Source organism: Myotis myotis, unplaced genomic scaffold (assembly GCF_014108235.1).
Source record: "Myotis myotis isolate mMyoMyo1 unplaced genomic scaffold, mMyoMyo1.p scaffold_m19_p_9, whole genome shotgun sequence".
Classification (NCBI taxonomy): Eukaryota; Metazoa; Chordata; class Mammalia; order Chiroptera; family Vespertilionidae; genus Myotis; species Myotis myotis.
Genome location: NW_023416401.1, coordinates 29,980,354 through 30,403,066, shown reverse-complemented (window position 1 = coordinate 30,403,066; position 422,713 = coordinate 29,980,354). Strand labels below are relative to the sequence as shown.

The 422,713-nt window shown below is 43.2% G+C and overlaps 3 protein-coding genes across 19 annotated transcripts; 2 read left to right on the top strand and 1 right to left on the bottom strand.

Moving 5' to 3' along the window:
* Window positions 1-14,977: 14,977 nt before the first annotated feature.
* On the top strand, window positions 14,978-350,320 carry LDLRAD4 (low density lipoprotein receptor class A domain containing 4). Of its 10 annotated transcripts, none has more exons than XM_036321962.1 (7): window positions 14,978-15,085; window positions 74,070-74,151; window positions 144,252-144,715; window positions 183,462-183,602; window positions 328,805-328,959; window positions 343,241-343,294; window positions 344,067-350,320. In XM_036321962.1, the coding sequence occupies exons 3-7, from the start codon at window positions 144,676-144,678 to the stop codon at window positions 344,595-344,597; spliced, it is 921 nt and encodes a 306-aa protein (XP_036177855.1). In that variant the 5' UTR covers window positions 14,978-15,085; window positions 74,070-74,151; window positions 144,252-144,675; the 3' UTR covers window positions 344,598-350,320. The 10 variants fall into 10 exon arrangements, with proteins under 10 accessions (XP_036177855.1, XP_036177863.1, XP_036177858.1 ...); XM_036321965.1 differs by lacking the exon at window positions 14,978-15,085 and adding an exon at window positions 15,204-15,341; XM_036321966.1 differs by lacking the exon at window positions 14,978-15,085 and adding an exon at window positions 15,520-15,988.
* Window positions 350,321-357,398: 7,078 nt separating this feature from the next.
* On the bottom strand, window positions 357,399-379,038 carry FAM210A (family with sequence similarity 210 member A). Of its 3 annotated transcripts, none has more exons than XM_036321972.1 (4): window positions 378,877-379,038; window positions 369,748-370,255; window positions 363,697-363,808; window positions 357,399-361,810 (listed from the first exon to the last, which is right to left on the bottom strand). In XM_036321972.1, the coding sequence occupies exons 2-4, from the start codon at window positions 370,221-370,223 to the stop codon at window positions 361,577-361,579; spliced, it is 822 nt and encodes a 273-aa protein (XP_036177865.1). In that variant the 5' UTR covers window positions 370,224-370,255; window positions 378,877-379,038; the 3' UTR covers window positions 357,399-361,576. The 3 variants fall into 3 exon arrangements, with proteins under 3 accessions (XP_036177865.1, XP_036177866.1, XP_036177867.1); XM_036321973.1 differs by lacking the exon at window positions 378,877-379,038 and adding an exon at window positions 378,138-378,850; XM_036321974.1 differs by lacking the exon at window positions 378,877-379,038 and adding an exon at window positions 374,160-374,178.
* Window positions 379,039-379,168: 130 nt separating this feature from the next.
* On the top strand, window positions 379,169-410,139 carry RNMT (RNA guanine-7 methyltransferase). 6 transcript variants are annotated; one of them, XM_036321955.1, is made up of 10 exons: window positions 379,169-379,279; window positions 381,737-382,182; window positions 383,918-384,053; window positions 386,107-386,232; window positions 388,353-388,465; window positions 389,418-389,599; window positions 390,343-390,507; window positions 393,833-393,950; window positions 400,535-400,636; window positions 405,695-410,139. In XM_036321955.1, the coding sequence occupies exons 2-10, from the start codon at window positions 381,775-381,777 to the stop codon at window positions 405,773-405,775; spliced, it is 1,431 nt and encodes a 476-aa protein (XP_036177848.1). In that variant the 5' UTR covers window positions 379,169-379,279; window positions 381,737-381,774; the 3' UTR covers window positions 405,776-410,139. The 6 variants fall into 6 exon arrangements, with proteins under 6 accessions (XP_036177848.1, XP_036177851.1, XP_036177852.1 ...); XM_036321956.1 differs by lacking the exon at window positions 379,169-379,279 and adding an exon at window positions 379,304-379,670; XM_036321957.1 differs by lacking the exon at window positions 379,169-379,279 and adding an exon at window positions 402,270-402,303 and having other exon boundaries at window positions 381,775-382,182.
* Window positions 410,140-422,713: the final 12,574 nt, after the last annotated feature.

Below are 422,713 nucleotides of genomic sequence, written 5' to 3'. Positions count from 1 at the left end.
TTTTTTGACTTTTTACAGAGAGAGGACGGGAGGGATAGAGATAGAAACATTGGTAAGAGAAAATGAACTCAATGCCTTTCTAATAATTTCTTTTTCTTTTTTATGAGAGAGAGGGAGAGAAAGATAGAGATAGAAACATCAATAAGGAAAGAGACTCATTGATAGCTGCTTCCTGCACGCCCTACACTGGGGATCGAGCCCGCAACCTGGACGTGTGCCCTGACTGGGAATCAAATCGTGACCTCCTGGTTCATAGGTCGACGCTCAACCATTGAGCCACACAGGCTGGGCTCCTAGAATTTCTGACTCCTATTTGTGGGGAAGAATAACAGACTGAGATCTAGGCTTTGGATTCTCTATAGCAGTGGTTCTCAACCTTCTGGCCCTTTAACTACAGCTCCTCATGTTGTGACCCAACCATAACATTGTTTTCGTTGCTACTTCATAACTGTAATGTTGCTACTGTTATGAACTGTAATGTAAATATCTGATATGCAGGATGGTCTTAGGCGACCCCTGTGTAAGGGTCGTTCGACCGCCAAGGGGGTCGCGACCCACAGGTTGAGAACCGCTGCTCTATAAGTACAGACTGTAGATGGGTATTAAGGGAACCAGGGAACTACCCAGTGTTCCTAGTAGTGACAGAACTGGAATCCCTTTAAAGTACGTGAGTCCATACTGATGTTTTCCATTCAACTCCAACTTTAAACCATTATTAATTTTGTTCTGATGCTAGCATATTTTTAAATTTAAATTTTATCCTTGAAAACACACAGATATTTTTAAAAATTGCCTCCTCCAAAACAAATTTAGAGGAGCTTTGTGTCAATTAAGCATCTTCCCATCACCTTCTTAGAAGGTGCCTTTTTCCAAGCCATTTCCAAAGCCTTGAGACCTCAAAGTCAAGTTTTAAAGCTCAATTAATTACAACACATTTACACAGACTATACGGCTTCAAGTCACAGCTCATTGGCAGAAGGTACTCTTGTCTATGAAAGCAGTGGGTTTAACTGACACATACTAAAACAGAATTACTCATGGTCAGCAGTGATAATATTCAACCAGAGTGGTCATTAAAATGAAATTTTCCTGTACAGTTGTTTCTCTTTTGGGGTCTATGGGAAGAATTAAATCTCTGAAAATGTAAAGCTTTTTTCAGCTTCTCTCTTCCTCCACCCTCCTAACTGAGGAGTCCTCTCAGTTATGTTATACTATAGGCAAGTCCCTAATTACAGAATCCTTGGCCTCACTGGGGTGGGGTTGATCTGACACCCACACCTTGATTCCTTCTGTATTTAATCTCTACTCTGGCCCTTAACCTCTCTCCCAAGCCTGTTTAGTGAACCAATGCTTTCCTTTAATTTAATTTTTTTAATCCTCACCCAAAGAGTGAGGAGGGGTGAGGATATTTTTTCCATTGATTTTTAGAGTGGAAGGGAGGGGTGAGGGGGAGAGTCAGAGGAGAGAGAGAGAGAGAGAGAGAGAGAGAGAGAGAGAGAGAGAGAGAGAGAGAGAGAGAGAGAGAGAGAGAGAGAGAAAGAGAGAACTATTGACATAAGAGAGACATATTGATTGGTTGTCTCCCTCTCACACCCTGATAAAGGCAGGGAATTGAATCAGCAACCGAAATGAGTGTCCTTGACAAGAATCGAACCCTTTGGTTTGTGGGCCGACGCTTTAACCACTGAGCCAAATTAGCCAGGGTGCCTGCCTTTTATTTTTAATCTGGTTTCACATCTAGAGTAATAAATCCTCAGGACTGTGTGAGGGGATATCCACTGTGCTGAGTTTTCTAGAAGCTCCTAGAATTCCTGGGCAGACAGATGACAATGCCTCCATTAGTCTGTTCTGACATCTGAGGAACCTGTCCTCCTTACCTTTATATCGCTTTCCACACACCGTCATGCTGCCCATGCAGTTAAGTTGCAGAGGAAAGAAAAGGTTTTGATTGGTTTCTCTCAGAAAACCCCTGCCTCCAGACAGTAAGAAAGAAAAGCTTTCTTTATTACAGGGCACAGCTGTATCACTTGGCCAACCAGTTGCCAGGGGGGACATCAGCATCAGCCTCTTGGAGTCCCCTCATTTCTCTGAGTTCATCAGCCCGCAGGCCAGATGCTCACCGAGTGTGAAGGGTACCTGAGGTTAGTGCTCTCCACCAGTTGCTGCCAGCTACCGCTTGACATGGGGCAGAGTCCTGGGCATCACCCCTCTGTGTGGCTGCTCTGCTACACTGGGTTCTCACGGCCCTGGATTCTGAAGTGACCATGGAAAGTTCATCTTCCGGCAGCCATATAGCTTGTACTTCCCATGCAATGCCCAACTCCTGGCCTTCCTCTGCATCCTGGTTCTCTCCTGGCGACTCTCTGGATGAAATGGTACCATCTTCTATCTGGCTGTGCAAGGCAGAGACCTAGAGGGCAACCCGATGCCCCTGCAGCCCATCTCCTCAGTGTGTTGGCCTTCCTGCCTTGACAGCTCTCAGATTCTCCTCCTCGCTCCTCTTCTACCCCTCCCTCTCAGCCACATCTCCATGGTCTGGCACCTGGCCCCCTGTGACACCCTTCTTACGGGGTTCTCCCAGCCATTCCCTCTGCAGGGTTACTGTGCAGCCCCATGTGTGTGGACAGTGTAGATTCCTAGGCCATCACAGTAAATCCATGTTGCAGAGTTTGTAGAGTGCAGAGACTGACCACAAACAAATGCTTCTGTATCAGGTGGTGATGGTGCTGTGTGTAAATAAAACAGGAGAGGGGTGATGGAGGACAGCACTGTGTGGGATCCTGTTTGATCTCAGTTGGCAGAGAGACCAATGTAACATCCGAGCAGTGAACTAGGACAGGGAAGGAGTCAGCCAGCTGAGCTCTAGGACATGAGACAGGAACAGCAGATGCAGGGTGCAGAGTAGGAGCAAGTTTAGCTTGCTCAAGGATTGCAGGGAGGCCCTGACTGGGTAGCTCAGCTGGTTAGAGCTTCCTCCCCATATGCCAAGTTTATGGGTTTGATCCCTAGTCAGGGCACATACAAAGAGTCAACCAGTGAATGCATGAATGAGTGGAACAGCAGATCTCGATCTCTCTCTCTCTCTCTCTCTCTCTCATCTCTCTCTCTCTCTCTCTCTCTCTCTCTCTCTCCCCCCTCCCCAAAATAAATTGGGGAAAAAAAAAAAAGAATTGTGGGAGGCTGAAAATAAAAACCCAAAATGAGAGGCAGTAAGTATGTATTTGAGACATAAAAACCAAAAAAGAATAGCTGCTTGGGAAGCACTGATTTAGGCAGAAACCCAAATAGTGTTCCGATTAGGAGACGAAGGCAAGAGATATTTGTAAGAGAGGGAAAGGGAATAATTACATTAACAGAAGGAAGACATTTTTGTTAGTGAAGATAAACTAACATAGTGATGCTAATTCCAAACAATGTTTTAAATTTTCAGTCCGGTATTCATCAGTCCAGTAGTTATGATATCTTCCTTCTTGTTATCTTTGCAAATGGTTCTTTGGGATGCAATATTGCCTCAGGTCCAGTCCAAAGGTTATTTTGCCCAGTTTTAACATTCCAAATATTTGAGGCAGAAGATGTACAAGGTAGTTCCTCTGGGATGGCAGCTCTGGCTCCATTTTAAGTGGCTCCGTTTATATTATTTTTTACACCAGTGTGCATCAGGAGCACAGAGCAGAAGAGAGTTAGGGTTAAGGTTGGGTTTAGGGCTAGGGTAAGGGTTAGGTTTAGGGTTAAGATTAGGGCTAGGGCTAGGGTTAGTTTCTGGGTCCTAGGCTGCACATTGGAATCCCCTGGAGACTTGGGGTCAGATTTAAGGTTAGGGTTAAAACTAGGGCTTGTGCTAGGGTTAGGTTTAGGGCTAGGGTAAGGGCTAGGGTTAATGTTAGGGTTAAGATTGAGACTAGGGCTAGGGTTAGTGTTAGGGTTAGGGTTAGCGTCTGGGTCCTTGAATGCACAGTGGAATCACCAGGACAATTAGGGTAAGGGTTGGAATTAGGGCTAGGGTTAGGGTTAGGGTTAGGATGTGTGTCCTTGGATGCACGTTGGAATCACCTGGAGATTTAGAGTTAGGGCTACTGTTAGGTTTAGGTTTAAGGTTATGGTTAGGGTTAGGGCTAGGATTAGCTTTAGGGTTAGGTTAGAGTTAAGATAGGGCTAGGGCTAGGGTTAGGGTTAGTTTTAAGTTTAGGGTTAGAGATAGGGATAGGGTTATGGATATGATAAGGGCTGGGGCTAGGTTTAGCATTAGCTGTAGGGATAGGGCTAGGATCCTTGGGCTTATTTGAAAGAGGGTGTGGGGCCAGGTGAACACATTGCAGTCACCTGGAGAGTTAGGGTTGGGGTTAGGGTTAAGATTAGGGCTATGGCTAGGTTACGGGTTAGGGCTAGGATTAGTGTTAGATCTAGTGCTAGTGCTACAGCTAGGGTAAGTGTTAGTGCTAGGGTAGGGCTAGGACTAGGGATAGTGCTGGAGTTAGTGTTAGGGTTAGGACTAGTTCTAAAGCTATCATTAGGGTTAGGATTAAGAGCTAGGGCTAGGTTTAGTGTTAGGTGTACGTTAGGGTTAGGGCTAGGGCTATGTTTAGGGCTAGGGTTAGGGTTAGGATTAGGGGTAGAGCGAGTGCTAGGATTAGGTATAGGGCTAGGTTTAGGGCTCAGGCTAGGCCAGTGGTTGGCAAACTGCGGCTCGCGAGCCACATGCGGCTCTTTGGCCCCTTGAGTGTGGCTCTTCTACAAAATACCGACTTCTGCGCATGGGCCACGAAGTTTCAATCGCACTGTATGTGCATGCCCGCACGTGGTATTTTGTGGAAGAGCCACATTCATGGGGCCAAAGAGCCGCATGTGGCTCGCGAGCCGCAGTTTGCCGACCACTGGCTAGGCTATGTCTAGGGCTAGGATTAGGGTTAGAGTAAGTCCATCCCTCTGCATGAGGAGTATAGCAGCCTGGCCAGTGTCGCACACGGTTGGGTGAACAAGGGAGGGAGGTTCAAAAAAGGAGGAGGGCCCTGGTGACCAGCAGGAAGTGGTCAGGTGAACTAGTGCCAGGTAAATAGGCGGAAGTGGTCATGTGATCAAGGGGCAGGGCATGGGTGCCCAGCTGGAAGTGGTTTGGTCAACAAGAAGGAGGGGCTGCCGAAACCGGTTTGGCTCAGTGGATAGAGCGTCGGCCTGCGGACTGAAAGGTCCCGGGTTCGATTCTGGTCAAGGGCATGTACCTGGGTTGCGGGCACATCCCCAGTAGGAGATGTGCGGGAGGCAGCTGATCGATGTTTCTCTCTCATTGATGTTTCTAACTATCTCTCTCCCTTCCTCTCTGTAAAAAATCAATAAAATATAGTTAAAAAAGTAAAGTAAAACAATAAAGAAGGAGGGACCAGGTGAACAGCCATAAGTGGTGATGTAAACGAGGGGCTGGGGCCAGGCGACCAGCAGGAAGTGGTCAGGTGAACAAGGGCTTGGGGCCAGGTCAACAGCTGGAAGTGGTGAAGTGGATAGGGCCGTGGGGCCCTGTGAGTGCAGATTAGGGTCACAAGAGGATGCACACGCCCCACCTTCCTGTGGTCTAGACTCTGGATGGCTCCAAGAAGGTGTTCCCTGTGAATGACACAGGAAACTGGCCCTCAGGGCCTGGCGACCAGTCAGTGACTCTGGAAGGGACAAGACAGTGCTTCCAGAATGAAATGGGTTTTCAGAAGCTTAACGCAACAACTCTTTCCCTGATTTCAAAACCCACAGGCAGGGCAGTCAGGGTCGCAGGACACTCCAGTGTGAGATGCCCCTGTGGTGGGGATGGTGAGGGGTCCCTGGGCTCATGGACCCCATGGCTGTCTGAAGGAGGGCAGGTGGGCCCCTTCTTGATGCCCTCCCCGCTGGTAGGAGGCAGCCTGTGAGCAGAAGGTGATCTGGGGCTGTAGGTGGTAGCCACTTAATGCAACTGCCAGATATTGTGAAGTCCACCCCTCTTTGTGAGAGGAAAAGCCACCTGGTCAGTGTGGTTGAGTGGTCAGGTGAACAAGGGGGAGGGGCCAGGTGAAAGACTGGAAGTGGTTATTTGAAGGAGGGGCTTATTTGAAAGAGGGTGTGGGGCCAGGTGAACAGCCATAGGTGGTCAGGTGAACAAGGGCTTGCGGCCAGGTCAACCGCTGGAAGTGGTCAAGACGGGGCGGTGTGGCCATGTGGATGCGGAGGAGGTCACAAGAGGATGCAAACGCCCCACCTTTCTGTGGTCCAGACTCTGGATGGCAGCAAGAAGGTCTCTGTCCTCAAGGAAGAGCATTCCCTGTGAATGAGGCAGAAAGCCGACCCTCAGGTCCCAGCGACCAGTAAGTGACTATGGAGGGGGCACGTCATTTCTCCCAGAATGTATCAGATTTTCAGAGGCTTAACACAGCTCTTTTTCTGATTTCAAGCTCACATGCAGGGCTGTCAGGGTCGCAGGATTATATTCTCTACTTTGAAATCTACTTTGATTTCCCACTGATACAGTGTGACATGCCCCCATGGTGGAGACACCAAGTGTGGGCCCCAGGCTCATGGACCCCAATGGATGTCTTAACGGGGGACTATTGCCCCCCTTCTTGTCTCCCTCCCCGCTGGGTAGAAGGCAGCTTGTGAGCAGAAGTTGAACACGGGTGCAGGATCTCAGGAACAAGGGGGGAGGGCCCAAGTGACCAGCAGGAAGTGTTCACATGAAGAAGGGGTTGGGGCCAGGTGAACATCCAGAAGTAGTCATGTCCACATGGCCAGGTGAACAGCAGGAAGTGGTTTGGGCTAGAGCTAGTGGTAGCATTAGGGTTACGTTTAGGGTTAAGTTGAGGGCTATGGTTAGGTTTAGGATTAGGATTAGGGGTTAGGGCTAGGGCAGGGCTAGTGCTAGGTCTAGGGTTAGTGGTAGGTTTAGGGTTAGGGTTAGTGCTAGGGCTAATTTTAGGTGTAGGTTTAGGGTTAGGTTTAGGGCTAGGTTTGGGACTCAGGCTAGGGCTAGGGCTAGGGTTAGGGTTAAGATTAGGGCTATGGGTAGTGTTAAGGTGAAGGTGAGGGTTAGTGCTAGGACTAGGGCTATGGTTAGAGTTAGGATTATTGGTTAGGGCTAGGGTAAGGCTAGGGCTAGGGCTAGGTAAGAGTTTGATTTAGGATTAGGGTAGGGCTACAGTTAGGGCTAAGGGTAGGGCCAGGGTTAGGGTTAGGGTTAGGGCTAGGAGCTAAGGTTAGGGTTAGTGTTAGGTTTATGGCTATGGTTATGGCTATGGCTATGGTTAAGGTTAGGATTAGGGGTTGGGGTTAGGGTAGGGCTAGGGTTAGTGGTAGTGTTAGGGTTAGGGTTAGGGTTAGGGTTATGATTAGGGCTATGGCAAGGTTAGGGTTAGGTCTAGGATTAGTATTAGGTCTAGTGCTAGGGCTAAATCTAGGGCTAGGGTTATGTCTAGGGTTAGGGTTAGGGTTAGGTTTATGCTTAGGGTTAGGACTAGGGCTAGATCTATGGTTACGGTTAGGATTAGGGTTTAGGGCTAGGGCTAGGGTTAGTGTTAGATCTAGTGTTAGGCTTAGGGCTAGATTTAGGGCTTGGCCAGGGCTAGAGCTAGGGCTAGGGTTAGGGTAGGGCTAGAGCTAGGTTTTGGTTTAGGGCTAAGGGCTAGGGCTAGGGCTAGGGTTTGGGTTAGGGTTCAGACTAGGGCTAGGGCTATGGTTAGGGGTAGGATTATTTTTAGGGCTAGAGCTCGGGTTAGGGCTAGAGCTAGGTTTAGGGCTAGGGCTAGGGTTAGGGTTAGGGTTAGGGCTGGGCAAGGGATAGGGTTAGTTTTAGTGTTAAGATTAAGGGTATGGCTACCATTAGGATTAAGATTAGGACTATGGCTAGGTTTAGGGTTAGGGCTAGGATTAGTGGTAGATTTAGTGCTATGGTTAGGGCTAGGGTAAGTGTTAGGGTTATGGTTAGGGTTAGGTCTAGGTCTAGGCCTTGGGCTAGTGCTGGTGCTAGGTGTAGGGCTAGGGTAAGTGTTAGGGTTAGGGCTAGTGCTAGGGCTAGTGCTTGGGTTAGGATTAGGGTTAGGGCAAGGTCTATGGCTAGGGTTCATCTTTGGGCTAAGCCTAGGGCTAGGGTTAGTTTTAGGGTTAGGGTTATGCCTAGGGTTAGGGTTTGTTTTAGGATTAGTTTTGTGTTGATGCTGTGACAGTATGACACTAGCTTGGAATCTGACTCCCAGTTGTAGTGTTTGTATGGTTTGGTCATATCTTTTAATATACATTAGAGCTAGGTTTGCTTTTAAGGGTGAAATATGCAGCTTCTCAGTAGGGTGCCTGTGTGCTCAGATGTGCTCCATAAATCGTAGCATGTTTGGGGGGCATAGTTATGGGGGGCAACAGCTGAAATGGAAAACAAATACAGGGAGGACAGAGTGGAAAATGCAGGGAGAGGTTTCTCCCATAGCTATTTTCTAGAAATAGAAATAGAGATGTGCAGAATTATTTTCACATAATTGGCATCTATACTAATAAAAGGGTAATATGCTAATTTGACTGGGTAGACTGGACATCTTCTGGTCATCCGGTCCTCCTTCCAGGCAAAGCCACAGTAGTGGGGCTGAGGCAGAGGCAGTTAGGGGCAATCAGGTCAGCAGGCAGAGGTGGTTAGATTGGAGAGGGTGCAGGCTGGGCTGGGGGACCCCCCCCCACACACACACACAAATTTTGTGCACCAGGCCTCTAGTATTTACAATAAAGACTGTTTTCAAAATTTCCAACTTCTACTTTGATTGCCCACTGATACTTTGATATTCTATAAATAATACACTCTTGGTCATTGAGATATCAAATGCTCCTCCTATAATTTACTCTGTCCTTGAATATTTACAGGACTAAGGCTAGTTATAGGACATATTTGGAATGGTAGCTGCTCATGCTGTATGATTACAGGACCATGAGGAGGTTTGTCTGATGACTTGAAAGGTCAGAATAAGGGGTTAATTTATTTAACTTGGTTTTCTGTTAATTAATCTCCTTGCATTAAATTTTAAAGCCATTTAGTGAGAATAATCTTACTAGCACTTTTTATGAAAAGGGAAAGGATGGGGAAAATGGGTGAGGCATGTAGGCAGAGTGAGATGGACTGAGATGGCAGGATGGCCAATGCAAACTTTGCCGACTACACCATTTCATCCTGGGTAGTTTGGCATGAGAATTCCTTGCTCAGAGTCTGAATTTAAATCTGGAAATGTCTAGCCTATATTTGCAGGCATATAATGTACTGAGAGGTGCAGTCTCTGAACTAGCTACGATCTTATATGTTGTGGTTTTGTTTTCAGGTTTAAGTTACCACTTACCACTATCTCCACAAGAATGTAGATTGGTATAATCTTTCTGGAAAACAATTTGGAAATATGTTCAAGAACTCTGAAATATTCTTCGACACATTTATTCAACTCTTAGGAATCTCTCCTAAAGTAATCAGCAGAAATTCTGGAAAAGATGTAATAAATGTTCATATTGGTGTATATTCCTTGTAGACACACATACACACACACACACACACACACACACACACACACACACACACGGAAATAGCATGATGTCTAACAAATAGTGAAACATTTAAATGAATTATGGTACATTCCTGAAATAGAATCCAGTGTTTTAAAATATGTCATAAAGAATTCTTGATGCCAGAACCGGTTTGGCTCAGTGGATAGAGTGTCGGCCTGCGGACTGAAAGGTCCCAGGTTCGATTCCGGTCAAGGGCATGTACCTTGGTTGCGGGCACATCCCCAGTTGGGGGCGTGCAGGAGGCAGCTGATCGATGTTTCTCTCTCATCGATGTTTCTGGCTCTCTATCCCTCTCCCTTCCTCTCTGTAAAAAATCAATAAAATGTATTTAAAAAAAAAAAAAGAATTCTTGATGACTTGAAAAATGTTTATACCATGATGTTAAGTGAAACAACAGAGGTGACAAAGCAACATGCAGTGTCATCTATGCTGAGAGGCCTGCTATTGCAGGCACAGGGCTTGGTGTTGATTCCATACCCAGGATGGGCATGTGAGGTGGCCAAGATGAAGTGGCTGACACAACCGGAGGGAGCATTTACTGTTCTTGCCTAACTAGTGTTCCTCTGCTTTCATGTGGTACAGAAACATCTTTCCTCTGGGCAGCCCATTACACGAGGGTGGGCACAGGACTCAGCACTCCATCTTCCTGCTTCAGTGATTGGATCTTGGGTGAACACGTGGTTGGCCCAGTCAGAGTTCTCCAGGACCTTAGGAAAGGTGCACTTGCTAAACTGCTGGCAGAATTGGAGGCTAGAGCAACTGGGGGCCATGGGTGCCTCTGGAGAGGCCCCAACTGAGAATCAGACCCAACTGAGGCAGGAAGAGAGAGAGACAGAACGGCTGTGGCCTTAAAAGACCGTGAAGATTCTATTATAATGTTTGTAAATGACTTGAAAATAATGTGTCATTGCTCAGGAACTGTTCCATCATTTTTGTATAGATACAATGTATGGTATTGATACAATACATAAATGTGTCTGGACTGATAATCTTTGAAGTAACCATTTGCATTATTTCTTGCTGCATTTTTTTCCTACAAGGAGAAAGCAGATACTGTGGGTTTTTGTTTTGTTTTGTCCTAGGAGAGTATGGCAGCAAGGCTGAAACCAGAAGTTGCCTGATGAAAACATCTTCCTTTCTGTCTTTTGTGATTTTAAACCTAAATCCATAGGAGGAGGAGGGTGATTTGGGGACATGGCCAACCTCACAACAGATTCTGTGATGTAGGAATTACCTCCAGTTTACAGGCTGAACACGCAGACAGTCTGAGGGTGCACAGCATGGTGATGAAACGTGCCTATGGCACCTTCAAGGCATGTGGGACAGATGCTTCTCTCCTGGAGCTGAGCTAATCCATAGATTCTGGTCCTCTGTATTCATCCACACCGAGGCTCTCGCTTCCCCAGCAGAACCACTCAATGTGAGCTTCTCTTTCTCATTTCCTCCTCTCCATTTCTTATTTAAATTAAAAGGTGCAAAGAGTAGGAAGGATCATTCTGGATAGCTTACGTTTCATCTAAATATTATGCACAAGATCCAAATAACAGGATTATATTCTCTATTTTACACTCATCTGTGGTCAGTTGAAGCCTCTTTTTTTCCTCAACATTTGCTCATATTTGCCCTTTCTAGTTTTGTTCCCTTATATCAGCGGTTCTCAACCTGTGGGTTGTGACCCCTTTGGGGGTCGAATGACCCTTTCATAGGGGTCACCTAAGACCATCGGAAAACACATATATAATTACATATTGTTTTTGTGATTAATCACTATGCTTTAATTATGTTCAATTTTTAACAATGAAATTGGGGGTCACCACAACATGAGGAACTGTATTACAGGGTCGCGGCATCAGGAAGGTTGAGAACCGCTGCCTTAGATCAGTGGTTGGCAAACTCATTAGTCAACAGAGCCAAATATCAACAGTACAATGACTGAAATTTCTTTTTTTTTAAAAATATATTTTATTGATTTTTCACAGAGAGGAAGGGAGAGAGATAGAGAGAGTTAGAAACATCGATGAGAGAGAAACATCGATCAGCTGCCTCCTGCACATCCCCCACTGGGGATGTGCCCGCAACCCAGGTACATGCCCTTGACCGGAATCGAACCCGGGACCCCTCAGTCCGCAGGCTGACGCTCTATCCACTGAGCCAAACCGGTTTCGGCTGAAATTTCTTTTGAGAGCCAAATTTTTTAAACTTAAACTATATAGGTAGGTACATTGTTATTAACTTAATTAGGGTACTCCTACGGCTTAGGAAGAGCCACACTCAAGGGGCCGAAGAGCCGCATGTGGCTCACGAGCCGCAGTTTGCCGACCACTGCCTTAGATGATTCACCTTCTTCTCTGGCCAGGATATAATCACACTAAGTAAACTGCTATGGATTCATACTGAGAAAGAATTTTTCTCATGCCCTACTTGAAACCAATTTCAGTTGATTTCCACCCAATTTAGCGATATTTTTTTACTTGTCTATCCCAATATGAGACTCCATTAATCCCTCAAATATCTCTTGAGTCCTTAGTGTCAGCCCAGTTCTGTGTGCTGGGGATACACATTGTCCTCTGTTCTGAGCAAAACAAAGTACTGCTTGTCTGGGCTTCAGTCTGGGTCCTTAGAGTGAATGCAATAGATTACTAATGATGAGGGTAAAAGCTGACATATAATCATGTTGAATTTACAGAGAGCAAACATATAACTAAATGCCTCCAACTCTCCCATTGCTATAAGGAGAGAGAGAGAGAGAGAGAGAGAGAGAGAGAGAGAGAGAGAGAGAAAGAGAGAGAGAGAATGAGTTTGGAGGGCTATGGGAGGCAACAGCTGAAATGGAAAACAAATACAGGGAGGACAGAGTGGAAAATGCAGGGAGAGGTTTCTCCCATAGCTATTTTCTAGAAATAGAAATAGAGATGTGCAGTTTCTAGTTATAAATTAGGGAAGACAACAAGAAAAGGAAATGCAAGTTTAATTAAGATTGATCATAAATGGTAAAATGGAGATTAATATTTTAAAATTCAGCTTTCAATTTAAAAGAGTTAAATTACACAAAAGGAAATTATACATGAAATAGAAGAACAAATTGTTTTGTGATTTTAGAAAAAAAACAATTTATTCGTCACTGTCCCTGGGCACTTTCTGGTTTAGAATAGAAAAGCCATTTCTCTTTTGACCCCAGGAGAGCAAGAACCCAGTGCCTCCAATCCCGCAGCATATGAGTTGCTATTAGTTAGGCAGGTATCTGTGTACATTAAATGTAAACTAAGTATATTGCTTCTCAGATTCAGATAACCTGTGTTAAGCAGTTACCAACTCACTGCTCATTTAAAAAGTTTGCCTAGTATCAGATTCCATGAGTCTAAATGCTCCTCGATTAGCCTAGGACAGTGATGGCGAACCTTTTGAGCTCGGCGTGTCAGCATTTTGAAAAACCCTAACTTAACTCGGGTGCCGTGTCACATATAGAAATTTTTTGATATTTGCAACCATAGTAAAACAAAAATTTATATTTTCGATATTTATTTTATATATTTAAATGCCATTTAACAAAGAAAAATTGACCAAAAAAATGAGTTCGCGTGTCATAGGTTCGCCATCACTGGCCTAGGCCATGGGCATTCTCCACTGTGCTGTCAGTGTCTGGCATAGAGCAGATGCTGTAAATTTTTTGCTGGGTTGAGTGGGACTGAACTAGATGTCAAAGCTGTAGGTAGATGGCAGTATGACATCTTTCTATGCAGCCAGTTAGGAACTTTACACCCATCTCTCTGTGATCTGGGAACAAGTTCCTAAATGTTTCATCGTCTCAACTTTCTCATCTGTAAAATGGGAAACTTATAGCTGCCACAGTTACTGTGAGGATTAAATAAAACAATCTGGATACTTAGCACAGGGCGTGGCTCATTCCTCTCAATGAGTGGTAGTTATATTATGGTGCGTATGAGCACTGCCCACATCTACAGTACAATTACTATGAGTTGAGAAGAGCTGAGTGCTCTTTAAAGGAAGTTGAATTAAACCCATATTTCACCAACTAAAAAGTTACTTACAAATTAATCACATGTCAAAAGATTTTTCCCCCTGATATTTTGGAAGTATGAACTAGTTGACTTTGGGGGGCACAGGCTGAAAGTTGTTACCTCTTTATTAGCTGTACCGCTGCTAGACCCTGCCTGAAACCTCTAGTTAAGATATTTTGGCAGAGGGCAATGGTCTAATTTTGGTGAATGTAATAAAATTGGGTTAAAATGCTCATATGCTATGGCAGTAACCAAACCCCTATGACACGTTGTTGTTAGGTTGGCTGATGTCAGTGCCAGTACTTCTGGAGGACACAAATGCATGTTGCCTGCACCCAAGTAAAGTTCAAGTCCTAAACAGCCTTCAGAGGAGGAGAGATGTAGGCTCTTCTAGAAGAGTCAGTAGCGGGAAGAATCCAACTGAACTTTTAGTTGGGAGTCATTTCCCTTATAAAGGGAGGGGGGTCCTCAAGGGGCCATTATGTGAGGTCAGGAGGAGTCCGCGGGGCTGGCTCATGGATGATTCACCCGCCGCACTCTAAGTGGCCTGCAGCCCTACTGTGTGCCTCGGGGCTGGTGCCCGAAGGCGCGCTGCCTTGGGCGCACGCAGTCCGGCCGTCCGTCCGCGAGGTTAACTGTGCACCGGCCACGCAGGCCTGCCCTCTGGAGATAGTCTCCAGCCCTCATCCGCGAGCCGGCTCCTGCCGGCCCCACAGCCTGCCATCTCTGGGCACTTGGAGTTCCCCGTCCGGCCGGCGGTGGGCGCGCGCCCCGCGAGGCCCGAGCCCGCTGCCGCGTGCGCAGCCAGTCGCCCCGCGGAGCCCTGGGGTCCCGCGGCCTTGGCGCCCGCTCGCGCCCAGCTCCGTGCCCGCAGCCTGCAGAGGTCGGTGCGGACCGTGCGCGCGGGGTCCAGGTCGGCCCCACCTGCCGGCACTGCGGCCCCCGGCGGCCTGGCCGCACGCCGGTCCCCGCCGCGGAGGGGGATGGGGAGGGAGGAGAGACGAGGAGTTGGAGACAGACACAGCCTCCGCGAGCACAGTTACGGCAGGAGACAGACGGCGGCGGGCGGCGGGCGGCGGGCGACTCCCCCCTCCGGCGACGGGAGGCGGGACACCTCCCTCGGCGGCCGTAGCACTGTACCCCCAGCCCCGAGGCTGCGGGCCGGAACGGGGACTAGCAGGCGAGTGCGGCTGGCCCTGCCTGCCCCTGCCCCGCGCGACACCGCAGCCGGCCGGGGATCCCCTGCGAGCCGGGGAGGAGCCGCCGCCGCCACCACCGCCGCCGCCTCCGCCGCCAGACAGACTGCGAGTCCCTGGGAAAGTGAAAGGGGGGCGGGGAGCGCGAGGGAGGCCGGGGTATAAGGTCCCCGGCTCTTAAAAAGACCCAGCGCGCCGGCCCCCCCGCCCCCCCTCCCAGCCGCGGCGGCCCCGCACCCCGCGCCCCTCCCCCGCGCCCGGCACGGCCCGGCGGCCCAACGAGCCGCACTGCGGGCGGTCCCAGCCTCCGCTCCGGAGGGGCGGCCGCAGGTGAGTGCGGACCCGAGGTGGCTGCTGTGACCGTGGCGTCTGGCTCAAGTTCAGCGCTGCGCTGAGGACCGGGATTGGGGGCGGGGGGGGGGGCGCAGAGTGGTGGGGACCCGGGGACAGGACGCTCCGGGAACGGGACGTCCGCGAGCCTGCGCCGTCGGCGGGGGCAGAGGAAGCGGCCCAGCACTGGGCACCCTCCCCACCCTGGCGAGTGGCTGGGACACGAATGCCCGGAGTCTGCGAGGCAGTGTCTCAGGTGGGCACGGAGGCCACCCCGGTTGTGGGGACGGGGGTGCTTTGCTGAAGGTACACTGCCGACCCCCACCCCGTTTTCTGTTTCCCGGTTCCCCGGCGCGGCTTGTCCTGCGGTTGCAGGACTTAATTCTGCACCAGGAGGCCGGCGTCAGCGGGAGGGTGGCCGCTCAAACTGAGGTCTTGGCTCCCTTGGGCCTCCCGGTCGGGGGACTGGAGGTCAGAGCCAAGCGGGAACATTGTGCAGGACCTTGCGGGGGAGTTTGCGGAAAGAAAAGGAGGCGGGAGCCGGCATTGCTATGGACCCTGGGACCTGCGGCCCCGGCGTCCCGCAGCCTCACGCCCCGGCACCCGGCATCCTGCGCCCCACGCCCGGCAAACCCTAGGACCTGCCTCTCCCGGCGCTGACCCGGGTTCCCCCGCGCGCGTTGACGTCGGTCGCGGGGCCGCCCGGAGCTCCCGGCATTGGCTGGGAAGTCGATTGTCTCGGGCGGCTGCTGTTACACTTAGGTTGGGTCTCCGAGCTCTGGAGGAAGCAGGCAGGCGTGTGTTGAATTTCTCTCTGACCCTCACGGTGGAATGAACAGGAAGCGACGAGCACCCAGCCCAGGCCCGGCACTTGCCTTTGTTGCGGGGTCAGCCTGCACAGCGGTGAGGAGGCTCCCCGGTGCCCCTGTCCGGTGGGCCGCCCAGGGTGGGGTTGGGGGCGCGCCCTGCAAGTACGCTGCTGGAAGACAGTGAGTGGGCTGGCTCTACTCAGGTTAATTCGCTATGGTGGCAGAGAGGACATTTGCTTGTTTTTAAACTTTTTTTTTTTTAATTGGAAAAGGAGGAGGCTTCCCAACGTGGCAGACTTTCTGGAGGATGACATGGGCGCGTTGTGGGTGGGTGGCACCTGGAGAAGGCGCATGGGTCAGTGCCCCGTTTCCTGGGTTTGCTGGCAGGGCACCGCGCTGCTTGTCTAGACTGCCAGAAACTCTTTATAGCAAGTAGGGCTTCCTCGCTCCTCCTACCCAGGCACAGGAATGACTGCTGAGTGGCAATGGCCACGTAAACCAGCTTAATTTTTATTTTCTTCAGTCTTTTAATTAGCTAGCATTGGATAATTTTGATTTGCTTCTTCTCTCTTCCTTTGTGTCCCATCTATTCCCTTCTCTTTCTCTCTTATATTTTTGGCAACTTCTTATCCCTGGACCCCTCCACTTATAGTTCAGTGCTCCTTTCGAAATGTTAAATGTGATTGTGATATTGATTGATGACCTACTGTGTGCTTGGCATTGTGGGATGCAAGGTGAAATAAGTTGTAAAGAGTGTTGATTCAGAGAGCTACCGTTAATAAGTTTCTTGCAGTGGAGGTGGGTAGAGATGGTGAATAGCTTTGGCTCTTAAAAATATCTGGGTACTGTGGCTGGCATGGAGGTTGGTGCCTTCCCTCAGGACTAGGGCTGGGAAACTGTTCTTTAAGATGGCCCTTTCCTCTTGTCTGGCTAGCCAAGGAAGGTATTCTCCCATTTGTATTTCCTCTGGAGCTTCAGGACTGAGTATTGAATTACAGGAAAGATTCTGTAGAGTCTGCACCCAGAAGCTGTCATTGCACAAGCCATGTTTTGCATTTTGCATATGCGTATTTAGTCTTTTCTGCTATTTATATTGAGTTTACTGTCATCAGTACATCTGCCTTTATATTCTGCAGAATTCTCTCGGAACACATTCTTTATGTTTAGTAAAGGATCATAATGTCAAATTTGAGTCATTACATAGACAAATGAGTAGATCAGAATATTACCCATGCACATTTATGGATTACAATATTTGGTTTCCTATCAACCCTTGAATGCAGAGCAGTACCTTTTAAAAATGGGAGAAATTCTTCATGATCTTTGGAAGCTTAATTCTTTTGAGAGCTTCCTGTTACTATTGACATTTGAACGCACTGTTAGGAATTAGGTGCCAATCTGTAAATGCTAGTAAGGGATTTGTTGTAATGGAGTTGTAGCGGCATTCCTCTCTTGATTTAAAATATTCCTCTACGTTTCCAACATTCTGCTGTTGCCCCTGGAAGAATTTGCCCTCGTTGGCCATGGTTCCAGTTTGTGTAGGTTTGTATTTGTGATGAAGAGGACTATTCCCAGTAGCTTTGGGGGCTGTCTCTTGAATCCTTTTAGGGCCTTGGTTTGTATGACCACAATCCTGCAGAGTAACCCAGCAGTGCCAGCTGCTTATTTGGGGATTTTGTGCCAGTTTGTTGGATTCAAAGTCCACCTTCACAGCCCCCACCCCCACCCCCCACCTCCGAGTATATACATACATAGACAAATATTTATTTTCCCCCAACTGCTGTCAGTGTCCTAAGAATAGTTTAGTTGCCTGGCGCCCTGAGAGTAACGGCCCATCTGTAGAGGTGTTTTCCGTTTGGGACTGTGCTGTGGTCTTGGTAGACTTAGCAGCTCTGCAGAGCAGCCTTACAGTTCACGGACGCAGTGTTTTCTCTCAGCCTCTGTGGGGCACCTCCCAGCCGGACAGGGGAATGGGGAGGTGAGAGTGACTTTTGCTCTCTGAAGGGAGTTTCTGGGCTGCTGCCAAGGAGAGACCACCAAGCTCTGTCTGGGTCCCTTTGCACTGCCCAGGATGCAGTCAGCCCAGCATTCAGTCACCCTATGGTCTGGGCAGGAGGTGGTTGCTCTGTGTCACCCTGTAAAACCCAAGCACTTGGAGGACTCAGGGCAGGGACACTTGCGACTGACTGGTTAGATCAGTGGTTCTCAACCTTCTGGCCCTTTAAATACAGTTCCTCATGTTGTGACCCAACCATAAAATTATTTTCGTTGCTACCTCATCACTGTAATGTTGCTACTGTTATGAATCATAATGTAAATATCTGATATGTAGGATGGTCTTAGGCGACCCCTGTGAAAGGGTCGTTCGACCGCCAAAGGGGTCGCGACCCACAGGTTGAGAACCGCTGGGTTAGATCTTTCTGGTAGCCCTCATCATGTTTTTTTTTTCCTCATCTTTCTTCTGAATCTCGGTTTAGGGAGTCTTTCTGATGTGTCTGTCCTTTTGGGTGAGAATTAATAGAGAAAACGCAAGGAGCGATAGCTATGATTATTCCATGTTAACCTGGAAAATTTTTAGAAATGCTTAACACACTTTATATAGGCACATGGCTATTTATATGTAACAGTAGCAAAATAGCTAAGTAGTCCCAAATTGCCCTTTCCTCCCTTCTTCCTCCTCCTCCCTTCCGCCTTCCATTCCTCCTTTCCTTTTTTTAGGTCTCAGAGAACTCGCCTGGAAGCCACTATTATCTGATGTCAAAGTGACTTTATGCTACATGGGATTTGTTAGTCTACAAGTACACCTTGACCTATATTATGGATGTTCATGGAAGGTGAATCTTAAGTTTTAAAATAGGAATGTAAAGCTTCTGCCTACTATTTGAAAATTTAGGCCACAAGACCTGCCATTTTTCAGGGAGTTTTTTTTTTTTTTTTTAGTCTGGCATTACTTGCTTCACTGGTAAGCCCGTAAGGGAAATAGCCAAGCACCTATACTATTAATTGGATTTATATTTCCAATTAATATTATCTTTTCCTCTATCATAGGAGAACTTGAAAATAATATCTATGCTGTGTCATATCCAGGTGATTTAAGTATGGATTGCTTTTCTTTGAATTCCCACTAAAAATGGTACTTTGGCCTTTTCAGCTGTTTTTGTGAGAGCTTTTCTTCCCACCAAGCTTGTTTTCCAGATAGGTCTTGGAAATTACTAAGAACATAGCTATAAGTTCTCCCTCGATTGGCAGCTGAGAGCTTTCCCGGACAAAAATAAGGCTGCACAGTGCCAAATGGTTGACTTTTCTAGAATAAAAACTCTAAAGGGTATGCAAAAAGTCCTCTGGTTAATATATTGGCATTCCCAGAACCCACTAAAACTCCGGCAGCCTGCCAGACACCACTTAATGAGGATGCAGAATGTCTGGCTCAAATCCCCATGAGCAGACGGGGTGGGAGCTCATGTCCACACCCTTTATTAATTTTTAATGACTGTACTTTTGTTTTGCAGATTTTGTTCTGTAACCCCCCATCATGACTGACCCCCATCATGACTGACCCCCACCATACCCATCTCCCCATCCATTTATTTACTCATTTACTTGGCATTGGAAAAATGTTGAGACTTTTAAGGTTAAGAATCCTGCTGAGGGATCATTTCTGGTTGCATGGGTTCTTTTGTTGTTGTTTTTCTTTCTTTTCCTTCCTTTTTTTTTTTGTTTTGGAAGGGGAAGAAAGAAAAGGAACAGAAAAGGAGATAACTTTTTTAAAATGATGTTTTATTGTGTGCTGGAAAAGAGAAGCATTTATGAAACTTTAAGTTTGTCAGACAGTTTATATGACAGTGCAAGTTGCTGCTTGCCAAGCTCCAGACAGATTGCTAATGTTACATGACAGGGATAAATAAATTACCGCTGTCTGCAACGCGCTTGCACTGCAAACCCACTCTGCAGCCAGTGGTGGCCCAGGCGGTGCGCACCCAGGGAGCCTGTTGGCTGTGCAGCTGCAGGGAAGGCCTCTGCCTACTGCTTACAATTCTGTGACTTGGTTCGGAAGTGAAAAGGGTGTGTCCCTCGCTATATTTTTGGCAGTGCTTCGGGGCAGCCGAATCCACGTAGCAGCTCTGTGTCCTTAGTTTTGCTGGTGGCTTTGCCCCCTTACCCTGCCCCCCCCCCCTCTTCTTCCTCCTCATCAGGGCATATGGCACCTAGTCTTCCTCGCAGGGACCTGCTCCAAGAAACTAAACTTTGCTCTTAGATGGACCTGCTCTGGCCCGATGGTTTCTCAGAGCCAAGTTTCAAGCTGTTTACAGTTGCGTTCTTTCTGCAGGTGCAGACATTGAGAACAAATTGTCTGAGATAAGTGTGGTGCTGCCCTGGGCGGGGGCTGGGTGGCACTCCTGGGCATAATGTACTTTCATCTCTGGCAATTTGGATAGTCAGCTGGCAGAGTGACAGGTGTAATGAACTTAATGGTCTTGCTCTGGTTGTTAGTGGACACACTGCTCATATTACAAAGCCACCTCCTAAACTGGGCCCCTGCCAAATGACTTGCTCTTCTCTTCGCAGACTGGATGCAGGACCTGGACTACTCGAGCGACGTTAAGAGCAGGAATTGGGTGGGTGTGAGCAACATCTGTGTGCCCTCATCCACATGATCCCTAAGTGGATCTAGAATTTCTTTTCAAAGTACGATTGTTCTATCCAGTTTGCAAGAAGGCTCCATCCCATTCACCCGCCCCTGGCCAGCCATCCTTCCACATGAGGTGCGGCAGAGGCCTTCTGTGTAAGCGGGTGGACGCCTTGCTTCTGGGGTTTGCAGAAGGGCAGGCTTCCTGCGTGCCTTGTGGGTGCCTTTGCAGCAGGGGTCCTCGAACTACGGCCCGCGGGCCACATGCAAATACAAATATTGTATTTGTTCCCGTTTTGTTTTTTTTACTTCAAAATAAGATATGTGCAGTGTGCATAGGAATTTGTTCATAGTTTTTTTTTAAACTATAGTCCGGCCCTCCAACGGTCTGAGGGACAGTGAACTGGCCCCCTGTTTAAAAAGTTTGAGGACCACCATCGTCCAGAGATGGGCTGGGCTCCTGGCCACTGGTGGAGGTATGGCCAGGGATTATTTTCATTGGCCCTCAAGAGTTGGGGAGGGACTTTTCATAATAAAATCTCACTGCTTCTGGAAGGCAAGAGCGGAGAGCCCATAGCTTGAATCCAGGCTGTTTTCAGAAGGGCTCCTGGACCATTGACGCCCCCCCCCCCCCAACCCCCCCCGCCCCCACCCGTCTTCCACCAGGCACTTGGTCAGAGAATACTAGCAGTGATTCCAAGCACTTGCATATCACTGACTGTGCCAGACTGGTCTTAGGGCTGCACGCACACTAACTGATTTAATCCTCACAGCAGCCTTATGATCTAGGTACGGCTTCCATCCCCAGTTTGCTGGAAGGCAACTGGAAGCCCTGAAATTGCCCAGAGTCACAGCTCTTGTAAATAAAGGGTGGAGTCTGATGCAGCCCAAGCAGTGTCCCCCTGGGGTCTGGGTCTTCCTCAGGGACCCCTTAACAGCTGGGTGGAAGGGGACAGTGGCACTTCTCTCTCCTTGTCCCCATACAGTTCCAGTGACTCTATCCAGCCAACAAGCCCCTTCCTTCTTGCTGCCTTGACTGTGTCTCTGGTTTATACTCCCCTTACTTCCCTTCCCCATTCTTATTTCTAACTTTTGCTCTCTGTTCCTGTGTTGCCTATGGCAAGAACCTCAGTTTTGGTAATTGAGCCGTTGGTGGCTTTGTTTGGCCACATCAGCCTCCAGTTCCTTGGAAGAAGGTGGTATTCTGCAGTGTTTCTTGCAAACGACTTCTGTTAGTCTTCTGTGGGTGTCAGAGTATTAGGACCTGTTTCCTGGCTGGTGAACTGAGGCTTGTGGGTCTGGGGGTGAGGATGGACTGGATGAGGCCTCCTCCACTTGTCCATTCACTCAGAAGGATCCAGCTTGTTCCAGTACTTGGAACATTTTTGTTTCCCTTTGCTTCTCACATATGGGGGGAAAAGAAGAAAAAATAATAGTCTTTAAGATTCTCTGTTTTGCTCCATGGGGGCCATAAATTAACCACACATAACATCTGAAGAGTAATATAAAAATATTACACAGTTATTGTACACATTTCACTTCTTGTGAAATATTGTCCATCTTGGACAAACCTAAGTGTTTGAGATTACAGAACCTAAAGTGAGTACCCAGGAGATGCAGCTTTTTTGGGGTCTGGCAGGACAGTGTTTCAGCGCTTTGCAAAAATTTCCCCAGGCTGTAGGGCTGGAACAGAGATGGAGCCTATCATAGCCTCTGAGCTCGGCCGGGTGGCTGGAATGGTAATGTCCTTCGTATAAATATCTATTACTGTGCCCACATATTGTGAGGATTTCTGATCCTTTGCCACATTTGATCCTTACAGCCCCCTGGGATGATGTTCTCTTTGCAGTTGAGGTAAGGCATGCCTCTGGAAGTTCCTGTTCTGGCCTGTGCTCTGTCCCCCAGTCTCCACAGCACTGAGCATCCACATGTTATGTGGCGTGCCCCAACTGTATCTTAGTCCTCAGCACCAGGTGAAGCCACTCCCATACCTCCTGTGGAGCAGGTGTGAGTACAGCCAGTCAGGGACAGATGTGGGGGCCCAGGGCATACTGCTGGTCCAGGGCTCTGCCCTCGTTTTCCAAACCTGACTTTTCCATGGAGTCTTCCAGGCCTGGCTGAACCCAGTGTCACCAGTCCTCTGTCTGAAATCCTTCCTCCCCCTCCCCGCCCCCCCGATTATATACTTATTGAAGATAATCAGGAAAATATAAAACAAAGGAGAAAATAAAAATGACCAAAATTTTGGTTCACTACATTTAGAGATGACTTCTGTTAACAGTTTAGTAGATTCTTCCAGGTGTATTTATTGGTTAATTATAAAATCATATAAAAAAGTTACGTACTTTTTTAAAACAGCATTTCATCATAAAATTTTTTTCGTGTAATTTAAATATTCTCCAATATAGCTTACTCTATAGTTATATTGTTATTTTTAAAAGACCTGCTTTGGGACATTGAAGCTGTTACCAGTTTTCTCTATTATAAATAACACTAGAGGCCCAGTGCACGAAATTTGTGCGCTGTGGGGGGGGGTCCCCTCAGCCTGGCTTGTACCCTCTTGCAGTCTGGGAGCCCTCGGGGTGGGGAGTGGACCTAAGCCGTCAGTTGGACATCCTTAGCACTGTCGTGAGCCTGGCTTCTGGCTGAGCAGCGCTCCCCCTGTGGGAGTGCACTGACTACCAGGGGGCAGCTCCTGCATTGAGCGTCTGCCCTCTGGTGGTCATTGCTCGTCTAGCGACCGGTTATTCCGCTGTTTGGTTGATTTGCATATTAGCCTTTTATTATATAGAACTACCTTGAACTTAAGCATATCCTCTGGTGAGGGTTTTTTAAAAATATATTTTATTGATTTTTTACAGAGAGGAAGGGAGAGGGATGGAGAGCTAGCAACATCGATGAGAAACATTGACCAGCTGCCTCCTGCACACCCCCTGCTGGGGATGTGCCTGCAACCAAGGTACATGCCCTTGACTGGAATCGAACCTGGGACCCTTCAGTCCACAGGCTGACGCTCTATACACTGAGCCAAACCGGTCAGGGCGAGGATTTTTTTATTTATTAATTTTATAGAGAGAGGGGAAAGTGGACACACACACACACACACACACACACACATGGAGAGAGAGAGAAACATCGATGTGAGAGAACATGGATTGGTTACCTTCTGTACATGCCCCAACTGGGGGTCGAATGCGCAACCTAGCATGTGCCCTGACTGGGAATTTAACATGCAACTTTTTGTGTACAGGATAATGCTCCAACCAATGTAGCCAGGGCTACATTGAATGTTTGGATGACATCCTTTGAATAGATTTCTAAGAGGGAAGTTGTGTGGGGGGGTGTCTAAGAACTTTGAGAGGTTCCTCCAAAAGTATTACCAGGTTACTTTTCAGAAAGGATGGCACACTTTACACTCTAGATATGAGGGTGGCTGTACCCTTGGCAGTGCTGAATATTCTTATTAAAAAACCTTTGCAAATTTGTCAGTAAAATGGTATGATATTTAAATTTTCCTTCCCAGTTTTTTTGATGTAAAAATCTGGGTTTATGTCATCCGGGTCATAGGTGAACAGTTTGCTGTTTGTGAGAGTTTTGTTATGGGGAAATGCAATGATGTTATAGTAGATGATCTCATCAGGAGGGATAAGACCTTTGTGCTATTTTAAATTTAAATTAAATTCTACTCAGGCAAGTTAAGGTCACGAAACAGCCTAATGATATATTTTTAAATAAAAGTACAGGATTTCATGGCCAAGGACTGCACCTGGTCTTTTCCCACTATACTAACCCTTCCTCATAGGGGCATCTTGGGCTCACAATAGAGGGATGAGGGCCAGGAGAAGGAGTGGATTCAGCATCCAGTTGCTTAAAATGCTGTGTGACATCTTGTTCAGTCACCTCTCTCCATTTTAAATGTCCGCTTTTTGAGATTAAACTTTTCCCTAGCCTTGTACCCAAGGATGGCGACATAAAATCCATTCCCCTAATGTTTCACTCGATGGTTGTTGATGCTCAACACTTAATGCTGGTGCCCACTGTTGCCTGTTCTTCACTCTTTCCCTCTACAGATTTGGTAGAGTTTTCTGTTTCTGGCCAAGGCCTGAGCCCTTTCAGAGTCACATGCAGCTATTAACAGTGTCTGGCCTCCTAAGCTGGTTACTTCTGAAGCTTGAGAGAAAGGAAAAATCACTTCAGTTGGTTGCCATTATCTAAAGGTAGGTCAGTTTTGTGTTTTTCAAAGGCAGCCTTTTCAGTTGAAAGGTTGGGACTGGTTGGAGGGGAGTCCACTTACAATGCTGGTTGGAGGGAGCAAGATGTAACACCCCCATTTTGAGGGCTAGTCCCAATTAGCTTGTTCTATTCGCATGCATCTATATGCATCCATTTATTCAGCAGGTGTGGGTGCTCAGGGGTGCATGCTGGGAGTGTGCACCGTCTGTGGCGTGGCCCGGTGAGCGTGTGCAGGGTCTCTGGGGCCCTGGTGGGCACTGCTCTGCCTCTGTGCTCAGGCGAGTCCCAGCACTCCAGGCACAGATGGTGGGGACCTCCGCTTGAGCAGTTGGGCTTGGCCCACATCTCTCCCCTCCTGGCCACACAGTGTACCACACTCCGCATTCCCAGGTGCAAACCTACCTTGTTTGTGGCTGGCAGTGCCAACGGTGCCAAGGACTAGAAGATGGAGTGTGCAGTGGTTCAGTGGTGGGAGGGCCAGCTGGTGGCCATGCAGGTGGTCTGGCCAGCAAGGGTTGGACATGGTCTTCAGGGGAGCAGCCTGTGCAGGGTCCCTTGCTGGGGTGGGTGGGAGGTTCCCAGGGGAGTTACATGCTGACGATGTTATGGAGCAGGTTTCTGGAACATTTGCCCAGTGCCCTTTGGGTGACTGAAAAATACAGCTCGTGTCCTTTTCCCCTGTTTTCTGTTGGCTGACGTGTGCAGGACTGACAGACTTATGTTTAATTTGACCTTGCTGGATTTGGCTTGTGCCTTCAGCAGAATGATAAAATGCCAGAACGCTTTTCTAGCAGGGACAGAGGGCCTTTTCGGACATAAGGCGTGCATGATTTCAAGGGTGGAGGCAATGTTGACAGTTGAATGGCTCTATTGAACGTTTGTTTCTCTGCTACTTTGGCTGTTAATAAAAATATTACATCCTTAGAGAACGCAGTTTTCATCCTATTGGTGTTTAAATATGAGACTCAAAATCTTTTACTTCCAAACTAGAGGTGCTGAGATTAAACATTTTTTCATCTGAAGAGTAATATAAAAATAGACAGTTATTGTACACATAGAGTTACAAGTACATAATTTATGTAGTAAATTTAGACCAGAGAAATCATGATATTTGTTTTCTGACAAAATTGGACAGTAAATGGAGTAGGAGTACCCTGGCCAGTGTAGCTCAGTTGGTTGGGTTTCATCCCATGCGCTGAAGGGTTGCTGGTTCAATTCCCGTTGGGGGCACATACCTGGGTGGCTGGCTTGATCCCCAGTGGGGGGCGTGCAGGAGGCAGCTAATCGATGTATGTTTCTCTCTCTCTTCCCTTCTCCCTTCCTCTCTCTCTCAAAAATCAATTAAAAATCGTTAAAAAAATTGAAATGGAGTGGGAGCATTAGTTATTTAATGGAACTCTTAGTGCTTTACTTTGTAATATGAATCCTTGCTCTTTCACTGTGATAACCTGTTTTATATATTGGAATTTAAAAGTCAGGCATGCCTAAGCAATGGCTCCCTTTCTGGCATCTGCCATGGAGCAGACTGTGCCACTGGACCCACCCGAAAAGGCGGCAGGCCTGGGAGGCAGCCGCCTGCAGCAACTTGCTGTCCCCAGTGTGTGTGGAAGGGTCTGAGCAGATGTCCTGTCTCCTGGTTTTGAGGAAGGTTTTGCCATCAGGGCTTTTCTTTTTTCGTCTGCCACTCCTAATTGTGTCTTCTGGGTTCTTGTCCAGCCATGTCCTGGAAGGCTGTTTGACTGTGGAAAGTCAGTTTGCCCTTCTCTAAAACAACTAATTGCCCACATGTTAGGTTTTGAAGAGGATTAAATAAGATCATGTATATACACACCAGCTGGGAGAGGTCCAGTGCACTATGCTCAATAAATGGCGATTATAAATGCTCAATAAATGGCGATTATAAAGTCAAATAAGTATTTGTGAAGTGCCCGGCCAGCCTGGTGGGGTGGACACACAGCTCCTGCCCCCTGGGGACTTGGAGACCCAAGGAGAAGATAGATTATGCGGGCAGTTTACTAGTATAATCAAGTCTCTGGTTCAGATTGGGAATCACCATTTATGCTATTAGGAAAGGCTTTGTACTTGAAGAGTGAGGCCGCTGGGCCTAAAGGGCGGTGAGCTCTGATGGCCTCACTCGTTGTCTCCCTTCCCTTTCCTTCTGCTCCACATTCTTAACGAGCACTGACGGCCAGGCACTGCCCCTGTCCCCACCCAGCTGCTGCACTGGTGATGGCCTCTTTGGGGAGGTATAAGGGCTGGGGAGCAGGGGGACTTCCCTGTCTACTCTGTTCAATCAAGGGAGACTTCACGGACAGATTGGCTTTGGGCTGAGACTTGGTGAAAGAACAGAGTTTTGCCAGGTGGACAATAGGGAGAGGGTGTTCTCCATCGGTGACTTCCAGAGAGCTGTGTGCACTGGGGTCTAGAAGACAAATTCTGGAGCTTTTAATTTCTATGCATAATGTGTACGATGCACTATTACTCTAATACATGTATGTAATTTATAAATAAATACACGGCGTTCCCCAAAACATGTATATACACTTTTAATAGCTGATAGCTCAATTGATGTTTCTTTCTTTTCTGCCAGAGTAAGTTTTGAACAAAGGAAATTTATCCTAAAATGCTACTGGAAGTGTGAAAAGGCAATTGAAGTACAAATATTGTCTTTATAATTATTCAAAGTGTATATGCATTTTTTGGGGGACCCCCCCAAATGTATAAGCACTTTAAAAGCTGACAACTCACTTAATTTTTACTCCTTTTCAGGTTTAACTGATTTGAATAATGGGTGAAACCAGACTAAACTTTGAACAAAGAAAATTTATCCACTAGACTTTTTTTATGGGGATACATAAAATATAAAGTTTATAGTACAAAACTGGTAACAGTTGATGAATTGAGGGCACACAAATACCAAACAAAATTATTCTTGATGTTTGCGATTTCATTGCTTCTTGTTATCAGCAGTGCCTGGACCAGAATGGTTATCGGTTTGAAAACAGGCATTGACAAAAAAATTATTCATTTGTGTAGATTCTTTTAAAATTTGAAAATGACCTGCATGTTAATAAACACTGACTTTATAATCATTCAGAGTGTGTATACATTTTTTTGGAACGCCCTATATACATGACCCATGTGTGTGTGTTCACACTTTTGCTGATAGGAGTATATGATTTAAAAAATTGGGGGACCGCTCTAGCTGGTTTGGCTCAGTGGATAGAGTGTCGGCCTGTGGACTAAAGGGTCCCAGGTTCGATTCCAGCCAAGGACACATGCCTGGGTTGTGGGCTCGATCCCCCCCCCCGCCCCGTGGGGGCGGGCAGGAGGCAGCCAATCAATGATTCTCCCTCATCATTGATGTTTCTATTTCGCTATCCCTCTCCCTTCCTCTCTGAAATCAATTAAAAAAAATTGGGGGACCATTGGGGCCATGGGAACACGTGTTCAGAATAGGGGTGAGAGGGAGCAGCCTGAAGGGTGAGGAGGGGGCTGCTTATTTCACTTTGTCTAAGTGATGCATATAGTTCCTGCAATTTAGAACCTTGTGCCCTACCCCAGGGACAGGAAACCGGCCTCTGCATCCGAGTTAATGATGGAGACAGAGGCCAGGTGTCTGCTGGCTTTTCCTGGTTTGGACACAACTATCAAGGACTTAGGTATCGTTCAGTAGTTAAGGTGGCAAATAAAGTGCTTTCTGATCTCCTTGGGCCACTGGTTCATGTGATCCAAGGGTAAATAGGCAGTTGCAGCAGTGAGTTTGGAGGCCGGCTTCCGCTCCATGGCCCCACCTCTGAGGAAGGCACCTGCCCTGAGGGACAGTGCTGATGAGCTTGTCTTCTGCACCAGTTCGAATACACCCTCTGCTGTTGGATAACAGGGTGCTGTGATCTCCTAGCTTCCTAGGCTTGTTCACCGAGGAGAGACGATGGCAAGATGTCAGCGGGCCCTTCTGGCTTGTTCTTAGAGTTGACAGAGGGGAACGGCGAGCAGAGCCCAGCAAAGAATCTACAGCGGCTTCTGAGAGCTGGCTAAAGAACTGAGCCCCTCCCCCCGGCCCCCCCGGCTCCCCCCTCCCGGCCCCCGGCATTTGAAATACTCCATTTGCCGTAGTTTATGGTGCGGTTTTATGGCAACTTTCTCTAGGCACGCCGTGTTTGGGTACTTGGTCTCCCTACCTCAGAGCTGGCCTGCCAAGGAAAGCTGCGGGGAGGATGGCCAGGCTCAGAGTCGCCCTTCAGTGGGGCCTGTCAGGGAACCAGGCACCTTCTACCCACATCTGGAGAGCTTAGGGGCAGAATTCTGTTGCATGTATTGGATTTGGTTATATATTTACATAGAGGATTTTGCCTCTGAACTCGGAACTCCAAACTCATATCTAACTGCCCAGTGGGCATCTCCAGTGTCCAATGGGCATCTCCTGATCCCCTACCTCCCCCACTGCCCCCTTGGTTCCTCCACATTTCCACCTCACTGTCCCATCTCAATAACTGCATTCCCGCTGGCCCAGTGATGCAGGCCACACATCTTGGAGGTCTCCTTGACTCAGGCCATCCACAAATCCTGTCGGTTCTGTCTTCAAAGTCTGCTCCATATCTGGTCACTTGTCATAGCACTACCACTAGCAGCTCAGTGTGTCCCTTCTCCCGGCTCATGCTCTCCTCCTACCTCCTAGTGTAGTCTCAGCCCAGCCATTCCAGTGATCGCTCTGCTCCTCTGCCAGGCAGGGGCCAGGTAGCCCCACACGTCTGTCCCCTCCCTTCATCCAGGCCTTGGCCAGGATTCTCTCCCAGGGAGGCCATCCCTGACCATGGGCCCTGCCCAGACCCGGTCCCGGTTTTCTCCGGCTGTTCCACAAGTGCGGGTTGTTACCTTTCCCACTGGAAAGTAGGTGCAGGAGACAGGCGTGTAGCCCAGGGACCACAGCCACGTGACAGAAGGCAGGCAGCACTGGGCACAGCCTGGGGAGGATGGTGGGCAGCGTGGCATGTGCAGGGCTCGAGGCTCCAGGCTCAGGGTGAGCCGTCTTGCTCCCTTCTCCCTCTCGAAGCCTGGGTGGGGCAGGTGTGGGTGCTGGGCGTCTCAGCTAAGTCACCTCTGGTCAGGTCAGACCTTAGTGTGGATAGAACATCCCCCTGGCAAGGCTCAGGTGTAGCCCCAAAAGTGAAAGGGATGAGAAGGCAGGCACGTCTCAGTGACATCAATGCCATCGCCATCCCTGCCGCCCCCCCCCCCCCCGACCCCCTCCCTTCGTGGTCTTAGGTTTTTCTACTCACTTACTGTAACATTTTACTTATTTCCCTCCCAGAGTAAACTACCTCCTAGGAGTCAGGAGAAGCAGTTGTTTTTCTGGACCAACTCTTGCACTCCATCTCCCCTCCCCCCTCGCAAATTCAACTTGCTGGCTAAATAAATCGTGGACGAATTAGATATTTTGTATATGTTTCAAACAAATTAATCAAACTGTAAAAGGTCATCAGATTTATTGATTTTATTGAAATCTTCAGAGGTAGACGTTTTCTGTTTAGGTGAGGTTTCTCTGTTATAATCTTGGTTCCCCCTAAGCTGCTTTCTTCTCTTTTTGGGATCAGGGAAAGTTCAAAGTAGAGAAAATTATGGTCTATGAATCTTTCCCCCCCATTTCTTCACAGGAGACAGTTTGACAGTTCCCTGGAAGTTTGACTCATCTTCTAGACATCTGACTGTGCTTTTATTCTGGTACTAGAGATGTCTTCTTGACTCTCATTTTGTTGTCTTGGATTTAAAACCCACAAAGATTAGTAACCAGTGGGACAGAGGAAAACGCCCTAAGACAGATTCCACGCAGTGGTGAGTGAGACAGCAGTTCACTTGCAGCCCACGTGTGACAGCCTTGCCTGCAGATGAGAGGGTCAGCCTTGGGTGGGTCAAGGTCTTTCTTCTGCAGGTTTTTCTTTCTTTTTTAAAAATATTTTTATTGATTTCAGAGATGAAGGGAGAGTGAGAGAGAGACAGAAACAATGATGAGAGAGAATCATTGATTGGTTGCCTCCTGCACGCCTCCCACTGGGGATGGATCCTGCAACCCCGGCATGTGCCCTGGACCAGAATTGAACCCGGGGCCCTTTAGTCCTCAGGCTGACGCCCTATCCACTGAGCCAAACTGGCTAGGGCTGCAGGTTTCCTTCAGCCTCCCATCCAGAGGGCCCACCTGCAGTCCTGCCCTGACCAGTGATGGTACATGCCCACCCCAGGTTGGCTGGGGCTTCTTGAGGGCTAAGCTCCAATCTTTGCCTCTATTAGGAATCTCTGCTTTGACTGATAACGGCGCACACCCCATCACCCAGAAAACAGATTGGAGGAATTGTACCAGACCATTACAAATAGATGTTTTCCAGCCCTGGCCGGGCTTGCTCAGTGGTTTGAATGTTGGCCCTGAGGGTTGAGGGTTTGATTCCTGGTCAAGGGGTTGCAGGTTTGATCCCCTGCCCTGGTGGGGGCTTGTGTGGGAAGCAACCAATCGATGTAGCTCTCTCACATCCATGTTTCTCTCTCTTTGTCTCTCCCCTTCCCTCCCTTCCACTCTCTCTAAAAATCAATGGAAAAAATATCCTCTGGTGAAGATGAATAAAAACAAACAACAACAAAAATAGATGTCTCCAGTGTAGCACTATGGGTGATGTAAACAAAATTCTATCTTTTCCATATTTCCTACAATGATCATTTTTATACTAAGGACACTCCCGGTTTTTTATTTCCTTAAGGTGTGGGAAAAAAAGTCAGTTTTTGAAAAACGGTGGAAAACAATTTGATGTGTGTCTTTTTAAGCATTTTGGAAGCGCGATGGAGTTGCTATGGGGATGATAAGGTTTACTCTCTACAGAGCGTGGTTCCATCTGGCACCACATGCTCCCTGAGCAGAGCCGGGCAGTCCTACACAGCAGAGTTTCTCATTAGATGTGGAAACAATTACCCATACGATCTCGATTCCATCTTCCCCCCCTCAAGTCACCATTTAGCTTTGATCTACTAGCAGGAACACAATTCTGGGCTGAATTCCACAGCCTCTGACTGCTCTGTGCCTGTCCCCACCTGTGGGACTTGGTGCGTTACCTATGTCAGAAAGGGTTTCTGTCTTCGAGGGTGGAGTGGAGGTATTTCCTGAACAGGGTGCACAGCGTCATGCTTTTATCACAGTTGGAGTTAATTTTCTTTTGCAAAAGTGCTGACATCTCTTTCAGAGCCACTGTTTTTATTTCCCTTTGCTTTGCCCCTTGAAAGCATGGTCTTCCCTTCATACACTTGCTTAGAGCCAATATGGTCCCATCTCAATTAGAATCTTACCTAATAATAGACAAACATGTAAACTGACCGTCCCTCCGCTACACTCACCAGCCAATCAGGAAAGTATGCAAATCAACCCAACAAATATGGTGGTTAATTTGTTTCTGTAGGCGTGAAGCGGCGGAGCAAAGACTGAAGGCTCCGGCCTGGGTCCCGGGTGCTGGAGGAAAACCGGTGCCGGCAGCCAGTGGAAGGGAAGGCCTATTGCATGAGTCTCTTTGTGCAACGGGCCTCTGGTAAGGTTACAACATTCTGTGCTGGGGTCATGGTGGAGACATAATACATGCAAATAAAGTTCAATTTCAGTGTGAAAAGCAGTAGGCTTTTTCTTTCTTTTGGTCTTTGGTCATCATTGGAGGACTTGTAGGGCTAACGTAGTGGTGCAGAGCCTGGCTTGGGGATGCCAGGCAGCCAGCTGGTTGGAATTGGGTGGCATTCTCAGAACCCTGGTGGGGGCCTTGGACTACATACCAGGGGGACCCCCATACTGGTGCTGCTCTTGCTCTCATTTTAGGGATGTGGTCTTAGGCCAGTCTGAGTTCCGGTTCCCTCACGTGGGAAATGGAGGTGGCAGCACTTGCCTCCTCATAGGGTTATTGTGGCTGTCAGATAAGATGGTGCAGGTGTCTGCTTTAAGTAAGGTGCATTGCCCCCATGTCCTGACCCCTGGTCACTGGGTATCCTGCCCACTTTTTCTGGTTATCTGATAGCATATCTGGGGATGGGCTGTTAGCACCTGTAGATTCCAGTTTAAATGCCTGGTACAAAGGAAGGTTACTGTGATTGATGGGCTCCTGGACAATGACCGGCTGGCATGCCAGCTTGTTTGCCGTGGTGACAGAGGTGATACTTTCACTCTCAGCCTCAGGGCCAAGTGGAGTTAAGGTGCTTCTGCTTAATGGAAAAAACAGTTGGAAGACATTCAAGAAATATGGGTGCTTGTTCCTAGCTCTGTCCCCAGGTAGCATTGTCCCCAGAGCAACTCAAGTTCCGATCCTTCAGTTGCTTGACTCCCCTGGGCATTTGGAGAGTTGCTCGTTAGTTAAGAGAAGAGGGTGAGCGAGAGAGATGTGCCAGTAGACAGTCCACTAACCTGGGTTCCAATCTCTGCTGAAATGGGTACCAAAGTGTCCTGGAGAAACTAAATGAGATGGTGCCCGGGGTGGTGCCAGCACACAGCAGGTGCTGCAGGTCTGGTAACTGCTCCTGTGTTTGGAGCCAGTGGCTGCCAGACTACTCAGCGAAGGCCACTGTGGACGCATTCAGCCCAGGACCCACTAGCCCCCACTCCCGCCCCAGCAGAGCTCATGTGGCAGTTTCTGTACGGAGTGTGAGCATAAAGGTCGCTGCTCGTAGCTGAGGGTTGGACAGAACATTTGTGTCCTGGGTCCCAACTTGCTGGTGGGGGGCCTAGTGGGAGAGGAGAGGATGCTGAAAATGTTAATGCAGCTAATCCAATGAGATTAGCCTACTGAGCTACAGGATTGGAGGGGACAAAGGGTATTGAAGGGACCACTTAGAAGTTTAAACAGACTCAGTTCTCTCTTTTCACCTACCTCTTGTGTAAGGATTTCAATAGCTCCTAAATGAGCTGGCCTGAATGGCAATAGCGCCCTTTTAAATTCTAATTAGCTTGTGAATTAACTAGTATGAATTTTTATTAGTCAGGATGAATTACAGGTATTAATGATTGTGCGGGTCTTAGAGCAAATGAAAGTAGTAGTTATCCAAAGAGGTTTTCGGCCAGCCATCCGCCGAGGGACTTTAAATAGTCTCAGAAAGGCTGTGCTCTCTTTTCATACTGCATTCTTTACCCATTCAATCCCGGACTGGAGCAGTGTGGAGCAGGGACAAGATGTGGGCCCCTCACTCTCCTTGGTGGCCCTGTGAGGAGAGAAGCCCTCATAGCTGGCTGGTGGGACCCCAGGCGCTCTGATGTGCGCCACGCCTGTGCCTGTGGCTGCACCACCTTCGCCACTAGCAAAGGCTGTGGCTGTAGCTGTCCCTCCCAGGGCTGGCTGTGACCGGCTCTGGGCTGTACTGTGTATGTTTGCAGAGGGTGGCGCTGCAGGCCCTCCCCATGCGGGTGTTGGGGGCTGCTCCTGTTTGGCCAACGAAGGGAGTTCATAAACATGTCACTATTTCTTTGGCCTTGCTGTTTTCAGACAGCCTTGCACACAGAAACTCATTGTTCCACAGTTAAATTGGTGGTGTTTTAAAAGACCCAACCCAGACCCATTTCGGTGATGGAGATGGGTCACACACATGGTCAGGGGGCTTTGGGAAGAGTCTCAGGTTCATTTACAAGCAGAGCAGCTGGGATGTCCCAGCCTCATGGGTCCAGCTGCTGAAAGCTCAGCTCCTGGTCCTGCAGGTGCTATGAGCTGCAGGCTCAGTCCCTTTCACCCCCTCCCAACCCCTGACCCCACAACATGCCTATATCCTTCTCCAGGCTTGCACTCCCTACACTCTTGGCCTTCCTTGGGGCTCTTGGATTAGAAGGTGCTACTTCACCTTCCCTCTTCCATGAGGCTCTCCAAGGACTTGCCAGCACCCTAGGTTGGCAGGTTCCCCTCTCTCCCCAGTGCTTTCTCAGAGTTTGATTATAGTTTGTATGTGTGTGCTTACACTCGTGTTTGCATGCATTGTGTGCGCACATCACACCTGCCTTCCCCACAGACCACGAACTCTCAGCCATCGAGGGGTGTATTGTGTCCTTTTATATTCCAAGTACTCCACATAGGGACTGGTACATAGAGGTTTTCTGTGACTGTGGGGAGAATGGCTAGATGGGACACAGTGGCATTGGGGATAATGGCAGTTTATGGTCTAGTCCAGGGGTGGGCAAACTTTTTGACTCGAGGGCCACAATGGGTTCTTAAACTGGACCGGAGGGCTGGAACAAAAGCATGGATGGAGTGTTTGTGTGAACTAATATAAATTCAAAGTAAACATCATTACATAAAAGGGTATGGTCTTTTTTTTCAGTAGTTTTATTCATTTCAAACTGGCCGGATCCGGTCCACGGGCCGTAGTTTGCTCACGGCTGGTCTAGTCTCATGCATTTCCCCTAAAGAATTGGCCCTGCTTTGGCAGACTTAGTCGCTTGCTTCTGTATTTGTGTCCTATTGGGCACCTCATGTGGCACCGTGCTAGTTTATGAGGAACCAAAGATGCGTGAAGTTGCACACTGGCCAAAGTGCTTCCTGTGTGATTTCCATCGTTGTCTGTGTGCGCACCAGTTCAGCCAGAATACTCTTCAGGGGCAGCCCTCACAGAGGCTCTCCAGCAATCCGAACGTTCATCCTCACTCTGCGAAAGAGTTAATGCTCTGTGCACTGAGATGTGGCAGCGATCTCTCCTGGAGATAGACGTAATCTTGGTTAAGTCAGCTTCAAACATTAGGAGCAGAGGAAAGTTGCGAATTCCCTCCCAGAGGCCTTCCTACCAAAAGGCTGCTATCTGTGGGCCTTGATGGCAAGCCAGCCTCGCAGCTTCTTACCCTGATGGACCAATTGGACGATGCAGGGGTGGCCCAAATGCTGGTGTCCCCCTGAAGCGGCGCTGCAGAGTGCTATTTCCTTACTAGCAGAGTGCTGCGCCTCCACCACCGCCCCCTGTCCACCTCATGATGGGGCCTTCCGGATGCTGGTTTCCTGGGACATTATTAAGGTTATCCTACATCAAAGCCACTCTTGCTGGAGGGTGAGGGTCTAAACACAGCTCCTCTGTTGCCTGGTGTACCTTTGTGTTTTACTGTAATTAAACATAAATGTTGCAGGGTTGAGGTCGTAGAGACTCTCATGTACCGCACAGGTCAGAGTAGGTTGAGTAGCGGACGGCTTTCATTGGCACCTTCTGCCACTTGCAGTAGACAGGATAGCCTGGTTATGATGTCTGCTATGGCTCCTGCTGTCTGTCACCTTCTGCTGTGGGAATAGGGCTCAGGCCCCAGGTTTTAGTTTCATCACATTGAAGAGTAGCTCAGACGAATGTTTCTACCAGAGACTATATCCCATAGGACAGTGGCCAGCAAACTCATTAGTCAGCAGAGCCAAATATCAACAGTGCAACGATTGAAATTTCTTTTGAGAGCCAAGTTTTTTAAACTTAAACTATATAGGTAGGTACATTGTTATTAACTTAATTAGGGTGCTCCTAAGGCTTAGGAAGAGCCACACTCAAGGGGCCAAAGAGCCACATGTGGCTCGCGAGCCCCAGTTTGCCGACCACAGCTAGGAGATCTCAGACTCATTCCTCATGTACCAGCTGCATACTGTTTATTTCTTTATGCATGCCCAGCTTCCTTTCAGAAGTGATTTAAAGACAGCTACAAAATACTTATAATGTTAAAAAATAATAAGAGATGGAGGGTTTTTAGGAAAAAGAATATGAATTTGAACATAGCTTTATTAACCCAAGTATTTCAGACCTTGACTTACTAGGATCCTTTATTTACAAGTGTCCAGGAAAGTCCATTGAAACAATTTTGTTTAGGATTTTAGTATTTCAAGTTTTCCCAATAGAAGTACATTTCAAGTCACCCCAGTACCAGCTTACATTTCTTTCACAGTTAAGTGGGTAAGGTTTTAGGAGGCCATTTAGTTAGTGTTTTGGTTCAGGCCTGGAGCTGTGTTTGCGTGATTAGCGACATCTAATTATGGAAGGGCAGGCAAGAGGTGTGTGGACTTCATTCAGGTATAGCAAAACTACCTTCAAGCACTTGCTGATTATTTTCATTAAGAAATGGATTTTTCAGAACAGCAGTACAGAGATTGATAATATTTTACTTCTTAAAATGTGATAATCATTGAATACTTTGTAGTTTACATAGTATTTAGAAAAAGAAATAAGAACTACATGCAAAAGGTGTACTGTTTTATTAACTCTAATAAAAGTAATTTTCAAGTAGTTTATTTTAATCTCATCTAACAGTTTTGCTTGGCCTTCCTCTCAGCTCTGACCTCACTTGTCCCAACTTAATTTCAGTTGTTAAACAATTAGAGCCCCCGTTAGCTCCAAATTATCACTGTCATCCTAGTTAGTCATCTTATTTATCGGGAGCAGCAGTGCTGGCAGCTCCTTTGCCTTCTCTCCATTTTGCCGGGAGCATCTCATCTGGTTGTCTGAGAGGCTTAGTTAGCGCTCCCGGTGTGCGCCCTGCGTCTTTGTGCCTTTGTTCCCACAGCCATGCTCATGTCTGCGTCCCCTGTTTGAGGGTCTCTGAGCCAGCTTTTATGCTGGAAGCACTTAGAGCAGTGGTTCTCAACCTTCCTAATGCCGCGACCCTTTAATACAGTTCCTCATGTTGTGGTGACCCCCAACCATAAAATTATTTTCGTTGCTACTTCATAACTGTAATTTTGCTACTGTTATGAATTGTAATGTAAATATCTGATATGCAGGATGTATTTTCATTGTTACAAATTGAACATAATTAAAGCATAGTGATTAATCACAAAAACAATATGTAATTATATATGTGTTCTCCGATGGTCTTAGGCGACCCCTGTGAAAGGGTGGTTCGACCCCCAAAGGGGTTGCGACCCACAGGTTGAGAACCGCTGACTTAGAGTCTTTGTGTCTGACCACAGCTGATCTTAATTTCCCAACCAGACCATGTTTTCTTTGAGAGCACTTTACAACTCAGCTTTCTAAAGGGGGAAGGCCACCTTTCTGTGGGTCCGCGTGGTGTGTGGGGGCAGGGCCCCACTGGAGCTGTCCCTGGCCTCTGCCACTCTGGCTCTTAACCTTGGGCCCTTACTAACTTCTTTAGTGGGCATAGAACATCTCTCAAACTGTGAGGAGGGAAAATGAGACAATGTGGAGACAGCACTTGAAATTTTACATCAGCATCCATCCATCCATCCATCCACCCATCCATCTGCCAACCCACTTACCCACCCATCCATTCATCTACCCCACACAATTCCACCCACCTATCTAGCTGTCACTTATTAAATTTAATTGCCAAGTACAAATTATATTAATGGTAGGGTAAAGGCCCCCGATTTTCTTTATTACCTACCGATGCCTCTTTTTTGTTATTATAATTCCTAATTAGCCTTTGAAATCTTTAAAAAATATTTATTGATCCATATGAAGTGTATTGTGGTTAAAAAAATTACTTACTCTTACACCTGCGAGTGTAGACATCAGAAGCCTAGGTCTCCCATGCCCTGGCTGGTGTGGCTCAGTTGGTCGGGTGTTGTTCTATGTTGAAAGGTTGCCGGTTTGATTTCTGGTCAGGGCACATGCCCGGGTTGTGGGCTGGATCCTTGCTGGGGTCGTGCAGGAGGCAGCTGATCAATGTTTTGCTCTCTCTCCGCTCCTCTCCCTTCCTCTCTCTCTCTAAAAATCAATTTAACAAATCTTTAAAAAAAATGTAGGTTTCTCCCCCATCTTACACACACACACACACACACACACACACACACACTCATATACCCATTCAGATACACACATGCATATCAGTATACGCACACAGCAAGTCTTATGTTTTCATGTTCCTGTGTGAAGTTCCTGTGTGAAGTTTGAACTTCTGTCACAGCTTATCAATTGACCCTATGGTTGGGATTATCTATCGTCATTGACATGTGGGAGCACTCATTTTAAAGTTAATAAATATCTAGAAAGCATGTATCATATGCCTCATTAGCAATTTTGTTAGGCACTTTGGAAGAAACAAACGGAAACGCGTGAATTAACTGTGTCCTGTGAACCTTATCACTTTTGGTGGCATTATTTCTTAGGCACACGAGAGTCTTGGAGAGTGCCATCACCTGTCTCAGTTCCCTGGGCATTTGGTGGAGGCGATGGGTTCCTGTAAGTAGAGCTGTGCCTGAGTGAGTGCCATTGGTGAAAATGTCGAGAAACGATTTTGAGGGCAAATGGTATGCATGAATCATGTATGCATGTGTGGCTCTGACTTTTTGGGATCACATGTCCCTGGACTTGAAGGAGTAGCATGTGTGTCACCCAGCTAGTCCTGACCCGTAGGAAGGGCTGATTATGCTGTGCCCCAAGCCGTGGGAGGCATGCTTACTACCACCCCGGCCTCACCATCAGTGAATCCTTATTAAATAAATGCCAGGGATAATGGGGCAGATTGGAGATGAGACAGGCTAGTGAGGGGAGTTTTTTATTCATACATTGGCTTTAAGTGAAGCCAGTTTTGAGGGCTGCCTGGAGTTCTTGCTGAGTTTATTCCAGCAGAAAATACTCCTCCTCCAATTAATATTCATATAAGGTTTGCCTAATGCTTTCTGTACAGAGATTATTGTCATCTTCTCTTTCCAAATGTGGAAACTACGACTCAGAGAGATTGAGTGACGTGCCCAAGTCACAGGGCAGGAAGGAGCTAGCTCACATCTTGGACCTGGGCTCTATGTCTTGCTACAGCCCACACATTCCTAAGGAATGCGGACAGCAAAGTTTCTCTAAACAGGAGGAGAGCAGACAGGATGATGGTTTCTGCTGCAGGAGGGGCGAAGAGAAGCAGTGTTTCCCAGGTCACGTACAGATGGCAGCTCCTGGCCTTCTGTTGGGGGTGAGTGAGCAAAGGCCCTTACAGTTCTGCTCAGATGTGAGTGTGAGCCTGTTCTTTACCTCTCTTCCTCTCTGGCCTGGTGGGACGACCACGGGGCAGGGTGTGCAGAGTGCTGAGCATATGTCCAGCCTGTAGTGGGGCTCAGGGCACAGAACACTGTTGTTGTCAATTACTCTTTTCTGCAGAGTGGGTCTCTGCCTGGAATTACAAGGCAGGCACTGACAGATGTAGAAGTAGATGCTCAAGAGCAAATTAAAAATGCATTGTTAAAAATGGATTCAGTGTGTGAACAAAGATTGGCATGAAGGTTGGGTTCCTGTATTTTTAGAGGCTAATTAAAGTGCATGAACAATGATAAATTCATATAACCCATATTGTCTAAAATCATCATAAAGCATTCACTAAAGAGCTAATGTCAGAGGATGCTGTGCTGGCAGCCTGCAGAGGTCCAGGTGGTCTGTGGCTGTTACTGCCCTCAAGCTCCACCTGTTTTTGCCCATATTGAGGTCAGACTGTGCTCAAAGGTCTCAGCCCTGAGGACCTCAGCTGCCTGGCACCTGGCGATGTGCAGTGGGTGTGTTTCTGCAGCCCTGACTTTGGGACATGTGTGGAGTTCTTCCATGCCTTGTTTAAATCTGTGGTCAGGTTTCTGTAAAGAGCTTCCCTGGTGATGAGGAGAGGGAGAGCAATTTATTATTTATGGGTATTCACACACTGAGGTTGTGTGCAATTGTTTCCCTTTTGTTGGCCCCTGCATAATATAAAACGCAGATGCCACAGCCATTACTGGGTGACTGGCTCGCTGCCTCTTGGCTGGAGTAGGTATTGGAGTGGGCAGGATTCTGTAAAGAAACGTGATCCACAGCGATAGAATTCCCCGTTCTGTCAGTGTCTTGGAAAATTGGCCTCCAGAGATGAACTGTGGAATGAGCTGTGTCAGAGGCTGTCTTCTCCTGTTGCAACATTTAGCCAGTTTATTTGGAGGAACTGGTGGTCTGCATTCCTGACGTTCTCTTAGTCACACTTGGAAATGAGAAGATGCATGGAATAACCAGTCTTGCAGATCACAAGTGATCAATGACTTGAGATTTTCACAACTAAGTTAGTTTTGTTCCTGAAAGTCTGTGATGCCTTTTTATCTATAATCACTTACATTTTTTTTCTTTTTAACAGCAAATGTGTACATATTCATTGCACATAGATACAATGATGGCAGTTTAAGGGCAAAGCAGACCGGGGGTAACCTCAAGGCTCCTAAGTGTAATTAGAAACACATCCAGTCTCACTGATAGTTTTTTTTTTTTGCCTGTCATAATTCAGTTTAATTTATTGGGGTGACACTAGTTAACAAAATTACACGGGTTTCAGGTGCACAGTTCTACAACACATCATCTGTGCACTGTATTGTGTGTTCACCACTTCAAGTCAAGTTTCCGTCCATCACCATTTATTCACCTTATACCCTCCTCCACATCTCCTTACTCCCCCTGGCAATCACCACACTGTTATTTCTCTTTTTTTTGCTCAATCCCTCTACTACCCACTCAGCCTCCCCCCGCCCCCAACAGCTGTCAGGCAACTCTCTTTATCTATGAGTCTGTCTCTATTTTGCTTGTTAGTTCATTTTGTTCATTAGATTCCACATATGACTGAAATCATATGATACTTAGCTTTCTCTGACTGGCTTATTTCATTTAGCATAAATTTCATTTAGCATAATCTTAGGATAAGATTTCCTTCCTTTTTTACAGCTAAGTAGTATTCCAGTGTATAAATGTACTACAGCTTTTTTATTCACTCATCTACTGATGGACACTTGGGTTGTTTCCAAATCTTTGCTATTGTAAATAATGCTGCAATGAACATGCATATATTCTTTCAAATTAGTGTTTCAGGTTTCTTCGGATAAATTCCCAGAATCTCTGGATCATAAGGCAGTTCCATTGTTAATTTTTGGAGGTAACTTCATACTGTTTTCCATAATGGTTGCACCAGTCTGCATTCCCACCAACAGTCACCAGGGTTTCCTTTTCTCCACACCCTCCCCAACACTTGTTGTTTGTTGATTTTTTAATGATAACCATTTTGACATGTGTGGGGTGATATTTCATTCTTGTTTTAATTTGCATTTCTCTGATGATTAGTGACATTGAAGATCTTTTCATATGTCTCTTGGCCATCTGTATGTCCTCTTTGGAGAAGTGTCTATTCGGGTCCTTTGCCCATTTTTAAATTAAATTGTTTGTTTTTTTGGTGTTGAGTTTTACAAGTTCTTTATAAATTTTGGATATTAACTCCTTATCAGATGTTTCATTAGTGAATATGTTCTCCCATTCAGTGGGTTATTCATTTTGCTGATGGTTTACTTTGCTTGCAAAAATTTTTCAGTTTAATGCAGTCCCATTTGTTAACTTTTTGTTTTATTTCCTTGCCTGAAGACATACTATATCAGAAAAAATATTGCTATGAGAAATGTCCGAGATTTTACTACCTATGTTCTCTTCCAAGATTTTTATGGTTTCGAGTCTAACATTTAAGTCTTTAATCCATTTTGAGTTTATTCTTATGTGTGGTGTAAGAAGGTGGTCTAGTTTCATTTTTTTTGCACTTATTTGTCCTATTTTCCTAATACCATTTATTGAATGGACTATCTTTACCCCATTGTATGTTTTTGCCTCCTTTGTTAAATATTAATTGACTATAAAGGCGTGGGTTTATTTCTGGGCTCTCTGTTCTGTTTCATTGATCTATATGTCTGTTTTTATGCCAGTACCATGCTACTTTGATTTACTATGGCCTTGTACTAGTAGCGTAATTTGATATCAGGTAGTTTGATTTCTCCAACTTTGTTCTTCTTTCTCAAGATTGCTGGTGCTTTTGTGGTTACATCTAAACTTTTGTTAATATTTACTCTAGTTCTGTGAAATATGCCATTGGTGTCTTGATAGGAATTACATTGAATCTGTAGATTTCCTTGGGTAGAATGGACATTTTAATAATGTTAATTCTTCTTGTCCATGAACACGGTGTATGCTTCCATTTATTTGTGTCTTCTTCAATGTCTTATAATTTTCCGAGTATAGGTTTTTTACACCCTTTGTTAAATTCATTCATAGGTGTGTGTGTGTGTTTTTTTTTTTTTTTTTTTTTGGAAGCAATTGGAATGGGATTCTTTAGATTCTAACCTGGCTAGCTTTTTAGGAGCCAGGAGGTAGAAGGTATTATGGGTTATGTTTTCAGGCTGTAGGATTTAAAAATCTATATCCCTCCCCTTTCTGTCACTAAGTTATTGTTTTCTAAAATAAGTTTCCTTTATTTATTTTGAAATAATTGTAGATTTATAGAAGAATTACAAAGATAATGCAGAGAGTTCTCATGAGCCCTTCATCTAATTTCCCCTCACACAGGCATACCTTGTCTTATTGCGCTTTGCTTTATTGCACTTCACAGATGTTGGGTTTTTATAAATTAAAGGGCAAGGCCCTCCACTGGTAAAAAGATTAGGACTTACTTCATTGCAGCACTCACTTTATTGCGGTGGTCTGGAACTGAACCTGGATACCTCTAGGTGTGCCTGTATTGGCATCTTACTCAACCACAACACACTTGTCACATTAACATTGTGATAATTTTTTTTTTCTTAATTAAATCTTTATTGTTCAGATTATTACATTTGTTCCTCTTTTTTCCCCCCATAACTCCCCTCCTCCCAGTTCCCGCCCCACCATCCACCCTCACTCCCCACCCACTGTCCTCATCCATAGGTGCACGATTTTTGTCCAGTCTCTTCCCACATCTCCCACACCCCTTCCCCGCCCCCAAGAATAGTCAGTCCATTCCCTTTCTATGTCTCTGATTCTATTATGATCACCAGATTATTTATTCACTTGATTCTTAGATTCACTTGTTGATAGATGCATGTTTGTTGTTCATAATTTGTATCATTACCTTTTTCTTCTTCTTCCTCTTCTTAAAGGATACCTTTCAGCATTTCATATAATACTGGTTTGGTGGTGATGAACTCCTTTAGCTTTTCCTTATCTGTGAAGCTCTTTATCTGACCTTCAGTTCTGAATGATAGCTTTGCTGGATAAAGTAATCTTGGTTGTAGGTTCTTGGTATTCATCACTTTGAATATTTCTTGCCATTCCCTTCTGGCCTGCAAAGTTTCTGTTGAGAAATCAGCTGACAGTCGTATGGGTATTCCCTTGTAGGTAACTGAGTTTCTTTCTCTTGCTGCTTTTAGGATTTTCTCTTTGTCTTTTGCTCTTGGCATTTTAATTATGATGTGTCTTGGTGTGGTCCTCTTTGGATTCCTTTTGTTTGGGGTTCTCTGTGCTTCCTGGACTTGTAAGTCTATTTCTTTCACCAGGTAGGGGAAGTTTTCTGTCATTATTTCTTCAAATAGGTTTTCAATATCTTGCTCTCTCTCATCTTCTGGCACCCCTATAATTCTGATGTTGGTACGCTTGAAGCTGTCCCAGAGGCTCCTTACACTATCTTCGTATTTTCGGATTCTTCTTTCATTTTGCTTTTCCGGTTGGGTGTTTTTAGCTTCTTCGCATTTCAAATCTTTGCCTTGATTCTTGCGGTCCTCTGGTCTGCTGTTGGGAGTCTGTATAATATTCGTTATTTCAGTCCGTGTATGTTTAATTTCTAGTTGGTTCTTTATCATAACATCGAGGGTCTCATTAGATTTGTTGAGGATCTCATTAAGTTTATCAGCGGCTTCTAGACAGTTCTTGAGAGACCTTAAAAGTGTGGTTCTGAACTGAATATCCTCCATTGACAGTTTTGTCCTGTTTCTTTGTCTCCGCATTTTTTATGCTTTCTTGGTGCACCCCCTAGTGGTCTTTGTGTGCAGTCCTCCTGTAGTTAAGCCTTGATTGTTGTAGTTAATACTAGGGGGATTTGACCTCCAGGCCAGCTGGCTGTGAGAATCAGCTGTGTCTGCAGTGGGAAAACTTCTGTCCTCTAGGAAGGTGCTAATCTAGCCTTTGCCTGAGGCTATCTGGCAAATGGCTCTGCGCAGGGCTTGGGCGGGGCGGGTGGGTCGCTCGGGCTCGGGATCAACAGGGTGGGCCGGAGAGAGCAGTTGTGGCGGCTCTCAGTTCCGTCCCTAGGGGCTCTGCCTCACAGAGTCCCAGCAACCGCTGCAAACCTTGGAGAGAAAGCTGCCTTTGAGTTCCGACTGAAGCCAGACAGTCCTGCTTCTCCCGTTTGAGTCTGGGTCCCTAGAGACTCGCCCGGATCTGGAGCTCAGAATCTGAGACTCCCTCCGGATTGAAAGCACCAACCGCGCACTCCGCACCTGAGTATTTCACTTCAGCACTGCGCCTCCTCTGAGTCTGGGTATGATATTCTCTTTCCTCCTAGTTGTAGAATTTCCACTCAGCCAGCCTTCCTGTGGTTCTGGATGATGTCCGTTCCGTCTTTTAGGTGTGTTTTGATTTGGTTGTTCAAGGCAGCAATCTCCGGCGTTAACCTATGCCGCCATCTTGGTTCTCCCCCAACATTGTGATAATTTGATCATCTATCAAAAACTAACTAAAACCACAGACTTGATTTGGATTTCACCAGTTTTTCTACTAATGTCCTTTTTTCTATTCCCAGGTCGAACCCAGTATGCCACGTTGTATTTAGACCCAGGTCTTTTTTATTCTTTAAACAATTTTATGTTTAACTTTCTTTTATGGTAAAATTTCAAATTCTACAAAAGTGGAGAACAGTATAGTGAATCCCATTTTCAGTGGTGATCAACATGGGATGTCAGGGTGACCTCGCTGCAACATCTGTCACCCCATTGATTGCCAGGTTGAGTCGGCTGATCTGGCTGGCTAGGCAGGTGGCCCCCTCCTCCCTCCCTGGTCCCCCACATGCCGTAGGAGAGGAAGACCTTCCCCCCAGAGGAGGGGACTGGCCTTCGGTCAAGGGTATACTAGTAGCTGCGCTCCCCTGCTAGAACCTCCAAACAAGCTCTCAGTGGTGATCAACATGGCTAATCTTACTGGTCCCCAACAATTCTCATTTCCCATTGAATAAATTGGCCTTAAACGAGTGATCATGATCCTCAACAGTACCCTCCACACGTGTGTATAAGAGGCCTGCTTAGGCTGTACCTAGTTGCATGTTTGCTGTGCAACATCACGTGGTCCCTTCCTAATGCTCTGGAGTTGCTAATAAAAGCACCTTTAAATCAGAATTGGATTTTTATCTTTTCCCTGCTTTCTGCCACCGCAGTTTCTAAGAAAAATGCTCCAAATACAAGGGGTATGCAATAGAACTTCTTTGGCACACACACTCACTCAGAGCCTTTCTTCCTCACTTCTAGTTATGTTTGTTATTCAGTGTGACCTGGCACTTCAGAAACACCTCTCCAACGCCACATAACTGCACTTTTCTGAGAATATGTGATGGCAAGAGCCAGACTAAAGTGCAGAGTCTAACAAGAGAACAACTGCCTTATTTTCATATTCCATCTTCCCTAGGTGCCCAGGATCCTTAAGTCACCCGTGGATGACAGAGGGTTGAAGAATTACCCCCTTGCTCCAAATGTACTATTTCTCCTGGCAGAGTTGTCTTTCTTGTAGCTTTTTCCATCTTTAGAAAAATTTTCTTTTCTCTCTCTTCTCCTTTCTCTCTTCCTCACCCCCCCCCTCCGGGGGTGGGGTGGGGCGTGGAGCATGGAAGCAGTCCCCCATTACTACAAACTATGTGGTAGAATTTCCCACATTTGTGGAAACCTCAGAGGTCAGCTCATGTGGAGTGCATTGGCTGGTGCCCATCATAGTTATTACTCAAGTTCAGCATTATCTGCTAATAGTGTGTTGAATGAATGAATGAACCACCAACCTACTAATAAATAGGTTTATGGGTTTAACTACTAAGCTACATCATACTCAGGTGTTAATAGCTATTAGTATTTTCACTGTTGACCCCTTGGAGTTATTTACATTCTAAGGAGATGGTGTCTTGAAGGACAGTTGTTTAACCCCAAATGTGGAATTCCTGACCTTATGGGCACACTACTGGAGAAGGCTAAGATGCCTTTCTTACTCATCTTCAAAACAAATTAGCAGCTTATATGAAAACTCAACCCTGGTGACTAAACGATACAAATTGAAAAGAATGTTTTGTTTGTGGTTCCATAGAAATGTGGTTGTTTGAAGGGGACCTGGGCCTTCCTGTGAGTAACAGTATGTGTTGAAATGTCTCCTCATTTTGGAATAACTTTCCTGGCTGTAAATGAAGTTTTTAATGAAAAATTGACATCATTGCTGAAGCTCAAAGGCAACTACACATTCATTCCATCAGTTATTTTCTGTGCACACTCTGCCAGGTGCTAGAGACCCAGGGGAAGGCCCAGGTCCCATGTCTACCCAGGTGACTGGCCTCAGGTTGACTTTGCTACACACATGATATACTCCCAGTAGTCATTGCTAATATTATTACAATTACAAATAGAAACCCAAGACTGATGATGAGGTTAGTACTATATTCATTCTGCTGGAACTTGGTGGGTCCCCAGAGCCGTGTTCGGTACCGGGACTTCCGTAGATGTGGGCGACAAGGTCCGACCTCTGTACTTAGTCATCTTAAGAAGTAGGAATTAATTACGGGTAGATATTGCTGCATTTTTTGTGTACCTGTCACATAAAAATGTGGCATTTGTAGCTCTGTGGTGTCACGTGATGTCCTCATATGAATCAATCAGTCCACACTTACCAGGGTGGAATCTCAGAGAGGACTGTGATGCATGTGGCAAATATCTGAATTATATATAATGTGGGAAGACCATTGAAAAATGCGGAGGAGCTGGCGTGAAAAACTAAGATGCCACTGGCTGATCTTACAAGTGAGGCTTATGTGAAATGTTTAAAAACAGCCTCATGTGCCGTCTTCCAAGGGTGTCTGAATCTGGTTCCTCTGCAGAGACGCAATCCTTGTTCCTAGTATACAGGGTTGGGCAGAAGTAGGTTCACAGTTGTTCATATGGAAAATCATACAATAATTAATAGAAAAGAATACAAGAATAAACTGTTTCATGTACTCACAACTGTAAACCTACTTTTGCCCACCCTGTAGTATCCATACAGTCTTGTTAGTCTTTTCTTCTGCTTATTTTGTGTCTTGGCATTTTTCTAGTTTTCCAAACCACTACCTGCACCATGAGGCCTCATGGAATAGCTGGCATGAGACAAACGCATGCTGGTGTGGCAGCCGGGGCAGCCAGAGGGTCCAGGGTCCAGGCCTGCTCACTCCTGACACCCCGCCTCCCCTGCCCCTGCTCCCAAGTCTGAGTGCTCTCTGGCCAGCCTGGACTCTGCATGAAGAGTCCAGACTGCTGAGACTTGATTGCTGTTGGTGTCACTGGGAGGAATTGACCTCCAGGCCAATTTGCTGTGAGGACCAGCTGCGACACCAGTGGGAGAGCTGCTGTGCAGGAGACACCCCCCTCTATGGAGCAGGACTTGCTTCAGTAGGGCTTTGGTGCTCATCGAGTCTGCCCCTTGAGTATGTCGCTTATGGATGTATAGAGCTGTAATCTGGTATGGTCTGACACTGACCACTGAGTACACTGGCTCTTGGGTCTCCAAGGAGGGGCAAAGCCAGCCACTGCCTGGGGCCACCCAGCAGGAGCTACAGCGAGATCTGCAGATTCCTCCTCTTTGTATTGGGTTTGAAAGTGCCCAGACGAGGCCCAGCTGTGAAGCAAGGCAGGCTTGTGCTGGTGCTTGTCTTGGGCTTTTTATTGTTAGGTTTGGGGCTTCCTGACCCAGCTGCAGCTTGTTTGAGAGATTTTAGTATGAGCAAGGTCAGGCCATTCAATAGCCACTGCATGCAGCTTGGGTGGGGTTTTAAATTGGATGAGGCGGGGTCTTAGTGAATCACCAGGGTAGAGCAAACAGAAATGGCTGCCAGTCAGCCCTGCCACTGAGGAACAATGATTCCTGTGAGCACCTCTGTCTGGGAGAAAGCTGCCCCCGAGTTCCTGCCCTGATGTCAGACAGTCCAGTTCCTGCTGGTATGTGTCTCTGTTCCCCAGAGCCTCGCCCTGGTGCTGGAGCTCAGAAGAGGCAGGACCTTGTAAGTTCAGTTCGTGGTGCCAGCCTTTTAAGAGGAACAGCTGGGTGTTCAGCAGCCTCTGTGTCACTGAGCCCCAATCTGCACTGGTTTTTACAGGCCGTAGTTACAGGGACTTTTCTTCCCAGTTCTGGAACCTTGGGCTGAGGGACTGGTGTGAGACTGGGATCCCTTGCTCCTCTGGGCAGCCTCCACAGAGATGATCTTCCTTCCAATTAAAAAAGTGGCACATGTGGGTGCCGGTCCAGCTCGTTCTGCGCCTCTGTACCTCCTACCAGTCTCAGTGTGCTTTCTTCTTTACTTCTCTAGTTATAGGACTTCATTCCAGCTTTCCAGCGGTTCTGATGATGGTTGTTCTGTATTTTAGTTGTAATTTTGATGTGGTTGTGGGAGGTGGCGAGTACAGGTGTTTACCTATGCCACCGTCTTCCGCTTCTGCCATTTTTATCATGAACATGTTTAGACTGTTTAGTGAATGTGTCCTTGACTCCATTTCTTTATAGTGATGTAATAGGAATCTAGGAAGAGTAATATTTTAAAAATCCATTTTTTCTTCTCCCCTGCTTTGCCCCAAGAAATTTCTAATCCTGCAGGGTAAACTAGCATTAGGATGGTTAATAAGTCTTTCTTATGACTGATTTAATAGGAGCAGGCAAGGTTCCTCTTGGGACTGATTAGGACACATGGTGTTATTGAGGATTGATTTGTAATGGGAGGTACGGGGCCTATCATCTTGTAAATTCTGCAAAAAACCCCACAAAAAACAAAAACCAAAAACCAAAAAAGCAAGAAGACAGAGACAGAGGAAAGAAGGAACGCATTCAATGAAAAGAGAGAAATCTGGAATTCAGAATAGTCTTTTGCTATTCTCTTAAAGGCCTCACAATCAGAATTAATCATATTTTTATTACTTTTTTTTTTGTAGAAATACACACAGGTGGTCTTGATCTGGCACTGGGCTGTACTTGCTCCTTTACACTCTGGTGTCACTGCCCATGAGACTGTGAGTTTCCGATGACCCCTTAGCTGCTCACTCACCAGCTCAGGAGCTGACTATAAAGTGGGGAGAACACAATGATCAAGCAGCCCTGTGAGGCCCCAAGGCACGCACACGTGTGAGAGAGGTTCCTGCTTCCCTGGCAGGTGTGGAAGGAGAGCCGACCGGGGACAGGTTCTCACAATGCAGTCAGGGGAACAGCCTGGGGGGGAGTAGGGGGCAGTGAGGGCTCCCACAGGCTGGTTAAGGGGTTTCCCTTTGGAGACTGTGTGGGAACTTGTAGGCTTTAGGAAGCCATTGGAGTATTTGAAGTGGTGGGATGACAAGCTCTGTTTCCACTTGACCACACAGATGAGGGAAGCTGGGTACAGCAGGGCAAGGGCTGCTTTGAGGCTGCTGAGCTAATCTGGGGCATAGCTGGGCCTAAAACTGCAGTTGAAGTGTTTGCTGTCACAGATGTATCCAATGTGGCTGTGCTAGAACTAGCTGTGGTCCTAGTCTGAGCTGGAGTGAGCCTCACCAAACAAAAATGACCACAAGTAACAAGCACACAAAATAGAAAACATTTAAAAGAACAAAACCCAATTATTTTCATTTAAAAAGGCCCACTGCTAAGAACAATGGGGTTCTATGTGTAAGGGCAGATGCCTTATTGATCAGGTGATATTTGAGCTGGGACCCATGTGGATATTGGGAAGATTTCTAGGCAGAGGGAATTCTGTGCAAAAGCACTGAGGCAAGAGCTTGCCTGGAGTGTTCAAGGTCATGTGGCTGGAGAGGAGCAAGGGGCATAGCGAGGGTGAGGCCAGGTGTATGTGTGCATGTGTGAGTGTGCATGGCCCTATAGGGCTCTGGGGAAAGGGAGCCAGTCCAGGCTTGGAGCAGAGCAGTGCCTTGGCTTAGGTTTCGTGACTGTGGTAAAGTGAGGTGAAGTGGGGTGACAGTAGAGGAAGCTGTTGCGGTATCGAGTCCCTGGAGATGATGTTCTCAGGCCAGGATGGTCCAGGTGCAGAGCATGAATCAGGACCTGGAAGGTGGAGCTTTGAGGAGCTGCTGAGGGCGAGAAAGACAAGGGTGCATCGGAGTTTGTGCCTGAGCAGCTGGAGTTGTTGGGCTAGGGAAGGCGCAGTTTCATCATCGTTTTTTATTGTGAGGAGACAATTTACTGTTATTATTATTAGTAGAAGTATTTTGGCCAACTTTTTTTTTTTTTTAAAATATATTTTATTGACTTTTTACAGAGAGGAAGGGAGAGAGATAGAGAGTTAGAAACATCGATGAGAGAGAAACATCGATCAGCTGCCTCCTGCACATCTCCCACTGGGGATATGCCCGCAACCCAGGTACATGCCCTTGACCGGAATCGAACCTGGGACCTTTCAGTCCGCAGGCCGACGCTCTATCCACTGAGCCAAACCGGTTTTGGCATTTTGGCCAACTTTTATTACTACTCTTTATTGTCATCTTGTTTCTGCCTAACCTTTGTGCTTTCTAACCTTTTTGAAAACAGCTTTCCACTTACTTAGGGCATTATGAGTGTTAATTGTTGACCAGAAATCAAATAGAGCTTCTTTGCAAGAAAGATTCAGTTTAATGTCTTTTGATTCTTCAGGGGAAAGGGTGCTGTGTACACACACACACACACACACACACACACACACACACACACAAGGTTTTAATGCTCTATTACTATATGGCAATTAGAATAGTGATTATATATGTTAACAGGACTCAGATCCCTGAACTTCCCTGAATGTGGAGGTGGGAAGTTTGGGGGACTCTAAATCTCTTTCCTCTAAAAACATTCTCCTGTATTTGAGGTGGGTGTCTCTATGTTGGGAGTAGAAACGGCTCCTCTTTTAAATTTGGGTCCCTTTCCTGGTTCTGCTATCTGCAGACTCTGAGCCTCACCCCCACTCACAAATCAGAACCTGCCTTTACCGAGGTCGCCAGGGGATCTGGGCACCTTAAAGTTTGAGAAGTACTGAGCGAGAACAATTTTACATGCTTCTGAAGCCATGCTTCAGGGTCAGTTTAAATCCGATGGGCACTGCGTTTAAATCCAATGAACTACAGCAGGCTTTGGAGCTACTGTGAACAGGGTCAAGTTACAGATCACTGCCAACAGCATCTCCAGCCGTCTGGCACCTCTTAGATGCTTTCTTAGAGAGAGAGCCCTTTGAAAATGAGACCCCGGTAAGCTGGCACGTGTTTGGGCATGCAATAGAGAGCCTTCTCTTTTCTAAGGAGAGGGTCAAAAGTGGGGGCTGAGCGAATGGTGGGGGAAAGCCCAGGTGTCCGGGTACCCAGTGTTGCGGGTGCACCTGCTGGGGTGAAAGGAAATTCATATTGCTGAAATGAAATAGCTGTTTGATGTATGTTGCTACACTTATTTGGAAAACATTGCCTATAGATCTCAGAACTGTTTGTTGAATTTTCCTTAAACATTTCTCTTGTCAGAATGATGAGAAAATTGCTTATGTGGGAACTTGAGAAGTGCAAATTTGTTAATACCTCCTTTGACAATGGTTCGTATTCAGAACTGTTTATGAGCTGTCACAAATCATTTCCAGTTAAAATGTGCTGCCTTGAAATCAAGTAGTAATGGAAGAGTCTGGGAGGATACGCATGGCCTCATGGTCCCAGCTCAAGAAGGGCCCAAGCTTGTGTGCTGTGGGTCTGGTTTTTAATCGATAAATTGAATTGTAAAGGGTGAAAATGGCCTGGTTCCTGGGGAAAAGTTCTGTTTTGAAAATCTTCTCCCTTATAATGATCTTCAGAAGCCTGAGATTAATAGACATGTTTGAGACTTAGCCATTCCTTTGATGGCTAGGATAGAGAGAAAGTCAGTGTGTGTCCTTTTGTTCTTTTATGATGTTTGTCAGACTCAGAGGTGGTGCCATTAGCTCATCATTGATCAGGCATGGCATGTAGTTGTTTTCCCACTAATAATGCAGGATATGCCCTGACCTGTCTCTCCCACCCCATCCATCTTGTGCTCATGGCTTATTCTGCGTTGGCTGTCTGGGGTTTAGAGTATAGCCTTGCGAATTGTGAGAAACTGAACAATTATATGGGGTATTTTTTTTTAATGAGTCTGGATGCTTTATAGCAGTGGTTTTGAACTGGAGGCAATTTTGTTTCCCAGGGGACATTTGGCAATGTCTGGAGACCTTTTTGATGGTCACAACAAGGGTGGGGAAGGTCGGGTATCCCTGGTATCTATTGGACAGAGGCCAGGGATGGCGTTAAACAACCTACAATGCGCAGGACAGCCCCTGCGACAAAGAATTATCCAGCCCCAGATGTCAGTAGTGCTGAGGCTGAGAAACCCTTTGAAAATGCCTTAGAATTAGTGGCAGTTTTGGTAGATGGATAGAGTTGGTTAAGATTAGAACATATACCTTGGCCAGATGGTGGGTGAGAAGATGTCAGAAATCCAGTGTCTGTTTCTATTCCTTTTTCATTTGTTTACTTAATACTCAGAAAAAACAATTCCCTTGTTCCAAATTCATTTTTTCCAACCAAGACAGATAGTCACAAACTGCTGAGGTCCAGATGAGCACACTCCTTCATCGTAGGTGGCCCTACTTTGCTTCTGTACTTGACGGTAAAGAAGCTCATCTCTAAAGGGATGGGAGGGTTTTTTTCCCCTCTGATTTCCTGATCTGTCTTAATCAGTGAATTATATGAAATTCGTTTTTTTTTTTTTTTTTTTTTTTTTTGTTAGCACTCAAAATGGAATCCTTTGGGGATGTGGGTGAAACATTGGAAATGTGATATATTTTCTTGAATATTTTATGGTCGATAAGTTTGGATATTTACTTAAATTTTGCTTTCATGACTTCAAAATACAAGTTTCTTTAAAGAAGTGTTTAAAAATGACTAGAGGGGAGTTCGGGGAATGGAATAATCTATCACCTGTGTACTGAAGGTTAAACACTTTTTTACAGTTGCCCTTCTTCCCTTTTACCAGGTTGCCTAAAAGCTTTTGTGATTTGATTACAGTTTATGGAAATTTGCAGTTGATAAATGTATTGTTCATTAATTCATTCTTTAGGCCAATAATTTTTCTTTCTAGCTTATTGGGCTATGGTTTGGTCTCATGATACAGTTTTCCTCTTTCCTTAACTAGATTACTGATAATGTTAAAATGAGGCAGAAGAAGGATTAGGCCAAAACAACTGGCCTTTTAACCTCTATAACACAAAGTCTTCCCAGAAAATGCTCTCTAAAGGGGACTCACAATTTAAATCCAGAATAGCCAGGTGTTGCTGCCATGTACAATTGCTGGGCCCCATGCTATGATAGACCATTGAGTCCACATACCAGGTTATAGTTTATCATTTTATGCTCAATTCAGGATGACAGTATGTTTCTGAAACAAACAGTTTTCCTGGAGCACATGTACAACTTCACACTATTTCCAAAGTGAAGGGTGAATTGTATAGATTGTGGCTACCTCCTGATATCTATCTACTTGGGTAAAATGAGTTTTAACACTAAAACGTCTCATAGTTGTAGCTCTTAGAGAAGTATTAAATAAAAAGAAACCAACAGCCTTAGAATGTTCTGTTATATGTATATCATGCTTTGTTATATGATTTTGATTAATTTTCTTTCAGTGGTTTCTTAGCTTGTTTTCTGATTTTATCCATCTATTATCTATATGTTTTTGTCTGTTCATCTGTTTATCATATCTACCTATCTGTTTGTCTCTATCAATATGTATTTCTTTCTGTCTATCTGCCTACCTACCCCTCTATCTACCTACCTATCATCTATATCTGTTTCTACCTATTTATCACATCTACCAATCACCTAATGTCTCTCTGTATCTATCTATCTATCTATCTATCTATCTATCTATCTATCTATCTATCTATCATCTATTTATCATCCATCCATCCATACATCCATCCTACTCACAAAACACAGAGAGTATTCATTCTATCTTCCCCTTAAAGAGGAAAGACTGTATGAAAAAGAAAAGGCTATAATTTATTTTCAAATAACTTTCTAAGAGCACATACCGCTTTTTATAGGTCATTGCTATGATCTCCTAATTTTCAATGTCAGTTGAGTGGTCTGTGTGCCAGACCATGTGCTGCCTTGGGCTTCTTTCTGACTATGGCACCAAACATGTTCCCTCTTATCCAATTGCTCCCTTGATGTCTGTGAACACAATACCTTCTCTTGCTTTTCAGCAGCCCTGTTGAGAGCACCAAAGCTTTTCTTTGCCTTGGTAAACTGCCTGGATAAAGTTGTATGTATTTTATGTAGTCATAATCAACTTAAGTATATTGAAGGCTTTGCAAATCTTGCTCTAATCTGTTTTGACAGATAGCTGAGTAGTATTGGTTTAACATGAACTTCGCCAAATTTGATCATGTTTGGAATGAATGGGCGCATATCACAATTAGTGGGAAATGGCGAGATTCTAAAGTGTAGCATTTCTGTGGCTCAGCCAGTTATTTCCTTCTCCATATTGTGTTATTTGTTGTTGTTGTTCTTTTCTCTCACTGTTTCTTTCCCTCCTTGTAGATGTCTTTCTAGAACTTAACTTGTCTTTTTTGACCTTCTGTCTCATAGACATGAATGGTCACCTGTGCTCACTTCCCCTTGAATTCCATCTGCTATGTTACTTGACTAAAAGGAGCTATCTATCCTTAGTTTGAGCCTCTCTAAGGATGGAGGCCTACTCATTGAATTCAGCCCATTTTAAGGACCGTGCAGCAGCTGGAACCCCTTTAGACTGGGTTGAAATGTGCCTCCCGTGGCCTCCTCTGGCCTGTTGTTCAGAGCAAGGTTTACTTTTCTTCCATGTTGGCCCTGCAGATATTTGCAGATACCTCGACATCCCATCTGACTTTCCTCTTTTCTAGGTCAGTTGGCCCAGCTTGCTTTCATCGTTCCTTCTCTGGCATATTGACATTTCTTCCCTGTTCCTATTTTTTTTTTTTTTATTATTATTTAAAAAAAATATTTTTATTGATTTCTGAGAGGAAGGGAGAGGGAGAGAGATAGAAACATCAATGATGAGAGAGAATCATTCATCTGCTGCCTCCTTCACGCCCCCTACTGGGGATTGAGCCCGCAACCCAGCCATGTGCCCCTGACCGGAATTGAACCTGGGACCCTTCAGTCTGCAGGCCGATGCTCTATCCACTGAGCCAAACCGCCCAGGGCTATTTTATATTTTTATAATCTTCACCCGAGGATTTATTTTTTATTTTTTAGAGGGGGGGGGGAGCGGGGGGGGGGGAGAGAGAGAGAGAGAGAGAGAGAGAGAGAGAGAGAGAGAGAGAGAAACATTGATGTGAGAGAGACATCGATTGGTTGCCTCTGTATGTGCTCTGACTGGAGATGGAACCCACACCCTTGTGGTGCACGGGATGATGCTCTAAACAGCTGAGCCACCAGGTCAGGGCCTCTGTGTTCCTATTTTAGATGAGGGTGTGGTCATCAAATAGTGGTAGGAGTGCTTTCCGGAGCCCAGCTACGATGCACCGTCTCAGTGCACAGGCTCGAGGAGGTGACAGGAGCATTGGTGAGGCTGAGCTACTGGGGCACTTAGTCCTGGCTCCAGTGAACAGCAAAACCTGCTCCAACATTCCATTTACTGGTGGAAAAACAGACCAGTGGGTTCTTGCTGTTCTGCTTACTAGATGATAGATATTTGTATTGTTTACCAAGAAAGAATGTGGTTTCTCAGCCAAGGACTTGGATTCCTGGCTCCTGGTGAACTGTTGTTAGAGTGCGCCGAGACTCTTCACTTATAGAAAGATAATTCAGAGAAAATGCTCTGTCTGGGATAGGGTAGACTTCAGCAAATATTTGTAAAAATCCAAGTTCAGCTAAAAATTCTGTCAGTCACACACTTCAACCTCAGACCTTCAGAACCTTTGGGGAGATTTGTTGCTAAAGGCAGCATTGACTAGGCCCACAGAGCTAGGGAGACGCCCACCTGTAAGTTAAACTTGTGGGTAGAAACTTAGACGATGTTGTTAGAAAGTGCAGTGTTTCTATCCTACTTTGGAATTTCAGGGATGAGCTCCAGGATTTGTGAAGACCTCATCTATACTGAAGATTGCCCAAGAACTATGGCTTCTCTGGCCACAGTGTCACTCCAGGCCTGTGTGTGGAGCCTGTGTGGTGTGTGCTTAGGAAGGCGAAGGTGGAGGGGACCAAGGATGCAGGACTGCACATGCAGCTGGGCCAGAGAGACCAAAGAGGGTGTGAGGAAAGGGGGTGATGCTGTGGGAACGGGAGGACCCACAGAGAGTTTCATACACAGGGACTGAGCTCTGAGCACTGCCCATGTGTGCACTCCCAAGGGCCGTGTGCCAGCCTCCCCGTCTGCATCCCAGCGGCTCTCACAGCAGCCTGGAGAGGCCAGTGAGGGTACCAGGTGAAGATACCCAGACTCAAGAGGGCAGGAGGTGGCCAGGAGAGAGGTAGTGACTCGCGGTGGCATTTCCCATCACTTGCTGGTTCAGATCCCAGCTCTGCCCACTCCCAGCTGAGAGATCTTGGATGACTCACTCAACCTTCCGGTGCCTCATTCCTCCCCTCTGTAAGAGGAAGATGGCGGTACTAGTATCACCCACTGCATAGAGCTCTTTCTTCTCAGGATTTCAGAGTTAATAATGTAAAGGGCTTGATACATGGCTGGCCTGTCCTAAGTGTTGGTTATGATTCGAAGTGAGGACCCAGGTCCGTCTGACCACACAGCCTCTCTATCTGAGGGTCATGACTGAGTTACAGCTGAGCTTCAGCTTCTGCGGTATTAGTAATCTTACTTCACTTAATAACATCCAGTCAGCATGACTTTAGAATTTTGGAGAAACTGTAATGTAGCCCTGGAGTAAGTCTGTAAGGCGTTGTTGAGTGCAGGAGGGTGTGAGAGGAGGTCTGCAGTGTGCTGTGATGGACTGGGAGGGGTGCACGGTCCCTCCTGCTCCTCCCTCGTAGGCCCTGCACTGCTGTTGGTCAGTTGGATGCCATTTCACAGAGCCGGGGCGGTGGGGGAGGAGAGTGGCTGTTGATGGTCCTGCACAGCCTATGAGGACGTCTGCTCTGCGTTCCGAGGGAAGGACCGGCCTGGAGATGCTGGAAAGCTTCCCAGAGCCCCGGGGTCACATCCTCAGGGGGCGCCTTGCTGCTTTTAAAAGGGAATATCCAGAACATTAAACACCCTTATTTCACGATAAGTTAAAAACATTTTATAAAGCCAGAAATGAATGATTTTTAACCTATTTGTTATCATTCAATTATACAATATCCTTTCTGAGTTGAGCTAATTAAGAATGGACTTTTTTTTTCATAAATATTCCAAGCCCAATAACTTAGGTAAATAACATTCTTGGGCAGAGAAACCTTTAACATGTGTTTTGTATTAGACCCGGTACTGTGTTTCCTTTCTTTTCAAAATTGTGATGGACGCCGAGCATTGAATAATACTTTCCTTTGCAAATGGCTGCGCTTTGGATTGTGTGAAGTAATTTCTCTATAGCCTTTCACTTCTCCCAAGACTTTGCATCTGGATTAATTGTTGTTTATAAAGCTTTCCGAGATGCATTGCAGAAAAATGTAGTTGAAGAATGTCTGCAAAAAGCACAGGGGTGTATTTCACAACTGTGCTGTTTTAGAAAAGCATTTGAAATGCAATCTTCCTGAGTCTGGAAAATTCCGAGGTGGCTTATAAACAGACTCGAGTGTTTCAAGTTGGAGGCAGACGTTGGTAAATTATCTGTACGGTGATGTAAAGGCTCTCTTTTCTTTACCTGATTTAAAGCTGGGTACCCATGCCAGGAACCTGGGTTTATTCTGGCTCCTCCCCATCCTCTCTGCACATCCGATCTCCATATCACCAAGTCCTGCAATTTTACTTCTGAGTATTTTTTTGCATGACTTTTCCCATTCCTACATGTAGTTACTGCCTTAGAGTCTCAGTGTTTCTTGCCCAAACTTTTGCAACAGCCTCTGGACAGATTGCTCTGCCATGGACCTCTGCTTTTTCTCTCCCATCCCCACAGGTTCTTCCCTGTGCTTTAGGGCAGAGGGGCAGACTTCAGTGTGTGTCAGACCAGCTGGAGGGCTCCTCAGATTTGGTAGGTGTGGAGCGGAACCTGAGAATGTGCGTTCATCACATGTTCCCAGGGATGCGGATGCCCCTGGTCTGGGACCCTGCCCTCTGAGGACCACCTCTCCAGCTACCTAGTCCACACAGCTGCCCTGCCACTGCCTTGCTTCAAAAGGTAAAGGCCTGACTTGCCTGTGTGGCCACAGGGTCACAGTGGCCTGATTTGGGTTTCTGTCTCCAGCCCCCTCTCCCACTGCTCCCCATTTCACCCCATTTCTCTAGTGACACCCAACGGACCAACCCCTTCCCAGCACCTGTGTCTGGAATGCCACCCTCCTCCGTTAGCACGGCTGTCACTCACAGAGGTGTTTCTGGGCTCATCTTCACTTGTTGAAATGTGTCACAGGAATGAATTGTTCCATGGCACTCAGGAGCAAGGCATGGCTCATCTCTTTATTTTTCTAGAGCAATTAAATCTCATTTGAACCCTGACTCACCAAGAAAGGTAAGACAGCTCATAGCAGTCATTTGAGGATGGAGTGTGTAGCCCAGGACTTGTCACTCACACACTGCACCCACTTCCTTGTTATTGGTGGTCTACTCATGAATCAAGTGCTTGCTTGGTACCCAGTCAGAGTCTGCTGGAGTCATGTGGGTCGGGGTGCACCCACCCCTCCTAGTCCTGGAGAACATTCGCTCAGCTGCTCCGAGCTCCATCCACCATGGAGCCTTCTCAGCCTGCCTCTCTGTCTCCATCTCCTCCAGCTCTTCTCCTGCAGCCTCTGAACACGAAGCCGCCTTTCTCCCTCACGTAGATAGACCTCTAACTCAAATATTTTTCAAATGTTGGCATGTTTAGGAATTGAGTAGTTTGTTAAAATCCAGATTCCTAGAGCCCCCCTTCCCCACCCCCCAAGAGATTCTTACTCAGGGGAGCTGAGATGGTGCCCAGGAGTATGTGTTTTAATAAGAATTAAAACACTTTTGCTGTAGTTGCTCTGTAGGCCAAGTGGTGAGCAGCATTTACCCACCCCCCTTTTGGACCCAGCAACACAAAAGGCCATTTTGCTATAAATAGTTAAATCATTCTGCTACCCGGCTCTATTTCCATGAGTAGACCTCTGACTCCTTGAGGGCGAGGCATATGCTTTATTCTTCCTGCACAAAGCCTGGTGCCTTGGATTCAATACTGATGGCTAAGTGCATGCCGCAAACTGGGGAAGGCACCAAACTCAGGGTTTTGTTTGTTCTTTTCTTTCTTGTGTGATGGTTCTGTGTCCAGAGGTGGAAAGAATTCTGAGGGTCTCTGATGGCTGCCTTCCCCAGTTCTGGAATTCTACTGGCTGAGAACGAGTTGTTTTTTAATTGGCAAAAGGATCGTCTTAGATCAAAGAAAAGCTGCTGAAGTGGCTTTCATGTTGGGATGGCAACTGGCGATAGCTTATACATGGAGGGAAGGAAGCTGGTTTACAGGGAACCCAGCCCTGAAGCTCTGGCTGGACTCCTGGGCACATCCCTGGAGCCCTGTCCCCCACTCCACATCTTGGAGCTGCTTTCAGGGTGTGAGCTATAGTTTTGATCACAGTGTCCCCGGGTGGCAAGTTGCTGCCTTGGTGTAGAATTGAAATGAACAGAATTCCGAGTAAGAGCAATACTAAAAGCTGTGATTTTTATCTTCCAATGAGATTGAAAACCTATGTTAATCCAATGATAGATCCACTTTCACATGGAATCTCTTCCTGTTGTAACATCATTTTCTGAGTTCTGCCTAGGTCTAGGCTATACTCAACAGGGCGTCTGTGGCAAGGGGGAGGTTGGTAAAAATATTCTCAGACTGCAATTCTGAATTATCAAGGTGACTTCTATAATTACAGAGCAGTCTTCAGTTATACCTATATTTGCAAAATGTACTTTCACTTGAAAGGGCAAACGATTAAATGTATTAGAAACATTTTCTGCATAAGATTGTGTAGTCATACACTTTTTTAAAAATCTTTTTTAAAAATATATTTTATTGATTTTTTTACAGAGAGGAAGGGAGGGGGATAGAGAGTTAGAAACATCGATGAGAGAGAAACATCTATCAGCTGCCTCCTACACACCAGGAGATGTGCTCGCAATCAAGGTACATGCCCTTGACCAGAATCGAACCTGGGACCTTTCAGTCCGCAGGCCGACGCTCTAAATATTGAGCCAAACCAGTTAGGGCATCATACACTTTTAAGTTATCAGAGAAATGTTTGACACTTTTGAAAACTTAACTTCCAGTCATCTGAGTTGTGTGTGTGTGTGTGTGTGTGTGTGTGTGTGTATGTGTTTCATGTTGTGTGCAGAGGCCTGCAGAATTAACAATTATCATAAGAGTGTTCTTTCTTATTTATTTTGAAACCAGTAGCACCAACTCCTATTGTCACATGTTGTGGTGGGATTTGAGAGGAATGAGGGCAGTTTTGTCAGGATTATGAACTTTTGAAGAGGGTAGCCTATGCATGATAATTCACTTTCTAAAAAAAACCTATGCAGTGCTGGCCAGGTGGCTCAGTTGGTTGGAGCGTTTTCCTATACACCAAAAGGTTCCAAGTTCAGTTCCCCATCAGGGCGCAAAACTAGGTTGCAGCTTCAATCCATGATTGGGGTGTGCATGGGAGGCAACCGACCTATGTTTCTCTCTCACATCGATGTTTCTCTCTCTCCCTCTCCCTTCCACTCTCTTTAAAATCAGTAAGCATATCTCAGGTGAGGATAAAAAAATAAAAGAAAAATAAAATAATAAATAAAATAAAATAAAATAAAATAAAAATGGAAACAACCCGTGCGGAGCACGTCTGCTTGAGAGGAACTGACTGTTTTCACGCAGCTCCAGCCCCTGATGCCGTGTACTGCTGGTGTAGTGTGCATCTCGGCTTCTTCACGGGCCATTCCCGTCCACTGCTCCCCGGGAGGCTGAAGCCTGCCCGAGGTCCGGGAACCTCACTTGGACTAGCATGGTACCTCACCCGTGAGCATTGTCCAGCGGCTTACCTGGGGCCCATGGTAACAGCTTGCCTTCTGATGAGAACTAACACAGCCTGTGAGTCACTGTTTTTTTCTGAGCTTTGATTTAAGTAATGTGCAGACCCGTGCATTCTCTCACTAAGCTTTTTTGTATTCTTGCACTTTTCGAGATGTGCACGGAGAGAGGTTTTCCTCTTAGGCGAAGACCTCAGTGTTACACCGATTTCCTTTGTTTCCATGATCTTATGGCAGAATATTTCGTATCTCTGTTGGTGGATTGCAGATAGTGCTGACTCTTTGCCTTCCCTCTCAGTCCATACTGTTTCCTGTGCCTCAGTTTCCTCTTTCACCCTCCTCTCCCGTTGGGTCCCTTTCTTCTTGCTTTCTTCTCTTGACTTGACCCTTCTTTCCTCCCTGCTTTCCGTCCTGCTCCAGGCAGCCGTTGCATGCTGAGGTCTTGTGGTTATAATTCTTTCCCTTCTCACAAAAATTCAGTTATTTGAATGACCCTGCTGTTTGGATTCTGGCTAAGTGGGACTTAGTTTCATCTGAGGATCTGAAAACATGGTGCTTATTGGTCTCCAAATGCATATCGGAGTTTACCGTTGACACCAAGGAAGGGAGATATTTTAATAAGTCAGTGGTTGCAAAATGCTATGCGTTCAAAATCACTCTTCTGTCTAGTACTTAGCAGCTGAAGCATACTGCGCTCATAGCTTGATCTTCCCCTGTAGCGTTGCTATACTGAAGTCACTTCATGGCTTTTCCCCTGTTCGCTTCCCTTTCTCTTACCTGGGTCATTAATTTTAGATTGCACTGCCTCCTTAAAGACTGAAGTCATGCACAAAGTAAAACCCTGAAACATTTAGAAGCTATGCAGCATTATATTGTAAACCTGTAAAAATTCTTACCAAGTTAGTGGTTTGGAAGGATTTTCATGAGAACTCCTTCAGCTGAAAGGTAGTAAATTCCTTAAAAATAACTAAACTTTGGCTTACAACGAGGTCATTGTTTGGCAGTGTCCATGTTTTAAAAACTTTCCAGATCTCAGAGGAGGAAATGATTCTGAGACAATGTAGCAAATTAAAAAATAAAAACAATAAATTAACATTTGCATTATTTTACCAAGGATTGATTTTCTTTCTTCCAACTTTTTATCCTACATTCTAGATAAATTGGACCATGTGAAGAACTAGAAGGTTAGTTTTACTCTTTTTTTTTTAAAAAAAAATTGAAATTGGTTTTTCAGAAGTGGAAATTTGGCAGCAAGTATGGAAACTTGCAAATCGGTTTACAGTGTGTTCTGTGCTTCTTAGTTTAATGAAACCCATAAGAATGAGGAGAGACTGCGTGACTTCAAATGAGAGAAGGCTGTCTGAGTGTAGGTTTCGCCTTTTCTGGGATTTTATTTTTTACTCTATTAATTCAGTAGTGTGTAGAATGGCATGTCCATACTTTAGTTGGTCAATAGTGGCCTCCAGATGGGTAGAATTTCAAGTCCAATAGTTATTTTTTGGTGACCTCATGTAGGAGATGCCGGGAAATGCTTTCTAAGAATGGCATAAAATCGCTATTCTTAGAAAGTATGAAGAGGGGTGAGTGAGGTAATTAAAAACACACAATAAAAACTGTGACATAACAGAATATAAGAAATTGGCTAATAGCAGTCTTTACAATCAGACACTGTGTTCTGAACTTGACCTCTGATGAGGTAGTATAAGTGTGTATCTATTTTCAATTAACATGGGAATATCTGGAGCCTCTGTGTTCCTTTCAAATAAGATAGGATAGATGGACATTTTTTAAAATGATGGTTTTATCACTAATATATGTTTTCCAACCTGCGGGAGCCCTAATAAGCTCATTTGACTGAACATGGCTCACTTTAGTGTATCCAAGTTTGTGGGACAGGAGCTACTTCCAAATAGATGTCCTCTCTTCATCCTCTGACGGCTTATAGGTTCTGCCCCCGGCCTTGTCCTGCTTTCCAAGTCAGTTTCCTTTCTGAGTTTCTTTACTCCCTCGCTTGGGTGCTGTCCTCTACTCTTCCCAGATGGCCCTTTCCATCGCTGTCACTGCTGGGCTGCCATCAGCCGAAGCCCACATGGACATGCTTGTGGATGTCACCTACACACCTGCCTTCACGGTGCTCTCTGCTGAGGGGTCTGCTCTGCATCTGAACACACACTATTAGCGGAGTCTGAGAAGGGGTACCTTGATCCATAAACCACCGAGGGCTGTCTTGTGCGTTGTAACTGGACTACCACATTGTCACCCCCTTGGGAGCTTGTTGGAAATGCAGAACCTTGGGGCTCACTGCAGGCCTGCTGAGTCTGCATCTGTCCTGCCTTAGAGTGTAAAGCAGTGTTTATATTGGACCTATTTTAATGACCTACAAGTTTATCAAAGCCGTGAAAGCCAAAGGCAAAATCCGTGAGCAGTAGAATGTTTTCGTTAAGTTACTTCAGAGGACTGGATCCTGGACTCTGTTTGAAAAGTTGATGCATGGGTCGTGCAGACGGAGTGAGTTCTGTTTTGCTGCAGCAGAGAACACGTGGCTCCTTTCTGCTTCTGGTTCTCCCCGAGGCTTGAGGGCTGTGCTGGGAAGGATCATCCTTCAGGACGCCCTAGGGTTTCACGAGTAGAGTTTGCTCTGTTCTACAGGCTGGGGGGATCGGTGGACAAAGGGGGAGACAGCCGATGTTGTGCAGTTAATCATTTATTAGCAGTTGTTAATTATTTAGGTGCCTAGACCAGTGTTTCAGAACTGCAGGTAACAACTCTTTGGTGGTCCATGAAGTCATCTTGGTAGGTCACAAACAGCACTTAAAAGTGATCAGCAATAGAAGAGAAGATAGATAATAGTTCACATAGGAAGGCTGAGATTGTTTTTAGAAGCTTTAAAAATGTTTTACATGTGATATGTGTATGTACATATAGATATTTAATATAACAACTCAGTATATATGTATATAAATATATATGCATACATGTACTTCTATATATATGTATGTGGGTATGTGTTGCATTAAAAATGTTTGAAAATACAAAATGATTAGTATTATGGGGAGTTACAGAGAAAGTGGTAAAAGATACAGTTCATGTAATTTAATGGAGGAGGAAGACCAAGCATATATATTTATTACTGGGTCAGTTTACCAAATGACAAATATGTAGCCTACATATTAATGAATAGTGAACATTCTGCCATTCAGAAATGTTGGGAAATAAAGTGTTATGATTTTTCAGTCATTGTTGTTTCCATAGAGCTATCATAATGCCATTGATAGATTTAAATATTTAGAATCCAGTGAGGTACAGTCAAAACTAAAATGATTTTGAACTTAAGTTTTTAAATTGATTTGAGGGGGGGTGGGGAGAGAGAGAGAGAGAGGTGAGAGAGAAACATTGATTGCTTGCCTCCACACATGACCCGACGGGGATTACATCCACATCTGGGTATATATCCTGACTAGGAATTGAACCCGCCCCCTCTTGGTGTACAGGATGAAGCTCTAACCCAGCAGTTCTCAACCTGTGGGTCGCGACCCCTTTGGGGGTCAAACGACCCTTTCACAGGGGTTGCCAAAGACTATCGGAAAACACATATATAATTACATATTGTTTTTGTGATTAATCACTATGCTTTAATTATGTTCAATTTGTAACAATGAAATTGGGGGTCACCACAACATGAGGAACTGTATTAGGAAGGTTGAGAACCACTGCAAGAACCACACCCGCCAGGGGTATTTTAAACTTGCTTTGATTTTTCACTGCTGATTTAGCCAACTTTAGGATCTTCTGTATCTTTGGCATAATCGTGGTAAACGTTCAATACCTATGTGTACGTAAAGCATGGAGAGGCATCCTTTAAGACATAGAATGCTCATTTCCAGGTTCCCACCTGAGGCTTGACATGTTTTCTCGATTACTTAGCTACTCTTAAAGGTTGAAGAGTCCAGTTTTTGGCTTTTCTCAACCTCTTTCCTCTTCCTGTGTCTTTAGCATCTGGCTTGGCATATTTAGCATCTGGGAAATCTTTTTTTTTTTTTTAAGTATACTTTTATTGATTTCAGAGTGGAAGGGAGCGGGGAGAAAGAGAAATATCAATAATGAGAATCATTGATTGACTGCCTCCTGCATGTCCCCTACTGGGGATCGAGCCTGCAACCCTGGCATGTGCCCTTGACCTGAATCGAACCCGGGACCCTTCAGTCTGCAGGCTGACGTTCTATCCACTGAGCCAAACCAGCTAGGGCCAGTAAATCCTTATTGAATGAATGCATGACTCTCTTAGTAGCTCCTCATTTCTCTCGAGTAAAAGCCAAGTCCTTACCATTGCCTAAAAGCCCATGGGTTCCCTGTGGCCTGCCTCACATCATTTCATTCACTCAGTCCAGCCACCCTGCTTCCTGTTCCTGGACTTCTCCCTGGAATGCTGTTCCTCACATACCCATGTGTCCATCCCTTTGCCTCCTTCCAGCCTTGGCTCAGATACCACCTTCTCAGGGAGCCTTCTCCAACACAGCTTCCCTCGACCCTGCACTGTCTCCCTGCCCTGCTCTATTCTTGCCTTTCTACACGGCACTTACCACTTCTGAGCAAATGGCTTCATTTACCTGTTGAGTAGGTTTGTTGTTGGACTGTCCACCCTGATTGTGCTTGCTGATGTAACCCTGGATCGTATCTGGCACGTAGTGGGCACACATAACAACCTGCCAGTGGTTTGCATGGTTGAATGAGTTTGAGTGTGGATTTTGACTACTTTGGTTTCTTCTTTCCACCTTACGTGACGTGGTGACTCCTCTGGTCTCTTCCTGGCATTTAGCATTCACTCCACCACAGTACTAGGGATTCAGCACATAGAAACAACTCTCTTGGAAGTTCTTATAGAAATGGAGAGTTGGGTCTATATTTAATGTTAAATATTAATAAAGGTCAATAAAATATTGATAATTTTTTTCTTTGGCTTATGAAAACCAATCCTTACATTTTTTTCTAACAGCACAGACTTATTGATGTTTGCTCTGTTTCCCATATTAAGTTTTGGGTTTTCATAGAAATAACTTCAGTCCTTTTTATTTTCTGATAGTATGTGCTAGGAAACTTGAGAAATAACGGGTCTTCAAAAACATTGCTGTTTTGCCAGCCTGGGACTGAGTCTGCTGTGGCTCCTGAAAAGTCCTGGCTGTGGCCTCCCACTGCCCCAGTCTTTGGGGGTCAGGACTCTCATCTGCCAGTCTGGTTCCACAGCGTCCATGTTCATCTCTGCCTGTGGAGTGTTCATGGAAAAGACCAAAAGGGTGGCCTGGCCGGTGTGGCTCCCCTTATCTTCATTTGTTAGCTGCTGAGTTCAGAGTTGATGTGATTTGCCTGAGGTCTTGTAGGCAGTAAGTGGTGGATCTGGACTTGAACCCAGGCCAGGCTGTGTCTGTGGCTCTACCTTTCAATGGCCCAGTTGTGCTCATGGACTTCCTGTCACAGTGACTGAGTATTTGATTCCCGTTTTGGCTCATACAGATATGGTAACATCTTCATTTGGATGTGTGCTAGTATGCTTTTTTTAGAGTATAATTTGACCCCAAGAACTCCTTCCATGATGCCTGGGAAACAAGACAGTATTGCTTCTTAAGGAAGGAAAAAGGATCTTGATGTCTTAGAAAAATTGTCAAGTTTTTCATCCCTTTTAAGTACTTTGTGATCTTCTGTGGAGGTGTCAGTCTTGTGTTTTTTCCCTTGAGTTTGGAAGTAACTAGGAGACTGGTCACTGTTGGACTTGAATATCACTTAAAATAAATCATCCCCTTTTTTGTTATTTCCTTAACTTGCTCTTTCCAACTTTGTTAAAAACTATCTCTCCTCCTTCTCCCTTAACCTCCCCTCCCCCCCCCCCCCCCCCGTCTTATGCTATGAAACATCTGCTTCTCCCATCTTAAGGTTTGTCATGCCCCTGAGCATGTGTGTTTGTGCGCATGCGTGCCCTTGTGCCCGGGCTACACCTTGGCTGTGGTGCTGGTTGCAGCACAGTATTGTCTGAGGGTGGCCTTGTCCTAGTTTCCTCATAGATGGTTCTGGCCTTTATTAAGCTTGGGAGATGGAACTGCTGTACTTTGCAGCATGAAGAACTCAATGCAAACCAGCAAGGAAGATAGGAAACCTGTCTGTTGTTTAGCTTTAGGCAGGTGGACTGTTTTTGCTCTGACTGAAAGAGTTTCCTGTTTGAAGGGCGAGGCTGGGCATGAGGGGCCCTGGCATGGGGACTTCTCTCTGAAAGTCTGTTGGCCGCCCTGCCCTGCTGTCTTGTCAGCTCAGACCTCGGTGGCTGTTTCTGTCCTGCGCTGGCCAAGAGGATGTGTGTGTGAGTCCATCTGGACTGCCTTCATCCATTAGATGTGCCCCCCAAGGAGCTTTTGGGGGCCAGGTCTTTGAAGAGTCCGATCCCTTCGACTGTACCCCAGGAAAGCCCCAGGGCCAGTTCTCTGTGCTCCAGAAGAGAGGATTTGTGGGTGTGGCTGTCGCAACGCTTTATTTCTACCAGGAAACAGAATGCGTCTGCTTTGAAGAGGTCCTTCCTTTCTATTTTGGGAAGTAAGCCAGACAGCCGATAGACAACATCTGGCTTTGGGGTCCTCCTTCCTTCCCTCCGGCTTAGTGCCTGCTGGGAGTTGCTCAAAGTCACCCTCTTTGCGTGCAACCCTCAGTGTTTGAAAGGCACCACGAAACGGTTTCTGATGCTTTGTTAAGAAACAACTTGTCAAGCCCTTGGTCGAGGCCCGATGGCCAGACCCTGCGTGTGGCCGCCTGGTGCCGGTGGTTTGCATCTCGCGCTGGGCTCTGCAGGGAGGCTGCTGGCAGTGCTTCCTGTGGGCCCCTCAGGTCAGTCTCAGCTCGTGAGGAAGCCGATCCTTGGGCCACAAAGACCCACCTGTGCTCAGCATTTCTTGGCATTAGTTTACTCTGAAACAAGTCAGCTCCATGAGAGAAAGTTTCACAACGAAAACTGTGGCATTTATGGGTTGAATGAATGCACACATGCATTTTGTGTCTTGAAAATGTACCTGACAGCCCTAGCCAAACCTGACGGGGACGGTTTTGCTCAGCAGATAACGCATCGGCCCGAGGACTGAAGGGTCCCAGGTTTGATTCTGGTCAAGGGCACGTACCTTGGTTGCAGGCTCGATTCCTGGCGCGTGTGGGAGGCAACCAATCGATGTGACATCAATGTTTCTCTCTCTGTCTGTCCTCCTCCCTTCCACTCTCTAAAAATCAATAGAAAAATATCCTTGGGTGAGGATTAACAAAAAGAAAAGAAGCCAAAAAGAGAAGAAAATGGATCTGACACAAAAATCCATGCATGTATGTTCCTGCGTGTGGGCCCGTTGTTAAGGAACACCACAACATTTCTGAAAAATGTTGTAAAGCAAAACATGGTTCTGGAAGGAGACCTGTGTGTTCTGTTTTCCTTGATCTCTTTCTGTAGCGTTAAGTACATTACCTCTGTTTGTGTTTTTCCCTGTCCCAGTTTATAAACGTCTCCGAAGTGGTTCTCTCCTCTTGTCTCTCTCCAGAGGTCATGGTGTTTTCAATGGCTGCACTTCACGGGACCCCATCCCCAGTGGGAGCCAGCCCTGTGTCAGAGAAAGGAAGGAAGCATGCGGTCAGGTCTCTCTCATAACCTTTGTGCGGAACACGTGTCTTCCTTTACCTTAAAGAGGAAGCGAGGACGTTCTGAAGATTGAGAACAAATGTGCCTCACTTCCTTTGTGATTTCCCAGCACCTGCCATTCATATATCCCCTTCTGGGGGGAGGCAGGTCCTTGTTGCGTGTTACTTTTCAGGAATACCTGCACTCCGCCTCTTCCTGCTCTGCCTCTCACCAGTCCCTGGTTCCCAAACTGCAGCCACTGAACCTGCAGTGCCGTGTGAACTGCTGGAAGCGTGTCAGGAACGTGGCCTTGAGGAGACGGCTTGGGGTTAGTGAGATCGCCCACAGGACCACGCTTTATCACTTTGGAAAGCCATATGTAGATTCCTCAAATGCTTCGCGCCGCAGGGTGTGAGAGGACCTCCGCCAGCACCTCTGTGAGCGCCTGTGCTTATTAATTCCCTTCAGTGCCGTTCTCTCAGGGGAACAGTTCTTCCGAGGGCTTGCTTTCATTTGTGGGGGCCTAGCATTAACACTCAGCCTTCTTTTCCTTGCCGCACTGGACTTTGTGAAAGACCTGTGTTTTGTGAGATTGTGGAAAAGGCAGGCACTTACTAGAACGGGGGGGGGGGGGGGGGGGGGGAAGGGAACTGGGTAGGGTCCATCTTCTGGGCCTGTTTCTTTCTCTGCACGGGGAGGCATCTCAGTGACCCTCCAGTTCCCTGCTGTGGGCCATTGGCTATTTTCACACATAGAGATGGGCTCAAGAGAGTTAAAATTATGCTGGGAAGAAGAGGCGAGTTTATTGAAATTCTCTGCCTCGTATGTCATGGGACTGGTGTTTTTAAGTTTTTCTTGGCTTGAGTTTGAGAACTGCTGCCTGAGAGACTGAGCACCAGGGGATGGATAAACCTTGGAGATGACGTTCGGGTTTACTGAGTGATTTATGTGCGAGTAGGAATATATAATAAGATCCTGAATATAGGTTTCAGGAGAGCATGATAGGTTTCTGTAATGAATGAAGCATTTATTTTGAACTCTCTTAAGTAATTTAACTGATTTGAATACTTAAAAATATCCCTTTTAGTAAATCAGGTCTTTCAAAATCTAAAATAAACACAACGTTAGTTACAATCTTCTTTGAAATAAAAAGACAATAATTTATCTCTTAAGGATAACAGAAACAGTATATTTATGCATTCAACTTTAAACAGAGATTTAAAAAAATCTTGCTTAAAAGAATTAAAAATCATCAGCTTAAAAAATAGAAAAATCTTAAAGGACTTTTGAAATAGGTTGTCAAGAAGTTGGGTTAACATTTGTTTTAGAATTAGAACCGGGTTATTTGACTTGTACAGCTGTTTCCATTTTGATTGGGAATGAATTATTGATATGAATGGAAAATTAAGAATGAGTCACAAATTCTTACTTTGAAAAATTTCTTAGGGAATTTTTTTGTTTTTAACCTTTAGCTGTGAGATAGCAGAATGCCAGAGAAGTGGCAAGGATTTTTGGAAAAAGCCAAAACAAAAACAAAAACATTAGTGAATAACATTTCTAAGTGCTGACTGAGATTCATAGGTAAAATGAAATAACCAGTACTGGAAAATTGTGTTTTCGTCATTTGGGATAGAGCATGAGGCTCAGTGTCTTCCACCCGTTTTGAAATTAATTTTGAGGTTCTAAGCTCTGCCCAGAGGGCTTGTATGAATTCTGTTGCTTTGGCCTTATCGTAGTAACTAGAGATTGACAAATCATAACTCTTTTAATTTGGCTTAATTAAAAAAATGTTAAGGGCCTCCCATGTGCCACATACTCTGCAAAATCTTGGGGATGCCAGGGAGATGGTGATATGGTTCTTGCCCACAAGTTGCTCATAGTCAGGTAGGATAAATGAAGTTTTATTTATGGATGGATGAGGCCGGTAGAGAGGGCTGTTCTGATGTACAATTATGTATGCATTTAATACACATATATGTTATATATCCCCATATTTAGTAAGTTACTAAATTATTTGCTAGGTAACAAATTGCCATAGACTTATAGCTTAAACCAACACCCATATATTACCTCAGTTTCCATGAGTCGGGAGTCTGGGTATTACTGGGGTCCAACCCCAGCAGGTCCAGGGGTTCCCAAAGGTGTAGACGGAGTCAGCGAAGAAGGAATGACACGGAGACAGCGTTCAGTTGATCAGCAGCCTAGCCAGGATCTCTAGCCAGGATCTCCAGCCAAGTTCTGGTCAGGATCTCCAGTGAAGTTCTGGTTAGGATCTCCAGCCAGGTTCTGTGTCCATGTTCTCTTGCTAGGTTCTATCCAGGTTCTGTAGCCAGGTTCTGTCTCTAGGTTTCTGTCTCTAGGTTCTGAGTCTAGGTTCTGTGGCCAGTTTCTGTCTAGGATCTTTTGCCATGTTCTCTCCAGCGAAGTTCTTCTGTCTCTAGGTTCTGTGTAGGTTCTGTGTGTAGGTTCTGTGTGTAGGTTCTGTCTTCTAAGTTCTGTCTCCTGTTGTCTTTTTACATCTGTATTTATACCAGTTGATTCGATCCTATCAATCTCTATTCTAAAGGTTAGGGCGTTTCTTATCTCCATTCCAGGGAGTAAAGATTATGTAGCTTAAGCATGATTGTTCGTAGTTAAAGTGATTAATTACCCGCCTGGCACTTAGTTAAGGGGTTTTATTCCCTCCCTAACTTGAGGGGAAAATCCCTACCTGGGGAAACAACCTTTCTCAGAGAGGTGACCTTGGTTAAAACACATAGTGCCAAGAAGGTGAGCAAACATATTAAGAACAGTATGCCATATATGCCAGGTCCCTTGAAACAGCAAGGATGGACCGGCTCCCGGCAGGGTATGGCTTAGTTGGTTCTCGGCTCAGGATCTCAGAAGGCTGCAGTCAACGTGTTGGCCCAGCTGTGTTCTCATCTGGAGGTGTGAATGAGGAAGAATCCACTTCTAAGCTCATTCAAGTTGCTAGCAGATGCCATTTCCTTGTAGGTGTAGGATTGATGTCCCTGTTTTCTTGCAGGCTGTCAGCTGGGGGCTTGCTCTCAGATCCTTGCTATGTGGCTCCCTCACAAGCCCTGTCATGACATGGCAGCTCACTTCTCTAACTCCAGAAAGTGAGTCTTACTGTCTAGTCTGCTGAAGTGGAGTGGTACATAGCATAACCGGATGAAGGGAGTGACATCCCATTATTTTTGCCATATTCTGTTGGTTAGAAGCAAGTCACAAATTCTGCCTGCACTCAGGTGGAGGGGATTATACAAAGGTGTGACCTGTTGGGGGTCACCTTAGAATTCTGCCCACCCCAGTACATTTCTGGTTGTTCCACTGACTTGTGTTCCCAAGAAATCTGATCATAATTTAAATGCCAGGAAGACTGATGAAAGCGCACTCCCCGTTGAGAAATAAAATCTGTTATCTGGCAAATCACTAGTGGATTGTTTTCTTCCCTCAGTGGTTAGAAAACAGGCAGAGAAAATAATGCCTGTAGGTTCACAATATTGATAGGAAGGAATTACACAAAAATAGTGAGGTGTTTGGCTCTTGTGTTTGGGGTGGACCGCCACAGGAATCTCACAGTATCCTCTGGCTAGACATAGTCATTTTTAAAATCTTGATGTCTTAGCATTGGCCGATCACTCAGGAGTGGCATATGGCAGGAACACGCTTTGAGGGACAAGTCTCCTGGAGAGTACACTGCAGCACACAAGCTGGACAGATGGTGGCTTATTCAACCTTGGACAGGAGTGTAATCCTACTCATTGGCAGGCGGCGGGCTGAGAGGTGCTTGTGGTATCTGAGGCAGAGCTGACTTGAGTTTACCTGAAACGGCTTTGTAAGGCATGAGGTGGTCACCTGATGTGACCTGGATGGCTTAGTGCTCACAGAGTCTACTTATCAAGTTGGGATGAGGATGCTGGTGACAGATTGTGTGACCTGGAAGTGGACAGAGTCTGGAGCACTAAATGGAGGACGTTCTACTAGCAGAGTGTAGGGCAGGTGTAAAGACAGCCTTGTAGATAGAATCACGGATGTTACCACCCTAGCTAGGTCTTCACTAAGCAGGGGTTGGTGTTGCTCTCACAAAATTAAATATGCATTTCATGGGTGGAAAAAGGTACGGGGCTGGACCTGCCTTTCTTTACCATGAAGGATCGGTGGATCGGTGTGTTTGCAAGATAAAAATTTGGATTGTTAAGAAAGAGAATGGTCTTTTCACAGCCATAGTTAGAATGTTTATGATTTAAAAAAAAACCACCCCAAAATCCAATTAGGACACCATCCATTATTTGTTTGTGGCCCCTCATTGAAGAAAAGGACTGTGTGTTCAGAAGAACAAGTGTGGATCCTTTGATTGGAAGATGAGAACTCGGTGTGGCTGCTGGAGAGCTGACGACAGGGAGATTTTGTTCCCACTTCAGTCACATCTCTTACCCCAGACTTTTAATTCAAATCCCCTCCTCCTTTTCTTTAATATTTGATGCTTATTTTTGTATTCTTAATTTATTCATTTTTGTATTTGTGCCTTTAATTGTGACAGTCCTCACATATTTTTTGGAACTTGGGGAAGGGGATGTATGAAGTGAAACCAAGAAATGGTTCACTGAAATTCTTTATTTTTCCTTTTAGCAGTTCAAGTTCTACATTTGTAACATCATCCACTTACAAGACCATTTCAAGAACTGACATCACTTTTCATACAGCTTAAAAGGTGAGTAGAACTTAAGACTCTTCTTTCTTTTTATTTTTTATTTTTTTTAATTTTTTTATTGCTTAAAGTATTACAAAGGGTATTACATATGTGTCCATTTTATCCCCCCGCCCTAGACAGTCCCCTAGCCTCCCCTATCCCCCAATGTCTTATGTCCACTGGTTATGCTTATATGCATGCATACAAGTCCTTTAGTTGATCTCTTACCCCCCTACCTCCTGCCCCCCAACCCTCCCCGACCTTCCTGCTGCAGTTTGACAATCTGTTTGAGGCAGCTCTGCCTCTGTATCTATTATTGTTCAAAAGTTTATAATGGTCTCTATTATCCATGAATGAGTGAAGACTCTTCTTTCTTAAAACAAAATTTTAAATTGATTTTTAGAGAAAAAGAGAGGAAGGAAGAGGGAGAGCGAAAAACCATCGATTGGCTGCCTCCTGCACGTCCCCTCAACACGGGCATGTGCCCTGACCAGGAATTGCATGTGCCTTGACCAGGAATCGAACTGGTGACCTCTTGGTCCATGAGATGATGCTCAACCAACCGGGCCACAGGGCCAGGGCCAGACTCTTCTTTTTGATAATGTTTGTGAAGCAGACCTTGTCCCAGCACTAACCATTGAGATGGTGTTCTTCTCAAGAAAGTTGCACCCACTTCTAGGTGTAAAAACTACTAGCAGCTTTTTTCTGATAGGAGGAAAGTTGTATGATATCAGATTAAATATGACCTTCTTGTTTAATACACAAGCATATTCCCAGTGGGCCAGAATATATATTAAATATTTCTAGATTTACTAAAATACCTGAAGAAAAATAATTTTACTATTTTGCTGAGCTTGAGCATTTAATGCCCAGACACAAGGGATTCTTTATTTCTCATTCTAAGTTTTTTGTTTTTCTTGGCTTCTTACTTCATACACGGAATAATACTATGGTTGCCATGAGAAATAAATGAGCCACCCTGCTTAATACAGCACTTGGCATATAACACACACTAAATAAATGTCAGTTCCTTTCTCTCAGCTTTGTGACATCAAGTGAGCAGATTTTCTTTGTATCGGTAGTACACATGGTCTGTACAGTGAAGTGGGGGTTGACTTCCTAATTTGCTGCATTTGGCTTTATGTTTTTTGGAGGGTGGGGTGTAAGTGGCTGGGTGCTGGGGTTTCTGGAACTAGAAGCTTAGAGAACCCCTATGTGTTTTGGTTACCTCTGGACATCCTCAGACTCAAAGCCTACATCGGAGCCAGCCCCAGTGGGGATAGTCAGGAGGGGCCAGGCGCATCCTGCCCCCCTCAGCCTGCCCGCCAGCTTTTCACCCGAGGCGGGCCTCTTCACAGCTTTGTGCCTCTGTTTTTCTCAAACTCTTAAGGGATTTTAGTGATTCCTGTTCTGCCCAATTACCAGGCTGTGGGAGCCTCAAATGGAGAAATATTGAGAGTCTTCAGGAAAGTAAGAAAGGCTCTAAAATATCAGGCGTAACTTTTTCCTAAATTTTTAATGTGCCAGGTGTAACTCACTGTTGATGCTAAATCCCTTACTAGAATGTAAGCTTTGTAAGGTCAAGGACCCCCCCCCCCCCCCCCCCCCCGCGCCAACGCACACACTTATTTCTCTTTTTCTAAGGCCTAAAACACTTCCTGGTACACAGGAGGAGTTCAATACAACTTCTGTCAAATGAAATGACTTAATGAAGATCACTCCTGGAGGCTCATTTAGCCTTTTCATTTGTGCTTGCTGTTGGAACTAGATGAGGCGATGGGCGAATCGGGAGGGATTTAATGTGCTTCCTCATTGAGGCGCATGGAAACCTGAATTTAAATGGAGTTTTCACAGTTTGGAACCTTCCTGAAACTGTAGGTGCTAAGGAGCACACGGCATGTAACACACCACCCTCTCAGTCAGTGTTGGGTGCAGTTCCTCTGTGTTGCTGCGTGTGTGCAGTTCACGTGTTTCTTTCCTGAGTGGATTTCCCTACCAGACATCGGAGGCTTGGAGCCCATTCAGTGGGCTTGCTCAGGTGGGTGGTAAGCTTTCGTGGCGCATTCGGGCCGCGCGCCTCACGGATGCTTAGTGACTGATGAAATACTTCCCATTCGTGTGTTTCTTGATTACTTGACGGGACGCCATGATGTTTGAGAACCCCTTGTCTTCCCTGGCTTGGTGTGAGTGTTGATGAGCTGAGTGTTGATGAGCTGGGCTCTTTTTCTTCCATAACTTGGCACACCCACCGCCAACTTTAAGTGGAGGTGGCCTCTCAGCTTTACCAGGGCCCAGAGAGTGTGGGCGCTCTTTAATTTCTCTTTCATCATCTCAGATATAGTCCTCTTTGACTCTACCCACCAAACACTAGAACTGTCTTCAAGTAGAATTTTACTGAATAACTAAATACACCCCTGGATTATGCCTCTAAGGACTGTACAGCTTGATTTACAAAATTTCAACAAAAGTAGAAATAATTTCTTGCAAATTACATAAGTACCTGATTTCCCCCGTATATGGGGTTACTGCCTCTGTCAGCTATTTTAAGCAACTTTCAAAATTGGTAATGGAAAACTTTTTTTTTTCTAGCTACATTACTGTATATGGATTTTAAATACAGAGGTACAGTGCTCCTCTGAACATCAGAGCAGTTAGAGAGCAGAGCCTGTCTACAGAACTGCACGCCGCTTTGTGCTTCTCGGGTCATTTTCTTTCTTTCTTTTTAAATTAATCCTCACCCGAGGATATCTTGATTTTTAGAAGGGGATGGGGGAAGGAGGGAGGGAGAGAGGGAAGGAGAGAGAGACAGGAAGAGAGAGAGAGAGAGAGAGAGAGAGAGAGAGAGAGAGAGAGAGAGAGAGAGAGAGAAGAAGAAGAAGAAGAAGAAGGAGGAGGAGGAGGGGGAGGAGGAGGGGGAGGGGGAGGGGAGGAGGAGGAGGAGGAGGAGGAGGAGGAGGAGGAGGAGGGAGGTGAGAGAGGCACATTGATTGGTTGCCTCCTGCACATGCTCCCACCAGGGCCCAGGATCAAACCGGCAAACCTGCAACCCAGGCGCATGTTCTTGATCAGGAATCGAGCCCTTTGGTGTGCAGGCTGATGCTCTACCACTGTGAACATGGGCCAGGGCTCAGGTCATTTTCAAGCTCATACTGGGATTCTGAGATGTTTTAAGAACTTTGCATGTGTAAAGGAGGTTCTTAGAGCTGACTGTCCTGGAATTTATAATCGCTCTGTTAGTTGTGGTGGAGTGCTGGTGCTGTGACTCAGTTGAGCACAGAGCTGGTGAATGTAGGTGAAGAAATCATTATTCAAGCTTTTGCATGATTTCTTGTCCTATTCATGTGAGAATGAAACCTCAGACTGAGAACTGGTTGGCTCCCAGCACAGACAAGAAAGTGTTAGGTGGGGAAAATCCACCTCTCTCTTGTTTTCCCCCAAGGTCCTTAAGGGACCTGAAGTGGATGGTGAGGACCAGGGAGCCATTTGAAAATCAGCCTGAGACCTGTGGTTCCTGTGGGGAGATGTTCCAGCAATTAAAAAATAACCTTAGGCCCAGCCGGCATGGCTCAGTGGTTGAGTGTCAACCTATGAACTAGGAGGTCACAGTTTGATTCCTGGTCTGGGCACATGCCCAGGTTGTAGGCTTGATTCCCAGTGGGGGACATGCAGGAGGCAGCTGATCAATGATTCTCTGTCATCATTGATGTTTCTATCTCTCTCTCTCTCTCCCTTCCTCCCTGAAATCAATTAAAAAAAATAAAAAAATAACCTTAGATATAGATAATGCACCCCTGACCTGGATTTCCTGTATTTGCATTAAATTTAAGCTTTTATAAGGTAAGTCAAAGAGGATCAGTGGTGCTGGGAGAAGTACCACCTTTGAGTCCCTGATGTCTACAGTGGCACATAAAGTAATGCTTATTTTCTCTGGATGTGTCCTTGGTAGTGTACAATTAAATAGATTAAACCATGAAAATGCGGTCAAACAGACACATTCCGAGCTGTGGTATAAATGACCCAGTTCTGCTGGGGTTCCCAGCCTTGAAGGAGGACTTAGACTGTGCCTTACAGTGAGGTTGAGAACATTCAGAGGCTGGACTGAGACGTCCCATCCGTGTGAGGAGCCGGTGCCTCTCGCCTTCCAGGTTGTCATCAGGGAAGTAATGCCAAGGTTCCCAGTGGGTGGGGTGGATCCTAGGGAGACTAGTTTTAGGGTCCCCCTTGGCTTCTGAGAGCCAGCGAGAAGGGTTCTCCAGGCCTCATTTACCCTCCCTCCAGCCGGCCCATGTCTGCGCAGCATCGGGGACTCGGACCTGAGCTCCATCTCACTGCTTTCCCTCATTCCTCAACTCCAAGGTTAAGAGTGCACTGTGAAGAGATGAAAGTCAGCAAGGGCGTCAGGGATGCTCTGTGCCATGTTTGAGTTAGGGGAACACAGCAGTGCACCGGGGACGGCAGCAGGTAGAGCCCCACTTTCACAGGCTGGGAAGAGGAACTTGTGGCCGCTGTCATTTCTGTCTGTGGCTGGGTCCTGGGGAAGTTTCCTTTGTCTGTTTGTTGGATTCTGTCCTCCTGTGATAGGACTACATTGTTTTCTTGTTAAGTAGACTCTCAGAGTTGTATTAGAAAAACTCCTTTTCACTTTTCGCTTTAAAATCAAACATGCTAGTAGCCACATCAGTGGAGGCCTAGCACAGTAGTGTCAAACTGCAAAAAAGCTAGCAAATTTTCCACCTAAAGTTTTTGTGGGGGAAGTAGGGGTGGGGGGCGTGGGGAAGAGTATAAAAATAAGCCTTTCAGAGATTTCGGGTTGCTTGGTGGAGTGTGTATTTTTCCATGGTGCGGGAGGTTAGAAATAGCACTGCTTTTTATGGGATTCTCAGCAGCAGCCCAAAAATTTGGCTTTGTGGGCTCAGTCCCTCTGTGTGGGCGAGGCAGCTCCTGCAGCCTGTGGGTGGGGGCAGTGCCTGGCAGCATGCTCTGGCAGCGTCTCTGTCTGTCTTCCTGCCTCCCCGCTCCCCGCGTGGTGTCACCCGGATGAACAGCACTCAAGTGTAAAATGTGCTTACCAAGGTCAGGTTCTTGCGATGACTTGCCTATGGCAACCGATGCCAGTTGTAACAGACTGAGTCTCAGCGGTCCCCACAAAGTCACATTGGTCCCTGTGCGAGGGCAGTCACTGAGAGCAGGAATCATCATCTGGGAGTGGGGGCTGCCCTTCAGGGCTGCTCTATGTCAGACTGGCTGGACCTCTTGAGTCTATCTGAGACGCCCTCCTCTTAGAACTGTGACGGCGAACCTTTTGAGCTGGGCGTGTCAGCATTTTGAAAAACCCTAACTTAACTCTGGTGTCGTGTCACATATAGAAATTTTTTGATATTTGCAACCATAGTAAAGCAAAGATTTATATTTTTGATATTTATTTTATATATTTAAATGCCATTTAACAAAGAAAAAAATCAACCAAAAAAATGAGTTCGCGTGTCACCTCTGACACACGTGTCATAGGTTCGCCATCACTGTCTTAGAATCTTGCTAAGGGGTGGATGGGCCAACCCTTCAAAAGGCGTCCTTATGGATTCTTGAACTTTGTTGTAGTTACATAATTCTTACAAATAGAGGTAGGCTGCCAAGGGTTTCTCAGAATCAATGCAGAAAGGAAAAGGAAGGAGGCAGCCACTGGGACAGAGTTTTTAACTCCCAGGAGACCAGGACATATGTGAATTCCTTGAAACTGTGCCTGTGTCTACAGGGAAAGCCAGGGATTTAATGGGATTCTTAGTAAGGTTTTGACCTCCAAAAAGGTGAAACGTGTTTGCAGTGGAGCATGAGATGTGGAGTTCTTTTAGCTTGGAAAATCATTTTGGAAATGTAAGGCGTGTGGGAGAGGGAGACCTGGGCAGGGTGGCAGAGGCCAGGCCAGGCAGAGGGAGGAGACGGATGCAGCTATGCATTGTGTGGTCTGACAGCACGAGAGGGGGCTTCTCAGGTTCCTATTGGGTTTTTCTTTGCAGGCTTCCTTGTTGAACTTCATATCATTCTCGTTTTTGTGTTGGGGATGCTTGGTTACCTTGCAAGCTCGGTGCATGGGAGAGGTGTCTGCTGCACACAGGGTGTCTGGGATCTGTGTGGCTTCAGCCTGAAATTTAATAAATCGTCTCCCACTTTTTTCCCTGAGACCTCCTTTGCCATGGTTCTCTACATTTTTCTGCACGAGGGGAATATGACAGTGAAGTCAGGGACATGCTGGTCCAGAGGACAGAGGAGGAAACGTCAGGCAGCGAATGCTTCGCCTCTGCTTTCACAGCGCACCGTGGACTTGGCGGCTGCTCCGTGGTGCTCTGCTTCAGCACCGTCACTCTGACCCGGCCGGTCATATTTGGAAGATGAGGTTGCTGAATAAGTGTACAGATAATCTACAAATACCAAGCATCGTAGCTGCAAAGTGATCATGGAGGAGGACAGGTCAGGAGTGCTGTTCACTGCCTGGGCTGCATATTCCACTCAGGGACAGAAGTTCTTCTGTTGAGTCCATAGGTTTAGCTAGGGAAGCCGTGGTGTTGCTGGGCTTGTCAGTTACAGCCGTCGCTTCTCTGTGTCCCAGGGCAGTAAGGCAGTGCTTGGAGATGGGGAGGACTCATTCTAAACACTTTGCAACCCCAGGCTACATTTATTTTAATGTGTGTGTGTGTGTGTGTGTGCGTATTTATTGATTTCAGAGAGGAAGGGAGTGGGAGAGAGAGATAGAAACATCAATGATGAGAGAGATTCATTGATCGGCTACCTCCTGAATTCCCCCTACTGGGGATTGAGCCTGCAACCTTGGGCATTTGCCCTTGACTGGAATCAAACTTGGGACCCTTCAGTCTACAGGCCGATGCTCTATCAACTGAGCCAAACCAGCTAGGGCTGCGTTTATTTTTTTAATTGCATGTATTGGGGTGACATTGATTAATAAAATTACATAGGTTTCAGATGTACAGTTTTATAATACATCATGCGTATATTGTATTGTGTGTTCACCACCTCAACTCAGGTTTCCTTCTATCACTATTTGTCCCCTTAGACCAGTGATGGTGAACCTTTTGAGCTCGGCGTGTCAGCATTTTGAAAAACCCTAACTTAACTCTGGTGCCGTGTCACATATAGAAATTTGTTGATATTTGCAACCATTCTAAAACAAAGACTTATATTTTTGATATTTATTTTATATATTTAAATGCCATTTAACAAATAAAAATCAACCAAAAAAATGAGTTCGTGTGTCACCTCTGACACGCGTGTCATAGGTTCGCCATCACTGCCTTAGACTCTCTTTTACCTCCTCCCACCCTCTGGTAATCACCAGACTGATGTCTGTGTACATTTACTTTTTAAAAGTTGCAAAGCTGCTACCTATTATGCAGGTTCTGGTCTGATGGAGTATTTTACCTGCTGTTATATTCCAAGAGTAATGATGCTTTTGGCTTTCTTTATTTCTAAACTTGGGTTGAGCTGCATTCACCCAGTACAGTGACTGGGCAGAATTGTGCTTCCCGTTACTCTGGCAACTGCCACATATCCTATCACCTTACTTCTCATCTCACTGCCCCCATTAATTTCATAAAAATAAGAAAATGCACTGAGATTCTTTGAAAGAAAGTTGTTTCATGGGTCTGTGTGGGTTTTTGAAGTGTTTTTTAGTGATTTTCAAGATACAAGAGTTCTTTTGAGTTCTTATTAAAGAACTTATTACCACTTAGTATTGTGACATTTGTTAGTTACCTAGTTTTTGATCTTTAATTGGTTCTCAAATGTTCTGCTCCTCTTTTGGAAAAAACTGTGGTAAAATATACATAACATGAAAAGTTTGGAATGGAACCCTCATGTACTGCTGGTGGGAATGAAAAATGGTACAGCTGCTCTATGGAAAACAGTATGCTTTAACCACTTGTAAGTGTACAGTTCAGTGGCATTAACTACATTCACATTGTTGTACAACCATCAGCATCATCCATTCCCCAGAACTATTTTTATCTTGAAAACAGTTGCTAAGTTTTAACATTCAGTACTGTGTATCCTTTTAATCCATCAGTGCAACCTTAGAGATTTTCCCCCTTGTTATACCCATTATTCAAAGTATTTCCTGCCTATCCCTGGATGCCTTACGCCTGTTGCAACTCACACTCACTCTTGTATATACCTTCTAAAAATCTACCCCAAATAGTGCATATTATAGCCAGCCTTCAATTTGCATGATTTTGGCTAGTGAACTCCTGATTTCAAAATCCCCTGACCCAATATCCTGCCTTCTTCCTATAACTACTCAAAAGTACGTTTAAGAATTCCACCCCATTTGTCAATCATACCCCAAAATAAAGCTGGGGAAAAAAAGAATTTTGCCCTATCTCTAAATGCAGTTGGAAAGATTTCACTGTTGATGTTCTGACATTAGAAATTGGGAACACTAAAAAGCTTTGTAATCTATCTTCTTTCACAAAAGCATTTTAATGAATATTACTTTACTAATACATGATCAAAGGTAAGGATAAAATCAGTCTTGTGTTCTGTATCTCCTGGGTTGGATCTGATATGGAGATGTGAAAAATGAATTCTTGCTTCACTTTGGAAGGTAAGGGGGAGGTGGTGGGGGACATCTTTTGGATAAATTATCTACTCTTGGCCTGTGTATACTTGTTACATTCTTGTCTCATGCCTTGGCTGTGAGTAGGCTCGTACATTTTCATCATCTGCTCTTACATTATGGAGGGGGCTCCCAAATTCTTCTTCTTCCTATTCTGATTTTAGATGGAACTTAGTGTGGGTGAGTGGACAAACTTATTATGAGGAATGGACTTAGTCCAAGTTAAAATCAGATGATTAAATGTTTATTTCAGAGAAAATGCTAGTAGTTTGAAATTTCTGCAATCAAGAATAATTAATAGAAGATCATATTAAAAACCCTGATGCCATTGGTTTAATGAAGAGAAAAAACTTTTTAGCAAAGGAGTCAAAGAGATTAAGGCAAAATGTATCTGCATAGCTCATTTTAGCTTAATCATTTGTTTTTAGAAAATCTAATATAGACCTAGAAGCCATCAGATAAATGACCAGGTATCGCTATTATTATCTCCCCAAATAATTACTCTATTCCATGAAGAAGGTGGAATGGGAATAATTATCAATTTAGATTCCTCTCACATTTTGAACGGAAGATATATGTCTGTAGCAGTTCTAATTGTGTTCTGCGGGGCTTTTTAATTGATAAAACATAACAGTTTTATAGTTCTTCAACAAAATGTAAAGTAGAATATAACCCAGAATAAAATAGACAAATGCCTCAACCTCAATTTCAGATAACTAAAGTGAAATGATCTCTTTTTAACCATCTTTCATCATGTTAGCTCAAGTTAGACCAATAAAAGCCTATTCCATATCTGTTTAAAGGATGAGTTTACTGAAATTGAAAGTTTTAGTTTGGCCACCCATATTAGAGCTACTTACACTAAAACTAACTCAAGTTCACAGCAAAGGAAAATTTAATCGATGATAGGGCCAGATGTAGAACTTTGGCTCTTTCACACTAAAACATTGCCGAAATAATACAGTTTCAATACTTTTTAAAAAAGGGTTCATAATGGAATTGCACAATGTTGTGACTACAAATGAAAAATGCTTTAGGAACCATTGCTATAACGTGAATCAAGGGTTGTAATAGCAATCCTACCAACCTTGGCAATTGCTCATCCCTTCCGTCCTTTGTTTGGTGACACTAACAAAGCAGTAATGATATAACTACTGACACAATTGTCCTACTTAGAAGCATTTAAAATACCACCTAGAAAAAATAAACAAGAACAGAGCTTTGGCAGAAGAACTAAGACACTGTGGAAACAGCAGCACCCAACCTTTGGACATTTTGGCAGTTGGGGGCTTTTAGAAACCCAGTTGGACTTCATAAGGAACCCGGGCTCTGCAGCAACTCAGAATGCTCCACTGCATGGTATTGTTCACATTACTTTTAGGGCTCCGACACTAGACCTGGTTAGTAGTTGTTTTGAACATACTGAGCTTTAATTATATTATTCTGAATTCTAAAAGTAAAATAATTCAGTTCCAGAGTGTATAATACTTTATTTCTTAGGGACTTGAATCACATTATATTTATTTTTTCATTTGCTCCTATTGTGTAGATGGATACACTGAATGAGAAATTTTGTGAGGCATATAATAGTATTTGTGATAACTCTTACAGTGTTGGAAGGGGTTAATAGAGTATTGTAGATTGCAACACATTGAACTGTTGAAGGATTCAGAAATGTGTAAATATAAGTAAGATTTAATACTATTAGTTGGCTAATTGACTAATCGCTTAACTTTAAACCTTCAGGAGTATCTTTAATTTATAGTTGAATAAAAAATTGACTCAATCTTTTGTGAACTTCAGCTTTTAGTGGAGAAAGCATAAATAGGACTGTGGTTAAGAATGGCTAGTTGTGCACTATAAAACTTTGTAAAGATCAGACTCATAAATGCAGAGAACAGACTGGTGATTGCCCGAGTAGAGGAGGGTTGGGGGGCTGGGTGAAAAGGTGACAAGAGGAAGAAGTACAAGTTGGTAGTTGCAGAATAGTCAGGGGATGTAATGTACAGCATAGGGAGTATAGGCAATAATATTGTTACAACTGTGTATGGGGCAGGTGGGTACTAGAAACATTGGGGGAGGGCACTTGGTAAACTATATGATTATCTAACCACTATGCGGTACACCTGAAACTAATGCAAAATAATATTGAATGTAAGCTGAAATTGAAAAATAAAATAAAATAAATTTTGCCAAGTAAAAGACAGATACATCATTGGTAAAATCATCCAGGGTCCATCTGTCCCTATCTTAGAGACCTGAGCCATGGGGACTGCCATGGAGAGACAGAGGGAACAGCTGGTTTGCAGACCACCAGATGTAAATAAACGTTTTCTTGCTGAAGGTGGGTGCTTGAGCTTCTAGGGGTGAAGAGTCATATTCACGTATAGGCTTCTTCCTACTTAAAGAAGAACCACACTCTAGCTCAGCTTTTCATATGAACTTTGAGGGATCACAAGAGAGGTACACCAGCCTGTAGGGGAACCACTGGGGCATTCTGTACACTTGGCTTAGGGCAACAAGACTGATTCCACCCTATGTGTGTAGCTTTCCCACATCTGGTTGTGTAGCTCTTATGCCTTGGTAGGTGAGGCCTCAGGAACTGGGTGGGTCTGCACACTGGAGAAGACCTTCAGGCCTCCTGACTGTGGCAGGAGGAGCAAGCAGGGCTCTGACTGTTGATGCCTCCTCTTTGCTGGTGGGGCATCCATTCCTTGCACTGAATATCATGGATGACTTTGTTTCCCCATGATTATCAGGGATCTTGAAAAGAGAGAGGAAAAGGGGATTCCTTTCTACTCATGGTTCTTCATAGAAAAGTTTTAATATTTTGGGTGCCTAAAATATATAGCTTGTAGTCAATGTGATAGTTAATTCTTTGTGTCAATTTGACAGGGCCCAGGGATGCCCAGGTTAACATTGGTGGGCATGTCTGTGAGTATTCCCCAGGGAGGTTAGCATCTGAGTTGGTGGATTTGGTATAGTTTTCCCTCCCCACTGTGGGTGGACATCATCCAATCTGTTGAAGGTCTGCATAGGACAGAAGGTGGATGGATTTGCCCCCATTGCTGTCTGCTTCAGCTGTGACATCGATCTTCTGCTGCCCCTTGACTGGGATTTACATCATTGGCTCCCCTGATTCTCAGGACTTTGTACTAAAACCAGAATTATGCCACTGGCTTTCCTGGGTTTGCTGATGGCAGATGGCAGATCATGGGACTTCTCAGCCTCCATAACTGTATGAGCCAATACTTCATAATCTCTCAGCACCCCCCGCCCTCTTTCCCCTGAATAACACAGTCAGTTTAAGAATTTGTAACAGCAGCCTCTTCATTAATCTGATTTTGTTTATTTCCTAAGCACTTTCTTACAACCTTAACATCTACCTTAATATCTAACTTATTCTGGATAAAATAATCCTGAAGCCATTAGAACAGGGGTGGGCAAACTTTTTGACTCGAGGGCCACAATGGGTTCTTAAACTGGACCGGAGGGCCGGAACAAAAGCATGGATGGAGTGTTTGTGTGAACTAATATAAATTCAAAGTAAACATCATTACATAAAAGGGTACGGTCTTTTTTTTTTTTTAGTTTTATTCATTTCAAAAGGGCCTGATCCGGCCCGCGGGCCGTAGTTTGCCCATGGCGGCATTAGAACACTACCCAATTTTTGTTTGGTCAGAAGAATTAATAGCTGTTAAAGAGTTCATTTATTTACTTTTTTCAGTTTTCTCCTTTTATTTGTTCTACAGACATGTATTCTTTAAACACACACACACACACACACACACACACACACACACACACACACAAGCTTGTTTTAGGCATCATTTTATGCCTTATTCCTGTACTAGTACTTGCATATTTTCTTTGATAAGCAGAATGAGTGGATCTTGAGAGTTCTGTTGTCCACCAGCAGATATGTGGCCTCCTTCTTATTTGTGGGCAGCAGCAAAACACTTAGTAAGATATAAAACCAATTAGAAGTCAAGTAGTGGGTATATTCTAAGAAGTTAGAGCATACCAGAAAAATGAAAAACTCTTTTATTCTAAATTAAACCATAGTTGATTTATATCAAACATTTGCTTCTAAGGTGGGCCTATAAAAACATAGGAAGGTACAGTCTGCATAGAATCATCGCTGCTAGCACCAGTGACCAGATCCAGGGACCTTACTCTGGACCATGGCTTTCTGAGAGAAGGTCAGCTCACACAAGGACCAGACCTGGATCTGTTGTGATATATGGGGATTTTAATTTCCTGAGACTAACTAATCTCTGAGATATTTTCTCAATTTACAGACAATAAAACCTACAAGAACCTAAAATGGACTGTCTATCAAGACTGGATGTTTGGGCCCCTGAATCACAGCAAAAGAGCCCCTCAAGAGAGTAAGCCTGACTAGGGGTGGACATAACCACACTCTTCCCCTCCTCCCCTCAGCCAGTCTGAGCTGCTGATGTCTTTACACATCTCCCACTGAGGCTCAATCTTTTGTTCTCCAGAAAACAAAATGATAAATGCTGTAATCAGCAGCAAAGTCCTCTCTGCCACCAAGAGGGGCATCTGAAGGCAAAATCAGTTATTAGCTTTTTTATTCTTTTCATTCCATTCATTCATTCAATAAATAATTATTGAGCACTTGTTGACTGAAACTATAAAATACGTATTAGTCCTGGCCAAAGCCTTTTATAAATTGAATTGTATAGTTGGAGCATCTTAAGCTCAGACAGCTGCAATGCTTTGCTCGTGGTTACAGAGCATGTAAATGGAACTGCAAGGACCCGACTCAGGTCTCTGGGGCCTTTGTGCACCTTTCACCTCATCACAGGCTCAACCCTTTTTTCTTTCACTGCAGACTCTGTAGCCTGGTCTGGTCTGAGGTGCAGCTGTTTTACTCTAAACCATAACAACTAAGATCTTAAGAATCCTACAAACAATGAGGATCACATTCAATATAAAAGTGATTTATCTTCAAGAACTCCTGAATTTTATCAAAGCAGTGTCCCTGAGGAATAAAGATGTGCTATTTCAGGACCAATGGAATTTTTTCCTGCATTCTTAAGCTTATAATTATTTTTTGAAAATTTGTGCTTTTGTTATACTTGAGTTTGACTGAGTGTCCCAAGCAGAGGCCACAGCATCAGGAATTTTCTGCTTAACAGGGAAATATTGCCTTTAAGTCTAGCCGATTAGGTTACTTTTTGGGCCAATCAAACGAAATTTTGGAAAATGTCCGACGTAAACAGAATTTTTTCTTCTAGGCTATCAACAAGAAGCTCTAGATGTTGGGTGTTTTTAATTTGGCCAGACCTCTTGTGTTGGTTGTGCCATCCAAGGGCTCAGCAGGTGACAAGGAAACACTATGGGATCCAGGAGTTTCCTGGCCTCAAGGAGCTATCTGGTTGTATTTGAGAAAGCATTTATGAAGGTCTTGGTTCATTGTCTTAGGTTTTTCAAAAGCACGTGGCAAATAGTAACAATAAGGTGGGGTGCACCTGGATATACATATATATTTTCTGTGGTTTGGCTGCTGACAGACAGTTCCTGGGTGTGTTCTGTGCATATTTGTGATTCTGTGACCCATATTCTATTCCTGTTGCTTTCTCCAGCTAATTCAGATGCTCACGTAGCTTGGGATGACTATAGGTCAGGGAAACTTGAGTTATAAAATATTTTAGCCTCTAGAAATATTCTAGGCAGTCTTCAGTCTTTAGGCTTAGGGATACCCTTCACAATACCAAGTGAAATGAAACACCGCCGAAACATTTTGAGTAAGGAGAGAGTGGACACTATTGGGGTAAGTTTTCTCTTGCCTAGTGCTACGCCAAAATTTATAATGGAAATACTGAAAACATTTTAAAATCTTGGCTCCAGGTGAAGAAATTAAAGCATAAGAACCACATGATTTAGCAGCACATTGTTTTCTGGTTATGACATAGAGGATTTGTTTTGCAATAAATGAGGCAGCAGCCTTCTACTTTGTGGAAGATCATCAGTTCTGATACAGGTTTTCTCAATTGCTACCCCTTTGCTTGTTTCTTGGAAATTCTGCGGTACAAAGGCCCCTGGAAAGAGAGCTTAGATCTGTCTGACCCAGGGGATGATGACGGAGGCAGTGTGGACTCCGGGAGATCAGTTCTGGATGTTGGTGAGGATGCTACTGAGGCAGGTGTGCTGTGGTTTTGGGGCTTGGGCACCCAATTAGAGGAATGCTGTGAACCTTCAATGTTGACTTCCTTTTTTAAAAGAAAAAAATATTTTTATTGATTTCAGTGAGGAAGGGAGAAGGAGAGAGAGATAGAAACATCAATGATGAGAGTCATTGAATCGCTGCCTCCTGCACGCCTCCTGCCGGGGATTGAGCCTGCAACCCGGGCATGTGCCCTTGACCAAAATCGAACCCGGGACCCTACAGTCTGCAGGCCGATGCTCTATGCACTGAGCCACACCAATAGGGCGACTTCTTAACTTTTATCCAGATATATGATGAGAACATAACCTGAAATAACTGGCGTAGATCTTGACAAAGTTACAATTTTTTTGACAATCTTTGAAGCATTGGGGCTTGGGTTGGCATTCCTTGTAACTCAGTTTTACAACCCTTCTGTGGCCTCTGTATAATTAAACTAGTCTTGATTTTTGGAAAATGGATCTCTTTGTGGACATATTAACTTAGTAGAGTGGGCAAAGGGAGAGGAGACATTATTTCTAGATTGCTTCTGGGAAGCTTTTGCTATGTATACGAACTGTAGTCGATCTTATGTGTTACTAGTAGTGAATGTGTCTGTGTGTTTTATCTAAGTCAGCAGTAGTTTGACCGATTATTTTATGGCTTCTGTTTCCCCGCTACCATCTCTGAACAGATACTGAAATTATTCAATTAAATTTAGATGCATGAACAGAACACCTACTCATGTGTAAGTTATGCAAATGAATGCAAATCATAAACAAATGAGCTGGCTGGACTGGGAGATTGTATTACACCAGCACTTGCCATCACAGAAGAAATATGGTAGTATAGTTATCTTATGGTTCATTTTTGAATTAGGATACTTTTTCACTTAAAAAGTCTGACTGCATCACTAAGAAGTCTTGGATGAATGTCACCTTGGATGAATGTCACCTCTCTTTGTTTTTTCACATTGCAGGTGAATTTTCAGGTGTCATTATTACTTCACTAGTCATTGTCACCTCTGCAAACATTCTTTGAAGCTACTTTTAAAATTTACCTTTAAACTTTTTTTTTTATATTACACTTTACCTGGCGTTCAGTCCCAGAAAATCATGTGTTAGTGTATTGAGTTATGCCTATCTTTTTAAGGGGTTTTGTAGGAGTCAGGCTCATAAGTTTGTGTGGGCAGGAGGAGTCCTTCAGTACAAGTTCAGTGGTAGCTCTCTCTAAATTCAGGTTAAATTATTTCTGAAGTCGAGATGATATTTGTTCTAGGGGTTCTCCTGTTAACGTGTGGCTATTTAAGTTTAATTCTATAAAGTAAACTGAAAGCCCTGGCTGATTTTCTCAGTGGTTAGAGTGTTGGCCTGTGGACTGAAGGGTTGTGGGTTTGATTCTGGTCAAGGGCACATATTTCAGTTGTGGGCTTGACCCTCAGCCCCAGTCGGGTGTGGGAGGCAACCAATGAATGTGTCTCTCACATTGATGTTTCTCTCTCTCTATCCCCCTCCCTCCCACTGTTTCTAAAAATCAATGGAAAAAATATCCTATGGTGAGGATTGACCAAAAAAAAAAAAAAAAAAAAAAAAGTAAGCTGAGAAATGTACACGTTAGGTGCTAGTTTCTACCAATGATAAAAGGGCTGATGATAGTCAAGGCGACTGTCACTTTGAGGCTATAGCCTGGGGGCACATCAGAAGGACCTGGCCAGAAGTGGCTTAAATAAGAGATAATTATGAGAAATAGTCTGTTCTTAAAAAGGCTTAACTCACTCAATTTGAATACATAGCAAGAGCCTGAGGATGAGGTCTGTTGTAGTTTAAAGTTGTTTTCAATAGGAAATCAAGTTATATAATTTTCTTTAGAACTGAGAGGGACCAAAGCTAGCATATATATTAAAAAACCTCAACTACAAGTGAGGAAATAGAGAGGCTAAGTGACTTGCTGAAGGCGAGACCCTTAGTAAGTGGTGGAGTGAGCCTTGAAGTGAGTGCTCTTTACTGCACCTGGGCCCTTTGAGACCTTGTCCTACACGGGAGGATGTGGATGAAGGACATTGAGAGGCCTTTTGAGGATGACAGTTTGTACGGTTGTTAGGAAAATTCTGGTTGCACACTTTTTATATCATAATTGATGTGAGGACATCCCTCCTTCTAGTTTGGGTGCTAATTGAATAGTAAAAAGTGTTTATCTTTTTAGTTTAGTCTGATAGGAATAGATGAGAGATTGTTAATAGAAGAATGAGAAATTGTCTGTACTAACAATAGATATAAAGGTGAATTCTGTCAGCTTTGTTCATTAGTCCTTAGAATATGCTCAAGAACAAAGAGGTTTGGTGACTGGTCACTTTTTAGGGACATATGTAAATATTTTGTAGTAGACAAGCACAGCGAAAATCAAACATTTAATCTGTAGCTAAACCCTTCTTGCCCTGAAACAGAGCTGTTGTGGAAGCTTTGTTTGCAACTGAGGAATTAAACCAACAGTTTTTCTAAGGGAAGCTGCTTAAACAAAAGTATCAACAACAGCGAGGCCCCTGTTGGCATCTGGACTTTGTAGTAGCTCAAGATATTTACTCTCTTGCTTGGAATTCTCCCTCATGTAGGGGCTTGTGACAAGTGTAGCCTTGCATAATGTGCCCAGCATCCTGGAAAGCTGGGATGGACCTCATGCCTGGGGAGACCCGAAAGTTGCTTCTTCTGTAGGATTCCTTCTGTAGAGTCATTCCCCCATCAAGCCATGCATGTGGAGATCACTGTGCCTGAGCCTGACGCAGGGAAAACCAGTGGCTCCTGCATTTGAAGCCTGGACGATGCTCCACAAGTCAGCCTGTAGTTGTGATATCCCGGGACCACTAGTCACATTAAACATAGCTTCCCATATCCAGGTGGCTTGTATGAAGCTTAAACCCATCGAGGAAGTAGGATGGATTGCAAGGGATCAACTGGCACCTTGAAATGTTTGGTATTGTCTATTTAGTGAGTTAGGGGGGTAGTGGTCTGGTGACTTCCAAGTGGGAAGATAATCTTTATGTTGTTGTTTTAGGTAATACCTGTTCTTGAACAAATAGCATAGCCACTGTTATTTCAATATACATATTCCTTCCCTGGCTGGTTTGGCTTAGTTGGTTGGAATGTCATCCCATACATCGAAAGGTTGTGGGTTTGATTCCTGGTCAGGGCACATACCTGGGTTGTGGGTTCGATCCCCAGTCAGGAGGTATATGGGAGACAACCGATCTAGGGATTTCTTCGTATTGTTTGTTGTTGTTTTATGGAGGGGGATTTTCTTTTGTCGGATTTAGTGCGTAGCTGCTATGTCGAGGGCTTTATGCTAGCGTTTCTCTCTTTTGACTCTTTATCTCGTGTTTCTATCTATTTCTCTCTTTCCTATTTTCTCTTTCTCTCTCTCTCTCTCTCTCTCTCTCTCTCTCTCTCTTCTCTTCTCTTCTTTCTTCTTCCTTCTTCCTTCTCCCTTCTTCCTTCTTCCTTCTTTCTTCTTCTTCTCTCTCTCTCTCTCTCTCTCTCTCTCTCTCTCTCTCTCTCTCTCTCATCAATAAAAAGCATATCCTTGCATGAGAAAAAAAATATATACATATTCCTATGATGCTATAAGACTTTTCCAATAGAAGTAAACTATATTGTATATTTTGATACATGTGCTTTTGATGATTGTACAAAAAGTTTTATTTGTTGCTTGTGTGAGAGATTGAGCACTGTACACTGACAAAAGCAGAAATAAAAAAGTCAGAGTCTTGGACCTCCAGTAACCACGTAGATCACTGAGTCCTTCATTTGCCTTGTACAAGGATAAAAACCTAAAGCCTGGGGAGGTTGAGTGACTTTTGCAGGACTGATTCGTCAGCCAGTCGTGGAGATGGGAGCAGAACCAGCACTCCCGCGTTCCCTGTCTGCGCTCCTTGTGTTCTGTTAGGTTGTCCTTGCTGCCTCCCTGAGGTCATTCCTATAGGGTTTGTGCAGCACAGTGCCAAGGTGAAAGGGGGCAGGGATAGAAGGCAGTAGATTCCTTCCACTTAGTCCGAGGGGATCTCAAAATGAAGTTTCGGGCTTCGGCTGTAAAGGAGGGAAAGGGAGCTCTGGAGAGGCTTCTTCCAGCAATTCCAGACTCCGGCTCAGCAGTGAGCAGCATCGGGCACACGGCCCCTCTCACCACCGGGCCAGGGGTCTTCGCCTTCCACGTGCCTCTCAGGGAATGAATGGCGCTGATGACTGACAGGCCCCATTTTGTTTTCTTAAGAAATTATAATAGAACTAATGGCAAGTACCCCTTCACTGATATTCATGCAGTTTTGATTTATAAACAGTATTTTATTATTTAAAAACAAAGGGCAGAAGTCACCCATGGTTCCATTATTTTCACACAACTATTTTATTTTCTGTGCATTTTATTTCAGTCTTTTAATATTAAAAAAATTAAATATGTGCTTTCTACAAGATCATTATCACATGGTTATGTGAAAAGTTCATGATCTTTGGAGGCGGACAGACCTGGGTTTGATTTTTGGGTATACCAGTTATGTGACTGGGTAGTTCCTTCACTTCTCTGCACTTGAGTTCCTTCCTCTGTAGAATGAGATACTAACTTACATAACTTCCTCTAAAGAATGCGATACTAACTTAAGCTCACATAGGATTTTTGCAGACTTGAGGGAGATACTGTACATGAAGTATATAGCCTTTTGGGGCCTTTAATGGTACATCATTCACTGCTTAATTTTTCTCGTGGGCATTTGTTTTTCATTTTGCTGCGTGGTCTGGAAGTATATTACCACTGTCTTTGATAAGAGAAGTCTCCATTCTCCCGTGGAGGGCTGTGATGTGGGGACTGGTGCCTATGCTGGCCAGTGTTGCTGCCTCCTCAGGTCAGCTGTCCTAGGCCTGTCCCAGGGGAGATGCCTGGAGTCAACTCTGATGATTTTTTGGGTGGATATGTGAGAATTGGCCATGAGATGAAAACTCAAGTGACAGCCGGATGAGGGAATTTGGTATATTTATTTCATCTTTATATTATCCACCACCTTACTCAAGAATTCCTTAGTTGTATTAACACTACACAGGATTGTTCAAGTGGGCAAAGGAAATGGATTGTCTTTTATTTTAATGAGAGATCTAGGCTGCTGGTGACTTCTCTATGGAGACCCCTGTCTGATCTTACATTTCTAAGGCTGAACACCTCTTATGATCAGAGGTGGGAGGTAGGAAGGAAGAAAGTGTGGTGAACTGGGAGTTGGCACCTAGTTCATCTCTGAAACCAGTTGGTAACTAGCTGAATGACTTTGAGCAGCTCACCTCCCTGAGTCTCAGAAATCCTCAGATGTGAGTACCTGGAGAAATGTGTGTCTTTTCTATTTTTACATCCTCAGCACCGGCGTGTTCCTGGCTGCAGTAGGTGCTCAGCAAATGTTTGCCCAACAGTTGAAGCGGGAGGTGGGCCCAGAGCCTCCCCCAGTGCGTGTTCAGAGGAATGCTGGCCTCAGGAGGGTGGGCTAAAGGAAAGATTTTTCCAGTCAGCTGAGTTTATAAATGCTGCCTGTTACAGCCCTTTCTGGAGGATTCTTCATGTAACTTTAAACATATTAGGGGCCCTAGAAGTTTGGCAGTAAAGAAAGCCTTAGTGTTGTTAAACCCAGAATTTCCTAAACGTATTTAATCCAAGAACACCCTTTTCCTCTAGCTCTATTTAGCCTAGAGGAACTTTTGCTTGGCCAGATGACTGTGAAGGAGACTTCCTGCTGGAACATTCTAGAATCTTGAGAGCCGGGGTGGGAGGGGTGGGTGATAGGAGGTTGTGGTTTAGTGCGCGCGTGTGCGTGCGTGCGTGCGTGTGTGTGTGTGTGTGTGTTAGTCCTTAAACAGGGCTCAAACTTCAGATTCTGAAATTAGACCCTGTGGGCCATGTTGTGCATCCACAGCACAAACAGGAACCTTGGGTGAGATGTATCTTTTGAGCTGAACTCCCACACGCAGAGGGCGGCGCTCCTCTTGTCCTTAGGGAACCAAAGGCAGTGGCGTAAAATGACCCTCTTTCTGTTGTGCTCGGGCACTTTTTCCTGTTTTTTTGCTCTAGCAGATTGTAGGTTTCTTGAAGTCAGGATTCTAATCTACGCTCAAGAAAACTCTGGGGCCCTGTGGCTGGTCACTCATCTCCCCTGGATTATTGAAGGCGCTAAGAGATACTGTGCAGAGGCCGGCTTCCCGCCACCTTTCTTCCTTCTCAGGGTCTGAGGTGGGTGCCTCTGAGGGCAAGCAGGAGAGTCCCCGTCCATCAGCCACAGTGGGTGGGTGTGGCGATGCCGGTGGACAGTCACTGTGTGGCCAGCTCTCCCCAGTGGCTGCTGTCCCCGGGAACCCATGCCCCTGCCCCCAGTGTTTCTCTCCACCAACTTTCCCTCCCAGATAAGCACATAGAAACGTGATTCTGTTGAGAAGTCGAAGCATTTGAACAAATCAGATGCTTTTGCCCAACCCTGGAATAAAGGCTGTAGTTATTTTAACAACAAAATCCTGCAGTCTTCAGCTATTTCTGGATGTAGACTGGTAATTAGCATGCCATGTGTAATTCATTGCTGTCTCTGGCTGTTTGTTTCCTTGTTCCAATGCAGCCCAGTTTGGGAGACTGGGCTTATTTCATTTTGGAAATGTGATTTTGTGGAGACCTCTAAAATGCCATCGTGAGATGAATGGTTTTCTATATAGTCAGTTTGCCAAACCTGGTGTTTGCAGCTCAATTATTAGTTTTCAGCAGCTCTGTAGAGGAGAGTAACAGCTTGCTAGGGTGGTATTTCGTTTCCAAGAAAACTGTTAAAAGCAACTGCTCGAAGAAGGATTGATGCTACCAGAGGAAAGTGACACTTCAGGAGAACAGGTAATTCTGGGATAGGTTAAGGAGGCTTTCATGGTTTACCTGTGTTAGTGTTGCTCATGGGAGAGATTTCACATTTTCAGTTTATATACTCACTGATGTGCATGGAGGCCAAATGCAGATGAGTACCTTTTGGAATTTATAGTGCTGGAATGAAAGGAAAATGCCTGAGTGGCTCTTGTAATGGGGCGCAGGGTGAGAAGGCTCCTGGAGGCCCCCTGTGGTCTCTGGCAGGACTTCCTGCTCGCTCCCCAGCTGCAGAGGAAAAGGGAAAATACGCAGTTACTGTTTCTGTTGGGGAGTGCTGGGACCTGCTGCTGACTGTAAAGTGAGAGCTTGGCCAGGGTCCAAACGGAAAGCATTTGGTTTCTTCTTTTTTAGAAAGATTTATTGGGGGCAGTCTTTAATAAATAGCCTGCGTCTCTAGATTTCTCCAGCACGGTGGGGCTCGCTCTCTCTGGCTGCTCAGCTGACTCTAGCGTTGCCAGCACGAAAGGCATAAGGCAGGTAGGAGTGCAGCATGAGGAGAGCATGTGTTAGATTGCGCTGTAAAGGCTCTCGAAGCCTGGCTGGCTGTCTTGGGGTTACCCATGTGTCTTCCCATGTCCACTGAAGGGGAAATAGGTGACCTTTGCTCTCTGAAGACTTAGCTTTTGATGAATGAAAAAAGGAGTTATTTTATGCATGAGCTAAATCTTTCTAAACTAATCCTCTGGCCCCTCACTCTCTAAGGCGCTACAAAAGAGAAAGGAGGCTGAAGGAAAAAAAATAGCCAAACAAAATAAAACTCTTTTGTGGATGGGAAGCACTTGTGTTCCATGGATCTCTTGATAAAAGGGTTTAGATAGATGAGCATAAGTTTCTACCAGTAAAATAATTAAAGTGGTCCTGATTGCTCCTTAAGATGATAAGAACTAGCTTCAATTGTTAGAGGCCAAGGAGCCATACAAAAACTATGGCCTAGACCTGCCCTGTGTGGTTGGAGTGTCGGGCCATGCACCGAAGAGTCGCATATTCCATTCCTGTCAATGGCATGTACCTGGGTTGCAGGTTTGATCCCTGGCCTTGGTCGGGGCATGTGTGGGAGGCCCGATTGAAGTGTCTCTAATATAGAAAAATCCCATGCACAATAAAAAAAAACAACCCCAAACTAAAACAAACAAAAAAAACTATGGCCTAAATAAAGTGTTGTTAAACAGTGCAGTTTGTTAGGCAGTTCCAGCCAGGGAAAATCATTTCTGGCAATTTTTAGGTAAAGGTAAAGCTAGAAGGTTTGAGTGCAGTCCTGTACTGTGCAGGGTAGATCCAGGCACCCCATCCAGGTGGGTCATCTTGGACCCAGCACAGAGGCTCTCATTCCAGGACCTGTGGTGGCTTTGAGGTTCCATGCTCAGCTCTAGTCTTGGGCACCTTAGATGTGCCTGGAGATCTGGCACAGGGCAGGCTGTGGGTCAGACCACCTGGAAAAGTGCTGGGGGAGAGGCTAGGAAAGGTGGTTGTCTTTCAGATTACCCCTGTGTAAGGAGATCAACCAGCTATTCTCCTTTGATAAACTGAAAGGTTTGAGCCCTTTTAAGTGTACCTAGTGCTGGCTTAGGCAAATGGATTCCATCTGTTTTTGTTTCAAATTATGATATTTAGGAATAATTTTCTGAAACTCCTTGTCATAGAAACAGACTTGAGGATAAAGGATTGATACCCCAAGTACTGTGAGGGAGGGCATATTAAGCATCCCTTGAAGATGGGGACACAAAAGAATCGTCTAAGGAAGGTGGACTGAGTTTTCTTATGCTGATTGGGAGTCTGGTATGAAAGCCAGCTATCATGTCATGTTTAAAAAGCTGTTACAGTTATTGTTTTATTTTTGATCAGGTTCACATGGTTCAGAAAGAAAATCTATTGTCAAAGGTATTAATTTAAAAGTGTACTTCTGTCTACTCTGTGCTCTTGTTCCCATAACCATTATTATTAGTTTCTTACTTATCTTTCTAGAATTTTCTTATGCATCTATAAACATATTTGAAAATACATTAACCATCACCACTCTCTCATTTTCCAAAAGGTGTCATACCAATTTCCCTGCACCGGGATGACAGTATTTAAGACTGAAATGGTGGTCCCATGCTTGCCATTCTGCAAAATGATTTGTTGAGCCTTTCCTTGCTGGAGCTATTACAGTAAGGCTATCTTACTGGACTTGTCAGTTGTCATGAGGTTTTAACTTTATGTCATTTAAGCAAATGCAGTGACAAACAAATGAAGGTGCTTTCTCAGTGTTAGGCCTTGGATCCCTCCCATAGGACAGACAAAACTAAATTCTCACGTTACCCACCGGCATTAACTACTTCTTTCATCTGAGCTCCAAGAGAGGAGATGCTGGTAGGCCTGCTTGGGCTTGCAAGGGGAACGGGAGGAGTAGGACATTGTTTGCTCTAAGAAACAACAGAAAGCAGAACCCTCTGCAGTGACAAGGAGCACTTCAGTTCTTCTTGTGCTCTGACTTTATTCGACTTGCTTACAGAATTTACCATTCGTTGGTTCATTTGTTAAGCCAACATTAATCCAACTAACATTTTTTGAACCATTGTGATATGTACAGTGTGGAGATCGATGTCTTGGTAGAAAACAAATATATAGGCGGACGTCCTTGCCCTCAGAGGTTTTACACTCTGAGCTGATCAGAGAGGCTGTGGGCACTGGTGTGGCGTGAGCAGTAAATTCTCCCTGAGGGCAGGGCGGAGGAGGCAGGCTTAGCTGGCCGTGCTCCTTCCGCGTCCCCTAGACGCCGCTTCTGGGTTTGGTCCTGGCCTTCCCTCCTCCACACAGGCCTGGGGTTTTGGTGTTTCATTTGCTGTTTCCATCTGGAATAACAGCTTCCAGATGGATTTTGATCTTCAGCTCAGTTTTGTGTTTTGGCCTGTTTTGGTTTATATTATTTATAGTGAACAGTCTGAGAAATGCTATTTTTTTAATCTTGAAATTAACATTTACTTTTGTTTATTCTTTTATATTACTTGGGAAACTTTGCAGACTCAAACTTTTGTTAAGATGATTTGGAAAGTTGGAAAGATACAGGTTTTGGAAGCAAAAGGATGAGAGTTCAGATTTCACCCCTTAGCATTACTGTGGCCTTAAATGAGTTATTTAACTCACTGAGCCTCAGTTCTCTGCTCCATCAAATGGGAAAAACAATACCGATCTGACCCAGCCGGTGTGACCCAGTGGTTGAGCATCGACCTCTGAACCAGGCGGTCATGGTTCGATTCCTGGTCAGGGCACATGCCCAGGGTTGCAGGCTCCATCCCCAGTGGGGGGCTGAAGGAGGCAGCTGATGAATGATTCTCTCTCATCATTGATGTTTCTACTAGTAAGTATGAAACCATAGGGAAAAACTTCCTAAGCCTCAGTTGCATTATATGAGTTACAAGACGTTTTTTTGACTGTGTCAGCCTAGGAATGAAAAAATTTGGTAATAAAATAATAGAAAACAATACAAGATTCTATTTGTGTGTGTTTTTCCATTGGTCTGTTTTGCATTCAGCTGTGGGGCTTGATCTACGTATGTAAGGATTTTTGATGATCAAGGGCTAAAGAGGGTCCCAGGCTTCATAGAATTTTGGGGCAAGTAGAAGGGATCTGTTATTTTATCCGTTTTCTGCTGTCTCTGGTCTTTGGAAGAAAGGACCAGCTTGCAAGACGTCTTGTGTCCTTATTTGTGCTGAGACCTGGGCCAATCATCACGCGATGTACGGCCAACCTGTTTGGGTGAGGATGTCAGCCTCCTCTGGCCTCAAGGAGAGGCCGGAGTCAGTTATTCCAGCTCTGACTGTGCCGCAAATAGCTCTCTTCCCCACAGCTGGCTAGCAGGCAGCATACTCAGTCCTCTGTGCCTCAGCCATGCGGTGACAAGGGAGCAGACGTGGCTGCAAGTGCCATCACACGTGCCCTTGAACCGTTTTCTTCCTGTGGCAGGAGAGTGCAAGTGCGGGCTGTTTTTCTCTCTGCGGTGACCCCGATTTCTCTGTGGTAAACAGTTGTTGAAGGACTGCCTTCCTCCACAGTCTTCCCTGCAGTGGGAACAGTTACTCTCCTTGGCACTTGTGTGTGCATTTCATTTGAACAAGAACATTTTGCACCTGTTGATGTACTGCTCTTTAATTGTTCACAGCTGTTTTCTTTGCTGCTCTCCCCCACCCCCCTTTTCTAAAGGGGAAGGACTTTGTGGAGAGTGACAGTTTCTGCCTGTTTTTGCCTTTTCTCCCTTTACCTCATGCCAATCCCCAGGGTCATGTTTGCTAACCAGAGGTGGCCCGCTCCTTTCCTGCTTTGAGTGGTATTTTACTGCTTGGGTTAAGGAAAATAATTTTTTTTTTTTTTGCAGTTTTTTATGTTTTGGAAGTCAGAAAGGGAGGGAAGCAAGAGGAATCATTATTATTAATTAGATGTGAGCAAAAAATATATGTAGTAATATCTCCTGAAGAGATTCAGCACAAAGTCAGTGTTTAAATGTCTGTTTTCAGGTTGTCAGTGAAAAAGCATTATCTTCAAGTGGTTTTGGTAATGCATATGGAAATCAGTGGGGCTTCAGGGGAAATACCTTGGTATGATTATGATGATTTTGGCATATTTCTTAATGCCTTGGGATTTCTCAGTTGCCAAGTGGCAGGTCAGAAGGGACACTTTAGTAAAAAGAGACTATTTTGACTTAACTAAATGGAATGTTTTACGAACTAGAGATAGTGGGAGAGACCAAGACGGTAGAGAAGGTGGAAGCTGCATTCACCTTTTCCCATGACCTCATCAAATTAACAACTAAATTTTAGAGCAGTCAACCTGAATAACCATCTGAAGACTAGCTGAACAGACATCCTATAACTGAGGTTATAAAGAAGAAGCCATGTTGAGAATGGCAGGAGGGGTGGAGATACAGAAGGGGCAGGGCACACACCCATGGTGTGGTAGTTAAGAAATGAGGGATGTCTCAGCTACAGAGGTCCCCCTGAGTCTCAACCCCACACCGGGCTCCCTAGCCCAGAGCACCAGTGCCAGGAAGAGGAGCCCATCTAACATCTGGCTGTGAAAACATTGGGGGTTCTGTTTGCTCAGGTGAGATGGAAGGCTCCTGGCAACCCAGGTGCCCTACAGAAGCAGGGCACAAAATCTTGCTCACAGGTACCCACTCTAGGCTCCAGCTAAGGGATGGTGGCTCAGAGGAGGCCGGAGTCATACAGGGAGAGACTGAATTGTGTGGTGTCGGGGAGAAGGCTGGCGGGATAGCTGCTAATGTCCTTGTGTTGAGTCCCTCAGATGCTGCCCACAGGTGCCATCTTTCCTTCTCAGAAGCCCTGCCCTACTCAGCTCGCACACAACTGTAAGATCTGCCAGTAGCCACCAGCCTGGGCCTGCATTGCAGCCTTTCTTAAAAAACTTATGAGGAATTCTGGGCAAGCTTTGGGTTTGCCAGAGACACACAGGGAGAGACTGAGTTGTGTGACATTAGGACAAGGGCCGTTTTCTTTGAAGGCCCGACTAGTGCCACTGTTCCTGTGTGGGGCCCTCCCCTCGTTGTGGCATTGGCTGAGCTGTATGGCTTTAGTGTGAAGGCTGTCTTTCCTTTTGCCCAATGGGCACCACCATTCCTGGGCTGAGCCTTCTTTCCACACAAACTAATCTTAATCTGCTTTAGCTTGATGAACTCTGCTCTTTGTCTTTTTTTTTTTTTTAATCTTTTTTTCTTTTCTTTCTTTTTTTTTTTTTAATGCTCTTTGTCTTTAACCTTTGGCATTTTGATGATCCTCTTTGGGTTCATCTTGTTTGGAACTCTTTGCGAGTCTTGACTCGTGTCTTTTTCCTTCCCCAGGGATAATTAGATGCTGCGTATCTGGGCTTTTTAACTATTTAAGTGCACTGTAAGGGCTTTTACAACAGTTTCTAACAGAAGAGAGAAGGTATCTGGATAGGACAGAGCTCCAAAGATGAAAGCAATAGTTCAATTTACCACAGAAGGTTTTCTGTCTATGGTGAAAACAGAATAGCTTGTAGACCAACTTTCCCATAAAGTGCTAGAAAAACTAGACAAAGTACAAAAACAGGTGGCCAAGACTTGAGGGACCAGGGTACTGAAGAGAAGGAAAGGATACTGGTCAAGCCCAACATTCTGTGATGCTTTTCCCCTTGAAGCATGTTTTCTGGTTCATAAGGGATCGGGGGTAGATATGCCAAGAAACCAAACAAAGTGTTTTCCAAGAAGCTGGGACCATTAATGGAGCTGCTGGCAGTCAGGGTGCCGTGGAGACAAAACTTGGAGTTAAAGCTGCCACGGCAGCGAGGATTTAAAAGATCACTATTGCCCTGGCCGGTTTTGCTCTATGGTTAGAGCATCAGCCTAAAGACCAAAGAATTGGGGGTTCGATTGCCGGTTAAGGGCATGGTCAAGGGCATGTTCCTCAGTTGCAGGTTCAAACCCCAGCCCCAGTTGGGGTGCATGTAGGAGGAAACTAATTGATGTGTCTTTCTCATGTCAATGTCTCTCTCTCTCTTTCTCTCTCTCTCTCTCTCTCTCCCCCCTACCCCCTCCATCTCACCTCCTTCCCTTCCACTCTCTCTAAAAATCAATGGAAAAAATATCCTTGGATGAGGATTATAAAACAAAAAGATCAGGGTCTTAGAGGAAAGGGGAATATAGTAACATGAGCCCAATAATCTGCACTGCTATTCTTTTCAATGCATTTGCTGACGTGTTAACATCTCAGAGACTAAGAAGTGAAGCCAAAGCTATCCTTAAAGGTTGGGAGGTGAAGCGGGCAATGTCAGGGATCCAGGGAAACAAAAATTGGAGTTCAGAATTTACCAAGGAGGAGAAGCCCTGTTAAGCACCCTAGACTTCCTGTTTGGGCTTGATCAGACCCTAGGAATAAATGTAAACTTGAAATAAGATAGCCTTTACAAAAGTCTGAAACTCAGCTTTGAACCAGTTCAAGTCAGACTGGATTATAGTGATCTTTCCCTAATCTAACTGCCTGCCAAATAAACCAAAAATAAACCCTCTCAGAAGGATGATAACATCAGCCAGAACCTCAGATTGTCTCATTAGTTTTTGATGCACAATATCTGGCATTCAATGAAAAATCAACAGGCATGCCAGGAAACAGGGCCAAATGATTAAAAGAAAAAAAATGAGTAACATTGATGATGAAAACAGCTACAGGTGATACAGATATTGGAATAATTAGATAGGATTTTAAAAGAGCTACCGTAGCCCTAGCTGGTGTCTTGGTGGATAGAGCATCAGCCTGTGGACTGAAGGGTCCCAGGTTTGATTCCAGTCAAGGGCATTGCGTACAGGAGGCAGCCAATCAATGGTTCTCTCTCATCATTGATGTTTCTGTCTTTCTATTCCTCTTCCTTTCTCTCAAAGATCAATAAAAATATATTTTATTTTTAAAAAAGAGCTGCCATAAATATGTTTAAGAAAGTAAGAACTTCACAAGTAAAATGAAATATATTTTAAAAAGGACTCAAATGGAAATGCTTGTAATGAAAAATACAACAAATGAAGACTTATGTAGATAAATTTGATAGCAGGTTAGACATAGAAAATTAGTGAACTCTGCAATGTAGGCCAATAGAAAATATCCAGACAGAAGCATAGAGAGGAAAAGGATTACAAAGATAGAAAAAAGAGCATAAGAACCATGAGACATGGTGAAATGACCCAACAGGTGTGTAAGTAAAGGGGAAATGATGAGAGGAGAGAAAGATTGGGGCAGAAACAATGTTTGAACTGATATTGGCTGAATTATTCAAAATTAGAGACATTAAGATGGAGACTCAAGAAGCTCTACAAACTCCAAATACAAAGAAAACCACACCTGACATATAATGAAACCAAAACACAAAGAGAAAGTGTTACAAAGCAGCCAGAGGACGAAAACAGACACATTATTCTTAAAGGGGTTATTATAAGACTGACAGCTGACTTTTCAACAAAAATAATAGAAATCAGAAGACAATGAATTGATTAATCTTTAAATTGATGAAGAAAATAACTGTCAACCTATAACCAAAGGACATTTTAGAAAAGAAAAGCAGAGAGAATTTGCTCCAGAAGACCAATAGGAAAAGAAAATTCTTTAGGCTGAAGGATAATGGTTCTTCCATCTGATGGTCCCAGATGGAAGCATGGAAATATCAAAAGAATTGAAAAGCAACAAGAACAATAAATATGTGGATAATTCTAAATAAAAATTTGCTACAGAACAATAACAATATTTTGTGGAGGTATAATGTGCATATAGTATTAAATACAGGACAATAGTATAAAAAGTGGGCGTGGAATGAAGGAACTTACATTGTTAAGAGAAGTTGTTGAAGTACAGATACTCTTCAACTTATGGTGGGGTTATGTCCTGATAAATCCATTGTAAGTTGAAAATACCGTAAGTTGAACATGCCTTCAATACACATACTGAACATCAGAGCTTAGCCTAGCCTACCTTAAACAAGCTTAGAACACTTACGTTGCTTACAGGGGGGCAGTTATTTTGAGTTTCATCTCAAGAGTAGTTGCCTTCCTCCTCCTCTTCCCACCAGAAGCAGGAGACACAGGTGGGCACTTCGTAGACACGATGGGAGGTGAAAACATAATATCCAAACAATGCTGGCAACACAGTTCACTGTAGAGTATTGGTTGCTTACCCTTGTGACAGTGTGGCTCACTGGGAACCATGGTGCGCTGTGGCTGTCCAGCATCATGAGAGAGTGTTGTACCGCGTATCACTAGCCTGGGAAAAGATCAAAATTTAAAATTTGATGTACAAGTTCTACTGAATGGTATCGCTTTCACAGCATCGTGAAGTCAAAAAATTGTGAGTCGAACCATCATTAAGTTAGGGGACTCTCTGTAGTAATTTATGTTAGACTCCAATAAATTAACAGTGTTATAATCTCTACTAGAGGCCCGATGTATGAAAATTCGTGCAAGAGTAGGCCTTCCTTCCCCTGGCTGCCGGCACCGGCTTCCCTCCAGCACCTGGGACCTGGGCTCCCCTCCTCCAGCCACTGGCAGGCACCCGGGACCCAGGCTGCTTCCCTCCAGCCCAGCTTTGTCAGGGGCCATCTGGAATGACATCCGGAAGACATCTGGTCTAATTAGCATATTATCCTTTTACTATTACAGATAGTAGTCAGTAAAATAATCATGTATAATTAATGTGGTGATAGAAGGGAAATTGAAGTGATAAAAAATACCTGATGAATCTAAAAGAAAATAAGAGGAGAGTTCAAGAAACAAAACAGGTGGGACAAACAGAAAGCAAATAGCATCCTGGACAGTTTTCACTCAGACATAATAATTACATAAAATGCAACTAGACTAGATACTTCATTTAATTGACAAAGATGGTCAGTCTGGATATTAAAAAACCCACGATTGTTGCTTACAATAGACATAAGTAAAGGGATACAGAAGGATTGAAAGTGAAAGGATGGAAAAAGATGTATCATGTGAACACACCAACCAAATGGAAGCTGGTGTAGCGATACACCAATATGAGATGAAGTAGACCTTAAGGCCAGGAGCATTGCTAAAGGTAAGCATTTCATAATGATAAAAGGTCAATTCCCAAGCAAGTTAATTTAATGTAAAGGCAGGATCTGTAACCACAAAGGATTAGACTTCAAATGACCCCTAGTTATACCCAAAGCTCTTAGGGGCAGTTTGTCAGTCAAGACTCCCAACTTCTTCAACCCCTAGGAATAATGCATACACCCCCAAAAGCAACATGCATGGAAGGCCCTCACTGCTCAGCTATTGGGAGTGATTTTTTTTATTTTTTAAAGAACAGTGTGTCATGTTTGTCTGAATTAATTATGATGAATTTACAAACAGTATCGCTCCACTGGGAGGCATCTATCATTTAAAAAATAGTTGAGTATCTGCTCCTCTGAATGATTTGGTCCATTTGTACAGTGTACCTGGCCTTTCTTCATGTCCACTGTTACGGTTATTGTTCTCTGACACAGGAGTTGAGCCCCTCAGAAGTGAGGCAGGGAGAGCGCCGGAATTTTCTCTTCTGGACCTCTGTAGATCAAAGAAAGGTGGAGTTTTAGAGGTCGATGGAAGTGGGAATTGAGTTTTCTCCTTGCACGGACCAAGTTCATGATTCACTTGAGACACATGTCAGTGTTCAGTGTAAATGTTTCTTCTTAACATTTATTACTGGATTATTTTCTCATTGTTAGTTTTAGATTTGCTTTTAATTTATGACCAGTGATACTGGCTTTCTATTTATGACAGTGAGAGAAATGTTTTTTTTTGTATGGTAGCCAAGAACTTTAATAAAACAAATGAATGAACCTCCTCCCCAGTTGCTCACCTCTGGGATTAGTGGTTGAAGAGGATGGTTTGGTGCTGTTGTCAGCTAGAAGTCAAACTTAGTGGTCACTTCTTCTCTGTTCCTAGTGCAGGAAATTTTGGGGGTACAGCTGGAAGAACTTGTCTTCATGTGTGGGCTCAAAGCTTTACTTTTCCGGGTGCTCAGGGTCAAAAGTCCTGTCCTTGAAGTCCTTCTTGATAGCAGGTACAGCTGCTTCCTGAAAGAGGTGTTCTGGTCTTCAGGGTACATCTGTGCCCACGGGAGTGCAGTAGTTCACGTGGGACTTGAGCCTGAAGCTGGTCCGCATGGGCACCACTAGGTGTAGGACCAAGAATTCTCCTTTTAAAGAAATGTATTTTCAGGGAAAAAGTGATCTGGTTTATACAAAAATAGCAAGTGTAGTTGATCTGGAAACAAACACAGAAGAGGACACTCAGGTAGCTGAAATTTTGGGCACTCTGACCGAAGTGACTTCTAAATGTGTGTATTTCAGGACATGATAGGTGTCTAACTCTAAAACTGGTATGTTTAATGCTCAGGTCAGGAGACATTCCATAGGATCACTATGTTGACCTTTAATAATTTTAAAATAATAATTTTATAAATAAAAGACTTCTGGACCTATGCCCCCAAATGTAAAAAGGGGTGAAAAACCAAACCAAACCAAAAAACTATGTATGGTTTTTCACAGACCATAAAAATGATTTTTGTTTTGACTTGGAAACAGTGGTATCCACATTGTTGCAGAATGATAGCCATTTCTTATGCTATCCTGAGATTTCAACTTTCTGATAATGTTACCAAAGTCTGATGATATTACTGAGCTCAAGTTTCTGAGGAGTTTGATGCCCAAGGTGCACAGAGAAGCCAGCATCCGAGGCAACAGGTTGTTTTTTTAAAAAAATCTTTTTATTGATTAAGTTATTACATATGTGTCCTTATCTCCACGTTACTCCCTATCCCCCCCCCCCACTCATGCCCTCACCCCCCTATTGTCTGTGTCCATTGGTTAGGCCTGTATGCTTGCATATAAGTCCTTTGGTTGATCTCTCCCCCTTACCCCCACCCTCCCCTACCTTCCCTCTGAGGTTTGACAGTCTGATTGATGCTTCTCTGTCTCTGGATCTGTTTTTGTTCATCAGTTTATGTTGTTCATTATATTCCATAAATGAGTGAGATCATGTGGGCAACAGGTTTTTGTAGAGAAAATATTTATTTGTCCAGTTGCCAAATGAGACTGGAGACAAGACTCAGATCAGTCTCCACTAATTAGGACTTAGAGCAAATTTAAAGGATAGGCCCTGGCCAGTATGGCTCAGTTGGTTGAGTGTCATCTCAAGGTCGCAGGTTAGATTCTGGGCCAGGGGACATGCCCGGATTGCCGGCTGGATCCCCAGTTGGGGGCGTGCAGGAGGCAGCCGATTGATGCTTCTCTCTCACATCTATGTTTCCCTCCCTCCCTCCCCCGTTCCTCCCTCTCTCTCTCCTTCCCTCCCTCTTTTTCTTCCTCTCTTCCTCTTCCTTCCTTTCTCTAAAATCAGTGAAGACATATATTTTTTTAAAAAAATAAAGGATAAATATAAGGTAAAGCTTTTTGTATATTTGTTGTCTTGGTTAGACAGCCTTGGAACTAAGTCATTGTAAGGAATGGGAAAGATGAGGGAAAGTATAAAGGAATTACAAGTTGGCAGGGTCTGACTTAGTAAGATCTAGGTGCCCGCCAAGCACAAATTACTAGATACCTCTGGCTCCCGATAGCACTAGGCTAGGGTGGAATTTTAGTTCCAACCACCTGCCAAGGTTAGTTGGAGTTCATTTGTTGGCTTCCTGCTTCTGCATAAGTCTCTGGGACCAGTCTGATTTGGCGTGGTCTCCTGGTCTTCTGGGCACTGTGAGGAGGCCTGCTGTTACCTCCTAAAAGGCAAAAACAAAACCAAAGCAACAAACAAACAAAACTAGGAGGAACAACAACAACAAAAGACCTATTAGAGTCTGGTTTCAGTGTTAGGGCCTGCTTTCAAGGAGGTAATGAATTTTATTACATATCTCATTAGAAGCTCTTCAGTAGTTTTCAAGTTTCTTATCTGCATCTCTGACTCTGCCCATCCTGATTTCAAGTTTGTATTAATTAGGAGGAATGTGCTGTGAAGTCCAATGTTGATAAAATTTCTTGTCTCTTCTTTATTTTTACTTTTATGCTACCTCTAGCCTAGGAGGGAGCCTTTTAAAAGAAAACATTTCAAAATGCATCCTCTAACTAGGGAAGAGAAATTTAAAAAAACAAGAAACAACCTCATTTGAGTCTGCTGCCTTTTCCCTGGGATTGCAGTGGGAACAGTACTCCCTCATTTTTTGGTAAGTTAGTTCCTTCTGATAAGCGGTTACCTTGACTGTGCTTGAACTCTTCCAATATCAGAGAACTCACCAAAGAAGTTGGCATAATTCTATTTCTGGAAAGCTCTAATTGTGGAAACCTCTTCTTTGTATAGAGGTGAAAAATCTGTCTTTGTAATTCTCACCAGATAAGCTCAGTGAAGGCTTGAGAAATACTGCTTCCTGCTGGTAGCATGGCATGGCGGTAGGGTTACAAGTAGGATATTTCCGAGTTTGAAGATGTTTCTTTTTTAAATATAGTTTTATTGATTTTAAAGAGAAAGGTAGGGACAGGGATAGCGAGAGAGAAATATCTATGAGAGAGCCACATTAATCAGCTGCTTCCTGCATGGCCCCCATTGGGGATCGAGCCTGCAACCTAGGCATGTGCCCTGACCAGGAATGGAACTGGGGACCTCTTGGTTCATGGGTAGACGCTCAACCACTGAGCAACATGAGCTGGACTGAAGATGTTTCTTGACCTTGTATTTCCTTTGACATATTGTGAATGCCCACAGCATCAGGTGGGCCATAGTCAAGCGTAATTCAAGAACACATTGCAAAGCCAAATGGGAATAACTGTGGGCTCCCTTCTGTATGGGATCGCCCAGGATGTGGCCTCTCTCTTTGTTGGCTATGCCAAGCCTTGCCTGCATCTGTGGGTGAAATGGTTACTAATTAATTAGGGGTGGGGGGAGTGCATTGGAGATAGTGAGTAAATGGAGTATTTTAGTGAGCCAAAATGAGCTCATATTTTAAATCAAGTAATTTGAGATATTTGATTTTACAGTTTCTTTTCATGGCAACCTTTTGTTTCCTGCTCTTCCTCCGCATTTATAAAGTCAGCAAACAGAGGAACCTAATTTTCACCCAGAGTATCCTTTAGGGTTCGGAGAGATTCAGCTCCCTGTATCTTATCTGGCCCAGTAGACAGGCTGTTTATTGAAGAACTGGGTTATTTTCTACCCCAGCACCTCTGTGTCGTTAGGAGCTGCTTCTCTGCACAGAAATCTGTTCATGATTTGGCTCCCTCTCTAGCTTCCTTCTGAAAGTTACTGCTCTGTGATTTCAGACATTTTCAAAACATGTTCCCCATCTATGACAGCGATTTTCAAAAAATTTTTATTGAATTTATGGGGGTGACACTGGTTAATAAAATTCTATAGGTTTCAGGTGTACAATTCTACAATACATCATCTGTATATTGTATTGTGTGTTCCCCACCCCAAGTCAAGTCTCCTTCTATCACCATTTATCCCTCTTCTACCCTCTTCTACCTCTCCTCACCCTATTTCCCTCTGGTAATCACCATATGTTGTCTGTGACTGTGAGTTTTGTTTTTTGTTTTTTTCTTAATTCCTTCACCTTTTTCACCCCTCCACCTCCCCTTCCCTCTGACAGCTGTCAGTCTGTTCTCTGTGTCTATGAGTCTGTTTCTATTTTGTTTGGTAGTTTATTTTGTTCATTAGATTAGATTTTTTTTAAAGTCATAGTTTGTTTGGCTTTTAGTGGCTACTTAATTATTCCTTTTTTGCACTCTATGAATCTCCTTCACATTTTCAGCAGTTATTTACAGTTCTGAATTAGTTTCTTTGAGTCTTCTGTTTTCTAGTCTTTTTCATACAATTTTACAGCTGTCAGATTTGGATGATTATAGTGACAACTCTTCTTTCAGAATTAATGTATTAAGAATAAACACAAAAACTTAAAATCTTTATTTCTGAAAAAAGCAGTGGAATCCAGTATAGTTACATTTAGAATTTAAAACCAAAACAAACCCCCAAAACAACCTAGCTGTGCTTGTTCTTCTCAGTGAAACAGAAAATATAAAAAAATATTAAATCATAGAAACTTTATCCTAAGAAGAAAATCAAGTCATCCGGTCAGATTCTGTGTTGTATTGCCACACGCATAATTTGACAATTACTGGCTGTGAAAAATTATGTTTTCCTTTCTGATTTTTTTTTTTTTAAAACAAAAGGAATTTTACTTCAAACCTGATTTCAAAAATGGCTCTCACCTCTTTTTGTACTCGCATTAGCACCGCCCAGCTCGGTTTTTGGCCAATGTGAGTGAGTGTCATGTGCAGAGTCAGGAGGGGCTGAGCAGGAGCGGCTCTGGGTGCTCCTCCTGGGACACGTGGTCAGTGCGGAGGCAGCTGGGCAGCGGAGCCATAGGAGGAAACCGCTTACCTCCAAACGCCTCAGGGGCAGCTTTACTTTTGTTCTTTGGAAAATGTTCTGTTACAAAATACATCTTTGTGCATTTTCTGTTTTTCTGCCTGCATGTTCTTTGTGTGTTTGTTTTCACCGGTGATGCTCCTTTTTTTTCTTTACCAGAGGCTCCTAAAAGTGAGAACTTGTGCTACGTTAAGTGGCAGGACTAGCAATTAGGAGAGAATGGGTGATTTTAAATGAGCGATGATTTTGGGCAAGAGCTGTGTCTCTAGATCATGTTTGTGTCCTAAGCAGGAAATAGAGAAGTAAATATGTTGGTACTCTTTGCTTCAAGCCCCAACCCCCAGATGAGAGCATCACCTCACAGGGCCAGCACAGAATTTAAGGAGGTACCCCAAATAAACCCATCAGTAGTCAAGATAAAGAATATTTTTTAAAAAATCAAAATTATAGCAAAAGTCTATGATGAAGAAAATATTACAATTTTAAATAAAGACAGGATTAATATCACTGGTTTCCTTTTGCTTCAGACTCCAATATGACTGAATACCCAAACACCTTGTTTATTATACCAGTTTGGTTAAGCTAGCTTTATCTCAACTTTTTTTTTGTTGGTTTGTTGTTGATGATTTATATATACATTTTAAAGGGCCTAAATTGTATGCCTTTTCTTGTATTTAGTTTGGATAAATAAAAAATAATGAGGTGCTTTTACCATGTAAGCTTTCTTGGGGTGCTTTAATAAATTTCACAAAAAGAGTTTAATATATAACAACAAGCAGAAATTTATGGTAATATATTATACTATTATAAATTGTAGCATTTATACTTTGATAGATATATTCAGATGAACATTTGATTTTATTTTAGTTTTATGAATGGAGTTTATTCTTGATTGTGTAACAACAAAAAAGAAGATTCTGTTCCTGGTACAATGTAAAATTCACATGGAATCAGTTTTCTTGGGAATGATATTAAATGTATACAGTGTATAAGGGCTTCCAGGGACTATTGTGGATTATTTTATTATTTTTCATATTGGTAATTGTTCCTTTGTGGACATTGGTGATAAAGAAGGAGAGAATGAACTGCAGGTAAAGAAACAAGTGTTGAGCTCCATTAAGCACAAGTGTTTTTTGTTGTTTTTTGGTCAAGGTTCTGAAATGGTTTGCTAAGTAAGTATTCTTTAAGAAAGTAAAAGACATGATAAAGGGGGAAAAGAAGACCGGTGGATTTAGATGATGATTTCAAGTTTGAGCATTTTGATTTTGAGGTGATGTTGGGTTTCCATGCTGGATGTGTCCTTGTGGGCCACGGAAGGGCTTGCTTGGAAACAGCCAGAGGTTGAGAACCTCGAGTCCCTGTCATGCGCTGTGCGACTTGGAGTCATGGCTGCGGATATTTGTGGGAGTGGCTGGCCGAGCGCTGGGCCAGCAAAGAGGACTGAATGTAAGACTTAGGTTCTACGACTTTTTATTCCCCAAGGTTGTTTTTTTCTTCTTCTGATTTCTGCTAAATAATATTTTACTTATCTCCTTGATTCTTACCATTTTACCTTTTAATTCTTACATTTGCATTTTGTGGTCTTTTTTCTGTCCCCTTTGTTTTCATAGAAGTGATTGCCTCTTGAAGTTTTAAAATTTTATGGCAAAATATTTGGTCGCAGCTTTATGTGCACAGTGGCACCATTCTAGGGAGTATTCTGTCTCTTGGTAAGTTTTATGGTTTTACTTTTTTTTTTTCCTCATAGAATATCTTTTTAATTGCTTTTCCAATTCCTTTTTCACTGCTCATTGTTGAGTGACGTGGGTTCCAAGTCCAACTTTTGTCAAAGCTTCTAGTGTGGCTTTCCAGGCTTCACCCCCAGTGCCTCCCTCCATCCCTGCTGCATCAGAGACAGGGCTGTTTCCTACAAATATAGCTCACCCATGAGCTTATCTTCCCCAGCTACGAGGTCCTTATGACAGTCTTATCTCTTCTGATTCTTTGGGCCTATGTAGATCCTGGAGGTCTTCTGCTACTTCCTTGCTCCTACAGCTTGCGTTCTTCAGGTTGTGTTTCTCCCCTCCAGGTATGTTTTTGTTTGTGGTGGTGGGATCCTTCAACCCCGAGTCCTTTCATTTCTCTGCTTTTCATCTTTGCTTCCCCCTGTGTACTCTCTGCCCAATCTCAGTGGCCTCTGACAGTTTTTACAAGTTAGTTTTAAGTCTGTAGATTGTATCTGTCTCCTAGTTGCATGGAAAGTGGATTTGGAAAATTCCATACAACTTTTTTCATTGTCCTTTGGTGTTTGTTTGATATCCAGAGGAGAAGGGAAAAGTTCTGTTGTATCCGTTATTATGGATAAGAAAAGTAGTTTCACAAAAGTTAAATAACTTGATCATTGTCACTTAGCAATAGGCAGAGTGAGGATTCAAAACCAAGTTTAAAAACTTGTGCTCTGTCACTATATCATTGTGTTTCTCTAGGTCTGGATATATAGTCACAGCGGCGTAATTACTAGTAGGTAGTGAAAGGAACCCTGCTGTCATTGGATATTTATTCCAGAGGTAGATGCACCTAAGTAGCAAATGATGATTTTGGAAAAATTTTGCTCCTTCATTTAGTGGATCACTAAGAACTTCATGATCTTCTATAGTTTCAAGTTTCCTCCCTCTTTCCCTCCCTCCCCCTCTTCTCCCTTCCCTTTTTCATTTTCTTCTTCCTTCTGTGACCCAGAAAGGCGACTATCAGTACATAAGGCTCTCTGTCCTCATCTGCTGTCTTTCTTGCAACTGTTCTAAATGCGATATTTTATATCATCTACCATTTTTCTTTTCTATTCTCCCTTGATATATTTTTCTTTTTAGAACTAGACTCACTAAAAAAATGTGTTCTCCTTTTGTTTTGTTTAAGGGGATCTCTAGTCAGACATTCTGTGGAGGTGAGGGATGAGTGGATAAAATCACATTTCTTTTCTGATCTTGTCTAGTTTCACAAGTTTGGAGTGGTTGAGCTTCCTGCACCAGAGATTTAAAAACAGTAACTGCTGCTGTTGACTGTGACAGGATCCTCAGCCCTGAACACACACGTGCCCTTCTTGAATACGGCGTTGGTGGATTTGTTTGTGAATGTTTCTGAGAGTGTAAAGGTTACTCTCACACATATGTTTACTCTGTAAAGATAAGGTTCTCGTGAAAATAGAATTGAACTGTGCCATGTTCTTCATTTTTGCATTTCTGCAAAGATCAGTCTAGTTTTCAGAAATTATCAGTGGTTGCTACTCTGTGTGAGAAGGAAGGCTTAATTGCTAACACGTAAGATAATTGTTTGTATATGTGTCCTGTACACAAATTCTGGCTTGTGTGTTTTCTCTGTGTTTGTTCTAGCTGGGCAGATTTGTGGGAGAGGAGAGAGGGAAGATGATGGTGTTTCCAAATGATGCTTTCCATTGACTTTGATTCCTCTGAAGAGGACATTGGTGAGGCTTGGAGATGTGTGTGTGTGTGTGCGTGTGTGCATGTGCGTGTGTGCGTTTGTGTGTGTGTGTGCATGTGCGTGTGTGTGTGTGTGTGTATCTGTTTTTGGGTTGTATGAGAGAAAAGACACATTCTTCTTGAAGAATTTGTAAGATAGCTTAAAATTTCATTTATGCTTAATGTATAATACTTGTGACATATCAGCATATTTTGGTATGGAAGGGGGAGGCATTTGATAGTTTTATTTCCTATATTTCAGTGGCTTCTTTCCATTGCAGCTTGTAAATAACATTCACTGGTTAAAATAATGGCTTTTCAAAAATTAATGTGTTATGTGGTGAACATGTCATCTGTTTAAACATTTTCTTTTTACATGCCTATTTATTACGCTTTGTGCCCTTTTCATATGTAAAGGTAAAAATTTGCATAAAAACGTAAATAAAACTATAGATAGCCAGAATAGGTACAGTAACAAAATGTAATGCTGATATTCTTTCTTTTAAAATAAAAACAAAAGTTTTATTATCAAGATAGTAATAAAAGATTATGAAAACATTTTGAAAATAGAGATAAACAATTTTAAAAAGGAAATAAAAATCATTCAATTTTACTTTCTAGAGGTAGGGATTGTTAATATGTTTTTAACTGTTTTTTTAAAATATACATAACAAAATTTACCATTTTAACCATTTTTATTTTATTTTTTATTTTTTTAATATATTTTTTATTGCTTTAAGATATTACATATGTGTCCTTGTCCCCACATTACCCTCTACCCCCCCCCCCCATCATGCCCTCACCCCCCCGTTGTCCGTGTCCATTGGTTAGGCCTATATGCTTGCATGTAAGTCCTTTGGTTGATCTTTCCCCCTTACCCCCACCCTCCCCTACCTTCCCTCCAAGGCCCGACAGTCCAATCAATGCCTCTCCGTCTCTGGATCAGTCCTTGTTCATCAGTTTATGTTGTACATTATATTCCACAAATGAGTGAGATCATGTGGTATTTATCCGCTCTCCAGTTCCATCCATGCTGTGGCAAATGGTAAGAGTTCCTTTTTCTTCTTCCTCTTCTTAAAGAATACCTTTCAGCATTTCATATAATGCTGGTTTGGTGGTGATGAACTCCTTTAGCTTTTTCTTATCCGTGAAGCTCTTTATCTGACCTTCTATTCTGAATGATAGCTTTGCTGGATAAAGTAATCTTGGTTGCAGGTTCTTGCTATTCATCACTTTGAATATTTCTTGCCAGTCTCTTCTGGCCTGCATGGTTTCTGTTGAGAAATCAGCTGACAGTCGTATGGGTACTCCCTTGTAGGTAACTGACTGTCTTTCTCTTGCTGCTTTTAAGATTCTCTCTTTGTCTTTTGCTCTTGGCATTTTAATTATGACGTGTCTTGGTGTGGTCCTCTTTGGATTCCTTTTGTTTGGGGTTCTCTGCGCTTCCTGGACTTATAAGTCTATTTCTTTCACCAGGTAGGGGAAGTTTTCTGTCATTATTTCTTCAAATAGGTTTTCAATATCTTGCCCTCTCTCTTCTTCTGGTACCCCTATAATTCTGATGTTGGTACGCTTGAAGTTGTCCCAGAGGCTCCTTACACTATCTTCATATTTTTGGAATCTCTTTTCTTTTTTCTTTTTCGGTTGGGTATTTTTTGTTTCTTTGTATTTCAAATCTTTGACTTGATTCTTGGGATCCTCTTGTCTGCTGTTGGATCTCTGTAAATTATTCTTTATTTCAGTCAGTGTATGCTTAATTTCTAGTTGGTCCTTTTTCATGCCCTCCACGGTCTCACTATACTTATTGAGGGACTCACTAAATTTATCGGCGGTTTCCATAAAATTCTTGAAAAACCTTATAAACGTGGCCTTGAACTCTATATCCAGTCATTTGCTTTCCTCCATTTCTGCCATTTGTGACCTGTTTCTTTGTCTCCGCATTTTGGCTGCTTCCCTGTGTTGATAGAGTGGCTCTGTGTGCTAGGTGTCCTGTAGGGCCCAGTGTCTCAGCCTCCCCAGTTACCTGAGGTGGACACTCTTGGTGCACTCCCTTGTGGGCTTTGTGCACAGTCTTGTTGCAGTTATGCCTTGGTTGTTGTAGGATCACTGGGAGGAATTGACCTTCAGGCCAATTGGCAGTGAGAATCAGCTGTGTCTGCAGTGGGAGAACTTCTGTGCTGGAGACACCCTTCTGGGGTAAGACTTGCTTCAATGGGGCTTTGGTGCTCACTGAGACTGCACCCTGAGTGTGTCCCTTATGGATCTGAGGAGTTGTGATCTGGATGGTCCCCCTCTGACCACTGGGTACAGTGGCTCTTGGATCTAAGGAGGTGCTAATTTAGCCTCTGCCTGAGGTTACACAGCAGGAGCTACAAAGAGAACTACAGATTCTCCTTCCTTTTTTGGAGTTTGGAGGTGCCCTGATGAGGCTCAGCTGTGAAACAATGCAAGCCGCTGTGGGGCCTTGGGCCTTCTCTTGGAAGTTCTGGGTCTGTCTGGCCCGGCTGCAGTTAGGTAATTATCAGGTTGCAAAGGGCCTGGGCATTCATATGCAAAAGCCTCTGCTGCAGCCTGGGTGGGGCGGGGTCTCAAGGAATCAAAGGGCGGAGCAAGCAGCTATGGCGGATCCTTAGCCCTGCCCTAAGGAGTCACGCGTCTCAGTGTCCCTGTAACGGCTGCAAGCACCTCTGAGGGAAAGCTGCCCTCAAGTTCGCCCGCTGCCAGACAGTCCAGTTTCTCCCCGTATGAGTCCTGGGTCCCCAGAGACTTCCCGGAACCGGAGTTCAGAGCCGTCGGGAACTTGTGACTCCCTCCGGATTCAAAAAGACAGCCGCGTCCTCAGGTGCCAGTCCTTTTCCGCGCGCGTGAGCCCCCGTACCTCTGCACTTTAGTTCCGCAGCTCCTCTGGCTCTCAGTGTGCTTTTCTTTCCTTCTAGTTGTAGAATTTCCACTCAGCCAGCTTTCCGGTAGTTCTGGATGATGTCCGTTTTGTATTTTTCAATTGTTGTGGGAGGCAGCAATTTCCCGGTGTTTATCTATGCCGCCATCTTAGTTTCTCCTCTTAACCATTTTTAATTGCACAGCTCCATGGCATTAAGGACATTTACAGTGTTATTCAACCATCACTACTATCCAGCTCCAGAACTTTGTCTTCTTCCAAAACTGAAATGCTGTTTCCATTAAACATTAAGTCCCCATCTCTCCCCCCGCCCCCCCCCCCCCCCCCGCTTCCCTGGAAACCACCATTCTACCACCATTGTCCTTATGAATTTGACTACTCTGTGTACGTCACATGATTGGAATCTATAGCACTTCCATGAAGATGGACATTGATGACACTGGAAATGGCACTGGGGCACAAAGTCCACCCTAAATTACTGAAGAACTCAGGGAAAGCCTACACTGTATCTATCATTATCTAACAACATGCCCCTCTGCCTCCCAGTGGTGACTGACTGTACACTAAAGAAGACTTTAGCAAAATCCTCTGGAAAATGATTCTGAAATATATTTTACAAGTTTGCTTTAGATACATTAACAGATCCTGGGTTGAGAACACCAGCTGAATAGCCTGTGAATCATACTATCCAGAAGCCCCAGATGGTCATTTACCCATTCCCCTTCCTGAAGGTGGATGGTACCCAAGTCATCACAGGCCCAGTTCTATTTGTACTCTTACTTAATGGATCTGCACAATCAGTTCAGACTGCATCTACTTCTCTACATCTTTCCATCACACAAATAACTGTAATTTCCAAATCACAGTACCCTATGTGAAAACCAAGGTGTGTGCACCTAACAGCAGTGCAAGAACATTCTTGATTTATGTTCATTCCATGCTGTTTGCTCCAAAATCAAACAGAAATTCATATCACTTCTAAGAGCAAATTCCCTCTTTATGAATAAGAAGAAGTGTGTTGCAGCAAAATCAGCACAATAAAAACTTCAAGGTGAGAAATTTTGCTGTAAGAAAATGACAGTTTCACATTGCGTTTTTCAAAGTAGTTAAGTAAATGAAACTTTAAATGTTTTTAGTCCTTTGAGTTAAATCACTAATGTATTAATTGGGCAAAAAAGAAATATTGTCTGGAGAAGTGATGTCAGCAAGACAGCAGACTAAGAGGCTCCAGGCCCTTATTCATCCACAGAAACATTAGAAAAACAACTCAAACTGGCTACATTAACTTTATGCTCCATCAGAAGATGAAAATACCTTAGTCTTATTGATTTCAAAGGCCAAAACCAGTCAGAAACAGAACTTACCAATTTCCAGCTGTGCTTCAGCCATATGCCCATCGATGGGAAGAAAATCTGTGAAACATACAAGCCAGTCTCAAGAACAGTGTCATTGAGTGTGAAATACGTTGGAGGAATCGGGACCGTCTGCAGTTGTTATAGTTGGCCTACCCCAAGATATGCGTAATGTAGCTCTCACCAGAAAGTTTAAGTCTTACGGACAATATTTCTGATGAAGTACCAACATTCATAACATTTATAAAATCAAATTCAACTAGCACTGTCTCCTGACTAAGTGTCCACAAGAGACAACTCCCAGGGAATTAAATTCACAAAAATGAGTTCACAGTCATGTTTATCTGCCATAAAAATATTCAGTCCCTTCCCTGTCATTATTACCAAGACTTTCTTATAATTATTATTAATTCAGTGTTATTTTAACATATTTTGCTGAATAAGCCAAACATTGGAAAAAACACTAAGTAATTTCACCAACACAAATGAATATTATATATCTACAACTATAGTCTACTTTATTTAAATCCAAGAGTCACCACTTGTAAACAATGTTTGGGAATGATTAGCATGTAGTCACACTACATCTCGAGAGGTAATTGATTTTGGGGTGTGTGTGTGTGTGTGTGTGTGTGTGTGACTTTCTGCAGCAGTTTTAATGCCTGCTGGCCAGGCCCCAACCATGAGCACTTGTTGACTCCCGGTGACGGGTGAATGCACGCATTTACTAGATCTATTCAGTATAAATTTTAAATTACAGTAATACATATAGAAAACTTTTCTGTGAAATTAAATTTTTCATTCATACTTAATTTTAATTACACAAATGTGTCTATATAAGTAAAAACAGGTAAACTTGTATGCATATATGCATGGCCCATGGACACAATGGGGTGGTGAGGGCCTGGGGCGGAGGGGTAGGGGCAGGCTGAAGGGGGTCAATGGGGAAAAAAGGGGACATATATAATACTTTCAACAATAAAGAATTATTGAAAAGCAAGCAAACAAAATAACAAAAGCAACAGCAAAAACAGGTAAACTAATTTGTCATTTTTTTTTTAACATACACATTCAGAAAACCTACTTTATTATGTAATAGACTTTCGACTTTAACAGTCCATTATATCAAGGTTGTACTGTGATATGTGTACTGTTTCCAATTAAAAATATAAGCCATCTGTCTTAGTACATTCAGGCTGCTATAACAAAAATAGCATAGACTGGGTGGCTTATAAACAACATTTATTTCTCACAATTCCGGAGGCTGAAAACCCTAAGATCATGGTGTTGGCATATTTGGTGTGTGGTATCTGGTGAGGGCCCACTTTCCCACAGGTGGCCGTGTTCTCACTGTAACCTCACATAGTGGAACGGTGAGCTAACGCTCTTGTGCCTCTTTTATTAAGGGCATTAATTCCATTCATGAGGGCTCTGCCCTCATAACCTGATCCCCTCCCAAAGGCCTCATTTCCTAATACCATCACCTTGGAGTTATAGTTTCAATATACAAATTTAGGGGGGGATACGAACAACTGCAGAGGGTACAGATTCCTCCAACGTGTCTAACACTTCTGTGACCCTGTTCTTGAGACTGGCTTGTATGTTTCAAAGATTTTCTTCCCACCAATAGGCATATGGCTGAGGCACAGCTGGAAATTGGTAAGTTCTGTTTCTGACTGGTTTTGGCCTTTGAAATCAATAAGACTAAGGTATTTTCAACTTCTGATGGAGCATAGAGAATGAGCGGTATAAGTAGGCCATGGAATGAAAAGACATCAACCTGTGGTGAGTCTTGGAGAATAGTATCTCTCTTGATGAGTGATAGACGCAGCTTGACCACCCATGATCTCTGCCAAGCTCACCCTAACCAGGACCCAGGCTTTCAGCTTTCCTATAAGTCATTTCTCTCATCAATGGAGGAAGAAAATTGCATCTCTGAGCCACTTTGGAAACAGGTTTATTTTAGGTTCAGACTAAGTATAAAATATCCTATATAGCTTCTCTTCTCAGAAAAATGTGTTCCTTGCTCTCAGGTAGGTTGTAAGCTAATTGGGGATGTAGCAAGATAAATACAAGTAAGGATATATACAATATTACACTCTTCCCAGCAAGGATAGTACCAGTATTTATTAGTGACTATCCGGTTTAGTTTTTGGCCTCAGTGCTATCATGTGTTTTGTCTGTTTAGACCTTCAATCTCCATTGCAGATATCAGTGCTAAAGTCAGTATGACAAAAGATTCCTGAATTTTTAAGTCATGGATGTCCCAGGTCATACATACAAAATGACCGTGAATATCTGTGAAAAGAGCTTAAGTAAATAAAATGTGGATTTTCCAATTTCTGCCCTAAATGCACTGGCTACTTAAGTTTACTTACAAAGATAATTTGACTCAAAAAGAAATCGCTAGTATCATGATTCAAAAGGTTACAAGGCCATTGAGAGGCAGGGCAGTTGGACCCCTTCTTGCACAAAGCCTCCCAGGAGGGGAAACGGACTAAAAGAGGAAGGACGGGCATGCCCCGCTCTTCCATTGTGCAAGGAAGAAGGGGGATATGAAGGTGTCCATTCCTGGCCCCACGGAGAATTACAGGGAAAATTCGGTCCCTTTGTCCCCAGAGAAGGAGGTACATGGATGGGAGATGAGTATAACAACCTCACCAAATTTTGCATCAAGAATTGCCTTGAAGGTATGCACCAGATATTTGGCTGTTGAAAGTGTATTGTAGATAGTGGGTTATAAAGGGAGGGAGAGGGGGTAGTTGCATATGTTTAAAGTTCTGAGCACCCAGTGAAAGGAGCCAGTTTCTCATGTGGCCACGGGGCTTCTCTTCCATGTTCACTCAAAGTATGCCTCTGCATGTAAGTTCCCGCTTCCTCTGTCATGCTAGTATACGCAGTATGCCAACTTTTCTAGTGGTGGTTTCTAATGAGGGAGAGAGATTTGGGGTCGAAGAAGATTATACTTCTTAATCCTAAGTGCTTCCTGTTGCATTTCACTTTGGATGGTGGTTCCCTAGCTCTAAGTACAGCGCTCCTCTCACCCCCCAGAAGACAGGCAACATCACCATGGCCCCAAGCCAGATTTGTATTGTCTCAGCTACTAGATGCTTAGGACATCACCTTTCTGGGCCTTCCCATGTGGGTTCTTTCATGCTCCAGGGCATGGAATCTGCGGGTTGTCTGGATGACATCATTGGTGCCCTCATCCACGGTAGGTGTTATTGCTGCAGTAAAGACTACACTGACAGAGCTGGGAAGGGCCTGTTGCAACAGTTTGATGAATGAGAAATGAGTTGCATGTTCCCATTAAGGGCCTAGCATGATGTCAGCTACACACCATGTTGTTCTTCTTGGGGGTTTTGTCCCTGTTAGTCATAGCAGGGTCACGGCATGCCGGGCATGCCTGTTCTGATTCCTGTCAGCAAGGGGCTTTGACATAGTTGGCATGTCTTGACTGGTGGTTTAATGGGCAAGAGGAGCATAAACTTGTGTTACCCACAGAGGTAGGTGGATGGGCAAAGACATGTGTTTGGAATACAGTGTGAGCAGAGGTGGAAGAGAAGAAAGGCCATCTCTGGGATTTGTTACAGTTACTTTGCCTTGCACACCAACATTTCTCTTAAGACTGGTTGTGTGTTTTGCCAGCTTATGTAGGAATGTCAGGCAGCAGCTCTTGTCTGATTTCCTCACAGCTTGTACTAAACATTTCTTGGTTTGTCAGCATGTGAGTCACAATTTTACTTTTATACACTTGTGTCAGTTTAGTGTTCTAGTGACCTTCTCATTTGAAGTCTTTTGCAGTCCAAATAGACCTTACACATGGAGCTTTGGAATATGCCAACGTCTGTAAGTAGAGGAAATGGATGCATAGAGGAGATCAAGGTATGATTTTGAGCAGCTCTTTAGGAATACCAAAGAGCCAACCTAGTGTGGCTGTCTGCCTCTGAAATCACTGCCCTGGCAGGCTATATTTGGCTCTCCGTCGGCTTGCTTCAGGTATGCATCCAGACATTTCCGGCTGGAACTTAGTAGAAATATAAACACATCTTAGAAAACAGATTGAATAAAACAATTAGAAAACTTCAAAAGGCAGAAAACAGCTTGATAGAAATAACATTTTAAGAAGCCAATTTAATAGAAGTGGAAAGGGGAATGCAAAGATGATAAACATCATACATTTATTCTTGAAGGAGATTTAGTATTTATTTGTGTTAAGGGTTGGAATGTTCCTTCTGACTCCCATTATGAAAATTACATGAGAAGCTGATGGATCATTAGATGTAAGTTTGTTGGATACTTTTATTTATGCCTTCAGAGAAGAGCTTAATTGGAACAATGCTTTTTTTCTCTCCTTTGCTTGAAATATGAAAGCCTGACTCATCTTTTGGGAAAATTCATATTTCTAACCAGGTCTGTGTGTCATAGTTATCAGGTTAAAATGCCACCTGGCAGAAAGACCTAGAGTAAGGAGAATGGGAATGGGGGTGGGTGGGTGGCCAGACTGCAGGTTACTTCTCTTAATGAAAGTCTTTAGGGCAGCACTGGAGAAAAATGATAATAGAAATAAAAATGCAGATTTCTCAGGTGTTCCTATGTGGCTTAATTATCCCAGCACCTAAAAGAGCTTTGTCTAAACAGAAAAGAACTTGTTATGCATCATATGAAAGGAGTCTAGGGGTCAGTTCCGAGGACAGTTTTGCATTTTTAACTTCGAGTTAGTATTGTCATATAACCTTGGCTTTAGGAAGTGTGTTTGACTGCTGACAGTGATAATAGTAATTCTCATTTCCATGGTAAAATATATAGTCAGGAGTAGTATTGTAATAAAAATAAATATTAGTTGTGGTCTCATAGATACCTTATGTCTTTATAATTAAAATTTAGTCTCATTTTTAAACATATGAAACATTTTAATTGCCAAATTAATGCACTGGAGCACTCTTTTAGGTAAAATCAGAGTACATCCTGCCACTACTTTTTGTGGTGCTTGTCGGTATTAAAAGTCTCTAAATAATTTCATGTACTGCGCATATTCTTTGCTGCCGTCTCCACTAGACTTGATCTTGTTAAAAGCAAGGAATGAAGATTAGTTTTACTCAGAATTTTAGAAGATTGTCCTCAAATATACTAAGGTCATACAAATGTTCTGTTCCAAAGAATAAGCAACATAGTGTGAATTTTAATATATGTTAATGAAAACATTATAATAGGCTCTGTAATATACTATTATACACACACATATATACACATATACACAATGTGTATATATATATATATATATATATATATGCACACATATATGAAGGATACATGTCAAGATATTAGCACTGTTCTGAAGGATACATGCCGAGATATTAGCACTGACTAGCTTTGGTGATAGGATTATAAGTATTCTTCAATTTACTTATCTTTCCATTCTTTTCCACAGTGAACATTATTGCTTTTTTTTTTTTTAAAAAAAAATGTTCTTTAACGACAGGTATTATTTGATTTTTTTGTTTGTTTACAGGCACATGTTATTTGAGTAGCAAGTCATTTTAAAATCCCCCGTAAAGGCACTGTGTTCTCTGCTTCCTGCCTACCTTAAACTGATGTTGCTTTGAATAGTACTACCTATGCAGGGGTCCCTCACGGATTCCTCACTGAGGAAAGGAAGAAAGGAAGCAAGCACGCCAGCAGGCAGGCGGTATGAAACTGCGCATTCGATAGAGGGCCAGCTGTGTGTGTGAAGTGCGTGAGGCGCTCCGAGGGAGTGGATGCAAGGGACATCGGACAGTGTCCTTGTCTGTGAGCAGCTTCCAGTCCGGCTGGGGAGACGAGGCACGCGCTCAAAGCAGCTAGTGGCTGGCACAGTGTGCCGTGTGCTGCTGAGCTGTACAGTACTAGTTAGAACAACCACTCACGGAGCGATGCAGACAGTGGGTGCAAAGGACATAGGCAGGGAAAGATGGATGTCGCTAGGAATCGTTAGGGGAGCACTTTGTATTGTTCTGTGTGTGCTTTCCTCTGGAAGAACAGGTGTTCGTTCTTGGAAAGGCCTGTGTCGTAGCACCCTTGGTGCTCCAGGATCAGTCTGCTGCTTTTCACCTTGCGTGTTGGTTCTATGAGTTACTGAAATAGAAAGCTCTGTTAACTTAAACCTCTTGTAGAGAAACCTTTGTTCCTCTCCCATGTCTTCATTAATGCCCCCTGAGAATGGACCTTGAGTGGGAGACAGATGATTCTAGCACCAAGTCAAGCTGCTTTTAATTCTGTAGTCACTATTGCAGAAATGATAATTGATAATACTTGTAGGGCTCTGTAGAGAATGCTAAACTTTGTTATAAAGAACTTTTTTTGGTTAATCCTCACTGGAAGACATTGTTTCCATTGATTTTAGAGAGAGGAAAGAGAGAGAAACATCAGTGTGCGAGAGCCACATCAATTGGCTGCTTCCCACGTGGGCCCCAACCTGCAGCCCAGGTATGTGCCCTTGACTGAAATTGAACCTGGGACCATTTGGTTCTTAGACCTATGTTTTAACCACCTAGCAACACCAGCCAGGGCTTTTTCTACCTTTTGCTCATAAGAAAAAAACCAACATTGTCTGTCAGGTATGCACATGAGTCCCCTCCATTGACAGTTTCCTTTTCTAGCAGCACCCAGTTTGTATCTAGGCATAAGGAATTGTCACAAGACAACTGATTTGAAACTGAAATATGCTTCCTGTAGAAGCCCATTAGACTGAAGTCATTTTGTTTGAAGTGCTTCTGTCTCAAAGTCACAGAGGTTCCCTAACTGAGTTTTGTTCTTTTTTTACCATAAGGATGTACCGATTATCTGAAATTCAGAGTAAATATCTGTTCACCGTAAGTTATGTGTGTATCTCGGAGTCAGTGCGTGCTCTGGAAGAGGCCCTGGCGACCTTTCAGTGGGAGGAGAGGACAGAGCATTATTTCTTTCTCACGTTGTCCCCCTAAGACGGTTAATGGAATGACTTCCAGGTCCTTTGGTGGAAAAATCAGGATTGTTGGATGTTCAGCTACAATTAAGTGTGATTTTTGAAGATCAATATTTCTTCACCCCTGTATTGAACATTTTATAATAATAGTAAGTATATTACAGAGATCAGGGTCTGTAATATATTTATTTGATACACGAGGAAAAATTCTTTTGAATAAAAATGAGGGTTGTTTGATCTTTAATATCTGAGCTCTATCTTTAGTCTAATTTCTCTCAAATAAAAACACACACTTCTTCATAGTTCCTTGCTTCTAGTAGTAAGAATACTTGAGATTCAAGTTCCATTTGTAAGGTATCGTTAATGAACACTGGCCTTGGCTCCTAAACCCTTTGTCTGTAAACGGCTTCTGTGGGAATCTGGGTCATGGCCGATCTTTATGGCTGGTATTCGGGAGAACCATTCATCCTTTCAGGGTGTGTCCCTGAGATCACTGTTGAGAACAGGGCTCTGGGCCAGATTCAACAAGGGTTAACCCATACACAGTTACTATTACTGTAAAATCGTTCAGAGGTGGAGGGCATTTCTTGGCCGTCTGATGTAGTCCTATGTGATGGTCAGTTCCCTCTTCAGTACCCTCAACATGTGGTTATTCTGCCCTGCTCCAACAGCTGCAGTGATGGGGAGCCCACTGCTTCATTGATGCAGAGTCTGAGAACCAATGCGTGGTGGGGGAGACTGGTGCGTGGACGATGGCAACCTGAGAGGGCAGTGTATCAGGTGGTGCTGACAGTGGGGGGATATCATGCAGAGGAGGGCACATGGAGTTTAAGAAAGACTTTCCGGATACATAGGGACTAGCAGGCAGGGAAGGAGGGAAAGGGGGCTCAGACCTGTGTAGGTCATTCCTTGGGACAGGAAGGGGACTGGTGAGTCTCTAGGACAGCGGTTCTCAAACTGTGGGTCATGACTCCTTTGGGGATCGAATGACCCTTTCACAGGGGTTGCCTAAGACCATCAGAAAACACATATATAATTACATATTGTTTTTGTGATTAATCACTATGCTTTAATTATGTTCAATTTGTAACAATGAAATTGGGGGTCACCACAACATGAGGAACGGTATTAAACGGTTGCGGCATTAGGAAGGTTGAGAACCACTGCTGGAAGGAAAAGATGAGAAGCCTGATAATGGGACTTTGGAGACACCAACACTTAGGGGATGAGCCGAGGAGGAAGAAGCAACAGAGAAAAAGAGGAAAAGCAGACACACATTAGGGGACCTGGAAAGAGTGAGGGCCTTGAGGGCAGGCGCGACAGCAGGATGGGAAGGATGCAGTCAGCTGTCTGGCCGTGTGAGGTGTGCTGCCCTGGCCTGGACAAGCTTTAGTTGTGGCTACTTTCTGTTTAAGGAACTGCAGTTACTAATAGTCCAGTCTATACCAGTTGTTCCTCATAAAGCAGCTCTGATTTTATCCATCTGTTGTCCGTCTGTCCAGGAAGATGAAGCTCACCGTGGGCCAAGTGGTTTTCTAGGTGCTTGCAAGGCACTTACTTGGGTCGCTTCATTTATATGATTTCGCTAGGCACCTTCTCGCAGGTGTTTTGGGACCAGGTTGTTTAGGAATACCTTACGTTTTAGAAGGTGCTACTAGCGAAGGGCCTGTTTGTAGAAACTATCGATAAGCAGCTTAATTTGCGCTAGTCACCAATTTCTTGTTTCTTATATCTTGGGGTGGAAAGGAACCTGAGGGGCTTCTAGCTCCATCTCTCCCTTTACCTGTGAGGAAACTTGAGACTAGAGACGTTGGATTGGTTGCCCAAGGTCATGGGGAGGGTGGCAGGAGCCAGGCTTCAGTGGACTGAGCTGTCTTGGCTCCTAACCAGCCAACCATCATCGCCCTCTCACCTGCCCCTTTTAAAGCCGAATTGGTTCATCTCGCAAAGTGCTAGGACTTTCTTTTATGGTTCTTTTTTGTCCTCTTTATGTCTTCACCCTTTCTGAACTCTTTTATTTGGGAGAGGAGGAGAACAAACTGTTTGGTGTTCTTTGTTTTGTTGTGATCCTGGTTTATTGTTTGTTGTCATCGGTGCTGGTCCGGCTACACAGCTTCTGGTAGCCGTGATCCCATGGAGCTCCTCCTTGGGGCTGGAGGCCCCGCAGGCAGGGGAAGGGGCATGGAATCTTTTGTGGTGGCTCGGGCCCTGCTTCTGTGGAGAAGCCAGGTTGGTGTGGTCCAAAGAGGCTCTTTCCAGTGGGAAAAGCTCTTGTAAGTCGGATTGTGTTGCAGTCTAACCTCACAGCCTTCAGCAAAACTATTCACCTTTCTGACTCCAGTCTTTCTTCTCTATAAAGGAGAAATGGGCAAAGCTATTGGACTGGGGCAAAGAGACCAGCCTTATAATAGATGTGAAACAGTCTATAATAATAAAAGTGGAATATGCTAATTAGACCAGACGTCCTTCCGGATGACCTTCCAGACAAAGCCAAAGGGCTGCGAGGGAAGCCTGGGTCCCAGGTGCCTGCTGGCAGCCGGAGGGAAGCCCGGGTCCTGGGTGCCAGAGGGAAGCTGGTGCAGGCAGCCGGGGGAAGGAAGGCCTACTCTTGCACGAATTTCGTGCGTTGGGTCTCTAGTAAGGAATTATAAAGAAATATATACACATTTCAGTGATTACTTTCAAATTCCCATCAGAATTGAAAAATGACCCCAGGGTCTTCTTTAAGATGAAATATTTGACAGCTTGAGGTTCTGTGACTCAGGGAGCCCATGGAGGGCGGCGTCTGGGGGTGGACAGCAGGAGCTCGTCCCCAGGGAGGCAGGACTAGAAAGGATTAGAGCCTCTCCTGAACACAGCAGGACAAGAGCCCTGCTCAGTGTGTCCTCTGCTCAGGAAGCAGAGAGGCACTTAGACAGCTAATGTGGGAGGAAGCCAGGTGTGCATGGCACAGGTGGGGTTCAGGGGAGCATTAAGGTCCAGGTTTGGGGCCTGCTAGAGGCTCTGAGATGCCCTTAGTCCTTGCTGGTCATGCTGGTGGTGGTGTGTGAAAGGTGTAGGTAGCCATGTACCATCCTTAACAAACCCCTCTTTCTTTTTACCTGAATTACTTTGGTTTGTGAAAGCTGGGGGTGGGTTGGGGTGGAGGGGGTAATAGGAAAGTGCTCTGAATCTCTGAGGGCAAACCTGCTACCCTAGTGAGCATTGTTTCCAGGCTCTAACAAGTTTACACATTGGATTAGAAACACTAATGAGTTTCTACTTGTGCCAGGGGCTTGTCAGTACCACCTACTGGGGAATCTCCCATTTCTTCTTGTCCCCTTGGATGGGGAAGTACTATCCCCCTTGTCCATAAGAAAACACAGGCAGGGTTTCTCCTGCGGGTATGGATGGGGCCAGAAGTGTGGGCTTGCCCCATCATGGGCTGAGAAGATGAGATTTACTCTCTTGTTCGAAAGTTCTCTAATTTCAGAGGCAAGGACCAGGAGCTGGGCTCTCCTGCCCTTTAATCTCTCTGAATGCCTTCAAAAACAGGCCCACCTCACCTTCTTGCCCGTGGCCCAGGCAGGTGAGTAAACAGCATTGCTGAGCAGGTAATCAGTCTCTGTTACCCTGGGAGCATGGCATGAGCGGGCTCAGGATGGCAGATAAAGCTGCTGGGTGCGTAATGATTGGGTGGCGTCACATTGCTTGGTCACTAGGAGCTTACCAGATGCACATTTTGTTTCTTTTAATGATGGCTTTGTCATTTGTACTAGCTGCAGTTTTTAATGTTTATTATAACTTCACAAGCAGAGTCAGTCATCTGTTGGATTTTGGGAGCACTGTTGTCATCTTGTTGAGATGAACCTAGGATGTGTGTCTTTTCCCCCAATGTTGTGTTAATTCATCATTATTGATAGGTATTTTTTATCTCTATCTCTATATCTGCCTCAATCTCTAGCTCTGTCTCTACACACACTCATGTATATACCCTATATATATAACACGTAATATACAATATATAACATACTAGAAGCCTGGTGCATGGATTCGTGCACATTGAAAGGAAATTAATTAGAAGGTGGCTGGCGGGGTGGGACTGGTCTAAATGGGCTGGACATGCCTTGGAGCCAACCTCCTGTGGTCCCTGCCTGGCTGTCTGCACCTGGGGTGGTGCCAGGGCTCAAAGGGCATCTTCGGAGTGAGCAGGGTCCCTCCTGCACGTGGGGTCCCTCAGCCTGGCCTGCAGGATCGGGCAAAACCATCAGTCCCAACATCTCTTGAGGGATCCCAGAGTATGAGAGGGCACTCTGCAATGTTGCTGTCACTCGGCAGCTCCTGTGTGGAGTGTCTGGCCCCTGGTGGTCAGTGCACGTCATACCTGTCTGCCGGTCTGCTGGTTGCTTAGCCTTTTATATATATATAGATAATTGTATGTAATATTATACTAGTATAGCACAGATATGTGTTTGCCTGTTTTTACATTGCTTACCATCTCAAGTTCTTATCTCTGAGTATCTGTCCACCGTAGGATATGTCTGCTCTCTTTTCTGCTCACCCTGTTAGTTAGTGTTATGACTTTCTGACCAGGTGAGATGAAGGGTCAATGGAGAAAGAGGAAAATGTTACAGACCATAATTCTTTTTGCTGGAGGAAGCTCAGCCAATGTGAACGTGTCCATTACACACTTGGCCTTTGTAGATAGACCTGTAGATTGTCCTCCTGCCACAGTTGCATTGGGGTTAATATAAAAGATGGGGGCCCGACTGGCATGGCTCAGTGGTTGAGCGTTGACCTATGAACCAGGAGATCACAGTTTGATTCCAGGTTGGGCCGTATGCCCGGGTTGTGTGCCTGATCCCTGTGTGGGGCATGTAGGAGGCAGCCAATAAATGATTCTCTCTCTTCATGGATGTTTCTATCTCTCTATCCCTCTCCCTCTCAGAAATCATATATATATATACATATATATATGTATATATATATATATATACACACACACACATATATACACACACATATATATATACACACACATATATGTGTGTGTGTGTGTATATATATATGTGTGTGTATATATACATATGTATGTATAAAGATGGGGGTGTTTTGTTCTTTTTTCTTTTAGCCATATTTTTACCCACCTTTTTAGGGGAGGGGAAGATTTTGTTTGTCAGCAGCATCTTTTGCTGAACACTAAACTAAATTCCAAGGGAAAATGCAAATGAAAACGTCTCCTCCTTGGGAGTATTAGAATCCAGTGAAGGAGACAAGATAAATGTAAGAAAAGTACAAACAGCATGCAACAACCAATTATTGTATGTTAATTAGTAGCAGCTGTATAGAGCTGGTATATTGCTGGAAAATACTAGACTATTATAGTATTGATAATCCAGAGTTTCCTCAGGGGTGACTGAAGAATCGATATGAGACAGATTCTACAGCTTCCCCCCCCTCCCTTTCCTGAAACTGTGGAGAGGAAGTTCAATAGGACATTCCACCCCAAATAAGCTGTTTATAGTCTAGTCGAGTGGTTGGTAAATTATGGCTCATAGGCCATATCCTAGTTAGCACTGGTTTGTATAAAGTTTTGTTGGAACACATCACTCTCAATCATTTATATGCTGCTCTTGGTGGTGGTTTTCATGCTGTAATGACAGAATCGAGGAGTAGGGACAGGGTATTCCTACCCTGAAGAACTATTCATTTACCATCTGACCTTTTGCAGGTAGTTTGCGGATCCTGCTCCAGTTGCTTCTTTATATAAACACAGAGTAAATGCACGTACACAAATACCCACAACTGGTTCTCTGGCTAGGGTCTCACAGACCAACAGATTTCAGTGGAGCTGGGTGTAAGCACATCTCTGCATTTGTTCCCAATTATTTTTATCTCTTTTAATGGAGCACTTAATAGCTCACACCCCTTTGCATCCTTTACTGCAGCAGTTCAATCTGTGACTTGTGTGTGTGTGTTTGTTGTCTTTTAAGCAAATGCAGAAATCCCTTATTTTGACTTCATGTTGTCATCACAACAGTTTTACCACTCTTGGCTTCATGTGCTTTGGGAACCTAAAAAGCAACCAAGTCTCAAAACTAACTCATTTTTTAAAAAGTTTGTGTGTGACATTATACATGCGTGTATAAATACATATTATGTGTATTTTTGCCTCATCGGAATGAAGATGTGTGTCATAAACTGTACCATGAAATTTTCTTTGGCTGCCTGCAGCGACGGGACTGGGCAGAATGCTGAGCTCGCTTTGTTGCTTGTGTGCTGACTAATCAAAGAATTGATCCCCCTCCTGCCTTTTACATTTTTCGAATTAGAAGATTTTCTCACGTTGAATTCTTTGGTCATATTTTAATTTTCAGAGATTAATATATGTTACTCTTTTTCAAGAAGGTACAAAATGTATTTAATGAGAAACAGAAATGCCTCCCTTTTTTATATATAAGCAAAATGGAGATTTCTTAAAGCAGAAAATCAGTGACTTGCCTTTGAATAACACACTGGCATTTTATGTAGTTTAAAATTGTTTTGTGGTTCAGTATAGAAATAAACATTACTTTTTTATTACTTTGCATACTTTTAGCTGAAATGTGGATTCTATTTTTACCCTGTACATTTTCTTTAAGACTAGAGATTTTAAGGCGAGCTGAGACATTTCCTTAAAATAATTGTAGAGTTTTTAAAAAATTCTCATTTCTTTTAAAATGACTCAGTGGTTGAGGGTCAACCTATGAACCAGGAGGTCATGGTTTGGTTTCTGATCAGGACATATGCCTGGGTTGCGGGCTCAACCCCCAGTGTTGGGTGTGCAGGAGGCATCCGATCAGTGATTCACTCTCATCATTGATGTTTCTATCTCTCTCTCCCTCTCCTTTCCTCTCAGAAATCAATACAAATATATATTTTTTAAAATTACATGTGGACAGCTCCATTCTTTTTTTGATAACACCTTTATGTTTATAAATATTCTAAATATTTCACACATTTTCCACATATAATCCTCAACTATGCAGAATTTGCTTTTACTTTTCTTAGAGAAACCAGATTTGGTGGAGACAATCATGTTTCATTCCCCTGATGATTATACATAGTTTTTGACTATTTTGTTCCCTTCTTATCCATGCAGATGGTCTCTGGAGGCAGAGCAAACAGGTAGAGGGAAGGTAATACAAAGCATGATTATTCAGCCCCTACTGTCAGAGATGTCTGACTTAAAGGTCTGGCTTGGGTGTGGACTGATGGCTGAAGGTGGGAGTAAATTGCTCCTGTGGGAATGGTTGTATCCATCGTTGGTCTGTGGAAAAGGTTCATTGGAGTCTAGATACTCGCCACTCAGATGTGGTTCAGGGACCCACAGCATCAGCCTCCCCCTGGAGCTGAATTAGAAATGCAGAGTCTCAGGCCCTGCTCCAGACCAGCTGAATGGGAATCTGCACTTCACTAGGGCCCCCACAGGACCACCACGAGCACTGTAAACTTTTGGGAAACTCTGGTCTAGGGCATTGGTTTTCCAGAATGACCGAGCATCAGAATCACGTTTGGAGCTGATTAAAAAGTACAGAATCCTGGTCACAGCCCCCTGGTATGTTGACTCACTAGGTCTGTGATCATCCTGATGTCCAGCCTGCTGTGGGAACCCTGGTTTGCGAGGGATTGCCTCTGGTTGGTAAAGGGATGTTTGCGAAGGTGAAGCACCTGCTGAGTGTGTGTCTGGAGGTCCACAGCTGGCTTTAGCCCCGCAGCCTGGCCTGCCGTGAGCTTTGTTTTCTCGGAAACTCCATCCAAGAGTGGACTTGTCATTCCTGAAGAGCCCATGGAGGTTTGCAGGCCACTGGACCAGCGTGCCAGCACTGTCTGCCTCTCCCACTGAGGGGGATGCAGACTTGCAGCTCGTCTAGCTACCCAGCCTCCATTCCCTTCTCTTCCAGTTCCCATGGAAACAGATTGCAGGAAAACTGGGCATGGTGCTATCTTTACCCTGTTTTTGGCGATCTGAGGTCTGTTTCCATGGGAACCAGAAGGGAAAAGGAATGGTAGTAGAGTAGCTAGACTGCTTTTAAATTTCAATGTCAGCATTCGTCCTCACTATAAAACCCCTTTAGCCCAAGTTTATCTCTAGGCCAGGGGCCAGTGCGGCTGTGAATGTGGCCGTGACTCATCTATAGAAGGAGGTGGTGGAGAAGGAGGAGAGAAATGGAGCTCTTAAAATATTCTGGAAAATGCCGATTATTTTCTTTTCTTCCAGGAAGCCATTTTTAGGTGTTGGTATAAGTTACTTAAATGTCATATTTAGCTATTATTTCCTGCATGGTTTTATTGAATATAATAACATGTTTTTATTCAAAGGAAGTGAAGAGCTACGTTATTTCAATCGGAGTGATTTCTCTGATGTGGGGAATCCCTACAGTTAGCGGCTGTGCAGTGAACGTTAACTGTCTCTGTGTGTTGTGTGGGGATCGGGGCCTGGAGGAGTGAAAGAGGGGCTCACTTAGCAGGGCAGGGTGGATGCGCTCATTAGATGGGCAAGTTTTGGCCTCTGGTAAGGAAAAAGTGAAACACAGCTGATGTTGACCTACTTAAGTAATTATTTGAAGATGAAAATATTTAATTCTAATCTAACAAGGCCTTAGATTTTAACTCTCTATAAAAAATATATATATATATATTCTTTTATTGATTTCAGAAAGGAAGGGGAGAGAGAGAGAGAGGGAGAGAGAGAGAGAGAGAGAGAAACATCAATGATGAGAGAGAATCATGATCGGCTGCTTCCTGCATGTCCCTCACTTTGGATGGAGCCCAAACCTGGGCATGTGCCCTGCCCGGGAATCGAACTGTCACCTCCTGGCTCAACTACTGAGCCATGCCAGCCGGGCTAGCTTTTAACTCTTTGAGTGGAGTTCACTGGGTCCCACTGAGATGCTGTATCTTTCCTTTCCTCCCTCTACCCTTTCTCCCACCTTCTTAGAGACGGTTGAAAGACCACATCTTCCCTCACGTCTCCCAGGGGTCTGGGCACACATGTCCTCCCTGCCCTTCTTTCCTGCTCCTCATGACTGCCTCTCCATTTACGGAGGGCCTGTGAATATGCTGCTGCCGTGTGCCTTTCCTTCATGTATTTCCCATTTAGTCATTGCCACTGTCTTACAATTGTATTAATGCCTCATTTGACAGGTGAAGAGGCCGAGGCTCAGAGAGGTTGTATAATCTGGCTGAGCAGGGTGTGGGGCTGCTCAGCAGAATTGCCATTCTAAGCCCTGTTTGACCCCAGAGCCGTGCTGGCTCCTCCGAGCACAGCTCTGCATGGACTGAGCATCTGTGTCAGCACCAAGGGGATGGCAGAGTCCCTGGCTACAAGAGTTTGTCACCTCATGGGCGCTGCTCTGTCATGTTCTCCAACCAGCCCACCCAAATACACAGGCAGCTCCTTGCTCTTTGACGTTGGTCTTGTGTATTTATATATGGGTATTTTCCCCTTTCAAATGTATTTGTTAATATATTTATTTTTAGGTGAAAATGGGCAAAATTGCCCAGCCAGCCAGCGTGGCTCAGTGGTTAAGCATCGATCTATGAACCTGGAGGTCACGGTTCGATTCTTGGTCAGGGCACATGGCTGGGTTGCGGGCTCAATCCCCAATGTGGGGCATGCGGGAAGCAGCCAATCAATGATTCACTTTCATCATTGATGTTTCTATCTCTCTCTCCCTCTCCCTTCCTCTCTGAAATCAATATATATATATATATATATATATATATATATATGTATATATATTTAATATATATATATATTAAAATGGGCAAAAATCTAGTTTTGACGATTGCATGCTTTCTCTGGGGATATTTGGGGAGCATTGACCTAGAGCAAGTGTTTTGGTAAAAAGCAGCAACAGCTTGCTCTCCTGCTCTGATGCACGGGACTGTGGGCGGGTGGGGGATGTGGAGGAGTGGTTATTCACTGTGGTGAAGCCTCCTCCTGCCTTCCCTGCCCTCGCACCACCTGTGCCTCCCTGAGGGCCTCCCAGGGCCTCTGTCTGAAGAAGCTTGCTGAGGGCCCACTGCTGAACCTGGTTAGAATAAGGCAATTCCTACTTGTCAGCTCCGGAGGGGAAGGGAGTAAATAAGGACTAGACTTTGAGAGGGAAAAGGAAGAACGGAAAGGAGATGCTATTTTAGATGCGGAGAAAGTTGCCTGTCAGGCTGATGAGGTCTGGCGTACTTAGATCATGAAAGGCCTGGCAGATACCATGCAGTGAACTTTGCCAGGTGACGGGAACATGAACTGTGATTTTGGGGTCCAAATCTGGTGGTTAAATTCTCCTCTTGCTGCCAGGGCCCTGTGGTTTTCTTTGGTGGTATCCCAGGTGGCCTCCTGTGCAGACCTGATGGCGGACATGTAGGCAGACTCACTTCGCATCCAGGACACTGAGGCTGGGGTGAGGACACTGCTTGGAATGAGATGGTTTCTGTAGCCACTGATAAGTATTTCTAAAGCTGAGCAAACGCAGCGAACTCACGAACACGTGGATTCAGGTACTGCAGGAGACTGCTTCTGATGAACACTCTGACTTCCGGCAGGGCCAGCGCTGTCTCACAGGCAGGCACGTTTCCACCACCGTCTGGGCTGCTTGGCGGGACACACAGTACCTGTCTGTCGTGTTTTTCCCCCATGAATAACACTCGTTTGCTTTTCTGCGTAAGATCACACGCATAGCCTTTGTTACCAAGGCAGCGGAAATTGGTCTAATGAACTCTTTCTGCTTGGCTGGAGGCCTCCAGCACACACAGGGACAGGGTTTGTGTGGGCCCATTAGTCAATACCAGTCAGCCTTGCCCCTGATTGTCTGCTTTTCAGGACAGACGCACTTGCATGGCCCTGCCTCGTCCAGCCTTCCAGGAAGACGTGAGACTCTATCAGTGTTTCCCTAATATATGTGGAGTCAGGCACTGCCCCTCCAATGGCTGGGGCCTCTCGCAGAGGTAACGTTCATTATCGTGTGTAACCGTACCACCGAGGGCTCGTTTATCACACTCTCAGACTGGTTGCTGCTGGCGATAGTGGCTCCAGGGGCCAACTGCATACAGGACCATGTTGCGTTACATTTTTTCAGACATTGCTGAAATGTTCGTCTTAGATTTTTATGATCGGATTAAATTGTTCCACCAATGCTAACTAACTGGGCTAAATGAGTTCTGTTTCCGCAGTTTGGTATGTCTCAAATGATGTCTTTAGCTCTCATATAAGAACCCGTGGCTTCTCTAAGGCAGTCATAGAATCCGTGATCTTCCTAGGATGAAGTGTGATACTGCTGCTGCTTCTGGTCCCCTCACTTGAGAGAACTAGCACAGTGGCTGAGTGGAAGTTGAAGTTCTTAGAGGATATGGGATGAGTCTGTCTGTATCTGTATCTGCAGACAAAGGGAACTCCCTTCTCTTTCCAGAGGTAAGCAGGGCTTCTGAGTTTTGTTGTAATGGGTGTATTTGGGCATAAGGAGTCTTTCCGCCAAGACACAAATGGCTAAACAACCGTGTGTGTGTGTGTGTGTGTGTGTGTGTGTGTGTGACTCACAGTTGCGCCTACATTAAACTGAGCAGTGGTTTCTATTGGCCACTGGTCAGAGCTTTGCAGGCCGCAGGTGTTAGTGAGATGCCCGTCGGGCACCCTCTGCATGTCACCCTCCTCTCGTGTCTGTCCCAGACAGCATAGACTTTTCTTTGGAAATATCTAAGAAAAATATAGTTGGAGTATTTCTGGTCACCACTATCTACCTCAAACTGGAGATTGAGTTGTAAAATACTGTAAAGTGGCAAGTTCTCTTTTTCCTAAAGGAATATACTTTTTCAGAAGATGAATCTGAGTAAACAAGACAAAACTACTTCATGACGATTTAGGCATTCCCTGTGTGTTTGATGAAAGAGGCACAGATGAGGAGCTGGTCTGGAGCTTTGCAAACAAGTGGCATTTAGGAAACCTGTGCTTATGCGAGTGATGAAATGATGCAGGTCATTCATTTCTGTAGGGAGCATCGGCTGTTTTCCTGTTGATCAGTTTTTAGTTGTTAGAGTGTTGGTGCCTCTGTCCCACACCCCCTGCCAAGTAGAGGAGCCCTGGGGCGGCTAGGTGTCCTCTCGGTGCAGTGTCATTCTTGGGGCCTGTGAAAGCTTGAGAAGTGTATGTAAAGGGTTTAAAAAGTTAACACTTTACAAACAGAGCAAACCAAATGGAAGAGGATGGAAGAGAGCGAGACCCTGGCAAGAGGATATAGAACCTTTTGTTAAACTTACTTATTACTACCTATTGTTGTTTTGCAAATTTGATATTTCAATATGAAAACATGAAAAAAAAACCCTGAATATCAAGAGGCTTCTTTTCCTTTTAAAGTTTCTTCTTTGTAATTTTTTTCTTCTACCACATTTCATACCAGATACCCCACGCACACATTTTCTAAAATTTTGTATCCTTTCCTCTGTTTCTCTCTGTTATTAATTTGACTGACATAGAATGCTTTCGAGCTTAGATTTTTATCTGTTGAGAACTTAAAAAAACAACAACACACAAGACAAATCAACTGAGGAACTACGAGCTAATTGGACATGGTCAGATAAGAACTGAGAGAGGGCGGGTGGGGTATAGTCTCAAAGACGTAATTTACCAGTCACCTGCTCAGGTGAGCTGTAATCATTGTAGCGACTATTGTTTCTTTAACATTTATTAGAGAAAATTTTTTTGGTGCGTGCTTTCTCATTAAATACATCCTAATTCTATGAAGTGGATGCCCTGTTACCTCCATGTTACCGATGATGAAACTGAGGCTCATGGTGGGGGTGTTAAGTAACTGCCAGAATCGCAAGCAGCCTGGAATGAGGCCAACCCAGCGTAGTCTGAGTCGGAGCCCGGCCTCCTGTCCTCTGGCCTGTTTGTGTGTGAGGCTCTCGTCTGAGCGTGTTTCATCTCTGAAGATGGTGGAGGGGTCGTCCCTCCCTGTGCTTCAGAGGCCCAGCTGGCACTTCCCATCCGGAGTGCCCTCCAGGGTCTGAGTGCTGTGGCCACCACCTCCCTGTGTCCTGTGCCCTTGGTGCTTTGTGCACCTGATGCAGGATGGAGGCAGTAGAGTGACAAGGTGACCCAGCTTACGCTCAGCTACGATTCAGTGCAGTGGAACCAGCATTTCCCGAGGAACTGCTGTACTGTGGTCTCCATCAGCAATGCCAAGGATACAAGGATGAACAAGAAAAGGTTTTGTTAGGAAACAGCTCCACAGACAGAGATGAGATAGGCACTGTGGGCACAGGAGTGTGGTCGGTTTTGCTCACTGCGGTCTCCCGGCACCCAAAACAATGCCTGGCTACAGTAATGACCCCACAAACAGTTGAAATACTGAATGAGAAGATGCAGCCAGAGAGTGGAGAGAGTCCTGATCAAGGCCCAGGTATCTGATGGGAGCCTGCCATTAGCAGAGGCAGGGAGTAACTTGGCATAGGGAGCTGTGAGCACAGGTATTGCCAGAAGAGGCCTTGATGGGTGATGAGGGCATTGGAGGGTATTTGCAAGGAGGGCAAAAATTATTTCATATAAATAGCTCGTCAATCCATATTCTCTTCTACTCTCACCAAAGAATGAGATGACAGCTCCCCTTCCCCTCTGCTCACACTTGTTAGCTCCCTGCATGACACCTTTTTCTTTGCCTGTCATGCCCATTGTAAGCTGCCTTTATCTTAAGAAAATTGAGATGGGGGAAAGCACCGCAGAGCCCACCTCCTGGTGTGGCCAGCCTGTCCCACCAGGCTGGGAGAGGTAACCATTTCTTACTCGGCTTCCTCTGCTTAGCTGGCGTCCCCAGATGACCGTGAAATGCTCAGATGAGGTCAGGCACACTGCAGCGCACGTTCTCCCGAGGACTGTGTGGCTCTGTGCCAAGCCGCTGGCTCTTCCTTGCCTTTTCTTTCGGGCACGTTGGTGTCGTGGGCGTGGTCCAGTTTGGGCTTGGGAAAGTGGAAATAGTGGCAGTTGGTACAGATGTATACTGTACCCCTTTCTCAGCTTCTTCCTTTGCCAACGGGCATGTATGGAAGAACTCTGAGCTTGGGCCTAGACTGACACCTGGATCTGGTCCCAGTTCTGCCTTCATCACTACAGTCACCTTCAGCAGGTCCTCTCTCCTCCCTGAGCCTCATTCTCCTTCTCCGTGAAATGAAAGGGTGGGACCCATGGTCCCTTGTGGCTTCCTTTGCTCCTAGATAGTATAAGGAGATAGATATAGACTTCACAATTCACTAGGGACAGTGATCATATGTTATTATTTTGGGGGGACACTTTCTCCAACTTGGTATCAGTAGAGCCTCAGACTGTGTAGGTCCTTCCGGATTTATCAAGTGTCATATTTGACAAGGAGACATTTTAGAGGATGTCCTAATATAATTGCCACGTTTCCCTGTTTGTGGCATTTTAAAAGCTACAATTGTTTTATAGTCTGAACCACAGAAATTAAAAGTATCCTGAAGAATCAGTAGCACCGCAACTCAACCTCCCCCCGTTGCAGGCAGCCCATTTCTCAGACTTGCTCCCAGACTTGTGTTTGTGTGCAGATTTCCGGGGCTTGTTTGCCGTGTCCTCTCTGCCTTGATCAGAGACACTGGCTCAGGGGCACACTCAGATCCAAAGGGACCTTCAGTTCCCCTTCTCACTTTACACATGAGGAAATGGGAGCCTGGCAGTCTGCAGGACTTGCCCAAGTCCTGTAAGTGGCCCAGAACCGGGGGGATGCCCTGCCCTGTGCTCTGCCCCACTGCTGCCATGCAGGCAGGCCATGGTGTTTCTAAGGTCCTACTGCTTTTCGGACATCTTGACTGACTGGTACTTTCTGAGGTCTAAAACCGTCTGTTTATGAGGTCGAGAAACTCGTGGAGAAGTGTGATGTCTTTCTCCCAGGATGACACAGTCTAGCTCTGGTCGGAAATAGAGCCTTGGGTTTCTTTTTCCACTTATTCTCACATCTGGTCATTGCCACTTTGAACTTAAATGAACCAGCCCATAGTTGAGATTTTTTTTTTTTTTTTTTGGTAAGCAGTGCAGTACAGGTCTTAATACATTGATTTTTATGTTTTGAATTTTACAACCGTGCCTCAATTTGTCAAGGCCAGGGCTATCTGTCTCTCAGTGTTCCTTTCTCCCTGGGCCTTGTCTGGTGGGTAGAGCAGGGATGGGTCCGTCAGACACAAGCACGGGGCCTCCGCTCCCAGGTCTCTATGCCTGGAGCCCTTCAGGCTGCTCCGTCTAGCCGTCACCTAGGTAACCGACATGCAGCCCGCAAAGCAGTCTGTCCACAGCCAGAGGAAATAAAAAAATGAAACTGCAGTGTTTATTGTTGATGCACTACGCATTTTTTGAATGTGCCTAGATTTTGAAAAGGGGTTGTTTCACTTCTCTGTTGGGGGTTGGCCTCTGTTCCCGGCGTGTCACCCGAATGTTTCCGGAATTGCTGTGTCTGTTTTCACAGTGTGCACTTCCACAAAACCTCGGATCTGTCGAATGCAGTTAAGTTTTCAATCCCCAGTGATTCCTAGGAGCACTGCATTTCATAAAAGTTTTATGCACAAGAGGTAAAGCAAACATATCTCCACAACTTATTTGGTGAGGTTTTGTGGGTGTTGATGTTTTTTAAAACTGTCCCTTCCTGTGGGGGTGTTTTCCCGTTTGGTGTGCTCTATTTCCTTAGTAACTGTTACTCTGTTATGGGAGGGGCTTAATGACATTTTCAAGTGCAATATTGAATTAATTATTTCCTGGTTAGTCCTGCCCATCTTCCCAGGATAAATAGAACGCCTGTGTGTGTGTGTGTGTGTGTGTGTGTGTGTGTGTGTGTGTGTGACGACAGGATGGCGGTAACATGCTTGGGTAGAGGGGGGCCTTTGAATGTGTGGCTGTGGCTCAGGATTAGTCGGTGACCTTGTGTCCTGGGTAAGTTGCCTCCTTCTTTATGCTTTCTCTCCCCCCAGCCTTGATTTTCTTGATTTGGGTATTATTAGGCTTAAAGGTACTTTGGTTTAGGGAACTGCGTGAGATTCAGCACTAGCGTGGGAAGAACAGTGGTTGTCGGGGCAAGACATTCAGGGATTAGTGCGACTCTCTTGCACACTACTTTTTGTGGCTGTTGTTTAACCTCTGTGGGGCTAGAGTTTTCTCCCCGAGGATCGAAAGTGTTTAAAGCCATGACCCCTCCGGCCCTTTCCTGGGTAGGAGGTTCTGTGAAGTGTGAGTGCAGTGGAATCACTGCTCCTAAGCACTGTCTCCTCTTGCCCTAGATGGGCTGGAGGAGAAGCGCTTGCCCGTCCAGAGGCCGGAGTCAGCGCTGCGGAGCTGCTTGTCAGTTCACGGCTGGGGGCGGGGGTTGTTTTGTAGACATTTGCTGAGCCCTTCCGTATGTGCCTCTCTCTGTATCCACTCATCCACTCATCCAGTAAACGCGTGTTTCCCGAGTGCCTGTCCTCGGTGCTGAGGGGAAACGGAGAGTCATCCGGTCACTGTCCTTGGCCTCGTGGTGCTTAAGGTCTAGTGGGAGGATGGGCGCTAAGCATTCACCACCCCTGCATGCAGCCACAACTATGGCAAGTGCCGGTAACCGGGCTCCGCAATTAGCCTGAGGACGACCTAGGAGGCATCTCTGGGGAGGGTTGTTGGAGCTGAGATGAGAAAGTGAGCGGCGGTTCCGGAGCAGGAGCCGCCTGAGAGTGGGAGATGGGATGGGCAAGAGGATGGAAGGACAAGCAGATGAGGCATGATTTGTCAGCTTCTCTGCCTTTTCTGCTGATTCTCGGTTGCCCAGACTGTTGGGTCATCTGACACTTTGTTCCCGAGCATGGCTGGGTTTCTGGCCCTGTTCGGGTTGGTTGGATCCCTCACTGAACAGAACGATGATTCCAGGTTCTGGAGACCCTTGTGCTATGTTTCTAGAAAGTGTATCTTGCTGTGTTGTTAGCGGTTAGGAAGAAAACACTGATAGCCCTTATGGTTTCATTTTAACTTGAAAATTGCATATAAGGAGACTTATGATTGTGTCCCTCCATCCTTTGTTGGGAATCTCACACATCATGTTCTAAAACTCCTGGCCAAGGCCATGGCTGAGCCCTAGCAATGAACTACCTCTATTTTAGAAGTAAAGTTAAGAATTGCTGCCGAAACCGGTTTGGCTCAGTGGATAGAGCGTCGGCCTGCGGACTGAAAGGTCCTAGGTTCGATTCCGGTCAAGGGCATGTACCTGGGTTGCGGGCACATCCCCAGTAGGAGATGTGCAGGAGGCGGCTGATCGATGTTTCTCTCTCATCGATGTTTCTAGCTCTCTATCCCTCTCCCTTCCTTTCTGTAAAAAATCAATAAAATAATAAAAGAAAGAATTGGTGAGCGTGATAATGACAGTAAAAGAAAAAAAGCTTGTTGTTTCTTCTATTGCTACCCACACCTGCCTCAATCTTTCCCAGAGCCATTTGCAATATTGTATAGGATAGCTTGATTTCCTAAAAAGTGAGCTGTCATACCTTTCTCAATGAAACAAAATAATATAAACAACCTCTCTTCCCAATAAAACAACAAAAACCTGACCACTCTGTTTTTCTCTGAGTTCAAAGAAAGGGGACAGATAAAGTCTAGTATTTCTGTGCATCGAAAGCACCATAGAAAAGGCCAAAGAAAATTAAAGTTTCGGGCCAGGTGGGCTTTTGTTTTTATCTGGCAGTGCCATTTCCTAAAATGGATAACTATGGTGCATGTGATTAGTTTACTTTAGAAGTTGGTGCAGGACTTTGGGATGCTGATACTGTATGTGTTGGTCATTTTATATGGAATATTTAAATTCAGAGAAAAAAACATTTTCCCACATTTTCAAGGACTTCAACACCATCATTTATATAAATGGTTTTTAGTTAAAATAAAAATTTTACCTATTCATTTAACTTAAGGATTCCTACTGGGCTATACCTTATTATCTGAGATTGTTATGCAGGTGTGTGAAGGTAATTTAATTTCTTAATATAATTAAAGTGCTTCATCAATACATAAAGTCTTCCTATGGTTAGTCTGTATTAGTGATGTTTTATTTTACTACTTTATCTTTATATTTACAGCATTAAAAGGGCTTTAATAGAGGATTTCTGTTATGTGCTCTTTTCTTAAATTATTTTTCTTTTAGTTTGATGGTGAAAATGAGGAATAAGGTTACATTTTCTAAAAATTAGTTATAAACTGAATAGGATGAAGTGATGATAATGAAAAAAAATTTTTTTCCCCTCTAATACTGGAGATTCATATTTAGGATTCCATTTTAAAAGTCTGGTCCTTTGGGCTTCTGACATTTTTGTTAATGCTACTTCTTGTGTAATATAACAACCGTGGGCTATCTGAAAGTATTTTGTAAAATGTTATTATGTTAAATATATGGAAAAGTTTGTAGATTAAATTTGCCCTTTCTTCTTACTCTTCTAAAAGAATTAATATGAGCCTTTGATTCCCCCTTAAGAGTCATTTTTAAAATTTCTCAACCCTGGTCCTTCCTAGACAGCAGTGGGTATGGACCTCAGATCCCATTTTTAAGACCTTGGGAATGAGAATGGGTTCTTCGGGGTGTCTGTGAACTATGATAACCTCGGGAAGGACATTGTAAGCTGAGGGGCCTCTGTGGCTGTCCTTGGAGAGGCTTGGAGCAGTGAGCGCTGTTTTTGTCTTGCCCTCTGCCCTTTCCTGTCACTCAGGACAAGGTCTGCAGCTGCCTCTTCCCAGAGCTCTCCTGTGCCTTCCCTGTGGTTCTGAGCACGACTCTGGGTGGGTCTGGTAAATTTAATGCTCCTACAGATCCTCAGTAAAGTGACCTATTTCTTTTTAATTTCAGAAAGAGGAGAGACGCAAAGCACAGAGAGCAGCAGATCAGACCACACCGAACTCCACTGGAGCGTCGGAGCCGTGGAGGATGCTGGCTGCCGAGCTGCAGAGGAGGCCCCCGCTCTAAGGGGGAGAGCAGGCCTCACTGAGACAGCTTCCGCCCCTCCCGGGCTCACCATGGCCTGCACTCTCTGGCTGGACGGCTGACGTGACCGTGTGCCCCAAGTGTGCACGTGCTGGACTGGGTGCTGTCCCAGGTACCGCCTGCTCTCTGGGAGCAGGGCAGGTGGGCATCAGATGCTACCCAAAGCTGGACGGGGCAAAGCAATGGACTCCGACAAGCTAAGATGGAAGTGACCTGAGGCCTCGCCCAGGCAGTTTCCTCTTGCCAGGACAGCTCAATAGTCGGAGCACGGGCTTGTCTGGGGAGCAGTATGCAGGAAGCTGGTTTTCAGGCCACAAATGCTTTCACAGGTGAGAATTCTCCACATTCAAATGACAATGCTATTTCAACTCTTCGTTGATAGGCAATGCAATACCAAACAACTGTACAACATGAATGTACATTTGCTTTGATGACCTAAAGACCATACAGAGTCAAGGGGCTCAGGCTGCCAAGGTGGCTGATTTTGACAAAATAATAGCATGTTTTCCTTCTCTCTAAATAGGAATTTAGAAAAAGCATTTGACATTTTACGAGTCTGCTCTTGTTGAGTAATAGAGCACACACAATACCTTGCAAGTCACATTTCTCTAAAGGACATCTGTCCCTTGCGGAGGAATGTATAGGGACCTGGTTTTGTTTACAGAACTGGGAAGCTCTTCGAGTGAATGAAGTTATTGCTGACGAGTAACGTCTTCCTCCCCGTCCTTAGTTATCTTCCTCAGGTTTATTCGCGTGCAGATGGTGGTGGTGTGGCAACCCTGCTGAACTGACCTTGCAGCGAGGATGCTTCTCCTATGTGAGCTCACCCAGAAGCCTGGCATCACTGCTTGACATCGGTTTACCCCCTGCCAGTTTGCACACTTTGCAAGGGACCACTTAGTCTGGCTGGAGCCCCAGAGCCATGGCCCAAGACACAGGGGCTTTTGAAATTGGGTCCTGGTTCTGTGTCTGATTTGCTTAATATCCCAGGAAGCCACTAATTATTCTGGGTGCCTGGCTCCTCATTTATAAAATGGGGGCTGTGACGTTGAAGAACCTCATGGAATTCAGGGAAAACATGTTTCCATAAAAGAGGTGTTTTTAAAGAAAAGATGATAGGATAATCACAAGAAGTGACCATATTCGCTGGTCCTGTGAGTCCTAAAAGTTTGTAGCTGTGGAGAGGGCAGGGCTGGTTGTTGGGGTGCCTGGAGCAAGGTGTGGCGTAGGTTTGGGAGCCACACAGGCTTGGAGTGGACACTTCCTCCTCTACTGACCAGTGCTCTGCACCTGGACAGTCACAGCTCCCTTCCGGTTCCCTCTGTAAATCAAGCTTGCCATGTGCAGCTCTCACGATGCTGCTGAGAGGAAAAAGGAGACAACATATGTGAGATGCGGAACACAGATCTTGATCCTTTGCAGGCTTCCGCTGTTGGCTGATATGGAGTCCCCAGTATGGGGCCAGGTTGCCTGGTTCAGTCCTCGGTGGTCCTTGTGCGCAGACCTTTGATCTCTCAGCATCTGCCTCTGTAAGATGGGGGCCTTGGTCCTGGAGGCTAGGGAAGTCATGGCCTAGACTGGCTATGGCCCAGTGAAACAGGAGTGAAACAGCTATTGAAATGTAGGTTCCGAAGAGCACACAAAGTTGAGGTCTCTGGAACTATCTTCAGACGCCCAGCCTGGCAGGCTCAAAACCATGCCCTCAGCCTCCCCTTCACGGCTACACCTCAGTTATCTCAGTCACATGAGCTGCTTCTTCGTGGAATGTCAGCCCCTCCTCTGGGCAGAGGTGACATGCAGGGCCACGGCACGAAACACCTCTGTGAAAAACACCACCCTTCAAACTCTCCTCCCCATCTTCCAGGAGATCGCTGGGAGGAGAGGCATCTAGGTGATGCATGGAAACAAGCTCCTAGAAGCAGTTCTGGGAGGAAGAGGGAGCAAGAAAAGAGGAGGAGGAGAGGATGGGACAAAGAGAACCTGAGGAAGAGTGGCACATGGTTCGAAATGTAGGCTAGCCCAGCGGTGGGCTTCTGGGTCCGGTCTCTTCACCCTTCTGAGCCTGGCACCTTTCTGTCGTGGCGCAGACTTAGACATCGTGTCCCGTCCTCACCCTCGGGGGCTCTGCAGTCCCTTTGCCCGGATGAAAGGAGGGATCCTGCACCCCATCAGGATCCCACGCTTGCCTGAGTCTGGGGCCTGGGGACCGTAGGCTCTGAGTAAGGGAAACCCCTCGGTTCTGCCTGGAGAATGCTCAGTAGTTAGGATAGTACCTGGCACATTATTTAAGGCCCACACGAATGGCAGCTGTCATTATGACTGTTACTGCCTTGGCTGTGGTCACCTCCCTACACACTCATATAGAGGAAGCACCCTCACTGCAAGGCTAGTTCAACCACCCTCTTGAGGCTACTCCCCTGCTCACTTTTTCCTTTCTTCCTTTTAACTCACAGTTTTACCGAGAATTCTTGTTTCCTTACGAATTTGGCCTCCTCAGGTACATCAGCCTACCTGAATAGTGATCATACCGCGACTAGTAGCGAAATAATAACCACGGCTAATGTTTTAGAGAACTTACTGCATGCTCGTCCTGTGTTACCTCTGTCAGTCTTTCCGACAGCTCTGATGCCAGTGTTAGTGTGTCGGTGCTGCCGATGCGGGGGCCACACTCCGAGTACCCAGGAGTCAGATCGAGCTGGTGGCCCTTGCAAATCTTCTAGCATGTGTGTGACCTCCGTTGCCCATAGGGGTCACCCGGGGAGCCTTGCCGCACTGCCTGGGTCTCACCCCGCAGAGATTGGGATTGACTTAGTCTCTGCATCACCCAGCCCTGCTAATTCAGGACTTGCATCCTAACAAGATCCCCAGGTGCTCAGCACACATGGAAGTCTGGGAAGCACTGAGAGCCAGCACTGCACAGAGAGTGGTGTTTAGAGGTGAGGGATGGGTTGGGAGAGTCAGTTCTTGAGAAAAGGAACTGACGTGTCCCGTTCCTGTAAGAGGGAGGATTGTGTTGACAGATCTACCCATTCTTAAGGAAGCTGTGTTGAATGTTAGTACCGACAGCACCTGTGGGACAATGGTTTTAGCTTCCCAGTATCTCTGGGAAATAACCAGCGGTAAAATAAGGGAGGTGTAAGTACCTGGCCTTCTCTGGAGGTGGGTCCCGGTGGACTCAGCTCATCATTTTTATTCTTTGCCTGCTCTTCTCATCTTTCTTTGCCCCCACAGTCGGTAAAAGTTACTTACGGTGTAGGATGCAAGAGCTGCCCCTCTGTCCCTGCCCAAGCAGCTAGCTAAAGCTGTGGTCTTAGATGGAGGTCAGTGGGAGGCTGGTGCCTATGTTCTTAGTTGGTTTGCTTTTCGTATGTTTGTGGAGTGTAGTCTTTTCTTATCCCAGGGCAACTAAAGATGCTAACGTCTTAGTTTTTGGAATGGAAGATAGACTGAGTTTGCTGATTCTTTAGGCTCATGGAAAGGAGCCTTGCTTTAGATAACTAAATGGTGAGGGGGTTAAGGCATTTTTCCTTGGCTTTTGTTTTAGGGCAAAACAGTTAACCATACCTCCCCTTGAAAAATATGTCCGTTTGTATTTTGTTTATGGAGGGTGTTCAAGATTCCTCTTCAATAAGGACTTGGGGGCTGCAGCCTGGCTGGGAGGGAAGGCTGGGAGACCTGTGTGAAGCGGTGTTTGCCTGGCAAGCCCGTTGCCTCTTTGCAGTGCATGGCATTCCCGTGGGGGCGGTGGGAGCTTGCAAGGCCCCACTCCCCATGACACTGCTGGCCCACCCATGTGGTTTGAAGTCTCCTCTTAAGCCTTGCTTCCTGTGTGAATGTAGATATACTCACATGGATACATATTTCAAATTCAACTTCCCAATTTTGATTTTCTTAGGCTAAATGTTGCATAAAGAAATTTATACACTGTTTTAAATTTTCTCAGTGCATGTAATTTAGAAATGATCTTAACCATTTAGATACTATTTTATAACAAAAAATTAATTTCCCCCTTTATAAGTAATACCTGATCATTGTAAAAACATTTGGAAAGCACATAAAAGTCTAAAAAAGAAAAATAATTACCCATGCAGAATATTGCCATTTTCATTAACATTTTGTCTTGTGTCCTTTCAGTATTTTTTCCTGTGCAAAATTTTTCTCACAGGACTGTGTTCATAATATATATTCAATTTTATAACCTGATCATCCCCTTTTTAAAATTACATTAAGAGCATTTTCTTTTAAATATGATTTAAAATTGCTTTATGATATTCTTTTATGCATGTGTACTTGAATTTTAAAATTGTGCTTTTATTGTTGGATATTGGAGTTTTTGACAGCTTCTCCCCTTATAAATAATTCTTTGATGAGCACTGTGCAAAAAAACTCTTCTGAATATTGGGTTATTTCCTTAGGATAAACTACTAGACACAGAATTTTTAAGTCCAAAGATGTGAACTTTATTAAGGTTTTTTGGTTGAATTTCTAAAGGGATTGGTTGGTCCTAGCTTCTGAGACTGCGCTGGGCTCAGTTTCTTCCAGTTGCCTGATCGCGTTGCTGGGGCCCGTCCCTGCCATTCCGCTGTGAGATGGAGCCGCCCTGCTGCCCTGCGGGGTGTCGTGAGACTAATTCACGCTGCTGGAGGCTACCTGGGACCCACCGTTAGGACAACAATGCTAGTATTTCATCGGGGCGAAGCGAAACCCAAGCATCCTCAGTTTACTGTTTTTGATCGTCCAGAGCCCAGTGGTCGGCAAACTCATTAGTCAACAGAGCCAAATATCAACAGTACAGCGATTGAAATTTCTTTTGAGAGCCAAATTTTTTAAACTTAAACTATATAGGTAGGTACATCGTTATTAACTTAATTAGGGTACTCCTAAGGCTTAGGAAGAGCCACACTCAAGGGGCCAAAGAGCCGCATGTGGCTTGCGAGCCGCAGTTTGCCAACCATAGGTCCAGGCAGTCTTTCTGTGTGGCTATAGTTCAGTGAGGCCATGATGACTCCAAAGTCAGACTCCAGCACGGTAAGACTCTTGTAGAAACAACCCCCCAGAGCCTCTGGGCAAATAGAAATGGGCATCCTTCCAGGATATGTCAGTCAGGCCTCCGCTGAGGCGTCCTAATGGTGATGGAGATTTCGTCGGAGGTTTACTGTGCTCTTGGTGGTGTGGAGTGCGCCCTGCCCGAGTTACCACTATGTACATCCTAAAGAAGATGCTGGTTTGAGATCCTGCCTCCTCCCCACCCCCAATGTCACTCTTAGATACTGTAAAGGGTTTGTGATATTGTCTTAGGTTCTCTGAATCATTTCATTCGATGTTTGAAAAAACATTTAAACTTGGATAACTAGGTAAGTGAATTAAATTCCTATAGGATTTGCAAGTCTTTCTTGATAAAAGAATAATCATACCTGGTTGTTTAATAAGTTAACTCCTACCCTTTACTCATAAAGGAGAAGGGTAGGAGTTGATTTAATAGTTTTTAGGTATCTGAAAGAGAGCTATTTTATAGATGGTGGTGACCGGGTTTACTTAGCTATTAATGAACAAAAAGGAAGCACTGCTTAAATTGGATTATTGGGATGCCTGTTTTTCTCCCCTAGAATTCGTTCACACTGGCAGGAGCGCTGGGACCCTTTCCGGGGGGGATGTGGCCTTAACTGGAGGCGTGACTGGAGCCGCACTGTTCCCAGGGCTCTGAAAGGCCCCAGAGGATCCTGGGTCACCCCCTTCCCACCACCCAGACCTTCGGCTTATTACTCATCCTTTCAAGGTCGCGCCCATGTGCTGATCCGTAGATGACCTCAGCCCACACTCTGCAGAGTTGCCAGGAGGAGATAGTGAACGCTGTTTCTCAATAAAAGGGGTCAGGGCAATTTATGGCCAAATTCGGGAAGAAGACATTTAAATCGGGTTCTTTACTGCAGAACTTTACAGAGTTTAGTATGAGACTGCAGCTAAATAGTTGGCAGATAGGCAGATAGTTGGCAGCATTTCCCAAGTGACAAGACCCTGAAGGCTTTTTACAAAGAACACCACAGAGGGATAGCTCTCCACAGCACATGCTGCCGGTCTGAGGTGCTGCCTCCCCCAGTCCCCAGTGCAGGTGTCCCTGTCCTGCCTGCACTGGAGCTGGAGCGTAGTCTCCTAACAGGGCTGTTTCCTGAGCAGGTTTACAGAGCTCCTGCCTGACAGATGTAAAGCGCTACAGCTGGAAAGAATGCAACGAGGCACTGCCTTCCTGCCTTCATCCTCTCCCCTCGCTAGGTCTGCTGGAAATACCTTTTCTTGCCCCCACACTTTCTGTGGTTTCTTCTTGCTTCCTAAAGAGTCTGGACTCCTCATCCTGGACTGAAAGCAGATGCCTCTCCCTGGTACTCACAGTCTAGATGCCGTCACGCGCTCCGCTATTAACTGGCGCAGAGCAGGTGACCACGAGCGGCCGTCGGGCGGGGAACGTGGTCCAGGGAGGCTGAGGACTTCTGCACAGCCCCCCTGCCTGTCTGCTCATGGACGGCTCCCTCCATTTATATTCCATCGACATGGTCTCTGCCTCCACGTCCCATCATCCACCTGCCTGCCTCAGACATGGCCCTGGGTGATGGCTTCTTTTCCAGGGGCCTCGAGGGCAGTGCCACGGTACCGTCATCAGGTCATGGGTGTTTGCCTCAGGGAGCCCAAGGTGGGGTCCCAGGGCTGCATCTACTTATTTCAGGACACTGTGCAAATAGGAACCCGAGAAAAGGGATGCCAAAGTCAACACGCGTAACCTCCGGTGAATGCTGTGTGGCTCCGTTACAAAAGCTTCACCAACAACAGCGAGTGTGGTGACGTGGACACTGTTCCCTGCAGCTGGCGGTGGGGTTTTAGGATATTTCCACGGCAGCGTAAGGCAGATTCCTTTTGGTTCCAGAAGCAGGATGACAGTACGTGTTCCACACACCTGTAGGCAGGGCCAGGCTCAGGGTTCCTTCGTATCAGAAGTAAGATGAGAAACCAGGCTGGTCTTATCCTCTAAACTTATGTTTTTTCTTCTGTGGTAAAATTTCAGAAAGTTACGGGTGTTTTCCTTGCCCTTTTGGAATTATGCTCACATTGATTTCAGATCTGATATTTCACAGAGCTGACACAAGGAATAAAGATGAATTGTTTTCTGTGCCAGGAGTTTGCTCATATGTGGTCTCATTCAGTTCTTGCGACAGTGCTGGAAGGTGTGCAGCTTCTCCCAGGTGTATCAGGCAGGGGACAGCACAGGCCCCGAGAGGGCCTGCTCGAGGCCACAGCGACCAGTGGCCGCAGTGCCAGAGTTGAGACCCAGTTCTGTCTGTGATGGAGCTGCATCCTGCTGACCCGCTCTGTGCTGCCTCAGCTTCCTTCAGGCACGTGGGAGAGCAAAGAAAAACAGGTTACTTCCTTCAGAATCCAGTGCAGGGTGCGAGGGACATACGGTGGGGGGTGGGGGGGAGGTGGGGGGTGGGGAGAGAGACAGGAAATCGAAACTCCAAACTGAACTTGCATATTAAGCATTTGTCAGAGTGGTGTCTGTGCTCGGACTTGGTAAATGCAGGCTTTTACATGTCTACCTTTTAACAACCCCCCCAGTTGTTAGGCCATTCTGCTTTGACAATTATTTCCCTGCCCTTTCGGAAGTTTGCCATCATGATTTCTAGATCACATATGATTTTCATGGCTCTCCTTGTGTAATATTATTTGAGTTTCCTCTTTCCTCACTTCTGCCTCGTGCCAGCTTCTGGTGTGTGAGTCTCCTGGGACTCAGCCTCCATTTCCTTGCTTGCGCGTTGACTTCTAGGGATACACATTGCCAGGGAAACCTCGCCACGTAGCTGTGTGTGCACGCTGCCGACACTGTTTTGAGGGTTGAGGTGCTGGCACCTGAAGGCCGCATGGGGGCAGGAGAGTCTGGGTGGGTTTGACAGGTAATTCTGCCCCTGCCCTGCCCTTCTCTGGGTCTGTGATGTGGGACGTCATAGAACAGGACCTACTGCACAGTCCGCTGTTTCTTTATCCAGCTTTGAGCTTTACCTGCTGTTTTTGTGGTGGGGGAGCAGCTATTTGGTCAAAACTATTTTCTAATGTTAAATATCAATGTGTTGGTGTAAGATACTTGACTAACCCGAGGACAAACCAACACTGGAAACATTCATCCTTGTCGCCATTCGTCCTCTCCCTGGTGGTCCCCCAGGGCTGCCCTGCTCTCTCTGCCTTGGGATTATGCTCCCCCGTCCTGTCGCTTGCCCACACTGTTGTCTGTTTCCTCGAGAAGCTGTTCTCTTGGAACATGACCCAAGTGGCGAGGACAGACTGGAGCGGCGGACCCGCGAGCACCTTCACCTCAGGGTCCTGTTTTATTAGAAGCGGTAACTACCCCGTGTGGACAGAAGAGCTACGGCACGAAGCAGAGAGGTCTGAGTGCTATGCAGTGCACTGATGAGGCGCTGGGGCTTCCTAGGAGGCAGGCTCCTGGGCGGCTTAGGAAGACTGAGCTGAGCCGGCACCCAGGGAGGTTCCAGGCAGAAGAGGAGGGAGATTAAGGCAGAAGCCGTGCAGGCCCAAGTGACTCTGTGGCCAGGAGTTTGTGGGGGCGGTGGACAGTCAGAGCGAGGGTTGGCATTGATGTGGGGGTGAATAAAGAGCCTTTGAAGATTTCAAGCCGCAGTGTCCCTGAAAGAGGGGAGGCAGGGGGACCAGGAAAAAGGAAGTCTGTGCTTGGTCGTAGATTATGCTCAATCAGGGGTGTGTTTTTTTAGTCCCCTTCTCCTCGCCCCCTTGGTGGTCCTGGGCAAGGCTCACCGGCTTTTTTTGTGTGCCTGTTTATCTCAAAGGCACGCTCTCTTCATTTGAGCATAAAGAACTTATTCCCTGATGCTCAAAGCCAGAAGTGTGGAGAGATTTATGAACACCTGTCAGCACTCAGGGAGTGGAAAGAGGATTGTGCTGCTTAAAACAAAACAAAACAAAACAAAACACCAGAGTTAAGATATGTATATCACACGTTTAGCTCTTCCTGCAAAGTGGAATAACCTGCAGATAATACGTTGCATAAGTTGAGCTGATGGGATGTTATTTTCTTGCCAAAGATTGCATTGTTTCACAAGCCATATGTGTAGTTCAGGCGGCTGTGAGATGACAGACAACTTTGTGGGATTCGCTCAGCTTGGGGTTTTGGGAGAGGGACTAGGAGGGACCAAAACCCAGTGGGGATTGACGTTCACATCTTTGTGTGTGGGTGTGTGGTGGGTGGCAGACTTTGTGTACCTTCCTTAAAAAGAAAATGATTGCCCAGTGAGGTTATCAAAGTATTAGAGCCTCTCAGCAGAGGAACTAAATGTTAACGGATTAAGTGGCATCACCTTGCTTCATTCATGTTAGACACTGCACCTAAACATGACTGTTGTGTGCCCTCTGGGGACGGGGCTGTGCCACTGAGTGGACACCACATTTATCTACGTCACCTGTCGTATTTGTGGAGCTGCTAGCATATGCCGAGCGCTGGAGGAGGGGAGCTCCCAGGGCGTGTGAAGCCCGAGAAATGACCCAGACAAGGGAGTAAACAGTTGTCTTTACGGTGACCATTTCTAGGGCACCGCGCAGGCTTACACAGTAGAGGCACCTGCACTACATCAGGGGCATTAGGAGAGGGCTTTCCATAGAAATGACTTCTAAACAGAGATCAGCAATAGGACTTGGTTGAATGAAGGAGTGGGTTAGGTGGGCAGAATCCCGGGCAGACTGGACAGCAGGACCAACAGCCCCGAGATGAGTGGGGAGAGCCTGGGTGGTGGCCCTGTCCAGCCAGAGCTTAGCATTGGCGGTGGAGACTGACCAGGTGGGTGGGACCCAGACAGTGGCGGTGGCTGTGGGAAGAAGGGATGTGCTCTGAGAGACGATGCAGAGATGGGCTCTGTGGGATGATGATGAACTGCAAGTAGAGTGTGAGGGAGAGGACGAGTCAAAGCTGACGCTGAGGTGTCGGCTGAGGCCCCTGGAGGACAGGTGGGTGATCTCCTGAGCCAGGTAAGGCAGGAGGAAGGGGAGGTATTGTGGAGAAGACCTCAAGGTTAGTCTTGGGCGTATTGAATTTGAGGTGCTTCGGGACATCATGGTGGAAATGGTAGATACGAACCTGCATGTCCAACTGTAATCAGGGCTGGATGTGAGGAGTTGGAAGCAGCACTCTGTCGCCTGCGGCTCTGTATGTACAGCAAACACCCGCCTCCCTGCCTTACAGAAAGCTTCTGGGGAACGCAGCCCATTTCACAGCTTGTCTTCCTCAGTGAATGCTGACGCTGCCTCAGCCCCAGCACCTCCCTTCTTGCTCTGCTTCACTCTGAGCCCCCCCACCCCGGGGCTGCCCTTCCCCGAAAACCATGCTGTGGCTGGTGTGTTCCTGCAGGAGCTGAGGCCACTCTCACTGCCGTCTGAACCTGCAGCACGAGACAGTGGGTGCCAGCTTTGCTGAGGGCTGCAGAGTCAGCAGGACCACAGGATAGGAGACTCTTCAAATGGACACAATACATCAAATACGACGATTTACAGAACTTGAGAGAAAAGCAAGTTAATTCTTCACAGATGATCCTCTCCTGGGGACAGCCCACTCCTGCTCTGTCTCTACCTCTTCAGAAACAGAGTCCCCTCCTCCTTCATGGAGCCCTTCCCTGTAAGCCTCTGTTTTCCTTCTAGGGGACCCCTCTCCCCCGCCACCATTTCCTAATTTCCTACTTACATATCTTGCCCTGGGACCCATCCCCTTCCCTCCCGGAGCGGGCCACAGGCCACATGAGCTCTGCGTTAGTGTAGCATTGTGCCTGGTGCATGGTGGTGGCGCCCTGAGTGTATTTCTCGTTGATGTCTCTGGGCCAGTTGGAGTTGACGCTGGGTCCTTCGTTTGCCTGAGCCTTCAGGTTTTCTCCGGATGACCTGTGTACTCACACCCCGCACACTCACACACCTCCGAGGACCTCCGTTTTATTTCCCGGAGGCAGTTTTTGCTGTATCTTATAATGGGGCAGAAATGTAATACAAACATAAGTGTTGCTAAACAGTTTAGGTTCTAAATTTTCCGTTACTCTTCCTCTTACTGTCTTGCTCGACGTAAAGAACATTTCCGGGCTTAGAGAGCCCATCAGCATTGGTTCTCTATGGACTTATATTGAATTTTAAACCAGGCACTGGGCTCGGCACTGGGAATATATAGTAAAATGACTTACAAAACTGGGAAACATGTTCATTAACAAAAAAAACCAACTGCATTGTTTACTTGGATGACAGGCTTTGGCTTCTTCAGGACAGCATGCCCTTGTCTTATATATGTTTGTACAATTAACTTACCTTTCAGTGTGGACCAAAATGAGGGGGAAGCATCCAAGACTTGGTGATTTTATTTCTCCATGTAAAAAAGTACCAAGATAAAAGCCCCTTTGCTTATGGAGCCCTGTTCACAGGTGAGCAGAGAAGACTCTTAGATGGGGTAACAGGGAAGGAGACACCCCAAGATGGCGAAAAGAGGATTTATGACTGGAAACAAACCCAGTGTGTTCAGATGTATTTTTACAAGTTGATCATGATTGATTACATACATATGGAAGCAGATCTCTCTCTCTCTCTCTCTCTCTCTCTCTCTCTCTCTCTCTCTCTCTCTCTCTCTCTCTCTCTCTCTCTCTCTCTCTCTCTCTTTTTCCTGCTCATATAGTTTCTAAAAACACTTTGACCAGTAGGAAGCCTTACTTTTAGCTTAAGGATGATGAAGAAATGGACATGGTTTATTTTTTATTTTTATTTTTAAAAGTCTATTTTTATTGATTTCAGAGAGGAAGGGAGAGGGAGAGAGAGAGATAGAAACATCAATGATGAGAGAGAGAATCAGTGATTGGCTGCCGCCTGCACGCCCCATACCCGAGACTGAGCCCACAACCCAGGCATGTGCCCTGACCGGGAGTCGAACTGTGAGCTCCTGGTTCATGGTCGATGCTCAACCACTGAGCCATGCCGGCCGGGTGGTCATGGTATATTTATGGGTCCATGACATGAGGTGCCCTCTTAGATTTATTCATTTAACACGTTATTGAGCACCTGCTCTGTATCAGGCACTGTAGTGGGGATCCAAGGCAGAGAGAGCCCCTGCACTCAAGGAGTTTACAGGTTGACCAGGGAGACAGAGAATAAAGAAACAGACAAACATATCATGTGTTTTCAGATAGCAATCAAGTCTTGTAGAACATAAAGTGGGGAAGAAGAGAGTGATGGGGAGTAACTCTTATCGACTGGATGATCAGGGAAGGCCTTTTAAGGGAAAGGGAGGGAGAGAGTTCTGGGCAGAGGGCCCAGCAAATGCCCAGGGCTTGGGTTTGAACAGAGTTGCTGTTTGAGGAACGGCAGGTAGCTGCCTCCATGGTCAGGTGCCCGGGAGTAGGCTGGGCAGATGGGTGGCCACTGTGCTTTTGTTTTCCATGGTTTTGCTTCCCATCGTTCCTTCTAGAGGGCGGAAGACTCTGGGTAAGGATCTGTCCGTTTCAGCTAGCACTGTTTGCTATGTACTTAGTACATTTCAATTATATCTTGTTTTGAATCACTGCTTTCAAAAATTATTCATCTCCCAAAATGTCCCCTAGAAGGATGTATGTATTCAAGGTCAGTTCTGGAATGTCAGTGTCTGTATTTTCTGGCACTTTCTAAACACATCACTCAGACGTGTTGATACAAACGTGAGAGAAACAACTGCATGTGGTGGCTGAGCACATTCTCATTGTTAGTCACTGAGAAATGTGAGAGGAACAGCCAGCCTGGCTCCATGTGATGGGCTCCTCGGGCCGGGGGGAGCCTGGGCTTCTCTCCAGCAGAGTTCAAGGGACACGAGAGACTTTTCACTCCGTCTTGGCGCGCCCAGCCTTGTCCCTCAAGGGCAGGCTGCGGTCACGTGGGGCCAGACATGTAGAGAATGCATCCCACCCTCGTTCTCTTCGTCCAAACCGGGCCCACCTAAGCCAACACCGAGGCTATTTCTTATTATACGTTCTGTCAAAATGCCACCCCTCTGGCAGGAACCCCGAGTTCATGCTGGAACTTATTTCTCTTTGGTTCCAGACCGACTTCCTCAGGGTAGCGCTTCCTTATCTGGGACAACTACATAATGAAAAAGCGATGGGAATCAGCACCAGTGGCGCTTTGCCAAATCAGTTTTTAATCTTGTCATACTTTATCTCTTCTCACTTAACAGGAGAACATCTGATGCACTTTTCATGATATTTTCAGCATTAAATACAGCATTTAAAAAAGATACGAACCAAAAATATCCTTTGTCCTTCTCCTCCAACTCTTCTCTTGAGGCTTTCGGGTCTGGTTCCCTTTTGCTGGTAACCACATGAGTTTCCTTGTTTTTGTGAAGAAGTCAGGTACAGCCTGTTGCCCTTCCTTCAAAACCAAAGCTGCTGGGGTTGGAATTCATATTTTAATTATTAACATCCCATTTTCAGAAACTCAATTGCTTAGCAATGCTAGTTGCCCAGCAGCTAAATTTTGAATTATAAGATTTGTATCTTTAGTAACTTGAACAGTTTTTATAATCTAGATATGTTTCTGAAACATGTTTTTTTGCAAGGCAGGGTTTTTTAATTAAAAATAAATGTATGAAAAAGTTTAACATCTCTTGGATATTTAAGTGAAAAACATTGTTACTTTTGGGATGTCAAATCTGTCTTCACCTTGCAGTTGTGGGAGCTCAGAGCAGCCCTCAGTCCTTCCATAGGGTAGCCCTTGCTGAGGGTGGCTTCATTATTTGCCACAAAGTAAACTCTCTGAACACCAGGCTCATCTTTAATGCAAAAAGCACAAAATCTCTTTGTGAAGTCTACGTAAACAGTTCTTTGGGGGAGCACCCTTGCTTCTGTTTTCACCCATGACCATGGGTAATTGAAATTCACCTGTAGCTCAAACTGGAGATGAGATTTTGGGAACATCTTTGCATGGAGTCCCAGAAATGCTGGTTTACTTCCAGCTAAGAGATTATTCACGTTTCCAGGGCACACATAGTCTCTTATGGCCTGAAAAGAACCTGAATTTGCATTTGTTCAGTACGATGGGGACTAGACTAGAGCGGCGGTTCTCAACCTGTGGGTTGCGACCCCTTTGGTGGTCGAACGACCCTTTCACAGGGGTCGCCTAAGACCATCCTGCATATCAGATATTTACACTACGATTCATAACAGTAGCAACATTACAGTTATGAAGTAGCAACGAAAATAATTTTATGGTTGGGTCACCACATGAGGAGCTGTATTTAAAGGGCCAGATGGTTGAGAACCACTGGACTAGAGGAATGACCATTCTCCAGGTGATTTTTCTTCCCAACAAACGGGGTTTGTGCGTTTCTCTCTCTCGCAGGTGGTGTGCCTGGGTTGTTAAGTCTGTTCTCAAGAGCAGCAGGGAGGGTCCCAAACCTGCTCTGCTGAGGATGGGGGATGGGTGCTTTCTCGTCGGGGCAGCTGCGTCTCCTCTGTGCTCAGGACTGTGTGAGGGAGCCGGCTGTGCTCACAGCGCCGTGAGGCACGTGGACTGCAGGGGAGAGCTGACTTGTTTTTGACACAGCCACCAGGGATAATATTTGAAGGGGACTCACCTCTAGCTTGCCAGAGGGGCAAGCCTCGTCCCCCCAGGACAGCCTTGCCAATCCCTTGGGGTTTGCTATATTGTTTTTCACACTGGATTCCGATTCTCCAAGGCTGTGGACTGGAGACAAGGACTGCTGGCTGCCCCATCAGGCAGTGGGGAGGTGGGGTGGGGGGGCAGGCGTGTCTGCCTGGAGGGGGTACTTACCTGAAGCTTCATGTTTAGTCCCAGAGGAGAGCCTTCCAGGATGGTGGGTGGATAGGGCTATGCTGGCTCCTGGCCTCATCTCCGCCATGCTTTGCCCACTGTGGGGATCTTTGGTGTTTGGCTCTACAGTGGCATTAGTCACTCAGGGACTTGCAGGTCAGACAGATAGAGGAGGATCTACCAGATCTTCCTGAATGACATGGGGGTCAGTGGGGGCTTTGATTCTTTGTGATGCTGGAAGCTGCTGGATTGAAGGAAAGATAAAGGAAAAGGATTCAGAGCAGGAGGGCAGCAGCCTGGGAAACAGGACTAAGGAGTCCCATGGTCTTCCAGTAGGACACAGTTAGGAAGTTGAGGCTGCGGGTAGTTTAGAGTTAAGTTTAATGCTAGAAAGTTCTTAAAATTTTTCTATTGAGTTTCCTCATTTTTTTTTTCAGGTGTGAAAATTAAGGCCCAAAGAGTGCAGTGGTTCTCAACCTTCCCAATGCCGCGACCCTTTAATACAGTTCCTCATGTTGTGGTGACCCCCAACCATAACATTATTTTCGTTGCTACTTCATAACTGTAATTTTGCTACTGTTATGAATTGTAATGTAAATATCTGATATGCTATATGTGTTTTCCGATGGTCTTAGGCGACCCCTGTGAAAGGGTCGTTTGACCCCCAAAGGGGTCGCAACCCACAGGTTGAGAACCTCTGGTTTAAAGTAACACAACCACCTTGTAGCAGATTTGAAACTGGAGTCCTGACCCCTGGGTGTGAGTCTTCGCTGGGTCCCACACTGACTTCTGAACTGGGCAAATCATCACCCTCCTTTATCCCTTGGGGAAGTGGGCCTCTTGTGGGTTTGTAGTGAGGCTGACGTGGGAGAACGCACACGAGGCCCCTGCCCAGTTATCAATGTGAAGGATCCTCAGGGCTGTGTTTGCCAGCCACAGTGTGCAGCCCTGGGCCACTTCAGGCTCTTGCCTTTATCATGTTGTGTGAATGGGATCATCCCAGCATCAGCACCTTTGGAAATTCTGGTTTTGTTTCCAGTTTTCTTTCCAACAATAACAGTAGCCTTGTCTTTAGTGGTTTGTGGTTCCACCTTCACTCATGGGAACATTATCTTACTTGATGCATGAGGTCAGCAGGGCTCATTATCACACCCTGCTGAAAAGGTAAATAATGAAACAAACTTCATCAAAGAACTGCTGTGTTAATTTTATAATAGCTTGGGAAAAGATCCGTGTCTCCTTCAGATGTCTGTGTTTCTTGTTATGATTCTGGTGCCTTAAAACATTTGTGCCGGTATCTAGTGAAATAGGAACTCATTCATTCACTCATTTATTCAACAAAACTCTATTTTCTGTTTGGAAAAAATGTATTTTCTATAACAAAAAAGCAATGCTGGATGTTATCATCGAAAAATATGAATGACAAGATTTATAATAAAGGGAAAACAAACCTTTTTATAATAGAAGGTATCATTAATGATGGCACACACTTACAAGGTGTTCTCTATGCATACTCTGTTCTTGTTGCTTTCATTTATGTTATTGGAGTTAATTCTCATAGCAACCTTAGGAGAGAGGTACTCTTTCTGTCTCCTTTTTATAGATAAGGGAATTGTAGCCCAGAGAGGTTAGTGACTTGCCCCGGGTTGCACAGCCAGTAGGTGGCGGAGCCATGCTTTAAATCCAGACACTCTGGCAGCAGTGTTCCCTCTTACCCACTGTGCACACTGCCTCTGAAATCAGTTGCTACATTGGAAAACGAAGGACAGAGGAGTCTAATGAGGAATGGCTTATAGCTTGGAATTTCATAGTTCACATCTCAGTGCTGCAGGAATAAACCTAGAAAAAGGGCTATCAGACAACTAGAAAAAGCATTTTACGAAATGTATTTATATAAATGGATTCCTTGCCATAATTTATAAGCTTTTTACCAAAGTTCAGTCCAAAAGTAAGGTGCTAAAGAAAACCGAACAGTTTTTTTGTGCTTTGGTGTGGTGGCCTAAACACATCTCTGTATTTGCAAATAATTTAATGGTTTGATATATTTCAAACCACAAATTTAGCAGGATTCCTTTTTGCTCAGTTAACTTATTATAGGTAATTTTTGTGTGTCTCCTTTTAGCCTGCTTCTTTAATACACACTTTACAACATGCCAAATTCTGACACTACTGGGCTGCAGTTCTGTGTTGGTGGGTAACACCGTCGTTGAGGAAGAGAGGCCTGGAAATGAAAGGTTACCCCAATTCTGCAGCTCACCTTTTGTTTAAGTGTCGACAGTCCTAGATGCTTGGCTTTCTGGATGTTCAAGGTCCTGTGCCCCCCTGAGCCTGGAGCACCTGCTCATCACTAAACCCTCATGGGCTAGTTCCACTCGAGCCTCTTTGCCAGCTCGTCCCTTTTCAGCCTCCCAGACCGGTCCTGGCCATGGGGGACACTCAGGGTGCTGTGAGCAGGTTCCTTTGTGCCCCACTTTTCCAGGGCACTGGCTCCATGCCAGGACTGCCACCCCTGTTTGGACACTAGCCTCTAAGGGTCAGCTCAGTGCCATCTTTATTGGGGTCCTCATCTGGTTCCAGCAACTCACAGTTCCTGTATTCCTGTCTGATCCTCCAGCTGAGGCGTGGAGGTTCTCGCCATTGGACCTGGCCCAGGCTGGGCCTTTCCCAGACCGTTCTTCCTGCCTACCGGGCCTTTAAATCCATGCCCTGTATCTCTTTTCATGTTTCCTCTGTCCCCCACTTCATCTCTTATTATTTTATTACAGGCCCTTGTTACCGTGGACAGCCCTCAGGTCTAATATGGTCAGCTTCTGAATAACCTGTACTTTTGTACGTTGCAGGCTGAGACACTCAAATCTCCTTTGGTGAGCCAAGTTCAAAGTTTTGAATAGCAGCTAGTGAACAAACCTTTTGAGCTATGGTTTGCTGGCACTGCCTGCCAGGCAATATTTTGGTTTCAGGAGTATCTATTCATGGCTATTGGGCCAGAGCCAGTCATTCATGGCTGCCCCCCTCAGGGGCCTTTCTGCTCAGCCCTGCCACCTTTAGACTCTCTGTACAGTTGGGTCGCAAAACAAAAATAAAAATATAAATTTTATATAAATGAGAACAAAGATTATTGAATTCAATGGTAGCTTGATTATATGACATAAAAAAAACCCAACTTCTTCATATACTTTTATCGCCATGGAAGAAGGTAAAGAGATTAGTCAAAGAACATGTCTGCATAGTCCATGGACACAGACAGCAGTGTGGTGAAGGCCAGAGAGAGGGGGTTAGGGCTGGGTTGAGGTGGGTAGAGAAGGGTGGGAAATGGGGGACATTGTAATATTGTCAGCAATAAAACAACTTGCAGTAAATACTTCCGTTAGAATGCACTTTATGAGCTTCATAAACCGTCTTAGGGCTATACTGATGGAAGCATTAAGAGTCTAAAGGTGTCTCTTAAATTTTTCAGCTGTACTTGGTTGCATTTGATTGGGAAAATATAATGGCATTTGGGAAGCCACGTAAGTTTTGAGACAAGGACCTCTGTATATAGACATATATAACACAGCTGTATGTTCTTTGATGTTCAATGTTTGTGTCATTTTACTACATATTGTGCAATATAAGTGATGATTCAAGTAGGAAAGCAATTAGGTTGGAAGTCATTAAGCCAAAGTGTTGAATCATGGTTTAGCCCAAACTTAATTTCAGATCTAATATTATGTAACTCTTTGATGTTCTCTACACCAACTATAAATTTTATTCTTAAAATATCCCCATGAGATAGATACTGTTATGTATATTCTACCACCATGCAAACTGTGACCCAGAAAGGTTAGGTAACTTGCCCAAGATCACACAATGATCATACCAGATTTGAACCTAGGCAGTCTAATTGTAGTCCTACCATGTAGTAAACTCCTCTCATCTCTAAAATGAGAGACTTCCATTATTTCTAAAATAATTTCTTCCAGCCCTGACAGTGTTCTCAGCTGTGAGAAGCCTGGAATGTACTCCTATGCATATGTCCACACAAGCCTCATATATGCAGACCTGACTGGGTGGTTGAAAGGCCTGCATCAATTATGTGTCTGAGTACAATGAACAAGGACAGAATCTCTGTATCATTCTGTGTGCACCTTCGAGGGAAGAAACACCTGTTTGTTCCCCGTTAATTAGCTAGCACTTGGTGATTTATAATGGGAAAGTGACATCCACAATGTGGAGAACCTTTTTCAAAGAATGGGGTTCTTGGGACACGGCCTAGCGGAACACAGAATGTCTTTTTGACATCTTAAATTCTTCACAAAAGTAAAGGACACGGGTCTTCATTGAAGATAAACTTTCTGAAAGCATATTTTAGCTCCAACATTTGTTCTGCTAAAGATGTGCCGGTGAAACCTGGCTCAGGGTTTGGAGTCCAAGTGGGGACCTCCCCTGCATGGCTCTTGGAACACAGTGGTCCCTGGTCATCCCCGATTCATGCTTCCTAAGCTTTGCACAGGGTGGCGGGTGGCTGTGGAGAACTCACTGTAGAATGGTCTGGACACCATAGAAATGTTAGTTACGTTCCCTGGTGCTGAAAGGTACCTTCTTCCTATATGTCCCAAGTGTACAAAGGGACCCAGTGCAGCCTGGAGGAGACTTAAGTCAGGATGTTCTCATCCGAGCAGCTGGCCAGATCCAGTGATGGGATGTGGCAGCTTCCTTAAGTAGCCTTCCTCAGAACATCTTCCTTCATTTAGTACCCCAGACTAACTCTCTCTTTTTTAAAAAAATATTTTTATTGATTTTGGCGAGAAAGGGAGAGGGAGAGAGAGATAGAAACATCAATGATGAGAGAGAATCATTGATTGGCTGCCTCCTGCATTCCCCCCCACTCACCCCCCCACTGGAGATCTAGCCCACAACCCCAGGCATATGCCCTGATCGGGAATTGAACCGTGATCTCCTGGTACATAGGTTGACACTCAACTACTGAGCTACACTGGCCTGGCCAGACACTCTTCAATGCCTCTGTAGAGGGGATTGCTGTGCAGGATGGAATGTTCAAGTTGCCTTTGAGGCCCTTGCTGTGTGGAGAGGGTATTTGTGGACACGTGTTTCTAAACCCATGTGTGAAGATACATATGTACATCTTGACACTTGTTTCCAGAGCTTGTGTCCTGGGGGTAGGCAGGAAAGGTGTGTAGAATTTAAGAAGCAGATCTGGGCTTTGCACCCCTCTCCTCCAGTCTGCAGGGACTTGTACTTTCACCACCGTCTCCACAGAAGGTTCTTCTTCCTGTCCCTCCACCTCCCGCCCACACCACATCTCGGTGTGGGCCAAGGTGCTCAGTGTCCGAGTAGTGGAGAGGGAGCATGCAAAGAATCATTTTCTGGCTCTTCCCCAGGTGACAGACACACTGCTCATTGAAACTTTCTGAGCCTCAGCTTCCCCATCTAAGATAATGTGCAAAAGACTAATACAGCACCGGGCATATAATACTTATTGACTGAACACTAAATGATTGAATAACAATGGGGATAAAGGAAGAAAAAGTTAAGGGCATCTGATGTTTGGTGAGAGTAAGATTGAGAAGGTGACAAGTTGTTTTTTTCTTAATTTTAGTTTTCAATTACAGTTGGCATTCCACTATTACTTTGTAATAGTTTCAGGAATGCAGCATAGTGGTAGATAATCAAATCATGTACTTGACAAAGTGTTTTCCCTGATATTTCCAGTACCCACCTGGCACGACACATAGTTATTACAATATTATTGATTTGATTCCCTATACTGTACTCTACAACTCTGTGTTTGTAACTACCAGTTCGTGCTTCTTAATCCCTTCACCTCTTTCGTTCATCCCCCACGCCCCCTCCTTTCTGGCAATCTTCACCTTGTTCTTTGAGTCTATGTGTCTGTTCTGTTGGTTCGTTTATTTGTCCTTTAGATTCCACAGAAAGTGGAATCATATGGTATTCGTCTTTCTCTGTCTGACTTATTTCACTCAGCGTAACTGGTTAGTCTGAAGGGGAAGTTGAAGAATAGGAAGCTGTAACGTGTACAAGACTATGGAGAAACCAGTGCAGGCCTTTGTGCCCAGGGAGAGCGCTGCCTGCTTGAGAAAGCCTGTGCCCATCCCATCCCGTCCAAGTCTCCTTCCAGCACGGGAGTCTTATGGTTCTGCGAGTCTCTTCTAGGCCTCCTAGCACCGAGGATGGAGCTCTTCCCTTTGCAGAAGAAGGTGAGGCACCCTGTTGCCATCTGCTTCTCATCACTGCCTCCCTGTGGTTTTATAGACCTTCTTCCGAGAGGCTGCCTCCATCTGTCCCGGGGTTTTCCTGGTTTACAGAATTCCCTGGTTTATAGAATGAAGACACCTTGGGTACTGTAGGGCAAGCAGAAATGCCCATGTTTACATGAGCTGGGTCACTGCAGGCAAAGCACATTCTGCAGAGCACAGTAGAGCAAGCCTAAGCCTGCTGGTGGGCAGGGGCTGGAGGCTGTGGGCATGGAGAAGCTCACACCGCAGCCGCAGCATCAGGACGTGCACAGTGCTCCCAGCCTGGTGTCCTCCACACATGCTAACGGCTTCAAACGTCTCTGATCTAGGCAATAAGGCAACCAACGGGTTCCAACAGAAGGGCTGACCCATACTTTTGATGCTCATTGTGGATGGAATACATTTAATTTCTGTTGTGGTTAACACATTCCTCATCCATCACTATGTATTACTAAATTAATAGCAAATTTTTGCCAACGTGTATTTCCTTAATTCATTCCATTATTTCATCGTTCCTTTACTCATTGACCATTCATTATTATGGAAAAGTACTTCAGCACACTGATCCCGTGGGGCTCATCCCACGGATGGTGAGGGGAGAACCACAGTTAGAAAAAGAGCTCAGGCCTTCAAGTTCCAAAATCCAAAGCAATATTCTGTCTCTCTAGCCTAATAAGTCCTTGCTAATTGCCACTTGCAAATAAAGAGAGACATTACCTAATGCTGCAAATGTGTTTGTTAAAAACAACAATAAAAAAGAAAGAAAAAACTAGGCTTGCTGATTTGTCACCAGGAATATATCTATTTTTCCCCCTCTTTTCCTGTCTCCACAAGCCACACACCAGAAGAGTATGTTGTTAGGTACAACTGTCCTAGTTATAACAGGCTCACATTTCTCTTTTGATTGGCTTGTGCAAGACTGTGGGCTATAGGTGCTTGCAGCTTAACCTTGGTGACGTGACCTCCGCTAACCAGAAGTTAAAAGATTACTCTGGAAAAAGAGTGTGGCTCTGGAGTTATTAGTAGCAGCCTGGGGAGGTGAGCAAATCCCTTGATTGATCTCAGCAGTTTTCACTGGCTCTGCATAATTTAACCTACTATTCAGAATTGATAAGGAAATGCCTATAATGCTATTGGTGTTCAGAAGCCTTTTTAATAATGTCATTGATATTGGTGTAAGCATAGTGAGTCACCATTTGTCTATAACTCTGGCAATTTTTGGCATTTGGGGAAAAATGTTTCCGATTTGAAGGAGACTTAGGAAAAGCCTTATTTACCACATTTTCCACTCAGGTCTGACTCACCTGGTTCTATGATCTGAGAGAGTTGTGTCCATGAGTATTCACATTCACTTCTCTGTCTGCATTTCTTTTTGCTGACCCACAGAAATTTATCTACAGAAATTCTTGGTGGCTGTTTCCAATGTGTGGACATGAAGAGCTGTAGAAAGTCCTGTTCATGTGGGCCCCTCTCATGTGTCCTTTGTCTCATAGGAAATCTGCGATCATCGACATTTTATAACTTCTGTGTATAATTTTCTCCGTGTGACAAATATATACACTTAAATTATCTTCCAGTGTTTATTGCTTCCTAATTTGGGCATGTAGTGGAGACTAGTTTGTATGATTTACTCAGCTTTAATAGCTTGAATTAACAAAGGCAAATGGGCCCTTCTGGCTCAACATAGAACCAGTGTAGTGAAGCATGTACTGTTCTTTTTACATCTTTCTCTCCAGCTTGTATATGTGTAGATAGTGTGTGGTGAAAGCATAGACTTCATTTGCAAGTGAAAGAAAAAACTGAACCCCAAACTGCACTTCTCTCTTCCCCTCCTCCCAGTGTTTTTGATTCAATTTCAGTGGAAGCAATTATTAATCACCTACTATACTAGACACTGGGCATACAAATCTGTCATGTGTTCTGAGCTCAAGAGATCTCACCAGTGGGCGAGACAGACAAATAATGACAGCAACGTGACAAGTGCTGTACTGGAGAGATGCACGGTTGCCATGGGAACATAGAAGCAGCAATATTTAATTGTGGATGGGAATGGAAAGGATGGGGAAGGCTTTGAAAAAGGATGGGGACGGACATGAAAAATTTTTTTTAATGCAGAAAGGTCAGTAGGCATTTGTCAGGTAAGGAGGGGCAAGTCACTGTAGACAAGAGAGATCGTGTGCATCAAGGCACAGTGATGGGAAGTCATGGGTGCTTGAGAATGTTTTGGTGTGTAAGGTTTCCAGCGTGATATATAGGGGAGTTGGGAAATAAGGTGGGGAAGACGGTCAGGACCACATTAGGAGGAAGGATCTTAATATGCCTACCTAACAGGGACGACATTCTGAAGGTGAAAGAAATCTGTTGAAGGATGAAGAATGGCACGGTATTTATGATTTAGAAGTAACAATTTACTTTACAGAATAAACGTTTCTTCATTCAGCAAATACTTTTTGAGAACCTATTACATGCCAGATATTGTTCTAGTCCTCAGGAAAGAAACAATATTGTAAAAATTCCGGACATTTAGGTGAACTTACAACCCAGTGATACGAGAAAGTAAACAAAACAAAAAGTTAGTTCTGTGATTTATTAAAAGTTAAGTGCTATAGAAATAAGTAAGCAAGGAATGTAAATAGGGAGTCTTGGACATGGGCATGGAGGGTTACATTTTAAATAGGGTGCTTTGTTATATTGGAATATAAAGAAAAATTGCGTTGGTTTGTATTTTTTATGAATTTGTTTTTAGTGTGTGTTTTAGGACTCAGATTCTATGTCGCATTTGTTTCTATTTTAATTATTATTGTTGTTTTAGAAATTTGTTTACAGAAATAGTACTGAGAAAACCTCCCCTTTTGGCTATGAAATAGAATAAGAACTCAACTCCACGTCCACTTAGTGTATTTACTCCTTCAGTACTGTGGATAAATATAACAAGTTGGAATTTGGAGATGAGAAAGCTAAAGAGTAACCTCAGAACTATGTTCGAGGATGGTTATTTAAGTTAGGCCAGGTACTTCTATCTGCACTATTGACAGAACAAGATAAAAGGGGGTTAGCTTCAGCATTAAAGGCTTGGGTACAGACAAACATGAGTTTTCCATAGTGGTCATTTGTCCCCCGATGACCAATATGCCCATCAGGATGGTGCTGGGTCATTAAGTCACACCACACACAGAGCAAGCTCCCAACTGGGGGTACCCTCTGGGAAGAATTGAGCAGAAAGAGGAATTGTTCATTTCAGAAGGTAAAAATTTTATCCGCTAGTGTTCCATAGAGGAGGATGGGTTTTAAGACCCTAGTCCTGCTTATAATCAAATTAAGGTTGAGCAGAAATAGTATCTTTTTGGTTATTGGCTAGATAGGCAAAGGAATTCAGGAAATTCTTAATTAGCCCAGGGTACTATTCTTCATGAAGACCTAAATGAGTATGTTTAGGGGGAAAAATATTTTGTCCTTGTGGAACTTGAGATTTTAACCTGGTCTAAGTTGTCAGAAATATGTCATTTTCTCTAACAAAGCAGTGACCATGGATGGACATGGAGTGCAGGGCTAGAGGGTCCTACATCTCTCCTGCCCAAAGCAGGATTGTGAGATCAGTGAGAGCCTCCAGCTGGTAACCAAGAAGGCCTCTCTGTCTTTCCTCCCTCTAACATATAGCATTGGAAGGAATACATGTGAATGGCCTTTGCCCACATTGATTCCTGGTCTCAAATTTGATTAATTGCGGAAACCAAAAGCCATTATTTTAAGTATCTTAAGCTCTCCCTCTAGGAGATGAAGAGACAGCTCTGTCTGCCAACATCCCTTAGTGTCTCTAGGGCCATCTGTGTTGTGAGGGAGCTTTGAGACTTGTGTGGATGTGGCACCATGTTCAAGGGTGTGAATGGTGAGACCGTCAGCTTATTCTGGATGACAGTAGGGCTGAATAGGGCTTAAAGTGGGAGCTTATTGGAGGGTGCAAAGAAGGGCTTCTAGAGAACCGATGAGGAAGTAAGACAAAAGAATAGGCAGCAATCCTTCCTTGTTTGGGGCAAGGAACATTCTCCGTCCAGTAGAACATCCTAATATCCATTAAAAAAGCATAAAGATACCATCTCAAAATTTCCGTGTGGTTGGCTAAAGGAGCCAGGGACCACAGGAGTTTCTGTAGCCGGCTCCCTCTCACACTTTGAGGTTTGATTTTTGTGGAGGTCACAGAAGGTAGATCTTTTCAAGAAGGGACATTTTATAAAGGGTGTGTGACAGTGGAGGCTCCCAAGCAGGTAGCCATGGAAGGCTCAAGGCAAGAAACTGAGGCAGGCCCTAGCCGGTTTGGCTCAGTGGATAGAGCGTCAGTCTTCAGACCAAAGGGTCCCAGGTTCAATTCTGGTCAAGGGCATATACCTTGGTTGCAAGCTCCTTCCGGCCTGGGCCCTGGTCAGGCACATGCAGGAGGCAACCAGTCGATGTGTTTCTCTCACATCGATGTTTCTCTCTGTCTTTCCCTCTCTCTCCCACTCTCTCTAAAAGATCAATGGAAAAATATCCTCGAGTGAGGATTAACAACAACAACAACAACAAGAAAACCCCACAAAACAAAACAAAACAACAACAAAAACCACACACACACACAGACACACACACACACACACACACACCCCCCAAAACAACTGAGGCAGTTTTTCCCCAAATAGGAAAAAATAACTAGCTGTGATCAACTTGAGGACAAGACTGGGTCAGCAACAGCATGAATCGGTAAATATTTGCCTTGCTACCTGGCTCCCAGGCTTGTTTGCAGACATTAAAATATAAGACAGGTGGAGAACTCAGTGTCCCTACCCAGTTCTCAGGGTGCTTAAAGCTGTGAGGGAAGGAGTTGGCTGTTCCCAGAATAAACAGTCCAATGCTTAAGCCAGACAGTGGGGTTTCTCTCTAAAACACATGGTGGCTGCACTGAGAGAGATCATTGTGATTTAGGAATTAGGCCAAATGAGTGGGAAGGGACAGATGGAAAAGCCTAAATATTTATGACATTGAAGACTAGAGAGAGAATGATTACATACATGAAGGCCACAGGTAATTAAAAAAAAAACTATTGTGGCTAATAATTTTAACTAGTTATTTGTCTTAAAAATCTTATGTAATTGCTAATAATATATTTGAGTTTTTTGTTTCTAGTTTATCTAGTGAGGCTGTTTGTTCAGTTAGAGAAAAAGTTCTTTGCTCAAAGGATATTAGTAGTTAATAGTGGTTCCTATAAGAACCACCAAACAAGGTTTTACTTCCATTCATTGGTTTATTTAACAAATATATATATTTTTTAAATTAAATCTTTATTGTTCAGATTATTACAGTTGTTCCTCTCCCCCCCCCCCCCCGTAGCTCCCTTCCACCTGGTTCACACCCCACTCTATGCCCTTAACCACCCCCCCCGCCCTCCGCACTGTCCTCATCCATAGGTGTACGATTTTTGTCCAGTCTCTTGCCATACCCCTTTCCCCCTGAGAATATTCCACTACCTTTCTATGCCCCTGATTCTATTATATTCACCAGTTTATTCTGTTCATCAGATTTTTTATTCACTTGATTTTTAGATTCACTTGTTGATAGATATGTATTTGTTGTTCATAATTTTTATCTTTATCTTTTTCTTCTTCTTCCTCTTCTTAAAGAATACCTTTCAGCATTTCATATAATACTGGTTTGGTGGTGATGAACTCCTTTAGCTTTTTCTTATCTGTGAAGCTCTTTACTTGACCTTCAATTCTGAATGATAGCTTTGCTGGATAAAGTAATCTTGGTTGTAGGTTCTTGCTATTCATCACTTTGAATATTTCTTGCCACTCCCTTCTGGCCTGCATAGTTTCTGTTGAGAAATCAGCTGACAATCGTATAGGTACTCCCTTGTAGGTAACTAACTGGTTTTCTCTTGCTGCTTTTAAGATTCTCTGTCTTTTGCTCTTGGCATTTTAATTATGATGTGTCTTGGTGTGGTCCTCTTTGGATTCCTTTTGTTTGGGGTTCTCTGTGCTTCCTGGACTTGTGAGTCTATTTCTTTCACCAGGTAGGGGAAGTTTTCTGTCATTATTTCTTCAAATAGGTTTTCAATATCTTGCTCTCTCTCTTCTTCTGGCACCCCTATAATTCGGATGTTGGTACGCTTGAAGTTGTCCCAGAGGCTCCTTACACTATCTTCATATTTTTGGGTTCCTTTTTCTTTTTGCTTTTCTGGTTGGGTGTTTTTTGCTTCTTCATATTTCAAATCATTGACTTGATTCTTGCAATCCTCTAGTCTGCTGTTGGATCTCTGTATAATATTCTTTATTTCAGTAAGTGTATGCTTAATTTCTAGTTGGTCCTTTTTCATATCCTCAAGGTTCTCACTAGACTTATTGAGGGTCTTACTAAATTTATCAGCGGTTTTTAGAAAATTCTTGAAAAACCTTATAACCGTGGTTTTGAACTCTATATCCAGTAGTTTGCTTTCCTCCATCTCTGTCATTTGTGACCTGTTTCTTTGTCTCCGCATTTTTTATACTTCCCTGTGTTGATAGAGTGGCTTTCTGTGCTAGGTGTCCTATAAGGCCCAGTGGCTCAGCCTCCCCAATTACCTGAGGTGGACACTCTTGGTGCACCCCTTTGTGGGCTTTGTGCACAGCCTTGTTGTAGTTAAGGCTTGATTGTTGTTGGTATCACTGGGAGGAATTGACCTCCAGGCCAATTGGCTGTGAGATTCAGCTGTGTCTACGGTGGGAGAACTTCTGTGCTGGAGACACCCTATGGGGCAAGACTTGCTTCAATGGGGCTTTGGTGCTCTCTGAGTCTGCCCCCTGAGTGTGTCCCTTATGGATCTGAGGAGTTGTAATCTGGATGGTCCCACTCTGACCACTGGGTACACTGGCTCTTGGATCTCTAAGGAGGTGCTAATTTAGCCTCTTCCCGAGGCTACCCAGCAGGAGCTACAGAGAGATCTGCAGATTCCTCTTCTTTGTTTGGGATTTGGAGGTGCCCATATGAGGCCCAGCTGTGAAGCAATGCAAGCTGCTGTGGGGCCTTGGGCCTTCTTTTGGATGTTCTGGGTCTCTCTGACCCAGCTGCAGTTTGTTTGGTAATTTTACATTGCAAAGGGCCAGGCCATTCATATGCAAAAGCCTCTGCGCACAGCTTGGGTGGAGCGGGGTCTCAGGGAATCAACAGGGTGGAGCAAACAGCTATGGCTGATCCTTAGCCCTGCCCTAAGAGGCCCCAGGTCTCAGTGTCCGGTGGTAATCGCTGCAAGCACCTCTGAGAGAAAGCCACCCTCGAGTTCCGCCTGATGCCAGACAGTCCAGTTTCTCCCCATATGAGTCTGGGTCCCCAGAGACTTGCCCAGAACTGGAGTTCAGAGTATTCAGGAGCTTGAGACTCCCTCCCGATTGAAAAAGACAACCATGTCTTCAGTTGCCAGCCCTTTCCACACACGCCTCTGTACCTCTGCACTTTACTTCTGCACCTCCTCTGAGTCTCAGTGTCCTTTTCTCTTTCCTTCTAGCTGTAGAATTTCCACTCAGCCAGCCTTCCTGTGGGTTCTGGATGATGTCCGTTTTGTCTTTTAGTTGTATTTTTGAAGTGGTTGTGCGAGGCAGCAATTTCAGGTGTTTACCTATGCCGCCATCTTGGTTTCTCCCTATTTAACAAAGATTTAATGAACGTTGTGTCATAAGCAGTCTAGTCAGATGAGGCCTGTGTAACTTCATTGATGAAGACTTTAGCAGCAAAGTAGATAGAATGAAATGCAACATTTTTGCAGTGGAAAACACATCTGAAAACTAATCCAGATGTACATGAAAATGAAAATTGAAAGAGTAGTTAAGAGATAAGAAGGACAAAATTAAAAGTTAAAAAAATGTCATCTTTTCACCCCTGTGGTCCCCACTTTGGGGCCCAGTTTTGTGCTGTAAAACACCAGTGCATCCATTTAGGGACCTCATAACCTCTTTACCTCAGCTCTCATGGAGAGGATATCTGTTAGTAGATAACTTAAAACTCTTGTTGAGTTTTGTGATTTATGCTGCTTACTCAGTGGAGCACACTCACGGAGTAGTCTTGATGAATGCATATTAAATGCTTGATACTGTCTGGTTACTATTATATTCAAATACATTTGTTTTTTTTTGTTTGTTTTTGGTTTTTTTTTCAAATATATTTTATTGATTTTTCACAGAGAGGAAGGGAGAGAGATAGAGAGTCAGAAACATCGATGAGAGAGGAACATCGATCAGCCGCCTCCTGCACATCTCCCACTGGGGGATGTGCCCGCAACCCAGGTACACGCCCCTGACCGGAATCGAACCCGGGACCCCTCAGTCCGCAAGCCGATGCTCTATCCACTGAGCCAAACCGGTTTCGGCCAAATACATTTGTTTTAAACCTATAGGTGGAGAGCCATTAACAATCCTCAGCAGGGCATACAAGGCCCTTCACAATTGGACGCCTGGCCCCTCAGTATTGCTTTCCCATAGCAGGGAGTGGGTCAAAATGAAAAGCTAGAACCCCCCTGGAAACATTCCTCTACTTCTCTGTGTGTCTTTTTCTATCTTGACCAATGTGTTTGTTACATGGGGGTTTCTTTTCCTTTGTATAAACCCATTGACCTTGGACCTTTCATGCACAGACATTTTAAAAAATGTCTGAGTGTATTAGTCCTTGGGCTCAAAGTTATTCATTCATTGTCTTTAAACATAGTAAAGAAACAGTGCTATTTTTCTAATTCAAGTCCTAAAAGACTTCACTGAATTTTAAAATGCCTGATGGTGTTTTGATGAAAGTTGGGCAGTTTTTAAAGCTGCTATAAAGGGTAGTTTTAGCACTTGAAGTCTAAAGTCTGAAAGTACCTTGGACTTTTCCACTTATGGTTCTCAGAGAATTTCAGACATATTAAAATCTTTTCAGAACCCAAATCAGCACCACAATGGGAGCGATAAGCCATGTCATAAAATGGATTGAGTTTTTAAATTTTTTTTATTACTATCTTCAATGGGAGGCTCTTCTATGTTAATCTTATTAAATGGGAAAATATCCTTTTATCATGTCATATTCATCTTTCTGAAGGACAAGTATTTCATAGCACCACTTAAGATATGACTTTGATTAAATGCTCGTGGGGTAACTTAATTCATTATACAGAATATAAACCTTCAAATTAAATTCCCCTTTGTTACAAATTTATGACCAGGAAAGTCAATCTCCTCTTTGAGTGATGGGAGAGCATCATTAGTGATGCAGTGTCTTCAAGTGTGACTTCCCAGCATGCCCTGCAGATCGCTGTGTGACGTTAGGTGGAGCCCACACAACTTCTGCAGATCTCTCCTCGGATTTCTAAGGGGATCAATGTTGATAATATGTGAGATATTAAGTCTTTTACAGATTACTCAAAATGTATTTCTTACACTGAAAAATTCTGTAGGAGAATATGCATATATCATCCTTATGCCATTCATATGTTGTCAAAGCTGACATTTGAGAATAGCTTTAAGGATTCACCTTCCATTTCTGAAGATTTTCTAAACGTTATCTTCATAACTTGCTAAATCACTACTTTCTGGATACTGTAATTCTGGCTCCTTTTATAGAAAAATGACTCCAGTATTCCAACCTCACTGAAGGTTGAAATAGAAAATATCTGAGGAGCCCTTTTCCTTTTTTGATAACATTGGTATCTAAGATAGCCTTCATGTTATTATACTACACCCTTTTTTTTTTTTTTTAAATATATTTTATTGATTTTTTTACAGAGAGGAAGGGAGAGAGACCGAGAGTTAGAAACATCTACAGAGAGTTAGAAACATCGATGGGAGAGAAACATCGATCAGCCGCCTCCTGCACATCTCCCACTGGGGATGTGCCCGCAGCCCAGGTACATGCCCCCGACCGGAATTGAACCTGGGACCCCTCAGTCCGCAGGCCGACGCTCTATCCACTGAGCCAAACCGGTTTCGGCTATACTACACCCTTTGATAGAAAGAGTGACAGATCCTCTTAGTCCTGAGGATCAAGAGGAAAGGGTCTTTCTGAATCAATGAGTGCCTACTGCTATGGGCCAGTGAAGGCCCACCACCAAGCCTCTGGGTTCCTTGTCTCCTGGCACCTCATTTACTTGGAGTTCCGTTTAGTGACCAGTTATTAGAACTCTCTTTAGTCACAGTCTTTCTCCTTTCCCCTGCATTTCTTTCTTTCTTTTTTAGCCTATTAATTACTTTATTATTTTATTTTCCCCATCACCCGCCCCGCAATCCCCACATTGTTGTCTGTGTCCATGAGTTCTCTTTCTTTTCTTTTCTGCTCAGTCCCTCCACCCCCACAACACTGCCTCTCCCCTGCATTTCTGGGTTCATGATTTTTATGTTTTAATCAGTTTTCCATTTTTATTGAACTTCACTTTTATGATTGGTAATCTTGTAACTTGAAGGCGAGTAAGCAGTATATATATAAATCAATGAAAATATTATCTCTACACTAAGAAATGTAAACTTACCTTGGTTATAGTAAACTTATTCATCTCAATTTTATTTTTTTAAATTTCTTTCTTGATTAAGGTATTACATATGTGTCCTTATCCCTCCAGTCCCCCTCACCCCCCCCCCCCCACTCATGCCCTGCCCTCACCCCCCTGGTGTCTGTGTCCATTGGCTATGCTTATATGCATGCATACAAGTCCTTTGGTTGATCTCTCTCCCTTACCCCCACCCTCCCCTCCCTTCCCTCTGAGGTTTGACGGTCTGAACGATGCTTCTCTGTCTCTGGATCTGTTTTTATTCATCAGTTTGTTGTTCATTATATTCCACAAATGAGTGAGATCCTGTGATATTTATCTTTCTCTGACTGGCTTATTTCACTTAGCATAATGCTCTCCAGTTCCATCCATGCTGCTGCAAATGGTAAGAATTTCTTCTTTTTTACTGCAGTGTAGTATTCCATTGTGTAGATGTACCACAGTTTTCTAATTCACTCATCTACTGATGGGCATTTAGGCTATTTCCAAATCTTAGCTATGTAAATTGTGCTGCTATGAACATAGGGGTGCATATATTCTTTCTGATTGGTGTTTCTAGTTTCTTGGGATATATGCCTAGAAGTGGGATCACTGGGTCAAATGGGAGTTCCATATTTAGTTTTTTGAGTAAACTCCATACTGTTCTCAACAGTGGCTGCACCAGCCTGCATTCCCACCAGCAGTGCAGAAGGGTTCCTTTTTCTCCACATCCTCTCCATCACTTGTCGTTTGTTGATTTGTTGATGATAGCCATTCTGACAGGTGTGAGATGGTACCTCATTGTTTTTTTGATTTGCATCTCTCGGATGATTAGTGACTTTGAGCATGTCTTCATATGTCTCTTGGCCTTCCTTATGTCTTCTTTTGAAAAAAAAGTATCTATTTAGGTCCATTGCCCATTTTTGATTGGGTTGTTTATCTTCCTTTTGTTAAGTTGTATGAGTTCCCTGTAAATGTTGGAGATTAAACCCTTATCGGTGATAACATTGGCAAATATGTTCTCCCATGCAGTGGGCTCTCTTGTTGTTTTGTTGATGGTTTATTTTGCTGTGCAAAAGCTTTTTATTTTGATGTAGTCCCATTTGTTTATTTTCTCTTTAGTTTATAGTCTCTTTAGGACAGTGGTCGGCAAACCACGGCTCATGAGCCACACGCGGCTCTTTGGCCCCTTGAGTGGGGCTTTTCCACAAAATACCATGTGCGGGTGTGCACGTACAGTGTGATTGAAACTTGGTGGTCCATGTGCAGAAGTCGGTTTTCGGAAAGGAGATAGACGAAACAAGTATACAAGACGAGTGCGGATGGGAGAGTTGGAAGGGTTCGACCTCAGAACGTACCTCAATCAGATTGAGGACGTTTTTAGCAAAGGCCAGCTTAGGAGTACCCTTATTAATTAATAACAATGTACCTACCTATAAAGTTTAAGTTTAAAAAATTTGGCTCTCAAAAGAAATTTCAATTGTTGTACTGTTGATATTTGGCTCTGTTGACTAATGAGTTTGCCAACCACTGCCCTAGGAGCAGTATCAGTGAAGAAATTGCATCGGCCTTATGTCTGAGATTTTGCTGCCTGTGGATTCCTCTAGTATTTTTATGGTTTCCCATCTTATGTTTAAGTCCTTTATCCATTTTGAGTTTATTTTTGTGTATGGTGTAAGTTGGTGGTCTAGTTTCATTTTTTTGCATGTATCTGTTCAATTTTCCCAATACCATTTATTGAAGAGACTGTCTTGACTCCATTGTATTTTCATGCCTCCTTTGTCAAATATTAATTGAGCATAGTGGCTTAGGTCGATTTCTGGGTTCTCTATTCTATTCCATTGATCTATATGTCTGTTCTTCATCTTAATTTTAGAAACCTATTAATTCTTTACTTACAGGCTGTTAATGACTAAGTTTAATTTTTTTGTTATTCACAATGTACATACATTACTGAGAGTAGGTTTTAGGTTTTAATGTCAGAAATATTGGAGCCAAGATCTCAATTTTGAGGTTGGTGAATGATAGAAGTGTGAACTGAATGAGTCGATGTTGCTGTATGAATTTTAACAAAAATAGCTGTGGCAGACTACTCTGCCAATTCACAAAATGGCTAATTTTACAGTTGTGATGTGATACTCCGTACAGGTCTTTATTTTGTGGCTGAGATCATATCTGTGAAAACTAAGGCTTTAAAAAGAGTGTAGGAAAAATTGAGAACAACTATTTGTTGGCTCCCCCCACACACTTTATTGTGATATAATTGACATATTACAGCATGTGTAAGTTTAAGGTGTACATGTTGATTTGATACACTTATATATTGTACAGTGGCAACCACCATAACATTAGCTAAAACCTGCATCATGCCACCTAATTGCTATTTCTTTTTTTTGTGGGAAGAACATTTAAGATATACTCTTTTAGTGACTTTCAAGTACTTTTTATGCCTTTTAACTAATAAAATGTTGGTTCTACCAAGTGAATTAATTCTGGTCTCTGAGATGCAGATTTATTCTCCTGGAAGTCAAGATTGAACATTTATTTTTTATTTTTTTAAAGTACATTTTATTGATTTTTTACAGAGAGGAAGGGAGAGGGATAGAGAGTTAGAAACATCGATCAGCTGCCTCCTGCACACCCCCTATTGGGGATGTGTCCGCAACCAAGGTACATGCCCCTGACTGGAATCGAACCTGGGACCCTTCAGTCTGCAGGCCGACGCTCTATCCACTGAGCCAAACTGGTCAGGGCTGAACATTTATTTTTAATCCTGTCTAGGATTAGGTTTAGAATATTCAAATTGTTGAGCTACTGGTCCTTAAAATGTTTTCAAATTTTTTTTTATGAAAGTTTTGAATTCACAGAACACCTTAGGCTATTCCTTTTTTTTTTTTTTTTTTGGCTTCAGGACTATTAAATGGCTTTTTAAAAAGGTAACACAATACTGGAAAATTTTCTTATTTTTTATTTTTAATCATCACCTGAGGATATGTTTTTATTAACTTTAGAGAGATTGGAAGGGAGAGGGGGGAGAGAGAGAAACATTCATTGGTTGTCTTCCATATTCTCCCCGACCGTGGATGGAACCTACCACCTGGGTATGTGCCCTGACTGGGAATGAACCCACGACCTTTGGGTGTACAGGACAACCCTCTAACCACCTTAGTCATACCAGCCAGGATGGGGCAGTCAGTTAGCATATTTAGTCCTATTGGCTGTGGGCACCACCATATTTGCGATGGTGTGAGGGTCAATTAGCATAATACATCTTTATTAGATAGGATTTTATTGATTTTTTTTTACAGAGAGGAAAGGAGAGGGATAGAGAGTTAGAAACATCAATGTGATAGAAACATCGATCAGTTGCCTGCTGCATATCCCCTACCGGGGATGTGCCCACAACCAAAGTACATGCCCTTGACCAGAATCGAACCTGGGACCCTTCAGTCTGCAGGCCGACACTATATCCACTGAGCCAAACTGGTCAGGGCCCAAAGTTTTTGAAGCATCCCATTGACAGTACAGAGCTGTAGCAACCCAGTTTTATATCCAGGAATCATCAAAATACCACCCATTTTAAGAGATTATACTTTAGCCCGGCTGGCATGGCTCAGTGGTTGAGTGACCACCTATGAACCAGGAGGTCACGGTTCAATTCCCGGTCAGGGCACATGCCTGGGTTGCAGGCTTGATCTCCAGTGTGGGGTGTGCAGGGGGCAGCTGATCAATGAGTTTCTCTCATCTCTCGTCTCTGATGTTTCTGTTTCTCCCTCTCCCTTCCTCTCTGAAATTATATATATATATATATATATATATATTTTTTTTTTTTTTTAAGAGTTTATACCTTAGCTTCTATTTTGTTTTGGTTTTTCTTTTTTAGTAAATTAGCAAATACCAACTAAGCATTCCAATAAAATACTATTAGCTACAGAGAGGGTTCCTGTAGGTGAGTTATGTACTTCTCACTGGGCAGTTGCTCTCCATCGTGGCTGCCCATCAGGAGCATCTCTAGAAATCCCCACTGCCCACGCTGTACCTCAGCTTAGGGAAAGCCAGAGGCCTGGGCTGGAGCTTAGGTACCAGTGGTGTTGAAAGATGCCCAGGTGATTGCAATATGCAGACCCAGTTAGATCCGCTCATCTAGGGCTCTTTGTTTGAAATATCACAATAATTTAGTTATTAGAGGACCATCCCCTCTTGTTTGAATGCACTGGCTGAGTGTACTGGGCTTTTGGATAGCAACATGTGGTAGAGATGGCCTTGCAGGGTGAGTCAGGATCAAGTTGGAAGCCTGCCTCCATCAACACCACTCAAGTTAACTTAGACATTTCACTCTGGTCTGAAATTTTATTCCAGCTTTAGTATTAATCTTCAACACTTAATTTATAGCAATTTTCCAGTGTTTTCTATATCACATCAAGAAGTCGATAGCTTCAAAATTTCTCTCTGGTAGTTTTGATTCAAGGGGCCATGTGACAGAGAGACCTTTAGTTTGATATTCAGCTAATGATCATGGTTGAGAAGATTTAGATTTTAGGAATTTGAAATTCAACGTATTGATGTTGATATTTCCATTGTTAAGGAGTAAGAGCTTTCTGAGCAAATCAGTAGCATACGTCTTGTTAATGTATCCTGACTAATAGTAAGCCTACTTACAATAACTAACTCTTTTGAGAACTTTGTTACATTAATGGACATCCTCATTACAAATGAATCTTAGACATTTATGAAAGCAGGTTTGGACACTGATGCAACTATGGACAGAGTCTGAGAAAAGAGGCAGAGAATTTGGACACTCATCTGGATTTTGCCATTTATTAGCGGTTTAGTTCTAGGTGGTTACTTAATCTCGGCATCTTTTTAAAAAATATATTTTTATTGATTTCAGAGAGGAAGGGAGAAGAAGATATAGAAACATCAATGATGAGAGAGAATCATTGATCGGCTGCCTCCTGCACCCACCCTACTGGAGATCGAGCCTGCAACCCAGGCATATGTCCTGACCGGAAATTGGACCCTGACCTCCTGGTTCATAGGTAGATGCTCAACCACTGAGCCACGCTGGCTGGCGTAATCTCTGCATTTTAAGGTTCTCATCTATAAAATGAGAATAAGAGTATCTACCCTAATTATTTCACAGGGTTCTTATGAGGCTCGAATTAGATAATTCATTTATTCAACAGATATGTGATTCACCATGTGTCTGTTACTTGCTGGGCAGCACTCTAGATGTGAAGGATATAAAGAAGGGAAATTAGTCCTTGGAAGGAGTTAGAAAATATATTAGTCACTGCTCACATTTTTAAAAAATTCATATTGTAAGGCCTTTGAAGAGGACTTGTTCTTTCCTCTTTGTGTTTCCATGTCTTACTACCTGGCACATAACATAGAAGGGGCTAAAATACTGGTTATGTGAATTAATGAATCTCATAATTCATTTCCTTAAAAATATTTTGTGACTCTAGACTGGATCTCTCTTGAACAAGTTGAAATGAGTCAAGTGTGGAAATGTCATTACATTTCCCTGCTGGTTTAAAAAGTACCACGTGAACTTGAGTGTGGTAATCTAACCTGAGATCCTTTCAAACCACAGCAATGGTTAATTTTTCTAGTTGGATTTTGATTCAATTTAGGTTAATATGCCCTTTTCTTCAATCAACATTTTAGTTTCAGGAATACCTGTTTTTGGCTTGACGTCCTTTTAATATTTGGTATTAATTGGAACTCCAATCTTTCTTTTAGAAAGGAAGATACATTCTTTTCTTGACATCCTTTTTTCCCATTAAGTTAAAAAAAAGTCACTTCATAAATGTGATTTCAAGCAGCTGGATTTTAATCTTTTCACTTTATGGGAAGAGAGAGTTTGGTTTTAGCAGCGCTCCTACCACATGCCCTGGACCACACTCAGCACATTGTACAGTGCAGCTAGCAATGAACTTGTGGCTGTGCACTTGGGCTGTGCTCACATGTTATTCTAAGCTAGGTCAGGGACTGTGGTTGGTGTCTTTTTCTATACTCTTTTAAGAGAATGTGAACAAATGGAGAATTATAATGTTTCATACTGGGTCACAGAAATAAATGCTTTTGAGGATTTAAGTTCTGTCTCTTTACAACAGGTTAAGGTTATTCTCTTTGCAGCCCTATGTATCCTTAGTATAGTTGGAGAAGGCCTTGGAGTGTTGATGCCCAGTCTTTTATTTTAATAACAGAATTTTAAAGTCAAAAGGACTTTGGACTTGACCCAGGCCTGCCACCCACATTCTAGGACAGATAAAATCGAAGAGAAGTTAAGAGGCTGTGATAGTCAGCCTCAGGGGGGTGGGAGGGTGGGATTGGGGTACTTTTCCTGAGTTTTTTTCCTACTGGCTGTCCACTGAGCTGGGACTATGCACATCCTGCCAGCTTCTGTGGGTGCTCCTTGGAAAAAGCTCACAGACATTCACTGTAAGATACACATAGACATTTTGTGCCCACATGTATGTGATTGTGTAATCTCCTTTATCCTTAATTGCTTAAGTTGATAGTGATGTGTTAAGTTTACAAATTTACTTTAAAGTTTATAATGGTAAATTCCATTTTCAAATATTGATTTCTACAGAGTTCAGGGCGCCCATGTTCAATGTGGCCTGCAGGGATTTGGGTTGGTTTTCATCCTATAATTTGTCCCTTGGCATAGATACTTCTCAGGAAGCAGAGAGCACATATTATTTCCCATGTTTTATACTATAAAACCTGGTATTAAACCTGGTTTTTCTTAGACAAGAGATAAATGACCACCAGAGAGGTTGAATATATATATATATTTTTTTTCTTTTTTTTTTTTTCAATACACTTCTATTGATTGCAGAGAGGAAGGGAGAGGGAGAGAGAGACAGAAACATCAATGATGACAGAGAGTCACTGATCGGCTGTCTTCTGCATACTCCACACTGGGGATTGAGCCCACAACCTGAGCATGTGCCCTTGACCTAAATTGAACCCGGGACCCTTCCGTCCACAGGCCGATGCTCTATCCACTGAGCCAAACCAGCTAGGGTGAGAGGTTAAATATTTTACTCAGAGCTTCACATCATCCAGTGACAAGTTGAAAATAAAATGTACGTGCCTCCTCTTACCAAGCCTGAGCTCCCAAGTGCTGCTGTAGCCTCAGTGCTGGAGGCATGGGAAATGCCACGGGCTTTTTCAAAGAAAATAAGAGCCTCATAGCTATGACTTTTGCGGGCAGGTCATGAGAAGACAGCATCTGTGTTACTCATTCTGTGGGATAGAGACGTGCAGGGAGTAATGTATGGCAAGTGCCCCTGGGGCACTGTCCTGTGCGTTTCCTAGAAGGAAGGTCCTTACTAAGAGAGCTCTTCTCTGAGTTCGGTTTCCTGGGATCTCCAGGTAGACTGAGTTCCCAAACGGTCATGGCCTGCAAATGGGGAAGAAAGAAATAACTCAAGAGTATCACACGTGCATTGATTACTGCATGCTTTCCCTGTACTTTTTCAGAGTGCAAGTTCACCTGCACCAGCGGTAAATGCTTGTATCTTGGTTCACTGGTCTGTAACCAACAGAACGACTGTGGGGACAACAGTGATGAAGAGAACTGTCTCCTGGTGACAGAACATCCACCTCCGGGCATCTTCAACTGTAAGTCACACTTGGCACCATGAAGTGTGATTGTGTTTTTGAAATGGCTAGGAGGCAGGGTAATGTGGAAATGGGAAGGATGTTGGTTTTTTTTTTGGGGGGGGGAGGGGCGGGTAAGAAAAGAGATTTGCGTCTTCACAAACGGAATGCTTTTTCTTTTAGGTTAGGAAGATGGCATGTTTAAAAGTGCGAAATGTATTCTGTTTTCAGAGATGGCCAGTGGCACTATAGGATCAAATACGCTTTTGCTGCTTTAGAAGCACTGACTGGAGTCCATGAAATAAAATATTGATTTGGTATTCTTCCCATCTGTTTTGTAGAATTGTTTAAAGAGTAATTTTAAACAATTTAAAAAGAATTTTAAATAAATTTTAACTAAGCAGAGGAAGATATGTGGAGAGTTCATAAGTAATCATGTGTTAAAATAATAAAATAGGCAAAATATTATTGGACTTTCAAAAAAGGTTCTAACCGTGTGTTTTTCTATTTAAAACTGGATGGAAAGCAACTTAAGTGAGGTGTTTACATGTGTGAATCCCAAGGCTAAGGCTGAGCATTTCTTGAACTTGAAAAGGTGAAATTATAGTTTGTGGTTTATTGTGGTGTGTTTTTATCTCATGGTTTTTATGACGCGGAGAAGGAGAGAAGGAAGCTTTGAACCCCTGCTGACCTGCCCTGAGGAGAAGTGGCTGCTTGTTCCCTGGGCTCAGTGAAGTGGGTTGAGGGTGCGGGAAGGTTTTGTGTAGAATGCCCTGGAGGACTGTGTATAGCACTGATGCTCTTCGTGGGGTTTTCTGATATTTGTTTTTATTTACAGCTTTAACATTTTTGTTATGAAATGTAGACTACATAAATATTGATACTGTAATGTGAAATGAGGAGAGATTTTTAAAAAGAAACACTTTTCTCTATTCCTCCTATATTGTTACATTGGGGGAAAGCTCAGTAAACGACTGTGCCTGGTGAATTTTGGGCCTGCTATCTAATGATCATTAAATCCAAGAGCCTAATAGTGCAATAGTTTTCCTCAAGTTTTTCTGTTGCATCGGTTTGCCTTTTCTTAGAGTCCCATCTCTACCTTCAGAAGACAATTAAAGTTAGGTGTGTGCTTTCTTGGTATTTGGTCCGTGTTTCCTCTGGTGATGTTTTGTGCAATAGCCTTTGCAGTCATCAACACTGTCGCTTGCGTAATGCAGCTTGCCTAGATGCAGAGAAGGGGGCCCGGAAGTGACTGTCCTGCCTGCTTTGGGCCAGGCTGCTGGTTGGGGATCCTGGCCCTACCCAACAGTTGGGCAGCTCTGTGGCCTTATGCACCATGGGTCATAAAAATGGGTATCGTGAGGATTAGGTGGGATGGTCCACTAAAACAATTAGAACAGAATCGTTGCTAGTACCAAGCTCTTGATGTAGGTCAGCGAGACTTAAGCCAGGTGGGTGGTCTTAGAAGGAGAAGAGCAATGTAAAGGCATTTTCTTGTTCTATTTTCTCTAGACTTGAGTAACAGCAAACACAGATATGATAAGCTATGGGGAGACTATTAGGACTGTGTGTGGTATCTTGACTGGATTCAAGAGTTCCGTGTAAAAAGCGAGCAGACAAAACCTTTGGCCCTCTGCCCTATGGCACTTCACAGACCGTTTCTCTGAATCTTACAGGTGCTTCTCCTTCATTTCAGGGTCCTTCACTGTGGTCCTCCTATTGTATTGAATCCCTTCCTTTTCCTTTCCTTCCTCCCTTTCTCATCAGTATTCTTTGCTAGTTTTAAAAGCCTATTTCGAGATATTTATAAATTTTTTTTTATAAATGTGAATATTTAATTTTGCTTAGGAGCAGGTGAAGCAGTTACATCTATAAATGGTTCCATGTTGCCCAGGCAGCTACAAGAGTGCCTTAACAGCGGAATCTAAAGATCCTGTTGGAAAATTATTAGTTCCTTTGTTGAGATATAAATAGAACTTGTTGTGTCCTTAGAGCTAAAATGGAAGACTATTTACAATGTGCTTTTTTTAAAAAGAAGACTGGAGTGCTAGGAGATAGGGTGACAAAAGGCAAGACCATGGCTGTGGCTTCAGGTTGACTTGGATTCAAGTTTCAGCTTACAGAAGTGATTGGACCCCTTTAAGGCTTAGTTTCTCTGTCTGTGAAATGGGAATAATCTCTGCCATATAAGGATTCTTTGAGTATTTAAGTGAAATAATATACATGAAGAGAGTAGTCTATACCAGTGGTCGCCAACCGGTGGTCCGGGTGAGGCCCAAAAGGTTGGCGACCACTAGTCTATACAATCACATTATCCCCACTCATTGTGTGGCCATTTCTTGGGGAGGTAGAACAAGAGAGTTGTATCATCTCTCTTCATGCCAGAGCCATTTTCTTATGTAACAGGAGTTTCCATGTGTTCAAAGGTGAGATCATCCTCAGAGGGTCTGGATGTTTCCCACTTATCCTGTCCTCTGGGGAAGGCCTCCAAGCTAAAGGTGGCTTGCTCTGATCTAGCCAGCAGCCCCCTTTACACGGCTTTCCTCTGTTTCTCTCAAGCACCAGAGGGAGCTAGGCTCACTTGTTACGTTGAGACATGCATTCTGATTTGTTGTAGCTGGTCTGTTCTTTTTTTTTTTTTTTTTTTAATATATTTTTTATTGATTAAGATATTACATATGTGTCCTTGTCCCCACGTTACCCTCTACCCCCCACCCCCCCCACCCCCGCTCATGCCCTCACCCCCCCGTTGTCCATGTCCATTGATTAGGCCTATATGCTTGCATATAAGTCCTTTGGTTGATCTTTCCCCCTTACCCCCACCCTCCCCTACCTTCCCTCCAAGTCCCGACAGTCCAATCAATGCCTCTCCGTCTCTGGATCAGTCCTTGTTCATCAGCTTATGTTGTTCATTATATTCCACAAATGAGTGAGATCATGTGGTATTTATCCGCTCTCCAGTTCCATCCATGCTGTGGCAAATGGTAAGAGTTCCTTTTTCTTCTTCCTCTTCTTAAAGAATACCTTTCAGCATTTCATATAATGCTGGTTTGGTGGTGATGAACTCCTTTAGCTTTTTCTTATCCGTGAAGCTCTTTATCTGACCTTCTATTCTGAATGATAGCTTTGCTGGATAAAGTAATCTTGGTTGCAGGTTCTTGCTATTCATCACTTTGAATATTTCTTGCCACTCTCTTCTGGCCTGCATGGTTTCTGTTGAGAAATCAGCTGACAGTCGTATGGGTACTCCCTTGTAGGTAACTGACTGTCTTTCTCTTGCTGCTTTTAAGATTCTCTCTTTATCTTTTGCTCTTGGCATTTTAATTATGATGTGTCTTGGTGTGGTCCTCCTTGGATTCCTTTTGTTTGGGGTTCTCTGCGCTTCCTGGACTTGTAAGTCCATTTCTTTCACCAGGTAGGGGAAGTTTTCTGTCATTATTTCTTCAAAAAGGTTTTCAATATCTTGCCCTCTCTCTCCTTCTGGTACCCCTATAATTCTGATGTTGGTACGCTTGAAGTTGTCCCAGAGGTTCCTTACACTATCTTCATATTTTTGGAATCTCTTTTCTTTTTTCTTTTTCGGTTGGGTATTTTTTGTTTCTTTGTATTTCAAATCTTTGACTTGATTCTTGGGATCCTCTTGTCTGCTGCTGGATCTCTGTAAATTATTCTTTATTTCAGTCAGTGTATGCTTAATTTCTAGTTGGTCCTTTTTCATGTCCTCCATGGTCTCACTATACTTATTGAGGGATTCATTAAATTTATCGGCGGTTTCCATAAAATTCTTGAAAAACCTTATAAACGTGGCCTTGAACTCTATATCCAATCGTTTGCTTTCCTCCATTTCTGCCATTTGTGACCTGTTTCTTTGTCTCCGCATTTTGGCAGCTTCCCTGTGTTGATAGAGTGGCCCTGTGCGCCAGGTGTCCTGTAGGGCCCAGTAGCTCAGCCTCCCCAGTTACCTGGGGTGGACACTCTTGGTGCACTCTTGGTGCCTTGGTTGTTGTAGAATCACTGGGAGGAATTGACCTCCAGGCCAATTGGCTGTGAGAATCAGCTGTGTCTAAAGTGGGAGAACTTCTGTGCTGAAGACACCCTTCTGGGGCAAGACTTGCTTCAGTGGGGCTTTGGTGCTCACTGAGTCTGCTCCCTGAGTGTGTCCCTTATGGATCTGAGGAGTTGCAGTCTGGATGGACCCCCTCTGACCACTGGGTACAGTGGCTCCTGGATCTAAGGAGGTGCTAATTCAGCCTCTGCCTGAGGCCACACAGCAGGAGCCACGAAGAGGCTCAGCTGTGAATCAATGCAAGCCGCTGCGGGGCCTTGGGCCTTCTCTTGGAAGTTCAGGGTCTGCCTGGTTCGGCTGCAGTTAGGTACATTCACATGCAAAAGCCTCTGCCGCAGCCTGGGTGGGGCGGGGTCTCAGGGAGTCAAAGGGCGGAGAAAGCAGCTATGGCCGATTCTCCGCCCGGAGTCGCGCGTCTCAGTGTCCCGGTAACGGCTGCAAGCACCTCTGAGGGAAAGCCTCCCTCAAGTTCGCCCGCTGCCGGACAGACCAGCCTCTCCCCGTATGAGACCTGGGTCCCCAGAGACTTCCCGGAACCGGAGTTCAGAGCAGTCAGGAGCCTGTGATTCAAAAAGACAGCCGTGTCCTCAGGCGCCACCCCCTTTCCTCGCGCGCGCGAGCCGCCGTACCTCTGCACTTCACCTCCGCAGCTCCTCTGGCTCTCAGCGTGCTTTTCTTTCCTTCTAGTTGTGGAATTTACACTCAGCCAGCCTTCCTGTTGTTCTGGATGATGTTTGCTCAGTCCTTTGCGGTAATTTTCAATTGTTGTGTGAGGCGACAATTTCCCGGTGTTTACCTATGCCGCCATCTTAGTTTCTAGCTGGTCTGTTCTTTATGGTCAGGCACCATTGGGAGAGGGCATAGCTTCTCTGCTCTTTGATGATGCTAGAGGGTGATCTAACATTGAATGAGTATATTCTCTTCCCTATACCCTCTTGTGCAAGGGTACAGAGTAAATAAAGGATATTTTACTTCCTATTAATAGCTGTGTAATGAGGCTTAGAGGCTCTCCATTCATAAGTGGGTTTTAATGTATCTACCAATATGTTTCCTACAGCAGATGGACAGTATGCCCTTCGTGGATTGCCAACTCTGATGAGAAAGCTCACTTTTCTTTCCACCTTGAGAACTTGAAGTACTACAGGATTTCTTGTTATAAAATGTTGCATTCCAGAAAAACAAATAGTGATTCTTCCCTGCTCCTGTACATGAACAAGATTTGTTTCCTGGATATGCTTTGTTTCCACCTGGAGGAAACACTGTGTTCTGCTGTTTGATGGCACATACGATAAAGCAAGGTGGATTCTTCTGGGTTTCCAGATGAGCTAGAATCAGTTTTCTGCCTATACTGTTGGCTGTGGGCATGTACCATAGCTCAGATGTCTTGGTCTTCTCTGTCTCTCATTTGATATTTTCTGAAATTTAGCATGAATTAAGGTTAGAGAGAAAATGTTACTGTCATTTGTGAAGTCAGCAATGCTAATGATAATGGAAGCCCTAAACCAAATGGTTTTATAAATGAACCCAAACCCCTTGGGTTTGGTTACCTGCGGCAATGAAAGCCAAACTCATGAGGCAAGTTCTGGTGCAAAAGGAAAGAGGCTGTATTCAGGAACCACATGACCTGGGAGAATGGTGGACTCCCTTCTCAAAGAGAATCCCACCGTTCTCTGTCTCAAAGATCATCTCTCTTCCTGCTCAAGCCTGCTGTTCTTATAGGCATAGGGAGGGGAGGGCTTTTTTTCTCTCTATCCAATTATCTTGCTAGCTTCTGGCATGCTCAGTGTAAGAACCACCCCAGTGTCATCTTGGCCAATGGGAGAGACTCCCTGGCACGCCCTGACTGTCTAGATTCTAAAGTAACAGTTTCACTTGCTTCTCTACTTTACTCTGACCAGGCTGTCTATTGACTGAGACTAGTTTATTTTTCTGTGAGCCCCAAAGGGTTTTGCACAGACTTGGAGGACTGGGCTGGTGTTGATTATCTCACAAAGAATGAGTTTTGCTGGATTCATCTTTTTACAGAAGAGAGAATTGTCAGCCTAAATTGTTAGCTTTTCTCATGACTGCTGCATCAAAATATTGTACTTTTGAGTACTAAAAATACAAACCATACAAATAAAGTTATTTATTTACATAGCTTATTACAAAAATAAAATTAAGTGTCTTCTGTAGTTATTGTACCAGGCATTGTGGGGGATGAAGGAAAACATAACGTCTCTTATCAAGGTGATGATACTCGAGTCAGGGAATTGAAAGATACAGGTATAAAGATAACTGAAAATGAACACAGAGTATATAGAACTAAGCAGTTCCAGCAATTCTTGGTTTAGGAGTTTAGAGAGAATCATTGTGATTGGACTTAGTAGTCATGGTGGCTTTTTGCAGGAGGCATACTGGGTATCATGGAGAAGACAGTGTCAGGATGGAGAGTAGCCAGAGTGCAGGGAGAGTGAGGGTGGATGCCTTGATTCTGAAGGCCTGGGTTGGAGGCAGCCTGAGATGAAGCTGGAAAGGTGGTTTGGACCCATAGAGAAAAGCCAATAGGTCATGCTACATCTTCTTCCCTTATCTCTAAAAAGAGACAGACTGCCTGGCGGGGGGGCCGATGCCATGCTTAGGGGAGAGCTACATAGCCTGCCTGTTGCCCTGGGTGACGCTCACATCGCTGCTACCAGCCGTTTCTGCCTCACTATTCCTATCAAGCAGAGTGTGTCCTGTTACACTACATTTTCGAAGACCCTTTACCATGTCTTGGTGGGGGAGAGCAGAGATCCCCTGACTTGCTAGAAGCAATAATTGAGGATCCAAAGTACACAAAGAGCTGTGTACTTTGAAAGTGTTGGCAAAAACAGACTTTCCTTAAGCAATCACTGCTATGAAATTCATGCTAGACCGTAAGAGTAAGCCCACAGTTGACATGAAACCAGCAGTCAATTAGACGACTTTTACTTTCAGGTTCAGTGGAACTTCTGATTCGGGGAAAATTAGGAGTAAGGGAGTTCCCATTCCTACTGAAGGGGAGAATTGCTTCTTTCTCTCTTTTAAAAATATATTCAATTACAGTTGACATTCAATGTTATTAGTTTCAGGTATACAACATAGTGATTAGACATTTATATAATTTACAAAGTGATCCCCCAGGTAATTGTAGTACTTACCTGGCAACATACATAGCTTATTACAGTATTAATGACTATATTCCCTATCCTGTACTTCATAGTCCCACAATTATTTTGAAACTACCAATTTGTGCTTTTTAATCCCTTCTCTTTTTTTCACCCAGACCCCCAGACCCTCCTATCTGGAAATCATCAGTTTTTCCTCTGTATTATGAGATAGTCTCTGTTTTGTTTGTTTATTATGTGTTTTTTTTTTTAGATTACACATATAAGTGAAATCATATGTTATTTGTCTTTCTCTGTCTGACTTATTTAACTTAGCATAATAACCTCTAGGTCAGTGGTTCCCAACCTTCCTAATGCTGCGACCCTTTAATACAGTTCCTCATGTTCCCCCAATTTCATTGTTACAAATTGAACATAATGAAAGCATAGTGATTAATCACAAAAACAATATGTAATTATATATGTGTTTTCCGATGGTCTTAGGCAATCCCTGTGAAAGGGTCGTTCGACCCCCAAAGGGGTCGCGATCCACAGGTTGAGAACCACTGCTCTAGGTCCATCCATGTTGGCAGAAATAAGATTTCATTATTTTTTATGGCTGAATAATATTCCAGTATATATATGTACCAACTCTTCTTTATCTAAACATCTATTGATGGACACGTGGGTGGCTTTCATATCTTGGCTATAGTAAAGAACACTGCAATGAACATAAGGGGGCATATGTATTTTAAAATTAGTGTTTTGAATTGCTTCAGATATATACCCAGAAGTGGAATTGCTGGAACATACGGTAGTTCTAGTTTTAAGTCTTTGAGAAAGCTCCCTACTGTTTTCCACAGTGGCTGCACCAATTTGCAATCCCAACGGATATGAGGGTTCCCTTTTCTCCACATCCTCTCCAACACTTATTGTTTGTTGATTTATTGATGATAGGCATTTGATAGGTTTGCTGTGGTTTTAATTTGCATTTCTATAATAATTAGTGACACTGAGCATTTTTTCATATGTCTGTTGGCCATCTGTATGTCCTCTTAGGAGAGATGATTATTCATGTCCTCTGCCCATTTTTTTATTTGGATTATTTGATTTTTCAGTGTTAGGTTGTATGAGTTCTTTTTTTAAAAATATATTTTTATTGCTTTTTTACAGAGAGGAAGGGAGAGGGATAGAGAGTTAGAAACATCGATGAGAGAGTAACATCGATTCAGCTGCCTCCTGCACACTCCCTGCTGGGTATGTGCCCGCAACCCAGGTACATGCCCTTGACCAGAATTGAACCTGGGACCCTTCAGTCCGCAGGCCGACGATCTATCCACTGAGCCAAACCAGTTAGGGCTGTATGAGTTCTTTATAAATTTTTGATATTAACCCCTACCGGATGTATCATTGGTGAATATTTTTTCCCATGCAGTAGGTTGTATTTTTGTTTTGTTGATGGTTTACTTTGCTGTACAAAAACTTTTTAATTTGATGTAGTCTCAATTGTTTATTTTTTCTTTAGTTTCCCTTGCCCAAGGAGATATATAAGAAAAAACATTGCTAAGAGAAATGTCAGAGAGTTTACTGTCTATTAAAGACTTTCTTCAATGTAAGTCTTTAATCCATTTTGAGTTTATTTTCATATGTGGTGTGAGAGGTAGTCTAGTTTCATTTTTTGTATGTATATGTCCAATTTTCCCAACACCATTTATTTGAATATACTGTCTTTACCCCATTATATGCTCTTGCCTCCTTTGTCATATATTAATTGACCTTTTTTCTCCACTCATTAGTGGGGATACTTCTATAAATAGAAATTCCCATCAACTATGTGATTATCATAAAAGTAGATATCATATAGGATCAGTCTTATTAATAATAAGAAAATCCCCTACTAGCATTCAGTGAGATTTTCTTATGTGTCATTATGAACTGATGAATTAATATACATTTGATGTATACATGGGGCCTTTTTAGAAATCCCCTCTGTGAACTTGGATGACCAACTCCCAGGTCTTATCCAGGATTCTGAGATTCCCATGGTCTGTTTAATTTCAAGAGTGCAGGGTTTGATCCCAACCCACAGTCCCACAGCACCTGGGAGCCTCATGAGCTCACCCTCTCACACCTGCTCATCACCTTACCAGGTTTATCTTTCCTTTTCCTCGCATGCACTCTCAGCTTACCTTCTGTCCTTTGTCATCACCTGTCTACCTCTGACTTCCCGGTGGAGATCAAACAAACAATCTGTTATTATGAAGGCTCATAGATATGAGTCCTCCAGAAACAATTGTTTATATGACAATTTTTAATTGATATACAGATGATGTTCATCTTGGTTTCATTTTGGATTTTCAAATAGATTACAAAAAATTAACCCAGGAGTCCCAGGGTATCAGGGGTTATTAGTTTTGTTGAGTTCCTTTGATTTTCCTCCACTAACTGATAAATCACTACTGACGTGACCTGGGGGAAGTCATTTCCTCTCTCAGTTTTACTTTCCACATCAGAAGTGTGGGTATGATGACAGCTGACCTGAGAGATTGTGTGGCTCAAGCTTGGTGGGACTCAGTGAGCAGAGCAACTCTATTTCTGCTCTTACTCTCCCCATTAACCTGCTGTGAACACCAAGAGGCCTTCTTGGCCAGACGTGGGATTTTAACCCCTAATTTCCCACTGGATCTTGTCTGAGCACTGTGGCCCCTTCAGACTCCTTCAGCTGGGGCATGGGAGCATGGGCAGGCCTTGCCTGCTTCCTTGCTTCTTGATGATGCTGACTACAGGGATGGTGGGCAAGGATCTCCCATGGTGTTGTGTTGTTGGGCTCTGAAGATTCCATCTGTTTATTTCTTGGTCAAGGCTGGGAGTAGAGGTTGCTTTCAGTGAATCAAGCTGTTGTGCTGAACAGTGTGTATTCTTTTGACAGGACTCCCTGCTCCCTTTTTCAACTAAAAGAAAAAAAAAGAGAGAGAGAGAGATCATGACAAAACAATTACTGATTTGTGTGAAAATGATCCAAGATGGTATTACAAACATGGGGAGGGGAGGGTAGGCATCTCTTACTAAGACTGAGCCTGATCAGCCTGCAGGTGCTCACTGGCAACCTGGGTATATTTTTTTTTTTGGGGGGGGGGGGAGGGGATGCCCCAGAGGAGGCACTGGCAGGGCTCACCCCCTCCTTCACTGCCAAAGAGGAGGCTCCCCCCCACCCTTGGGTTTGCTGCCTTTGTTTCACCAAACCGGTTTTCTGACCAATTAAAATCGTATAGGGTCTTGAAAGGCAATTCTGCCTTTTCAGATAAACAAAGGCAGAGAACAAATGGGAGGGAAAGTTTCAATAAATTCTTAGGCATCATTTCCTCCTGCTGTGACACTAAATTTACGTGGATAAAAACAACCTCTTAGATTTACATTTTGATTCTGTTACTGCTTTCATGCGTGTGGGGCTGTCCCCCTTCAGATGAAATTTATCCACTTCTTTAAATATTTAGTAGTCTAGCGTGGATGTTAATGAAAGTCTGGCAGTGCTATTTTGAGAATTGCAACAATGATAGTAATTTTCAGTGTCAGATTCCTGCTTTGCAAAGGGAGAGAGGGATGGGAGGAGGAGGAGGTAAAAATGTTTCAGTTCTAATAGAGTTTGCCATCCGCTGGGCTGTGCCAGACAGATGGGTCATGAATACTGTCTAGACTAGACGCTCTGCCTGAGCGAAGCCGCGGTCTCTAAGGACGCGAAATGAGACGCTGGCTTAAGTAACTGGGGAAAGTCAGGGCAGGCTCTCCTGTAATCAGATAGAAATCAATGCTGATCTGCTTCCTGGGGGAGGCCGGAGGGAGGGGAGTCTAGGTTCCTAGGGGGTGTTAGGAGAAAACGCCCTCTGATCCCGATCAATTTTAGTGAAAACGTGACTAGTATTAGGCATTAGGGAGAATGGGAACGGAGAGGTGCAGCATGGTAACGCTATTGAATTAAACTGTACGCAGCCCCAGGATGCGGAATGCTTTCATTCAGACGTGGTCCTTGAAAGGCCAGAGAAGAGCAGAAACCGAGAACCCAGACTCTCGGGTGACCTGCATTAACTGTGTGGATCGATGAGCCTGGTACTGCTCCGGTCGAGACGGTCTGTCCTGACTGTTCATTTTCTTGGGTTTAGCCTCTTAATTAGGAAGGGTTTCAGAGACTCGCCTGGGTGGCTTTCATTTCGGAGGGGTCTCTGAGAACTTCCCAAAGCTGGTTCTCATCACAGGCAGCTCTGCCGATGGTGCTGTGGGAAATGAGCTAAAATCTCACAAGCACCCTGCGTGGCTGCACTGGGTACATGGACACGTCTGGTGGGTGTTGTGCTCGGTATTTTCCTTGGTGCCAGGGATGGAGTTTACGTGACAGAAGTAGTGAGTTTCTACGTATCACAGCTCACTATCGAAATGTGGTGGAGGGAGGGGAAGGAGATGCTGGCATCAGGGTGAAATGATGGGGGAAGGGAAGGAGAGCATGCTGGCTCAGGTGGGAGGGCTTCATTGTCAATAGTCACATATTTGCCTTGGAAGGGACGATCTTTGAGAAATCACGAAAATAAAGCTGAAATTTAACTGTCATGTGATGAGACCTCTCCTGCAGAGGTGGGGTGACCCCCTGAGGGTCAGGCCTCTGAATTAACCATCTGGGCTCATAGCTCTGTTAGTCCTGTCTCAATGGAGATGCCAGGATAGGCTTTTAATTTGGGGAAAATCTCCAGCCATCTAAACTTAGCAATAATCTTTTTTTTTTTCATTCCTTCATTCATTCTCATTATGTCCTACAAGCTCACAGCAGAGGGAAAAGTAGATGGTTTTTGCTTCTTCCTTCCCAGAAAGAAGAGGAAAACCAAAGATGAGAAATAGTCTTAACGTACACATTTCCCGGAGAGGAGAGAAAGAGAACTGTGTTCAAGAGCTGCAACCATAAGCAGTGAGCAAGTCTGCCTTGTTCCAAACGGTTCTCCGTCCCGAAAGGGATCTTCTTTCCCTAAAACTCCTGTCTGCTGCCCCCTCAGGCTCTTACACTCAGGGCATAAACTCTCCCACCCTTTGGATAACCTGTAAGGAGCATCCATTTGTGGCAACAATGTGTAAGGTGGGAACGTGATGCCAACATCCACTGACGGCCTCTGGGTCTGGAAGGCGAGCCCAGCACTTGGCAGAGCCCCAGCAGCACCTTTCGGCCCTGTTCACGTATAAGCAGAGGAACAAAACATGCATCTGCCTGCTTCACAGACTCCAAAGATTTCCTGGGTGATTCGCGGGCTCATGGACGTGCCTTGGCTAGGAGCATGTACCATTGTTCCTCTGCTTTGAGAAAAGGCACCTGCCTTCACATTGGCACACACCTGTTCTGGAAGGGGTGGCTGGGCACGTTGCCTTTTCATTTTTACCTTTTTATCTTTAGTGGGGGTTCTTGGCTTCTTTTATTCATTTGATTAAAAAAAAAAAGGAAGAAAAAGGCACTTGAGTTAAACTTCTGACCCGTTTCTCCTTCGCTCTTGGGGGGAAGGCCCACGTTTTGTTCCTGGTGAGGTGCAGTGGTGGGGCGTGCGGCTGGCAGCCTCTGCAGTCAGTCTGGGTTTGCAGCAGGCAGCAGGCAGCAGGCAGCAGGCTGGAGCACAGGGGTGGCTCTCCCTGCCATGGGGGCGGAGCGGGGGTGAGTGGCTGAGCCAGGCAAAGATAATGATTTGTCTGCTAGGACTTGATTTAGGTCTATGTCTGTGACATGACATGATTTCCACAGAAGGGTAACCAAGAAAAATGCACCCCTCAGAGAGACCCCCCCTCCCTTCTATTAAATGTGCTTAGAAGACAGAAATGTCAAGTGTGTCTTTTCCATGGGGAGGTGGGTTGGCATGAAACCAAGTTTTAAATGCCAATCTGACCTTAAAAAATGGAAAGTGTTCACTATCTTGGCGCCACCAGGGCATCCTGCAGGGCTGCCAAGGGCCAGTGCACTGCCACCTCATGATCTTGTAGTTCCGTGCCCGTGTTTGTTCTCATGTAGGGACATTTAAATCTGGAAATGACAGGAACTGATGGCCATGCTTTTTCCAAAAAAATAGATGCCAGGACTGATCAATTTTCAGAAGTTGTTGAAAGAGAATGAATGATTAAAAGATAATGTCTGGACAGGAGGCTGGGGAATGCTCTAGAAAACATGTTTGGGGTTGTTATTTGCAGAAAATGATGTCTTAAATAGTAGCAACAAGTCTCTGTATTTCATGGAGAGTATTTTTGTGAGTGTTGAATATGTGAAAGACATAGGGCTGGGTGATGGGTTGGGTGTACAGGGATGATGGGAGTGATGCAGAGTAAAGCATGGATGGAGGTAGTGCAGAGTATACAACGGGAATGGGGTAGATGCAGAATTTACAGGAGGGTTTGGGGTGGTGCAGAGTGTACAGGGGGAGTAGGAGTAGGGGCAGAGTGTCCACGGGGAGTAGGAGTAGGGGCAGAGTGTCCACGGGGAGTAGGAGTAGGGGCAGGGTTCGGGGGGATGGGGGTGGTGGTGGTACAGTGTTTACATGATGTGGTCTCTGCTCTCCAGGTTTTTACATCTGGTGCTAAAACGGTGCGCTTGGGAAGATCCACAAAGGTTTGGGACAGTTTCTCCAGGGCCGGTGTGTGGACAGCAGGGAAAACCCTTCGAACTTGTGACGAAAGACAGACCTCACTGTGTGTGTGGTTCTGGGGATCTCTTACTCTCCTGGGCATCCTGACAGGAGGAGCCGCGAGCAGCTGGGGAGAGGGTTAACAGAGATCCCATGTAGGACTTGTCATGATGAGCTAGCTTTCTTGGAGGTGAGAGCTGAGTTTGAGGAGTCTTACTAGAAAGGTAGGTTGGGGCCAGATTCTAGAAGGCCAGGAATGTCAGGCCTAAGAGTTTTTATTCTTTATCCTGAAGTCGGTCAGGGAAGGTGTTTGAGTGGGAGAGTGAGGGTGTGACACAGTGCGGGAGGGTCTGAGAGGTCACCCCGGCCTGCACTGCACTTCACAGACAGGGAGCTTCAACACAGAATAGTGACTGGCAGAGACCCTGGTGCGAATGCTTCCTATCTCTTAGGCCAGCTTTCTTTCCACTGTATAACGTCCTCATGCTAACTTGTCACGTGAGGCAGTGACAGGAATAGACAGAGAAAACAGAGGGAGTCACCTGGAAGGATTCTTCTGCACAAACGAGGCGGCCTCTAGGTGCTTGGTGTGCACCCCAGGGGGCAGAGACACAGAGATATAGCCAGGGGTTTATCAGAGGGGCAGGCGCAGTACATTTGTCACCAGTGGTACCTTTTCAACAGTTTTTGAAGGCAGTCATATTGTTCTAATTGTTAAGATTATGTAAAAAAAATTTTTGGAGGAATCCATGTGCAAGCTGCATCAGGAGATGAATAGGTAGGTAGTCTGAGTGTGCCCCAGCTTGAGGTGTGCCCAGCTTGGGGTGTCACCCAGCCTGGGGCCTGCTGGGGCTCTGCAGCCACCCTCACTGCTGTAACTCAGGCCCGTGCAGCGCCTGGCAGCCCTCCGAGGCTCTCAGTGCTGTGAAAGGAGGAAGGGACCGAGGTTATTTCAGGGCACAGGGAAGTCTGGGCGATTCTAGAGGAGGAGAACCCTGTGAGCAAGTCTCTGCGTGGATGGGATCCAGCATAGCGAGGGGGGAACTCGTCCTGGGCGACCTGGCAGAAGGCTGGTCCTGAGAGGGAGAGTCGCTGAGCTGCAGAGGCGGAGGAAAGAGTACCTGCTGGGGCCGATCTTCCCAGTAAAGGGTAGATAGGGTCTTCTGCCACCAATCAGCTTGGGGTTTGGAAGTTGAAAAAATCCTAATGTAGGAAGAATCCACAGTCTTAACAGTCAATATCTTGGTTGTATTTTACATGCATATAATAAAACTTCCTTTTAAAATTAAAAAAAAATTTCTGCTATCTGGAGGTACAATGGACAAAACCGTAAGCTATTTAAAGTGTATGTCATGGAGATTTAACAGATGTGAACATTGTGAAACGAGGCCCCCACCGTTGAATTAACACATGCATCACCTCATGTTTATCTTTTTTTGTGTGAGAATGTTTAAGTTCTCTCTTAATACATTTCATTTATATAATACTGTAGTCACCCTGTTGTACGTTAGAACCTCAGACCTTATTCACCTTACAGCTGAAAGTCTGTGCCCTTTTACAAATTCCTCCCTATTTCCTCACCCCATTGCTGTGGTGCATGTATGTACATGTAAGTGAACATGTCTGTCTTGGGATTTTCTTGTGTGTACTAGTAAACGTAACATCTGCATAGCAGCAGGGCCTGTACCTGAGGAAAGATATAGGACCCAGCTCTCTTCCCCTTTGAAAACAAATGGTGATGGACGTTGTTTGGCTTTGCTGCTTGTGCGTTGGCGGTGCACGTTCATGCACATGCATTATGGAAACCAGGAGACCCAGGACTTGCTGGAGTGTTACCTAGAAACTGGGTGTAATGTTCAGAAGGGGAAGGACCTTTAATGATATTTCTCTTGGGGGCCGAGCACTGAAACTTGTCTTGATCGTGGCTGACAGTGGGTTTTGGCATTACTGTGTGTCCCAGGAATGAGTTGCAATACAGAATCAGCAACGCTGCCGCGCTCTGCAGTGACCTTGGGTTGTTAGCACCTTGGGCCCAAGTTTTCTCGGCCTGCTGGGAAGGAAGGCAATTTTGGTCCCTAGAGTACCCTGTGGCTAAAAAGAAAAAGATGATCTGAATTAGTGACTTTACCTCTGTTATCAACTTGAATAAGATTAATATCGGATACAACATGCATCCAACAAAGGAGTTTCTTTGTAAATCATGTACTTATTTTCAGGCTTCCTGAGAGAGGTGTTCATCAGGGCAGAAAATGCTTCTCAGTACTGGCTAAAATTAGAGCCTGCTCTGTGGGACTGGCCCAGCCATTCGTTACCAAGTACCAGGTGCTCAACCTGCCTTTCCCACTGTCACCCCTGCTCATTACCTTTCAACCCCCCTATCGCCGTGTAATCTGTTCGTCGGAGACAACAATGACGCAGTGTGTGAATCCAGAGTCTGGCACCTGGTAGCACCTTGGTGGAAATAGAAAGCTGTGATCGCAGCATTAAAATATGCTAACAAGCTGCAGGAGCTAATGGGCACCGCTTTTACACTGCAGATGCTCATTCTGGCGCAGCTGCCGACTGCCGGGACGCTGCTCACATCCCAGTGTTTGGTGGTGGTTTCTGCTGATTGCAGTGTTACTCTCTGAGGGGGACCCCCTGTCTCCTTGGAGAAGTGCGCTGCGTTTCTGGGCCTGTGACGATCGAGGAACCCCCTTGGGTGGTGTGACTGTTGAGAGAGTGAGCAAGAGAGCGGAGTTCATGCGGAGGATCATTGTTAACGATGATGATAGGATGTGACTATTTGATTAAAATAAATTAGATTTTACCTTGTTGTGGTTAATGTTTATCTAGATGGAGTTTCCGAGCCCTAGAAAGAGGTTCTAAATGTGTTCTATAAGTGCATCAAAGAATTCCAGTATGCTAAATTTACAGGGATGATTTCAGTGTCTTATGTTAAATTTTAACTATGTAGAATTTTTAATTTCTGGCTTACGGTTTTGTCTTGTTTTGCTTCCTGGCTCATATTAACAAATGATTCCATTCTCTTCATAACCTTTGCTCTTACTAATGCCTACGTGCACCCTTGGTTCTCCCCTCTGCCCCAATTGGCTTGCTCTCTCTTTGTGGAAGTCAATCGGGTGAAAAACATACTCGGAGTGAATGGACAGGACAGCCATTGGCTGTGTGCTGTACGGGGCTGGTGGTGTCATCCACACTGAAGGATGGCTGGCGTCTCTGTAGGGCGGGTGGCAGGAGGAAATGCCTGGCTCACACTGGGAGTTCTCCTAAGCTGCAGGTCCGGGCAGCTGGCAGAGGCGAGGTGGGCAGGGTGCTGACTGCACTTGGGCTTGGGCAGATACTCAGCAGACCTCATCCAGAAGGTGCTGTGGAGCAGGGAAGCACTGCATTTCTGAGACAAAAACTGTTACATTGGATGTTTTGTGTTGCCTCGGAGATCATACAACCCTGAGCCCCCAGATAAAGGTCATGATCATTTATGTGTCTTCCATTTAAATATCCCACTTAGTGTACACTTTGCTGAGTCCCCCAAGCGTGAACAGGGTACACAACCAGGTAGGTATTCAGTCAGTATTGGTTGAGTAGATTCATATGTACCAGTCACTGTGCTGGGCAATCCAAAGTGTGTAAGACTTGGTGGTCCTTATCTACTAAAAGGGTATAAAGTAGACTGAGGCTGGATATCTGTGTACACACACACACACACACACACACACACACACATACACACACACCAGCTAGGAATCAGGGAGGAGGAGTGGGTGCTGTTCAGGAGAGACCAGGAGAAGCTGGGAAGACGGCCAGGCGTGCCGAAGCTCATCCTGGCACCAGGCCTGGGGTTCCCCCAGGCTCGACCACCAGTGGACGCTTAGGCAGGGAGCTTGGGGTCTCCATGTTTTTCAATGGTCTACAGAGATATTGGAAACCTGAACAAAAGGGTATTTCCTCCATGATAGGAAAAGAAAACTGCAAAATTGAAATGAAAACATGTAATTAACTGTCTATGATTCATGATCTCCTATGGGATACGGGTGTACTTCATTGGTTTAGAGAGCATCTGAGAGGCCCATTCAGGCCAAGTTTCAAATACATTTTGAAACTAAAATTGAAATTCAATGGTTCTTTTTGAAAATATTTATCTTTATTGTTGAAAGTATTACAGATGCTCTCTTTCCCCCACATTGATCCCCTCCACTCTGCACCCAACTAACCCCACCCCCCAGACCTTCACTGCACTATTGTCTGTGTCCATGGGTTATGCATATATGCATACTAGAGGCTTGGTGCATGAAATTCGTGCACTCAGAGGGGGTTGTCCCTCAGCCCAGCCTGTGCCCTCTTACAGTCCGGAACCCCTCACTCCTTACCACCTGCAGATCATGGAGGTGGGAGAGGCTCCCACCACCACCACTGTGCTCGCCAGTCATGAGCCAGGCTTGTGGCTGAGCAGCACTCCCCCTGTGGGAGCACACTGATCTCCAGGGGGCAACTCCTGCATTGAGCGTCTGCCCACTGGTGGTCAGTGCATGTCATAGTGACTGGTTGTTCCACCGTTTGGTCCATTTGCATATTAGCCTTTTATTATATGGGATAAATTCTTTGGTTAATCTCTTCCCGCTCCTTCTTCCACCTTCCCTCTGAGATTTGCTAGTCTGTTCCATGCTTCTGTGTCTCTGGATCTACTTTGTTCATCAGTTTATTTTGTACATTAGGTTCCACATATGAGTGAGATCATGTGATACTTGTCTTTCTCTGACTGGCTTATTTTGGTTAGCATAATACTCTCCAGGTCTCTCCATGCTGTCTCAAAGGGTAAGACTAAAGGAGCCAGGAAAAACCACACAGAAAAGATGTTAAGTATAAAATATATATTTTACCCAACTGTGAATCTTTATACTATACTGTCATTTGATGAAACAAAACAGAGGAGGTAGTCTGAAAAGTTTTTAGTTTTAATCCAGGATAGAAGAGTGGCTGAAGCACTAGAGGACATGCTTACCGTATCCTTAATGGTGGAAGAAAGGGCTGGATTCAGTTGGCAGGAGCTCCGAGGATAGCCATTAACCTGAGCTAGAAAGCCTGTTTGTGAGTGTTGATGGCTGAGGGGAGTTGTAAACAAGGACTCAAAAAGAATCCCTTGATAAATAGATGTAAAGCAGTTTTAGTTGTTTTCTAATATCTGAATGAATACACCACTCATATTAGGTACGTGAGTCATATAATGTTTTTGTGTTCAATTAATGGAGTGTAAAGTAATGATGACATGAATGCAGACAGGATTAAGAGGGTGGGGAGCAAGCACAGACATGGATGACACATTCCCCACACCCTCCGCAGGGAGCCTGTGGTGAGAAGAGGCTGGAGCCTGCAATGACATCTGCTCTGGTTTGAGAATGTAGAGAAACACCAGGAGCTCCTCAGCCTTATCCCAAGCCTCTACATCCCCCTGAGGGTGTGTCCTCCCCACGGCCCCCTGTGTCCTCACTCCTCATGGAGGAGTCGGGCTCGGTTACTTTGTGCATGTGCTTAAGACTGGAGACTAAGAGCAGGTACAGAGAGGCACCCTCCCTCACCTGGGGCAGAGTGAGCGTTCGTTCCTTCCCTGTTCCCCACGGCTCCCAGGGAAGCTGCCCGGGAGCTTGGCTGCCCATCGTCCCTTCACTTGTGTTCAGACCCACACTGGGCAGTGGCCGAGGAGGAGTGTTAGCACAGGGCACCCCTGAAAATGTGAATTGAGCAGGAAATACTTTTTGAGGGAGGCGTCTATGTGATAAAGGCGAGTAAAGCCAGTCCCTGCTCTAATGGAACTTAGTCAGGTGCAGGCGGTAAGATGCATCTTACTGTTAAAGGACAACAGCAAAGGCAGGGCATGGTAAGTGTGTGTCCCCTTGGACTGTCCCTAACCCCTCATTCTGGCATTTCTGTGCTTCCCCCTCAGTTCCAGCTGCACAGGAAGGTTTGCCTGCACCTAGAACCCAACCTGCCGGCCTGGCCTAGGCACACATATTCATGAGGCAGGACCCTCTTTCCATGTGAGAGGGGAAAAGGCTCCCTTTAACCTGAAGAATGGAGCAGTAGCAGAATTGCCAAGGGGGACTTGGAAAGAGAAATGACTCCTAACTGTCTCGTGGACGGCACCCTGTCAATAAATACATACAAATACATATACATATACATATACATATACATATACATATACATATACATAAAATAAAAGCATAATATGCTAATTAGACCAGACAGCTGGAGGACCTTCTGGACATCCTTCCAGATGACCTTCTGGATGAAGCCACGGCTATGAGGGCCGGCTGAGGCAGGAGGGGCTGTGACGGCTGAACCCCTTGCATGAATTTCGTGTATCGGGCCTCGAATATATATATTCTCTTCTGGAATATCTCTGTACAGTAGGATTTGTAGTAGCTATTACATCCCACCTGCAGTCAAGGTCACTAGCATATAGTTGGGGAAAGTATTTTGCTGTGTATTGGGAAACTCATTATAGCTTCTAATTAAAACCACAGTCACCCCACTTTCAGGCTTTTCTATCCTTTTTAAAAATATATTTTTATTGATTTCAGGGAGGAAGGGAGAGGGAGAGAGAGTTAGAAACATCAATGATGAGAGAGAATCATTGATTGGCTGCCTCCTGCATGCCCCCTACTGGGGATCGAGCCAGCAACCCGGGCATGTGCCCTGACCGGGAATTGAACCCTGACCTCCTGGTTCATAGGTGGACACTCAACTACTGAGTGTTTCTTAATACATTGTTATAGTAATTTTGGAAGGATATTTTTCTGTAACACATTTTTTCTGCTTGCTACCTTCCCACACAAGAGTTAAAACTTTGAAAACTCCCTCATCTGTGTTTCCCTTCCCTCCCTCTGCCCTACCATCTGACTCTCTCCTTCACATCTTACTATTTCTCCTTTTTCTGCCTTCCTCGCCCCCCACCCCCTTAACCTGTATAATGACATCTGCCCTCTGTACTTTGGGTTCTTTTCAGTGAAGTGTGGAATGAAGATTTCAGCAGAGGCGTTAGGGCATAGGAAATGAAACTGCATCTCAGGGGCAGACAGAGATTTCAAGAGGTGCACAGCCCTATGACCGTGGCTAACATACCAGAGGAGGAAGTTCGCACTGGGAGTCTGCTGCACCCTGCCTGCCTGTGCGGGCTGTGGCCTTTGTCTCTTTAGCTCTTTACAGACACTTTAGGCAGCTGCCACACAATCGATAAAGACTTTGAGAAATGAAGAATGGTCTGAAATGAGCATAGCACAAAGTGCAGAGTGACGAAAGGTGTGTGTGCGTGTGTGTGTGTGTGTGTGTGTGTGTGTGCACATGTAGTTTACACCTGTGTTTATTTTCTTGTGTAATTTATTTATTTTTTATTTTTATTGGGGTGACACTAGTTAATAAAATTACATAGGTTTCAAGTGTACAATACTATCATACATCATCTGTACACTGCATTGTGTGTTCATCACCCAAAGACATCTCCTTCCTTCACCATTTCTCCCCCTTTCACACTCTTCTACCTTCCCCCGTCGACTTTTCCCTCTGATATTCACGGTACCGTTGTCTATATCTAGGAAGTTGGGTATTTTTTCTTTGTGTTTATTTTAAAATACCATCTTGACCTTCGTTGCCTGTTAACATAGTAGCTCCATTCTGTTATTTTTATACTTAAACGGCTTTAAAACTATTCTTAACACAGAGTCCTATCTCCCAAATTGTTTTTTGTTTGTTGTTGTTGTTGTTGTTTTTTTTAAGATAGCATCTTGTGGAGCTCCAGTGGTGCAATCGGTTAGCACGCGGTACTTATAAGATAGTGTCTTGTCTTCTGTGATGGGAGGAAGGAAAATGAGTTGAGTGGGGCTGGAGGAAACGTTGCTTAGCCCAGGATGGCAGCCTCTGGATATAAACTTAGAAACAAAACACCCATGTATGTTTCTTTTGAGCAACATACATGTGCCTCCCAGAGGCTCTACTTGGCGTCATAGAGTGTACACTCCCACACAATTCTGATATTAATTCCTGATACGGAGAAATTAAATGCAACTCACATTTTAGTCACCCCAGGACCCTCCCCTGGGCATTCTCGTGCTTTGGGAAAGGTGGCCCTGGCATGAAGGTCAGGTGCAGTGCCCTGCATTTTGAACCATCTTGACAATTACCCTTCCATCTTTGGAGGAAATGTAGGAGCTAAGAAATATGTGCTGCAGAGTGAGAGAAAAGGACTCAAGATTTCTGTTTTAAAAATGCGTTTCTTAACTTGTTCTCCGGTGTAATTTCTGCGTTTATGGATAGTACTTCTCAGCCTTTCATGAAATTTCTGCCTTTTATATGTGGAAAAAAAACCCAGAGGCTATTTTAATTTATAAAAACAAGCTTTAATCCAGTCCAAGAAACTGGGGGAAATATATGTGTGTGTTTTTCTAGCCTCAGCCCCATTTTCCTACCTAATGTTAAATATGGCGATTTCTCCCAAGTTAGAGGGTTTCCTTTGTGGAATATGAATGAGCTATTTACGGAGTAACAGAAAGACACGCCTTCCAAGTACAAATGGAGCTTTGGAGATCTCTCAGTTTGAAGGACTAATCTTGGTACAAACACAACTGCTTTTCCGCATTGCTGGGAATGCTCCGTCTAGCTGTTCGGCCGCATTTTCTAGTATGGTTTTTATCATATGAAACTATGGCTAATAGCTCAGCAGAGAAGTAGTTGGGCACAGTAGCAATGGGGATGTGTTTACACTGCCTTAAACTGTGTTGATGAGCAAAGAATAGCTGTTTTCTATAGAAAGTGCTCTAGTCTGATAAATAAAATTAGGCATTGGGTGTTTTCATTCCCCTTCATCTATCTGAGCTCAGGCCAACCGGTCATCTCATTTGGTGTTTTGGTTTACCTTATTACTAGTAAACGTCTGGTTATGCCTGTTGTCTTTAGGCTCAAAATCTTACACCAAATCCTCCTTTTTCTTTATGTAAATGAATGACATCACATCAAGACTATCTTCTACGGGGACTAATTTGGAGGTCACAGTGTGTCTAGCACCTTCCGCCAGGAAGCATACCTGGGAGTAGAAAGATGGAGCCATTGCATTCAGAAATGCCTTTTGAGGCCAGCAGAGCCTGCCTGTTTTGAGCTTCCCATGCCTATAGGTGGGACTTGTGACCCTCTCTTCCCCTTCAGCTCCCCTCCCTCACCCCCTAAAAAGGTTTAGGACAGAACTGGGTTAGTGAATTCATGTCTTGATAGACTGAAGGGAAAAATGAGGCTCTGTGCTCCATATTCATGTGCATCTGCCCCTCTTGGTGACATGCTAATTGGTTGGCCTGGGCACAAGACTAGGATGCACAGGCTTCCAGTTGCTCGCACAGTGTGTCTTGTCTTCTGTGATGAGAGGAAGGCAAATGGGTTGAGTGGGGCTGGAGGAAACATTGCTCAGCCCAGGATGGCAGCCTCTGGATATAAGCTCAAAGGATTGTCTTTTCTAGGAAGCTTTATATTGAAAATCGACACAGCTATTAATAAGTATATGCTGTTTGGTAATTTAAGTTAGGCAATGTTTAGCCTGCATAAAGCTGGTTTTAAAAATCTGGATATACTGTTTCTTCCTAGGATTTAGTTAAGTGATATTTAGTTGTTGCTTTTATGTAAAGTCGGCTTATTATATACCATGCCCACCTTTCATTCTCATGCTGTGTTTTTCATTTATTCTGAAGGTCAGATGAATATGTTCAAATTCTGTTAGCATGCTGGAGTCAGAAATGAAAAGATGATTTAACCTTTTAAACCCTTTTAAAGAATCACACACTATCAGGAAATTAGTTGATAGGAGTTATGGATAAATACTCAGTCATGAATATTTCCAACTATTAAAAATGAATAAAAGGGATGCAGATCGGAAAGGGTGGGTATGTTGAAACGTTTAATTTTGGCCTACTACTTATTCATTCATCACTTGATGGATTCTACACCCTCATTCTGGTTCAAGAGGGCAATATTGTGTGCCACTTATGCCCTCATTGGCTCACAACACCTAAAAACCACATTGCATTTGGCATCAGGGTTAGTATCTGTTGGTGGAGAGCATAGAGCCAAATGGAAATGGGACCTCCTAGTAGGGCTTGTGGCTTGGCAGAGGATTGTTGTGGAAAATGCACTAAGTTCATTTAGGCAGTTCCTTCCTCTTCACTAACAGTACTTTTCTTCTAAAGCAATTCTAAATTCCGGACATGTATATAAACTATAATGCTGCCAGTTAGATGGGCCACTCTTTCTAAAATCTCAATCTCTTCATACTCTCTTCCCCTTTTGCTGATTTTGTGTCACTCGTCACTAATTATCATACTATGTATCTTATTTATTTTGCTTTTTCTCTGTCTCCCAAGAATGTTGCTCTAGGAGGGTATATATGTTTGTTTACTTCACTAATGTGAAGTACACTCAGTACTTAGAGCAATGCCTGGGAGTACAATTAATACATATTGAATGAAAGAATGAACTAATATTTAAAATGATGCTCAGAATATAGTTTTTGTATAGTAATATATATTTTGCAATTAATTATCCTTTAAAAAATAATAGAATTGTAGTTCAACATAAGAAAGTCAACCAATTTAATACACCTCATTAACAGAATGAAGGGGGACAAAAACCACATGCTCATCTCAATAGAAACAAACAAAAAAAGACATTTGACATAATTTAACATCTTTTAAAAATAAAACAGAAATAGAGGGGCACTTCCTCCACTAAGTAAAGGGCCATTTATGAGAAACCGACAGCTAACACATGTTCAATGGTGAAAGACTGAAAGCATTCCCCTAGATCAGGAACAAGAAAACAAGGATGCCTCCTTTCACTACTGCTGTTCAGTATTGTTCTGGAACTCCTAGTGAGAACAGTTGGAAAAGAAATAATAGGCATTCGAATTGCAAAGAAAGAATAAAACTATCTCTATTTGCAGATGACATGATCCTATGTATAGAAAATCCCAAAGAGGAGTCCATAAGAAAACTACTAGAGCTAATAAACATATTCAGCAAAAGTATAGGGAAGTAGATTAACACAGAAAGTAGTTATTTTTTTATACATGTGCAATGAACAGTCTAAAAAGAAAATTAAAGTATTTCCATTTAAAATAGCATCTAAAAGTGTAAAATAACTAGAAGTAAATTTAATCAAGGTGGAAAGACATTAACACTGGAAACCACAAAACATTGCTGAAAGAGATTTAAAGAAGACTTTAACTCAGGAGAAAGACTTAATTGCTAAGATGTCAATACTACCCAAATGATTTATAAATTCAATGCAATCCCTATCAGAATTCCAACAGGTTGTTTTGTTTGTTTGTTTTTGCAAAAAATGCAAAAACCCCTTCTCAAATTTATATGGAATTGTAAAGCGTTTTAAATAACCAAATAATCTTGAAAAAGAACAAAGTTGGAGGACTCACCCTTCCCAATGTCAAAACTTATTAAGCTGCAGTAATCAAAATAATGATACTGGCATAAGGACAGATATCGAGACCATAGGAATAGAATGGACCAGAAATATACACCCATACATTTATGGCCAATTGATTTACAATGGTGCCAAGTCCATTCAATGGGGAAAGAATATTCTTTTCAACAAATGGTGCTGGGACAACTGAATTTCCAAAGAATGAAGTTGCAATTCTACCTCACACCAGATACAAAAATTAGCTCAAAATGGATAAATGTAAGAGCTAAAACTATAAAACTCTTAGAAGAAAACACAGGGAAAAATTTTCATGACCTTGGATTTGACAGGGCATTCTTAGATATGATACCAAAAGCATAAGCAGCAAAAGAAAAAATAGATAAATTTGTCTTCATCAAGTTTTGTGCATTTGAAGATATTATCAAGGAAGTGAAAAGGCATGCTACAAAAGGGAGAAATTATTTGTAAATCATCTATCGCATAAGGGTTCAATATCCAGGCAATATAAAGGACTCCTAAAACTTAACAAGAAGACAACCCAATTAAAAATGTGCAAAGGGACATGCCCTCCTGCGAGCACACCCAACCCTTTCAATTTTCCCTCTTCCCTCTCAGGCATGTATCTCCTAAACTCTAAGGGACTCCATGAGGTTTGCAACCAGCACAAGACTTGCAACCAGGCCAGCTAACCCCCTGACCCTGTCTCCGAGATCCCATTTTCTCTGACTTCCCAGTGAGCTAAAGCAGCCTGCCTAGGCTCACTTCTTTCCTATAACATTTCTAGAGACAAAGCAGCCCTGTCTACACTCTCTCCTATTGCTTCTTCTATCCTACGCCCTTTCTTGTTTCACTGTCCCCAGCTTTAATAAACATGCTCTCAAAATAAAAAACAAGGTGCACCAGTGATCCCACTTCTAGGAATATATCCCAAGAAACCAGAAACAACAATCAGAAAGGATATATGCACCCTTATGTTCATAGCAGCACAATTCACCATAGCTAAGATCTGGAAACAGCCTAAGTGCCCATCAGCAGATGAATGGATTAGAAAACTGTGGTACATCTACACAATGGAATACTATGCTGCTGTAAAAAGGAAGGAATTCTTACCATTTGCAACAGCATGGATGGAACTGGAGAGCATTATGTTATGTGAAATAAGCCAGTCAATGAAAGAAAAATACCACATGATCTCACTCATTTATGGATAATAAAGACCATTATAAACTGATGAACAAAAATAGATACAGAGGCAGAGCAGCATCGAACAGACTGTCAAACTACAGCAGGAAGGCTGGGGAGTGTTGGGGGGTGGGTAAGAGATCAACCGAAGGACTTGTATGCATGCATATAAGCATAACCAATGGACACAAGACACAGGGAGGGGGGGAGGGGAGGCCAGGGGAAGGTCAAGGGGAGAAAACAAAAAGGAGACATATGTAATACTCTTTGTAATACTTTAAGCAATAAAACAAAATTTTTAAAAAATGTGCAAAGGACAGCAAAAGAGTTGATAAAATTATAAGACAACCTATGGAATGGGAAAAATATTTGCAAATGATATATCCGATAAGGGGTTAACATCCAAAATATATAAAGAACTCGTACAACTCAATAGCAACACACACACACACACACACACACACACACACACACAAATAATCAAATTTAAAAATTGGTATAAGACCTGAATAGACATGTTTCCATCCCCTGAGATCCCAAAAACCTGGAGTGTTCTGAGAGTTTGTATTTCTTACAAGTTTGCAGATAATGCTGTTGCTGCTGCAACATCAAAGGGACTGCACAACGAGAACCAGTAGTCTAGAGCAGTAGAGAGCATGATGGAGTGTGGACCTTGGAGGCAGCAAAAGAGGGAAGTGCCAGGAGAAAAGAAGATTGCTCAAGACAGAATTGCATACTTAACAGCTTTGCCTGGACAGCCTGGATCCACATAAACTGAGTTTTCCCCTGCTTTATGCTAATCACTCACTAATGAGGCTATATTTTTCTTGAAGAGCAATGTTGTTTGTTGTCTTTTTAAAGGCTTTTTTGAAGTCTTTGGTGTTGAAAAAGAAATTTACTCAATAACTAGCCCCTTATTGTTCCAAGAGTAGACATGAATCTTAGTCGCGAAAAGAAGGAAACTCAGAGCACAAAAGTATTGATTTTGATCCAGAGAAATTAGATGCTTGGTTTTAGGCAGAAGTCATTCATTTGGATGAATCTGTCTTAGCCGCAGAAATCAAAGCCACCTCCCTACCAGGAGCCTGCTAAGATCGAGGGTGAAAAAGGGATGACTGTTGGAAGGGGTCTCACTCCATTGCATCCAGCCAACACCACCACCGTGGCCAGGCCACAGATGGTGCACTCTCTTACACATTACATCTCCTGAAGAACTGTCTTCCGAAGTCCCAGTAATCAAATCAGCTCTCTGCACTTTGAGATGCTGTGAAGTTCACTGAAACCTGGACCTATGACAGCCCTGGCGTTCCTTGTTTTCACTCAGGCTCTTGAAGGGGGTGGCCAGCAAGCTCGGCAGATAAAAGAAGTAATTTAGGCTTCAGTTTCAGATAAAAGACTTGAGGTTCGTGAAATGTTCCAAAAGCATAACAATGTAGCTTCTGTTCTGTGCTGTGAAACACATTAGGAATATGAACAAAGGAGCAGCACTGTGGAGTCTGCAGGATCTGACCCTGCCAAGGCTGCGAGCCAAGTCTCAGGATTTGGGCGTCCTTTGGGCTAATGAAAAATCCACCTGACAGTCCCCTTGGTTCTGTTCATTCTCCTACCCCCATCCTCTCTGTCTTCTTACCTTAACTTGCACCTGCTGGCATTCATGTTGCCAGAAAGGTTATGGACGAACAGTTTAAGGTCAAGTGCAGTAAAATGATTTTATTTATGCATCAACAGGTCCCTGGTTAATGCACTAAGAAGTGTTATATTGTCTCATAAATATTGTTGTTCCACAAATATATTACATCTTTGTTTTCAATGGATGAAAAAGGGCAGGTTTGATAGTTCACAGTGGGCATTTATGAGGAAAAATTAATCTCTTTGGTACTATCTAAAGAAGACTTTGTGGCCAGGTATACGTCTGCCTGTCTTTTACAAACTTTCAAAGATAGTATTAATTTTTATGTACTTATAATCTCAGTATGTCATTATTATTCTCTGAACAGCATTTGTTTGTAGAAGTAACATTAAGTGTCTCAACTGAAATGAAAATACTTTACAGGAATACAGCGAATTTCCATTCCTCTCTATCTCCCCCCAGCACATCAGATAGGTTTAAACACTTGAAGGCAGAATATAGCTGGCAGAAAAAGCAAACCTAATTATAGCCTAACGATGCCAGGTGAGTTGTGTTCACTTTAAAATGGAGACATTTAAATCTGTCTTCATCTTGTCCAGACTACAATCCTAGACAGGAAGGGAAGAGCCTGGATGCTTCCTGCCGTCTCTAGCTTCTCTAGTTGTCAGGGACGATTGTCCAGAGTCGAGCTGTTTCTGAATGAGTGCAGTACCCCAGCCAGACACATTCGCCCATTTGGTGGGTCTTGGAGTCCTGAAGTCAGGCTGGGTATGTCTAGCTCCAGGTGACAGTTATACAGGTCTTGGCAGGTCTAGTCCTTGGATAACCCAAGGACTCCAGGCAACGGGGTTGGTTCAGTATTCCTCTTGGAGTCAGGTCACTGACAAGAGTATTGATCCTGTTCGGTTTGGGGTTAAATTGGTTCATGGAACAGAGATAGATGCCATGGTTTCCTGGGCACTGCAGCTTGGGACCCGAGTTTTTCTGTGTCACTGGTATGGATCCTCCTGGTTTTTGTAATGCTAACTTGGTAGTTATGTACTCTTTTAGTCTTTTTTTTTTGGGGGGGGGGGGGTCTGGGAAGCTCTTTATTTGACCATCTATTTTGAATGATAGCCTTGCTGGATACAGTAATCTTGGTTTCAGATCCTTGCTTTCCATTACCTTGCATATTTCATGCCACTCCCTTCTGGTCTGTAGAGTTTCTGAGAAGTCAGGTGTCAGCTTTATGGGACCTCCTTTGTAGGTAACAGTTTGCTTTTCTCTTGCTGCCTTTAGGGTTCTGTCTTTGTCTTTAATTTTTGGCACTTTAATTATGATGTGTCTGGGCGAAGGCCTGTTTGGGTTCTTCTTGCTTGGGGTTCTCTGTGCCTCCTGAACTTGTATGACTTTCCTTTACCAGGTTAGGGAAGTTTTCTGCCATTATTTCTTCAAACACATTCTCTATCCTTTTCTCCCTTTCTGCCTCATCTGGCACACCTGCTATTCTAATATTGTTACGTTTCACATTGTCCCACAGCTTCCTTAAGCTGTCCTCCTGTCTTTTAATTTTTTTTTCTTTTTGGTTTTCTAATTGAGTGATATTTTTTTCAACCCTGTATTCTAATTCACTGATTTGATCCTCAGCTCCCCCTAATCTGCTGTGTATTTCTTCCAATCTGTTCTTTATTTGTGCTATGTTATTCTTTATTTCCAACTGTTCTTTTTCATAGTTACTATATCTTTTCTCATGCTGTTGAGTATCTTTACCATCATTTCTCTGAACTCGGTTTCAGATAAGTTTATTTTATTATTATTATTTTTTTTATCTCTGCTTCATTTATCTCTTCTGGAAAATTCTCTTGTCCTTTCAGTTGGGGGTTGTTTCTTTGTCTCCTCATTTTGCTGCCTGTTTGGGTTTGTGACTATGTATTAGGAAGATCCTCTACACCTCTCAATCTCTAGTGCAGGACAGTGTCAAATGTTGTTTCTGACTAATTAGATCAGGCAAAGACTCAAAGCCTCCAGAAACTGCCTCTACCTATAGACCAGTGGTTCTCAACCTGTGGGTCGCGACCTCTTTGGCGGTCGAACGACCCTTTCACAGGGGTTGCCTAAGACCATCCTGCATATCAGATATTTACACTACGATTCATAACAGTAGCAACATTACAGTTATGAAGTAGCAACGAAAATAATTCTACGGCTGGGTCACAACATGAGGAACTGTATTTAAAGGGCCAGAAGGTTGAGAACCACTGCTATAGACTGATAGGATTCCTCCTTGAATTGCCCCCCAGGCAATAGTCTTCAGGTGTGGTGAGAGTCTCCCCCCCCCACCCCAACAGGGTGGGGCAGTTGCTTCTGCCTGGAGGCTAATTGTTATTTTTAGTCTCTTAAGTGGCCTTAGGGTGTTTTCCAATAGGGTTGGTGGGTCAACTTTCTTCCCTCCAGGCAAGGCAAATGTCTGTGTGGGAAAGATGTTATCCCACACAGGGAATGTCTCAGGATAGGAAACTGGGGGTGTCTGCCTTCTGAGCCCTAACCCCTGAGTCCCCAATCCTGGCTTCTGTTCACACAGCTTCAGTCCACTCTACCCTCCCTCTGCTGGAGCACAAGGTGGAGCCACAAGGAATTTTGTGTATTGGCCCTTGAAGAGGGTGCCTGAATTTCCTGCAAGAGGGTACCTGAATTCCCTGGCAGACAGCAGCCATCCTGCTTTTCACAGCCAGATGTTATGTGGGGACCCTTCTCAGTTTTGGTGCTCTCTGCTGGGGGGCCCAGCTTGGAGATTAGATCCCAGAGTTCTCAGTGGCAACCCCCTACAGCTGAGATATCTCTCCAGAACTTCAGTTGCTATCTGTGGGCGCCCGGCCAGCCCTTTCTCCCCTCCGCCCCTCCTATTAGTCTTCTATGTGGTTTCCACTTTCTGTCCTTGGGTATCAGGGTTCTCTCCAGTGAGTCTTCTGTTGATTATTCAGGAAGTTTTTCTGTATTTTGGTTGTAATTCCAGTTTGTTCCTGGGAGCATGTCCTTGCAGCATTGACTCACTGTGCTGCCATGTTTAATCTCGCTCCTCCTGATTTTTGGAAAGCCCCTAAGGAAGGTTTAGACCCATGGAGTGCTGACTTGAGTCCAGAGGAAATAGAACAGACTGGCAAATTCAAGGATGTCACATTGGTTTTCTGTTTTCGATTCTGTGCTTTGCCCTTTTTCTTAACTAGACCTTTTTCATTTAGGCTAGGCAGCTCTTCTCTCTCCCACTATAAGGAATGCCAAGTTAGCAGTGGCTATTCTGTTTTATATTAATTAATGTAGTGTGTTTTGTGGCTGCTGTTCCAGATGCCTTTATATATTATGGTATGTGGACTCCTGTTACCCTGCTTAAAGTACATGAGATCTTGTGACTAGCCAACAAGACCTTCTCCCTTTCCCCTAGAACTCACAGCCTCTTCAGGAAAAATGAATAATATGGAACAGTTCACAGTCATAATCAGTGTATGACTCCATGCTAAATTGTGGTACTGATAATAAAAGATGACTCACCAGAGGAGTCAAAGAAAATGGTATGGAGAGGTAGGATGTGATTGTACCTTATGAATGGAAGGGCAAGAAGAAGCCATTTATTATAGGGGAACAAAATAACTTAGGCAAAGGATCAGAGATGGAAATGAAAATGGTATGTTCATGGGGGTGCGGGACATTGGTTTTATTAGAATGGAGAGCTTGTTAGGGGAATAGGCGACATAAATTGGATTAATCTGGGGGACCAGACAATGAAAGATCTCTAAACCTGTAATAGAATTTACACTTGATACAGAGGCAAGTGAGAGCCTTGATTGCAAACCCACGTAACTTCCTTAGGGATAGGGGCTGCTTTGTACGTGAGAGGCTGCAGATTGGCAGTCAAGGCCACTCTGGCCCAGACACGTGTTTGGTTTGGTGTATACACTGTTTTGTCTGTCAGTATTTTAAAAATTATGAATAAACTGCCAGTGTTAAAAAATTAGGAAACTTTATGCTAAGCCAGTCAAATTTCTCTCTTAAAAAATGGGAAGATGTAGTAGCATTGGGCCTGCACTGTCAGTGGTCCATGGTGGGGGCTGAGTGGTACATGGTTCCCCAGGGTCCTTACTGTCTCCTTCACACAGAGGCCAAGAGTCTTTGGTAGATCTCCCGAGGATTGCCTGTTCTCTTCCTCTCAGCCCACTCCACTTCCCTCAGGGACATCACCTGCCTGACAGCTGGGGGTGAGCTTGTCTGGCACTAGGTATGGTCCTCTGCAAATTTTTGGCTGGCCTAATGTTTTAAAACATTATTAAGAGCATGGAAGGGATAGATACAGGCAGAGCATATGTACTTGCAGGGATGTGAGTAAACTCAATAGGTATAAAGTTGAATTCCTTTCTTAAAGAGTGGAGTTCACCATAAAATAATTTTTAGCATTTAAAAAACAAAAAGCAAGTTCTTAAACAAAAAAACCAAAAATTTGTTCCACTAAGCAATAGTTAGATGCTTTTTTAGCTTATTCATTTTAGGGAAGGTAGTCTCTCATGATAATATTATGTTGCTGTTTTGCCTTTAAAATAACTCATGCTAAGTTCAAACATAGCAATGGCATCTTCTGGGTCAGCCGACGGTGGCGCAGGCACACAGAGCGTCACGTCACACAGGGGGTCTGCACCTCAGGCTAGGATGCCATGTCCAGTGTTCTTGCTATGGTTACTGATTACTATTTTTAACGAGTCTAACATATGATTGCGTAATTACAATTTGGAAAATCAAATTAGCCTTTCTTATTCTCATTAGGGGATTATTTGATTACTTTGGCAAAGGAGGGAATCATATAGTAACAGCAAATTAGATAAAATTACTAAAAATATTTGAAAGACACTATTACATAAAAGTTCAGTATTTTCCATCCCCCCCCCCTTAATTAAAAACATCCTGAATAGAGCTTCATAATGTAGAAGAATACTTTTAAAGTTAGATTTGGGCCATGAGAGGCGTGGGTAGTGTCAGTCTCGAAGAAAGAACGTATAGGGATCCCCTAAGTAAAAATTGAGGATTCCGGCAAAGCCAGATCATTCTTCCCAGGAGCTCTGACCTGGAAGTGGTGAATGCATGCGTCGTTGGGCCACAGACAGACACGCCAGTGTGGGCTGAAGATGGCGTCAGTCCTGACTGACAGCATGCACAGCTGTGCTCCGACACCTTCCACTGTTATCCTAAGATGGATGGATTCTCTGCCTCTTTTGAGAGTGAACATGCCCACAAGGAAGAGGCTGGGAGCAGTGAGTCACGAGGAGACATTTCCCGCTGCTGTACTTCAGCTCTGTCTTCCCTCAAGGCCCCTAATTCCATGATTGCTTTCTGGGTAGATGGGGTGATTCAGGCTCAAACCTGAGGAGGCACGATTTCTGCAGAGGAAGGCTTAGGAGACATGAGGTGACAAGGCTGAGCATGCTATCCTAGGCTCGGCTCCCATAGTCACAGTTCCTGTCCCCAGAGTTCCCGCCCCCACCACTCAGACTTCTTCCTTGTTCTGTTCCCAGACACCATCATTCATCTATTTGTTCATTCAACAAATATTTGTTAATTGCTTGCCCTAAGCCAGGTCCTGTGCTGGGCATTGGAACTCCGCAGGTCTCAGGATAAGCAAAGTCCCATTGGTCCTCCACAGCTTGCAGTTCATTGGATGAGGTGAGCAGTTAGATAAGTAATCGCGGGAGGGTTCTGAATAAGGACCTCCAACTTTGAGGGCCAGGAAAGGCCTTCCTGAGGAAGTGATGTTTAAGCTGGGATGTGAAAGGTGAGTAGAGCGTGTGGGTGAGAGAGTGGCGTGTGGAAGTGGAGATCTTGGGGTGCCACAAGGAAAACATTTCCTGATGGGGTTTCGTGCAAAGCTTTGTTGATGGTGTAAAATTAAGGGGGTCCCCCTCCAAGGTCCCATCTGTGTAAGTCTCGCCGAGGAAGAAGTCCAGTCTTGTCTTCAGCAGGGCCAGAATGAAGGCCACTGCCCAGAATTTCTGTTCCATGTTAAAGTCCAGCCCAGTATCTGGTTAGCTTAGCTTGTGTTGCCAGCCACACTGTCCATGGCATGTGGGGTCCATTGCTTAAGGCCACATGGAGATGGAGAGAGAATAGGCAAGTGCACAGGCAAGAGCACAGAGAGAGGGAATTCTTTGTCTGGGGGTTTAATCAGAAGCGTCTTCAAACTACCTAATTAACCTTTCAAGATTTTGTGCGCTTCTGATGGGGTCCACCCCCTAGCCAATCCATTGCTCCCCAGGCAGTCACCTTCCCCATGTACCCCACTTCACTGCACATGTGCCCATCTCCCCCTTTGCTGATCCCTTCCCCCAGTGATCTACAGGGAATGGACCCATGGTTCCCTGGGGAGCATGAAGCTCTAGCTTCCTGGTGAAGCTGCCTAGACGACCACGCTTATAATGTCTGGCCTTCCCTTTATTATTTTTCTACCAATATTAATAAACTAGCTAATTAAGCCAATAACGGAAGGAAGGCCTACAGAGAGGAGAAGGGGAGAGAGCAGGCAAAACAGGCGTGAGTGATGGAGTGTAGGTGTGTGTGTGTGTGTGTGTGGGGGGGGGGGGGATGGGAAGGACTGCTGGCCCTGGGTATGGGCAGGAGGTAAGAGGTCTCTGAGGCGGCAGGTGGAGAAGTGTGGTGGAGGTGAGCAAGTTCAGAGCAGTGGACACCGTCTCCAAGAGAGACAGCAGGGAGCTGGACTGTGGTGAGGGCTGGGGGCCTGCAGGGAGCCAGAGTGGGGGCACTCCAGGAGGAGAACTAGTGCCCCTCACCACCTCCATGGCCACCAGTCTTCCAGCCCCCACTTCCTATGCCATAGACAAGGGGAGGCTCTATAGTGAATGAGACCAGGCAGCTGTACTGTGCCATGTCATTTTCTTTTATGAACACCATTCTTCCAACTTCCCCCAAATACAGATTCCTGTTGGCATTGTGATTATAAGTAATTGTTTTGCTTGGCAAAAACCACCACTCTTCCTGAGCAATTAGACAAGGGGTATTGATAAATATTTAAATATCTTAATTCTCCCTGCCTCCCTTCACAAACAGCAGCAGGAATTGAGTGTCAGAGGGCCCCAAAGTGAATTTTATACCCTTTTTACAGGTAAGGAATAAGATATAGAGCTAGTGGCTAAGAAAACAGATCTCCCCTTTCTCACACAGTGCTTTCCGTGCTCGGTGACAGTGCACAGGTCTGTGCCTTGTCATGCCAAAGCATTGCATGTTGGTGTCGCTCACTGAATTTGCAGAGCTCCCCAAAGAGGCTGTGCATTAATCACCGAGGGAGAAGTAGAGTTGTTGCCGTCAATTTATGGATGGCTATTAAGCATCCTTATTTGTCTCCAGCACTGTAATACTGTATTTTATGGGCATAATTAATACCATAGAGATAATTTATGTTGCTTTCATGAAGTTTTTGCCCCCCATTCACTGTTGGTCCACAACAGAGCTAATAAAGATATGCAAGCACCTAGGGAGGAGTTGAACATGCATCTGTCATTCTGTTCTCCAAGATGTACACCACATAGGCCAAGTCTGGCTAGAAACGGGTCATGTTGATGTTCCTGGGATGACCAGGAAGGACTGGCGACCATTAGGTGACACCACGAGGACTCAGAAATACAGAGCTGACTGCAAGCGGCCTGCTGGCAAGTTCTCAGCGGCCGGCAAGGCACTCTGGAAGGAGAAACTCGTTTCTCCCCATGTGCCTGGACTCTTACAGAACTTCGCCTTTCTGAGACGCTTTCCTCTAGCTCCAAGTTGCCTGTGCCTGAGGTGACATCCTTTTGCTGCCCAGGGTTTCGCTTGTTCCCTTTGCCTTACTGTAAAGGTGAAAAAAAGGATGGAAGGTCTGTTTTATTTAGTATAACGAAAGTGCGTATCCCTTCTGTCCCAATTCCAGCTTGCTGCTACTCGTTCCCTCCTAGTCTGTCAGGAGGAAGGGGCTCCTTAACAAACACCTTCTCCTCTGGCCAACAGGACAGCCCACTTCCCTGAAAAAGACACAACGTGGCTAAGGGGCACTGTCTGACCTTACCCAGGAGCGGGCAGGGGTGTCTCACAGACTGGGACAGCCTCAAGGAAGGAGTCTCAGGCCCTTTGATCCATTCCAGGAAAATCTTAGGTGTGGTGGCAGGACCTTCTCGTGACCCTCTCTGCGCAGAGCCCACCTGACTCGCCTCTGAGCTGGATGCATGTCCAGGATCCTAAGATTGAAGATGCCCGGGAGGGGTCTCGCTGCCCCCCAGAAGACTGAGACCTCTAGCCATTGCCAAAGTACCTGCCATCTGGACACCCATGGGAGCACCAGGTCGGGCCACAGCCCCACCTCCCACTTTCTTCCATCCCTGTGGCTCCCCTACTCCTGCAGTCTCTGAGGAGGGGATATCTCTCCCCAAGCAAATGTCTTTCCTCTTAGCAAAGGGGTGTGGTAGGTAGAGGGACAGTCTAAAACATAGCCCCCTACCTTGACATGCTGCCCACAACCAGTACATTTAATTGTTTCAAACAATATTAAAACCATTTCTGTAAGCCCGCCGATGCTGGGAGTGCGCGTGCCCTTCATCTGAAGGCCGGTCTGACGCGATAGTCTTCCTTTCCAGTTGTTTGAATCTTTCCGTTTACCTGTTTTGCACAACAGCTGTAGTTCTGTGTAAAATGTCATGAAGTTTCTTTTTGCATTTTTGTTACACCACGGAGTCCGCTTTTTGGACTAGAAAAAAATTCAGAGAGAAATTTAGATCTTGGAAGTATTAATCACTAAAAAATAATTTATGTAAAACAAACAAATCATTTTCCTCTTTTTATACTGCGTGCCCCATACTGCTTCTGGCTTTGGTGTCCCTAATGTTCTGAGAAGAAGGGTATTCTTAGTTGGGAATGGCTTTGAATGATTTGGAAATATTTTCCAGGATTTGAATAGCATCCTTTCATTAACTCATAGAACACGCTGCCTGGCCTGCAACATAAGAGCTTTTCTTCTTTCAGGAAGAAACGCAGGGAGGCCAAGATTCGGTGGTTTTCTGTGTGCTGAGCAGGAAATCCCAGTGCAGGGCTCAGGACAGAACACAGTTGCTCGACTCCATGCACGACTGGCCCTGCTATTCCCGAGACCAGGAGTACATGGAACAGGCAAAGGGAGGCAGGGGTTAACGCCACAGTCACAGCCCACCGTGGTCCTCAGGAAGAGGAATGCTTGTTAGATCCGGCTTCCCTCCTCCCCTGTTGGGCCCTTGCTTCCTCTCCTCTGTGTGCAGGGCAGCGCGAGAGGTCCTGCTTCCTAAGAAGGCTGGGGTGGTGCCCTGCAGCGTGGAGACAGGCATGCTGGCCCTGGGAGAACAGCTGCCATGCTGCCATCCTTGACTGTGGAGGGAGCCCGTCAGCAGTGGTTTCCGGGAGGCGTCTGCCCCTGTTTGGAGGACAGCTGACTGCAAACATTACCTGGCAATAAAAAGAGCTGGAGTCGGTTGGAGGGAAGAAGTGGGTTGGTTGTTATTAATCAAGCCAAGATGATGCATTGTGGTTTAAAATGGAAACGGAAGGGACAGATTAAATATTGACACTCACTGTACTCCAACTCTGGTGGCTTTTGGCTTGTCTGACACAAAAGCATATATTCACTGGAAGAGGAAATAAAAACTTCATCTAAATTCTGCTTCAAGGGCCTTTAGTTAAAAAAAAAAAAATAGAGAGACCTTAGTAGGATTCATTTCCAGCCGGCCTCCGGGGAAGAGCTTAGTTACTGAAGTCTGTGAAAGCTTTTCCTTAATGACATCACAGGGCCCTATGGCCACGGAAACAGAATCTGCCTCAAGGACTTCTCTCAAGTCTGTGTCCGAGTTTTATAAAACAGGTAAAATATACTTTCTTTTTAAAAATATATTTTTATTGATTTTTAGAGAGAGAGGAAGGGATAGAGAGATAGAAACATTGATGAGAGAGAAATATCATCTGTCAGCTGCCTTCTGCATGTCCCCCACTGGGGATTGAGCCCACAATCCAGGCATTTGCCTGACTATGAATGGAGCCACGAACTCTTGGTTCCTGGGTCCACGCTCAACCATTTTTCTTATAACTCATGTTCACAGTGTGCCTATATTACAGATACTATGCATTAAGTAAATGACATTTATAGTGGGAACTTATGTAACCTCTAAGAAAATATGTAACTTGTAAGAAGTTTGGGTGTCCCCCACTGCCTCCTAGGATATAGGCTTATCAATGAATGATGAAATGATTGTTACACAAATCTTGTAAAATGATAATTTATAATTTGGTGTCTTCTCTCTGTACATGTCTTTCAAGAAACACTTTTTTTCCTGCTGTTACAATAGTGAGAGTGAACCTAATGGTCTAGTATTCATTTTAAGGTACAATTCAACCCTTTATAACTCAACCCTAGTGACCCCAGCCTCCCAGCACGGCAGTTACAATAGTTCTTAAGGTCTTATTTGGCATTGAGGAGAGATTTCCAAGTTCACCAAGTTTCCACAGCGAGTAAATCATTGAGAAAATGACCTCTTAATCTAAATGTATGGGACTATTGAGAAGGGCTTGTGTAGTGGAATTCTGAGGAAAAACTATTAAAATTCCAACCTCCATCTATAAATATAGAGTTTCATCACAGGAGTGAAATCAGAAATCATTTGGTCTAATGGCCTCATTTTGTAAATTAGGGAACAGTTTCAATTCCAGGGTCAAAAAAGTGAATGTAGATGGGGGAAGGGAATCTGGAATTAAGGAGGGAATTGAACACAAATCACTTTTGTTCTTTAGTTGACAAATCTCAGAGCTTAACATTTTACTGACAAGTGAAATTGTAGATGTATCTCATCTATTTCTCTAAGCCTGCCTTTTGTCAATAAAACGTTTTCTGTTCATGAACATAAGAAATAACTTTGGTGCTGTCACTTGCAGTGAGTCCATTTATTTATCTTTTACAGGAAATACAAGGGTATGTTTTTCTCCTTGGCTGAAGCATGCGTGAGATGGTCTTCTTGAAAGGCGATTGTGACCACTAATGTGGCTTAGTACAAAGGAAAGACGTATATCAAGGATTCTGAAATCTTCCCCTAGCTGTTTCTCAGAATTTGGTCAATAATCTTTAGTGTAGTTAAGATACGTCAGGTACGGGTTAATAAAATTACAAATTCTAGAACAAGAAAGGACTTCTAAGGTCATTGGGGTCTAGCCCACTTTCTTTAGGCAATTAAGCTATTCATTCTGTACTGAGATGATAGCTGACACTCAGAGGGATTATATGCCTCACCTAGATCACATAGAAACATCACCAGCACTGTTCTTTTAAAAAATTTAAGCAAACTCAAAGATCTTCATTCATCTCCTAACTCATTCACATTGCCTTTGCCTTCACCTGCTGGCCTCTTGGTGGAATTTTTCCCTGTTGATTTTTCCTCCCTGCCCATGCCTTTTAAGATCCCCGTTTTAATTCTGTATCAAACCGCAGGCTCTTTAGATTCTCCTGCCATCCTTCCGGCCGGCCTCCCCTTCTTGGCCTGGAGGATACGTGGCTGTGTCTAGAGGAGCAGGAAGAGTGATCATGCAGAAGGGGACAGGCACCAGCTGCTCTGCATCAGAACCAATGAGAGCACAGGGGGAAGTGAGCGTAGCGGCAGCTTTGACGGTTTAGGTTAAGCATAAGGAAATGAATCCTGAGTCATGAAGACTGCCAGGAATTAGAGTCAGTTATTAAGGAAGATTGTGGAATCTGCTCTTCTGGAAAACAAAAGAATCACACCTTAAAAAATAAGGCAGCCTCACCGCCCAGAATGATTTTTGTAGGGTCTTGCTTGAAATTGGGGGGTGAACGGGTGACCCTCTCATCCTCCCTCTTGATTCTGTTAAAAGATTTTCAGGGGATGAGGTTTCCAAAGTCAGTAGCATAGTCTAATGTTTAACAAGTCTTTTGTTGAAAATATTAATTCTATCTTTTCATCTAACCTAAATCTTTGCTGTGTAAGTTACGCCATGTTCCCAGTGGGGGTGAAGAGCAGAAGAGATCAGAATTCAGCCTGTAAAATATCCAGTTAAATTTAGAGTGTTTAGAGTTAGGGAGAGTCAAGAATTGGCACTGAACTGGGTCACAGCATCCGATGGTTTCAGAGAGAAGGACATCATAGAAATCTGACTCTTGTGTTGGTATTATAGTCAGAGTCTCCATCAGTGAGGTTAATAAAGGGATTAGGAGGTCAGAGGAAAAGAGTGCAATTTCAGGGTTTATGTCCAAACCACTGCATTAACGTAAGCAAATTAAACCCACGTAGTATAAAATGTCATGCTCACACATTTATTTGCTTTAGCAAATCGAAGGTGGCCAGCCTTGCAACTGGTACCTCAGTGGTTGAAGATAGGTAACGAAACAGCACAAAAGTTAGAATTAATAATCTTTTAAAATTGTGTGTTCATAAATATGAATAATAAAATGACAATAACTATGTACCTATCAATACATGTAAATGGATTAAGTGTTGCAAGAGTAGTTGAATGGATAAGAAAACAAGACCCATATATATGCTCTCTCCAAGAGATCCGCTTTGGATAAAAAGACACAGAAAATAAAGGGATGGAAAAAGGTATTTCATGCAAATGGAAATGAAAAAGAAAGCTGCGGTAGCAATACTAAACTTTAAAACAAATGCTACAAGAAGAGACAAAGGACATTACCTAATGAAAAAGAGATCAATCCAATAAGAGGATTAACCCTTGTAAACAGTTATGCAACCAACATAGGAGCACCTAAATATATAAAGCAAATATTGATGGCTATAAATGGAGAGATCGACAGTAATCCTATGTAATAAAAGCATAGTATGCAAATTGTCCCCTCGACCTGGAGTTTGCCCAGGAGTTCAAATGGGGGGGGGGGAGGGTGGCTGGGGGAAGGGAGGGAGTACCGGGAGGAAGTACCTAGCAGCTGCTAGAGACCCCACCAGTGCACAAATTTCATGCACTGGGACTCTAGTACAGTTATAGTAGGGGACTTCAACATTCCATTGACAGCAATGGATAGATCTTCCAGACAGAAAATGAATAAGGAAACAGCAGCCTTAAATGACACATTAGAACAGATGGAATTAGTTGATATTTTTAGAGCATTTTACCCAAAGCAGTAGAATATACATCTTTTCAAGTGCATTTGGAACATTTTCCAGGATAGACCACATGTTAGGGCACAAAACAAGTCTCAGTAAATTTAAGAAGATTGAAATCATATCAAGAACCCTTTCCAACACAATAGTATGAAACTAGAACTCACAAGAAAAAAACTGAAAAGCTCACAAACACATGAAGGCCAAATAACATGCTACTAAACAATGAATGGGTTACCAGTGAGATCAAAGAGGAAGTAAAAAGACATCTTGAAACAAATGAAAAGGAAATACAGCAAACCAGAATCTATGGGACACAAGGAAAGCATTTCTAAGAGGGAAATTCATAGCAATACAGTCCTGTCAAAAAAACAAGAAAAACGTCAAAATGAACAATCTAACTTTATACACCCAAAGGAACTAGAAAAAGAAGAACAAACAAAGCCCAAAGTGAGTAGAAGGAAGACAATAATAAAGATCATCATGGAAATAAACAAAATAGAGTCTAAAAAACTCACAGAAAATCAATGAAACCAAGAACTTGTTCTTTGAAAAGATAAACGAAATTGATAAACCTTTAACCACATTCAACAAGAAAAAAAAGAGAGAGAAGACCCAAATAAATAAAATCAATTCAATTTACAATTGTATCAAAATAATGAAATACCGAGGAATAAATTCAGCCAAGGAGGTAATAGGCCTGTACTCGAAAAGGTATAGACAGTGAAGAAAGAAACTGAAGATACAAATAGATGGAGGCACATACCGTGCTCATGAATAGGAAGAATTAACATCATTAAAATGTCGATACTACCTAAAGCAATCTGTAGATTTAATGTAGTCCCTGTCAAAATACCCATGCCATTTTTCACAGAACTAGAACAACTAATCCAAAAATTTATATGGACCCACAGAAGACTCCAAATAGCCACAGCAATCTTGAGAAAAAAATTACAAATTTGGAGGTATTATGCTAGTTGTTAATAAAGTATACTACAAGGCTGTAGTCATCAAAACAGCATGATATTGCTGTAAAAACAGACACATAGATCAATGGAACAAAATAGAGAGCCTAGAAATAAATCCACGCCTATATCATCAATCAGTATATGACAGAGAAGGCAAGAATATGCAGGGGGGAAAGAGTATCTTCAGTAAATGATGTTGAGATAACTGGACAGGTGGATGCAGTAAATGAAACAACCATCTTTTTTTTTTTACATCATACACAATAAACTCAAAATGGATTAAAGACTTAAATGTAAGACCTGCAACCATAAAACTCCTAGAATAGCCCTGGATGGTGTGTTCAGTGGTTAGAGCACTGGCCAGCACACTGAGAGGTCACAGGCTCAATTCCTGGTCAAAGGCACATATCTGGGTTGCAGGCTGATCCCCAGCCCCATTCTGAGTGCATGTAGAAGGCAACCAGTCCATGTGTATCTCTCACATGGATGTTTCTCTCTCTCTCTTTCTCCTTCCTTCCCTTCCACTCTCTCTAAAAATGGAAAAAATATCCTCAGGTGAGGATTAACAAAAAACAAAAACATAAAAAACTAGAATAAAATATAGGCAGCAAACTCTCTAACATTTTCATAGCAATATTTTTTTCTGATATGTCTCCTCCAGCAAGGGAGACAAGAAAAAATAAACAAATGGGACTACATCAAACTAAAAAGATTTTACACAGCAAAGAAAACGATTAACAAAATTTCAAAAAACATCCTATTGAATGGGAGAAATGTCTGCTAATGATACATTCAGTAAGGGGTTAACATCCAAAATTTATTTAAAAAACTTATATAATTCAACACCAAAACCCCCAATCTAATTAAAAACTGAAGAGAAGACTTAAATAGACATTTGTCCAAAGAGGACATACATACGGCCAATAGACATATGAAAAGATGCTAAACATCACTAATCATCACAGAAATGCAAATTAAAACCACGATAAGATTTACCTCACACCTGTTAGACTGTCATCAATAAATCAACAAACAACAAGCATTGGTGAGGATGTGGAGAAGAGGGAACCCTTGTGCATTGTCAGTGGGGATGCAAATTGGTGAGCCACTGTGGAAAACAGTATGGAGTTTCCTTAGAAATGTACAAATGGAACTGCCTTATGACCCAGCAATCCCCCTTCTGGGTATATATCTGAAGAAACTTAAAACACTAATTCAAGAAGATACATGCACCCCTGTGTTCATTGCAGTGCTACTTACAATAGACAATATAAGGAAGCAACCTAGATATCTGTCAACAGACTAGTGGACAAAAAAGCTGTGGTACATATACAGGGCTTGGCAAAATTAGGTTTACAGTGCAACAAACCAATAATACAATAATTAATAAATAATACAAGAATAAACTTTCGCACACTCACAACTGTAAACCTACTGTTGCCCAGTTCATATACAATGGAATGTTACTTAGCCATACAGAAGAATGAGATCTTACCATTTGCGACAACAAGGATGCACCTAGTGGTTATTATGCAGAGTGAAATAAGTGAGACAGAGAAAGACAAATACCATATGATTTCCCTTATATGTGGAATCTAAAGGACAAAATAAACAACTAAAACAGACTCAGATGCAGAGAACAAAGTGATGATTGTCAGCGGGGAAGGGGGCTGGGTGAAAAAGGTGAAGGTATTAAGAAATACAGATTGGTAGTTACAGAATAGTCATGGGAATGTAAAGTACAGCACAGGGAATATAATTAATAATATAATAACTGTGTATCGTGCAAGGTGGGTACTTGGACTATCAGGGGATCACTTTGTAGATCATGTGGTTATCTGATTACTATGGTGTGTACACCTAAAACTAATATAAAATAAAATTGAATGTCAAGAAATAATATAATAAAATTGTATTTTTATTAGCTAAACAAAACATTAAAAGTGCATGTATTCAGGAAATGCAGTAAGATAAATTAATGAGTTTTAAAGCCATAATGTTCAATTTATTAGTAATTTCCATTCAGCTGATTGCCTGAATCATAATGAGCATTCTTCAATCGAACTAAAGTTTAGACTTCTTAGGGAATTTTATTTAGCTTTTGTGTTTTTTTTACAACTTACAGAAAGGGTTCTTGTAGCATTTTTGATAGGGTGACTACTGTACAATTTTGCCTGCCTTAATTGTTACCATTTTTTCAAAAAGAGTTCACTGAGCCCCAAAGAAGGTGCCAGTGGCTTTCCTGTCAGAATATCAGACCAAAACACATTTTGGGAGCCTTTCTTTTCTTTTATCACAATGGAAGGAAGCCATTGATATTGAAGAAATGACATTGAAGAAACTCTTCTGACCACACACTTTGTCAGCTGTGCGGAGGAAAACCTCCACACTCCCCTTTCTTTTTCACTCTCAAGTCTCTTTCCAATATTGGAAGCAGTCAGGTTTTCATCCTCCTAATAATAAAGAAATCACCATTTCTTAGATCCCCATCTCCAGTTCCCACCTGCCGTCTTCCTCATTCACAGATAATTTTGGTTTCCCATTTAGAAGCACATATCAGGTTTACACATGTTGCCCAAGACTCTGAAACTTGGAAATGTTAGGAATAACTCCAAACTCTTTGTTAACAGAAGGTTGTTTGATCTATTTAACAAATATTCGGCTAACCTCTTAGAGTCACTGGATATTTTCCCTTCTTGGCACATTTGAGTTGTCTCCTGACTCCCTTCTCCAGAGCTCCTCCTTCCTGTGATGTAGGTGATGTCAGAGTGAAGAGTTAGTTTCTCTCTCTCTCTCTCTCTCTCTCTCTCTCTCTCTCTCTCTCTCTCTCCCTTTCTCCCCCCCCCCCCCTCCAGGTCTCAGACATTCTTTCCTGTTGTTCACACATAATACTTTGGTGTTTTGCCTTGGTATCATGCATTCTTTTTTTCTTTTTAAATATATTTTATTGATTTTTTACAGAGAGGAAGGGAGAGGGACAGAGAGCCAGAAACATCGACGAGAGAGAAACATCGATCAGCTGCCTCCTGCACACTCCCCACTGGGGATGTGCCCACAACCAAGGTACATGCCCTTGACCGGAATCGAACCTGGGACCCCCGAGTCCGCAGGCCGATGCTCCATCCACCGAGCCAAACCGGTTAGGGCGGTATCATGCATTCTTGCCCCCTCCCTGGAATAATGCCTATGGGAGGCTAATGCTTCCCTCCCATAGGCATTATTCCAGGGAGGGAAGCATTAGTCCCAACATTTTGGTGACAGGAATAAGATTGTGAGAGTTTGATTATCCCTTCTAGGTGGTCCTTTGTGAACTCATATGAAGTTTGACATTCAGTTGCTGACTCCCAGAATAAAAGTTCCATTAAAAAATTTTTTTTAATTCATTTTAGAGAGAGGAAAAGAGAGGGAGAGATAGAAACATTAATGATGAGAGAGAATCATTGGCCAGCTGCCTCCTGTACACCCCCTGCTGGAGATTGAGCCCGCAACCTGAGCATGTTCTCTGACCGGGAATCGAACTGTGACCTCCTGGTTCATGGGCCAACACTCAACCACAGAGCCACACCACCAGGCAAAAAGTCCCATCTTTTTACTGAATAAGGCTGATGTCAGAGACTTCATCCAGTAACAACAGGGACTATTTAAATTAAAGAAGCCTTGAGCATTTCTGTAAATGTTTCTGTGAGATAATGTGCTTCAACGTGAATGCCTATTGTTGACAGTAACCAGAGACAGGTCATCAAGGAGCAAGTTATGCGACCTCTTGGGTATCAGCACCATGGTGCCTTTACGTGTGAGGTCGGACAAAAAGGTCATCCCAAATCAAAATCAATGGTGTAGCAAATTTAGATTTTTTTATAAGAAGGGAGACGAGACCATTGGCAATCAACGACATTTCCAAATATTATAAGTGTTAAGGTAGCTTAAATTGGGCTCCAAGCCCTACCTGCCCCACCCCCCTTCTTCACCCACTCTCACTGACAGGATGAAATGGGGATCAACCCCAGGGGTTCCAGATCACAGCCACCAGCAGAGGTGTGGCTGGGCGCAGGGGTCTCTGTGCAGCCCCGGTGTGTGAAAGGGGTTGCAGGAGGCCAGTGCTGTGGCTGTCCTTGTCAGGGAAAAACGGGGGTGGGGAGTGGAGGGGGAGGCTTACTGTCTTCCTCCCATGCCTGCTGACATGATTTCAGCAAAAACCCTTCCTTTCCCATTTCCAATCTTAAACAGGTAGGGTGGCTAAGTATTAATATTAATGAGCATAATAACAATAATAAAACTGGCAGCAGCGTTAAATGAATGTGGTCTCCTGCAGTAGAAATATTTACCCGATGTGTCCTGCCAGTGAGAGAGATTTTGGCATTAAACCTAGACATTACCTCATCCTCCTGGGCAGACAGCCGATTTAGATGCTAAGCAAGTCTGCAGAAGTGAAGAGCTGAATACCTGCCTGATTAGCTGCATAGCCCCAGCCCCTGGTTGGAAGCGATTTCCTTGAGAGTCTCTGTTAGTGTGTCTGTCTGGGTCCTGCCCTTAGTTCCTTTCTCTCTCCAGCCCTCCATGGGGTTGTCATTGTCTGTTTTCAAACTGTGCTGATTCCTCTTTTTTAATCTTGAAGGGCACACTGTGAAAGGTCTGCCAGCCAGGTGGGCAGGTATTAATCTACAAAGAGACCTGAAAGGCCAGATTAAGAGGAGGAGAAATGCAGTGCCCGTGTGTGTGTGTGTGTGTGTGTGTGTGTGTGTGTGTGTGTGTGTGTAATATGCACAAATATCCTCACACTTTCAAGCACACATGCGCCTCTCTTTTTGTAAGAATCGGAGGCCGACGAATAACATGGGTTTTGGTTTTTGTTGGATTTGTTTTAATTCATGATAAATACAAAGAAGTATTCCACAGTGAAGGAAGTTTTATTTCAAGATTTTTCACAACTCAAATAATATCGTGGAGCATTTGAAATTGTACTAAAATGTGTTTTTGATGCTTCTAACCTAAGAGAACATAATACTTGAAATCCTTTTATTCCACTGGGCTCAACCCTTTTTAAAATTAGTACTGTACACAGTGTAGAAGTCCTGGGTAAGCATAATAGGCGAATGTGGGTTAGAAAATAAAATATTTGGGTAGTACTAAAAATATTACGAAGGCTTGAAATTATTACGAAAGTACAGTACCATATATTCATCCCACAAGTTTTCTAAATAGGGTTTGGAAAACCACTCCATCTGCTCCTAGGACCAGCTTGCCTTATGTTTTCCTTAGCTCTTGATTCACAGTTTCATATCATGTATGTTTTGTGCTATTACTACTAAAGTGACTTACTTTTATTAATTGATGTCAGGTCTTCTAAAATTCCTTCATAGAGCTAAACAGTCTTGGTGTTGGCCCTGATTACTAACAAGCTTTTAGGACTGTATTGTGGTACATTTTGTGATCATTTTTTTTCTGAAATGCTCTTATTTGGGTTTCAGTTACATTCATTTCTTACACACCCATCATTGGATACTGATTATTGACCTGTGTATTACCAAATTTTTGTGTGTGAAGTTTATTCTAGCCGGCAATTCAGGATTATTTGCTTGTGTTAACATGGACATGAGGTGCTGATGGTATTACATGGAATTTTGAGTTTTACCTGTGAAAGGGGACGAACCCATTGGCAATCAACTACATTTCCAAATATAAATGTGAAGGTAGCTTGAATTGGACTCCAAGCCATACCTGCCCCACCCCCTTCTTCACCCACTCTCAGCCAGCTTGTGCCATGGAATCCACAGGGTTGACCTTAAAAGGGGACTTATACCGAGAAGATTGGGTCAAGCCTAGGAAGGGGTTCTGCCTATGAAACAGATCTTCTTAACCCATTGTACGCCATAAGCGTCTGTAGACGCAGCGGCAGACCTTCCCCACACGCCATGTGCGTCTATAAAAAAATGTTTTCCCTAAGTGGCAGCCCTGACCAACTTTAAACTCATTTTTCATGAGAATTTTCACCTGAAAATATTCAAGAACACCCGAATTGTGAGTAATATAGTTATTTTTATAATATTTGTTGCAAGTTGATTTTTTTTTAAAATTAAATTCAAAATATCGTGGCAGGTGGGGATGGTTTCCGTTTTGGACGCGTGGTAGTTAACTGGTTAATACTTTGGGATGGACCTTGACCTTTTCACAGCGTCCTTAGAGAGCTCAGCTCTCAGGGAATGGGGAATCGGGGAATCGTCGCAGGCCTGTGTGGTCATCCATGGAGCAGCCCCATGTTGACAGGCTGAGCTCCGTTCTCCCCATAGGCTAGTTGGGGTAGGTGGTGGTGGTGGTGGTGTGTGTGTGTGTGGGGGGTGGGGGGGGGGGGTCCTTTCTACCTTTCAGGAACTTTCTGTCCAGATGGTTGTTGTAGGTTAGTGGATGCAACAAAGATTTGCTGTAATAGAAAGAATTTGGGGGAGGAAATGCTTGAGAATGAAGGGCGACAGCAGAGTTTGTTGTCTAAGTCCGGATTATTTGCTTATGTTAACATGGACAGGAGGTGCGGATGGCATTACATGGAATTTTAAGTTTTAACTGTGCCTCATTTCTGTCCCTTATGGTTTATCTATGGCCACTATCAACTGATGACGTGATAAAATGTTTATTAATTTATAAACCTGAAAGTGGAGATTGATACTAAGGGTTTTATTTTGTTTTTACTTAGTTTACTCCATGTTTCCCCCCCTCTCAGTTACATGGAAGAAGCCACTAAATACTGTTGTAAGTGGTATCATTGAGAAATGTATCACTTGTGCCCCACAATATTTCTATTCTGTGCAACCTTCGAAAGTCATTTTCTACAGATAGTTGGCAGTCTGCCACTGTTTCCAGCGGGCAACATGCTTCCCTGCCACCGGGTACCAGAACAAATGGTGTTATGGGTGATCTTCCCTCGATGATCTTCAAGTCTTTAAAAAACCTTAAAGACTTGAAATGGAATTGAGACTTCTAAAAATCTTCTGGGTTTTTCTCCTTTAACTATTAGACAAGGGAAATAGGTCTGAAAAGGGATCCGAGGGGGGCTTCCTTGCTGCGAAAGAGACGTATGGGTCTGATTTAAAACAGCTCGGGATCCAATGGAAGAATTGTGGATCTGGGAATGCGAGCATAGGTGTGCTGGAGAGGCCCAGACCAGCAAAGCCTGTGTGTGTTTTGAATGAGGCCCATTCTGAAGTGACTTTTGATTTATGATGTGAGGGCATCATAGGCTATAGCTCAGGCAGAAGATGAGAACGGAAGGACCATGGCTTTAAAGAAGAACACCCGTTGTCTTTAAACGTTGCATACTGAAAAATAAATAAGTAATGTGGAATACACATAGTTTCTTCCTTGAGAGGCAGGAGTGTGAATCATGATTGGTCTGGCCGTTGGTTAATAGTCCCGTGCCAACATTCCCACAAAGATGTTACTTGCCACTGCTGTTTATTATGGATTCTGATGTAGGAATATCCATCCTTCATAAGAGTTGCCGTCCTTCCACCAGAGGACTGGGCAGGCGGTGGAGGGGTGGGCAGAGAGGGTGGCTTGGAGTCTGGAGAACCGGTTTTGGAATTGAGCTCTGCCAAGTGGCTTGGACAAGTCACTTACTCCCTGCCTGACAGTGTTGTCATGCTGGATCGATCCCTCGCACACCCTGGGGACTCCAAGATATGGTGGTTGCTTCTAGTTAAGGAAATGTAATAATGTCTCTTCATTCCCCTAGCTTGTAGGAGCTCATCACCCCTAACCTAGGTTTTAGTTAGCTTCTACCAGAAGTAAAAAGGAGATTTTACTTTAGGTTAGCCCTACTAATGGAAAAATTACAATTGTTTCCTGACCTGTAAACGTTTTTTGTCAAAGCACCAAAAACTCTCATATTTTCAATTATAAACAATAGGGAAATGACAAATAATAGTAAAATGAATACTTATTTAATATACTGTAATTTAAACCATTAGAAACATGTGAGAATTAAAGTGTTTTATTTCTTTGTAAAGCTTATCAAGAGTAGTTTCAACATGCTTGCTGTCTGCCTTCTTGTGCTGTAATTTCTGATCCGGAACAAGAACTTTTTCTGTGCCTTGATGAATTGTCATACTCCTTTCTTAGTTTGTGTCAGCGTCCAACATTTTATCCCTTATGCTTTCAGTGTTGTGAATTATCACTGAGAACTCCTTTAGTGTAAAAATTTTTTATCGGCGTCATTTCCTCTGGGACAGCTTCTTCCTTTTCACCACAACCATGTTCCTCCTTTATGTTGATAAACTCGCCTGTGTGTCAGGAGTCTCCAACAGCAGCAGGATCTGCATTCCCACCAGCAGCTGTTTCTTTTATACCTCCATTTATGGTAAATCCAAATTTTACTTCCAGCACTATCATTTTGCATTTCTTTGTACCTCTGTTGGCTGGCTGGTTCCCTCTTGTTGTTGTATATGTATTTCTGGGAGATAGGCCACAAACAACTGCATGGTTTGCTGTCTGTGTGTGGATAACAGCTGTGTGGTGACCAATCACCAGCAGATTTTGAAAGAAGTGATGTGATTGGTTACTGATCATGATGCTCATCTGTTCTTTACACGGTGATTTGTGGATGGAAGAGCTAGCTGTAGAGTGTCCACTTTATGCAATTACAGTTAATACATTCTGATAACGAAATATGAACCATGTTGTGCTGTGGGTGGTATCATTTAACTAATCTGTGGTAACCAAAAAATTTTTCATATTTGAACTGTGTAAAGCAAGGATAACCTGTACACATTTAATCTTGAACAGAACAGGTAATATGTTTTTATGGGAATTGGAATCCATTATTTCTAGTTAAAACTGCATCAGTAAATAGATACTGAGATCAATTGATGGTTGCCCAGATGGGAAGGGGTTGGGGATATGGGTACTAATAAAAAAGTAAAAGGGATTAAGAAGTACAAATTGCCAGTTATAAAATTAGTCATGGGATTGTAAAGTAAAGCATAGGGAGTGTAGTCAGTAGTATTGTAATAGTTATTTATGGCATCAGAAGGGTACTAGACTTATTGAGGTGAATACTTACAAGGTATAAAAATATATAATCACTGCATCATATAAATGTATAATAACTACATAGATGTACACCTGACCTAAACTAATATGATATTGTACATCAAATGTAATTGAGAAACAAATTTTTAAAAAAAGGAATTCCAACTCATGCTACAATATGGATGAACCTTGAGGACATTATACTCAAGGAAATAAGCCAAATAGTATATGATTCCAGTTATATGAGGTATCTGGAGTAGTCAAACTCATAGAGACAGAAAGCAGAATGGTGGTTGCCAGAAGCTAGGGGGTGGGGGAAATGGGGAGTTTCTGTAAGATAAAAGAATTCTGGAGATGGATGGTGATGGTTGCACAACAGCGTGAATGTACTTAATACCACTCAACTGTGTGCTTAAAAATGGTTAAGATGTTACATTTTATGTTATGTGTACTTTGCACAATAAAAAAATAACCTGCAGCAGTAATCACATGGGAGACATTCTGCATGTCACTCAGTGCCTTTGGATCTCAGTTTTCTCTTCTATAAAAGGCCAGAGAACCTTGATAATTCCGCTTTCAGCTTGGAAACCATTTGATTCTATGATTTGGAGAGAGAGTTCCAAAGAAAGTCATAAAGATGATTAAAGGGTTGAGAAAGGAGGTGTCTGAGGAAAGAGTAAGACAACATGGCTAGCTTTCCTGACGTGTAATGACTGGATTCAGCACCTTCTGAGGCTCACATCTGGAGCCTGGTGAGCAGCTCTCCATCTCTGCTACAGAGAGTGGGAGCAAGGAGGCTGAACCTAGAGAATGAGGGAAAGGTGTTCCAGGGACTGCAAAGACGTGAAACATCTGAAGAGTATATTGTTATGACTGCTTTTGTATTTAATTGAAGACTTTTCTTGGGCATTGACATTTTTATAACAAGGAGTACTTGGAATCTTATCACTAAAGTTCTTTGAATTTTCTTCTAGCAGTTACTGTGTTTACGTAAGATGGGTTGGAAGACAAGCCATAGTGTTTTGTTTTTAATATAATTTCCCTTGTTTCTTTTGATGGTTGTCTCTTGCATTGGGCTTCCAGGATGGATATAGACTTAATAACGAAATGTGGCTCTATTTTAGCTACACCATTCTTTAAGCCTCTCAGCTGCACATCTTTTGTGGCATGATTAAAATAAGAAATATCCTCCAGCCTGGCTCACATGGCTCAGTGGTTGAGCATCAACCTATGTACCAGGAGGGTGCCATTCAATTCCTGATAAGGACACATGCCTGGGTTGCGGGCTCAATCTTCAGTGTGGGGTGTGCAAGAGGCAGCTGATCAACGGTTCTCTCTCCCGCTTCCTTCTTCTCTGAAATTAACAAAAATATATTTAAAAAAGAAATATCCTCCAGAGTCACAATATGATTGTTCTTTTTAAATTCCTCTGAAATTAATAGCCACTTAATCAGCAATGGCCTTGTTTCCTGTAGGCAACTCTGTAAGAAAATATTCTGGAACAGAAACATCCTGCATATGCTACATAGGTTTTGTAAGGCACTTAACAGGAGTTTCTAGAGTGGAAAAGGTTGGGTACTTACAATTTTGGGACCGGGTTCCTTTCAAATGTTGATGCTTTTGAAAGTTTATTCTGTTCCTGATAGTTTTGCTGCTTCTGTTATTCACATGGTAGTTTCATTAGGTTCATTGACTAATTTTATGTGGTCCATAATTCCTATGTCAAGTCTCCTTGAGTAGCTTTGACTACTACATTGAACTAGAAAAAATTGGAGATAGATTTTTCCTAGTATTCTGCTTTTCCCTCTTCCAGTTTCTGGAATCTGTTTTGCCTACTGCGTTAGACAGCACTAGACAAGTTGCATTTTCCACACAACTACTGTGATAAACACAAGGTTGTTTTCAGGTGGGAAAACTTTTTCTTCATGAACTTTTTTGCTGTACTTAAATAGTTAAAAGTAATTAAATTACATGCTTCTTTCCCTTCTGTTTTTAGGGAAAATTCCAACTTCGGGAGCTTCAGCTGTTCCCTGGGAGAGTGGCGATACTGAGCATATTAGTACAGCGGCTGGTGGGTGGCTCATGGGTGGGGCATCACAGGCTTGCACCTCACATCTTTCTTGTTCATCAGTTCATGGCATTTCAGTTTTTTGTGAACTTCAAGAGCTTTTGCTGAGTTTTCTTGCCATGTAGAAAATGCCAAGGCCCTAACCCAGGGGTAGGCAGACTTTTTGACTCGAGGGCCACAATGGGTTCTTAAACTGGACCGGAGGGCTGGAACAAAAGCATGGATGGAGTGTTTGTGTGAACTAATATAAATTCAAAGTAAACATCATTACATAAAAGGGTACGGTCTTTTTTTTTTTTAGTTTTATTCATTTCAAACGGGCCGTAGTTTGCCCACGGCTGCCCTAACCTAAGCTTTGGAGATATGTTGGGCTTTGATTTCATTGAAGCATGTTAGATGTTATTTATAAAACACCTGCCAGACCAAGGTAAGAGTAAAAGGTGGATCCTAACCAGGCACACATTAGCCTATCCTTTTTTTTAAAAAAAATATTTTTAAAATTGATTTTTAGAGAGAGAAGAAGGGAGAAGGAGAGAAACATCAATGTGAGACCAATACATTGAACAGCTGCCTCCTGGACGCCCCCTATTGGGGATTGAGCCCACAGCCTGTGCATGTGCCCTGACTGGGAAGTGAACCAGCGATGCCCAAGAAAAAATCTTCAATTATGTGCACAGAATGACTCCCAACCACTGAACAACACTGGCCAGGGCAGCCTATCCTTTTAAGTTTGCAGCATATAAGAACGTTTAGAAGTCCAGTTGATGAGACTCTGGTTTAAGTCAGAACTTGGAGAAATTGCAGACAGACAAATTGAGAAGTCTCGGCAGAAAGTAATAAAGGCTTTTTCAGGCTTGTAGCATATCATTTGGGATAACTGCAGGCGACTGGGATGATGAAAAGAGGATGATTCAAACCATCTCAGACAGCGTTGTCTCTTGCCTACACTCTGTTTACGGTTTTACCACTTTCTAATGGGAAAGTGGAGAGACTGGAAATTACTATTGTACTTCATTTGTAGTGTATTGCGCATACTAACTCTTACATTTACTTTTAGTAAACTATATATAGTTCTCATTCTATACTATAGACCAGGGGTCCTCAAACTACGGCCCGCGGGCCACATGCAAATACAAATATTGTATTTGTTCTCATTTTGTTTCTTTACTTCAAAATAAGATATGTGCAGTATGCATAGGAATTTGTTCATAGTTTTTTTTTTTTAAACTATAGTCCGGCCCTCCAACGGTCTGTGGGACAGTGAACTGGCCCCCTGTTTAAAAAGTTTGAGGACCCCTGCTTAGACCCACCTGTTTTCAAAGAATCCATAATACTCTGGAGTGCTGAAGTCCTGGGTGAATCCTGACTCCTTTGACCATGAAAGAGTTAACCTAGTTTCTTTAAACCTTAGTTTTCTTATCTGTGCAATGAGATATTACACCGATTTCATGGAATTGTTGTAGGAATTAAATAAATGCAAATAAATCACCTAGCACAGGGTCTAATTTGTAATAGATACTAAACAAATATTTATTTCCTTTCCTTTCTTTTTTCATAATTAAATAACCCATTCTTGTATCATTAAAAATAGATATTTCATGATCTCACTCATTCATGGATAATAGAGACCATTATAAACTTTTGAACAATAATAGATACAGAGGCAGAGCTGCCTCAAACAGATTGTCAAACTGCAGCAGGAAGGCCGGGGAGGGTTGCGGGGCAGGAGGTAGGGGGGTAAGAGATCAACTAAAGGACTTGTATGCATGCATATAAGCATAACCAGTGGACATAAGACATTGGGGGGTAGGGGAGACTAGGGGACTGTCTAGGGCGGGGGGATAAAATGGACACATATGTAATACCCTTTGTAATACTTTAAGCAATAAAAAAAAAAAAAAATAGATATTTGAGTCAGGTGGACCTAGTTGACAGATGAACCAACATTCTGGGCCCAGAATAGAGACCCACCAGCTAATGATACGCCTGTGGTATCCCTAACTGAAGTGCTACTTGTTACATAGTCTTTACGACTATTCAGATTCAGTGTTGCGTCTGTGTGTGTGTGTGTGTGTATGCTCATTTGAAGAAGCTATCAGTCTACTGGCACTTTAAATTCTGCCTTGAGCAGCTGTGTCTCGGTGCTCATTCCAGAATCAGATTTAACCAATGCCGATCAATGATCCAAGCACACATAAATCCCAAATGAAAACACAGCCTCTCCTAGTGGGTGGGTGAGAGTTCCAGGTTCAATGACTCTACTCCAATCAGCGTCATCTCGTTGTTTGTAAGGATGAAAAGACTCTCCTTAAGAGCAGAATTAAACTTCGCTCTGAGCTGTAACTGAAGGGTGGATTAGCCCAAACACGACCAACTCGACACCACTCTGGGCTAAACACTGAAGAGGTTTAGCGGGTGGACAACTTTTCTATTCATGGACTTTTCTTTTGCTGTATTTACATATTTAACAAATAATTAAATTACTTGAATGGTAAGGGGTCAACTGTTGCTCGAGAAAGAACATAAATGGTGGGACACACTGTGAATTGTTCTCTGAGGAGAGGGCTCAGAGTGCTCTGCCTTGAACAGAACACTGGCAGGCACTCTTCTGATTCATGAGCGCTTGCCTCTGTGCTTAGACCTGTTTTAAATAAACCCAAATCCTCAAGGAGCTGCCTGTGGACATGAGGAAGGAAACATGAGTAGCTCTGACTTTGCTTTATGTAAAGCTTCCAGATACATAGCAAAGGACAGGAGACAAACAGGGTTCTGGTCCTAGACGTGGTGGTCGCTCTTGGGTTTCAGTTTGAATGTAGCTATGAAAGCTAACTTTTTCCTAGAGGCCTTGTGGTTATAGGACAATTGTCTTTAACAAACTGAAAACACATCCTGCCCAGTGTGGCTCAGTTGGTTGGAACATTGTCCTGTACATGGAAAGGTCATGGGTTCGATTCCTGGTCAGGGCACATACCTACGTTTCAGGTTCCATCCCCTGTCAGGGTGCATGTGGGAGGCAACCGATTGATGTTTCACTCTCACATCAATGTTTCTCTCCCTCCCTCCCCCTCCCCCTCTCCCTCTTCCACTCCCTCTTTTCTCTTTTCTCTCCCTCTTTCCTCTCCATCTCCCTCTCCCTCTCCTTCTCCCTTTCTCTCTAAAATCAATAAAAGCATGTCCTTGGGTGAGAAGTTTTAAAAAAGAAACTGAAAGCACATAGAATCAAAGATAAATAAACTTTAAAATGTCAGATAAATCAAGCCATTGAACAGACATTTAGGTGCATTTTCAGAAAAGTACACATAGCTGTCCTGCCGATGCACAGCATTAATGGAAGGTCCCCTCAGGTTTTAGCAACCTCTTGAAGAAATCTCAGTAGACTTACAAATTCAGATTTTAATTCCCATCACTTAACAATGGTTTCAACACTTTGTTTTACCTTTTTTAAGACCTAACCAAAAAAAAAAAAAAAAATCAAGCAATGATATAAGCTCTCTAGGGCTAAACACATTTCTAAATCATATTTAGATCACTAGTGCTTGAGGCATTTATTTGCATTTTATGAGGAAGCTGAAATGTTTTGATTCCTAAAATTCTCTCTATGAGAGAGAGAGAGAGAGAGGGAGGGAGAGAAAGAGAGAGAGAATATTCTGGATCTTTGGACCTGCATCAAACATTTACATGTTTATATCTCTTCCTTCTTCCCTGCCCCCAAAACTGAAGGTAGAAAGATTGAGGGTGTTGCAAATACATGTTACCATAACGAAGTTCTAATAAGAGTCCCGACAGCAGCAAAATCGTGAATGATATTGTTCCGAAGAATATCTCATTCTTTACAGAAAGTTCTAGACCTCTGTGCTGCAGTGGGCATTTCCATCTTGGTTCACTCGTCTGCTCGGTCTCATAAGCTGAGGAGGCTCCTCTTCTCCCTGTGAGGCGCAAGTTGAGGGTGTGATGTGTGTAGAAATCTGAGGATGCAGACAGAACCTTCTCTCTGTGGCAGCGGGGGTCTCCCCAGACAGAAGCTTACATAGTTGGGCTCCTGATTGTTGGGGTGGCATTCTAAATGCCAATTGTTCCTCAAAACCAACAGAGCAGCACTTCAAATTGACACTATTTTTGATTCAGGGATCAGCGTCTCAGAACATCAATGTATTTTAATCCTAAAAAAGTTTTACAAACTCATATAAAATGAGTTTGGATTTGTTACTCCGAATGTGGCAGCTCACTCACTGGGAGAAAAAGGCCCCAGCAATGCATCGCGATTGGCGCCTTCATTGAAGGAAAGTGGCCTGGTGTCAGCCCGTGATCCTCAGGCAGCTGGCATTCCTTAAAACATGGTTTCTTAGAAGCAAATATTCTTAACATATGTGTGAGGTTTTAAGAAACATCACAGTCCAGTGGACACTCATATTCCTGTCACCCAGTCCATAGTGGCTGCACCACTGTACACCCTACCAACCGTTCATGAAGTTCCCTTGCTCCTCATCTTAGCCAACACTGTTGTTTGTTGGTTTATTGATGACAGCCATTCTGACGGGTGTGAGGTGATATTTCATTGTGGGCTTGATTTGCATTTACCTTATGACTAGTGATGTTGAGCATCTTTTCATGTGTCTGTTGCCATCTGAGTGTCCTCTTTGGAGAAATGTCTACTCATGTCCTTTATCCATTATTAACTGTATTGTTTGTGTTTTTGATGTTGAGCTGTAAGAGTTCTTCATATATTTTGGATATTAACCCCTTATCCGATATATCATTTGCAAATATCTTCTTCCATTTAATAGGTTGCCTTTTCATTTTATTGATGGTTTCCTTTACTGTGTAAAAGATTTTTAGTTTGATGTAGTCCCATTTGTTTATTTTTACTTTTGTTATGTTTGCCCAAGGAGACATATCCAAAATAATATTGCTAAGACCTATGTCAAAGAGTTTACTGCCTGTGTTTTCTTCTAGGAATTTTATGGTTTCAGATCTTCCATTCAAGTCTTTAATCCATTTTGAGTTTATTCTTATATATGGTATAAGAAAATGGTATAGTTTCTTTTTCTTTCCTTTTTTTTTTTGCATGTATCTGTGTAGTTTTCTCAACATCATTTATTGAAGAGACTGTCTTTATCCATTGTATGTTCTTGCCTTCTTTGTCATATATTAATTAACCATACAGGCATGGGCTTATTTCTGGCTCTCTTTTCTTTTCTATTGATGTGTCTCCTTATATGGCAGTACCATGCTGTTTTGATTACTATAGCCTTGTAGTATAGATTAATATTAAGTAGTGTGAAACCTCCAACTTTGTTTTTCTCTCAAGATTGCTGTGGATATTCAATGTCTCTTTTGGTCCCATATACATATTCAAATTATTTGTTTTAGTTCTGCGAAAAGTGCCATTGGTATTTTGATAAGGCTTGCATTGCATCTGCAAATTGCTTTGGGTAGTAAGGACAATGATGTTAGTGCTTTCAATCCATGAGCATGTTATATATTTCTAGTTATTTGTGTCTTCTATTTCTTTCAGCAGTGTTTCCCAAGTACAGACCTTTTACTTCCTTGGTTATATTCCTAGGTATTTAATTCTTTTTGATACAATTGTAAATGGAACTGTTTTCTTCATTCCTGTTTCTGATAGTTCATTATTGGTATATATTTCATTGCTTTTCTTTATAGATATCCTCATATGTGCATATTCCTAAACAATTTGTTTTGTTTTAAACTTTATATGATTAAGCATATCTGCTTTCTTTTGCAGATATTTTAAACATATTTATGACATCTAGTCATATTTCTGCATGTGTAGTATTCTACTATTCAATTATGCCACAAAGTAAATATATACATTCTTCTATGGACAGTTGAGTTGCTTTAGTGCTTAGTTATTGCAAACAGTAGTGACATAAATTTTCTTATTCAGGTCTTTTGGTGCATGTGTACGAGAGATTTCACTAGTCTTATCTACCTATGAATTATATTGCCAGGTCATGGGATAGGAACATCTTCGGTTGTACTAGAAGGCTAATTGTTTTCCAAAGAGAGTGTGCCATTTTACACTCTTGTTAGGATTGTTCTGTCCTCACCAACACTTGATATTGTGAAAGTGTTCCGTTTCTATCAGACTGTTGAGTGTGAAATAACATCTCATTGGCGCTCTAATCTGCATCTACTTGATACGGTTATTGGCTACTCTGGTTTTTCTTCTGTGAATTTTTAGAAAAAGACCCATTAGCAGCTTGCAGAACATGCATGTTCCATGCAGGTGATTGGGAGGAAACATTGTTTGAACCGCTGTTCTTGCTTTCAGTTTCTCATGCTGCCTGATTACAATTGATGAGGACATTCAAACTTTGAGTTTTCTGGGACATGAGTATTACAGATGAATTCCAGTGTGAGAAGGAAACTAATCAGTGTCCACAAGGTGCCCTGCCCTGCCTAAGAGTTTTCACAGGTGCCCTCTCTTAAGCCAAACTTGGGATAACCATTCTGTGTTCTCCTTTGTCCTCCTCTCCAAGTATCCCTTGTTACCCACTTCATCTGCCTTTAACGTGAGCAGAACCCAGACCCTGTCCCTCCTGCTCTGCCTTTTTGGAGTCCACTGTGTCTCTGCTGTGGTTAAATAGCAAGTGTGTGTGTGTGCTCTCAACCTCCTCATTGGAACTGTTCTGTCTTAACTATGAATGTTTGTTTGGAAAATTTGGTTGAGACAATTAATTATCTTCTTGTTAAGCATATTTACATGATTAGACTATTTTGGAATTTGATACAGGTGTAAAATCGGCCTGCTGTGAAGGTATTCTAGTCATTAAGAGCTTTTATCTCTTGCTCTTGTTAGATATGGGATAGAATAAACAAACCAGGGGATTTCAAATTATGACAGATGTCAGAGTGCCTTTATTAACACCCTCTGTGGATATCTGTGCTGGATGTACTGCCTCTGGGATGAATTTGGAGGTGGTACCAAAGTCACAAGATTAGGGACACTGTTGATAGGGGGGTGTTTTATGACGAGTGGTGTGAGGAGGAGCTTCCGTTTGGAATCCATCCTTGTCCCAAAGTCCACTGCAATGAGCATCCCACCAGGAGTTATCCAAGCTAAGCCCTGTGGCTTACTTGCTCTGTGTTTTGGAATTTAAATATGGGAGATACATTAGGACAAGAATGAGAACTATGAAAAAATTAAATTGTAAAATAGTAATCGTCATTGTTGGGAATATAATTAGAAATCTAGGAGCCATTCCTGTTTTCTCTATGGCCGGTGAGTAATCAGCTCTGATGGTTGGTTTTCTTTATGTGACCAAGTTATTGGGCTTGCAGTGTCCAGGTATCCTGAATGGCAGGATAGATAATACTAGTCCTTGCTTTACTGGATTATGGTGAAATCACTTACCTGACACTTAGTTAACTCCTGCTCTTAAAATGTACCGAATAAATGTTACTTGATTATGTTTGCTTATATCATTTTCCCCCCTAAAGCAGAATATTGGAACAGGAAAATATTTCTGATCTGGTTCTTTTGTTTAAAGCCATAAATGCTTCCGTATTTCTGTCTAATCTTTTCAGCATTGGCTGTGCCAGGCTGAGTTCTTGCTCCACGGATAAGCTGCATAATTCTCTGAACAACTTTCTTGTGAGCCTTACTGTTTGTTATGTAGAACAAAAGGGTCTCTGATCCCACTGCCCAGCTAGTCCCTTTACGTGGAACATTATCCATAAATGAGTCTAGAACATCTTCTACAATAGACTAATATTGTACATTTGTGTAGAATTATATTGTATCCTGATCATGTAAACATGCTTCATTTAACAACATGCCTTTTACACATCTTATTTTTTCCAGATACTTGGGGAGAGAAGCCAGTCTTCATGTCCTAAGGGCTTAATTCCATCTTAAAAAGTCCTGTGCAGCCATAACCGGTTTGGCTCAGTGGATAGAGCATTGGCCTGCGGACTGAAGGGTCCCAGGTTCGATTCCGGTCAAGGGCATGTACCTTGGTTGTGGGTACATCCCCAGTAGGGGGTGTGCAGGAGGCAGCTGATGGATGTTTCTCTCTCATCAGTGTTTCTAACTCTCTATCCCTCTCCCTTCCTCTCTGTAAAAAAAAAAAATCAATAGAATATATATTTTTTTTAAAAAAGTCCTGTGCAAATGTGTTTTCTGAGATTTGACGGACTTACTAAGCTTCATGCCATGGCATTTGGCATTTACCCGAAATACTCAACAGTCCCTGTCCATTTCATTCAAGTCAAAGATAGCACATTACACAAAGGAATCAGAGTGATGTGACATCAGCCACAAGAGCCATTTTCTGAAAGTTTAGATTTGTCTTCTTTATCTGGGCCAAAGGTCTTTTACTTTTTTAATGAACCCAGGTTCTTAAAACCTAGTGGTATGTCCAGCAAGAGTGATTTTGTTTGTTTTTGGAACTTTAGTATGAAACTCATATATTACCAATGTTTTTATAAATAATATTTTACAGTGCTCTCAAATTTATAAAGTATATAAATATGTATTTAATACATTTATCAGATGTTTAAAGTTCAGAAAGCATAAAAAAGAAAACCAAATGGCCTCTAAACCCCCATTGCTCAGGTAAAGTTCTTGTAATTGACCAAGCAGGACTCAAGGTTTAATTAGAAAACATTTTGATTTGTTTATCTCCCGTTGAGATTCTTCACCCTTCCTGCCTAAACTTAGGTATTCCCCTAACTATTCATTTTTGGGAAATAAAAAGTACCTTGGTCATAGTCACCACCAAGTAGTTAAAATTTATAATCCTCCCTCGATCCCTCCCCTACACACACACACACACACACACACACACACACACACACACACATACACATACACCCAGCATCTGTGCTCTGTGGGTGGGAGTACAGGGAGCAGGATTGTCATCTATCCTACCCACTTCCTGCTTCCACCCTTCCTCCTCCAGCATTTTAATCATGATCAAATCATATAGGGAGTGGGGTGGGGGAAGTAGGACTGTGATGCCTGCCTGGCAAAGCCTAGGATGATTTGCGCTCTTCGGGTCTTCATAGGTGGACTGTATTTGGTGCTGTCATGGTGAGTGAGGCAGAATTCTGAGATCGTCTCCAACATTCCTGACTCCTGGTTTACGTGCTGTCCCCTGAGTCTCTCCTGTGATTGGGTTTCGTTATATGGCAAAGGTAAAGGTATTCGGCAGATGTGATTAAGGTCCCCAGTCAGTTAATAAAAAGGAAGATGATGCTGGATATGCCTGATTCAACCCAGTGAGCCCTTAAAAGAGATGAGCAGCAGCAGATGCCTTTCTGCTGGCCTTGAAGGATGAGTTGCCGTGCTGTGAGAAGAGCAGGCCAGGTTGAAGGAAATGGGGACCTCAGTCCTACAACAGCAAGGGACTGAATTATTCCAGTTCCATTGATGAACGGGGAAGAGGATCCCAAGCTCCAGGTATGCAGGCGCCTCCCCGCGAGACCCTGAGCAGAGAATGCAGCTGTGTTGTGCTGTGTTTCCAACCTACAGAACTGTGGCCTAGTCGTCAGTGGGTATTGCTTTAAGCCACCAAGTTTGTGGTGGTTGGTTGTGCAGCAGAGTACACGTGTTTGACCTGGGTTCTTCAGAGTCACACACGCAGAACCTCCTCTGGCACCTCTTTTTAGTGCGGGCATGCATTGTCCTTCCCTGGCTACTCCCCTGCTATTTGTATGACCCTTGCACACAGACCCTTTCTGTTGGGATCCCTTTGCAGCTGGACTGTTTGGGGAGGATTTGAACTGACTTCAGTGGGCTTTCCCTGAAGGTCCATATCCTTGGTTTGCACACCCCAGGAAACCCCTCCACCCCCACCCCACGCAGCAGGAACAGCTGCTCTCCTTCACTGCGCCACTAGCAGTGCACCAGTGAGGCAGCCTATCTCTTTGGTCTCTAGAGTTTGTAGGTGGGACTCAGGCAGGGGTCCAGTGGCCTCCCTGTCTTGTTTGAAACTTTTTGGATGGTTCTGTGAACCTCTCGCTGCCTTGGCCTGAGACAAAGGGAGAAGCAACCCCTGGCCCCAACCCCGTTTGCCCCAACCCCTGGCCAGGAGTCCTAGTGAGAAGCACAGCACGGACTGCAGAGAAGTGTCTCGTCACAGTTCTCTCCAACGTCAGCGCCCCTAGATCAGTTCAGATCAGACGTGCCCTCCTCTTCCCATGGCCCTTCTGTATTTCAGTTTGGGTAAGCAGTAAAGGGTTTTGTAACTGTCTGGTGCTGATTATTTTTATTTTATGCTTTCCTTTGAAAATACATACTTCATCTGTACTCTTGCTGTTGACATATTACATTTTGATGCTTTATTTGAAACTTCCAATTTCTCATTGTCATACCTGTTTAATTTTTTTCTAAAGAAAAGTCATATATAGTTTCTTTATGTTTAAAATCAAGTTAGTTAAATAGCAGCATGTCTTTTAATCTGTTTTTTTTAGGGGAAAAAAGTAAGCAGAATGGTTACTCCATTGTCCAGTAATAGAGTTTGAGAAGGGCCAAACCTGACTTTCTCAGTGGTCTTATTACTAGAAAGGAAAGTTACTATCTGTATCAGTTAGCTAGAACCTCACTAATACTGTGTAACAAATGCCTTTACCTGAGCAATGGGGGTTTAGAGACCATTTGGTTTTCAGTTTTATGCTTTCTGAACTTTAAACATCTAATAAATGTATTAAATACATATTTATATACTTTATAAATTTGAGAGCACTATAAAATATTATTTATAAAAACATTGGTAATATATGAGTTTCATACTAAAGTTCCAAAAACAAACAAAATCACTCTTGCTGGACATACCACTAGGTTTTTTACACAGTAAAACCTCCCCCAACCTGCCTTTGCTCCAAAATCTGCACATCCCAGCCAAAGCCATAACAGTCATATCCTGTGGAATGAACTGTATGTGTTGACGCTCCCACCAAAGTCAACGTTGCTAATGTGGGATCACTGTGGGTGAAGCCCTGCGTTCTTCCCCAGGTCTGAATGAACTAAGCCCATGATTTTATTCTCAGCCTCTGAAGCTTTACTAGTAAGTGTGACTCGATCTTAAAAAGAATTAAAATGCCAATTAATTTGGCTTGTTTCACTATCCATCTCGGCCCCGTTCTAAATTAAGGCTGCCCTAGTTAGCTACTTGTCCTCACCATGCCTGCGTATTAGAAGAACTGAATTAAAACCCTTGTGCTTGGTTTGTGTGTGTGCCTTTGCGTTGGTGCATGCTCACAAGCAAACACAGACACCTGTGTACGCAGGGACTCAGGTGCACTGCATGGCATCCATTTGGGAAACAGTATTTGATGATGGACAGAGAGTGGTTTGGGAATTGGAAGACCTGCATTTTGAGAGGTGTGTGTGTGTGTGTGTGTGTGTGTGTGTGTGTGTGTGAGAGAGAGAGAGAGAGAGAGAGAGAGAGAGAGAGAGAGAGAGAGAGAGAGACATTCAGCAAACAATTTAACACCCAAGAGTTGTGGTGTCCCTATCTGTAAATAGAGATACAAACTTCAACTTTTTGTTTTGCTGGAAAAATAAAGAGCATACAGCACGGCGCCTGCTGGCACCTGCTAGCACGCAGCAGTGTTCAGTGCGCAGGAGTTCCCCTGCCCTTTGAGTCTCTCATTCAGATCTTACATTTTGAAGTCCACCTTTCAGACCATAGAGCTTCCTCCAGGTCCTGGTAACCCTGGACAGCTGGAGTACCAACAGTCAGGATCCCCAGGAAAGCATGGGTATTCCCGTAAACCTGATTGGTTGTACAGAATTCCCCACCACCATTGAGGTAATGAGCCTGCTTCAGGTGCAGGGGTCTCGAGTCTACACCGTGTCTGGGAGGGCCTTGAAGTCTGGTGGGATGGCCTGCTTACAAGGGGCCCATCCTCATTGGCTTGAGGAGCCTCTGGAAGAGAAACTCAAGTAGGGGCCACTCAGGTTCGCAGGTCACCTCAGGAAAGGGCACCAGGCATGTTAAGCTGGGCCCAGCCGTGACACCTGAATCATTTCTGGAGAGCAAGAGATCTGAGCCCAGGGTGGGGACCAGCACTCCAGCTTAACTGGGACGGGCCCCAGGGAGCATGGTGCCCTGTAAATGAAAACTTGAAGATCTGTTTTTCCAAGCTATGTAAAATACTCTAAAGCAGTGTAACAAACAGGAGGAACTGCCATCCTCCCTCCCTGTACCCTGGGCCGCTAGGAGCTGATACACTAGGAGGGGTCAGGGCACGGGTGACAGGATTGCAGAGCCCAAGTGACCACCGTGATGTAGCAGAAATTCTCAAGCAGAGAGAGACTTTGGAAAGGCAGGAGGGGACACAGATCCCTGGAAATTTCTGTTAATGTGATTTCATTTGACTCTAGTTGGTACGCTCAAATATTTTGGGTGCTTCCTGGGGATATATCCCATGTGCCCACAAGCAAGTTCACTCTGTGTTGCCACTCCCCCTCTCTGAGATGCTCTGAGTCCTGACCCATAAGCTCTGCAGTGGTACCCTTCCATCTGTCTGACCTGGAGCCCCATCTGGGGCACTTCTCTACCCAGCCATTGGCCACCTGCTGTCATGCCCACGTTAGTGAGACCCAGCGAGGAAAGACCAAGGCCCTGAGGCCCAGATGATAACAACAGTGGTATTACTACAGGGTCACCACGTATCAGTCAGTGGCTGCCACACTTTACCACTCTCTTCTCCTTAAAGTACTGTTTCTCTAGTGGGTAACTTGCCCCCTCCTATGTATGTGTGTGTTTTCCCTGTACCTGTACATTTTGAGCAGTTTTACCCATTTTAGAACACTTTAAAATTATTAAAAGTGCTTGAAATCTCATGGACTCTATTTCAATTTGGGAATATTATTTTATGGGGGAGGGGCTGGTTTCCTGTGGGATTTTTTTATGGTTCTATTATAAGCAAACACTCCCATCGGAAATGTGTGAAATATGTTCTCTGTGCATGTTCATTTCCCTTCCCAATTTAGATGAGCAGTGCCTCTGGAGCCTTCAAAATTCCTGCAGGAGCTTCTTAGGCTCCATCTTGTCAATGAGCCTATAGTGACTCCTTGATCTGCATGTGGTGGGAAAAGCATCGCCAGATCATAAAGTGTGTGGAAGGGATTTTCATAATACTGGAAAACCTATGGTGCACTCCGGAAAGGGTTATACGCTTAAAACACAATAAGAGATGCATGTGAGAGGGGAAGTGAAGTTAGCTGCAACCATGAAGCCAAAAGTATGGAAGCCAACCCTCTCCCCCCGCACCCCCCCCCCACACACACATTTTCTGTATCCTCAGATCACTTGTGATTGAGCCATACTTTTAAAATAATGGACAAAATTTTCTCAATTGTCTTGAGCATTAAGCACCATTCCTATCTTACTCTGTGGTGTTATTTCATTCTAGTCAGAGCAAAAATAAAATGTAAATTCTACAATGATATATAATATACAAAGTATTTTCCATGTATTATCATGTTATCTTTACCAAATACTTGAAGCTGTTTTTCATTTGCATCTAAATGAACTGAGCTGAGACTCAGGGAAGGTAAGAGACTTGCTATAGAAACAGGGACTTCCAATAAATGGCAGACGTGATTGGTAGTAAGACTTCTGAGACCTGGTCCAAGGTTCCCTTTCCTCCCTTTACCTCCTTCCCTTCTTCCCTCCCTCCCTCCTTCATGCTCTTCTTCCTTCCCTCCTTCTCTCCCTTCCCTGAGTGTCATCATAGTCTCCTTCTTTTTAATATTTCCATTCACCTCATGAATGTAAAAGATCATTTGGATGGGTGTTTATAATGCATGTTACTCTTATGTTTGTATTGTGTAATGAAAAGCATCTTTGTCATTTGCAGTAGCAGAGAGAGGCAAGTCTGAAGGCAATGATGACTGGGGTTGGACTCTTCAGAAGAACTTGAAAAACAGTGGCTCTCATGACCTGATGCAGGTTCCCTTAATTAGATACCATAAGGTTGATGGTGATGGAGGAAGCTCTAAGGCAGAGAAGCCAAATAAATGAATTAATGATTAAAAGTGTCATTCCTGCAGACACTTCATGACAACCTGCACAGATGAGGTTTAGAAAGCACTGCATGATAGATGCCTTAATCTCGCTGACAGGGTTGCCATTTGGCTTATGAAGTTGTCCTTTAATGAGGCCTTTAATGTGCAGGCCGGCCTCCAGGCTGATGCGTGGGCTCATGTGGCCTTCTGCAAGCTCGCCTTTGGGAGACTGGGCTGTCGGCCTAACTGGGCTGTGTGCTGAGGGGGCCTGCTGCCTCGGACGGCCGCATTCTTCTCATCTCTCCCAACCCCACCCAGGTGATGCAGCCGCTGCTGGCCTGTGGACCACACTTGGAGTAGTGAGGGTTTAGATCCTTGGCCATAGTACTGGCTTTGGATTACAGGAAGGCAAGAGACACCAGAGCCAACTGAAGTCAGACTGATGGGAAACCAGCGTAGCATTACCTACTTGAAACCCTTGCTTGGGAAATATGGAGATGAAAGAAGTGTAGGGAGAGTTGGGTCAAAGACTGCACTGTCTGGTTTTGGCTCGGAGCAGACCAGGGTTTGTCCTCACCCCACCCCCTCCACTCCTGCTCACTGGGCTGCACTGGCCCTCCAGATGCAGGCCCCAGTCCAAATGCCCACTGTGCATTATTTCTCCCACATTCCAGATAGAATGCTACCCCAGAAAGGCATTCTGGTGATGGCCTTCGACAATACACATGGGTAGTGATTATTGCAAGCTACCTGGCACGCTGGCTCCTTTTAAAAGGAGGCCCTCCACATGTGGCAGACGGTAAGATGCATATTGAGACTTTGGCAGCCGTGAAGGCAGCAGGCTGTAGCTGTGCGGCACTTTTCGAAAACCCTGGAGGGAGCGGGGCCACTGCAGAGTTCAGAGCACGAGGCACAAGCAAATAATACCTGCTTTTATGATGGCATCTATCAAGTTGCTTTGTAAAGTGTGTTTTTCATATCCAGAGCGGATGTGCCAAAAACCCCCCACAAAAGAACAGGAATTGAGCTTCCAGCCATTCTGTTGTGAAAAATAAAAGCACTGAGAAAGAAAAACGAATCTTCAGATCAATAGCGAGCCTTTATCTGAATATTGGCAGGACGTTTGAACATACGGGTACACAGAAGCCATCCTGCTGATGTAATTAACTTGTACTTCGTCCGTGAATGTTGTCCGCACACGTTGCATCCTGTTGTGTTACAGTTATTGTTCTTTAGAGACATGCCGGTACCACCTCCCGGAGATGGAAGAGATTACAATTTGAAGCACTATGATCCTTGGTTAGTGTTTTTCTATTTTGAAATATCTAGATAAATTAAGGTGACTTATTTAAAATACGTGAGTCTTATCCTCAAATACATGACCTTATGGTTCAAGTTACAGAGAAAAGGATTGTTTGATCATAAAGTTCACATTTAAGTCAAAAGGATAACGTTTGCTCCCACCTGTGATTCCAGCCAGGGATCTCCAGACTCCTTGAAGGATAATTTGTGGGGTCACCAAGCTGCTGCAATAAAAAACACAAAAGTCAATATAGGTATTGAAATGTACTGTGTAGCTACAGACTTTAGAAGTAACAAGAGGAAGAAACACATCTCCCTCTGTTTTTCTCCCAGAAGAAAAACAATCTTTGGATCTAAAAGGGATCACCCTTTAAAAAAAGTAACTGAATCCTGTAGCCATTTAATGAACAGTCTTAGAGTAGCTTAGAAAATAGCCATTATGTTTCTAGATAGGGAAAAACATGATTCTAACAGTGTTTCATGTTCTTGGGTAAAGTATTCTTCCAGCACAATTCCAAGAATATCCTGGCCAAAATAAACAAAATTTTAGTAACATCTACAGTACCAGCAAACTGACCAAAGAATAACCTCCTGGTCCAGAGGAGAGAGGCATCTAAGCCGAGTCAGAGCTCTCATTCCCCTCACATAACAAACATAGGTTCTTGTTTTATAAATATGTTTTTATTGATTTCATAGAGGAAGGGAGAGGGAGAGAGAGAGAGAGAAACATCAACAATGAGAGAATCATTGATCGGCTGCCTCCTGAAAGTATTCCACTGGGGATTGAGCCCGCAACCCGGGAATCGAACCGTGACTTCCTGCTTCATAGGTTGATGCTCAATCACTGAGCCACGCTGGCCGGGCAAACATAGGTTCTTAATTACAGTTTGGCAACATGTGTGATGGGCAGGGACTCTGCAGAGCTACCAATGAATCTACAGAGAGAACTGTAAGTCCTGCCCCCTGGAGGCTTATAGTGGAGTTGGGAGGAAGAAGTTGGTGTATAAGGAGCGTTAGCTGGAGCACAGTGTTTGGTGAGTGGCACAGACAGAAGTCCCAGATGTATACTCATGTGGGCCAGGATGGTGCCAGGCAGTAAGTCTTTGTTGTGAAGGGGCTTCATTGGAAACACTAGAGCAGAAGCCCTCTTTTCGCCTTGTGCTCCCTACTGTGTGATGGCACAGTTGGCTCTGGGCCTTCAGTCCTTCGGGTTCCAAAGCCGGGGGCCAGCGAAGCCCATCCTGGGCAGGAGCAGTAGAAGGAACCCTCAGCCAGGAGCTCAGAGACCCAATGTCTATTTTGCAAGCTGGAAAGCAAAGCAAAACACAAAATGGAGGTGAACCTTCTTGACAATAAGTAGTATGTATCGTATTTTTCTTGGTTTTGGTTGATAACAGCTATTAATCCATCCGTTTTATTATTTTCTATTAATTCATCCATCATGTTTTCTGAGCACCTACTATGTGTCATGACAGTATCCCTGTTCCTCAGAGCATTCTTTGTTCTAGCTAGAGCTTCCAGTTTAATATCAGCCAGAGGGGACCCTATATGAATACAGTGTGTACATTAATCTATGAAATGAGATATTTTTCTTGCTCTAATTGTTTTTTTTAGACTGATAATACATTCATTTTTATATTCTTCTAGTCCTCTGTTGTCAAACATTTGACTGTTGAATTTCCTATTACTTAGGAAAAGTAAGAAAGGGAAAATAAAGAAAATACCATTGAAATTAGCAGATCTTGTGCTTGGAGAGCATCTTAAGGAGAAAAGGCTTAATGGTGATGAAAGTAGAAACAGAACTAAGGATTTACATTTAGTTCATGATCTCAATTTTATATAGTCTTTGCACAAACTACAGCATTTTCCACTATGCCTCGTAAGAATTTGGTTTTAAATATCTGGGTTTAATTTAAATATGAATTTTATTTATGAATGGTACCCCAGTTGCTCATTACCATTCATGTTTTGGAAGTGATTGTGACTCTTATCATAAACTAGTATTTCATGTATCTGAATATGTGTATATGTATATGTATATGTATGTGTGTGTGTGTGTGTGTGTGTGTGTGTGTGTGTGTGAATATATATATATATGTATTTGGGGAATTGAAGGGACTTCTGAGTTTCTCTCTTGAATATAATGTGCCTTTCATTGAACTTGCACAGCTCTCTTACTTGATAAAAGGCAAAATGGAATGATGCTGTGAAACTGTGTGAAATGCACTAATTTTAAATGCAATCTTAAAGTGTATTTCATTTGAATGGGCTGTGAAGCTGTTGCCTTCCTATTTGTATTTCTGTTAAATTCCCTGGAATAACATCGGGTGTGTCTCTTGGCTCCAAGCTGCCTTCCTGCTTGTGCTTCCTGTGGATTGTTCGAACCAGCCACATCCTTCACATTTCTGCCTCTGAAATCCCTTTATATTTTCTGCCTTCTTTAGACTTTACAGATTACTATTTCAAGACAGTTCTTATCTGCACTTTCATAACTCTCTCTTTTTCTTTAATACAACATCCCCATGAATATATCAACACTTTTTGAAATTAGAGGGTAATTAGCTCACAGCACAGTCTGGTATGTTTGGTATTTGGGTTCCTCAGTGATGCTCTACATGTGTCAAATTTTATTTTCAGAAAGCTGGTTAACATTTTAATGGGGCCCATAGTTAAATCTCCCTGTAATCAAAGCATTTTTTTAAAAATATATTTTTTATTGATTTTTTTTTTTTTTTACAGAGAGGAAGGGAGAGAGATAGAGAGTTAGAAACATCGATGAGAGAGAAACATCGATCAGCTGCCTCCTGCACATCTCCCACTGGGAATGTGCCCGCAAACCAGGTACATGCCCTTGACCGGAATCGAACCTGGGACCTTTCAGTCCGCAGGCTGATGCTCTATCCACTGAGCCAAACCGGTTTCGGCAGCATTTTTTTTTTTATAAAGAGGAATGTTATTTGTAAATTTTAACATTGGAACAGGGAATGTTTTTAAAAAGAGGGCTAGAAAGTTTTCTAATTTCTCTTGAACAAATAGCAAAAATACTCCCGCAGCATTTTCAGGTGGTTTAGGCTAGAGTCAGATCCTTAGCTCTGACCAGGTGTTTTACTTGGGTAAAGGGTAGAAACACAACAGCATGAGGGATTGCCAGGCAGCGAGCCCCTTGGAAATTTTAATTTTGAGTGTGCTGTCTCAGTGGAGGGGGTGTTAGGCCTACTGGATTCTCCTTCATTTAGTTATATGTAAGTTGGCTCTGTTTTTATTTAAGTTTATCTTTATTGTTAAAAGTATTACAGATTTCCTCCCCCTTTTTCCCCATTGACTTCCCTCTACCCCTCACCTGCCCCTCCCAGGCCTTCACCACACTATTGTCTGTTTTCATGGGTTATGCATGTATGCATATAAATTCCCCAGTTAATCTCTCCCCATCTACCTCCCACCCCTGCCTTCCTTCTGAGATTCATCAGTCTGTTCCATGTCTCTATGTCTCTGGATCTATTTTGTTCATCAGTTTATTTTGTTCATTTGATTCCACATATAAGTGAGATCATGTGATACTTATCTTTCTCTGACTGGCTTTTTCACTTAGCTGCATAATACTCTCCAGGTCCCTCCATGCTGTCTCAAATGGTAAGATATCCTTTTTTATAGCTGCATAGTATTCCATGGTGTAAATGTACCACAGCCTTTTTTATTCACTCATCTACTGATGGGCACTTGGGCTGTTTCCAGATCTTAGCTATTGTAAATTGCGCTGTTATGAACATAGGGGTGCATACATTCTTTCTGACTGGTGTTTCGAGTTTCTTAGGATATATTCCTAGAAGTGGGATCATTGGGTCAAATGGCAGTTCCATTTTTAATTTCTTGAGGAAACTCCATACTGTTCTCCACAGTGGCTGCACCAGTCTGCATTCCCACCAGCAGTGCATGAGGGTTCCCTTTTCTCCACATCCTACCCAGCACTTGTCCTTTGTTGATTTGTTGCTGGTAACCGTTCTGACAGTTGTGAGGTGATACTTCATTATTATTTTAATTTGCCTCTCTTGCATGATTAGTGATTTTGAGCATTTTTTTTTTATGTCTCTTGGCCTTCTTTATGCCCACTTTGAAGAAGTGTCTATTTAGGTCCTTTGCCCATTTTTTAATTGGATTGTTTGCCTTCCTTTTGTTAAGTTGTATGAGTTCCTTATGTATTTTGGAAATTAATCCCTTATCAGATGTATTTCTCTCTTTGATTCTGTCTACTTTTGCTTTGTGTATTTTGATGCTCTGTTTTCAGGCACACACATATTTATGATTCTAACTAGAGGCCTGATGCACGATATTTGTGTAAGAGTAGGCCTTTGCAGCCCCGGCTGTCTCAGCCCTCACAGCCCCGGTTATCTTGGGCCAAGGTAGCAGCCCAGCAGCTGCCTCAACCCTTGCAGCCCGGGCTTCGTCCAGAAGTTTGTCCGGAAGGTCATCTGGACAGTCGTTCTGCTGTTCAGCCGTTTGGTCGATTTGCATATTACACTTTTATTGTTATAGATGTCCTGATGAATTGACTCTTTTGTCATAGAAGTCCCTTTTTATCTCTGGTGATGTCATGAAGTTCGTTGTATTTTATATTATGTTGCCAATCTATCCTTCTTATATTTACTCTTTGTACTATATATCTTTTCAATCAATTAACTTGAGGCTATTTATTTCTGAAAGGTAATCAAAGGATTGGGCAAGGGTATAGGAGAAAGTGAAAAGTGTTTTATTAAAATGGAGACTGAGAAACTGCCTGGAAACCCAGCAAACTAAGGATCAGCAATGTGGTCAAGGGTTACATATACCGAGTTGATCACTGCCTGAGTTGCAGCCGGAATTCAGGTCTCCTGATGGTTGCAGTCCAGGCATGGGTAAATATAGTATGTACAACCTTGATCATATTAGCAATCCTTGATTTCCTCATCTGTGAAATGGGGATAAGAATACTTTCGTATTTATCTCACACCACATTAATTTATGTGGCTCTTTCTGCATATGACAAAACACCATTAAACATTTTAAAGAGTGGGACAGTGTAGTATATGTGGGAGCAAAAAGCAGCTTTCCATCATAGGTGGGGTTTTTTATGTGAAGGGCGTCATTTAAATTTCTGATTTCTTCCTATGACTCTTACTGTCACTGTGAAAAAGCCTCCTTTGGGGAGTGTTTGGCTCTGGTTAGTGTTCAAGGCTCGTGGGTTTATGTACTCAGTGAACCTTTGAAGGCATGGTGACTAAACATTCTCTTATCTGTCTCTAGGAGGGAAAGTGAAGCCAGTATTTTTGAACCCCTTTGGTTCTTAATGAGAAATGCAGTTTCCTTCAGTGTAACTTTTGATTTTGGCTTTAATTCTTCCTTCATGACAAAGAGAAAAAAACACACACAAAACAGAACACAAGTGCTTTCTGCCAAGGTCTGTTTTTCTCAATGTGGAGTGATTGCTCCTACAGGCTTGTTGGAGTGGAGAAAGCTCGTTGGGAAATCATCTCTATGCCTTCCCAGCAGCACTTTATTCTGAGGCCTCCACAGAGACTTGGGGTCCAGAAATGGGTGTGGAGCATCTGATTGCTGAGCACAGCGACCACACACCACGGAGCAGGAGGTGCCCGAGTGAGACCGACCAGCTGCAGGAGGAATTTAGGAGAGTGATTTTTCAGTCACTAGGTGTAGTTCAATTTCATTTTGTTTTCTTGGCAGAGTTGTTCACGAGAGAAACCAGAACTTGAGGTCAAACTCAAGTTCTGCCAACAAGAAAAACAGATGCAAGCTCTTTTTGACTTTGTGTTCTTCATTATAAAAAGCTCTTGTGTTTGTGTGTTGTAGATAAACAAACATAGATTATTTTCTACATTCCTTTCACCTCTTTTAAAAATATATATATTTGTATTGATTTCAGAGAGGAAGGGAGAGGGAGAGAGAGACAGAAACATCAATGATGAGAATCAAGCCAGCAACCTGGGCATGTGTCCTTGACTGGAATCAAACCTGGGACCTTTCAGTCCACAGGCTGATGCTGTATCCACTGAGCCAAACCAGCTAGGGCACATTCTTTTCACCTCTGTAAAGGCAATCATACTTCCCTCCCTACCACTGCCTGTTTTAATATTCATCACTATTGTGTTTGTTTTTTCTTCTTTGCACAAATGGGAATAACTTACTAGGTATGATGGCTTTGTCTTATTGGAGGAAAGAAGTTACATTAGAAATGTATGGGTCTAACATAAGGACTGATATTTGCATGTTTGCATCCACGCAACAGATAAAGAGTATACTGTCAAATGTAATTTTTATTTCAAATAGAAAATCTCCAGTGTGTGAAAGGGAAGTATCATACCAGGGGGAAGTAATAGATGCTTAGCTGGAAGGCAAATGACCTGATAAGGGGCCAGGTGGCTGCACCCTAGGCTAGCTATGGCCTACTGGGCTCTTGCAAACCATGGCTAGGCCCACCAGGCAGATCTAGAGGCCCTGACATTCCTGGGGGGGGAGGGGGAGGCAAACTGAATGTTAGGCAACAATATACTAAAACTCCTTCTGGCCCAAGAACAAGGAAATAAGTAAGATACAGACTTGAAAATTACATGACCAGTAGCCAGTGGAGGTTAGGCAAACAAGTTCGTTTTCTGATTTTGATTTGTTTTGTTTTTTAGTTTTGTACCAACCTATTTATCTGTATTTGTCTTCTGTTAAAAATACAATTAAAAAGAAACTGGTAAGAGACGAGGGCCAAGAAATTCAGAACTTCATAATTCTTTGTTTAGTCTCTAAGGCAAAGTAGATTTGTATCTAAAATTAAATGGACATTAAAGTCAATATGTATAACAGCCCTAATGTTTGCAAATGTCTGCGTTTGCTTAGGGCCAGGATAAGGAAATCAGGAAGTGCAGGACTTGTGTTTTTTTTCTGGAAGAAATAGGCATTTCAGATGTGTCCTATAGAGCCTTTTTTGTTTGTTCAGATATATTAATAACTAACAGAGTTTCTGAAAGGTATTCAATTCTGGTTGGAAGCTGGAGATGTGTTTATGCTGTGGGTTGTTAAGTATATTTACAGCCTTTTTAGAGAGTTCAGCAGGGGTCCTACAGTGGTTATTTATGAGTCTAGCTGGAATTAAAAATAATAATCTATCCAGTGTGATTCATAGAAACATTATAAATTGCTTCAGATTATAATGAGTGATAGGAAAGGTAATTTAAAAGAAACTCCACACATGTAAAGCATGTCAGGAGAAAGCTGCTGTGAAATACATAGATAATCAGTGTCTGCGTATAGCAGTTTTTAAGATGGAAGACTCTGTTGGTGTCTCAACAGCATTTTTTTCTTTATTCTTCTGGGATTGCCCGCTCTGGTCCTGTCAGGTCTGTTGACACCTCCACGTGGGGAGTAAGCAGAGCCAGTGCCCGGGCCCTTTTCTGTGGGCTCTGCCGGCGGTCTCTGAGTGGTGTTGAACACTTGAGTGCTTAGACGCATGGAGGCCTTCATGTTCCGCTCTCCACAATGGAGTTTTTGTGTGGCCAATGGGGCCCCATTAGAAGGCAAGTAGCTGAGGTCTCTCCCTCACCTCCAACACCAGCCTAACCTAACAAGGCATTCCCATCAGGGTATAAATTGGGGCTGCCATATTGGAATGTGTTGGGGAAAACAAAATATTAAATGTGCATATCACTCTACTCAGCTATTCAGTGCTTAAAGATACACATTCAAGGATGCTCAGTGCAACCATTAAAAACGGTTCACTTTAAATTGCTTGTTATAATACGGAGAACTCAGATTCACACTAACCAGTGCCAACTATGAGGACTTGGTTTAAGAAATTACAGAGAGAGATTCATCATAGATTGAGTGGTGGTGGTGGGGGCGGGGGGGTTGCGGGAAGTGGTGAGCCTTTTGATCTTTTGTGTAAAAGTGTAAAAAAGAAAAGGAAAAAAGTGTATGTGCACACATGTGTGTGGGTGTGCAGAGATGTAAGGAGGAATAACTACCAAAATGTGAATGGTGGATTCTCATGTGGTGGGATTCCCAGGTTCCCTTTTGAGAGCTGAGCGGGTTGAGAGTAGAACTGCTGTTTCTCACTGAAAGATTGTAGCGTCCAGCAGTCTGCATGTTTCTGGTTAATACTACGTATTGCTAGCAGCTGAGATGCCTTGGACTTTATTCTGTGTTCCCAGTGCTTGGCGATGCTCTATATAACTGTAAACTGTGACTTCCCTTTGGACTTTCTCTGCTCTGAGAACTTTAGTACAATGAATGTAATATATGAACAAAATCTTGAACTTTAAGTGTACTTCTAACCATAGTAAAGCTCTATTCATGGAACCCATACGTAGTTTACATTGGGGATTCAATATGTGGTTTAAAGAGTTGTGTCAATTTCGTGTGTTTTTTTGGAGAAGTTAATATCTGCTTCTGGACTAGGCCTTGCTGACTCGGTAAATATTTGGCTCTTATGTAACCCTGAAGTACAGGCTCACCACTTGGCATTGCCGCCTCCTTACCCCATGTCTGACCACTTCCTGTGTAGCATGCCCCAGGACTACTGGCTCATTCACACCTTCATGCCTGTGCTCACACTCTTTCCTCTACCTCCATGCATTTTTTCTGTCCAAATTAGATCAGTGCCCCCTCCTGGATGAAGCCAGCCCTGACTCTCCTGGCAGAGTCTACTGTTTTCCCCGTGCATCTACCCAGGTTTCCGTGCCGGTCCTGTGCACACTGCCACCCTTCCTGCTGAGATGTCCGTTTCCATTCCCGTCCTCTCCGCTCCTCTAGGGAAGGTAGGCTTGCAGCCCTCTTCGTGACCATCCTCAGGAATAGTGGGGATGGAGGTGCTGTTCCAGAAACACAAAACTCCCCTTGATTCTCCTTTTTATTTTGCTTTTACTTGATTCCTTGGTGCGGTTTTTTAATGTTTTTATTGATTTTTAGGTAGAGAGGAAGGGAGAGAGAAACAGAAACATCAGTGATGAGAGAGAATCATTGATCGGGTGCCTCCTACATGCCCCCTACTGGGGATCGAGCCCGTAGCCCGGGCATGTGCCCTGACTGGGAGTTGAACCCAGGACCTCTTGGTTCATGGGTCGACACTCAACCACTGAGCAACACCGGCCAGGTGAGTCCTTGGTGTTTTTAAACAGATCCTCATCATTGAGTTTGTTTCCCTGCCACTGAAGCTGTTTCAAGCACAGATCTCTGGTTCTCCAAGTTTACAAGGAAAAAGTGTGTCCAAATTCCAAGGGACAGGAGGTGCCTTCCCTTTGCTTGTATTGTCTCTGGGAGACCTGGTCATCCAGGTGTTCAGGGAGAATTACCTCTCTGGCTGAATAAGGAAGACATGGTCTGCACTTCCTGCCTTTGACAGATAACGGTGTGATTGGGCAAAGAGACCCACTCCCAAGCCAGAGGCGCATCTGTTGTGTTAGCAGGGGTGCTCAGACAAAGGCAATTTAGGGATCACCTGTTTACATTTCTTAAGGATTTATTGAACATGGTTCTTCAGACTCAGTCCTGCCAATGAAACCCCAGTCCTCCCTTCTCAGGTGTGGGTAACAGGTGCACTGATGAGCAGTCAGCTTTGGGTGAAATTGTGCCTTCCTGTGTCTAAGTCCAGCTGGAGTTGAAGGTCCTAAAATTATCTTTATCCTATCTCTGTACCCTTCCGCTAGGGTACTCCCAGCAGCTGTGAACTTCCTGGGTGTGGAGCCATCTGAGTTTTGAGATCATCAGTCTCTTCTCCACGGTCTGTTCCTTGTGCTCCTGAGCCCTGGAATGTATGCAGCAGTGCTTTGGATTACTGACTAGTGTGCTGGTGGGAGACGGGCACGTGGACATGTGTAATTTAAGGGTCTTAAAGGTCTGACCTTTTTCAACTGGAGAACATTTGCTCTGTGGCATTATTATTCAAATGAGCATTCCATCTCTTGACAAGCATGTATACATTATCTTTGTGCGTTGACCCTCTTGGACTGTCTGACATTAGGCCTCAGAGCTAGATTGGTGGAGTCACCTGAAGTTTGTTGGTGAGTGAGAGGCAGCCTGTTGGGTCAGCCAGACTCTAGTTCAAATCCAAACTCCTCCCTTACCTGTTTCGTGTCCTTGGGGAAGTAGGTTAACCTTTCTGAGCCACAGTTTCTTTAATAAGGACATAACAGTTGCCTAAAACAGGACTGCTGGGTGGTTAATTAAGGAAATGTAAGCGAGGGAACCAGCACAGGCTCTGACATGGAGTGGGTGCCCCGGGACACTAGGACAAGGCCCCCCCCACATGCACACCGCACGTATGTACACACATACACACAGTGTGAGTCACCCATGGGACTGAGCCTAGCAGTCACAAACTCTTAGTCCTGACACTAATGTCTAAATTCCTGGGCCTGCTATGGAACCAAGCTGCTTTTCAAAAAACAACATTCAGAAAGACAATTGAGAAGGTAGAGAAAATGTGATTATTGCCCCAGACACTCCTCTGCTTTGGGGCTGTTTTCCTGGACTGTTATTTTCCAACCAGGGTGCTGCCGTGGGCCAGGGACATTTTTAGGGTGCCATGGAGTTACAACTGTTGATATTGTTAATAGGGTAAACAAACATTCTTGACACCATAAATAGCAGAAGCTGTGCTTTCCTTTCCATCTCCTAAGCAGGGAAGGTATTTGAAGCTGGAAGGAGTTGAGCCCTGAGCTTATTACAGTTACAGACCCAAAAAGAAAACTATGTGCAAAGATGTGTTTTCAGGAGACAGAAACTGTGAAACCAGCCCCGCAGTAGGCCCAGAGATTGGTTTACCTTGCGTGGCTTTTGGAAATACAGTCGGCACTCCGTATCTGCACTATTCAACCAAACATGGATCAAAAATTTTCGGGAGGAAAATGTTATGTTGTACATCTGTACTGTACATGCACAGACTTTTATTCTTGTCATTATTCTCTAAACATACAGTATAAAACTATTTACAGACCATTTACATTCTAAGTAACCTGGAGATTATCTAAAGTGTATCGGAGGGTCTGAGAAGGCTGTGTGCAAATGCTATGCCATGTTATCTAAGGGGTCAGAAGCAATCCCCTGTGGATATTGAAGAATGCCTGTTATTGATTCTTGATGGTGGTAGCCTGCATGGGGGGCTGTGAAAGTGAAGTTTGTGTGTAGTTACAAGGCACCTACTTAAACACATTGATTTCCCTTAAGTAGATGAGAAGGGCGGGTAGTCACAGCTCACAGGTAGACCTAACCAGGGACTTACTGACATTTAACCTAAAGTCTGACCACACCAGCAAATATTAAGAGGGCAGAGATAAGCCACCTTTAAAATAGTGAAGTTCTATAGACCAAAGAGAGGTTTATAGTTCAAGTTTCAGATGCTACCTAGGAAAAAGGGTTCAGCTCCCTGAAATACTTCAGAATGTTAAAAGTAATGGCGGGTGACATTTATTTGTCTCTTTTTTATATGCTTCTCTGTGCTTTCCAAATTTTCTACAGTGAGTTATTCTTTAGTAACCACTGATATTATTAAATAAGGAATACATTAAACTTCCTTAGAATGAAAATCCATTGTACGAAGTCAGCCCTGAGGTTTTAATGGCCAGACAATTCCATCTTACATATCGAGGTTCCTCAGAGCATAAGGGAAGATGGCTCCAGGACTCCAATAATCTGTGTTTCTGACCTGGCTCTCCAAGACTCATTGCCTCTTTACCACATTATTGAGCTACCCACTGGCCTTGCATGTTCAGGTCAGATCAGATGTCTGGAACCCAAGAACTCTAGTTTATAAATACAGAAACATTGCTCTATTATATCCAAATTATATGTAAAAGAATCCTTTCAGAACCATAATTCATGCTGAACCCTTCGTTGAAGGATGGGAAAATGGATTTGATTAAATGTTAACTTTCGGGGATTAGGACCTATTCAGCGACTCTAAGTATCCCAGTGCCCGAAGAGAAGTGTTCTGTGTAGTCTTGTCTTATCCCTGTTGGGATTCATTAATAGGCTTTCTCTTTTATGCAGTGATGTGGTTAATACCAGAAGTAACTTTGGTTGCTCTCTTATGTGAGTTCCATGCAGTGGTCCACCATGAGCAGTGGTGTAGCTACAAACGAGTTACAGAGATGGTGTCAGACAATAAACCTGGAAGGCAGGAAAGAGATGGGAGATGTTATGGAGTGAAGAAAGCTAATTTATTACACCAAGGCCCTTAGTGAGTGCCTTTGGGGTTCAGGTCTTACTGGGGTTGAGTCATTAAGAAGTTTTGCTTCTAAACATTTCTTGAAAGGCAGGGAAAACCAATCAAGCAGGACTGGGGTTACGAAGAATTCAATAGGTGATAGTTAGTTGACTTCATTTGGGGAATCATAGTACTGGTGTTACCTTAGGCCTAAAGCTAAGATGGAATTATTTAGTAACAATATGAGAGGATGGAGTGCTGGTCAGTTGCTGTACCTGTGGGATCACAATCCCATTGCTTCCCCCTTTTTGTACCCCCACCTGTGAAATGAGAGCATTTGCTTCGGTGCTGAGAGGGCTTTCAGGATTAAGGACAGCCTCTGCCCTTCTGTTGGGGGCTCAGGTAGGGAGGTACTTGAGAAAGCCAACAGCAGTCGAGGCAGGTCGAGGTGGGTGCAATCCATCTTTGTCCAATGCTCATAACTCATCAGGTGGAAAACCATGGGGTTAGGGAAGGGAAGTCAGCGAGGAAACCTCTGCAGGGGAATATTGCAGGCTCACTCTCCCGCCGTTTAATTACCATGTGTTGCTCTGAGAGTGATTTGTTTAACAGTGAAACAGCTCAACAGCCATCTTCAATGGCTGAAGATGGTGATTTAAAAAAAAAAAAAAAACCCACAAACCCCACTGCAGTTTGATGTAACTGAATAATATTGGTGGGTTTGCTCAGCATCCGGCTGTCACACGTGAAGAGGGCGTTTGCTCACTCTGGTTTATAGGTCAGTGTGGTAGACGCTTACCGTGAACTAATTAGACACGATGCTGTGGAGGGGTACCTCCCCACCACACCACTCACTTGGCTCAGTGAAAGCGCCGGCAGGAGAGTGCCGCTCCTGATGGCTGGTGGGTTCACCCTGCGCATGATGAAGCAGCAGAAGGTGTTCTGGCCGGGTTGGGAGACTGCGGTGGGGAGAGTGAGCTGACTTAGAGGGGCAGTGTTACTACATCCTCTTCTCTTTAATGTATGCCATTTAAAAAGATAACATTTGAAATTCTGATTGGTGAGGTAAGGCTGTGCAGCTGTTGTAAATTTTTTGCCATCTTGAAATTTATCGATGCTAGATAAGATTACATGAGCCCAGATGTTGGCATTTACAGTTCTCCTGCCTGTAAGAATTACATATCTCCCTTTGTTAATCTCCTCTCGGTTACTGACGTTATTTCAGTTAGATCATCTTTTGTGGTAAAAAGGAAGGAAATATGTAGCGTTGCCTCATTTACTTGAGTAGCATCCATTCAGAGCACATGGTTTTTTATACCCTCAACTTGGGTTTGCAGAGTCTGGGTTTCTTTGAAAGCTAGAACTATTCGAAAAATTAATCTTCCTGCACAAGCTACTTGAGAGTAAGAACAATGCTTTAAACTTGTTAGAAAACCCATCAATGTCTAGCAATGTGGGTCCACTTTATTAGGTATTTAATAAATACTAGATGGCACCATGTGATGAATACTGATTGCTTCCATTTTACCATCTCAGGGTGAGGCTCTCTTAATACTGTCACAAATTCTAAAGAAACTTTTAAAATGTCCAGCTTCCCAACGGCAAGCGGCTACTTTGTTGAGATTCACTTTTGTCATCAGGTGATGCTGGTATGCACCTTACAAAGACATGGTCACATTGGGGGAGGGGAGGAGCCTGGCTGGGGTGGCACCATGATGTTTCAAAGAGCTGTATAAAGATGAGAAATCTTTGCATCCGGGCACAGAGGGAGGCACCATGCAAGCATCTAATTTGCTAAGCTCCCTGCTGGCAGTTTTTAATGCCCTGTTGATTTTATTAAACATTCCTAATAAGGAATCAGAGTTTTGTTTAGGCTGGAACCATAATAAAAACACTGTCATCATTTCTCAGAAATAGTGAAAATTACATGGTTGAGGAATCAACATCACACAGGGGAGCCTGTGCAGGTCACAGGCTGAGGTGCCGCTTCTGGAAGGTGGGGTGGGGGGTACGTCTGGTCAGAGAGCTTAAGAGCACAAGGGGGTTTTGCGGGTAAGATTCAAAAAGACCGCACGGTTCTGTTAAGTTTATTTTATTTACAGAAGCATTTAAACTGAAGAACAAATGTATAATTGTGTTTTACATACGGGGGTGGGCAAACATAGGTTTACAGTTGAAATACAATTAAACAATATAATTAATAATTAATAATACAAGAATACGCTGTGTTTGTGTACTCACTACTGTAAATGTTTGTCCTCCCCTGTATTTAGAGAAAGGAAACCAAACCTGAGTACTTCAGCCGTGAGAGGGAAGCGTGAAAAGTCTGTGCCCACTGAAAGAGGAGGACTCAGAGTCCCTGCAGGAGGCCAGAGGGAAGAAACTTAGAACAACCGAAGAGCTAAAATTAGCCCTGGACCCTGTTGGGCCCCAGACAAACAGTGCCATGGGGCACATAGGACTGTCTTGCTTTAGTCTGAGGAATTGAACAGCTTCTGGCTGGTTGTTCTTACTCTTGGTTTTTCTGGTGAAGCCAGAGCAGAGTGATCACGAATGAGGTTCAGATTCGGACACTGCCAGGGGAACTTGAGCAAGCTCTGAATCTTTGTGAACTGCGTTTATCCTATACAATGGAGATGATGTTACCTGCCTTGTGGATTATTCTGAACAATTGCCATCATCCAGCTAGCATACTTTCCATTCAACAAAGCTTTGTTTAAGTGTTGGCCATATTCACAAAGAGAAATCAGGCATAGTTGCTGTTTGCAGAGGGCTTATTGTCTAGTTAATAGAAGATTTGAAAATAGATTACTCTAAATTAGAAATGATGACTACCACACATAAGATCCCAACAAAGTGTTCTAGTAGTTCTGCAGAGAGAATAGGGGTGGCTTCATGCGGAGTATATAAAAAGTACCAAGCCGTGAGCAGAAACTCACTTCAAATGTAATAGGAAAAGTGTTTCATCCACAGAATTTTAATTTCCGTAATAAAGGGGAAACTAGTATGAGAAAAATCTTCACCTGGTTGGTGTTAGGCAACTTGTGATGGATGAAAACAAAATTCTAGAACCCATAATGGGTCTGTGGAGATATTTAATACTGGGAACAACAAAGGATTTGGAATAAATCAAAGCTTGTAGGTATAGAAAGGGTCTGGGTTCAGTTATATTATGAAAGTATGTTCTGATAATAAGAAAGGAAAATGTCCCTGATAACAGTGATAAGGAAGGTGCTAGGTGTGGTGGGTTAGACTGGCTATATTGAGGAGCCTGCAAAGATTGAGTACTGCCAAACAGTGTTCTGTAATATTCTCGAATAATGACTAAACAAGGATTTACACCGCCATCAGGTTAAGGAAAATCAGAGAACCAGGGGCAGACTGCAGTCTAGGTGCAAGCCAAAAATATCAGGTGTTCCTGCTGACATCCCCCAATGGCTGCCCAGATCAGGAGAGTTCTAGGAAGGGCAGGAACCTGAGTCACACTGAAAATGGTCTAGAGCCGGACTCTTGCCCCTCATGTCAGCATGAGTCCCTTCTTCAGTGTGTAGCCAGTGCTGATTTCCAATTTGTTATGTTGCATTCTTTGCTTCCATCAAACCCCCTGGGCCAAGACCCATTGGCCACACTCCCCACCCCCCACCTACCCACACCCTCCCTGCAGAGGTGTGCAGTGTGGATGTGAGTTCTTCTCCATTCGTGCCCAGAGACTCAACCTCTGGATCATGGGGTAGCAGAGTGCTCAGCACTTCTAATCTCCCAGGGGCCTTGCCAGCAATTTTCTCTAAGTCTCTGGATGCCACCACCACCACTTCTTACAGCTCTTAGCAGAACCCAATTTTTGACTTCCCCTCCAGTGGTTGCAAACAAAGCAGCGTCTTTCATCTGCCATAAGCAGTGTTGGGTGTCCTGCCCAGTCCAGGGTCATCTTGGAAAGACGCATTGATTTAGCGCTGCTGTTGGGTTTCCTTCTATAAAGAGTCATTTCATGTGTTGTATATATACAGACTTATTTGGGTCACACTCCTGGACCAGAATCGCATACTGACACAGTGGGAAGAGCAGGTCCTACAAGGTGTCTGAAGCCTTAGCTGTCAGAGAGCACATGTGACAGAGCTGAGGGCATCCTGGTTTGCAGGGAGCCTGAGAGTGACAGAAGAAAGACAGGGATTGATTAAAATGATGTTAAATGGGGGAGCAGGACAGCATCACAGAGCCCCTGATGGGGTGGGGGGTGCAGTAGAGGGCCCCAGCTGAGGGGGAAAGCAGGGAGAACAGGGAAGAAACCACTTGCAGAACAGACTGAGAAGACCCGGACCTCTGGTGCATTTGGACTTGTGAAGTGGGTGGATAAGCAGAGCGAGGCACAGAGAGGCTAAGTGAGCATCCCAGTCCTGCGGTGCCCAGTGACTAGCCAGGGCGAGAACCCAAGTCTCTGATTTTCCACCAGCACTTTTCTGTGACACGTCTGTCACTTCATTGCTGGGGGAATGCGGATGGAGAGCTGCTGTTGTCATGGAGCCCCAGAGCCGCTGGAAGGCATGTTGGAAGGTGGTTTACTTTGTTCATGGTGCTTGCATTTTATGTGTCCCTGTCTTCTCTGCATCGGATGAATCTGTGGGATTGTGCACTATCTCTAGACCAGCCGTGGGCAAACTACAGCCCGCGGGCCGGATCCGGCCCGTTTGAAATGAATAAAACTAAAAAAAAAAAAAAAAGACCGTACCCTTTTATGTAATGATGTTTACTTTGAATTTATATTAGTTCGCACAAACACTCCATCCATGCTTTTGTTCCGGCCCTACGGTCCAGTTTAAGAACCCATTGTGGCCCTCCAGTCAAAAAGTTTGCCCACCCCTGGAGCCTGGTTTCCTCATCTTTGAAATGTCTTCAAGATTCCTTTAGCCCCTGCTGAGTCAATGCTACAGCCCTGCCGTGCTTCCTTCCCTCTGCGCCTCTCCCTAATTCTTTGCAGTTTCCTTTGGGCCTTTGGTTGGTGGCCAGGTGCTCATCTTTCTCCCATTACTTTCTGGTGAACGGGGCTGATGGTCACTGTGGCTGCGAGGGGACTTTTCCTTCCCTGCTCTGTCCCAATTTTAGAAGATGCTGCTCTTCTAGAAGGCATGGGGAAGGTGACAGAACCTGAAATCAGCCAGCTTCACTCTCCATCAGCTACACTCATGCAGAATGCGAATGCATTTATTTACTGAGTTTCAGTTTGGGGTTGTCTTGTGGATTTTTTAAAAATCTGGCTTTATTTCTGTCTTATTAAGGAAAATTAAAAGTTTGCTCTACAAAAAAAGATTTAGAGTTAGGCTGAAACTAACCATAATCATTTCATTTGGTTCATTTACGATATTGTGTTTGATTAGTTAAGACTTCACTCATCCTTGATATATTCTTAAGGAAGGATTTGAAAAATGATAATGGGTTAGTTATTTTGTTATATTTTTAGTAAATGTGACATTCTAGTTGAGTCTAAATATATGTAGACCTGGAAGAGTGTTAAAATTGTTTATAAATAAAAACATTATTTATGAGTGAGAAATAGATGGAAATAAATTAAAAAGACTTATAGTTGGTGATTTGTTTGGTATCACTTAGCAACATCAATATTTTTGTCCACAAATAAAGGTCTCCTGTTTGGTGCATGTTGAAAATATTTGTACACTTACGTGTTTGTGACCTTGTGTACACATTATCTGAGGCACAAGGATCATTTTGGTTGCTGCTGGGTTTATAGTACTTAATTTGGGTGTCTAGACACTGGGTATAGTGACAGAAAAGTGTCTGAAAATGTGAGATGAGATTTTAAAGAATGGTACTCTTAAAATACGTCTGCAAGTTGCCTCTTAAAACAAAATAAATTAAAGAGTTAGAAAATCCTAAATCCAAATTATTGGAGGTGTTATTTACAAATATCTTTGCCTGTTTGATGGGTTGCTTTTTTGTTTTGTTGACAATTTCTTTTGCTGTGCAGAAGCTTTTTAGTTTGACACAATCCCATTCTTTTTTATTTCTTTATTTACCTTTTTGCTTTTGATTTTGTTTCCTTTGCCTCAGTTCTTGGACCAAGGTCCATAAGTTTAAGACCTATGTTTTCTTCTATGTAATTTATTGTTTCAGGTCTTATATTTAGGTCATTAATCCATTCTGCGTTAATTTTTGTGTATTGTGTCAAATAGCGACCTAGTTTCATTCTTTTGCACATAGCTTTCCAATTTTCCCAGCACCATTTATTGGAGAAACTTTCTTTTTTCCATGGTATGTTTTTGGCTTCTTTGTTGAAGATTATTTGTCCATCTATATGTTGATTTATTTCTGGGCTCTCAATTCTGTTCCATTGATCTGTGTGTCTGTTTTGATTATTGTTTCTTTGTAGTATAATTTGAAGTCAGGGAGTATGATACCTCTAGTCTTGGGTTGTTTTTTTCCTCAGTGTTGCTTCAACCTGTTTGGGGAGTTTTATGGTTCATACAAATCTGATGATATTTTGTTTTCTTTAAAAAATGCACTGGGGTGTTGATAGGATTGCATTAAGTCTGTATATTGCTCTAGGTAATATGGTCATTTTAACTATGTTGATTCCTCAAATCTATGAATATCTTTCCATTTCTTTGTGTCTTCTTCAAATTTTTAAAGAAATAACTTAAGTCTTAAGTAAATGGTTATTGAATCAATAGAGAGATGAATGATTCATAGGCAGTACAAGCATAACTGTTTATATTCCAGCTGTTTGCTTAATGTCAGTTGTAAACAAAAAAAATATATAATTCCCAAACCATATATGGGATATGAAAGTATTACAAGTTATGGCCCAAATCCAAAATTAACCCATACTATTATATATAACTGAGAACATAACTAATTAGTTGTTTTTATGTTTTTCTAAGTCAGAAAGTCCATATTTAGAGTTGTTTAGTTTGGTAGTTCTATTTCATGCATTAAACTTAAATGTGGCTTTAGATAGGGCCTTTTTTGTTAATATTTCACCTTTTTATGGCCAAGTCTGCCTCGAAAGGGTAATGTGTAGAATGTGTAGATGCCAAATCTGCACATGAATGTCTAGACATCAAATACTCAGAGTCCAAGTATACTTTCAAATAGATCTACTTAATGTTCTGCTACAGTAACTATTGTCCTTTAATATTTTTAGTTCATTTAGGTATAACTAATGTTCAGGAACACTACAACGTAATTTAAATTTTAGTGATTTCCACTTGTGCATATTTTCAAAAGGTAGTCAACCATATATGTCAATATCCACTCCCAAGGAGGAAGGGGGAGCCTAATTCCCACTCCTTAGGTGTGGGTTCTGCATAATGACTGCCTTCCAGGTGTATAGAATAAAAGGGGGAGGGTACCTTTACAGTAGAGAAACCTGCCAGACACTACCACAGCCAGATGGTCAGTGATGAGTCATGTAGATAGTATGTAGTCCTGAAATGGTATGACAAAAATGGCATTATACCTTTGTGGTACTCCCCAAAACCAACTTCCTTAATCTAATATCATAGGGCGGGGAAGGGGGAATCAGACAAATTCCAATAAAGGGAAAGTCTACAAAATGCCTGAGTGTTCCTCAAAACAGTCAAAGTCCTTAAAAACAAGGAAAGTCTGAGAAACTGTCACAGCCAAGAGGAGCCTAAGGAGTCATGATGACTAAATATAATGTGGTATCCTGGGTGGGAACCGGAGACAGAAAAATATCATTATGTAAAAAGATTAAGGAAGTATAAATATACTATGAACGTTAGTTAATTTTTCTTTTAATTGTAGTTTGTAAGGTGAAAGAATTTCATACAGTAGAGTCATTTTATTTGAACGCTACCTTTCTGGATTAGTTTGGGAACAAAATTTTAAGTGCAATGCAATAAGATAGGAAGTCACAACTTGCTTTCTCCCTGTTTCTCATTGCAGTCCCTTCCTGTTTTTAGAAATTATTCAGCTAGATTACTTATCTATGGGGTGCAATATTAGATAAAGTATCAATTTTCAAATTATTATTTTCATTTGAAATGGGCTAGAAGACTGCAATCAAACTATAAGTATCTAAATTCTGTTGAGTATAGCAGTTGTTACATCAGGGTACAAAGAAATGTAGATCAGTTGGTTCTTGAGTTGAAAAATTACATGGTCTGTCTTAACAAGTAAGCCAGGTGTGCCTCAATGAAATTCAACTATAGCTAGACAAAGACAAAATTACAAATGGGAAGAAGTTTATAGAGTATATAATTAAATTATCTTATTAGGTAGATAGAGTAAAACTGGGGCTGAGATTCTTACTTAGAGCTTGTTTCGGAATTGTATTATTTTCTAAGTAGTCTTTTGTGTGTGAATTATTCTCTTCATCAGTGTTTTCCTTGTGGCTTCATTATTATAGAGAGAATGCAAGTTTATGTTAAGCATTAGATTTATTATCCATCTAGCATGAGGTAAATGATCATTTTGAAATGCATTCTTGCCCTTCTAGTCAGTCACTGAGATATGTAATTTGCATACTCATAAATTGGATAAATAAAAATCATCTTCCTTAGCATTAGTGTATGTTGTTTTTGGAGGTCTCGAAACTTTATTTAAATGAGTTATATATTGTCACTTTGAATTTCTAAAACTATTGATTTTCATTTCCAGGAATTCAGGGAACATTTTTAGGGATAGAGCTTACCTTCTTTTGATAAGTCATCATTATTTCTACATGTTATTAGTAGGCTACGGGACCTCACTGGAATGAGAAAGTTTGAGTTGAAAGAAGTTAGGCAGGTATAAACTCTGCTTTCCAGAAATTTGCAATCCAGTAAAGATACATGATTACGCACAATATACTGTATATGTCTCGTTAATCATGTGAGATACATAAGTGAGGGTTAAAATGAATGCATTGGGAGAGTAAGGCATGGTGCTTTGGCTATGCCTGAACCCAGATAAGCTTTTTATAATAAGAGGAATTATGAGCCTCTGTCAAATAGCCACACAGACAAAAGGGAGAGTAACAACTTCTGACTTTAGAGAGCAAGGATATCTTCATGGAAGAGGTAGCAGGTAAGCCTGGTCTTGTAAGTATGAGTAAGTTTCTAGAGATAGGGGATCCATTTGAGGAAAATGAATTTCAGCTGGTAAAGAAAGACATGCCAATTGGGAAAAGTTAGGATACATTTGGAAAACTCCAAGATAGAAAGTTAGTTGTTGCTGATTGACTCCTAGTCTTTGTACATCGATCAAGAGTACATACTGCCATCATGATTTATGACTACTAATGTTGGTCTTTATCACCTGGCTAAGGGAGTATTTATCAGGTTTCTCCACTGTTAAGTTTCTCTTTTCCCCCTTGTCTAAAGGGAACCACCTTTTCTTTTTTAAATCCTCACCCAAGGACATGTTTTTATTGATTTGAGAGATAGAGGAATGTAGGGGGTGGGAGAGAGAGAGGGAGAGAGAAACATTGATTAGTTGCCTCCCATATGTGCCCCAACCAGGGATCAAATCCACAACCCAGGTATGTGCCCTGACTGGGAATCCAATCTGCCACCTTTTGCTACATGGGACGATGATCCAACCAACTGATGCACCTGGCCAGGGCAAGAACCACCTTTTAATGGGTCATTAGTGCTCTATAAAATAGAAACTTGTCAATGTATTGTTATAAAAATTATGGATATTTCAGGCCATTCATCAGGCATAATAAAATAATAAGCAAATACTAGACTTTGCCTAAACTTTGAAAAAGATCCTAATCTAAACTTGACCTTCTCTAAAACTACTACCTAGAGGTGGTTTCCTTTAGGCAACGTTTTTAATAGAGAGACAAGAAGTTGTTAAGAAATGAATTAAGACACTTGTCTTAGCATCTGGCATGTGACGATGACCGTATGTTAGCCATCATTTTTTACATCAGCATCATCATTACTTTCATTGAATAGCTGAAGCATCCAGATACTAGACACCATTATACCCAGATTCTTGATGATCAATTTTATTATTTCCACTTTGATTTTGAATTATAGAAAAATTTTTAAAGAAGAACTAAATCTAATCATTTTTCAAGGTATAAGCAAAGTTCACATATTTTACAAACTGATTGGCACTTTAAAAAGTGTTGGAGTAGGGAGCGCTAAGAAACTGCCTATTGATTGCACTGTTGTCAGTTCCTAAGCAACCATTGCCAAATTTATCTTCGCATCACACAACTTGTGTGTTTATCCAAGCTGGTTGAAATTCTTACCCTTGTATAAAAATAGACCAGGGAGAATGTGTAGTACTATGCCGCAGGAATTGGCTGCATTCATACATACTTTCCAGTAGGTGTCACTCTGGCAGAAGAAAACAAGAGAATGAGTTCTGAAGAGTAGGAAGACATCCATGGGAGACCAGCCTAGGGGATGGAATGGGGCAGAGAGGCCCCTGTTCTGGACGTAGACCCTCCATTCTCACCCAGGCTTCTCTGACCAGCAGGGGGGGTTGTCAAGGCAATGTGGAGAGGAACACTCATGGAAGATATTGTTCTGTACCCAATACTTTGGCCATAGCCAACTCAGCTTACTCATAAAGCATTAAAGCAGCAATAAACAGAAAAGCCATTATCTCTGTAGGCAAAACCCGAATAATGGGCAGCACTGGTATATGGAGGGCAAATTTTTATTCCTAGTAGGGTAGGTACATAGAGAGCTTCAGTAATAAATGCTCATTGGCTAGCTGAAAGATTCCCACAGGGACTTTATATGTTTCTGGCTAATTTTCCATATCAGTTAGTGTTTGCTCAGAAATGCAAAATAATTTTGATATTAGTTAAATACCCCATAACTAAGAAAAATGTGTAATGGTGTCATACATGAATTTCCAAAGAATATATATGCCAATGTTACTTTCTATTAATAGGTATAATTAAGAATAAATGTCATAGTATAATTTCACTTATGTAATAAATGAGCACCTCTAATTTTCCCACAAGTAACTCCCGCCATCTCCAATATGCTATAAGAGAAAGTTGGAAACTGGCCATCCCATGATCTTGGACAAGCACAGGATTACGAAGCACATAAACTACCTGGTTGATATCTTTGTTCTCAGGAATGTCTTGCCAATTTTCAGGAACTTCAGTGTTGGCACTGTCACTAGATATATCACTGCTGTTACTCTAGAATGCAGTAGCATCCACTGTCTGCATGACCAATATGAAATTAATAAAAGTAATAAATGAGTCTAAATTGTGAATCACCATGCTGTAAAGGTCTCTTTAAGGAGAGAATCCCTACTTCCATTTTTCCTCACAGTGTTGACTAATTAATAACAAAGGGATATTTCAGTTCCTAGTAGATGATTAGAACAACATCTGCACAGCTGTTTCATCCTAGGGGTCTCTGAAATGTTACTAGCTACATTTTTGACTCATCTATCTGGACATTGAATGAATGAATGAATGAATGGCAGAGACCTGGGAAATGGTACCTACCTTGAAATAGCATTAATGGAAAATGTCTAGATATTTAAGCCAAGGTATTTTTATAATTGTTAATTACATATAAAGCCCAATTCACTAAAAAAATGCACCATGATTATTAGCCTCTTTTTGTCTTTGGAATTTCTAATATATGTGTGCACATATATGTATGTGTGTATATATGTTTATGTATGTATGTATATATGTGCATATAATGTATTTTTAAAATAATTTTTAAATGTTTTTATTGATTTTAGAGAGAGAGGAGGGGAGAGAGGAAAAAAACATCAATATGTTAGAAATATCTATCGGCTGCCTCCTGCTTGCCCCCTATTGGGGATTGAGCCTGCAACCATGTGCTCTGACTGGGAATCAAAATGCTGACCTCCGGTGCATGGGACAAAGCTCACCAACTGAGCCACACTGGTCAGGGCATAATATATTTTCTGTTTCCTCAAAGTCTAGAGACCATGATCATACTGCTTGAGAGTCAGGAAATGAGGTTTTGGTAGGCAGCTGCACAAATTAATTTTTCAGTGACCTTACTTAAATCACTTCCCTTCTCCTGGCCTTAACTTCCCTATCAGAGGAGTTGCCTAAAGGCCTGTGAGGCCTCTTCTACGTCAAAGATTGCAGGGTTTGCAAGATTGCTGCATGTGTCTGGGTACTGCCCGTGCCCTCTAACCAGGAGGCATCAGTCTTCTATCTGTGAAATGCTTGGTCTTCCATTTCATAGTCTGTGAAGTTGGGTGTTAAAACCTAGCAACAAGGAATTCCTAGTTCAGTCCTTTTGTCTCATGTTTTTAAGTATCTTGGGTACTTCTTAGCTTTTAGGTTCACTGCTGGAAAGAGTAGAACTCCTCAGTTTTGCTTCTATTCTTTTTTTCTTTATAAATTCATGTTGTTCAGTAGAAGAACTTGGGAATTATTTTCAGGGAATTGAAGCCCTCAGTAGGTAAGTGATTACAAGAAAGGTCCCTTTGCTTTTGCATCTGTAGTCATGAGCCAGCTATATCCCCCAAAATACTATAGATGAGACTGCTAAAGGAAGGTATGCTGACAACACAAGTCACTAAGAGTCTGTCTGGCTACTGTGCTGTTTTTCTGTGCCTTCTGAGCAAATATTTGAGAGTGAAAGGTAACTTGGCAAATCTCAGAACCCAAGGGAATTCTGGGATCCTAACTTCCCAGGCTGTGACTACTGTTTGGGCCAGCCCTGGAAGAGATCTACTATCATCGTCTCCATGCCAGTGGGAAGAAGTAGAACTGACACCTTTTCCAAAGGGCCTCACGCACTTGCATTTCACATGACTCGGTAGGATTCTGAGTGACTGATTTAAAGATCTTAAGATTTTTGAAACCCAAATTCTTCTCCTTATCTATGATTTTTTAATTGAATCCTTCCCTACAAGACAAGAAATCTGAGCTCATCTTATTAGCTTTCTGTGAAAGGGTCTCAGTTAGATTAAGCTTCCTTTTCAACCTCAACCTTGTATGTTAAGAATAATAATTATAGATGACTCTAATTTCAACATTGAATATCCAAGAAGCAGTAGCTTTTGTTGGTATGGTCGATAAGAACATAGGGAATAGAATGCAGAGCTGTGGTTGAAATTATCCATTGGAGAGTCTGCAAGTGGTAACTATGGCTCTCTCAACAAAAAGGAACGTGTGTGGAATAAAGGAAACAATGAGTTTAGTCCTGCATTTTCCACATGCCATGTATGTGGCCTTAGGAAAGTCTCCTAAGAGCTCTGATTCTGTTTTCTCACTTATAAATGGCTTATGATTTTTGTCCCAGGACCTTAGGAGTGTGTAAAATTTCCCAGTTTCCAGATCTTATTGTCTTAGGGAATATACCAAATAGATATTAAGGGCCCTACACTGTAGCTATTCTTCAAGTCCTGTGTTTTAAGAGTTGAAATACTTTAAAATTTTTAACCTGAAATGAACAGCTAAAATTATTTGGGTGGACAATACTTAAGTAGTTTTGCTTATTCCTTTTAAACATGGACTTCTGTAAATGTATCCTCTTGTCTCTTACCCCTTTCCTAGAATATCACCCAGTAATTTTTCCTCTGGTCATAGAATTCTGAAAATTTCTCAATGAGAAATAGATGCCTACTTCACAACTCCTTAAGATTTTGCACTTGTAATTAAAATTTTGAGCAGCATTTTTATATTGGAGTAAATGCGATAATTAAAAGATTTTTCAAGAAGGAGAAGTATATGAGAAAATAAGTGGTTTCTGCCGTGTGATTAAACACTGCAGCTGAGATGCTTGATGAGCAGCGGAGTCATCGTTGGGAGTGTACTTGATCATCATGAGTGGGATCTTGATTACAGTTCAAGAAGCATGATCAGAGACAAGAGTGTGATGACATCCATTCGCAGACACATGTCCTGAAACTTATTTCCACTTGATGCAGGACTTTACAGATGCTTCTTGGACCTTGTGAGAGATCAGGCACTGAAATATACATTTGTTTACTCTAGTGACACAGCATGAGGAGGATGTACTGTGAATCTGAAACTAATTTAGGAAAAGCTGAACCCAAAGGTTCTCCTGGTTGTCAAATCCTCCTGCAATCATAAAATCATTGTTTTATTTATACTAGAGAAAACTTAAAAACCAAAGATCTGTAACAATGAGCAATGGTAAGAAAAATGTATAAAGTGTAAAATATCCTAGAAGGATTATGTAACTCCTTAATTTTTCCTCAGCCATCTGGCATCAGAAACCTCCCTCACCTCTGGCATTGCAGAGAATTAAGAGCTGCAGGATTAAGGAGATCCAGAACAACAAATCATGACTTTGTCACTTTTTTAAGATGTGTGCCCTTAGGCAAGTTGTTTAATGTCTCTAAGTTTCAATTTCTTCCTTTGTAAAAAGGTGATAACCATACCTACTTACTTTATAGGTAGATGTAGATTGTTGTGAGCGTCAATGGTAGCGTACACTGTATTAGTTCAAGGGACTGTCGTGGATAGCATCATCCTTGACCCCTAGGGCCCGGAGGGGCACATGGAGACTGTTAACTTTCAGCCATCTCTGCTGACCAGATCAGTTCAGTCTGAGCCTTTCCCACTTCTCTACCCTCGTAACTAGGTCCTTTTCTTTTCAAATTAATTTTCAGTAAATGTCAAGAAAAATTCAATAAAGGCTATTGATAGGACATTGATGCACTTAGGAGACGTAGGAGAGTTCTGAGCTGGCGCTTGCCTGCCCCCCACCCCAGCAGTCTCTGTGCTTTTCAGGCTGTGCCCGCATATATGATCTGAAGTAGGGAAGTGGCATGCTAACTTTTGGAAACATTCAGCTGCCAAGTTTCCTCTGCTCAGACTTAAAATAGATCAGACTGAGAAAGGAAGGTAGAATGTAAACCAACTGTTACCCTCTATACTGAGACTGTTTTGCTTGATCTAGTGTAATTAGTACAGCTCTGTTAGGAGGTAAAGAAACTTAGCCCCAATATCCCATTTCTGACTATTTGGAGACAGACCTGATGGTTTAACATGGGTATACCTGAAGATTTACTGTTTCTTGTCACTCTGTCTTTTTAAATAAAAAATTTATATCACCAGAGATGACAGATATCTTTTCTTTTAGGGATAACCGATGATTCTTTTTAGTAACATGAGCATGTTCACAACACCTGATTAATCCTTAAACCAAAATCCATAGAGCATTTTTTTTAGGTTGATGATTAGATTCAACCTAATGTTGGACAGGTGGCAGAATTACAGAGATGCCCTCTGGGTATTTTCAGCCATGCCTGTGGATGCCCGTAGCAAAAGGGCTGTATTCTATATGGTTGGATCATGGGCAAACTTAAAGAATTGTTGGTGAGTTTATATTGAGTGTCCTGACTCCCAGAATCTGTTCACACAAAAAATGGCTTTCCAGATATTGTGGCATAAGGAAGGAGGAGGGGAAAGGGAGCTAGTCCTCATTTAGGGATAGTTGAATCTATGGAGAGAGTGGACACTCTGTGGCTTTTCCACATTACTTCTTTCAGTTCAACAGAAGAATAGAGGGTACGGAGCTTCCTTGTAGAATGTCTTGATGGTCATAACATTAGCAGGTCAATAGGGATAGATGGTCCTAGCTACTACTGCCGATAAACAGAAGAATCCATAGTTCTCATACATCAATAAATACTTATCCAATACTTAGCCCCATGGGAGACAGACAAACCACAAGACAGATCCTAGGTCTCAAGGATCTTTAAAGAGATGGCCTTTAAAGACCCCTTAGTGATTTTCCGAGTCATGGTTTAAACACAGATAACCAGATCATAGCTGGACCATTTTCAAATGGCCAAATTCCTCCCCTTTTTATGCTTTTTGTTGGTAGTTACAGAAATTTTTGCCCCCCTCTGCCCCTAATGCAGCAGTATTCTGGACTGAAGAATGGCTGTTATTCAAGTAGTCCTTGTCAGAAGCAAGGACAAGTTATGTCTGAAGGTAAATTAACATCTCTGGCACTTTCCCTCCCCATGTGTACACCGAGGCCAGCAGCCACACTACCCACCTCTGCCGAGTGGGCCAGCCCCTGAGGTTGGGGTTGCTTGTCTTTCCCTGTCTGACAAGACCGGCATGGTCTGCGCTGAAAAGCTTTTCCTCACCTGCTCTCCTTGATTTGTGTGGCTTTGAGAACGTAAACAGTTCATTTAGATGTTCCATTTGCTTAAAAAGAAAAGAAGAGAAAACCTCCAAATCCAGAACTTTTGTGGGGACTCAGTAGCCACAGCAGGCAAGGGACACCAAGGCCCCTGTGACCTTTCCTCTGCTCCTGCTATCTCTTCCCTCCCTCACCACCTCCCCTTCTCCTGACTTGGAAGTTTGCCTGGAAACCATATTTCTTTCATTACAGTGGCTGCCCTCCAACCCTCCCTTGCTAATTTCCCTGTAGCTTGTGGGGTCTTTAAATTGTTCAGGTGGATGCTATACTGTAGGCTTGAATCTCCTAACTCCTTAAAGAATTCTTTCTGTCTCTGCTCTGCCCATACTGCCCCCACTCCCTCAAAAAAAGAAAAGAAAAAAAGACAGGTTAAAAGTGAGACTCAGCCACTGGGAACATATAGTGAATATCACTCCACGCCTGTCAGTTATTCTCATACACTGATATTTTGAAACATAGAGTATACCCTTCTCTAAAAAGTAAAGGTAATTTAAATCCCATGTCACCATAATTTGAACTCAAAGCAACAATGTAAAACAAAGCCATGCCACTAAAGAAATACTTTTTTAATGACTATGACTATAACAACCCCATAAAGCATAACGTGTCCCTGGCTAGTTATGTCTCAGAGAGCTTTTATAAAGTAATAATGCATTGGCTTTTAGGTCTACCAGTTGTCTGTAATAGAGGGGTGGCAAAGGGTACCCAAGGGTGGACCAAAGCCTTGCTGAAGAGAGTCTTCCATGATCTTAGATGGCCCTCTGACAGGCCTTTGCATGGGGAGAAGCCCAAGCAGCAGAAAAGAACAGAGCTGTCTCCAGCACCAAGCTGGTGGGCTGAGTCAGGGCCCACCAGAGCTGCTCCAAGAACAGCCGGGCACCTGTGGGGTGAGAGACGGGGGGACTGCAGATTCCCCGCCACACAGCCAGGGGCTGCTGTCCACCAGGGGTGGGAAAGAACAGCCTCTTGTCGTCGTGGGGTCGTGACATTGGCATGAGCTGCCCTTCCCAGCTGGGCCATCCTGGCACCCAGTCTCAGGCCTAGAGAGGGAGCCAGCCCAACTGTACTGAAATACTCATTCTTTTCCCCTCTCCCACTCTCTTGCCAACAAGCAGGCAAACAAAAGAGATGACACTGTGGTTCAAACAGTGATCAGAACCTTCCTCAGCCGAGGGAGAGCAATAGTTGTACTCATTTATAGCAGAATGCTTTACCTGCACCTTATTTTTGTGTGAAGAGGGGAAATTTTAGTACCTTTGTGTTTTTCTAGCTCCTAGGATAGTTACTCTTTACTTATGGGGTCATACATTTTGAATGGAGCCTTAAAGGGTTTGTATTTGTTTTTGAGGGAAGAAATCATCCCTGTCCATCAGTTGTGGCTCTGAAGAAGAGAGAGGTTCTGTGCAGCATTCATCGTCATTTCATTCACTCAGCAAACCTGTGTTGCAGATCTCCTCCGGCATAGGCCCTGCCTCCTCATGAGGGTACAGAAATATACCTGCACAACCCCTGCTGCCGGGAGTGTGACATCTGTTAGACATGGGAAGGTCTGAGATGGGGACGAGGGCCTTTACTAGTCACATCTGTTTGATGGGAACTGATAGGACCGAGGGCCTCAGGTAGGGGCCTCCAGTCAGCGAAGAAGAGGCCTTGGGGAAGGCCATTGAGCTGGGTGAACGCGGTGTTCCCTGGCTGCTGCTTCCCTGCCCCTTGAAAGCCGGTCCACTCCTAGAGAGGAACCCCACTGCTTTCAGCCCCTCTACCCCAGGAATGTCTTCTGCTCGGCACAACAGGATTTTTCTTCTCCTTTTTAATAGGATGGTGTGCCTGGCATGCTTATTATGTATTAAATGACAACAGGTTGTATTGACCCAGCAAAAAGAACTATGTGGTGTTATACTGTGGCTTCATGACTTTATGCTATCCGTGATACATGAGTCTTCCCCCCAAAAAACAAGGAGCAGTTAAAAATATATTTTGTTTGTTTGTTTATAAACATCTGTGCAAAAGAATATGAGAGTGTCATGGAAAGTGAAAAATAACTTAGATTTATTGACCATCTGCTGTGTGAAGAGCACTGTGCTGGGAATTTAATCAGCATCCGTCTGAAGGGAGTGTTACTGTGCCCATTGAACTGACGGGAACTCTGTAGCCGGCACGCTTAAGTAACTTGCCCGATTCACACAGTGAATGTGGGTGCCATGGAAGACCCCAAGTCTGGTCCATGCTCCACAGGGAAGGGAAGCTGCGAATGCTTCTCAGAGTTGTTCCTATTTCGGATTCACTGACCTTCTCCTCTTGCGTTATTTTGGTCGATATTAATCATTTCCCCCATCACCCAGCCTCACTGTTTTAGCTGTGATGTGCACTCCGTGGGTACAATAAGCCTTCACTGAAGTGGCTGAGATGAATACACGTAAGGAAGAAAAGTATGTACCTCGCATATTCCTAATTCAGAGGTATCTGGAGTGCTTGAAATTCCTGGGGTAGATGGGCGGAAAGCAGACACAGGCCTTCCTACCTGTGCGGGCTGATTAGCCCAGGAGCTGTAGTAGCTATTTCACTGAGTTTCGAAGACGTGGAATGCGCACTCGGCTGTCCCCATAGTGCTGCTCACAGGAGCACTGCCTTCCTGTCGCGGCAGCAGCCCCGAGGAAGCCACTCTTTTGCAGAAGACCCAGTTGCCCAAATAAAAGTAAAAACTCTTCAATTGTTTACAGCTTTAAAAACATTTTCCCCGCATGGAAATTCTCCGAAGATTTGAGACTATTAGCACCAAACCAAGAGTTTTCTTGTGGCTCCTTCTCTTTTTCCCTGAATGCAAATGAATTTCCTCTGCTGCTTCCTGCTCATCTTAGTTCCTTAATTGTTAAGCTGGTCAAATAGAGAAGGTTCTCCCTTCTAAAAAATGGAACTATGAGAACTTGTTTGCCAAAAATATTAGACTCTTTGCTCATTTTAAAATGAAAATAACACAATGATAAATGCTGCTTTTAAACTCTAGCTTGAAAATGTTTTGATTTATTGAAAAGAATTTATGCACCCTATGTCCATGGCAGCGTTATTTACAATAGCCAAGATATGGAAGCAGCCCAAGTGTCCGTCAATAGATGAGTGGCTGGAAAAGCTGTGGTACATTTACACAGGGGGATACTACTCGGCCATAAAAAAGAAGGAAATCTTTTTTTACCTTTTGTGACAGCAGGATGGACCTGGAGAGCATTATGCTAAGTGAAATAGGCCGGTCAGAGAGAGACAAATACCGTATGATTTCACTTATATGTGGAATCTAATGAATAAAATAAACAAACAAAACAGAATCAGACTCATAGATACAGAGAACAGACTTACAGCTGTCAGAGGGGAGGGGATTTGGAGGGCTGGGTGAAATACTTGAAGGGATTAAGCAAAAAAAAAAAAAAAAAACCCCAAAAAACAAACTCATAGACACAGACAACAGTATGGTGATTACCAGAGGGAAAGGGGCATGGAGGCAGGTAGAAGAGAGTAAGGGAGATAAATGGCTTACCTTTGGGTGGTGAACACACAGCACAATATACAGATGATGTATTACAGAATGGTACATTTGAAACCTATATAATTGTAATAACCAATGTAACACCAATCAACTCTCTGCCCCCCACAGCTGTACCATCCTCCAACAGGCTCAGACTCGGGCCTACAATAGTAGCTCAGTAATAGAGCTATCAGGGGAATAAGTCATTGTATTCTTGCTTGCTTAGGGAAAAATGCTTATCAGTTGAAGGATTAGTCAATTATAATTGATTTTGGGAATCAATCTGTTTCATAAGTTGGACTCTGCTTATGTTCACATTATTTTAAAAGGAATTTATTGTATATCTTTCAAGGAAGAAATATATGGGTTTTTTGTTAATCCTCACCCAAGGATATTGCTTGCAATTGACTTTTAGAGAGAGAGAGGGAGAGAGAGAGAGAGAGAGAGAGAGAGAGAGAGAGAGAGAGAGAGCTGTGAGAGACACATAACTTGGTTGCCTCCTGCACATGCCTCAACAGAGCCTGGGAATGAACCTGCAAACCAGGTACGTGCTCTTTACTGGAATCGAACCCACGACCCTTTTATACATGTGCTGACACTAACCACTTAGCATACTGACCAGGGAGGAAGAAATATTCTTTTAAAAGTCTGTTGTGCTAATGATTAGCTTTACTTTGAGTTAATGTCCCTTTTGATATTAACTGATAATTTTACCAACAATTTGGTTGAATTGTATTAAATTTCCCCTGGAAGAACAGGTACTATTTATCATTATTTATTTGTTTTCTTTGTTGTGCATGAGTGAGGCAAAACAGCTGCTCTCCATCAAAATTCAGATGCTGGACTTAAGGAGTGTTGGGGGGGGTGGGGGGGCAGAGGGGGGAGTGTAGCAGTGATTATATTTTATTTTGCTGGTGGTTTTTCTTTTCTTTTCTTTTTTTTTAAAGAAAATCATTAGACCTATAAAGGACATTCTCAATCTAATTGAAGCAAAGCTAAAAGGCAATGATAGAAGATGACATTTTAGTTTGCTCAGCAAGCTGACCCTCATAAAACTTTGTGTCTTACAACAAAGAATTACAGACTCATGACCATCAAGGAAGGTCTGAACAATAGGAAGTGGGAAGTCTGACTGATGTGTTAGCCTGCAGCAGGCAGCGGTCTCCTCAAAATGCCACTACGAGGCTCAAGACATAGAGACGTTGTTCTGCAGCCTGTTGTCTCAACTACTGCCAAATGGGAGCCCAGACATGCTGGCCTCAGGGGTGTTAGAGCCAGCGGGAGGCAAAGGCTCCAGTGAGAATGGGGGAGCCCACAGTCGCCCCGAGATCAGCCAGGTATCTTCCTGCCTACTGTGTGGTGATGAAAGGCTGCCGCCTGGCAGCAGAGAAGCAGTATGATAGCCTTGGCCACGCAGCTTCTTAATTGGGTAATGAGGGAGTGGAGAAACGCCGCTGGTCATCGCAGCTCTGCATCCACGTGAGGGGCATGCTCCCGATTTTGTACTTGGAGAGGTAAACATGGAGGCCCTCGACTGACTCCATGTCTGAGGTCCCTCGCAGACCTCCCATGATGAGATTTAGCGGGCACGGCACCGGGGGTCTGCCAGCTCTCCTGTGCCCAGGACTGAAATGTGGAGGTGGTTTGCATATCTTCTCTTTCCTCCAAAAAGCAGTCAAAAGCTGAGAGCCACTAAATTCAAACAGAGCTTCCATTTCCCAGTAGCTCTCAGTGCCTCCAAAGCCCCTATATAAAGCATCTGAACAAGGCCCCTTACATTGTTTCTGCCCCTCCATCTGTAGTCCCTGCAGGTGGGGAGTACCAAGAAGCCACGCCCACCGCCGGCACTCTAGCCAATGATGTGAAGACCTGGGCTTAATCTTCATCTGGTCAGAGAAAATGTGTCCTTCTAAAACTGTAGATGATTGTTTCTGGTAGTTCCAGGTTGCTTGATGCCACTTACATGCCAGTGTTACTCAGAATTCTAAACAAAAAGGTAGAACAATTATTCATAAACTGTAATTAATTCATTAACCATTGCTAACGTGGATGAAGCATATACAGGATTCATTTTCTGGAATAGCCCAGCATGCTAATTGGGGGAATAGTTCAATAAGTTTAAAGTGATAGGTTTCTTGATGGATTTCAAGTAACTTAAGAAATCATTCCCCTATCACAGGCCCTCCCTTTGGTTACCTTCTCAGCCACGGTCATTCTGAAGTTGCTAAAAGATACTGTGAATTCCATCAGTTCCCCAACTCTGTCTGGATGCAGATGACAGTGCTTGCAGATCTGGAAGGAAAGGAGATTCTGTAGCCCTTTTGCTCATTTTTGTGTTTGCCTTAAAAGATTTAGGGACCCTTCAGTACTTCTCAGGAGGCTTTCTATATCGTTTGTTGTGCCTTAATACATATAGAGTAAGAAACCTCGGGAGGCAAGCAGAGAAGGAACTATAAGTGGGAGCAAAGTAGGTGTGCTCAGCATTGCCTTATGTTTTCTAGCTTATGCCTCCTGATAGTGCTTCCCAGTGCCCAAAGATGACCATTTTTTAGTTAAATCAGGGCTACTAAATCCTGGTAACTGTCACGTGGGGTTTTAGGGTAGCTCATTTGAAGCATTGTTCATCTAGGAGGTAGGAGGGATCATTTTTACATGAATCCTCATGGAGTTAGGCATTTTTCACCAGTTCCAGTGGTAGAACTTCTACCTGAAGGACTTGCATCTTTCTGTACTAATATAGGAGCACAGAGGGTACAAAACAGCATAAATCAGACCTACAGATCCCCAGTGAAGTCCGGGGTGCACGTCTGCTTGCTCTGCATGGTAGAGCTGCTCCTCTCTGCACAGGGTACTCCTTATAGAAAGGACAGTGTTCATTTGGGAGGGAATTGTTGCTTCGTAAGGTTTGCTTCACAGTGATTCTCCTGTAAAATTTTTTCTCAAAATTTTCTTAGAAGTCCTAGTAGTATGCTGGGCTAGAGTGAGGGGTTGACAAGACATCCGTTGTAAGCGAACAAACACTGGATTGGAATTCATTTTCCATTAGATTGGGGAGGAGGGTAACACTTTTTGGTAGAAGGAAGCGAGACAGAGAAGCCAACTGAGGGTAGAGAGAGACTGACGTCAAATTTAATTTTAGATGTTTAAAACCTTCTTGGGTAATGAAGGTGAGACCACAGCTTTAGAGTTTCTGTAGGGAAGAGAAACCAAATATTTTATGGTTGACATGCTCCATCTCATATCCCCATTTCGATATTTTCTGGTCAGTAACTTCTTGAAAGAGAGGCTGCATTTTTTCCCAGGCTGGTATCTATAGCCAGTGTGGGCTCTATAGGGTCCATGCATAGCCTTGGATGGACACTGGTGATGAAGACATGTGATGAGAACACCAAAGTAAGCATAATTTGTTGACCATCGATTAGAAGTCTGTAACTTTCAGTCATTCCCAATGCTCACTTCTCTTCATTGAAAATCAAGAAAGAAGACTTTAAAATGACCAGATTTGCAAAAGTACATCTGTTATCAAATTTAGTAATGGCTATTCTATCATCCATTATGTTTACTTGATTATTTTTGTATTATTAGAAAGTCTAATAGGAAAGAAAGCAGCTTTAGGGTGAAGCCAGCCAAGACAGCACTTCTCTGGCTGTGTCCCCAGCTCTGGACAGAGTGACCACTCTCCTCACCATCCACAGTGTGCCATCCATACTGCGGTTTCCATCCTTGTCACATTATGATTAGTACACCTGGATGTCTTCTTCCCACAGCACTAGCTCCTTTGGGGCAGAAACTATGGCATGTTCATCTTTGTCTTCCCAATACCAATAGCTAAGCCCTCTGAAACATATTAGAAGTCTTAGTAGTATGCTGGGCTAAAGTGAGGGGTTGACAAGACATCCGTTGTAAGCAAACAAACACTGGATTGGAATTCATTTTCCATTAGATTGGGGAGGAGGGTAACTACAATGCATTGCAGAATCACAGGGTGATGTGGCTCTTCCCAGGGTTCCCTTCCCAGGGTAACCTTCCTCTCTCAGGGTTCCCTTCCCTTGCTGCCTAAGAGTCTTGAGCTTTGACAGTGTTGGAGCCCAGGCTGGGTGTGATTGCTTCACAGACCACTGATCTCTGAAATGCCACAACTTAGAAGGGGCTCTCCCTATGACAAGTTTTCTCAGAATTTTTATAAATTATTGTGAATTTTTAGACCTTCCTGCTTCTCTTGAATCAAGTTCTAACAGATTCCAGGCAGTAGTAAAAAGGCAAGAATTCAAAGTTTGAAGCTTGTGTTTCTGGTGGGAATGTTTGTATGGGAGATTCCTCCCTTTTTTGTCTCTTGCCTCCTCAGAGCACAAAGCCTTTTTAGACAGAAGAGGTCATATATCATCCCAGTTTCTTTCTTCTCCAGGTGAGACACTGCTTATACCTTTAAAAATAAAACTCCCAGAAATACAAAGAAAAGTTTAAAGGTGGGAGGTATTATGAAGAAAGTCTTTGGGGAGGATATTTTATCTACTAAAAGTTACTGCAAGTGTTAAGCGTGAATTTCTTGCCCAATTTCTTGACTGCTTTATAGCCCATCATTTAATGTTCACAAAGTCATGTTCTGATAGTTCTGATTTTAAACCCTTCTTATTGGAATTAAAAATTGTTTTCACTAAGCTTCTGAGTTAGATGATAAACGTTGTCCTGGGTTAGTTAAATCAAGTCTTCATCCTCTGGATTATCTGCTCTCTCTATGGCCCTCTAGTAGGCCCTTTGAGCTCAGGACTTTCAGATTTGTTGGGTGAGAAACAAACACATAATGAGTTAAATCATCATTCACGGCAGTAGCAGGAGGATGTCTGGTGGCAGTGGAAAGTGGAGTGTTAAGTGAGGGATGTAGACAGTGGGGTATCGGGAAGAGGCCCTTAGGGGTGGCCCTTAGGGGAACCTGCTGGCTTGGTGACTTTGAAGAAAGAATTGACAACATTAAGAAAAATGATATGTAGCTTTCTGTGGAAAGGGATTCTTAGCATAAGTTTTAAAAATATGAGATATCATGACACATAATTAGTAAGTTCTGCATTTAATTTCCTGGTACCATTTTTTAATTTTATTTTGTGGCCTAGCCTTTTTATAAGTATCTGCATTTACATCAAACTAGTTTCATATTTCAGCAAGTTTCAACCCGTGTGATTTGAAGCAGATGTGATAGTAAACACAAACAGGATTCATAATGGGAAAGCAAACTGTTGGGCATGCCGTTCATGCCTGCATTGACTGGGAAGAAATTTGATTACTTTGGGAAATGAGACTAATATTTCAGTGGTTGTGTAATGGGCAAAAAGGTCATGTTGACCAGCCGTTGAGAACTGAGGTTATAGTACTGAGAGTCTCAGAGAGTGGCTTGTATTGAAATTGCTTTGCAGTCATCTGGGGAGCACCTAGAGATGCCAGTGACAAGCTCTGCTCATCTGAGGCCAGTCTTTTCAATGTGGTGATATCAGAGACCTGGGCAGAGTAGTTATGTCAACTGATGGTCATTGGCACCAATTCAACGCCAACAGGAATCCCCAGTTTGGTGTGTGGTGAAGAAGGAAACTTTGTTCACTGCAAAACAGCTCAATTGTGATATAGCATGTAAAACAGCTTTGGGACCTGGTGGCCCTGGGCCAGGCTCCTCTCCAGCTAGACAGCTCTGCTGTGCTCCTTGATGCTCTGCTCTGCTCCATGCCGCATGCTTTGTGCTGTGCTCGTCCGTTCTGCTCCAGCAAGATATCTTCCGAGTTGCAACTCAGCCAGGGAGACACAGTCTTCAGTCTTTAGTGGAAAGGGAAAGGGTGCTTCCCAAGCCAAAGGGGAGCTGGCTTATATGGATAGGAGTCCCTGGTGCTGGTCCCTGATTGGTCTGTCCTCATGCAAACGAGGACTCCATATCCTCACAGTTTGAATGGTTCAAAATACACTATTAGAATAGAGCTGCTCTGATTGGCGAGAGCTGCACAGCTCCAATTGGATGGGGGAAAACCTCAGTCCTGTTGGTTGAAATAAGATTCCAGAAACTCCTGGCTCAGGTGGGAGACACACAGTGTAGGCAGGCAGTTCAGCACAGGCTTCTTTGAGAAGTGCAGGTTGTGTGACAGGCCCTTGTGCAGAAATTGCTGCTAGGCTCTGTGTTTTATTGTTTCTGGTGGGAATGTTTGTATGGGCGATTCCTCCCTTTTTTAAATGTGAGCCCAATTAGGCACCAAGAGCCCTTCTTAGCAGGCCTTATTTTTTCCTCCACCTGGGTTCATATTTATGTTTCTGCTGATTATAATTAGCAAAAAGAGCAACTTTTGAGAAGAATCCTAAAAGAAAACATAAGAAATGGAGATCTTCTTATTCTCCAAAAACTAAAATGTGAATTCATTCTTGGGGACGGTGAGGGAAAGAGAAAAAGTGAAAGGAGAGGGGGGCTTTTGTGTGTAATACCTCTGGCATTACAGAAATCCTTTTTAATGAATAAATGGAACCTTAATAAGGAAAGCTGCAGGTGTATTATCAGTTGCAATTGATTTGCCGTAAGCTAATTCTAATATAATTTGGTTGTTGAGGTGTGCCTCTTAAGAAAGCAAAATGACGTTACCTGAAAACAGACTCTTTCAAAGTGGAAAAGCTCTAATGACACAGCACAGTTTTATTCTGAAATTTTTACTTGCTCTTCGGTTCTGGGTGGGCTTTTCTATTGTTAACTGTAAAAATTAAGCTACAAATTGTATCTTTAAATACAGATTATGCATGCCTTCCACACCCAAGTGAGGCTGGTGTTGGGGTAAAGAGAGGGGGTCAGTGCCTTTCTATTTCTTTTCTGTGGAGAGAGATCGAATGGAGAGAATCAATCTCTAATAACCAGTGGTTCTTAACCTTTGAGAACGTGATGCAGGCCAACAATTCCCATTTTAGAAGAATGAAAATATTCCAAGTGTCATATAGTTATGGGTTTGCACACCCCCAAAGCCCCCCCGTGGACTTTCAGTTAACAGCACTTGCTGCAAACTCAATAGGTGCCTCTTCTTAAAATTTTTTAAATAAAGTAATTGGTTGCATCATCTTCCTGATGAATGATCACTTTACTATTATGTTTTCCAATTTCAGTAGCTATTTATATTCCTGTGGAACACCTTGAGATTTCCCCCTTAAATTAGATTGACTAATCTGGGGCCTACTTGTCCCAATATATGAGAATGACTTCCTAGACTCACTCTATGACCTGCCAGACCAACATTTCTATTTTTTGTCCTTTTCCTCTTCCTCTCCTCTTTCTTTTCCTCCCTCTCTCCACTTTCCTCTTCTTTTTCCCTCACTGACCACCAGTCACCTCCTCTCCTGGTTGACTGGGCCATGGCCTTGTCCAGAGGCAGGGCTCTGGACCTAATAATGGTCTCTAAGGATTTTGTGTTTTCCTGGTTTATGAAACCATAAAAATGCCTTTGAACTATAGCTCTCTTTTTAAGAAAGCCCTTGGCAAAGAGAAAAGCAGCATCACTTAATTATAACAAATTCACTTTTTAAAATATCATAACTTTTAGTTATGAAATTGGATAATTACAGGGTTGCCCATTGGTTGATACCTAGATCTGTGCTCTGTATAATACACTCCTGGTTTGTTTATCTTGTAGTGCAGTTTTTACAGAGGCTTGTCTCTCTGCTCTGTCTCCCTAGTAAACTGTCTGGAACAGTCTAGCATATTTCCAACAGCTGAGCTGCTTGCATTCTGTCTTTTCTGGGTAGACTCTTCTAAATTCTTTGGAGCCTTCTCTTTGGGAACATAGAAAAGGGACGTATGCAGTTATAAAAAGAAACTAGAGATCATCCAGCTATAAAATTGTATCTTAGCATTAGCCTCTGTTTTGTCTACCACTCATTTTCTATTCATCCTTTTCTAAAGTTTTTCCAGCAATTTGAACCTGGTAATTTTAGTTCTGTGGTTTCTGTTGGCTCCCAAACCCTTATCCAGTGGTTAAAAATATAAACGGCAAACCCGGCTTGGTGGGTGTGTGAGTAGACAGGGGCCGAGGACTCACTGCACTGCTGGCCCCTGAGCCCTGTGAGCTCGGCTGCCATGCGTGCCAAGACTGTGTGCATGAGATGTGTGCGCGCATGCGTGCTTAGATGGACATGTGTGTATTTGTGTGTGTGGCAAAGGATTAGCAGGGGGCAGACCATAGTACTTGACAGTTTAGAACTGTATTTTTTCGTGATTTATTCCATACTGAAATGAGCATGGCCTTTGAGGATTGAAGTCACTGTCACATGCTAGCCATTCAGCTTTAGTCAAGTAACATTCCGCTCAGCCTCAATATCTCCCTCCATAAAAAATGGGCATATAAAAAATGAGCTGCCGAAAGCTCAGGGAAAAGCATAAAGCAGTTAGGACAGTGTGTGGCAGGAAGCACCGTTGAGTTGCCTAAGGGGCAGGAAGCTATTGGGAAGAGACGGAGAAGGGATAAATATGTGTCCATCTCAGTTCTGTGTGTCACCATGCATTCTGGGCAGCATAACGGTAGTTGCACAATCAAAGAATTATATCTCAACCTGCCTTTGAATGTGAATTTCAAAGCCAATGTAATTCTCTCTCAGGTGGTTGTCCTAAGACCAGCAGTCAGGCCCGGCCGGCTAAGATAGAGGACTAATGGTGCCACTTGTCTTCTCTGGTCTCTTTGGTTGCTGTGAGTGGGTGTGATGAGGCATTTGACAACATGTTGTTTTCAATACCCTGCACCTACTGGGCCAAACGCCTGCATGGCAGGCAGCAGGCACCAGCCTGAGCCTGTGTATTTACCAGCCTTGCCCCTGTGCTTTGCTCCTGAACGGCTCACCTCCCACATGGCTTCATTCATCTCAACACTTGTCTAAATAAAACTTGGGTATGTTTCACTGCCAAAGAATTCTTTTGGATTCTTGTTGTTGTTGTTTTGTTTTTAGATTATTTTACCTGTACATAGACTGAGTTCTAACTCTTATTTTAAGATTTACTAACTAACCAGAGTGAGCTAGTTGCTATCCAAAAACTAGTTGCTTTTGTGATATTATCATTGAATTATGTAAATATACTATATATAACTTAAGATTGCAAAGTGTTTCTTTGGTATGATCCTACTTTTTTTAAATCAGCTCTATGAAATAGGTAGAGGAAATACAGTTTGTCTACCTTTGGACTGTGAGGAGCAGACAATAGGGCCAACTGACTTCAGCATACCCAGCTCCTGGTGCAGGGCTGGAACAGGACTTCTGCCCTCCGTATGTTTGGTGAGTGCCTTTTATTGCTGAGCCCTCTGGGAAGGATGTGGCCCAGGCTCTGCCTTTTAGATGCTTAGAATCCAGTTAGTAGTTCTAGAAAACATAGGCTTGGGAACCTAAATAAGTTGCAAAAATAATGTTTTATTGGAGTTTCAAAAATAAAGTAGTTTGTCCCCTAAGATATTTAGGGGACATATTATTATTATCACTTTTTAAAAAAATTATTATCACTTTTAACTGAGAATGAGATTTTAAGAGAAACTGTTATTTGCCCAGAGAGACACAGAATACAAGAGTAGATGGCATGATCTTAGTGTGGTTTTCATTTATTCATTCATTTAATAAGTGGTTTTTGGATGCCCATCATGTGCCGGGAACTGCTTGTGTCATTGCGGGTACAGTCTTGGCTGTCACATAAGTCCTTAAGCAGACCATGCCTGAGGCAGGTACTCCTACCTCGTGGCCTTGCTGGCATCGTTTTGCCATTGTTTTCTGGCATTGCTTTGGCTTTCTTTGGGGCCTTCTCTCAATTCCACAATTCTAGTGTATCACTGGGCTTCAAAATGTGCTGAGAGAGAATTCTACCTGTAACTACTTTATGCCATTCTCTGACAACTGGGAGTCCTTTCTAATTCCTGTTTCTTACTCCCTGAATCCTGTCATTGTACTTGCTGTGTATTTCCATAACCTACCCTCTCTGCCTGTGGCTCATGGCTTCCTCTCCTCTTCCCTCTAGTATTGCTATAGGCTACTAACCCATCTCCCTCTTCTTCCCTAGTCTATTTTCCTCAGAGCCCATTTTAGACAGAGCTCAGCTGATCTGATGCCCACACTGAATCCCATAACCCACAGGATCTGGAGTCTGCAGCCCCCTTCTCTAGCCTTTTTGTACTATTGCCCTGACCACATCCCAGCCCTTAGAGTTGCCCCAGACACACCAGGCTTTTTGTCATCTCTAAGCCTTTGTTTCATGGTAGTCTCTCCCTTTGGAACCCTGTACCCTTCTCCCTCCTTCTGTGTCTGGCTAAATATTCTTTACCCCTGATCAGATTAGTGGCCACCTTCTCTAGGGGGCCTTCTCAGCTCTCTTCTTCCCACTAGCTAGGAACTTCTCTCTGTTCCCATTGGTGACTGGGATATCTGAATTACGGTCTTTGCCGATTGGTTTTAGCTATCAGCTCATGCCCTCCTTCCACAGCAACTCCACGTTTCTCTGCAGAGAGGAACTTACCCTGTTCTCCCTAGTGACTAGCCCTGTGTGGTGTTCATGGAGCTTTAATGAATGGGTGGCTCCCTGGGTGGCCAGAAGGAGGGATCTCTCCTCATACCCATTTCTCATGAACTCTGGACCAACCGGTTACGTATGTCCACTTCTTTCAATTCTGTTTAATTTATATTAACTTTAAGCTAAGAGTATGCAGCGGGGAAGAGAGTAAAGAACGTGTCTGAGGATAATACTGCAGCAAATGCCTTAGGAGCTGTCTCCTCGTTCATTATATAACCAGGATACATCATCATTGTCTGTCTAAACCCCTCAGAGCTTTCCTTCCGAACGAAGTGATTAACTTCTGCTATAAACTTTTTCTTGTTCAGGCTTCAGGCTTTGTGCTGGCCTGCTGGCACCGCAGCTTTCCTGCCCATGTGGGCACTTAGATTGTCCTTATCCTTCGGTTCTACTGCCTGGTGAAAAATTAGATAACGAGGACAGAGCTTATCTTGCATACGTCTGAGCTGACAAATATGGCAGCCTCTCAGCTGAAGGCAAATGCAGACGCGGCCGCTTCCCTGGCTGGAATAAGAATGAGCCTCGAGCTTGTCTGCTTCTGTTGCCGATAGTCAGATGCACATGGCGTGATTTCCATAGCACCCAGACAGCCCGTGTCCCTAATACACCTGTCTAGCCAATGCTTTGGCTCTGCAGGAGAGAGAGCAGGAGTTTGCCAGGGGGTTCATTTCTAATGCATCAAGAGCCAATTTGTTACCAGCTCTCATTTATATCTTTAGTGGTGAATAACAGTGCCTTCTGGTTTTAGTTTTTAAAAGGGGCCTGCCTAAGCTTTTCATGTCAGGTTGAAGAGAGGGGAGAAGAAACGGATTATGCCTGACAATGGGGATTAGCAGTCTGCTCCAGGTGAGGGATGTCCACACTTATTAACGCACTAATGAGAAGGAAGGGTCATTTTGATGATTAGTCATTTTGGCAACACAACTTCTGCCCAGATTTGATTAAGCCTCTGTACAGACTTCCTCTTCCAGGAGATTATCTTTCAAAGGCACATTTGGTTTCCCTCCCCCTTCAAAGCCCATTAGGAAAATTAAAACATTTAATTTTAGTGATGAATTTTACTGATGCAGACAACTGCTCTCCTAGATGCTCTCCGAATGTAAGCACAATTGCTACACCAACCAGTCTATCTGTTACTTAACACAGGTTGGTGTTAGGTTATGTGGCGATTACAGATTCCTGGTAACACTACATGACAGAATAATAAGTTCTGTGTTGAAAGAAAAATATCTCAACATTGAACCAAGCCAGGGGGACAAATCGAATAGGGGAACTGAAAGGTAGCTAATATCTGCAAAATTACTTCTTTCTGAATGAACTTGTCCATCAAACCATCACATTTCCCTTGCTTCTTCCCTTTAAGAAGCTGATCAAAAATGTGTGTAATTCACAAGCTAGTTAATACCGAATAGCTGATGAATTAAAGTTGAAAATGTGACCAAGTCCTTGAGGCTGAAATTACTCTTATCTAAGAGGGGGGGAAAAAAGAAGAAGAAGACATAGTAAAGAATAAAAGCTGAGAAGGATTCTGAGTCACAGTTAGCATTTTGTCTTTCTCCCATAGCCAAATGAAGTCAGATTATGATAGCAATTTTCCCATTATAAGGGGAGCCTCAGAACCCTGAAATGCACACACATACACACAGTCCCCTTCTTTCTCCTTTTTCTCTTTCCCTATCTAGTTATTACGTAGTATCTCATTTCTTGTGGATTTGTTTGACCTCTGTTACTATTTAAAAGAAAAAGAAAGATGCTCACTGAGTTCAGGCAAAACAGACAATACAAAGTAAAAAGAGAAGAAATAAGAACATCAGCCAAGGAGAATTATTTTTCAAACCTAGAATGTAGAGAAAGTGCTTTTATATTTCATTTCAAAGTTCTAAAGCCTAAAGATTTCAAGTAGGAAGGTTGCAGTTTGACTTCAGATAAGAAAGGGGTTACTTTCTTAAAAAGTTCTCAGTCTCACATTGCACATTCGACTGCACAAGGTGGAAGCCTGGGAGTTTGTGAGATTTATCTGTTAGGACTTAAATAGACCGTTGCTTTTTATATCCTTCAGATATGACAGAATGCAAAACTATGTAACAGTCACAGTCTAATGAAAATATTATGAAGTGTATTGGAGTGATTACTAAAGAACTGGCTGGTTACTTTAACTAAAATACCAGTAGGAGAATTAAAAATAGAAAGTTCTTTTTCCCCCTTCATTATTTATCATTACCTCCTCTAGCACCGAAATGCCCTTCTGACCACAGTTTTTCTGTGACATTCATGCTGGTTTTGAAATTATGTAAAGAGGAACTTCATTCCCGCAGCCAAAATAACATGCAAGGGGGAAGAGTAGAGGGAGGGTACAGTGTGATCAGAAGTAGCGTTTTCTTTCAGTCCTTAAGATATTTTGACTCAATATTCTTTTTAAAAATTTCTTTTCATTAACGTGGATATATGTTCTACAGTCTCCCTTGTGGGTGAAAATGAATGCTGAGTCAAAATGGAATGTAAGTAGGAAACTCAAATACAGAATGATCCACATGTCTAGTACTATCAGTGGAATTCTTGAAAAAAATTAGACCTGCAAATGAAATGAGCAGAAATGAGAAATGTTAAAGAGAGAAGAAATTGATTCAGTCACAATATTAATTTTAAATAGTAGACAGCTAAAAAAAAATGTTAAAGTGCATCAGAAAGAGGCCCTGATTAGGAAAATGGGCTGTCTTTCATTGGCGAAGGCTTCCCCGGGTCTCCGTTCCCAGACAGCAATGGTTTTCTTCTCGGACTCATCGGAATCAGACTTCATGTGACAGGGTTGTGATTTTACAAGTGTCCTTTTCAGGAAATTATTTCTCATTGTTCAGGGTTTTTGTTTTTTCCCCAGAATGGGTTAGTTGAAGATACTGTGTACTTTCTAATTCTGTGTTTATTTACAACACATCTACACACTCATGCACACATGTGTGCATGCACAAATGCACACTAAAATACTCAAGGGTCTAACTTTCAAGTCAATCTTGAAACAGCCTAGACACCTAAAAAATTAGGGTGTTCCTATATGCATATGTGTCCCTGTAACATTACATCTACTTCAAAAGACAACAGGGATTGCAAGTCCAGAGTCATGGGAATGAAAGATCTAGAGAAATCCAAGTGCCCAGGAAGCTGGTAATATCAAAACATTATGTGTGTATTCGTTTTCTTCTTGGAGATTTTTCACTCTTAAAATGCCTCAACTTCCCCAGGTCAACAGTTCTCAAACTCTAACATGCACTAGAATCTCCTGGAGGACTCTGTAAAACCCAGACTGTTGGCCCCACACCCAGAGTTTCTGATTCAGTAGATCTGAGGTGGGCCTGAAAGTGTACAGCTCTGACAAGCTTCCAGGTGATGCTGATGCTGATGCTGATGCTGCTGGCCAGGAACCACACTGAGAAGCACTGCCCGAGGCATCGTACTCCAGAATTCTATTCGTGTTAGATGGTCTTATGCTCATATATTTTGCACATATTTACTGAGTGCTTACAGTACCAGGCACTATGTTAGTTGCAGGGAATCTGAGAAACTTACTGTCCCAGCCTTTATTGAGAGCAGTCAACTGTTCATCATCCATCAACCACATTCACCCTCAGCCTGCCTGCAGGGATAAGGTGAGGACTAGCTAACTCCCTAGACCTTAATTAGCTTTTGGGGTGGAATGGTTCAAGGCACAGAGGGCTAAACAGTTCCAGTTACTTCTGCCTTTCTGTGTTAGACCTCTTTCCCTCCTCCAGTAGACATGGAGGTTTTGCAGAGTAAACTCTCCCTTGGATAGCTGGATCTTTGGACAGATCTGTAGGTCCTTGAATCCCTTCTAGGGCCAATGCCCAGGCCAGGTACACAGTGGGATTATTTTTTGCCAATATTTAAGAACTGTCATTTATGATTGAGCCTAATCTTGTTCATAATTCTGTTTCCTCATATCAAATCCAATGTACATTTACTTAGCTTTCCAGTGCCTACAAATAAATAGGGTCACTTTCAACCTTAAAAATTAGTCCCAGAATACATTTAAATAATAATAGTTGATCTCGGCTCTCTTTTACATAACTTAGATGATGTTTCTTAAGTTACTGATAATTTCTTTATTTTAGACTCATGGAACACCTGAGTCCAGAAAGCTGTTGATACAGATTGCATCATTTTCTAGGTTCCTAAGGAGGACATGGTCCAACATCATTCATCTGTGAAATGATATTGTCAAAAGAATAGTCCCTCATATTCCCCTCCCAATGAAACCTTTATGAAAATACTGTGAGAAGACACACTCATTCCTTGCTTGAGGTTAAAACCACTAGTGACATTTACACCAGAAATGTCTGGGGCCACACCTGTGCCTTCTCTTTCACCCTCGGCAGGAGCTTCCTTCTTCTTCCCCCTTTGAATATCATTTTGAGCTTCTCTGCTCTGAATGAATCAGGCAGATCTGTATGTTTTTACACAAGGATTTTATAGATAAATAATTTTTGGAGTCTGGGTAACAAACCTACATATCGATTTCTCCATTTTCTGGAAATATTTGGATTACTGTTCCTTATTTTTTAATAGAATATCAAAAATCAATTCACAAATGGAGCTTCAATAAGGAATACATTTTCAAATATACCATCAAGTTGATACATTATTTCTAAGTCTTTAGTTTCTTTCCTTTCCTTAGAGTTTTTTTTAAGTATAACATGTGGCTGTTATCTCATCAAGGGAAGGAACAAAAGGCATGTTTTCTCCCCATGATTTGGTTTGTAGCAGACGTACCTGGTGTTTTCCGTAAGCAGCTTCAATTTTGGAAGACATTTTTTAGATCTGTCTCTCTGTTCAACACAGTCTCCTCACAAAGAATATGTGATCCCCATCAGTTCCTTGGGACTATCTTGACCCTGTTTTATTTATTTTATTTTTTTCTTTACTGATTAAAGTATTACATGTGTGTCCTTATCCCCCCATTGCCCCCCCCCACTCATGCCCTCACCCCCTGGTGTCTGTGTCCATTGGTTAGGCTTATATGCATGCATACAAGTCCTTTGGTTGATCTCTCCCCCTTACGCCCACCCTCCCCTACCTTCTCTCTGAGGTTTGATGGTCTGATCGATGCTTCTCTGTCTCTACATCTATTTTTGTTCATCAGTTTATATTGTTCATTAAGTCCACAAATGAGTGAGATCATGTGATATATATCTTTCTCTGACTGGCTTATTTCACTTAGCATAATGCTCTCCAGCTCCATCCATACTGTATCAAATGGTAAGAATTCCTTCTTTTTTACTGCAGCATAGTATTCCATTGTGTAGATGTACCAAGGTTTTCTAATCCACTCATCTGCTGATGGGTACTTAGGCTGTTTCCAAATCTTAGCTATGGTGAATTGTGCTGCTATGAACATGGGGGTGCATATATCCTTTCTGATTGGTGTTTCTAGTTTCTTGGGATATACTCCTAGAAATGGGATCACTGGGTCAAATGGAAGTTCCATTTTTAGTTTTTTGAGGAAACTCTATACTGTTCTCCACAGTGGCTGCACCCGTCTGCATTCCCACCAGCAGAGCATGAGGGTTCCTTTTTCTCCCCATTCTTTAGGAGTGAATTACTAACCCAGTAATCATGTGTGGGTTGTAGTTGCCTTTGAAAAGGGAGTTGTTTTGGTCTTTGAACAATTAAAATATCTAGAAGAAAAAAGACAACTCAAATCTTGTGCTGTTTCTCACTGTAGAATTCTACTTCTCTTTCCAACAATTTAAAAATAATTCCATATAAATAAAAACTCTTTAGGGATTTTCTTGAGAATATCAAGAGTAATAATTTGTCTAAATTAAAGATTTTTATTATGGAAACTGGTTTGGTGGCAAAGATTTTGTGTTTCACATTTAATATCACTGGGTAATAGAATAGGGATGAAGAAGTTAAGTAAATCAGCCTTAGCTTTTTGTTTCTTTCTAAAATCAGCTGCAGTATGGAAAAATGTACTCCAAAAAGATGTGTGTGTGTGCACGCGTGCGCACTTGTCTGTCTGTATTTATAGAGAGAAGTAGACAGCAGACAGAATTTTAAAAATAAAGCAAATGCAGCAGTAATCCGGTCTAGGACAGTGATTCTTAACTCTGGCTGCACACTAAAATCACCTGGGGAGCTTTAAAAACTCCAGACGCCTAAGTCCGCCTCTGAGGCTTCTGATTTAGTCAGTCTGGGATGAGGCTAAGCCATTGGTATTTGTAAAATACCCGGGCGATAAAATCTGCAGCCTGCTGTGATCCACTGCTCTAAAGAATATGTGCAGAGTTGAATTCAAGGATTGTGAGCAGTGGAGCCAATGCATTTGTAAATGAGGCCAATGAGAGTGTATGCCATGTACATACATACATGGTTTTATTTGATCTTTATGACTTACTTAGGGCATTTAGGGTTGATGATGAGGAAACAGATGCTAGGGAAGGTTATGTGAGGAATCCAGCACCACACAGTTCACAGGTGGGGGGTCAGGTTCCAGCCCAGGACCTTCAACCAGAAGGATACCACCTGGTGTCCATGTGTTAGTCTTCTGAATTATAATCATAAACCTTAAAAAGACCTTCACTAATGAGTTGCTAGTAAGTTCCTGATGAAGAATGGACTTTTGTGGAAGATGATTTACCTTATATAATAGGGGGGAAAGGAAATATTTGAATAGTCTTTACTCTTTCAACTACTGCCTTTCAAACTTTTTTAACCCTGACCTACTACCGTGAGAAATACAACTTACCTCACAACCCAGTACAAACACAGGCCTGGACATGCAGAACCCAACCAAACCGTCTCATAGTGCTTATCCTTACTACTTGCTCTCTAATATTTTCTATTCTACCCTGTTTCTTTAAATGCTGGTTGCAGTCCACTGCACTAACTGCCCTCATGGATTGTGACTCAGGACTTGAATACACTGTACAGCTTTCTTCTCTCTGAAGGCCAGAAAAGGGTAGCATCGTGATTAGGGAAATGAATGGCCTGTCTGTCTGATACGGCCACATGGGAAGATCTGCTGTAGGCTAAAGAAGGAATACTATTAGGTAGGGTGTATAGGATATATATTAGTTATAGTCTTGGTAGGCTTGGCGCTCTGTAGTCAACCAGGCTTTTAACCCTTTTGAGGAAAAAAAATCTTACACAAAAGAGTATAGGTATGATATTTCCAAGGCAGATTAATGAATGTTGGCAATCTTACATTTAACTCATAGAAATTCAAGATGAGAACCAGGGACATGAAAAAATTAAATTTGTAGTCTATAAATATTTTAGAAGGACTTTGTAAAGTCTTGGTTCCCAATTGGGGTGTAGAAGGAAGCCCACACTGGTGAAGGGATTCAAGTTCTAGGAATTTATTATCTGACTCTCACATTTTAAAATTTGATTATAGCAAATGAATGTAGAAATATTTTTAAATTTATTAAGTGCCATTTGCAAAATAAAAATACTATTTTAAAATTTTCTAATTGCCTTTGTGGGGAGGGGATTGTTTCCCCAGCAAGATGGTGAGGTTTTTGTGAGCTGACCTGGGCATGGATTTCCCTTCTTTCCTCACAATGGTGTTGTTTACATGGTGGTGTTTACATAGGAGATGCTCTGTGATCATTCGCTGCAGGGAAGCTCCACCTGCACCTGTGTCTGACTGTGGCTTAGGAATGGAGGAGCGGGTGCTGAGGGGTATGGGGATGGGAGCTTTGGGCAGTCTTTATAAATTTTCCTTTTCCTCCTAAACTTTCTTATATCCTGATTTTCCATCTCCGTCCTTATTTATCATTATCATCTATAATAATAAAAGAGTAATATGTTAATTAGACCAGACATCCTCCTGGACGTCCTTCCGGATGAAGCCAGGGCTGCGAGGGAAGCCCAGGTGCCAGAGGGAAGCTGGTGCCAGCAGCTGGGGGAAGGAAGGCCTACTCCTGCACAAATTTTGTGCATCAGGCCTCTAGTGTATTCATATGTACACCTCCATAGCTACACTGCACACACAGCATGTCTTGGGGTCCTAGAGAGAGTCTGTGTCTCGGAGAGGTGCTCTGAGGAGCAGCTCCCTCTCAGAGGTGGCATGAGTGCGAGCCCAGGAGCTCGCCTGGTGAGAGCAGGGCTTAGAGGAGGTGGCTCCAGGCTCAGACTCCCTGTCAGTCTGCCATCAGCTCACATTGCCAGCCACCGTAGTGATTCTGACCACTATTGGTTCAATTTGACCTTATTCTAAGCAATATTGTTTAAATTATACCCATTATGAACCACTGGTTAAGAAACACTAATATTGAAATACTAGTGAGGAGATTAAAAAACGCAATCACTTTGCAAATGTATCTCAGTGTAGTATTTCTTAGGTCTCTATGTTTCATTATTCTGATAGATGCTTCTGGTTTTTCAAAATTTAATGTTACCAAGGAAAAGCATATCAATAATTATATTCAAGTTAATTTTATATTTATTGGGAATAATGATCATCTCCTCCCAAAAAGGTGCTTGCAAACAACGGCACAAAACATAAATATTACAAACACAAGCCCATTGATTTTTAAAGCTGGAAATACAAAAATGATAAGCATCAGTAAAATGCAATTAATTGTTAATATCATAAAACATTTCATTTCATAGTTCTGTTTATTATATCAACTTTATTGAGATATAATCTACATACCATACAATCCCCCCCATTTAAAATATGCTTCAGTAGTTTTTAGATATTTACAGAGTTGTGCAGCCACTACCACAATCTAAATGTAGAACATTTCTGTCACTCCACAGAGGAACCTCACACCCAGTGATACTCATCCCTATTGTCCCCCAAGTCCCCAGCTGTAGACAACCACTAATCTACTCTTTGTCTCTATAGATTTGCCTATTTTGGACATTTCATATAAATGGAATCTCATAGTATGTGGTGTTTTGTGACAGGCTTCTTTTACTTAGCACAATGTTTTTAAGGTTTATCCATGGATAGCATGTACCCATACTTCATTTCTTTTTATGGCCGAGTAATATTCCATTCTATGGATACAACATATTTACCTGTTGATGGATATTTGAGATGTTTCTACTTTTTGGCCATTATGAATATTTCTGCTGGGAACATTTCTGCACAAGTTTTTGTGTGGGCATATGTTTTCATTTCTCTTGGGTGGGATTGCTGCGTCATATAGTAACTGTATGTTTAACTTTGTAGGAAGCTTCCGGACTGTGTTCCACAGCAGCTGCACCATTTGATATTCCTATCAGCAGTATATGAGGGTTTTCATTTCTTCATGCTTTCATCAGGTTATTGGTCTTTTGATTATAGACATCTGAGTGGGAAGTGGAATCTCATTACGGAATTGATTTTCATTTCCCTGATGGCTAATGGTGCTGAGCACCTTTTCATGTGCTTTTTGGCCATTTGTTTATCTTCTTTGGAGAGCTCTCTGTTTAGATCCTTTGCCCATTTTTAATTTTTTTATTTTTATTTTTGAGTGGTAAAAGTTATTCATATATTCTAGATACGAGTCCCTTATCAGATATGTGATTTGTAAAAATTTTCTCTCATTCTGTGGGTTGTCTTTTTCCTTTTCCTTGATGGTATCCTTTGAAGCAAATGGATACATCCTCTTTCATTCCTGATTTTAGTCATTTGAATTTTTTTCTTGGTAAATCTACTAAAGATTTGTCAATTTTGTTGACCTTTTCAAAGAACCAAATTTTGGGTTTGTTCATTTTTTTTTTCTTTCTGTTTTATATTTGATTATTTTTTTTGTCTAACCTTCATTATTTCCCACCTTCTTCTTGCTTTAAGTTTCATTTACTCCTAAATATTTCTTAATTTGCTGTATTCCTTTTGGATAATTTTCAGAGATTTTACATGGTTATTTTTAAATAATGGTTATTTTTCTGGGGAGTGGATCCATCAAACTCCTTACCCTGTAATTCTGGAAGTGAATCTCCCATATTATATTTTAATTAGAGGCCCAGTGCACTAAATTCGTGCACTCAGGGGGTGGGGAGGGTCCCCTCAGCCTGGCCTGCACCCTCTCGCAGTCCAGGAGCCCTCGGGGGATGTCTGACTGCTGCGGAGGCAGGAGAGGCTCCCGCCACCTCCGCTGCACTCACCAGCTGTGAGCCTGGCTTCTGTCTGAGTGGTGCTCCCCCTGTGGGAGTGCACTGACCACCAGGGGGCAGACACTCAACACAGGAGCTGCCCCCTGGTGGTCAGTGCATGTCATAGCGACTGGTCATTCTGCCATTGGGTCGATTTGCATATTAGCCTTTTATTATATAGGATGTGTTCAATTTCAAACACATTACAGGCATACCTTGTTTTATTGCACTTCGCAGATACTAGTTTTTTACAAATTGAAAGTTTGTAGCAAACCTGTGATGAGCAGATATATTGGTGCCATTTTCCCAGCAGTAGTTGCTAACTTCGTGTGTCTGTGTCACATTATGGTGATTCTCCCAATATTTCAAACTTTTTTTTTCTTTAATCCTCACCCAAGGATATTTTTCCATTGATTTTTAGAGAGAGTGGAAGAGGGAGGGAAAGACAGAGAAATATCACTGTGAGAGAAACACATTGATTGGTTGCCTCCTGTATGAGCCCCGACCAGGGCCCGGGACAGGGAGGAGCCTGCAACCTTGACCAGAATCAAACCCGGGACCCTTTGGTCTGCAGGCTGATGCTCTACCCACTGAGCCAAACCGGTTAAGGCTCAAACCTTTTCGTTATTATACGTGTTATGGTGACCTGTGATGTTACTATTGTAATTGTTTTGAGGTGCCACAAATCATGCCCGTATAAGACAGCAAACTTAATAAGTGTTGCATGTGTTCTCACTGCTCCACTGACCATCTGTGCCCCAGCCTCTCTTCCTCTCCTTGGACTTTCTGATTCCCCGAGACACAATAATGTTGAAAGTAGGCCAATTAATAACTTTACAATGGCCTCTAAGTGTTCAACTGAAAGGAAGAGTAGCATGTCTCTCACTTTAAATCAAAAGCCAGAAATGTTTAAGCTTAGGGACCAAGGCATATCAAAGCTGAGAGAGGTCCAAAACTAGACCTCTTACACCAGTTAGCCAAGTTGTGAATGCAAAGGAAAAGTTCTTGAAGGAAATTGAAAGTGCTACTCCAGTGAATGCACAAATGATAAGAAAACAAAGCAGCGTTATTTTTGATATGGATAAAGTTTTAGTGGTCTGGATAGAAGATCCAACCAGTCGCATCGTTCCCTTAAGCCAGCGGTTCTCAACCTGTGGGTCACGACCCCTTTGGGGGTCGAACGACCTTTTCACAGGGGTCGCCTAAGACTATCGGAAAACACATATATAATTACATATTGTTCTGTGATTAATCACTATGCTTTAATTATGTTCAATTTGTAACAATGAAAATACATCCTGCATATCAGATATTTGCATTATGATTCATAACAGTAGCAAAATTACAGTTATGAAGTAGTAACGAAAATAATTTTATGGTTGGGGGTCACCACAACATGAGGAACTGTATTAAAGGGTCGCAGCATTAGGAAGGCTGAGAACCACTGCCTTAAGCCAAAGCTCAATTCAGAGGAGGGCTCTAACTCTCTTCAATTCTATGAAGGCTGAGATATGTGAGGAAGTTGTAGAAACGGAACCACAAAGCCTGGATGACAGCACATCTGTTTACTGCATTTGAAGCTAGCAGAGGTTGGTTCGTGAGTTTTAAGAAAAGAAGCCCTCTCCATAACATAAAAGTGTAAGGTGAAGCAGCAAATGCTGATGTAGAAGCTGCAGCTAAGGTAACTAATGAAGGTGACTACACTAAACAACAGATTTTCAGTGTAGGTGAAAACAACCTTATATTAGAAAAAGATGGCATCTAGCACTGTCATACCTAGAGAGGAAAAGTCAATGCCTGGCTTCAAAGGACAGGCTGGCTCTCTTTTTAGGGACTCAAGCAGCTGGTAACTTCAAGTTGAGGCCAGTGCTCATTTACTATTCTGACAATCCTAGGGCCCTTCAGAATTACGCTGAATCTATTCTACCTGTCCTCTATAAATAGAACCACAGAGCCTGGATGATAGCACATCTGTTTACTACATGGTTTACTGAATATTTTAAGTCCCCTATTGATACCTACTGCTTAGAAAAATAGATTCCTTTCAAAGTATTACTGCTCATTGATAATGCACCTGGTCACCAGGAAGCTTTGAAGGAGACATACAATGAGATTAATGTTTTCTTGCCTGCTGATGTAACCAAAAACCCACGTTCGGCTGCCTGCCCCAATGAAAGCCAAACTTATGAGATAGGTGCTGCTACAAAAGGAAAGACGTTTTATTCAGGTGTTGCAACCTGGGAGAATGGTGGACTTTCGTCTCAAAGACCATCCCCGCTTCCTGCTCAAGCCCGCTGTTCTTATAAAGCCCTCTGTTGCTAGCTTTTGGCGTGCCATGCCAGGGTCCTATCCAGTCACCTTTCTAGCTTTTGGCATGCTCAGTGTAAGAACTTTCCCCTGTACCATCTTGGCCAATGGTGAGACTCCCTGGCACTCCAACGGACTGTCTCTGGTAGTGGAGAAGCAGGGAGCTGCAGGAAGCCTGGAGGTGCTACAGCCTTCAGCCCACCTCCCACACTGGACACTGCCACCACACATGCTGGGTAGCCAGTTGGAGTCTGAGAGGCAGACCTGGATCCCAGAGTGCCCAAGACCTCTGCACAGCCCCTGTGTAGCCCGCACCTCTGAAGTGGCCAGCCAGGCCTATGCTCCAACTAAAGGTCACCTAAGGTGACACTAACACAACATCTATTCTGCTGCCCATGAATCAAGGACTGATTTCAATTTTAAAGTTTTATTATTTAAGAAACTAGAGGCCTGGTGCATGACATTTGTGCATTGGGGGTTGAGAGGGTCCCTCAGTCTTGCTTGCATCTTTTTGTAGTCCAGGACCCCACAGGGGATGTTCGCTTAAGCCAGCAGTCAGACATCCCTCTTGCAGTCCGGGGCTCTCACAGTCCAGGACCCCTTGCTCCTTACCGCCCGTCTGCAGCAAAGGCGAGAGAGGCTCCCACCACCGCCACTGTGCTTGCCAGCCTGGGAGCACACTGACCACCAGGGGGCAGCTCCTGCACTGAGCGTCTGCCCCCTGATGGTCAATGAATGGCATAGCAACTGGTCATTCCGCTGTTTGGTCAATTTGCATATTAGGGTTTTATTATGTAGGATACATTTTGTAAGGCTATAGTTGCCTCTCAGAGTACTAAGTGATAATAGACCATTTTTAAAAGTTTTTCTGTAAGGTATATTTCAAGAAAAATATTGTAAAGACGTTGACAATATTACCATTCTGGCTCTTTAAATTTTAAAAATTCAGTTTTATTTGTATAACCAAGATTAAGTGAGTTTGTGCCAGAAACCCATTCTTCCTGTGGAAACTCTGAAGATTTTTATTATTGCCACTCTATTTTGATATATTTTATTACTTTCCTAATTTGGATGTTTTTGTTGAGAATAACAGACTTGATTAAGGTCACTTTTAATCAAAACAAAACCACATTTCTCCTTATCCACATAAAAGGCCCTCTCAGGCCTTTGGAGCAGTGGGTGCTTGCTTTCCTAACTATTTTGGTTTCTGCCTGTTTCATGGTGGCGTGATGTTCTCATAAAGCCCACGTTATCTTCATTATCTTGGTAATCACAGGCTGGTGTGTGCACCTAAATTCTTCATGTTTCCATGTGGTGATTTCATTGCCTATGTAGATTGATTCCTCATTTAAACAAAGAAATATGACTGACATCAAAGTGTATTTAAAAATTATCTTTTAGCCCTAGCCAATTTGGTTCAGTGGATAGAGCCTCTGCCTGCGGACTAAAGGGTCCCAGGTTCGATTTCGGCCAAGGGCACATGCCAGGGTTGTGGGCTCAATGATGTTTCTAGCTCTCTCTCCCTCTCTCTCTCTTCCTCTCTGAAATCAATAAAAATATATTTAAAAAATAAAAATAAAAATTATCTTTTAGTTTCAATACTTTTTCAATTCACAAATGAATAAGATATTAAACAGCAATTTCTTTAGGCACATTATAATGTTTAGTATTAGGATAGGTTCCAGTGAATCCCTACACCAAAAGGACATTTTGAGTATGAAAGAAAAGGAAGTGTTATGGACACAATAAATTAGAAATAGAAAACAAAGGAAGAGGTGCTTTTTTTCTGGAAAACTCTGATTTTTATGAATATCTACATTTATTTTTACTTACCTTTTTATACAGTACAGAGCCAGCCGCTTCATCTGTTCGGAGCCAATGAAAAGGAAAGTCATAAAAGACAATAGCCCTAATTTGCCAGAGATAGGTTTCGTTTAACGTAAAGGAGAATTGCCCAGTGCTTCAGTTGTTAAGTTTGCTTCCAAGTATCTTCCCTGCGATGGGGAGGACTTCATTCTCCGCTGGTGGAGTTAAGTGGGCTCAGTGCACTTCTAGCCTGTCCAGGAGCCTTGGTCTCAGAGAAGGAATTCATTTCTTGAATTCATTTCTTGAATCCTTTAAATGGAGCTTATGCAAGGTGGGGCAGAAGTAGGTTTAGAGTTGTGAGTATGTGAAACAGAGTTAATTCTTGTGTTATTATTTATTAATTATTGTATTATTTTCCATATTAACAACTGTAAACCTACTTTTGCCCCACCCTTAGATCAAGGTCCTTCCAAAAATAGGATTTGGCTCAGGGGTCATCTCTGGACCAGCCACGTTTAGAGTTAGCCTGACTAACGGTTAGTAGATTCTGAAGTGAGACTTCCTGGTTCAAGTTCTGGCACTGCCACTAACTAGCTGCGTGACATAGGGCAAGTCACATAACCTCTCTGTGCCTCCGTTTCCTCCTCTGTAAGACTGGGGTAATAACTAGTGCTCATCTCATGTGATGGTTGTAAGGCTCAAATAAATGAGTACTTGCTTTGGAGTGCTGCTTGGCACATAGTAAGTGCTATGTGTTAGCTATTATTATTGTTATCATTTGGGTTACGTGTCCCTGCTGTATGCTCCTAGAGGACCCCATACACTTATTCATTTGTTCATTCACCTGCTCTGTGCTGAGCACTCTGCCGGGTACTGCACTAAGTCACATCAGTCTCACTGTGTCACTAGCTAGTGCTCAGGACATGAACTGGAGATGTCAGGGACAAGGACAGTTCCTGGTTTTCTTTGTATCCCCTGTCCCCTCATAGTGAGTGGCACATAGTAAGTGCTCAGCTCTAAACACTAACATAAATGAGAATTCGCTTCATGTTTCCAAAGGCGACCTGGTACCAGAGAGCTGTGATTCTTGTGTTTAAAGCATATATGTGCTGGACTAGTCTTAAAGTGCCAGAGATTAAACAGAGTCTAGTTATATAGCTCTGGCGTAGTTTTGGATTAACTTGGATGTTTCCAGTGCTTGCCTTAGCCTATGCTCTAATCCACTAACTAACACCCTCGCATGTGCTATGACTTTATCTCATTCTGAGGAAATGAATGCTTTTGAGAAAGCCAGGAATCTGAAGGTCTTAGTATTAACTGGACACATCCGAGAATGTGTAGGCAAGACAAAGAGAAGCTCCAGAGATGACAGTGTGGCCCTTCGTCCAGAGTCAGGCCGTCCAGGAAATGCGTGTGGTGGCAGGGACCACTGTCTGACAGTTTTCAGGAATAACGATCAGTGCCGTTGAGTAATGTCTGAACCACACACACCGACTGTGGATGCCACATGTGTGCCATATACTGTTTGTGGACAAAAATGCACAGTGTTTGCAGATCTGATGTCCGTGTGGTTCGCATATCTCAAGGGGCAGTTACAGTTTTTAAGGACTCAAGACCTGGGAATAGAATAGTGGTGTCTATCTGAGTTAAAACATCTGAGCCTCATTTTTTAGGATCTACCCAGAAATAGGATGACTTGTGAAGGATATTCAGCCTTACAACTTTTGGATGAAATCAAGAAATGTACTATATTTGAAAAGCAGAATAAAATATTTTTCTGATTCACCGCATTGAATATTTTAAATATTAAAATACTTACTATGATTTATATAGAATATGTGTATATGTCACCTGACATGCAGAGGGCCTAGCGTAGATCACCTCCACGACTCCTTCAAGAGCTTCCCCTCGCTGATGTGTCAGTTATGTGAATAGCCTTGTTGGTAGGGAAGACAGTTTGGGGTGCCGGCAGCTGACTACCGGCAGAACACATGCACCAGGAGTGGAACACTGTTTCCAGAACTCTCCAGTGCCAGGACTCTACTCTCCTTTCATCTGGCTCTCTCAGGGAGCAGGGAGGCCAGGGAGGACATGAGGGAGTCGGGCCAGGTTCATAGTGGTAGACCAATGGCATCTTCACAATTCTGTCTTTAGGAAGAGTCTTCTCATAACACTTGAGTTTTTCCCAAAAGGTAAAATTAGAATTCTTTCTTAACATATGGTATCCAGAGTTCCTGAGGGACTTCTGGAGATTTTATAAAGAATGCCAACTATCCTAGAAATTGTATTCTGGTACCAGAGCCTCTGTTAGCATAGGTTGGTTGGCTTTGCCATTCTCATGAGCCCTGAGAGCACCGTCAACCCCTACCGCCTCTCCTACAGGGTGTGGATGGATCCGGAACAGCCCGCCAGCACAGGTGGGAAGACAGCAAGCAGCACCTGTCCTGTGTGGGACTGGGCCCTGCCCTCAGCCCAGAAGGGCCGCAGTATGATTTTACACACAGGTGCACACAAGCACTTGCATGCTGGGCACCATTTGTTAAAGTCATTATTGAGTAGCAGTCACTTTGGTTCAAAACCAGAGACCTGGATTCCATTCTCATTTCCTACGTGTGATGTGCAAAAGACACAAACTGTCAGAGGCCCAGGTTTGCTCATTTAGTCCAAATGAGGAGTTTGGATTAAACCAAAGTTTCAGAAGATGCTTTGATGTGCAAATGAGTCACCTGGGGGTTTTGTTCAAAGGCAGGCTCTAGTTTAGTAGGGCTGGGCACAGGCCCCTGCCTTTCTAACCAGCTCCTGGGTGACAGTGCTGCTGCTGGTCCGTGCACCACCCTTGGAGCAGCAAGGGTTATATGTGTTCTTCATTTTATCCTCCTAATCACCTTATGATGTGGGTATTCTTAGCCTCATTTTAAAGATGAGAAAACAGGGGTTTAGCTCAAGCTGACATAGTCAGATAGCAGGACTAGAGCCCAAACTTGGATCCAACTGGCCCCTGAATGTAGCCACTATAAAAATTTTATACTGCCTTTCATTTTCTTCTGGGACTTGGAAGAGTGGCTGCAGTTTTAAAAGGTGGATAACCCACGTATTAGGAGCAACTTAGCCATTATGAAAATCTATATTGCCATAAATACAGAATAACATGTAATTCTTTTTTCCATTAGAGGAAAAAATACTGTAGCAGCATGGATAATGCATAAGGTAAACTTCAAAGTCTGTTGTTAATTCAGGATTATTGTTGCATATTAGGAACCTATTTCAAGGCTATTTGATTTAAACTAATTTATTTAATACACTTTTAATTCACGTTCTCTTGCTAGCTCCATCGTGTCTCATATTTTATATTTGCTGACATTTGTACAAAATGATGGGGAATCGAGTACTGCGGTTGGATCACGTGCAGAGCATTCAGGTTTCTACATAAGAACCTCTCTGTGTTAAAATCTTTAAGCACCAAGAATACATTATAAAATTATTCTATGCTGTAGGCTAATGTCCACAAATATCAAACAAACTATTACTGTGTTTTGAGTATGCAGGAGCACAAAGTTTGTGTTCTTTTAAAATCCTCGTGACTTTAAGCATAGCAGCCTTACTTAAAATATACTGTTGTGTTTTCTAAAGGCCAAATTCCAGGGCTTAATTTTTATGTGGAAAATTTCATCTCAGAGCAGAATTTTATAGCACAGTCATAAACCTCAAAGAATGAGAATTTGTAATGGACAGGGCCATCAATTCTTAACAGGAGTCACATTAACAGGCATAAGAGACATATAAAACGGCTCTGAGAGCCTCTGGCAACACGTGAAGATACAGGGTCTTTAACATGGATTTGCAAGTTAGTTCCTAAAAGGAATCAGGCAATCAGGCTAACATTATCCAAATAAGTTCATATAAATCAGCTAACATCCGCTGGTTAGCTTCAGGTAATTTGAGTTTGTTGGCTGTCAGATAATTAATTCTGAGTTCACGGCCCACTGAGCAGAGTGATGGGTGGGTGGGTAGGCGCTTCTGAGTCAGACTGCCCAGGGTTCTGACTCCCAGCCGCCTCTTAGCAGCCACATGACTTTGGACAAAACATCCTCTCTGAGACTCAGCTCCCTCCCTATAAAGTGGGAATAAGAATGCCCTAACCGGTTTGGCTCAGTGGGTAGAGCGTCGGCCTGGGGAGTCAGGGGTGCCAGGTTCGATTCTGGTCAAGGGCATGTACTACCTTGGTTGCAGGCACATACCCAGTGGGGAGTGTGCAGGAGGCAGCTGATATATGTTTCTCTCTCATCGATGTTTCTAACTCTCCCTCTCCCTTCCTCTCTGTAAAAAAATCAATAAAATATTAAAAAAGAAAAAAGAAAATGTGTTTCTCAGGATTGTATGAAGATAAAGGATACTATGGTACTCGAAAGTGCCTAGAACGGAACAGTAGATCTTTGTAAATGTTTTTACATGCTAATTTTATGCTGTGTAACCATTGTAAAGGTATTCAAACTCTCCAAATGGTCTGTTTCTGTAGAAAAACTCTGTTTTGACTGGGATACTGTTGAAGGTGGGAGAATGGGGTGGGTGGGTGGACAGCAGGGCATGACTGAGAAGCCCACGGTAATTCAGTCAGAGGACTGGGCCAGGCTAGATGCTAACCCAGGTTGTATGTGACAGAGAAAGATTCCGGTAGAGCAGAGCACCCCTTTGTCACCCAGAGATTTTTTTCGGAAGCTAATGAGCTCTGAGTAGCCCAAGAGCTAACATCCCTGCCCTGTGCTGCCTCTCTTGGCCACTCAGGACACAGGCGCTTCCAGCCACCTCAGCTTGTCATAGTCAGATCTGGGCTGGAAGCCAATCCTTAGAGCTGGTTCAGTTCCTTAAATAAGCTACTTTCTACAGATGGAACCTAAGACGAGTTCAACTCTACAGTAAATGCTTGTCTGTCGGATTACATGGAAGGTCTAATATATTTCCTCCTGAAGACTGTGACACTTAGTAAATATTTATCAGATGAAGTAATGAACTGAGACCTTTATATAGGAAACCTGGAAGATGTTGGGAGAGTGAGCCTGTGAAGGCAGAGGCTCTTGAGGTCCTTGTTGCTATCAACAGACCCTTGTGCAAATATCTGTCTTAGTTACCCTCCCTTGCACCTTTCCCCAGGCCTCTGCTGTACACAGGGAAACCTCGCACAGCTTGGGGACATTTATTAACTACACCAAACTTACATTAGTAAAATCAGCCATCAGAGTACTCCTTTTAAAGATGCATATTTAAAGACAAGGAGGAGAGATTCCTTGAATGCACATGTTTTTTTACACTTTCCTACTTGCACGTTTTTGTTCAGTAGACTTATTTCTTCTCACGCCCTTCTGCTGTGCATGCTGCCATTTTCCCTGAATTAGGGGGACAGAAATATTGGCACTTATTTAAAAGGCCCCCGTGATCCACATATCCTCGTGACCAGCTAGAATAAGATGTTTAGGGGGGTGGGAGAAGGTGGAAGAGGGTGTCGGGGGGAAACAGGGTGACGGACAAGAGACTTGACTTGAGGTGGTGAACACACAATACAGTGTACAGATGATGTGTGTGGAATTGTGCACCTGAAACCTGTATAATTTTGTTAACCAGTGTCATCTCAATAAATTCAATAGAAAGGGGAAAAAATAGTATGTTTGTCATGAGTTTCTTCCCAAAGCATTCTCCTCAGGCTGGTGCTTAAAAGGGAATAGGAACGAAATTAAAACCACCACTTGGTGACTTAGCCCCACAGCCCTTCGGTGAATGCGGGGAAATGGTGTAGTGCCGAGTTAACCAAGCGGCAGGCAGACACGCATGACACACAGCCCCGTGGCTCTGATGGACACTCACCTCCGCCCCGAGAACAGCACAGCACATGCCAGCCAGCCTGCTGCGAGGTGTGGGCAGTGTTTTGAAAAGAAGGTGTCATCCATAAAGTCAAAGACTTTTAAAGTGACTTTTAAAAACAGATTAAACGCTGAGCATGATTAAGCAGAATGAACAAGGAGCTTAATTAAGACCAATTTCCCATAACCCAAATGCCCAGTTGATGAGGATGCTAGCCAAACAAAATAAATGTGTAAGGCAGAGTGGAATACCCTGCAGCCATTAAAAATGAAAAATATCTTGATTTTTTAATCCATGAAATTTGCATTTTAAATAATAGTCCCCAAAGAGGACTATTTGCCACCATGTGAAAATGCTAATATGTCTATTAGCAAATGACAGAACAGATTTTCAAGTCCCGTATGTTGACAAAATCTCAAATTTTCAATGATAGACCCGCATGACAGTCATATGCAATCTTGTGAATACCCCTCTCAAAGGACCTGATTCCAGAGTGATCTTATCACCACGACTAACCTGCCCAGAAACTGCCATTTCCTCACGGCGAGGACCCAGGGCTGCAGGACCGGGGAGAGCCCAGGAGGCCCAGCTCGCCGCAGGAGCGGCTCTCCATGCTTCCTGAGGCCAGCTGTCCTCGGAGGAGGGTTCCCTGAGCTGGGTGACCAAGCCCCAGCCCAGTCGCGGGAGCCTGGCCCTCTTCATTCACCCAGTTACGTGACTCTGAGCAGAAGTCTGGGAAAAGCATAACATAAGAGAGGGGAGTTACATTTTAAATATGGGAATGGCTCCAGAAAAATCAGGCTGTCTTGATTGTCATATGCAAATGTATACAACTGTTAATTTTCCTGCTGAAATTCCCATGTCTTTTATCCACATGAAATCTTGGGGAAATCTTCTTGGTGATTCTTTTGTTCCTTTCCTGCCCCCTTCCCCCCACCTCACCCCAGTCATTAGAACATGAGAGAGTGGTGTCTTCTCGCCAACCTGAGGACCAGAGGTGACATCAGGCCCAGCCGCTCTCCTTGGCCCCAGGTGACAGACAGCAGGGACCAGCTGCTGACGTAACTATTCTTGTTTCTAATGCTGGCAGTAACCAACAGTTTAGTTTTGCTTTGACAACTCCTCCTACAGCCAAAACTATTGTTATGGTCCACATCATTGCTATTTACCCTAAATAAGGAAAAACAAAGGCTATTCTGGTCACAGAGCAGTGCTTGTGGCTGGGGTTATTTGCAATATTCCCGTGGCAAGCTGCCCTTTTCTCTGAGGCCACAGCAGGACCTTTTCGGTACAGTGTGGTGACAGACACCGAGCCTTCTCTGAAGTCTCTGCACACAGCCCAGGGCATCAGAATGCGCTGGAGATGTTTTATGCACACATGAACCGAACTGGTTAGACCTCGGGGGAAAAGAGGCTGAGCTTGCACAAAATGAACCAGGAAAAAGCGCCCTCCTGAGATACGGCTCTGCTTTAGTGTTTGAATTGCCTTTTCTCATTACCTGAGATTGTTTTTCTGCAATTTCTGAACCTTGTAAACTAAAATTGCACAGGAAGATTGAGAGTCCTGACTGTAGAGGATTCTCTGGGGAATATTTCTACTACCATGCATGGAGACATAATGATGACGAGAGAGAGAGAGAGAGAGAGAGAGAGAGAGAGAGAGAGAGAGAGAGAGAGAGAGAGAGAGAGAGAGAGAAGCAGGGGGAGAGAAACTGTGAGTGTTTCCTGCTGTGGCTGTGGCTTTGCCAGTTGCCAGTGCAGAGCCTAGCTGCAGGAGCCACGCACGCTGCTCCCATCAGTTAGAGACTCTGGGGAGAGGAGGACCCAGAGGACAGCCCACAGCTTGGCTCCTGCCGTGAGGGACACGGCGTGCGCTCTGAGCCCGGACGTGCTCCTGAGGCTGGATTCACAGCAGAAAAGCATGAGTGGCTAAGCGTCCCTGCCTGTTTACACATGCTGCTGCATGCTGCCTCGGTAAGCTCCCCCCCTCCCCCCCCCCATTTCTTCAACTCTGAAAGCCTCTAGCAGAAATCATGGGGAGAAATATTGGATTGAGATTTGTAGATTTCCCCTTTCTCTCTTGTCTGGTTTGATATTTGCCTGTTAAAAAGATTACTGGACGTAATTGAACCAGAAGATGATCTGTCTAGCAGCATTCCACTCATCTGTGTGTGTAACATGTCCCGTCTGAGGCCACGCACAAGAAATGCAAACCAATAATTGCTGTGTGTGGCTGTTTAAAACCCTGGGTGTTCAGATGCTCTCAGGAGTTCAGACCCTGGACTTGTTATCTGCTCTGTGACACCAGCGGCTTCCTGCCGCAGAGCTCCCGGTTTCTGTGGATGGCAGTTGATAATTGGTAGCCACAGTCTGCGGTCAGAGCCACAGCATTTGAGTCTAGCACCTGGGCTGGGCCCCGCTGATACAGTAGAAAGACACACACACACACACATCTCACTGGCTATAACTGCACCTCTGAGCTGCCTGGAGAGGAGATTGCCTGAGGCTGAAGGGATGCTTTGAACTGGGGGGGCAGCATCACGGTTGGACTCCCCCTTGCAAAGGACTCGATTATGTCCAGAGACCACCTGAGCAACAGCACACTGAAGGAGGCCCCGTTTAAAGACCTGTTCTTGAAAAGAGGTACACTTCCAAAGGCCAGCTGTGGGTGCTGCCTGCTCTCAGGGCTGGTTGTGGTTGTTCTTGGAGTTTAGGCTGAGGATAGAATTGAGAAAAGAAGTTTGTGTCTCCCTAAGTGGTGGTGGGGGTCGGGGTGGGGGTGGGTCTGTCAGCTCTGAGAACATTTCGGGGCTCGACTCTCTTTAGGAAGATGTATTTTGGGCTTTTTCATTTTTTTCCTCCTCTATAATCATTTTGTTTATGTTGGAGATGTTGTGCATAAATACATAGGTTTGTTGCTTTGGAGTTTGGGGTTCTCAAATGCTCTGTGAGTGAGGTTGAGACCTCCCCTGGATATTGTTACTCACTCGTGAGTGCTTTGTTTTCACCCTGAGTCACTAAAAACAGCATTTTAAAGAAAAGATGCATTCCTCAGGATGTGGGTGGTTCCCTGGGTAGTTTCTCAGGCACCAGGGCAGTAACAGTTGATGTTAGGAAAGACCTGTGACTCTGAGAGGGAGACAGACAGGCTGACTGCTGGCCAGGGAGCACTCACAACCCACTGCTCTCAACTGTGAACAAGACAGTTACTGGTGCAGCTGTTATTTTCTGAGACACTTTTCTAATTTAATAATGTGGGGCTGGGTGAGGGTGGACTTCAAATGAATTATATAGAGGGAATTATGGTTTTACCCAGGTATCTCTTCCCATTTATAGCCTGGCAGAGGGATAGACTTTTCAAAGGTCCTAATTGCTCTTGCTGCTCTGCTGTGTTTTCAGAAAATCCTGCCAGTTATCTTTGGAACATATTTAGCTAAATTTCTTTGTGAAGAGATCACGAAACTCTAGATTCTGAAATGCATAGTGGGAAGTTGTGTTGGATGAGTGCTTAGACCTCAGTAAATTAAAAAGATGTTGTTCTAGCCAGATGGACTCACAGTATCTGCATTCTGGGGATTAAATGGTCAATCTGATTGTCTCTCACTACTACCTGCTTGCCAGTGCCATCAAAGGCACCTGGCCTCGGACCAGAGTCCGGCAAATGTGCCGGGGCCATACCTTGCCCTCCGAGGGCCCTGTGCCATTTATGCTCTGCTTTCATCTCTCCCCTACAGATCATAGGAACATCCCCACTTTCATTATCATGAATAACGTTCATTATAAATATGTGACTGTCAGAAGGATTCTATACACAGGTCACTTGTAGCAGACCCAGGCTCTTTCCAGGGACAGTTCACCCCGCCTAGAGGAAGCAGCAATCGTTGAATAATTGTTACAGAATATGAAAACTTTAGCAAAACTTTTCTACTAAAGTCATCAATAAATGTTTAGTGGAATATGGTTCTGCGCTAGACACCGTTCAAATATGACTTGGTCCTTGGGGCCCCTTCCTTCAGGGATTTCTTCCTCAGTTACCTGTAACGAGCACCGGCCTGTGCCAGGTGCCTGCTACCTGCTGAGGATGCTACAGAACAGGATGCTGTCCCAGGGCTCACTCCATGGGGGAGGAAGACCGGAAAATTGGGCACCAACAAGACAGTGATAAATGCTGTGCCAGGGTTCAAATGCATGCAGGGGAGCCCCCCAGGGGTAGAGAGCCCATCAGCAAGGAGTTAGGAGAGACGTTCTAAGGAAGCTAGCGCCGGGAGTGACCCAAATCTGGGTACTTCCAAATCTGGGTGGCTCTTTTCCCCTCCTGTTGTTCTGCTTGTTGTAGGATAGATCAGAGTAGCCAACCCACCCTGAGGAAAAGAAAGTTCAGAATACAGGGTGGGGCAAAAGGAGGCTTATTTTACAGTTGCTCATGTAGAAAATAATACAATAATTAATAAGTAATAATACAAGAGTAAACTCTGTTTCACGTACTCACAACCGTAAACCTACTTTTGCCCCACCCTGCATATAATATAATCGTTACGATTACAGCTCTTACTCTTTTGCCTTCTGACCTTCAAGCTGTGAAGTTATTCTTACAGCACAGGCTGAATTCCCCGCCCCCCCTCAACCAATGAGTGCGAATTTTCATTCAACCATTAAAGTCTCCGAGAGTATTTTTATACTAACAGTTCACAAACTTGAGACAATTATAGTCTATGTGGATCCCAACTCCTGCCCCCACCCATCTTCCTGCCCCCACCGCCCAGTCTCTGAGGATTCGGGAAAGAATCCACTAGCCTTTAGGAACGTTCAGCACTTTAAAAAGTGTCACAGAGCCGTAAATAAAGAGTAAGACACCCCCAGGCTGTCATCTTCTCACCACACCCATCTCTGCCCAGGAAGACAGAGAGGAAGGCAATGCAGGCTTCCATTCACTGTGCCTGAGCCACGGTGGGGGCCTAGGAGAGCTCTGGAGAGAGGGGCTGCCTGGATGGTGCGCTAGCCCTGGCAGCTGGTCTACCCCCCCCTCCCCCGGAGTGGTCTCAGTGTTCCCAGGATATGCTGGGACTTGGGGGGAGTGAGGGGCAGTACCTCATGGGGACGGCCAGGGTGGGAGATGAACCCCTAGGGTGCTGTGCAGGGATTGCGGAGAGCAGTCAGCGCTGTCATCGTATTCTGCATTGCAACTTTTCTGATGCTGCCAGGTGTTTGCTTGGCTTGGTGGAAGGAGCGGGCTGTTGGGAGGCCCAGAACCTCCCCTGTTATAGGGTCAGAAAGGGCATAACTTATGTATCTGAAACTTAAAAATAATCACACGTTTAGAAAGTAGGACTTCTGTGAGGGATGCTTTATTCATGGAGGAAAGACCACATGGAAGATGGTGTTAACCAGACCACAAATAGAAATGAGTGTTATATTAGGAACCTAAGGTGGTAGAACCACACTTCCCCCAAAGTTCTTTAAAAATAGTACAGACACTCATGCCTCTCGTATGAGTCAGTGCAGCTCTTCGTTGAACCAGGGAATCGACCCACGGGCCTCACACAGCCCCCGGTTTCTGTAATTCTCCGCTGCGCATCTTGGAACCTCTCGGAGATGTTTCTATAAAAACACAGAGATGCCATCATCACTGTTGTCACTGTCACCGGTTTACGGTAATTATGTAAGGTGGTGTGATGCCTTCCTGTACACTTAAGGATAGATTTATTATAAAATTTCTGGTGTTTGGGTGGCACTGACTCATCCATTGCAGCGTCAGGAGCTGTATAGCCCCCTGAGAAGAGGGAGAGTGTGAAAATTTGACTTGGGCCTCAATTTCTCTCCTTGCCTGCTTTTTGATGTTCTTCTGTTGATATCAGTAGCTATTGAAATCAAGGAAAACTGACTCAGTGGGCTGTGGTCAGAATCCCTATTGGATATATGACATTTTGGAAATCCCAAAGTATCCCTGTTATTCTCTCAGAACTCTACCATTCCTATAAATTTTTTTAAACTTTATTAAGTTCATTGAAATTCATTCTCCTCTTAGCCTCCCCTTTCCATCCCATCCCCTAAAACCAAAGCTGGAATAGGGTCTTGAAGGGAGAGGTTATCGGCATTTTTCCTTTCTGTGCACCATTGCACATAGCCTCTGAAGGGCCAGATGTAGGCAGACCAGGGGGAGGAAGGGCAGCAAGGCCCAAGTGTAGTGGACAGACTGCAGCTCCACAGGGTGGGGTGCCTGGGTTCTCCAGAGCAGTAGCGTGCATGCACCTGTCTGATAATATGCCTCTCAGGGCCTTGTCCAGAGAATTCCCTGTGGGGTGGGTAACAGGCCTCACTGCACCTTCTGCTGCCCTGTGCACAGCCTTGCACCCTGGGCCTTCAAGCCTGGAGCACATGGAAGAGAAATGGGTACAAGCTGGGAGGGTATGTGTGTGTGTGGGGGGGGGGGCATGTGTACGGGAATGTGTGGCCAGGAGCTGCCACCTTGAAGGGATGGTGGTTTCAGCAGGAAGTGGAGAGGGTTTGGCCCGCCTGAGTCTTGACTGTGTATAGGGCGCTGCTGGTGAGGTCCCTGGAGCCCTGGACATGTCTGTGGTTGAGATCAGAAACACAGAAATCTTGAAACTAGAGACTCTGAACAACAGGTGTGCTGAATTTCATCTGATACATTCAGAGGTGGGAATGCAGGGTTGTTGGGGGTTTTTTTTAAATATAAAATTTCTTTTACTTGTCCTATGAAAGTTATTTTCTTGAGAAGATGTAAAATTAGGCCTTTGGCAACATGGTCGTGTTGGGCGCTGGCAAAACACTTTGGGGTCCTGACTGCCTCTGAGCAGTCTCCATGTAGGGGTGGGGGACTTGGAGGGAAGGTTCAGGAATGGCGAAAGGAGAGACAAGGATCACCGATCACAGTTATTGCAAAATGTAAAGACAGAGGGGAGGAGGGCAGCTGGGTTTGTGGGTCTGCAGCTCCCTCCCCCATCTGCCCTTCCCATCTGCCATCCAGGCTGCGGATATCCTGTGGTGCTATGGTCTTGACTGAATTTGCTCTTTGTGATGCATTTTTCAGTAGAATCTTCCTGTTTGGAGTGAAAGAGGGTGTGGGAGGACAGGCATGGGGGTTGCTTGTATTCCCTTCGTGAGCTTGAGTAAGGTCTTGAAGGGAGAGGGTATTAGTAGCACAAGACTCTGGGGTCCAGAAGTCATCATGCTTGCTTCCTAGAACCCTCTCTCTGTTTGCACGAATTCTCACTTTAAGAACCCTCTGACCCCTCTTGGGGGAGTATTTGTAGCCCCAAAGAGAGTAAAAGCTTCGTTTTTCCAGTTGTTCGTGTTCAGGAAAAGTCTTGTCTTCATTGACTGATGTGGCCCAAAGTTCAAAGCAAAGGTCTGCTGCTCATTGGATGGGGGCTGCAAGGCTCTAGTGGGGCTCCGTGCCCGGGAGCTTCACAGTGTCGCATGGGTCCCCGACGTTGGGGCTTCAGGGAGTGCCACAGGTGACCTTGACATAGAACCAGGGGTCAGATTGCAGCTGCTGCTTCTGTGCCTGATGAGGACGTGGTTGTTAGGACAGTGGCCTGTGGGACCTGGGCCAGTCCTGCAGGAAGAGCTGCTTCTCACGCTGGCCCAAGGGCTATAGTAGCTCAGGCTCTGATGGGGCTTCTGTCACCCAGAGTGGCCAGCTGGGCTTCACTGCTTGCCTCAGTGAGTGGCGCCCTGAAGACCCAGTTCCGCCAAGCTCTGCCCTCGCCCTGCCCCAGGCAAGTTCAGCGCTTCAAATGCCTGTGAACCCCTAGGGTCACTGTGTGTCCTCTGTCATAATGCACCTGCTGTGGCCATACTCATGCATGAAAACTCAGGACAGTGACCCTGGAGCTATTTCAACCACATCTCAAATCCTGGCATCTGCAATGTCCCCAAGAAAGCCAGGCTGCTAATGTTTGTACTGGAGTGCCTGCTGTCAGTTGGGCTAGACCACCAGTTCTCCAAGTATGGCTGAAGATCCAGGGGCTCCCCCAAACCCTCCCAGTGAGGCCAGATCTTCTTCATATACTTTAACTAAAACAACATGTCACAACACATTGAGAGTGAAGCAGAGAGGAGAATCCAGCTCTCTTCTGTTCAGACAGATATTAAAGAGATGTGCAGAAATATAATGAAATGCCATTCTTGCCCTGGCTGGTGCGGCTTGGTTGGGCATCATCCTGTGTACCAAAAACTTGCCAATTCCATTCTGGTCAGGGTATATGCCTGGGTTGCAGGCTCCATCCTCGGTAGGGGGCATGCAGGAGGCAGACAATGGTTGTATCGCTCTCACATGGATGTTTCTCTCTCTCTCTCTCTCTCTCTCTCTCTCTCTCTCTCTCTCTCCCTCTCTCTCTCTCTCTCTTCCTCCTTCCTTCTGTCCCTCCCTTCTTCTCTTTCTAAAAATCAATTTTTAAGATCTTTAAGAAAAAACAAAAGGAATGCCACTCTTATCACTAATTTTTTTGTTTTGAAAAATAGTTATTTTATCAAGTGATATATGTTAGCATATAGTGAGTGTATTTTTAATGAATAAATATTTAAAATTTTCCATTTTAATTTCAAGTACGGGAAATATCGATAGACATCATCACACAAACAAAGCTCTTTGGGAATAATCAGTCACTTTTAAGAGAATGGAGGGATCCTGAGACCAAAGTACTTGTGAACTCTAGTCTAAGCAGATCAAGAGGGTGGAGCCAAGGAAGGAAGTGCAGCAAGTTTGGACACATTGGGGGGTAGGTTGGGCCTTCCAGGTGCCAGCACCTCCCAGCAGGCATGGCATGTTGCCAAGAAGCTGGTAAAGTGCAGCCCAAGAGCAAGATGTCCCCTGGGAAAGAAAGATGGTGGGACTATACACTGTTTCCCACAACTGAGAACTTTCTTGCTTTATCCTTGCTTTCAGTGAACTTTTTAGTATGACATTAGATCAGAAGATTCATGCCTTTCAAACAGTATTAAATGTGCTATCTGCTGGCTCAGATGAAAACAAATCAAATCCAGAGTGAATAAAACATAAAAATGCTAACTGCAAAAAACTTAGAAGAAAAATATTTTAAGAATATTAGAGACGACCTTTCTAATCAAACAGGAAGTGTAGAAGCCATAGAGGAAAGAGAGACAGTAGTTGATGACATAAAAATTTATATTTCCTATAGAGAAACTCATAGCAAAATTTAAAGAAGTGAAGGCTAGGAGAAAATATTAGCACTACATGTAACAGACAAAGATTTATAGCCATAATATGTAAAGACTGCTTACAAACAAATGAGAAAACTGTAAGCTAATGTGATTATGAAAAAGAAAAATATAAATTACCAATATATTATATTTATAAAATATTATATTTACAAAATATTATATTTACAAAAATATAAATTACCACCATAGGGAAAGATCTAAAATTACCAGAAATTGGGGAAATACAAGTAAAACAAGATATGTATTTTTGCCCATGAGATTTGTACAAATGAAAAGGGTGAGTGTTCATTATTAACGAAGATGTGAGGAGCACCTCCTCTTGGCAAGGGCCTTTTTATAAAGCAGGGTATCCGTAGCCATCAGCATTTAAAAGGAATATCCTTGATCCAGAAATTTCAATTTTAGGAATCTTTCCTATAGGGATACTTACAAACGTGGGTCAACACACACATTGATACCCACACACATATGCATGTACACACAATCTTTGGGTCATAATAGAAAAAAAAAAAAAAAAAAAAAGGAACTACCTAAACATCCATCAAGTGGAAAATGTAAGGTCTCGTATATTTGTATTCTGGAATAATGGCCTCCATAAAGACTGAGGTTGGTCTATATATTCTTGTTTAAGATGTTTGTGATGTATTACGTGAAAAAAACTAGAACAATGTTTGTACAATGATTCCATTCATTAATAAGAAGAAAGCCCTTATTCAATAGGCAAATGTACAAATACACACAATGGGTGAACTGTGCTCCCCACCCCCAGGACAGCATGGCCCATAAAGGGGAACTTTTACATTATACACTATTTCATTCTATATCGTTTAAGTTTTAAAGGTCATTTTTATAATAAAAATCCTTTTCAAATGGAACGCAACAAATATGCCCAAATATGTCCATAGAATTTGAAAATATAATTGGATTACTCTGCTATGAATGGGTATCTGCATCGCTTTCCATATTCAGGAAAAGATGACCTAGGACAGTGGTTGGCAAACTCATTAGTCAACAGAGCCAAATATCAACAGTATAGCGATTGAAATTTCTTTTGAGAGCCAAATTTTTTAAACTTAAACTATATAGGTAGGTACATTGTTATTAACTTAATTAGGGTACTCCTAAGCTGGCCTTTGCTAAAAACGTCCTCAATCTGATTGAGGTACGTTCGCTGAGGTCGACCCCCTTCCAACTCTCCCATCCAACACTCGTCTTGTATACTTGTTTCGTCTATCTCCTTTTGTTCATCCTGTCTATATGTCCAAACCATCTCAACATACCTTTCTCAATCCTCGACACTACATCTTCTTTCACTCCACAGCGTTCCCTGTACGTGCGCGCCGGCACGTGGTATTTTGTGGAAGAGCCACATTCAAGGGGTCAAAGAGCCGCATGTGGCTCGCGAGCCGCGGTTTGCGGACCACTGCCCTAGGATGACATTCTGCAAGTGGAGGGTTAACCCATGAAGACTTTGTGTGAGATCCCTCACTGTAGTTATCACTTTCCTCTCTTCCCATGGCTGTAAAGCAATGAAGTTTTCTTGGGAAACAAAACCATTTGTCAATTTCAGGGCTGGATTTAACCTGAAAGGCAATTTATGAACACACTGCTATTCATCCACAAAGTAAAAATAAAGGTTAGTAAAACGACACGGTATTATGGGTTCAGGCTTTTTTTTAAATCCTCACCTGAGGATATGTGTTGTTGTTTTTTAAGTGATTTCAGAGAGAGAGGAAGAGGGGGAAGAGAGTGTGTGAAACATCAATCAGTTGCCTCCCTGCACACACCCCGACTGGGGATCTAACCCACAACCTAGGTATGTGCCTGGACAGGGAATTGAACCTGCAACCTTTTGGTGCAAGGGACAACGCTCCAACCCGCTGAGCCATCCTGCCAGGGCTGGGTTGTCTTCATGATACCTTGGCCACCTTTGGCCTAAGCAGAATTAACTCCCTGCTTAGGTCAGTGACTGCTTGTCACTGCGGTGATAGTCCTTGGGTTGGCAGCTCACCCCTCTGCACATATCCTCACAGCTCTGCTGAGTCGCACTCCTTGTGTCCTCTGGCCCATGCAGGCCTCAGTCCTGTCAGCAGTAGCTGTCCTCGCAGGGAGCACACCTGCGCAGGTGGAGCCATGCGTCCCAGAAGAGAGGTCTTGGCCTCAACATGGGTGCTCCAGACTCATTCATTGATGAAGTCACTTAACTACCTGACAGGCACCGCCCCATGCCTGACACCAAAAATACAAGATAAATAGAAGTAGGTTTCTGATCATAGTTTCCTATGAGAGACAGACAGTCAACATCTTATAAGTAGCAAAGAAAGGGATCCAATCACATGGCCACACAGGCACCATGTGACATGGGCACCAAAAAACACGGGATGTCCTGGACATGGAAATGTTATGTGCAAAGGCAGGGTCATGAAGGCAGTGTTTCTGGGTTAACAAGCATGTCACACATCCTACAGCCTGTGAGGATAAATGAGGTCACATTTATCTGATTGAGAGAAATTTCAGTCTTTTCCAGGAGGCTCCTATCATGTTCTGATAGTCCCTGGGAATGGTTTGGGTGTACATAAATTCCCCACAGGAAGTAGATGCTGAAGTCCTCGGGGATGAACTGGGCACCCAGGGCCTCCGGAGGCCTTGCCAAATCAGCCATTAGACCTCAGGGGTGTCCAGAGCAGTGACACTAGGAAGGGGAGGTGGGGAGCTAGGGTCTTGCTGACTGCCAGCCTCTAGGCCAGTGGTTCTCAACCTTCCTAATGCCACGACCCTTTAATACAGTTCCTCATGTCGTGACCCAACCGTAAAATTATCTTCGTTGCTACTTCATAACCGTAATTTTGCTACTGTTATGAATCATCATGTAAATATCTGATATGCAGGATGTATTTTCATTGTTACAGATTGAACATAATTAAAGCATAGTGATTAATCACAAAAACAATATGTAATTATATATGTGTTTTCTGATGGTCTTAGGCGACCCCTGTGAAAGGGTCATTTGACCCCCAAAGGGGTCGCGACCCACAGGTTGAGAACCGCTTCTCTAGAGCCACTCAGGGCATTGCTGCTTGAACCTCCACAGTCAGCCTTGCTCACTGGGATCTGCCCTTTTACTGCCGGCTAGGGGTGTGCCCAGCAAACCTGCCTGGCCTTAATTGCTCCCCACCAGGGGCTCAATAGTTCAGTTCCCTTACACTCAGCTCTCCATTCTCTAAGGCGCACCTCTGAACCAACGGCCATACAGGCCCAGTGCCAAGTGCAGTCCAACCCGGTCCAGAGGGTGCGATGTAAATCTCCATTCCCTCAGGTATGTGGGGGCCAAGGATAAGAGCGGAGGACACTGTTACAGGGCAGGACATGGCGGAATTCAGGAAGACCCTCCATCTACCCCCATCCCGGCCCCTGCCCCTCTGTTCCCAGGGTGTGGATGGTGGAGGCACACAGCTGCAAATACTGGGGGGAAGGTGGTACCCAGTCCCCTTTTGCATCATCCCAAGTGTGAGCCCATAATGCTTCCCATAATGCCAGTGGCCTGAGTCCTGCTGCAGCAAAAGAGTGTGCATTGTGCACATGTGTACATGTATGCGCATGCCTTGTATGCATGTGTACCATACAGGTGTGTATTTGTATGCATGTGTGCATTGTGCCCGTGTGTGTATGTCCACACGTGCTTTTGTGTGCACATGCATGTGTGCATGCATGCATGTATATCTGTGTGCACACGTATATGTGTGTATGAGTGTGCATGCCTGTATGTGCTGCAAGTGTGACGCAGTAGCATAGTAGAGAGAGCTCCCCCCTCTTTCTCTTGCCCTTCATTATACCCCACACCTCCCCACCTCACAGCAAAAGTTGGGCACTGTGCTCCTCGCCGTCCTCCTGAGCCTCTCACCCTTTAACGTGATGCCCCTGTGCAGACAGTCACTTCCTTTTAGCGGGCGGAGACTTGGGAGCACAGGCAGCCAACACTTAAGAGCCACGCGCTGGAAGCCAGGAAGCAGAAAGTCTGGGTTTGCAGCTGCCCTTGAGCACTGAGCCTCTGCTCCTCCCTGCGAACTGAAGGGCTTGAACCACCTCCCTCTCTACTTGACAACTCACTGTGCTGTTCTTCCAGAAGTAGCTCCTTGGCGCTACACTTGTGTGTGAAGCATGTGTTAATGGCATTTAGACCATCTCTTTCATGGCAGTGTCAGAACCCATGGTGACCCGGCTGCTCATAAAGTGTGGTCCCCGCGGAGTTCAACACAGTGGAGATGTATTTTCTAAATTAACTGGTACTTCCAAAGGCAGCGGCTTTGAGGAAAGGAGGTTGGAGTACTTTATCAACATAGGTTTTCTCTTCAGTGTGTACCATGTGGGTCCTGTGTGGATGTGCTTTGGGAAACTCAACCATGAAGATGGGTTTAACTTTCTTAGAGAAATTACATACTGGGAGGAACAGCTGCAGTTTTGAGAGACTTTCTTAACTCCCCTAAGGGTGTGCGAGTCATCTCACAAGAACAGAGTTTAGGTAATGAAGACGCTGAGCTTTTCATATCCAAGAGATGGCCCTTAAGGGCTCACCTGCTCAGTAGGTGTGTCCACCAGCCTGTGGCGTACGCACTGGGCTGGTCTTTGCATTTCCCGTGTGGAATGGTGTCAGTTACAGCATAGCACCTCCAGAGGTCTCGTAGGGCCAGTGGAATACATTTTCCTCTGGTTCTTCTCATTATAAAATTGCAAAGACAGATTTGTCTGAGCACAGGGTTAGGCTGAGACCGCAGGCCTGCCTGGGTCTCCTTTTATTTAAATGTTATTAGAATGTCGAAGTCTGGCAGTGGCCTTGGGCAGCAGGCCTGGGGAAAAGTAGCTTCTCTCTCATGAGGTTCCCTTGAGGAGCAGATTCGTGCAAGAGACCTTCAATGCCTGGTGGTTGTCATGGTCAGAGTGCCTTGAGGAGACGGGGTCTGGGGAGCTGAGTGGGGCACGTGGTTAACACGGTTTCCTCTTCCTTCGCAGCGGAGCTGGAGTTCGCCCAGATCATCATCATCATTGTGGTGGTTACGGTGATGGTCGTGGTCATCGTCTGCCTGCTGAATCACTACAAAGTGTCCACGCGGTCTTTCATCAACCGTCCGAGTCAGAGCAGGAGGCAAGAGGACCGGCTGCAGCAGGTAAGTGTGGGCCTGCGCCTCTTCTGTGCTGCCCAGGCCTCTAGCCCAGGCTCCAAGAGTGCGGCCGGGTGCCCGTGAGGGCCACGAAGCAGGACAGCCTCTCGTGTCAGCCCACCATGGCTCAGGAGTATGGGAAACTCTCCATCGAAGGTCACTACACTCATGGGAAAGCATGTGCATCCTGAATGTTCAGCTCAGTGAATCCTCACAAACTGAGCGCACCCGTGTAACCTGCACCCGAGCAGCAGAGGGACAGGAGCAGCCTCTAGAAACACACCCAGGCCCAGGCGTGCCCCGCAGGAGGTCACCACTGCCCGGAGTCGGTACAGATGACTTTCACCAGCTTGAACTTGATAACAATAGGCTTATACAATAGGTGCTCTTTGGCGTCTGCCTTCTTTCGCTCACATCACACTTCTGAGATCCATCTGTGTTGTTATGGAGAGACCCGTCCTTGAATACACGTGTGCTATTGACCTGCATTTGTAAGACTCTGAGGAGGTCAGCAGTGCTGGGTGTGGCTGGAGGGGCGGGCGGCGGTGGGACAGCGAGGGCTCGGGCCTCCTCGAGTGCCTCAGGGCGGGTTGGTTTGTGATGGGCTTACAGAACAGCCTATAGTAAGGCTCTTCAGGTTGGTTTTTTAAAGTTTCTAGCTACTTCTGAACCACCCTCCACTAGAAAATAAAACACTGATTTTCAGCTTAACTGCTCTGTGATCTGCACCTGGTAGACCAAGGGCCACCGGAACTTTCTGTTCTGAGCTAGTTTTGCAAACTATGATTCTGGCGGTTTTTAGTTTTTTATTTTATTTATAAATACATACATAAAAGAATATATATATGTATATATTCTTTTATTGATTTTAGACAGAGGAAGGGAGAGGGAGAAAGAGGGAGAGGAACAGCAATGTGAGAGAGAAACATGGAACAGTTGCCTCCCACATGTGCCATGACTGGGGATTGAACCTGAAACCTTGGTATGTGCCCTGACTGGGGATTGAACCTGAAACCTTGGTATGTGCCCTGACTGGGGATTGAACCCACCACCTTTTGCGGTACAGGATGAGGCTCCTACCAACTAAGCAACCTGGCCAGGACTGATTCTGGCGATTTTTTGTCAAAAGCATGGGAATGGGAAATTTAGGTACTTATAAATTGTTGGCTTTGGTGGTGGGCAAAGGAGGCAGAATTCCCGCATAATATGAGCTTCTCGGAGTACGTGTCAGGACCAGCGCTGTCTGGTACCTGGCTTAGGGAGACCATCGTGAGTGTGGGGTACAACTGGCCTGGTGGGTATGGTGCAGCCCAACCCAGGGCCCCTGGGACCTCTTAGGAGGTCAGAGTCGTGCTTCACTGAGGCTGCAGAGTGGCTCAGTGAGCCATCAGTTCTGCTGTTCTCATGGGTAGAACTCAGGTTTGCCAAGGGTTCTGTGCCCATGGCATGCAGAGAGAGAGCAAAGGGATGGGGCTTTTGTGTGCCACCCTTCAGACCTACAGAGCTGCCGTGACAGTGACAAGAATCAGTCCTTCTTGCTTTCTCTTGTCCTCTGCTGTCCCCTTCCTCCATCTCACCAGATCCCCAGCTCGGTCCACAAGTTAACCTGGCTTTCATCACACCACGATGGCTTTCCTGTGGGACCCCTGTTATCTCGGCAACCTGGCACCTGCGGGGTCCAGACTCACAGGACACTGGTGTCCTGAGCCGGTAGATACCCCCTCTCTTGCCCCCCCTCCACACAAACACACTCTGTTACCTGAAGGAGAGAACCAATTCCTCCGAAGTTCTAACACAAAATACACGTAATCGTCCTGAGTTTAAAGAGAGAGGACAGATACAGCAGTAGTTTTAGAACTATAAAAGAATCAGCCAGCATTGCTTTGCCTGAGCCTTAATGCGAGGACTATAAATTCCGACCCCTGGCCTTGGGGAGAAATAGGTAAAACTATCCCACTCGTTATCACCATCAATAGGCAGCTCTCAAGTTTCTGGGCAGTACCTGCCATGAATGTGTCCAAGTTCCCCATCTTACACTTTCTGCTTCAAGCCCCAAAGTACTTGGAGCCACTGCACTTGGGCAATTCGGGTGCATTTGCCGTTGCCCAGCCTGGGCCCCACCACCCCGTCCTCCCCTCAGGGTTGCTTCAGGGATCATCTTTCTGCCCCCTGCCTCGCCTTGCCTTGGATAGGAGAGGTGGCTCCTTCCTCCACACCTCAGCACACACCTGGCCAGGCCTCCTCTCACTGTCCCCAGCCATTGCTGCCTTCGCGCCTGCTCACTGGTCTCTGTCCCCAGACTGGTAGCTCCCTCCCAGACAGTCACTCTGCATAAGGACCAGCAAAGAGGGGTGGCAGGAAAACTATTTTACAAAAAGAGAAAATAAAAAATGCAAGTGTAGTTTTACTTGGGATGTGTGTTCTGTTTCCCGTGGGTAGTGGGCCTCCTGTTCTTGAAATCAAGAAAGCGATAAAGTGACTTCCAGAGGTTCCTGCAGGGCCACCACTGCATGGCAAGTGAAGGTAGTCAGCAGCTAAGATCGTGTCTGCAGAGGTCTGATCACCGCCTGTGTCTAATTTCATTAATAAACGCTTGAAAGTTCTGCCCCTGGGAGCTCAATATGAATGCTGTTGCTTCCCAAGGCTTGAATTTTCCTCCCCAATAAAATGGGAATGTGGCTATCGTGCAGCTTAGCAATAGCCAGTGATGGCGAACCTATGACACGCAGGTCAGAGGTGACACGCGAACTCATTTTTTTTTGGTTGATTTTTCTTTGTTAAATGGCATTTAAATATATAAAATAAATATCAAAAAGATAAATCCTTGTTTTACTATGGTTGCAAATATCAAAAAATTTCTATATGTGACACGGCACCAGAGTTAAGTTAGGGCTTTTCAAAATGCTGACACGCCGAGCTCAAAAGGTTCGCCACCACTGCAATAGGCTCTGTTCAACGTTTCATAAGCTCAAGATATAGTTTTTACACAGTGACCAAGACAATTCAGGCCCAGACGGTAGCTCCATTTCATGACTAGGACCATTAGCCTAGTTCAGTGGTCAGCAAACTGCGGCTCACGAGCCACATGCGGCTCTTTGGCCCATTGAGTGTGGCTCTTCACAGTTTGCCTACCACTGGCCTAGTTTATAGTCAAAAGAGGAAAGAGAGAGGGTGAGGAAGCAACTTAACTTCTCTCCTGGACTCAGATAGAAATCTCACGTGCGGTCCTTTGGCCCAGAAGGTGCTTCCTCACCAGGCTTCTTGCCTCCCAATTACCTACTTAGAAATGCCAATTCCCTGCATGCAGCCCCGGGAGGGCAATCGGATTCACTTCCACTCATGTCCCCAACCAGCGGGGATTTGCCCTCTCAGGGACATTTGACGATTTCAAGAGACATGTCTTGGTCAACTCAAGTCGGGGAGTTGTTACAGGGCTGCTCTAAACATTGTGCAATGCAGAGGGCAGCCCCACAACAGAAATGACCTGACCCCAAATGTCAGCAGTGCTGGAGTGGGGAGCCCCTGATCTCACGGGTACTGGACGCCACCCTTCCCAGAGGCACTCGCTGTTGAAGAGGATGCCTGTTCATATAAGTGGATCTCTCATGGCTTCCACAGAGTGAACACTTCCCAGCAGCTCGGCAGGAAATGTTAGGGGTCCACAGAGAAATTGCGTGTTCAAGACGGTCCTAGTCTAGGAGTCTGCCTTGGGAGTAGTGTCCCTCCAGCGGTTTCTCCCTCCTTCATTCATTCGGTCATCCACCGGACAGGAGCCAGACACTGCCCAAGATAATGAAGAAGCAATGCCAGGTGTCCTTGCCATGCTCTGCCCTTGCCCCGCCCCCACCACCGTCAGCGGCATCCACTGAGCTAATGCTAACTGGCATTTTCTCAGTCTCACTGGGGGAGGCCAGGGGTCTCCAGTGGCCATTTTTGTGTGTGCATTGGGGTGTGTAGCAAGTGGATATAAACTATAGGAGGGATTTGGGATGGGGCATGAGGACTCGGCATGGGCACTTTCAAGCTGCCCCTCCAGAAAGGTGGCTCTCCCTCCACATCCCTAGGTAACTGCCTGTGCCAAGCAGCCTCCTCCCCTAAGGGGCCTAGAAGAGCTAGGTCCAGACTTGGCTGGCAATGGGGAAGGCCCTGCCCTCACTGATAAAGCACAACTGATGGCCTCTGGGCTCCCCGTGGGGTGGTGCAGATTTGTGCCCGCTGGTGAAGATGGATAGGTGTTTGCAGTGGCTGCTGTGCATGTGGTTTCGTGTCTGTTGTCAGAGCCCCTGAGTGCCTTTCACTTTGTCAGCATCTAAACCCTGCCATCCCAGGGGCCTGCGTGGCGGGGGCTGCGGCACCCAGCTGGTTAGCAGCTTGTGGGTGTAGGTCTCCACTGCCGGCCTCCCTGCGGGTGAGCCTGTGCATCGCTGGGACCCACTTACTTCTGGGGGCCCTTTGGGCCCATTTGTTCTAGAACTCTCTGAGGTCTCCATAAGCATGTTTGTAAAAGGTATATTTATTCTAGATGCTGCGAGAAGGGTTGGGCATCTAATTTATCGACTCCTAGGTAATTTGGTTGAACACTGTTGGTTACATTTATTTGTGTCTATTTCTGCTGGAAGACTTGGTAGTCAGGATGGAAAAGTCAAAGACAACAGTTGGGTGTGTTTTGAGAAGGAGGCTTGCTGAGCAGGTAGATGTTACGATCTGGTTGAGTAAACTTCACTACGCTGGGGTGAGGAGCTGCCCGCTCCGCCCTGACGGGCTTTCCACCAAAGCAGAAGCAAGACCGGTTAGTAAGGTGGGGTCTCAGCAACTCGGAACATCCTGGTTTTCACAGGATCTTCTTCTGGAAAATGGTGGGTTGCACCAGTTGTCCAGGCTTGTCTGGATTCTGGAAGGTTTTCTTTGTGTGATGCCCTCATGCCCGACTTTATCACGCCCTGTCTTCCTCGTGCAGCCCCTCTCTCCTGGTTTCCTCCCTTCTCCCTCCAGCAGTGCCTGCTACAAGAACACCTCTCTGTGCCAGGTCCCCTCTGCCCAAAGGAGGACTGGATGGAGTTTGCCTTGGCTGAGGCCGGTCAGCTTGCATCACCGCAGTGTCCCCGAGGTGCTGTTCCGGGAAGTCCAAGGGATGGGACGGCGCTGGCTCTGACTGTAGTGGAAGCAGCCGTTTCTGAATGAAAATGAAATTGCAGGAAAAGTGAGTGCTTTAAGTAACGGCGAACAGCAGTGAGCAGGCTTGTGATGTAAACCCGACGTGTTCTTTCTGAGGTAGCCCAGGCTTATTTTTAAGAGCCTGGTTTGTGTGATTTCAGAGCTTTGATACTTTCTAGATTATTATTCATTACCTTAGGCCGCCAAGTAACGGGAAAACAGTAAAGGGCATAAATAATCCAGATACAACCCTGAGAGAAGTTTACACCAGCCTTTCTTGCCACAGCTGGCAGAGGCCTGAGCGGCCTTCTCCAACACCCTGTACCCAGCCAGCGGGGCCGGCTTAACCCGCCTGGCCAGCCCAGGGCACGGTGGACAGTGGGCAAAGCCAAGGTGGCCAGCCATTTGCTGAGGACCAGCAGCGAAACAAGAACATTTACTTAGTTTGAACCGTATGGAATTGTGGCTATCCCGCCATTGTGACCTATAAACACAGCAATTTCAATTAAAAATTAACAAAAGGAGTCACATCGGGCATTTCTTCATTACCAGTGGCTGCAGGGATTCAATCAGTAGTGAAAACACGGTGCCTGTGGAGACAGCAGCGCCAGGCAGACACTGAGCACAGCCTGTGGGGGGCGCAGGCCAGGAGGCCATTTGCTCTTTCTCCCAGCTGTTGGCAAGGAGGACCAGGGCTGCAGCCGCCAGCCTGTTGGGACAGGAACCTGGGTTCTTGGGTCCAAAGTGCCCTTGTATGGGGCAGTCTGTACCCAGACGCTCTCTGTGGAAGTTGTAGATCTGGCCTGGGGTGTGGCCAGTGTGTGTGGTTTGCCCCACAGGGTGTTTTGACAAAACTTGATCGAACTTGTAAAAATGAGATTCCACATAAGTTTTGTAGTTACATCTTTTCTTGGACCGTCAGCCTCTTGGGCCACACTGGCCTCTGTGCCTGCCTGGCATCCTCAGCCGTGGGCTGCAGAGCAGCTGCCACTCAAGATAGGCGGGTGCCCACCTTTTGCTGTGGCCCCATCTCCCTGTGTAGATGGTTTTTAGACAAAATATTCTTCTGCGCTCACACCTTTATCACAAGGGTGAAAATAAAAGACAGAGGGCCACTGGTTTCCAGAAAAATGGGAGAGCACTTCTTTGTGGGCATAAAGGTCATTCCTGCAAGATTAGGAGTTCAACCAAGTGTGCCTGGGCCAGCGAGTAGAGCTTTTCCTGCGCCAGCCTGGCGTGCGTGTCCCTGGACCTTGCTGTCCCGTCATCTCCCGGGGCAGGGCCCTCCTCTCTGGGGCTAGACTAGAGTCTGTGGTCAAGAGGGCAGAGTTGGTTGTGGGCTCCTTTCTGTTGGCCTTGAGAGCAGGGGTGGCCCAAGGACGGACCGTTCTGGCCCCACTGGGCTCGGGGCTCGCAGAGCTGGAGAAGCCCACGGGCTGTGTCCTGAGGTCCAGTGAAGGATGCAGGGGGTGGGGGAGTCACCACACACAGGATTCATTACCACTGTGACTGAGGAGCTAGACCCCTGTGCGCCTGCCTGTTCTCATTTCTCCCTACTTCATTTGCGTTTAGAAAAGCATTTCTAAAACAACAGAAATAAACTATTTTCATTCAATAAGGTACCAAAACAATGAACCAACGGGTTTGAAGATGCAATTATAGCAGGTATGTCCCTGCCATTCCAGACTAAGGAGAAGAGAGCCGTATGCTGTATTCAGCATCAGGGTGGCATGAAAGATGCCAGGCACCAGTTTCCTGTGGATGAGGCAGAAAGACCAGGGCCACTTGTTGTCAACTGCGTTCACTAATAATTCTCCGTAATTTCATGAGCCCCTGAAACTGCATTTCCAAGTGTCGAGGGGACTGCGAGAGGGCTGGTCAGTTCCTAATGTCAACTCCAAGCACAGGCTTCCTACCATCGGCCAAGCTGTTTCTCTCCCTGAATGAGCGAGGGCGTTAACATAGCCAAGCTGCCAGATTGGTCAGTTATCAGGCTTACCCTCCAGTGTGTGTAGTTAAAGATAGAAAGTTGTTAATTTGGGGGGGAAATTGATAATTTCAACAGCTTCAAAATGAGAATGTCCCCTTCAAGAAAGAGAAACAGAAGGCCAACTTGTTGGCAAAAATTGGATAAGGATGCTGGGCCATAGCTGTTACCAGTGATTCTCATGCGAACAAAAGTAGGCAGGCCTTTTTAATAGCCAAGATTTGTCTTTAAACAACGTGAAGAGCTCAAGTAGTCCTTCTACTTATGTTGACATTGCTCACAACAGTTTTGAAATTACCTTAGAGCTTGCATTTCATTTTTGGGAAAATTTTAAGTGAAATTTTTTTTTAATTTTCAATAATGGCAAGTCTTCCTTTTTCTCATTTGCTCTCTGAAGATGGATTTGATTTTTTTTTTGGCATCAACCAAAATCCATCGAGAGTTAAATGTTATGCATTTAACATTATACAATAAATTACACAGTTTTGCTGCAAAACCAAGTGTGACTCAGTTAGTAAAAATGATGTTGCCCAAGTTACAAACTGATACTGTAGAGAAAGGTCAGGAAGGACCCACATAAACTGATGGTTTCCTCGGGGGAGGAGCCAGGATGGGAGGAAGTGGACAAAAGGAGTTTGGTCTGTGTTGTTAAAATGTTTATTGTAAGAATGAATGTATGTATTATTTTTACAACTAAAAACCAGCCTCTGCCCACAGAAGTGAATGCTGAAGACAGTCCCAGTAATGTCCCAGCATCTGCAGGCTCCCCGGGAAGCTCACTCGAGCGTGGTGTGTATTGTGGCCAAAGCAAGCTAAAACGAGATTTTTAAGCAGGATTAATTAAAAATTTTATGAACCATAAAATTTTAATAATCTTTTAAATAGGCATTAAAATGAATAATCCAATGATAATGTTTTCTTTCTTTTGTTTGTTTTTACTTAGTTCTTGAAAGTTGTTGTGGCTTATTCTGAGGGGGGAACAGTTTTCTAAATTATTCTGATTCTGAGTGCCACCTGTTAGGGAGGCTCCCCAGAGCCGTCAGAGATGCCAAGGGAGGTAGCTGGGTTGTGGTTCTGTGACCTTGGGGAAAACTTTCAGGCTGTGCCTTAGCTTCCTCTCCCGCCCTAAAGGAGGTGGCTGTGCCCACCTGGGCTGATGGTGTGTGGTTGCACATTTCCCTGTTGCCCTGAGCTCTCTGATCCCCAGGCTGGTTTCCAGTGAAGTCTGAAATTGCTCACTCTCCTCCAGCACTGAGCCCTGGAGAGGCACCTGCACAGCTCCTTTTCTGCTTGCTCTGTGGGGCCTATAGACCTCCCTGATCTATTGTATTATTCTGGAAATATAAAGGATTCCCTTTCTTTTCTTCCCAACATACCTTCCTGGATAATTTATCTTTCTCTTAAGGGACATGCCCTAGATTGAGTAGAGTTGGGAGGGAAATATTGAGTCTTGAGAAATCTGATGATGGATTTCCAAGGAGGAAGAAAAGGGGAAACGCTGGAGAGAACACAGCCATTGACATCTAGAGGTATTGCCTTTACATCTAAGCTGTTACTGCCATCTAGGGTGGAAAAGATAGTAATACTATAAAGCACTGGATAGTAAAGAGGTTGCATAAGGAAAGGGAAGAAAAGAAAGAAAATTGATTTTATCGGAGGGTAAAGGTGTTTTGTTGCTGACTACCCAAGATCAGTTTTACCTATACTTTGAAATTCTCACCCTGGGACAAAAAGGAAAATAGATTTCCAAATACTTGAGGCTGTACAATACGTTCATTCATTGGGAGGAACCCTTGAGTAGAAGCCAAAATATCCACCAATGGCCTTGCTATACCACAAACTAACTGTCACCTTCAGTGAGTAATGTACCCTTTTGGGGGCCTCAGTTTCCTCCCATATAAAATGAGGAATAATTGGCTTAGATCAGAGACCTTCAGATTGTTTTTGACCAGAAGAACAGTAGAAACACATTTTATACCACAATCCACAATACTTATATGCCCAACCAAACAGTACTTACAGACAATGATGTTTTCCATTCTGTTTCATTTTTCAAATTTTGTCTGTGACCTACTTAAATTGATTTTCTAACTCTCTGAGAGGTTGCATCTCACAGTTTGGAAAAGATCATACTAGTATTAGATGTTTTTAGTCCCCAAGTCTGATGATCTTGTCTGTGGTCCCTAATGTGTGGAAAGGAGAGTTTAGCGGAGAGCATAAAACCAAGAAGGTTCAGGCTGTGGGAGTGGTCGCTATGATGCGCACTGACCACCAGGGGGCAGACGCTCAACATAGGAGCTGCCCCCTGGTGGTCAGTGCGCTCCCACAGAGGGAGCGCTGTTCAGCCAGAAGCCGGGCTCAGCAGTGGTGGGAGCCTCTCCCACCTCCGCAGCAGCGCTAAGGAGCAGTGAGCCTAGCTGTAAGGAGCAGCGAGCATGCGGGCGGTAAGGAGTGAGGGGTCCTGACTGTGAGAGGGTGCAGGCCACCCCCACCTCCCCCCCAGTGCACGAATTTCATTCACTGGGCCTCTAGTCTAGAAATTAAAAAGATTATAAGAGAGTGCTCTGGACAATTGTATGTCAACAAATTGAATAACCTAGATGAAATGGACAGATTCCTAGAAACACACCTACTAAGACTGAATCATGAAGAAATAGAACATCTGAATAGATCTGTAACTCTGAAGGAGATTGAATTAGTAATCAAAAGCCTATCAGCAAATAACCAGATGGCTTCACTGGTGAATTGTACCAAACATCTGAAGAAGAATTGACACCAATACTTTCAAACTCTAGTGAATTAGCATTACCCTAATACCAAAGCCAGACAAAAACACAACAGGAAAAGAAAACCATTATCCCTCATGAATATTGATGCAAAAATCCTCAACAAAATACTAGCAGACTGAATTTGGTAACATACTAAAAAGATTATACACCATGACTAAATGGGGTTTGTTTTTGTAATGCAAGGATGGTTTTACATATTAAAATAAGTGTAATACACCACATTAACAAAATGAAGGGGGGACTACATGATCAGCACATCATGCAGAAAAAAATATTTGACATAATACAATCCTTTTTTACAATAAAAACATTCATCAAACTAGGATGGAAGGAAATTACCTCAACATAATAAACATCCTCTATGGAAAGCCCACAATTCACATTGTACTCAGTGGTAAAGGACTGAAAGCTGTTTCTCTAATATCAGGAACAAGATAAGGATGCATGCTTTTACCACTTCTTTTCAACATAGTATTTATTGGAAGTTTTAGCCAGAGCAATTAGGCAAGAAAAAGAAATAAAAGGCATTCCAACTACAAAGGAAAAAGTAAAAATTATCCTATAAACAGGTAACATGACCTTACATGTAGGAAACCTTAAGGAGTCCAACAAACGAAGAACACCTGCTAGAACTAATAAACAAATTTAACAAAGTTGCAGGATACAAAATTAACATGCAAAAGTCAGTTGCCTTCCTTTACACTAACAATGAACAATCAAAATGGAAATTTAAAAAAATCCAATGAATAATGGCATAAAAAATACTTAGGAATAAACTTAACCAAGGGGATAAAAGATTATATTGACGATTGTACAATGTTGCTGATAGAAATTAGATACAAATAAATGGATCATCTTTTCATGGATTAAAAAGCCTGATATTGTTAAGATGTCAGTACTACATAAAGCAATCAATAGATTTAGTGCAATCCCTATCAAAATCTCAATGATGTTTCTTGCAGAAATAGAGAAGTCCATCCTAAAATGCATGTGCTACCTCAAGGAAGCACCATCCCAAAATAGCCAAAATAATATTGAAAAAGAATAACAAAGTTGGACATTTCACACTTTCTAATTTCAAAACTTACTACAAAGCTACAATAACAAAAACAGTACAGTATTGGCATAAAGAGAGACAATGGGATAGAAGAGAGAGCTCAGCAATAAACTTTCTCATATATGGTCAAATGATTTTTGACAAGGGGGCCAAGACTACTCAAGGAGAAAAGACAGTATTTTTGAAAATGGTGCTGGGAAAACTGGATATCCACTTGCAAAATAATGACACTGGAACCATATCTTACACCATATTCAAAAAATGAACTCAGTATGGATCTAAAACCTAAATATAAGAGTTAAAACTCTTAAAGAGAGTAGTGGGGAAAAACTCATGACATTGGATTTGGCAATGATTTCTTGGATATGACACCAAAAGCACAGGCAACAAAACGAAAATAATAAACTGACCTTTAGAAATTAAAAACGTTGGTTTGTCAAAGGACACTATCAAGAGAGTGAAAAGCCACTGGGAGAATGGGAGAAAATATTCGCAAATCATATATATGATTGGGGTTAATATTCAGAATATATAAAGAACTCCTAAAACTCAACAGCAAAATAATGGACCACCCAATTTCAAAACAGACAAAGGACTTGAATTGAAATTTTTACAAAGACGATGTACAAAACCACCTGAAAAGAGCTCAGTATCACTAATTGTGATGACAAATTTTATGTGCCAACACAAGTGGGCTTAGCGATGCCCAGATGGCTAATAAAACATTATTTCTGATGTCTCTAGGAGAATAATTCCAGAAGAGATTAGCATTCACTCAGTAGACTGAATGAAGAAAATCTGTTCTTACCAGTGTGAATGGCATCTTCCAATTCCCCAAAGACCTGAATAGAACAAAAAGGTGGAGGCAGGCAAATCTCTCTTCTTGTGCTGGGACATTCTTTTCTCTTGCCCTCTGCTATTGGAGCTCCCGGTTCTTGGTCCTTAAGACTTACACCAGTGGCCTGCAGACCTTAAGACTCAGATTGAACTATACCACCAGCTTTCCTGGCTCTCCATCTTGCACCTAGCAGATTGTGGGACTCCATAACCACATGAGCCAGGTCCTATTATTCATACACACACACACACACACACATCCTATTGGTTCTGTTTCTCTGGAGAACCCTGACTTAACGCACTAATCATACACAACTTAAACCCATAATGAGATACCCACTGGGATGGCTATTATTAAAGAAACAGAAAATAAGAAGTGCTGGCAAAGATGTGAAGAAATTGGAACCCTGTGCATCGCTGGTCGGGATGTAAAATGGATCTGCCACTATTGAAAAACAGTATGGTGGCTCCTCAGAAAATTAAACATAAATTATCACATGATCCAGCAATTTTGCTTCTGTGTATATAGCCACAAGAATGAAAAGCAGATATTCAAAGAGAGATTCGTATACCCTTCTTCACAGCAGCATTACTCACAGTAGCCCAAATGTGGACACCACGTATGGACGGTCCTATAAGCTGTGGAGGGAATGAGGTGGCCTAGGGAGACTGCGCTGAGAGGAGAGGGGCCCCAGATAGGACTCTCAGGAACTCCAACATTCAACCAGAATGCAGAGTTAGGGGCACCCCCCGAAGAGCAGGAAAGTGGCCAGAGAAGTCAGGGTGTGAACCAGGAGGGGTGATGTCTCTGAGCCAACAAGAGAGGGTCCAGTGCTGCTGGGAGCCAGGGGAGAGGAGGGCCAAAAGTGCTGAATGGATTTAATAATGGATGTGATTTGGGTGAAACGTAAGATTGAGTGCTCATTGAGGAGCTAGGGCAGAGTCTTAGAAACATCCCAGGATGAGTTTGTATGTTGTTTTCAATATGAGAATTGCTGTAACAGCCCGGAACTACAGTGATTGTTCCTCTTGGTGCAGAGGTGCCCAGGCTCTGACGTGCTCTGCAAGCTGCCTTGGCCTGGTGCAGGGCTGTCCGTGGGTGTGGCTCAGCCACTTCCTTAGATTTGATGAGATCTGTCACCTGTCACCAGGCCAGAGCCATGATTGCCCACTACATAATTTTATAGTCACACCTTAAGCCCAAACCTCCTCGAAACACTGCTGCTTCTGTTTCTATTTTTGCTGCTGAGTCCATGGTGTTCTGCAAGGACCGTAGGATCAGGTTGTATGTATTTGGTTTTTAAACACCCTGTTGTCCAGATGGGGTGTTTGTATTAGAATGCTGGCCTACAAAATACAAAAGAGAGACTTCGGGGTGTCTCACCTTGCAGGTCTACTTGTGGGTGCTTTCAGGTTCTCAGGAGGCTCAGTGATGGCACAAGGTCATGTATGAATATTCCTGGGAATCCAAAAATGCAGACATCTGCTCCTGCTCGCCCATGTTCTTCTCTTTATGACAATAACAGGCCTTTCGAGTAGCCCAACGGACCTTTGCCAACAATTTGGGTTCAAAAGGGAAAACATATTGAAGTGCTTTGTAAACAAGTTTATGGTGTTAGAACAGCTTGTCACCTTGACAGTCTGGTCAAACATATTTGAAAAAAAATGTTAAACAGCTAGATGTCAAGTTGCATCTGCCTTGGGAATAAAGGGACTGAAGAATAGATTGGCTAGACCCTCGAAGGCCAGCCAGGCTTTGGGATCTGTTTTCAGTGTGAAAGCAGTGTGGCGGGCGGTGCTTTAGCTGTGCTGCTGCTCACCTCAGAGCCCAGTTCCGCAGTGCCTTGGCTGGCATGCCGGCTGTGGCCATGCACACCTGCATAAGGGCTTACGCACCCAACCCTGGCCGGTGTGCTCACTGGTTAGAGTGTCTGCCTGAGCACTGAAGGGTTACAGATTCCCAGTCAGGGGCACATACCTGGGTTGCAGGATCTTTCCTCGGCCCCGGTTGGGGCAAGTGTGGGAGGCAACCAGTTGATGTGTCTCTCTCACATTGATGTTTCTCTCTTTCTCTCTTCTTCCCCTTCCTCTCTTCTACTCTCTCTAAAAAAATCAATGGAAAAAATATCCTCTGGTGAGAATTAAAATAAACAAACAAACAAATGAGCTTAAAGACCCAGACTCTACCCAAATCTAGGCAGTGACTGAATATGGTTTGATGACATTTGGAGTATATGTCAAACACGTACATTCTAACTTTCCTTTTGGCCACAATTCTCCTTTTGTGTAATAAGGAGATTGTTTTGTGTAGTAATTTCGGTGTAATAAAAGGACCAGTTCTTTGTTGTTCTGTGACTTAAACAGGTCTGCCATTGTCCAAGAGGAATGTGGTTCCTTGATTTTCGGTGCTGCAGCATGAAACTAATGATTTTCTTGTGATGTCCCCCTCCCACCCCCTGCCAGGAAGGGCGCCTGTGGCCTTCAGACAGCTCTGGTCCTCAGCCTGGTGCCTCAGAGGTAAGGGGTTGGACAAGGGAGGGATGTGGGTGGCTGGAGATGGCTGCTCAACCCGATGTGATGGGAGAGGGGAGGAGGGAAATATGCCATTACAACAAAATAGGTGGAAAAGTCAAATGTATGACAGTGTAGATTAGGAAATAACATTTAAATTAAGGCATATGCCTATAACTTTGGTTTTTAACGTGGGGGAGAGAATTTTTAAAGTCTCCTAGGGATTATTTGTGCTAGTCTAGAGCTCCCTACAGAAAACAGGTTGAGGATCACTGATCTTTATGCGATCCATAAGCTGCAAACAATGAGGCTCTGCAGAAGTGGGCATGGTTTATAAATACAGCATGATTCATTTCCACATCTCCAAGTTTAATAGAATGACGTAAAACTAACATAGTTTTTTTGCCTTTAATTTAAAAATATGATGTGGGAGAAGTCAATGGATGGATATATACACACACACATTCACATTTGGCCCAGTGGGAAACACATACGTAGCATATGCAGTAATTCCCATTAAACCCAAATTTTCAGTTAACCTCATTGTCCATTGTTGAATCGTCTTGGATAAACTATAGTTTGGCAAGGTGAGGGGTCTAACTCATGAGGAATAATACAACTACATTTTTTCCTGGGGTAATCTCTCCCTGTTTTGTTGGAGGGGGGAATATTTCAGCCGGTTGAGAACACAGACCAAGCGGGGGTGTTCTTACAGCGTCATGTGTGTGGTCATTATTGAGCCAAGAATGTCTTCAAGCCTTTGCTCTTTTCCTGGCAGATCATGTATGCCCCGCGGTCTCGGGACAGGTTCACTGCCCCGTCCTTTATCCAGAGGGACCGGTTCAGCCGCTTTCAGCCCACCTACCCCTACGTGCAGCACGAGATTGACCTTCCCCCCACCATCTCCCTGTCTGACGGGGAGGAGCCGCCTCCTTACCAGGGGCCCTGCACCTTGCAGCTCAGGGACCCCGAACAGCAGATGGAACTCAACCGAGAATCTGTGAGGGCCCCGCCCAACCGGACCATATTCGACAGCGACTTGATAGACATCTCTGTGTACAACGGGGGCCCATGCCCGCCCAGCAGCAATTCGGGCATAAGTGCCAGCACCTGCAGCAGTAACGGGAGGATGGAGGGGCCACCCCCGACCTACAGCGAGGTGATGGGCCACTACCCAGGAGCCTCTTTCTTCCATCACCAGCACAGCAACACGCACAGAGGGGGCAGACTGCCGCTTCAGCACGACAGCGCGGGGAGCACGGTGGTGCCCATCCAGGGCAAGGACAGGAAGCCTGGGAATCTCGTCTGATCCTCCAGCATGCGCTTGAGTGGAGAAGAAGAGACCGAGGACGGAGGAGGACTGCTCAGCTCCTCCGCTCCCGGGCACAGTGCTGTTCAGTTTTACGCGCGACAACTAAGTAAAACCAAATATGCAAATGTGGTCTTTGTTTCTGATTCCTTTCAGGGGAATTGCATGCAAACCAGACTGAAACAATACAAACTTCCATCCGGTCTGACCATCAACAGTGTTTATTCGGGGGCAGGCGTCGGGAGGGGGGTGGTTTTGGCAAAGGGTGGGCATGGGAACAGAGAAAGGGGTGCTTTGACTATATCATGAAATAAAACACAGAGGTATTTGATTTATTTAATTATGAAAGGAGACTGCAGAGAAAGAGGCCAGAATGGCCTTAAATTTATAATTAACTAAGTAAAGAAGGAAGCATTATTATATATTATCATGGGGAAGAATTGGCCAGTTTGCTTTTTCTCCCAAGGTGTGGAACTTTTATTTTGTTTTAAAAATATGATTCAAAATTCCTGTTTTTGTGTGCCAAGGTATAAAGTGGGGAAGCTCGATGAATGCAAGGAGTTGATTTGTGTTGTTATGATGATGTGTTATTAAAAGTTGCACTATCTTAATGTTGAAAATATATATGAGGGAACTGTTTTATGTGATGTTCTGTATGTTGTCTTTTCACCTGTGGATTATTAGTAGGCCTAAGGAATGCCCTGGAGTGCTTCCCGTAATCATGCCAGAAAAGATGTTTGGGGACGTAGCCTAACATGCCGACTTGTGTACATCAAGAAGGTCGTTACTGCTGTGAGAGTCTGTAGCAGAGAGCAGGGCGTCTGAAGCATGGAGGCCTTTGGGTGTAAGATAGGAACGCGAAGGTCCAGCACTTGGGACTTGCTGAGTTACTCTGCTAGCCTAGGCCACCTGTTCTGTTAAACGTGGCCGACACATGCATTGACCACCCAGTATCGCAGTGCCCTCGCCCTCCAGCAGTGCAGTTCTTCAGTAACTTAGGTTGTTTTTTTTTTTTTCACTGTAGCATGAAGTAGACTCATACATAATTTTATGCAATAAATTGTTTAAAATGCAAGGTGGTTATTTTGAATACTGTTGAGATTTGTGACTTCTCCGTGTATTCCCGTTGTCAGCCTCCTTTTCTAGACAGTTCAGTTCAGTCCTGGACAGCTGGTCCGTGCCCGAGGGGCTCTCAGCGGTTGCTCCGCGTGGAGCCCGCCGGCCTCGGCGTGTGAGCGATGCTGGTAGTGACTTCTTCATCGGAAACTCCTGGAATGGACAGAGGACACCACATTGCTGAGCATGATAACAAGCCATTGCCCTTCACCAAATGGGCGCAGCATTCTCGGGGGAATGCTGTGCTCACAGCCCACGCTCCCGCGGGAGTTCGTGCAGCCTTGGCAGTGTGGCCAGAACTGGACGGTCAGTTCCACAGCAGGGCAGGGCAGGCGGGCGACTCCAAAAGCACAGGATTAAAAGCACAACATGCAATTAAAATGCAACTAGAAACTAATTTTAAATATTGTTAGTTTTAGTTTTAATATTCCTGATATTTACAAAAGGTGTTCTTATGTAAAGAAACAGCTTTCTTATGGGGAAGAAAGCATCTGGCTTTTATAATAGCACCAGCCAACAAGTTCAACCAATGCCACACCGCCGCCTGCTCTGCGTGGGCCAGTCCCCTTGGCCTCTGCATGTAACAAAATGGATTGGAAGGATGACCCAGTGACTGATCGCTGCAGTGTTGATGCTGAATAACACATGCGCTTGAGTCTGTCTGTGGGTCTCAGATGATCTGTCAGTGAGGTGACTTGGTGCTGTCGGCCGAGAGCTGGAGAGACTGTTCTGAGCTACAAGTCCTGTCCCCTGCCTTCTGCTCCTTTCTGCTGCTGGTTTTTGTTTTGCTTTGAGGATTGGACTCTTCATTAAATTGATTCATTTCACCCAGTAACAGCCACAGAACTAGCCAAACTCTTAGAAAGAGAGAATAAACAGGCTCTGTTGGGACGTGTGCGTGCTAAGAGCCGCAGTAGGAATTCCAAGACTGGGCAGAGCCCTGGGGGGCCCCCTACCCGGTCAGCTCACTGCCTGGATCCCACGCCTGTGCGGGAGGGCAGCTGGCACTCTTTGTGGCATGGAGCCTTGTCTCACCCTGTCAGGTGAAGGTTAGGAAGCACTTGTGCCTGTCAGGACTGCTGGTGGAGGTGCCGGGTAAATTATTGGTCAGGTGTCCCCTCAGATGAAAGATGACAAGGTCAGCTAATGATATCATCATTCCAAACCTGGCCTGCAATTTGGGTAAAGCAGGTGAACCCACCCTGTAACTCTAGCTCAACATGGTTTTGCAGTCCTTCACTTTCCTACCTGCTGCAAGAATGAGCTGTAGTCAGAAACTTGTCGATTCTTGGTTATCTTGCAAGTATGTGAATGTTTTTATCGGTGTCCACAGTATTGGCAAAACAAATATTGAATTCACATAAATGTCATCGTCCTTCAAAAGCGAGGTTCCTCCCATTCAGCCACTCTAGAGAATTGTCCTTTACGTTAAATAGCTATTTAAAGACAGAGACATTTGAAACCATGAACGTGAATGGTCTTGAGGCTGGGCCTCCATAATGAATTAGTTTAAAAGCCAAGGTCATAAACTTAATTAATAGTCACTTTCCCTTTGGCACAGGGAAAAGGTGATTTAGATCAGTAGCTCTTTTGAGGGTGGTGGCTGACCTGTCGCTCCTCGCTGGCCTGGCGTGGAAAGAGGAGTGAGGAAGGTGCAGCCTGCACAGTGGGGCCTAAGGTGGAGAAGCCTGTGTGCTTATGGAGCCCAAGCACCCCGTTGAGAAAGCAGGGATTGAGACCATCAGTGATGGATTGGTTACCTCGATAGAGAGTTGAAACAAAGGCTTGCAAGTTCAGAAGAGCAGCTGGTGGGAAGGGGACTGAGCATCCTGCTCTGGCTTGCCCGCCCCAGGGGCTGCCTGGAGCATGACGCCCAGCATGTGCTGAGTCCCATTGACAGGAGCACGGCCCTCAGGCAGGTATCTGTGTTTTCAGAAAGTCTCGTGTTCTTCAGACACAAGCAGTCCCGAATCCCAAAGAGATTGTGCTAAACAAATTATGCATTTAAAACGTTAAACTATTCTTGGTGTTTCTAACCAAAATTCCGTGTTAAAGAAGCTCGACAAGCATATCCTCTGGCCTCCCCCATCACCTATACACACGGGCACACAACCCGCAAGAAATTCTAAGATTGCGGGGAAGAATATTAAAACGTACAAAGATTGGTCATGAGGGTGCACAGATAGCCACTGAGTTCCTGGGTGAGGAAAGAGGGGCCTTCCAACACCCGCAGGGGAACATGGTACACAGATGAGTGCTTCTGGAGCTTCTTATGTCTCCATTTGATCTTCTCCACCTTTATCTTCTTCACTTTTATCTTCGGCAACTACTTTCAGACAGCTTCTGTTATCTAGAAGAATCCACGCACATCCCTGCCTTCCTCCCGCAACCAGTAGCTGCATCCTGACAGGGGTGATCCTGCATCTTCCATCTAATGGCTCTTGTCTCCAGGAAGTCCTTTGTAGGGAGAGTCCTGGTGCGATGGCCTTTAGATACCGGTCCATAGCAAAGGAGATGCCCGTCCAGCCCCTGCCCCTCAGGAGAAAGTCCGTCCATCCTTGGCCACTCAGGCTGCTGCATGCTCCGAACCGCCTCCTGGCTGGTCTGCCGCACGGGTGCTTGCTTCTCGAGGTCTGCTACTTAGCACGGCGACATTCACTGCATGTTCGTTGCTATGCATTTCGTTCTTCTTAAAACTTCGAAAGCTCCGCAGTGTATGATGGAAAGAAACTGGGAAAGATACTTGGTTTTTGTTAACTTTCTGATTGTGTCTAAGTGACTAAAAGCAAAACTATGCCAGTGTTTGGCACTGTGTCTTGCTGCCAGCATCCCCAACCTCAGTGAAGAGCAGGGACGCAGGCTTCCGCTCTGCTTACCTTCACCTCCAGTACCCTCAAATTTAGATAAAGTGGCAGGACTGGGCGGCAGCTGGCAGGGCCCCCTCCTCGCTGTGAGGAGCACTGTATCTAACCATGGCGCACCCACGTCACAGGTCAAGGAACTTTGCTTTCACTCCAGGCCACAGCTTTGCGGCTCACCTCACTTTTACGGATTTAACGGGGACCGAGGCCGCGCTGCCAGCTGCCAGAGATCAAAGTGGTGGATGGAGAAGGGGTAGCATGCTCCTGCCTGGGGATCCCCTACATTTCCGCTTAGGCCACGTGACTACCCAAAGTGCTGCATCTTTTGCATAGTTCAAGTTTATCGTTTCTGCCAGGGTGAGACAGCCGTTTGCTGCTGCTGCTGCTGCTGCTGCTGCTGCTGCTGCTGCTTTCGGGGTTGGCTGCATTTGGAAGCTGTCCTGTGTGAGTGGATGCCTTGCTATGAAAGCAAAGCACCGTCTTCCTTTCCTCCTTTTCCTTCCTCCCCCTCGGTGTGTGCTTGTTTAAGTGGACTGTGGTGGGGCTTAGCGCGAGACAGAGGCTGTCGGCACATGATACATGCATAGTACACGGATCCATGTCCGGCGGAGAGCTCTGCATGTCCGTAGATTTCAAGCAGCTGCCTTGTCTCATGTTCTGGGTTTAGCAGACGTAGGACCCGAGCCCCCGCAGCTGCCGCACTCCGCGCTCCCACCTTTGTTGTGCCTCACTGACAATGGTGCTTCTTCAGTTGTTTGTCTTTTCTTACGTTTTTATTTGTAAGGTGCTGTATATAACTTGAATATATTATGCACATATCCTACCCAATGGGTAGAACATACATTGTTAATACTGTAATATAATGTATAGATACCAATTTTAACAGAAATGGCATAGAATTTGTGAATGCCTATGTGCTTTGTCCTCTTTTGTAAGGAAATTTGCAAATGGATGCATACAGATAAAAGTCTATGTAGTTTATTTTCCTATTAAATACCAATATTATAACACAAGGGAAAGAAGTCTGAACAAGCAAGCCAGTTTATGACCAGCGTATGTATAGCAAATGAGAGTTGCATCTTTGCTGTGAAAACACTTTAAAAAAAATAAGTTTAAAAAAATTCCATAGCTTTTTGGTTGCCACTAGATGCTTCTTTTCAGCTCTTAACGCTCAGTTGGACCAGTGTTAGAAAAAAAATAGTTGACTTTTCAACTTGTTTTATGAAGACATCAATGTCATGTAGAATAATGATGTCAGACCCCAGAGAAAGTGCACATTTTGCTAAAATTGCAAAAATTACATCCAGAGTCCGTGGGCCTGCCGCGGAGGGCCTTGCTCAGTACGGGGGCATTTGGGACCATCTGGGTCCCGAGTCTCTCTCTGCCTTTCTCCTTCACAAACTGAAGCTGTGGAGCCAGTGAAATACCGGAAGGGTTTGTAGGAAAGCATACCTCAGGGAAAATGAAGCCACTTGCGACCCCATTCTTCAAAAAGATGTCATTATGGGTTATATTAGCAGAGAATTAGCTATCAGCCCCCCGAGTTGGGAATCTTATATCCATTCCTTTTGGTGTCTCATGGTGATCTTGATCCAAAAAATTAAACTGGGTTTTGCCACCGGTTAGGGATTACATTTGCAGTTGCGTGATGTCACATCTCTCTTCCAGCTCGGTGTTTAGTGTCTGACTGTGCTCTCTGCATTTATCTTCAAATATCCTAAAGTTACCAAAAAAAAAAAAAAAAAAGCCTATAACAGTGATGGCGAACCTATGACACGCGTGTCAGAGGTGACACGCGAACTCATTTTTTTGGTTGACCTTTCTTTGTTAAATGGCATTTAAATATATAAAATAAATATTAAAAATATAAATCTTTGTTTTACTATGGTTGCAAATATCAAAAAATTTCTCTATGTGACACGGCACCAGAGTTAAGTTAGGGTTTTTCAAAATGTTGACACACCGTGCTCAAAAGGTTCGCCATCACTGGCCTATAACAACGTGCTCACTAAACCACTGTTGAACATGGGTGTGAGCATCCTTTCCAGTGTATTCTGTCACTAGAGGATCTTAATTCTAATAAATTCCATGGTTTTTATTTGCTCTGTGGTGTATGTTCTGATCTTGCAAATCACAATAGGATCATACCCTTACCCGCCAGAAAACAAATTATTCCCGATTATCCTTAAACTGAAAACGCCTCTACAATGCAGCTCTTAATGCTGAATAAACTAAAAGTCAGCCCTTCTTTTATTATCTGTTTTGAAAGATCCATGAAAAGATCGGTATCTCGTGTGTTCTCGCTCCTGTCCAACCCCACTGTCTGGCCCACTGTCTGCTGCAGGGTTCCCCAGCGTCAGCATTAAAAACAGGGGCTCACTGCTGTCAGGAACCACATTCCCCCCCATCCCCCCCGGGTTCAATCTCGGGAGAACTGTTGAGGGTGGGTGTCATCACAGAATGTTCTGGACTCAGAGGTACTAACATTTGTTACCACACCATTGCTTTCTCTCTACAGAACTGATTAAGGCTTAAACTTTATTGTTAATGATACTGGTTCATTTTAATGTGCTTATTGGTATGTTGTTATTTTTCATTTCATGGCTTTCAAAAATCACGTTTCTAATTGTATATTTGTCTAGTGTGAAGCTGTTTTAAAACATGTAATACTATTCACAGCATTTAGTTCATTTAATTATTATAAAGCAGCCTACTAAAAAAAGTATAACTGTATTTGAACTTTTCAAGTTGATCATATGAGTTATGATAATAAGAAGTCATTAAAGTCTTTTCTAACAGCCATTTGTGCTTACTTTTCAAAATAATTCCCAGTTATGCACTAAAAAAGATCTCCAACTGTTGTGTATCTGCCTCTTTTTAACTGAGCACTGGTGATGTAGTTCTTAGGCCTGAGGTCTGTCATTGCAATACTTTTAAAGAAAGATGTTGCTCTAAGTGCTGTTAAAGCTATGAAATCAGCTTTTTCTGCTTGTTCGTAATGCTATGGTCAAACCACAGCACAAAATTATTAAAAATAATCAGTGATTTATGTGTCTCCTAGTTTGTTTTTTAATCTTTCAAAAACAAAACACATGTGTGAATGTGTGTGTCGGGCGGGCGGGGGGCGGCGGACTACATATGTTTTAAAACCCATCTCCAACATGTCTATGGTCCCTGGCTAACCTTTCCATTCAGCATTATTCATTCAGACTTTTAAAAAAATCATTATATTCTTCTATAAACAACTCTGGCCGATCACACCATATGATGCTTTTCTCAATTCTGTGTTCTCCACAGAGCATCAGGATTGTCCTCAGGTCTCACCACAAGAAGACCGAGGAACTGCGTCACCTGAGCCGAGATGCCTGGGGAGGAATGTGCAGTTGTCGTCAAGTCTCTGGGTGGCTGTCGCAGAGCAACTGAGGTCCACTCACGCAAAGGTGAACAAGATTTCTAACAATAAGACCTGCCCCACAGCGGGACAGCTGGCACGGAGGTTCAGGGCCCCGGGGTTTTCAGCCCCTGGGAATGTAGCACAAGAACCCGATTCTCTTCACTGAGAAGTTAGAAGAGCTTTATCTCTGAGCTCTAAATAAGTGTATGGAGTCACAGATGACATGATTGTCGATGTAAAAAAACCTCACACAATCTACCAAACTACTAAATAAGTGAGATTAGTATGGTTGCAGGAAATACAATTTCTTTTTGCATTTCTCTCTGTTAGTAATGAAAATGAAATCTTAAAGACACCATTTAAATAAGTATACAATTAAAGCTAAAAACTCTAGTTGTAACTCCTTAGACTCTGAATTATTTTGTTATTTTAGAAAGGGAATTGGAAAGCTATAAGGAGGAAAATAACTATAAGAGGCGGATTTCTTTTCCTTAAAACAGCAAATAGTCACTGATAAACCACACTGTGCTCTGCAATCAATTCTGTAGTCTTATTCAGCAGATTATTTGAGAATACTAAAGAATTTTCCCCAAACTTGCTATCCCTGAGTGAAGCTAAGACTCATGGAAACTTCCTGTTCTTCACCCTGTGCTGCTGCCTGAGCGAGGGCTCCGTTTGTCACGCCCGACTCTGGCCTGGGACTCACAGGTGACTTAGCACTTAGCACCACTTCTGGGAGATTCCCTATTTAGGTAAATGGCAACATAGGCCTGAAAGTCCCAGACCTGAATGGGTCAAATATTACCTTTGCCTCAAGTTAACGTCCCTGAAGGGTGGGTGTCTTCAAGGTCACCTATACAGCAGGAACGCCAGTGGGAAGTCTGGAGGAGGAAGTGTGCTTGCCATGCAGGGCCCTCAACAAGGAAGGGAGCCGCCATGGCTTTGCTCTGACTTTCACATTCTAGGTTTAATTTTAAAAACATTTTGCCCAGCCGAAACCGGTTTGGCTCAGTGGATAGAGCGTCGGCCTGCGGACTGAAGGGTCCCAGGTTCGATTCCGGTCAAGGGCATGTACCTGGGTTGCGGGCACATCTCCAGTAGGAGATGTGCAGGAGGCAGCTGATCGATGTTTCTCTCTCATCGATGTTTCTAACTCTCTATCTCTCTCCCTTCCTCTCTGTAAAAAATCAATAAAATATATTAAAAAAAAAAAACAAAACAAAACATTTTGCCCAGTTACTACGGGCCCGTAAACAACACTTTGTCCTGGAATGCTCGCTACACTAACCACAGCAGCTTCAAATGCCAGTAAAAGAAACGGCACCAATTTTAATGCTCTAGCAATTAGTACCATGTAGGGTGGGAGTGCCCAACGCCAAGGTGACTAAATCATCAGGCCTGAAACTTATTCCCGTAGGTTTTAAGTAACACCCATCTGTTTATTTTCCCCATCATTCTAGACGTACACGGACTTTTTGGTCAATGAACCACATTGTGGGGGGCTGAGGGGAAGTATTAGTATTTCTTACAGCCTTAGTAATAAAATGTGAAATTTCAGGGGGAGAGTAAATAGTTGTAAATGTTTATTTGAGCACTGTTACTGAGCCTTCTCTTCACCTCCTCGGCTTAGACCTGAAGTAGACCCCGGGTGAACCTCAGGCTCCAAGTGCTGGCATCTTGCACTTCAGGGCTCCTTGGCCTTTTCACATCTGGAACCCATGCATGCTCTTCACTTCTCTTTGCTACTCAGCACCATCACTCTCTTCTGGACATGAGCAACGAGCAGTCAGTCTTCTACCCTCCCCTCAGTCTCCTACACTTCTTTCACCACCTGCTGGTCTCCTGCTGCAAGGGTGACAGCTAAGCAAGCTAAAGGAGAGGGACTGGCAAGATGCTGCAACTCGCCCAGGCTTCTGCATTCAGACGGAGGGGCTGCCCACGACAGGCTCATATATGGTGCTCACCACCCTCGCTGTGGATCTGTGAAATGTGCATGCATGCTACCCACACGTGAGTGACAGAGGGGCACAAGGCAAATTCAGCCCAGCAAGTTTTAGCTTATCCGATCCATTAGACACTTGTCCCTGCAGAGCCCACATAACAATAACAGTTTCTCTACCACTTCATGGTATTGCAGAGCTGCCAGTGTTTAAAGGTTGGTCATTTTCATGGGATTCAGAGAGGCCAACCTCTGTCCTTCGGTGAAAAAAAAAATTCTCCATCAGGGATGTAGTACTGAACTTCTCAGTGCTAACGTTTTCCACCAACGCCAGCGTCTGGTCGCTTCCGATGTTCGAGTGCTTGGCCTCAAGTAAATGGAAAATTCCAGTCTGAGCTGGCTCCAAGTGTGCCGCAGATGCAGCCTCAGACATCACGATCGTTGTCGCGACCTGCCACCCAGGGCCACAGGAAAAAGCAGGCTCGCTTTTACCAAGGGGGCAATCGGGTACTTCCTAAGGTCAAATCCTCTGTGGATATCTGAAATATTAAACATGCACCGATGTGTAAGACTAGATGTAATTAGCAAAGTTTAGATTACTTGCTCTCCAGTGTAGATTTAGGTGTTTGAAAATAGCTACCAGCTGCTTTGCCAAGGACAGCCAGACAGTAACAAGATGCCGGCCCTGAACTGGCCTGCGGCAAACCTTCCCTTCCAGCCTGCGGAGAGGGAGGAGGGAGGAGATGCTTCCTTCCTGTGATCACACTGAGGTGACAGAACAGCCACTCTCCTCCTCCTGTCCTTCTAAAGGAAAATTACCAAGAGCCTAAAGAAGATAGGAGGCACCAGCAGGAAAGAGGGTAAATATGAACAAATTGGCTTTAGCTCCAAAAACACAAAAGAATTTCAAGTTCCAAAGCACAGACTTGCTTTATTTTAGTACCCAGATGAGAGGAAAAATATTAACTGGAAGCTGATTTCCAAATTTCAGATCCAGGTCTCCTGCGCCTCCTTCAAGTAAAAATAATGGCCTCAGTTTCCTACAGTGACCCACTAATGGCAAACTTCTATATAAAACCTCCGTAAGCTTGGGGTTTGACTCAAAACTCCTATTAATCAAAAATGCTTCCAAAATAATGCAGTTGCTAAATGGTCTAGATTTCTCAACAGGTCGATTAGGTTTTGTGAACTCAAGTGTTTGATATTTTCAGCTTTTTTTGGGAAACTAAGACTTGTCCTTTATTTCTGAGAGGAATGCAAATTACCACCCACCATCTCCTGCATCTTCTTCAACAGGGAATAAAAAGTGCATGTTGGTGGAGCACCATGGCAACCCAGCCCTGTAATTATATCTCCAGACAGAGCTGAAGGGCAGGCAGAGCGGCATTTGAGGACTTCACAGACCTCACTTTTGGCTCTGAACATAAGAGAACCACAGTAGCCACTATTCTTAGAAAAGTAAAGCAACAGCGACAATTAAGTCACCATATTAAGTGTCCAAAGAAAATATTGACTCAAATTCACCAAAACATAGTTAAAATATGGGTTAATCATTGCAGAATCTCAAATCTAGTACTTAGAGGTACATACAAGGTAATAACTGATATCTGTGTGTAGAGAAAATGCTGGGTTTTTTTTTTTAAATTCAAGTTTTAAGGAGTCTAATTGGTATAAGAAAAGATAAAGAACCGACATTATTTCATGTCATGCTTAAACTTTATGTAATTATCATAACAAAAGGCTTTCACCTGGACTTAACTAAAAAGTCAGGGAACTGCAGGTTCACTGTCCCACTCTTAACGAGGAATGGGGTGCGTGGATCTATCCACTAGAGGTAGAGAGAAAGAACTGGTGTGCCACCAGTCAGGCATGCTCATGTGCAAACTTGCCTTCTTCTGTCTCACTTCAAATAAAGTTTTTAACATTTAAATTGGTCAAAAAGGAAAGGAAAAAGGCTCTATGCAATCCTCACTTTCACACAGAATGAAGATACATTTTGAGCCCTAGCCCATTGGCCTGTGGACTGAAGGGTCCTGGATTCAATTCCAGTCAAGGGCACATGCGTGGGTTGCAGGCTCAATCCCCACTAGGGGGCGTGCAGGAATCGGCCGATCAATGACTCATCACTGGTGTTACTCTCTCCCTCTCTGAAATCAGGAAGAATATATTTTATAAAAAAAAACATATATTTTGATTTTGGCAGCAGGTGGAACATCTCTTGAGCATCCTAGGACTTCTGCTCTTATGGACCAGGTTGTCCCAGAGAAAACACAGTGTGACAGTGTCTTCTATTTCATCTTACTCTCCACAAGCACTCTTCTCTGTAAAGAGGAACTACATAGGCCGAGGCTGACGTGGGCAGCCTGTGTGCCTCCCCACGATGACTGTCCTACTCGAGTGTCCAGAATAAAGAAGCCTAATGTTCTGCTCTGCCCTGAAGGATTCTGAAATCAAGATGCATTCTTCATACTAAGATTGTTTTTTATAAAAATAGGCAGATAACTGTCACAAGATAACCATGATCTGTCATTGTTGGTGACTGCCAATGATGCATAGGGAAGAATACAGCTTGATTTTCAAAGCCTAACCCTGAAGAAGCAAGACAATCAAAAACTTGTTTCGTCTAGTTATCATAAGCCAGTTTGACACAGAAGTCACAAAGGGAGAATCTCACAGAGGGAAAAATATATCCAATTGGCCTGACATAGCACTTCTCAAATATAACCTACAAGCTCCATGTGCGGGAGAAAGATCTTCCAGGCATCAGAAGGGCAGGGCAAAACGCATGGCTGATGATGAACTCTGGGAAGGAGTAGGTGTCCTGGACCAGTGGTCGCCAACCTTTCAGACCTCACGGACCATCAGTGGTCGTGGACCACCGGTTGGTTGGCAACCGCTGCTCCAAATGTTTCCTTAAACCAGCAGTTGCCAACCTTTTGGACCCCACGGAGCAGCAGTGGTCCGCAGACCACTGGTTGGCGACTGCTGTCCCAGACCATTCAAATCTCTAAGGAAAGAATGAAGTCTTGAGTTTGTTCAGGTGCATGATGTAGAATTTTTTCGGATCCCATTTAATACTAACTTGGTACTACATAACATACAGATGGACCAATAGAAACTGAGCAAGTTTATACTGCAAAATGAATAATTAAAAGTACCTACCTCTGGTTCTATAGCTTTCTGGTTCAGACGGTTAAATTCAAAGGTGGCAGTGAGACCCACACTTTTCTACATGAATCCTCCTATGATACTTGGGCACGTAGGCCAATATAATCCAATGCATTGTCGATCGTGACACAGATAAAGTCAAGTAGTAAGCTTTTAATACTGAAAAATACTTCCAACCAACTTTGGTAACATTTAATCTACTTTATTTTAGGCCTTGTGGAGACACAATTTTGAAAATCTTAATTAAATGGTCCCCATTTTAAAGAAAACATGAACTGTAGCCAACAGAAGATATATGTCTATATTACCATTAAAACAAGTACTTTTCAGAAAGAATCCTTTAATAATTCAGAAATGTGTATCTCACATATACATTTTGTAAAAATGGTATCATTTCAAACATGCTATGAAAGGTGCACACATATTCTGTCTTATTGCCAAAATCCCCTCCTGTCCATTTCATTAGCATCACCATATTCTACAGTGGCCTGTGTACACTGTCCTAAAGATGAGCCTGTGGAAAGAACACAGGAAAAGCTACATGGGTCTAATATACAACTTGCTTCTTTTCTTCAAACACTTCTGCCCAAACTATGAAGATCTTTTAAATTCCTGGAATTATCTTCTCAGATCACTGAAATAAGTCAGCCAATAGCTCATTTCATCCTGGAGCACATAGGACTATACTAGTAGTAATATTTTTCATTTGTAAATAAATGGAGGGAGATTTTGTAAAAAATAAATTGAAGACTACATTTGAAGGCATAATTTTATTATTTTCACTACTGGGAGGAAGGTAATCTCAGTATATGCATTCCTTTTCTCCCTTCTTGAGGTCTGAAAACAGCACTTGTACACAAAAGATTTCAGTAAGAGACATTTTTTGGTACTTTTAAAAGTTCGGCTTTGCTATTATCCTTGAATAAACTACATCTCTTACCTAATCTTTTTCATTTCAGTTGCTAATTTGCTGAGCAAACCCTTTTCATCCACTTTATATAAAGTTAAATCTCAGTCATAGCCTCTTGACCTGTCAACACATCCTACTTATACACATGCAGACTAGATGGGGAGCTGCTCTGCCTTAGAGCTCGAAGAATTTATGGGCCAATTAATCCAAAGAGTAAGGTTTATTATAAATGAAATGGGGTTTATGATATATATTGCAAACTATATATATTTACTTTCTATATAGCTTAACTGTTTAACTTCATACATCAGATTACAGGTGTCCCTGTTTAAGCTACTTGTAGTTTACCTAAGGTTAGCAATATGCTAGCAACAGCATTTGATAGGATACAAATATGTCTGATGCTAAATGTCAAAAGAACTTCTCCCGTCTTTACAGATTTTTGGGGGGTGTTTTAAAATATATTTATTGCTTACATGGTTTGCTACAGAACAGCTTTTCTTCTCATTTTGAATTTGGAAGTTCTATACAACTGAATACAAAGAGGAACTAAGTACCAAAGCTAATCTTGTGATTCTGCTCATGTGGTATAAACCAGTTTTGTACAAACATGTAGAAGTAGTTTTTAAGTTCCCTTTAGAAAAATATGAATTCTATACATATATTATTTTTTACTGTTTAATGCATGGGCTGAAATCACTAGGATCAACTTCTTTCTTGAAGAAAAGAGAAGAGACGAAAGAGACGAACAGAGGGTTGAAGGTAAGTCGAATCTTTCTGAAACTGGTATCCCACTGTCACATAGCTTCCCTGGGTGGGGAGGGAGGGGGCACTTGGAAAAACAGCCCTTTGGATTTTTTGTTGTTTACACAGCCAATAGTTTCATGTAGTTATTGAACCTCAGCATTGTGTCCACAAATCAAAGAGAAAAACTTGTACGTCAAAAAACTTTTCAGAAGACACACACACACACACACACACACACACACACACACACACACATTAAAAGCTAAGAGGAGAATCAAACAAAATGTGTAAGAAACGAATTAGCTGGACATGCAAACTAAGCTATGATTCACTCAGAGTTTAAACAAATCACAAATTTCAGTTTAATATTGGGGGGAAGGGCAGCAGAACAACAAATAATACATTTCTCAACCTAATAAGATGTGGCAAGACATTATTGATTATGAGGGTACAGATGAAGGCTAAATAAAGCTTTAAATCAATAGTGATCATTGTGAGCCACAGCCCCAGTGCACCGCCAGGAGATTTCTGCTACGCCTCACGACTGTGTAGAGTTATGTCATGGCCTCTCCAGAATGTTGTGAGTTTTAGTGTGGAGAGTTGCAAAGAAAAAGAAAACACTAGAAACCCAAATAATAACTACAAAAATCACAACTGTCATAAAAAATTAAGGGATGCAAGAACTGGTTTTAACTAAGCAGACCACATTGGTATGAAGTGATGCAGGGACCACTTGTTCTGATGTATATTCAATAAATAAAACCTCATTTTGAAACTAGTTCAAACATCCCTAAAACAGTTAAGAATTATATATACCTCAACATTTCACCTTTCACATTCAAATATATATTCCTTTGAAGTCTGGGTGGTTGGATTTTGGCCAGCAGAAACTGGTGAGGAATTCAGAGAACTTTTTACTAGAGAATTTCAAAGCACTCCTCAGCATCTCACTTTCTATAACTGAATAAATGCAACATAATTATGAAACTGGGTGGCAGCAAAACAAATGGACTGAGCAAAAGGTGGATACTCAAGAAAATCAAATTTTAATCTCAGGATTATTAGTACCTTCTAAGAACCCACAATTTATCCCCATTGCAAAATATGTCCTGTGCAATGTGCACAGTGAAAGGAAATTGTTTTAGGAGAGTTCTATATAATGCAAGATATTAAAACACAAGGCAAAGTCTCAAGTGGTTAAAAAAAACAAGAAAAAAACCCAAGAAATTTGTTAATATCTTAGCATTTAATATCTGAAAATAGGTGAATTATTTAACAAACAGGCTAAAACATGTCAATTATATTTAGATTTGAAAATGTGCTGTCAATTTGAAATCGCAAGTTCTACTCTGAGTGAGAGGACTAACCATTCTCCTGATCAGCACGGCACCAGGCACACCAATGGCTCCTGGCCCTCCCCTCACCACTCTGCCCCACCCACAAAAGTTCCAACCACAGCATATTCATTTAAGAGGTGTTCCAATATAATGATTAAATGTATCAAATGTAAACATTCTTTTTCCTTTAAAGTATTTTCTAAATTTGGCCAAACTAAATATTAAATACGAAAACCTGCCAAATAGTGGTGATTTTTGCAGGATTGTTCCTGCTGGTCCCTCAGATAATCTAAACAGACAATCTAGGCAGACGCCGTTCCCTCTTCCAAATATCAATTCAAGGGAAATGAAGTAAAAGGCAGTTAAAACAGATACAGAACCCCTTAAACACACCCACACAATCATGACAACTTTCATATCTGACAATGGTTGAATTTCATTCCAAGCAGATAATTTAATGATAGTTTTAGTATAAAAAATTTTAAGTAAAACACTCAAGCAAGGATTCAATATCAGGGAAAGAGCAGCAGCTACAATTTTAAAATTTATTCCATAATGAGATCACCATTAACTCTGGGAGAAGACACTGGGAGAGAGTGCTGGCTTATGGAGACAAGACCTGCTAGTGGCAGGAGAGTGGGTAGGTCCATGACAACCTGGTGCCATTGTCCATTCTTCCAAAGCGGTATTTTCTTGAAAACCACAAACTTGAATCGCTGCTTAAGATAATCTGATTTCAACAATGAACTTATGGTACAGTTACTTTCACTTTTCCTCTGAAAAATTAGTTGAAAAGGACACAAACAATTCATAGTTTTATGTTCTAGGTGAAAAGGTACTATGGCCATATATATTTACTTTAAAAATTTGATTATGACAAGCTTCAGGTAAAAATCATTTTTAAATGGTCAATTTTTTCATTTACATATAACCAATACATCTTATTTACATGTATGACTCAATTTTTATTCAATTTTCTTCATATAAAGTCTATTATTTTAACTGGTATGTAACTGTTAAACACTTTTTTTTATAGAAACACTATTCTCTTATTCATAGGCAGTTTTGATGATAAAAGTTTGTCTCCATAATGAGAATGAGGACTGAATACAGTTAAAACCTCAATGAATAACATAAAGATGAACATAACTTCCTGTCTAGGGCCACATCAGTTATTCAAGAAGTCAACTGCCTCGTCTGCGTAAAGTATCGCTGCAACAAAACATAAGCAAGTCTGCTTCTGAGGACCTTGAAAAGAGTCTTAGACATTAACACTGCTCAATGCTGCTATTGATGTGAAATTCTTATACTGGGTTCATTTTTTTCTTTTCAAAGAACACTGATTTTTCTAGTGACAATGTTAAAAAGGTTACCTTAGTTCTTTAACCCTCCGAGAATTGGCAGAGTTAGGAAACCAACCAAAAATATACTCAGGAGCATGAGTCTGTCCCTTGTCTCTTAAGGGTTAAAGGGCAGGGATCGTTTATAACCTCTTATATAAGACACCCTATTCCACTTTTTTTTTAAAAGAAACCTTTTCTTTGGTTTCTTGTAATTTTTCAGTGAGTCTATCCTTGGTTTCTCCCATTTTCTCTGTGAGAAGCTCCTTTGTCTCTTCCATCTTATCCTGTAGATACTCCTTCACGGGAGGCGGTGTTGACATGTAGCCACGACTACGCAGATACTTCACAGTGAAGGAGGTTCCCCCCAAAGTCACGGTATATCGGGCAGGTGTTGCAATCTGAAGGAAAAAAGCAAACAGGCAGATCAATACCTGATTATGACTATCGTCACAGGCAGAAACAATGGGAAATTACTTTAATGCTTTACAATGCTAATGAAGTTGTATTCTATATGGTTCTCCCTCCTAACCAGTACCTAGAATTGGCACTTGGCACACAGTAGGGGCCCCACAAATTTTAAGCAACTCAACCAATGGTGCATTTCAAGGATAGTACAAGGGGGTTATGAGTGTGTCCTAGCCAAGGCCACAAGGTCATACTCTCAGGTTATTTATTTATTTATTTACTTTTTTCATCTATGCCACAACTCTTTGCTTATCAAAGCAATAAATCTCAGTGTTTGTTGCTCTATTTAAGACTGTGGTTACAGTAAATACTCAAGAGAATCCCCTTCCACATTTCCCACTATGCACAGGAACAGTGAGCGAGAAGAAAAGCTGCTAACAGTAATTACCTACATGTACAGTTTCACGTTTCAATCTAAACCCAACAAACATGCATTGAGCATCAATTTGCCTGCAAAGCACAATACCAAGCACATGGAAAACACAAAGAGAAAGAAGACATGATTCTAAATTCCTGGGCACTCATAATCAAATAAAGAAAACAAACTTTAAAAAATAAAAGTAGTGCCCTAAGCTGGTTTGGCTCAATGGATAAAGCATGGGCCTGCAGACTGAAGGGTCCTGGGTTCGATTCAGGTCAAGGGCACATGCCTGGGTTGCAGGCTTGATCCCCAGTAGGGGTCATGCAGGAGGCAGCCAATCAATGATTCTCTCTCATCATTGATGCTTTTATCTCTCTCCCTCTCCCTTCCTCTCTGAAATAATTAAAAGTATATTTAAAAAAATAAAAGTAACACAGAGACTGTGGTATGAACTATACAAGAGCTACACACAGTATGGGAGCATGGGATAAGGAGCAATTATAATTAAGGAAATGGTTTAAATCATTATCAAACAGTTTGATTTATTAAGGTTAAATTATGTCCACAAAAGCTATAAACTTGATAATTTATGAATTTAATAAATTTTAATGTTGAAAAACTCAGCAATTAAGCTTAGCTTGCTAGTCAAAATTATAATAAGAGGAAATCTCTCAAGATTTCAGAGGATTCTAATAAGGATGACAAAATAAAGCAACTTTAGTTTTGAGTGCTATTATAAAACCATAATTTTAAGTATTTTCATATAATAAAAGTAAAATAACATCTAGTTTTCAAATGCTTTCTACCTGTTTTCTCTCTTAGTATGAAGCTACAAAGAACCTCATAATTATATGTCAATAGAGAAAAGTAAGATTAATATGGCTTAATTCCACAATGAGTCTCTTCTTCTGAAAAAAAGACCCACAGGTGTAGAAATAGTTATAAAGATGTCATTGTCTAAATCCAGAAAAGTTATAAAGTCTATGAACTTCTAAAATAAAACATACACAACATCTAACAACTAAGTCTAATTAGGTTTATCACATAAAACAACTTGCATTAAACTTTATATTTTACTTATTAAGAAATGATCTATTTATAAACAGTAAAATAAATGCTAAATTTCACTTACAAGTCAGGTGGCATGCAGATCTCTGAATAAGAAAAATTAATATACTATGTATAGGAAAAATGTCAAAAAAAATGACTTGTACCTTAGAAATTCAGAAGTTTCACATGTGATCACAGCAGATTATGAATGATCTACCTATTTTCAAGGCATCTTCCTAAACCATCATTTTATTTACACTTAAATTTTTTTAAATTTTATTGGACATGTAAGAGATGAAATGCAGTATTTTCAAAAAAGAACTATTAGGTGCTAACATTGAGTTTTCTGGGGAACTGAGCAGATCATCGGTTAAGTGTGAGGAGTAATTAATTTCTAATAGTACCTACCTTAAACAAGGCATATGCTGTTAGGGCATTTCCACTCTGGGAATTTTTCAAAATGTTTACTATGCTGTCAGGTAACCCAATAAGCTCTAGAAAAGGAATGACATTCACTCCTCTAAGAAAGAAACAAAAAGTAATTTATATATATACATACACACACACACATACACATTTTAGAGATAAATAGTTTCAAAAGATTATCTGAAAACACCAAAACCAAATTTTGTTTAAACATCAGTTTTATATTATCAAGCACTTTAATTTCACTCTAAATGAACAATATGTACACAAACACCAGTGTTGTATTATAGCTTACTGTGTGCAACTTCTGCATTTAACATATTCAAAAAAATATAAGCATTTATCAAAGCAAAATTAATAACTTTATGTAACCCAGGAGAAAAGGGTCAGAATCACTTACCTGATCTTAGTTTTCTCAACTAAATATCACTTTGTTAGTTAGAATGTTCCAACTCAAACTTTAGGACCTAAGATTTTTTTACCTCTAGTATTACATGCCAAACTATAATATTATTGTAAAAGCAAGTTATATAACATTACTTACTGTATTACTATGCAAAGAATAAATGATTCTAATGATTTGAATAAATTATTTGATGAAAACTTTAATTATTCTAAAAGGGTCCTTTACACTATTATCAGAACTGAATAGGCAGGTGAACAATTACCATAAATTGCAACACATTTTTGGAGGGAGGGAGAGAAGGCAGAGAATGTCTCTAATCTGAGCTGTTAAGCCCTAATTTATTTGTAGTTTTTCTGATTATCAATATTTTATTACATTGGCACGTGCACACATTTGCAGATATTGAGACCCTTCACCTCTAAATCAGAACAAGGCTCTTGTTCTGTGATTCTCCTACATGAACATACAATTTCCTGAATTGGACTCTAGTATGCCCCTTAATGCTATCCTGTCATGTCTCTCTAGTCTCCTTTTCTCTAGAAATGATTCCCAGGACTTTCTGTCAAGGAGGAAGGCAGCATGTCTTTCTTGACACGGAGATTTTAAGCTTTCAGTCCAGTTGCATGGTAGACTAGCCCTCAATTTGGATTTGTCTGATTGTTTCCTCATGATTAGATTCCAGTTAAATGTTTTTCAAAAGGAAAACTGCACAGTTCATTTCGGTGCGTCAACAGGGGCCACATAATGGTAGTTTGTTCTATCACCGATGTTAAATTTGAGGTAGGGTTAAGGTAGGGTCCAGAGATTGTTCCACAGTACACATACTCTTTCTCTTTGTAATTCAGAAAAAAATTGCCTGGATTCATTATTATTATGGTAGTTGCAAAATCCTAATTTATTTTTAATATTAAAAAATAACTTGGTAACTGGGGAAAAGTCCCTCTCTATGATTTCATTATAATACTAAGAAACCAGGGATTACTCAATAGATATGGCTGAATATCATCAAGAAAAATTACCTATCATCTACAAAAGAAAACCAGATAACTGAAGTAATCTTTGAAGAGTTTAAGGAAGATGTCAATTACAAATCCAATCTGGTTTCTTCTATCTCTACCATCAGTTCTTTTAAAAACCTCTTTTTTAGACAGAATCCTATTAAAGCAAGACTTAGTATCATAAAGACTATTCTATGGCTCTAATAGTCACAATGTACAGTAACATCCTACCACAACATGCTAATTACCTTCCAGTGCCAATAAAATTATAAAATTACTCCATTAATCATTTTCTAGTTCAGACTAAACCCAGAATGTAAAATCTACATATTTAACATATACATATATAAAGGGGGAAAAAGATAAACATTTGGCCAAATATAAGACAAAATGGGGTGATTAAAAAAATAAAAACTACCATAATAATAACCTCAGACACCTTACATATATATCCTTTGTAAAATACAAAAACAAGCACCTGGTTCCACTTATTTCTAAAATACTGATTTGATGACTTGACTTTATAAAAAAACTTTTATTTTCTTTGGAATTGCTAAGTTTGAAGTATCAATGAAGGTTTGATTCAAAAAATATCCATTTTTGAAACTTTTTACTCTGAACTTCCCACAGCCTGACAAAAATCTCTGCTTCACAAACTGCCAGCTTTATGGATGTTCCTAGTGGCGCAGAAACACACAAGGGCAAAGGCACATTCACAGTCTGAATAAAGTGCAGTAAAAATCAGTCAGGATTTTGCCTCAGAGTGAATCTGTAGCTTTAGGAACCTGAGACCCAAAACATGAGGCATCTAAACATAGGGACAAAACCATCATCACAGAGCTACATTTGACCAAACAGAAGACTTCTGGTTAGAAGACATAATGTATCTGCAAGTTTTTGCCAGATAGGGACAACAAAGTTTAGTTTAAAATAAAATCCATTACCACGCACAATTTAGATCTCCCTGAAATAAAATGTTTCAAAAGCCTGAGGTCTTGATCACTGACTTAACTAAATACAGATGGCATTTTGCTTTATGGTGACTAGCGAGGCAGCATGCTGGTTGTCGGAGTGACTAAAACAAACATTGGTCAGTAATGCAATGTGACTTCTAATGCCCATCCTTCAAGTTACAAATGATTTTTTCTTCTTTCTTTTAATAGTAAGCAGGCGACAAGCTAAAACTAAAATAAAATAAAGCCAGCCTCTTGTCAGTTAAATTAAAAAACAAATCACCTGTATTTAATACAATCAACTCTAATCGATATCTAGAAAAGCCTAAGCAACCGAACGACCAGTTGACCTGTCACTATGACAGGCACTAACCACCAGAGGGAAGACACTCAATGCAGGAGTTGCCCCCTGGTGGCTCCCACAGCCAATCTCCTGGGCCGGCCAATTTCCCACGGCCCCGATCACCAGCCAGGCCAAGGGACCCCACTGTGCACGAATCCATGTACTGGACCTCTAGTTTTATCATAAAATCATCTCACAATGAAAGATAAATTGCCATTTGAACATATCTTAAGTCCTTATATTTTTTAAATATTACTTGCAATAAGATCTTACTAGAACAAATCAATTTTCAACTCCTGCAGTATTACAGATTCAGTAAAAACATTAAGGACTATGCTGGGAAGCAACAAACCCTACAAAATACAATTTTTTAGCTATGAGATGCCATATCAGAACTGGACCAGTAGTCACAGCTGGGCAGCAGTGGTGGGGCTGGCACGCAGATTTCGCGTGCTGGCAAACAGCCCAGAGACAAGTCCTGATGGGAATGCGGTGTGATTTTTAAAGTAGACTGTCTTATCACCATGCTTACACACAAACATTCTGCAGAAAAGAGGGGGAAGGATAAAACTGAGAGAGGTGCATTCCACAGGGGATGGCAGAATGTCACACTGCCTCAGGTGCCAGATAGCAATGAAAAAAACCCTTAAGATAACTATTATCACTAGGTTATTTGGGGTCCGATTTTTTAGTTACAGAAATCTTTAACTCAAGAAGGAAAAGTAAAGGAAACAAAAGTACTCTTTGTAATAGTCCAAATGAGATGATCATATTCAATTAATTAGAAATTTAGATTTCTGCCTCTAACGCCAGGAGACTGAATGCTTATTAATGGCAACCCAAGGAAGGCAGAAGAAACAAGTATTACTCATGTTATCTTCCACAGTACTGAATTAGAAAAATCCTCAATGGCTCAAAAAAGGAAATTTAAGATGTAAAAAGCCATTAATTAAGTATAAAAACGGAATGCCTATAATAACTTTTATGCAAAATGGTATACACTTTTATTCTCTGCTAATAAACTAAGGGCAGTTTCGAAGACTTCTATAAAAATTATCCATGTCCAGAAAATGTCATTAATAAGCAAAGAGAGAATTCCATAAAGTGTACATACAAGGACGTCCTGAGAAAAAATAAAAACATTAAAGAAAATACATAATAAAAAGATATAATTAAATAACAAAAACACAATGGAGAAAACTATGAAGAGAAACAAAAAAGCATCAATTACACAAGGTTAAAAAATCCTTTTATACCTTTTATAAAAATAGATCTCTAATCCCATGTTTCCCAAGAATAAGCATAATCTTAATTCCATCATCCTTTAGTAAATAATAAGCTTTCTCCAAGGAGTGGGCTTCATAAACAAAACTACCACATTTTATTAATACCTTAATATCAAGTTAAGTAAATATAACCAAACACTGAAAATCAATGGACTTTTGGAAAGTATAAAATAATTCTAATTCCATTAGAAGGGTTTACTAAACTGTCAAAATGGTCTCCATTGTGCTGTCATCATTGCCTCCAGGACAATGAACTCACTGGGCTTCTCAGGACCAGATCAGCACTTTTCTTGTTCACAGGAACAGGGACAGGTTGGTACCTACTGGGTTCTGCTAGAGCAGTGGTTCTCAACCTTCCTAATGCCGCGACCCTTTAATACAGTTCCTCATGTTGTGGTGACCCCCAATTTCATTGTTACAAATTGAACATAATGAAAGCATTGTGATTAATCACAAAAATAATATGTAATTATATATGTGTTTTCCGATGGTCTTAGGCGACCCCTGTGAAAGGGTTGTTCGACCCCCAAAGGGGTCCCGACCCACAGGTTGAGAACTGCTGTGCTAGAGGCAGAAACAAACTGGAAATTATTGGGAAGCTGTTTCTATGTGTATTCTTGCTCCAAAAGAAAGGAACAGTATTTAACAAGAAAGGAACATTTAGAACTTCTATGTTTTACAATATTGGCAGGTTAGGCCTACTAAATTAATTTTTTTGAAAAAGTTTATTTTATTGAGGTAAGAACACTTAACATGAGATCTATCCTCTTAACAAAATTTTAAATGTACATGAAATTAACTTCTGATAAGAATAAAAGATATACATTGACATTTATCAGATATGAGTAACGTTAAAGCATAAGTCTACAATTTGCTCAAGTTTGTGTCTATAACAGGTATTAGCCAAAATTTTGCAAAAATATCTTATGAATTTTCCATTAAAATCATACACATGGAAAAATAATAGATGTCTTTTTACATTTATGAACACTTTACGAAATATGTAAGTACAAAATTTCTGGTGCAGCTAAATTTCTGAAATATGATTTATCTCTGTGCTACCCTAAATGTTGATAGGAGGTGAACACAGAGACTAAGAGCATGAGCTTTGACATCAGACTCTTATTCTGGGAAAAACTAAGTTATTTTGGCTTATTATTAAAATCTGTTTTCTCATTAAGATGGGAATTGCACTACCTGCTTCATACGATTGCTGTGAGGATTAAATGAGATAATACAGTTAAAAAATTTAGCAATGCCTGATGTACACAGTAAGCAAATGTTAATTATTATTAAAATATGACAAGGTTATGAAAAGTAGTCATTCTCTATCAATTAAAGATATTAAAGCATTTAAAAAACTATTTAAGGCTTTCAAAACTAGTACACTTAAGATTAACAGACTGAGGATTCTCAGAGGGAAGGCAGGGGTAGGGGGGTAGGTGGGGAGAGATTAACCAGAGACTTTATATGCATACTAGAGGCCTGGTACATGAAATTCGTGCACTGGGGGTATGTTTGTGTGGGGGTGTTCCCTCATCCCGGCTTGCACCCTCTCACAGTCTGGGAGCCCTTGGGGTTGTCTGACTGCTGGCTTAGGCCCAGGGAGTGTGGGGAGCGGGCCTAAGCTGTCAGTTGGACATCCTTAGCGCTGCCACAGAGGCAGGAGGGGCTCCCGCCACTGCCATTGCACTTGCCAGCCATGAGCCCGGCTTCTGGCTGAGAGGCGCTCCCCCTATGGGAGTGCATTGACCACCAGGGGGCAGCTCCTGCACTGAGCGTCTGCCCCTGGTGGTCAGTGCGCGTAATAGCGACCGGTCGCTCAGCCGTTCGGTTGATTTCCATATTACCCTTTTATTATATAGGATAGTTATACCAACGGACACAGAAAACAGTGTGGTGAAGGCCCGGGGTGGGGGAGGGCAGGGTGGAGGGGGTTAAAGGGGAAAAAAGGGGGACATCTGTAATATTTCCAACAATAATTTTTTTAAAAAGATTAAACATTTTGATAAAACAGGGAAAGATGCTCAACCAAGCAAAAACTTACTTTATGGCTGCATAATAAAATGTTCCAAACCAAACACCAGAAGTTATTAGATGCACTGGAATCAACACTTTTCCATACTGTCTAAAAGTTCTCTTAAATCGTTGATAAAGGCTAATAGATTTGTCTTGTAAAGGATCAGGTTCTTCTTTTTTTTCTGAAGGCGTTCCTGGAGATGTGGCATTGGATGACATAACCCTCTTAGAGGAAGCATCTTGCTCCCACTGTTTATAATGAAGAACCCTCAGTTGGGGTGAAGGAGCATCGAATGGCTTCCTTTCTTTTGCAGTGCACTGGGCAGCAGATAAATGCAGCCATTGTTTTAGAGGAACCTGTACCAAAACTACTCTGGATTCAGCTGTATACAAAAGTAATGGTCCCTTTATATATTGACAGTGTCCAAAAAGACCAGCTTTATGTGGGTCCATGCATGTCCTATGTGCCAGTTGGAATACAGTCCTTGGTACATTCCATTGCATTTTGAAGAATGGTGATGGATGGATTTCAGCTTCTATAGAGAATAGATTTAAAAATTAGATTATATAGATTCCCTTTTTAAACTAATCTACTTAAAAACGAGTCATTAATTATTAGGAAGTAAAAGAAAAGACATTGCTACCAAATCCACAAAATTAATGTTACGGTATACAGTTGTAACATAATGCAATTTTAAAATCTCATTAAATACATCACTTAAATATGATAGAGTAAATGAGTCTAGCAGACATCATGGAGGGTTATGTTTGGAAGCGATTTTATTACTACAAAATGGATATTTGTAGGGCTCTATTATTCTACAAAGAAGCAGTATAGTATAATGGGAAGAAGTCTTAAGATCTGGAAGCAAAAGATCTGGGCCCTAACGTCATGGGGATATAATTCCATGCAATTCCCTTTTAGACACCAAGCCCACGTCCCCTAGTAAAATGATTATTTCACAGGCTGTTATAGGAAGTCTATGAAATTTCTGATGTAAACATGCTTTTGTAAACTAACAAGCATCATATAAGTGTTAGTTATTACGGTCTGATGAGTTGTTACCAGTATCATTTATCCTATAATGCCTTTAGACCAGCGATTTTCAACCTGTGGGTCGTGACCCCTTTGGTGGTCGAACGACCCTTTCACAGGGGTCGCCTAAGACCATCCTGCATATCAGATATTTACATTACGATTCATAACAGTAGCAACATTACAGTTATGAAATAGCAACGAAAATAATGTTATGGTTGGGTCACAACATGAGGAACTGTATTTAAAGGGCCAGAAGGTTGAGAACTACTGCTTTAGACTAAATTACATAAAACTGTAAATCACATGTTATTGGCTGGTGAGAAGAGAGATGGACTTCCAGATATCTGTAACTTTTTTGTCAGTAAAGTTAAAATGTAATTTTAAAAGAACATGGGCTTTGGAATAAAATGTACCCAACAGAGTTAATAGTGGTATTATTTTGAGAAAATTAGTTGGCCTCTCTAGATATAGGTTTCCCCACTGGTATGATAGAATTTTAGTATGTATTACTACATAGCAAATCAGTTCCGTTCTCTTGGCGTCAGGAAGTGCCACTGACCCCTTATCTCCACCCCACCCAATACTTGTTAACTTACTACAGTGGGGCCTTGACTTATGAGTGTCCCGACTAACGAGTTTTCTGAGATACCAGCTGTCTCTTGGCCGATTTTTTGCATTGAGTTGATAGAGAAATTTGAGTTAACGAGCTCCTTAACGAGCTTGGTCTCCAAACGAATTAAACTCGTAAGTCAAGGCCCCACTGTACTTCTGATAATACATTGAGAACAGGTGATCTTACTTTTTTAAATTGTATACTAAACAAGAGTTAACGAGACTTGAGTTAGCACCCCAATAAATCAACACTCCAATAAATAGAGCTACTCTACTACATTTTACACGAATATTTGTTATCTCAGTGCAAACTATTATCAAATAAAATCATCCACTAATGAATTGTTCCCTATAAAATTAATACCCTGACTCATCCCTCCCTAATTAATAATTAACATCAGCTCCTATCAGGCTCTTACAGATCATCCAACAACACAATGCAAATGAGTTGCAAAATGAAATTGTAAATATCTCAAAATTAGCAGGCTCCTAGGAAGTCTTTAAAGGTGATACTAGAAATTGCTACAGACAAAAGCAAAGTCAAGAAAGTCTGAAGAATCAGACCATTTAACAACCAACATGACAAGCTACAGGTGCTTCAAATAAAGAATATTAAATGAGTAAGAAAGGCCATACAGAAAGATTAAGCCCTTAATTATTTTTACAAAACTGAATTAATTCCGAAAGCCAAACATGCTAAAAAGCTCTTCCAACATGCTAAAAAGGCTCCTGCCTTAAGAATTATGCACTAGCCCTAACCAGTTTGGCTCAGTGGACAGAGCGTCAGCCTGCGGACTGAAGGGTCCCAGGTTCGATTCTGGTCAAGGGCAAATGCCCGGGGTTGCGTGCAGGAGGCAACCAATCAATGATTCTCTCTCATCATTGATGTTTCTCTCTCTCTCTCTCTCCCCCTCTCCCTTCCTCTCTGAAATAAATAATAAAAAAAGAATGAATTTAAAAAAAAAGAATTATGCATTAGATATTTCCTCTGCTAGGAAGTCTTTTCAAGTTAGCATGGCTAATTTGCTTCCCACAAGTCTTTGTTCAATGGCACCAGCTCCCTGATGCCTCCTTTGGCCATTCTATTTAAAATTGCTCCCAATCCCCACCCTTCCAGCCCTGACATCCATCCCTATCTTCCTTACCTTGCTCTATTTGTTTCTTTTTTCATAGCACTCATCTTCTAACATCCTTTATAATTTACTTATTTATTGTGTGTACTACTAATGGTCCCACAAGGACAGAGTTTTGTTTTTCCTGTTTAGTTCACTGCTGCATCCCAGGCCCCTAAAACAAAGGCTGGGTGGCACATAGGAGGCACTCAATAAATGTTTAATAAATAATTTGATAAAGCCAACACCCTCTTCCCTTTAAAAATGAACCAAAGTTATGAGGGGTGAATTTTCTCACCTTTAGCCTTCCCCCTCCCCGAGTTACCTGCATCCACACCCATCCAAGAATCCATTAACTTCTTCCTCAGAAAATAAAACTGTCCCTACATTCAAAGGCTAGTCCTCCACTTGTATTTTAAGCTAACTTCTTCGTTTTAGACTCTGCTCAACCAATTTTCCATATACAGTGGGGCCTTGACTTACGAGTTTAATTCGTTTGGAGACCGAGCTCGTTAAGGAGCTCGTTAACTCAAATTACTCTATCAACTCAATGCAAAAAATCGGCCAAGAGACAGCTGGTATCTCAAAAAACTCATTAGACGGGACACTCGTAAGTCAAGGCCCCACCGTGTGTGTGTGTGTGTGTGTGTGTGTGTGTGTGTGTGTGTGTGTGTGTTTACTGCTATTCTTGTTCCTGTACTTCAACTGCCCTCTGCTCTGAGTTCTTTTCCTTCAGTATATTGATATACCATTAAGAAATGGGTTCCTTTGTAATATCTGCCCAATTTCCAATTGTCTTCACTACATTCTAGGATCCCCAGATCAGTAGAAGCAGTCCCTGCTATAATTCCTGACCCACAGAGAAGAGCAATCACAGAACTTTTCACAGATCACCAAGGATGCTGGGGCACATCTCACAAATTTACTTCTCAAAATCATGTGAAATCACCTCCAAAGGTGAGTGAACAGGTCTTACATGGTAAATCCACTCTATCATCCCAGTCTCCCTTAGATCCTTGCCTTTATAGTATCCCAAGGCAGGTCTGGCATTTTAACTTTATTTAGCATAGGTCACCTTTGGTCCATGTTTCAGCCAAACAACCAAACTGTTAGAGCCCTTTCTAACCCCCCAAGCTATAACAGTGAATACAAAATCTCTGCTTCGTGCTCCTCTATCAATAAATTCAGCCTGATCTTTATGTTTCTTTCACAAGTATTCCACACTTTGGATATCCACCCCCACACATATTTCCCAGAGATCTATCTCATTTTTTTAATCAGTTTTTAAGAATGCAGCACACCTCTTCATGGGTCACACTTTGCAATTGACCCTTGGAGACCTGCTGAGACTGAAGTCGAGTTATAGGTCTAGAACAGTGATGGCGAACCTATGACACGCGTGTCAGAGGTGACATGCGAACTCATTTTTTTGGTTGATTTTTCTTTGTTAAATGGTGTTTAAATATATAAAATAAATATCAAAAATATAAGTCTTTGTTTTACTATGGTTGCAAATATCAAAAAATTTCTATATGTGACACGGCACCAGAGTTAAGTTAGGGTTTTTCAAAATGCTGACATGCCGAGCTCAAAAGATTCGCCATCACTGGTCTAGAAGCAAGGGAAGAGTGGTAGGGGCAGTTCTTGAGAATCAGCAATATCTTGCAAGGTAATTACCTCAGGAAAGGCCATTACAGGTTCTTCAGTCAAAGCATGTTAACTTCCTCAAACAGGTGGCAAAAAGGACTGATCAAAATTTAGGGCTCAGTACCCTATTCCAAATTTGAGGATCTTATTCCTTCCCAATCAACGCCCTCATTTTAACAGCAGACACATTGTCGATTGAGAATTCATTTTGTATTATAATTGAGCCACTTTGCAGGATGAGGCTCTGGGTTTGGTTTTCAGCAATCTCAGCTCTGTAACAGTAGGGGGTAGGGGGCAGAAAGGTTTCTTTAGAGAGGACACAGAAACTTTCAGGTCAATTATGCAGAACTTGAGCTGGGAACTTGAAGACTTGAGCTCATCCTCCCTGCCGCCGCCCCCCCCCCCCCCCCCCCCACTTTTCCCAACACAGTTAGGAGCAACCAGTCAGTCTCATTAGACTTGTTGACAAAAATGTCATCCAGAACCCTGTCTTTGCCCTGGCCGTTTTTTGCTCGGTGGATAGAGCATTGGCCCTCGGACTGAAGGGTCCCGGGGGGTTTGATTCCCAGTCAAGAGCACGGACAAACCCTGGTTGCAGGCTCAATCCCTCATGCGGAAGGCAACTAGTTGATGTGTGTCTCTCTCACATTGATGTTTCTCTCTGTGTCCCTCACCCTCTCTCTAAAATTCAATGGGAAAATACCCTGGAGTGAGGATTATCAACAACAAAGACAGAACTGTCTTTTGTAAGTATTTAAGTAGGAGTATCCAATGGTGATATTCTGTGTATCTCTATTGCCCCCTCAGACCTTGGACTACCAGTGCCCTTTACCACTGGTAGCCATTACTGCCTTTAAATCTAGTCAGATTTGGGAACCAATTACAGAACACCATAACCAATTCAGATAACTCATTCTTTTAAAACAAATTTTTAAATGTATTTTAGAGACAGGGAGGGGGGGAGAGAAAAAAACCCATGGATTTTTGTTCCACTTATTTATGCATTCATTGGTTGATTCTTGTATGTGTGGGGATCGAACCTGCACAGATAACTTATTCTTTTTTAATGTTTTTATTGATTTGAGAGAAAGAGGAAGAGAGGGAGAGAAACATTGATATGAGAAAGAAACAGATTGGATGCCTCTCGTAGGCACCCAACAAGGGATTGAATTCGAAACCTGGGCATGTGCCCTGACCTGGAATTGCACCTGTGACCTTTCACTGCATGGGAGGACACTCAACCAACTGAGCTACACTGGCCAGTGTGATAACTCAGTCTTAAGATTCTGTTCCTCTAGAATAAGTATGTCCAACTCAAAGGCCAACACGGGCCAAATAAACAAGGTTTAAATTTATGTGGGCCGCAAAAAAACAAAAGCTTCAATTTTCATAGAAACATAGGTTTTTGTTTTTTTAAAATATATGTTTAACTGATTTTTTACAGAGAGGAGGGGAGAGGGATAGAGTTAGAAACATCAATGAGAGAGAAACATCCATCAGTTGCCTCCTGCACACTCCCTACTGGGGATGTGCCCACAACCAAGGTACATGCCCTTGACTGGAATCGAACCTGGGACTCTTCAGTCCGCAGGCCAACACTCTATCCACTGAGCCAAACCGGTTAGGGCTAGAAACGTAGGTTTATTTCGATAGAGACATCTTGAAAACAAAGGGCTGAAATAAATGAGTGATCATTAACAAAAAATAATAGAACTTTTTTTTCAAAATATATTTTTATTGATTTCATAGAGGAGGGGAGAGGGAAAGAGATAGAAACATCAATGATGACAGAGAATCATTGATTGGCTGCCTCCTGCATGCCCCCTACTGGGGACTGAGCCCGCATCACAGGCATGTGCTCTGACCCAGAATTGAACCTGTGATCTCCTGGTTCCTAGGTCGACACTCAACCACTGAGCCCCGCTGGCCAGGCAATACTGCAATCTTAAGAATTTTTTCTTCTAGAGATACTTCAGTTTGAAATTAAGGCCTTCAATTGATTTGATAAGACCCACCCACATTATTGAGGGTAATCTCTTTTAGTTAAAGTCCATTGATTTTAGATATTAATCACATCTTCAAAATACCATCACAATAACACTTAGATTAGTGTTTGATTAAATAACTAGGTACTATAGCCTAGTTAACATATAAAATGAATCTCTAAACATAATAAACTTAGAGATTTCTCAACCAATCTTACTTTCAGCTTTTAAACCTTTTAAACAAGACTATCTTATGTGATCCAAAAGGCAGTAAAATTTTAGTAAGGGCACTTTGTGGACTGGAGGGATAGTCCTTCCTCCAAGACTTTTTAGAGAAACAAACCTTCCATAAACCACCTTTCTTTCTTATCTCCAAGAATATCATTCTTAGGAAGCTACAACATTGTATCTACATTTTAAAAACTGTGTTTATATTTCAAAAATGCGATCTTCGCTCTGGTAGGTTGCTCAGTGGTTAGAGTGTCAGTGCTGATGGAAGGGGCGTGGGTTCTATTGTCCTGTCAAGGCATGGACCTAGGTTGCAGGTTTTATCTTGGGCCTGGTTGGATCATGTGCAGGAGGCAACCAATCAATGTGTCTTTCTCACATCAATGTTTCTCTTTTTCTCTCTTTACTCCTTCCTTCCTCTCTCTCTAAAAATCAATGGGAAAAAAATATCCTTGGGTAAGGATTAAAAAAAAAAAAGTGATCTTCGACTCTACACCAGAAATTACACTTTAAAATTGCAAGTCAGAGTGTTCTAACTTTGAGAACCAATGACTTAAAAAGCGGAATGGTAACTACTACATCAGTTGCTTGCCTTTACTCTGACCAGAAAATTTACAAGTTGCTACTTCATTTCTTTCACTGATAAAATATAATCCAAACCAGGAGAAATCTAAACCAGGTGGTGTGAGTGGGTGAATAGTGGCCAAATAATCAAAACAGCACATAAAGCAGTCTTAAAACGGGTGAAGTAATTTGTCTGAACTTTTATAACAAGTTGCTTTTTAAAGACCTTTCTTGGCAATTCATTCATTCAGTTAGCAAGCACCACTATGAGGCAGGCACTATTAGAGACACTCAGGTCAAATCCCTGAACAAAATGATGATCCTGTCTTGGGGGATCTTATACAACTATTTTTTCTCTGAACATTAAACATCAAGCATTAAGAATTATCAAAATATTTTCTGAAAATCTACTGTTTGCCAGTCAATTTCTAGTTCTGAGTTTGGCTTTCAAAGCAGGCACTGTTTCATTATTAGCCTAGTCTGGTCTTTGAAGCTAGACCACGTTGGTCCAAATCCTAGTTCCACTAACTCCCAAATGCACAACCTTGGCCAAGTTATTTAACCTTCATCTCTAACACAAAAATAATCATAACTATCCCACTGGATTATGTAAGAATCGAATGAGTTCAAATGTGTAAAGCACTTAATCTGGCTGTCACACAGAAGGTACTAAAATATCAGCTACTATAATTTTAATTCAATTTCAAGAAAAACAGATATTATACATGTAATAATGGGAAAAATAACACCAGCAGTAACTTTCAAAACAGTTTTACCTGGTGGTCCATTTACTCCCTCCATTATTACTACTTTCAAGAGTTCTTCTATTCTCAACGGAATATACATGACTTCCAGTTGAGCTTTATAAAAACTACAAAACGTGAGCTCTACATATCCCATGCACACCATCAATCCATGGTGGAGTTTGTGTAAACACATAGGAAGAAGCATTTAATCTAATAAGAAAATTTTCCCTAAAATTATTTAGGTTAAAAACAGGCCTCATTCATTCTTGGGCCCAAAGGTTATAACGCCCACATTTTAGAAGTGACTAGGGCTGTAAAGGAAGTACACGCTGCGAATGTTGCCTTCCCCAAAGCGAAGTCTACTCATTAACATAACTGCCCTTACTGACCAGTCCGGCAGCCCAGTAAAACACGCTTTCAAAGCTGCTTGTAAAGGGATTGATTTTGGGAAAGTATAATTCAAGATGGACTGCAAACGTGCTCACGTTCTTACACCACGAAGGTGGGGAGGTGCCGAGGCACAATCAAGTTCCTATGCCCACACGTCAATCATCTTAGCCCACGGGCTCGGTTGTGCCCCGTCTCGGACTGAAGGCCCTCAACCACGGAGCGTCCCGGTCTCAGTACAGTAGGTGCCTTCGCCTCTCCAGTGCACAGCCGGGGACGGATGGACAAACAAAGTGCTGTCTCCCGCAACCCTCCCATATCAAAGTGCAGGCAACACAGACGACCACGCTACGAGGCCTTTCTCTAGACGAAGTGTGGGCTGCCCTTTCTCCAGAATCTCGGAAAGGCCTCCCCGGAGGGAGGTCTGGTGCCACTTCCCAAATAGGGCGATAGGGAACGAGCTGCTAATCCCTCGGGAGGAGGTAAGATGTTGCCCAAGACAACTCCGATGGCGGGGGCGCTCAGACCCCTCCTCGGCGGGCTTCCGAGGAAGGGAAGAGCAGAGGGTGCAGAATTACAAAGCAGAAAGCTAAAACACAGTCCCAAAGGCAGATGTGCAAGGACACCGGCCCGACAGAGAAGGGCGGGGGTGACCTCTTTCGGCCGCGGCGGTGGTGGGGCGGGCTAGTCCGGATCCCCGCAGATGGACCTCGGCCACAGCCCGAGGGGCCGGGCAGGGGTCGGGTTCGCGCCCGGGTCTGCTCCCCAACGCGCACCGGGTTGAAGGTGCCCTCTTCACCCCTCCCGTTGCCCTTAAAGGTCTTGGGCCCAGGCTACCTCTTCGGACGTTGAGGCCGCCGCCGCTTCCCGCCGCGCAGGCCGGACGACAGCTCCTCCGAGGCCACAGCGGTGTCACTCAACAGAGTGATCCGGCCGAGCGTGGGTCGGGATGCAGGAACCCGCCGAGCTCAGGTGGACGCTCGCCTCCCACCACCCTTGGCCCCACCAGCCGCGCCCACTAGCAACGTGCTCGCGACTGCTCGACCCGCCGGCGCGTCCCGGAGCACGCCGCTGCGCGCAGCACGACGGGACTTGTAGTTTCGGCGCGAAGGTCGCGCGTCGCTCCACTCTCGGCCGAGAGCGACGTCACGTGACCAGCGCCCTCCCCGGAAGTGGCGTAACTACACACGCGTGGCGCGGCTCGCCGCTTCCGCAAACAGAACCGTGTGTGGCTGTATGGGTGAGTGTGCGGCTGGGACTGCGGCCCTTCTTTTCTTTGTCTGTGGGTCTTCCGCCACCATCAAGGTGGAAGGGGCGCTGCGACTCCCGATTGGAGCTCGCGCTGTCTTAGCCTCGTGCCTTCGGTACCCTTCGCGAGGGGTTTATGGTGCCCTCAGCGCGGAGCCAAATGGGCAGTACTTGTGGGAGCCGGTGGGCGCTCTCGCTCCTCCAGACCTAGCGAGTCCGGGTCCCGCGAAGGCCGGGGAGCTGCCTTAGGCCGCTCTGCAGGTTTGGGCGGAGAGTGTGGGAGTGTCAGATATGAAGCAGCGTGTGTGTACCTTGACCGGCGAATCCGAAACCCGAGCCGGAGGCTTGGCTTAAGAGCTAGGCCGCGTCAGGGACGGAAGAGGGTGAGCTTGGCCGAAAAATTTCCTTCTCGCCTGGCCGCGACTTCTTGGGCCCTCGAGTTGACTTGGTCTGGCTGGCGGGTCGGGACGGAGAGCTTATCCCAGTTGAGCGTCAGCCCGGCGGTCCCAGCCCTGTGCTCGGTGGTTCTCTGTGGAGTGAAAGGGCGGGGACGGCTTGCGGTAAAGGTGCCTGGGAAAGCCGGGTCCGAACGTCTGGTCGTTTTCTTGCCTCGCCAACTCCACATCAGTGGACTCGTCCGTAAACCCCGTCCTCCAGGATTCTGAAGGGCAGCACTCTTGCATTTTGGAGTCTATTCGTTGTTACACTTTGACGGTCGATTTCAAAAATTCTCACCTGTTTCTGCCATCGTTTGGAATTTATTGTCATTTATGCTGACCGCATTGATTGTTTTAATGGCATCACATCTGTGGAAGTAGAGTTGCACATGTAAACTTCACACCTATTCCCAAAATAAATTTCAGGCGTTAGTTACAGCTAAAGAGGTCATAAGTCACATTGTTTTATCTCCATTTAAAACCTACAGTATTTCTGTTCTTTATTAGGAAATACATTGCAGAGAGGGGATGATAGGGGTTTGATCATTTGAAGGCCAGTTTTACGAGATAATCATTTTAAGTAGTCATTCTTAAAATTACTCTTTTGGGTAATCTCCCCCCCCCCCCCCCGCCCCCGATTTGGACTTCTGGTCTCCCTTTCCCATTTGTTTTGAATAATACAGCCTAACATTTTAATAGAGTTACGTATGTATATATAAGCTGAAAGCATCTGGAACAGTAATTCGCACAGTGCTTCCTTGAGCTCTTCTGTAGTAAGAGTTGAGAAAATCTGTTAAGTGACGATAAATGGATCTTCATAACAATTCCTGTTCAATAGATAGTTCACTTATTTCCCTCCCGATCCATTAGGCCTAAGAATGTTTGAAAGAGTCTTAATGGTTATTAAGTTGCTGGCTGAGTCTTGAAACTTCTTATCCAAAGCCACTATCTTCACTTTTAAGGGATTTCAGAAGTCAACTACATGTTCCCAGACTTTTCTTGTTCTTGTTGCCCTCAGTGTCTCTGATGTGTGTTTTGTGTGTGTATTTTTTTCAATGTCTCCAGGCCAAAAGAAATACCTAACAGTACCACTCATTAGTAGTTTAGTCCAAAGAATTTAAGTATACCCTGGCTGGTTTGGCTCAGTGAATAGAGCATTGGCCTGTGGACTGAAGGGTCTCAGGTTCAATTCTGACAAGGGCACATGTGGACTTGATCCCCAGTGGGGGACATGCAGGAGGCAGCTGATCAGTGATTCTCTCTCATCATTCATCTTTCTATCTCTCCCTCTCCCTTCCTCTCTAAAATCAATAAAAAGATATACATTAAAATAATTTAAATATTTATGTCCCAGCAACTTTATTTAAAAAAATATTTGTGTTTAATATTTAGTTAACCACGAGCCCTTTCTAATAGAATCTATGCACCTGTTGGATTCTGTAAAACTTCTCAAGCCTTGAAATAAGATTTGACATCACCAACTTCATTTCCTGTTTAATTGATTTTCTTCAGTGCCACAAAAATATCTGCTTCACAAAGTTATCATGTCATTGAAAGGGATATAGTGCAATCTGCTCAGCTGAAATTGGGCTCTACTTAAATCTGAATCTGTGATATCTTCCAGATACCAGATATCACTACGCTTCCCTTAAAATTCTAAAATATCCTGCTGTGCCTGTATGAGTTTGTTATAGCGCCCAGCATACAATTTGGGAATCAAGGCGATAGAGTAAGGGTCAGAATAGAAAAGAACTTAGATGCCCCCACTTCATTTGTCAGTTTTAATGCCAATAGTGACTTTTATGGGTAAGATTGCTAAAAGGGTTTAGGGATTGTAATTAGTACTCCCACATTAGTATATTCATAAATTGACATTAATACATATTAATTAACATTGTTTTCATGAGATTTAGGAAACTCCTAGTTGACCACTGAAATTAAATGAATGGTTAGCTTCTGGTTAAAATTATTTTAAAGTGATTGTAAGTAATATCAAATTTTTGCCATTTCAGTGTTCATGAAGTTTTATCATCTATTTAAGTAATCAAAAATGGAAAATTCTGCAAAAGCAGAGGATTGTGAAAAGATCTCTCTTGAAGAAGAGAAAGCATCAATCAATTCGGTAACAGAGTCTTCATTCAGCACTAATGAAAGCACAACTGCTCCTGGGACTCGGCTTTTTGAAAAGGCTCCTACGCAAGTAGATACTCCCCAAAAAAGAAAAATGGAGTTTGCAGATGATCTTGTAAAAGAGAGTGACAGCTGTGGAGAAGACACTCCATCTAAGAAAAGAAAACTTGATGCTGAAGTTGTACCAGAGGAAAAAGGTTCTGGTGATGATGAAGGCATTTCAAAGAAAAGAAGACTGGAAACTGATGATTTTCCAAAAGATGAACCTTCTCCTGTAGATGGCACTCCAAAAAAGAGAAAAAGAGAACTTGAGGATGAAAAGCAGAAAGTATGTTGAATGTATTTTATTTTATTCATAATGGAATATGTCAAATTGAAATGTGGAACAGCTGTGAAATACTGGTTTTTAAAAGAACTTCAGAATGTTCTTTTTTATTGTATTAAGATAGCGTAAGCTTTTAATTCTTGTATTTTAATTGTTTTTATTTAGGTGAAACCTCTGCTAATGAGATATGCTAATATCATCTGCTAATTTTTATGATACCAGAACTCTTATTTGACTAGAAACTTGAAAGCTAGTTTTACGGTTTGCTTTTTCTTAGCATTTAAAAAAGACAAGAGTATGAGGCCCAGGTGATTTACCTTGTTTCATTTTTTATTAGGTATTCATCTCTTTTTGTATCTGAAATAGTATCACTTGAAATGATACATTTCAAAATTATACCCAGTTTTACATTTCTTCCTTACGCAACTCCTTTAACTATATTGTTTCAACTTCTTGTTTGGGTAGTTGCATACAATTTTAGCTAAGTGGACACAAGAGCCCGATGTTTAGCAGGGATACTATAGAGCAAGGAATATCAAGTCATTTTCATCTGGGAATACCATATTGTGAAGGAATCAGAGACAAAATCTGGATCTGGAGGGAAAGAGAACTTCAATGAATGAGTAAATTCTGCCATCAGCCATGAGGATGAGTGTGCTTAGATAGGCTAAGCATTTGTCATTAGTGGAGTGTGAATACTTGTAACAGAGAGGAGCTTGTATTATAAACTTAGTTTTCAAACTTTTACTAGCAGTGGAACCCTTTTCTCAAGTAAAAATCTTTGGTTGAACAGGAAGTATGGGGATCTGAAGTCCTGTACCTGCCATGGGAATTTTGCTGAATGCTCAGGGCCTTAAGTAGGGAGCATAAATTGAAAATATTGAAATAGATTAATAACAAATAATAGTAAGAATCACTGGCACTGAACATAACTTATTGAGTTCTAATCCCTTTCTGTGTATGACCTCATGTAATGGTCACAGCTATTTTATAATTATACTAGAAGCCCAGTGCACAAAAATCTGTGCACTTGGTTGGGGGGGGTCCCTCAGCCCAGCCTGCACCCTCTTGCAGTCTGGAACCCCTTGGGGGATGTCCACCTGCTGGCTTAAGCCCACTTCCCGGGGGATCGGGCCTAAGCTGGCAGTCAGACATTCTTCTGGAAGCCCAGGACCCCTTAGGGGAGCAGGCCTAAGCCATTAGTCGGACATCCTTAGTGCCACCATGGAGGCAAGAGAGGCTCCCACCACCGCCGCTGCACTGGCCAGCCATGAGCCGGCTTCTGGCTGAACAGTACACCCCCTGTGAAAGTGACCGGTCGTGTGTCCCCCATCCCCAGGGTCAATTTGCATTTACCCTTTTATTATATGGGATAATACATATTACTCATTCCTATTTTATTTTCTTAGAGGAATCCCATCCACTGACTGGAATTTATTGAATTGAATAAATTAGAACATTGGAAGAGTATTTGTTTTATTAAAACATTGATAGTAAAATTATATAGACAAAAGATCAAGGTGTAAATTTTAAACCTAGAGATTTTTTTAAAAGTAGGGAATGGGAAAACAAGCTTACATCTGATTATAATTAGTGGGATTTCTGTGGCTAATGCCGTTGTTTAATGAAATTTACCAATTTCATTAGTATTTTATCCTTATGTAGGTCAGATGCTCTTTTAGGTTTTTTTTTTTGCCATGTTCTAATCCTTAATGTTGTTCCATTCTCTTATTTTCAGAACTTAGAAGAAGGACACAGCTCAACAGTGGCTGCCCACTACAATGAACTTCAGGAAGTTGGTTTGGAGAAGCGTAGCCAAAGTCGCATTTTTTACTTAAGGAACTTTAATAATTGGATGAAAAGCATCCTCATTGGTGTGATTGGGTTTTTTTATTTATCCTTTAGAATGTTTTATTTCAGCTTATGTCTCATTTTCCCCCCTAAATGGTTAATCATATATCAAGTTGCTAGATCTTTAATTTCTATTCATTTAATTATCAAACCTGGACTTTATAAAACTGGAGCCAAAACTAAAAATAGGCCTTTGAGATAAAAAGATTATTTACTTTTTGTTGACTACATAAAGATATTAGTAAGTGTTTAATAGATATTAAATTGAAAAGTTAACCAGTCTTTCAAAAGGTAGTATGCCCCTTTTATTATTAGAGTTAATGCTATTAAGTAATTGTTCTATTTTACTGTAATAATAGTTTTGGAGCAATGACATGTTGTTGGATTAAACATTCAGATTCCGTTAAATCAAGGAAATTGGCAGTGTCATGATTTTTTATTTCGAGGTCTTTAATAAGTCGGTAAAGATCCTGTTTGTTGATTGTCCATTGAACTTACGTTTCTTGTATGATGTTTGAGGAGAAAATAAAGTTTATATTGAGGATTGTAAAGACATTCAACTTTTTGGATCCAGTATTTTATCTGTGGAAACGCACCTTTGAAATTAAAATGGAAGTCAGTTGAGGAAGTATGATTCAGGATATATTTATTGCTTTGTATATCGAGTACATCAACTAGACTATTACATGAGGTTAGGTTTTTAAAAAGCCAGTGTGTTTTGAAGTTTTTCACAGTAAGGTTTTTCTTTGTTTTTTTAAAGCCAGTCTTAGAAACAGTGAAAATACTTTCTTGATTACACTGGAAAAAAGTGCTAATTATGGATACTTTCTACTAGGTTTGATGATAATTTACTTTGATGATTAATTAAAGATAAATTAGACATTCTGAGAAATGTTAAGAGTGGAAACGAGGCTCATTTTTTCACATATTTTGATATTTTTATTTAATTTTTAATCATGTTTTATTATAAAAATATTATTTATTTGACTCTGCCAGTTGTCAGTGAGGGTAATTGAGTGTCAGTTTTTTCTCTCTTTATTTTTAAGGTTAATATTATGTCATTTGTAGCTTATACTTTTAGGGTAATCTTTGGACCTTAGTCCTGATTTATTCTCTCTTGCTTTCCTTCTGCAGATCCAATGATGCAGATAACTTATCATTGAATAGTTTTTAGTGATTCATAGTTTATTTGTGTATTTATTCATTAAAAGACTTAGGTCAGACTTAGCAAAAATTTATCTCAGCATATTCATGGTATTTTCCTTCTTCAGCTGTTCCAGCAACTCTCTCAGTGGATGCTTTGCCATCTGCACCTGCCTTTCTGGTCCTAATGCAATCTTGTGGTCTATTTATGCAAAGCTCCCTCTGGCTTTTTCCTTTCTCTTCACAACATCCATTCTTTGTCATTCACTTTCTTTCTTGTTGGTGTTTATAGCTTAGTAAATAGGTGAGTACTATTCATGAATGTGATGAAGATATCTTTGAAATGTTTCTTGATGATTGCTCTCATTAGTCTTTCTGTATGGAAATAGATTTTATAATTGTTGTTTTTCATTCTTTCAATATTTTTATGCTGTTTCTTAAGATTCACAGCAGTAAGTTAAATATGGAACACTTGTACTTTTATTGAAATTACTTTAAGATCCTGTGGACAGTGAAAGGCAGAAGCATTTATACAGAATATGCTAGCAATCAAAATGATACACCTTAAATAGAAAGTGTTAAACTCAGAGTGATAAAGACAGAAAAAGGAGATTTGGGGTGCAGTAGTGTATCAAGTTTTAGAATTGCTGAATACTTCAGTCGGGTATTAAGATGTCTGTAACTGATATTTGAAGCATTTGGCTATTAATATATAGGGAACTATTGATACTGTTCGTTGGCTTTTAATGTGATTTGGTAGATTGGTATGAAAGATCCCATTTTTTTACTTCAGTCTTTAAGAATTCTGATGATAGTAAAATTAGAGGTATGTATACTTTTTTGACTAGTTCTTATATTTTTGGGGTGGTAAGCCGACAATTTATGCTTTAGTAAAATGGAGATCATCTATTATGACTTATTTCTCTGTTTTAGGGGAATTTTTAGAAAAGTTGCGACAGAAAAAAACACGTGACATTACTGTTTTGGACCTGGGATGTGGTAAAGGTGGAGATTTGCTCAAATGGAAAAAGGGAAGAATTAACAAGTTAGTTTGTACCGGTAAGATAATAATGGTGTGGAAAAAATAATTTGTGTTCAGTCAGGAAAATGGAAAATAAGATGGATCTCATTATCAAAATGACACTAAAATATTTTATTTCAGGCTATATGGGGGTTATGCATGAGATGGGTGTTTTTAAAATGACATAATGTTCACCCTTAGAGGTTACTGCGAAACTTACTCATTCTGAAATTTGTATATTAAGAATGAGTATTTATCTTCCTTACCCTATATGAACCGTATTTCAAGGTAACCAAATGGTCAGAAAGGAAAATGTCAATTTATTGAAAAATTAGGAGTAATGATGAAAGTCACAATTTTTCTACCTTGATGAAATAATAGATCTAAGCTACAATCATAAACAGATGATAAAGCTATTGGGTAAAGTTGAAAGGAACTTAACTGAATGAATCAAGTACCTGGACCAACTGGTCAGTCTGAACACTAAAGTAGAACAAGCAGGCATCATGTTCTTCCCAATGTGATGAGTAATAGGAAGTGCACAGCACTACCTATGAAGTATTGCCTAAATTGGCACTTCTTGGATTTTTTGCTTTTAAGACCACTGTACACTTAAAAATGCTTGCGGGCCCCAGAAAGCTTTTGTGTGTGTGGCTATATCAATTGATTATAGTAATTAAAACAGAATTTTAAAAATCTTTTTAAACCATTAAAAAATAAAGTTTAGTAAGAAGACTGGCATTTATTTTTATTTTTAAATATATTTTATTGATTTTTTACGGAGAGGAATGGAGAGGGATAGACAGTTAGAAACATCGATGAGAGAAACACCTATCAGCTGCCTCCTGCACACTCCCCACTGGGGATGTGCCCACAACTGAGGTACATGCCCTTGACCGGAATCGAACCTGGGACCCTTGAGTCCGCAGGCCGATGCTCTATCCACAGAGCCAAATAGGTTAGAAGAAGACTGGCATTTTAAAAATATTTTTGCAAATTCCTTTAGAGTCTGGAATAATAGACAACTGGATTCTCACACCTGTTTCTGTATTCAGTATGTTGTGATTTGTTATTTTATTTGATAAGTAGTTGAAAAATGCAGGAGTATTTTAATAGCCTTTTCAGATAGGATATTCATCTTTGATATTATATCAAAACCTGACAAGTTCCTTAAAGATCCACAGTGTGGAATCTGAAACCATAATAATGAACTTTTCATAGTCTGTTACATTTAATTACAGTGATTTATCTTGCACTTTGAATGGTTTAGCCCCATGAAATTTTGTAATATTTAAAAAATAATGTTCACTAAAGTTATGCAGATCTCTATGTTGACATCAAGAAATCACATTTGTTTAGTATCACCACCAATCAGAGAAGTAATGGCAAGATGCTCAGCTCATGGTGGTAGATGTCAGTTTTTCTGGATTGTAATTTTCACTTAAAAGCTCAAATTTTATCATTGGTAAAAAATATGCCCATTGTTTTTGATGAAGTGATAGGCTCACTTTGTTTATTTTCAAGATAATGACTGATATATTACCAAGTCTGAATAACTGCTTTGTCAGCAGTTCTTTCAAGTGAAAATACTTTTCTATGAAAAAATTGGCCAATCAGCTCACAACACAGTCACATCAGTCCTGTTTAAACTTTTGTTATATAGTAGAAATTTTTTTTTACTTTCTATTTCATTGCATTGAATATTAAAAAGATGTATTCAAGAGCCAAGATTTAATAAAATTTATTTTTACTGCTTTATCAAGGATATTCTTAAATGAAACTGGCTTTCCCCCTCATGCTAGTTTTATAGTGCTGAAGAATATAAGTATTAGCAATACCCTTTAGTGCCACTACCTTGTATTCATGATAAGGTGCCCCCATTTTATCCACTATTGCTTTTGCTCCAAGTTTCTGCTTTTAACTTTGAATAAACATTTAAAAATGATTATAGAATTTTTTTAAATGTCTTTTGAAAATAATAGGAACAAAGACTTCTCTTTTGTTTTGAAGGAAATAGGAACTTTTTGCTTGTACTATGGCTAGATTTCATGCGGAAGTTTATCCGTAGGGGTTAATGTATGGATTTGTGCTATCTTTACTTTGTAGTTTATCTCTGTGCGTCTTCGTTGACAGTTACTAACACTCCTTCCCCTTCCAGATATTGCTGATGTTTCTGTCAAACAGTGTCAGCAGCGGTATGAGGACATGAAAAATCGTCGGGATAATGAATATATTTTCAATGCAGAATTTATAACTGCTGATTGTTCAAAGGTACAAGGTTTTTTAAATTTTGTCAGTTTATTTTTTTATATATTTAATTTGGGTAAATGATTTGTTTTAAAAATTAGCTTTTTTAAAAAGTGTATTTTGCAACATTAAAAACCTTACTACACATTTTCCATTTTAACTAGAAATTCTGTCATGATCAGTTTGTTTAATGATCCACTGAGAATTTTTTGGTTTTAATAATTTGAACTTTTGAAATCACTTGTTGCTTTCTCATTTGGGCAAGATTTATTTTCCAGTGTTTTGAAATAGAACTGAATTGCTTTGTTCACTTTGTAATTTATGAGGGTAGTTTCCCAATATATTATAGTCTGTTGTGGTTTTTTTTCAACCTTCTATCTATTTCTGAATTGCTTAACAGCTATGAAATTTAACAACTACAAAGACACTTGAATGGTGAAAGTCTCATCTTGAACTTTGTTCTTTGTCTTGTTAGCTCATTAAACTGTTAGAGATATCTTTAATCATCCTACATGTGTTGTTAGCAGTTTTGAAAGTGAGAGGAAAAGTGGTAGTATACTGCTAGAATGTTGGAAACCTTTAAAAACATCTGTATTTTTTTTTTAAATGTCTGTAAGGCCAGCTTCAGGGAAATTTTTTTTTTTCGGGGAATTTTTTAATCCAAGTTATTGTTCAGTGTTATTTTCAATAAAGCCAAATAAAAGGATCAACTCCTTTACATGTCATATTTGATTGATACATTTTAATATGATTTCAGAATCCCTACTTTTTAAAAATTGCTATGAAAATGGGAATCAAATTTCTACTGAACAAGAATGAAAATATGATTTCATTATGATCCTCATTATACATGAAAGAAAGGATAGCTCAGTTGGAGGGCATGTCTACTTTTAAGGACCCTGATTATAGAAATTATTTTGGTAAAAAAAATCTTATGTTGGACTTTAACATATTTACCCATTTTTATTTGCTTTAGGAACTTTTGATTGACAAATTTCGTGACCCAGAAATGCGTTTTGACATCTGCAGTTGTCAGTTTGTCTGTCATTACTCATTTGAGTCCTATGATCAGGCTGACATGATGCTTAGAAATGCTTGTGAGAGACTTAGCCCTGGGGGCTATTTTATTGGTACCACTCCCAATAGCTTTGAACTGATGTAAGTACTTTCACATATATTGTGGTTTGCAGTAGACTCAGTATTAAGCTTATTTTAAAGTAGCAATGTTTACCAGAGAGTTTTTATAAAACATGCCTTGTTGATCTTAAAATTGATAAACATTTTGATAGTTTATTTGAGTAGATACTCAAGATTTAAGTTCAAAAGACAGATTTACAGATGAACTTCTAAAGCATCTTAATGTGTAAGTTGGAGGTTGATCGTATATTGAGCCAAACAAAGGTTATAGTGCTAGACAAGCTGCACATCAGATTCCAAGGCACAGAGAATTAACCTTCGTGGTAATGAACCTTACCCTCTACCCTAATTTTATTATGAGTGTGATTGTTAGTGAACTTCTAGTACATTACTTCTTTGAAGTAGCTGAAATTGTGTTAAAAAGCTAATCAGCCCTGGCTGGTGTGGTTCAGTGTTGGCCCGTAGGTGGAACGGTCAAGGGCGCATACTGGGTTCCCTGGCCATGGTCAAGTTGCGTGCAGGAGGCAACCGATCAGTGTGTCTCTCTTATATCAATGTTTCTCTCTCTCCCTCCTTCCCATTCTCTGTAATAAATCAATAGAAAAAAAATATCCCCAGGTGAGGATTAACCAAAAAAAGCTAATCGATTGTCTTTTTAAAATTGCATCGTGGTGCTTTTTTTTTCCATGTGTATAATCTGATCAGGATAAATCTGAACTGATAACAATTTTAATCTTTTTTACTTTTGTTTGGGGAAAATATAGAAGACGCCTTGAAGCTTCAGAAACAGAATCATTTGGAAATGAAATATATACTGTGAAATTTCAGAAGAAAGGAGATTATCCTTTATTTGGCTGCAAGTATGACTTCAGCTTGGAAGGTGTTGTGGATGTCCCTGAATTCTTGGTCTATTTTCCATTACTAAATGAGTAAGAATGTCTTTTATCTGTTGCTATTCTCTTTTTGCCTTCAGGGAGGAAAAAGGGCGAAAGGGAAATCTGTATTTCTAGACATTCCTCTAGGTTCCCAAAGAAAAAATACAGCCTTGCTTTAAAAAAAAAACACCCTTAAATCCAGGGTTGATGCCATAGGTCTTTTACAGCCTTACTTAGCTTTCTTTTATTCCTATAATTATTTTATCTTGTAGGTAAGAAAGGGAGTCTGTTACCTTCAACTTATGGCAATAATACTTGACATTACAAATAGCAAAAGATTTTTTTAAAAGTAACTACTAGTAACTTGGCAGTATCAAATGGATCCTTTTTACAGGGAGGATATTAAACGTTTTATATTTCACTGTAGCTCTGAAATCTCCTATGTCTCATAGGCAATGTTGATAATAAAATCCTGATTCAGGAATGCATTCTCTCATGCACCTGAATTTCTAGGAGTCCTGGGGACCTATAGACACGGGGAAAGTTGGGGTACCAGACTTCATCAGGTAAGGCTTCAAGGCCTTATGCGATACCTTAGTCTTAGGCTTTTCCTTGATAGGGAGAGGGGAAGAGTCAACTTATATGTAAGCCACTTGACTGAATTTTATTTCCTACTTTTTAAAAACAAAAGTCTTTTTTTAACTGAGGGAACAAAAGAGCTTTATTATCTGCTTACTTTTAGTTGGAGACTATTTGAATTTTATCTCAGTCAGACAGTAAAATTATGGGTATAAGATTTTCAGGAGTTCTACAATATATGGAGGTGGACTGTGACAACATGAGAAAAATACTATGCGCAACTTATAAATATAAACTGTAAAATTAAAAAACTTAAATCACATATTTGTTCTTAAAACTAGTTAACTTTTGGGAAATGGTACTGTTCAGCTTCATAATATAAGGAATTAAACACATTTTTAATGTGTTGTTTCATATGTTTAATATGTTAGCCTGATGTTTTAATTAACAAAGATGGTGATTTTAGTTAACTTTTTTTAGTGCTAAGCAAGCACTAGCAATCTTTTCTACTTAATTTACCTGATGATAATAGATGTAAAAGTCACAAGTCATCACTTTAATATCTAAATTTTTAAAAATTGTTGAAATGGGTATTCATTTTGTGAGACAGATTTCCAACAATGTACAGGGATTTTTGAGATGCCCTTTTGCCATTTCATTAAGAAACTGAATAAAAATATAATTAGCTTTCATATGGCAAACCTGTACAAATTGAGTTTCAGTTCATTGCAATTATGATATTTCTGAGGTGTAAAGCTTGGGGTTGTTTTTTGTTTGTTTGAAATATGTTTTTATTGGTTTTAGAGGAGAAAGGGAGAGGGAGAGAGAGAAACACTGATGAGAGAGAAACATTGATCAGCCTCCTCTGGCACACCCCGTACTAGGGAATGAGCCCTCAATCCAGGCATGTGCCCTGACCGAGAATTGAACTGGTGACTTCTAGGTGCATGGGCCGACAATCACTGAGCCACACTGGCTGGGCTTTGTATAAAGCTTGGTTTTATTTCTAAAAGCTTACTTGGGAGATTTGTAACAGAAAGGAACTGTCTGGAATATAAAAGATTTTTATCTTTACTCACGTTGTCTTTCCAAGAAGGGCTAATTTAATACAGGAAATCCTGCCTTACATATGCCTTTTACATACAAATCTCAGTGGCCTGCATATGTTTCCCTTCATCCTGTCCCCTCACCTCACAAGTCCTTAGGGTTTTTCCAGGTGTTTCTTCTGTTTTTTCCTTTTCTCCTTTACTTGCTGCCTGGAATCATCCCTAGGCTTTCTCATGATGTCTACAGATACATAGTTATAAACGTTGGCAAATGCAGCAAGGGGGCTATAGGAATGCAGGGGTGGCACACAGACACACAGATATAACTGGGAGAACTAACGTAATTGAGGATTTAAGGAAGCCATCTGTGAAGAAGTGATGTTTACGTCAAGATCTAAAGGATGAGTTGGCCAGTTAAAGACTGGAGCTAAGAATCTTCCAGGCACAAGGGACAATATGTATGAAAGACCTGAAGTGAAGGAGAGTTTGGCTAGTTCAAGAAGCTGAAGGAAAGCCACTGAAGTACATTTTATAGTTTAACTAGAGGCCCAGTGCACGAATTCGTGCACCAGTGGGGTCGCTCAACCTGCCCTGCGGGATCAGGCAGAAACCAGCTCTCTGACATCCCCTGAGGGGTCCCACATTGCGAGAGGGCACAGGCCAGGCCGAGGAATCCCACCCGTGCACAGTCAGGGTTGGGGAGAGATTCGGGAGGTTGGCCAGCTAGGAGGGACCACGGGATGGCTCCAAGGCATGTCCCACCCATCTCACTCCATCCGGATCGGCTGGACCCCAGGAGCAAGCTAACCTACCAGTCGGAGTGTCTGCCCCCTGGTGGTCAGTGCACGTCATAGTGAATGGTTGAGCGGCCTTAGCATACATTAGCATGTTATGCTTTGATTGGTTGAATGGACATTTAGCATATTAGGCTTCTATTATATAGGATGAGAGGATGTAGTGGCATGTTGAATACAGTGGGCAATGGAGAGAGGATGATGGTATGGAGAACTCCTAGAATTTCTGGCATGAATCATTAAATTTACTGAAATGGCAAAGGTTGGCAAAGAATCTAGTGGGAGTCAGCCTTGGACATGGGACGTTAGAGAATGCCTATGCCAGATCCTGGTGGAGATTTCTAGTAAGCAGTAGAATAAATGCGTGGGACAGAAGAGAGAGCTGAGCGCTGATAGCTGTTGGCATGCTGGGTAAAATCAGGGGAGTGAAAATGAGTAAAGGCTCTTGGCCAAACTCTTCAACAACTAAACCTGGGTAAAAGAAACCTGTGAAACAAACTAAAGAAGCAACCCAAGATGTGGGATAAAAATTAATAGTGTCAACAACTTGCCATAGAACCCGAGAGGAAGAATATTTTAAGAAGGAGGTTGGCAGCTATTTTCAATACTGTTGTGAGGATTTTATAGAAATGAAGGTAAATAAAATAGATTCTATAGAGAAGTGTTCCTTATAGCTCTATATTCCCAGCTCAGTCTTTCATTTTGGTTCCTGACCCATTTGTTGTATTAATAGAGAGCTCCCTATGACCCATTGAGATTTGGAAGACATTTTTTTTCATAGACATGGTTAGTGGTATATTGCGCATCATTATTTTGCATCATTTTATTGTGAATATATGAAGGAGACATGGTAGTTTTTTTAGTTAAGTCCAGAAGATGTCACTATTGTGTGAAAGTAAGTTGTTGAGAAATTACAAATATTTTAGAAGCCTTTTCATTATGTAATATTTTTTTGGACAGAATGGTGAAGAAGTACAATATGAAACTCGTCTACAAAAAAACATTTCTGGAATTCTATGAAGAAAAGATTAAGAACAGTGAAAATAAAATGCTGTTAAAACGAATGCAGGCCCTGGAGGTAAGTATTTTGAAAACAATGGCTGCTTCTGAGATTCTTTCAAGGCCATGTAGACACTGAATATTGATATATTACAGAGATTATTTATACCAGTAACTACACCAGTGATGGCGAACCTATGACACGCGTGTCAGAGGTGACACATGAACTTATTTTTTTGGTTGATTTTTCTTTGTTAAATGGCATTTAAATATATAAAACAAATATCAAAAATGTAAGTCTTTGTTTTAATATGGTTGCAAATATCAAAAAATTTCTATATGTGACACGGCACCAGAGTTAAGTTAGGGTTTTTCAAAATGCTGACATGCCGAGCTCAAAAGGTTTGCCATCACTGCTCTAAACTCTTCAGCACCTAGGACAGAGCTTGGAACATAAACTTTCCAGGTTAGGTGCTCAGTAAATGAATGAATGAATGAGTGATGCTGTCATCAAAGTTTATTTTCTAGATAGTAATTCTTTAAAATAAGATTTTTCAACCTCAAGACTATTGGAATTTTGGCTGGATAATTGCCTGGTATAGGGGCTAGTCTGTGCACTGTAGGGTGTTCAACAGTATCCCTAGATATCAGTAGCACCCCTGCCCAGTTGTGACAGCCAAAAATGTCTCCAGTCATTGCCTAATATCCTATGGGGTTCAAAATCATCCCCAGGTGGGAACCACTTCTTTACACTAATGCCCTTTTGTTAATCAGTAATTTAAAACCTTCCTGGCCAGGATCCAAGACAAGTTCATACCATGTATAATTTGTTCCTTGTGACTGTCTAGCAAGATTTCAATCTTTAGCCTATATTGGTCCTGAGACCTGCTTTAACCCCTGGATTCCTCTCTGCTCCCCCTAATGCAGTAGTGAAGGGAGTCTATATAAGCTTTAAACCCATTGTACAGCCATTAATTAATTAGGTTTCCTTATGTGTTTTATCACTTTAATTGGATTGATCATAGTCGGGAGCATTTTTGTTATTGATCAGTGGTCATATTAATCAGTCATTAAGCTTCTTTAGAGGGTTCATCCAATTTAGAATATTTTAAAAGTATTTTAAGTCTACTCTTACTTATCATCAGTTATCGCATGAAGTAGGCAAAGCAGCCGCTTTTTCTATTTTTAAATGGGCAGCCTGAGGCTCAGAGATGGTAAGTAGCTTGTTTGGGGTCACACGGCTATTAACGTTCAGATTTTCTTCAGTTTTTTAGGTGTATTCCAAGAAAAGTCTCCTATTGTAGTTGCATTCCTTCCCCTCCCCCCATGATTTTGAGTGGGAGTGTCACTTTTAAATCCTAAATTGTCTTTTAAAACTATTAATCACTAAAATGTCATATTCTTTGTGGGTCATATTTCTTGTTTTGGAATTAGGCATGTTTGTATTTACTTTATATTAGAAGGAGAGGCTTATTTTTGTTAGTTTTGAGGAAAAGGAGAAAATTACAAAACGTTATATGCATAAATCACTACATACATACATGCCTGTAGTACAGGGGCGGGGAATGCAGGCCATATAAGGCCCATGAAATAATTTGGGCTGGCCCTGCTAAGGCATTAGGGGTGAGTTAATTAAATGTTTGACCAAATATAGCAAGCTAATTTTTAAGTTGATAATTTTGTATGGCCCATGAATGATGAAATAAATATCTAAATGGCCCTTGGGAGAAAAAAGATTCCCCACCCCTGCTATCATCCTTACTTGATGGTGGTTTGCATGTACAGTAATCAGTTATTTATACTTTCTTTTCCCGTGTGGATAATAAATTGATTTGTGTAATGGGTTTTTTTCAAAAATACATCTGGACACTGAGGTATGGGATAATGGTCCCCTTTCTTTGAGGACCTTATGGTGTATTAAGGAGATAAACATACAAGCAAATAATTCAATACAATGTGAGAATTGCAGTAATGAAGAAATAAAGTGTAGTGAGTATATAAGAGGGCCTTTTGGGAAGAAAAGTAGACTGTAAGAGTTAAGGCAAAGAAGCATGAGAGAGCAGAAAATGTTTGAGGAAGTACTGGTAACTCAGTATTTCTTAGCACGGTAGGTCTCCAGTTTCCTTCCTTTGAGGATATGACCTATTACTGTGGCTATCTGGGGACATAAATGAGCAATAATAGTATGTAGTTTGAAAAAGTCCTTTGTTATTTTTCTACTTCTTCACCAAATCACTTTGCAGGCCTATAAAGGACTGAGTGAGAGAGGACATGACCAAACAAGAATGAGAATATGACTGGGGTAGCATGGTTTGAGAAATATTAAAACCAGAGGCAGAAAGAGCAGTCAGGAAGCTATTGCTTTGTCCAGGTCAGATTTTAAATGGATCTGTTTTCTGATGTTTGCTATAAAAGGTCTTTTCCTAAAGGCATCAGCCTTCAGAGTTTCAGCAGTAGAACCAGTACAACTTTACTCTGCTCTCCTGGAGCAATGTAGCAGATGGAAGGAAGAATGAAAAGACATAAGCCAAGGAACTATAGTTATAAAGTCCTGACACCTCTTTTCTTTTTTCTCACCTGGAAACAGTCCTGGAAAGGTAACTGCTTTGAGAGGAGATACTTCATAGGATATGTACATTTTAGCAAGTTTAGAAAAAAAAAAATCAGTTTTGGAACTTCATAGTCATATTATTTGGTCTTTGAAAATGATCAATAGGGGAGTGAAACTAGATCAGCCGTGGGCAAACTACGGCCCTCGGGCCGGATCTGGCCCGTTTGAAATGAATAAAACTAAAAAAAAAAAAAAGACCGTACCCTTTTATGTAATGATGTTTACTTTGAATTTATATTAGTTCACACAAACACTCTATCCATGCTTTTGTTCCGGCCCTCCGGTCCAGTTTAAGAACCCATTGTGGCCCTCGAGTCAAAAAGTTTGCCCACCCCTGAACTAGATGTTTGACAGGCAAATAATCACATGGAGGAGTCTGATTATACTGGTAAGGTGAAGAAAAAATTTACAACAGAATAGTTTGGCAGACATTCAAATTAAAGTTTTGAAGCTTCGTGATGCAATGAAACTATAAAATGTGGGGTTAAAAGTTCAAAAAAGAATTTAGTGACCACAAACGATTTTCTTCTATCTTGTGTTAAGATGCGATCAAGAGTATAGTTGCTAATGGTAACAATATGGAAGTCCAAAAAGCCAAATACTTTTTAAACAGCAAACAAATAGTTAAATTTCTAATGCCTCCACTCACTGTAGGATATTTATAAAGAAAAGAAAGAGAAGATAGCACAGTAGACATTCCCGGATCATTTTCTTACACATTTGTCAGGGAGATCTAGGTCTAAAATTGTTTCTTGCTAGCTGGTAAAGAATATATAATTTTTATAGAGTAGATAGTTGTTATATTAAATAGTCTATGTCAGTGGTCGGCAAACTCATTAGTCAACAGAGCCAAATATCAACAGTACAACGATTGAAATTTCTTTTGAGAGCCAAATTTTTTTAAACTTAAACTGTGTAGGTAGGTACATTGTTATTAACTTAATTAGGGTACTCCTGAGGCTTAGGAAGAGCCACACTCAAGGACGGGTCTATGTAATTTATGTTTTGATTTACATGTATTTCTAAAGCACTATTTTTCATAGTATAAAGAGAAATTAGTTAAAATGCCCTATGCCGAAACCGGTTTGGCTCAGTGGATGGAGCGTCGGCCTGCGGACTGAAGGGTCCCGGGTTTGATTCCGGTCGGGGGCGTGTGCCTGGGTTGCGGGCATATTCCCAGTGGGAGATGTGCGGGAGGCGGCTGATCGGTGTTTCTCTCTCGTCGATGTTTCTGGCTCTCTATCTCTCTCCCTTCCTCTCTGTAAAAAATCAATAAAATATATTAAAAAAAAATAATAAATAAAATAAAATAAAATGCCCTATAAATAGTGCTGGGGTACTTTGAATAAATATTTGGCCAGCATACTCTTAAAAAAACACACACACACACCCCTTTTCTTTTTTTGATGACCCTTCTTCAGATGCTTATGAGAATATGGAGAGTACCTATAATTGGGAGGCTAGATTATTTTCCTTATCTTGTTAAACTCACTGGGTTCTCTGTTGACTAGAGTTTTTCATTTGTATTGTTTCTAATTGCTGTTCATGCCTTCCGTGGCTATTAAATAGCTATAATGCTCAAATTAGTATTTAGCTCATTTGATAATACCTTCCTTCAGCTTTGTGTTGTAACAGAAAAAGCCTTTGACTGAGTCAGGGAGCTGCAAGTGTTTGCTGCTAAGTGGTCCTTGGTGGTGATTAGATGGTACAGTTTAGTCCAACTTCAAATATTCTGATTATGATCAAGTTCACCATAACGGCTGCTGCCTGCCACCCTTTTTATATATATACTAGAGGCCCGGTGCACAAAAATTTGTGCACTGGGGGCTGGGGGGGACAGGGGGGTCCCTCAGCCCGGCCTGTGCCCTCTCGCAGTCTGGGACCCCTCGGGAGATAACGACCTGCTGGCTTAAGGCTTAGGACTGCTCCTCCCAGGTGGCAGAGGGCAGGCCCAATCCCTATGTGCAGCCCCTGGTTGGGCTCAGAGCAGGGCCAGTTGGGGAGTTGGGACGCCGCCCCCTGTCATGCACAGAGCAGGGCGGATTGGGAGGTTGCGATGCCACCCTCAGTCATGCTCAGGGTAGGGCCGATTGGGGGGTTGGGGCACCGCCCCCTGTCACACTCAAGGCAGGGTCGATAGGGAGGTTGTGGCGCCACCCCCTGTAACGCACAGAGCAGGGCCCATCAGGGGAGTTGGGGCTCCGTACCCTGTCACACACAGAGCAGGGTCGATCAGGGGGTTGGGGAGCTCCCCCCTGTCACGCACAGAGCAGGGCCCATCAGGGGGTTGGGGAGCTCCCCCCTGTCACGCACAGAGTAGGGGCAATAGGGGAGTTGGGGCACCGCCCCCTGTCACACACAGAGCAGGGTGGATCAGGGGGTTGGGGCGCTGCCCTCTATCACCCACAGAGCAGGGCCGATCAGGGGGTTGGGGCGCCGCCACTGTCACACTCAAGGCAGGGCCGATGGGGAGGTTATGGCTCTACCCCGTCACACAGAGCAGGGCCTGTGGGGGGGTGGGGGGGTGGGGCGCTGCACCCTGTCACACACAGAGCCGCAGGACGATCAGGGGGTTGGGGAGCTCCCCCGTATCAGGCACAGAGCAGGGCTGATCAGGAGGTTGGGGCGCCTTCCCCTGTCACGAACAGAGCAGGGCCGATAGGGAGGTTGTGGCCCCGCCCCATGTCACACACAGAGCCGCAGGGCGATCAGGGGGTTTGGGCGCTGCCCCCTGTCATGCTGATCCCGGTGCCGGGAGGCATATTACCCTTTTACTATATAGGATAGAGGCCTGGTGCACGTGTGGGGGCCGGCTGGTTTGCCCTGAAGGGTGTCCTGGATCAGGGTGGGGGTCCCCACTGGGATGCCTGGGTGAGGGGCTGAGGGCTGTTTGCAGCTGGTCACACACCCTTCAGGTTGGGGGTCCCCACTGGGGTGCCTGGCCAGCCTGGGTGAGGGGATGATGGCTGTTTGCAGCTGGTCACACACCCTTCAGGGTGGGGGTCCCCACTGGGGTGCCTGGCCAGCCTGGGTGAGGGGATGATGGCTGTTTGCAGCTGGTCACACACCCTTCAGGGTGGGGGTCCCCACTGGGGTGCCTGGCCAGTCTGGGTGAGGGGCTGAGGGCTGTTTTCAGGCTGGCGGGTGACGGAAGCTCCCAACTGCTCCTTTTTTTCTTTTTTTTTTTTTATTCTGGGCCAGCTTTAGCTCTGAGGCTCCAGCTCTTAGGCCTCCGCTCCTGAAAGCAGGTATCTGGTTTGTTTCAGTTCTATAATCAAAACTCTCAGAGCTGTATCAACTCCAGCCCTGAGATCCCGGCTAGCTGAAAGCAGGTTTCTGGGGTTTTGTTTAGCTTCTATATTTGTTACAATGTTTCTTAAACTGCAGGCTCAGAGGCCAGCAAGGCAGGCGGGGAACGTTGGAGTCCTCTGTCACTGAAGCAAGCAAGCCTCATGTTAGTTTCAAGCTGCCTGGCTGCCGGCCGCCATCTTGGCTGGCAGTTTATTTGCATATCTCGCTGATTAGCCAATGGGAAGGGTAGCCGCCGTACGCTAAATACCATGTTTCTCTTTTATTAGATAGGATATATACTAGTGGCCTGGTGCACAAAATTCGTGCACGTGGGGGAGGGGGGTGGGTATTCCTCAGCCCGGCCTGCGCCCTCTCACAGTCCAGGAGCCATGGGGAGCGAGCCTAAGCTGTCAGTTGGATATCCTTAGTGCTCCTGCAGAGGCAGGAGAGGCTTCTGGCTGAGTGCCGCTCCCCCTGTGGGAGCACACTGACCACCAGGGGGCAGCTCCTGCGTTGAGTGTCTGCCCCCGGGTGGTCAGTACATGTCATACCAGTTGGTTGTTCTGCCGTTTGGCTGATTTGCTTATTAGCCTTTTATTATATAGGATATATATATTTCACAAGTATATGTAGTATGTCTTCCTGAAGTAATACTTGGGAATTATTGTGCTAATTATTTTATTTCAGTGATTTAGTATGTTTATTCTGCATTGTAAATTTCAGTGTGATATTTTAACAAGGAGTTTGACTTGCTTCCCTAGCCATATCCTGCAAATGAGAATTCCAAACTTGCTTCTGAAAAGGCAGATGACTATGAACATGCAGCACAGTACATAAAGAATAGTCAAGTAAGGTTACCTTTGGTAAGTTTTCAAATTTTAACATATTTTCTGAAAAAATGAAAATAACTACATATGGAAACTTAGGAAATTATTTCATTGGTATACACAGTGGTTCTCAACCTTCCTAATGCCACGACCCTTTAATACAGTTCCTCATGTTGTGGTTACCCCCAACCATAAAATTATTTTCGTTGCTACTTCATAACTGTAATTTTGCTACTGTTATGAATCGTAATGTAAATATCTGATATGCAGGATGTATTTTCATTGTTATAAATTGAACATAATTAAAGCATAGTGATTAATCACAAAAACAATATGTAATTATATATGTGTTTTCCGATGGTCTTAGGCGACTCCTGTGAAAGGGTCATTCGACCCCCAAAGGGTCACGGCCCACAGGTTGAGAACCACTGGGTATACAGAATGTGGGTTTACTGAGTTATAAATCAGATTCACATTAATCTGTTTCCCCTACGTTTTCATGACTTTTTTAACCATAGACTGTGGAATAAAACATACTTCAGTGAATTGAGAATGGAGTGCTATATATGAAGCAGTAAAGATGGGGAAAATGTTAAGAGGCTTAGTTTGAGTTTTCTTGCTATATCATTATATCTTAACCTAGGTTCTACTATTCCATGGTGTTCCATAGATAAAATTCAGGGCTCATGAACAGATGGTGAAAAATTACATTTTCATTTTCACTGACTTCTACATGAAGTTTACATTTTCTCTTATTATGAACATGACAGTAACACAGTTGTATTATCTGTAACTTTGTCATTAATAGAAATTATATATATTTTCATAGCACATTTCTGCTGGCATCTTAGAATATTGTTTACATTAATCAATTCTTCAAAATTACATTAATTGCTAGAATTGCTACTATATCACGTTAGCCATTACATTACTATATCAAAATGTTTTTTAATATTTTGATAACTATTTTAAATATAATTTAGTTCCTTTGCATGATATGTACTTCATTTGGTGATTTCTCTGTAAAAACATAAAAATTTTATTTCTTTTTCTAGGGCTATTTGATGTTTTGAGATAGGCATTTTGGTTTTTTTTATTTTCCAAGTTAAATGTACAAGCTAGATGCTTTTTTAGTTACACACAAATACCCTCTTTACACAAATTCACCCTTCAGTTGAGAAGTAGTGGTTTAGAGAATTTGGCAGGAGGGCAGAAGTATTGAGAGGGTGGTGTTAAAGGTTATAATTTATTTTATGTCAGGTCACAGTAATATTTATAGTAATTTGTATATTTATAGCAAAGATGGTGTTTGGACACCTCTGCCCATGATTGAAAAATAAGTGCATATATATAGAATTGACCCTTGAACAACATGGGGGTCAGCGGTACTGACCCCTTGCACAGTTGAAAATCCATGTATAACTTTTCATATCCCCCCCCCAATTTAACTAATAGCCTTACTGATAACATAAATAGCTAATTAACACATATTTTATATGTTAAATGTATTATATAAAGTAAGCTAGAGAAAAGGAAATGTTTTATTGAAAAAAATTTACATATACATGGACCCATTCAGTTCAAACCTGTGTTGTTCAAAGATCAACTGTACTTCCATATTCAATCTGAAATATTCTTTTCTTTCTTTCTTTTTTTTTTGTAATTTTAGGGTACCTTAAGTAAATCAGAATGGGAAGCTACAAGTGAGTATATCATCAGTGTAGATTTACTGACATTTTCAAAGATTGTTTTAAAGTGATCATTAAAATCTGAAATTGAGGATTTTTCTGACACATTAGGTTGTATATGTACTTAATTATACAAAATCCCTATTTATGTCCAATTCCCTGTTTGCACAGCTGTTTAGTGCCAAGAGAAAATATATGCAGAATATTGTTTAATATAAACTTTTATGAGCATTCCTAAACATTTTCATTGCCTGCTCATTAACTACATAGCCCTTTGTATTTGATGGCTTTACCTCAGCTTTCTATCGGAAATTATGGCTTATAGAACACTTCCATGTACTTTATTTGATTTTGGCCACTCTGATGTTGACAGCGAAGGCATAATAGATACTAGAACATTTAGTGAAGGAGCACTGAGTAAATATTTTAGAGGGTGGGAACAGGCCTGATATGGAGACACTGTAAGGTGAGGTACCTGTCTTTGGAAGAGAAGTCAGAGACCTGACAAATCTGTGAAGTCTTGAGGTTCTTCAGCAAATTGATGTTGAGGAAGTCAGCTCCCTTACTGGTAGGATAATGGTAATACCCTTATGTGGTTGCCCTGAGGACTTAAAAGGTAGTTTTCACTGTTCATTTAAGCACTTGGTAATTATGTTGAAGGCATAAATACTACTCAAAGATAATCCATTTGATAAACATTGAGTGTTGACTTACGTAAAGTTCTATGAAAGGGCTTTAGGGAAGGAATAAAAAGGTAAATAAGTTATCATCTCTGCCTTCCAGGAGTGTACTAGCTAATGGAAGAAACAGACAAAATAAATGCACTAGCTGGGCAAATAATTTTAAGTGCTAAAGTTACTATAATGGGAAAAGTAGGTGAAAGAAAGTTTAATGAAAACTCCTGAAACCTGAGAAAAAAATAATACTTGATATTAGCAAGTGTTTAACATGTGCCCAGGCACTATTTTTAGCTTTTCATATGTTGTAACTCAGTTAATCCTCACAACTTTAAAGTAGACTATTGTTTATTATATCTACTTTTCACAGGTGAGAAAGCAGTTAAATAACTTAGCTAAGGTCACAGTGTTCCATACTCAAAACCATGGCCTCATAGAAGCCCACAGAAAAGACATTTTCTTAGGACTTGCTAAATTGGATAGAGAAGAAAAGGAAAGAAGACAAATAGGGCCGGCATGTTGAGCTTGTCTCAGAATATTGGTGCCCTTAGTTGAAAAGGGATTGAAGCTGTGCTAGAGATAGAGACATAATCTTCTTTGACACCTGAGATGTGTGCATAAACCCGCACATTTCATTTCCCCAAACTGGAGATGACACAGCTATCTTAGATACGCTACCAGTCCCAGAGCACAGTGTGAGGGCAGACAACTTGGTCGGAGGCTTTGATGGTGTGATGGCTGTAGCTTATAGCTGTATGTTTATATTCATTGCAGACTTTAATGATAGCATATAAATGAATTAGATAGCCCCAGACAGTTGACAAGATGGGTTAGAAATGTGAAAAGCAATACGAAAGGAGCAATGGCCAAATTGCAGTCAGGTTATAGCTCTCGGGATCACTCAACTCTTTGATAAGGCACACTATTGTAAACTGGAAGGCTTTGTGGGCTGGAAAGTATCTTGCCTAGTCTCACAGTCTAATAAATGTAAGAAGTTATATTTTGAACTCCTACTGGTCTAATCATTAAACATTTATTACTCCAGCCTGCTGCTTCTACACAGATACTTGAAATGTGAAAGGAAAGTAGAGAATTGTTGCTGGGTTGCTTTTAGAAGTGGTTCAAGATTTGTTTCTTGAAATCCCAATTGAAATGCCTACCCAAAAAAGCATTTTATATGAGTGAGATTTTCAGAATGTTTGAGTTAGAAAGGAAAGTTACAATTGCTTCTCTGAAATCAGACACTGTATCTTAGTGGTTTTAAATGACTCTTGAGGTGGAAAGGACAGGACTGTAGGGGGAGGGCGGTTGCAGTAGGTATATAGGTATTTGGGAGTGGGTTGGGCAGGATTGCACTGCAACCTTGGAGTGCTGGGCAAGGTTAAGTAATGCTGGTCTGTTCTAAATCTTAGATGAATATTTAGATTACTTTGCTTCCTTATCCTCTAGAACAGTGGTTCTCAACCTTCTGGCCCTTTAAATACAGTTCCTCATGTTGTGACCCAACCATAAAATTATTTCCGTTGCTACTTCATAACTGTAATGTGGCTACTGTTATGAATCGTAATGTAAATATCTGATATGCAGGATGGTCTTAGGCGACCCCTGTGAAAAGGTCCTTTGACCGCCAAAGAGGTCGCAACGCACAGGTTGAGAACTGCTGCTCTAGAAGAATCTACAGTGTTGATGATTATCCTGCCTGTTTTCTTTCCACCTGTCATTACGCAAAATCAAATCAAATCAAATTGGGAACTAGCAGATACGGAGCAGATATAGCATGGCTAAAGTCAAAGTAGTGTTTTGGAAAGACTGGTATCCATACAGGCTGGGTTGGAAGGGCAAAAAGCTGAAGGATCGGGAGAATGTTACATGGCTGCCATCCTTCATATGTTCCTTGTTCAAAAGTCAACTAAAGGAGTGAAGACTCCTAAGTTATGTGGCCTGTCATCACTAGTTGAATGAAGTCCTAACACACACCCTGAACATCCTTGTGATGTTTTGATGATTTGTCATCTTTTCAGATACTTTCTTACCATAAAACCTATTGGTATCGTATTAAGAAGATATAGGTGTGAACCTTAGGTGGGGTTCAGAATGAAGAACCTTAGATGCATTTAGATGTCTTTGAGTGAATACACATTAAAGTAAGAAATTTTATTTAAGAGAGAGTGCCCTTGGGGCTGGATTCATGGAGGACTATCATTATTGGGGCCAGATTAATATCTTTAAGCATCGATTATCATGTAACCTTTAGCTCACTTTCCTTACCAGGCCCTGCATCATAGCAATTTAGTTATTGGAATTTTAACATGCATGTTATATATCCCTTATAATTCTTCTTAGTTTTTTTCTGAATAAATTTCATTATATATATATATATATATATATATATATATATACTGCTCTGGATAAAAAAAAAATTAGTCCTAAGATTTTTTTAGTTTTAATTTTCTTTGCTTTTATATTCTTCAATTTTCTTAAACTGTGTTTAGAGATTTTTAAAGCTTTTGAATTGGTCTTCTCAGGAGCTGTGATGTCGTCACTGAATATACTGACATTTGTTTTCAAATAAACATCACATATAATCCCTTATCTGCTTTTTAAATGATTCATTAAAAGCTGCTTGAAGGCCTAAGAATTTTCACCAAATTATAAATAGGATTGAGATTGTTTTGTTTTCCCTGAGGATTTGATGAACCAAACTGTAACTTTACTTATTTTCTTTTTAGGTATTTACTTGGTTTTTGCATTTGAGAAGCAGCAGTGAGCACCAGAACCAGCTATATTTCATCTTATACAGATCTGAATGATCCACCTTAGATAAATTTGTCAACTTTCTGTTTAATTATTTTAAATGTACAGGATGGTGCCGGAAACTCCAGTGTATACATTCAATATTTGCTGTCTGTGACAGATGAACTTTTGTGTGTGTATATAAGAATAAGTTGGGACCTTTGTCTTTAAAATCTATTTTTAATGTTCTAAGAATTCCATTTGCCTCTACTCTCTTAGCTCATAAAAATTACAGTATGACTTGTTGAAGCTGCTGAATTCTTTCCACAGTGCTCTGATTTGTTTTGTCCATTTACAGTATTAAATTTATTGCAGTTGTAGAATTGATGAGGGAGTGTAATAGTTTGCAAGTGGGTTCTCTCATTTCTATAGTTTTATAGTGTTTTTCAAGATTAAATGGATTGCATATCTGTACAATTGAATGTAAGAAGTATTCAGTAGGTATCGCTAAAGTAATAAACTAAATTTTAAATGGTCATAATAGTTATTAACCTAGAATTTTAGCCAGTTACTACATTTCGTTACAAATAGTAACTATTTTATTTGCTAATATGACACATTTCTGGAACTGGATAGAACATTTTGGATGCCAGCACAGAACTGCTTTAGATCTGGAGGGCTTTCTCTGAAGAAATTCCTGCCAATTAATGTTTCTAGGTATCAAGAATATAATTAGATTTACCTTTCTTCATTGAACAAAAATGCCATCTTTTTTTCTCAAGATATAATAAAAACTCTCCCATGTAAACCTATTGCACATTATCCTCAGATTTAAATATGGAACTGCAATTGTAGGATGTGACTGTAAAAAAAAGCTGACCAACTTCAGATTCATTCTCCCATGTTAGATCTAGGTTATCACGTTACATGCTATAGATCCGTTACTCCTTTCAGCCCACAAAGAAGCAGCAGTATCTACTCCTCAGTTACAATGTACTTTGCATGGTAGCATCCAGCATCTCATCACCATTCAGAATTTGCATTTGCTATTTCAAAACCATTACAATCATCATGGCTTCTTGCTTGACTGCTCATCCAAAATTGACAGCTAGGTGAACTGTTGTCCTAAATAGTGTCACATCACAATTTAGAAAACTTGGCAATTTTTAGATGTAGTAAAAACTTGAACAAAGCAGAGCAATTACTGCATATTCTTTCAAAAATAATTTCTTTAAAGCACGTTTAGAAGACATTATTTATCTAATAATCCTGAGTACTTGTTTTAAAAGTATATTTCTCAATTTGTTTATATATGTTATTGTTTATGGTGTTGGAATAGCAAATCTTTTAGCAAGAAACATGAATTACCTAATTTCTGTTTCTTCAGTAATCTGTCAATCACCAAACTGTTAACAGTTTACAAAAAGTAAGTCTTTTTCTCTTGGTGGTGATTGCCATGAGTCATTTGGGGAAATAAATAATAGTACTTCCAATTATAGTGGCTGCTGTTAGCTAGCTAGCTCAGATTTTTGTAATGGTGCGGAGGAGAGGGAGGTGGTGAGCTCTTAGTATTGCATATCCAGGTTTATTTTAGTTCTGGAGGAAGTACCAGAGAGTATTGTGAAAGTTCAGTAGAAACGAAAGCTTTATTATTTCCTATCATTGTTCATTTAATGGTCTTAGTTGAGTCTAAGCAAATAATAAACCGCTTTTAGCCTCCTCCTGCTCTTTCCACTCCATGGATAATTTGGGAGAATGGAAGAATCGCCTAAGGATGGCGTAACTGTTGTAATAGAAAGTAGAGAGAAAAGCAAGGTCCAGGGCCGTGGGTAGAAAGAAGCAGAAGAGATCCGGAATGGATGGCACAGGGCTCAGGTCTGAGTGAGCTGCTGTGTGTGCAGGAGAGGCGCCGTCACCCCTGAGGATGTGGAGTTGTGGAAGTTGCCCTTTCCCTTGAGCTTAGTTGGCCTCATTACCTTCTCTGCACTTGTATTAGGAAAAGGTGGCCCCTGCCCACCATCACCAAGGCAAAAGCTGGTAGGACCACCCCTCCCCACCACATACACCTGCAGTCTAAATATTTGGTGATTTTCCATTAAAGATAGGGCTTTTCATTGTCAGATCAGTGATGTAAGTGGTTCATGGGAATGACCGCAGGGCACTCCCAGACCTGCCATTCAGTTTGTCCTCTGAAGATGAAAGTAGAAATTAGGGGAAAGCAGCCATTTGTGGAAAGAACACAACCTGAGATTGGAAGGACTGCTCTAGGAACATGGAGTATGATATAACCAAGAATACTCAAATTGAATTCTTTGGGCCTAGAGTATAATATGCTTAAGGAAAGGCATTACTAGCCATAGTGTTGAGGGAGAGAAATGGCAATTCCAGCTGCATTCAAAGGGGCGGTGTCCTAACCTACAGACAGCAAGAAGCCTGGAGGTAGTAACTGCTCTTTCTGTGTCTACCAAGCCTCTGGTTCTGGTGTAACTCCCAAAGAAATTTGCCTGAAGGGAGAGAAGGCATTGATTTAGAGACTTTGACCTCTGTTAACAAATCCTTACAATTATCAGTACGGTTTCCTGGCTTATCCCCTCCCTAACTTGGAAATTGAGGAAATAGGATTGCGGTCTACATTTGTGTTAATAGCATAGATAGGGCATCAGAAAAGATGTTTACACTGCGAGACAGGCTTTGAGGCGAGGTGCAATGTTGATCATCATTGGAGAGGCAGAAAAAGCGTCAGCTATCAGCTGTTCAGATTTCCAATCCCATTAGCTCTTTTGGGAATTTATTCTTCAGCCTTCATAAGCATATTGCCATTATGTTATTTTGATATGTCTTCAAGTATTCTAATGAAGATTGGGCTTGCGTAGGTGTGAGAAAATGCCAGTGTGAATATTCTCGTGGATATTCAGTAGGACATTATTTTTCACTGCTGATAAAATGACTTTTTGTTGTCTACCTCAGGCATTGATGTATCATGAACCAGTCACTGCCACCCTCTCTGGGTTTTTTAAATAGAAGCCAGATCCAGGGACCAGGGCTGTATAAATAAAGTACAAAAACGCTTGTGGCATTTACTGGCCCTTTGGTCAGCTAGGAAGCATAGGTATATGATGTCATCACCTCCCTAATTGCTAGTATATAAAATACTACACATCTCATACGAAGTTTCTTCATTTTCCACCCTCTGACAGCAACATTCCTGGTTCCTTGAAGATAACAGATGCAGTGGGTGCTACACTTATTTAATGGTAGGCTTTTTACAGATACATATGTAGCTGGCGATGGCCAGGCCACCTCCTCCACCTTGTGTCCTCGGTTCCTCCTCTGCTCCATTTAGCCATGAAGCATGTGTGCCTGCTCCTCACTGCAGTACCGAGCATGTGTGGGACGCCCAGGTTTGCCTGGAGAGACTTAGGGTCAGTCCCAAAGCCCTCTGCTCCCTGAACTCCTGGGCCCTGCTTCCTTGGGGACAGCAAACCTTGGACAAAGTCAGCTAACATTAAGCACCTGTCTTATGTCAGTCACTTTTCTAACTTTTATATGGAGCTCATTTAGCCCTTATAAAAACTGCGGTAAGGATAGGGCTAAGTTTATTTTGATGAGGAAACAGGCACAGAGGGGATACAAACTTGCCCAAGGCAGAGCCAAGATTGGAACATCCCACAAAACCCAGTCAGGCCTGCATTTCAATTGCATGTTATATTCCTCCAGGGGTGTTAAAAAGGCTCAGATGACTCCTTGCCCATCCATCCTGCAACTTGAAGTGTTAACTATTGGGACACTCCATCCTTTTGTTCAAAACTTATTTAAGTGTTCTCTGAGAGGAACATTTACTACCAAGTAAGGCTTTGGGGCAGAGAGCAGGGGGATCATTTAGGCACTAGGGGACGAGGGGAGAAAGGGAATGATCAGCAGGCAGGAAGGCAGTCTTCATTTCACATTTGGTAGACCTCCTTCAGCAGTCGGACCCATTGCAGGTCTAGGTTAGTCCGTATGCTAGTCAGGGAGGGGTGCTTCTCTCTTCCCCTCACCATTGAGAACTGGCAGGAGTTGAGAGTGTAGCCAAGGGGAGAGGCCAAGAGAAGGAATCATTTCATTCAGCTTCGTTTTAGCTTCTTATTGAAGTGTAACTGATTTTTCACAAATGAAACACATGAACACTCTGTAGCCAGATCAACAATATTACCAGTCCCCTGGAAGCCCCTCCTGCTCCTCTCCAGTTACTACCTCCCCACTGGAACCACTATCTTAATTTCTAAGAGCACAGATTAGTTTTGTCTGGTTTGGGAAATTACACAAATAGAATCAAATAGTATGTATTTTGTATTTGGCCCATTAACATCGTGAGACTTTTATTGCATGTATTTGTTCATGGTTCATTCTCATGGCTGTATAGTATTCCACTGCATGAATAAACCACATATTATTTATCTGATGGATGTTTGGTTCGTTCCCAGTTTGCGAACAATTATTAGTGGTATTGCTTCAAATATTCTTGTACATGAATTTTGGTACACATGTCTGCCTAGGGGTGAAATTTCAGGGTCACAGGACATACAATATGTTCAGCTTTGCTGGATCCTTCCAGCCAGTTCTCCCAAGTTCCAATTGTCCTGTATTTCTGCCTATACTTAACGGTGTCTTTTCCTTTTTTTCCTAGCAGGCATGTAGCAGTATTTCAGTGTGGCTTTAGTTTTATTACACTGATTATTAACAAGATTGAGTACTTTTCATATATGCTTATTGGTCTTTAAGTGTCCTCTTGTGAAATACCTGTTCAACTGCTTCCCCAATTTTCTATTGGATAGACTGTCTTTATTCTATTAACTTGGTGGTTTTGAAAAATATATTTATTCTGGATACAAGTTCTTTGTTGAATGTATTGTGTTGTGAGGATGTATTTGATGAAAAGAAACGCTTAATTTTAATATAGTACAATTTACCAGTGTTCTTCATAGTAGGCATATTTTGCTCAGGAAATGTTTGTCTACTCCAAGCTTATGATTATGAAAACTACCAAATCCATACATACCTGAGGGTGTCCTGTCTGCTTGTGAGGTTTAGGGAAAGAACACTGCATTAAGAACTTTAACAGTGGTTTTTCACCACAGATTATTGCAGTGTCTTTGATTGCCCTGGCTAACCTGGAATGCTGAAAGATGTTTTCTATAATATGTACCATTGTGCTATTAATGCTACTGACGGTCTCCATTAGCAATTGTCTGATGCTTCTACCTTCCTTATGTTTGGTCTTTCCTTGAAGTTGACAGTGATCCCCACACTTAGAATGAGTAAGTCATTAGCAGCAGACAAAACCCAGCTCCCTGGGTTTATTAATTGGAAATTCCTTCAAATTTTCAAGCTACTAGTTCCAGATTTCCTCCCTCCTGACTGATTCTGGCTGAGAACTAAAACTCCGTACCCAGACTCTGTGTTACTTCACAGCTAGTGCCTTCCCCAGCGTCTGGGGAGCCCTGTGAGCTGAAGGGAAAATGCCATTCTGTGGCAACAGGAAGCGGGGATGAGTGGCAAATTCTGAGAGACTGAAGATACAATTGGACAATGGCCAGACCATAGATGATAATAGAACTCTGACCCACAACCTCTGCAGTCATTGACTACCAACTTCTCTATGTTTGCCCCATCTGTACCTCTGGACCAACCAGAGCAAGCCAAATATGCTCCCCCATCCAATCACAGGAAATTGCTTCTAGGTAACTCACCTTCAGTCTCCCAGTGCCACCACTGCATATGTGGATCCTTCCTTTCTCACTCTAAAATGTCCCCACTCCCCTGCCTGCCTTTGAGTATCTGCCAGATGCCTGTGAGGGCAACTGACTCCTTGCTCTAGTAAGCGCTGAGTAAAGAGCCTCTCATTTGGGTGGCTTTCATGCGTTTCCACCACTCCCAGAAACTCATGTGAACTTTACTTAGAGGGAGTTATTGACTTGCCACATACTTGAGATGGCATTTGAATTATATTTGTGCAAACATTTAAAAAAGGGTGGACTTGTGGTTTCAGCTCCAACATGTAAAGAACGTGAGCCCTTCTGCTTTTCTAAGTACCCGTGTGATTACATTGATTCCACCGGATAACCGAGGATAATTTTTCCCATCTCCATATCCTTAATCACTCACATCTGCCAAGCCTCTTTTGCCATATACAGTCACATATTCAGAGGTTCTGGGGATGAGGATGTGGGCATCTTTGGGGGGTGATGACTAGACCCAATGCTGGTTAATCACATCTACGGAAGTCTATTTAGAGGTTTCTGGGAAAGATTTTACGAGAAGAAACTCCTCTTTTCCCCGTCTTTGGACACAGTTTTGGGGAAAGGTGATATTGTAGCCATCTTACAACCATGAGGAAACAAGCCTAAGGACAAAAACAAAAGACAAAAATGTTTGGGTACGTAAAGATATTGTTGAGCTGCTTGGTTAGCCTAGATTGGAACCATCTACCTCCAGGCATCTTGCCTTATAGATGTACTTAGGGATGGGGGCTAGATCAACATTTTATAAATATAAGAATAGACACTATTAAATAGCCTCATATATAAGTATTTACAGGGAGGCAAGACATAGCCCTCTTTAAATAAAGGAAAGGGCCATGGAGGAAGGGCCACAGGTAGCCAGTGGGGCCTGGGGAAGGAGTGACTCCTGCAATACCATCACATCTGGCAAGGGCCTGAGGACAGGAAACCATCTCCTCTTGCACATGGAATATGCAGAGGGCCCAGTTTGTATCCATCCTGTCTTAAGGAGGACTTGGTGACCTGCCAAGCTTGTGGGTTGCTATTTCTTTTCCATTGCCCAAAGATAACGGCGTCCGGGTATTGAGGATCACAGGCTCAGGGTCTGTGAGAGCCTCTGTTTTCAGGAAAGCCCAGTAGGTAGCCAGTGATTTGTTTTATAGCATGGTGTATAGCATGAGGTCAGAAGGAGCAGTTTCTTGCATTAAATGCCTTGAGCAACATATGGCCATAATAAGTGGACCCGAGGCTCCAGGAGGCCTGAGAGGAGACTGCCAAAGCCTCAAGAGTGAAGCCATTTTGAGGACACTAACAGGAGTGCCTGTTGTTTTCAATTGGGAAGTAAAATTTGTAAATGAAAAGGTTGCCACCAGAACCCAAAAAGACTAATAGATGTTGGATGGGTCCCTAAGTGTGTCAAGCAAATCTCCTTGGGGGAGGAAGTCCTCAATGCAATGTTCTACCTGTGTCCCTGGGGAAAGTGGATGCAGTGAAGGTCTTCCCTGCAAAGACTGTGCGTGAGGGCAGAGCTCTTAGGGTGCCCTATAGAGAGCGTGGAAAAGGAATATTGGGTCCTTTCAGGCGTGAAGGCGAACTGCAGCTGTGAGGCTGTAGAAACGATCACTGAATACAACATATTAGCCAAATCTGTAAGAGAAGATATTTACAGGTTGTTGATTGGATAGAATCAGTAATTTTAGTAATATTGACTATTGGATAGGGGGCATTAAGGGAAGGGAGCCACAACATTATGCTTGCAGTCATCCACCAAGAAGCACCATTTTTTTTTTTTTTTCCAGGTTTAAGAACAGGCAAACTTGGGCTGCCAAATGGACAGGGAGTCAGGAAAATCACCCCTTTATTAATGAGGTTTTATATACTGTACTAAATTTTAATGCTTGAAGGCCTTGTTTTCTCAAATAACTACTTTATGTTGGGTCATATTAACTATTTTAATTGAGCATCCATGGGATCCCATCATATGAAGTCAACTTGTAGGTATCAAAGACTGACTTTAATTTCAACTTGTTATTCATTAGATTAGAGCACCTATGCCCGCTATGAGATATTTTAGGGCAATCAGTACCATGAATATGGGAAATTTACGCAAGGCTATACCTATTTTTCTCTATATTTAGCCTCTTTCCTAAGATTACAGGGAATACAACGTTTAAATTGTGTCTCTCTCACACCAATGCTCTCTCTCTCTGTCCACTTATTATGGCCATATGTTGCTCAAGGCATTTAATGCAAGAAACTGCTCCTTCTGACCTCATGCTATACACCATGCTATAAAACAAATGACTGGCTACCTAGCCAGTTTGGCCCAGTGGATAGAGTGTTAGCCTATGGACTGAAGGCTCCCCGATTTGATTCCAGTCAATTTGATTCCAATCAGTTGCATGCTCAATCCCTGGCCCTGGTTGGGATGCATGTAGGAGGCAACCAATTGATGTGTCTCTCTCACACCAATGCTCTCTCTCTCTGTCTCTCCCCCTCCCTTCCATTCTCTCTAAAACTCAACAGAAAAATATCCTTGGATGAGGATTAACAAAATAATAATAATAATAATAATAATAATTTAATTTACTTAGTGGAATTTGCAGGTATAACTATAATTTGAGCCCCGGTATGTATTAAATCCATAAAATTTAATCAACTGTTGCATTTTAGCAAATGCTGAAGTTAATTTAGAATCTAAGTTGTAGAGGCACAAAAGCGAATCAGCACTCTTTTAATCTATTTTTTCCTTTTTAAACCTTTATTGTTAAAAGTATTACATATGTGCCCCTTTTTCCCCATTGACTTTTTCTAGCATTCCCCCCACTCCCCTCACCCCAGGCATTCCCCACTCTATTCTCTATGTCCATGGGTTATGTATATATGCATATAAGTTCTTCGGCTAATCTCTTCCCATCCACCTACCCCCACCTTCCCTCTGAGATTGGACAGTCTGTTCCATGCTTCTATGTCTCTGGAGCTATTTCGTTCATCAGCTTATTTTGTTCATTAGATTCCACATATGAGTGAGATCATGTGATACTTATCTTTCTCTGACTGTGTTATTTCACTTAGCAAAATACTCTCCAAGTCTCAAAGGGTAAGATATCCTTTTTTACTGCTGCATAGTATTCCGTGGTGTAAATGTACCACAGCTTTTGTATCCACTCATCTACTAATGGGTACTTGAGCTGTTTCCAGATTTTAGCTATTGTAAATTGCTCTGCTATGAACACAGGGGTGCATACATTCTTTCTGATTGGTGTTTCTGGTTTCTTAGGATATAGTCCTAGAAGTAGGATCACTGGGTCAAATGGAAGATCCATTTTTAATTTTTTGAGGAAACTCCATACTGTTTACCATAGTGGCTACACCAGTCTGCATTCCCACCAGCAGTGCACTACGGTTCTCTTCTCTCCACATCCTCACCAGCACTTGTCCTTTGTTGATTTGTTGATGGTAGCCATTCTGACAGGTGTGAGGTGATTACCTCATTGTCGTTTTATTTTGCATCTCTCTGATGATCAGTGACTTTGAGCATTTTTCATATGTCTCTTGGCCTTCAGTGTATCCATTTTGGAGAAGTGTCTAATCAGGTCTTTTCCCCCATTTTTTAATTGGATTGTGTGTCTTCCTTTTGTTAACTTGTATGAGTTCCTTATATATTTTGGATATTAACCCTTTATCAGATACTAGTGGCGCGGTGTACGAAATTCATGCACGGGGGAGGGGATGTTCCTCAGCCCGGCCTGCACCCTCTCCAATCTGGGACCCCTTGAAGGATGTCCTACTGCCAGTTTACAGGGATCAGACATACCTCTCGCAATCCGGGACTTCTGGCTCCTAACCACTCACTTGCCTGCCTGCCTGCCTGATTGCCTCTAACCACTCTGCCTGCCGGCCTGCTCACCCACAACTGCCCCCTGCCGCCGGCCTGCTTGCCTCCAAATGCCCCCCCCCCCACCAGCCTGATCACCCCCAACTGCCCCCTGATGGCCTGCTCACTCCAAACTGCCCCCCCCCCCGCTGTCCTGATCACCTCCAACTGACCCCCACTGATGGCCTGCTTGCCCCCAACTGGCCCCCCTGCTGGTCGGCTTACCCCCCCAATGGCCCCACCAGCCTGATCACCCACAACTGCCCTCCCCTCTTGGCCTCTAACTGCCTCTACCTTGGCCCTGCCACCATGGCTTTGTCCAGAAGAACATCCGGAAGGTCTCCTGGAAGGTCTCCCAGTCTAATTAGCATATTACCCTTTTATTAGTATAGATAGAGGCCTGGTGCACGAGTGGGGGCCGGCTGGTTTGTCCTTAAGAGTGTCCCAGATCAGGGTGGCAGTTCCCTTGGGGCGTGGCCAGCCTGGGTGAGGGGCTGAGGGCTGTTTCCAAGCTGTCACACCCCCTTCAGGGTGGGGGTCCCCACTGGGGTGCCTGGCCAGCCTTGGTGAGGGGCTGATGGCTGTTTGCAGGCTGGCCAAGCCCCCCAGTGGGGACTCTCACCCCATGAGGGTGTGGCCAGTCTGGGTGAGGGGCTGAGGGCTGTCTTCAGGCTGGCCAAGCCCCCCAGCAGGGACCCTCACCCCATGAGGGTGTGGCCAGCCTGGGTGAGGGGCTGAGGGCTGTTTTCAGGCTGGCCACAGCCCTGGGAAACCCAGGCTCCCAGACCCTCCTTAAGCAGAGGCCACAGTGGCTGGAAGCAGGTATCTGGGATTTATTTATCTTCTATAATTAAAACTTTGTAGCCTTGAGCAGAGGCAGCCAGGGCAGGCAGGAACTTGGCTTCCTCCATCACCAGGGGCAACCCAAGCCTCCTGTTTAGCCATCTTGGTTGGATTGATTTGCATACTTGCTCCTGATTGGCTTGTGGGCGTGGCTTGTGAGCGTAGCAGAGGTATGGTCAATTTGCACGTTTCCCTTTTATTAGATAAAACTAGAGGCCCGGTGCACAAAAATTTGTGCACTCGGGGAGGGGGGGAGGCCCATCCCAGCCTGTGCCCTCTCACAGTCTGGGACCCCTCGGGGGATGACCATCTGCTGGCTGAGGCCTGCTCCCCAGGGGATTGGGCCTAAGTCCACTTGCCAGTGGGGAGCAGACCTAAGCTGCAGTCGGACATCCTTAGTGCTGCTGAGGAGGCAAGAGAGGCTCCCACCACCACCGCTATACTGGCAGCCATCAGCCTGGCTTGTGGCTGAGCAGAGCTCCTCCCATGTGAGAGCGCCCTGACCACCAGAGGGCAGCTCCTGCATTGAGCGTCTGCCCCCTGGTGGTCAGTGTGTGTCATAGTGACCAGTCATTCCCAGTCCTTCTGCTGTTAGGGTCAGTTTACATATTACTCTGTTACTATATAGGATAGAGGCCTGGTGCACGGGTGGGGGCTGGCTGGTTTGCCCTGAAGGGTGTCCCGGATCAGGGTGGGGGTCCTGCTGGGGTGCCTGGCCAGCCTGGATGAGGGGCTGATGGCTGTTTTCAGGCTGCCCGCACCCCCTTCAGGTTGGGGGTCCCCACTGGGATGCCTGGCCAGCCTGGATGAGGGGCTGAGGGCTGTTTTCAGGCAGGCCAAGCCTGCAACTGAAGCTCCCAGTCTCTCCTTTTGTTCTTTTTTTTATTTTTCTGGGATTTATTTACCTTCTGTAATTGAAACTTTGTTGTGGCTCCAGCTCCAAGGCCAGCTGGCTGAAAGCAGGTATCTAGGGTTTGTTTAGCCTCTATAATTGCAACATTGTTGCTTAGAGTGCAGCTCAGAGCCGGGCCGTGGCAGGTGGGGAACCTTGGCTTCCTCCATCACTGGAGCAAGCAAGCCTCATGTTCACTTCAGCTGCCTGGCTGCCGGCCGCCATCTTGGTTGGTAGTTAATTTGCTTATCACCTGCCGGGAGCCGGTCCATCCTTGTTGTTTCAAAGGACCTGGCATATATGGCATACTGTTCTTAATATGTTTGCTCACCTTCTTGGCACTATGTGTTTTAACCAAGGTCTCTGAGAAAGGTTGTTTCCCCAGGTAGGGATTTTCCCCTGAAGTTAGGGAGGGAATAAAACCTCTTAACTAGTGCCAGGTGGGTAATTAATCACTTTAACTACGAACAATCATGCTTAAGCTACATAATCTTTACTCCCTGGAATGGAGATAAGAAACGCCCTAACCTTTGTAATAGAGATTGATAGGATTGAATCAACTGGTATAAATACAGATGTAATAAGACAGCAAGAGACAGAACTTAGAATACAGAGCTTAGAACACAGAACTAAGAAGACAGAACCTACACAGAACTAGAGACAGAAGAACTTCGCTGGAGAGAACATGGCAAAAGATCCTGGACAGAAACTGGCCTCAGAACCTAGAGACAGAACCTAGCGAGAGAACATGGCAAAAGATCCTAGACTGAACCTAACTACAGAAATTGACAAAAGAACCTGACTAGAACCTGGTTACTGAACCTGGCTGGAGAACCTGGTAACTGAACCTGGCTGGAGAACCTGGACAGAACCTGGCTGGAGATCCTAAGCAGAACTTCGCTGGAGATCCAGACCAGAACTTAGCTGGAGATCCTGGCTAGAGATCCTGGCTAGGCTGCTGATCAACGGAACGCTGTCTCCGTGTCCCTCCTTCTTCGCTGACTCCATCCACGCCTTTGGGGACCCCTGGACCTGCTGGGGTTGGACCCCGGCAATCACCCTGATTAGCCAATGGGAAGTGTAGCGGAGGTATGGTTAATTACCATGTTTGTCTATTATTAGATAGGATATCATTGCCAAATATGTTCTCCCATACAGTGGGCTTCTTTTTCATTTTGCTGATGGTTTCTTTTGCTGTGCAGAAGCTTTTTATTTTGATGTAGTCCCATTTGTTTATCTCCTTCTTAGTTTCCCTTGCCCTAGGAGATGTATCCACAAACATATTGCTATGAGAGATTTCTGAGATTTTGTTGCCTGTGGTTTCTTCTAGGATTTTTATTGTTTCACAACTCACATTTAAGTCCTTTATCCATTTTGAGTTTATTTTTGGGTATGATGTAAGTTGGTGGTCTTGTTTCATTTTTTTGCATGTACCAGTCCAGTTTTCCCAACACCTTTTCTTGAAGAGACTGTCTTGACTCCATTGTATGCTTTTTCCTCCTTTGTCAAATATTAACTGAACATAATGGCTTGGGTTGATTTCTGGGGTCTCTGTTCTGTTCCATTGATGTATATGCCTGTTCTTATGCCAGTACCAGGCTATTTTGATTACAGTGGCCTTGTAGTATAAGTTGATATCTGGTATTGTGATCCCTCCAACTTTGTTCTTCTTTCTCAAGATTGCTGCGGCTATTTGGGGTCTTTTTTGGTTCCATATAAATTTTTGGAGTATTTGTTCTTGATCTGTGAAATATGCCATTGGTTTTTTTGTATTGCTTTATATATTTTAAACTAGAGACCCAGTGCATGAAAATTCATGCACTGGAGGGGGGAGTCCCTCAGCCCAGCCTGCCCCCTCTCAAAGTCCAGGAGCCCTCAGGGGTGGGAGGCGACCCGGCAATCAGGGGAAGGTGACACCCCCATCACACCTCTGCTGTGTCACTGCTGGCAGCACAATCCTCAGCTGATCCTGGTTATCTGAGCCTCGGGTGGCCCTGGGCAGCTGAGGGGCTGAGGGGACTGGGCGCTGCCATCTTGTGGCTGTGGGTGCCACCATCTTTCAGAGCATGGCAGTTAATTAGCATATTCCCTCCTTATTGACTGTGAGTGCCACAATCTTTGAGGGCGGGGCAGTCAATCAACATATTCCCTCCTTATTGGCTGTGGGTGCTTCCATCTTTGTGATGGTGTGAGGGTAAATTAGCACATTCCCTCTTTATTAAATAGCACTAGTATCCTGGTGCACGAAATTCGTGCACATTAAAAGGGAATTAATTGCCCTAACTGGTTTGGCTCAGTGGATAGAGCGTTGGCCTGTGGACTCAAGGGTCCCAGGTTCGATTCCGGTCAAGAGCATGTACCTTGGTTGCGGGCACATCCCCAGTGGGGAGTGTGCAGGAGGTAGCTGATCAATGTTTCTCTCTCATTGATGTTTCTAACTCTCTATCCCTCTCCCATCCTCTCTGTAAAAAATCAATAAAATATATTTTTTTAAAAAAGGGAATTAATTAGCGGAGATATTTTAATATTGCTATTTGCTCTTTCCCTATAATAGAAGTGTGGGAGATGAAAGGAAATTAGTAAAATATATATGAAAATAATATATAAATTTATTAATAAACAGTAACAAAAGGATATAACAACAGAGGCATGATATAAAAACGACAAAAACATGATATGAAAACAACAGAAACATGATATAAAAACAGAAACATGATATGAAAACAACAGTGATGCAAACAATGACTGAAAAAGTGATTAAATTTATTCTAATATCTCCCTATACACCACATTAAGAGTGAAAACACTTTCAGAGTACTTGACTAATTTCCCTTGTGATGAAGTATTTAGAACTTTAACTGTAATGTCACATGCTCTTCAAACTCGAGAGAAAGCAACATATAACTGACCATGTGCGAAAATGTGTCTCTCTCATATTGTTCTCTCTCTCTCTCTCTCTCTCTCTCTCTCTCTCTCTCTCTCTCTCTCTCCCTCTCCCTCTCCCTCTCCCCCTCCCCCTCTCCCTCTCCCTCTCCCTCTCCCTCTCCCTCTCCCTCTCCCTCTCCCTCTCCCTCTCCCTCTCCCTCTCCTCCTTCTCTTCCACTCCCTTTCTCAAAAAACAAATGGAAACATGTCCTCAGGTCAGGATTAAAAAATATATATATTCTTTACCTGGCATTGAGTTGTTTCCTCTCACTCGTGCATATCTCAGCTGCATTTTGAAGGGAGTCTGAAGATTTCTAGTTATCTGTGCATCAGTCTCTTCGCTGGTATTTTGCCTTGATAACTGTTTGCTCTGCCTCTGATCTCTGCCTGATTCCTGGCAGCTGGCTAGCCTAACTGACTGACTCCTCAGACTCCTAACGCTGCTCCTCAACGTACAGAGACTGCCTGTGCCCCCTGTCCTGAACCACAGCCCGGACACCGTCTAGCTAGTCAGTCAGCGAGGGGCAATTGTGAGACTTACCTCCTTTGTTCACCATCTCCCCAGAATCACTGCTCTCCATTGCCTGATGTCCAGTGTCTTGAAAACCACTGTTTCCTATGTTTTGTCCAGCTTCTAGTTGTTTTGAACAAGAGGCAAATCCAGTTCCTACTGCTCCATTTGGGCTGGAAGATAAAGCCATATATAAGTAAGCTGGTTTTTTTTTTTTTAAAAAAAAAATATTTTTATTGATTTCAGAGAGGAAGGGAAAGGGAGAGAGAGATAGAAACATCAACGATGAGAGAGAATCATTGATCACTGCCTTGAATCTGCAACCCAGGCAGGTTCCCTCACTGGGAATGGAACTATGACCTCCTGGTTCATAGGTCAATGCTCAGCCACTGAGCCACACCAGCTGGACTGTGAGTGGTTCTTGAATGTGCTTGGTAACCAACAATGGCTGAAGTACAGAGCTTGCAAGTGATTTACCTATTCAAAAAATTAGGCAGGATTAAGGTTACTCCTAGACTAGGGCAAAGTTATTCTCATTTATTATCATCATAAAATGTGGGGGACTGGGTGAGACTGTGCCCTCCAGGAATAGTACCTCACTGCAGTGTTCTTTTTCTGTGTACCTGTAGAAACACATCCCTCTGGAACACAGCACCCATTGGGCTTATGTGAGTAGAAACATGGCATGGCGGTTTACTGGTAATCACCTCTCTGGGGCGGATTCCCAACTTCAGGTTCCTACTTCTTCTCTCAAGGCAGATTTCTACCTGTTTATTAGAGAAAATAAAGATTTGGCTTGGACATGAATCCTGATCCTTTCACTTACAAACCATGTGGCCTTTGGCAAGTCATGTAACCATGGAAAGTCACTTAACCATCATTTTCTTACTGTAAAATGAGATTCTAACAATCTCATGAGATTGTGTAAAAATAAAATAAAAAATAAATGAAAGTGTGCTTTGAAAACTAGGAGGAATATAACTATTTAAACATTTCGTTTTTTGTTCTTTTGCAAAATAAAACCATCTCCACTGTCATTGATTTACATGCCAGAATTCCAAACGTTACAGGGTTTGACAAATGCTGGAAATGAGTTATACTTCTGTGACCCACATGAAGTTAATTTCTTCCTCTGCCTCCTTCATATTTTGTTTAACCAACAAGCTGGGATTAGAAACCATTTTTAGGAGCATGTACTATTTGAAGAGAAGCAATTTATTAACATGTTAGATATTTAAAATATCTGATAGGGAAAAGGTATATGTATAAAATCCAAAGAGACCTGCTTAAGAATCCTGGCCTCATCTCTTATAAGCTGGGTGACCTTGGTCAAATTTTATATTTCTTTGAAATCAAATTTTTTATAATACCTACTTAATAGGACTGGAGTAGGGAGTAAATGAGTATCTGTCTGTCTATCATCATCTATCTATTGTCTATTCATCCTCTATCTATAGACCAAGTTAATGACATAGATTCTCAGTAATGTTTATTGAGACATTAACATTTTGATAGGTGGCAAGTAATATTAAATTTAAAAGTTTTCATCTTCATTTTTTTATAACATAGTTTTGAGATGTAATTCACATGCCATAAAATTTGCCCCTTTACAGAGTTTGTGTAGCCATAAACACTTTCTAATTTTAGAAGATTTCATCACTCCAAAAAGGAACTCTGTACTCACAAGCAGTCACTCCACATTGTTCCCTTCCCCCAGCACTTGGCAACCACTAATGTACTTTCTGTCTCTATAAATTTGCCTCTTCTGAACATTTCAAATAATTGGAATTGTGTACTATGTGGTCCTTTGTGACTTCCCGGGATTCTGATAGAAATTGTTCTGATTCTGGAGATCAATTTGAATAGGACTATACCATCTTAACAACATTTTGTGTTCCAATGCGTGAAGATGGGATGTCGTTCCATTTATTTAGATCTTCAATATTTTTAGCAATATTTTATAGTTGTCAATGAAAATTCTTGCTGATATATAAAAATATAATTGATGTTTGTATATTGATCCTGTCTGTGTCCTCCAACTTTGCTGAATTTATTTTTTATTTCTAATAGCTTTTTAGTGGACTCTTTAGTATTTCTGGATATAAGAGCATACCATCTGTTAACAGAGATAGTTTTGCTTCTTGCTTTCCAATGTGGACGCCTTTTGTTTCTTTTACTTGCCTAATTGCCCTAATTAGAATCTCCAGT

Bases quoted from the DNA above. Each gene is read 5' to 3' on its own strand.
- LDLRAD4 (XM_036321962.1), top strand. From the start codon at position 144,676: ATGCAGGAAGCTGGTTTTCAGGCCACAAATGCTTTCACAG. The intron at 144,716-183,461 runs GTGAGAATTCTC...GTACTTTTTCAG, and splicing joins GGCCACAAATGCTTTCACAG to AGTGCAAGTTCACCTGCACC. The intron at 183,603-328,804 runs GTAAGTCACACT...CTTCCTTCGCAG, and splicing joins ACCTCCGGGCATCTTCAACT to CGGAGCTGGAGTTCGCCCAG.
- FAM210A (XM_036321972.1), bottom strand. From the start codon at position 370,223: ATGCAATGGAATGTACCAAGGACTGTATTCCAACTGGCACATAGGACA. The intron at 363,809-369,747 runs GTAAGTTTTTGC...TTTCTTTCTTAG, and splicing joins TTTTATTATGCAGCCATAAA to AGGAGTGAATGTCATTCCTT. The intron at 361,811-363,696 runs GTAGGTACTATT...TTTTTCCTTCAG, and splicing joins CAGCATATGCCTTGTTTAAG to ATTGCAACACCTGCCCGATA.
- RNMT (XM_036321955.1), top strand. From the start codon at position 381,775: ATGGAAAATTCTGCAAAAGCAGAGGATTGTGAAAAGATCTCTCTTGAA. The intron at 388,466-389,417 runs GTACAAGGTTTT...TATTTGCTTTAG, and splicing joins TAACTGCTGATTGTTCAAAG to GAACTTTTGATTGACAAATT. The intron at 389,600-390,342 runs GTAAGTACTTTC...GGGAAAATATAG, and splicing joins CCCAATAGCTTTGAACTGAT to AAGACGCCTTGAAGCTTCAG.